The sequence below is a fragment of the Cynocephalus volans genome, chromosome 1 (genome assembly GCF_027409185.1).
Source record: "Cynocephalus volans isolate mCynVol1 chromosome 1, mCynVol1.pri, whole genome shotgun sequence".
Lineage (NCBI taxonomy): Eukaryota > Metazoa > Chordata > Mammalia > Dermoptera > Cynocephalidae > Cynocephalus > Cynocephalus volans.
The window spans coordinates 227,611,772-228,068,338 of record NC_084460.1 but is presented as its reverse complement, the minus strand read 5'-3'; the positions used below and the strand labels follow the sequence as shown (position 1 = coordinate 228,068,338).

The 456,567-nt window shown below is 41.1% G+C and overlaps 3 protein-coding genes, 1 non-coding gene and 1 pseudogene across 9 annotated transcripts; 2 read left to right on the top strand and 3 right to left on the bottom strand.

The window, feature by feature from the left end:
- The first annotated feature begins 2,040 nt into the window (after positions 1-2,040).
- Positions 2,041-43,056, top strand: WDSUB1 (WD repeat, sterile alpha motif and U-box domain containing 1). 4 transcript variants are annotated; one of them, XM_063101015.1, is made up of 11 exons: positions 2,041-2,093; positions 4,290-4,711; positions 6,372-6,556; positions 11,291-11,389; positions 14,530-14,623; positions 15,746-15,779; positions 17,485-17,525; positions 17,998-18,104; positions 18,827-19,006; positions 28,796-28,936; positions 42,700-43,056. In XM_063101015.1, the coding sequence occupies exons 2-11, from the start codon at positions 4,314-4,316 to the stop codon at positions 42,855-42,857; spliced, it is 1,437 nt and encodes a 478-aa protein (XP_062957085.1). In that variant the 5' UTR covers positions 2,041-2,093; positions 4,290-4,313; the 3' UTR covers positions 42,858-43,056. The 4 variants fall into 4 exon arrangements, with proteins under 4 accessions (XP_062957085.1, XP_062957080.1, XP_062957090.1 ...); XM_063101010.1 differs by lacking the exon at positions 2,041-2,093 and adding an exon at positions 2,104-2,388; XM_063101020.1 differs by lacking the exons at positions 2,041-2,093; positions 11,291-11,389 and adding an exon at positions 2,104-2,388.
- LOC134365839 (small Cajal body-specific RNA 1) lies at positions 24,689-24,911 on the bottom strand. The gene has a single exon (XR_010022187.1). It is a non-coding gene; the product is annotated as a small Cajal body-specific RNA 1 (non-coding RNA).
- Positions 43,057-43,716: 660 nt separating the features above from the next.
- TANC1 (tetratricopeptide repeat, ankyrin repeat and coiled-coil containing 1) lies at positions 43,717-259,694 on the bottom strand. Of its 3 annotated transcripts, XM_063097505.1 has the most exons (26): positions 259,573-259,694; positions 188,078-188,157; positions 162,432-162,629; positions 129,414-129,518; positions 116,676-116,806; positions 115,428-115,614; positions 103,272-103,535; positions 98,281-98,382; positions 97,164-97,445; positions 96,227-96,384; positions 94,087-94,318; positions 92,894-93,060; positions 90,603-91,210; positions 84,079-84,187; positions 83,156-83,278; positions 72,449-72,685; positions 70,723-70,908; positions 68,058-68,136; positions 57,285-57,418; positions 55,603-55,726; positions 55,100-55,275; positions 51,987-52,119; positions 50,292-50,383; positions 48,421-48,567; positions 47,473-47,573; positions 43,717-46,817 (listed from the first exon to the last, which is right to left on the bottom strand). In XM_063097505.1, exons 2-26 carry the CDS (start codon positions 188,136-188,138, stop codon positions 45,389-45,391), a joined length of 5,565 nt encoding a protein of 1,854 aa, XP_062953575.1. In that variant the 5' UTR covers positions 188,139-188,157; positions 259,573-259,694; the 3' UTR covers positions 43,717-45,388. The 3 variants fall into 3 exon arrangements, with proteins under 3 accessions (XP_062953575.1, XP_062953558.1, XP_062953567.1); XM_063097488.1 differs by lacking the exons at positions 115,428-115,614; positions 116,676-116,806 and having other exon boundaries at positions 98,260-98,382; XM_063097497.1 differs by lacking the exons at positions 115,428-115,614; positions 116,676-116,806.
- On the top strand, positions 159,121-160,346 carry LOC134391089 (heterogeneous nuclear ribonucleoprotein A3-like; annotated as a pseudogene).
- Positions 259,695-348,722: 89,028 nt separating the features above from the next.
- Positions 348,723-367,442, bottom strand: DAPL1 (death associated protein like 1). Its single transcript, XM_063079960.1, has 4 exons — positions 367,384-367,442; positions 358,682-358,769; positions 356,303-356,363; positions 348,723-348,961 (listed from the first exon to the last, which is right to left on the bottom strand). The coding sequence occupies exons 1-4, from the start codon at positions 367,439-367,441 to the stop codon at positions 348,845-348,847; spliced, it is 324 nt and encodes a 107-aa protein (XP_062936030.1). The 5' UTR covers position 367,442; the 3' UTR covers positions 348,723-348,844.
- Between the last annotated feature and the right edge of the window lie 89,125 nt (positions 367,443-456,567).

Below are 456,567 nucleotides of genomic sequence, written 5' to 3'. Positions count from 1 at the left end.
TTATTCAAGTCTGGCAAGACTGTGGAGAGACAGGCACAATCACGTGTTGCTGAGAATATAAACTATACAACCTGTCTGAAAAGTAATATTATAATACTTACTAAGAATCTTTACACCTTTATGACCAGCAATTCCATTCCTAATTAGCTATATATGTCCCAAGCACATGTTCATAAACGTGAATAAAGATTTATATACGAAGATGTTTAACCCAATAAAATATTATTTATACTAAGAGCAAAAATGTGAAACAACCATCCAACAACAGGGAAAAACATTAAACAAATTATGGTATGTTTCCATGTGGCCCATTAGGCAGAAAAAAACAAATAAAGCTATTGCAGAAATTTTAGGCACGGAAAATGCTCAAGCTAAAAATTCAAGTTTAAAAAGGTGGTTCACAAGAATTTTTGTTAAATTACTGATATCTATGTGAGTGAAAGACTGAAAGAAAATGTTATCTCTGCGTGGGTTGGTTGTCTTTGAGTGATGCAATAATTGGCTACTTATTTTCTTATTTATATTTCCTACAGAGCTCTCCATTATTAATACAATACAAAACTTGTTTTTAGAAAAATACTCTTTTGGCAGTACTTTGGAATGTAATTCGGCGTTCAAAGTCTCAATCATAACGCACTATATTACTGTTAACTAATTTATCAATCACAAGAGCTTCTCAAAATCATGAATTTTGATTTCCCCCCTCCCTTAGTCTTCTGAATTGCAAATCATCTCCTATGATCTCAATTTCATCTTTAAAATTACTCTTCAAAGTTGGAACCAGCCCAAATGCCCATCATCAGATGAGTGGATACGGAAAATGTGGTACATCTACACAATGGAATACTACTCAGCTATAAAAACGAATGAAATACTGCCATTTGCAACAACATGGATGGACCTTGAGAGAATTATATTAAGTGAAACAAGTCAGGCACAGAAAGAGAAATACCACATGTTCTCACTTATTGGTGGGAGCTAAAAATTAATATATAAATTCACACACACACATACACACACACACACACACACACACACACACAAACGGGGGGGGGAAGAAGATATAACAACCACAATTATTTGAAGTTGATACGACAAGCAAACAGAAAGGACATTGTTGGGGGGGAGGGGGGGAGGGAGAAGGGAGGGAGGTTTTGGTGATGGGGAGCATTAATCAGCTACAATGTATATCGACAAAATAAAATTAAAAAAAAAAATTACTCTTCAAATATTTGACTTTGGTTTCCTCAGGCTGATACATTTTTAATGTTTCCTCATTAAAGAAAACGCAAGTTGCACGGATTAAAAATAAAAGCTATCTGTATCTTTGATTTTCATCTAAACAGTTCTTCACTATGTTGTACTCTTAGCAAGTATTAACATGCCTAGGAACTTTTTTCTGGGTTACTTTTCATCTCAAAAAGGACTGGCAGGACCACTTTGTAGTCAGTTACACATGGAAACCACGTCTAGGTAGGAGTCGCGGAGACACTGAGAACGGCTGGAAGCTGCACGTCGGCTTCAGGCGGTACCAGGATACCCACCCGGACCTGTCTGGTGGGCAGCGAGAACCGCAGAACTGGGACCCAGGGGAGAGCAGCCTGCCCTGGAAAGAAGGCTTTGGGAAACCTGAGCACGGAGGAGATAGCAGAAGACTTCAGCTCACGGACCCTAAACAGAAAGACCAGTCAGGGGGTCAGAGAACAGAGAGCGGAGTGGAGAAATACGGCAGAGGGTTTATAAACCCTATAACCGGACAGTTGATGTAATGCCCCCTTTAAAATCACACTTCAGGCATTCGCTAGACCTTGAGACCTCAGCTTCAACCGAGAAAAAACTGCAACCGAACTTCCTCCCCAAGTTAGAACTCATCTTGACCCTAGAGCCACACAGAACTCGGCGGGGACACACACGCGGAAGGCGGAGGGGCGCGCATGCGCCGCGGCGTCGGCCGTCCCCCGGAGGGGCGGGGACTGTTTCCTTCGCTTCGGGGTCTCCGCGGGAACCGCACCTTCCGCCTCACTGTGTGTCACGTGACTGACGCCGCCTGCAGGGCGCCTGGGGGCGGTTCCCGCGCGCCCCGGGTCCTTGAGGTGAGAGCGGCCGCGCCCACGGGCCGCCTTAGCGGTGGAGGCGGCAAGTTGGGGAGTGAGACCGTGTGCAGCGGGCGGAGCCTTCTCGCTAGGGGCTTTTGAACCCTCCGTTTCCCGGAATCCGGTTTTAAGGGCGGCACAGGGACCGGCCGGGACCTTGCTGGCAGCGAGGCTCCGCTGTGCGCCCTCGGCCGGGAGGAAGCCCGCGCTGGGCGCCGCCCGGGCTCGCCACGGGGTGAGCGCCGGGAGTCCGAGGCCGCCCGCTCGCAGAGGCCCGGCCGGCTCTCAGAATTGGGTAAATTCTTGGACCTTTCGTGCGAAGGGAGTAAATCGCGGGCTTCATTTTGGGGTTGCTTGGCACATTTCAGGTTTGCTTTGGGTGAGATGGGGATGCGTGTGTTGACACTGCCCAGTTGATCCAGTTTGCGTGGGGATTTAGCGTTGGGCGTGACAGCTGAGGCCCGAGTGGACGCCCACACCCCCAGGCAGGTAGGGGTAAACTTGAGAGCTCTTTCAAAACAAACTGTTCAGCTGATTATGGTCTCTGTGCTTCCGATTGTAAAGTCTTGAACTGCAAAGGGAGCTGAGTGCCTTGGGGTGGAAGGCAAAATTTGTTTGGAAAATCACCTATGTGCACTTGCACAGTTGGGATTTGGGACTTCTCCAGAAAGCGCCACCTGATTTTTTTTTTAAGCCGGTCAGCACCACCTCGTCTTGATTGTTTTCAGTGCAATAATGCAGGCTATAATCTAACAGAATTTTTTTGTGTTTCTCTGATTTATAGGTTTTTTTTGAGTTTATGTTTGAAGAAAAGGCTGAACTTTGGGGATAAGATGATGGGAAAAGAGGCATGCTCCATTTTTGAAGGGGTAGAGATTTCCCTAAATAAGATTGACGGATTATGAATTTTACAAGTCAAGGTTATTCCTGTCCCTTCAGAGCTGATTACAGTCTCATTTTACGCCATTTTTCCATTGTCACATATATGTTTTTTAGTTTCGGTAGCTTTGTTTTCTAATCATTTCATATTCCTAATGTAATATTTAAAGGCTAGAATTCAATTGGATTTGTAAAAAACAATGTTCAACAAATACTTGCACACATTAGGTGCCTGACACTGTTTTACATGTTACGGATACAGAAATGAGCAAAATGGACAAAGTACCTACTAGTTTAAAATTTGTGATCTAGTTGGGGGAGACACATGATTTAACAAATATCTGATGATGGTGGTAATTGCTACACTGAGAATTAAAATAGGGTGTTGTGCTGGCCAAGGTAGTGGCTATTTTAATTAGGGAAACCCTCTCTGAGTAGGGACACTGCATTGAGCTCTGAATTAGAAATAGGATCCTGAGAGCAGAGGGAAGAGCATCAGCTCAAGAAAACCGCTTTATGAAGATCCAAGATCAGAATGAGTTTGGCTAGGGAGACTGGAAAGAAGTGAGGGAGAGTGGCAAGTTGAGGTCTTAGAAGTAAGCAAGCGTGTCAGATCATATAGGATTTTGTTTGCGTAGTGAGGAGTTTGGATTTTATTCTAAATTTGTATGATTGTTCTTGAGTGCAGTCTGGCTAAGTTCATTTTTTTGCTACTCTTTCTCCTTGGTTTTCTTCTCTGTTTTTTTATTCAGAGTTAGTTCCTTGCCTCAAATCTTTCTTACCATTTTATTCGTTATCAGACAAGATGACAAACCATGACAAGATAGCTTTCAGCACTGCCACTTAAATTTTGTTAGTTTTTTATGAGTGAATCCTACAGTTGCATCTTAAAGGCAGAGCAAGTGGCCTTGGCTCCACCCTGTGGAAGGAGCAGCTGAGACAGTTGGTTACAACAGTGAAAAATCTTTTTGAATAGACATTAGCAGATCTGGAATGAGGCAGTTATGGGAAGGGTTTCAAAGGTGAAATAAATAGCCGAGATGTTGAAAGTTCAACATCACATCAGTTTCAAGTTATCTGACAAGGTTCTTTTTCAGGAGTTGTGGAACTTTATTGTACGGCAATGATGGCTATGATCATAAATGCTTTATGTCTCTCTAAATTATCTTTATCTCAGGTCATAGATTGTCCTTTAAATATATTAATGTAGGTGCTTTCATTGAGCAGATTCTTAAATTGATTTTGGCCTTTTTATATGAATTTGAGTTAGATTCATCTTATTCCTGTGATGAAATAACCTTTATTTAAAAATTGCAGGCTGTATTGCTTCAAATAAAGAACATGGTGAAACTAATTCACACATTAGCTGATCATGGTGATGATGTCAACTGCTGCGCCTTCTCCTCTTCCCTCTTGGCTACTTGCTCTTTGGACAAAACAATTCGACTATATTCCTTAAGTGACTTTACTGAACTGCCACACTCTCCATTGAAGTTTCACACCTATGCTGTCCACTGCTGCTGTTTCTCCCCTTCAGGACATATTTTGGCTTCGTGTTCAACAGATGGTACCACTGTCCTATGGAATACGCTAAATGGACAGACTTTGGCCGTGATGGAACAGCCCAGTGGTAGTCCTGTGAGGGTTTGCCAGTTTTCCCCAGACTCCACTTGTTTGGCATCAGGGGCAGCTGATGGAACTGTTGTTTTGTGGAATGCGCAGTCATACAAGTTATATAGGTATGAATATTTAAATCTTTCTTGTCTTTAATCTTATTCAGATGTACCAAAAAAAGAAAAGAAAAGAAAGCAGAAAGTAAAATATTTTTATGACCTTAGGAAGCAGATAGTTTTCAGACAGCTTAAGGAAAAATATTTTGACCTGTCTTGTGAAGGTTAAAAAAAAAACAAAACATGTTTTTTAAGATTTGTAAGATTTTTATAGTAGATTGCTTGGCTCTCTGAGTTTTAAGTTTCCAATCTTTCCTTTTTTAAAATAAGTGTTAATCTTGTTAGACTTCTATGGATTTTTACTTTAAGAGTTAGGCACAGAAAACAGCCTTTTGAATAAGGTTCAGTAATTTTAGGCTTTGCCCAAGTGTTCTCAATAATAAAGTAACGGTAGGTAAGTCTCACTGAAGAGATACGGTGGGCAAGAATCCCTATCCTAGTCAGGGATTCTTGCCTGGCAAATGATCAAGCCCAGAAGAAAGAACGTTGTGACTAGAGTGGTGGTGTTATTTATCATTTCTTTAAAAACACATCTGAAAAACTCTTTTGGGAAAAAAATACATCAATTAATTTACAACGGGTAATGTTATGTTGCAACTTAACCACATTAAAACCACAAACTTTATTTATATTGTGGTAAAATATACATGACCTAAAATTTACCATTTTAACCATTTTTAAGTGGACAGTTCAGTGACATTAAATAAATTAACCATGAACTTGTAAATGTTACCAATTAAGAAAGCCTGATTTACCTCCACCTCTTGCCTCCCAGCATCATTCAGAGCACAAATGCCAGCTGGTCAATAGCTGTTGCTCATTTAAGCGTAGGTCTCTGGGCTGAAGAAGGTGATGTGTTTTAAGTGTTGTTAATAAACAGTTTAAAGTGAAAACACAGAAAGAATAAAATGTCTTTATTTTCCATAAATGAAATAACTCAGCTAAGGAATCTTCTTTATCACTTATCAGATGATGGCTTCTACCTGTATAGCATCATATCCCTAATGTGTGTAATTACTGTTGTAAAAATGGATACAGTGCTGGATGGGACACTGCACTAATTGTTGGTTCTTACCAGTTTATTTTTCCTAATTGAGAAAATAATATTGTCTGTGTAGTCCTTCCCTATCTTCCCAAGATAATTCTAACTTATTCACAGCACTTTCTTTTCATTAGAATTTATATTTGAAGATGAGGTGAAAGGCCTTACTGTTGCTTCTGGGTGATTTTAATATAGAAGTTGAAAGTATTTTTGAACCCAATAATATGTTTTTCAATAAAAATAGTTTCATATTCTCTTTGTGTTTAAATATATAGCTATAATTGATATTGTTGGTTGTCATTTCTTTCTTTTATTAAGTTTTGTAGTTTTTAATGTGTTTATACTGACTTGCCACATGAAAATATACAAAGATAATGTGGACTTTGGTTTGGATCCCTATAATTTAGGCTTGAACTAATTAGTTAAGATGGTTAAATCCTCCTTTAGTTTTAGAAAGCATATCACAGTTTATGGCATGTATATGATATTTTTATATGCATCAATTGCCATTTCTAGTTCTGTGATAGCCATTTATCCTCTTTACTATAGCAAGCTGCTGTTAGAGATTGTAATATAAAGTAAAACATGCTCTGAAATGAAACCCCCCTTTTTTTGCTTTTATTTCAGATGTGGTAGTGTTAAGGATGGCTCCTTGGTGGCCTGTGCATTTTTTCCTAACGGAAACCTCTTTGTCACTGGCTCCTCATGTGGAGATTTAACAGTGTGGGATGATAAAATGAGGTGTCTGCATAGTGAAAAAGCACATGATCTTGGAATTACCTGCTGCGATTTTTCTTCACAGCCAGTGTCTGGTTAGTTATTTTACTGTTTTAATCACTAGAAATTCTCATATGTAATGTGTATATGACTTTTTGTTCTTTTATTCATTTCGTTAGTAAAGTGAGGAGCTCTCTTAATTCATTCCTTTTAAGGAATTGTTCTTTATCTTTTTTTGATCAAAATTAAATCATGAAGAAATATGGAAAAATCACCTTCTTTGGCATATGTAGGGGATGACTCAACTTGGTACAATTGATTATGGCAACTTGGAGGACTTAACCATAGTGGTTTTATTGTGTTTTTTTTTAATACACTATATTGATATCTAAATAGAAATGTGGAATTAAAATATTAGAAACAGAAGCTACATTTTTCATTTACTAATGTAATCTTCCAAAAGCTAACTCAATAAAATAAGATGTACACAATTAGTTTAAAAAATAACAAACAAAAAACGAAACAAAAACTCCTGAATATAGACTCTTGGTTTTAAATAGGTACAGTGAATTGGAAAGTTTTCTTTTTTTATTTTCATTTTGTTAGGATAGAAATTCTGCTTTTGCCTTCTCCAATCTTCTCAGCAGGCCAGTCCTATCTGTAGCGATATAATGCAAGCCACATAGGTAAATAAAATATTTTCTAGTAGTAGATGAAATTAATTTTCATAACACATTTTTACCCAATGTATGTTATTTTAATAATTGATAATTAATTGAAATTATTAAGGTATTTTCTCTTTTTTTGTTCTAAGTCTTTGAAATCCTGTGTGTAATATTATAGCGTATTTCAATTTGGACCAGCTCTATTTCAAGTGTCAGTAGCCATGTATGGCTAGTCTCTACCTTATTGGACAGCACTGGTGCGGACAGTAGACAGGGTGGTTTTGGCACTTCCCTATTTCAGACCCATCAGTCAGGCTTCTTAAAATATGATTAAGATAAAATCCAAAATCTGAAAAGCAAAGCCAGTTAGTACCTTGCCTGTTCTGTTACCCCATTATCTCAAATCACTCTTGGCCTCGTGCATTCTCTTGCCACACTCGTTTTCTTTCGTTCCCTCAGTGTTTCTAAGATTTTTCCAAGAGTTTACATGGAGACCCTTCATCTGGTTCACTCTATAGTCATCCTTTAGGTTTTAGCTAAAAAAATCTCTTTAGATGAGCCTCTCTTGCTCGTACCCTCTGTGCTAAATCTCTCATTTTGATATAATCTTTTATTTGCATACTTTATTTTTCTTTTACAGTACTCACAGAAGTATCACAATTTTTAATCATATACTTATTAATATGTATTATGTTTAATGGTGTTTTTCCTATTAGATTGTAAGCTCCCCCTGGGAGGGCCTGGGTATGTTTCTTTACAGTGCCTGGTAAAGGGTAGGCCTTGCAATGTAGATTAGTGAGTAAGATTCCTTTTAGTCATTTGCTGAAAAAAATTTTTTTAACATCATGTAGCAAATCAATAGATTTCCTTTTTATGAACCCATTCTTATATTAAACTACCTACTTAATTTAAGGCAATTTATTTTATTTATTTATTTTTATTTTTAATGAAGCATAATTGATTATACATATTTTTGGGGTACAACATTGACTACCATTGTCTGTACAATGTAGGTTGATTGAATCAATATTATTAGCATATTCATTATTGCAAATCGCACTTATTCTTTATGCCCCTTTCCTAATCTCTCCCCAATCCTCTCTCCCACCTCTAATAACCATAGATTTGTTCTTTACTTCTGAAAGATTGACTATTTCTCTGTTGATTTGTTATCTAGATAATCTGTCCAGTGCTGACAGAGGGGTGTTTGGGTCCCCCGCTATTATCATAGAGCAGATGCTCCTTCTTTTACTCTGGAATGTGCTTTATGGAGAGAAATGTCCTTTTTGTTTTCTTTTTTTTTTTTTTTGTCTCCTCTGGTGGCTCTTCTTGTGTCAGTGCAGTGAGTAGCTGGTGGGCCACCTGCTCAGCGGCTGTGGCCTCTACTGTGGCATCTAGCTGCTTTTGTGGCAGCCTTGGCTATTGCCATGGCTGTGGTGGGCCGCCCTCATGGAAGTGGTGTTTTTGGTGTGTTTCTTACCAGGTGCAGTGGCATGGCGCTGGGCGGGTTCGATGCCCTCTGGCTCCTGCCTCAGGATCCTGGGTGGGTCCTGTGGTGGCGGCAGCAGCGTGGCGCCTGGTTGCTTCAGTTTATTCTTTTAGTATGTCGTGTGCTGTTTTATTCCAAGAATAGCTTGTAGAGACAAGAACCATTTCTTCCATTTGTGTGGCAGCTTCTCCACATCTTGTTAGGTATTTAGCGAATATTTCAATTATATAAATGAGGGGAGATTTAGATTTCTTTTTTGGTTCCAAATGATTTGGAAATAGATTTTCAATGAAAATGTTAGGTATATTATTAGTTATTATTATATTAGTTATATTATTTTATTATTATATTAGTTAATATCAGAGTAAAACTAAGGGCTTCTCTGTCCTTACTTTAGAGAGATCGGCAGCTTATGGGGTCAGAAAAGGTTCTTTAACCCATGCAGAGAATTCTAGGTAAGATTCTGAAGTAGGTAATAACCCACATCCCTACCCTGCCTTCAGAGCGTATTTCAAAGTATACATTTCTCTCAGTATGAGTATTAATCTGTGTCCCTTCTTTAGTGCTTCTTTTGAAACAGATGTTAACCTTATGTGTGAATTCTCTGAAGCAAATTGATAATACTTTAAAAGTGATTATGATGGGAATTTGTGGGAACTACTGTATTTACTTAAAAGACAATGTATATAATTTTAATTCGTTATCATTTAATTTGATATTTGTTAATATCTACAAATACTTATGACATTGACTTGTGACATTTTCCTCAAATAAAGAGAAATGAGCTCATTTGCACCCAAGGATAAATGATCAATTCTCCCTAGTTTTTAAATGATGAAGAAAGCTTGGGTTATTATTACAATTTAAACATTTTTCCTGAAGAAAATATATTTAGATACTGAGCATAAGCACATTTTAAGCTCCATAATTTTCCAGTGTCCTAGCTTAATTCTCTTTTTAAAATTAATTAATTTTATTATTGAGACGATTGTACATATTTGTGGGGTACCTTTGAATATCAATACCTGTGTGCAATAAGTGATGCTCAAATCAGGATAATTAGTATATTCAACATTACACCATGTAATCATTTTTTGTTGCCCTTTACCAATTTCTCACTGACCCTCTCCCACCTTCCCCCACTTTCCCACCTCTGGTAACCTCAGTTCTGTTGTCTCCCTTTGAAAATTCAACATATTATTGTGAGGTATCTTTCTTTCTTTCTTTCTTTTTTTTTTTTTTTTGTCATTTTTGTGACCGGCCGCACCGCGCTCAGCTAGTGAGCGCACCGGCCATCCTTATATAGGATCCTATAAGATCCGAACCCGCGGCGGGAGCATTGCTGCGCTCCCAGTGCTGCACTCTCCAGAGTGCGCCACGGGGTCGGCCCTTTGTTTCTTTTTTAATTAATTATTTTTAGCTCCCACTTATGAGTGAGGACATGTGGTGTTTCTCTTGAATTCTCACTCTTAAAGTTCAAAATGAACTTAAGACTTCAAAGGATCTATTTAGTCAAAAAGTGAAAAAAACAGTTCTTCTAATCAGATCTCATACTTAATATTTTACTATCGGCCATTTATTGAGTAAAATGTTTTGCCTTAAAAAGATTTAATGATTATCAGAAATTGCTTTCATCCATCAGTATCTCTCTGAGAAAGGATACACTTTGAAACTGTGCTATAAAAAAAACAAAAATGCTGTTGAATTGCGGAAATCTCATTATTGAGTTAGAAAAACTTTCAGTGAAATGGAAGTTAATTTGTTGTATGTTAATAAAGTACTTGTATTTGTACTTGGGATGAGACGGAGTCCATAGAAGAAATTTCCTTTACATATCCGGATATGTAAATTAAATACCATATACTGAATGTTTGTAAAACCAGAGGGCAATCTTAAGATGGATATTAGGTTTCTTAATTGTGCTTTACTGCATATGAGTGCCGAAACTTCCTTTGATGAAACTGCATCTATGATATTAGGTGGAATGTGTGTAAAATTGAGTTTATCAATATCTGTTTTACTCATAAGCATTTGGGAACTTAGTCTAGCAGATAAATGATACACTGAAATCAAGCATAAATTAGTGGCTTTTTTGTGACACCTTTGAACTGATTACTTTCTCCAAATTGTATAATATTTTCCACTAAGTGGGCTGGATTGATATTATTTCAGATTTATATAATTCCAGCCTTTGTCTAAATAAAATGGGGAAAAAAAATCCCATTATTACATGTGAATTATAGACCAGGCTTTTAAGAAATTGATATATCCTAAAAAAGTTGAGAATGATTAAAGCATTTAACAGTCTTATCATAACTGACTTTTCTTCATAATTTTTCATGTCAATGCTAACCTTATAGATGCTAAAATTGAGTTGGAAAATGTCCTATTTAGTGGTTCAATATTGGCCTTGCAGCCTTGAGTTATATTCTTAGTGGAAGGTAAATAAAAGGCGTTTTACTGTAGCAGTTTCAGGACTAAAGTTGTAATCCTATGTATAGTACCTTGTGTAAAAGAAATTATTTAACTGATATTTTTGTTAAGGGATGTAAGTTAACTAATATTGCTTGTGAATATGGTTTAAATGAATAGAATAGATCTCAATATAAGAAATAGAAATTTTTTTGGTTTAAATGTTTTATCAATTCTTATTTTTTCTTTTAACAAATTTACAGTTTTAGATGGAGGACAAGGCCTTCAGTTTTTTCGATTGGCAACATGTGGTCAGGATTGCCAAGTCAAAATTTGGGTTGTCTCTTTTACCCATATCTTAGGTATGTATACAACTAGTACTTCTCCAAAATTATTTGTGATCTGGAGAAAATTTCTGTTTAATCTTTTCACTTAAGGTATTATGGATATCTAAAAGTGATTGTAAAAATACATTTTAAGAAACTTTTAATCAAAGTAATACATATATATGATTTAAAAATCCATGCCACTTGGGAGAGCATGGTGCTTGTAACACCAAGGTCAAGGGTTCAGATCCCCATGCTGACAAACTGCCAAAAATAAAATAAAAATCAGTGCTCATCACTGATTATGACCTCACCTCTACCTCTACTGCATGTATTCCTGCTCACCAGAGGCAACCATTTTGCACTTGTTTTCTTTTCTACTCTTTTGGTGGTTTTCACATGTTTTGTAAATATTGTTTAAACTCCCATTGAGTTTTGGACCTCCTGAACTGATACTATTTTTTTCCTCTCATTTATCTTTTTTTTTTTTTTTAACTTTATGGAGAAATTCTTCAGTTTTTTCTTTCAACCTACTTTTGAATTTTTTAATCTCAATTTTATTTTCAGTTTCTAAAATCTCATCTTCTTTGTTTCTTTATCATCATGTGCTCCTTTTATGAGTATAAGATCTTCTCAAAACTCCCAGGATACCAATTTGGAGTGTTTTGTTTTGTTTTTAAGTTCCCTTGTTTCCTGATCATTTTTATTTGCTCTTGGGTTTTTTTTTTTGTTTGTTTGTTTGTTTTTTTTTGCTTACCCTGATCTTTCTCTTTCATATTGTTACTTTCTTCAAATGTCTGGTGATCCTTACTATTCTTTTCTCATTTAAGAATTAGACAGTAATAAGATGTTTATAAGCTGTGTGCATGTGGGTGGTTTGTTGTTGCTGGCTTCCCTTTAGGATGAGGAGGTGGGTAATTGACCCTTATGGGGCAGGCATTGGGGCTTAGAGAGTGGATGTCTGTGTGGCCCTAGAAGCTACCCAGGTACCCAGGCAGTCATTATTTTCCTTAGAACTCTTTTGCTTAGGGATAAGCACCTGGCTTTTGTGCCACAGGTGGGTTCACTGAGGCATTGGAGGTAGACATTGAATATTACATATTCAGAACTTTCAGTTAATTTTTTATTTTCATGTATGTGTTGTTCTGATTTCTGCTTTTCCCTGACGGTTGATAGTCCTAAGTCTTGGGGGTTTTCTAGAGTAGTATAACTTTCTTCTTGACTGTAGCCCCCTCCCTTTGCACTCTGGGTTGTCATTCCTCTATACTGCCTCATCAATTAGTCTGCTTTCTGTCTTCTCAAAATTGGTCTCAATTTCTGGTTCACTGATGTTCCCCCTAACCATTCTTTTCATCAATGTACATTTATATCTTTATTAATTCCTTCATCATCATTTTAATGAGGACAGAAATTTGTGGCCAGTTGGCTATATTGATTCAGATGCCTCAAAATATTACTTGTTACCTAATAAACTTCAGTTAAATCACAAACTACACTTTCATTGTTCATAATTATACAAGTGCATAGAAGAGAGCCTGTTAGGAAATACATTCCTTTTTTAGTGGAAATTTAGTTATTTCTTGCCTATTTGGTTACATTTAGTAACCCTTTTAATGTATGACATGCTGGTGAGAATGAGCTCCTTGACTTCTGTGGTCTATCCCTCCTCTTCCTTCTAGTTCCTTCTTTTACCAGAAATAAAATTCTGATAAGAAATTATAAATGTAGTCATGTGCGGATGTTCTAAATACAATATATTTTTAATAATCGTTCAAAAGTAAAGCCTTTCATACATTGTCTGGAAAATATTTTTACAGACTCTTTTTAAAAACATACTTGTATATAACAGCTTATAAACATGCAGTTAAAGTTTTTTCGGAAAGCATTTATCATCATTTGAACCTTGTTGTAATGCCTTATTTGTGAGGAGGAATGGACAGATATATGGTTCTTATTTTTGAGAATATGACCTATTTCTATGGTCATATTGCAAGTTTTACAGTCTTCACTGGTTTGCAGCTTAATATTTTTGCTTCATTTGATTTATTGTGCCTACTTATGGGTTTGTGAGTTCCCAGTTAGAATGAAAGCCTTTTGAAGTTCATCATTGTATTTCTAGCACTTAAAATTAAAAATTAAAGTGCCTTTATCATGCTCATATCTGCTCCCCAGATTAAGAAAAAAATTTTTTCCCCCTATTTTGAGCTTGAAACTTTTACCTGCTCTCATGACCCATTGTTTAGTTAAAATGCTTGCTGTCTTCATTAGGAGCCATTAACACTTCGAAAAAAGTTTTATTTTGTCTGACATAGCTATAGATTTTACTTGTTTATTCCTCCCCACCCCCAGGCCAACTTCTTAATAATTATTCTTACAGGTTGTCACCAAAATATATTGAATTCCCTCTGTTTACCTTTAAAGTAGTTGTGATATTTATTTTTAGTAATTCTAGAAAGTATAGAAAGGATTTAGTGTTATCATACTTTGTATGGGTGTTATAAAGATACATGAGAATAATAAGATGTGTAAATCAAAATTGATTATTTTATTTAGAGAATGAGAAAATATTAAAACTTAAAAAAATTTTTTTTTCTGTCTCTGTGAACCTAAGAAAATATTTATTTATTATTTTTGCTTTGTGTTTTTTTGGCAACTGACTGATACAGGGATCAAACCCTGGACCTTGGTGTTATCAGCACCACACTCTAACTAACTGAGCTCATTGGCTAGCCCGGAAAATACTTTCTTAATATTAGATTTAAAAAAAATAAGCATTTGATTTTTTAGTCTTTTGGGCAATTGGCGTATTATGTTTTTATGAGACACTAAATTATTTGTGGTATATTTTATTTTTTTGGTGGCTGTCTAGTACAGGGATCAAAATTTCTGGTATAGATTAAATGTTTAAAAATAATTTGGTAGTCATAAAATTACTCCTGGCCTTTGCTGAGCACATTATTTTTTTAAAGAAATTTATTACTGAACTTTAGAAACAACTTAATCTCACGTAATTATTTGGTTATATGTATAGATACCTGAGTTGCATGAAGATTTAAAATATTTGTGTCCTTTAGACACTCAAAGATTATTGAATAAATAAGTGAACTAGTGATACCTTAAAAATAAATTCTAAGCATGGTCAGCTTGCTGATTTTTTTTCATCTTGTTATTTGTAGGTTTTGAGTTAAAATATAAAAGTACACTGAGTGGGCACTGTGCTCCTGTTCTGGCTTGTGCTTTTTCCCATGATGGGCGGATGCTGGTCTCAGGGTAAGCTATTTAGTTTAATATTCTGAAACTATTTTGATATGAAATAGAACAGACATACAGAAAAGTATGTAAAACATAAAAGAATAGCATATGCATACTCAAGTAATGTTAGCTGCTAATAAAATTTCTCGTGTTTTAGCTCAAATTTAATATTTAAAGCTATAACTGATTTTTGACATCAAGAATGCATTATATGCTTCTCATCTTGTCTTTGATTTAATGTTTGAAGTTTTAAAGTATAATTTCTATTTTGAACTTGTGACAGAGATTCTGTAGCCAATACTCATCATTGGATGGCCTACTGAACAGAAATTGTAAGCCTTCTAATAGGTGTGACTCCTGTGGTCAAACTATAATCAGCTACTTTTTAATAATAAATACAAATGTTAATGTTATACAGAGTGTAGTAACACTTATATTTGCAGATGTTTTCTCACCTTGCAACATATGTCATGGTGGCATAAAGACTATTTCCAAGAGGGAGGAATACCAGATAGAAGCATATTTATCTGTTGTTTTTAATTATGTGCTTTGTTATAATATTTTAGTTTTCTTTGTATGATGATCTTTTCCCTGCTAGAATAAACCCAGATGGTTGCTTTTCATTTTTATACCACTAAAAGGAACCATGTAGTCAACATCAAGTTTAGAATTATAACTTTCAAAAATGGGTCACAATCAAAACAGGTATATATAGATTAGTAATTAAGGCACAGCCATATGCATGGTAAAAAGCAATACTATCTGAAGCAAAGCTGAGTAGTAATAGTTTTTTTTTTTTTTGTAATGGTTTTTCCATTTGAGTTACTAACTTGATGTGGAATTATGTTTTATGTATGTGTCATAGGTGCTTGTTCTCTTTATGGCTACATAGTGTAAATAGCATATGCTGTTGTTTTAATGACGTGTATAATTTTCTGTTAAATTATATATATAACATATCATTTTTTGAATAAGAGTTCATACATATGAACAAAAAGAGACTGCATGCTAAATGTTTGTATGTCAGATTTCAGCCTTTCCTAAAAAAGTTACTAAAATGCTTTAAAAATACTAATTACATAAATGCTATATTTTGTTTTTACAGAACTTTTCACCCATAATTTTCTTTTTCTTTTAAAGATCAGTGGATAAATCTGTCATAGTATATGATATTGTAAGTATCTCAAAATCTTCTGTGTGATCCATGTAAATTATGTTTATTAGACTACCAAACTTAAGTTTAGTTAAGCTCTATAGAAAAAGTATGTATGCTTTTTGTTTAGTAGGCCCCAAAATATAACATATACATTTTCACAAATGCTAAAATAGTTATGCAGGTAAGGTGTTGGTTCTGGTACAAGCCCTTAAATATTTCAATAATTATTTTAATATGGACAGATTTTAAATCTGATCATAGAAAATACAGATTTAAAGAGCACCAATATCTAAAAAATTACTTTCTGTCAATTATTAAACTTTTATACCAGGCTTCTATAACAACAAAGAATGAATGTTTACCCCAGGGTTTTTGGAGAGTATTACTGAGAGTGGGGCCTATCATTCTTAGAGTCCTGGCTTGATTTAGAGACTAGCGTAAGAAAGAGTAGGTCGTCATGGACTTGGAAAAAGGGAATTTTTGGCAGTTCCATGTGAGTAAAGTCTCAGTTGCATGAGTATAAAGAAAAGTGAATGTTTTACACATAACAATGATGTAGTTGATGAAAGTATTCTCTAAGAGAAATTAGTGTTGGTTTGAGCCTTGTAATGATTGAGTTCAGACTGTAGCTATGCCAGCAAAAAAATGGAGATGTAAATCATCAAAGTGTAGTGGGTCAAGCAGGTGATCTAAACTTGTCCTCTACACAGAAGTTAAGTCATTGAGAGTTCTGGCAGGAAATGGGAAAGAATACTCAAGCAAGGTGAAGTATATCCTTAATATTTCTCACGAACTTCTCATGAGATTGTACATCCACAAAAATAATCATAGCATTACGTTTTCTCTGTAAAATATGTGTGAGTTCCAGTTAAATACACCTAGATGTTGGATGGCCACCTAAGTGTACTCAAAATCTAAGTGACTGTATTAGTCTATTTCTATAGCTTATAACAGAAATACCTGAAACTGGGTAATTTGTAAAGAAACAATATTTATTGCTTACAGTTTCAGAGGCTGGGAAGTCGAAAGTCCAGGGAACACATCTGGTGAGGACCTTCTTTGGTGGTGACTTCAGTGACAGAGGGTATCACATTGTGAGTAGAGAGAGAGCGAGCTTGTCATGTGCTCTCCTTTTAAAGCCATCAGAACCACGCCCATGGCCACTATTAAACCAACTTATAGCTCAGTGAATGGATCAATCCATTCACTAGGCATGGTACTCACAATCTGGTCACCTCTTCAAGGTCTCACCTTTCACTTACCATAATGGGATTTCCCATCCTCAACAATTACAGTGGGGGTTAAACTTCAGTGAATTTGGGGGGACATTCAGTCTACACAGTGAACAGTTTCTACCCACTGGTCCTGCAGTGTTTACAAGTCAAATGCCATAGTAAAAATTCAAATTATTTCATATAATAGAAGTTTAGGTTACTATTAGTTAAAACAAATCAGCAAATGCCAGGGATCTACTATACTAAAAATTCTAAGAAGATAGATAGTAGACAACAATGCTAATAATTGAGAAGAAGTGAAGTAAAAACCTGACCATACTATTATTTATAGATGCCAGTCTCTATTATTCATTGAGTAAAGTTTCAATTTACATTGGTTATTAGTAATAACTATTAGAATACATGTAGCATATAAACCATTTACATCAGGTGAGTCTTTATCAGTAACTTCCCTTTTGCCTAAGTATAAAGCTGTTTTTGTTTTTCAGAATACTGAGAATATACTTCACACGTTGACTCAACACACCAGGTCTGAAATTAACCTCTCTTTGTATTGATATAATTAAAAAATTAGTCAGAAGGTACATGTATTAGTTTGTTTCTGTTGCTTATAACAAAATGCTTGGAACTGGGTAATTTATAAAGAAAACAAAATTTATTGCTTACAGTTTCAGAGGCTGGGAAGTCCAACAGAGTCCAGGGAACACATCTGGTGAGGGTCTTGGTGGTGGCAACAGTGACCCAGGGGTCTCACATGGTGAGAATGGTGGAGCAGACAGAGACTCACATGCTTTCTTTTTAAAGCCCCCAGAACTATGCCCCTGACCACCATTATTAATCCATTCACTACGGCATGGTCCTATGATCTAATCACCTCTTCAGGGCTCCTCCTTTCAATTATCATAATAGGATTTCCTACCCTCTTTACACCGTCACAGTGGGGACTGAGTTGGGGGGACATCAATTCACAGCAATACATAATAGTTGTATTTATTAATTAGGTATGTCACAACTTGTGCCTTTGCACCCAGTATCCTTTTACTTGCTACTGGATCAATGGACAAAACAGTGAACATCTGGCAATTTGACCTGGAAACACTTTGCCAAGGTTAGTAAGGACATCATCTTTAAACCAGCTTGACTCCATTAACCGTTAAAATCAGAAATTCAGTAAGTCTTTTGAGAAGTTATTTACATTGCTTCTCTCAATATAAAGTATACATCCAAATTTAATATACTTTTAAAATAGTTTTACAGAAGCCAGTGTTAAAATAGTTGACTTATGTTAAAAAAAAACTGTTGATAAATGCTTTGAGGTGGGTGCATAGTCATGTATATCACACCTCCCATGGTTTTGTAAGCTGTTTATTTCTACTCCATACTGATTTTTCAGATAAATATGGCCTGAGGACAATAGAAATTATAATTATATTTTGTTCGTTTTATTTTTGGCCTCATCAAGCAACACTGGCATATAATTTGGGAGTTTCATATTTATTACTGTAAGAATTAACCAGATACTGGTGCTGATTTACAGATTATAGAGCAAATAGAACATCTTTGCTGGTATGAATTTTATGTAATAAAGAAAATTGCTTTTCTGGAGTGAAAAAGAAAAAAGTCCAAAAAAGTTAATGTTGTATTAACTATATAATATTAAATGACTTAATTATACATAGTGATATTTGATTTTTTAAAATTCTTAAAAGGGAATTGAATTAGTAAAACAAAGATATAAGGAAATTTCATTTACTTTGTAGTTCCCAGTGAGAATGTCTATAAAGGCAGGTTTTTTTGTTTGTTATTTCGTGTGTGTCTGTGTGTTTTAAGCAAGGAGCATGGAAGATCAGCTGAAGCAATTTACTGAAGATTGGTCAGAGGAGGATGTCTCAACATGGCTTTGTGCACAAGGTTTAAAAGACCTCGTTGATATTTTCAAGATGAATAACATTGATGGAAAAGAACTGTTGAATCTTACAAAAGAAAGTCTGGCCAATGATTTGAAAATTGGTAAGATTAATGAAAAATAGGCAGTCTTAAAAATGACTTTAATAATTTATTCTGGGGTTGGTTTTAGTTGCATTAATGGTTTCTTAATGTTTTTTAGCATAGTGATTATTCTGGTATCTGTCTTTTTATAGAAGAAGAGTATATTTTTATTAGGTTAGGGAAAAGAAAATGTTAGATAACATTTCTTTGGGTAACTAAACCTACACCACATTGTAATTTTAAAAACTTACGTATTTTAAAAATTGAGATATAATTCATGTACCATAAAATTCACCCTTAAATGTACAATACAGTAATTTTTAGCATATTCAGAGTTGTGCAACCATACCACTATTTAATTTCAGAACATTTTCATCATCCCAAAAAGAAACCCGTACCCATGAGCAGTCACTTCCTACTCTCCTTTTTCCCCAGCCCTTGGAATCTTTAATATACTTTTTGCCTCCACATATTTGCCTATTCTTGACATTTCATGGAAGTGGAATCATACAGTATGTGGCCTTTTGTGTCTGGTCTGTTTCACTTAGCATGTTTTCAGGGTTCATCCATGTTGCAGCATGTATCAGTCCTTTATTTGTTTTTATGACTAATTTTCCATTGTATGAATTTATCACTTTTTGCTTATACATTTATCAGTTGATGAAATTTGGGTTATTTCCATTTTTTTTAGGTATTATGAATAAAGCTTCTATAAACATTCATGTGCAAGTTTTTGCTTGGGCATTCGTTTTCCATTTTCTTGGATATACAATTAGGAGTAGAATTAATGGGTCATATAGTAACTCTGTGCTTAACATTTGAGGAACTGCCAGACTGTTTTCCAAAGCAGCTGTGGTATTTTACAATCCTACCATCAGTCTATGAGGGTTTCAGTTTCTCTACATCCTCACCAAAACCTGTTTGCTTTTTTGATTATAGCCATCCTAGTGGTTGTGATATGGTTTCTCGTTGATATTTTGATGTGCGTTTCCTTGATGACTAATGATGTCTTGGCCCATTGGGGCTGCTATGACAAAATACCATAAACTGGGTGGCTTATAAACAACTGAAATTTATTTCTCACAGTTCTGAAGGCTGGGAATTCCAAGATCCAGGCACTGGAAAAGCTGGTGTCTAGTGAGGACCTGTTCCTGGTTCATAGATGGCACCTTACCCCTATGTGGTAGAAGAGGCAAGCTAGCTCTCCAGGGTCTCTTTTACAAGGGCACTAATACCATTCATGAGTGCTTTACCCTCATGACCTAATCACCTCCCAAAGGCCCCACCTCCTAACATCATCACATTGGTGATTAGGTTTCAACATATGAATTTTGGGAGGACATATTCAGATGATAGCAGATGTTGAGCATCTTTTCATGTTCTTTTTAACTGTTTGTGTATCTTCTTTGGAGAAATATCAATTCAAATCCTTTGCCCATTTAAAAAGCTGGATTATTTGTCTTTTTATCATTGTGCTGTAAAAGTTGTTTATTATTCTGGATACTAGATACTTACCAGATATATGGTTTGGAAATATTTTCTCCCATTCTGTGGGTTATCTTTATATTTTCTTGATAGTATCTTTCGATACACAAAGTTTTACATTTTGATGAAGTCCAGTTTATCTGTTTTTTTCCCCCTTCTGTTGCTTGTGCTATTGGTGTCCTATCTAAGAAGCCATTGCTTAATTCTTAGTCTTGAAGATTTACACCTGTGTTTTCTTCTATGACTCATAAAGTTTTAGCTTTTCCATTTAGGTCTGTGATCCATTTTGACTTAATCTTTTAATATGGTGTGAGGTGGGGGTTCACTTAATTCTTTCAGATGTGCATATCCACTTATCCCATCACCATATGTTGAAAAGACCATTCTTTTCCTTTTGAATTGTTTTGGCACCTGTTGTAGAAAATCAGTTGATCATAAATGTGAGGGTTTATTTCTAGGCTCTCAATTCTGTTTCATTGATCTATATGTCCATCCTCATGCTGGTATCACACTGTCTTGATCGTTGAAGTTTTGTAGTGAGTTTTGAAATTGGGAATTGTGTGTCCTCCATCTTTGTTGTTGTTTTTCCAGGATTGTTCTGGCTATTCTGGGTCCCTTGCATTTATGTATGAATTTTAGGATCAACTTGTCAGTTTCTGCAAAGCCACCTTATTTTGATAGGAGTCGTATTAAATCTGTAGATCAATTTGGAGATTCTTGCCATTTTAACAATATTAAGTCTTCCAGTCCATAAACACAGGATATTTCATTCAGGTCTTCTTAATTTCTTTCAACAATGCTTTGTAATTTTCAGTGTAAAAGTCATTTTCGAAGTGTTCAATTCAATGATTTTTCATGTATTCATAGAGTTGTGCAGTCATCACCACTGTCTAATTTCAGGACATCTTCATCCCCCCAAAAGAATTCCTGTATTGGTTAGCAGTTATTCTCCATTCTGTTCTTTCCCTAGCTCCTAGAAACCACTAATCTACTTTCTGACTCCATGGATTTGCCTATTCTGGACATTTCTTGTAAATGGAATCGTACAGTCTTTGTTCTTTTGTATCTGGCTTCTTTCATTTAATATAATACTTTCTTCAAAGTATTCAAAGTTCATCCATGTTCTTGTAGGTATCAGTACTTGATTCTTTTTTATGGCTGAATAATTTCCCATTGTATGGCCATTCCACATTTTGTTTATCCATTCACCAGCTGATGGACATTTGGGTGATTTCTACTTTTTGTCTATTACTGATACTGCTGCTGTGAACATTCATATACAAGTTTTTGTGTAAATATGTTTTCATTTCTCCTGGGTATATAATTAGGAGTGAAATAACTCTACATTTAACATTTGGAGGAACTGCCAGACTATTTTCAAAAGCAGCTATACCATTTTACATTCCCACCAGCAATGTAGAAGGGTTCCAGTTTTTTCACATCCTTGTCAACACTTGTTATTACCTGTCTTCTCAATTGTAGCTAGTAATTGTGAAGTGGAATTTCATCGAGGTTTTCACTTTGTATTTACCTAATGACATGGAGCATCTTTCAAGTGCTTATTGGCTGTTTATGTATCTTCTTTGGAGAAATGTTTTTTTTTTTTTTGGAATTTCTTTTTTTTTCTTTTTTTTTTTTTTTAATTTTATTTTGTTGATATACATTGTAGCTGATTATTGCTCCCCATCACCAAAACCTCCCTCCCTTCTCCCTCCCCCCCTTCCCCCCCAACAATGTCCTTTCTGTTTGCTTGTCGTATCAACTTCAAATAATTGTGGTCGTTATATCTTCTTCCCCCCCCCCCGGTTTGTGTGTGTGTGTGTGTGTGTGTGTGTGTGAATTTATATATTAATTTTTAGCTCCCTCCAATAAGTGAGAACATGTGGTATTTCTCTTTCTGTGCCTGACTTGTTTCACTTAATATAATTCTCTCAAGGTCCATCCATGTTGTTGCAAATGGCAGTATTTCATTCGTTTTTATAGCTGAGTAGTATTCCATTGTGTAGATGTACCACATTTTCCGTATCCACTCATCTGATGATGGGCATTTGGGCTGGTTCCAACTCTTGGCTATTGTAAAGAGTGCTGCGATGAACATTGGGGAACAGGTATACCTTCGACTTGATGATTTCCATTCCTCTGGGTATATTCCCAACAGTGGGATGGCTGGGTCGTATGGTAGATCTATTTGCAATTGTTTAAGGAACCTCCATACCATTTTCCATAGAGGCTGCACCATTTTGCAGTCCCACCAACAATGTATGAGAGTTCCTTTTTCTCCGCAGCCTCGCCAGCATTTATCGTTCATAGTCTTTTGGATTTTAGCCATCCTAACTGGGGTTAGATGGTATCTCAATGTGGTTTTGATTTGCATTTCCCGGATGCTGAGTGATGTTGAGCATTTTTTCATATGTCTGTTGGCCATTTGTATATCTTCCTTAGAGAAATGCCTACTTAGGTCTTTTGCCCATTTTTTAATTGGGTTGCTTGTTTTCTTCTTGTAAAGTTGTTTGAGTTCCTTATATATTCTGGATATTAATCCTTTGTCAGATGTATATTTTGCAAATATTTTCTCCCACTCTGTTGGTTGTCTTTTAACTCTTTTAATTGTTTCTTTTGCTGTGCAGAAGCTTTTTAGTTTGATATAATCCCATTTGTTTATTTTTCCTTTGGTTGCCCGTGCTTTTGGGGTCGTATTCATGAAGTCTGTGCCCAGTCCTATTTCCTGAAGTGTTTCTCCTATGTTTTCTTTAAGAAGTTTTATTGTCTCAGGGTGTATATTTAAATCCTTAATCCATTTTGAGTTGATTTTAGTATGCGGTGAGAGGTATGGATCTAGTTTCATTCTCCTGCATATCGATATCCAGTTATCCCAGCACCACTTGCTGAAGAGGCAGTCCCTTCCCCAGTGAATAGGCTTGGTGCCTTTGTCAAAGATCAGATGGCAGTAAGTGTGTGGGTTAATTTCTGGATTCTCTATTCTATTCCATTGGTCAGTGTGTCTGTTTTTATGCCAGTACCATACTGTTTTGGTTATTATAGCTTTGTAGTATAGCTTAAACTCAGGTAGTGTTATGTCTCTAGCTTTATTTTTTTTGCTCAGCATTGCTTTGGCTATTTGTGGTCTTTTATTGTTCCATATAAATGTCTGAATAGTTTTTTCCATTTCTGAGAAAAATGTCTTTGGAATTTTGATGGGGATTGCGTTGAATTTGTATATCACTTTGGGTAGTATGGACATTTTCACTATGTTGATTCTTCCAATCCAAGAGCATGGAATATCTTTCCATCTCCTTGTATCCTCTCTAATTTCTCTCAGCAGTGGTTTGTAGTTCTCATTATAGAGATTTTTCACCTCCTTGGTTAACTCAATTCCTAAGTATTTTATTTTTTTGGTGGCTATTGTAAATGGGCAGGCTTTCTTGATTTCTCCTTCTGCATGTTCACTATTGGAGAAAAGAAATGCTACTGATTTTTGTGTGTTGATTTTGTATCCTGCTACTGTGCTGAAATCATTTATCAATTCCAGCAGTTTTTTTGTAGAGGTTTTAGGCTGTTCGATATATAGGATCATGTCATCTGCAAACAGGGACAGTTTGACTTCATCTTTTCCAAACTGGATGCCCTTTATTTCCTTCTCTTCTCTGATTGCTCTGGCTAGTACTTCCAACACTATGTTGAATAGGAGTGGTGAGAGTGGGCATCCTTGTCTAGTTCCTGTTCTTAAAGGAAAAGCTTTGAGCTTTTCCCCATTCAGGATGATATTGGCTGTGGGTTTGGCATATATGGCTTTAATTATGTTGCAAGGTTGGTTCAACATACGCAAATCAATAAATGTGTTACACCATATTAATAAACTCAAACACAAGGACCATATGATCATCTCTATAGATGCTGAAAAAAAAAGCATTTGATAAAGTTCAGCACTCATTCATGACAAAGACCCTCTATAAGTTAGGTATAGAGGGAAAGTATCTCAACATAATGGAGAAATGTTTATTCAGATTCTTTGCCAAAGTTATTTGTCTGTTTATTAAAAGTTATTCATGTATTCTGGATACTAGATCCTTATTAAAACCAAGTTTGGAGACTTAATGTCATGCTCTAATTAACATAATAGCCAGACAGTGTTTATCCATATGTTAGAATAAAGTCTTATTTAACTGGAAAACTCAGAAAATAGGATATCCATTTTAAGATTTTGTTTTTGTTTTTTCTTGTTATGCCTTTGAGTTATACCTTGAGTGTGTCTTTACATAATGGGTTTAAAAGACTCATGGCTTTTGTTTTAATACTGCATTTCTTAAACCCCACTTGTGCCCCACAAGTATATATAGTCAATATGTTTCAGTTAAAAAAAAAAACCCAGCTGTCACAACACATCACAAGCCTCTGACACAAGGCTAGGATATATAGGTAGCTCAATTAGTATCAAGTGCAAGAGGTTTATTGTTAATGATGAGTGAAATAACAAAAAATGTTTGTTATAGAAAACCATTTAAAAGTATAGTATTATATGAGGGTATTTCAAAAAGTTTATGGAGGAGAGGGTCAGGCTCTGTAGAAACTTAGCACACAAGTGGTTGGGATCAGGGCCCTGGACCCAACACTGGGGGTCCTGGCCCACCTCACTGGGATCTTTATGTCATGTACCTATGGGATGTTAGGGGCACTGCTGCTTAGGTGGCTTAGGGCCTGCCGGGTGATGTCATGCAGTGACAGTTGCCTATAACAAGATTTGTTGGATGGTGTCATGGGGCAGCCTTGGAAAAAAAGCCATGTACTAGGATGGTGGAGCTGAAAAATGGAATTTGTTGTCTGAAGGCCATGGAGTCCTACATACTGACCCTGAATTGTCTACCTCTGGGCTTCTTTCACACAAGAGAAATACACTTAAATCTAGAATGTGTGGCATCATCGAAATGTACTTAACAGTAGCTCAAAGAAAATGACTTCACTGTGATGCTGTTTGATAGCATTTTACCCACAGTAGAAATTCTCTCAAAATTGGAGTCAGTCCTCTCAAACCCTGCTGTTGCCTTATCAACTAAGTTTATGTAATATTCTAAATACTTTGTCATTTCAGCAGTATTCACATCATCTTCACAAGAAGTGGATTCCATCTCAAGAAACCACTTTCTTTGCTCATCAACAAGAAGCCCATCCATTAAACTTTTATTATGTGATTGCAGCAATTCAGTCACATCTTCAGGCTCCACTTCTTATTCTAGTTCTGCTGTTTCTACCATATCTTCAGTTTCTTCCTTCTCTGAAGTCTTGAACCCCTCAAAGTCATACATTTGGGTTGGAATCAACTTCTTCCAAACTCCTGTTAACGTGGATGTTTTTACCTCTTCGCATGTATCATGAATGTTGTTATTATTATTATTATTATTTTGGTGGCTGACTGGTACAGGTATCCAAACCCTTGATCTTGGTGTTATCAACACCATGCTCTAACCAGCTAACTGGCCAGCTCCACAAATGTTCTTAATGGTGTCTAGAATAGTGAATCCTTTCCCAAAGGTTTTCAATTTACTTTGCCCAGATCCATCAGTAATTACTATCTATGGCAGCTATTGCCTTACAAAATATATTTTTTAAGACTTGAAAGTCAAAATTACTCCTTAATCCATGGGCTGCGTAATGGATGTTGTGTTAGCAGGCATGAAGACAACATGAATCTCTTATACATCTTCATCAGAGTTCTTGGGTGACTAGGTGTATTGTCAGTCAGCAGTAATATTTTGAAAGGAATCTTTTTTTCTGGGGAGTAGGTCTCAACGGTAGGCTTAAAATATTCAGCAAACCATGCTGTGAACAGATGTTCTGTCATCCAGGCTTTGTTGTTCCATTTTATAGGGCACAAGCAGAGTAGATTTAGTATAATTCTTAAGGGCCCTAGGATTTTTTGAATGGCTTCAACCGAAAGTCACCAGCTGCATTAACCCCTCACAATAGAGTCAGCTTGTCCTTTGAAGCCAGGCATTAACTTCTCTAGCTGTGAAAGTCTTAGATGGCATCTTCCAAAAGAAGGCTGTTTTGTCTATACTGAAAATCTGTTGTTCAGTGTAGCTACTTTCATCAGTGATTTTTAGCTAGCTCTTCCGGGTAACTTGCTACAGCTTCTACGTCAGCACTTGCTGCTTCACTTTGCACTTTTGTGTGATGGAGATGGCTTCTTTTCTTAAACTTCATGAAGCAACCTCTGCTAGCTTCAGACTTTTCTTCTGCAGCTTCCTCACCTCTTAGCCTTCACAGAATTGAAGGGAGTTAGGGCCTTGCTCTGGATTAGGCTCTTGCTTAAGGGAATGTTTGGTTGGTTTGTTAGTCTATCTACACTACAAAAACTTTCTTTATATAAGCAATATGGCTGTTTTGCTTTCTTATTATTCATGTGTTCACAGGAGTAGCTCTCTTAATTTCCTTCAAGAACTTTTCGTTCGCGTTCACAGTGTAACTGTTTGGCACAAGAGGCCTGGCTTTTGGTCTGTCTTGGCTTTTGACACGCCTTCCTTACTAAGCTTAATCATTTCTAGCTTTTGATGTAAAGTGAGAGATGTGTGATTCTTCCTTTCACTTGAACACATAGAGGTCATTGTAGGGTTATTAATTGACCAAATTTCAATATTGGTGTATCAGGGAATAGGGACACCCAAGGAGAGGGAGAGATAGGGGAATGGCTGGTTGGTGGAGTAATCAGAGCACACATTTATCGATTAAGTTTGCCATCCTGTATAGGCATGGTTCTTAGTGCCCCAAAACAGTTACAGTAGTGACATCCAAGATCATAATTATTATTATGATAATAAAGTTTGAAATTTTGTGAGAATTAACAAAATGTGACCCAGACACTCATGAGCATATACTGTTGGAGAAATGGTGCTGATAGGCACAGGATTGCCACAAAACTTCAATTTGTAAAAAAAAACCAGTCTCTGAAAAGCACAATAAAGTGAGGTATCCCTGTATGTGAGCCCTTTTAAATCGCTAGGAAGCTTATGGGCTTTTAAGACCCTAAATAGGCACTTTTGTGTTGAAATAGCTATCTCTTGAATTTGGATAGTGACCTCATAAAAAATCTGAGGGAATCTCTGAGTCATAGGTATTTTTACAGAATCATTCAATATGTAAAGAAATCATTGATTTGTGTTGTGGTGCTTTTAAAAAAATTGTTTTAAAAACCCTCAATTTGGTTTGAAGAATGGCGTAAGAAAGAAGTCATAGGAAAGCAGTCCCTAAGCAGCGGGTAGCTGCTAGGTTGACTTGCCATATTTACATAAATATGGGCAACAAGCCCAGATAGATTTAAACAGTTTATTACTATGGCACAGCAGGCAGCATGAGATTCACATTCTAATTGATTCCCATTTCTCCCTAAGTCTCATGGGGGTGATTTGTGTTTATGTCATAGCTGAGGAACCTTGAGCTTATGAAACCCCCAGTCTTGTAAGGTAACTGCTAGCCCAAGAGGAAGACATTATCTTTATATTCATTAGGAAACAAATGTGCCCTCTGACTGGGAGGGAGACACTCTCTCTAGCTTCCAAGGACATTCACAAGTGTTCTTGAAAAGATTGAGAAAAAGGTATGTAAGACATCTATAAACACCATGGAGAATTACCTCCCAACTGAAAGCTGATTTGGCTTTTTACAGGAACAAGAGGCATTTCAAATGTTATTTTCTTCTACCTACCCCACCCCCAGTACTCCAGCCTAAAGTAGAACTGTCAACTAGTTCTAAAAGTGTAAATAGCCAATAACACTAAATTTCCTAAAATTAATTACACTAGAACTCCTAAAATTAAAAATTAGGATAATTTTTAAAAATTAATAATAAAAACGAATGGAACTGTGCATGCAGTTTTGGACAAACAGGTGAGCTTTGTGACTATGTTTCATATAAGAATCAGCAAATATATCCAATTTTATTAAATTTAAAAATCTTATAACATTGAATTTTTACATTAACCCAACATCTATAAAAATGATTTGTAGGAAACATTTTGCTGTATAAATTAACCAAAAAAAAAAATGAACCTTTTCTGGATTTTGTGGCGTATATTAGTGTCTGGCAACCTGAAATTCTTGAACCTGCAGAATCTAAGGTTGTTTAAAATAAGCTCTCTATTAGCTGCTGATATATTTTAGCCATACAGTATTCTATACTACAAAGATTCATTAAGGAATTTGTAAAGAAAACAGTTTTATGTGGTAAAACAGTATGTCAAAAGATTTTTTGTTGTAGTAGATAGTCTATTTGCTGAAGACCTGCGTGAGGATTACTAGTAGTTCTTCAGCCCTAACAGAAAAATTTCTTTTCAGAATCTCTAGGGCTACGTAGTAAAGTGCTCAGAAAAATTGAAGAGCTCAGGACCGAGGTGAAATCCCTTTCTTCTGGAATTCCTGATGAATTTATATGTCCAATAACTAGGGAACTTATGAAGGATCCAGTCATTGCATCAGGTATGTGTGATGCTATACTAAGTTGCAGGGCATGTTTGTGTTAAATGAATACATAAGGTAGATAGTTCACAGAAGTTTGCTTAAATGTGAAGAATTTTCAAAATTCCTGTTTTATTTCTCATAAGTAGTTTCTGGGTTTTTTCTTTTTAAGAACTCATTAGACCTGGGTGAACAATTGAATGTTGTATATTTCATAATAAATAAAATTGGACAGAGTAGGTTTGGAGTGGACACAAAAGGATTAAGTTTTATAAGTTAAACTTGTAAAATGTGTATTTAGTTACCAGAATGCAAAGATAAAATACTGTTTTTTGAGATAGACTGTTATGGTCTCTTATGTTTATTTTCTTATGTTTATTTTGTCTATTATGAATTTAAACAATCTTACAGAAGTAGAATTTAAAGATGATAAATGTGTTAGTCTGATTCAGTTGCTTATAACAAAATACCCAGAACTGGGTAGTTTGTAAGATAATGAAATTTATAGCTTACAGTTTTGGAGGCTGGAAAGTTCAAAGTCCAGGGAACACATTTGATGAAGGCCTTCATGGTAGTGACAGTGATCCAGGGGTCTCACATGGCAGAAAGTGGCAGAGCAGAGAGAGCGTTAGCTCCTCACTGCTCTCCTTTTAAAGCCCTCAGTACCACGTCCATGACCACCATTTTTAATCCATTTACTAGGCATGGTCCTCAGAATCTAATCGCCTCTTCAAAGCCCTACCTTTCAGTTACCATAATAGGATTTTCCACCGTCTTAACACTGTCACAGTGGGATTCAAGTTTTGGGGGGACACTCAATCCAAGGCAATAAAGTTGTGGCATTCTACATTAATCTCCAATCATTGTCAGTGAACATAGACGTATGTACTCTAATAATGAGTGACTTCACGTTATATTGTGTTTCTTTTTTTAAAATTTTTGGCCTAAAACTTTATTATATACATTTCTGAATATTAGTCTATGTAATTTTCATTTGTAATATGTTTATTCCATTGTGGCTGTATGCTACATTTTGTTTGACTCTTCTAGTTGGTGTGTGTATGTGTCTGCAAATCTTTATATTGTAAATAGCATTATACCAATATCTTACATGCTTCTTTCTGTTGTTACCGTTACTTAGGTAATGTTATTTCCAGGGGATGTGTCCCCAAGCAGAAATAACCAATCAGAGGGCCTAGCCCTTGGCGTACTGGGGAGAGCGCGGCGGCGCTCCCGCCGCGGGTTCGGATCCTATATAGGAATGGCCGGTGCACTCACTGGCTGAGTGCCGGTCACGAAAAAGACAAAAAAAAAAAAAAAAAAAAGAAATAACCAATCAGAGACTATTTTATAAATATGAAAAAGAACAGTTTTAATAAATTTTGTTAGATTTATTAGGTAGTTTTCTAGGGGGGGGCATGGGAAGCTAGAGTACTACCAGCACTATACTTGTATACTTGTTTTCCCACAGTTTTGTAATCATTGAATTTTATAGCTCCATTTACTTTTGCTAGTTTAATAATTGTTTGAAACTATTCCTTACATTGCTAGGGAGGCAATGAATTTTTCTACATGGCAGTTTACCATTTAAATATGCTTGAGTATTCATCTATATGGTTAATTAACTTATCTGAAGGACTTAGATACTCACCTTATATATTTTGTCCATATGGTTAGTGGGACAAATCATATAGAATCTTATTTTAATAAACTTGATTGTCTCTATTTGCTCTGAACTTTGGAGGCAATATATTTCATTAATTACAGTTTGTTCCGTTTAAAAAAAATGACTAGCTTTCTTACATTTGGAATTTTATATTTGCTCTGAGATAATGATTAAAGTGAGAACCTGTTTGTATGTTTTGCAAATATCCTTTTTAAACTGTAACATAATATATGCGTATTATGCTAAAAAAATTTCAAACATAAAGGTTTATAAAGTGAAAAATCACCTTATCTGGTCCTAAGTCCCAAAGGCAAGAATTAGTACCAGTTTAGCATAAAATTCTGGATATTTTTCACTGGGTATGCTTAAATATCCCATTTTTAATACTAATAGAATCAAGCTATTTTTGTAAAATGGTGTACACTGTTGTGCATCATGTTTGCTTTTTTTGTTTGGTAAAATGTCCTTGGACATTTACCTTTTTTAAATATATAGTCATCTGTAAATGCTGTTTTAATTTTTCTTGATTTAGTTCCCAGGGAAAGAAGCAGGCATCACTTTATCTACCTTGTTCCTTTTTAAAGGATGCCTGATATTTAAGTATATCTTTGTCCTATAACTTATTTCATTTCCTGTTGATTTTTTTCTGTTATAAACTGTGCAGCAGTAAACATCAATGTATATAATTTTCCTTGCAATCTTAATGTGAATATTTTTCTAGGATAAATTACCTACAGGTGAAATTACTGAAGGGTATTGACAAATTGCCCTCTCAACAGAGCACAGAGATCCCTATTTCTCCCCATCCTTGCCTATACTGGATATTAGCAATCTTTTAATCTTTCTTAATCTGGTAAGAGAAAAGGAATCTCAGTTTGCATTTCTTTCTGTAATACTGAGGTTGATTACCTTTTTATGTTTTAACCATTTATAATTTTCTTATGTGATTCTTATTCATAAACATGTAGTTCAAATTCATTTCCTTTATTTTCAGTTTTTATTCTTTAGTAAGAAATATACTTACAGGAGGCAGTGTGGCACCAAAGAGCCAAACTACCTGGATCTGTTTCACTACTTATTAGCTGTGTTTCCTTGTGGGAGGCCATACAACCTCTCTGTGCCTCATTTTCCTCATATACAAAATGGGGATACTAGTACTTACCTCATGGGATTTTTGTAAGGATCTAATCAGTTAATGTAAGGTACTTAAAACACAAACTAATTTTCTATGAGTATAGCAATGGCTATATATTTTTGGCTCTGGTATGTTATATCAAGACTCTTGTTTGCATTTGTAAGAAACTCAATGCAAGTTAGCTGAAGCAGGAATGACGATTTATTAAAAGTGAGTCTCAGGAAATACTGGTGTCAGAGACTTGAGTGTAGTCAGGGTTCTGTCTATCTATTCAGAGGCTTCTGAGTATTCTTCACTTTATGTGATGTTCAATGTTGTTTTCTCACATGATATTAAAACATGACCACCAAAAGGTACCAAATTTTACAGTTCCACTCACCAGAGAGACCAATCTGACATTTTTTTTTCTGGCCCCAACTCCAAAAATCCCAGAGAAAGGAATCATCAGTCTAATTTGAGCCAAGACCCTACTGTAGTAGTAATGCACTGTAGGAACAAGGCAGAGTAGTATGATTTGCCCAGCTGTGGAGAGTAGGGTCTTCCATAAACATGGCAACCTCATGACAGGGAGAGTGGTGGAAGGGGGTGTGGTACTGACCAAACAATAAATATCCACTACAGAGATTTTCCGTGTTTTCCATGCCTTTACTTTCTTAGTAATATATGCTTTCAATTCACATTTCTTTTTTTTTTTTACCCAAAGATTGTTAGGAAAACTGCTTTAAAATTTGCAAGTGGTTTGGTTAGTTTTGAGGCTGTTTTTGGGGGAAAAGGTGTTTATCAGAGAATATAAAAGAGTGTTTCTTTGGGAATTTGAGATTTTCTTTGTATATTGGTTCATTGTTAATTTTCATAAAATTTCAGTGGATATTTATAAAAGAAGTTATCTTCTCTTTGAAGAATTTTTTTTACATTATTGACATCAATATACAATGTATCAGTATATTAACAGTATATCAACATATAGATATCAACCTTGTTAATTATCTACTTCACATCCTCTATAACATGGCTATCCAGTAGAATGTTTTGTGATGATAGAAATGTTTTCACTCTGTGCTGTCTAATATAGTATCCACTAGCCACATGTGTTTATTGAGTACTTGAAATGTGACTGAGGAGCTGAACTTTTGATTTAATTCAGATGACCACATGTGTATACTGTATTGGACAGTACAGCTCTATAATCTAACTTTTTTGGAAATTTTGAGGTATAATTTATACACAATACCTTTCCATTTTAAGTGTACAATTTGATGAGATTTTATAAATGTATACACCTTTGCATCTACCATCACAATCAAGATATATAAATATTATCGTCGCAGAAAGTTTTTCCCCTTTGTAACCAATTCCTTAGGTAACCATTGATCTGCTTTTCATCACTACAGGTTATATTTGTCTTTTCTAGAATTCGATATAAATGGAATCAACCAGTATCAACTCTTTTGTGTCTGGCTTCTTTTGCTTAATGTTTTTCAGATTGATTTATCTTGTAATTCGTTCCTTTTTATTGCTAATTAATGTTCCATTGCATAGATATACCAGAATATGTTTGTTTATTATCAAGGTCAAATAACAATATAGAGATGAATCTCTAAACAAAACATCTTATTTGGGAAAACAGAATTGCAATTCAAGGCATACACATAGCCTGGGGTGGTCTCCAGTATGTCAAAGAACAAAGAAAGAGTTTGGGAGTCTTATTAGAGAGAGATGCTATGTATCATTTGAAGGAAAGCTCATTGACACTAGTGAAGCTTTTGGGAGTTGGCAAGCTGTGATTGGTGAGTGATGGCAATAGGTAAAACTAGTCTTAGAGTCATGGCAGGTCATTTCAGTAGCTACCAGGTAAAACTGGTCTAAGGGTTGCAGCCCTGTTTCAGCAGCTGGACTTGCAGAAAATTCTTGGAGCAGGTATTATGTGCCCCAATTGCTTGACCCCTCAACTCTGATTTAGTGTGGGAATGACAAGAATGACCCAGTTTGTACAACTTTCACATCATTAACCCATTAATGGACTTTTAGGTCTTTTCCACCTTGTGGCTATTTTGATTGGAACTGCTATGAAATTCATGTACAAATCTTTGTCTTGTAATGTCCCATTTGTCTTGGTTAAATACTTAGGAGTGGAATTACTGGATTATATGATAAGTTAATATTTAACAGGATTGCCAAAATGTTTCTCAAACTGGCTTTACTATTTTAAGTTCCCAAATAAGAATTCTAATTTCTTCACATCCTTGCCATCATTTGGTATTGTTAGCCTTTTTAATTTTTGCAATTCTAGTTAGTGTGTAGTGGTATCTCATCATGCTTTTAATTCAAATTACTACTTATTCATGTATCTTTTTTGTAATGTGTACTTTCAAGTCTTTTCCCCATTTTGTATTGTTATTGGATTGTGGGAATTCTTTAATTTTTTTATTTTAACTTCTCAATATACATTGCAGTTGATTCTCTGACCCTTTACCTGTTCCTCTTTTCCTCCTCCCTCTCCCCTCCCCACCCACGTCACATCTGTTCACTTGTCTTAAGACAAGTGAACGGATTGTGATAATTCTTTAGGTATGTCTTCTGTAAGATAATGTATTCCATATATTTTCTCCCAGTCTGTTTGCCTCATCATTTGTTTAATGGTGTCTTTCAAAGAGCAAAAGTTCTTAATTTTGATGAAGTCCGAATTATTTTTTGTGTTTGATTCATGCTTTTTGAATCCTAAGAAATCTGCCTATGCCAAGATTTCAAAGATTTTTATCCTGTTTTCTTCTAGACATCTTATGGTTTTCAATTTTATGTTTAGATTTATGATTTATTTCAAATTAATTTTTGTATATGGTATGAGACAAAAGTAAACTTTTGTTTTTTCCTAAATGGACATCCAGTTGTTCCAGCACCATTTATTGAGAAATCCTTTTCCCATTGAATTCCTTTGTTACCTTTGTTAAATTCAACTGACGTTATATTACAAGTCTATTTCTAGACTTTCTGTGATGTTCAATTGATTTTTATGCTTATCCTTGTGCCAATTACCACAGTGCCTTGATTACTGTAACTTTATAGTTAAGCCTTGAAATCAGGTAGCGTAAATCATCTGACTTAGTTTATTTTCCAGAACAGTTGTGACTGTTTTTGATTCTTTGCATTTCCATACAGATTTCATTTTTAATTTGGTGGCTGGCTAGTACAGGGATCAAACCTTCCATATAGATTTTAGAATCACTTTCTCAGTTTCTTCAGAAAAAGCTTGCCAGTATTTTTATTGGGATTGTGTTTAATCTATACATCAATTGGGAATTGATAGCTTCAGTCCAAGAACGTGATATAGCACTCCATTTATTTAGGTCTTCTTTTCTTTCTCTTAGCAGTGTTTTTATTTTAGTGTACAGGTTTTGCACATATCTTGTTAAAATTATTCTTAGGTAGTTCATTTTTATAACACTAGTTTTAAAAATTTCAATTTGCTTGTATATAGAAATATAATTGATTTTGCATATTGACTTTTGTTCTGTGACCTTGCTACATTAATTTTTTAGTAATAGTGGCTTTTTAATAGGTCCTTAGACTCTTCAATTTTTTTCGTGACCGGCACTCAGCCAGTGAGTGCACTGGTCAGTCCTATATAGGATCCGAACCCGCGGCGGGAGCGTTGCCGCGCTCCCAGCGCAGCACTCTACCAAGTGCGCCACGGGCTCGGCCCGGTCCTTAGACTCTTCAAACATGATTATGTCATCTGCAAGTAGTTTCTATTTCTTTCTAATCTGTTTGCCCTATTTTTTTTTTTCTTGTTTCTTGTCACACTGGCCAGGATTTCCAGTACAATATTGAAAAGTGGTGAGAGCAGACATTCTTGTCTTGAATTCCTCTTAGTTAGAAAGCATCCAACTTTTCACCATTAAGTATGTTAGCTGCCCTCTATCTAGTTAAAGTTCCCTTCTATTTCCAGTTTGTGGAGAATTTTTTAAATGCTTATGTGTTGACATAATGTTTCTCCTTTAGCCTGTCATATTATAGATTACTGTATTAATTTTCTATTGAATCATAGTGTCTCTCTTTGGGGATTGACTTCTTTCATTAAATATCATGTTTGTGAGAGATTTGTCCATATTGTTACACAAAGCAGTAGTTTAAGTCTCATTTCTGTATAGTAGTCCACTGTGTAAATACAGTACAATTTATTAATTCTGTGGGTGGTTATTGTTGGCTATTATAAACAGTGCTGTCATGAACCTTTTTGTACATGTTTTTTGGTGAACATAGGTATGCATTTCTGTTGGGTCTATTCCGAGGAGTAGATATACATAAAGTTTTCCAGAGTGGTTAAATCACTTTATGCTTCCTGCAGCAGTATATGGGAATTCTAATTGCTCCATAGCCTTACTTACTATTTAGTATTGTCTGTGTCTTTAATTTTAACTTTTCTGGTACCACTCATTTATTTTTAAATTTTATTATTGAAGCAATTGTAGATTAAACGTGCAGTTGTAAGAAATGAGAGAGACATACCTTGTACTTTGCACAGATTCCCCCACTGGTAATATTTCTCAAAATAATACTATAATATCACAACCAGGCGATTAACATCAATACAGTCCCCGGAAACCACTAATCTGACCTTCATTAAAAAATGTTATGTGAATGGAATCATGCAGTAAATATCCTGGGATTGACTTTTTTTGTTGTTGTTTAGCATAATCCCTGGAGATTTACCTCCTATTATTCTTTTTTAGCCTGTGTTACGTTATATTATTGATGTTCCTGTGGAAAACATACTAGTTAATTAAAAAGAAACCTCAATTCTCTTCTTTAATAGCAGAATTGAACCAATATCTTTATATTGTGATTATTGATACTTTGGGACTAATTCCTTCAAGCATATGATTCTAAAATATTTCGTTTCCTTTTCCCTCTTTTGTGAATTGATCACATGTCCTTTTTGACTCTCCCTCCCCCGCACCATAGTATTTTGGTAGGCTTATAGCTATTGAACTAATTGCCGCAGAAAAATTTCCTAGATGTTTATATCTGTATTTCAGCATTCTTATACTGTATTTTTTTTTCATACTTTTAAATTATGAAAGCAGTGTGGGCATGGTGAAAAATAGTCAATAAAGAAATGTATTTTAAAAAGATAGAGGCTCTTCTGTACTATGGTGTAGCTACTGATATGGTTTAGGTGTATCTTTCAAGATATTTTTCTATACAATATAATGTTGTTCTGTAACAATTGGGATATGATACGTACATTTAGAAAATTACTCAACAATGTCTCTGAGTGCTTCTTGTCAATATATTCAGAACTACTTCATTCCCAACTGTGGGATAGTATTTCATGGTATGCATGTGCCCTAAATTAACTCTTACCCTGTTGCCATCTTTTTCCATTTGTTGCCAACTTGCTACTCACCTGTAACAAGGATGTTTCTATAGAAAACATCCTCAGTCATACAGTATATACAAGTGTACTTGCATAAATTTTACTGTTGGACAAATTCTTAATACCGATAGGAACTGCTTTATTTCAAAGTTTTAGTTTGTCTATTTAAATATAAGTTGTTTTAATTATGTTCACTTTCAATCTTTTAAAAAATTGGCTGGTCATTTTATGTTACAAAAGAAAATCTTTTTGATACTTAGTTTTTAGGTTTTGGTAATTACAATCAAAATGTTAATGGGGGGATGGGGTAAAGAGTAGAAATTAGATTTGCACCAGTCAGGCATTCCATATATTGTCTTTTTTTGTTCTTTTCAGGTCTATTCTGAACATTTAAATGAACTTCTTAGAAAAAACAATATTCACACTTACAATTCATGATATAAAAACCTACTAAAACCAAATCTAACCACTTTGCTTTTTCTCTAGAGCTTTCATAGTGTTTTTATGTATAGGGAACATACTCCCTGGTTTCTACAAGGGTATTTCAAAAAGTCTGTGGAAAGATTCATGTTATCGTTCCATGAACTTTTTGAAGTACATTTGTCACCTGTGGAAAACTCATTAAATTTCTGGCTAAATCGTGGCCAGTATAACTGAGTTCCCTATGGAAAGAAACCTGTACCTCTGCAGAGTGAAGGATCTGACATTTTATTCACTGCTACCACCCAAGAAACTGACACCCTGGCAAAGAAAAAAGGTCATTCAACTAAAGGTGACAAAATACTATGTAATGACTGTATGTTCTGACAATGTAGAATATAATATAACTATAAAAAATGGAGAGTAGGGAATATGAAAACTTGAATAAGCTGATTATTAAGTAAAAGCGTATTTGAAATTTTAGGTACTGGGGGAGATAAAAAGATTAAATGACATTAATGATATTCTTGGTCCCTTCTTTTAAAAAATATTATTAGCATGAAGGTAACCAGTAGATCAAAATTACAAAACTTCCTAGGCATCAAAAGAAATTTATGAAACCAGCTCCCATAGTGAGAGAATTTATCATTCTTTAAAATTTCAGTAAGTCATATATATAAAGGAAAAGATTCTGAGGTTAACAAAGCATAATCTAACTCTGTGCCATCCAACCTAAAACAAGATAGTTTCAACTAAAAGTAAAGAAGGAGGCACATACTTGTTGTCAGGGAAGATAGAATTGAGGCAAAGGAAGATACTGTATAATACTGAAGACTCTTACTTTCAGTGAAGCTAACCATTAGTAGTAGCTAGGTACCCATACAAAGCAACAACTTTCATGAAGCAGAAACTGTAGGGTGTAAGGAGAAAGACAGCACAGTAATAGTACACTTGATCATTCTCAGTCCAAATAGATCAAAGACAAAAAGTTAGTAATATATCAAATTCTGAACCTTCAAAACAGAAAGTACACCTTTCTGAACATACATGGGACATTCATAAATATTAATATTTAAGCACAAACCACCACCAGAAATAACACAAACAGCATTGTCACCTCTTTGGAATGTAACTAAGAAATCTTTTACTTGGAAGGTTAAAAACATGCTATCAGATTTATCTTGCCTGGTAGCAAATACATTAGCTGTTATTGAGCTCACAGTATTTGGCAGTAAAACAAACATGCACATCATTAATCAGTAATAGGCCAGTATGATGGTACTATATAAATAAAATTGAGTATATTTTCCTACTCAAACTGTTTTTACAGTTCAACTGTAAGACAACCCAATTAAGAAATAGGCAAAGGATTTGAATAGCCCTTTCTCTGAAGAACATACATAAATGGCCAATAAGCACTTGAAAAGATGCTCAGCATCATTAGACATTAGGGAAACGCATCAAAATCACAAGGAGAAACCATATCATACCTGCTAAAATGGGTAGAATTAGAAAGTTAGAAGGTAAATGTTGGCAAAGATGTGCAGAAATTGCAACCTTCATATGTTGCAAATGAGAATGTAAATGGATGTGACTGCTGTTGAAAACAGTTTGGCAGTGCCTCAAAAATTTAAGCAGTTATGATGTGACCCAGCAATTCCACTTCGAAGTCTGTATCCAAGGGAACTGAAAACAAATGTTCATACAGAAAGTTGTACAGCATTGTTGATAATAGCCCCAAAGTGGAAACATCCCAAATGCCCACCAGTGGAGGAATGGATTTAAAAAAGCCATAGAATATTATTTGGCCATAAAGAGGAACAAATATTTATACAAGAACATGGATGAACCTTGGCGAAACATGCTAAGTGAAAGGAGCCAGACCCCAAAGGCCACATATTGTATGATTCCTTTTATGTGAACTGTCCAAAACAGGCAAATCCATGGAGACGAAAAGATTAGTGGTTGCCAGGGGTAGAGAGGGGTGTGGGAGTAGTGACTGCTAATGGGTACAGTTTCTTTATGGAGTGAAGAAAATATTCTGCAATATACCAAGAGCTGATGAATTTTATACTTGAGGGTGAATTTTATGGATGTGAAGTATATCTCAAAAAAACAAAAAGCAGTCACAGTATCTGTAGAATGCATGGACCATCTCTAGGCCTGAGGGATACTATTGCAGGATCTGATAAGTGGCCAGCTGACAAAACAGGTATGCAGTATTCTGGCCTCAGCATCATGTATGGATTTGGAGCTGAGAGACAGCAGCTTAATAGGGCTAAACAGCATGTTGGATCATCTCCATAAATGCCAAAAACACATTTGACAAAAAAGAAAACCTAAACAGGACTGTGTACTTTTTTATGTAAGAATACATATATTTTACACCAGCCCAAAGGCCAGTGGAAGCATCCCTGTTATTGTCAGAAACACTCTCAACTATTTAAGATTGTTTTAGAGATAGTAGCCAATAAAATTAGGGACCACCCCATTTCCCCCCCCAAAAGCAATGAAAGGGATAAGAACTTGAAAGGGAAAAACCCCTTCTTTATGACAATATAAATCTGAAAAGCCCAAAAGAATCAATAGAAAAACTACAAACTATGAATTTATTAAAGTAGTAAGTTAAAAAAAGGTATAACAGAAGACTTAATTTATAACAAAAACTAGAACACAAAAGCCTAGACAGAGTATGCAAAATTTCTAAACCTGCCTGAAGAAAACTATAAAACATCCCTGTAGAGTATATTTGAACAAATGCAAAATATAGCACACTGATGATGGATAGGAAGACTCAGTGGCAGCAAGATGGCAGTTTTCCCAAGTTTATAAATTTAGTATGATCTTGCTAAACAGTTTTTCCCTAGAGATACAGAAGGTAAATGTTAGGTTCCATTTGAAATAAAACAACCTAGAAAAGGGCAATGAGGAGGTTGCTAGCTCTATCAAATATTAGAATACATTATAAAGCCTTCTTAAGTAAAACTGTGGACCAATGAAAGATAATTTTTAAAAATCCAGAAGTTGATCCAAATGCATTTGGAAATTTAGTGAATGATAAAGATGGCAATTTAAGTCAGCGGTAAACATTTTAAACAAGTGGCATCCTGACAACTAACCAGCCATGTGGAAAAGGATAAAATTAGATCCATCTCTCATACTGTACATCTAAATTCCAAATGGATCAGAGATATTAAAAAAAAAACTTTTAAGTCCCAGAAGAAAATGTAGGTGAATTCCTTGATGAAATGGGGAAAAGTTTCTGAAAGAAAGTGAGCCGAGACGCTGGGTACTGTTCAAGTTTTATTAAAGGGAAAGAATCTGCCGGGCTGCGCTCAAAGTGACAGGCAGCCTGGGGCTGCCCTTGAGATGGGGGACAGCAGCAGGTGTGGGGCTGGTAGAGCTTATATAGGGTGCCAAGGGCTGGCTCGTCTAATCAAGGAGGGGCATTATGCTAATGTGGAAGCTATTCAACCAGGGTGGAGAATTGCGCCCTTGCAGAAGCAAAAGGATTTCTGTTTAAGTCATGAGGCTTCTTGTAAAGGTAAGTGGGGAGGGGTTTGGTGCTGGAGTGGAAGACAAGGCCAGTGGCTATTTTGTGCTTATTGTGTGCACAATGGCGCCAGTCACATCCAAAATCCATCAGTTTCCTAAACAGGACTCAAGAGAAAAGATGAAGTATTAATATTCCATATATATGAAATAAATCTTCCTAAGAAAAGGACGACCCAATAGAGAAGTGGGCAAAAAATATAATTTGCAGTAAAAAGAAAAACAAATGGCTCAAACTTGAAAAAAAAAAGTTCTCTACCAGACAGTACTATACCACTGCTTACCTAGGTATTGGTAGAAATCCAAGAATTTGCCAATGTATTCTATTGGTGAGGCTGTAGGGAAAAGGCATTCTCAAACACTGCAGGTAGGAATGAAAAATGTTAGAATTCCTATAAAAGGAAGTTGGCACTATCTAGTAAGATTATATAAATTTACTCTTTGATATAGCTATCTTCTTTCTGGAATCTCCTGAAAATACAGGTGACACAAGCACAAGACAGTTCATGGAAGCACTGTTTGTAAAAGGCAAAGATTGGAAACAACTCAAATGTCTACCAATACATCCATACAGTGGAATACTGTGGGAGAAATCTTTTTATATTGTCATTACACAGTGTAAACATTTTTTGTGGCCCTTTAACAATTTCTCCTGGTAAAAAATATTAAACACAGCAAGTTGCAAAATAGTGTATATATAGTATGCTCGTTTTTATGCAGAATGTATATATGCTGTTGTGTATACATGCATTTGCATATATTTTCAAAAAGAAAAAGGTAAAAACTGATATACCTAGTTATCTATTTGGGAAGGGGTGGGAACAAGGATTAGAAAGAAATAGAATAGACTCCTCTGAATGTACCTTTTTTTAGTTTTTACTTTGAAACTACGTAATTGTGATTTTCAAACAGTGTTTCAGTTAGAATACCCTAGTAGAGTTACCTGATGACAGAAAGAACCACAAAGAAATATTAAATTTCTTTCAGTCTTATGTTAGCAATGTACTGGCATTATTTTCAAACAATTCTATGCATTATGTATTAAAGCAAATAAGTTCATGTGTAAATGTACTTAGGAACCAAGATTTTCAGCTTAAGAGAAAAGAACTACAATATAAAAATGAAAGTAATGAAGCAAAAAGTCATTACATGTGTGAAGGCAAAGGACAAAGTACTAAAAAAAAAATAGTGCTTTTTGTGTTTTGCATTGAAATCCCTTTACTGTCAAATTCTTGGTGGGACAAGTTCCATAATCTGTAGGTATGTTTCCCTGACTTTTCAATGTATTGACAAGTTTTGCTGAGTTATTTCAAAGACTTCTTTTCCTTTCTTCTCTTCCACCATGTCTGAGTTTTGGGGGGGTCCTGGTCTCAGTTGTAGTTTTCAAAAGGAATCAGATAAAGTATTAAGAGCTTATAACGATAATGTTTAGATAATTTGTGCTTCATATAGTACTGCCCAGTCTTAATGCATCTCAAATGGCAGGATTTCAGGTGGTCTGACAGAGACATTTTGGGAAGACCATAAAACCACCTAAATCACAAAGGCCTCAGCAATAGAATTTTTATACTGAGTTCATTTCAGTAATCCTAACTTTTCCTCCATCACAAATAATTTGTGTATTGTTTTTTTAGATGGCTATTCATATGAAAAGGAAGCAATGGAAAACTGGATCAGCAAAAAGAAACGCACAAGTCCCATGACAAACCTTGTTCTTTCTTCAGTGGTACTTACGCCAAATAGGACTCTGAAAATGGCCATCAATCGATGGCTTGAGACACATCAAAAATAGAATTTATTTTGTACTGTTTATATTTTTCAGTCATTTCATTGGAATGATCTAAAGGTAAATACTAATTAGACATTATTAAAAGCAAAACAGAAGGTGGAAGAAACTTCTTAAATTTAGTTACTTATAAAAATTGTCCATTGATTCTTTAAAACACCATGACCTAAATTACACATCCAACCTCATTTCTGTCTTTCCTATAAAAGCCTTTTTGTATTAGTGAAAAAAATCTTAAGCTGTATAGAAATAAACTTTTACTTTAAATTGCTGTGCCCAAACTTATTTTTTGTGTGCTTTTAACCTGTTAAAAATATTTAAATAACTGAAAATACTTAGCCTTGCTAGCAACAGCTGTGACCAGACTTAAGATTCTAAGTCAGATTTCTATCATGACCCAACACAGTTTAGTGTTCACTCTTATTTGTATTACCTTGAAATGGGAATATGTAGGCACAAAGACAAATACACACTTTTAACTGAAAGATGATAATACAAACGTTTTGAAGAAGAAACTGTCATAACAGAGTTCAGTGTATTGCCAAAGTGTTTGAGAGTTACACAATTAAAGATATCCTGTTGACAGTAAAAACAGATAAGAAATTATAGATTACTTTTCTTCATGCTTTCTTCCTATTTCAGGCAAAAAGACTAATTTTGACCCTTGAATAATTTGGAATTTCTAGAAGCTGTCAGTCACTCTTATTCTGAAACGATTATAAAATGAAATTAAATATGTATTTGGTAGTATTAATATAAAATATGCTTCTCATTATTTTCTTTAGGGCAACAAGGATTAAGGCAAGGCAGATAATTGTCACCAGAATATTCTCTACTTATCCATTGACTCAGAATGCAAAACAAATTCTATTAATAGTCTTTATTCCATATGGAAAAGTACAGTAGTTGTGCAGAAACAAAACTACATAACAAAAGGGTAAGACTTTCACAAATATTAAAACATACAATAAATAAGCCATAGTAGTTATAGCAGAACTCATGGAAAGCCTATAAAAAATGATAAAGCTGTTTGTACAAAGTACACTGTACACACACTCAGGAACAAATGTTGAATGACATCACAAGGTTCCTATTCATACAAAACCATAATGATGTTCACAGGAACTTCATTACAACTATTTTTAAAACATTCTGAAAATATAGAACTTCCTTCCCCCAATTCTAGAAAATAAGTTTCACATCCCACCATAGAAAACAAAATACTCTCACCTCCCTCAAACTAGCATTTTAACATCCTCCACAAACACACCATTTTCATATAAAAATACCTTAAACCAAGGTTTATTCTTGTACCTTATCTTTTACAAATGAATATACATCAGTTTGGGCTTAAGTAGCACCTCAAAGGTGTTCCTATAAATGAGATAAAGTGCTGTTACTGGTATAATGTTAACACACCACAATATGTCATTCAGTGCAATAACCAGCATGGATGAAGCTTACAAAGAACATGCAAATAAATGATTGGGGATTTGCTTTTTGTTTTTGCATTAACTATTTTGAAACAGTTGTATTTACAAGTCTGAATAAAACTGGGCTATTTAATATATACAACATGTGACTATTAATGATTGTACAACAAAACAAAAGCCACAACTAACCATACCTTAAGTTTCCAAATTAAATATTGTCCTTAACAGACAGAAGGCTTGTTCCAAGAGCCTTATTACTAAAGTTTTGGAACCAGCTGAGAGCTATAAGAGCCACTTAGATTGCCGGTCTTAGCATTTAGGTCAAATCTAACTTGACCACCAATAATGATTCCGAATGGCTTATACTGTTTCCAAATATCAAAAACACCTTGAAGCATGAATATAGTTCCAAAAAAGGTGCTATAAAAATATTCTGAATAAGAACCATAACATGGAAGTAAGTGTTTAATCCTCTTAAAAGAGCTGCTATGAAGGGAACAATTACTTGGATATTATTGTATTTTGCTTAAAAAAAAAATCAGCTATATTATGTTTATAGTCATATTTATACTCAGCTGGAAATCACTTGTGTTTTTATATATATATATATAAATAAAATTAGGATTTGACTCAATGGAGCTATAACTTGACAATTCCATCTTTTCCAAAATGTATCATTTGGATATTATGCCAAAGTTAAGCCTACCACTCTTTAATAATAGACATATTCTCTAAGTAAATACTGTGATTTCACCACATAGCAAAGGCTAGGAGAAAAGTCATAAAAACCAAATAATTCCATAAGAGAAAAGCATGAGTTAACGTCTTCTTGGCTGTCTTGAATGCTCAACTTGATAGGTATAGCTTATTGTTTTCAATTGTTTAGCATTCTTACTTATGGTGACTTTTAGCTACTTAGCTATTATTAAGGAAGTTTTTGTCCCACATTTTTAATACAGCAATGGCATGGATCCACCCCCCCTCCCAGAGGAAAGAAAAAAAAATGGCTAAAAAGTAATTTTTCTGATGGAAAAAAACAACTACTTATAACCAGGAGCCAAACATACTGTTTTCCAAATTCTACCCATGGCGCTCTCTGAAGGCTCACACATTTGATTCTATGAAGGATCGCTTTGGCTTTGCTGAAGTGAGGTGGCTCCTGTGGGCTTCATTACTGATATGAGGCTGCTGTTTAGAGATGCTTTCCTGATAGAGATGAGAAACAGTCTTAGTTACCCTGTTCTCTTGACAGTGGACTGGAATTTGGCACTTGCTTTCTTCTAGCTCCTTTACCTGTGCCCCATTGTGGATACTTCCACTCAGCGTAGAAACAGAACAGGTTTTGGCTTGGTTGTTATACCCTCCCACTTGTTTGAGAGAGGGCTTCTCAGAGTTAGAGGACTGCAGGCCAGCTGCAGGTGTGTTTGTCAGTAGCCCCTCTGCCACCTGGCAGTGCCAGGTGCGGCTGGGATTGCCCTGCTGTTGGAACCTTGCGGTCTTGTCCATGATGCCCATAAATGGAGTATTGCGTGGCCTGTGCTCAGCTGTACTGCTCTGAACCTGGCTCACAGCCTTGTCCTTGATTCGAGCATCTGGTCCCTGGACCTTGAAGCCATCTGAAAAACTGCTGCTTGAAGTCAAACTACTGGTTGAACTTGACATCTTTATGCTGCTAGATGGAGAATCAGAAGAGCCTGAGCTGGTGAAGGAAACTGGGTGTCGCATGTCACTGCAGCTCACTGGCCCGCCTTGGTTTGGAGGGGCCACGTCCACAGCCACAGAGGCATGAGACAGAAGCCGCTCTGCAGTTTTGATCTTGCTTGGTAGAGGATATGCAGTGCCACCCTCACTGTGCTGCAGGTGGGCACTTTGGCTGGGGTCCAGCCGATCCCCAGAATGGCCACAACCGGCTCCTAGAGTGAAAGTACCTGCCCCCTCTAAGTGCTGGTTTCTGCTCCCAGCAGTAACTATAGGAATTCTGCCTGGCATGGGACTTGGGGGAGGATTCTGAGAAGAGACCTGAATTTTTGTGCTACTGTTTCTCACACCAGACTGTCCGGAACCCAGATGTTGGTTGGTTTTCACTATCTGTGCCTGCTTGGTGGGCTGCATGAGCAGCCCCGGCTGAGCTACAGGCTCCCTCAGGGGCTTGCTGATTCCTGCCTTACTCTGTGGCGATGCCGGCCTCCCTTTGGACTGCAGCCCTTCTTGAAGGTTTCGGATGTACAGGGAAGGGACAGAGGAGGATGGCTGGGACCTGGGAGTCGGGGAAATGGATTCTTCCTGTGGAGAAGTTTCTTCCTCTTCAGCCTCATCAAGATGAAAGTGGTCGTTTAATGCAGGGCTCAGGGCATCCTCCTCATTATCCGAGTCGTTGGGTGGAGCTGGTGGCGGGCACTGCTGCTTTTGCTGTTGGCTCCTCTGGAGCTGCTTGCATTCTTCTTCCACGCGGGCAAGAAGCCTCCTGATTTCCTGATTGGTGGGACAGAGCTTCACAGCCTCCTGCAAGTCAGCCAGAGCTGCCACAAACTGCCTTTACATGAGAACAGAAGATGTGATTACAAGCCATGTTTGAACATGCTCTACATGTAACAGGTCATAAAATAGCTGTGCCCCCAAGGACAGAGAAGGCAGCTGAATGAGTTTTGAACAATTACTATGCTGGTCAGGATCCACTTAACTAAACCAGTTACTCAGCTAGCTGGCAGTGCTGAATCCTAAGTCAGATCTGTGTGATCCCAGGGCCCTGCTCTCTCAGTAAAGACCACTGGTCTAGGAATGAGGGTAGGCATGAATCTGTGGGCACCAGAATCCTTTTAAAATAAGCTTCATCATCCCTTCACTGTACCCACCTCTAACTCAAGACTCGTACAATCCTTCCCCTTTCCTGCCTCTTAATGCCCCTAGTTGGCAGTTTCACTGAAATATGGACTAAACGAACTTAATGTTGCAGTGAGTCTCAGCTGGGGGTGGGGAGGAATAGTTGTTGACATATCAGGACAAAATAAAAGTTTAGCCATTGCTAATAATATGCACTACCATGCCTCTTGGAAGCTAATTTATTATTAAAAAGGACGAGAGGCATTTGAGTAACACATATGAAGCAAAACCTTCCCAAATTTAACTAGCAGGTTTAAGCCCGTAGAAAATAAGTCTTCTCTAATCATGTAGTTAACCCCAGACAGTACCTGCTATTTCTCTTTGCTCTTGCCCTGGCATAAAAGGCTTCATAGGACTTGGGTTTCAATTCAAGAGCCTTGGAAGCAAATTCTTCTGCCATGCCAAAGTCCTGGTGTCAGTAAATAAATAATGAGTCAAAAGCAGCACTGAAACGTGATCATAGGCAACTGTTTCATAGGAGTTTTGCTATAAAGGGTAACAGAGCATTGGGACATAATTAGGGAGGGATGAAGGGCAAGGCAAATTTTTCTGTTTATTTTGTTTTGTTTTCAAGTTAGGAGATAATTACAGCTTATTAATATCTTAAGAGAAGAATCCAGTAGAAAAGCAGCAATCATTCAGTGGGGAGAGAGAACAGTGGTGGAAGCAGTGTACCGGGGGTGAGGGGGCCCAGCACAGCAGTGCACGGTCAGCCTCAGAGGACGTGGACCCTGTGTCCACTCCAGCAGGCAGGCAGGCAGGGCACAGATGTGGGCAGACAAATGGTTTTGGGGAGGGGAGAATGAAGTTAACAAAAAAGCAGGAAGAAGTCCTGAAACAAATCTGTAAGTTATGAGTTAACCACTACTAATTACAAATTACCTAGTTACTAACAGGCAGACTGTAACACATTTGGGTGGGACTTTCCTTCTGAACCTGGGGATGAGCAACTCGTGACAATGCTGGCAAAATCCCTGTGGGGAAGGGGTAGAGGAGCACTGCATTTGCTTTTTGGCATTGGAGCTGAGGAAACTAAACCCAAGTGCATTCCTTCGGCACCTTGAGAGGTGGGTAGTGACAGAGATCTAATGACAGTCATCCAGGAGAAGCAGCTTCCCATATGGCGCGTTCAGATAAATGCGCAAACAGATCAGATAGGAGGTTCCATGATTCGGTCCATGGAAGGGCTGGCCTTCACCACTGGGCAAAAGTTCTACTGCTAAAGGACTGGAACAGAATAACAGGGCTCAGCTTACATTTGTTTTCCTTCGGCATCGAGACAAATTGAGATAGAGGGAAACTCTTAGTTCACTGAATGGTCTCATGTCCTCTCCAAATCCTTCTCGAGGAAACTTCCTTAAGGCATACTGGTACCTCTGGGCTGCCTCTTTCATCTTCCCTTTCTAGGATTCAAAAATCACAGAAATTTATCCTTTTTCAGATGCTGTAAGATGAATACGCTTCCATACCCTGCAGACCCTGCGGAGGTTGTCCCTCCACGCAAAACCATCCTAGCACATTGAAATGAGTAAGTGCCAGGGCAGGAACTAGGTCATGAATGGGTCTGAACACGCTCGGGCTTCACTGTCCTTACAGGATCAGCAACATGGTCCACACACAGCAAGGGAGAGGATGGTTTTACAATAAGGTGCTTGTAAACTGTCAAACTGATAACTACAAATCCTAAGGTACGAGATTACCTTGTCTGTTACATATTTTTGAAAATTATTCAAGAATTCTCTCATCTAAAGATATTTTAATACCAATTGTAATAGAAATCAGATGAAAAAATGATGTAGTTCCTAAGGCAAGTAGAGTCTTGTGGATAAACCTAGAGCTTGATGCAGAATAATAATTTTCCCTTTAAGAGGAACAGGCTTTAAAAATCAGAACAGCACCACACATCATTTTCAAGGCTAAAGAAATCCATTTGCTCAGTCACTCCCGTCACACAGCAGGTATAAAGCCTGTTGAAAATAGCTTGATATTTCTGACATAATTGCCTACCAAGATCCATACTAAAACCACTTCAAAGCCACAACAGTACACTCTCTCAACTCAATTCCAAACTGATTTCAAGCCAGGAACCCTGCTGGGTCATGCTATATGCCTATTTATTTGTTAGTATTAAAAAAAATGAAAGCTACAACATAGCTGCCTAATAGTAAAAAGGATGAAGATGGTCATAATCTAGTGGTTGTTTCCTTAATCTTTTAATTCTACCTAATCATAGATCAGGAAAGAATAGCGATCTATGTAAATAGCTACCCATCTATCTAAACCAAGGGTCGGCAAACTACAGCTTGTAAGGCCAAATCTGGCTTGCCACCTGTGTTTATAAATAAAGTTTTATTGGGACACAGCCATGCTCATTTGCTCTGTATTATCTGTAACTGCTTTTGTACCACCACAGCAGAGCTGGATAGTTGCAACCCATAGAGACTGCACAGTCTGCAAAGCCTAAAATATTTACTGTCTGGCCCTCTACAGAAAAAGTTTGCTGATCTCTGTTCTACACTGATACCTTATTTTGGAAAATGTAAAGTCAAATTTATTAGTCTATAAAAATCTATAATCTATAAATCATGTTTCCATTTTCCAGGGAAAATGGAAAAAAATTCAGTCTCCTGAATAGCTAAGTATTATATATTAACTTGACTATATTAAAAATCTCTCTAGAAACAGTCTCAAATTACAGAAGTTCATAGATATTAAAAATTACATAGTCAAGGCCTGAGAGACTAAATGATTCTTTTCTTCTGGAAATGTCTCCTGTGTGTTCCTTTCCCATATTTCTATGACTGTGCCAGTCTGTGCTCTGAACTCTGGGGCAATGTGAAAGGCTAAGGAACCTCCTGTAGATGTGCCAACTGACCTAGAGGTGACTCTGCTTCATGCCACAGCTTCATGCTGCAGCCTCCAGAATTAGTTCAGAAATAATGGTTCTCAGACACAAAGAGAAGTGCTTTCTACCTTTAGGATATTAAACAAATCCTGGGCATGAGGCCAGGTTAGCATCTCTTGGATCTGTGTTCTGTGCAGTAGCACAGCTATGGCCTTTATCTACCAAACTGAGAGGCTGCTTCGAGTTGGTTACAACAGCGTGGAAAAGGACGATACCACTTACTTTGTACATCACATTTCCTTCCTCCATTAATTTCTGCAAAAGTATAATCAAAATATCAGGTTTGGAAGTGGCCATCGCCCAAGCAGCATTTCCTGCAAAATAAACACACATTCAGAGGCACTTCAGAAGTCCCGGGGGAAAGGAGTCCCATTCTCCCGCAGCCCCATCACAGCTGTCTGTCACAAACAGCTGGAGCCCAGCTGCCGGGACCATTGCTTGGGTGCCTCTCAGGCTGCTAGACGACCATATAGTGCAGGAAAGGGAACAGGACACAGACAAGCTGGCTTAGCTTCTAATCTATTTTTCACTGAACTAGGTACTCAGGAGGGGAACAGTGCCCGGCACAAATTCGTCCTTGCTATTCCACTGAAAAAGTAATGAGAAGCTCAGGCGTCAGAGCAACTATGACCCATCCCTCCCTTCTGGGGAAAATCAATTAGACCTGGCCCCAGAGCAATCACCTCATTTTCCTGTGGCACCCATCACGAGGACAGGGCAGGTAGGGCGTGTGTCCTGGGCATCCTCAGCCCCCTGCAGTCCACCACTGACGTCTGCTCTGAGATGTCTTAACTGGACCCTCCTGCTCACGCCCACGTCCAGCTTCTCTGTCTAGCCTACAGCACGGCCGCAGTCTTCTCTCTAACCCCCTCTGAGCACTTGGGACGCTGCAGGGAGGAGCGCTTAAGAGCACAGATCCAGGAGCGAGTCGCTAGGTTCACACCATGACTCTGCCACTCACTGTGACCTTAGGGAAGCTATTTAGCTCCTCTGTGCCTTGGTTTCCTCATCTGTACAGCTACCTATTTACAGAGCTGTGGCGAGGCTTATGTTAAAATGTGAAACTGCTCAACATCGTTCCTGATACTGTTAACTGCTTAATAATTTTAGCTAGTATTTTCATCGCAGTTCTCCACCCAGAGCTGCCCTTGGCCAAACGTCTTGCACATCAAACCAAAACAGTGACATGCGCTCATTGCTCTCCCCTGCCCCGTTTTGAATGGTGTGTTGCGTTACAACCAGCCACACAGAGGGCTTTCTCTACCGAGGGACCCCCCATTATCCTCCAGTAATCCTGTCCTGTCCTCGTGAAATCACAGGACCTTTCTCTCTCAGACACTGGTGCCATTCCCCCACCAGCTGACCGATGGCTCTAGAACAGTGGCACTCACCCTTGGCTGCTCATTAGTCACCTGGGGGCTTTGACAACTACTGGTGCTTGGCCCCACCCCCACAATCAGTCATCTGGCCACTCCCTGCTAGGGCTCTTGGGCACCCCAACATCCGCAATTCTAGACTGTCCCTCAACATTAGCCTCTGCTTTCTACCCTTGCTAGCAGTAACATTATGAGCTACCAAAGTATTTTTAGATGACTGTGATTAAATGTGGATGAAAGGGAGGGAGGGAGGGAGGAGGAGGGAAAGAGGGAGGAAGGGGAGAGGGGCAAGAGGAGCGGGGGGGGGGGGGGGGGGCGAGAGGGGTGGGGGGAGAAGCGAGAGGGGTGGGGGGACGAGGAGTGAGAGGGGCGGGGGTGGCGAGAGGGACGGGGGGGGGGGGGCGGGGGGGGGCGGGGCGATCTCCAAACATCTGACATATTATTTCCTAACCTGGGAGCAGATGAGTCTAGCTCCCTAAGGCACTGTGAAATCTGAAGCTAACTTCCCTCTCCCTGCAGAGCTGAGGTGGAGTTCACTGACCTAATTTGGCTCCTTTTCGGAGCAGCGTAACCACCACAGATGTGTTTCGACATCCAATGGCTCTGTCCAGGGGACGCATCCCGCTGTGGTCCACGTGCTCAATCACGGCTCCCTTCTCGACCAGGTACAGCACCTGCAGCGGGAGAGCAGAGGCCTGGGGAGCAGCTGGTGGCAGGGGCACCGCCGCTCGTCCAGCTCTGCATCTGATGCAGGGGCCTGCGGGCTGAGCTTCACTCCTATTTCAGGTGCGAAGCTGATACAAAACAGAAGGGGAGCCAAAATCCGTAGCTGACACCTCCGCTAAGGCAACTGCTGTCGGTGGTGAGGAGAGCAGGTGGCTCACCCTCACCAACCAGAGGTGGGTGCGTGCCCGTGTGTGTGATCTGCTTGTCTTGGTCTCACTCTATGTCCCAGGCCACACAGATGAGCCACAGCTACCTTCTCATCCCCAGTTAATAAGCAACTTCTGCAACAAGCTCCAACAGGCTGGCAGCCTACAGCACGGGCACTTGAGAGACATTCAGGTCCTGGGTGTCACGAGCTGGGAAGATCAGCAGCTCGGGACCAGATGGACCTGAGTGTAATTCACTTTAAGGCTTAGGAAAGAGATTTGAAGAATACTAGGACTGTAAACATGGCAAGTTTGAGACCATGGTACAAAGACTGATTTGATGTGATAAAATAGCTGTCATTTGGACTAAAGAAGAAACAAAAGGCAAAAACCACTTTGGCCACTCAAATTTCTCTACTTTTCTCAAGCCTGTAGCCAGTTTTGGTTTTCAAGTTGATCTGACAGTACATGCTTCCTATCTGTCCACCAGCTACTCAAAATGACACTAGAGGGGTTAATTTCTGGGATATGTAAACTCCTGGAACTCAACAACGAAAAACCCAATTTTAAAAACGGGCAAAGGATTTGAATAGATATTTCTCCAAAGACAATATACACATGAAAAAATGCTCAACATCACTAAGCATTAGGGAAATGCAAATCAAAACCACAATGAGATATCAACTCATATCCAATAGGATGACTACTATTAAAAAAAAAAGTGTTGGTGAGGATGTGGAGAAATTAGAATACTTGCGCATGACTAGTGGGAATGTAAAATTGTACAGCCACTACGGAAGAGTATGGTGGTTCCCCAAAAAGTTAAAAATAGAATTACCATATGATCCAGCAATTCCACTTTTGGGTATATACCCCAAAGAATTGAAAACGATGTCTTAAAGAGATATTTGTATATCCATGTCCATAGCAGCATTATTCACAGTAGCTAAAACATGGAAGCAACCCACGTGTCCATGGATGAGTGGATAAGCAAACTGTGGTATACACATACAATGAAATATTATTCAGTGTTAAAAAGTAAAGAAATTCTGACATATGCTACAACATGGATGAATCTTGAGGACTTTATGCTAAAGGAAATAAGCAAGTCACAAAAAAGACAAATACTGTATGATTCCACTTCCATGAAGTATCTAAAGTAGTCAAAATCAGAGAGACAGAAAGTAGAATGGTGGCTGCCTGGGGCTTGGGGGCCGGGGTGGGGGAGGTGGAAACCGGGGGTTGTTTACTAGGTACAGAGTTTCAATTTTGCAAGATAAAAAATTCTGGATGATGGCTGTACAACAACGTGAATATATGTAACACTACTGAACTCTATATACTTGGAAATGGTTACGTTATGTGTTTTTACCAAATTTTTTTTTAAATGACACTAGAATGCTAAACTCCTTCACTCTTCCCCAGTACTGACAAACTGTGGAATTTGGTCAGGTAGTGGAAAAAGTGTGAGATTTAGTTAAATGTCTGTTTCTAAAAAGTGACATGAAGTACAGTTTACAAGGTACAGGTAATCGAAACACTAAATTCTAACATCACTGCCTTTTATAGGCACCAAGCACAGGTGTCAGGTCTATAGCTCCTGGTAGCAAATACCTGTTTCTCCAGCTAGTCCTCACATTAGACATACTGATCCATCAAAAAATCATAATTCTCAAGTAGGTGAATATTTCCCTGGCACCTGCTGGGCACCTGGGATGTGGAGCCTGACAAAGACAGGGTTCCTGCCCTGAAAGACATTTTGTAGTTCTCAAGTTTACTAAGGTTTTAACCTCTCACACCTTGATAAGACTTAGGCAGGCATCTGGCAAAGAGATAAAGATAGAGCCCAAAGCTGTTAGTATTATTTTTAGTTAATGCCACATCGCTTTAAAAACAAACCAGTATATAAACACGATGAAATACTACGCAGCCTTAAAAAAGCAGGAGATTCTGTTATATACAACATGGACGAACCTGGAGGACATTACGCTAGTGAAATGAGCCAAGCACAGAAGGACAAATAGCGTATGATCTCACTCATATGTGGCATCTAAAAAAGTCAAACTCCTAAAGTAGAGGGTAGAACAGTGGCTGCCAGAGGCTGAGGGGTTGGGATAGAGGGGGGCTGCAGGGGGCAGACGGGGAAGGGGAGACGGTCACAAGGTACAAAGTTTCAGACAAGAGGAATAAGTCCTGTTGATCTGTTGCACAGCACAGTAGCTATAGTTAATAACAATGTATCTTGCATTTCATATAGCTGAAAGAGAGGACTTTTAAATGTTCTCACCACAAAGAAATGATAAATACTTGAGGTTATGGATATGTTCATTAGCCTCATCTAATCATTCCACAATGTATGCATGTATCCAAACATCACATTGTACCCCACAAATATATACAATTATTATTTGTCAATTAAAAATGAAACTTAAAAACAACTAGCTAATCATTTCATTAGTAGTAAGGTGGTTTCTAAATGACATATGAAGGAATTCTATTTATATGGCTTACTATGAGAAAATAAAACTACATATGCTGCGTGTGTATACAAGTACATACTCACGTGTCTGCTGTATGCTCAGTTTGTAAGCAGATGTTTTTAAGCTTATAAGCATCTACTAAAATCTTTACTACAGTCCTGGAATGGATTGCACGTCACAGAATTACAGAAAAATGAAGGATCCCCCACAGCACACACACACTGACCACATGCAGGAATTGGTCAGTGCTTGGAGTTTCTTTCCCTGCAGGTGGAGGGGAGTGAACACCTGCTGGTACTTACAGTCTCGGCATCGCCGTAGAAGGCAGCCAGGTCCAAGGGAGTGCGGCCGTTCTTGTCTGTCTGGTCTATCTCGGCTCCTTCTTCAATCAGGTACTGGACCACTGCCCTGTGACCTTTCAGACAAGCCCAGCTTAACGCTGACAGACCCTCTTTGTCCAGAGAAGAAAGGGTGGCACCTGAAAGAAAGGCCCATTCACAGAATATGAACCTTATAAGACAAAGTCCAGAATGAACCGTTTCAGTACTGCAGGATACCTGGCCTGAGCATGTCAGTCAGGCACCGTGAGATTGAAGCTGACTGGCAGAAACAATCCCCGATCCCCAAGGCCGAGCTGACTAGTGAGCACGTGGGCACTACCTATTCTCTCTACTTGTGTCTATGTTTGAAAATTTCCATAACAAAAAGACTTAAAATTTGAGCCAAAAAGTAATGAATGGGTTTGCCAAAGCTCTTTCTTTGTCCATCTAAAAGAAACCTATGTGGGGCGGGGGCACGCTGCTACCTTTTGAAAGAAGAAATTCCACGGTGCTCAAGTGCCCTTCACAAGCAGCCACCATGAGGGGCGTCCGGCCCTGCTTGTCACTTAGGTTCACATCACAGCCGCGTTCCAGCAGCAGTCTAACAATCTGAAAGAAACACTTGTAATTACAATCTTCCTGCTACATTTTAAGCCACATACTCTATACCCAGACAGGTTTCTCAGCCTTCAAAAGTACTCAGAAATGACTCTCTGCTTCCAAAAATCCCTCTAAATTGTATGATCTAAGGGGCTTAAAATCTTCCTACTGTATTCCTTTGAACAAAATCTTTTTCCAAATATAGACTCTTTTTAACGTGCCCAATTCACTACTATATCTATCTACAAAACATCCACACACCAGGCAGAAACAGTAATCTGGCCGAAGGGGGATGCCAATCACAAACAAGTAATGACAAGACACTACAATGGGGGATGAGGGGTAGCTAAGCATAACCAGGGGGTGGGGGCATGAGCATGGTCACGTGGGTCCCAGGCTGGCACTGAAGCTAAATACCCACAGTAGAAGGGTGTGGGGCAGGGGAGGGGGACATGGGAAAAGCTCACCCGACACACCCCCAAGCAATGGGTTAGGAGATGGCTTGCCCTTCATGGAGGGCAACTTTTAGCAAAGCTTTCTGAAGGAGATTCTCAGCCTCAGGAATATGCCCTTAAACCGTGCATGGTGGTAAGGTTGGAAGAACAAGCAAAAAACCAGACAAACATCTCTTAACCACTGTGGAACCACTTTATCCACAGGGTAAGCCTAGAGCCGCTCCTCGGCATGCTCCGTTCCATCACCGCCACCACAGAACATGGCACATTCCCACTGCTTTCCTGCTCTTTATGCACTAACCAATGCTTCCTAAACTTTCCTGTGAGTTAAGGAACACTGAGACTAGGAGAGAGGATCAGCCAGAGCATAGGGTCTAAGCTGAGAGGGCGACAGGGAATGGATGGTACAAACCAAGCTCTTGGGAATGCAAAGGAGAAAAGCCAAAATCCTGGGGGGGAGTACTCACAGCTCCTACCAATGCAGTTAGTGGGACTCAGCAGAAACATGATTCTGTGATGTCAACTTGGGTCTAGAAAATTCTTTTTATACTAGGCATGATAAGATCCTTTGTATTTGTAACTTTGGTGTGACCTGACACTAGGTGTGGGGTAGGTATGTGGTCACTGCTTATGAAATGAAGGAATAAATGGCTGGACCACTGCTCCAGGGGGTCCCCACTCTCTTGCATTAAAGGCAACAATGCGTCACTCATAGTTTAAAATAAGCAAACAAAAACAAACAAAAAAAACAGCCTGAGTCAGTGCTGGATGGAGGGAACATGTTTCCTTTTCCAAAGAGCAGGACAAATCCGCTCTTCTTCCAGGTGTGTTGGACGATGGGTTACAAAATGACTAGTACAGATAAGTTAGAGCAAATCTTCTATTAACAGATGGGTACACCTACTCCATCCCCTTCACAGTTAATTGCAGTGCTCTGCGTCTGACTGGACACAGTCCTGCCCCAGCCCACATGGCTACCTGCACTGCGCTGTCAGGTGGCTGCCTCACCAAGCCCCCCACAGCACAAGCAGAGGCCAGGAAAGGCAATAAGACAGGGCGTGGGGGACGCGGGTGCTCACTGCTTCGGCAGCATTCAGGGGCCCCCTGGGTACCTGCCAATGCCCTTGGCGTGCTGCACAAAACAAAGGTGGGACCCCTCTCCTGTTCGTCCGAGACACCGCAGCTCCACGCTCCAGCAGCAGCTCGCAGACCTCCAGCTTCCCTCTTCCTGCAGCAGCAGTCAGGGCTAAGGCAGAGTCACCGGGCAGAGGAGACTGTTAGTATGGCCACAGAGCCTCTGACACTCTTCCCTCCTCTTGAGATGTAGGGTCTGTGTATCCTCTCCCTTTGTATTTGGGTGGGCTCTGTGACACTTCTGGCCAATGGAACACAGCAGAAACGATGCTGTGCCAGTGTCTGGGCTCGTCCTAGGAGATGAGCAACTGGCACTTCCTCAGAGAACTCATTCTTGGAACTCAGATGCTATTCTAGAACGAAGCCCAAGAGAAGAACCGAGGCCTGTGTATGGGTGACAGTCCCAGATGAGCCGCCAGCACAGCCAGCACCAACTTGTCAGCCATGTGCATGAGCCATCCTGGAAACGGACCCCCTGCAAGCCACACCCACCATGCCCTGCCTAAATGGTAGATTCAGGAGCACTAAGTTTTGTTTTTCACAGCAAAAGATAGAGAATACAGAGCCACACAAACACAGATTTATATTATTGTCCAGTCTGGCCTCTTACCCTAAAGCCACAAATCTCATTCAACAAGAATAGTCACTGAGGCAGCAAGAGCGTATCGCACCGTTCCTGCCTTTAACGGTTATGGAGCTCAGGTTCTCTTTAACAAGTCAAGATTTGGGGTTAAGGAAGGTGAGAAAGAGAAAGAGGACCCGACTGTAGAGGGCTGGGAGGGCTCAGGAGAACAAGCTGCTGTGAACCCCGGGCAGCAGGCGGTGAGCTGCCGGTCGTGGTGGTGCTGCAGGGGGTCAGCTGAGGACAAAAGGAGGATGACAGCAAGGGAAAGAGAACAGGAGACAGCATTGCCATGACACCCTCACATCAGTGACTGGGCTCCTGCTCCCAGATCTTAACTGGAGGACGGGTGGGAAGGGGTGCTTCTGCTATGTCAAGTGACTCACACTGTCTGGAGGAAAGGGCACAAGGAGGTGGCAGCAAGAATCCCAGGCTAGGACAACGAGCTCTTCGGTGGGACACGCAGACAGAAAAGGGCTGAGTGGCGTGGGACGGACACCCCTCAGGAAGGTGCATGCAGGCCGTGGGAGCAGGAGGGAGAAGGCTGGGCGTGAGCTGCAGCCTGTTCCTGGCATCTGCCGGGGCAACTCTGCCTTTAAATACAGCCTCGACGCTATACCTTTCCAGCTTCCAGAACAGAAAAGTGTCTCTACAAGTCAGTAAGACAGCCCTCTCAGGCTGAAAAAGGGGAAGCACAGAAACAGCCCCTTCACAAAGGGTGAGGTCCAGATGCCAGCGAACTTACGAAAAGTGCCCAACCTTGTTAGTAATCCAGGTAACTGGGAAATGGACGTGCACAACGGGAATGCTCGCTCACACGCTGTGGTGGGAGCGAGGACAGGGTGACTGCTCTGGAAACAGGCTGACACCATATGTCAAAGATGTATGTACCCTACGAGCCGGCAACCCTACTTGCAGACACATTCCCAGAGTCAGTTTCGGGGTACTCCTCACAGCAGCCCCAGACTGGAAGCAGCCCAGATGGCCATCAGCAGAACGCAAACCGTGGACCAGCCAAGCAACAGCACACTCGTACTATACGTGAAACAGAATGGGTCACTCTTACAAACTTCACACTGATTCAAAGAAACAAAACACAAACGAATATGCAGAGGTGACTCTGTTCATACACAGTTCAGGAACAGAGCACTGCAACAGCAGTCGTGGAAGGGAAGCCTTTGTCAGCCTCCGTTTAGGAAGAGTGGGACCCGGCTCAGTCTCCCAGGCACCTCAGCACAGCCCCAGGTCCTGGCAGCTGAGACCATGGGAACCAAGTGCTCAGGAGTGCTGGTTTCCACACACACGCCTAGGTCCATCTGTCCTCCTCAGACCCCTCTTGGGACAGCCAGCAGATGCCTGCTCCCTTTAGTGCCCACGATAAGGCCTGGGGAGAAGCTCCTGATCTGTGACCTCCTCTGGTGGCACCTTCTCCAGCTTCTAATCAGCATGGCTATGGCTTAACCCCCAGGAGCCACACACACAAAGGATGCGAACCTGACATCTGGGCCTGACCTCCCTGTGACAAACAGCAATTCCTCCAAGGAATGAAGTCTCCAGGGACTGTCCTCAGGGTCATAGAGCGGTGTGATCTGGACTGCAAGTGCCACTTCACCTCTTCACATGTCACAGGGAGGCACCTACATCTGCCCAACAGATCATCTGAGCTCCACCTCCAACCCAGTGCCTTCTCCACCAGAAGTGAGGAAGGAGGTGGGACTAGCATAATGAGGGACAATGCCAGGCTGTCCTATCCTTGGGGACCTAAGGATATAAAGGTAGGCTAGAAAGACAGCGGGAAACCACCCCTTCTCCATCTGTCCAGAAGGGCAAGCTCATTCTTGATTCGCTTCTGGCCCTCAGTTCCCCAGAGGCAGGGAGCGTGAGCCTCAGTGTGAGGGAACTGTCCCTTCTTCAGTGGCTTCATCACAGACTGGGCCTTGTTACAGTGAACATGCAGCCCCGGGAGGTCAGGAGCGGTGTGTGGGTCTGGCCAACTCCATGTTCGCTGGACATTCTCACTAACTGCCTGGAGAACGGCCTGCTTCTTTTCAGGAAGTAGGTCACCACATTTCTCATGGGAAATATGTTTAAAGGGCTCTGTCCTGATTGATTACTTCAGCTTCTTGATCGCTGTTCACAGCAGACAGCACTAAGTGGGGGTGGGTGGGGGGACCAGAGGACGCCACAGATCGAGAACTGACTCCCAGCTTCCCAGGCCTTACTGTGGGCACAGGAGGGAACAGGCATCTGCTGGCTGTCAAGAAGTTCAAACATGCAAAGTAACTGTATGTTTCCATGAGGCATAACTGGTTCTGATGGTATGTTCCCCTCAGTTCTCTGTGGTAAAACACTACTTCATGCAGCAGGACACAGTCCCCTGTAGCTCTCCAGGGAGATAACTGGTAAAAGCAGCCAAGGTCCCCACGAGAAGTCAGAGCTGGCACTAAGGTGTGTTCAGGGAGTCATCCCAGCAGAGGGTGCAGAAGGCCTGCACACCAAGGCTCTCAGAATGCCAGGGGTCAAGGACATAACACAGGACAAGAGACCCCAAAACACAGTTCTAGTCCCAGGTGCCGTGTGCGACCTTAGCAAATCCATGAGGTCTCTGAGCTTCAGTTTCAATTGTAAAGCTAAAGATTTGAACCAGATCAGAGTCATGAAGAGTCCAAAGGTTCATCGAACGTTTAATTCTAATTTCATTCTTTAAATGCCCCTTAACTATTTAAAAATTTGTCCTCAACACAACACCCCCTACCACATTTGCTGTTACTAAATTCTAATACCCCGAGGCTGCCCAGCACATGAACATGGGTGACTACAGTAACTTGTCATTGGGTGATCTTCATAATAATGCTTATCCTGTTATCTGTCTAGTCAAAGAATTTCTTACAAGTATAAGAAGAGCTATCTTTAATAACAATTGCCATCTGCATCAATGATCTGAATGAATGTGGATCTTTCTCAAGACAGTGCAAGCAGAATGCTGATCTGGACTGCAAGTGCCACTCAGATTTGTGCCATGCAAACAGGCTCATTGTCCTTACTGAGCAGACATTTAAACATATATTTGTATTAACAGAATAGTATTTATATCACTTTTTTTTTTTTTTACTGTTGCATTAGGGTAGAGTTTGGGATTCCCATACCCAAAATGTTTGAAAACCAGCAGCCAACGTGATCCTGTATGTACTATGAGTGTCTAAGCAAGCTGGTCCTGGTCCCTTCTGCCCTGGAATCCCTGTTACAATCTGTTTCTGCTATGATGATATTAATGATTCTTAATAACATGGGACTCAGGGCACTTTTATGCTGTAGAAGACCAGAATATATGACAACCCAAAATATGCCTCTTTCACAAAAGGATTATTTTGAGCTGATTATTTTGAGAAACTGCAGACACTAGAGAAGCTTTGCAAATAGAGTAGAAGTTTCCCTTCTGTAAGAGAAATTTACATCTATAAAGGAAATCTCCATTTGGAAGGGTGTTGTCCTCTCTGTGCCAGGAAGAGAAGGATGACTGAAGCACAGGAGACTCCTATCACTGGAGAATCTACCTTGTAAACCTTGCCCTATTACCTGTGCTTTCCCCACACCCTTCATCTTTGACCCAGAGCACAATGGTATTTAAGCCTGCAGTCTAAGCCTCCTCTTTGAGAATTACTCAATTCTCTGGTATCTCCCAGGTATACATGAGGTATACTTGTTATTAACCTTCTGTTTGTTTTTCTCTTGTTAATCTGTCTTTTGTTACAGGGGTCCATCCCAACTCAGAACTATGAAGAGTAAGGAGAAACTATTTTTTTGTCCCCTACAATATACATTATCTGAATTGACCCGAACACGACCCCAGTGAGTGGTTCTTGAGCTGGAAGATCTGGGCATGGAGCCACTACCTGGACCTGCTGCTCCTTTGCAACTTTCCTCCACTTAGGAAACTCCTCCTCTTCCTTCTTCTCTGGATGTAACTGACCAGAAAAAGGACTGAATCAAAAGAAAGACACATGTATATGCACGTGCACTGCAGGTGGGGAAAGGGCCAGCATATATGCAGGATTCCACGGAGAGGGATAAACACTGGACTCTTCCATTTGATGAGATCTACCACAGCATTCCAGTTTTATTTGGTAAACAAGTTTCATCCCCACTATATATGGGACCTTTAAATCAGGATTTCTGTTGCAGCTGCTACTGAATTTTTCCAACAGCAGTACATCAGAAATGACAGCCCAGCACTAAAAATAGGGACTGATTATTTTGTGGAGGTGTCAGAGAAGCCAGAAGTTGCACCAGCTGACAAGGGGCGCGAGAGTACCTCCCCAGGCCTGGCGACAGGGTTGGAATCTGTCCTCCTTTTCCTTCCAGCCTGACTTGCTGTGTATGTGGTCATCAACTTCCTTTGGAGGTGATTAAGAACCTCTGAGCACAGGCAGACTTTGCCTGGGCCTAAAACAGATCACGTTCTACACACAAATTCCTGACGAGGCTCTCAGCTACAAATGAGGTAAACAGACAACAGTCTGTGTTTTCCTTTTTCTACTCAGATTGCCTATTTTTGGCCCCATCCCCGCAAACTCCTGATGAAAGGATGTTATCTCAAGTTTCAGCTGCCACAAGGACTTACAGATACCATATTCGGAAACAAGTGAGACTGAAGAACAGTCAACTACATGCTTAAGCAAACAAAATCAGAGTAGAATTAAGCTCAGGAATTCCAACTATTCCGCTGAGAAGGCTGGCCTCCCAGCTGACCACCGCACTCTAACGAGGGTCACTGCCCGCTGCCTGACCACAGAAAAGGAGGGCAGGGGCCCACGGTGGGAGGAGAGACCTGCCAGTGGGGCGATGCCTTGTGTTCTGGCCAAACAGAGGAGGAGGAGGAAAAAAAGACTTGGTATGAAATGGAAGCTCTAAAATCAGTGAGAACACATGGCACTCCTTAACACTCAAATTGGGCACAATTTCTTTATTTGCAAAATCCTTAACAAGATGGCATTTGTGAATTACATTCCCACGAAAGCACATATTTTCTGACAAGCTGAATAATTTCACCCAGCAATACTGTCCTCTGTCTTCAGAGCAAGAGTAGATTTGTAATGGCAGTGTTCATTTTAAGAGAAACCTGATTGACGCTCAACAATCTGAACTCATTGGAAACATTGGTGAGATATAGTTTTTTGTATCATAAAATGGATCATTCGCAGGAATCTTTTACATATTAAAGTTCTCTAGGCAAAGATTTGATTTACAAAAATTCAACTGTCAATTGACTGGGAACACAGTCATTCCTTAAACAGGGCTGTTTATAAAGTTTTATCACAGATCTGTCTCTCAAATATACGGGGATGTGCTACCCAGGCAGAGAACGGCTTGGCATTCCCACCCTCACTCGCTTCTGGACCCAATTTGGAGACTTGGAGAGAAGAGCAACAGGTCAGCGCATGCAGAGGCTACCCCCCCAGCAGGCAGCCACCCACGTTACACACCAATGACCCAGACTGTCCTCCCAGGCTAAAACCACACACAGTAGCAAGACAGTGTGCACCTGCACAACGCACGTCCTGCCAGCTAAGAGGGGGACTGGGGCAGAGTGGCTCAGTGGCTTGTACACCTGTGTTCAATTGTGCAATTTATTTCCTAGTATACTGGCCTTTCCTTTTATAAAAATTAGTGGAAAACGAAAAAAAAATAAAAAAAGAAAGTGCCAATTAATAGTAAGCAGCAGGGTTTCATTGACGTCATCTAATTGTAGCCAATGTGGAAACCATTAGATGTGACAAAGGCAGTGATGTCTGACCCTCAACTGGAGACTCTATGGACACACCTTGGTCAGCAGGAAAGGAAAAGAATGAAAATAAAGGTGCACCTGAAATGTGGAAATGCCTCAATCATTTTATCTAAAAGGTAAAAAATAATTAGGGTTTTTATGATTTAAAAAAACAAACTCTGGAAATGACAGCACCCCCCACCCAACTTTGTAACAACTGACTTTTGGAGAAATTGTTATATACAGAGGCTGCATGGCCTGTGTTGTGCTTTGCTGCCATTTGGAGCTGGGCTGTCACGCTGAGGTCCCAGAGAAGCTGGCCCCCAAATCCTGACTGACAGTAACAACCTCCACTCCCTGCAAAAGCCAGGCAGCACGCCTCCCCCAAACTTCTAGGACTTGGGCTAAGATTTACAGAAGACAAATCTCACAGCCTTGCTTTGTGAGGCATTTCCTTCCGTTGTTGAGGGAGGGAAGGGTTTCCATTAGATAGAAGAACATACTTTCCAAGAGCTATAAATTCTTTATCTCTATAAGACTGGGTGTGGGCAGTTATTTAATCTAATCCTCAACAGTTTAAAGGATAAAATGAAACATAATAGAGACTTGCTCTTACTGAAAACCATACTTGCACTAGGAAACAAAACCCCTAGGCCTTGAGGCCCAGACCGAGCCTCCACAATCCTCCAGCCTTGACTGAAGCCCCTATGAACAAGAAGCCAACATTGCCCAAATACTTACTGAATTTCACAAGTCATAGTTGTTCATGACCTGTTCCTTAGTATTCACCATTTGGCAAAATTCTCCCAAGAGCCAGGATCTCCCGAGGAGCAGGCCTGGCTGGGGCAAGCCCAGGGAGTCTGGGTTAGAAGGCAACAGGCAGCAACCAAGCACCATGTAGAATTGTTGCCTCCCTCGCTCCCCAATCACCCCATTTTCAAAGAACTGTCTATGAGAGGTTAAAACAAGGCAGAAACCAAACCTGGGGAACCAGAACACTCCTGACCATGTCACAAATTCTACTGTAAAAACACATACTGTCAGTCTCTGTGCATGGATTAAAGATTAAACATGAACCTCAAATTGCCAAGGAACCCTTAAAAAAAAATGTGCAACTGCCACTAAATAGGACTTCACATATGTGACCAAAATTATTTTCTACCCTTCATCTATGACTTCATCTTCCTAAAGTAATTGCAAAGTAACTGTAAGATTCGATGACTTAAACGTTCACTTAAATACTCTATCAAGACCAAATACACAGCATAAATTAATAATATATTACAATAATAATATGAATCAACTTATCAATCCTGGTAGTATGTAACATCTATTGAGCACTTAACTGCTAGGCACTGTGCAAAATATCATGGGTGAAATCTCATTCAATCTTGATAAGAACACTTTGAATGAGACGGCATCATTATGTCCCTTTTACTGAGGTGAAGGAATTGAGTCACAAGGGGTTACCATCATTTGTCTCAAATCATAAAGTGAATCACTTTCACAGTTAAGAATTTAACCCAAGCAGCTGAATTAACTTGGAGCCATGTTCTTAATCAAAATAGGGAAATCCTACTTTATTTTAATAATACACTGTATTATTAAGCACATCTGTAACGAGCTTCCTACGTGACACGCCCACGGCCTTTCATATTCATAAGTTTATTTATACACGACCAACGTCTATGAGGCAAGTACTATTCTCTCTGGCACAGATGAGGCAAGTAAGGCCCAGAGGTGGTCAACAACTTGCCTAAGGTCACACAGCTGGAGGGAGTCTGGCCGGAGTCTGTGTTCTTAACTCCTATACTGTTCCTCCAGGAAGTCTCCTTTAAAAATATCCAAGTCATCAAACAACCTTCTATGAATGTTGCTGAGGACAAAAATACAAGAAAATGTTTTGCTTTTCCCAAAGAACTGCTATGCTTTCTGCCACGGACAGTCAGAAAACTCTGGTCACACTGCTTCCTAAGGCCAGAGTAGTAGCTCAGTTTAGGGAACATGCAGTATGTTAAGGCATGAATAATATATGTACTGTTCCTCATGCCCTACTCCTGACTTAACTTTTTTCTTATTCTTATGTGTATTATTTCAAAAAAGCCTCTTCAAACCTTTGAGCAATAATGTGTGCTATGAAGAGCATAACTTCAATTTAGAAATAATTTCCTAAAACACAGACAACATAAAGCACACAGACTTTCTAAAATCCATCAGAAGATCGCGGCTTTGACAGCTGGCACTTCTAAAGTGTGCTGAGAATGTTTGCACTTTTGATAGAAATGATTTAAAGCAGGAATAATGTTTGGCTCTTCCTTCTCTCCTTAAAGGCTAAACACGGGCTGAGGAGGACTTGGCTGTGTGCAGGACACCACACGAGGCATCAGAGGAGAAAGGGGGCATTTTCACAAAGCCACGTGATACAATTTCATATCTGGTCTCAAAAAACCAGAAAGAATACAAGTATCACTTCAAGAATTTGAAAGAAGCAATTATGATTTTTCTGCAAAAGTGCAGATGAACCTTCTAGGACTTCTAGGACTGAATGAGTGAAAGAACAAACAACCGTGTTTGTAGGTGAAGATGCTCTAAGCTACCAAAATGTAGATGAGTAAATGAGCATAAGTTTTTCTGTGGAAGGCAGAGTGTTATGTTTTGTTTTCATTAAATAAAAAGGCAGAAACTACTCAGTAGAAAGTCAGGCTTCACATACAGCAAATACAACTTGACAAAAGGGGTCAAGCTACCAATTTGCATGTGCCGAGATGCACTCTGTGTTTTCAACATGCTCACCCTGGCCTCTCAGCCTGCCCTGTAGGGCAGGGACACACAGATTGGCTGACCCCTACTGCCCTCTTAGCGAGAGGAGCAGTCTCCAGAACACACCTGCATCAGGGACAAACCCAGCAGAAAGGGAACAAACCCTGTCCCCACAGTTCCACCCCTCATCTGCCTCCACTGTTTAGGTGATCCCCATGCTTATCCCCCTCCGTCTAGAGCCCGGGGTAACACCCTCCCCCAGTGCCGGTTACCGCCCTTTGTCCTGTCCCTTACAGGGTACTGGGTTACCCCACCCCATCTCCCCCTCACACCCCCTGCACCAATAAGTATTTCACCCAGGTTTTCCTGCAAAGTGAACATCACATGCCCTAAAAATTATATGGCTTTGTTTTCTAAATTTAAATCCACTTGGTCAGCACATGTGTGACAAGTACTGAACTATGCCTACACTGTCCAATTCAGTGGTCCCTAGTCACATATATTTAAACTTAAATAAATTAAGATAAAATAAGATTTTAAAATCTTATTTTAAGGTCTCTCAGTCGCACAAGTCACATTTTAAGTACTCAGTTACATAAAGTTCTATAGGACAGAACTAGACTGAACAGTTGCCACACACCCAGGTAAGCAAAAAAAGACAAAAATTCCTGCCCCTATGAAGCCTACAATTTGGGAAAAACAGCCTCGTATTAAATAAGCAACATCAACAGTAAGAATTATCAGTGGAAAGTCTAGAAGGGAACTGCACAACACCTCAGAGGCTTTTCATAAGTGTGAGTTAGCTAATAAACTCTCCACACCACCATTTGGCTTGTTAGGAAATAATTTAGAAGCACCTGGAAACAAATCTGTGCAAGAGAAATGGAAATCATATGCACTACGTACACACACAGAACATAACCTGGAAATGCATATTAAACACTCTTAGTTACCTTTATTAAAAATGACTCATAATTTTAAGTCTTAGATTTCTAACACTAATTTCAGTCAAGGCATTATCTACATTAATGTGACAAGTAACCAACTTACATCTTTCTTCATTAAGATGTACTCACCTCAGGCTTCCTTCTCACTATAGTTATACACACATACCCAGGCCAGTGGAAATGGATGCACGGCTCGTACTCAGTATTTTAAGTAGGCCCCGTGAGGCCTGAGCTCTACCCTCCTTCCACAAGTCAGGGCGGGCTAGCCTTCCTTACCGAGCCACCACTGGTTCATTTGCAAATGGATATGCAAGTTCCTGCCCGGCTCCTTTGCCCAGGTCATAGGAAGACCAGGCTGGTTAGGATGTGTAAGGAGTTAGCAAACTAGAAAGTACTACCTTATTTAGGTATTTCCATCTGACATTTATCAGATGCACAGTAACTGCTGGTTTAATGCAAATGATTCAAATTTTATAAGCTTCTAGCAAAGTTCTACTACTCATTTGGAAAGTTTAAAAAGCTCTAAGCTTCAAATGCCTCATGATAAAATAAAAATAGGACTACACGCATCACAAGTCATTCTTAAGACAGTTAGGCCCAAACGGGCTAAGACATCAACTAAGCTGCCCCAGACTACAAGCACTGGAACCATAATTACCTGTTTCTCCCCACAATGTGTCGGTGCCATTGACTTCTATTTCATGTTCCTTTTCCATTCCCAGCAAGCACTGGACCACCTGTCAGAAGTGGCAAGGTGATTTAATGAGTTCTCACAGCAATAGGTGATTATATCCCATGTATCAAAGGAGAGTGTGTGTTGTTTTTTAACCATTATTATCTCATACTGCACAAGGAGGGAAAATATGAGAACCATTTTCAAGCATAATTCATATGCTACTCACACTTTCACTTGGAGAAGAATTAAAAAAAAAAATCTCAGTGAATTTCAGCAACATTGTTCAGGATTACTAGGTACTTAGAATTCTAATGAATTCCAACATGACCCAAATATGCCAGCCTAATCAACAAAGGACACGGCAGATCACACAAAGTGCAGTTTCTGCATAAATCACCAGAAGATGGTGAATCCATTTTTCACGAGGAAGAAAAACAAGGTGATATGTACCTTTTTCCAATAATTTCTTTTTAAAAAAATTTTTTTCCAAATCACTTTTCTACTGGCAGCACTATTCTTTTCCAACATTCCTGTTAATGAACAGGCTAGGTCATAGATGTGGAGGCAAGAATACTGTCTTTCAAGGGGATGGAAGTATCTGTGCTCTGGCCAGAGCCAACGTTCACCCTGAGCAACAGCAGTGATCGGAGAACAAAACAAAGCACCTTCCAGTTCCCAATCCATACCCTTTGTGGTAGGCTGAAGGATGGCCCCCAAATATGTCTACATCCTAATCCCTGGAAGCTGTGAGCATTACCTTAAATGGCTACAGGGAATTGCAGATGTGATTATGTCTTGAAATGGGGTGGTTTTCCTGAATTATCAGGGTGTATATCTGACACACCTTGATATAGCAACAACAGTCCTTACAAGAGGGACAAGAGGAATCTGGTCATAGAAAGGGGGGGCCACGAGCTAAGGAATACAGGTGGCTTCAAGAAGCTGGAAGAAGCAAGGAAGCAGACTCTCCCCTAGAACCTTCTGAAGCAACATCGGACTCTTGACACCTTAATTTTACACTTCTGACCTCCAGAACTGTAAGAGTAAGTGTATATGGTCTTAAGCCACTAAGTGTGTGGCCATTTCTTACAATAGCATTAGGAAACTAATCAACCCTTCAAAGCTTTTGGTGAGTGAATCCTGCTTATTTTGATTAAATGGTTACTGATTGTGCTGAGGTTACTTTTGCTCAGAATTCCTCCCAGCCAGCTTTAAAATGAGGGGATACACAGGAGTTGAGATGAAGATCATGTCTACATGTGACGTTCACAGACCTCCCAATGATGATTTTCTGTATTCTGGACTGTAGCAGATTGAATTATGTCCCCCAAAACTCACTGAAGCTTGAATTGTGTCCCCCAAGTTTTATGTATTTGTAACTTAGCCCCCACCGTGACTGTTAAGAGGGTGGGAAATCCTATTATGGTAATTGAAAGGTAGGGCCTTGAAGAGGTGATTGGATGGTAGGACTGTGCACTAGTGAATGGATTAATAATGGTGGCCAGGAGCATGGTTCTGAGGGCTTTAAAAGAAGAGGAGAGTCTGTCTCTTGCTCTCTCTGTTTCCACCATCTTGCAACGTGAGATCTCTGGGTCACTGTCACCACCACCAGATGGACTTTGGACTTCCCAGCCTCAGAAACTGAAAGCAATAAGTTTTGTTTTCTTTATAAATCATCCAGTTTCAAGTATTTTGTTACAAGCAACAGGAATGGACTAATACACAGACCCACTCAGATTTAGGCAATGGGTTAAAGAGGAAAAACATCTACTTTTCAGATACGTGTATTTAACATGTATATATATGTGCATGTGTGCTTTTAATGTTTTAAAATGCCAGAAGTCAGCCAGACATCTTTGCACTCAAATTTAAGTCATTGTGGGGAAAGAATCTTACCAAATACTGTCACCTCTAATTGCTCAAAGATAATACAGAGTGCAAAATACATGGAGGACAGCAAGAACAATGTTGTTAAATTTACAGATAAAGCTAAGACACACAGGTCAGGAGACGGCAATTAAATCTTCAGATTAAGGGATACTGACATTTACTAGAAACAAATGCTCTATTTAACTGCTGCATGAAGTTTTTCTTCAGTGTAGGAACTGCAAATGACAAGCGTTCTTACATGCTATCAAAGCACTAAAGTTCTGCTTGCAAAAGCCCTTCAAATACTCAAAAATAATTTTAGAAGTAGCATTCCATGTGATTATTTTTAAAAGATCACAAGGACAAAAGAATGAGTCAAAGGGGAAAAAATGTAAAACAGCAGAGCTAGAGGGTAAAAGTGGAACAGGGAAGAAGAGAGACAGACAGACAAGGAAGGGTGAAGGAGCAGCACCAAGAGGCCCCTCATGGGAGCCCAACCCACAGGGGAAGAACCAACCCGCCTGTCCCCACCGCGTGCATGCGAGACTGTGGCCTCTCCTCTGGTTTCCACTGGTGGGAGGGACGTGGTGACAAGAGCAGACCTTCTACTGAGAGTGCTCAAAGCCACTTGCTAGCTCTTGAAATCCTCATTTTCTTCCATTCCTTCAGTGTGTCACAGCCTTGCAGCTTAGAAGGCGGCGACTGTCAAAAGAAATCGACCCACTGGGTACCACTGCTGCTTCCGTTTCCCAGGAAAGAACCCCTGGACCCCACTCACCGAGCTGTGGCCCATGCTGGCGGCTGCCGTCAGTGCCTGCTGCAGGGCTTGGCTCTTCGTCGGTGCACCTGGCTGGGGAGGGCCTGCTGACCACTCACAGTTCAGGAGGTACTGGAGAACGTCGCCATGGCCCCGCAGTGCACTGTGGACAAGTGCACACTGGCCTTTCTTATCCAAGTGGTCCATCTGGTGGCAGGAGCAGCGGAAGGGCACAGGTGAGCATTGCCTCTCCTCTGAGGGAATAGGGGCACCACAAACACAGTGCACAAACCCCACCCCAATTCATCCTTCCAGAGAGCACTGAACTGTTGTCTGAGTCACTTCGTGATAATGAATGCGCCGGTCCAGGCCTTGGCTTCCTTTTAGGACTAGTGATCACAAGACACCCTCCTCACCCCTATGTCTCTCCAGCAAACTACATGGAGCTCCAAGTTCTCTCGTGGGCACGTACGAAGACACAGACCAAAGCCTATGCTTCCCAACCCTGGTTGCGTGGTTGTAGTATTCTAAGTCTGCTGTGACAAGTTACAATTTGGGGGAGTAGGGCAGTTCTTTGGTCACAGAGTAAAGGGAGCCAGAGAAAGGGAGGGATGCGGAAACACAGCTCTGAATGAAGAAGAGTGGGAGGGGAGTCTAAGTGGGGAAGGAAGCTCTGCACAGGCAGGTGACCTGGGACATGCTGCCGTGTAAGGTGGAGCCAGATAGCCAGACAGGGGGGCCTCAGAATAAAGCTAAGGGACAGCCGGGATCTGGAAACGGAGGTGTGGTGATGTGTGTGTGGCTCCCCAACTGCTCTGGCTTGGCTGTGACATTTCCTTTCTTCCACAAGCTGAAGTTCACACGTCCCAATGTTGGACTTTTGAGAGAAAAACAAGTTTTTGTTGAACTTTAAATATCCTAATTAACTAAAAAGATGAAAGACAATTATCAGTGGTTTCATCTCTATTATTCAAAAGACACATTTCCCAATGAAATGCTTCTAGTAAACCTAAATAGAGTTTACTGTGAGCTCGGGTTCATTCAAATTTAATCTATTAATGCTGATAGTTCTAGAGTAACTTGTTTAATAATATACAGTTATTTGATGTGAATATTAATGTATGGATTAAATGCATACACAATGGTTCTGTGGTAGATACAGTTACGCCCGTCCCACAGGTGAGAGGCCTGACACGCACAGGCTCAGTAACCTGCCCAACATCCCAGCTGGCAAGTGGAGAGATGATGAATCTGGGCAGTCTAGTTCCTGCAGCTCAAGCACATGGCTTCTAAGACCCATGGAACTCCTTTTACTGTTTTAAAAAGGACATGAAATGGGATAACGAGAGGGGGAAAAGAACCAGACATTTAAAATCTTTTCAACCAATCATGGTGCTGTGTTAAATTCTACACCAAGTTCTAGGTCAACACTTGCAGGCTTTTTAAAGGCTGGCCCTACTAATGTGGCTAGTGGCCAGGAGGCTCCTTGGTATTCTGCCTTCCCCTGGGCAATACTGGGCAGAGTAACAGCACATGAACAAAACCCATGGCCCACACTGCTCCATGGCAAGCAGCATTACAAACCGACCGCCACTTGCAGCCCTACCCCTTCTGTGTATGCTGTGCTTTCTGTTTATGCAGTTGGACTGAGTAGAGACAAAGGGAGACTGACCTGAGCAATGACGTGAAGGTATCCCCCCTTCCCCAGCCCCAGCCATCCCCCACGGTGGGGAAAGCTACTGCTTACCCTTGCCCCTTTCTTGACCAGCAGACACACCAGCTTCATGTGGCCGGCAGCTGCCGCGTAGCACAGGGCAGTCATGCCGTTCTCTGACATTCCATCCAGGCAGGCACCGAATTCCAGGAGCAGAGTGACAACTTCCTCATGGCCCAGGTGAGACTGGACACACAGGATTGGGGCATTATTTAACACTTCTGTCCTGTAGTTCACGTTGGCCCCTCCCAAAATCAGGAGACGGCTCACCTGTAGGACAATGTCCCCCAACAAGATTAATTTCTCACACAGATGTAAATCTCAACGATATTTGTGGAGAAGGGCAGTATCTTTTTTTTGACGGCTATCTTTGATTTTTTGTATCATTTTAATCCAGTGGCTCTTGAACTTAAGTGTGCATGAGTATCACCTGGGAACATGTTAATAATGCACATTTCTCATCGGTGGGAACATAAAATGGTGCAGCCCCAATGGCACACAGTATAAATGGTTCCTCAAAAAAATTAAAAATAGAATTACCATATGATCCAGCAATCTCACTTCTGGGTATTTATCCAAAAGAACTGAAGGCAGGATCTCAAAGGGATATGTGTGCACCCATGTTCATTGTAGCATTATTCACAATAGCCAAGAAGTGGAAGCAACCTAAATGTCCATCAATGGATGAATGGATAAAGAGAATGTGGTATATACATACAATGGAATATTATTCAGCCTTGAAAATAAAAACATTCTGACACATGCTACAACTTGAATGAACCTTGAAGATATGCTGCTAAGTAAAATAAGCCATATACAAAAGGACAAATACTGTATGATACCACTTATGAGGAACCTAGAGTAGCCAAATTCAAAGAGATAGACCAGAATGTTGATTTCTGGGCCTGGGCAGAGGGTGAAATGAGAGTTGTTGTTCAATGGATACAGACTTTTAGTCTTGCAAGATGAAAAGTTATGAAGATTTACTGAAGAATAATGTGAATGTACTGAATTATACACTTAAAAATGGTTAAGACGGTAAATTTTCTGATAAGTGTTCTTCACCACAATTTAAAAAAATTTAGAAATAAGAAATGCACATTCTCAGGCCCCACTGCCTGTATTCTGATGTGCAGATCTGGGGTGGAGCATTTTCAATGAGTTCCCAGGTGATACTGATGCTGGTGGCTTGGGGAATCACATTTTGTAAAATCACTGTTTAACCTAAATAAAAACAGAATAGTCATTTTTCTGGCAGTGAAGCAATAATCACAGAATTAAATAATTAACAGTGAGATCAAGTCAAGAGAAAATACGATGTTCTTTTCTTTACAAGGATGTGTCCGTGAAAGACAAGCAGAATTCATGGAAATGTTCATGTGCCCTGATATTGCTAGCAGCATGACACTTCTAGAAATTCTGCTGCTTCTAATGATTACTGTATCTATCACCCACTAAACTCCTCGGATCCACATATAAGGGAGAGTTTCCATCCACAGATTTAAAAATTAAAATCACTGAAGATATGCAAATTTTACCTATACTAATATCTTTTTCAAATCTCCAGATCACTAGAAAAAAACGACACTCCTTTAACACCTGTTAAGATGCCTCGTGTGTTTTTTTCAAATGGTCACTTCAATGGTCCCGATCTGCATCAATCACAACCCTTGCCAAACCCTGGTAGGTCCCCCGGGCTGCCCACTCAGTGTGAAAACCACAGAGATCGTGTCATTTATTGACTAGAGACACACAGGGATCATTAATATACATAAAGATGACAAGGCATATAAAACTCAGGGTATTTCAGTGACATGTGTCTACAAGAATAGCTGAAAGAATATTTGCAAACTGATAAGTATGGGAAATTAATACTACCAGACGGTGAGACCATAACTCATAAAAACATACTGACAGGTTAGAACCCAAAGCATGAGATTTCAAGACGTCCTGGTTGCTGCTGAAGCATGAAGCCCGTGTGATCCAGGCCTCCAGGCTCCTCTCTGACTTTCTCTCCAGACCCTTCCCCTGGATTCCCTCACTGTGGCCACTTGGGCCCAAAGCTTATCCTGCAACAATGTGAAGCAGACCCTGTCTCCCAACCTCTGCCTGAAATGCTCATTCCAAAGATGCAGATGCCAAAGGATTGCTTGCTCTAGGTCTCTGCTCAGAAAATTACTCTACCTCTCTGTGCTTCAGGTCCTGTGAAGGTTAATTCTAGATGTCAACTTGGTTAGATGAAGGAATGCTGAGAAACCTGGTAAAGCAATCTTTTCAGGTGTGTCCATGAGGATGTTTACAAGCAGAGATTAGTATGAGAGTCTGAGTGGCCTGGGTATGAAAGACCCACCCTCAGTGTGGGTGGGAACCACCCAATCCACTGGGGGTCTGGAGAGAACAAAAGACAGAGGAAAGAGGTGAAGCTCTCTCGATCTGCTGGAGCTGGGATACATACACTCTTCTCTCCTGTCCGTGGACATCAGAGCTTGAGACTCTTCAGCTTTTGGGTTCCAGAACTTACACCAAGGACACCATCAGCTTCCCTGGTTCTGAGGCCTTTGGACTTGGACTGAGCCACGCTATCGGCATCCAGTTTATAGATGGTCTATCGTGGGGCTTTTCTTCATAGTCACGTGACCTAATTCCCCTAATAAATCCTTCTCATGTAATTATAACATATCCTATTGATTCTGTCTCTCTGGAGAACCCTAATACAGGTGCCTCCTCAGAAAACGGTAATATGCCACCCCATTCCACCTGATGGGTACTCTTTGCTGACACTGTGAAAGGAGGAATACTTTCAGCACTATGGTGAATACCTTTCAAGAACTTAACTAGGGGCCGGCCCGTGGCGCACTCGGGAGAGTGCAGCGCTTGGGAGCGCAACGGCGCTCCCGCCCCGGGTTCGGATCCTATATAGGAATGGACGGTGCGCTCACTGGCTGAGCGTGGTGCGGACGACAGGGGTTGCGATCCCCTTACCGGTCACAAAAAGACAAAAAAAAAGACAAAAAAAGGGGGGAGGCGGGTAGGGAGGGAGGGAGGTTTTGGTGATGGGGAGCAATAATCAGCCACAATGTATATCGACAAAAGAAAATTAAAAAAAAAAAAAAAAGAATTTAACTAGGAAAGTATGTTCTTAGGGGCAGAGCTTCCATGAAGATGTCTGTCTTCAGTTCACACTCCATCTGCTTCTGGGAACAACGTTTCCTTTGGTGGTACAACGCTGTGGGAATTTTCACCATTCTCATCAGTGTGTGGGCCTTCCCTTAACCCATGGTTCTTCACCCTGCTGCACACTGAAGCCACCTGGGAGCTTGACAGTTTCCAATGCCCAGGCCTCACCCTTGGAGATTCTGACTTGACTGGGGCGGGGGCTCTGGTACTCAGATCTCCCAAGTGATTGTAGGTGGCAGCTGGCGCTGTAATCATGTCAGGTGATAAACACACCTGCAGACCATGGGCTTGCTGAGTGTAAGGTACCTAAAGCTGTGTGACTTGGGGCAAGCCACCAACTGCCTTAGACCATCATAAAGCGGGTTCCCTCATCAGAGTAAGAAGACAAAAACAGTTTCACTTCATGGGGTGGTTGTAATGATTAAAAATGAACATGAAAAGTGTGTATGTACTCATACATATACATGTGTTTGTGTGTGTGCACAGCACTTAGCATCCTGTAAGTGCTAAATAAATACTAATTGCTATTGTTACAATCACCCTTTCATGGAGTCGTCTGAAGGGACAAGAGCCCAGGTCCTGAAGGAGCTCTGCCCAAGGCACCTGGTGACCTGGAGGTCTGGTCTTTTGTCTCCATCACCTTGTGTGCCCACTCTGGGCTGTTCACCAGCACAGACCAACTGGGAGAACTCATGCAGAGTTGAGAACAGATGTGAGTCACTAGGAGCCATCAAACCCTCAAGGCAGGCAGCTCCTGTTAATAACCACCACTAGGCACATCCAGAAATTCCCAGGTGCCTATAGCAGAGTCATAGTTTCCAGAGGTGAGGTGAAGCACTAATAAAAATAACTCACTTGAACATGTAATAAATGCCAAGTACTTTCCCAAGAATTTTAACACCTCAGCGAGGCTTCCCTTTTTTTTTTTTTATATACAATGACCGGTAAGGGGATCTTAACCCTTAACTTGGTGTTGTCAGCACCACGCTCTCCCAAGTGAGCTAACTGGCCATCCCTATATAGGGATCCGAATCCGTGGCCTTGGTGTTATCAGCACCACACTCTCCCAAGTGAGCCATGGGCCGGCCCTTCAGTGATGTTTCTGATCTCTCTACAAGACGGGCTCTTTTGTTCTATTTTATAGGTGAGAAAACTGAGGCTCAGAGCAGGTAAGGCAAAGATCAGCTCTGAGCACAAAGCCAATTATGTCTAGAGCAGTCCAGCAGTGGAAGCAACATCTCTAACTAAGACTGCACTGCATTAAAAGAAGGTGTTTAAATGATTCACCCTACAAATTCTTTCCTGAGTAAATGGAAATTTTCTGATCATCACAGAAGCCCTCCTTGGACAACACTTGGAAGTGGTAATATTATCTATAAACTTCTGGATTTAATGAATGCAAGAAAACAAAAAAGGGGGATGGAGGTAGGCAAAGCAAATGCAACTGTGAGGAACAGACATGGTGCTGGCCCGCATGGCATTTTGCAGTTTTCTAGCTAAGTATATTGGAAGCTCACATAAGCACAGCCACTTTAAAATATATATTGCCTAATTGTGATTCAGAAAGTGACTGAATCCTCCAGCCAAGGGAAGTCAGGCCTGACTCCTGTCCTCCTCTCCTCCCTGCCTTCAGAGGAGAAAAGAATCACAACCCTAATTCTCCTGAGGCCACGGTCTGTGGCTGGCAGCCAGTCCTACGAGACAACACGAGCAAATCAACCAGTTGGATTGGAGCCTGGAGGCAGTGGCAGCAAGGACCACACTGGGCCAGCCAGGCCCAGGCTGGCATGACCCTGGTCCAGCAACAGCAAACTACCTTGCTGGAGATCACTGGCATGCCACTGAAATTAAAATATGTCTAGCAAGTAATCATCCCAGAGCAAGTTGCTTTAATTTACCAAAGTGGCAAACTGCAATTATTGCTCAAAATGACATTCATTGCTGTATGACAACATTTAATACTCTCTAAAAAAAGTTCCTTAATTGCATGCATAATTTTAAATTACTGTAATTTGTTCAAGATTCTGTGAAAACCTTTTTTTCCCCTTTGAAAGATAAAAGAAACAGAAGGATAATGAAAAGTCTTAAGATTCTATAACCAAGTTGTGTAATTTTGGGGATGGTGTACATGTAGGTGCCACTTGAGTTTTATCAAACAAAGTAAAAATGAATAACTCTTAAAACTGCACGTATGTTAAAGAGAAAAGTTTATAGTCCCAGGAAGGTCAAGCTCATTACCCTATTATGTTGTACCTTTTAATTTTGTCTTAAAAACTCATATTCAGCAAAGTGTGATGTTTCCCATTTACTTTTCTTCACATTAAAAGAAGAGTAGTAAAAACAGATATTGAGACTTTTATTCTTTTTTTTTTTTTTATTTCTTGTGATCATTATAGAATTTTATTAATTATATAGAGAAACCAAAAGATAAACTGAAGTGAAAGATGCAATGTTATTACAGTAACCTCAACTCTAATTTTTAGAAAACCAAAGTGAAAAAAGAAATTCTTAATACAACTTGTTCATTATGTGAAATCTAAACTTAGAGACCATCTTCTCTACTGTTCTTTTAGGGTAACTCCATCTAGAAAGAGGCCCCTTTGACTAGGAGCAGCAGCTTGGAGCTAGTTCTCCTTAACTACAAAAATGCCTTCCTGTCCATCCCCCAATAAAAACTTGCATGCAGGGCTCAGTCATGACAAAAACACTCAAACCCACAAGTCTGGAGTGTGGGGGGAAATATGCAAAGGAGCAGGCATGGAGTGGGGCAGAGCACAAGGTCCTGTGAGTGGCTCCACTGCTTGCTCTGTACAAAGGCATCCAGCAAACAAGCAGAGTCGAGGCTGAAATCCAGTGTGTCCTCTGCCCATCTGCCTCCAACTCTTAGAGGGGACTGAGCCTGCCTCGACGAGGCAGCACTTTGATCTTTGCAAAGACATAGTCTGCATCCACCTAAGGGTGGTGGCATTCCTCCACTTCATACGAAAGCCCTGCACTATGCCACAGGGCTCTGGGCAAGCTGCCCCTCAACTCAGCACTGCTAGGTCCTCCCTGACACGCTGGCCCCTCTAAACACACCAGCCAGGCAGAAAAGGGAGAAGAGGGGAGAGAACACACATCTAACCGGACCCCAGACACACGACCAAGGTGCAGATGCTGAGGGTGACATGTGTGGACATTGGGGAGGAGAGGCAAAGATCTTCCCAGGAGTGGCCCCCTAGGCACCATGTCTGAGGCATGCTTCCCAGGTGGGTCTGATGAATGGTAAGTGAGAACTGGAAGACAGATACATGGGAACTTTGAGCCAGGGCTTTGCTGCATCTTTACTGGATAACCACATTGGGCCTCCCCTGTGTTACTAAGAGAGGGACAGGTACAATCATTTTCATAAAAGTAATTTAAAGGGGGACCTGGCTCCTTGGGAAACTGCCTCAGAGATTCTGCAGGCAGCTGGGCATGTCAGGGCCTGGGACTGAAAAGCCTGAACACTAACCTTTTTGTGGCCTTAACTGAATATTTGTCCCCTGTGCACTTTAGACTTACATACTGCATGAAATGAGATGGAAATCTACCCTAAACAGCTGAGCAGAATATTGCGACATGACAGCCACTGACCGAAGAGCATGGACATTCCTGGCTCAGCAGCCAGCTGACATGATACTCTTTCCACCATCATTAATACACGTGCACATGAAACCTCCAGTAAAGCTCATCTCTTTGTGTCACTCACCAATGCTTAGTTTCCTACGAACTCTAAAGAGAGAGTGAATATCAGAAACTCAGGACATGTTAAAAATCCATTTTTGATTTCTTGGAGTGATGTTATCAAGATGGCGGAACAGACAATCCCTGGCATACCTCCCCCCCAACAACTGAACAACTTACAACTACTAACACAAAAACAGCCGTCCTGAGATTGCTGGAGCTCAGGGGAAGAGGAGAGACCAATGGAGTTTGTGAACACATGAAAGGCTGTGGCAAGAGGAAGGAGGGACCACTCTGACCATTCCAAGCCCCAGTCTCTTCTGTGGCCGGCTTGGTACAAGGTGGGGAGCAGCTGCCAGCACACAGAGTAGCTACCAGATGGCAAAGCTATAGTGGTGCCCTTTGCATGAAACTACTTGGAGTCTGCAGCACAGAAGGGTGCTTTGGAGTGCACCATCCCATCTCCCAGGACAGCAAAACCACTCGCAAGCTTCCCCTGGACCTGCACAGGAGTGAGGGGCCACAGCCAATAGGAACTGCCCATAGTTTGATGAGTCTTTGTGAGGGACTTGTGCATGGCCCACCCCATGGGAAACATATGGAGTGCTGGGGTAGACAGGCCCAACAAGGAGCACTGGGATACAGCACAGGCAGCTAATCTGCCTTCTGACTGGCACAGGCACCACACAGTGGAGACTGGCCAGGGTGATATAACTGTAGAGAGCAGTTTTCAGGAAAGACTCAGTCAAGGGTGGGAATTTCCACACAGGCCAGTTGTGTCTGTGGTGACCCCAAAATCCAATTCACACAGAGAGCTTTCCCTACTCAGAAAAAGCGGCTATTTAGCTCAGGCATAGAGTTCAAGTTCTGGTCCCTACAGGAAGTTTCCCCCAGTTCAGGAATTAACCACAGGATGACAAATTAGTTCCAGTGCAGACTATAAATAGTGGTGGTAAGTTGTTAATTCACTGCAGAACAGGGAAAAAAACCCCAAACAAAACCAACAGACCAGAGACAAAGCTATGATATTAACCAGTAAAGGTCTAACACCACCAAAGAACACCTATAAAATCTGGAAGAAGTAGTAGTCTCCTCAAATGCCCAGGCAGCAACACAAAGACACAAAGATTGAGAAATAAAGAAATATGACACTACCAAACGAATCAAAGTACCAGCAATGGACCCAGAAGAACATCAAATTTATGAAATGTCTGACATAATTCAGAATAACCCTCTTAAGGATGTTCAGGGAGTCACATGAAAATACAGATAGAAAAAAATGATATCTGGAAAACAATTCAGGAGCACTACAAAAAACTTGACAAAAGGATAGAATAAATTTTTAAAAACCAAATAGAAATTCTAGAAATAAAGGATACATTATCTGAACTGAAAAACTCAATAGCTTCAACAGCAGACTTGATCAAACACAGGAAAGAATCACTGAGCTTGAAGACAGAACACAAGAAATTAACCAATCAGAGGAGCAATAAGGAAAAATGAAACAGAAATGCAGTAATTATGGGACTCCCTCAAGCAAACTAACCTCCACATAACTTGTGTATATTAAGGAAACAAAAAAGGAAGAAACCTAGAAAGCACACTAAAGGAAATAATGACTGAAAATTTCCCAAGTAAGAAGAAAAGTGACAGAGTACAGTCTTATAACACCAAGGTTCAAAGGTTTGGATCCCTGTACCAGCCAGACATTAAAAATAAAAATAAAAAGAAGGAAGGTGACAGCATCCAGGTACAGGAAGCTCAGAGGTCACCAATCAAATTCAATCTGAAGAGGAACACCTCAAGACACATCATAGTCAAATTACTAAAAACCAGAGACAAAGAAATATACCTAAAGCAGCAAGAGGAAAGAAACACATAACATTCAATGAAGTCCCAATATGTCTCTCAGCAGATTTCTCAGTAGAAACTCTGTATACCATTAGAGAATGGGATGATACATTTAGAGTGCTGAAGAAAAGAGACAGTCAACCAAGATTTCTGTATCCAGCAAAACTAACCTTTAAATATGAAGGAGAAATAGTCTCTCTCACATAAGCAAAATCTTAGGGAATTCATCAATACCAGGCCTACCTTACAAAAAAATGCTAGAGGGAGTTCTTCGGTCTGAAAGAAGATGACACTAAAGAGAAGCAAGAAAACATCTAAAGGTATAAAACTCACTAGTGAAGTAAGTACATAGACAAACTCAAAATACTCCGATGTTGTAAGGGTGGTGAATATCCTTAGCATGAAAACTGAAGAACAAACCGAGCAATATATATATATGGCTAAAGCAATCTTGAAGAAAAAGAACAAAGTTGGAGGCATCACACTACTTGACTTCAAAATATACTATAAAGCTAGAGTAACCTATACAGCATGGTACTGGCATGCAAATAGAAAAATAGACCAGTGGAACAGAATAGAGAGCCCAGAAATAAATCCATAAACGTACAGCCAACTGATTTTTGACAAAAGTGCCAGTAATATACACCAGGGAAAGGACAGCCTCTTCAGAAAATGGTGCTGGGAAAACTGGATATCCACATGCAGAAGATTTAAATTAGACCCCTATCTCTCAACATACACAAAAATCAACTCAAAATGGACTAAAGGCCTAAATTAAAATGGCCTAAATTTCTCGAAAGAAAGCATACAAATGGCCAACGAGCACATGAAAAAATGCTCAAAATCACTGATCATTAGAGAAATGCAAAACCACAATGAGATATCATCTCACCCCAGTTAGAATGGCTGTTATCAACAAGACAGTAAATAACAAATGCTGGCAAGGATGTGGAGAAAAGAGAATCCTCCTACATTGTTGGTTGGAAAGTAATTGGTGCAGCCATTGTGGAAAACAGTATGGAGGTTCCTCAGAGAACTAAAAGTAGAACTACATTATGACCCAGCTATTCCACTACTGGGTATTCATCCAAGGGAAATGAAATCAATATATTGAAAAGACACCCACACTCTCATGTTCATTGCAACATTATTCACAATAGCCAAGAGATGGAATCAACCTAAATGTCCATCAACGGATGAAAGGGTAAAAAAACCCTGTGGTATATATACATAATGGAATACTATTCAGCTACTTAAAAAAAATGAAATCCTATCATTTGCAGTTATATGGTTGGAACTGGAAACCACTATGTTAAGTAAAGTAAGCCAGGCACAGAAAGACAAACACTGCATGATCTCACTCATGTGTGGAATCTTTAAAAAAAAAAAAAAAAGTGGTTTTCATAGAAATAGGGAGTAGAATAATGGTTACCAGAGAGTATTTTTTCATGTGCTCATTGGCCATTTGCATGCTTTCTTTCGAGAAATGTCTGTTCAGGTACTTGGCCTAGTTTTTAATTGGGTATTTGTTTTTTTGCTGTCAAGTTGTTTGAGTTCCTTATTTATTCTGGATATTGGCCCATTATTACCAGAGGCTAGGAGCAGGAGGAGGAGTGGAAGGGAGGAGAAGTGGTGGACTAATGGGTGCAAAACTATGTTATCTAGCCTAAGTGAATCATTGTGTAGAATAAGCATGTATTGAAATAACACATTGTACCCCACAAGTATGCACAAGTAAATGTTAAAAAAGTAAAAAGAATTTTTAAAAAATCCATTTGTTCTGTAAATCTCTCTCTGACCTTTGGTTTCCTCTGTGAATTTTTTCCTTATCACATTCACTCTGAAAACACTCCATGTGCTCACATAGCAGCCCCCGCTTCCCCCATCTTCCTGCGAGAGGGAGCCTGTGTAAAAGCATCAGTACAAGCTCCTCTGCGTCCTCTCGTCACACCCAGTGCGGGGGAAGCAGGGCTGGGGCTCAGGCTCTCTGCGCAGAGTGTTGCTCACCTTCACGTTGGGAGTATAGAGGTTCCTGAGAGAGGCGAGGGCAGCAGACAGGCCCTCAGTGCTGTAACCAATCCACAGGGCTTGCAGATGGCTTGAAGAGATCCCTGTCTTCTTACTGAGGCCCTGGAAACAATCAGAGAAAGATCCACCTGGGTGTCTCCTTTTCACCTGCAGCTCAGTTTGAAAGCAGGTCTGCCCAAGAGGGTGCAGATAGATGTGCTGAACTCATGGCAACTCGCACAAAGAACGCCTGGGTCCACGAACCTTTCCTACCTAAAACCAAAGTCGAGGAATCAGCCAGCCTTTGCTGCATGAACTGTATGCCTAGGGAGGGAGATGGCAGATGAGGAGAAAGTTTCTAAATGGCTATAAATTAGAGGAAGAAAAAATGATAGAATCAGGATATCCCTGTCTGCAACCCCTAACATGTGAATGTGTCTGGGAAGTGACCAGGACTGGCCGAAGACACCATAAAATGAGGAGCAAGTACAAACGCTGTGCCTCCTTATGCACAGCAGACTTTCTTGAGAAACTCTCACTGCTGCAGAGTAATCTGAAACGCTGCAAGGGCCCGAACCTCATAAAGCCTCTAGGCACAACTACCAATGACAGGAAATCCAGGGGAAGAGGAACATGTTAAACCACGCTGCCAGAAACAAGGCCACAATTGGAAGAGCCAGGTGGTGTGAAACTATAAAGGTTAAGGAACCCAGGTTCTTCAACAAATAAACAAGGAAACAAAAGGGAATAAATGAAGTAGAACCTTTAGATGAGAAGAAACTTAAGTGTTTACTTTTAGGGAGGGGAGGAGGTTGTGTTTGGGGTGGGCCCGTGGAAGGCTTCTAAGATGGCTGGCAAAGCTGTCAAAAATCTCCAGAACCAAAACTCAGAAGCCCTTCCTCAGGTGGGTATGTGTGCCTCACCTTGAAAATGTGTGCCTTCAGGATGTGATGGCCCAGCTCCATGGTCTGCTGGCGGTTCAGCTTGCCCTCCTGTCGAGAGAACATGAATGCCAGGAGCGCGTGTCCATTCCTAGGACAAGAAACACAAAGGCTCAGAGCAAAAGACCCCGTCACTCCACACCACAGGCCCTGGGGTGCACACTGCTGCCCAGTCTCTGAACTGCTCTCTTGGAGCTCCGGCACCACCACATGGAGTGGTGAGCAACGGCCTCGTTATGGAAGATGGCTAGTATTGCTTATTCAAGACATGTTAAGGGGCTTTTTCTGGATTCCACTGTCTCTGTGGGGTGACCCACTGAAGCCCCAGGATGGGGCAGGTCTCTATCACTGGGACCACCCACTCTCTGTCCATCACCCATCAGTCTCTCATCACCTTATTTATTGATTTATGCCTGTCCCCAAAATGTAGACTCCATGAGACTAGGGTCTCATCTAAGTCACAGCTACAGTCATAACATCTAGCCAAGTGCCCAACACTTAATAGTAATTACTCGAATATGTGTCTTGGGTTTTCTTGGCAGCTGGCTGGTACAGGGATCTGAACCCTTGACCTTGGTGTTATCATCACCAGTCAGCCCAATACATTTTTTTTGGACAGTTGGACAAATAGACAGACATAACAGAACCATCACTGGGCCTGGCCCTCAGGCCTCCCCTCAAGATAACCATCACTGTAGACCTGGGCCAAAGGATAAGGCCTTACCATGGGAAGGAAAGAAAAATCAGGCCATGCTTAGCAACAGTTCAGGATCAGAAACACCCAGAATTCTCAGTGGATGGAACTCAGGTCCTTGTGGTGGGAAGAAAGCTAAGATGTGTGAGTAGGCCTGCTACGGCTGAGCACACGGTGGACTTTCAACTGACATGTGTTACTAACACTTTCACGAAGGAGCCATCCTATCCATTTGCCCCCCCATGTCTGTTGGACTCATTCTGTCTCCTTGTGGATTCCATGCCTTTGTCTGAGCCAACTTGTTTGGAAAAGACATCAAGGGTTGCTTATTCCAACAGCAGATGTGAATTATTTTCATTTCTATCAACCTGAAAACTCTGAGCTGCTCTTTTGTTGGAGAGAAGCAGGTAGTTGTGGAGGAAGGGATAAGCGTTATAGATGTAGACAGGTACACATACAGAAACACAGATATACATATAAAAGCATCATCCCAGCAGATGCTGATCTAGAAGATTAAGAGCATGCATCATTTAAATTGTATTTATCCAGATGCATGCCTGCTTCTCAAACAGGTTATGAACCATGTTAGAAATGAGGAAATCAAGGCAGATGGACACCAAACAGTTGTTTTTTATATACAGGGGAGAGCATGGCCTTTGAGGTCATGCTGCCCACTGAGCGTCCTGTCCAACATCTTGTAATGGTCTGGAACTCCCCCAGGAGCACCTACCCTGTGATCCCTTGGACACATTCCACCTCCCAACCTCACGCCTGGGACTCCCCTCTCAGATGAGGGTCTCCCACCTCTCAGGCTCCCTTGTTCCCACGGAAACCGCTCTGTACCACCCTCCAGTGCTCCAGGCCCCCAAGCCCTCCCTATTTCCTACCCACAGGTCCCAGGGTTCACTCTGGCACAGATCACTCTATGCAGGGCCACCCTCTGTCTCCCAGTTGGCTATGCTCTGTGACCACGCCAACTGTGTCCACCATGAAGACACATCAAGTACCAAAGGGCATCACTGCCCTTATGCAGTGAGGCTCTTTGGTGGCCAGGCCAAAGGTTTCCAGTGCTCTCAACTGATTACATGGCTCCCCTCCTCTCTGAGGAGACAATTCCCCCATGCAATCGCTCCACACCTGCACTCCTGTAAGTCCCACCCATCATTCCTTCCTGCTCTCTTGGTCTTGGGACCAAGTGCCCCTTCTAAAGCTATCTGCATTCACGCATCTGCTCATTTTCCAAAGTTTTCAAGTATCCATCTTCTAGTCTGTGCCAGATGCAGAAACCGGCCTGAATCATCTCACTTACCCATACAACCCTATGCATCACTAAGTGTTATGATTCTTGGTATGTTTACATGAGGAACAGAGGCCTGTACAGATCAAGTGATTTGTCCAAGCACAGTGGCCAGTAAATGGGAGCGCAGGGATTTGAACTGCAGTCTGCCAGGCCTGAGAGCCTGTGGTCTTCACCAGTGTAACACGGCTCCTCGCTCATATACATCTACACCTCCTAGCTAGCAATGCAAGGTGCTTTGCTGGATTCCCTGGGAACAATGCAAGGTGCTTCCCTTGAGGAGCTCTTAGCACCTGGAGGAGATACATGCAAACATAACAAAACCCAGCTAGAATGGTGCCAGGAACAGACCCACTGGGAATAAACAGGAGGCAAGCTGCCCCTCACTGTGCCCCCGCCCTTCCCCCTTCCAGTTCCAATTCCTCCTTCTTTATAGACGATGCTTTCCCCACGCTGTCTCGATGTTTCCAACAATGTCCTGATAACCTGTGTTATTAAGAACAAAACTCCTTCGCCACACTCAAACCACCCCAAGCCTGTCAGCCCTTCCACCTCCCGTCCCGGGACACTGGCAATCTCCTCTTTCACTCCTCACCACACTGTGGAAGGAGTCTAAGGATCCAGGGCCCTCTTCCCATGCTGAAAATCCAATGGCTTCCTCTCAATCTTCATTTCCTTCACCTCTTGGCAGCACTTACATCCTTAATCTCCTTCTCAGAAATCCTCCTCCATGCCCCAGAAGTCCAGGACTCACCTTCCTCTAACTACATGAGCTTCGTCACCATGTCACACTCCCACCTCTCCATCAATGATGCCACATCTTCAACTGCCGACTTATCCTCCAGCTTGCAGTCCCGCTCTGTCTGCCTGGAGAGACAGCTCCCCCGCAAGCTCAAACTGCTGAAACCAACGGCAGCTCTGTCTCCACAAAACCTGCCCCATACCTCCTGCCTTTCTTACCCTTTCTAAGAGCAACACCACTCCTAGTTTCTGAGGCTTAACACCCTGAAGTCACTTATGGCTCCCTCTTCTACTCTGCCCACCACGCAAGGCCTGAATCTATCCCACTGCATCTCCTATCCCCGTCCACCAAGTCCCCGCTCTTGCCTGGTACAAGGATCCCCATACTCCGTACCATGTGGTTGATCCATGCTCCAGAACCTTCACAGGTTCTCCAGAGATAAAACTCTCCCTGGCACACTCTCTAGCACAGCCTTCTGCTGGCTCTTTCCGTTTCTGTTTCATGACAAAAGCTGCAGTCAGACTAAATTTGTTGTGGCCAGAACTCGCCCTGCTCAATCTGATGCGATGCATTCCACACCCTTCCTGTCTGCAATAGCCTTGTTCTGCCTGTTGATGTCCTTTCTGTTCACTCCTCAAGTTAACGGCATGGGGAAAAGAGCAGACAGGATACTGATCTAGACTATAAGTCCTTGTGCAAACCTAATCAATCAGTGGATCCAGGAAATGGTCATCAACGGCTCCGAGCACCACAGAGGGACATTAAGACATCAAGTGCCTCCTGATAGCAGTAGTTACCACCTATGACATATCCTTGCAAGATAAGAATATAAAACCCAAGCAAGCCTCTGGATGTAACTACCAATCTATAGGAAATAGAGGTGACAGAGAACACATGAAAAAACACAACGAGGACACAACCAGCAAAACCCAGACTATGGGAAACTACACAGGATAAGCTACCCACTTGATCTTTTTGAACAAATAAACTGTAAGGAAAAAAAAAAAAAAGAGAGAGAAGGAGGAGCAAAACTATAGATTAAAAGACACAATCAAATGCATTTTATGGACTTTTTGGATCCTGATTTTGACATACTAAAAAGAGAAAAGAATTAGAGAAATTGGAGCACAGGTAAATGTTTTGGTACACTGAAGAATTTCTATTAATATTTTAGATATGGTAGTGGTATTGTGGTTAAGAAAATATCTCATTTTTGAGATGTATAATTATTTAAAGTAAAATATCATGATGTTTGTAATTTAATATACTTCAGGGAAAAAAAAAGAAAGCAAATGTAGCAAATATTGTAAAATGTGAATAATGTTTAAGTATAGGGGATATGCATAAAAACTCTGAGAAACATCTTTAACTTTATAATTCTATTCTTGGAATTCTAACCTAAGGAATAATAAAAAATAGGAAGGAAGAAGGGACAGAAGGAAGACAGCAGACCCTCTGAAGAACTGATCTAACAGCCACCATCACTCGGTGAGAATATACTCAAACTCTTTATAGATAAGGAAGTAAGGCTTGGAGATTAAAATAATGTGCACACAGGAAATACACAAGAATTGGTGGAGTCAGAATTTGAATCCTGATCTGTAAGGCACCAAGATATTCACTATAAATTTCTATGTTTGCAAGTAACCTAGAAACAACTTAAAAGTCCAAGAACAAGAGTATGGTAAGGTACATTTTAATTTACCCACTGGTAGGTTTGCATAGCCTTGAACAATGAAAATGAGATTTTTCTAAGATTTCTAACAGCTTGCTAGGGTTCCTGTGATGTGTTAAGCAAAAAACCATAAAACAAACAAAAAAACCAGACAAGAATTCTGAGAGAGAAGACCATTTGTATAATGTTTAAAATGCTACAGAAAGAGGCAGAAATGAAAAGTGAAGTGTCATTGTCTTTGAGTATTAAAATTTTCTCTTTTCTCTATATGGGGGCAAAAATACAACTATTTGGGATGGTGGAAGAAATGCTACCAACTTTCAAGTCACCATGTATGTGAAACATTTTCCAGAAACACCCCTCCCCCCTTTCCTGAAGTCCCACACGCAGGGTGGCTTCCTCCCAGCAGGTACTTCCTGCCTCACCCTCCTGAGTGGGAAACCCTCAAGAGCAGGGTCTTTGTCCCAGGAATGTCTCTATCTACCAGTTTTCTGCACATTAAGTAGGTTCTTAAAAACTTGCTGAATTGAGTCTAGTAGCTTCCTTCCAACATCATTCTACATATTCTGTCTGTTGAACAAAGCTCAGTACTACAGGGGTCTTGGAAAATCACCGACTTGCACCACCCCATGAGTGAGCGCCTTCTTAAATCTTGTACCACTGGTGCCTCTTCTGTCCCCGCTTGGCCCAGGCCCAACCCCAGGGGTCATCCCCACATCTTCTTGTAAGAACACAGCAGCACTCAAGAGCCTGCACCTGCTGGTGCTGACCCATCAGTCACCCCACTCTCAGCTCTGCCCAAAATGAAGCAAAGCTTAATGATGTCTACAGTCCACCTACTTCAGCCTCAAACCCAGGAACAAACCTACATCCCCTGCGGAAGTCTTTTGATTTGTTTTTATATCTCTACAAATTCAACTCCAACCTATCGTCCCAGAAAATGATCTAACTTTTCCTAGGAAATCATCTGACTTAGCTAGATATGCCACATCACACATTGTACCTAGCTACTAAGATCTGGCCAAATAACCCAGATGTTACAGTTTATTGCCCCAAACCAGGTTCAAAAGATAACAATAAACTTTTAGCTCAGTGTCACCTAAGAAAGCACGACCAGCCACAACACAGCTAGACCTATGAGGTCAAAGTTAAGTCGACATTAATGGGGAGGAAGGTGGTGGGAGGCTTATGACTGCTTATTAACCTCTTCATTTCTGGACTCTAGCGTGTGGCCAAGTGCCCACTACCGTCCCCTGGGGACAGTTTAGCAGCTTGCCAATCCCGCTACTGAAGTAGAGGGCAATTCTGACTCAAAGAGCAGAAGCCATTCAAGGCAGCAAAGATGCAGGCTGAGGCTAGGGCTAGGCAGAGCTTGATTATACCCTTATCTGAAAGCATCCGAACCCCAAGTTCCCCCACCTCTCACCCTGTTATCAGGCCTCCTGACACACAGGCCTCCCCACCCCATACTGTGGTACCAGCAGCCTGCACAGTAAGAAGTGCACCCTGGCCTGGCCCTCCCTGTCTGTGACACTGAGCTGTACCACAAATACAAAACAAGGTGGCCAGATCTGATCACGGTGCTCCCCCTCTGGGCCCGCAGACATGTTTGATCCCTGGACAAGTCACTACAAGTTCACAAGGTGGCAGAGGAGTGGCGGTGTTGAGGATCCCAGACAGTCCACCAACCCACAGGGGAACACCCTGCAGAGAAGGCCATGGTTCCCTGGAGTGGCTATCCCACGTCCCTACGTGGGACCCCTGTAGAAGCCAGGTGGCGGAGGGGACAGGGATCTGTGAGAACAGAAAGTAGAGAAATATCTCCCAGGCACTGCCCAGCTTCTCTTTCAGCCAGATACACCAGAAGCCCTAAAATTCTAGCAATTAAAGGAAGGAAGCTTTTCTACAGAAGTAGAAAGAATTTTTCACTGCTCTTCCTTCTAACAAAAAGGGGGAAAAATAAGGAAACAAAGCAGCAAAACTGAATTATTCAATCTGGGTTGCCACTCCATTAAAAAACATGAGTCACGTTTGCAATCCTTTCCCCACTTGCACACAAGATTCCCTGCACAGAACTGACAGCAGCGGCCTGTCATACCTGGGCTCACACAGGAAGGCTGTGTTCTCACCATCTGCTCTCCAGACGAGCCACTCCCTGAAGGATGGGTGGCAGAACATGCGGGTTTTGTCTCGCCTCTTAATGAGGAAGCAGGAGAGGGCCTCCATCCTCTGCTGGAAGTCTTCCCATCCCTGCTCCCCTTGGATGTGGCCGGCATTAATCGCCTGAAAAATCTGCTCATCCGTCATGGGGTGGAGGGAGGCGAGGGCCACATTCAGGATCGGAAGTGCTCTCTCAAAGGCGGACTGGGTCATGAACTTCATGTTGCACTGCAGCAGGTAGAGCTCAGACAGAGACACGGGCACCACCTTATAGCTGGCGCTTTTGATGACCAAGTGTCCCCTCTGGAAGAGGTCCAGGGTGAGCTTGAGGTACAGGTAGGAGCCGAGACTCCGCAGCACCAGGTGGCTGCTCACTTTCCCAATGAGGGCAGCGTCGGCCTTGCCATTCAGGGAGATGTTGCCGAGGATGTCCTGGCTGCTGTGGACCCTGTGCTGGACATAGGCGTGCAGGTCGCTGTGAATGTCTTTGTTGTCTGGAAAGTCATCTAAGGAAAGCTTGACAAATGGCAGAGCGCTTATAATTTCCTGTGGGGAAAGAAAAAACCCCCAGTGTCACTCCAGAGATTCCTTTTTTATTTCAGCAGCATTTCAAACCAGATTCACTCGTTTTCTTTCAAGGAGGATTTTCATGGATTATAGGGCCTTATTGTTTTGTATTAAAACATGTAATAGGATAAGGTGAAGATAAAAAGCTTATGTGAAAGAAATCCTGATGGGAGATGGAATCAGTACAGGCTTTCCCGAGGCCCTCATTTGAGGACTCTGAGCCAACCGAGAAGCAAGAGCCCCAAGGAGACAGTGGCAATGAGGCCAGTACCAGGAAAGCGACAGTGAGACCCTGCAGGTGACCTAATACCCCTAATCCTTACATTGTGCAACTGGTTATATAACAAGGACAAACACAAACCAACACTGCACATCTAAGAACCCAGCCAGAGACCAAGATAAGAGGCATCCCTATTCGTGTGTCAGATAACAGGGCTGTGTAACCCAAGCGGGAAATGTGAGATGGCCCCAGGCTGTGTCCCGATGACAGCGTGCCTTAACAAAGCTGCCTACGCCAGTACAGCATGTTATTGCTTAAAAAAAATTTTTAAGGAAACTTTTAAACTGAAGTATAGCATACATACAGAGGTGCACAATCATAATTGTATGGTGTCATTAATTTTCATGTCAAATATACCTGTAACCGGAAGCCAGAAACAGAACATCACCAGCTCCCAGAAGCCCCATGTCCCCTTCCTGTCTGTCCCCTATTCCAAAGATAAGCATATCCTGACACCTAACAGCAGAGAGCGGTTTGGCTGGTTTGTTCCTTAACTTCTAACTATAATTTCTGAAGTATTTAAGTACAAGTCCTCATTTGGTGTAACTGTAGGAAGAGGGCAGAGCACAATTATTCTCATCTTACATAGATGCTGACTGAACGTCTGAAAACTGACAGCCAGGAGGTGCAGCACAAGACTCTGTCCCAGTGCTCTCTGCTGATGGCCGAATTATGCTTCGCATGTAAAAAAATGACTGAAAGGCAGATGAATCAAGCATCCACAAAAACAAACATCAACTTCGACTGAGGTCTGATTCCAGTTTTAATGAAGAAAAATAATAGCCCAAATGCTATTTTAAAATAAATATCATCATAAAAGGGCAAAACCTAAAAATCTAGTGTCTAAATGTCTTTAATGAAAGAGTAAGTGTAGAGGAAGTTGATGGTTGAGATATAATTTTAGGGTTCAAATGAGGGGGAAGATGGAGAAAAAAAAAAATGACTCTTCACCTTGCTGCAGATGTTACCTCATGTTTAAGTGTTAGGAAAAAACATCTTTCAGAATGGGCCTTAAGAATCTCTCTCTCAACCCTCGTTTTTCCCTTCAAGAATAGCTTTAGAAGACCTGTTGGCCGTACACGTCATATGGCCCCACACACTTAATTGTGGTAAACTGAGGCTAGACACCACCATTCAAGAAGGGCAGGCACAGTTCAGTGCTAATAGGAAACTTACCTGACATCTTAATAAATATTCCTCGGGAGCTAACATGGTCAGGGTTTCACAAACCATTTGGGGCTCTGTGGACTAATTTTTCAAAATCCTAACATAGTTTTCAATTCAGCAACTAAATGGTTTACAACAGTTTGAGTTATTCATATTTATCACTGTACAATTGGAGTGTGGGGACTTGGAAAGAGATTTGAGAATTCTTTTGTTACCTGAAAATTTGTTCTTACAGTCACAATCAACTTCAACCAGGCAGGAAATTTAGAAATAATTTTGGTAATAAATGAAGAAAGCGTATCTCCATAATCAGGTTTATGAAACTCAGCTTCATTTAAGCCATCTATCAAAATAATGTATTCTTCTTCAGGAATTTTCTGCTCTAAAGGATAAAATAAATTTTTCAAATTAAGAAATTATACATTTCTATAAGATGGTACCACACAGCATATTTTAATGCACAGTTTAAAGTGTTACGAAAACCTAAAAAGGTTTACATATGGCAGAAGAAATGGTTTTCATAGGAGCATATTTTCTATTAAATTTATAATGAAAACTGTAGTATAGAGCCAAAAGAAAACCAATTCTCACAAAACAGTTTTCAGAAACATACTGCGTTACATACATTAGCAGAATCTTACCCATGTATATAATGCAGTTAGTTCTTCATAAACCATTGTCACTGGGGTGGGCTACAGCAAATATAACTAACACACACAGATACCAAATCTGGAAAAGATGCTAGGTCGTCCATCAGAACTCCTGAGTGAACAGGTAAGGAAAAGTGTTCCCCCGCCACAGTCCCCAGGCTGTTTGGCCCAAGCCACACAGCAGTGAGACTCCACTTTACAGACTCCTAGAACAGGGCTCTTTCCCATGAGCTTAAATCTAGTTTTCTATTTACTAGTGCCAACATTCTGCCCAGGGAACAGCGGAGAAATGGTAACATTTCTGTTTCAATCCCTCTCTCTAGCACCTTCTGGCAGAAGTAGGCAGGTAAACTAGCTCAAAAGTTAAGGTGTAAAGGGGAGGAAGGATGGAAAACTGAAGAGCCCATAATGTCATTTACATCCCCTATCTTGCAGAATACTCAGGGGCAAAACAAAAATCTAATGGAAACCTCTAGAAATAGCTTTAGGTTTCAACTCAACTGAGCAGGGGTCCTGAAAAAAAAACATGCTGGAAAATTTCCCAAACACTCCACTCATTCCCTTGCTTCCTAGGAGTGTAAAATACATAGGCAACAGTTTTCTAGGGTGCAAGTCTCCTAAATAGCCTACAGTTACAAATCGTCTACTTTGGAACTTTTCAACTGTAGAGTTCATTCTTATTAGAGATGTTTCATTTACAACTATACCGCTGAGGGTAGGGAGGGACCCCCGGAAGATGGGGGGCTGCCTGGAGGTACCATTTCTCAGGTTGGTGAGTGGCTCCAGCACTCCTCTCTTGAAAGCTGCCACTGGGTCCTGCACACAGGACCTGAGGCTCAGCATGCTCTGCAGCTGTGGCTCCTTGATCAGAAGGTCTCTGTAGGCGGCCAGCTGATGGGACCGGCAGAGCAGAGCCGCGATGCTGTGCACAAACTCGGGCACCAGGCACGTGTAGGTATTATCGGCCTGGCAGTAGTGGTAGGCCACCACCTGTGGGAAAGCAGAGCCGTCAACGTCCCCTCGCCCTCTTCACACAGCTCATTCTACCACCTCAAACAGGAACTCAACTCTGCCAGCTCCCCAACATAACAAGATATATCGCTTCTGCTCCCGAAGACTAAGTCATTAGCGTGACTCATTCACTCCTTCCTTCATTCGTGCAGTTTGCCAAGTTCTCGGCATACATTCAATTGCATCCAAAGATACAAAAATCAGCACAAGTTACTCTCTGTTGAATGTAAATTAATAAAAGTCATTCATAAAACCTAAAGCCTTCCTGGCTTAAAGCAATTCCAAACAATCCCAATATTCTTGACATCAAAAAGTGTCATCTTTACTACATTTCAGTAAGTATGAGGTAAGGGAAGCAAAAAGGGCAAAACACACTTGTGTAAAGTGCTCAGAGTCACTGCCAGCCCATGCAGCTCTGCAACCCCCACGGTAAGCAGGTCAGGAACCAGGAGCCATGGCTCATAGCTGAGGGCAACAGACCCAGAGGTTAAATGCCTTGCCACGATGACAGGGAGAGCCAACCAAAGACCTGGGATGAGATTCCCAGTCTGTAGACTCTTAAAAAGCAAGTGGCAAGAGCAGATGTGCAGCAGCTTTTCTCAGTCCAGCTTGGAACCACGATGTGACTTCTGGTTGCGATTAAATTTATCATCAACACTCAGAGGAAAGCTGACTGCTCTTCAACTCTCACCTGGACAGAGATTAGCAGGAACATACGTGAGGACTTGTGAGCTTGTGCAAACCACCAGGAGACATCCAGTACACCACAGTCTCCCATACTGTTTGACATAAGCAGATTGGCAACCCAATAGTGGGCATGAAGTCAATTTGGAGTCACAAAGAGGTTTCTGTTTGTTTTAAATAAAGTGAATTTAAATTACCAGTGTGTATCACAGGATGTAAGACTAGGCATAGTTCTTTAATGCTTTTGGTTTGGTTATAAGTGCGATTACATGGGCATGGGTGCTAGATCTCTAGCATAAGACGTATTTCTACTGTGGGTCACAGTCAAAGGGTCTTGAAAAATCACCACAGCTTTGAAGTCTGCCCTACATCCCTCATCTGAGATCACCTGTTCACAACCAGAGGACTGTTCTGAGTCAGTGGTCAGAGCATCAGGGCTGACCATGCCAAGAGCAGCTGTCATCTGGGAAGCAGAAGAGAGGGGCAGGGGTCTGGGGCACAGCAGTCTGCATTTCAGTTCCCCTGCACCAACTTCACCCCCAGGGATTTCCTCACAAGGTGCCTTTCATCATTGCCTATCTCTGGCATTTCTCTAGCTCCACCAACTCACACCACTGCTGCCAAGGGAGACGTAAGCAGCTCACCAGGGGGAGAGATATGGTACACTTTCAGCCACTTTCTGGCTTATGACCAGTGATGGATGCTGAGCAGAAGGAAAAATTCAGAAGAAGCTCAATGACCATGAATTTTAGGAAGGGAAAGGCAGTCAAGTCTCCTTTATGACCTTGCAAGAACCCCGTGACCAAAAGATACAGGGAACCAAAGGCCCCAGGCAACAGAGCACAGGGAGGAGTGGTCTGGGTCAGGTTAAAAGCTCACTGTCTCCTGCTCACATAACAATTGAAGAGAGTGCGTGCTTATAAGGACAGATACGGGGAGAATGCACATGGCATCTGCTGCTGCTTGCTAACTCTTCCAATCCATTATTTAACGTGGATAAAGGTCCACTGCCATTGTCTTAAGATGGATATTGAGTTCCACTCATGCCTTTTATGTGGAGCACTCTATCACAATTTTATCAAAAGCTATACTTTAGAAGTAAGCAATTGTCTCTGTTTCAAAATTCCTTTTCCAATGCACTTTTCAGAAACCAAACTAGCAAATCTCTGTCTGGAAGGCTCCCATAAAGCAAGGGCAGATTACCTTAGAAGCCAGGTATTTCGCCGCATCCTCTCTTGGTCTCGGGTTTTCAGGAGTACCAGACCCAGCCCCAGCAGGCATTTTAGCCGCATTGGGGCCACTTGTAGAAGAACTCGGTGAAAGCAAAGGGGTGAAAGGAAGGTCCTGGGCAGGATCTGAAGCTGCAGAGAAAAGACCCATTTCATTATTTACATCAGCACAGTGGCACAGTGGGATGTGGAATCTATTTCTTGATTAGTACCTATAGGTAACGAATGAACATGGACCAAAATTCAGAAGTCCGAATGAGAACACAAATCCCCCACCTCTGTCTCCCATCTGCCCAGTTCCCCTCCCTGAAGAACTTCTGTTTCTAGTTTCCTTTATTAATCTTTTGGGGGGTTAAAAAAAAAGCTTGCATGGCTCACTTGTTCTTATTCACCACATTCAGAGAGACTTTCTTTTTAATGGTTCTATTGCATATAAAATAATCAGTGAATAGTCGAATACTTGGTTATTCCCTCTAGCTCATGTCTGACTTAGTCTATACTTTTGGTAAATCCAGCATAGAAGACAAAAGCTGGGGTGAACAGGGTACAAAAGAATTCTGCATTAGACTCCATCTGGTTTGTTCTGCCAGGAACCCAACACCTTCATTTTAGGGCCCAAAATTCCCCAGGGCACTCAGTCAGTCCTCACTGCCCTGTTTCTGCCTGCATAAAGAGGCAGACGGGCGTTACAGTTCAGGAGGACATGAGGGAGGGATGGCTTCACCCCACATAGCCAGATACGCACTATGGTAGATGCAAGTGTTTAAATAGCTCACTTAACATGTTATCCCAAACTTGATATAGCAGCTGGAACAATGTGAGGAAAATTGGTAATTTATATCTATCCAAACAGCAATTTCCTCCACCTATTTTATCAGTATAACAAACTAGACAATTACAAACGGACATACTTCTGGGTGATGGACCAGGACTGTTGGAAGCGATCTGCCTCATACGGCTTCCGTGGCAGCTAAGTGCCACCAACTTGGAAATGATTGCCGTCTTCCCAAATCCCACACTTCCAACAACAACCGCTCCTCGATTTTCTGCCAGTTCTGTGTTCCTCAAGTGTTCTTCTATCTGGTGAAAGAGCCAATCCCTTCCCACAAACACAGAGTCTGTTGTTATGCTTGGTACTTCAAATAATAGGGGTTTCAACAAAATGTCTTGCGGTTTATAGGGAGCAAATCGTGCTTAAAAAAAAAAAAAAGAATTATTTTAGAAGAATGTCATAATTTTATACACTAAGAAATTCAAAGTATCACTGCTTGTGTTACACTCAGTATAATAGCCTTCAGTTTTACCCGACAAGGGATCTGTAAATATTTCTAATATAGTTCTATTGATACTTCTGTAACACCTCATTTATCATACCTTATTGGTCCTACAAAGTATCCTGTTAAAGTGACTTTCTCATCCTTTCCTGCTTCTGACTTATTCTCATGACTCAAGATAGACACACAGGATTAGAGAAAGTGATGCAAGGGGACAAATCACATCTCACTAGTTTATGGTCTCGGATATTTAAGACATGTTTCTTCCACTACTATTTAAATAATATGGAAACGCGTTTTCCCTAGAGACGGGGGCACAGCTCTCATCGGGGTATGAGGGTGCTCTGCCCATATGGTGGGGCTTCTGACCAAATGACTGTGTTATAGGCAGACGCAGAATGTGCTGATACAGCTCAAGGAACCAAAACAAAGCTGATTCTTTGTTAGCAGCACAAAATCTAGTGAGCGTTAAACTTCCCCTCACTTCAAATAAATTCTTGCAGAATTATTTTCCAACATCAGAAGCAAGTTAATCCCGTATTTTAAGGAAGAAGCCCCAAACTGTTAAAGATGGCTTACTAGCACACCTAAGAGATACTTTTTTTTAAGCATGTACACGCCTAACATTATGTTTTATAAAACAGCGGGCTTAAATGCTGGTTATTATAGACTTTCAATATTTAGTGAACGAGTTCATCATATCTGTTATCACAGAGGATGCAAAGATAAATACCTTTAACTTCCTGTGCCCTACCTCCAGCCGTATTGTGCCACGGTAATCTAATTGACGTTCGTAGAGGAGCATTTCTCTGCCCATCTAAATAACTCAGATCTTCCAATTTGGTTGAGCTTGTTGCTGTAATATTAAACTGAAGTTTAGTCTCACAGTTGAGTTTAATGTCATACCTAAACTACTATAAGTTGTAAATTATTATGCAATTCAGTTCAGGCTTTCAACAAAATTTCCTTAAGGTGATTTTGGTTTTGTTTGTTTTCTGGCAATATCATTATTGAAAAATGGTAAAACAAACAAACAAACAAAAAAACCCTAAGTGTTCCTTATTCTTAAATCAAAGTTATGTTGATATGGTTGCCAGAATTCTCCATCATTCCTGGAAAGAGACAGACTTTACCATAAATTATTTTATGAAGAAACTTGACAAGTGTTACAGAGCAAAGCTTCAGTACTTACTGTGAACACATGGCACGGTACTAGATTCTCCTCTGTAACTCTGGGGGGCTTTCTGCTGTTTGGAATCCCAACCTTGTTAATTAAATGACTAGATTCTGCATATACAATTCCACAGCACTACAAGTCAGCTCTCAGTAGTAAAGTATAAAGATATATTTAAATGTATTATATATTATACTATATTACATAGGTAAATTAGGTATTTTTTTAATTCTATAAATAAGTATTCATGTGTACCTCTGACCAAATCACTAAGACTCATAGCATATATGTACCTGTTAAAAAGCATTAAAAGTCTATTAAAACATATATACAAGTTGAATTATGAAAAGGGCTAAGGCTTCCAAGGACTGGAGAAATGATTAGTGGGACTTAGCTGTAAGGGACAGAAGTCACGCTGGGACACCTGTCTTCTGAAAACCCTCTGGCTACCCCACAGGCTCTGACCCCATGTCCAGCTGACGACTGTGCCATCTGTCCCACCTGAGCCCTTCTTATTCCCCTCTGAAGGTTTCAGTTCATCTCTTCCCCACTGTCCTCACCACCCGTCTCATTCTTTCATTCAACAAGCACCTGGGTAGATCTGGCAGACTCTGTGATGGCATGCCCCCCCCCCCCTGCATCTTCCAAAGGGCAATCAGACATGAGCCCTACCTATTCGCCTTCCTGCCAGCGGAGAAACACCTGAAACCCTGACTTCACAATTGCACACACCTGTGTTCTGAATCCTTTTGGTGCATATCCATAGTCTGTTACACACCACGTACACTTATAAGTGAATACGAGGGTACTTCAAAAAGCCCATGGGAGAAGAGTATTATAAGATAATACGAATCTTTCCATGAACTTTTTGAAGTACTCTCATACTCTACACACATAGCCGTCTGCCACTCAAATCTTTCTCATTAGAAAGATTCAGCTTATTCTTGAGGCAGGACTTCCAAATGGAGCTAATGTATGGAAATCCAATGGCAGCCTCTAGGTTCTCGCCGGGTCCTTCATAACCAGGGTGTGCGAAGCTTCCTGGAGGTCCAACAGGCTCCCTACAGTAACACAGCTTTGAACATATTTCTAGGCTCCTGCCTGAGACCTGGGACTTGGACCTCTTTCCTTGGCATGCCTCATGGTGAACACACCCATCATGGCCCAGGTGGAAGGAGCAGCCACAGCCATAACCCACAACTCATTTCAGAGCCGGCACAGTGGTGAATGCCTGACATGCTGCTTCAGCGCTAGAGAATACAAAGGTGCGTACAGCTTCAGAAGGGTTTCCCATTTCCCCTCTTAGACCCCTGACACCCTTTAGAATGTAACATCAGTTTATAATTTTGTGACAACTGAAAGGATTAAAAATATGTGACTGTAAAAAGCATTCCAAATAAAGAATTGCAAAAATGCCCTAGTTTAACACAGATGCCTCTTCCCAGATTTCCAGTTGCTGGAGCTGCAGCTCCAAAGTATGTGATAGCTGCCTCAGCAACTCAATGGCTCTTGGCTGATTTTCGATTTCAAAATGATTAAGTCAAGCTGAAAGCTGCAGGAGGGCCACAAGCCACCAGTTGCCAGCCATGTTTGCTTTCTAAGGCATTTTCAAAGCTTGACTTGGGAGCGGTAGAGCTACAGCTGCTTAGACATGTGCCAGAGCAGGTGACTTGGACCATTCTGCCTCCTCAAGCAGACCTATGGTAGATTCTCAGACATTACCAGTGCAAGAGTCAGACTCACTCCAGTATTTAACAATAAATGCTTTCAAAATCCCAAACACTATTCAGGGCCAAGAAAAATCAAAGGTAAAGCAATAATTTCATGCTGCAATAAATCTACTGCTAACATCTCTACAATTAAATAAATTATACACTTGTGGCACACACACACAATGTGTCTAACATCTGGGTGAGAAGCACAATTCAAGATACTGAAGGGAAGAGTTTGGTGGGTTTTTTTTTTTTTTTTTTTTGGAGGGGGGGGATAGGGTGGGGGGAGTGGCAGGGGAAGACTTCTCTAAGGTGAACAAAGAAGAACATCTGCTAGAGCTGTGGACCAACCTGTCAAAAGTAAATGCCAGTAAGTCCAGGGAAATTACCAGTTAGAGTTTCAAGACAATTTGGTGGTAATTGTGTTTGCTGGTTTCCGGGGAAATTAAACACAGTGTTCTCAGAAACTATTTCAAAAGAAAAAAAAAATAGAACCCATTACCCAACTTCTAGATTATCTAAGACATACTTTTTAAAGTCTTCATATTGTTTTTTAAGAAAGAAAAGGGGTCCGTGTTGTACATTTTGATGTAATATACAGCATTCTGAATCAAATCCACTCGAACAAATAAATACCTTTACAAGAAAATCTCTGTGTAGTGAAATAATCTCCAAACTTAAACAATTTACTTTTATAATCTTTGACAAAAACTTTTCACTGCACTACACAGTTAACAGACAACTGCAGTTCTTTGTAGCTGGCTCAATGACAGTGAAGACTGGCAACCCCAGGCACCAGTTCTGCACCCTAAACCCCCCTTAGAGGCTGGGTATCATCCTTCCTTCGCTGGCCAGTCCTCACTCTGCCTGCATGCACCAAAACAGCTGTCCTAACAAATGGCAATCTATTTGTGTTTACATGGATCTTAACATGCAAAGACTTCTAAGAGATTTCAGTATACGGTCCCTCACATATTATTTCAATCCTTGTAACACTGAGTGTCGCCTGCCTTCTACTCACTAAACAGTGCTGCAAATAGTCCATACAACCTGAATCTTACCCTTTTCAATGATACTTGAAAAATCTTGCCATTCCCTCTTAACTGAGGTTCAACTTTAGGTACAAGAAGGTGGGCAATGAAGAATCCTACCAAACTCTCAGCTTGGTAACAGATATTATGAGGTAAGGCATTTGTCAATTTCCTCTCAAAACATGCACTTAATTTTCAAAATACATAACATAGAAGAAATGAGCAAACCCATCAGAATAAATAGACTGTGCTCAAACCCAGAGGTGATGCCTTCCCATTCCACAGGAGGTCTATAGCTCACGGACACACGCAGAAGCTGATGAATGTGCACAGCAGACATCAGAAAGCTCTGCCCTATAATCACCGCAGTCTCCTGGAAAAGCTCAGCCCCTACCCACTGTCACTTCACATGGCAGGAGACCACATAAGAGTATCAAGCAGAAAACGTCACCCCAAATGAGATGCTGTTAACACTGTTAAAATGAATGTATTAATGTCTCCTAACTTTAAATTAGCTTGATTAAATTGAATACCAGTTTGCTATTTTGTTGAAGTCATAAAGCTATCAAGTTCTGGGATAATACAAATGACTCATTTATCATAACGAGGTAAATAAGGTTGAAAATGCTTTGGGTACAACATATTATTTTAAAGGTGACAGGACAGTGGTGGGAGGACACAAAAGCTTCTAGAAGAAACATCAGTCAATACACATAAAGTTCTCCAGTACTTCTCTGACAGACATGCCAAATCCCTCTTCTGGAACAAAACCATTTTACTTCCTGTGAGAGTGAATTAGATGGAGTTTTGACTCAGAACTCTTTCATCAGGGCCATTTATTTATCAGCTGCTTCAGGATTCCACTGTAGAAAATACCCAACAACTACCAGATTGACCTAGCACCATACTGAAGGAGGATTTTTTTTTTTTTTTTTTTATTAAAAAAACAGAAAAGTCCTTTGATGTAGGAAGAGACAATCTGGGTCCATGGTTAGTGGAAAAGAAATGATAAGTGCCACACTGAAAACAAAGAATGACTGTAACTAGTTCCTCTTCTAAATTCAGCCCAAGAGCATGGACTCCTGAAATTTAAGACCTTACAAACAGGCACCACAGCTCAGATGCAGATTTCCTTTCCCCACCAACCCCAAACTAGTCTCTTCACTTGAGGACCACCCACTGACCAGTCCAACTGTCAACATTCACGGGCATCTGTGCTCTCTTCTCTCAGGTCCAGCTGCTGCATCTTGCCGGGGGCGTGTCTGTCCTGCTTATTTTCGTTTCCTGGATTGAGAGCTCTCACTTGCACTGCTTACATTTTAAGCTGTGAGCTCCATTATAACTGAGTTACACAGAAATTCAACTGCCTGTCTGTATGATGGGCCTCAATTACACTAAAATAAGCTTGAGAGTTGCATTAAAAATTCTCTGCACTGATATCAACAAACTTACTCTAAACAATGATTCCTCTGGCTGGCCACCAAAAAAAAAAAAAAAAAAAGATTCCAGTTACCAAAATGTAATAGAAAGTCATGAATTTACTCAGGCTTAAAACAACAAAAACCAAGGGGAGAATTTTGGTACTTCTCTTATACACAAAGAGCCATATAGTCCAAATCACAGATTTAAAGAATATCAGAGCGGAAGATCACTTAAAGACCATTAAGTGTAGCCTTATGGTGTAAACTGAGGCAAAGAAGAGGTAAAGTGCCCAACCCAAAATTATAAAGCTGGCTTGTGTCTGGATTAGATTCCCACGTGAAGACAGTGAACACAGGGTACCTCAGACTCAGTGAGATACCCTTTCCATGGAGAGGCATGGCCTTACCTGCAACTGAGTTGGGCCGTGGCATTATTAGCGAGCTGGAGCTCTGAGAGTAAGGGACTGGACCATCTCCAGCTGAGGATTCCGCTTTGGGCAGCACGCTCTCCGCTGCCCCAGTGGTCTCCTCTTCTGCCACAGGGGAGCAGTTATCTGCCCTGCGATCATGTAGCACTCCTTTCTGAACCCCTAACCTTAGGCTTCCGTCTTTATTCCATTCCAAACTGGAGCCACTCCGGTCATCATTTTCGGATGAACTTGTAATTGTGGCTGAAATGAGAGACCAAAATACTTTGAAGGAGAGGCAGGCATAGCTGGGGCTGTTGAGAGTTAAAACACATACACACTGCCCTCCCCAGGTTCAACAGGAAGTTTTCTGGTCCATAGAGATTTTTATCAAAGTACGTTTCACACAATGTATTTTGGCAAATTAGAAGAATGTTGCTTATCGGGGGAAATGAACTGCTAAGTCACTCTACAGGGAAGAAAAAAAACTGATAGGAAGATAATGAAAAAGCGATCTAAAAGTGAGAATTAACAGTAAATCTATGCAATTTGGAGATAATGCATCCTCTCTAAACAAAGATGAATTGCTTGCAAAAGAATTCATATCTCATTAAATTCCTTTGAACCTTTAAATACCCTTCACAAATTAACAACATTGGGCCGAGGGCAGGCCATACAATGGTTAATGCAGAAAAGATGCGGGAGAAAATCTATAGTAACAGAAATACAATTATATAGTCAAGCAGAGAATCTGACCCTGAGAAAGCTTATAACATCTGTTCAAGATGATCCAAAGAGGCTGACGACTTATTCCTTCAGCAGAATGGAAAGCCTCTATGGAATCAGCACAGAGAAAGTACCGGCATAGGAAAGCATGATCGCAGAATTAAAATTCAGCCTCTGAGAAAGAAAACCAGTGAAAAAAGGGTAGGAAAAATCTTTGGTAAACATCCTGCCAAAAGAGCAGGAGGAATATGATTAAAGAAGGAAGCAATACTCACCCCATACAGCCTCTACAAACAGCCACTTCTAATTTAAACACCAAGCTGAACAGGATCCCTTTGCAACCACAGGTCGCCCAGGGCACTCACACTGCTCCACTGGCCTGTGTCCTTGAGAACAGGGACCATGTCCACTGATCCCTCTATGTTCCCTATTTGGATCCCAGCGTCCCAGGCCCTTAACTTTGAGCCTGTTAAACAGGAATGAGCCAGGCCACAGTGCATGCAGACCCAGCCGCCTGGATGAAGCTGCTTCATCTGTACACCACGATGATGCACACGTATCAGTAGACTGGTGAACTAGCTCACAGTCAGTAGTTTAGGATCAAAAGGTGTTGTTTATTTGTACAAGGCTCTTTAAGGTCTAGAAGTAAAGACAAAATAATTTCCTTGCTGTGGCCAGAGACATCCTGTCACAACTGTAAGGCTGTCTTTGCTCCAGTAGCCTGGACTTAATGATCCTCCAGTTGTCTCCCTATTTAGAAGTCACCGGCATGCTGAAGCCTCCTTTAGAGTATCTATGACAGCTGATCTTTTTCTTTTCAGAACAGCATAGCACCTGGCCCATAGCAAGTGCTCAGTAAATGTTTGTTTATTGGATGAACGCACAAATGAACAAACTTCAAACCCACCTGTTGTCGGAGATGCTACATTTAACCTCACGCTTACAGGCTCGGGACTGTCAGCATTAGATCTCTAACCAAAGCGTAAGCTGATCTGGGATGGGCTCCATCACCTTTTGGGTACCCACTATTATTACTCCCAGCATTTCCAACTGTTCTGTCAGCAGCATTAACCCACACCTACATGTCTTTGGAATCAATCACAGCCTTCATCATGTTTTTAAATGAATGATTTATATGAGCATAAGTATAGCAAGTATGACCTTTTGCATCATAAAAATATTGATGGTGGTTGTGGTAATAGCAACAGCTAACATTTATTGAAGGTTTACTATATGCCAGGGACTCTGCTAATGCTTTACAGGAATGGTAATGAGTTTACATTATTTATTAATGAGTTTACTGCTTATTAATGGTAATTATTAATGGCAACCCTGTTAGTAAGCTGAAAGCATAAAAATACAGGCAGTCCTGTAACGGAGATTGTGTTACGAACCTTCACTTATAAGCCCAGTGTTTGGAACTCAGAATGCTTTTCTGAGATATACTGTAAATGTTGGGTTCCCAGGCTATCCCAACATCTAAGTAAGACTGAGGATGAGGTGATTTGGTTTTATTATTCTGGCTGTTTTTTGGGGGAGGAGTACATATTCTTAAGTAGAAAAATAAATAGAGAGTCAAAGTGATACTTTCCCTAATTTGCTCTCCCTAAGTGCCACACACTTCAGAATCAACCCCCCAAGGATCCCAGTCCTAACAAGCAGCAGAAACAGGGACTCAGACTACCCCACTTCCTATAACAAGTGACAACACTGAGAGCAGGACTTCAGGGTTCCAGGAAACAGATGGAAACGTCTGGGAAAGCCTGGTCAGTGCTACTGGATCATTGTGGGACAGGCTGAAGGTCTAGTTCTCACTGGAGAGCAAGTGTCCTACACTGTACCCAGGATCTGATGGGTGGAAACATTAAAGCCCTGGCAGTAACAGGAAGGAAAATGGGTGGGGGAGGAAGGCCCCCAGCTGCAGAAACAGTAGCCAAGAAGAGAAGTCCCAGACAGGGGAGCCTTTTCAAAAAGAGGGTATTGTGAAGTCAGTGTTTATAAGGAGGAGACTCCAGAGAAGAGGCAGTCCTCCCGCTGCCCTCAGGAGTTCACTAAGAGAGGCGCTCCACCGTCTACACTCACCAGGGCGCAGAGGCAGGGAGGTAAGAAGCTCTGAGCCACGGGCCTTCCCACGAAGATGCCCCACCTCACAAACATTCCTCCCTGGGATCCAATACCAGACCCAGCCTATGCAGCTAGAAGCCCGGGCAGCATACCTCCATCTCAGCTCGGCTGTGACCACGCCCTGAAACACGTCCAGAGAATACACAAAGGCCCAGTAAGTCTGGTTTCCTTGCACAGCCTAAGAAGCACAGCAAATGGGCCAATCCCACAGCCTCCGAGAGAGAGAGAGAGAGAGAGAGAGAGAGAGCGCGAGCTGGTTCCTACAACAACCAGCTACTTGAAAATATCTATTTTTCTTCCAGGCTAATGGAAATTCAAACTCCTAATTAGGTTAACCCAGTCACCTTCAAGAATATGTGTTCATTCACACACACGAGCACACATGCGCACAAAACCAGGGCAACATCTTAACCACGATAACTTTTTAAAAAAATCTCTAATAAGTAAATGCTATTTGACATTTTCCAAAGACTGGATAATCTTTAAAGTTCCCTGACACCTCAGAAATTCTAACATTTGATTCTTTCAACTAGTATAGGTGCCAGATTTGTCAATTAAGGCTTGGGTCTCCACCACTCTTCCAACACGCAGGGTTCTATGACATGAGTGACTTAGCCCTTAAGTTTTAACAAGCTCTGAGGTTAGGCTGTGCCTCACAATTTAGCATGACATTAGGTTTGGTATTGCTCATTAATTCATCTGTGTTCTCTATGTGGTTTGAAAACTCTTCTTAACCCCAGGGATAGGGTCTTCTCCTTCTCTGTAGTAACAACACATTTAAGCAAACCTACTAATGCACACAGGGCTGTAATACTTCCAAAGCACTTTCTTAATATATTAGGGCATATACACAATCATCACAACTCACGAGAAGAGGTGGATAGGCTGAGAACCATCAACCCAACTTTATAGATATGAAAACAGACGGGAGAAACTGATCACACACTCATGCATGCACACACACATGCACACAAACACGGTTAGTGATATGTCCAATAGCAATTCTTCTGACTGTACATACAGTGTATTTCTAAAACCCCCTTTGCTTGCACAGTGCTGAACACATACAAGGAGTTCTGTAAATACCTGCAGCTAAAAAATAATTTGTAGTTCATGAAGTCTGTCGTGTTAAACAGTCATCCACTCAATCATCAAATGTTTTGCTATGTAAAGCTCAAATAAAACTTAATTCCTTCTTCTCCTTCCCAACTTTTCTTCACCCCTTTCTTTGCCTTTTGAAGGTTCTATGTTGAAAGTACATTTAAAATAGAATCAGCAAAAGAAAAAAAAAAAAAAAATCTGTGTAGGTCCAGGGCCCAGTAAGTAGTTTCATGGGATCTAAATCAAGTTATAGTTTTAAAAGAACATTAGGAAGAAAACCAAGCTCACTACAGTGTTAGTCCAGAACTGTTTAGGAACTAAGGGCTAGCGATACCAAATGTATGCCACGTAGAGCAGAATTTTCTTCGAGTTACAGAAAAGAGGTGCAGGATCCTGGGTTCAAACCTTGGCTTCTCTTCTTTTGAAAACCCATAAGGAGGTATGACACGTTATCTCTCAAGGCCCAGGACCAGGAACAGGTATATTTTTATCTTTACAACATCACCTTATGCATATGATTGTATTTCTCTCTTTCTACTGGCTATCAGGAAACATAAGAGAAAAACTTTCTTCCCATTTGTAAGAAAAATCAATAAAATCTTATGAACCTGATTCCTGCTCTTCTTATTTCCTTTCCCCAACTTTCACTGAAAAAGAAGTATCTTGGTTTACTACATGTCCATTTGTGAGCATTTCTAATCCACTGGGGAGGAATGAAGTATAATAATATCGTTAGGAAATCACCACCACCACAATAGTTGTTTACATGAATATGGTAACAGTGCTCAGTGTGTGCTGGGCTCTGTTCTGAGTCCTCAATGTATCTCAACCTGCTGACTCTCCATGACAGCCCTTTGGACAGGAAAGCCCCAGAATGCTCCAAGTCTCACTGTGCTCCAGAATGGTGCCGCCCTATACTGTCCTGATCACGCCACACTATTAATAGAAAATTTGGGGCACGCATCTCAAGTTTTATAAATTATTTATAAATTTATAAATTATGTACATGTACTACTCTTATTTATTATAATATAAAACATATACAAAAATACACATTTTGAAAGGATGAAGAAAAAACCCAGAAACTGAGATTCTCTTCAAGCATTCCACAGATTGTCTTGCATTCTCCATTTTGAAAGTTAGGGTTCATAAAGCAAGTCATTTGTCCTTCCTGGGTTGAGGAGAAAATGAGACACAAGGACTATGTTAAGTGCCTCATATATCATGAGTACTCAGGAATGTTTTCCTCCCCATACAACTGAAGGAAAACACAGTAGCCCTTAAAAAAACAAAGTCTTTAATCTGTACATTCAGTTTACTGGTTGAAAGGAAGAATTTGAAAGTTAAAACACTGTCCCAACGATTTAAAGATCAAACAAGAAAGGAACATAATGGCTGTTTATAAAAGCAGGAGAAGGGAAGAAGTGAGTAAAAAAGTAAAATCCAACTACTGTAGAAACTGCCTCCTTCTACTAACAACTTTAGAAAGTTCAGTCTCTCTGCAGCCAAAGAAGTCTCACTGAGATCACAGAAAGATCAAAGAGCCAAGTAGAGGCAGAAATTCTACAAATTCTCTAGGGCTCTTGACCCGACAGAAGGTTTGCTCCTCTCCTGTGCACTCACGCCTCACACGCAACAGCCATTCAGACTGCCAGGCTATGTTCTGGATTTCCCCGAGTGACACAGGGGGGAGACTGCCGGGGAGAAGCCAGCCTGCCTTAAAGCCTCTGGCCAAAAATGCCAGACTGCTTCTCTCTTCATCCCGGGCCCATCCCACCTGCAAACAAACCACACAAAAGACAGAGTCCCTTGGCTCACCTGCAGTCACGGCTTTTAATCTCGCTCAGCCCAACAAGGAGAGGGGTCCAGTGAAGGCTACCTTGCCCAGAATGCCAAAGGGAATGTGCCACATGAGCAACCTTTGGCTCCAGGGGGCTTTCTGGCTTCTTCTTCAACTGCCCCAGGATGACAGCTTGGCAATTCCAACCAGCCCTGTCCAATGCGTGCAGGGCCCTGCCCCCCTCCAGCCTTGCGCTGGGAGCCCTGCACGGCAGATTGTGACAGCCAGGTCTCTGTACCAAATATCCAGCTCAGTGCTCGCTTGTGTTGCGCAAGGTGTGCTCTGCTACGACATGCAGCAAAGCCAGGGACCTGAGCCATGTGTTCCCAGCCACATTCATCAGGTCCTTTGATTGTGGAAACACCTAAAGGAATAGCTGGGGGCAGGGCGGTACAGGACGGAGAGGATGGGACCCGCTTTGCTCAGCCACACTGCCCCAACTCAGTCTGACACAGTAGAGAGTGGTCTCTAGAGAAAAGCCTGAGGACTTTAACAGCAAGAAGTTTTCTAGCAAGAGCATGTGGCACACTGTTTTGGCATAAGCTGTACAATGAATGCACAGACAACGGAGTTTCTACATGGACCAATGGCTCCATGGAGTCCAGACGCTTTGGAATAGAGCTTAAGGCACTATTCATGGTTGGGATTATTATGCACCTACAGCATACATCTTCTATCAGAGGTGTCAATCACTGCCATATTTTCAGCAAGTGACGACTTGCCCAGACCCTCCACAGTACAGGAGACTATTTTGTAGTCCCATGGGCAGTGAAGTTTTGAAAACAGATACTGTGCCTTATCTTTATTGTCTCAGTACTGAACATATTTGTTCCTGGTACACAGTAGGTGCTAATAAATGCTTGCTATACCAACAGAACAGCCTGAAGAATCCAACTGCAGTCTGAATAAAAGCGTAGCAGGCACTCTGCTGACTTGAATCACCATGGACTTCTTTCCCACATAAAGTATATTACCAAATTATGTATGTAAAGAAAAATTTTCCTCCTTCACCTAAGAGATTTAAAAAAAAGCTCTATAATTAAGGATGATTTTTTAAATTGCAGGCAATGGAGCAACATGAATATTAACCCACATTTGAAACACTCTAAATAGTTATTACCAAATCAATCTCAAAGCATTTCAATTCAGTAGCGAGCAGGGCCATACAGGTGGTGATAGAGCAGTATTAGCATAAAATCAAAAGGGCAGCATTTACAACAAGTTAAAAATGAAAATAAAGTACAATTAATTCATTGTTGTCTGCCTCTGCATCTGATCATCTCCCTTAGGACACCAAATCCAGGAAATAAAAGGTCTAATGCTACCTCTGGAATCACTTTCATTTTATAAGAGAAGATAAAAGTCAGACTACAGTCTTCTTTTTTTTTTTTTTTTTTAAACTGTCCTAAGCAGCTAGGCAGAAAAACAAATATTATTGAACTCCAGCAAGCACCAGCAGGATAACTAACTAAGTGTCTGGTATTTTCCTTCAGGAGAAATGTTTCTGCAAGCAAAGGTACCCCTGGTCTAAATGTGTACCTGCCTCCCTGCTTCAAACTGAACAAGAGGAAAACAAAAGGGAAAGGCAGCAGGAAGAGCCTAAATTCTGAGCACTTAATCATCCTGAAAGCTACCCAGGCAGGTAGAATGTGGTGGTGCATGCAGTCCAGCTCAGGTGTTGGGTGCGGGGAGCCAGCAGGTGGACAACACACCTGCTCTGTGTGGGAAAGGTGGCCACCACCCACTCGGAATCCAAGAGGAAGCAGGTGCAGGACACTACAAAAGTACTTTGGAGATTAGAAATCTCAACAAGTAAAGCAGATAGCAGAAGAACGGAATGGAAGGAATGACTGACTTTTAACAGACCCCTCCCTCAGCCAGAACTATTCTAATTGCTGCCTGTAAGTCCTTCTCCTTGGCACACCTATCATTAATGGGTAGGAAGAATTTTTTTTAATCTTGATAGGAAAGCTGGGTTTTGTTTGTTTCTCCTCACCCAGTCTCTATCCTCTTTCTTCCTAAATAGAAATAGCTCATTTAAGAAAAAATAAATCCATACACATATATTTATCATGAAAATGGATGCAAACAAAAATTAAATGATGTATTTAACTCAAAATGTGCTTTAAAACTATTTTCAGAGATTTTTTAAAAAAATCATATTGGTTTTCACACACATTCCAATGAATACACATAATTTTTTTCTAAGCTGGGATTAATACAGCTTACAATTTCCATTTGTAACAGTTGGAAGTAAGTTATATTCAAAGGAGTGTCACTAAGAAAAAATGTTTTCTCAGGCATGGAGGAAACACCTTTCAAAGCATACTTCTTTATAAAGTTTTTCTTTACAAAGCAAGTAATTGAAAGCTATTTTATGGTGATTGGGTACAGCTGCGTTTCACATTAAGAAGCTTTTCACATTGCAAATCCGAAAATCAGACACTAACTTCTAGGTAACTAAATAATTTTAATATGTAAAGAAATTTACTTAAAAAAACTATAAAAGATATTCATAGGGAATTCAGTTACTCCCATCCAGCTTACACAGTATTTCTAAATGACTGAATTATTATACTTCTAAAGACATTTATGTTGAAAGAACTTGGACCTCCTGAAATAGAATAAAGTGGGACTCCCTTCTAGATAACATAATAAAACCGAAATGCAGGCAGGAGAGGGGTCTACTAAGCCCTGACCTCCATATAGAAAGACTAGAAGAGGCCCAATACATTCTTCTAACAGTAACCTGCATGTTTCCTTCTAAGCAGTGGAAACAAAACACAGGCGGGGTATGCTGTGGCTGCCCTGGGCATGTGGGAACACAAGCTTCCCGTCCCTGCATCTGCTGAGCGAAGATATTTAGATTAAATATAATCGGCATGACAGAAATCAACTTAAATAGTAAGGGGAGGCCCAACAATTCTTAAGGATGGGTAAGCACTATTTGAAACTTCCTCTAAATGCCCGGAATAAACTGTGCTAATACTGTACATGGAACACTGGTTTGAGTCTATTGCTACTCGAGGCATGTAACTCCATGGCAGCTGTGTGCACTATGCACCAGCCCGCCCCCAAAGCCTTTGCCATTCCAGCCCCTGCTCTATTGGTTTGACAAATCTTAAACCACTTAAAATGGAAAATTAAATGCAGAGCCTCTTCCTCCCTTCTATAGGCCCTACGTAATTTGGAACATGGATTCTCACCAGCCTATTTCAGGAGCCACTGCCAGGTCTTCCAAAGCAGGAAGCCAAGGTATCTCACCTTCATCTCTGCCTGCTAGGATCATGGTGCTCTTGCATATTTTACTATGGTAAACATTTAAGATGCCCCAAAGCTGCCATTCCCAGGCTACACCTTATAAAAACAGACATGTGCTTCAGATGAAAAAAGGTACACCCCCACCCCAGCAATCACAGAACCACAACTGAGTCACAGATAACTGCTCTGTTAATAAGCAATCGAATCTGCACACCCTGTATTGATTTAAGAGGAAGCTCTTTCCCTCTCCGGCCCCCCCACTCCTGCCTCTTCAAAGACTTGTGGCTTCAGTCTGCCTGGAGAGGAAATTCTTGCTGCTTTTCCTTCTCCTCCCTACCACACCTCCAGTGTGACCCTTAGCAACAGGTTCTAATTCTGCAGGTCATGAAAGGAGAACAAACAGAGGAACACTGTCGCCAGCACAGTGCTTCCCTCTCATCCACCTACAGTCCTCACAGATGAACAGCTAACACAGCGTGAAGCACTGTCTCCAGAAGCTGGGGTCTTGCCCAAAGGAGGGACTTCCAATCACTTCTAACTCCTCCCCCTTTCATCTCAATTATGGCCACTTTTCATGTTCAGCTGAGTGAAAAGAAGGGCAGCAATGACATGCATGTGCCACTTTACCATCAACGCAGAGCTTAAAACACAGACATTAAAAGGTTTGACAAAGCCAATTTTGGGCAACAATGGGAATCCTGTATAGTATCTTTGTAAACCAACTGAACGTTCCTTCCTGCAATGCAACTTGATAGCAGTAATAATTCCTTCCTTAATTTCTCATTCCCAACACTGTGCTAGGAACCCAGGAGATAGGTGGAATAATGAGATCCCTGTCCATATGAAGACAAAATTAAATAATCAAACAAGAATAAATACACTGAAGGAAAAGATAAAGTTGCTACAGGGAGCATATAATGGGGGAATTAATCAGTCTGGGATGGGGGGACCATATTAAATCAAGTATTAAGAGCCTCCTGCAGCTGAATCTTTCACTGACAATACATGAAAACAAACCAGCACTTTTCTCTTCCTCTGTTTAGAATACTTCTTAAATTGTAGCACTGTATCTCATTCAGAGAGAGAGAGAGAAATAAATGAATGGGTGGTTCTCTTGTTACTGAAGAAGTATGTAACTGTCAAAACAAAAGACTGATTTGGTTATAATCAGAGGCATGTCATGCCAATGGCCAGAACATACAATAAAAAGAAAAAGCCCATCAAAAAAATGGTAGTGCTGGCCAAATCTTTGGAGAAAGATAAACTTTCTGGAGGACACACAAAAAAATTCAGAAGATCTAAGAATGTTGTGAAGAAAGTAATCGGCTATCACAATTAATAACAAAGATCCGTCAACAGTGGACGGCAGGCAGGGCACGAGACAGAAGGAACGCTGGAGCACCTGAGATGAACTAGACTCGTCAGCAGCTGGGAGGCAGGGTGTGATGACAATGGGGCACAGCAGAATAGGCTCACCGGAAGGCCTTGAAGCTTCGTGAGAAGAATTTAAATTTGCTACAAAAAACGCAGCCCACCACTCATATGAAATGTCCAGAATAAACTGACTTATAGAGACACAAAGTAGATTACCAGTTGAAAAGCGCTGGAGAGTTTGGGGGAAAATAGAGAATGATTTCTAACAGGTACAGGGTTTCTTTTTCAGATGATGAAAAAGTTCTAAAATCTATAATGGTTCAATTGAGTGAATATTGTGGTATGTGAATTGTATCTTAAGAAAACACTTAAAAGCAGAATGAAACAAAAATCTACTAACGATTCTGATCCACGTGAAAACTGAGGGAAGAGGTGACATTCCTTAAGCTGAGATACCCCTCACAAAGCTACAGGGAGGTTTACACGAGAGCCCCCAGACCATTCTTAGGAATCTCACAGACCTTCTGGGGCAATCTCCAAAGCACAACTGGATGAACCTGTGACTTGGTTTTTCAAATTACACTTGAAAGAAATGGCAGGTGACTTAAGAAAACGAGGAGCTCAAAACTCACTGATTACATATTAATGTCAAAGTAGTATTCAGTCCATAATAAAATATCCCTCAGGACACATGCATAACTCAGCAGAAGGGAAGGAGTTGATTTGTCCAGAAGAGCTCCACTGTGAAACTACAATGCAACCTTGCAGCAAAGGAAGGCTTGAAGAATCCTCTCCAGGGGTCCACCTGTGATCTGAAGGTGCCAAGCTGGAGACCTGAGACACCCAGATGCCTGAGCCCACCTGCAGAAATATATATTTAGTCTGTCTGGGGTGGGCTATAAAAATAAGGATGAGGTTCTAATACACATCTGGTACTTGAAATTATGGAATTAATCAAAATCCTTAGTCTTCTAAAGAAGAAAAGAAGTGTGCAATGAAGTCCATTAAATGTTGCTCAAGTCACCTAGCAAAGCAGCCTAAGAATCAGTCTAGAACCTATGTCTCCTGCTCCTCAGTTCAGGATAACCGCACTTATTATGTGGATGTGGGGGTCCCAGGGAGGGCATCCTTAGAAAATCCTGGTATCAAAACTTTATAAGAAACTCTAGGGCTGGCCGGTTAGCCCAGCTGGTTAGAACGTGGTGTTGATAACACCAAGGTCGAGGGTTTGTATCTCCATATCAGCCAGCCATGCCCAAAAAAAAAAAAGAGAGAGAGAGAGAACAAAACTCTAGAGAACATATGCCTGAGCTTTTGTCGGGGAGTAAGTGACACTGAGATTGGGTTGGGAAGACTTCTTAGTAAGCAGAGATTTCATTGCTCTGCTTTGTACCCTAGTGGGACCCGATGCCCAACAAACAGAAATGACTGGTAAGGAGGGAAGATTTTTGTAACTTGACAGGCCAGATCTGACCTGCACAATTTTTAAATTTTTTTAAACAAATGAACCCAGTGTTATAGGGGGAAAAAAAAAAAAAAACCAAGGAATATAAAAACCAATGCTTCTTTCTCTTGGCTATTCGTGGAGCCAGTACCATCTGCAAAGGACAGGGCAGGCCCCAGCAGACTGACCTTCACAAACCACACTAAAACCCTCTGAAGAAGTGCCTGGCAGATGCTGTGGTTGACGTGCATCAAGTCATTATGTTACCGAGCAGTGTGCTTCTTACCTATAATTCCACTGTCCTTGCTTTCCAGGGTGGAACTAGGGCTGCTAATGGTCTCACAGGGACTTTTGTTGGCTGCCGTCTTGCTGACACAGCTATTCAAGGTTGAGCAGGGACTATCGGTGCTAGGAGAGGCGGTGCTGCTTGTTAGTGTGGAGCAAGGACTGATGCCTTGGCTCAGAGCTGTGCACTGAAAGATGAATGGAAGGAGGCATTAGCACGGCCGACACGGGACGCTGAAGCACTAAAATAATAAAACTAACATAGGAAAATGGAAGACAGTCTTTAAAATACAGTGAGATATATATGTATAGATATGGCTACACACATATCTATACATTTAGATATCTATATATGTGTGGTCTTCCAAATTTTAAGAGAGAAATGACTTTGTTCTGTTTCCCTCTTTTGTGATTTTCTATTAAAAGGGCAGTCTTAAAATAATTTAGTGGGAATGCACATTTGTAAAATCAGAAATGGCAAACAGGCTGACTCCCTTTCATGTACAGTCTGCAGAAGATGAATGGGTTATTTGACCTCTGTCCAGGAAACCTGGGAACTCTGTTTTTGTAATGTTCCACGAGAACTGTAATCTGATTCAATTCCTAAAAATTTATGGGCTCTGCGATCAGGGAAAGGAGACTAGTGACTACTGCAGTCTCAATCGACACACGCACGCCACCCGCCCTTGCAGAGACCCTCGCAGGGGCAGAAGCCCAGCCCCTCATTGCTATTCCAATGGAGGAGGCAGGGTGCACACTGCACTGCTGTGAGTGGGGGCGGGGGTGCACTCCTGACAGATGAACCATTTGAGCTCATCTTATTCTGTCTCTGCCTCATCTCCTATAAATCTCTTTCTCACCCCACTGACCCTCCAAAATCTTGACAGCTAAAAAGCACAGGAAAGCATATACCAAAGCAGTCAGATGAGAAGAATGGAGCTATAAAGATAAGAGTAGTATCATTATGAAGGAATCCTTTTAGCCACTTTAATTCATTTTGCCACTATTCTCCAGGTGGTGACTAGAAGGTTAATGTGGACATTTTCTTAGGTTCTGCTCCCTTCTGCTTTTCCCCACCTCCCGCTGCAAAAATCCGGAAACAAACTGTTGAACTAAATTTCAATACACAGCAGCCCAGAACTCATTTGACGGAACAATGACTTTCCCACTCAAGGAAATGGAGAGGATGGTTATCACTTCATTCGTCCTCTGAGCAGGTATAAAACGTGGTGTCTTCCTCGGGCATTACCATGGTTTCATTTTTGTCTTCAATGGTTATGTGTGTGGCACTTGGGATCCCTTCTCCCAGTAAAAATCCCAGCCTTGTCAACAGTTCTTGAGCTGCCGGCGAACAGCTCGGTTCATTATCGGCCTTTGCTTCTGGAACAAAGAAAGAAAACAATGAAGATGCCCCTCTGGGGAATTTCAGTAACGCATCTGGATGAATTTGCATTACAGCTGCTTGTCTGCTGCTTTTGTGTATTTTCATAAGATGCACAAAGTTTGACAGTACTGCCTGTCCTCTAGTAATACATCATAATTAAGAGGCTGTGACAGGTTAAGAAAACAGTAAAACAGAAACTCCAAGTGCAAAGGGTGAGATATTTGACCTGAATCAAGTGTTACTTGATAACAATTCTTGCCTTCATGTCACGTGAAAAACAGGTACTTCAGACACCCATTTGGGTAAGAAGAGGCCTATTCTTCATCTTACCCTTAAAGAGAATAGTGTGGTCAATGCCACAGGAAGCTGAAATAAAGTAAAACCCAAGTAGCATGCTGGAAGAATCCCAGGCTATTTAGATGTTGGGGTAAAACTGAAATCCAAGCTCTCGTTAAACTTGCTGTGTATGTCCACAGCAGTGAAAGTCAAAACCAAGATTTCAGCTCAAGGTCAATCAATGAGAATTCACCTTGAAACAAAGATTTAAAATTCCAGTGAAACTTGTCCTGACAGACAGGACCCAATAATACACTGTTGTCCATGCAGGGAGACAGAAACATCAGGCTGTCCTTTCTGAATCATCCAAAGCAATGCTGGGAAGCTTGGCCTTTCTCAGATTCTCCCAGAGGTTTGTCATCTGGCTATCTGCATTTAAGAGAATTTTATTGTTGGATTTTATTTAAATGTTGAGCTGGAGGTTAACCTTGTATCCAAAAGCCTAAGAGTACTTAATTGTGGTCAACAAACAGAATGATATCCACATCATTCTAACACCTTTAGGGGATGAAATGATTACCAAAGCAAACTGTGCTTACAGAAGCCGGACCTTAAGAACAATATGTCACCTATGGTCACTCAATAGACCCATATATACATGAACCTATTTTCCCTAGATGTGGAAATCTGCAGATAATGGGTAAGGGTCTTGAAAAAAAATGAGGGAAGAACCACCCAGTAATATTACCTTTGGGCTACAGTATCACACAAACCTCAGTGCTAATTTGCCTTTTGTAAGGAACCATAAAAATCAAATAAGCAAAGCTTTTGAGAAGACTGTATTATCCTCACTCACATACCAGTTTTGCTAAGTCATACACCCAGGATGGCAGATACCAGGGAAACTAGGCTGGCGGTATCTTCAAGAAAGGAAAAGCACTCCACCTCTTGCTTGACCTCAAAAGCTCTCAATGTTTGGGGCAAGAAGAAGAGGTGTTTGCCAGCTTGGATGTTTTTTAGGTGCTCTAGAAAACTACAAGGGTAAAGTAACCAAGGCCTGGTTGTTCTGGGTTTAGAGAGCCCTGATGTTTCTGGGCCATTTGAGTTAAACTCATAACATGAAGGGGCAATGGCCCCAAGCCAACAGGCAGGAAGGGAGCCACTCCAGGGCAGGTCAACCACACCCCCAGAGCAGCTATACAGAAGGTCCCTTCCCACTACAGATCTCAAACCACATTTAGATTCTCAAGGCAGATGAACATTTGGGAAAGGAGAACGGGAACCAAACCAAATAAGCACAACCCAGGCACACCTAAGGGCTGAACCACTCAGAACAGGATCCATGCTGCTCTCTCTCCACCCTTCTCCCCCTCCCTTGCCCTAAGGCTCAGGCAGGCAGCTGCTTTATCTCAGGTGGCAGCTGGACTAGAGGGAGGGAACAGGACACAACGAAAGGGGAGAAAAAGTGGGTGAGGGGGTAGATCTCGGCAGCTTCTCTACTCCACGCCCGCTTTTCCTTTCGAAACAATGCTCTCCACACTGCTCCCCAACTGTGACTATGCCCCAGAACGTCTAGCTTCTGGTTCAACCTGAAATATTCATGGGGAAAGAGCCAGAAACTACTCCCAGTTGGCAGATCCTACGGAGGCAGAGAGCGCAGCTGCACAGGTCTGGCTCACAAAATCTACCCTGACAACACACAAGGCCAAAGCCTGGGGCTCACTTCGGACTCATGAGAAGATCCCAGACCCTGTGTAGGTACTATATGTGGCAGGAGTCACAGCTGCCTCCACACTGTGTCTGTACACAGATACCCCAGGTTCTCAAGGTTTTCATTTAGGAAAAAAAGCCAAAACAACTAGAGACCTAAACCTCCTCCTTTCAGACAATTTGAGTAGTAGCAGCAATTCCAGGTTTAATGGTTGAAAAGGGAAACCCTAATTCATGACTAACTGTTCTCTTTACTGTTCAACCTGGACTTTACTGCTTCTGGAGTTCTAAAACCCTACCCCGGTTTGGGATGGATGGATAGGAATTCTTTATTTCAGTTTTTGCATCCACTAAGACATTGCAATTTTATTTTTTCCAAGACTTCCCAACTGTCTTTTCTTATTATTCTCTCTTCTATACTGTCATCCTCGTGACCTTCCCCTTAAAAGGTCCCCTTCAGTCTTAATCCCTTAATCCACATCAAGCCGTCCACCTCTCTTCTTCCCTAATGCACAGAGCCTTCTCTCCCTGAACTTTTCATTCTGGCAGAAGGACCACTGGGTGAAGCATGACAGGGCCACTTGGGGTGAGATGAGTTGCTCAGGAACTCACATTGACACTTGACTGAAATGGAAATGCATCTCTACTTCCACAGTCATTTGGCAAACACCGAAACTTCAGCCTTGTGACTTTCTTTAAGCTAATTACTACTCCAAAATGATTCTCCAAACCGAATTCTAATGGGCCACTATAAATAAAGAGTCTATTTTCATTCATGTAGTTAATCTTAAATCACTCATCAATAGTGCTTGTACTCTATCCAATACCAGTGGGATAGGGATGGAGAGAAGAAAGACCTCATTTCTTAACACTTTACATCTCAACAGATTTAAATATCCAAAGAACTTATGATGGCTATATTTGGAGTTAAGAAAATAATTGGCCTCACACTCCCTGGGAACCCATCAGGCAAGTGGAAAGTAATATTCCTCCCAATAACATTTTCATGGAACCCTCAATATCACACCATCGAGGAAGGTTAACCACATGGAGACAGGTAAAGGAAGTTCTTAAATCACTACCTGCACCTGCCTGCCTGCCTATGTTCAGCTGTTCACACCCTGCTGGACTATGTTGAGGGGTACAAACACTGAGGGGTAGCCCCAAATTTGGTCAGCTCCCCAGTTATCTCCATCACAACTTGAAAGCATCAGCGCTTTTTATAATCATCTTCTCACCCTTCCCTACTATCTTGGAAGACAGGATGTTCTCCATGCTAAAGCAATTCTGGACCCCTCACATTGTTGAACCTCTCTGAACCTGACTTTCCTCATCAGTGAAGTGGCCATATCCACTTCCTATACGTTGTGAAGCTCAAAGCCAGTAATATGTGAGAAACACCTAGTATTAGTCTGTTTCTGTCGCTTGTAACAATACCTGAAACTGGGTAATTTACGAGGTCACGAAATTTATTTCTGACAGTTTTGGAGACTGGGAAGTCTACGGTCCAGAGGGTGACTCTAGTGAGGGTCTTCTTCAACGCAGGGTATCGCATGGCAAGAATGAGCTGAGCAAGAGAGAGCTCACCCCTTCACTTGCTCTCCTTTTAAAGCCATCAGAACGATGCCCATTACCACCCATAAACCATCAACCCATTACCCCACGAATGGCTCAATCCACTCACTTAGAGCAAGGTCCTAGGATCGCACCGCCTTTCAAAGGCCCCACCTTTCAAATACCATAATTAGATTTCTCACTCTCTTAACATGCTTACAGTGGGGGTCAAGTTCCCAACACATGAACTTTTTGGGGACACATTCCGCATATCTTATAAACCACAAGATGCTACAAAGTTGGTCATTATCTCTCTAGACTTTGACACTAAGAACCCACACTTCCTCAATATTATTTCATTTTCTGGTTTCACAAGTTCCTATCTATCTTCATATATGATTTTATTTCTCTTACCTAAAAAAGTAGCTCTCAGTTTCTAGTTTTTCCTGCCTCAAATAGCTTTGTCTGAACTCGCTATCCCAAGATAACAAATTCCCTCCTTTTTCTGATTAACCAACTGTCCCAATTTGGCCTGTGCTTATTGCTTTCATTTCCTATCTGATCATTCCCCCTCTTCTTAAAGCCAGGCTCTGTTAGGACTAGGGGGAGGCCTGGAGATTACCAACAATCATGCCTTAAAGAGGAGCCTCTACTCTCATTCTCCGCAAACTCTGTGGACCATTGGGCACTGCTGACAACACTCGGCCATTCACTAGCTATGTGACCTTGATCAACTGACTTAAGACCAAGGTTCCAAGACAGTACTTACAAGTCAAGTCTGTTCCATGAGATGGGCCCTTGATTTGATGTTAATTCCCTTGCCCTGCTTCTACCTGCCCGTGACCAGCTTCTTGCTTAACTTCTTGCCTTCCTTGACTTCTGTTTACAGCATTTCCCCATTTCTTTTGGGCTGCTCCTCCTCAGCCATCACTGCAATCACCATGCCCTCCTCCTCCTCCTCAGATTTCCAAAAACAATATTTTATCTTTTCCCGCTATAGTATGGGGATCCAAATCCCTGACCTTGGTATTATCAACACTGCATTCTAACCAACTGAACTAAGCAGCCAGCCTGAGAAACAATATTTTAAAAGGAGCATCTATCCCTTTTCATCTCATTCACTCCCATACTGAAACTATCATCAAACCTTACCATTTCCGGGGCCAGCCTGTGACTCACTCGGGAGAGTGTGGTGCTGATAACACCAAGGCCATGGGTTCGGATCCCATATAGGGATGGCCGGTTAGCTCACTGGCTGAGCCTGGTGCTGACAACACCAAGTCAAGGGTTAAGATCCCCTTACCGGTCATCTTTAAAAAAAAAAACAAAAAAACCTCACCATTTCTTCTTTCAGTCTTTTAGTCTTTTTCTCTTCAGTCTTTTTGCCATTTACCTCTAAATCCTCAGCCCCTCAATCTAGATAACTATCAGACTTTAGATCAATCTTCTCATTTCTATTTTTATTTTCTCCCTCTCCTCTTTTCCTCCTCTAAGCTAGTGTGTTCTAAAATTTTTTGGTCTCAGGATTCACTCTTAAAAAGTACTGAGGACTCCAAATATCTTTAAAGGCTTTATTAGAGTTATATCTGTTTATATTTACTGTACTGGAAATTAAAATTAAGAGCTTTTTAAATGTATGTTAACTCATTTTAAGGTAATAAAGCATATTACATATTAACATATCTTATAAACCACATCTTATTAACATTTTAATAAGAAGAACTATACTTTCAATTTAAAAGATTAGTTAAGAAGAACAGCATTGTTTTCAGATTTTTACAAATCTTTAACATCTGATTTAACAGAAGACAGCAGGATTCTTAGGTCTGCTTTTGCGTTCAATCTGTCGGGTAATGTTCTTTTGGTCAAAGCATATTAAGAACTGCAGCCTGGGACAGATACATAATTAGGAAACACAGGAGCCTTTCCAGTTAATTGCAGATATTTTTCTTTGATACCTAACTGACACTTCACAAATAGCAATTTCTTTTAGAGGTAAGTTCCAATGTTGACTCTGAATCCAGATCAATGAACTTTTCGTGCTCTTTTACCGTAAAATCCAATGGTCTGTTTTATACTTAATGGATCTTTTACTCATGCAAGATTTTGTGACATCATGCATTGCGTCATTTAGAAAATATTGGTTTTAGGCCGGCCCGTGGCTCACTCGGTAGAGTGCGGTGCTGATAACACAAAGGCCACGGGTTCGGATCCTATATAGGGATGGCCGGTTTGCTCACTGGCTGAGCGTGGTGCTGACAACACCAAGCCAAGGGTTGAGATCCCCTTACCGGTCATCTTTTAAAAAAAAAAAAGAAAAGAAAAGAAAATATTGGTTTTGCAGATCTTGCAAATGCTGACACATTTTATTATACAATATCAAAATATCACATTAACATCACCTCAAATCTCAATTGAAAAATTTTGGGAAGCCACCAAAAGTGACAGGCTCATTTCATTCCTTTGAGAAAATGTGTGCCAATACCCAATTCTGAATGACCACAGTTTTTCAGTCATTCTTTCAAATAAAAATGATGTTCAATTTGAGAAGTGGCTAGTTCAGCTTTCTATTCAAGCAATCACACAAGTGCTTTGCCTCGAGACAACCATCATACTTCAGCATGCAGCAGAAGTGCTTTATGCAGGCTTCCCACTTCATCACGCAGAATATTAAAAAGATGCGTATTCAAGGGTCAAGATTTAATAACATTCATTATATTTAGTGCTTTGTCAAGGACATTTTTTGGTGAATGATTATTTTTGATGCAAGTACATGACAGTGAAGAATTTGCACCATTAGTGCAAATGTCAACACAAGGGAAATGGAAATACCTTCTTAGTATTATAGAAAGAATTTTGACCTCACAAACCCCTGAGAGGTTCTTGAGGATACCTAGAAGTCCATAGTCCACACTGTGAGAACCTCTGCATTAAGTCTACAATTGTGTTAAATTTTCCCATCTCTTAAAAACAAATAAAATCCACAGCTGCACACATCCCTCACCATAATACCTTGCCTCTCATCTTCCCTCACCTACTCAACTTCCTGGGGGTAACTGAGAGGTCTAACCTCACCAATTCCTCTTCTGATCACATTCCTATAACCTCAGCTCATTCACCTTCACAGCTCTCCTGAAACGGCCCGTGAAACACTAGTTTTCCCTCTTTTTTCTTTTGTTTTATAGCACACCTCCTCTTTTGATTTGCCTATAGATTTTTGTCCTAGCAAACACTGTCCTGCAAGAGAGAAAGTGGCAATTGTCACAAGAGACATACAAAGAGAAAATCCATGGTTACCAGGTTCCTGCAGTATTATGAGTTCTTCACCTACTGGTGCTTTTCCCACCTCTTACTCACAGCTCACTATTAATAAAATACCAAAGCTTCTCAGCCCTCTTCTCGCAATGACCTTTTTCCCTCGTTTAACTCTCCTCGTTGCATCACATTACCTCCAAGCAGGCTGCCCACTGACATACTGAGCTCTTTCTTGAGACCCAGTTTGATTTTCCAACTGTTGGTAGGACACTTTTGCCTAGATGTTCCACCAGCACTTCCAAGTCAACATGCTTGAAATTAAACTCAAACCAAAACGAATGGTTCTTGGGGGCCGGCCTGTGGCTCACTCGGGAGAGTGTGGTGCTAATAAACACCAAGGCCACAGGTTCGGATCCCATATAGGGATGGCCGGTTTGCTCACTGGGTGAGCGTGGTGCTGACAACACCAAGCCAAGGGTTAAGATCCCCTTACCGGTCATCTTTAAAAACAAACAAACAAACAACCCCCCCCCAAAAAATACAAATGGTTCTCTCTCCTCCAGTGTCCTCTTAATGCAGTCTCAAAGACTAGAAGTTGTCATCCTTGTCTCTTGCCGGTCCTTGCAAATTCCTCAAGAATCTTTCCATTCATCACCTCTTCTTTTCTGACTCTGGTCTAATTTGAGACTTTATTCTCTCACATTAGCTACCAAAATCACTTTCTAATCATTCTCCCTAACTGTAGTCTTTTTCCTGCCACATTCCATCTCACTCTGTTGCCAAGTACTGTGGTCTGAATGTTTGTGTCCCCCTCCCAAATTCATATGTTGAAATCCTAACTCCCAAGATGATGGTACTAGAAGGTTGGGCCTTTGGGAGGTGATTAGATCAAGAGAGCACAGCCCTCATGAATGGTATTACTGCCTTTATAAAAGAGGGAGCCTGTTTGCCCCCTTCCACCACATGAGGGTACAGTGAAAAGACAGCTGTCTATGGCTGAGAAAGCAGGCCCTCATCAGACACTAAATCTACAGGCATCCTGATCTTGAACTTCCCAGTCCCCAAAACTGAGAAATAAATTTCTGTTGTTTAGAAGCCACCCAGTTAATGATATGTTTGTTTTGGCAGCCTGAACAGACTAAGTCGCCAGGTAAATCTTAAACGCACAGCTCCAATTAAGTCTTTCCGATGCTCAGACTCTCCATCTGCTGAACTCCCAATTCATCACCCAGCTTGGAGCAATCAACATGACTTCCTCCCTTGTGTTAGTCTCTCTGTACATAGTTCTTTAATCTCCTACCAGACTCTAAGGCTCTGTAAGAAAGGGCCTATGCTTGATAACCTATTTCAAATGGCATCCAGCATAATGCTTTTCACAGCATAGGAATTTAATATTTATTCAAGGACATGCAGAATGAATGGATATTCTATCTCCAGTCTCTTTTCCATCCCACACATACCAGTTATCCTCCTTCCCACCCCCAATTTGTGCTTCCTTCTAACTAAACCACATTCAACCATTGGTTCCATGGTTATGTCACTGCTGTGGACTGAATGTCCCCCCAAACTCAATGAGGCTTAATCCCCATTGTAACCGTTAAAGGTGAGAAATTCTATTGTCATAATTGAAAAGTGGGGCGTTGAAGAGGTGATTAGATTGTGAGGACCATGCCCTAGTGAATGGATTAATCCATTTAATGGCTTAATGGTAGTCATGGGTGGGGCTCTAAGGGCTTTAAAAGGAGTGTGTGTGAGAAGCTGGCTTTCTTGCTTCTGCCATTCTCAAAATGTGATACACCCAGCATCGCTGAAGTGACCACCAAAGAAGGCCCTCACCAGATGTGTTCCCTGGACTTTGGACTTCCCAGCTTCTGAAACTGAAAATGGTAAATACTGTTTCTTTACAAATTACCCAGTTTCAGGTATTTTGTTATAAGCAACAGAAACGGATGAATACAGTCACCATTCTAAGAAGCTGAAAATTAAACAAAAAGCAGAATTGAGGTTACCTCTTAGAAAAGAAAAAGAAAAAGGATCAGGGGAAAGAAATATGATCAGGGGAAACAGTTATGTTTTACTTTTTAAACTAGGTAGTGAGTAGATAGGTGCCTTTATTCTTAATATCTCTTTAATTCTCCATATCTTTTTGAATGTCTGAAATAATCATCAAAAACAAGGCATAAACACATAAAATATGTACTTAAACATATATCTAAAAAGACCCCCTCTGGGCCGACCCCGTGGCTCACTCGGGAGAGTGCGGCACTGGGAACGCAGTAGCGCTCCCGCCGCGGGTTCGGATCCTATATAGGGATGGCCGGTGCACGGTGCGGGCGACACCAAGCCAAGGGTTGCGTTCCCCTTACCGGTCACAAAAATAAATAAATAAGTAAATAAATAAAAATAAAAATAAAAAGATCCCCTCCTCGCAATAAGATAGTTTCACATTTAAATATTCTGTTGTTTCTTATGTGTTCGTTTTATTTGCTAACCAGACTGCCAGAAAAAAAAGTTTCATCATATTTTGAGACTGATCTTCTCTAAGCAATGACTCATGAGACTAAAAGTTTTCCCACCCCTCCCCATCAAAGCTTGCTCAAGTAGCTAATGATATATTAAAGCAAACCTAAATGGATTATGGTTGTCTCAAATTCAAAGAAATAAAGCTGTGAGTCCTATTATTAACTTGATAATCCTCTTTAACTTATCTGGGGCTTTTTTCCCCCTTAAGGCAAAGGTATTGTTCTGTGGGTAAATGAAATTTCCTCCCCCAAACAATATGTTAGTTTAGCAATAGGAAACTTACTTATAAAGAAACTATTCTATATGACACACAGCTTATTAAGGCCCAGGAAAAGGGGGTTTGTATTTTGTTTGAGGACTTCATTAAGTCACCACTCTTTTTTGCCAGAGTAGAAAATGCTGTGTTTCAAAAATATTTCAAAATACTGAATAAAGTATAATGTCTTTCCTAAAGATATATCTGGGTGAATACAAACTTTAATAAACAGGTTCTCTGCTTACAAAAATTATTTTAAAAAGTTAATCTGCCCATATCATTGAACCCATTTCCCAGATGGCTAAACCATCCAAGTTACACATAACCACAAATACAAATAAACAAATTCAAAGTGTTCATTGGTTCTGTTTTATGTTGATTTAAATTTCAAACAGAGAGCTAAGAATCAAGAATTGATGGAGCTGCATGACCACTGAAGCAGAAGTGAGGCAGCATAGTCTGGGAAGAGTATTTCAAACATTTAGGAAAAACTTGATATTTCACAAGTCTACATGAAATTTCAAAAGCATTTCACAAGGAGCTGTTTTCAACAATGTCTGTTAGTCTGGTGAATATTGACGTGCTATTATTGACAGCACCCAGAAAAGGGTCTTAGAGACTTAAATAATAATGCCCTAAAGAACCATGGAAAGAAGACCACATTTTAAAGTTAAACTTAAGTGATGATGCTGATACTAAACCCTAGAAATTAGGGTTAGCCTATCATGCATCTGTACATGCCTGGGTTAATACTCGAACTCAATTCGTTTTAGTTAGCATTAGCCTCCCTTTTAGGTTCAATGGCCTGGACATAAAATTTATACTGTAATATGGCAGACTTAATTAAACCCATTGGAATGTAAAGGAGTCCATGGGGATTACAAAACACACCTCCCTAATTGTCAAATTCAGTTTTGTTGGGTAATCATCTCCTCATCAACCAACAGGAAAATCACTCTGCTGGGGTTTCCACCAACATCATGGTTATCTTCACAATGACCGTGTGCCCATAAACATGAATGACTTCCTTTTCACAGATACCTACAAAAGTGAAAACATACCTGTTTCTTAATTTAGGGTAAATGTAAATCTCTGGTCCTGTATTCACAGCCCATGTATGTCATAAATTTGGTACCCATGGAGACTGATGACGCTGAATCAGAGTGCTCAGGTCTCGGCAGTAAGTGCACATGCAAACTTCAGGCCATGCCCGCAATACTAACCATTGCACTGGAGTTTAGCTCAGTGCACAGCCAAGTATAACGCCTCCTTTCACCAAGAAAGGTGGCCAATTCTACCTTGGGCAAAGTGGAGAAAGCTGACAATGGAAACTATTTATAATCTCCTTTCTTTGCCCAATAAAAATCCTAAATTTCTCCCCCATTCCAACACCAGGAAGAGTCCTAAACTTGACACAGAACCTCAAGAGTACTCCCAGGCAGGGAGGAAGAGGTTACATAATGGAGTACTGCCCAGCCAGAAATGCCAGGGGCATAATCAACCAGGACTGCAAAGACTCTGGAAGTGGGGATGAGGGTAGGGGGTGGCAGGTTTAATCTGAAAGGGGCAGACAACTCGGTAAATTTGATGACTGATGTGCACTTCAGAGAAATACATTTTTATTTTCATTTCAACATCCAGAAGACAAATGAGAGAGAACAGACTGCCTGCTCATGTGAATTCACAACCAAGAGAGGCCTCCTGTATCAGTGAATGGCTGTCCTAACCAGACACCACCATGGATTCTCTACCTTCACCACACACAACCTCCTCTGCACAGACCCTCGGAGGGACCCTCTTATCTGAAACACACAACTGGGTGCCTGAACAGAAGGAAAAGGATGGAACTGCTCATGCTAGGATGCCTACAGTAGTACCTCTTGCCTGCCCAGAGTGCAGAGTGCCTGGTCCCCTCTCTTCCCACTCCCATCCCAAACTGCCCTTCTCTTCCTGATTTGTAGCTGCTGCCAGTCCCTCCTCTCAGCTCAGTTTTAAGCGTTGTTTCACCACCACTCCACTCCATTTTCTAACCATGTCCTACTTCTCACCCACCTCACTGCCATTTATCACCAGAAACACAAAAGGCACACACAATGGTAAGATCATAAAGGGGCTGTATCCCCGCCCCCCCAACAATTAGGCAGAGGAGGGCACCAGGAATTTCAAAGTAGAAATACAGATGAGTTTTCTTTCCTAAGTTCCCTTACAGCATTACTACATAAACTTGTGTCTACATTGTTTGTAAAATAAGCTTCTTTACATAGGCCAAGATTCTTTACGCCATGTTTCTACAGGCAAATAGGATGCAAATTCAAAACACCCAAATTAAAGACCACAGAGTTGTAAGCTAGGGACTCCCCAGAAAGGAACAAACAGGTAAACTCTTGAATTGATTTTTAAAAATAAAGAACTATTAATACATCTGTTAAATGCTACAAATTTGTAATGTCTGTTACACATATTTCCAGATATGGAAAAAACATATATATATATATATAATGCTATCATGAAAAGGTTTCAATTTTAATTTTTTTGGCCCCTACTTCAACAACCCCTAAAGAAAAATTTGAGATGTTAAAAAAATAAGAAGTTTTCAAAAGTTACCAAATGCCTTTAAGAAAGCTAGCTATTATAAGCTTTGTCCAGTTAACGCCTCAGCTTTTCAGCCAAAGCCTGTTGAATATTCTCAAACAATACAGAATTAAAAACAAAATGAAATCTTGGAAGCAGTCTACTGGCTGACTTTTTTCATATTCCCCCAGCCCAGGTAGGTCAAAATTCAGAGGAAGTAAGACTCAACCCATAAACAATGCTTATGCACCCACTCAACTATTCCTATCCTGTGTATATGATTCCAAGAATTTCCATTAGCTAAACAGATCTCTGTAACTGCCCGAAGGGAAAAAAAACATCCCAAATATATTCAGTTCAGCAAAGCATTCCTGCAAGAGGCACTTAAGTTTCATCCAGAAATGGAGAGTGCCACTATGTAAAATCTTCAGGGGGAATCACTGAAAACGTATTCTTACCATTCTCACTGGGCTCTGTTGGCTTGGACACTTCTCTGAATGGGATTATAACTGCATCTCCAGGCACTCTGGGGCTTTCCACATACTTGGGCTTCCTGACAGGACCTGCAGTGGGAAAGATCTGAGTGTGGCTAATTTTTTCCAGATGCAAACAAAGCTTCAGAATGTACAGTGTGTGTTCTTCCCAGGACCCAAATATGCCTAAAGGAAGAGCCAGCCCCTTTCCCTCCCTTGAACACACACACAGTCATTTCAGTACAGACGTGGGAATGTCCAGCCAGGACTGCCAAGGAAGAAAAGGGTAAACTCAGATTAGAGACTGTAAGCTCTGACAGAAACAAAAGCTGTTCTTTTGCTGTGAGCTCTCTACAGCTGCATTTGCTGTATGTGAAGTAGGTGATTTAGACATGTTCAAATCCAGACAGGTTGGGGTGGAGGGGTTTTATTTTTAATATAATTTTCCTCTAACAGGAACAAAGACAATTTGGTTGCTTGGTATCTTCAAAGTCAGGAGGCAAGGATTACAAACAGCCAGGCTGTAATATCAACATGCTCTGAGCAGCCATAGGACTCAGGCATCTTATCGGTCTGTGACGCACGGTTAATTGTGCAGGGCACAGAAGATGACTGCTTTCTTGGCAGCTAACATAGCAGCCTTGAAAAAGGCACAGCAGCCAGTCCAGCATGAGATCCAGTGACATGGGAGAGCCTAACAGCTTATCTCCCACCTCCTCCCCCAGCCCCAACTTATCATCAGAAAAATCTTTTTGGGGGGGTTTTGTTTGTTTGTTTGGTGGCTGGCTGGTACAGGGATCCAAACCCTTGACCTTGGTGTTATAATGCCATCCTCTAACCAACAGAGCTAAGTGGCTAGCCCTGGAATTCTTAATGAGACTGGACGAAACCCTCACATGTTGCTGCTGGAAATGCACAGTGGTGCCACTGCTTTGAAAAAGTTTGGCAGTTGTGTAAAAGGTTAAACAGAGTTACTATATGGTCCAGGAATTCTATTCCTATGTGAATTTATGTTCACACAAAACCCTGTACATAAATTTTCATAGTAGTGTTATTCGTGATAGCCAAAGGCCCATCAACTGATGACAACAAAATGTGGTATAGCCACACAATGGGATATTATTGGGCAATAAAAAGGAATGAGGCACTGAATCATGCTATAACATGAATAAAACTTGAAAACACTATGCTAAGTGAAAGAAGCTAGTCACACAAGACCACAAACTATATGATTCCATTCATATGTAAGGTCCAGAATAGGCGAGTCTACAGAAACAAAGTATGAATGGTTGCCAGGGGCTGGGGGATATACAGGCTTGTGGGGTGATGACAAAGGGGTTTGGGACTCCTTTTGGGGGGTGATAGAATGGTCTAAAATTAGATTGTAGTGATGGTTGTACAGCCTTGTAAATATACTAAAAACCACTCTGCTGTATGCTTTCAATGAGTGAATTATATGGTATGTAAATTATATCTAAATAAATCTACTTAAAAAAAAAAAAGACCAGTCTGTCTGCTCCTTTCAAACTTCACATTTCATTTTGGTCCAAAATCACCCACTTGACTCTTGTTTTCCTTGGTTGCCTTATACTTAAAGTGGCTTTTAACAAGGCCACAGAGACAGGAAACATTTTACATCAATAAGAGAAGGGGTTGTGGGAAGACTGCCAGGCAGAGGTCTACAGCTCTGCCCACGGCTCAGCCCTGAGTCATAGCCCTGACTGTCCTGGGGTCCCAGTTTCCTCATCGCACAATGAAGGGGTGATGCAGGCAGACTCTGAGCATCTTCCTATCTCGAACATCTTGTGCATTTGAGAAATTCTGTTCAAAATATGGTTTATGGTGAGAGATGCTGCCATCTAAAGGCTTACTGCAAAAGCATCACCACCACCGCAAAAATAATCCAATTCCCAGCCAACTATAAATGTACTGCATCTCAAAATATGTTATCGAAGAAGCACATAGTAATTCACAAATAAAGATATTATTGCAAACTTTAGGAACCATGATTTTAAAATGATTATTGTATTTAATCACATACGGCTGTATTCATAATTTACTTAACCCTTTCAGAAAGGGAATTTTTTAAAAAGGTTAAAATAGAATGGTTACAAGGGGGGTTAAAATAGAATGGTTACAAGGGGGAAAAGAAAATATATTCATAATCTAAGAGGAGAATGCAGGCTATAACAGTATTCAGATCTTATATGAAATATACATATATCCATATATAAAAGTGCATGGGTGGAAAGACTGGGGGGAGCGGCCAAAATATTTGCTGTGGAAGAAGCAGAAACTAGAAAAAAGGGCCTGAACAGGGCAGACAGAAATGGAACGGGGACTGATACAAGAACCTATCTACACGTTTGGTTCTCTATCTACTCGCTAAGGTAAAATGGATCATTGATATGTTTCCCTCTTCATCTGCTCTCTTCTAAAGGACTTAGGGGAAGTAAAGTCCTTTCTTATTATAGTCTGATGATTTGCAGCCGCCCAACCCACAGCTATACACACTGCTCAAGCGATACTTGTATTTCTGCTCACCTCAACTCTTCACAGTATAGTAACAGCAAATCTAAAGAGATCTATTTCCAGGCTCCTAACTACCTACCCAAATGTCCTTCAAAAATATTCTCTGGTACTGTTCCTTAAAATGTGGACTATTTCCACATGAATGTGTAACCGGTTATTCTTGAATGATTGACACAGGGAATCCAACGTCACCCAGGGCCTTCAGCCTTCATGCCCACCCATTTATTATACCTCTAGCCATTCTTTCTATTCAGAGGCAACCACTAACTGGGACAAATATTCAACACTGACGAGGCAGGATGTGATGAGCAGAGGCTGGTGAGTTGGGCAGACCTAGCTTCAAATACCACGCCCCTCCCTTCTCATCTCCCCCTAACTTGGGCCTCAGTACATCGCAGAGCTAAAAGACGAGCAAGCGAGCCTCCTGCGACAAGGGGAAAATCATGACAGCAGAGATCAGGCCAGTCTGGTGTCCTGGAACAGTACACAGTAGTGCCAGATACGAAAGGAGACCAAATACACTAAAGTAAATAAAATGCATACCCATTGAGCACACAGGCCATAGACTTACATACATTAATTCATTCACTCCTAATAATTTTGAGGGAAAAGCACAACTTCCCTCATTTTTAGGTCAGGAAACTGAAGTTCAAATAAGTTAAACAAGTTGCTCATGGCCAACAACTCGTGGCAAAGCAAGCAGGGATTTGAAACCTGGTCTATGCAGTTGTAAAGCCCATGCAGTGAACCAGCACTTAACACTTACAAAACTATGAAATATAGATGAAACATGCAATTCTAGAAAAAGCCAGGGCACTGGAACTTTCTACCACTCAGATATCCACGGATCTTGGCTATACAGATAGCAAATCTTCTATTCATCCTACTTGTCTCTGATCTCCCCTAACTTTTACTAGGAGTTGAAATATTATGAAGTAAATATAAACAACTGTCCTGCAACATGATCTTTCTATTTAAATTGCTTTTCACAAACAGCTGAACCTCAAACGCTGTAAAATAAGAAATTCATAGCCATGGAGGTTTTCTTCTCCTTCCACGTTACTCAGAGAATTTGTGCGCACTTTCCATTAAACAGGGCAGATGACTCTCGTTTGCCTCCACTCCTTTCAAAACACTATTAAAGTTTCAGTAAAGGGATTAAAGAGACCAATAGAAAAAGGAGATAACCACAAGCAAGAAACCAAACAGAAAGAGAGTAAGGCTAGGCCTGTGAACCAAACTGACTCCATTTCCCTGCAGAGGACACTTTGTTACTTTTCCATTCCTCAGTCATGAGACCCCTCAGGGCAAATTATTACCCCATGGGCTGCCCTGACAGACTGAAATAAAAGAGGGAACAGATATTTACTGAGTTGCAAAACCCCTCCTCAAGGCTTATTTACTATAATTGTAAAAGTTACAGACTAACCTTAAGACCCCTTTAGGAATGCCAACCTGTGCACAAAGCATCAAGGTGACTGCTACAATGACCCTCCTGGGTGACAATGATGATGAACACCACTGCCTACTGAGCATGCACCCATGACGCAACCAGGAAGAACAGAACAAACCACCTCCAGTGAGTGACGCTGGCCTTAACTCCTTTCCCTATAAAAGACCCTGAACAGCACCCCTCGGGGGGACTAGCTTTACTGTTGCTACCCACCTTATGCATAAGTCTATCTCCTCTTTTAATAAAGCGTTGCTTGCTTTACTGTTGGGTACACTGTTCATTTCTATGACTTTGGAATCCGAGAGCCTAATTTAATCATTGGCAAAAAACTGGAAAGCTTTGGGCACAAGAGAGGATTCTAGCTGCAAGAGGCAAGTGGCCACTGGGACTGTTTTGCTCCCATGTCTCTGCTGCTGGTAGATCTCTCCTGGAGTCCTCGGCCTAACTTCTGACAAGGGCAATGCTTTATTCTCTCGAACTTTCTCTGATTTTCTGAGCCCTCTTCTGTTTGGTTGGATTGTATCCACTTCTGTATAGGTGCACCCTGGAGGGCTCCTGGCTATGCTTTGTTTCTCTGATTTAAATCTAGTTGATATTTTCTTTATGCTGAAAACAGTGGGGAGAACCGCTTTTAGCAATTACTGTTAATGGAATAGGTTGGCCCCAGCAATTAGGACTAAGCTAAACTGGACCCCACTGCTCCTCTTTTCTCTTTGTTTGTTTGCTTGGTTAGACATTTAGTTGAGTACAGGTAATCTGAATAAACCTTCCAATCCTTGCATCAACTTTTGGACTTTCAGGTCATTTGATTCATGTGAGAGGGCAAGCCGAGCCTGGCCTGTCAGTAACAAAACCTCTGAATGTTGGTAACAGACCACTGAGGAGCAGTGGACTGGGTGGAGCAGAAAAGGGGAGTGCCTCAGGAAGGGTGCTTGAGACACCAGACCCTCTGGAGGCAGGGCACAGGGGAAGCCTGACAATGAACATCTATTTAGGGCAGACTTAGACCCCGAGAATCTCCTTCTAAGCCAGGAGCATTCCCTCCCTCACCCTGGAGGCTGAGTTCATTCTCTGGAAAGGCTGAATTCCAAGACCATGGAGTTCAAGAGCTAAACTCATGTGTGCTACATTAAAAAACTAGGATTTGAAAAAATTCTACATGCAGATGGTCGCAGTACCCCCACTCAGCTATGAGAGCACTGAGAGCCCAGTGTGGATGCCATGGCAGGAAGAGACTGAAAGATTCCTCTCTGGGGAAACTCACGTAGAGGAAAGACCTATAAGTAACCATAGTTGGGGAGCCCCCCTCCAAAGAAATAGCAGATCCCTGACCAGTCAGGCTACAGACAGCCTGACCTCAACACACACCTTTCAACCAGCTTTTTAGCACCTTATACTTTCAAATGGGGAGCCAAGGATCACCTGACAGTCGAGGAAAGACCCTACCCTGCCGGACAGCAACCAAAAAAGGTCCAAAAAGGAACTCCAAGGAATCAGAGAAAATAAATGAGGAATTTTCAGCCTCCAGGAAGAAAAGTGACATTGCATCTACTACACAAGAGTATACTGTAACAAGGAGCATTCAAAGTCCATGATGCAATCAGCTCGGTAGACTGTGGCTGCAGAATGAGCACAGTGGGAGGCCACACCAGGCAGGAGCCATCACAGTCACCTGAGTGCTGAGCTTCCACTTACATGGCCACCTGTTAAACCCCAGTGACACTAGTCTCTGCATCACAGATATGAAAAACTCCCCTAAAGGAAGAGGCCACATTTCTTGTCAACAGAGATCAAAACTGAAATACACACCTCCCCTAACTCCCTTAGGGAAAATTACTGCCCAGCACCTTTTTACATAAAACTTTTTGTTTAAAACAAAATGCTCCCCCCAACATCTGCAAACAGCTCAGTGACAACACTGAGCTGCCACAGGAAGCACCCCAGGCTCCTGAGCTGGGGCAGTGGGGGGCCTCCTCAGCCACAACCCCCTGACGTCCGCACCAGGCCCAGCAACCACTGAGTGGCTGCTTGAAGCCCCCTGGTCTCCCCTGCCAGAATTAGGGGGTGCCATAGGCCTTGACCACACGCCCCCCTTCCCCCTCCTCCCACACTATTTTCCCCTTCCCCTACCAACTGCTCTACAACATATTAGAATGTAAAAAAAATCAATAAATAAATTTTAAAAAATAAAACAAAATGCTCAACATTCCCAAGCATAAGCTACCTTAGAGTAAAATTTTCCCCTTTACATAAACCAAATGTTAAAAAGTTAATCCCCCAAATTAGCCAGAGTGTAATACTATATGATAATTACTCAGAAAGCATGGTTTTCTGGCTATTAGCTATGTTTGAAGGCAAGAAGCTCTTAAAAGCAAGACAAGACTGTGAGATACCAGCATGAAACTTGGCTCAGCTAGAAGCCTATATGTTTCCCCGTCACGGCTGCCTCACCTCCCGGTCATGCCCAGGCAGCTGACCCATGCATTGGTATCAAGCAGCTTTTCCATTTATAATGCTCACCGGGTCCCCTGGGAGTCTTGCTCAAATGCAGAGTCTGCTGTTCGAGGTATAGTCTGAGACCATGGACCATCCCTTGGTAGCAAGGGATGGGCCTCTAAAGAAGACCACCACTGACCCCCCTCCCTTCTGTCAGGTCGAGGTGGGGTCTGGTGGCTGTGGTTGTAAACATGTTCAATTTACAAGGCCTGAGTCATACAGGGGTTGTTCTCGATCATAAATGAAACCCACTTCATCTGAACTCGAGACCCCTTTCCTCATTCCACTTCCCACAAGCTGTCAATCTTCTACTGTGTGACTCTGGGGATGGGGACTCTCAAAGGTATAAAGGGCTTCTAAAATTCAAACAAACAAAAAAATGTGCCAAGAGGTTAAACAGCTGTAAACTTGCAAATATCTTATATGCAGACTGCAAAAGAAGAGCTCCTGCCAGCTTCTTTAATTGTGTAGAAGGGCCTCATGTCAGGCTGGAAGTGGCCAGAACCTTCCCTTAATCACTCCTGTTCTACAATCTCCAAAGTGCAGCATTCTCCCTATTCAGTATTCTGCCTTTACACAAATCTCCAAATATACTTTTCCCAGCGGCCAGTTTTCCTACTCTTTTTGACATTTTAATCACACAGCTGACTATGCTGCTGCTTAGAAACTACCATATACGGAATATTTTTTTTTTAAACGGATGGTAGAAATAAACCAAACTGAGCTTTATCTCTAGGCAGTAAAAGAGAGAAGGGCAGGAGTTACTTTTCATTTCTGAGTGTTTCAGTTAAAATAATTATATATATATATGAAAGCAATATTTGGGGCACAGAACACCTGAGGCTATTTATTACATTTAAAGTAGATCTTACATTTTTCACAACACCTGGAGACTATGAAAATTGACACCTGGTATTACCAAACGTTTTAGAAATTTTTCAGCATCTTGAACTTTCATAGTAAAGGTTCCTGTCAATTTTATCTGGTCTAGGTTTTCATTTCATACTGGGAAATGCTCACAACGAGATGAGAAAAATAAAAGATGTGCAAGAAGATTTTTTGGGGGAGGAGGGGGAAACCTTTATCACTAAAGCAAATGTCATTAAATAGTGAATTCCAAATGGTGGACTGAGTTAAAACTATCAGACCACAGGCCTGAACTTTTGAAGAACGAGATATCCAGACAGTTTCACAAGTCTGACCCCTCTCCCCTCCTGTACCCCAAAACAGGATGTTTGTTGGGGGAGGAGAAAGAGGAGACATACAGTTTGGGATTGAAACAAGGGCAGACCTGGCCAAGTCTGTGGCAAAAAGGGAGTCAGTCCTCTATACCAGGGACCTGGGCTTGACTCCTTGCCAGAGCTGAAGTGGGGCTGGTGACCTGGTGGGACTGCCCACAGACACATCCTATAATGGTTGAGAACCTCTTGGGAGGATTCATTCTGAGGGAAGAAACAGCCAGACAATGAAATGACCCAGTCAGAAAGACTTGGCCAAAGAAGAGGGCAATTTCAAGCCCAAGTGATGGTGTCTATCACTTGGATTTCTCCAGTGAGAAACAGGGAGGGGCTGTAAATTAAAACCTAAAATCCTCTTCATGTAAAGGTGCTGACAAAAGAAAAAAATTTTAAAAATAAATTAAAAAAATGCAAAACGCTGCTTGAGATGGCCTGCTCTATTCCAGGGAATGACAAAGACAGCACTATGTTCCCCTCTCCCACCAGCAGGGGGTGCTGGAAGGCATCAGATCAGGACAGAGAAGTGCCCCCCACGGCCCCAGCAGACATGACTGCTGGGGACTTCCGGGGACTTCCACAAGCCCTTTTACAAGGGCCTGGAGCCTTGGGTAAGGAGAGGAGGGCAACCAGTCAGTGCATTTTGAGTTACTACTACTGTGGCCTCACCCCTACCCAAAGACAGGTGAGATGTGGGGAAACTCAGACTGCAATTCTAGAGAAAGTGAGAGAAAAAAAGAGTCACCTGCTGTTGGTATATGAAATACAAAAGTTACCTGACACCCATAACTTACTTTTAGTGGGAAAGGGTTGACAGCCTTTATTTCTTCATGCAACGCACAAGGCACTGTGAGGACGTACACGTGCATTGCTATTAAAGTGCTTCAGTCTAGCAGGGAACTAGTACGCTCCTCTCATTAGGCATCATTAAAATACATGTTGATGAAGATGCAAGTCTCAGTTTGTAGTATTCATGTTCACAGTACTATGAGTACAATAAACTCCTAGTTCAACAAAATAACTTGAATGATGTTTCTACTTTCTTCCGATGTAGTTTGATCTGTCATGCTGTCCCTTGCACTGTACCTTTGTTTTTATATATTAAAGCACGGAAATGAATTCATTTTATTCACTCAAAAAAAATCTGTGGCACATGTGCTACATGCCAGGCATGAGGGTGAGACCTATAAATGTAACCTATAGAGCTCTCTTGAAGCTCTCAGCTCAGATGGCAGCAGTCTTTATTATGCTGAGTTTTATTTCAAAACACTTCAACATAAATAGTATGATATAAAAGTATGGCATGTTGCTTTAATATACCACCCAAAGGCGATTAGTTGTTTTAATCTGGAATACAGACTCCAGGAGTAGTTAACTAGCTTTTAATCAAAAAGTCACACTCAAAAGAGGCTCCTGTAAGCTAGTCGACTAGCTATTCTTATCACTAACCAACAGCAGGATTATGTTAATCAGTACATTTTAGGTCAGAGATGGGCTTTCACATTAAATTACTGACTTTGTTAATTAGCATTATGGCTGCTAGAAACATTTTCAGTGGTGAAATTCATGGTATTTTGAAGTAAGGAGATTGACTAGTAATGTCGTAGAGGTACTCTGGCTTTTGCATGACCCAAGTATAAAAATCTAGCAGGACCTCGGAATGTAAGAATATAGTGCTCAAAAAGACAATGGCCCCAGGTCCAGGAATTGTCAGGCTTCTGATGCAAAAGGGCAGGATAGCCTGAGTCCTGCCTTTGGTAGGCAGAATTCTGAATCAGACACAATCTGGGTAGTGCTGTGAAAGGACTCTGCAAATGGAATTAAGAATTAAGGCTACCAATTAGCCAACCTTAAAGTAAGGAGATGATCCTGGATTATTAGGGCGGGCTCAATGTAATCACATGAACTCTTAAAAGCGGAAGTCAGGCAGAAGAGAGATGAGGCAGAACGGAGGGGAGGGACGACAGAGGTTCAGTGTGAGAGGGATCCAATCCTCTGGACTGGACACCTTTCTGGCTTTGAAGATGAAGGAAGGGGGCCACAAACAAAGGAATGCAGGTGGCCTCCAAAAGCTGAGAATGATCCCCAGAACTAACAGCCAGCAAGGAAATGGGGAACTCAATCCTAAGAAGTTACCCATCCCCACCCGCACCCCAAGCCTCCATAAAGGAAAGCAGCCCTGCTACCATCTTCATTTCTACTACATGAAACCCAGAGCAAAGGGCCAGCCCGTGGCTCACTCGGGAGAGCGTGGTGCTGATAACACCAAGGCCACGGGTTCGGATCCCTATATAGGGATGGCTGGTAGGCTCACTTGGGAGAGCGTGGTGCTGACAACAGTAAGTCAAGGGCTAAGATCCCCTTACCAGTAATCTTTTAAAAATAAATAAATAAATAAAGTAAAATAAAATAAAATAGAAGAAGTGCCACCCCTGCCAATAAATTTTTTTTAAGATAAGTTTGTGATTTCTTAGGCAGCAAGAGAACACTAAAGCACTGTCTACGTAGCATGTAAGATGGTATTTGTCTCACAAGCTACAGGTAAACACTGAATGTGAGGTTCTGTCAGAGCACCAACCCCCAAAAATGACAGAGCTGGACATCACAGGCATGGCAGCAGGCTATACGGCTGCGTTGTGCTGGCTGCTAATAAATCTACACACGGGCACGGTGCAGACTGCGCCTTGTTTCGTTGAAACCCAATGGTCAGTTTATAGGGAGGAAATCTCTAGTCCTCACTTCCTCTAACTTTTGGTAGTAATTATGATTTACCACAAAAAATCTAATACCTGAAACTGGTTTCATTATGTATGTAAGAATCATTAACCAAACAGTTACAAATAAATGAACAACCACAAACCTTGATTTTAAGATGTCCTAGTAGAAAGGACTTGAGTCCTTCCTGGAATGGGAGTTTCGGGGTTTCTCTCAGGAACTAGGGAAGCAGCCATAAGGGGAAAGGGCTCTTCTGTTATCACAAAGCAGAAAATGAGCCCTACACTGTGTGAAGTCACTGGCTCCAAAAACGAAGGCAGGATCCTTGAGAATCTTCTTTCCCAGTGAGTTGAGACCAGACATGCTCAAAGAGAGTGGTCGCTTGGGCCAGCAGCAACAGCATCACGTGCTAGGCATGCAAATCCTCAGCCCCAACCCAGACCCTGCTGGAAGGCGGAAATAGCTAGAGGCCAGCACTGATCATCTCCTTCCATCTTGGTGTGAGAGCCCCAGTTTTTCACTATTTTATTTTATTTATTTTTTAAAAAGATGACCAGTAAGGGGATCTTAACCCTTGCCTTGGTGTTGTCAGCACCACGCTCAGCCAGTGAGCGAACCGTCCATCCCTATATAGGATCCGAACCCATGGCCTTGGTGTTATCAGCACCGCACTCTCCCGAGTGAGCCACGGGCTGGCCCCCTGTTTTTCACTATTTTAGAGTATCCAATACTTGGGAAAGGACAAAAGAGATGATAGGGTGTCCCTTCAGTGGAGCTGGGTATTGTTTAGGTAAAGTAGACTCCGAGGATTATCTTTCTATACGCTCTTGACCTTCTATCAACTATTTTACAACACTAAATGGCAGGAAACTCAGCAGTGCCAATGTTTCCTGTCCACAACAATGCAAATGGATTTTGTCTGGCAGAAAATATAAATGTCTATAATTCCAAATTCTCGGTTAAACCGTTTTTAACATCTTATGGGTTCCCTTGTTAATGAATTAATTGTGTTTTTGCCTCTTTGAAAATTATACTTTAGCACCCCCATGCATTCAGTGAATAAAAAACTGAGTTTCTGGGCCTCCTTGGCAATTGGTCAATGCAGCCAACGAGAGGTGAGTGAGTGTTGAGTGGGATTTCAAGGAAGGCTGTTGAAAGGAAGCTGACCCACCTGGGAGTGCCCCACTCTGCTCCTTTCTCTCCCCTTCTTCTGGCAGGGAATGTGGACATACGAGCTGGTACTCGAGCAAAGATGTTATTAGGTCATGAGGCAACCTTGTGTTTGGAGGACACGGTAAACTAAAGGTTCCCAAAAATAATGTCCACAACCTAATCCCTGGAACCTGTAAGCATTTGTACTTGATTTGGAAAATTGGACTGTGTAGATGTGATTAAGGATCTTGAGACAAGGATATCATCCTGGATTGGCTGGGTTGGCCCAAAATGCCATCACAAGTATCTTTAAGAGAAAGGAGGGAGATCAGACCATCGCACACAGAAGAGGCAGCGATGAGAAGACAGAGGCAGAGAACAGAGTGACGTGGCCACAAACCAAGAACACCTGAGCCACCAAAAGGCAGAAGAGGCAAGAAAAGGATTCTCTTTAGAACCTCCAGAGGGAAGAACCCTGCTGACTCCTTGATTGCCCACTTCTGGCCTCCAGAGCAATGAGAGAATAAATTTCTGTTGTCTTAAAGCCACCAAATTTGCAGTAACCTGTTTCAGCACCCCCCAGGAAACAAATACTGATACATACAAGGTGACAACACGTTGAAGTAACCAAGGCTACCTCCACCCACCTCTAGACTGTTAGCGAGAGAGAGCAATACCTTTTTATTTAGTGTAATCTATAGCATATTTGACTATCTTTTTTACTTGAAGCCAAACTTAATCCTAATACAGAACCATGAATTACTGGCGCTAAACCTCACCTTACCTCACCAGAATTGATCTACCTTACTTGTTGTCCTGCAACCTCAGCAAGGTTTAGAATTAAATGAAGAACTGAAATACATCAAACCCAAAGTACTGATACAACTGGATTACATTTAGGAATAAGTCTGCCATCACTAGAATAATCAGAGAGTACAACCAGTAGAGAATCTTTAACTTTTTAAAATGTGGCATATTGGAGTACCTGCCTTATTATTTCTATTTGAAATGTCTACTTTTTAGCTTTAAGTGAAACTCATTTTAAATAGGATTTTAAATTAATTTATAAACATTAGAAATTGATTTGTACATTAATTTCAAGCCTTAAGAAAAAGAGTGTTTTAAAATTTTAACTGTAATACAATGAACAGTAACACAAAATTGCTGCTCTCGGACACCAAAAGTCTCATCTTAAAACTGTCTTTCCACTGTGTAAAATCAATCTCTCTCTTTAAAAACACTCAAAAGGAAAAGCTCAAGATTTAAAAAAAAAAAACAAAACAGAAAAACCTTTTAAAAAAATTCCTGGTGGTCTAGTGGCTAGGAAAAAAATAGAATAAAAAAAAAAAAAGAAGAAGAAACATTCCCTTAACTCCAAGACCACCACTGTCTACTGCCTCCTACCCAACTGGCAAGGCTACCCAGTATGCATTTCTGGTCCCTCAGCTGCATTCTAGAACCTTCTGTGTGCTACCATAGTCCTTTTGCACCCACAGCATGTCCATGCACTATTACCACCTGTGCTTGTTGGCATCCCCCAGCGGACTCACTCCTGTGTATCCCTGGTGTCTGTACAGAGATACTGTCTCTGAAGTTAGGAGTGGCCCGCAGTCCTGTTGCACAGTCAGGGGGTTGGTGTGTTGGGCCACACACACGCGGCCTCTAACAGAGTCCTGCCATGGCCTGCACCTGAGACTGAAAGCAAGGGCAGAGGAAGGCTGGACTTGTGAGCTTGAGGCCAGTGTCCTTCTCTGACCTTGCTGGTGATGAGCTCACCCTTGAAAACATGTGCTTTCCGTTATCTGAAATACTCCTGCAAACATCAAGAGCAGCAGCAAAGTGATAGTCTGGGCCTCAGCTGTTATCTGTTTAGAGTCTGAACAGGACAAATTGCACTCATGGGTGCCATAGGTAACCCATGACATCACTGAGAGGAGCCCGATGAGCAGTCCCAACCACAGCTAACCTCCTCACATGGCGTCTACTGTGTCCCCTGTGGTGACCCAGGCCACTGTGATCACTCAGCACAGCGATGACTTTCTATCAGTGTCCTGGGTTTCAGGACACAACAGAGGGAGGGGTTTCCACATTAAATATGCTACAGTCCAGGTATCTGTAGAATTTTTCCTATTGGACAAAGCAACTACAATTTTACCTTTTATCTTATGTATCTCTAAAAGCTATTGATATTAACACTGAGAATTCCTTATTATACACTAATTTATTACAACAAAAAGTGGTTTTTTTTTTTTAAATCAACTGTACTGGTCTCCAGCTTAGTACCTCTAACAGTCAACTAGGTCGACCAAAAGGCCATGTTAAATCATCCCACCAACCCCTCATCTCTACTCATGCTGAAGACACCTCTGATGGACGTAAACACTCCAGGACGCAGACGGCTGCTAACACCAGCCCACCCCACGTTCCCACGTGTTGTGGTGGGTCTTGCGGACTCCCTGGCTACTTCCCACAGAGGCCTAAACATCACTGGCATGAGCACAAAAACACCTCAAAACATCCACACAAAGAAGAACAAGACTATTAAAAACAACTCCCCATCTGCCTATGCCAAAGAAAAATAGCTCCAGAAGTCCAAGGTTCTACCTATTCTACTTTTATACCTCAGCTATTAAACAATTTTAAGTAATTGGGGGCACAATATGAAGATATAAAAACAGTTAATATGCCAAAAGAAATAACTATTGAGATTTTTCACCTTAAAGTGTTTACTTTTTGTGTAAATCCAGTCATTTATAAAAGTGAACTCAGAAGGTAGCCTCTCTTTTAAGAACTTAAAATATTTTTTTCTTTTTTAATGTACTTCAGCTACTAGAATGGCACTCAGGTCAGGTACAAGTCACAGCACTTGGCTGAAATTGTTCCTAGAATACAGTTCACTGTTCAGCACTTAACCACAAGGTGGCGCTGCTTCAATGCTAATTCCAGCCCTGCTAGGACGTTTCTTCATCAATGTTAACAATGTTTACATCTGTCTGACAGGAGCATGAAGTCCAGAAGTGCTTTTTCTTTAATGTTTCAGGTAACCACATATGGTTGGCACTCTATATGGACAATTAAACCACTGAGGCAGCAACTCCCTGCCCCCATTTTAGGCCTGACGTAAGAACAGATTCCGACATACTCGGCCCCTGCCGACTGATCTCAGCCTTACTTAGGGCCAACAAGGCAACAAAGAGGGCCAGAAAGGCGGGGTACAGCTGAATTATATCAAGGTACAATAATGCAAGTTCATCTACTCTTGAATTCATACTGATATAAGTAAACAGGGAAGAAAAGGCAGATCTCCTGTGCAGAAAACTTCCGAACAACTCATGAAGACACTCCACTCTCAAGGAGGTAGAGCAGACCTCCCCACCCCACATGCATGAGCATAGTGACCTCCTTCCTTCCGGAGAGGACAGTATACTATCCATACAGCACATGAAAGCAGGGAGGATGGAAAAAGAGTACCTTTACCATGGAGAAACCTGGCAACTACTACCTTGGCCAGATGATCTCAGTGGGCAGAGATAAGTCATTTTGCCAGAATATACCATCAACACGATGTGATGAGAAGAGCACGTCACCTCTCTGGGTTCTGCCCCCAAAATCCATAACTCCCATCTAATCATGAGAAAAACATCAGACAAATTCCAACAGAGGAGAATCCTACAAAATACCAGGCCAGGACTCCCCAAAACTGTCAAGGTCATCAAAACAAGGAAAGTCTGAGAAACTGTCACAGCCAAGGAGAGTCTAAGGACACGTGACAACTAAATGTAATGTGGTATCCTGGATGGGACCTTGGAACAGAAAAAGGACATTAGGTACAAACTAAAGAAATATGAATAAAGTATAGACTTCAGCACGTATCAATTTTGGTTCATTAATTGTGACAAATGTATCATTCTAATATTCTTTGTTAAAAACAGGGGAACGAGTATGGGGTATATGGGAAATCTCTGCACTATTCTTCGCAACTTCTCTATAAATCTAAAACTATTCTGAAATAAAAAGTTTATTAAAAATAAAAGTTCACCCAAGGCTCAAATGGTAACAAAGAAGTATCTTCACATACAGGAGAACACCTTACCTTCTATGTTGAAGTATTTAAGTTGTGTTCCTGACAGTCCCTTTACACTCGTCGTACAGGAAGAAGATAAAGCAGGAAAACACTGCTCACTGAAGGTCACATGAAGGACAATGGCAGGAATGCAGAGCTTGATGGCTTCTGTGCCACATGTACCCTTTTGACCTAAGACTGCTCTTCTGGGTAGCAACAAAGCAAGTGGAAATGACCTGGGCTTTAGAATCAGACAGATCAAGGTTCAAATACCAGACAGTCATTAACTAGCTGTGCAACCTTCGGGAAAGTTACCTAAACTCTTGGGGCTCTCCGTCAACTGTAAATGAGGTTGATACCTACACCTCAGGGTTAAACATGTTTATAAAGTGTCTAGCACGTGGTAAGTACTGACTACATGCTAAGTTTCCATTCCTCTTTTCCTTTCTTGAGGCAAAAGTCAAGTTGGCAAACTACTGCCAGGAGCCAAATTGGGCCACTTCTATAAATAAATTGTTACTGGAACACAGCCATGACCATTCATTTATGTACTACCCATGGCTGCTTCATGCTAGAATGGCTGAATACAGTTGCAGCAGAGAATGCATGGCCCTCAAAAGCCTAAAACTATTTGGCCCTTGACAAAAAGTTTGCCGACTCTGCTCAAAGGTCAATTACCCTATTTCCAAAAGCTAACACTTTTCATTCCTTATCGTATTTGACCTTCACAGCTTCTGCCTCAGAAGTCACGTCTTGCAATCCTTCCTCCTCCCTTGAGCCAGTGATCTGAGCTCAGGCCCTGCACGGGCAACTCCCTGGTGCTCTTCACAAACAAGACTCCACGGAACATCCAAAGTTCAAGATCTACAAAGTCAAACCATTCCAAACTGTAGTTAATTACACCAGTGCCTACGCCTGTGGTAGGGGAGAAATAGCATTACTTAGATCCTAGGACCAACTGGGGTTGGTATTCCACCTTTCAGAGCCTTAAAGTCCTTACCAAAAACACAGGAATAATGCTCAGTATGGAAATACCATAAAAATTAAATTGGGGAAAAATGTGAAGGCACTAGACATAGCAACATTTTTCTGAATCTGGATCAATCTAGAGAACCAAGCTTCCTAACTGGTATGCAAAGGATGAGTTCAGGGTATTGCCAAGATATGGATCCCCCAGCTCTCTGAACTGTTGGGCAAAGTCTGGGGCAGTGCCCCAAGGGACATTTCACTTATCCCAATTGCTGTGCAAAATTTCCTACATATGCCATGACATAAAAAGGACTGGGAAGCCCTTGGCCTGGGTCATTGTGCACTTTTCTTTCTTCCCCAATTCTCACATGCAAACAGGTCACTACAACCTATAGATATTTTTTCCTAAAGCTTTCTCAAATCACCCTCTACCTCACTCCATTCTCCAATGCCACTGCAGAGATTTAAGCCACTATACTCATTCCAAGAGTCCCAAGCAGCCTCGCCTCCAAGATGGCCTGTATGAAACAGTTACCATCCTAAAATCCAAATCTACTTATTTCATGCCTCTGCTTAAAAACAATCAAAGTGGTTAGCTCAGTTGGTTAGAGCACGGTACTGATAACACCAAGGTCTAGGGTTCAATCTCTGTACTGGCCAGCTCAGCTGCCCTCCAAAAAGAAAAGTAAAAAATAAAAATAGTCAAAGGACATCACTTCCAAAAGAATAAAATCCTTCCTGGCTCCACGGCCTGGTTCCAGCTATATTTCCATTCTTGTCTCTACACTACCCACCCCACTACGTAAGCTCAAGCCACTGAGGCCCACTAACTCACATTTCTGCATGCCCTCTGGACTGCATGTGGAGCTGTCTTCTTCAGCCCGACCCCTGGAAGCTCCTGTTTGCCGCGTAACTCCCAATTCATCCTTTCAGAGCCCTCCAATATCACCCACAACAGAAACCTTACCAGCTCCTGCTAGGAGCATCTTGCTCTTCTCCGTGAGGTCTTAACTCTTTGTAGACACCCCAATGTCTTAACCGCTGTCATCTCTCTCACTAAACTGGGAGGTCCCCAAAGCTTAGGGCAAAGTATTAATTTACCTTTCTATCCACCTCACCTCTAGCCCAGAGAGCAACACACAGCTGATGTTCAGTAAACTGGTATAAAACAAATGTTTATGGAACCTCATAAAATCACTGAGTGAAAGAAAGATTTAAGTAACTCAGACTGCCTCTGAGGCCATTTGGAAAAATAAAGATCACCACTAAAAAAAGTCACATCCACCAACAGTGTCCTCTCTTGATGAAAAGGATCCTGTAACAGTCTCACCAACTCAGCGTCAACAAGTCCAGGAGAGCTGGGAGGAGAGCGCCTGAGAGCACTGCCGCACAAAAAGGAACTTTATTTTTTAAAGGCCAAAGGGCCCACAAACTAAGAATTTCCAGTTTAAAAGGAAGAAACAGGGAAAGTATTCCATGAAAATAACGAAAGGGTGTTGATATGGAAATAAAAATATGAATCTCTTAAGCAATGTGATAGGCAATTTCTTTCTCAACAGGTCCTCATTTTTTCCCTTCTGTTTGTCACACGTGAATCTACAGCAACAGTGTCAATAAGGCGCAGTGGCTGACTCATAGATTTCAGGCTACAGGTTAAGATTTTTTTCCAGCCTGAAAAGAATCTGTTATTCCTCAACTGTGTACGAAAAACACTGTAAGAAAAATAAAGTGTACAATAACACCTAAAATCATGTAAATATGACATCCTCAGAAACTGTTTAATGGTAACTTCCTTGACCTGTCCTGACATCATTTCTTCCTGACACACTCTTTTAGGGTTCAGGTCGCCATCGTTAGGTATTTTCACAGCCCGGCCAAATCTGCCCTCACCTCAAGACAACACTTGGATGCTGGGTGGTTTCCCTACCTCACCCCCAAAATCTTTGGTACCAGCTCCTCTTATGAATCACTTCTCACACTCCTCTGAAACTTGGTTACTTGTGTTCTTACTGGTTGATCTTTATCACTTTCAGTAAAAGCCACGATAGGACCAAGAACAAATAAGCATTAAGGCACTCGGCTGGGAGCAACGCATACTACAGGACTTGAAAACCAACTAAGTATCTGGCAAGGCCCTTCCTCACACAGAAGCTGTGGGTGGGTCAGCTCACCCACGAGGCCATGCTCAGAATTTACAAACCCAAATCCAAATACCCACAATTTGGGTTGAACAGTTCCATCAACATTTACGAACCCAAGTACGAATATTAGCAATTAGATTTTTAAAAGGTCTCTGCATTGAAGCAGTGGTACCTTCTCTGTCCTCCAGGCCAGAGAAATACGCTAAAGTCAAGAGGCTGACAAAAGCCAGAAGGTGCAATTTACCTGGTCTCAGAAGTTAGGACCAGTTTGATACAACATGGCATCATTTCTCCAGCACGTTCCAGGAGCCTGGCACTTAGGAACATTCCCTCCAATCCTCTCAAAGGCCCAGATGGTAGATCATTTACTGTCCTTTCCAGATGAAGAAACCAAGTATCAGAGAGGTTAGTCTAGTAACTTTCAAGGACACAGAGCTACAAAGGACAGGGACTTGGGGTTGAACCAGGTCTGTTTTCCCACAATACTACATAACCTGGGTAGGATTTTTCTGTTTAGGAGGCAGGAAAAAAAAAGGAATAGTATACAGAAGTCTACCTAACGCAGATAAGATCTGCCTAAGCCTTATGACTTGTTTTAAAAAAATAACTGAGAATCTTTTGCATGCCTATATTTAAATTTTTATGTATGTGTGTATATGCACACACAGAGAAGTGTATATGTAATCATTCAAATCTTCACATATGCACATCTGTTCTAATAGAAACTATAACTGAAAAAAAAATGTAAATTATTTTGTAAAAGTGCAATATTTTACTAAAGAGCTCTGAGTCCACACCATTTTCTGACTGACAAAACGGGAGGTTTTGGCCTGTACGCCTCACTTCAAATATTAACACTAGATTCAGTGTGTACAACAGACATGTATTTTGTGATTTCCGAAGACGCTCCTCTTCCGAGTGTTCCATCCAGTCCTTGTGAAACATCAAACTGTCCAAGACATGAGTGTCTGTAACACTTGCTGCATTCTCAAACCACCCCTCCCTGGCACTATGGTGCAGTTGTAACCAGGGCACAATGACCTCACTTGCGTTCCACTCTACAACAGGGAAGAGGAACTGCAGCCAACCATGGCACAGTCTCACCTGCTGGTCCCTCAGCCAGCCTCGCCACCCACGTGCCCCTCGTGATGGGATTCTGGTGCACGAGGTACGTGTTTCTGGTAAAGTGCAGTCCTTAATGTAAGCAATCTACTTTATCTAGTGCTCATCCAAATAAGCAACTATCTGTTTCAATGGCAGAAGAAAAACGGCTGTGCCATCAAGAGACAATGGTTCTGCATACAGCACTTATGAGTAATTTCAGGGAAGTTCAAGGGTGACCTGACACAAAGGCTCTGCCTGAAGTGCTGACTTATCACTTATCTGCGTAAAGAGCAGCTTTGTAGCTCTGCTCTCACACACAGCTGTGAACAACATGTGACTGTCTGCTCAACTTCCCCTGGAGTTTGGTTCTCAGTGCTTGGGGAGCAAACCTGGGCCAGTTTGGAGGTTCGTGAATTATGGTCTCTCACTTAGAGAGCACATGGCAACTTCACAAGTTACCCAGGCAAGCCACCACCGGGCATCCTAATGTTAAATAAAAATTATAGGAGGCCACTGTTTTGTACTAAGTCCTCACATCAGGAGCCCAAAGACCAGACTAAAGATCAAAATGGAGTCACCCCTGCTAAGTTCCACATCACTTACAGCCAATTTCCCAAATTGGCCACTTTATATTCTCAATAGATATAATAATGAAGTTCTCTCTGCTTTAATTCTTACACAAAAGAGATAGCCTGATATTAACTTGTCAGTTATTTTTCTATTGTTCTGTCTTCCTGTCCCCACCTTCCAAGGAAAGTAACTTTGAAATGACCAATCTACTTTTTGTTCTTTGTTTCTGCTTTTTTTCAGCCTATAGAATCCACCTCTTTTGCTCAATGTGTATTCTATCTTATGGGATAACATGTTGCCCAATTCTAGAATCGCCATAAAGGCCATTGAGATCTTTAACTCAATGTGCGTAATTTTGCTCTTTGATACCACCTTTTTGCTTTAAAACTAAGTGTCTCTTTTCTGCCAAGAACCATTGCTTTCTTAGAACCGGTGGTCAGTGGAAAGGTCTAAGAGTTGGCTTCCTTTACAGGGCAATGTTAGATACAAAACATTCTAATCACTTCACACCAATCATGTGCAAACGAAGAGATGAAGAGCCCAAGTGGCTGGTGGTAGAGCTGGAACTGGAACCCACCATGCCCCACCGCTTTCACGTCTTATTCACAGGAACAAAGCCTTGCAGGAGGGCAGTTGCACATCAAGACAACACGTGCCCACAGAACACACAGATCTGAGAGTGGAATCCCACTGGAGGACATCTGGCTAAGGATGAAGGATCGAGGGGACCAATACTGTGGCAATCCTTTCATGGTCACCAAGTCACATGAAGGAAGCTGAAGATGAGCTCCAAAGAAGTTGCAAAAACCAAGGCCCTCCCTACACTTTACAGTCTACATCTCATTTACATTTCACTTGTCTTAGTTCAGGATCCTATAACAAAAATACCATAGACTGGGGGCTGGCTGGTTTAGTTCAGCTGGTTAGAGCACAGCCTTGTAACACCAAGGTCAAGGGTTCAGATCCCTGTACCAGCTAGCTGGTGGGGGGACCATAAACTGAATGGCTTAAACAACAGTTATTTCACATAGTTTGGAGGCTGTGAAGTCCAAGATCAAGGCACCAGCAGACCCAGTGCCTGCAGATAGGCCTTCTCACTGTATCCTTACATGGCAAAGAGACAGAGAGAGCTCTAGTCTCTTTCTCTTATTATGTAAGGAGTCAAGACTTCCCATCATGGGGGCTCTACCCTCATGATCTCATCTAAATCTTATCACCTCCCAAAGGCCCCACCTTCGTTAATACCATCCCATTGGGGGTGAAGGTTTCAACATATTATTTTGGGAGGGGGGACACAAACATGCACTCCATAATACCCTGTAAGAGAAGCGCCCTTATTACTCCATCTCCCAGATGAGGAAACACCTATGACCTGCCTAAGCACATCAAGCTGGGAAGTGAATCCAGGTCCGACCTGCCCAAGAGTGGGGCAGACAGAGAAAGACCACATCTGTCAGGACCCCTCACACCTCAGTTAGCTAGAAGCAGAGAGTCTCATAACTTAGGGTGGAGAATTTATTCTCCCAGGCTCTTCAAAAGGTGAGCTCATCAGCTACACTCAGGACCTGTGACCAATAAAGAAGACTTTGTTGGTGGTGGAAGTAACAAGATAATCATCTCTCCTTGAAAAGCATTTCCTAAATTCTATTTCTCAGAGCCTTGTACAAAGAAAGGGTTCCGTGTGTGACACTGTTAGCTACTCTAGATAAGCCGCCGTTCCATGCAAGGCTTACTGGTTTCAGTGCTCCAGGCCCTCACAATCAAGACTTTCCTGAAGGCTCCAGTCCTCCTTTTGTAAGGCCCTCTAGTTCTTACTGTCCTCTCTCTTCTAGAAATCACCATTCCATGTCCACCTCGGTTTCCCAGCTCCAGGCTTTGCACATCCTTGCCCCTCTGCCTGGAACATAGTCAGCCAGCCCCGACAACAGACACAGATACACAAGCCCGCACAGTCATTTCACAATAAATTTGCAGATTCAAGCTGAGTCAGTCTTTCCTCCCTATTTATTTCCATGTCACATTAATGTTCATTAACGTTAGATACTGATACAATAGCCTCCATGGCTTCTGTGACTTCCATGTTTCTCGGTAAATCAGAAATAATCCAAAAGAGATTCCCAACACCCCTGCCCCTGCCCTCATCTATTTTCTCTGAGGTAACTGAGCATGGCATTGGGCTTGTTCCAGCTGCCATCTGACACCACCACAGGGTGCAGCTGACACTGCTGTAAAGTGTGACTGGATAAAACCTCCAGTCATCATTAACTGCAGGCAGCAGGAAACAGGCAGCAAAAATGCCAAATGCCTAAGAAAATGGGAGAAAGACAGGAACATAGCAAAGCAAGGATGAGAGCCTGCTGACAAACCCAGTTTAAACATACTCCCCTTCACTCACTGCCTGATGACAGCAAAGCCTTGAGATGAAAGCTGGGCTCTCTTTAGTACGGTATATTCCTAGCTTCACGAATGTAAGGTACTGTCACATTCAAATTGCTTACATGTCCATTAGTATCTTCAACTAATCACATAGATCTGATGAGCACAGAATACTAAAATCCTACTCATTTTAATAGTTACATGTCTATGCACCATTACCAGGATAAAGGAAGTGACTGAATCCTGAAGGAATTATTGAATTCTGTTTCCAAGGTACCTGAGGGGAAATAGATGAGATCCAAACAAAGACAAGACTGCTGTCCCTAAGGAGCTAGCAAAATGTCAGAGCAGAGAAATGCAGGTTATGCAGAGAAAAGAGGAAACACATTGCTACAGGTGTCTAGAGGAAGAAGAGGTTACTTTTTACATAGGAAAAAGGAGAGATATAAAGGATGCAGCAAGAGATGTGAGCCACACCAGGGGTCAACGCTGAAAGAGAAAGTTTTGTTTGTTTAATTTTTAGCAGTTGGCCAGTAACAGGGACAGAACACTGGACCCTGGTATCATCAACACCATGTTCTACGAAGGAGGAAGCTCGGATCTAGGGCATAGGGAAGAGAATGAGCAAATGGGGATGTGTGACCACAGGGCTGGTTTAGGGCACAGCAATGATTTGGTCAACTGAAGACCACTCAATGGGTCTTTATTTTCAATAAACGATGCTGGGACAACTGGTGTATACATGTAAAAGAATGAATTGGTCCCTACCTCACACCACACACAAAAAGTTGACTCAAAATGAATCACAGACCTAAATGTAAGAGTTAAAACTATAAAACTCTTAGGAGAAAACACAAGCATGTATCTTTGTTTCCTTGGATTAGGCAATAGCTACTCAGACATGACATCAAAAGGACAGAGACAAAAAAGTAATAATGAATAAACTGGACTACATAAAAATCAAAACTGTTTGTGCTTGAAACAATATTATCGAGAAAATGAAAAAGACAATCCACAGAATGGGACAAAATATTTGCAACTCATATATCTGATAAGGAACTTGTATCCTGGAATATAAAAAGAACTCTTACAACTTAATAACACTACAGTGATACCTAGCCGATCCTACCAGTAGCAAGGAAAAAAAAAAAAAAGGAAAAACTACAATGAGACACCAGGTCTTATGCACTAGGACAGCTATTTAAAAAAATAAAAATAAAAAAGATAGTAACAAGTGTCAGCAGGGAGGTAGAGAAACTGGGAATCTTATACTTGGCTAGTGGTAATGTAAAATGGTACCGCCACTTTAGAAGATCATTTGGAAGTACCTTAAAAGGTTAAACATAGAATTACCATATGATCCAGCAATCTACTAGGTATATACCCAAGAAAAAATGAAAACATATGTCTATACACATTTGCATACACAAATGTTCATAGCAGCATTATTCATAATAGCCAAAAGTGGAAACAACTCAAATGTCCATCAATTGAAGAATTGATAAACAAAAATGTGATAAGTACATATAATAAAATATGGTAATAAAACAAAATGGGGGGAAAAAACCCACAATGAAGTTCTGATACATGCTACAACACGGATGAACCTAGAAAACATGTTCCATAAAAGAAGCCAGTCACAAAAGACCACATATAGTATAATTCTATTTACATGAAATACCCAGAATAGGCAAATCTAAAGAGACAGAAAGTAGATTAACAGTTGATTAGGGCTAGAGGTAGGGAGTGAAGGGTAAGGGTAGAGAGGAATGTGGAGTGACTACTAATAGGTATGGTTTTGTTTTTGTTTTTAGGGGAGATTTAAGAAAATGTTCTAAAATTAACACTGTGGCAATGGTTGCACAACTCTGCAAAAATGCTAAAAAACTGAACTGTAAGCTTTAAATGGGTGAATTATATGGTATGAAAATTATACTTCAATTAAACTGTTCCTTAAAAATGCAACGGGATAAATCACAATGGAAAAATACAAGAATTTGACAGAGAAAATGAAAAACTTCTGTGAATCATAAAACATTATAACCTAATTAAGTGGAAAATAATGAACCAGCAAAAATTTTATGACTGAGGCTATCAATCATAACATACATGACTGATAGCCTCAAAACTAACAACAACAAAGGTATGATAATTCAGTTAAAAAAAATACATATTGCCCCAATAACATAAAGGACAGCTATCACAAAAAATTCCCCAAAGGAAAAAAACTACAAATGACCAGTAAGTCATCCTCAATGTTAACCAAAAAATTTTAACACAGCAATCCCACTTTTATAGTCTAAGAAAAATATCAGAGATGCCTTTAAATACAGTTGACCCTTGAGCAACTCAGAGGTTAAGAGGTTCCAACCCTGTGCAGTCAAAAATCCTCCTATAACTTTTGATGCACTTTCCCCTGGGTTGAGGAAGCACCAAGTAGCATGCTGGGGTTGGGGGTGGGGGAAGGATTAAGTAGTAAAGTACTTAACTACTAATAGCCTACTAATAGGTTGGCTACTTAACTGCTTGGTTAGGTATGCAATGCATTCATGACATACCTAACCAAAAATTTTCCATTGTGTATAGTGAAAAAAATCCACATATATAAGTAGACCCGTGCAATCCAATCCTGCGTTGAGGGTTTGCTGTATTATTGTACAAGAATGTTCTTTCACTATTTAGTAGAAATCTGAGGATCTCTTACCTGTCCAATGCTAGGAGAAATGAGCACATGCATTATTTTTGCTTATGTACTATAGAAACAAAGCAGGAAAGACAAAAGTGGTTGTCTTTTGGAGGGTACAAAGGGAATCAAGACTTGGTGTATCATTATTTTGTACATTTTTATAATGAATTTTCTTCCTCAAATATTATTTCTAAAATTTAGAAAATAAAGATAAACGTATATGTACTTTCACTGAAAGGAATTATATGAGATAATCACATATTCTTCACCAGTGGTTCTCACACTTTGTTATATGTTAGTCACTTGGGAAGCTTTTTAAAAATCCCAATGCCCAAGCCATACCTCATATGCATTAAATCAGAATCTCTTAAGGTAGGACCCAAGCATCTGTACTCTCTGAAACTCCTGGGGTGATTCCAGGGTACCACCAAATTATATAAGATGAACCAGCACTCATCAGCAGGGGAATAAATGGACTCGAAGGTCCTTAGGTTCAAATTGGAGCAAATGCATACAGTACACAAAGGTTCTATGTGCGACGATGCATGTTTTAAGCAGAACAGAAAATGCATGTGTCACATTCACAGCTGGACATGCAGAAAGGCAAAGCTGTCTACTCCCTAGAGGAGGCTATCCTATAACAAGTTTCTGGGAGGAAAGAAAGGAGGTTCTCCTATTCACCACAGCAGGAGGAACTGTCCTTGCTGAAGGTTAGATTCCTGACTGTGGCCCTAACCACTTACAAGTGAAAGCAGGCACTAGAACTAGCTGGCTCTACAAGGAGCAGTGGGTCCAAGGAGTGGGTTCCCTGTATTACCCACCACCTCCAGAAGCAGCCTCACAGATGCATGTGTGCACACAGGTATCCCCTGTGCAAGAAGCCAGGACACAAACTCAGGTCATTTATAGCTCACCTGTCAACTATGTACAGGCAGAACAATGCAGACTGGCATAAGAGAACGTGCTGGGGACAGAGCAGGAGTTTCAAGCTCTACCAATGCATGAACGTGGGGCAAATTCCTTAATGACAGAGAGGTTTTTGCTTCCACATCTACAGAGAGACCTGGACTGGATGTGCACTAGAGGCCTTTCCAACATACCTGTGATCCTCACCCTGTAATAAGGACTGCAGTTGTAGCTAAAACTGGAAGCCAGCTGAGTGTTTTTCTGACCACGAACTTGATCTGACTCAGCCGCAATAATGCCCCTGACAAAGTATCGTGGAAAGAAAGAAAATGGAAATTGTCTGAGAAGTGCAGACAGAGGGAAGTTCAAAAGAGGGTGGGTACAGAACGACTTCTCTCAGCCTCTTCTTAAAATTCTCAGTAGTCACATCTAGGCCTGATAAAGCATCTAGGAGCACATCCACTTAATTCCCAGAAGATGTTAACTTCAAAAAGAAGACTCAAAAAATGCTGGAGGGAAATCAATACAGCCTTTCTGGAAAGCAATTGGGCAATGTGAATCAAGATTCTTTACAAATGCATGCCATGTAGCTCAATAATTCCACTGCTGGGAACCTGCAACCCTTGAGGTATGTGTAAAAATTACTGGACAAAAATATTTACATTAGGAGCTCTGAAGATGGGTTGCATAACCATGTGACTATACTCACTATTGAAATGTACACTTGAAAATGGTTAAGATGGTAAATTTTATGTCATGTGTATTTTACCACAATTAAAAATAAAAAAAATCATACCAGGAATTTCATGGCAAAAACAAAACATCTTGACCTGTGCTACAGTTTTTTAAAAATTAAAAATAACGTAAATATCCAACAATTGAAAACTAGTTTAAAAATCAATGACAGAATACTGAAACAATGAACAATAAATATCAAGCTCTTCAAGCAACCTGGAAATTGCTCATGATATAATAAATTTAAAAAAGGAGAGCATGAAAGGATTACATAGTATGACCTCAGATTTTAAAAAAAGAGAGTGGAAAAAATATATCAAAATGCTGACAGGAGTTCTTTCTCAATGATGGGATTCCCAAATTTTCCAGAAGAAACGCTCTTCGGGGGTGGGGGGGTGGGGGGGCGCACCTTGGCAGAAACTAACTCATGGTCCAAAAATCAAAGAGACAGTGGGCTGCACTCCACTGTCAGTTTTGAGGTTTTCCCTTAAAGAAACAGACAGCCTGAGGGGTTTGCAAAACTGCCACATCAGCTATGTCAACTGTGAGACAGAACTGGAAGTGGAACCAACAGAGGTGGAAATGGCCAGCACTGTCCAGTCTCCCCATGAGCGAGTACAAGGAGAAGTGCAGTGTCACCATTTGCTCTTGCACACCGCCCCCAACTTCTAAAGGATGCTTCTCAGTCATGCCTGACCTTTTGTTTCATAATGTGCCCAAAGCGATCCGGGAAAAGGCAGGCAAATGTGAAGTTAATGATATTACTAATAAATAAGCCACAGGAAATGGGCTTTTCTCTTCTCTGGAAGACAAAAGGATACATTACAAATATTGATGAACTCTTAATGCAAAAAGACTTGCAACAGCCAGAAAACTACTTTATTGGATGCTGATCCTTGTTTTCATTACCAGAAGATGTATTTTCCGTTTTGAAAAAACAAAAATTTAGAAACGATACTCCAAAAACAGAACTTCTGACAAGCCAGTGAAAAAACATACATAAATAAATGAAGGAAGGTGGCAGAAGAGTAAATAAAAACAACTCTTATTATAAGTGGAATGTAGGAAACTCAGTCATGTAAAATACAGGGTCACTTTATTGTAAGTTAATGAACTTATCTCTGGCCCAGAGTTCCCAAGATCCAGGAGCTAATCAACAATTGTATTAATATAGGCTGTGTCTTTCAGAGTGCCTTATTATTAGGGGTTTATAGTATTTGACCCTTGCTAGAATAGTTCCAGTCCCTGACAGTTTCTTGATTACCGTCAATTAGTGAAGAGTTTCTATCCAAACAAATAAAACATGTTTGAGTTTCTTTTTTTAAAGCACCTTCTTAAACAAGTGAGAGAAAGGGGCCTAATCTTACAAATCAGAATGAAAGTCATCAAAGTAATTTCAGAGCTAGGTCTGAATGATGATATGGCCCTGGAGCACAGCCTACTGGGCTGGGAAGAGGAGGGGAGGGGCTCAATACCTTCTAGGCACTGTATTTACTGTATCATTACAAGAGTGCTAGCTTTTTAAATAGATGGGTATTTTTAAATCCAGTGCACATTCACTACCATATGTCAATGTCTATTTATTTATTTATTTATTTTACAGTCAGATAGAACATTAGGGCTCTGGATACTTTTCTAACAATATAGTTTATGTGAAATCTGTATGTGTTAGACACTGGAAAAAATATCGTTTATCATTTGATGTATTGTGGGTTACTGCCATTTTCAAGCAAGCATCTCTACCCTTAACTTTTCTTTTCAAATTAACACTACCAAGATAATGAAGCCAAAGTACCACTGTGAGACAATAATTTGGTGCACAAATTTGAACAGCACACAACTACTGCTCTGTTAGAGATGTATCTGCTGAGTTTATTTAATTACCATTTGGACCAAACACATCTAACAAGGAAGATATTTTCTTCAATTCATTAAAAGGTTGAATGTTGCAGAACTACTCCTCTCTCCTATTCATAAGGCCTTGCAAAGAATTTAGCAGATATAAATTTCATACCTATGGAGAAAAACTTTAGGACATTTTCTCAAAACCAAAAGAATTGAATTTGGTCCAGACACACACAGAGACATGGCCTCATCAGGGACTTCTCTGCTCACGTGCCTGTAGCCTCCCTGAAACCCTTCTGAGTAGCCACACTTTTCAGTCTTGCCAGGCCATTCTTTGCTACCTAAAGTCCCACTAAAACAAACATTGAATTTGTTATTAATAATAAAATTATATAATTAAATTTTAAAAAGACAGAAAGAAAGGACATTCACAATAATATGTTGAACTTTCAAAAGGAGAGAACAGAATTGTGGTTACTAGAGGAGGGAAAGGGGGAGCGGAGGGAGTTAGCGAGAAATTGGTTAAGGGTCACAAAGAATGATGACGTTTCATAATGATGAATATGCTAATTACCCTGACTTGACCATCACATAATGGACACAGGTATTAATATTCAACTCTGTGACCCACAAATATGCATAATCAATTATGTTTCAATAAAATAATAATAATAAAATTATATTTGAAATGCAATGTTCTAGTCCACTCTCGAAATGAAGGTAAAACTGCCACCTGGCTGCCCCCAGACCAACTCTAGCCACCCCTGCCACCGCCGGGGGAGGAGGGCCATGATCCAAAGGAACCAGAGCAGTTGAGAAAACTGTTTCTTGGTGGTCTGAGCTTTAAAACTACAGATGATAGTTTAAGAGAACATTCAGAGAAATGGGGCACCCTCACAGACTGTGTAGTAACGAGACACCCTCAAACCAAGCGTTCCAGAGGCTTTGGTTTTGTGACTTATTCTCGTGTCGAAGAGGTGGATGCAGCAAAGTGCTTGACCACACGAGGTTGATGGGCGTGTAGTGGAGCCAAAGAGAGCTGTTTCTAGAGAGGATTCTGTAAAGCCTGGTGCCCATCTAACAGTGAAGAAAATTTTTGTTGGTGGTAGGAAAGATACAGAAGAATATAATTTGAGAGACTACTTTGACAAGTATGGCAAGACTGAAACCACAGAAGTTGTGGAAGACAGAGTGGAAAAAAGAGAAGACTTGCTTTTGTAACTTTTTTTTTTAAATAAAAATGACCAGTAAGGGGATCTTAACCCTTGACTTGGTGTCGTCAGCACCACGCTCTCCCGAGTAAGCCACGGGCCAGCCCTGCTTTTCTAACTTTTGATGATCATAATATAGCTGATAAAGTTGTTGTTCAGAAATACCACACTATTAATGGGCTTAATTGTGAAGTGAAAAAAGCTCTTTCTAAACAAGAGATGCAGTCTGCTGGATCACAAAGAGGTCATGGAGGTGGACCTGGTGACATTATGGGTCATGGAGGAAATTTTGAAGGTAGTGGAGGTAATTTTGGCTGTGGTGGAAACTCTGGTGGAAGAGGAGGCTGTGGTGATGGAAGTGGTCGCAGCAGAGGTAGTTATGGAGGAGGTGATGGTGGATATAATGGATTTGGAGGTGGCAACCATGGCAGTAGCCCAGATTACAGTAGTAGAGGGGGCTATGGTGGTGGTGGACCAGGATATGGAAACCAAGGTGGTCGATATGGTGGCAGTACTGGAGGATATGATGGTTACTATGAAGGAGGACATTTTGGTAGTGGTAACTATGGTGATGGTAGGAACAATAATGATTTTGAAAATTATAGTGGACAACAGCAATCAAATTATGGACCCATGAAAGGGGGTAGTTTTGGTGGAAGAAGCTTGGGCAGTCCCTATGGTGGTGCTTATAGATCTGGAAGTGGTGGATATGGTAACAGAAGATTCTAAAATCAGCGGAAAAGGGCTACAGTTCTTAGCAGGAGACAGAGCAAGGAGTTGTCAGGAAAGCTGCAAGTTACTTTGAGACAGTCGTCCCAAATGCATTAGAGGAACTGTAAAAATCTGCCACAGAAGGAACGATGATCCATAGTCAGAAAAATTACTGCAGCTTCAACAGGAAACCCTTCTTGTTCAGGACTGTCATAGCCACAGTTTGCAAAAAGTGCAGCTATTGATTAATGCAATGCAGTGTCAATTTAGATGTACATTTCTGAGGTCTTTTATCTGTTGTAGCTTTGTCTTTTTCTTTTCATTACATTAGGTATAGTGCCCTGTAAATTGTGGTAGTGGTACCAGGAAGAAAAAATTAAGAAATTAAAAAAAAAAAATGCAATGTTCTCTGGAGTCTTTCAGGTATTCCTGAGTCCTAAGGCCCAAGCAACATCAATGCATTTGCAGGAGCACAGACTAGGAAGGGAAACTGTCCAAAAGGTCAAATCTCTGCACTTGGCACCACCTTCAACTGAGGTCCCTCAAATATACAGATAGGTATCTACTAAGAGGAAACATCAGGGGTAAGGGGGGTTTCGTGTTGGAGACAGGCCAGAGTAATCAGACATCAACTGATGAATGGGTGGACCAAGAGGAATCTGATCAGATTTAAAGGTGAGAGGTTCTTGCTCAACTGACTTAGCAGGTTTCCTTACTAAAACTGTATTTTTACAAGGAAGTAAAACAGAGACGGGCCTAGGAAAAGGTTCAGGACACTAAGTGAAGCTTGGCCAACCAAAGAAATGTCAATATATACACTAATTCAGGAGAAAAGGACAAATGATGCGACTGATGATAAAGAAAAGATAAAATAGTGTGCATAAGCTTCCGAAAGTAATTACACTCAGAGTAACCCGGCAAGAAAGGCAGGGTGGGAACGACACTTTGAAGGAAGAGAAGAAATCTGACAGAGACAGAGCAGGGTGGGAGGGCAACGAGGGGAGAAAGGACATTCCAGGAATTTCCCCAAATACTGATAAACAGGTCAAATTCCTTGGCACAGGAAATCACTTCATACCAGAAAGGTTTCCAAGTTCCAGCTAATGACTGAATTGTAAACAATGTAGTCCAAAATAAGAAAATCCTAGAACAATGAAAAATTTTGGACACTCACCAGTTCATAGCACCATTTCTAACATTCAAAGCCTTAAGGTTTACACTCAACTTTACCCCCCACATAAATTTCAAATATCCACTAAATGATTTAGAAATAATGCATATGTCATCTCAAGTAATATAAATATTTAGGAAATCAGAAAAGCAGATCCCAATTTCACAGCCCCAGGGCACATTTTAGATGAAGGCCAAATATGTTTACATGTAATTGAGAAGAATCCTTGCACTGACACATGATCAATAAGGCCCCAAATTATCCTGCCTTTTGTAAACAAATACTCAGCAAACCTAAAAGAACGTCAAAGAACTTTTGTAATTTCCAGGTATCAGCATTTTGCAAAGGCTTGCCTCCCATCTGAATCATAACCTCTCAAAGTTATGTTTGTTTTTTTCCAGTAATGTTAAATGTAAAAAGTTGATAATGATGAAAGAAACCAAAATGCTTTATATAAGTAATCCATAAGTCCCTCATCTCTACCCCTTTACAAGCCTGTTTTCACAAAGAATTAAATTTTATAGCTCTTCAAATGCTGGATGATGTAATCGAGTAAAATACATCATAACACTTTGCTGTGAGATGACACTTGCCTAAATCCATAACCTTAAAATGTAACACATATTATAGTGTTCCTTCATTCATCAGCAAGAAAAAAACAAAACTGATGGTTAACATTGGTACTGATAACAAGATCTTGAATCTTTGTAAAGGTCTAGCCTGGGCAGTCCAAATAGTTTACACAGAAGTTGAACTAAAGGGAGGAGTCTATTAAAACCATACTTTTTTTCTTCTTCCAGAAGTTACTGTAACAAAGAAAAAACATTCTCCTCAGAAGATTTCTTATGGGCACTAGACTTGCTTAATTCAGTACATGTATCACTTATATATTCAAGACAGCTTGTTTGGATACTGTTTTGTTGCTTGCTTACCTGGGGATTTTTTGTTTGATCTTGATTGTACCAAATGAGACTGTCGAGGCAGCAAGGGTGACGAAGGCAGAGACATGGAGACACCTTTGGCAAAGCTCACTCTATAGGTGTCCTCTGCTATGGGAAGACTGCTCACAGGAGACTCACCCCCATGACCAGGGGGCAGGACTGCAGAGGACTCAGGACCAACATCACCTCCTGTAGTGGAGAGATAATACCTGAGGTTAGACCACCCATCACAAGTTGATATGAATTTAATTCCTAAGAACTACATTCTTAGAATATAATTCCCATATACCAGATCTGTATGTTGAATATTTTTTAATGATGATTTCCCGTCACTCTTAAAGCTTTTCACCCTGTGAGGGAACTCAAGTGTCAATGAACTCTGCACCTGCACCCCTTTCTGCACCACCCCAACTGGTCTGTGTTCACTCCTAACAATGGGTCCAGAAAGCCACTGATCTGAGATTAGATCAACATCAAGTATGAATGATCCACAGGAAGCTTTGATTTCAGCAAAGTAAGGGAGGAGCCTTACTGGCCTTATATGGATATCAGAATAACAGATTTGATTGCCAAGAGCCATTCCAGAACTCCGGGGTCTCTGACCATTCTGCTTCCAGAGGGTAAGTCCAAGGGAGGGTCTAGCCCACCTCCACATTCCTCCCCAGGGCCATGTTTCTGTTCTCTCTCACCCCATCTACTCTGCATTCCCCAGGACGCAAGGTCCGTCCTCCTAAAATTCAACCAGCCCCACACCAGTCACAGGACTAGAACCACAGCTCACTTACTAGGCAGGTTACCTTTGGTACTCAACCCCTAAATGAACTTGGGGACAAACTTACAATTATAAAATTAAACATTCTAGGGTAGGTAGACTCCTGAGAAATACTGTAGAAAGCATACAAGGAAGAGATTACCTTGGCTGGGTTTAGCCTCTCCAAAGGGGAAAAAAAAAGATAGATAATATGCTTTCCTCCTGTTGCCCCAAATCCCCAGTATGTACTAAGAAGCAACTGAGGATGTGCAAGGAGAGAAGGTAAACCATTATCCTGATGATTAAAAAGAATCCTCAAGCTCTAAACTACAGAGAGCAGAATTGAAAAGAGCATAAAGTTTTCCACAAGCAAACCAATCTCTGACAAAAGCTATCCAACTTGTCTTCCCATGCCTTCCTGACTCTAAAATCTTTAAGAAGAAAAAGAAAGAGAAAAAGAAAAAGAAAAGCTATCTAGCCAGGCAGGAACCCCAATTTTTACAGATCTTCATGTACGAGGCTCAAAAGAGATGCAGCCCAAACCTTCAAGTTCTAAATTGCAACACTGTGCTTGTTTTTCATGTGAGGAGTCACGGGGAAGTAGAGTCACCCCCTCCACGGCCTGGGGGGATGGGCTCATGCCTTATTTTCAACAGGAACTAACTCAAAACCAGCAGAACTGTGAACAGAAAATTCATGAGCTCCACAATGGGTAAGATGGCAAAGTCAGAAAGGTAACTTCGGTCTCACCTGGGCCAGGTATGATTGAAGGGGTTTTAACAAACTTGAGAAAATAAAGATTTATCACTAACTGCCCAAATGACTGGCATTTGAAGAGAAAAAAACAGGATTACTAGAAAACCCTCAGTGGAATTACAAAAACAAGGACATTCATGCAAATACCCAAGACAAAGTTCTGTCCCCAAGGAGCAGGCAGGAGTCAGAGGCTTTTGCCTCTGAGAGTCCATCCATGTAAACAGCAGTGGCATCCCCACCCTGGATCCCCTACAACCATTGTCCACCCTGTCTCCCTAGCCAGCACTGTCACCAACCCCCAGGACACAGAATCCGGTCTCCCACCACCATGAATGAGCCTGGAATCTCTCCTAGACCACCTCTGGAGGCCTTCAGCCAGCACATGAAGCTTCTGGGCTGCCTCCCCTTTGTCTCGCAATGAAATGGATGTTAAAGCAGACCTGGGGCTGAATGCCCGCCGCTCTGACAAGACTTGTGAGAGCAGAGACGGACAGGTGTTTTCTCTGGTTCCACACCTGGTTCTCATGACCAGTCCCTGCCACCACCGCACTCTCACGTTAGAAAGTATGAAAGTGCTGTGCCTACAAGAACGACTTCGGGTTACCTGAGTCCTGGAGGTTCAGGCAGAAAACTTTAGGAGATAGACAAAAACTTAGAGCTGAAGCCACAACCCACAAACCCAGGGGGTTCCACACACAGGATGTGTGAGAGACCTTGAGGAGATGACACTGGTTTTCCATGTGGTTTGAAGAGAGCTACATTGCCCTACGGCTTTCCTGATTTTGACTAAATCATAGACCTGGGTAGTCAAATGGCTGTGGGATGGCCTGATAAGCCACTAAGGCACCGACTGTCTCTACATTCCCACGTGAGTATTTCTGACCTACACAAAAAATAAATAAAAACCCAGACTTCAAGTCCCTTAATTTGGATAAGGACACAAAAGAAGGGAGAAATGCATATAACAACACAAGAAATAAAAAAGTAAAGATCATTACTTAGAAAAGGTTGATTTTCTTAAGTACTTAGAATTCTCCAACATGATACAAAAGAAATTAGGGATTGAAGGGTAAAAGAGAATCAAAGAGTTTCCTAATTACAAATTCTGCCCATAAACTTTGTTTACATCAAGCAAAGCAAATATTTTCATTAACTGCAAATCTGGTAGGGATGAGTTTCCAAAGCATGCAGTAACCATGCGGACGTTCAGCCTCTGCAACAGCTGGGCTCCGACACTGATTTTATGCAGGCTGCCATAAAATGGGACACAGAGATGGGGTTTGGGGGAGGGGGTTTCCATTTCAAGTTTACTTTGCCATCTCACTATAATATTAGTCCCAATGTTGCTGTCTTTGATTTGGTTGTTCAGAGGCAATTAAAGATCCCTAACTTCCAGCTTCCTTACATTAGAAAGGCACAAAGTGGTGAGAGAAGTTTTATGTATGAACAGGAGGCACAAAGTGAGGTAATCCAGCAGCTCAGAAGCTGGAGACAGCACTCTGGAACCCTGAGCTTTAACTGCACAAGGGCAAGGGGATTAAGGTCAAAGAAAGACTGAGAGCATCCCAATGACGCCACATGAACAATGCAATAGTGGTTCTGGGCAACATGATACCAGAAATGCTCTGGTTGATTTAACATTCCTCGGCAGATGCTTAAAGAGGTTTAAAAGGAATTAAAGATGTTTTGCTGCAACAACCAGCACGGCTGGCACATTTCTTTCAGCCTTGAATAGATGTTGTTTTCTTTTAACTGTGACCTATTTTATTCCCCACCTCAATTAAGTGATGGGAAGCACACTTCAATCACCCTTCCTGTTGCTGCAGCAGACATGCCCAGGCCAAGTAGGACAATGCATCCTCTCCAGGGTATGAAAACCATGTTATCAGTGACCACTGGTTTACCAAGCCTCCTCCTGCCTCACTGGCAGATGTTTCCCATGGAACATTTACACACCCTGGACAGTCACACCCACCCCAACATGCTTTTTATCTCAGAGCATCCAGTCCAATACCACTGTCTCATGGACAGGAAATGGGACCTGGGAGTTAACCCTGAGGCCCAGGGGCCATGGCTAGAACCTCCCCGCTACCAGCCAGCTCAGGCTCTAACAAACTCACTACTCTACATATTTAAGAACTTTCTTTCGACAAAAAAGAAAAGAAAAACAACAAAAAATGGAGATCCCCAAGACAGACACATTTTAAATGAGTAAGATATATAGAGTTAATACAGTTTTGCTATACAGGGCCTGATAGTAAATATTTTAGGCTTTGTAGGTTACATACAGTCTCTGCCATTCATTCACTCACACACATGCATATGAATGCACGCACACCTTTTCTTATTTTAAAAGCACCGACGGTCTGAATTCCAAAGAGGGCATGAAGACGTGGACATTTATAAGGTCCTCCCTGCTTATAATAAATAAAAATAAGTAGATACACAGAAGTATACATTAAAGCCATAGTTTGCAAAGATAATGGAATTATCAAAAGGGATAAAACCATCCAATAAGGCATTTTAAAATGGCTGAAATGGCTTTTGATAATAGTTTTTTATTTTTTAAATTTTTTTCACTATTACAGACAGTGAAAAAGGATTTAAATTCATAATGAAAGAAAATGTGAATCTGGGAGATGAATGTTCAAAGGCAGCTATACAGAATGGCAATGTCCAGCATTGCAGATTAAAGTACATAAAGTACAGGATTAGAGAAGGCTTTAGAAGACAAGGGCCACGTAGGCAGGAAGATGAAAGTAACAGCATATTTCAGAAAGGGTAGACCTGAGAAAAGCAAGGGTGAGCTTAGACATTCAGGTAAATAGGTCCGCAGAGGCAGGAAGTAAGATTTCCATTTACTGTGCCATTGAAGTGGCGTGGTAGGGGTGGGGGATAAAAGTTTAGAATAAAAAGAGAAAGATGTTCTGTTTATCCAGAGCCAGAAAATGGGACTTGTGCAATACATTTAACTAGGGCATTAAATGTGTTAGGGCATCTTTTGTGCAGTCCCCACCTTAGAGTGCACTAATGTTTCTTAAACATATTTTCCATCATAAGGTTTTATAAATACATAATTCAGATATATTTACAGAAACCTAGAAAATTGGAAAAGATTTCTTCCACAAGATCGAGGTTCATTTTTGGACCCTTTAGAAAGCTCTCTCTGTGACTAAAAGCACTTTAAACTGTTTTATGTCTTATAGGATCTCCTAGTATCCAGGCAGAGCTACTGATCATTAATGTGCATTTTCAAAAAGAAAGTTAAGATAAAAAAACATTTTCAAATACATTATTTGCACAATCATGTCTAATTGAGAAACAATACCACTAAGAGGCAAGAAAGCAGCTAACACCGTGAGTACAGAAAAACTTAGCCAACAGGACAAGCTTATCCTTTTGTCTTCAAAAACCCACCAAGACAATTCTAAACAGATCAGTAAATACTATCCTCACAGTTTACTCTTAACACTCAATGGTTATAGAACCAAATGTAAAAATGTGCTTTACCCTGAAACAGATGAGTAAACAGACTGGCAATTGTTAATTGTCAGAGTTTTTCCTTTAAGCCATGTCACCATGCAAGAGGTTCTGTGCTTTAAAAACATATGACCTCAGCCGAGCCCGTGGTGCACTCGGGAGAGTGCGGTGCTGGGAGCGCGGCAACGCTCCCGCTGCGGGTTCAGATCCTATATAGGAATGGCTGGTGCACTCACTGGCTGAGTGCCGGTCACGAAAAAGACAAAAAAAATAAATAAATAAAAACATATGACCTCAGACTAACTCCCACCCCCAAACCCCAGAGAGGTGCACTTTGAAATAATGAATGCTTTTTTAGATGTACTGGGTGCCAGAACAGGTTTTAAGGTGCTTTATATATATTATTTCATTTAATCTTTACAACCACCCCACAAAGTAGGTGCTATTATTAACAAGCACCCTGCTCAGATGAGGAAACTGAGGCACAGAAGTATCTTGCCTGAGGACACCAGCAAATGTCAGAGCTGAGTTTGAACCCAGGCAGTTGAAGCCACAGTCCATTTTCTCAGTACTGCTCCCCTTTGAGATGGCCACTGAAATATGCTTTTGACATTATGTTGTTTTGTATACTTAACAGGGAAAACCAAAAATAGTGTATGTAGGTCTACGCACAGTACTGGGCCACTGTAAAACACAACCTGTTCCCTCATCTATTTTCACTTTTCGTGCTGGCTGGTTAATTAGCTCCTGGAACGCTTCATTTGGGAGGTGCTCAGGCCCACTGATCATTAATTTTCTTTCACTCACACCGTATGCTGTCACCATACAAGTGAAGTGGATCGGAAATAGATGTTTAGTCATCAACACCCTGAACAGTCTCTTCTCCTTTCACTTGCTCCTGTATGTTTGTTAACTCTTGAAGCATCTGGACCTGCTGCTTCTGCAGTGTGGATGCGCTGAGTGCTATTCCTGCCACACACAGCACCAAGTCCAGCCACTCTGCCTGGCCCTGATGAAGAATGAAGTAGCGGGCCAGCTGCGCTCAAAAGCAACCTGGCAGGATTCATCTTAAATCCACATGGAATTCATTATCCTATATTTCCTTATCAGCCTGTACTCATTCCCCAGGTCTACAAGTCCCGTAGACCATCCCACAGCTCGAATCCTGCAGACCCACAACCACTATAGAAGTAGTTCCCAAGCCATCCACACGGCAGGAATCCTGAGCCCTGCCTGGGAGGCTGTAACTGGTCTGACACACAGCTCAGGCAACGGTATTCAAAGCTCTCCATGTGATTCTCAGGTGTAGCCAGGATTGAGAACCACAGAGGCAGAAAAGTGGTCAAAAAGATCTGAAATGTTTGAAGTCCTATCACAAGACAAAGAGGTGGGAGAGATGAAAGAAAAAGGAACTTCAGGGAATACTCAACCATGCAGACCATTAAAATAAAAGTTTCCATTACTCAGAATGTTCATTCCTTGAACGTGTATATATACACGTGCATACACACTGTATGTTTACATATATAAATATGTTTACATGCATGGAGGGTCTCTAGAAAGACACTAGTAGCAGTGGCTGCCTCTGGAAATAAGAACTGACCAATTGGGAGCATGGATGGGAGGTATACACTTTTATATGGTTTACATTTTTTTAAATGTGTATATGTTTCCTATAAATATTTAAATTTATGTTCCCTAGGTTTGAGCCATGTGTAGATGTGAAGATCTTTAGGCTAAATGGGCCACCTGTTATAGCCTAACTTAGCAAGTGGATGAAATAAAGTTCTATTCAACAAAGTATGTGCTCAAAATGACATGTGTGGCACTTCCTGCTCCAAGGTGAGCTCGTTTTCAGTTGACCAAGGTGGACACAGGACACGGGAGGAAGAAGAGTGCCAGCGCCCCGCTCTGAAGGTTGAAGCGCTGGGCACAAGGCGCTGTCATCATAGGTGGGCTCTGCATAGGCACGTGTTTCTTCTCTCTGTCTCCCTTCCACGGCCTGAAGTTTGGGTGCACTTAAGGATGTACACTCACACGGGGACACAGACAATCCAAAGCTCTAGGGAAAGACAGGCACGGGGGTGGGGCTTGAGGTAGGGGGTATGGAAGAAAGCAGATGCTAAAAGAGAAAGAAACGAGGCAAGACAGGACCAAGGAATAAAGAGGTAAAGGGAAGAGGGAGAACAGCCAGCTGCGGAAGCGGGTGGGGTGTAGGTAGGCCCAGGGGGTAAAAGCACAAATTCCTGTTTTGGTTTAAAACTGCATCTGGCTGGCAGTCCCAGCAGAGCCTCTCCCAACACTCTGGTAAAATGTCTGTAACTGCAAAGTAAAAGACAAAACTCACAAGTGTAAAAAACCATACTGAAAGATAAGGGACTGCCAGAAAAGGAAAGAATTCCCAGTACTTTTAAGTATAACAGAGGAACGCCCTTTGTTGTTGCAACATACAATTGGTGGCCTAACCTCTCCTTCAGTCTATTTAAACAGCACAGCCCAGCCCAATCCAGCCCATGTTGAAGGGGGAAGATGTGCAATGGTTATTTTCGCTGGAGTCAGCTCTATCTCCATCCCATGCCTACCAGCAGGAATTGACAGATCCTGATAAGGGTAAGGCAGCTGGTTACAACTTTTCTCTTTCGATAAGCCTCCTCCAAACACCTCCCTAAAATAATCAATGGTGGGGTACCGAGAAAACATATAGACTCAAAGAAGACTGAGACAAAATTTGGTCAGCTACTAGGCACCCTCAACAGAGCACAGGATGAGAGCACGGCCTGTATACCCTTCATACAGTGCTTCTTTTCTGATTACTTAATCTATACTATAGCCTAAGATATGCTATATGTCTATACTATAGCCTATTAAAGATAAGGAAAGAAAAGCAAGGATATTTAAAAAGCAATAACAAAATTATGCTCTATAGTTCAAGCCATAACGTAGAATTAACACTACAGAAAATCCAGTCAATGACAAAGAAAATCAGCTCGGAAGGTTTACTCAGGATGCAGAAGGAAGAGGCAAAAACTTGACAAATGTGAGAAAAGATTACAGATATGAAAAAAGATGCTTCTGAAAAAAAAATGAGAATAAGATAAATTAATAAAAAAATTTTGTGTGTGTGAACTAAGGAATGCAGATAAAAAAGACCCACACCAAGCCCTGGGCTACTTCCCTGAAAAGAGACCTACACCTAGACTTAATCTGGCAAAACTTTAAATCAAAAGTTTAAGAAAAAACTGTCACAGGCATCCAGGTAAGTATTTTTAAAAATTTTTAACAGAATACAAAACCATAGGGACTTTGAAAGAAACCGTAACGCGACTACCCTCAGACTTCTTGTGTTAGTTTCCTAGAGCTACTGTAACAAAGCACCACAAACTGGGTGGCTTAAACAATAGAAACTTACTTTCTCATATATCTGGGGACTACAAGTTAAAAGGCCAGGTGTTGGGCAGGGGCATAATCTCTCTGAAGGCTCTAGGGACAAGTCTAGGCCATGTGCTTCTCTTCGTTTCTGGACTTGCCCCAATCCTTGACATTCCTTGGCTTACAGATGTACCACTCAACTCTCCGCTTCTGTGTCTCCGTCTCTTCTAAAGATAGTCGTTTCGGATTTAGGGCCCACCCTAATCCAGTATGACCTCATCTTAACTTGATAACATCTACAACAACCCTATTTTCAAAAAGGGTCACTTTCACAGGTATCAAGGATTGGGACTTCAGTATATCTTTTTGGAGAGACACAATTCAACCCACAACACTCCTCCCCTGCAACACCAAAAGCCAGAAGTCAAAATGCAACATCTACAAAACTTGAGGGAGGGAATAGCATGACCAAATCTTTTGAAACTACACAAAGTTTTTGATTATGTGCAGCATCAATCAAAAAACTTTCTCAGATACGTGAAGGCTCAGAAAATGTATAGCCCATTTACCCTTCCGAAGAAAAAAAAAGTTACTTAAGAATAAAATTAACTACTCAACAGTGGGGACATTACGGTTTTAAAAAAAATGCAATAAACTCTATAACCCAATCCTGGCCTTCCAGCACTTCACTCAGCTGTCCCTTCTATTCCCTTCTCGCTCAGGAAATGTGCTTTTTGAACCATATCCTTCACCCCATGGTGCAGAAAGAATCCCTTACCTTATCCGGCAAGTTCTTAAAACAATAACTGGTGCTGCCCTGCCAGAACTTGCTAACAATAGCTCTCATTTTGTACATGACTGGGACACCAACCAGGCAATGCTCTTTACCCCCACCCACCCCTGTAAACAAGCAGAGTAGCTCAGAACATCACAATGATCATTTTCATTGCCAAGAAACTGAAATTACAAAAAAGAAACCTCAGAGTTTATACCATATGATCAACATTTTTAAAACCATGTGGAACATTTAAGCCAGAACACACAATCTTTTATATGCCATATGGGAAAATATTATACACAACTAAAAGCTGGAAGGAAGCTCAATAAAATGCTGATGGTGGTTATTCCTAAGGTGATGGAAGTAGGGATTTCTTTCCCTTTTACATTTTCAGTTTGACATAGATTCTGACACTTTTTATAAATGAGAATGTTTTATAAGATAGAATACTATTTTCCAATAAACATTTATTTGACAATCTACATGCATCTCCTTTTACTTCTAGAGGTTCCCCACCAAGTCGCTCCACTCAGTACCTGTCAAGTTCCTGAGGTTCCTGTTCTCATGAGTCCTCCCCAGGAAGAAAGGGCTCACTCCTCCTTTATCCAAACACCTCGAGCTATGCCCACTGTTGTTACTCAATCTGCCTGGCTCAGACATGCCTTTGTCCATCCAACTCAAACTGCCCATATCCCAGTCTTACTGATGTTAGATAGTCTTCCCTGTTGATTGTTCTCACAGTCAAGTTCTGGACAGACATTCCCCTACAGCCACCACAGAGTCCAAGATCCAGGGCCTTACCCTACATACTTCAAAGTACTTGAAAGGAATCTCCCTGCCCCAGCTATCTACGCTCTGACCTCCCTGCCTTCAACCTCCAATCTCAACCAATTAACGCTTTTCTTAATACTAAACTCTCTCAAAAATAACACTAATACAGACTCTTAATTTACAGCAAATAGAGAACTACTTTTTCCACAAAACTTTTTTGGAGGTGAAGTGAGAAATGACGATAGGACTACCGTGCTGCAAATGTCATATCTATGTCAGTGGTGCCCCAAAACCTTGCAATGAAGCAGCCCAGGGACTGCAACTACCCACAGGATATCTGACTCCTAAAGCCATTCTCCATCTCAATTATACACCAAACCCCACAATTACTGCCAGAGCTTATAGATGCTGATGCTGTCACTGCTGTATTATAGATGAAGAAACTAAGGCTTGTAGGGGATGAGGGGGTGGCTAGGGTCCCATGGCCTGTGAGTGATCCAGATTTGAACCTAGGCAATTTGACTCCAGAGTCAGAACTCTTAATCACAGTATCACACGGGGCTGTCATCCCAGATAGTAGATTCCTTAACCAACGTGCATACTGGGCATGGAGCACAGTTTAATGCTTAAGAAATTCTGACCGTTATCCACAGATAATTTAGCAAGTCATGTTTCTCTTAATGATAATCATCAGGAACATTCTGTCATATTGGGCATGCTGACATTTTGGGGGTGGAAAAATAAGTGGAGGGAAAAAGACTTTTAGAACAATACCATAACCAGTACACCGCCCCCTCACTAACTACTCAAATCCAAACTCTGGCAGTCCCATCAGAAAAGCTGGCTGCCAACAGGCCTTGTTACAAGAGAAAGGAAGAGAATAAAAGAGAGCTGGCTACCACTTATCTTATTTCAACTCTTTACAAGGAAAATGGGATCTATAAACATTTTGGAAAAAATGCCTAAAAGCTTCTAGGCAGCATTTAAAGTTTCTTCTTCACAAAAACACATTTAAAAAATGCAATACAACCAATCCAGTTCATATTCTAGAAAGAAGCAAACTAAGTCAATTCTGTATATGTGGCTCTTTAACAATGTTCTTTTCAGGCAAGTATTGGGGAGCAGGGAGTGGGGGAGAGAGGGAGATGACTTTGCATTTTTTTTGTATCTTATTTGTATGTATCTTATGTATTTTATTTACAATATCCCCAGCTCCATCACTGCCACACACACACAATCACTGCTCAGTTTTCAAAATAGCCTCAATGACATGTCTGGTAAAATATCTTAGCAACAATGTCAATATTGTCTAACTACAGCTAACCATATTAGCATTCCACTCTAATCATGATTTCTCAAATATAAAATGGAATGTGAGTTACTCACTTCACTCATTCTTTGAGTATCACTCTGGGAAAAGAGCCTTCTAACAGTTTCTGTAAAGTGGCATGTAAGTTAAACATCAAAATTATACTCAGTAGCTATTAATTTTTGTGTATCAAACTTGCAAGTCTAAGTATGAGAATAAGCAAATGTTGACAAGGAATTGGCATAAGCACAAGAACCAAATGAAATATACTGACAAATTACTTTGATCAAATCCTGTCCCTTTTTATTTCTGTAATGGAATCCTCTCACTCATCTGCTTATATATCTGTATTTCAAGTTCATCTCTATAGGACTGCCAAGAACAGGGTTTACAAGATAATGGGGGATACTCTTTTTCCTAAGAGTTTTCAAAATCACATACATATACATGGCTGCTTGGGGCTGGCCCTGCAAAGACACAGGATTAAACCAGTGGTTCCTGAACCTGGCTAACCATTCAAAAATCATAAAAAAAAAAAAAAAAAAAAAAAAAGCCACAGATGCCTAGGTCCCATCCCCAGTAAGTGATTCAGTAGGTTTTGCAGAAATTTGAGCCACAAGTGCCTAAGTGAACCAGCCAGGTTTAGGAATCACCATACCACATAATACCCTATTTATACTATACACATTCTTGTAAAACCAAGGTGATCGATCACTGGATCACACGTGCACAACACCTTTGAATACACGCACATCTTTGCAGACATACAATCTTCTGGTTTCAGATCCTTGCATTCAGGCCTCATATTCCCGCCCCTTTCCGTCTCCTAGCAAACGCATGCCCTCCCAGACTGTTTACATCAACCGTCCCTACAGCACTCTGCAAAGGACATGCCTATTACCATGGCTCTGTCCTCCATCTGAACCAGATGGAATGGCAGGGGTCATGTCTGCCACACAGACAAGTGAGCTAAGGAAACAAAAACATCCAAGATGCCACCATTTACTAAAGTCTAAAGGAGAGTTGTCAAGAGGCAGAAAAGCAAACCAGAATGTTATAGAAATTATAATAAATTATAAAGCAAACATTTATAAAATGCTTACTATGATCCAGACACTGTTGTAAGCACTTTAACTCATTCAATCCTTGCAACCACCAACCGAGAGGGAGCAGATACTGTTGTTATCCCCATTTTACAGGTTCAAAAATTGAAACACAGTGAGGTTAAGCAACTTGAGGTGAAAACTGAACCCAAGCAGCCTGGCTGCTCTACTTACTGCCCAGAACATAGGCTTTGGAGACAAACTGGGTTTGAATTCTGGATCTGTCACTTAGTAACTGTGTAGTCTTAAGCTAGTTCTTTAACCTCTACTCTAAGCTATTGATTATGCAAGGTAACTATTTATAAGGATTTAGAACTCTGATACACAGTAAGCACTCAATGAAGAACAGCCTTTCATAAGTACTGCCGTATTTTCTCCAGAGGATTCACCTTCTGGTGAACTGTGAGTTCACTTCCTACTTTCTTTCATATCTTGAGTAAGAAAGAACTCACTCCTCCCCCACAACATTTGAGTATCAGAAACTCCTGATACAAATTTAAATATTTGTACAAGTATAATTTCCTTGCTTAACGAGCATTTTCTAAAACCAAAAATATCATGTGGTTAAAAAAAAAAATTCCCACCTTTGACATTATTGTGCCTGAAGTTTAAGAAAAAAGGACTTCATTTCACTTGACCCTTATAGGTACTACATGGCACAAATAGAGATTATTTGTGTCACTTTATAGGCAAGAAAACTGAGCTTCAGAAAAAAATAAAACCTAAAGAGAACTACTAGTACATTCAAACTGGGACTTTCACCTAGGTTTTTTGAAGCCAAACCAGGAGAGTTCTCATTCATCTTTAAGATGCTACTTCCATGAATCAGAAGGGATTTAAGGTACTGTTTGGGGAAGTCTATTAACCATGGTAACAATTTAATGGCTGGGGGGGTGGGGGGGGTGGGGGACCTTCCAAAATCTATAATCTTTAGAATCTTAGAGCTAAGGATGTGGCTCTAAGAGGCTTAACCAGATTAGCAGCATTAAAACTCACACACGAAGCAGGGGACTAAAGAGAGCTGACCTCCCTGAAATAATGATTTGTAACCTCTCAGTCAGCTTTCAACACCGAACTTAACAGAATACAAAATCCTTTACTTAATTTTTATCAAATATGAAGGATGACTTAGATGAATCTTTTTAGGCTTTATAATTCAAAATCGAACACGACACATATTTGCCTTGCTTAGAACTTTAACTAGTAAGCTATCAATGACTAATCACTTACCAAATGTTAAAATAAAACAGCTACTGAATACGATAGAAAAATAGGTAAATGATTAGGCAGAACAGTAAGAAATTTAAATTTTTATTTATTTTTGACAAGCTTTTTGAAGTATTCTCATATACTATGTGCCAAGCAAGAGTTTAAACAATTTGTAAATATTAATTCATTTAATCCTCATAAGCAAAACATTAGGCACAGAAAAGCTAAGTATTTTGGCCAAGTTCACACAACTGGTAAGCTGCAGAGCCAGGATACAAAACCAGAAATAGGGTTTCAATGGCCAATGAACACAAAATGTGTTTTAATTCATTCTAAAGAATTGCATAATTAAAACAATGAGTTCCAATTTTTGCCTATCATACTATTTTGCTAAGAACTTGAATAAACAAGTATTTTCATAGACTGCTGGTGAAACTAAATTCAACACCACTTTTTCAAAGGACAACTTAAAATCTAGAAAAATTATAAACAAACTTGTTATCCAATAAGTGTTCTTATAACTATCCTTATGAAAGCACAGGCAGTTATATACAAAGAGATTCACTCTGGAGTTCATCTATAATGGTGAAAACGAAATAAACTACAGTATATTAGCCCAATGTAATACTGAGCAACTTTTTAGAAGCCTATATATTGGTGTGTGCTAATATGAAAAAATATATTTTTTGTTAATCATGACATTTTTTCTGTATTTAGTATTTTTTTTTATTCTGTCTTTTATTGAATCAAATTGATTATACATATTTTTAGGGGTTTAACGTTGACATATGTTGTACTTATTCTTTATGCCCCTTGTCCAATCTCTCCCTATCCTCCTCTTCCTCCCCCCCCCCCTACCACTGATACCTCTAGATTTCGTCTCTCCTTCTGAAAGAGTAATGGGTTACCTAGATGATCTGTTGCCTAGATGTTCTGTCCAAAGCTGAGAGGTGTGTTCAGGTCCCTCAATATTATCACAGAGCAGCTGCTTCTTCTGTCACTCTGGGATGGCCTTTAAGGCATTCAATCAACATCATAATTTACAGAATAAAATGCATTATAAAGTCCATGTGAGGTTTCTTAAGGACGTACATATGTATAGATGTGTGTACATCTGCTCATATATGCATAGAAAATATCTAGAAAGATCATATAAGAAACTGTTAACATAAATTGCCTTTGGGGAGTGAAAAAGGACGCAGGGAAGAAATAGGGAGAGTGTTTTTTGCTTTATCCTTAACACCATTATATAGCTTTTGTTTTTATAACTGTGCACTATATATGTATTTAACCATTACATTTATGGAATTTGAATGGCTTTACAAAAAAAATGGTTTCAGAATAGGATGGATTTACAACAGTCTCAAGGATACGAAGTAGAACTTGGCTTTAAGATACAGAAAACAAAATAGAAATATTACTCGGTGACTCTGAGTCTAGGTTAAGACCATGCAACAATCTCTGAAATAATCCTTCCAGGAAAAAAGAAAAAAAAAAAATCAAAATAAACATCACTGAAGAGAGAAATTATAACCATAAAAGAAATCTACTATCTTCTATCTCAGGGACAGAGATACAAAGAGATATGTTTTCTTTTAGATTTACTCAGCACAAGAGATAAAAGGAGGAGGCCAGCCAGAGACATAGTAGACAACTAATTTAGAGTCGAAAACAACTCTGATCTCATCTTTGCTTTAACTAACTATATGACTTGGGGCAGTTGCCAATGCCTCTTTTCCAAATATTATTCCAAAAAAATGAAATTGAACTCAACTTCTAAGATGCTTCTAAGATCTAAACTTTTAAAAATATCATTTCTTTATCCTAGTTTGAAAAAGAATCCCTACACATAATAATCCAAGAATATGCAGTCATGGATAAAAGTTTACACTTATGAATACAGCAATTTATTAAGGAGATGTTGCTGGCACTACCCCTGCCTGCCATTAGGAACTCACCAGGAGACAAGCTTCCAGCACATCTAGGTAGGAGGAGGCACTCTGACTTTTTTGGCTGTTCACAGAGGCATAGCTATCAAGTTCTGTGGGTAAACTGATGACTCATTTTAGTTGTTTTTATTTTACTTTGGTCTCTATAAGTTTCTTGAATATAAGCCAATCAGACTAGTGGATCTCTAGCCTTAGCCCAAACATGAAATTTTTAAACAATACACAGACACTTACCCATCGAACATAGGCAGCTTCACCAGTGACTTCAGCAAAAATTCCCCAAGTGACTTTATATAACAACCCCACTACTACACACCAAGAGCCACACTAAGAAAAGAAAAGAACCAGACTGATAGGCTTCTCATATTCCCAACACAAAAAAAATGTTCGAGAGCATAAAAAGACAATCACTGAAGAGGAAATATAAATGAGCACTAAATACTTAAAGAATTCTACCAACCTCGAAGAAATGCTAATTAAAAACAACGAAATACATGTTTTAACCTATAAAACTGGCAACGATTATTAAAATACATGATATACCCAAGTAAGAATCATGCAAGCAAGCACACTCACATACTGCTTACATAGGTGGCAACCAATATACAACATTTCTGGAAAACAATTTGGCAAGAGGCACCAAGAGCTTATAAAAAGTTCATTTCCTTTCGCTATTAATCCCATGCCTAGAAACATTCTACTAAAATAATTAGCAATACAAAGGTATGTATTTTCTAGAAGGGTTTTTTTTTTTTTTTTTTTGTCTTTTTCGTGACTGGCACTCAGCCAGTGAGTGCACCGGCCATTCCTATATAGGATCCGAGCCCGCGGCGGGAGCGTTGCTGCGCTCCCAGCGCCGCACTCTCCTGAGTGCGCCACGGGCTCGGCCCTTCTAGATGGTTTTTTAATGAATGAGAAAAATATAGAAACAAAACGAACCCAAATAAAATTATGGCATATTAGTACAATAAAATATTAGGCATTTTTCAAAGACTAATGATATTATATTTTAAAAGGATAAAACAAAAGAATCTTGGTTTTTTCCTTTATTTATTTATTTATTTTTTTTTAAAGATGACCGGTAAGGGGATCTTAACCCTTGACTTGGTGTTGTCAGCACCATGGTCTCCCAAGTGAGCTAACTGGCCATCCCTATATGGGATCCGAACCTGTGGCCTTGGTGTTATCAGCACCACACTCTCCCGAGTGAGCCACAGGTCGGCCCGGTTTTTTCTTTATTCTTATCAGTATTTTCCACATTTTCTACAATGAGCATATTCGGCACTGATTCAAAAACCATATTTATTCTCATTTTTACAACTCTATAGTAGTTTAAAGGAAATCTTAAGTATTATGAACATTCTAAGTGATAAAGTTTGTTGGCAGTTCAACTAACAGCAGTGTTTTCTTCCTTAGTAGTACATACAATAATGGTGTGTCTTACAATCAATGAAATATGGTACAATCAGAACAGTATTTAATAGTTGATGATATCTTACAATTTCTCACGCCAGGCAGTGGTTGGAATGTGGCAGTCACTGCCTCTGCAAATCTGCGTTATGACATCTGGAGTAGTGACCAGTCAACAAACCACTCCAGGACCATTGTGGAAGGGTTAAGAGCTCTGGATTTTATTGGAAAGCCTCATTTTGAGACTGTATTAGTCTGTTTCTGTTGCTTATAACAAAATACCTGGAACTGGGTAATTTATAAGAAAATTGAATTTATTGCTTACAGTTTCAGAAGTTGGGAAGTCCAAAGTCCAGAGAACACCTCTGGTGAAGGTTTTCTTTGGTGGTGGTTTTACAACAATGTGGGGGTCTCACACAAGGCAGAAAACGGTGGAGCAGAGAGACTCTTCCTGTGCTTTCCTTTTAAAGCCCTCCAAACTATGCCCCTGATCACCATTATTAATCCATTCACTGTGGCATGGTCCTACAATCTTATCACCTCTTCAAGGCCCCACCTTTGAATTACCGTAACAGGACTTCCCACCTTAACACTGTCACAGTGGGGACCAAGCTTCCAACACATTAAACTTTGGCGGGGGACAATTCAATCCATTATAGAGATCATGAAAGGGATGGCATCAAACTTGCAGAACAGATGTCTGCAGCTGGAAGAAAATCCTAGAGAAAATGGGGAAAGACAAAAAACTGCATCACCAGTGCTCTTAATGGCAGAAAAAATGTAGTGTGGAGAAAAATAGGTGCTGACATCTATGTGGAAAAAAATGAAAAGAATCAGGCTCTGAATATAAATTTTCTAAAATTCCTTAACCAGTTTGTTTCATTTATATTTTCCTTTTATTTTATAAAAAAGAGTGAGATGAATAAAACAACTCTCTCTAAAGTAGTTTAAAGGAAATCTGAAGTATAACATTCTAAGTGATGAAGTATTGTGGCAGTTCTATTGACAGCAGTTTTTTCTTCCTTAGTAATAATAATGGCATGTTTTATAATCAGTGAGATATTGTATTACACTTATAATCAGAATAAAGTGCTATCAGTGAATTGTCCTCCCCCCCCGCCCAAAAAAAATTCATATGCTGAAGGCCTAATCCCCAAAGTGATGTATTTGGAGACGGAAGCCTTTGGAGGATAATTAGGTTAGGTGACGTCAGATTAGGTGATTAGGTTAGATGAAGGTGGGGCCCTTATGGTGGGATGAGCACTCCTAGAGAGCTTGCCCTCTCTCTCTCCACCATGTGAGGACACAGGCAGGGGTCTACCATCTAGAAGCCAGAAAGAGAACCCTCTCCAGAACCCAGCCATGCTGGCTCCCTGATCTCAGACTCTCAATCTCCGGAACTGTGAGAAATGAATTTGCTATTTAAGCCACCCAGTCTATGGTATTTTGTTACAGGCTAAGAAAACAAGAAAATATACTATCAAAAAATATTTCTAACATGCAGTACTTGGAAGTTTTCTGGATAACTAAAGTTATACAGAAAATTTGCTTTGGGAGGTGTCGGGGAGACAAGCCCTCACGAAGAAGGGGTGTATTAACATAAATTGCGCAATTTCGGGAGGTGAAACAGAAGTACGATCATCAGGCAGACAGCTGTGTGCAAGTGATTCTTTTCCATCCTGAACCTGGAGTTCACATCCAGGCTCTTGGCCTCTGCAGTCAGCCATGATCTATGAAAACTCCAGGCAAGAGTTCAAACCACTACAGCCATCTCTGTGCATGTCTCACATTAGAGACATCATCAGTCCCAGGGCACAAAGAACATCATCACGTACTAAATCTAGCAGTTTGTTGCTCCCGAACTCCCTTAAAAGTGGGCAACTGTCTGATATAAACAAACTTTAGGAGAGGGAGGAATTAAAACCAGCTGCTCGGGTATTTTTTTTTTTTTTATCACTACCCCTAAGATAGTGCTGTGGTCACCAGACCACAGGATAAGAACTCAGCGTCTCCATTGGTACTCTAGTGGTTGATGTGTTTTAACTAGTCTGCCACCAAAGGTAGGAAGGGGTGTGAAAGAGAGCGGAGGGACACAGATCCTACTTTCTACTTCCACGATATTAGATGTGAATAAGGGTTTCTCAGGCTACAGTTAGGACAACCCAACTGGTTACCTCTGAGGCCATCCTCGTCAACTGCAGGACAAACGCATGGTCAAAGCCCCCATCCCCTTAAGACTCCGTGGAGGAATAACAAGTTTAGATCATACTCCATGGAATAGAAGTCAATATGCTCAAACTCTTTAGTAGCTTACCTCCCCCCCCTCATGAACTACATTTGCCAGTATATTATAATGGAGTCAAGTTTTTTATTCACTTTTCTGTAGAGTAGAAAGAAAACCTTGGGATTTCCCTTCTAGGAAGTGCAAATAGATCACATGAAAATTCAAATATGAAGTTTTTTTATGGGAATTAAGAAGCTACATATAGACAAAGCTGTTTGAAAACTAGGTCTATTCAAAGTAAGACCTTTGTTTTTTACAGAAAAGCAGATTTAATGAAAAAAATTTTGTAAAATGAAATTAAATTTGATAATTAAAATGTGGACTATGAATTGCTAATTTTAATTCCCCTATTATAAATTAAGCTTTCTATTGCATTTAGGCATTTACACATATACATACAAACAGGCGCCCAAGGAAAGAAGTGTTGTTTGAGAGTTTTGCCATATCCTTTATCATGATTCAGATAGGTTGTATCTTGCTAGAGGTCATACTGGCCACAAAAAGTGGAAGATCCTGGTTGAGTTCCCCTTCCTCTGGGTCCAGAGCTTTTTCTCCAAGTACACTCCCCCCAGAGAACAGGCAGTTCAGCTTGGTCCATTATGTGCAGAAGACTGACACATGAGAAATGCTCAGTATTTTCTCCCTTCCTCCTCTCTTTCATCCTTTGTATTTCCCTAAAACATATGGAAAAGCTACAAAGAGGATGGGGGACAAAGGCATTCCATATATAAAGAGCTTCACTCATAAAGGATGTGTTGACATGAAATTTTATAAATCGTACTTAGAAATCTATTTTCAAAACTGCTTGCCAACTCCTGACATCTCTTTAGCAAAGAAAAAAGTCTTTTAGTTTAATTTCCCAAAGAAAAAGGATAAAAATGCAAGCACTTGATAGAGCCTAAAAGGAAAAATGAATAATTTTCAAAGTATAAACTACCATACAGCAGACTCAGAGCTTTCCCAGTTTTGTTATTGGGGAAAGAACAAAGATGAGAGAACAGCCTTTAGCATCCAAAGTAAATGGCAGATAAGTATTTGGGAATAGAAAAGTCATGGAAAGAAGCTTCTACAACATCACTGTTTGTCGGAGATCAGTTCTGTCTTCTCTTCAACAGGGAAGAAACAAGAAGTTTTAAAAGGGTTTTATTTGTTCCTTAAGGTACCACACAGTTTTCTCAAGAAAGAAAAGATGTACTGAATATCTGGCAGAAGCCAAATGTCAAGCTAGACACATTTATAGAAAGGTTCTCTTATTTAAGCCTGACAACATCCCTATAGGGTAGTTTAGCAAGGTTAAGAAATTTGTTCAAGTTAACTGGGAGGTGATCAAGCTGGGATATGAATATGTGTCCTCCAATTCCAAAGTCTGTGCTTCTTCTAGACTTTGCAACATGTTTGAGGGACAAAGAGAAAAACAGATGAAGGAACCCATCAAACCAGAGGGAACCAACAGCATTCCTGCTTCTTTTAAAACTAAACCTGGTTCCAGTCTATGTTTAAATCATGTCTTAATATTTTGCAGAATTTGTTTAAATGCCCTGTTAAAGAGGAATACAATACCTTTAAACAGAATTATTTCTGCTTGTTTTGTTGCTTGGGAAACATTTTTGGAGTCTGCTAACAAGAAGATACCAAATATCCATAGCTCAGCAAGACAGTCACTGCACTAAATTCCTAAATAATAGTCCACAACCACAGAAAATGGGCAATGCAGTACAGAATAATCAAAAACAGCCTCATATTTTCCAGATAAAACAAAGCATCATTTGTATTGAGGCATTTTTAGAAGGTACCTCTGAAAGCCAGACTGCAGCCTGGAACAGCTTAAAATACCAACTTTAACAATCACGTCAATGGCTTTTAAACTTTATAGGCAAACAGCTTCCTTTTACTTCAAACCCAAAGTGAAGAATAAGATGCAAAGCCAACACAGATTAATTCAGTACTATGCAGGCTTAGAGACTATCTGCTGCCTTAATTAACACCATTACAAGTGTATTAGCCAACCACGTGGGTTTGAACAATGGAAGGGTGAAGGTAAAAAAAAATTTTTTTAAATAAATTGCTTCAAACTAAGCTCCTTCCCCCAACTGCTGAAAAAAAGAACACAAATAAAGTGAAAGGAAAAGACTAGTAAATAGTTATCATTGTGGAATATTAAGAAACTTTTCCTTAATCAGACTATATTTTAATTGAGGCAGTACCACAATTAAAAGTTCGCTGAACTTTGCTCTTCTGCCTCAACTTTCACACCAATACTAAATAGTAGAGTTAGACAGGGTAAAACATTATAGGCTCAAGATTGGCAAAGAGCAGGAGAAGGCACACAGACAGTGAGAAGGACCAGCCCCTGCCAGGGAGAGCACGAGGCCTTGCCCATCTCATACTTCCAGAGTGAAGCCAAAATCTCCAGGATTTAAAGAAAAAACAAAAACACTATCAACTATAAACTTTGATCACATCATAGATGTTAGATAAAATTATTCACTTCTTGTAGGCCAGTAGGGAAAAAAAAATCTAAAAAACTGAGCCATTTACTCTCCATGTGGCAGTAGTGGCTATTATAATGAGTTGTAGTACTAGATGTCTGTACTTTGTTAGTTTTTGAAGAGGACCTGCCCATGACGGAAGGACCTACCTATGACGGAAGAATCCTCCACAAGGCACATGTTGGTGGGAGAGAAAATCCACCACACCCTACAGAAGCCAAGAAGTCCACATACACCCTCCTCTAGTCTCTCACGCACCTAGAACCCAGGCATGTGAACCAGGCTCAGCCATTCACATATGCCTAACATTTTCAAATTTTCCTTGGCTTTCCTTAAGCATTTTCTCTTATAGATGAATTTTAAAATCAATTTCATGTTGTGTTTAGGAAAAAATGACAGGATTTTTAGGGCAGTGAAACTACTCTATGAGACTATGTCATTATACATTGGTCCGAACCCATAGAATGTACAATACCTAACATGCATCCTAACGTAAACTATGGACTTTGGGTGATGAAGTGTCAATGCAGGTTCATCAATTGTAACAAACGTACCACTCTGGTGGGGGATGTTGATAAATGGTGAAGCTGTGCATGGGGGGGAAAGGGGGTATATGGGTAATCTCTTCCACTCAATTTTGCTGTAGACCTAAAACTGCTCTTTAAAAAAATAAGTCTTTAAAAAAAATAATTAGAATTTCATTAGGGATTTAAATACAATGTATGGATAATTTTGGAAGAGCTAGTAGGTTTAAAACAATGAATCAGCCTATTCAGGAACACAGTATTTCCTTCTGTTTATTTCGGTCTTCCTTTAAGTCCTACAGTAAGTTTCATCATTTTCTTCAATATATAAGGATTGCACATTTTTTCTTAGGTTGATATTTAAAGTTTTTGTTGCTATTGTAAAATGGGACTTTTTTCCTATTCATTTTCTAAACAGTGTTGCTATACAGAAAAGATATTAACTTTCTATGTTGCTCTTATATTCACTCTAAACTCTATTAAGTCCAGATTTGATATCAGAACACTCACAATCTTAGAATGCAGTAACTATTTAATTTTTAAATTAAGTAACAGTTTAATAATCGTAACATGAAAATTTTCTGATCACTTAAAGGTCACTTAAAGAAACATGTGGTAGAAGGTTGTAGGCCTCTCTGGAGAGCTTCGAAATAAAGATAGCACCTCATTTGTTTGTTTTAGATCAAGTTCCTAAAATAAGAGCAGCAAGAGAAAAAAACAGACACCCTAATCTGGCTCTCCTGCCATTATGGTTTAATATTGATTTTTGCTCCCTCAGGCCTAACTCAAGGTCAAGAGAAATACAGTGCTCATCTGCCCTGAGGGAATAGCAGGGACCAGGTGAATGTGCTTTCTGAAAAAACTGCTTTGAAGTCTTTAATACTGCATTCTCCAATGTGCTTCTACAGCCTCCAGAATATACTTTCTGCTCACCTATAAGCCTTTCCTAGGTTAAAAAACATAATTAAAAAAAAATTTTTTTTTTTGCTATTTTTATAGTTCTCTCTATTCAAATATCCTTATACACACATAACCTAAATTTCAATACCTACTAAAATTTTACCAATAGTTTAACGTAGATACATGTGACATTCTTTTAGGGACAGGAGTTGAGGAAATAACTTTTCAATACTTCTGAAAAAATTTGGTTTCTTTTGAAGAATACTAGATCTAACTCAGTCATTATACTTTCCAAATTCTCGAAATAGGTTTAACATAAAAGTATAGTAAAAGATTGTCTGTAAAACAAACAACAAAAACTACGAAGGATATGAAAAGTTGAACTCAATTTTTTAGACACAAATATTTCCTAAATTTCTATGATTGTGAGTTCAAGTACATAAAAATGAATTTTCTTCTGTTTTTGCAACGAAGATTGGTTTTAATTAGAAACAGTACAGTAAAATTTAGAGCAAAATTTTTCCATATTGCAGGAGATATTATTACTCAAGTCTGAGCAGTCTCAGTAGATTAGCCAGCTTTAATTTATGGAGAAACTTAGCTATGATTTACTTATATAATGAGAGTTGGCACAGAACTTAATATATGAGTGGTCAAATTCCAAGTATTTTCCACAATCATCTTGTGACATAACTTCATCAGGATTTAAAATTCCATCTGCTTTGTTCCCAACCAAATATAACCAGGTTCTAGTTAAGAGCAAAAAGGCACATACCATACAGATGTTTTATGAGAAATGTTCCCATTGCTTTTTCAAGTTGGTTTGCATTACTGAAAAAGCCATAGTGTGGGAATTATTATGAAGAAATGACTCAGAAAAAGCAGTAGTTGCTCTTAAAGACCAAAGGGAGAAATAAACACAAAATCACATGCTCTGAAATTGGAAAAGTTTCAAATGCAAACTGTTTTCACTGTCGGGCCTGTCTGAAAGGCACAGGTGCTAAAGATTATTAATATATTGTTATATCACATGAATCTGACATTGGTGAAAGGATGGTAGGTCTGTTCTGAAAGACTCTCACTGAGTTTTGGCTTGGGGCCCCTGGTCCTGAGAAAAATAACCCACTGGTTGGCAGCTCCAGCCCAGACAGTTTAAGATTTAACTTGATGCTGGAAATTACAAAGCCTTCTAAAGTAGCAAATAAAATTCCTAGGATTGGTGTCAAATGAGCCAAAATGGGGGGGGGGGGGGGGGGGACCAAAAAACAAATTTTAGCTGCTTTCAGAAAACTAATGAGAAAGACATTTTGGCCTTGACCCAGCAGAGGGTGAATATCCCCCTGGATAAAAATTATGTGAACTGAAATTTCTCCATAGTAACAATTCTAATTAATTATTTGAAGGTAGGGGCTGATTTTCTTAGGTTAAGAGCTAACTATGGTCTCCTGTTTGTATCATTAAAAACGGGTTTCTTCTTTTCTTTGTGTCTGCTTATCCAGGCATTGATGAGAAGCTTATAATGGAATCTTAGCAGCAACTTTAACAATACAGGTTCTACTTTTAAGGTGGGTTTGCAATTTTGCAAACTTGCTTTAAGTGATAATTAGTATTAAATAGGAATTCTGCCTAGATTCCATATAACCAAAATGTTTAGAAGTCCACCTATGCTCTTATAAGTGGACAACGGATACTAACAATATCATCACAAGGATTACAAGATCTTTGAATTAGAGTTAACATCATTTGGTGATGTTTTGGTAATAAGCATATTTATACTTCAACAGAAATTAAAATGGAAATGTTATTCAATATATAATAACTCAGAAAACTAGCCATTCTCCAACAAAACTGAATTAACATGAAGTTTACAGAGTGAAAAACAACCTTTCAGAGAAGTCAATTCATACTAACAGATTTTTATTGTGCAATATAGGTAGTCAATATGTAGTTCTTCTACCAACAGAAACAGGGCCTAACACTGAGTGTTCACCAGAATAATCTTAGAGGAGGCTATCACATGAAATGTAATGCTATTAGAGTCACAATGACCACATATGCACCAGAACTCCACAAACAGGAATGAAATCCAAGCCAAATTAAGTAGCTCTCATCATAATAAAAACTAGCAGTCTGGCATTTGGTGAGGCTACACCTGTTAGGGGTAAAACTTGATACTCAAAAAGAGGAGGACCAGTCAGCAGTTGGTCAAACATATAAAATGTAATTGCATGTGAGAAAAGGGAAGGGGCTTTCTAGAAACCAAATTCCTGAACACACCTGCTATCCCTCAATATCTTTAACTTTGCCTCCAGATCTAAAACTTGTTAAAATTATGAACCTTTAAAGTTTTCTGGGGAAGGATTTGGTTCATAACCCAAACTCAGTTCTCAAAGACACTTCTCATAAAAAAAGCTCAGAAATATGTTTAGTTTCTCATAACCTCCAGTATGTTGGTTGTCCTAACCTAGATCACCCTGTCGGACCCATTCCCAAAGCCATGAACCTACCCAGCCTGCAGTGGAAGCTCTCTGCCCGACTTGTTCTTGTGCACATACCTGCTTCCTTCTTGCTTCCCTTTCCTCCCTCTCGGCTCTTCTTCAGCACAGCTTTCAACATTTTCAACACTCCTTTGTTTCTAAAGAGAAAAGGAGGGGAGAGAAGAATTAAAGGTTAAGTTGGACTATAACTTGCATACTGACACGAGTTAACTTGTGTTCAAACAAACAGATCACTTAAGATAATATAAAGGTGACTTGAGTTTTACATTAATTTTCTATGAATAAAGTATGGTGGTGGGAAGCTAAATGCTAACGACACCAGGAATGTTTTATAACTTTTAATGAAGTGATCAGAAGTTCACTGTCTTGTTATAAAAGTTAAAAAAACACAATAGTGAATTCTCAGCATTCCACATCTAATTAAGGTGATGAGGCTAAACCTGGGTACATTACTGTAAGATATTTGGCACAGTAATACAATTTCCCAACCCCAGTTCATCAAAGGAAGAAAACACAAACATAGAATCAAAAAGATAAGGTTAAGAAGGAAGATACATGGCTAAAGGCAGTTTTTATAGGTGCTACTAACTGTAGAACTACAAGGAAAACATTTTGGAAGGTTATCGGAATGAAACATGCCTTATAAGCATCTGCAAAATGAATACAGTGGGAACACATTTCAATCCTGATGTCAGGAGACCCGATTAAACAGCACCCACTGCAGTGGGTTTCTACTATATATAGTTATGACTCTGGGGTGGAGGAGAGATGTGGCATTATGGCCAGATCCTTGTAATAATGAGCTATATTTTAAAGCAGGGTGTACTGAGCTTGTAAAAACAACACAATGGCCCAGGCTTAAGATGAAACATGAAACCATCTCTACAGCAAGAGACAGACAAAAGGACTATTATTTCATCATGACGCTAGTCTCCTTCAGCTCTCCTTCCCCCACTAACTCAGATGAGATGACTGGACAACCCCAGAGTAACAATCTTAGCGGGTTGTGTTACCCATAACACTTCTGCTAATGCACTAAGAGGAAAGTAGAAGGCAGGAAGGTCACTCCTGAACAGACAAGAAAGAAGCAGGAGGGGAGGGAAGAAGGTGGGAGAAGGGTTAGATAGGGGGAGAGGGGAGGAGGAGGGAGAAACTCCTTTGTAGAAGGGGGCTCCCAAATCTGCTTCAAATGGCCTAGGAGTAATAACCCATGCCACCTTTCAACCCCCAGAGTAAACAGAAGTTTTGTGGGACCCACTGAGAAAGATAAGTAGCCCCAATGTGTTGCCGATAACAACCACACAGGGTGACCTTCCTTATCATGGTCCAAGCCTGTATTTATTTATTTTTCCAAGCCCTTTGCTTTACCGCTGGAGAAACAGAGACCCTGGGAGGCCGACTTGTCCAGGGGTCATGCAGCTAATTAACAGCAGGGCCAGACTTCCAGTAAGGGTCTGCGCCTTCCTCTGCTCTTCTCAGCCTGCCTCTCCTTTCAGATCAATGGGAGTTTTGGGCAACAACAATCAAACAAAACAGAGAAGTTAGGAAGACAATATCTGAGGCTGAAACAGGAGAAAGCCATACTGAAGGTTATTAGGGTTAATAACCTCATCTCACAAACAAATCTTTACACACTAAAGGAGCATGGTTTAGATCTAATTCTTTTTTGTTTTGTAAATGCTACTTGAATGAACCTTGGTGAAAAGACAGGTTTCACCTAAAAGGCAAACACTCAATCTGGAAGAGGGCCAGTGTGCCTCCATAAGAGGAACTATGGAAGCACAAATTTCTCCTAACAGTCATGCTTAAAAGAAACAATGCAAAATGTTGTGGTATAAAAAATTAAATAATTAAAAAATAGATGCCTGGTAAGCATAGACATTTTCTTCTTCAAATCAACCAATCAACCTTCAGGGTCTGTCATTTAGCAGACTACATACTTAAAAAACAAAAAGAAAAATATTAACAGAACCATGCCATTAAAGACGATCTCAGGGCCCCTGCACAAGCCTAGGTGAACTCTTCCAGAGCCCTGCACTTACCAGGATCACTGACCAGCTCTGGCCCAACGACATCCACGAAGCTACCCCTGATTTATCATTTGGGTCATCACCAACTTGCAGCGGCCTACCATGCCACTCGGAATACACAACCCACAGGGCAAGGACTGGCTGACACAGACTTTGGTATCACATCCCAGATACCCTGATCATCTATTTTGGGGAGCTCAGCTGTTTTGGAGATAGTTACATCTTCCACATTATTGGTCTTGAGTTAAGTGACAGAGGCTATTAAATACCTGTTGTAATTTTTTTCTTCTGGTTGCTGTTTTCTTCCATAAACAGCAACTCAAAGGAAAAAGCTTAAATTTGATATTCTAAAAGCTGCTCTGTGATCTGGAAGAACTTTAATCGATTATACCAGAGTGCAAACTAAGGAACCCCCCCCCCCACATATATATACACCAATCACAGCCTAAAATCCATAGCTGGAACCTGATATTCACAAACAGACCTAAAGACTGTGCCCATCAGAAGGGAGATGGTCAGAAACAGCAGCTATAGTAATAGGCTATACATCGGCCATATGTTCCAGAGAAGATTATCAGGCACACCTGACAGTAGCTATGTACTCATAAACAAACACCCCCACATCCAATTCTGGGAAAGGATGCATCGGGCTCTGGGAGCCAGGTGTTATTCAACGTTGGCATGATGTAACTACTTCCCCTTGTTCTGATTCTGTTCTCACCAACGAGTGCCTTATAATTTGGCTCCTTTCTTAGCCTGCCAACAGTGGAGAGAGTGTGTGCCGGTCCAGTCAACACAACTGTCTGGCTTGTTGACAGACATGATTCTGGGAGTAAATCAATAAACTGGCACTCTAGCTTTAACTAAAAGCTCTCGTGAGCTTTGTTAAAGGGAGTCACTTTGCCAAGTCCCATCCATTTAAGACATGGGGCATATTGAGTTTCTGACCCCAGTTTGAGGACCAAAAGGCAGACACTGATTAATTCCTCTATGGAAATGCCACTGTGTAGCAGACCTGCAAGGGCCGCCAGCAGGCTCTCCCCAAACGTCACCCTCTGCATCATCACACTTCCCTTCCTGTAGCAGCTTCAACTACTGTCATTTTTTCCCCAAAAGGGTGAACGTTGACTTGTCATAGGCGAGAACCAAATAAAAATGATGTAAACCAGCCTCCCAGACACAGTAATTCAGACCCAACTGATTAAATGACAAGCCCAACACACTGAAAAGAACCTGCCAGAAGCTATCAAGTCACTGCTAGAGAACAATACATGTGGTGACGAAGTACTTATGGACACATACCACAAAATAAATCATAAGAAGTAGCATCCTTTTTTCAGTTTAAACATTATATATTTAAATATTATAGACTGAAGGCACAGGTATTACTCAAAACACTGGCCAAATAGAATCCCTCAATTTCTGCCCCATAAAACTTTAGCCTCTATGAGGGAAAGTAGAACAAATATACAGTTAAACCAAATACTTAATAATAAAACTTTGAAAAAATAGAGAATGTCAGCTGTCCTTTCTTTAAATTATTTATACTTTTGAGGAAGAGAATGCAGGGGAGAAAGAGTAACATCTTTTCCTCACCCATAGTAAGGTTCAACACTAACACCCCTATAACAAAAGACCGATTAACAAGAGAAAAGCATAACAAAATTTATTCAACCAAAGTTTTACATGACACAGTAGCCTTCAGAAATGAAGACCCAAAGACCCAGGGAAAACTATATTTCTTGTGCTTAGGTTCCGTGAAGAATGGACAGCTGTGAAGAAGATTGGACAAAAATTGTAATAAATGGGGTAGGGGGAACTTAGCAAGACCTGTCTATTCAGATTCTTCCTGGCCTCTGGGTATAGGGAGAAGCCCTCTGGAATGACAGTCTTGTGACCTACTTTCAGGTGGTAAGTCAGAGAATTCCTTTATCACCATGCTTCAGGGGAGAAAGGCAAGAGGGGGCCAGAGTAGCCTTCTGGCTTCTGCAGTTTTCTCAATTGACAAGGTACCATATTTGGGGTACTGTGTTCTGAGCCTGGACAAGAGGAAAGACCAGCCTCTAGGTTACTACAGTGGAAATAAGTAAAAGAAAACTTCCTAGAATGTTCATTTAAAATAAAATAAAAGGTGAATATATGACATTACTCCTAGAAGGCCAATGACCTAACTCACCTAAATTTCCTTATTTTCTATTATCATTAGATACCTAAGTTGCCCAAAAGCCATACATTATTCCTTTTAAATTGACTATCAAAAGCTCACATTCACATCTGGTATTTCTACTTTTGCACATCAAGTATTTAGGGACAGGCACAATGTTGCCATGTTATGTTAGGATTCCGCACAGTGGGTTAAACTGGTGTATAAAATACAACAAAAATCACCCTAGATAAAGCAGTGAGATGGTTTCAAAACAAGAGAACATCTATTTCAGCTTGCAATCACAATGGCAATACTGTAACCATGGCCACCTCCTCTGAAATCACAGAACAGCATTAGCATTAAATTTTTCCTCTTCCAGAGTATCATACCACCTGTGTACACAATTTCAAGAAGAATCCGGGAGCTGACGGCAGGGACTATGTTTATTCTTTAATAGATACAAACAGAAGCCAGAACACAGGCTTCGGACTTACTCTGTTCTCAATATTTGCTGACAGATTTAACCAGGCTGCAATGAACACAGATGAGTGATTTCCTCCAAATCAAGCAATTAACCAACATTTATAGCAGCTTATATGCACAAAGAACATTCCTATATATTGTCATTCACAAGGAATGCAAGAAAACTCAGTAAAATCCATGTGATGTCAATGAGATACTAGGAAAGAAAATGTTACATTTAATAATCTCTTCATGTCCACATCTGAGTTAACCTTAAAATCTCAGGCCAGTTAGCCCAAATACCTAAACTCACATGCTTTGTGCACGCTGCACGCTTCAGTCAAACCATCAAACCATCCATCTGGCCTCAAAGCAAAACTGTGAACATGCCTCCTTTCTTTTGTCAAAATAAGTAATAAATAAAACCAGAGTGGCAATATTTATAAGTAAAATACTGGAAACTAAGTGGACATAATTAAGAAATATTTTTTTACTTCAGAGATGGGGAGACATTAAAAACATCCTCAATGTGAGGAACTTGAAAAGTTTTTTTAAAACTAGTTAGTTTGACTAAACAATAGCCATTGTGTTCTGTTCGACTAGTTCAGAACTTTTGTGTTAGCAACATTTAGCAGTTTATCAAAAGAAAGGAAACGGGTGGTGGTAGTAGGGGTCTGAAGCAGGCTACAAGATAAATAACATAGAATAGAGCAAACAAGAAAAAACAAAGCAGAACAGAGACCACAAAAAGAAACAAGGAGGTTAGCTAGAGGGACACTGGCTATTGGCTGGAATATCACGGAAAACCCTGCATTACAGAAGCTTCCTGAAACCAAGAGCCATGCCTCAACATTCTTTCAGAGATCCCAGGGGGCTGGGGAAAACCAACCCTTCACAAATTCTTGGAATTCCAGGATCCAGGATCTCTCTCATGGTGTCCCTCCCCCACCGCCCCCTGTAGTAGAAAAAGCCTAAGAATCAATGAAACTGGGAAAAGTAAGGGAATTTCTCTAGGATTCAGATGCTTCATACAAAAAAGGCAGGGGATGGAGAGGAGGGGGTTAAAACAACCAGAAAGGGCTGGCTGGTTAGCTCAGTTGGTTAGAGCACGGCTTATAACACCAAAGGCAAGGGTTTGGATCCCTGTACCAGCCAGCCACGAAAGAACTAAAATAAAAAATAAATCAACCAGAAAGCAATCGTGATAGTAAGTAAAGAATTGGCCTTTGGTTTTATTTAACTTGTATATCTGGAAAATATGGCACCATTAAGTTAAAATTCATTCTCTAAGACACAAAGGCCTCAAGCATTCAGTCTTCTTTAATCAAACCCTTCTACAAACTGAACCTCTGATTATACTGTCGCTTTCTTTATAAGTTAGGTTTGTCTTAAGCAAAAAAAAATTCAGATTTGAGTGAGTTATTAAAAGCATGAATTTACCATCAAAAGTTATGTGAATTTTTTAAAGTTCCAGGCATGAAGTTCGAATTCAAGTGCTTAAACTCTGATGCACAAAATTTTCATGGGAACTCACTATTATGATGAAATCACTTTCAACTTATGTTTAAAATATTGTGTAGGAAGATATACAAGTTGTTTCAGGAAGAGTTTCTTTAAAAAAATCTGACACTCTTAGGCCAATACTTAAAGTTGCTAGAAAATTACTATACACAAGTTTGTTTAAAGAAATTCTCATTTTGATAATTACTCAACAGAAAGAAAATTTCATTTTGGAGGAAAACATGAAGAAGCTACTTCCTTCTTAGTATAAGAACCATTTTTATATACCTCTGAAGGGATTGGCTTAGTCCAGCATTCAACACTACCTCCTCTGTAAAGTCTTCCCAGGCTATGGTGGTCAAAAGATATCTTTTCTCCAGTCCTGCATCCCATCTTGTACTGGTATGATTGTCCATCAAAATTATGGCGAAAAATGTTAAACTCTACAAGCCTCCCATGGAACTTAGCAATGCACCTTGTATATAACAAACACTAAATAAATGTCTTTAAAGAAATGACTAGCAGTGTTGTTATGTGAGGGAAATCAAAAATCAGTGGCAATTCTCTCCCATAATGTGTTTGGATTTCAGATTTCTTCTGGTACTAAGTACTAATCCACAAGCTAATAGCAAAAATTATCTGGTTTATATGTGAAGAACAGCACATTTACATAGCAGGATCTGTTCTAATATCAGGTCTTCAAAAGCACCAGATGCAGGAAGGTTTTATCTTGGTATTTCAAATATGCATACAGAAGGGATAAGTACAACGACAGAAAAGACAAAAACTGACACCAATACATTCTCCCTCAAACCAGCAAGGGCTCAGATAGGGAAATAACCAAAGACAGCGTACCTGCCAACAATCATTATGGCTCCCAAGCCAACAGTTATTGTGCAAGGTGGAGCTCCAGGATTGCAGAAGCCCCTGCACACCCTCAGGCTGTCTTCAGCTCCCTCTTATTTGGCTGTTCCACAACAAATCTTATTTCCGTACCCTAGTAGCAAAACACTCCTACCTAGAAGACAAGTTAACTGCAATATTATCACCATTACCATCACATAGATATTACAAAGATGTATAGATCTACTGGAGAAAGCAAAAGAATGTCACAAGTCCACTTCAAAACCCACCTAAGAATCTCCTCCTTAGAAGCCCCCTTAAGCTTATTTTAATTGCTTATACAACTGTTTCCTCCACTGGGCTGTGAGTCTCCAGATGGTCAGACTCTGTCCCAACCCCCACCTCAGCATGGTATATTTCTCATTTCAGCATCAATGGATGGTTGTGAAGAAACATTTTAATCCATATATAATTCTCAAAGGGAATGGTTGTACCTCAAAACAGACTGTCATAATTTAATACCCTCATTTAAAATGCAAGGCCCTGAGAAATGTAGAAACTTACCTTGGCTTATCTGGGTCAACATTGGCAGAAATAGGGTTATAACCTGATTTTCCAATTAAGGAATGAGCATTGGGCTAGCAACTGCAGTTTTTTTCATTCTACACACCTTTCTAAGTATCTACTCTGTCAAGCAACAAGGGACAAAGTCAAGTACAATATGACAGACGAGGGAGACAATAATGTTGACAAACATGGGAAGGAAACTAAAAAAGTCCAAGCCTCCATTTTCTCCATAAAGTAAAAAGGTGACAGAGATGCAGTGAAGGTTCAGAATAGCCTGTAGAGAAGGAGAGGAAGACAAGTACATGATTAAAAAGACAGCTGAACAGCTCTGACCACCCAACTCAATGATGACAACAACAAAAAAATCTGCTCTGACCACGTCAGCTAAATTGTAGTGTCTTGGGAAATCTGGGAGGAGCCAGTAGTCATGTCCCATGTACTGGAAAATGTTATCATAAGACCATTTTCACTTAGAAGCAGACATACTGGCACCAGAAAAGTAATAACATAACCTAGAATGCTTCTTGTAACCCCTACCCTAGATCCCTGCATATAGGATGTAACCTAGTAACACTGCAAATCTATACATCATGTAAAGCCAATAGAAAACCAATGTAATGATAAGGAGGGCTGTCCTCTTCTTACTCTCTGAGTCTTCCCTCTTCTTGTGATTATAAAATGCTAAGCTCTGCTGGCCCTCTTCAGAGCGCATTTCTCAGGGTGATCTGATCTATGCATTTTCTCAGTTGCAATTATCATATTGGCTCAATAAATCTGATGCTTTATATGTTCAGCCTCAGTTTCTTTTAGGTAGTCATCAGGCTACAGACCAGGCCATGGCACCAAATAATGAAACTCTGCAATTGCCTTCTCCAATGCTCAGCCCCAAGAAAGAACCATCCAGAAGATAGAGGACTGATCAGCCATTAGCAGTTCACAGCACAGGTGCTAATACAGGAGTGCTGAGAGTGGTGTATTGTGGAATCAATGCTGACAAAAAGGGGGTGACATCCTGAGAGGTAGAACAGCCAAAGAGAAAAGACATGGTGTCTCGAAGAAATCAAAGAACAAACACTGGGGAGGGAGGATTTGGTATAGGGACACAAAAATCAACCACATTGTATATTGATAAAATTAAATTGAATTTAAAAAAATAAAAACAGAATAAATGAAGTTGAAAAGAGTCTGGTTCTTTTAAATGAATTTTTAAATTTTTGATGTGAAACAATTCCAGACAACGACAATGCCCATAGGTTTAGTAAAGGTGGAACGGGGACGTAAATCCAAGTGTAACCTAAAAGTTCAGTCACCGAGCAACTACCTCCCAAGCCCTCAATGAACTGGGGGGAGGGCAGACAGAGAGGTGACCAGGAGAGCACAGAATACAAGCCTCAAAGAAAAGAGGGCTTTGCATGAGGGTGAGAGTATAGCAGTTATGGATCCAGCCGAGGAGAGCTGGGAGAATGCTAATATCAGCTCTGGGTCCCATCAGCCATGAGGCCAAAAGCTCCCAGAGAACCACATGGGGTTTGAATAGAAACCACTGTCTCTGAATGTGGTCTCATCCTTCTCGCACAGCTCTGTGAGGACGTGGCTAGGGCCACAGGATGCTTACCCATGTAAGATTTACAGTAACCAGAGACCCAAGTCCCAGTCCTCATTATGGAGGTTAGCTCCGTAACAACCACACTGAGAATTACATTCCTTTCTCCTTCCTGTTAAGTTTTTCTCTTGTATCATACAACAGGACTATGTTCCCAACTTACACTGACTACCTTCTTGATGTGTGGCAATCACAACTTCTCAAATAAAGGCAGGAGGCATTACATATATAAAGTGATTTCACCTTCCATGGACTTATCAAACAGGAACACTGCTCCTTTTCCTGCTGGACTGAATAATTTCCGGTCTCTACCTGTGGGCACTATAATTTTAAGGGGGAAACTTTATTTTTGTTCATAAGACCACTGTAGTCACAGATGATAAACCCTCACCACAGATGAAAAAGGAACACTTCAGAGGAGGCTACAGCATGGGTGATAAGCTCTTAATGTAAAGAGAGAAGAGACCTTGAAGATATTTTTCAAAAAGTGTTAAAAGGCACTCAATCAGTCAATGCCAGCTGAATGAAGTCTGGTATTATAAACCTAAAGAAATTAAATTTTTTAAATTGCACTGCGTCTGGCCTCAAAGTGAAAAAGGTCAGACCACTTCAAAGATGCCCTGTGAAAGGCAGCTATTCATTACAGAAAGATCTCTTGCTTAGGTAGCTGACAGATAGATCTTTCACTTAACACCCCAGAATATTAGACAACAAAATCTCTCCTCCACTTCTGTTAGTGACTTGCAATGACTCCTTGAGAAAGGTTATAACCTCTCCAAGCCCTAATGTCACTAGGACAGGTGTTCTCAATACCACACAGGTTTTTTAAACTCCCCAGGTGATTCTAATGTGTAGCCAGCAACACTTATTTACCACTAACCATATGCCAGGCCCGGCTGTAAGCACTTAACATACATATTTTAATCCTCATAACCATCCACTGAGAAGGGCACTATTAATATCCCCATTCTACAGAAGCACAGACAGGCTAGCACCTTGCCCAGGGTCACAGAGCCTAGTGCCCTTCTAGGCAGTCTCTGTACTATGTCTCTTTTGGATGAAAATGAGACCAGCTCCCAGGGGCCTGGTGAGAAGATTGTCTTTGGAGACACATCCCCACACACACTCCCACACACATACCACAAACACCCCTCCACCCTCAGAGTAGCATCCCATGCTTCAAATCTATCTTGAAATAGAACCTGCCTCCATTGAGAGACGCCTACTGCCCAGTCCTCAAGTTCTGCCAGGCATCCAACTAATCAGACTTATGTCCAACTACAGTGTTGTCATTGTGTGTGACCTAGAGGCACCATGCAAGAGAATACCTGCTAAAAGGAGCAAGCTCTTGAGTCCATCAGCCCACTGGGGAGCACACTGGGAGCTGGGCCAGAACGCTAATGGGGAAGACTGCCTGGGGCAGAAACCTTTGTGTCACACGGGCAATGCTTCCCCTATTCCTGACACTTACCTAGAAGTTAGGAACTGTAGTCAAGTGGAGTTCAAAAAGCCACCCTCTTTCACACTGACGGAATTGTATGAAACTTGTTGAAAGGTGATAGGATGCAGTGAGGAAAGGCTGGATATCCTCGATGTCTTTCTCTGGGCAATTTTACACAATCTAATAAACTTAGTAAGATTTTAACCTTGGACATCAAGTTCTCAATGAAATTAAAGTACGCTTGCAGTGATAATGCAGTGGAGAGCTAAATCAAATTCATACGAGCCCCACAGCATCATCTCCTCCCATAGCAAAAACAAACAATATCAGCATAGGCATCACTGAACTCTTATCTGAAATTTGTAAGGAAAACCATTCTTGGCCATAAACATTCAGTTGTAGTTAGGGAACATGAGCATGGACCATGGCTTTTTTATTAATTGACTCCAAACAGCTCCAAAATGGGAAATACCAGAGCTCCAGATGATAAAAGTCAAAGACAAGTCATGCTAGGAAACAAAAGCCAAATATGTTAAGACTTTATTTTTTTAAACGTTAACAAATCCAAGTTTAATGTTAACAATCTGTCCTTAAAGCAAGATGAGAAAGACACAAGGGTGCCATCCAAGGTAGGATTTTGTAACCTTTTCAGCGCTGTGGACTGTTTCAGCAATCTGGATCCTCTAATCTGAATGTTTCTGAATGGTTTTTCAGTAGAAAATATACTTGTAAGGAACATTAATTATATTGAAACACAGATATCAAAATATTTAAAAAGCAAATCTGATATGGTAATATGTGCTGAATGCACAAATATGACAGCAGCAGTTTTTAAAGCAGTGATGGGTATAAATGATACTTTAAACTACCCTCACAGTGTGACACAAAAATCTGTAATTTCTATGTGACAGGTGCTGCTCATGTCATGTGATTTGTTGCCCACTTTCATGCCTGAAACAAAGGCTACATTTTGGCTACATGTTAGTGAAAGTATGGGGCCGGCCCGTGGCTCACTCGGGAGAGTGCGGTGCTGATAACACCAAGGCCCCGGGTTCGGATCCCATATACGGATGGCTGGTTCGCTCACTGGCGGAGCGTGGTGCTGACAACACCAAGTCAAGGGTTAAGATCCCCTTACCGGTCATCTTTAAAAAAAAAAAAAAAAAAAATACATGTTAGTGAAAGTAAAGTTGTAAATATTTTTTTCTCCACTATTCATGTTCACAGACCTTCTCCCACCCACCCCCGAAGTCCATCCAATGACCTCAAAGGTAAAGGACCCTGACCCAGAGCATCAGACTGAGTAACTGCAATAGAACAATTACACAGACGGCCAAAAGCTGTGCTAATGGCTCAGGTGCTTATACAGAAATAGGAGTGTAGTTTTATCCCACTCATGGAACCACTGAAACTCAGAAAATTGAACAGTGACTTCCTGACTGGCACACAGTAGCAGGATCAAGTACTCTACACATGCACCACCACTAGCAATTAATACCAAGGCCCAAAATTAGTTTCATAGTAGTCTGTAAATATTTTACCTAACAGGAAAGTCCATCAGCACCAGTTACTAAGTCATCTACAATAACCAGGCCTGGAACTACAGGAGAAAGGCCTCCAGAAATTTACTGTGAGACAATGCACAACAACGGAAAACCCAGGTTTCGTATTTGAGACTGATGTATTTTATACACACTGTTGGCTTTATTGTTTTCTTGGTGCTCTTCTCACTCTTTTTAAAAGTATTTCTGGCCTGGCAACTCCAGTCTTCCAGGTAACTGCATCAGGCTTCCTAGTCAGGGTGGTACCCAGGACTTGGCCCCTCTCTCCTGCCAATACAGTCAGGCCAGTCCCCGGCTGTGTGCCCTAAATCAGAGGATGCCCACAGGAAGATAAACATAATTCAGACTCCAAAATACACGGACTTACCTTGGGCCACTGCCAGTTTCTCATGGATCCTGAGTAACTGAGACGGTTTTTGTTTGCATGGTTAGGAACTGCAACAACAGCTGCAGGAGCACAGTGCTCTTTCTAGACTAATAAAATCGCCTAAGTCTGGCTCACTATTTCAGCTGCGGCTGTCATCAAACTTCCCAGAAAGATGCAAGCCTCATGCAGTTCTAAAAGAGCTGGGATGATAGCTCTGAACTAACCTGGAGACATTCAAACCCAACCCAACAGCAAACAAACAAACACTTCAGCTTAGTTTTTAATTACAGAGTGATTCCTATGCATGGGAATGACAAATGTTATTTGTATGAGTCCCATAGAACTTTAATCAAAACTACGAGGCTCAAACGTTACACTTGAAGTTATGTCACATGCCACGTATGAGCATCAGATTTTTTTTTCTCTAAAACCCAGTGAAAGGTTCAATTAAAGCCCTCAGTAACTCTGCAGTGAAACCTTTGATCACCGATTCTGTCACCACTTCTCTTAACACATACAGACAGTATGAAATTTATCTCAGACCTAAAGAACAAAATTGGTATTGTGAAGTGGCACAGAAACCAAACATGTACATACATATACACAATGATCATTTTGGGGGGGGCAGGAAGAAGGGGAGTTTCAAAAGCTATAGTTTCTAAACTGAGAAAGTTCCTTATACATTCTTGTACATGTAGTACAGTTACAAAGTTATTTCCTAAATCTAAGTGTGTGGTCCAAATGCTTCCCTTTAAGGAAAAACAGACCAATTAGAACTCAGTAGAAAACAGACATGTTTCTTGAATGACTTTGAATTAGTGACAGTGGATGTGAAATTGCTGTAGATATAATGAAGATGTTCCACAGATGTAGTAAGTTTTCATGGTCTCGGCGAAACATCCTTCTGGTACAGCAAAATGTGAATCTGCAAAGCTGAAAATAATTTTTAAAATATATGATTCTCATTTTAATGCAGTAAAACTTCCCAGGCCAACTCTCTTCTGTTTTCTCACAAACCCAATAAAGCCCATATTTCAAAGGTACTGATAATTGAAAACTATAAAACCAATATTCATCTCCAACTGATTTATGACTTCTTATAATTATCTCCTTATCAATACTATAAATCTGTTAACATGTAAATCTTTTCTCCACAAATCCAACAAAAGCACAAAAAAATCAGCAGAGGTGGAGACACTTATTTCATGGGCATCATCTTGTTTAGTCCTTACAATGAGGTAGGAACTATAATTATCCTCTTTGAACAGATAAGGAAATTGAGACTTAGAGAATCTTAGCAGCCTGCTCCAAGTCACATCTTAACTCTTAACACCTCACTGCACTTCCTCCTTTGGAGGAAAGATGCCTACTAAAACCTTGCCTTGGCACCCTAAGCCTTGAATACCGAAATAAAATGACAAACAAGAACAAGTCTCTATTACAAAGCACGGGGCCTAAAGACAGCATCATAGCAAAACTGCAACGCTGTTCTGATAATCTAGTTTACTTAAAACTATATTACCATGTATTCCTAAACATTTTCACTTATCCTTCTGAAAGAGAAACTGGGTGCCATAATCCGAAACACCCCAATCCCAGTCCATTCTTAGCTTTTTTTTCTCTACACTATTTTCCTAGGAAAAATGATCTGAATACACACTTCAACTGATACCTCTATGCAGTGACTCACGAATCTGTATCTCCATTGTTTGACCTGTGTTACAGTTATAGTACTCTATTTCCAACTTGTTGACACCAACCCTGGCAAGACATGCTCAGCATGTCCAAAACCCAAACTCATCTTCCTCTCCCCCACTTACTAAAACCCATTCACCAGCTGGGTTCCAGGTTCCTGCTGAGAAGCACCCGCTCCTTTTAGTCCACCAGACTCAAAAACTCTACATCCTCATGGCCTTCTTCCTCATCTGTAAATAATTAATGACCATGTCTCCCCAGTTCCAGCTCCCCTCCGTCTCCCACATTCTGGAGAGGTCCTCACTGGCCCTCCACTGGACTACGCCAAAAGCCTTCAGGCTGATTTCTCTAACTTTAGGCCAGTTAAACATCAGAGTCGCCTGAAGGGCTTGTTAAAAAACACAGACTGTTGGGACCGATCCCCAGAGTTTCTGATGCCTTATGTCTGGGGTGCAGCTGAGAATTGTTGGGGTCCACACTCCCAGAACCACTTCTCCAGACACTCCTCCCCCCCTTTTCATGTCACTCACATAAATTCTTCCTGAATCCTTTCATCATGGGTCAGCGTCACCGTTTTATTTTATTTTATTTTTCTTTAAATTTTACTTTATCAATATACAGTGTAGTTGATTTTCATGTCCCTTTACCAATTCCTCCTTTCCCCACTTCCTCTCCCCCTCCCCCATCAACGTCTCTGTTCACTTGTCTTAACAAGTTTAAGGAATTGTGATTGTTGTGTCTTCTTCCCTGCCCTGTTTGTTTGTATATTTGTTTACCTATTTTTAGCTCCCACAAATAAGTGAGAACATGCAGTAAGCATCACCCTTTTTAAATCTGCAAATGTCGGCCTCTAACAACTGAGTTTGGACAGTAATGCCTCAACTCACCAAGGACCTACTGTGCCTCAGGTACATTCTCTCTGTCAGGCTTCTGTCAAAACAACCCTGCAAAGTACACGGCATTGCCCCAAATTTATAGGGCAATTTTTTGTAGGAAACTGAGACTTAGAAAGTTAAACAATTTCCAAATTCCACAATAACAAACTGGTTTTATATATTCATTAAAAGGAACCCTCTCCTTAGATAATCTGTTACCAAAATATGATGGAAAAGGGAGGACTATGAAGAAAAACAAAAGAGCATTTCCTTCTTCAAACAGGACAAAAAGAGGAGCCTATGAGGAAATGAAATATAGACCCATTTGTGTCACCATTTAGGGTTCATCTTGGTGGCCAGTTAGCTCGGTTGGTTAGAGAGTGGTGCTCCTAACACCAAGGTCCAGGGTTCAATCCCTGTACCAGCAGCTAGCTAAAAAAAAGCCCCCCAAAACGGGGTGAGGTGGGGTGGGGGGTACCCAAATCCATCCTCCCAAGATAAATTTAACAGAATTAAGAAAACTTTAGTAGACTCTGATTTAATTCACCTGCCTATACCTAAATAGCTTCCATATGGTTTTTGTAGATCATATCCTTATCTGTTCTAAAATAGTTTCAGTAAGAACTAATAAAAAATTAGTTCAATGTGTACTCTCTTTATCAAGGATTTTTCTTGAAAGAGCCTTTTCTGCTGCACATGAATGATTCAATCACCCTAAATGTCAGAAATCTGGAAGAGTTTATATATTCACACTGTCATTTATAAATGAAGAAGAGAGGCTCAATTATCAACTCCCACAACTAAACAGAACTTCCCCCAAAATGCCCCTAAATCTCAATCTGCCTTCCATTATGCCAATCCACTTGATGCTCACAAAAACCCATGACGGCAAGCAGGATCCCACTATTGTCTCAGGTCACCCTAACATCAGCTAATACACAGCTAATGCAGGAACCAGGGCTTGTACCCAGGAGGTGCCGCAGATGATACAGACCATTAAGAGTCACATAATTAGCACCAATTACATAAGAAAAAAAAATATCTTAACAGATATAAACTTGAATAAGACCAGTTACTTCCCTCAAGATCAATCTACTTGACAGAAGTCTAAAAACAGCACTGTGTCCTATGGAAACAGAGCAAGACAGGGTGGCATGGCACCAATGGCAAAGATCCTGGAGTCAGGCAGACCAGCCACGGGTTTAAATCCCAACTCTGCTGTGCTTTATTTGCCCCCTAACCCACGGTCTGTACTTAATCTCTCTGAACCCTAGATTCCCCACTTTATGACAGAGATGATATACATCAGAATAACTGTGAAAATTATAAATCACACCAGTGCCCAGAACTATGCCCAGCATGAAATGTGTACTACAAAAATGGTCTTAATTGACTTATTACTATACCTGCTTAAATAGGATCATCTATAAATTTTAAAGCCCATAATAATTAAATGTTAGTGAAATGACTTAAATCTGCCTTTTTCTTTATTTAGGAGATTAAAATGATAGGATTTAATCGCCAATTAAAGTATGAGGCTGAATGAGGGAGGGGTGAAGGATGAGTCACCACTTTCTGGCTTGAGTGACAGGGTAGAAAGTAGTGCCAACCACCAAAATGGAAAACACAGACAGCATGGGGGTGAGGGGTTTGAAGTGGGGGGCAGGAAGCAGGCGATAATTAGGGGAGAAATGAGTTTCGTTTGGATATCCTAAGTTAAAAGTACCTGTGAGTCATCCACGTAATGTCCAAGGAAAGTGTTTGAGAGGAGGGTGAACTCAGAGAGAGACTAGGGGTGGGTGTCATTAACGTGTGGGTGGTGGCTGAAGCCGCGAAAGCACTGAGGTCTCCCAACAGGGCTGAGCAGACTAAAAGAAAACCACCAAGGACCAAGTCCAGGGAACACGAACATTTAAGGACAGACACAGCAGCACCTAGAAGGAAAGAAAAGAGGGAAAAACGAAGCAACCAAGAATGGTGCAAAGGAACCCAGAGGAGAAAGTTTCAAATGAGGAATGGTCAGTAGTATCAAGTGCTACAGATAAGTCATGTCAAGGACTAAAAGGTGACCACAGGGTTCAATGATCAGAGGCCACTTGTGACGTTAACAAGAGCAGTTTCTTGCTGAGTCAGGCAATGGAGACCCCATGACAGGTCATCCGTACGGTCCCTCCTAACTGTAAAATTCTTTAACTTCAAAACTGAAACTCACCATTCTCCATTAAACACATCAAATTAATAAAACCTCAAAAATAGCAACAGATTGCAAGGTTTTCTTTCATAGCAAGGGAATTTGCAAGAGAAAGACATAGTCAAAAACCACAAAACCATTTAACATGATCTTTGCTATTAAGCTATCTACTTCCTAAAGTTGGTCCCAGGGAAGGAAAAAAATTAGCTAATTCTGTGCCACACAAAACCTGGAGGGGGGTGGGGGGGATGTGTAAGTTACTAAATAAATTTCCTGTCCGATAAATCTCTAAGAGCAGTACACTTAAAGTGCTATTTCAATGGTACTTTGAGAAATAAGTTACCACAGGTAGAAAGGCTTGGTTTCAATACGCAGATCTCTTCAAAAATTCCACTGAAGTAGATTTCCACCTGGATTTCTAAATAAGCCTAAATTCTTGTTGAATTTAGTAAATTGCTCTTCAATGTCATTTTTTGCTTTCTTTGTATATTTACAACTGTAGAAAATGTTGTCCCATGCAATTTTAAGTTAGAGTTATAAAATGGTTTTTCAATACATGATAGGACACAACAAGGGAATGTTTGGTTTGGCAGTATAGACTGGTTAAACTAGTCAGTGGAGTTCAAAAAAATTCCCCCAAACATCTGTCCAAGCTAAGAAAGAGTTTTTTGTTTTTATGTCTACTGCAAATACAAATATTTTTCAAGAAGCTAAACATCTCAAATGTTAATAACTAGAATCATCATCCATACATAGCAAAACATTTGAATACTTGAGAATTCTGAAATGTGTTCCCCTAAAAACACTACTTATTCTTTGTAGGCATCATTGAATCCACTTAAGTAGTTGATTTCTTCAGACCTTCTGGTCACTATTTTTATGTATCCTTCCAACTCTTTATCATATGTGGCTATCAGTCTCAATTAGTGACACACACCACCACCTCTTGTGGAGGGATAGATGATGAACAGACAGATAGATAGTAGGACTCGCCTCCCCCAAATTCTAGTCCAGCATACCTGGGGTGACTCCCAGTATCCTAACTGTTAAAGCTTCACAGGAATTCTCATATGCACTCCGTTGCCATGCCCCTGTTGAGAAGGTCTGCCTTTTGGCAGGATTCCCCTGCCAAAATTTCACAATGTGGCCACCACTCTTTTCCTCATGGATGAGTTGGGTGTGGCAGGAGGGGTGAGTACAGAAAATAAAATCCTGCTGGCAAGTCACACAGGACAGGTGGCATAGCACACGGGCACATCACATGAACATTTCAAGAACTCACAGAGGTTTGTAACCTTGCTTCCATCCCCTCTGGCGGAGCATTTCCAACACCCACAGAGAAGGGATACAAGGTGAGAGTCTTCAGGGCCCCCATCCCATCAACCACTCTGTCCTGGATACCCTGGGAAGTCCCAGCTCGCTGCCTCAACTGTGAGCAGCTGAGCATAAATAACCCCAGTCCTACAAGCTGCACTCCCAGAACATTGGATTGGAGACTCCATTCTCAGACAGCCAAGGAGAGAAGGGGACTCCTACCCCATGCCACACACTGGAGACAGGGAATGCAAATAAAAAGATGACTACAACAAAGACCTCACCCATTAGGAGCCTCCAGTGTCAAACCTCTTGAAGTAGGTATTTTTGTTTCACAACTTACACATAAGCCTACAGCAGGGGAAAGTGACAGCACAGGTTTAGCAACTTTCCTAAAGTTCCTAAAACCACACTACTAGAAAATCTTCCTCGAAACCCAGGGAGAGGTGGGGGACCACACAATTTAAGAACAGACTGTAGAACAGGCCAGAGACAGAACCTAAGCCAGCTTTAACTGACATGACCCCTAAAAGCCAAACTTATGAAGAGCTTCTGAGGTAAAGCAGGTTGTAAACGTTCCCTTATTTGTCTGTCTCCTGGGAGCTTGAAGGAGGCTTCTAATTAAACTTTACAAAGTTTTTCATGGGGATTGAGGGGCAGGATAATGGCAGTGATTTAAAAAAAAAAAAAACATAGCCAGTATGACTTTATTAGAAATGAGAAACTTTTATCACTTGTACTTCTGTGTATACAAAATGTTAGCCCAGATATTAAGCCATTCAGTCAACATATATTAAATGTTTTCAGTGGGAAAGTACTGTGCTAGACACCATAAAAAGACCAAAAAACTCTGAAATGGGCACAAGTCAATAAAATTAGAAAAGCTTTGATAGAATGTGCTGAAGCTTCCACATTATTAATAAGAGTGCCTTAACAAAGTAAGACACTGTTTTCTTAAAAGTAATTCTTGAGTGTCTTTGAATAAAAACTTTACTTTCAAAGCCCCCAATTTTCAGAGAGTAACATGTCTCGGAACGCTGGATCTGTCAGAGTATGGATTCTGTACTAGCACGTCTCCCCAGCCCACTCTCCTCTCCTCACCCCAGCCTCCACTTGCTTGCAACTCAGAGTGGCTGTCTTATGCTCTCGGGGGCACTCAAAGTTCCTCCGGACAAGCCGATCACAGAAAGCCGGCAAGAGAACTGGGAAAAAGAAAACCTGTCAGCACGCTCACCCTATTGAGACAAGCAGCACAGTGTTGATAAAACCAGCTCTGACCTTCCCAAAAATCCCAAAGCAGCAGTGATGGAAAGGAAGAACACACCAGCATGTACATACTGTGATGCCCAGGTCAGCAAACCCAAGAGCACTCATTTCCTTGGATACCATGTCCAAGCTGACACGGGACATCTCCTGCAAGCCCCCCACCCTGCCCCGTCTTGAGCAAGGCACCAAAGTGTCTGGTTTACCTCCACGATCTCAGGCTTCCTCTTTATGTGATACTAATGAGTTTGCAGCCCAATCCACAGTGAAATGTTTTAAAGGTTCAGATAATGATCCAAGAACCTCTCTCAAACCTTTAGGGTGCTGAAGTCCTCCGAGCACCTCCTTCCCACGTTTCCTGCCTCAACCCTCACGAGTCCCAGCTTTCTAGACAACTCACCATTCCCGAACATGCCACCCCACTTCACGCTTTGCTCTCCCTCTTCCCTCATCCTGAAACACTCCTCCTCCACTCTGAAAATTAGTCATCCTCCAAGCACAGAGTAACTATCACCTGTGTGCCTGCCCCACCCCCCCACCCCCACCCCCACCCCATCTCACCGAGCCTTCCTCCGCCTTCAAAACACCTGGCAGGCACCTGTATTCAGCATTTGCTTCACTCTACCTTGACCTCCCCTCCTACCAGTTTCTCAAGGGCCAGTCTTCCCTGACGTCGCCCCCCTTCCCTGCTCTTATCACATGTAGAAGCGGATGCTCAATGCACGCTTGCTGATAGAGGGATTCCAGTCAGAGGTTCCCCATGACTGACTCAGAGCCTATTTCCCTGAGAAACATTCTTTTTATTGCCACTCTTGCCCTGGAAAATGTTCTTTTTCAAAGGTGCTATCCGTGCTCAAACACACCAACAACTAGGCTCTTGCCCAAGTCAATTGTGCTGGGGCTTCACTGCCAAAAAGGAGGACAGAATCATGTGGAGTCACGTTTGGGCCAACAAAACCACCTTGGCAGGGCATCAGGCTACTAATAGGTTTGTGCATGCAGAGGCTGGGTGGAGGCCTTTCTCCCCTTTAAGTCTGTTTAATGAGGAGCTTTAGAAGACATGCCCCTCTTACCCACCAGGACTTCAAAGATGAGAATGGAGCACTGGAGCTTTTCTCTGGAAGGTAACCAGGGACTGATAGAGGGGACAGGTTCAGTCTTCCCCCGACTTAAGAGACAACCGAGATATTCGAGCAGGATGCAGAGGAGAACCCTACGTGGACCAGGTGGTCACCCCCCATGTTTACTGTTTCCTCAAAAAGGCCTCAGCTCATGTTCAGCAACAGCCCGCAAATGCTGTCAGGACTCCCGAAGGCCTGGGTTTTTCCTACAGCCCTTTGCTGACCTTGCTGGCGTAGTATTTAAGCATTCACTGCAGGACAGCACCACCTGGTGAACAGTGGCTCAAATATCTGAGGTGTCCTCCTATGATACACTCATAAAAGGGATCACCTGCTTCTTTACAAAGGGTTCTGGCAGCCAGGAAGGGAATCCGTCTCCCAGCTGCTGCAAGTCCTTCAGCCAAGCCTCTTTGCATAAAGCACACCTCAGCAGAAAAGGCAGGCTTCTCACTTGTCCCAACAGCAACCAACAGACAAGCACAGAAAAATAGCCATAGACAGAGCCTCTGTCAGACAGGGACCCACGGACGTGTGCGCACCCTTCACATTAAATCAGTAACAGCTTATGTACACACACTTCCTAGTCTCTTCGCCACCCAGAGCAACCCGTTTAGAACAGTATGCTGTAAGGACAGAGGGGAAATCCTTTCTGAGTCTGACTACAAAGACACCAGTATAAATTACAGTTACAGAGGTCCCAAGGGAAGTGGCTTTCTGCAAGAAAAGGACTGTCCCTACAAGCCTGTTTTTGCGGTGATGAGATCACAGGGTTTAGTTTCTGTATTTGGTCCTACATGGGTTTTAAGGGCCTTATTCAGTAATTACAGAAAGGAAAAAGGGAGGTCAACAAGACCAGAGGAACTGAGTGGCGTTTAAGATACTTATAACTACGGTTAGATCGCCTACCAGATTCAGAAGAGAAAATACGCCCTGAGATTCTTTTTGCCTTTCAGAATTAATTTTAGATTAGCAAAAAAATCATGGAACTTTTCACTAACCTGTTTTGGCATTCCTCCATTCAAATGTCTTTTTCAATGTACAACCCAATATTTGGGTCCAAAAAAGTTTTAAAACAAGCATTATGCCACAAAATAGTCTCATGTAAAATGTATAAGATGACAAATACACTTATTGGAGGAGTTTTTACAGAAGAGATTAAATGAATGAGGACTCCAACTGCCTATCACTTGCTTTTTATTTTCAGATCTAATTTCCAACTGACTCCTTAAAAAACAAAACAAAAAACACCTTAAAATACTTTTAAGGAAAATTATTAGGGTTTACCTCCTGGTCATCACTTTCTTTCAAAAATGAACAGAAACTTCAAAGTTGTTTATCCAACAGAAGTAAGAATTCATCAAAACATTTTTTTCTCTGGAGTATCCTCCTAAAAACCTGTCATTGGGCCACCTCAGACCACAAAACAAAGACTGCTGTTCATGGACCATGGATTCCATGTGACAGTACAAATCCTCTGGTCGTACTGGGTCTACAGCTTTGCATATTCCCTGACTAGAAAGTGGGGCCCAGAGGGGTTAAACACCAGATGAGGCCACTCAGTCACAACCCCTGGTACAGGTGAGTTCACGAGGAGGTTCAAGTCACACTTAACTGCAACAGAGTGGAAAACAATACCACAGAAATCCTAATACAAATAAAAGAAAGCTCTTGTTTTTGTTTTGGTTCATTTCTGAGTGCTGGTGCTTGACAGAAAGGTGGCTTAAATAACACAGGAAGACAGGGAGGAGGAGAACTTGGATGGGGATTCCTCACGCATTTGGGGCTTGAGTGGCAAAAGGCATTATTAAAAAATACCTATCTCTACTATAGTCCTGCAGCTGCCATTTCCTTGAGACAGGTGTCCTGCTTAGTACTGGTATACCTATCAACTACGCTGAGGTAGTTTTTAATCCCAACTGCCCACGAGAATCACTTGGGGAGCTTTAAAAACCCCCATGCCCAGGGCTGGCCGGTCAGCTCACTTGGGAGAGGGCGGTGCTGGTAACACCAAGGTCCTGGGTTCAGATTCCTGTACAATGACAGCCACCAAAAAAAGAAAGACTTCAGTGCTCTTTGGGCTGGCTGGTTAGCTCAGCTGGTTAAAGTGCAGCCTTATAACACCAAGGTCAAGGATTTGGATCTCTGTACTGGCCAGCCGCCAAAAGAAAAAAAATAAATAAAAGTCTGATGCCCAGAGAATTAAAACAGAAGCTCTGAAGATGGGGCCCAAACTCTGGTACTTTTTAAATCTGACCAGCCAATTCTAATGCATGGACAGAATTGAGAACCACTGCCCCTGACCAATCCTCAGAGTGTTTCTTTTGTCCTCTTGGAGAGGAGGGTGGGAAATATTTATGCCTCAAAAAAGGGGGGAGGTAGAGAACATATGGGCCAGGGGAGGAGCTGGAGGAAGTTTGAAGTGAATGACAACTTGCAGGTAATGATCACTGCGTGAGTGCAAGGTGTGGCCTAGGGGCAGACTGGGTCAGTCCCTAGGTAATCCTGGCACAGCACCTGGCAAAGTTTGGTTGCTTTGGCAGGTGGAGGCAGAGACATGAGGTAGCAATTCAAAGCTCATCTATAAAGAACATTCCTATGTTGTGTTTACTATGTGAGAAATGATTATAATGGTTTTCCTATGTGAAGAAAGAATCTACTAACCCACTGCATTTACCACTATGATTTCTCCTGTTCTTGGTGTTATCAGTACCATGTTCTAACCAACTGAGCTAACCCCTCAGTCCCTCACCTGTTCTTCTAATAACAGTACTAACAGGGTTGGTTTTCTTTCACCGAGGACCCATATTTTCTTGCTTACTAAGTCTTACAAAGCACACACTCACTGTAGAATAACTACATGGAGTTACAGTGCCTGAAGAACAAAGCTTTCCTGGTATAAAACCAGTGGGCACATATTGTTGAACCTGAACTTGATTTCATGAGCATCACGATGCTTTCAGATGTGACAGTGACTGGATAAAAAAGAATCTGGTGTGAGGAAAATGGAGACAGAATGGTCAGGCTCCCTTACCTCCTATCTGGCTAAGCATGACTCAGCATGTCTGTTTTAAATACGTTATGTAAGAGTGGTATAACTGCGCCCGTGTGCCCATGTGTTCATTGGCTATCTGACTCTAGTATAAAAGACAATGGCTCTGATCCACTGGGGGCCTGAGCTCACATCCGAATAAGGTATGTTAACCTTGCCAATGGCTCCCAGAATCTTTTTCCAGCTACCTAGTTCGCCAGCTGCACAGGATGGGTTTGAAGGGTCTGTGACCCAGTGTTGAGAAAATACAGGAAAATGGTCAGGACCCCTCAGATGGTCAGAATCTTGCCAAGTATTTGACGTAAACATGCACATGCACCCAGGTGTCCTGGGCTATGGACTTAAGTATAAAGGACAAGTGGCTCTGATCCACAGGGCCCCCCCCCGCCTCCAGGATGCCCCCAGGGGGCCATGGGGAGGCCACTTCTGCTACTAGAGGATGTTGGTGCAAGCTGTTGCTGCCACTGCTCCCGGAAGAACCCAAGAGGCCACGGCCACTGCTGCTACTGTTGCTGTAAGCTACTGCTGAGGACTGAGTTTGTGTTGTCTGCCAATGGCTCCCAGGATCTTTCCCAATTACCTAGCATGGACCTGTGTGTGAGGGATCTGGTGACCCAGCCTGGCATGTAAGAGGGTCTGAGCCCTAGCCCTGACAATACAATTAGCTATGATGGCAGGAGTCCGACAGTAGCCCTGGCCATAGTGTAGCTATTGCAGTAATCCAACAATTGGCGTAGTTACGTAGCTATTCCCCTAGCTTTACACCCAGTCTGACACCCGGGTTCTGGGTGAAGGATGAGGGCTGAGGGAACATGAGCTCCAGCTAAATTGCTAATTCTGTTCTCACTCTCATGTTCCTTAATTTCTTAGGGCTATCTGCTCTTCTGCTAAAAAGTAACAAATATCAGGCTGTTCAACTTGGATGCCTCCTTCCCAGTCTCTGTCTCTCATGGAGAATTAATCAGCATTAACTTATCCATCCTTTACCAGTGTTTCCCAAAGTGTATCCCATCTGAACCAGAGTGAAGTGGCCATTCCTGGATGGCACCATAGGCAGTCATCACACTGGAGCCCAAGAGTCTGCATGTTAACCAACCACACAACAGCCTGTGAACCAGTCACAAACCCTCCTCAATTCCTGCTTTGAAACGAGTTCCTCAGATGTGCTAACTCTCTCCCTAACCTCCACCACTTCCTAACTGGGGTTTCACAAGCTTGCCCTGCTCCCTGGTTTCCTGATCAGCTATCTCCAGTGTATGCGACATGGCCGTTTACCCAAACTCCAGCACTTTGGATCCCAGCACTCCCGGCTCCAAGTTCCTGACTTAAATCACTCTTATCTGAACTCATACAGGATGCAAAACTACTACTTTGAACTGAGTGTTTCAGGTCTGTTAGTTCTCTCTCCCAACCAAACACTGAGCTTCTTGATGACAAGCTCCCTGACATCCTGGGAATCTTCCACAGGGCTTAGGGTATTGTAGGTTTCAAGAACAGTGGTTGACCGACAGGCCACGCCCTTGACTCATCCCTGAGTTTCCCTTCCTCTCATTTTCCCCGAGAAAATTTTTCACTCTGTCTGTAACAAAATTGATTCAAGCAAGAGTATGAGGGGAAAAGGAGGAAGCCTATGAAAGACAGAAGTCATAAGCTGCAACCTCAACTTAACCAGAAAACAGCTAGGAACCAAGAAACAAGTCTTCAAAGCTGCCAAATCTGCGCCTAAGTTCATTCACAACTCAGAAAAGAACTTCCCAACCTCCCCTCGCCTCTACCCAACACCTCTTCCCAGGCCCGCTTTTAGAGCCCTTTTACTCGTAGACACTATTCTAACAGAAGGGAATATTTAGTTTCCCAGACCACTGCAAATTAAGAGGGTGGAGGGTGAATGCTACATCAAGGCACAAGTATAACCCTGAGAAGTTATGACTGACAGGAGCAAATCTGTAAAATCCAAAACAGTAGATTACAGACCCTTATAGTTTAAATAGCCCTTCAATCCCCCCAAATGCCCAAAGACATCAAAACAAAGCACACTTAGTGGCTCTGAAAGATGACCCTGGACACCAAGAAAAGGTTATTTTGTTTTCAGGCGGTCTCTGCCACTGTATCCTAGAGAGGTGTCCACATGACCAACCTTGGTCCCTAAGACCCCAATGTCCTCACAAGCAGGCATGGGCACTGCATCCAATGACAATGTGCTGTCTCTCCATGTGGTCTCCACACGACTGAACAGCAGGACAGGCTTTCTCAAAGGTAGCACTGCCATTCTGATTGGAATCTTCCCTCTGGCTACTCCCACATCCATCACTTCTCATCCACCTTTTCTTATGGTATTTTGTGAGTAAAGCTCCTCAGCAGATTATAAGCTTCTCTGAGCAGAGGGACTACATCTCTGTACTAATGACAAGCCCCCACCTCCTCCTAAAGTGCAGCTGAAGCCTGCTGACTGTTGGCCTGCTCAATCTTTCCAGAAGCCCTGGGGCCACATGACATTAGGAAAGGGTGCATTTAAATGAATTAAAAGAGCCTGAGCATTTCTATAGTCTGTAAAAGGATTAAGTTTCCTGCTTTCCTAAAGTTAATACAAGTGGTTTGTTTAAATGTTAGGATTCTGTGATCAATGAGTTTACCTTGGAAGCTAACATGTGTAGGATAGAGCCTATCAATCAATTCTGCAATGCTGCGTGTGCCCATGTGAACCACAGTCCAGGGTGGATTTTCCCTTGATCTACAGCAACCTAACCTCAAATAACTTCCATCATTCATCAACTCAGAACTGATTATTGGATGACTTCATATTTACTTCTTGACAAACAGTAGCATTCAAAAGCACTGATTTGCTTCAGGTTTGGTAAAGAGAGTAATGAATTTAACTAGTAGTTCTGTAGCATAAGGTTATAATTTACACTTGGTTCAAAGAATTTTTTTGTCTAAAAGGAATTAAAAACTACATCTACTTCCAGATTCACAAAAGTAATTCTCAGTTTCATTTCAAGCTCATTATTGAATATGCTCCTTATGCTCTAAGACCTGTTCATTTACAAGCAGGCTAAAATGACCTACCAGGACACTGAAAACCTCTATGTTTAGGTCTAGTCTCAGGATTTCCAGGCCAAGCCTGTTGTTTTCAGTGTCTACAGCCCTTCCTTCCCCACAGCTGAATGAAGCCTCTTAATCCTTGCCCCCACCCTCCCCTTGCTGGCACAATCCAGAGGGAATTTCTAGGATAGAGATTTAAACAGCTCTGGCCAAGTTGCTCTTGCTGCTTTGGGGCCCTGACCTTGTATCTAAGAACTTGGCTTCTTTGTACTGCATTCCATAGGCTTAACCCACCCTCTAGTTCAATTCTGACAACAGAGCCTGAGACCCTCTCCAGATAACATGTTGCCAAGTCCTTGGGAACTGAGGCACTGCCTCACTCTTGCCAATCTTCCAGGGGACTGTATGGATTCACTCTGAATCCATATGGTCAGAGCAGGTCAGGAGTGTGGGTGCCTGTGTCCATCTACTCCGATGCCCCAGGCTACCCTGATGCCTACAGCCACCGCATACCACCATCTGCCAGGCCACTAGTCCTAAAGACCCCTGCCTAAAGACCTCCTAACACATGGACTTCCTTCTAGCTGCAGAAGCCCGGTCTGCTGCCCCCACTGCTGAGCAGGGAGTTACAGGCCCAATGCCTTGGCATCCCTGGGAAATGAGTCAGATCACAAAACGCTGAGGGTCCCCTGGCCAGAACACAAATAAGTCACAAGATCTGGATCTTACCTATCAAGAAATGTCAAAAATAAAACCCCAACAACAAAACAAGACAAAATAGGATATCTCTTTTCCCCAAGAATTAAACAATCCCATGATGGCTTTGGATATGGTGAAGCCTGGGTGAACTCTGGGTGAACCGAACTCTGGGTGAACCAAGCTCTGGGTGAAAACTAAGGGAAATCAGAAAAACGACTGCAACTGTGTCTTCCCTGGGTGGAGGAGAATCAAAGAGGGCTTCTTACCAACTACTTCCAAACTAACACCATGGTTACTGAAATTACAACTATGAAAATAACTGGATAATTCTTCTCCCCTAGAAAATCAAGTCATCGTCTAAAACCCTATTAACAAAGCTAGATATATATGTGCATTTTTATCAATACCGTTTAAAAATCAGACATTCAAAACTCTAGCTGATTAAACCATCTTACACTTTAGAATAACATGAAAAACAGCAACCTTCATTTTCTGATCAGAGCTTATTTTTTCAATACCTATTATTTTCCGCAAAATTCTAGCATTTTCTGCTTTCTACCACTCCTTTGTAAAAAGACTTTTCCCCCTTTATATCTTTGTTTTTTGATCTTGTTAAGCCTCCAGAAAATCCCAACCTTCCAATTTTTTCACTCCTGGGAAAGAATAATACACAGCCACTTAAAAACCAAAAGCAGTGTCAAAACTTCCTCAGTGACACAGCTGCTGTGAGTGATCACTGAATAAAACATATCTTGGGGGAAAATGTTGACTTTGCTCCAAAATTATTATCAAAGTTATTGAAGACATGGTCACAAATTGTAAGGCTTTAGTACAGCAAGAAGTACTAACTAGTTATAATGAAGCACAGTGAGTATACATGAACTGTTTGGATACCTGCTCTCAAGAAAGGCTGCCCAATGATGCCAGACAGAAGAGGACCCATTCTGTATGTCATGCACTTCATTGCCTGGAGCAATGCACAAGTTCCAAACTACAAATCTTTATTTTAAAAATGAGGCATATTTGAGTTTCAGCTCAGCGGCAACACACACACACACACACACACACACACACACACACACACACACACACACACACACACACACACACACACACACACACACACACACACACACTCTCTCTCTCTCTCTCTCTTCAGGCATATGATTTAGCAATCCATTTCTAGATATTTATCCAGTAGAATTGAAAATTGAAATCGGGAACCCAAAGAGATACTTATACTCCTATGTTCATTGCAGCATCATTCGCAATCACCAAAATATGGAAGCAACTTAAATATTCAATGATGAATAAATTCATAAACAAAATGTGGTGTTATATAGATATAATGGAATATTATTCAGCCATAAAAAGGAAATTCTGATACATGCTACATGTATGAGTGAACATGTATGAACCTTGAGGACATTATGCTGAAATAAGCCAGTCACAGAAGGACAAATACTGCATGATTCCACTTACATGAGGTATATAAAGCAGTCAAACTAATAGAAACAGAGTAGAATGGTGGTTGCTGGGGGGTGGGGAAAGGGAAGAATGGAGCTCTTCAACAGGTATAAAGTTTCAGTCATGCAGAATGAAAAATTTCTAGAGATGTGCTGTACAACACTGTGCTTATGTTAACAATACAGCACACAAAAATGTGCTGAGGGTAGATCTCTTTTTTTTTTTTTTTGCCACAGTTTTAAAAAATATGAGCAAACAGGCTCAGGAATTCAGATTACACTGACTTCAAAGTACCACCCGTACCTTCTATTGCTTCACATTGTCTACATGCAAGAGAAGTATAAACAACATAGATTAACATATAATTAAGGGATAGAGTGCAGGCTGGGTGGAATGCTGAGGGGACAGGGAACGGAAGAAGGCTGAAGTAGTCTAGCGATGCATCAAAAAGAAGGGCAATTTAGGCCCAACCCTGAAGGATCACAGTGAGGCTGTGGGCACTGCTACAAGTGCTGAGCTGGTCCAAGCCAGAAAAGCATGGAGCTTTCAAGAGGAGGAAGGGTGGTATGAGGTAGAACGAACTCCACACTTTCAACTCATGAACTAAACAGCAAAAGATAAAAATGGAAGCAAAACCGAAGGAACTGGTCAGAATGCCTTAAACCATTTATAATCTAGCCCTCAGAATTTGAGTGTTCTCTGAATCCTGGAAAAGGCCTAGCTGTACGACAAATAAGCAATATAAAAACTTTTAAGGAACAGCCCTCCATCAGGGCTAGTCTGATCAGTAAAATGATCAGAAATAAGACCAGATAAATTGTATAACATCTCTAAAGAAAGAAATAAAATATGGTATAATAATAAAGCCCATCTATACAATATCCCTAAAAAATTAGGTGTGATAAACGAATTCTGTTGATGATGAAACCTGTGTTAATAGAGGAAATCTGCATATGGACTGGGTATGGGATGGGTATTAGGGAATTATTTTTATTTCACTGTGTGATAATGGCATGGGGGAATTTTTATTATTTAGAGATGCGTACTACTTATAAGGGGAATTACATAATGTCTGGGATTTATTTATTTAATTTTTTAAAAATTTTAACTTCTCAATATACATTGTAGTTGATTTTCGTGTCCCTTTACCTATTTCCTCTTTCCACCTTTCCCCCCACTACATCATATCTGTTCACTTGTCTTAACAAGTTCAAAGAATTGTTGTGATTATTATGTCTTCTTCCCCCCCACCTTTATTTGTTTGTATATTTATTTATTTATTTTTTGCTCCCACAAATAAGTGAGAACATGTGGTATTTCTCTTTCTGTACCTGACTTTGTTTCACTTAATATAATTTTCTGGAATTTGTTTTAAATTGTTCCAAGGGAGGACAATGGGGAGATGTGGATCAAAGGTCACAAGGTTGCAGTTATGTAGGATGAGTTAGTCTAGAGATCTAATGTACAACATGAAGAGTACAGTTAATAACATTGTATCATAAGCCAGTAATTTGCCATGAGAGTAGATTTTAGGGATGCTTACCACAAAAAAAAAGAAAAAAGAAAGGAAACTATATGAGATGATGGGTGTGTTAATTTGCTTGACTGCAGTAATTATTTCACTATGTGTATCTGGATTAGTATATCAAAACATCACGTTGTATACCTTAAATACATACAATGACAAATAAATTGCTCCAACCATTAAAAAAAATGCAGGGTTAGCGGAACAAGAGTGAGAAAATGCTGAAGCTCGGTTGTTATTTGTATACATGGTGGTTCACTCTGTGCCTAACTGCTTGGATGTTTTTGACAATTTCTATAATGACTTTTAAAAGCCCGGGTTACCTTTTTTGGTGTAAAATTTTCTCTACAGTTTGCTACCTAGATTCCAGTCACTTCATTAACATACACACATCTATCGTTACCTGGATGGCCTTTTACTCCACCTGGACAACTCCTATTCACCCTGTGTTCCCTCGACTCCAAAGCAAAGGTCTCAGTTTCCCCTGTGCTCCCACCTGTATCATCATCTCACTATGTACCCTTTATTATACTGTCTTGTATTTGCAAATGAAACTGTCTGCTAGACTATGAACAAGGAAGGGACCCTAATTTGTTTATTATCACATGCCCAGGTACACAGTATGCACCTGATGAATATCTGGGATTTCAACAAGACCTAGCCTGGAGTCACAACAAAACACAGTTATTGTCCTGCCAAGGGATCTTAGGATGCTCTGTCAGGCTGCATAGCCTCTGTTCTTCCCAACTGATGCCCTTACACAATCAAGCACACCGGCTTCTCCAGCCTGCCTCTACTTCTAATTTCCAGCTTATCATTTCTTATAGACAGAACCCCTGAACACACATCCTTAATTCAAATTGCATCTAGATCAAAGACAAGAGGCCGTAGGCACACACTAAATGGTACATGCCTGATGGTGCATATACCATACATGTACTGTCTATTCTGGACCTCCTGCCTGAGTAACAGACCACTAAGGGCTCCAGCTTAGAAAGGGTGGCATTCTGGCCACTCCCCTGATAAGTGGTGTCACCTCCAGTGAGTCACGTCACTTTCTCTCTATCTGCCTTCAGGTCTTCAATGATAAAAGTAGGAGTACTGCCAAAGGTTATTGTGAGCAAGTAAAATAACGTACATCCGGGGTTTCAAACCTATTTTTAAGTAGCAGAATTCTTTTCTCTCACATTTTTGAAATGATGAAAACGATATTGATCTCTCTATTAATTTCTCTGGGAAAAATTTTCAACTGTCTTAGGTTTTCAATTTTTTTAATGGGAGTTTACATGTCCCTTCTCCCTTCCTCCTCAAACTCTGACTTACGGCCTGTGTTGCACACTCTAGTCCTTAATTATAAGCCAATCTGTACTGTTTATACTTCTCTGGCATGTGGACAGTATGGTAAAGCAGAAAAGAGGAACTTTGAAGTCTAAGTAATCTGGATTCGGGCTCATCAATATTTTTCATATGCTTTTAGAGTAATCTTTACAGTAAAATTTAGAGTAATCTTCTTTGGGGGAAGTGTGGGAGGGTGTATAAAGTTTAAAAGAAAAGTTGATCTGAAGTTTAGCAATTCCTTCAGTTTTAATTTGTTACATTCTGTTAAATTTAAATAAAATTAAATTCATTATTCTATTTTAAATATCTGTACTGAACTTCTGAATGAAGTTACTTTTCTATTTTTAAAAATTCCTATCAGAAGCATAGATTACTTCTGTCATCAGGAAAATAACTTTTAAGAAGAAAAGCCTAAGTGATTTTCAGTTGTATGAGAGAAGGGTACAAACCCTACCCTCTGCCCTCCTCCCTACCAGAAACAGAGACTTTTGAAAATCACTGACCAAAGTGTAGGCCAAAGGTGAAGTATTAGATGAATGTGATGATTACTATTATCACCCATATGTAACTTATATGTTTTAAGTTGAAAATTCTCCTTACATTCTCATTTACAGTGTTATCTGTAGGATGATCAGATCATTTTGGTTTAAGGTACTGTGCTAATGGGGTAAGGACCTGGGTCTCTTTTCTTAGCCACTGGTCATTCCAAACTCACAAAGGCACAACAGATGATCCAAATCTACACTAATACTCAAAAACCCTTTCAAATACCCTGGTTATGATCCATAGTTCAGAAACTATTTACATGAGTGATAACACAGTATTATCACACTAACAAACCCTGTCTTTCCACAAATGATGGAAAGATAAAAGTAGAAGCACTATGGTGTCTAGAAAAAGACCACAGGACCAGAAGCCAAAAAAAAAAAAAAAGAAAAAAGAAAAAAAAGAAGGAGGCTCTGACTGCACCACTCAACAGATGTGTTTGTCCAAGAAGTTGTCTCTACCACTCAACAGACACGTGGGTCCAAAGGGATCTGGCTGTACCACACAACAGATGAATAACCTTGGACTATTCTCTTAAATTGGCTGGCCCTGAGCAGCTTCATAAAGTCAATAAATTGGATTAGATATGTGTAAGCCCTTCCTATTCTAAAATTCAATTTAAATTCACAAGTTCTTAATTGACTGACTTCACATTAATACAAACAAGGCATGTAAAACTCTTAACAGTGGCTAGCATGCAGCAAGCATGTCATAAATGCCGGTAGCTCTTATTTAAAAAAGGAGGTTTAGGTTTGTACATGTTATACATAGCATATATTTGAATTTCTTTGGAGGAATTTTTTCTAGAGGGGAAAAGAAATCACTTTAAAGTCCTATTTTAATCAGCACTGTTAAATCAAAGGAGCCCAAAATGAAACAATAAATTATGAAGCTCTACATGAAAGGATATGAGCGTCTCAAAATCGACTAGCTTTGTTTTGTTTTAAATTAGACTTTCAGCGAACTCCTGGCAGCACCTGGGAAGAAATCATGAGTGCTGTAAAGACTCATTTGCTCAGCACACACTTATTGAAAATTGCTATATGAAATTTGCAGCTGGGGATGCAAACATGACTAAGACCCTGCCTTTAGGTCCTAACGATGGCAAGGAGCGAGTGTCTCAAGGGTACAAACTGTTGAGGGATCTGGTAAGAAAAAGATTGTCTTGTAACCACCTGAGCCAAGGTCTCAAACCAGTGGACCACAGATATTCTGGATGGCCCACATACTTTGTTTTTGTTTGTAACTGAATTAGGTTGCCAACACTTAGAAATTGGAGGTTACATGTAAACAACGATTTCTAGCTTCTTCTGAAAATCTGGAAGTGCCAGCAGTATTTTGCCTGTATTCCCACTCAGCAACAACCAACACTATCTGAGCAGGACCTCCATTTCCACCACTCCCTTCATGAACCCCAGCACCGGGGCTGAGGACCAGTTGCCATTTACTTCCAGCTTGCTCCTGGGGCTGGCTCAGCAGTGGTTTCCCCTTGTCCCTCCCACTGCACCTATGCATAACCAAGGGGCTCTTAGGAGCTGAGGCTGTGGAGCAGAGGCAACTTGACTGGAATTCCTGCTCTGCCACACACCAGCCATGATACTAGTTTAAGCAAGTAATTCATCTCTCTGGGTCTCAGTTTCCCATCTGCAAAACCGGGGTATTATTAATAGTATACATCTCACAGGGCTTGTGGTGAGGGTAAATGTTATTACCTGCAAAGTGCTTAGAGCTGTGCTTGATACATAGTTACTGCTCTATAAATATGAGATGTTACGACCCCTGGTCCCTGAAGGCACAGAGTTTTGAGGTTCTGTCCTAGAGCTTTAATATTCTAAAGTTATTTACCAAATTATTTTATGATCAAAAAGAAAACGGGGGGCTGCCCAGTTAGCTCAGTTGGTTAGAGTGCAGTATCAAGGCTTTGGATCCCTGCACCAGCTAGACTCAAAAAAAAGAAAGAAAGAAAAAAAATGGCATATAGTGAAAGCTGTACAGGTACAACTTAAGAATTACTGAGCTGCCAGGCATAAAAGGACAAATACAAGATTCCACTGTATGAGGTACCTAGAATAGGCAAGTTTATAGCAACAGAAAGTAGACTAGATGTTAAAGGGGCTAAGGGAAGAGGGAACGGAGAGTTATAATGGGTACAGAATTTGATGAAAAAGTTCTGGAGATGGATAGTGGTGATGGCTGCACAACAGTGTGAATGTATTTAATGCTACTGAACTGTACACATAAAAAGGATTAAAATGTAAGTTTTATGTTCTACATTTTACTATAGTTTTTTAAAGAAGAATTACTGTAGCCTACATAATTTGGTCTGCTGCTATTTGCTAGAATTAAGTTGTTAATGATCCCAAAGACCCCCAATGCTCTATAAGTTCATGTTCTCAAAACCCACATACTGCACACCCCATAATAGTCTGGGAACAGCATTAACTATGTTAACAGCTGTGCAGCACAACAGCGGGCTTTCTTTTCAATCTGGAGGCCTCGTGGGAATTCATCTGCAGCAAATACAGTATGAGACCAGGGGGACAGACTTTTAATACCTGTCTACAGCAGTTGGGCTGTTCTTCCTTCATTATAAAATGCTCCACACAGACTCCTCATTCTCTCTTTTCTCTCAGCAAATATACAAAATGGGAGGCTTCCTGCCAAGCACTATGTAATTGGCTGGCTTTGAACCATGGGACGCTGTGCAACAACACTGACAAGAGGTTTTGAACCACACCTGTTCTATAACAGTATTCAAAACGTAAACATAAAAGAGTCCTGCCAGCCAATAAATCAACACGCACAGGAGAATGTCCCAAACCATCCCAATCTGGGTCTTATTTTTACATTTCTATATGCTACTGCTTTCTAAGGCATCTGTCTTTCATTTAAAAAATAAGTATGTAAAATACAAGCAAATTTAAAATCATTTTGAAAACTGCAATTAGCGGGGAGGGAGGATTTGGCAAAGGGATACAAAAATCAATCACATTGTATATTGATAAAATAAAATTAAATAAACAAAAAAGAAAACTGCAATTAATCTGAGAAACACACACTAAACAGGCGTACCTCACTCTGTATTCACAGTCTTCCAACTTGGAACCACTACAAATATTTATTTCCTAATATTTACAGGGCTATCTGCTATGAGTTTACAATCTTGAATCAGACACACTGCACCTAGCTCTAAGGAGAAGATTTACTACACTTGGGCATTTCTTAAATAAAAGGATGCCTTTATGGCAAATATTGTTTGGCATAAAATATTCCTTTAAATATTATTGAAAATTCAAAGTGATAGGACAGAGTGTCTTTTTTCTTCTAAATATTACATTCTGAGTACCAACCCACACTTGGGAAGGGAGAACTACCTGGCACCTTGATTTCCACTGCTGCCTGATAGTTAAGATACCAACTCCCCAGGTAGCTGTATGTCCTATATAATAAACCCTCAAACACATCAGTGTTTCCCCTGTTAGGGCACAAAAAAACTGTTCCAAAAAGACTAAAAGAGAAAAGGTCATAGCCAAAGTGCACAGTTTACGCTTCTTTAAAACCAATGTGTACATCAAATGACAAGTATACTTCAGGAATCAAACAAGGAGAAGATAACATTTTTTAAATTCACTGAAAAACAGCCTCAAGCAAACTGTCACCATCTAAGCAATGGCTTCAATCTATAAACCAGCATGTAAGGGGTGGAGTAGATTTGAGCAGAAAATTTGGCCTTTCCTGGGGCTGGCCGATTAGCTCAACTGGGAGAGCATGGTGCTGACAACACCACGGTCAAGGGTTCGGATCCCGATACCGGCCAGCAGCCCAAAAAAAAAAAAAAAAATTAAAAATATGGCCTTCCCTGATCTAGGCTGTGTATATACTAAACATCAAATAATTAATAAAACAGCGCAGTGGAAGTTACTGAATTAAAAGACAGAAAGAGACTGTGACCCCAGATCTCTGCTGTTAACAGGTTGAATTATGTTCCCCTAAAATTCATGTTGAAGTCTCAATACCCAGTACTCTATTAAGAGAGATGTTGTCAAATTAAAATGAGGTCATTAGGGTGGACCCAACCCAACGTGACTGGTATCTTTATAAAAAGCGGACATTTCTACACAGAGACAGGAGTAGAGAGAAGGTGATGAGAAATGACATAGGAAGAAAGCCATTTATAAGCAAGCCAAGGAGAGAGGCCTGGAATAGAGCCTCAGAAGGAACCAACCCTGCTGAGAGCTTGATCTTGGACTTCCAGCCTCGACAACTCTGAGACAATACATTTCTGTTGTTGAAGCCACCCAGTTTGTGGTATTTGGTTACAGAAGCCCTTGCAAACTAATAGAGCAGCTTACCAATTATGTGAACTTGGACACCACCACCCACTCCTCGGGGGCCTCTCCTATCAAGTGGACACAACACAATGTCCACGCAAGTCCACACACAGCTATACAGCCAGTCAGCACCGTCAGGCACAGTGGGCTTGCAGAAGAGATCTAAAACTGTCTATCCTGTCCTGCAAAGATCTTACCACCTAACCAGCACGGAGAACATAAAATGCATTGCAAATTACTACACTGCCATAAATCAGGGACAAGAATATATAAAAAAAAATATCAAATTCTTTGCTTATCACCCAACAACATAGAAAAACAGCCAATTTTTAAGAAAGGATTTTTCCCAAAGACAAATGGCAAGTCTATTATAAACATTCTCATGTTCTGTGAAGTTTGGGTACACAAGGATGTGCTATACTGTGTCTCATCCTCTTGAGACACAATTTTACTGCAGAAATATGATGTAACTGCCCTGATTAGTCCACCAAACATAATACAATATGCCTTCAATATGTCAGCCTGTTTCATCCTCCCTAAATACATAATTGATTTTCAACATTTTATGCTCCAGTTACTGTCCAAAAGCAGATTGGGACAAGTTCATATTTCAAATGCTCCTTCTTTAAAGTATAAAAGGAGTAATCAGAACAATTACTGAATTGTCTTCAATTTTTCTTGGAGGAGAGTCATTTGCTTACTACCTTCTCTAGTTTCTCTGTCACTCACGTACATACCCCCATGTATCAGAAAGGATACAGAATTTATATAGCCTGGCTAAAAAATAAAGCTCTCTATATTAAGGGAATTAACCAAGAAGAGAAGAAAGAATTTCTCTTTATTTAGAACACTGAAAGAGTAGCTATATACATTACCCACAGAAACAGAATTAGAACCAATGTCAAACAAAAAGTAAAAGCTTAAACTTCCTTTTAAAAACCAAAAAGTAGAACTATATATTTAGGTCATTTTATTTTTAACCACAGCCTCCTAAATGACCTGAATATCCCCACATCCACTCTAAGTGACAAGATTTGTAATTCCTATGAATAATTTAGTTGGGTAAATTTGTTTTACTTGCTGTTGAACAAAAATGTTACTTCAGAAATTGACGAGCCGGTTACCCACAAACATTTTCAGTCTGAATATCTTCTACTTCTATTAGGAAAAACCAGCATGTGAGGGGAGAACCACAACTTTAAAACTGGGTCTCTTGCATGGAAGAGGCTTCAAAGGCTGTTACGGAAAGGGGCAGTTGTTGTTTTCATGAAGTCTTTGATCCATTCCTCATCTCCCAAAAAAACAATAAGTACCAAGGTATTTTAAGGTTCCAAAGTTTTGAATTTGAATTCAGGTTCTGAAAGAGTGCTATTAGCACAATCACACACAGTGACTTTCTTAGAACTTGAGTGAATAATGAATGCCACAATATTTTACTTTGACTTCTACTAAAATAGAAACAGCAGCAGCACTGGCCTCAGTAACAACAATGTGGGTAGGGTTTTTTTTTTTTTTTTTTTAAAGGCCAATGTCACTTTTACAAAAGCTGGTATAACAAAGGGAGTGGAGAGGTGAGGAGTGGTGGGCTAACAGATACAAAACTCTGCTATCTTCCCTAAGTGAATCATTGTGCAGTGTATGCACGTATTGAAACAACACACTGTAACCCACAAATATATACAAGTAAATGTTAAAACAAAAAAATGAAATTAAAAAAAGAAAAATCAATGAAAGAAAAAAGTTGGTATCTCAAGTAGAAGAAAACAATTTATCCAGAATGATTTCTGGATATCCAACGCTTTGGCAAACAGAAGAGCATTTATTAATGGGGGCTGAGGGGAGGGTCTGCCTGGTTCCTGTTTCCTTCTGTGCAGAGAACACCCCTCTAGCTTACCATCTGGGCAACTCGCCTGGCCCCTCACTCCTTCCTAGAAGCCCTAGTGACTTATCTAACCCATGAAGCTCAGGAATAGAAACTGGGAATAGGGTCCCAGCTTCTCCCTCCTCCTTCTTGGGAACCCAGCTATGCTGTGGAAGCACACATTTAAGTCTCGGTAAACCTTCTGGCTATATGGGAGCATCTGCCATATGGGGAACCTTGATGGCCCAGCACTGCTGTGACCAGGCAGGCCAGTCTGTCTGTCATGGAATTCAGTATTAGGAAGCCCACTATTGACACATACTTAAAATCATTTTTCAAAAATATGTATGTCATATTCTCTAACATTAGTTCTATTGGTTAAATAAAAAAGGTACAATTTGAATTCCATATGTCTTTTTTCTCCTTGTCTCTCAGAACTAGTTCAGAACTCAGGGAAAACTGCTATCATTTATCGCCGCCCACCCCCTCAAATCCCAAGAATCCAAAAAATGAGTTCTTCCTCTTCAAGAGGTAGAGTTTGAGATCTTGTTATCTTTAAAAAGTTTATTTTACTTCTAAGTAACCTGTGAGAAAATAGGAAAAAATAGAGAAAACAGAACAATTCTAATACCCAAAACACTGACTTTTCATTTCATTCAAAACAAAGAATCAGTGGTACTATTATGACCATCTCTCAGTGTATTCCAGCTCAGCCACTTATCAGTGGTAGCAAAGTGAACTTCTCCATGTGACTCACCCTCGTTTGTAAAATGGGAATAGGGATATCCCTGCCTCATGGGTATGACTTGTAGGGTGAGCGGAATAATGAAGGATTAAGGAACTGTTGTGCATAAAGCAGCTGGAACATACAGAGGAGATAGCATTAAAGAAAAAACATCACCTCCAGTCCTCCTCTATTCAGAATGGACACACTCATTCAGAGCCAGAAAGGGCTTTACAGGATTATTCCAGTAAGCCTTTCTTTCATTTTTACATGAGGAAAATGAGACCTAGGGTGAACAAGTGATCTGCCAAAAGTTACTTAGAGAAAATTTTAACAGCTCTTCATTCATTTCTACAACTACGTAGTTCTGAATGTTGTCCCCTTCCTACATCCTTGAAATAGGATTTGGCAGATTATAATCTGTGAACTAGAGCCATGTGTTCGTGTTAAATCTTTCTTTACTGTACAAACACCAGTGAGGAAGATTCGCAGGATCTGTGGGCAGGCCCGCCATCGCCTGGGCCCACCACTGGACGCTCCCACTGCCTCCTACTCAAAGAGAGGACGCATGCTTGTATTCTCCTAATGAGTAATGCTTCTGGAATCAGCATAACTTTTCCCTGATTCACTCTCTTAGTGAGGCCACTTTTCTCAAGGACTCCCAGCAACCCCAAATCCTTATTTTATCAGTTTCTAATTCTATTCCTGTCATTTCTAAGTAGGAGTATTTGCCAACCATCATAGTTTCTCAAATTTTCCCCACCTAAACCACAAATACATCGATTAATTAATTATGAAAGTAACTAAGTCTTTTTATGTAAAATTAAGGATAGGATTACAGCCGGTCCCCAAGTTAGGATGATTTGACTTATGATATTTCATGTTTATGATGGTGAGAAGGCGATACACATTCAGTAGAAACTATACTTCGAGTACCCACAACCATTCTGTTTTTCACTTTTAGTACAGTATTCAACGAATTACATTAGATAGATATTCAACACTTTATAATAAAACAGGCATTGAGTTAGATGATTTCGCCCAACTGTAGGTTAATGTCAATTTTAGGTAAGCTAGGCTAAGCTATGATTTTCAGGTTAGGTGTATAAAATGCACTTTGTACCTACAATATTTCCAATTTACCATGGGTTTATCGTACCCCACCATAAGTCAAGGAGCAACGGTTCTCTGAATGATGTAATATCATTTAAGAAATAGTTACTTAAGAGTTATTTAAGAGATAGTTACTTCATCAGCACTGAATACTACCAAAGACTAGGTCCCTACATTGCCCATCTTTCAACAAATTTCCTGGATGTCAAAAGTGTTTGACGACTACTGAGATAAGCAATAACACTTTCTTCTAATACACTTTCTTGACACTCTATGAACAATTCCTACTAAAATGCTGTGTTCTATTTGTTTGGCTAATGAAATATCTTGTATTCATGTAGTATTTAGATGGTCATATAACACTCTTATTACTAAAATCTGGCCTCTCTCTTGGCAAAAAAAAAGTTGTTGTCTTTACCTCAAAATTAAAATGAAGTAAGCAATCACACACCCTTCAAAAAATAAATGACATTCAAGGCAAATTTTTAAACATATATGGCATTTACTAAGTTCTTTCTCATTTAATCCTCATAACATTACTATAATTATAAAATTAAACTTATTTATAATAAAATTAATTCTAAAAATTAGTATTTATTAATAGATGGAGAAAATTTACTTTTGTAAAACTCAAGACACCTCTAAAACCACGGTCAACACCATTTCCAAAGAGGAAGTTTTGAAGACAAATCATTTTTCTCTGTGACTTCTACTTTCTCCATCTACATATTCTCAAGGAATCCAGTTATTGTGTGGCCTTGTTATTATGTGCCCAGGCTATGTAACCTCTCTGGGCCTCAGAATCCTTATCTGCATTAAGTTCATTTACTGGAGCACCTACTATGTGCCAGGCACGGTTCTTGGCTAGAACAGGATTTTATCTTTTATTCATCGCTATTGGCTGAAGGAAGTTGAGGTGAATAAAAGATAAAATCCTGTTCTCAAGCAGCCTAGTAGGTAATTCCAAGAAGGAACCGAAGACAACAAGTCATTACAATGTTAGCCATTATTATTTCCCAAAACGAAGGGCTACCTTTTTTATGATTACCTTAGTCCTATTTTTACTTAAAGGCAAATTCTACCTAGCCCCCAACTGTTTCTTAGCTGGTAAAAAAGGACAGAAAAGAGGACAGTTAAATGATCAATCAGAATTTGGCACGAGCGAGCACATATACCATCTACCTTTCCATGAAAAGAGCTGCTGTAAAGCTCTATACATCCAGCCAGCTATTGGGGGTAAAACATATGACAGCCAGGAACAAGGTTCCTCAAATGACTTCTGATGGATAGCATCCTGCAGCACTCTGAATCCTCCCAGCACTTTCCAGTGATGCTGACGAAGGTCTGTCTACACCTGTAGGTTACAGCTGACCACTGCTGAGCATCTGACAGCTGCAAAATTTAACTGCAGTGCTCCTTAATCCCTAATGATGCCAATTCCAGGCTGCCCTTCCAGGACCTGCTATGAAATATCTTTTTATTTGTTCAAAATTATTATATAATCACAGACCACGTTCTCCATGGTCACCCCTGTTACACAAAATACACTGTTCAGGCAGTCTGCCTTTTAGCACAGAATTTAAAACTACCAGCAGGAGAATAAAAGAATTGTACCAAATCTAAAGTAAACACGTGAAGTAAAATAATAACAGGAACTCTCAAGAGAGCATTTCACTTATAAACAGCTCACAGACACCTCACTGAATCCAAATATCTGAGACAGGCCCACATCTCCACCAGGAGGGTCCTCAATTCCACCAGCATTCAATGAAGACAGGACTCGTCTTTAGGAGTTTTAGGTTACAACCTCAACATCTTCATGAAGAGCCAGGTAAAATCTATTTCCTGAAATATGTATTTCATACCATTCTGCCAAAAAGAAAGAAAATCTGCAGCAAAATGTTTGCAGTTTGTTGATCAGCTTCAAAGCAGGTAGTTGGCCATGACCTGACTTCACTCTTGGTATCTGCTGTCAGCATTAGAAAAATATTTGATCTCCCTCATTGCCTCCTCCTCCCTATATTTGTGCACCTAAATTTAGTATCAGGTTGCTGACATCAGACCCAGCAGGCAGCGTGGCACCCCCTCAGGTGGGTCAGCAGGAGGGAAGGAAGTTCAGCAGGAAGATGAGAAAGCAGGTACAGGCTGAGCCCACATCTACACTGGCCATCCTGCCAGCCCCTCCCACAGCTGGTCCCAGTCTGGGAAGAATCTACTGCTTGACAGGGTAGATCGCAAGGGCACCCCCCACAGTGAGCCCTTACACTTCTCTGTAACCTCCAGCCCCCTTCAGAGACCAGGTCAATGTTACCTGGACTTTCCACCAGTTCTACCATAGTGCATGCCCAGCCCAGACCCTGAGGACAGCCCCTTCCATTCAACTTTTCTCATCCCTGTGGTCCTGCTGCTCCCCAATCTCCTGCCCTCTCTCCTTATCCAGCATTTCCCTATTGCAGGTCCTCCGCTATCAACAGCCCCTTCCCTGCTCCCTCCCCCACAGCCTCTGAAACCTTCTTTCCATTGTTCAATTTCCCAGGGTTTACACAGAAGCACTTTGGAGTCAGGGGGATCTGGCTGCACCCCAACTACACCATTTTCTGGACGTATGACCTTGGGCAAATTGCCTAATCCCTTTAAACCTGAGAGTCCTCATCTGTACAGCAGGGCTTACCCCATCAATGAAAGTGAGGATTAAATCAAAACACACGTAAAGCACTTAGCAAAATCCCCAGGATATATTCAAATATTTAATAAGTGTCCATTTTGTACCAGGAAAAGTTTTTGTAAATGGTAACGATTATCATTCTCTCCCTCCACTACCCTTTTATTTCTTATTGTGGTAAAACAGACATAACATAAAACTTATCGTTCTAACCACTGAGGTGCACAGTTCAGTGGAACTAAGCACATTCACCTTGTTCTGCAACCGTCACCACCATCCACCTGTAGGACTTTTGCTGAAACCATGTACCCCTTACACACTACCTCCCACTTCTCTGCCTTTGACAGGGCCTCTCTCCACCTGGAGGCACCGGCTCAAGTGCAGCTCTGGGAGAGACAGGACATTCTCCAGTGCATTCCTCTTCAGCCTCCTTTGTGGCTGTCACCACTCAGTCATACCACCCTCTACCCCAGTGCTCAGCTGTCACCTACCTATTTTTGGTAACTTGTCGTTCACCAGGGGAAAGGGGGGGGGGAACCTTAGTTCACAATTTTCTCTTCCACCTTTTCTTCTGAGACACATCACACCCACCAATCAGTTCCTAAAGGAACGAGAACATAGGGGACAACCTGGATTAGAATCCTAACTCCATTGTTTATTAACTGTGTGACCCTGAGCAATTACCTCAACTCTCTGGGCCTAGAATGCCTCACCTATAAAGGGGAATAATAGTACTAAAGCGCTTACAGCACTGCTCAGCACATGGTCAGTGAGAGAGGGCAGATGTGATGGCTATCAGTGCACTCGAGTCTAGTCCGTGGCTTGTGACTCTTGCCAACCATTCCTAGGGTCCCATCTCATAGTCAGAAGGCACAATTCAATACTCTTGCTTGACAACAACAACCTCCTATTGTTCCAGCTCTCTCTACCAGTCATTGTCCTTTGTGTCCCTTGAGTGTGTCCCCTTCTCAGTCTGTGACAGCATGGACCCCACCTCCGATCATCCAGTTCACCCCCTCACCACCACCCTTGATTCTCTGAAACCCTCCTTTTTGGCCACACCCATCGGAATCAATACAACTAGACTTGTCCTCATCTACACCTCAGGCCCAAGACCACAGAGAGAAGTCATACCACAGAACAGAGAGATGCACTACGCTTGAATTCTCTGACCCACAAAAGCCCACAGTATCCTAATAAAAGCCCCCCTCACATTTTCTTAAATCCTGATCTAGGAAATACCCTTTCTTCCCACTTCACCCAGAAAACCAAAGTCAGCGAGCTTGATAATGCTAACACCCCAACTTCGTGCCCTGCTGCTCACCTACTGTTATAGTCCATATTGTGTTGCTAAAACAGAAATACCTGAGACTGGGTAATTTATAAGGAAAAGAGGTTTATTTGGCTTACGATTCTGGGACAGCTGCATCTGGCATGGGCCTCAGGCTGCTTCTACTCATGGCAGAAAGTAGCAGGCAGCCGGCGGGTACAAGCAGATCACATGGCAAGAGGAAGCAAGACAGAGAGAGAAGGTGCCAGGGTCTTTTTAAGCAACGAGCTCTCGCAGGAACTAACAGAGCAAGTACTCACTCATTATTCCCCCCTCCCCCAGGGAGAGCATTAATCCATTCATGAAGGATCCGCCTCCATGACTCAATCAGTTTCCAACACTGCCACATTGTAGATCAAATTTTCACATGAGTTTTGGAGGGGACAACGCATCCAAACTCCATCACCTACCAACTTGTCCACACTGCACCTCCCCTGGCTTTTCCTCTTCACTCTGATTCCAAACCAACCTTTCTCTCAGCCTCTCTTACAGCTCCCCACCGCACCCACACTTACCATGCACACCACACTGTTGACCTTTCCAGTCCTTGGCTCGTGGTGTCCCCACTGCCCAACCCTATCTCACTTGGCTACTCCCTTGGGACGCAGCTCAAGAATCACTTCCTCAGGAAGCCTCCCCTCACTTCTCCTCCTCCGACTTCTCTATCATTCCATACACACCTCCCATAAACTGCACTTTGCTATTTCCTTTGATTGTGTCTCTCTCCCTGAGAACAGAGGCTACATCATCCACCACGAATCCCCAGTGCCTGGCACATCGATGTGCCAATAACTGTTGAATAAATAAAAGGATGAGTACAGCAGACCCTGCTTTCCTGAAATGTTTTATTAAAATGTTTTATTAGAAACATCACCAATTAAGATTTATCATTGGCCACTTACATGTGATGCCGTACGTTTTCTTCCTCTGATCTACACTGAGAAATAACCCTTCCCCTTGCCTTTCCAGAACCAATATCCCTTTAATGAAAGAAAAAAAAAAAACAGAAAAAAAAAAAATGCTACTTCCTTCTCAACAAAAACAGAAAACCCAAAATAGCAAGACAGTTTATGAAAAATATCCAGCTGTAACTAGCTTAGGTAGGGATAAATGCAGTTGTCCCAGCTTAAGAGGAGAAAGGAAAGTTTACTTTGGATAGCTATTTGGGGGAGGCAACAATATTCATGTGCTAACCAAGAAAGTTGACCAAAATAATAAATCTCGGGTCTATTCATAAGGCAAGGCAGGAAGAGGAAAGGGTCAACTCAGTGGAAATTTCCTTCCTTTGTTTAGTTTTAATTCTGGTGTGGCTACCACACTAATTTCTCAATACTAACTTACAAATTTAATTTATAGGAAGTGATTTCCAAAGGCCCCAGGGAGCTGCAGATGGTACCTCAGGGGCCCATCTGTTTAAGGATGAAAGCTTAGCCACCATGACATCACTCTGACCTTCCTCAGCAACTTCCTATCTGACAAAATCTAGATGTCTGCTCTGTCAACAAGATATTTGTGTTTGTCCCCAGCCTCAGGCTTTAGTTCCTGATTAGTTTTAAAATCATTATGCGTCCAAGCTGAATAGAGCTACTGTTAGCAGCTGTAAGGTCCTCTTCTGGGCAAATCCCCAAGTCTGTGGCCTTCAGGGAGTGACTTCTGTCCTTTCTGCATAATTGCACTCTCTCCTGATTGATGAGCTGATCAATCCTCTACCCCCTTTACAGCAAAAGCCTCTCTCCTACCACTCTATTTATTTTCCCAGGGGACGGACCAGAAGGGAGGGAAGAATGGCATGGTGAGGTAGTCTTAGTCTCTCCCAAATAAGTGCTCAGGCACGAAACATTACAACTTCAGCAGCTTGGTACTGTCCCAGACCAGACCCTCCATCCCTTCCAGCTGCCCACATGTCAGGAAAACAGCTGTTATTTCCTGAACACTCACAAACTCCACAATGCCCCAGAGCCCACAATGTTCACCTGATCACACACATCTGTGATCACCTTAGAAAATGCCCATGTAACCTCTACCCATCCTCCTCTATGCTCAACTGGGCACAGCCACAGACACAGTGTCAACTGTAAAGGGCCTGGTCGATGCTGAACAACAACCTTGGCAGACAATGTAGAAATTACATTTTAAACAAGTTTGGAGGGTTTTTTTTGGGGGGGGGGGAACTGTTGCATGTACCAATGTTTGCAACTTACTTTGAAATGCTTTTTAAAATAAGATGGATTAATGGTAATATGGATTGAATTGTGTCTCCCCAAAGTTTAATGTGTTAGAGGCTTGGTCCCCACTGTGAAAATGTTAAGAGGGTGAGAAATCTTATTATGATAAGTGAAAGGTGGGGCTCTGAAGAGGTGATTAGATTGTAGGATCATGCCATAGTTAATGGATTAATAATGGTGGCCAGGGGCGTGGTTCTGAGTGCTTTAAAAGAAAAGCACATGAGAGGTTAGTCTCGCTCTGCTCTGCCATTTCGAAATGTGATAACCTGAATCGCTCTGGTCACCAGTAGGACAGGTCTTCACAAAATGTATTCCTCCCTGGATTTTGGACTTCCAACCTCTGAAACTGTAAGCAATAAATTTCATTTTCTTATAAATCACTCCATTCCAGGTATTGTGTTATAAGCAACAGAAATGGACTAACACAGATAGGTAGATATATAATAAAGGAAAGATCACAAAATCTTAATTGTAGAGTCTAGGTGGTGGGTATATGGGTGTTCACTGCACATTTCCTTCAACTTTTCTTTGTTTGAATGTTTACACGATAAAATGTTGGGGGAAAAGTGGTTTTTAGTGCCTTTTGAAAAAATTAACTAAATTCCAGCCTTCATTTGGGTTTTGTCAGTCTTTCCAATTATGACCTTTTTCCATTCTGGGATCCAAATCTTTGTAATTATTCACCATATCCCCTTGTTCTCCTCTGGCCTGCTACAGTTTCTCTACCTTTCCTCATTTTCATGACCTTGACAGTCCTCACGGAGGAGTGCTGGTCAGGTATTTTGTAGACTGTCCCTCAACTGGGATTTGTCTGATGTTTCTCTCAGGGTTAGACTGGGTTTATGGGTTTTAGGGGGAAGACCAGAGAGGTAAAGTGCCCTTCTCATCACATCATATTAAGAATTCATGCTAACAACATGATTTACCACTAGTGATGTTAACTTTGATTACTTGGTTAAGGTAGTGTTTGTCAGGTTTGTTAAAATATACCCCAACAGTCAGACAAAATGGGCTCCCTGTGGCTAGAAAAAGACTCTCTAAAACTATCAAACAGAACCAAATGGCCATAGCAGAATGAGGGGTGAGACAGGCATTCCCCCACTTACAAAATATATGTATGGTATGACATCATGAAGCTTTGCTTTCCTGTAACTAAGCAGAAACCAGCTCCTGGAAAATAATGTCAGAACAGTTACACCTGGAAAATTTCCCAACTGACCTCCAACAGACCACCTGGCTGCCAGCCGACAGATCCCCCTGATTCTTGCACCTCACTATAATTCCAACTGGACAGAGAATCAGCCTCACAAACATTCCTTCTCTGATAAGCAGCTGCAACTTCCAAAACCAGCTTTGGCCAGTTCACAGAAACTGCGAATTAACTGTCTTTTGTGCCCTATAGTTAACCTATGAGAAACTCTACCAACCTGAGTACAGCCTTCATGTATAGTTCCTTTTGTTTTTAGACTTACAGTTTATAGTCAAAACACCAGCTTCCAGATTTACCCAGGTCCACACGTTCTTGGCCCCACTCTCTTCAGTGGACATGTCATACAATTGTAATACAGGTATATTCTTTTGCCACAGTCTGCATCTCAATATCCCACCCCACTCTCACACACAGAGACACAAGCAGCTACTGGTTGATGTTTTTAAATTTGCATACATTAAAGTTCTTCAGTGCTTATTTTGTCTAAATAATTAAATTCTAGTTATTTAAATAATTGACACTACTTCCTATTCATATATGTATTAGTCCATTTTCTGTTGTTTGTAACAAAATACCTGAAACTGGGTAATTTATAAGAAAACGAAATTTATTTCTTATAATTTTGGATGCTGGGAAGTCTAAGGTACAGGGGGCACATCTGGTGAGGGCCTTCTTCTTGGTGGGATCTCCCTACAGAGTACCATGGCAACCCAGGCAATCACATAGCAAAAATCCACCAGTCCACACCCATGATAACCCATTAAGCCATTAACCTATTACTCCATGAATGAATGAATACATTCATGAGAGCACAGTCCTCATCTAATCACCTCTTAAAGGCCCCACCTTTCACTACTGCTCAATTGGGGATCAATCTTCCACATGAGCTCTGTAGGGGATAAGCATTCAACCCATACCAGTACACATGTTGTTTAACTTTAGTACCTAATACTTATGGTCTGAGTGTACCTCATGACACCTAGCTCAGTTCTAGACCACAGTGATTACTCAGATACCGATAAGATGAACATATTCCACAAATGTATTCAAAGAAAATAATATGTTAAGTTGAATTAACACAGTCTAATACTGGGAGTCATTCAATACAACTAGAAGAGGTCAATGTTCATCACAGTGTTATTTAAAATTCAGTAATAATAGTTGAGAAATAACGTTACACCTTCAGGCTGCAAAATGAATTACATGTAATCATTGGAAACCATTTGTAGAATGCATATTGATATGAGATATACACTGGGGGGGAGTTGTGTGTATATAAAAATATCAAGCTATACAACAAAAAGTACAGCATATTATTTAACATATGTCTATGAAAAAAAATACACTAAAAGAAGGACATATACCAAGTTATTTTTAAGTTCCTTTTCTTTCTCTTTTAATTAAAATAAAAGGAAAGAAGATCTTGCCATGTAAGAAACCCGACAGAGGATTCTTCCAAGACACAGAGGAAAACCAGAATCAGCAGCGGTGCTCCCAGGTCCATGAGGCATCCAGGGGTGAGCCAGGCAGGAGCTGCCCAGGCAAGACAGCATAAGGCTGAGCTGGCGGGCGCCCTCGGGACAGTGATAATTTGAGATGAACACTACAATGCGGGGTGGTGGGTGACGCACTAATATGTTTAATACAGACAGAAGCACAGGGTGGGACTGGAAGCTATCAGGGGAAGTGTCCTAAAAAACGTGGGGTTTAAAGGACAGGAAAGATTTAAATGGAGCAGGGAAGAGGGAGGGAGGCAAAGTGAATGGAGAAATGTATTGTAAGACCGTTTCTCCTCCACGTGGCAGGTTTCTCATTATCCCATTCTACAAAAACCCAAGAAAGATCTTAAGCAATGGCAGCCACAGGGAGCCCCAGTTTGAAGTTCCCAAGTGTCTGCCCTGTGGCAATGCGCTGGGTGGAGGGAAAGGATTACCTAATGGGATCTGGTTAGCCTCCAGCAGATTTGCTTCACTCAAGTGGATGATAACAGGAGCCTAGCTCTGGGTTTTCAAAGATTAACATTTTTACATTGGAATTTACACTCCATCCTACAAAAAGTGCTTTCTAACAGAGAATAACACAAACATGAGATAACCATCTGTTACACTGAAAAGTTTAATGGCAATAATGACCAACTCTCAGTTTGCAGAAATTTTCAATACACTCTGGCCACTAGCCAGCGCCTCCACGACCTGACTGCAGGGCATGTGTAAATACAGAGAGCTATAGGACGACCTTAGGCAAACACAGTGGAAACAGACCCAGGGGATCGCCATCTCACATGTAAGAGCTTGGGAAGAACTAGTATTTGCAGAACACTTAAATAGACAAGGCAGCAGGTGTCTTACACACATTATCTCCTTTAATCCTCACAACCGGCAAGACAAGCATCAGCCCCAGTAAACAGCCACTCAGTTTGGAAATGGCAAAATTTAAATTCACACTTAGCTCTGTCCAGTTCCAAACCTGTCATCTTTCCATTTAGAGTGCTTTATATGTTTCAACAAGCTCAAAAGCAGATTTAAACATACCTTTAGTATCACTAGTTAAAAAAATAAATCTGATCAGTACCTTCTCCAAAAAGTTTTTTGCAAGATAATTCATACACAATGCCAAGATTTCAACTTTAAAATCTAAAGCATATTCTCAATTCCCAATGCAGTAAAATTAACCATTTATAATTTAGCAAAATAATATTACAACACCCACAAATAAATCAACTTGATTACAAAGTTCTAAGTTTAAAAAATATTGCAAGGGCTGACCAGTCCAACTGGTTAGCATGCCGTGTTATAACATCAAGGTCAAGAGTTCAGATCTCCATTCTGGCTGGCTGCACCCCACTTCCAAAAAAACCCAAAAAACATTGCAAATCTAAAATATAAGTCAACTTTTATGCAATATAAAAATCTCGAGTTGAAACATAGACATCTAGACTGATTTTTTTACTCTCAATGAGAACTAATCTAGTTTGTACTCTAACGTATATCACTCTCTTCCTCTCTATATCCATTCTGCTCCCCTCCTACTCACTACCCCCCATACACCCACAAAAGAGATTCTGCTTCTGTAGTTAATTGTAAAACAATTGTATTCTGTGATCTATAAACCATGAAATAAAAGAGGTTAGGGACCATTCATAGTTTATAATCTCTGTTGTCCTGAGACAGAAATCCCCTTGGAGGCTGGTCCGATGGTAGTGGGCTATCCGAACTTATTAACATTAGTGTCATTAACGTTGGTATACAACCCCCCCCCCTGCTAAATTTGACTGGCTTAAAAAGAAAAGAAAAGAAAAGAAATCCCTTGTAAAGTTAAACCTAGATATGCAGAGTGAACTAGAGGTGCTTTCCCAAAACTCGAAAGGCTTTTCATATTAATATGATTTAATTTTTAAGCATTCCTTAAAGTGGCTTAGAGTGGATACTGTCAAATGCACATCGTAGATATTTGAAGTATTGCTGCCAAACCTCAGCACATTGAGTCACACAGCAAGCACTCATGTGCTGCTTATGATGGAGTAAAAGCAATTCAGGACAAAAGATAATGTCTTCTCTTCAGACAAACCAAAAGAGGGCTTTAGAAATTAACTTTTAAAATATTTCTAAAACCAGAATTTCTAGGCCAAAGGGTTGCATGTTTTAAATTAGCACATTGACAGGCTGCCCTCCAGAAGAGTTGTCCCTATTTGTTTTCCATCTCTGTGTGAGGGTACTCATTTCCCCAACACCGGTATTATTCTTTTTAACCTTTTTTTCTGATGGTTTTAATCAAACCATCAGAAAAAAGTTATATTAGCATTTAGTGAGCCCCTACCATGTGCCAGGTGCCACCTTAAAACCTTTATACGCATTAACACCTAACCTTGTAATAACCATGTGGAGGCAGGTGCCTATATACATATTAGAACTGTGTTACTGATGGGAAACTAAAGCCCAGAGATGTTAAGTAACTTGCCCAAGGTCACACAACTTGTCAAAGGTGCTGCTGTGATATGAACCCAGGTTATTAGCTCCAGAACATATATTACAGCCCTTAAATTTCTCGAAAAGGTCAAAATCCTGTTTCACTCATTCCAAATGGAACTGAATCATCTCTTTTCCCAGTAAAACCTACTGAGAATTCTGATTTCAAGAACAGTGGAAAAACTGCTAGGCTGGGGTTAGGAGAACTGATCTCCAGTTTGAGTTCAGCCACTTACAGGTAGCTGCTGTGTGACTGTGGAAGGACTGCTTACCCTCCCCCTCTCTCTGCTTGGCTGAAAGCTGCCCATGATATCTACTGTCTCTACCTTAAAATGTTGTAAAGTCCAAGAGGAACATTTATTCCTTCAAAATACTTGCTGAGCCCTTTCTCTGTGCCCTGATTCTGGTGACAAAGAGGCCATTCCAGCCCCAAGAGTCCAGCAAGAGATGAGCAACAGTGCACAGAACTCACACAGCCATGATGCACAGTGCATGAGCACTCAGTAGAGGGAACACAGGGGTCACGGAAGAAGCAATCATAGTGCTCCACAAAATAGCAGCTACTTAAAAAGCTAAGGAGGACAACCAAACAACACCTGGCAAAATGATGAAATCATATTACACAGAAAAGCCTTTAAGTACATGCATACTTTAGTTGCAACTATATTTTTTAAACAGGCAGATGCAAAGAATGGAAGGGAATAAAATCATGGTTGCTGCACTTGAACACATAATATTCTTTTCTCTCCTTTCCCAAACTTCACAGAGCATCATTTAACATTTGTAATTCTTAAAATATTTTAATTGCTATGAGGGCACAGATGGAGGCGTGATTAATTCTGACTGAAATAATGTATGTGAAAGGTAGAAACTCTAAAACCCCCCATGAATGGTATTATTGTCAGAGCATGAAATAATCTACCATTATGCCTAATACAATTACAGTACAGAAGCACAGGTTATTTTTATGCTCTGCCTCTTGGTTTGCAGCTCACCTGATAATGTACAATGTTAGTCATTCCTTTACAGTATTTTCTTTTTTTAAAGAAGTGCATGCATATGGAAAAACAGCAAATAGTACAAAAGGGTCTACAATAAAAAGTAAGACTTTCTTCTATCCCAGATCCCTATATCCCTCCCAAAGGCAATCATTATTAGTTTCTTATATATATTTCCAGAGATACTCTATACACATATATTTTTCATTTAATAATATTCTTGGAAATGTTTCCTTAAGAGCACATACAAACCTATCTCACTCTTTTAACATCTGCAGATCATTCTATTGTATGGATGCATCATAATTTACTTAATCAGGCCATTCCCTGTAAAAGTGTATGACAATGCTATTAAAATGCTATTATTTTATTTCTCCTTACATTTGATTCTCTTTCCTGACAAATTATACATCTTCTGTATCTTAACTGGAAATTTACATGTAACTATCATTAACAGTGTATTTTAATCTCTAAGCTCCCTAAACTACCTCTGATCTCCAGCCCTCTTTCCCACTGAGCTCTGCAAGCCTGTGACCAATGTCTAAGTACTTGCTGAACTCTACCCAGATTCCCACAGGCACGTCAATATCACAGGCCCCAAACTCCTCATCTTCCTGGGCCGGGTGGAGGGGGGGCCCTAATTCTACTCCTGTATTCCTTCTTTTCACATGACGTAGGCTGAAATATTAAACAGTACCCTAGACTCAACTCTTTCTTCCTCTCTCCCATACCTTATCAATCAATCCCTGCTGATTTTGCCTTTTTTGATATTCTTCTCCATCCTTCCCATTCCTGCCCAAGTTCAAGTCATCACCTTAACCACAAGAATCTCCTAACTTGTTTCCTGACCTCCATCCTACCCTTCCTAATCTCATGCCCATTCCCGCCTGAAGCGCAAATCTGACCACGTCCCTTCCCTGCTTAAAACCCCTTGAAGATTACCCATCAGATATAGAATCAAGTCTAAGTTCCTCAGCGAGGTACACAAGGGCCACCGGCAACTTCACACTCACCAGGCTCTCTGGGTTCATTTCCCAGGACTTCCTGCCTCCAGCTCTATTCTATCCGGCCAAACCCAGACTTCATATAGTTCTCCCAAATTCTCCATCCGTTGCTCATGCTGTGGCTCTGGCTGCAACCCATCCTACCTTGCTTGCTTAGTTAATTCTTACTCAGCTCTTCAAGCGAGGGCATAACCTCTTCCAGAAGGAAAGGATCTCCCAACCCTCAGGGCAGAGGACATGCTCCTGCCTCAGCCTGGGTCTTGGCACTTTACCTCTTCATGATGAATTTGCATGTGTGAGCCTCGCCTGCTAGATTTTAATTTCCTCCAGGTCAGAAACCATATCTTGTTCATCTCCCTAACTGCCAGAGTTTGGTACCATTTAGTGCTGAATCAAACAAGAAGGGAACTTGGGAACACCTGTTATTTGTCAAGCCTTACTCTAGATGTATAGCACAAACATTATTTCTCACTGAGTACAACGGTCTCCATATTACAGATGAGGAAACTGAGACCCCGAAGTTAAGAAACTTATCCAAGGGCATTAGGGGAGAGCTAAAATTTGAAACCAAGTCTACCTTACTCCAGAATCATTGATCTTTCCCTTTATGCTGTTCCCATGAATGTTTAGATGCTGAAAGTTAAGTGAGGAAATCAAATATGGAGTCCTGAAGGACATGACATCTTCATAATTATTGTGGATAATCTTAGGGCACTGTAGCCCCCATAAAAGTCAGTCAAAAGCAATCTAAAAAGTAGGGCTAAAATGGTAAAAAATAAAAAAGATATTATAAACAAGCAAATTTTGCCAACAGCATCCACAAACCTGCATTCAGCACACCCAGGCAGAGTCTTCCAGAGTCCACGCAGTTGGCGTGAGCAGGATTGAAGCCATGTTGGGACCTAAAACCACAAGGGCTTTAGTGGATAAAAAAAGGTGGACAGTTTTTTTCTTAGCATGCATTTCTCTGAGTTCCCTCTTTTCCCATGGTTATTTGATATTTTGAACCTTGGTCAGGGAGCAAGATAACATTATTTACATAAATGTGTAGTTGCTTTCCAGTCAGTCTGGAGCTGTAAACTTGCCAAGAGACATGTACTATGCAGACCCTAAGAGACCAAGAAAGACATCAATAAAGCTACGCTGAATCCACTCTGAAACAGGACCCTAAGATAACATCAAGGACAAGAACAGAAGCCAGAAGAAGCCTTGGTGAGACCTTGCACCTGGCCCCTTGCACAGAGCTCCCACAGCTCACGTCCCCATCCCTCCTGTTTTTCATTTCTTATGCCCCTCAACCCCCTCTTAAATACCCCTCAGTAAAGCTGAGTCTTTGAAATGGCTTTAGTCTGGCCATTCTCCTTCAGGTTTACCGGAGAGATAGGTTAGTCTAACATCTCTCCTCAGGTCACCATTATTCCTGAATAAAGCTGACTTCCATTTTCACTAACATTTGACTTTTGAGTGGTTTGTTTTTGCATGGGGCAAGCAGCTGGGCTTGGGTTCGGTAACAATTCAAAATAAAGGGCACACAGTCTCAAGCAACTGCAATGACCCTGCTTAAGCCCACCAGTTTGCTTTGCCTGTGAACACTGTCAGTTATGTCCCGAAGTTCTCTCCCTACCCCTCAATTCCACAGCACCTACAGTCCCCATATCACTCACTGAAACTGACCTTTGGACCAGGACTCCTAAAGGACTTAAAAGTTGATCAATTCTGGACAGACAAAGCCACCCCCAGGAAATGCTTCTTGGGAAGCCTATAGCTAGGGGTGGGGGGACAGAAGGGCAGCACCACAGGAGGAGGTACAGGGTCCTGTTATCCTGCTATGAGACCTGGGGGGATAGGGAGCAAAAGAGGCACAGTAGGTAAGAAGGTAAGAATGCCTGCTCCCTCTTAATGCCTTTAAGAGGATTGAATTAGACAATTTAAGAATAAGCACTTGGCACAGAGTCTGACACAGAGTAAGGGCTCAGTTGGCTTCTGACAAATGACTGAACAAACCAACCAGTGGGGAAGTGGACTTCCTCCTGTCCCCTCCCCCTCAGGAAGTGGACTAAGGATCTGAGCCAGCCTGTCACTGAGACAGGAAGTAGTAATGGCATTCAGCAAAGGTGGGAAAACAAAAAAATCAGGAGGAAGGCACTCTTCCCTCCCACATGTCAGAAAAATGAACTAATCTGCAGCAAGCAGTTAATGAACCCACGCCTTGCTCACTAGGAGAGGCAAAGAAGCAAAAATTATCCCAAGGGTAACCAGACACCAACAAAAAGACACACAGGCTGAAAACAAAACCCAAAAAACCCTTTCTCAAATACTATCAGGCACAACCCCACAAGAATGCCTCCTAACTCCAGAGGAAAAGTAGAATTAGGGAGGTAATGGTTGTAAAGCAATGCACATAGCCCTAGATACACTCCCAGCAAAGTAAGCAGGCACTTAAGTGTGTGCTGAATGAGGCAGATGCCCGGCCTCACATTCCCTCCCACGATTAAGAGAGTGTGGCTAGCTCAGATTTAGGTGTGCAAAAGTACCCTGTTCCAAATTCACAGAAAACAAGTGCAGGGGAGGCTGTGTAACCTGCCCAGAGTCACATTGGACTAAGGGGCTGAGTTGGGACCTTAACCCAGTCTGTCGGGCTTTAAAGCCTCCACTCACCAAAAAAAGACACACATGACGGGGGGGGGGGGATAGACCTAGGATGGGCACGACTAATGACAAGCAAATGGTCTAATAAACAATTCATCAGGTTTTAAACCCAGATTTCAAAGAGTTTGTACTTGTCAGTGACTTTTAATCAGCGACAACCTAGGCCATTCCTAGGCAAACCAAGAACCCCAGCATATCACTCACTCCTCAATCACCACACCCCCCCTCCTCCTACCTCTTTGTTTATAAGAAAAAGACTCAGAATCTAATTTCACTAGAAATCTCTTGCCAAAGGTACACTTAAGAATCAAGAACAAACCTAATTTTGAGGGCTTGTTACTTGTGAGTGTTAACCCAAATAACTAAAAAGCATCCTTGGCACAATTAAATACGAACGTACACAAATTCTTAAAAACAAGCAACGCGGTGTTGCTTTTTAATAGAGATCAATGTCATATTGTTTTAAGAGCTACCAAAAGCTCCCTGAAAGAAGTGAAATTCAAAGACGGCCTCGGCCATTCAGAGACAAACCTACTCAAAACTATGATCCTCTTGCAGTCTGCCTCACTCAGCCCAGGAGCCTGACACAAATGTGATCCCAACCCCTACCCCAGACCTACCAGAGCACCCCCTAGGGGCAGGGCCTAGAAATCTGGGTTCTCAGTAAGGGCACCAGAAGACTCCTATGCCTTACCTATGCACTTAGAACCCCTACACGAGCTCTAAGTCCACACCCATCCACAAGAACCAAATTTCCAACCACCTCCTGGGCATTTCCAACTGGGTATCTCAGATGGGCCCCAAACCTTGCCCCTCCCCTCCCAAGAGAGTGCTCAGTTACTAGTATCATCCATTGTCCACACCTTGTGGCCCCACCTGAAATGCTCTACCTTCAATCGGCTGCCAAGTATTTCTTTTCTATCCTGGAAGAAGCTTCCATTTCAAAGTAAAAAGCATCTCCCATGTACATCTTTTCTTTGTGCTCTCACCCCCCTTGTTAAGTAAAGTTTATGAGAAGCCATTGATTTGGACTGAGCTTCTGCGCTAGATCCCAACAAACCAACCCAAAATGGAGTCATTCATACTAGGTAAAGTTCCATCTCACCAAACTGAAACCTAAGCTGTTTACTTTCAAGATTTGACCTTCCAAGAAATGAGGAGAGAGATGATAGCCAAATCCCCAAACAGGCCAGTTTTCCAAAAAAAATGGAAGATTCACAGCCACCAGTCAAAAGGGGCCCAGTCAACCTGAACTGGCATGATAAGGAAGTCCCTCCTCCTTTAACCCACACAAGGAAAGTAACCTGAAGGAACCTGAAGTTAACCAATCTGCTTTTTGCACAATGCTGTTTCCTTGTTCATGCTCAAGCTACCTTACAAAAACCAACTGTCTGCCACACCTGACAGAGCTCCTATTTTGTAGACTGGTTCATAAATCACAAATAAAAGCCAATCAGATCTTTAAAACTCAATTTGTTGGCATTTTGTTCTTTGACATCCTGTTATTAAAACGACAATGGCACAGAACAGTCAACCTGAGTTCAAATCCTGGCTGAGCCAGGTTACTTTGAGCCTGTTTCCTTCTCTGCAAAAGAAGGATGACAACAGCACCCTATGAAAAGTTCTTCTGTGAAGATTACATGAGCAACTGCACCTTAGATGCACACTAAAAGGTACTCAACTGGCATCAGTTCTCTCTCTCCCACTAAACTTGCCTCAAACATCATCTCTCACCTGACCTACCTCAAAAGCCTCACACAGGAGGCATCTGTCCCTCATCTGTCCCCACGCCAGTCTCTCTTCCACACCACCAGAGCGTTCCTCCAACACAGATTTCATTACATCATCTCCCCACTGAAAACTTTTGACAGCTATCACTTGCTTCCAGGAGCTGGTCCACAGTCTTAGCCTGGCATGCAAGACCTTTGCAATTTGGTTCTCTCCTCCCAGCCTCTGCTCACTGTGCTCCTTCATCTAGAAAGCCCCTCCCCTCCCACCTGGCAGTGTCCTATGTGTCCTTCACCTCCTCCCTCTCCTCCCTGAAGTCTTCTCCAGCCACCAACTCCTGCTCCCCCTCCTCCCTTCTCCACCCCCCTCCCCCTCCAGTGCGACACATTGTCTCCCCAACACCTTCCATTAGTACTATGTATGTACTTGTCTCCTCAGACAGAGACACAGAGCTGGGCCTCAAACTCTGAAGGGCACAATGACAGCCCTCAAGAAATATTTATTGAAAAAATTAATACAAGACCTCCACCACCCTTTGACACATGAATACAGTTTCTAATTTGTCAAACAGTTAACACCTTCATGGTAACTTTTTACCTCTAAAAACTTGTAAGGACATTATACTTATTGAGCTGGCTAAGACTGCTCTTAATGAAGGGAGCAAAAAAAGTCCTGTGAAGGTAAAGTCTCTTCATGGATCCATCAGCTTAGAACTCAAATCACTGTCCCTCTAGAGTTGGCATCTCTTTTTCCATGATGGAAGAGGGAAATCATGCCAATTCCTGCTGGCCTGACTTTTGGTATGTAGAGCTGGACAGTTGAAGGGGTCCCTCCTGCTTAAACAAAACATTTCAGAAAGGAAGAGACAAAACTGTTATCTAATGGTAGGGGAAAAGTGTAAAAAGTTCAAGAATAGCTGGACTTGAATGCCCTTAACGGATCAAGTTCACCCTCAGAGAATAGCTACTACATGGGCAGGAAGCAATATGAGCCCTTGTCTTGTCCAGACCCTTTCTTAATAGGGCACAAATCAGTAAGGAAAATCCTGCCTCCCCCACTGAGTAGATCTGGGGCCCTTTAGGGAAGCACTGACCTCCTTCCTCTCTAGGAAGCCTGCTCTCCTGGTTAGCAATAGCACTGTTAATAAATAAACATGCACATATGACGTGAGGGTGGTGGAACACGCTCACTCCATCTAAATAAAATAAAGTTTACTGTTCTAAACCACACTCAAGCAAAACACTACTGAAGTCTCAGGAGCTTCTCATGTTCTCACAGTCTCAGTAAATAAGTAGATTTTTTAAATACTGATTTTCATAAAAATCAGACAGTTTGTTAGCAATACGTTCATGCAAATAATAAAATACCATTTTATTCCTCTAGTTCTTTCTCCTCTGTAAAACACCATCTAAAACTGTCCCACCTGTTTGTTCAAAACATTTTGTATACATGTATACACATCTAATTGTTTTAATATAAGCAACCAACTCCTGTGTACATTATCTTGAAATTAAGATCTTATCTGGAATTCTGTAACAAGTACCTTAAAATTAACAATTTTGAAAACACTCAAAACAAATAAAACTTCCATTCAAAAACTGATCCAGAAAGTTAAATTTAAAATATGGTAACAGGAGGAGAAGGGAAAAGAAGATCTGTTTGGGGTACCTATGAGCCAAGCACAGTGTCTTTTCATACAGGGTCTTGCCTTTAGTCTTGGCATGAACTCCATGAGATAGGAATTACTGCCCCCATTTTACAGATGGAGAAACAGGTCAAGTAAATTGCCAGAGAGACACACAAAACCAAGGTTCACCTGGCTTCAAAGATCATGATTTTTTTCACCATACTCTCTATATATTTTTATTTTAAAAGGGGGAGGAGAAAAAAAGGAGTGTGTATGTATAATTTTAGTATACTACTGTTGTTACAAAGTACCTCCTCTGTCCAAGGCACCTTATTACTCACAATAGGCAAATTTTAATGTATAAGACAGCATCCCTGCTGGCTAAGGGATTAAATACAAGAATGTTCTGGGAAGTGCAATATGATAGCTACCATTCATAATGCAAAGCTGCTTTACACACAACAAGTTATTCTTCATCAAGACACAAAATTCCTTTAAGTTTAATTTTTCCCAGACATACAAATAAGCACTTGGAAGAATATCAAGAGAAAAAACTCAAATAGCAAATTAAGTTAGCAAAGTCAGCTATGATAGGGACTTTTATTTACATTTCTGAGTTTCCAAGACAGTGTACATATAAAATTATCACCCTGAGGATATCCTTAAATTTATGGCTGCACTTTGGATTAGCATAAGCCTTTATCAAAAAAATATTGTTAAAACGTATCCAGTAGAGGTAGAATTAAAGAACATTCCTAAATCAGTGTGCTTAAAAATAAGTCTTCACATAATAATATTTTACCATTACAACTCAGATACCCTGTCATTCTGAATAAAATTATATCACCAAATATGTTTAACACCCAAGCCACTTTACCAAGAAACAAATGGCTTAAAGTCTTAAAATATACTGAAAACTTGTATCCTTTAGCCAGGTCAACTATTCAGAATACCTTTCCAACCACACATCTGGAATAAATTCAACTTGCATCCCCTTGATATGCTAATAAACTAATTTCTGAATAAACTCTAAGCCATTACTTCTTTACATTTAAAAAAAAAAAAAGCTACTTCTTATGAATTGCTAAATTTAAATCCTTGTTCCCAAATCACAGGGGGAAAATGCATAGTCTAGAACCTATTTTTGCCAAAAATATTTAACCTGAATCTAATCATGCCTTTAGACCTAACCTCCAGTTTATAGTAAATACAGGGGACAAAAAGACAAAGTAAACAACATCACAAGGAAACAAATTCAGAATATGGGACAGCCTACAAGTTCTCTACTAGAAGTCTGAAGGGAGAGGGAGAGAGGTGGTAAAATATTATTTTTCTCCATTTAAAAAGACTAAAGGGACAAAAAACAATAGCAGCCCACAGTACAATATGTGAATCTTGAGTCCAAAAAAAACCAGAAATGCTGACATAAATGCCATTTAGGGAACAATTAAATGATATTAAGAAATTATCAATTTTATTAAAAGTGATAATGGGGCGGTAATTTTTTTTTAAAGTCCTTAGTTAGAAATGCATACTAAAGTTTGTCAGGCAAAATTCCATGATGTCTGGGATTTGTTTTAAAATATATCAGCAAATTGAGCTGGCCAGTTAGCTTACTTGGTTAGAGCGAGGTGCAGATACCCTGTTACCAGCCAGCTGCCAAAACAATAAATAAATAAATAGATAAAACAAAATGAAATATATCAGCAAATTAAACAACCCAACAAACATTGTTCTCTGCCCAAAAGATGCTCTGCAATTAAAAAAAAAAAAAGGCTTCTATAGTTCAATGTGTTTGGGAAATACTGAATACCCTATTTCACTTCAAGGAGATTCACAGTGAACATTAGATCTGGGCCGGCCCGTGGCTCACTCGGGAGAGTGCGGTGCTGAGAACACCAAGGCCCCGGGTTCGGATCCCATATACGGATGGCCGGTTCGCTCACTGGCTGAGCGTGGTGCTCACAACACCAAGTCAAGGGTTAAGATCCCCTTACCGGTCATCTTTAAAAAACAAACAAACAAACAAAAAAAAACATTAGATCTAAGGGTGCTCAAAAGTTCAGCAGTTAAAAACAAAAATACTCAGTTTGCTTTGGTTAACACAGATTTTTCCACTTATTTGACCACAGAACTATTTTTCCCTGCTTAACACTTATTAATTTTCCTGAGAATCAATTTCCTACAGAACCCACTTTGGGAATTACTGCTCTACCTAAAAAAATCTTGAGAAGTAAGCTCTCTTACATCACATGCACAATTCAAGAACCCTGAATAAGAATTTCATAACTGAATCTATCTGCAATGTAGAAGCCACTCACTGTTTCAGTGTCTTCTGCATCTATAAATAATTATGTTTACTCTAACATGGTTTAAGTCAGACTCTATAATATAAAATTCCTCTGCAAAATTTCCTTCAAATGGAGTTATTAAATTTTACGTGTTCAAATCCATTTCCTGGAAAATCTACAATGGAGTAGGATACAAATTTATCCAAATTGTCAAACAACACCTACTGTTCACTTTCCAAAGTACCTTGAAATATTTCAAAGGTTTCCCCAATCCTATCCAAAAACTCCTCAAAATAAACTACTTGATTCACAGTAACAATAAAAAACCCTGAAATCAAAATTCTTTAAAAGTCTTTCAGCTGGTACTTCAGAGTTTCCAGAAATTTACCTCAAAGCCCCCCAGATTTTCATCTTTATACAACCAAAAGTAGGCCCAGTCTTATGAATGGGTCCTTTGGGTACTTGAATAACGGGATCCCAAAAGAGATTCATCTTAATCATAAATTCAACTTACTCCATGGCTAAAAGTTTATAGCAAGCTATTAGTTGAATTTCACCTAATATCTGTATTTCATTTGAGAAAAATTGTATCCTACTCCATTTAAGAGCTCCAACACTTAAAAACTCTTTGAAAATGCACTTAAAAGAAAACAAAAATGGCTAACAAAGAAACTTGAGCTAGAAGTCACTGCTATAAGAAGGAAACAACCAAATTTGATGTTCCTTTGCCTCTAGGAGGCAATTTACAATGTTCAAAACACTTACATATACATTGTCATTTGACCTCAACACTCTGGAGAGATATCTGTTTCCATCACATATATCAGCATATATCTAACATAGCTCAAGGCAACCTGTCAACCCCCAATTATCTTTTCCATGGAGGGAATACCAGCAAAGAGCCCATCGCTCACTGATCCCAACAGGGATGCTCAGGCCAGACTCTACCACAGGGAATATCTCCCATGATTTTGCTCAGTGGTACTCACAGACACTAATTATCCACAGGCATTTAGATCTTCATACATCTCATCCACCAGGCCTTTCCTGTTACTACACAAAGACAGAAGACTCTCCTTTGAACTCTCAGCACCACCCCAGAATTTTCCAGTAATGTTTTTGCACCATCATCCTATGGAGCTTCCCATTTTCACTCATGCCAGAATTCCCACATGAAAGAAGAGCAACATGTAACTGTAAGTAGCACAGCTGAGGACAGACAAAATAGCCCGGGAATAAAAACGACCCAGGTTGAATCACGGACACATGGTGATTCTTCTGTCTTGGCCACATGAGCTCCTTGACCTCGGATTCCTTTCATGTATATGCAGCTCTCTGCGTTCCTAAGGTTGCCGAGGGCTGGAGGTGACAGAACCTACTCAGGACAACAGGCACAGAGTGATGTTTAACCACATAGGTTCTCTGCCTATCTCCCTTTCTCCCAAAGGGGAAACAAGTGGCACTTAAATTAAAAAAAAATTTTTTTAAAGGCAAAGGTAAGACAGCACCCCTGCCATCAAGAAGCCTACAACCTTTCAGCAAAGCAAACAGCTGAACGACTTAAAAAGAAAAAAGAGAAAAACATGATGGATGTTCAATGTGCAAGGGAGATTAAAAGGAAACAACCATTGAAATGTGGAAGGGAGAGAATCAAAAACATGCTCAAGAGAAAGCAGTACTTATTTGAGCTAAGCCTTGAGAGACCATGAAAGTTTCAGTAGTGGTGGTGAGGAAGAGAGAAGAGCCTCTTTAGAGGCAAAATTGAAACAAAGTACGCATAATATGACAGTCAGGGATGGGCAAGAGCTCAGTGGTATTAGCAGAGACATGGAAAGGACAGCTGGGTCTGAAAAGGAAAATTAGGGACCACATCACAGAGAAATCATGCAAGCTAAGAATAAAAGACAGACAGCCGCTACACTCCTATCTGTCCTTGAATTAGTTCTCAGCTACAAGTGACAAAAAAATGCTTGACTATATGTGACTTAAACTGTGACCACAATGGTTTTTGATTATGTAAGTCCTTCCCGTAAAAAATTAAACAGGTACCCCTAACATGTTATAAACCATATATAATTTATGTAAAATTAAAACACTACAGTTATGGATTAAATGTGTATACTAATGATGTATCCTGTACATTACAAAACATCCATTAAAAACATTTTAAAGGGCCGAGCCCGTGGCGCACTTGGGAGAGTGCGGCGCTGGGAGCGCAGCGACGCTCCCGCCGCGGGTTCGGATCCTATATAGGAATGGCCGGGTGCATTCACTGGCTGGGTGCTGGTCACGAAAAAGACCAAAAAAAAAAAAAAAAAAAAAAACATTTTAAAGGATGATATTCAACGCGTATTTTTAAGTTCATTTATATTTACTAATAATACAAATCCATACACAATTTAATTTGATTTAAAAGTCATTTTCTAACCTCATATTAAGACATTTTCTTGTTCCTGTATACTTATATCATTATTGTTACTCTATACTTTCTTTGCAAGAATCTTTTTAAGCCACTTGTGGGGGTCAGTTTAGTTAAAACTAGATAATATAATCCATAAACCTATTTAAATGGATTGGGCTCACCGAAGGCAAGAATAAGAATGAGGGCACCACTGTCAATTCCAACAGATAGTAAAAGGCCCATTCTTCCCTCAGGCAACTTAATATAACCTAAGTGACAGGAGGTTATCAGATATACCAACCAGTGTCAACTATGTACTAAATATTAGTAAAACAATTTTTTCTAGTAAAGTTCTAATATTTTCTTCCATCCCATACTGAATAATCTAGCATACTCTACTTTGGAGATCACTGTCTTAAACAATAATGAAAATTTTTTCTCATGTAAGTAGTTATTCACAGTGATTCTAGAGTTGGTTAATTCAGCAGCTAAAAAAGTCACTGTGGTCTTACGCACCTTCAATCTTCACATTCCATGCAACTTGTTCTCTTGTGCTGGCAACTTTATGTTCCAAATATGGCAGGACCCAATAGGTGTCACATACCTATTCATTAACCAGTCACTGGCAACAGGTATGGTATTACTAAATTTGACTTGGTAAAGATTCATTCCATGGGGCAGGGGACACACCCAACTTACCCTTAAGAACATGACCAATGGTAAACTAATCAAAAGCAATATTATGGTAGCAAATAATGTTGTAAATTATTGCAGCAATGGCCCCTCCAAATAAATCATGTAACCACCAGAGCATATGTGAATTTATGCCCAAGCAGAACTACCTAGCTGAGCCAACCTCCAATTTCTGAATCCCAAGCAAATAAACACTTGTTGGCTTAAGCAACAAGAAGCAAGGGGGACCAGGACTCAGAATGATGTCGTATGGGCAGCCAATCATCCCTGACATAGCATTCTATGTATGCAGGACAATGGGGGAAGAACTAAACTGTTTTTTTCCACAGATTTTTTAAAAGTCGAACATCTAGTTCAGAGTCAGAAAGCACTCGATAAACATTAATAATTGATGTTACTAATCCCATGTAATTTAGAACAAAGCATGACAGAGAGGGGAGTATAATGGGTTACATGGGAATAATGACCAACTCTAAGTTTTCAGTAGTAATTCAACATCCCCTTGCATGAGTGTCTGTGTACGTAGCAATTCAGAGCCCCACAGAATGTGGGCATGGCCACCACTTTCAAGACATCACAAGAACATTAAAAATGTTCATATACTTCGGTATATTGATGTGTTATGACCAACAATATAACTTTTGGAAATATACACTGCATTGGCTAGCTCTTTTTGTTTACCCAGCTTCCTCTTTCTTCCATTAACAACAACCCCCTTCTTTGTGGGATACTTTGTCTCCCCACAGCCCTACCTTGTGGGTCTAGTGGAGACTGCCAATCGGAACTCTCCATTGGCTAGTATCAGGCCAATCTGGGTTCTCTCCAGGGTTTTCTGAAATTGGAACTAAAAGCAAAAAGGCATTTTCTCAATGATGTGAGGTTCTGGAGCTACCGGCAGCCAGGTACCCTTATGTGCTAGACACTACTCGGCCCTGGTGATTTAAAGATGAGTAAATCACATGTGAACCAAAGGGCTCTGATAGCCTAAGAAACATTTTTTTCCAAACACATCTAAATGTCAAAACAGATTCATTAAATAAGTGGTAATGTACATAATGGATTTACTAAACAGTCATTAAAACGGTGCCAATGAAGAATGTATACTGATATGACAAGAAAAAAAGCACATTACATAAGCATATACTATACTCTAAACTGTGCAAATACATTATTTACACCATCACAGGTGAGATCTTTTTCATGTTTCTTCAAAAGTGCATGTAATATAGGATCCCATTTTTGCATAAATACATAAGCATAAAAAGGTCATAACCAGTGTTTCTTAGAGGCTTCCCCCAAGCCCCTACCCAGAGGTACCACTGTTTGTGATAGGTGTGTAACCCTAGGTGTGCTGGGGTGGGGCAAGGAAGGGGCTGAGTTGCTGTGACTCTAGGCTAGATGGCTGAGCATACTGGGTTCACATCTATCTGCAACTGTGGCTAGAAAATTTTTACTAATAAATTCTCCCATGCTAGTGACAAAATCTGTGCTAAAATCCAGGGACTATGTCATTGTTCTGGCAACAGTTTTCTTGTCCTTGACATTCTTGCCTATGGGACTCTTCTTTCCAGGACATTCTCCATGATCATACACACCTGCAGGAGCCCTGACAGACAACACCAGCCCTAGAAGAGGAACCCCCATCAGCAAGACAGCCACTCCAAACCAGGAGGACCTCTTTCACTCTCCACAAGAGGTTTAATGAAAGCCTTCTTCATGAAAAGTCCTCTTCTATCATTCAAAATCCATTCTCCTGATAATAAAAAGCCAACAGCCATTCTGCTTTATTGCTCCTATCTCCTCCTGGTACACTGATAACAAAGACCCCCAATATCATTAGCAAATACTGCTTCATAATGCTCTCTCCTTTCACCCCTCGAATTGGCAGCAATTTCAGTTACTGCACTTCCTTCACAATCAATGGGTATCGACTGATACATCCTCTTTTTGAGGTTTAAACCCCATTGCTTAATATTTTGAAAAGACATTCCTCTGAGAATAAGTTTAAAAAGCTGAAGATGGACAAGCTGCTCAGACACAGAAGGGCCTAGAGCTTAGCACAAAATTTCATTTCAGAACCTTTTAGAGAAAATCCATACCAGCTTTGAGATGAGTGTCAAGCTGCACTCAGGCAAGCAGGACACTGTACAAATGTTTAGAGACATAGTGAAAATGGGTCACCTGTAACCTGCTATTTCTTCACTGTTAAACCAATAGCATCAAAGAAGGATTTACTTAGCATGGAAAATGCTGCAAAATCAGATTTATCCAGTCATCAGTAAAAAGAACCCAAGAATGATAACACCAGAAAAGGGACATTCATACAAGCTTTTAAATTAGGCTGATAGATACAAAGATGAAAAGAAAATGACATGTTCATTTCTTATTTTTAAAAACAGGTAAGATTTGAGAAGTCATTTCCTTAAGAATGCTGTCTGATTATAAATCACCTTAGACCCTGAAGCCTACTTAATAAAATAGAAGTTGAAAATAAGCAAATGACTAGTTTGAGGTATGTGACTTTATGAAACTCTCTTGGGGAGAAAGTTTTATTACCATTATTAGTGAACTGTTTTTAATCCCTGACATCAAAGCATCGATGTTAACCCTGGGGTTCTGAAGCCAAAATAACACATTCATTCATAATGAAATACTATGAGGAACTGCCACATATTAACATTAGTCTGTCAGGTTTTAGTCAACGCACAGGTGACTTCATGAATAAAGAGAGGTATGGGGCAGGGAGTAAGGAGAATCAGAAGACCTAGGTTCAAGTTCAACTCCACTATTTATAGACAATACCGGGCAAACTGAACTAACTTACCGGACCTTGGTTTACTCAACTGAAGGCTCAAGGATAAAATATGCAAGTACTAGAGTACTTCAAAAAGTTCATAGAAAGAGTCATTGTCTTTTAATTCTATTTTTCCACGAAGTTTTTGAAGTACCTTTGTAAAGCCCTTTATAAACCCCATAGCACTGTTCTAATATTACAGCACTGGCTCCAGAATTTCTACATTCCTCAAACTCTTGGAAAGTCACAGAACTTTAGGGCTGCAAAGTAATCCCATTTTAGAGTTGATAAAAATGACAAAACCAAGGCCCAGAAAGGCTTAAGCCCGTTTTGTAAATTGGCAGAAGTGAGCATATATAGGTACTATGCTTTATTTTGCTTCTGTAAATTTATTCCTGTAATTTATAAGTTAAACTAAACTTTTCATCAGAAAGATAAAAATAAAGCTATTTCTCCATAGAAAGACAAATACTGCATGGTCACTCATAGAAGTAGAGAGTAGAATAATGTTTACTAGAGGCTGTGAGGGGAAGGGATTGGGGGTGAAAAGTGGTGGACTAATGGGTACAAAACTCTGCTATCTACTCTAAGTGAATCATAGTGCAGTATATGCATGTATTGAAACAACACATTGTACCTCAAAAAAATAAATAAAATTAAATAAAAATACAGCCATTTCTCCAGTTATGAGACAGACTCTCAATCCCACAAGACAAAATCTTTAAAACTGGGTTAGAAATGTCTAATGGAAACATCCACATAATGTTAACCTCCAGCTATGCTGGCAGGAGTCATTGTAATATGGATTACAGCTCTATTAGCCCAAGAATACTGGTTTTAATGTTCCCTGGGAGATAAAGAATTAATCAGCAACTCAGAAGAGAATGCTGCCTAAAAATGGACGATTTAACCAAGATAACAGCATTGTCTCTAAAATTGTGCCCTCATTCAGCCAGTATCAAAACCCCACTATTTTGGGATATTTGTTTGGTAGGGAAAAAAAAAAGAAAGGAAAAGGAAGAGGAAAAAAAAAAAAAAAAAACCCACTATGGCACCAAATAAATTGTGTGTGGTTAAAGAGACAAAATGTTCTTTTTTCTACGGGCTGTTATGAGAAGCAGAAAAGAGCTGACTATGAATCAGTTATGTTTTAATGACATGAATTATGATAATTTGGACATTCTGGTGGTTAAACTAAAAAAGCAGGAAAACCACTGCTTTCAAGTTCAGCAAAAGTTAAGTTTGTGTCACCACAACTGCAAGACCGGGTCATGAATAGTGACCTTAAATTTATTTCTGGACTTTCCTGCCTCCAATAAAATCGATGACACTATTTCCCATCCCTCATTGTCAAATTATAACAGTCCGGAAGCCTGGCTGGACCAAGTTCACTTGGCAGGTAACAGGAACAACCCTAGGAGGAAGTCCTGAAGGATATCAGATACCGTACTTCCTTTACTCCCGCATACTTTTCATTTTAAAGCTGCCAGGATATATTTATGATGATTTTTGACTCACACCCACCATGCATTCTGGCTGACACAAACTTTGCAGAAACTGGTATACTTTAAGGAAGGTCCCTTGTGAGGTCTTAGATAAGTAAAACATTCAGACTAATACTATAATGAACACGTCTCAGCCACTCATAAATTCTTTCATTCCCAGCAATCAAGCAGCAGCTGTTAAAATCCAGGAATCTTCCTAGTGGCAGATCTGAAATTCCTCCAGGCTAACCAGGGAAGCTTCACAACTGCTCTCTTCTCCTTCCCATCCCCCGTCCCAGGAGTGCCAGCCTGGCAAAAATAAAGATGGCCCAAGAAGGAAAAAAAGAGAGTAGCGGATCTGGTGAAAACAGAGATGCAGATCCCTTCGCTTCCACTAAAGAGAAATACCAACCCCTCTGTGCCAACTAACCAGGTTTCTCCTTTCCTCTCCCACTCCATCCCCTCCAAACATACTAACTTCTGCAGTCTGGTGCGTCTGGCATTTCCAGAGTTAGCCATCTCAGCAGTCCTGAGCCCTTTCCTCAAAGATTCTGAACCAGAAACTTCCTTTCCGTGCCAGAGTTTGAGGTCCATCCCACGTTATAACTCGCTGGTATGACTCTGCCACTGGAGTCAAGTTCAAGATGAAGAGTCCCCCCCGCCCCCCCGTTTGACTCTAGCAGGGAACAGCGATACCGAGATGAGTCCGATCACTTGAGGCACAAGGGATCCGGACAGCCAAGAGAGGGCGGGAGGGGGCTGGGAGAAAACTCTCGCCGTGGCCGGCGACCTCCGCCCCTCGGCCCACGTGCCCTATTACTACCTGGCCCCCGCCGCGTTTCCTCCCCGGGCCTTACACAATAAGTCGAGTTAAGTTTTGAGAACGCCAGTCCAAAGATCTTTTTGTCTGCAAACACGCCACACAATGCCTAGGGCCTCCTTCCCCGCCAGCCGTGCCGGAAAGCCGCAGAGTCAAAGCCCAGAGTCCCTCACACCCCCAGCGCTGCGCGCCTGCACCCCTAAGTCCTCCAGGAAGAACGTGCGCCCTGATATCAAAGTCCCCCAAGAGTGACCACTCCGCATCCAAGAAAAAGGGGACACAATCTTGACACAATTCTCGTCTTTCTCAGCTCCCCCCTAAAGAAAAACCCTCAAAGTCTACCCCTAACTCACACCTTCCCCCCACCCCAATAAAATTTAAGAGCGTCGATCGCAGTGTTCTTGGAAGCTTAAGCAACAGAATTTCAGCCCAGACTGGGCCAACACGATTCCACTGGCTTAAGTTCGTTCAGCAATTTCGCGACCCGCGCACCCCGATACTCCTGGGGCACCCCGGACCTCGGGAGCGGCTCTCCCCGCCTCCCCCGCCCCAAGTAGTAGGCGCAGCCCAGGCCCTTGCCAAGCCCGAGGGCTACAGAGGAGGCGGGAAAGGCGGCGAGCAGGCGCGCCGGGCCGAGCTGGTCCCGAAACTTGAGCATGCCCCGCGCGTTCCCGGTGCCCCCTACCCCAGCTCCGCCAGAGACCGGCTCGGTCCGGCGCGGAGGGAACCTTGCAAGGAAGACGCGGACTCCCCAGGGCCGCCGAGACCAAGGCCTGGGGCGACCAACATGTCTGTGCCTATCCCCGGAAAGCTCCTGGGTGTGCCTGGTGTGTGCGGCGCGGTGAGGGGGGCGCCTCCAGAAACTTTCCCACACGCCCTTCCACTCTCCCCATCACCGTCTTCTCTCTCTGGGACCCTCTCCTCGCTGCACCCCGGCAGCTGGCCCTGCCCGGGACGCACGGAGGCCCGCGGCGGCGCCCAGGCGGCGGGAGTTACCTGCCGGGAAAGTTTCCAGCTCCTAGGCGCGGCTCTCCACCCCCAGGGCCGGGCCTCGGAGCGCGACCGGCTCGGCGCTCCGCGGCTGCCTCTCCTCCAGCTCCCGAGGCCGCCGCTGCTCCCGCAGCTGCCACAGCCAAGGCTGCACTCCGGCCCGTCCCCTCGCCTCGCTCTGCCCACACCCGGGCCTCATTGGCAGCGCGAATCCCCGCCCTTGCGCGTGTTCCCGAAGGCACCTTCCTCTCGCGCGCCCGCCCCGGCCGCGCCTCCCGCGCCCCTCCCTGCCCGGGGCTGCCGCGGCTCCGGGGACCGGCTGGGGCGCGGCGCGCGAACTTTCCGCGGGGCGCGGGCGCGGCGGCTCCCCGCCCCTCCTCTCCCGGCCTGGGCACTTCGGGAGGCCCCCCGGCTTCCCTCGACGGTGCGTATTCTCCGGGGCCGCTCCTGGAGCGCTCCGAGATCGGAACGAGATAGGTGATGGTCTTTTGTGCAGCCTTTTAAAATCAATAAAGTAACCTGGCCTTCCGTCCTCACTGTTTTTTGAAAACAGCCGAGGAGGACATATGGGAGCAATTAACCGAGCTGAAGTTTCCGTGAATGCTTTCGGGTAGCTTGTATGGCATTCTTGGATCATCTCTGCCTCTCTTAACGACACACACACGTTCAAACACACTCACGTTCTGGGGCCAGAATTAGCTAAGGGAGATGAAAGGTGTAAGAAGGCATCTCACCGGCTGCGTCTTTTTCTTTCCCGAAAACGAATTAGGGACGTTCAGGGACCGGTGATTGCCCGCGCATCCCCGGAGCCCTCGGTCTGCAGCCTCCTCTGACCGCGCCAAGCTGGCCCTTGCTGTCTGTGACACATCCACGGAGGGCCAGCGTCGTGCTTCTGTCGGCGGGAGGGGGGAGGAACGAAGCGGGGAGAACACACAAAGATGCTATTATTATGTCGGTTGGTGGCAGTAAATTAAACTCCCGAGCTCCCAAAATGTTTTGTTATTTGCCAGCAGAGCAAAAGCCAGGGTAGAGCCTAGGAATTCGAGAGTTCTGGGGTCTCCAGATCCTCCCAGGAATCCCACGCAGCCAATTCAACCAGAGGGGCTCTTGGCCTACTCCATCCCTGAAGCCTTTTAAGCCAGCGTTGGTCAGGGAAGGATCATCTAGTACTGCTGCTGCCTTGTGTGGTCAGCAGGAATCAGGCACGGTCCACCCTGTTGGTGTGTCTGGAGCGGAGAATCCAGAAGTTGCTATAAACGGATTTATTGGCAACCCCTAACCTTGCTGTGGCAAACCCGCCGTTAAAGACAACTATGTTTTAAACAAGTTCCCCCATAAAAACTTCAACCTCACACAGAGCTTCCCAATATAAAGAGCTCAGCAGGAGGGGTGTCCATATTTAAAGTTCTTATGAAAAGAGAAGGGGTTGGCCGTTAGCTCAACTGGGGGAGCATAGTGCTGGTAATACCGGCCAGGCCCCCCACCCCCCAAAAGGGACAGGAAGCAAAATGCCACACGATTTCTCTACATAAATAAAATATGACCGAAATGTGCTGGGTTTTCAGCTATAGTTTCAAAGACCCAATTATTATTATGTTGATATTTGAGCAGTAAACATAGCAGCAGCCTTGAAGTTTTCCTGAAACAAGGCAGGATATGAAATATTTAAAATAAAATACAAACTGATTAAACCAGAGAAGCTATTGACTTCTTTTTCCACTCTGAAATGTCTCATTGCTGAAAAATATGGTAATATGTTTTATTTAATTAATTTATCTCGAGATGTGTGAAATTTACCTATCTTTCAACAACAGATGGAAAAGCCAGACAGCAACCTTAATGGTAAAAAATGACACAAACAAAAGACAAAAACTCCATGGTAGTCTAATCTGAAATATTAAAATATACAAGAGATAATCCTAATGAAATAGATTGGTACAGTCTCCTGCTTCAGGCTTCTTTATAATGGGTGAAATGTATAAGGGATGAAATTTATAATTTGTATCATGTTCTGTCTTTGGCTCTTCTCAACTATATTCCCAAATTTTTGATGAAATTCCTTAGTTAAATTGGGCTGTGAAGGCAATGATATTTGGGTTTTTTTCCCCTTTACCCTCATAGCTCCCTAAGTAGCAAGTAGAAAATCACGTAAAATAAATATATTAACTACCAGCATAAGTTTTAAATTATTTTTAGTTGAAAGGTTTTGTCTTTATAGATTCAGAAGTCACAGTCACTAAAGAAGTAACTTCATCCCTGCCTAGTTAGGAGTGTTTACCATTCTGAACAAGCATACAACTAGCAATCTGAAATTTGTACGCAGAAAGGCCCTGTCTCCCCTTCTTCCTGTAGTGTTTATATAAGCCGAACTTCATATGTTGTTATGCACAATCTGATTCCAGCTTTAAACAGCTAACATTACATACAGTATGTTGTACTAAGAAAATTAAAGCTGTCTTAAGCTGTGGTTGAAAATGGTACATTTTATAAAAGACAAGACCAAAAACAGAGTAAAATAAAATTGTGGTTGAGAAAAAAAGGGTGGGGCTTTCATTAAGATCAGTTTTGTAAGAACAAAACTTGAATATTCACTAAGCATCTTAATATATGAAGTATTAGCTGAGCATAGTTCAAAAAAATGAATTATGAGGCTTTTTAAAAATCTGCTTTTCCTTTAAAAATAAAAGGTGTTTAGTTAGTTGTTAGGTGGATGGTCTGTTTGTATTTTTTGTGGGGGGAGCAAGAATCACCTCTTGTTTTTCTTTGGGTATCTCTGCTCATTCCATCCAGTTTAAAAAGTTCATTCATTACATTTCTGTTGATACCAGCTGGGAAGAAATTAAAAGGGAAATATAGATCACATGAATATTACATTGCTGCACACATTCCCCATACATACAATGTACCAGACTCCATGTTTCAATTTTCTGTCAGTTTGCCAGCAGTGTAGCTTTTCTCAACAGAGTGAAAGAAAACAGTAAATAATAAACTGGTTATTTTACCATTCAATTTACTGCTCAGGGCAATAGGCTGAGGAAAGCATGAGAAAAGAACGTGCCTGTGAATGTAAGTATGCTTTTTCCCCTTGCTAGAATTCATAAGCACTTCTATTTTAAATCAAGCCTAAGTTAGGATCATAGCCAATGTGTATTATAGTATGTATAGTAAAGAATACATAGTGAGAAGTGAAATGTTTTAAAAAGTGTAGTAATTAAATATGAAAATCAAGACAGGACTAAAAAAAAAAGTAAGGCAAGGTAGGAAATCCAGACTCAAAATAATTCAGCACACATACACTTTCTCCTTCTTTGGGGCATCTTTTAAATATTTACAGAATTCATTCTCCTTCAGTCCATTCATTCTTCCTCTCCTTTATAACATTTTGGGGAAGAAAATAATTTTTAAAGATGTGGGGGATAATAAAATAAATTGGGTGTAGTTAGAAATCAGTTGGGAAAAGCAACGAAATTACATATCCCTACGCAGTCCCTGCATGTGTAACGATCCATAGTCACACACGTACACCAACACCATGGTCAGATGTGGGCTAATGGCAGACATTCATCCAGGGATATGGGAAGGCATTGCTGTGCACAGCTAGCCAGGCAGTTAAATTAAAGGAGTCTTGGGACATATAAACCCTTCCATAGGTCTAGCATATGGCCTGCCAATATTGTAGAAACTCATCCAATATGGGCCAGGCAGTGAATTATTTAAACTGATAAGGAAGCCACTGAAGGAAGAAAGCAGGGAGATAGATTCAGAGGTTCACATTTCCTTATAAGAATATGAGAATAGCTAAAGTCCTGGGAGAATCTGACTTAAGATGGCGTGCCATCTTGACTAATATTTTAAAGATAGCTTTAGTCCAATCTTCTGGTGGTGAAATAGTCTATGGGGGATACAGGAATTTCCCTTGTTCAGGAAGGGTAAGGTAACACAATCGGGTATTAAAGCCTCAGAAAAATATTGAGTCTGGTTAAGATGGCTTAAAAAGAAATGCGCTGTTAACTTTGAGTATAACAGATGCCTTGTACTATTCTCCACCTTGAGACTGTTGCTTCCCTCTTTTCAGCAAGTTGTGCAAGAAACAGCAATGAAATTGGAATTATATCTAGATTCCAGTTCTGACTCTGGCACTTATAGTTTGTGAGTACTGGCAATTCATTTAGTCTTGTTGAGTCTAAGGTTCCTAACCTATGAAATAAGGAGAGTAGTATAGAATCCCTGCCTCACAGGCTTGTTGGAAGAAATAAGGGGAAAAACACTCAATAAGTTAGAAAATGCTCTACAAAAGTTAATTTTTATTTAACAGACAATAAGCTGTTTTTTCTTCCGCATTACCTGGGACCACTTTGGGAATAATAACCTAAAGTTTTCAAGAGAAAAGTCCAAAATGTTTACATTTACACTATTGGAAGAATGACTTAAAGATGATTTAGTAATAGGTAATAACTCCAATTAGTTCTTAAAGACTCATCCGGGGGTAAACTAGCAGTGCTTGTCCCAAACAGTAGCTGTCAGGAGTCCTTTATAGAGATATATTTTTTCTCCTGTGTTAGTGTTAAAGAGGAAGAAATGTAGTATATACACAATAGAAGCATACCTCACTTTATGCAAATCAACATATGGAAATTCTTAGTTACATAATATATTAATGTAAGGAAATGTTTCCTTGAAAAAAATTCTTGCTAAGGTTTTTTACAAGAGCCACTCCAATCTTATTTACATTATTAATTAGTGACAATCCTTTCAATTCTGTGAAATAGCACTGAGAACCACTAATGAGATTATGAACTTGAACCCCTACAAATATTTTTGTTTCTTTAAAAAATTTATTCATTTTATTGAAACACAATTGATTAAACATATTTGCAGGATGCAAAGTTGAAGATCAATACCTGTGTACAATGTGTGATGATCAAATCAAGATAATTAGCATATTCATTACAAAACATAATCATTTCATTGTGTTAAGAACTTTCAATCTTCTCTCTTCTAGCCATGTGATAACATGCAGTAAGTTAATGCTAATTATAGCTGCCTAGCTTAACTGTAAATCAATAGAACTTATTTTTCCTAACTATTTTTTGTCCATTAACCAGTTTCTTGCTACCACCCACCTCGTCCCCCTTTCCCACCTCTGGTAACCACAGTTTTGTTCTCTCCTTCTGAAAGTTCAAAGTATTGTTGTATAATTGTTGTTTCATTCTTTTCTTTCTTATTTATTTATTAGCTCCCACTTATGATTGAGGACATGTGGTACGTCTCTTTCTGTGCCTGGCTGATTTCACTTAACATAATTATCTCTGGGTTCTTCTGTGCTGCTGCAAATGGCATAATTTCATTCTTTTTTTATGGCTGAGTAGTATTCCATTGAACATATATACCACATTTTCCTTATCCAGCCATCTGCTGATGTTGGTTCCATATTTTGGCTATTGCAAATAGAGCTGCGATAAACATGGGAGTGCAGGTATCCCTTCAACATGATGATTTCCATTCCTTTGGGTATATAACCAATAGTGGGATTGCTGGATCATATGGTAGGACTATCTGTAAGTTTTTGAGAAACCTCCATACTGTTTTCCATGTGGCTGTACTAATTTACCACCAACAGTGTATATGTGTTTTCCTTTCTCCACATCCTCTCCAGTATTTGTTATTCTCTGCTTTTTCCTATAAATACTTTTGTAAGAGCAAGCACTAATTAAAACTGCTTGGCAGTTCTTTTCTTTTTTGTTTTGTTTTTGGGGGTATGTAAATATGGAAAGCCTAGCCAAGATGGAAATTTTGGTCTTGTTTAAAAATCAGTTTGCTGTTTCCCCCTTGATGATCAGACAACCTAATCCAGAAATGAATGACGAATATTGATATTTTTGATGATGAAGATAATCAATTTGATAAAACTGGAGAGGTTTGTCCATTAAAAAGCAACATAGAGGGGCCGGCCCGTGGCTCACTCGGGAGAGTGTGGTGCTGATAACACCAAGGCCACGGGTTCGGATCCCATATAGGGATGGCCGGTTAGCTCACTGGGTGAGCACGGTGCTGACAACACCAAATCAAGGGTTAAGATCCCCTTACCAGCCATCTTTAAAAAAAAAAAAAAAAGGCAACATAGAATAGATAACAGTAACTTCCAAGTCAAAAGGTGTGTAAAACAGGATTCAGGCATTTAGAAAAGTATTTTTTAAACTAGTCTTGGAATTTTAATACAATAATTAGAAGCTCTGTCTAACAGTCTGTTAAAGATCTGGACATTTTAGATTTGAGGAAGACACCGTTTAAATATAAATTTTTACTTCTCTATTATTTTGTGTGTGTGTGTCATGTCTAAATGTTTCAATGGCTTTAGCAGGAGTCACGTGTACCTAAGAGGAAATAGGGCACTATGTAATTATCAGGAGAAATTAAACTACCAGGTTTCATTAAAGAAGTCACCCCTTACCTAGAGCATTTGCTCTAAAACCCAGCTACTTAGGGAAGATTGATTTGACTAACTAGTGAGCTGTAGCTAAAGCCCTGTTACCTTTCAGTGATTTCAAAGCTCTCCCTAAACCTCCCTTTGCATTCACAGCTAATCTACTGCCTCTCACTCTTCAAGGTTTTCAGTGCCTTTTAAAAGACCACCTGAAGGGAAAGAGATTACTGATATGATTACAATAGAAACAGGTTAAAACAAGATGTGGAGTACCCCAAATAAGACAGCAATCACTGGGGGTTAAAATTAGATGGTGTTCCCTTAGCCTCTTCATTTTCTTTCTAATTTGTCATGCCACCACCCTACCCCCAGGAGTCAACCACAACGTTAGAGGCCTAAATCTTGTTGGACAAAGAATTGGGAGAAAAAATGGTCTAATATTTATCTGGGAAACTATATTTAACTTACTATTCAAAAGCAGGTGGCATGCAGAGAAATTAGATCACATATGAGGTGACTTCAAAAAAGTTAGTGGAAAATAGAATTAAAAAATAGAAATATAAACTTTATTTCTCAACTTTATTTCATCAAGTTAAAGTTACTTTTGTAAGCGAGGACACCAGCCATTTAGTTCATCCTTAAAGAACTGAGAGTCCTGGGAATTTTACCGTGTCATTGCAGTCATTTTTATATTACTAACTGAAGAAAAATGGGTGTCCTTTAAAGATTTCTTTAAGATTAGGAAATAAAAGGAAGTCAGAAGGAGCCAAATCAAGACTATAAGTTGGATGCCTAATGACTTCCCATTGGAACTCCCTCAACTGCATTTGTTTGATAAGAGAAATGAGCAGGAACACCGCCATGGTGAAGAACTCTGGTGAAGCTTTCCCGGGTGTTTTTCTGTTAAAGCTTTGGCTAACTCTTAAAACACTCTCATAATAAGCAGATGTTATGGTTCTTTGGCCCTCCAGAAAGTCAACAAGCAAAACGCCTTGAGCATCTCAAAAAGCTCTTGCCATGACCTTTGCTCTTGACTTTCTTTCTTTTTTTTTTTTTCTTTGACTGGACCACTTCCACCCTTTGGTAGACACTGCTTTGATTGTGCTTTGTCTTCAGGATCATTCTGGTAAAGCCATGTTTCATCTCATGTTACAATTCTTTGAAGAAATGCTTCAGGATCTTGATCCCATTTGTCTAACACTTTCATGGAAAGCTCTGCTCTTGTCTGCAGCTGATCTGGATGCAACAGTTTTGGCACCCATCACATAGAAAGTGCTCAACGGTAATTTTTTAGTCAGAATTATGTAAACTGAACCAGTTGAGACATCGAGGGTGTTGACTATTGTTTCTGCTGTTAATCGTTGGTCCTCTTCAATTAGGGCACAAGCAACATTAATTTCTTCCTCACAAATGGATGTGGATGGGTGCCGCTGTGGGCTTTATCTTCAACATTGTCTTGTCCTTTCTCAAAACGAGTTATTCATTTGTAAACTGCTGATTTCTTTGGGGTGTTGGCCCCATAAATTTTGTAAAGCATCAATGATTTCACCATTCTTTCACCCAGGCCTCACTATAAGTTTGATATTTATTCCTGCTTCAATTTTAGCAGTATTCATTTTGCTCTGATAGTGGATCTTTCCAAACTGATGTCTTATCCTTTTTATTGCCTCAGACTAGATCCTTTTCAGACATGTTAAAGCAAGTTAGTACAAGTTTATTTTGGTGCAAAACTTTTGAAATCCAGGTATAGTTTTTTCATAATCTGTATTTTCCATGAATTTTTGAAGAACCCTCGTACATTGCTAGTGGGAATATTAAAAAAGCTTCTCTGGAAAATGGTTTGGGTCTTTCCTAATACAAAGCAAAACAAATCACAACTGAACACGCAACTGCTATATGATCTAGCAGTTGCACTCCTGGGCATTTATGCCAGATAAACGAAAATTTGTATTCACACAAAAACCTATACACAAAATGTTCATAGGAGCCTTATTAACAGTAGTCAAAAACCGGAAACAACCCAGATGTCCTTCGACAGATGAACGGTCAAACACACTGTGATACATCTATACCATGGAATACTATTCAGCAGTAAAAAGGAATGAGCTATTGATGTACATAATTTGTATGAATCTCCAGGGAATTATGCTGAATGAAAAAAGCTAATTGCAAGAGCTTACATACTGTATCATCCATTTAAATAACCTTCTTGAAATGATAAAATTATAAAAATGGAAGTCAAATTAGTGGTTGCCAAGAGTCGGGTATAAGGGGGAGGGAGGTGTGGCTATAAAAGGGCAACAAGAGGGATCTTCATGATGATTGATAAAAATGCTCTGTTTCTTGGCTATGTGACTGTCAATATCCTTGTGATAGTGTACTGTACTTTTGTAAGATGTTACCATTTGGGATGAACTTGGTAAAAGGTACAGGAGATCTCTCTGTATTATTTTTTACAGTTGCATGTATATCAACAATAATCTTAAAATAAGAAGTTTAATTTTAAAAAACAAGATGACAAAAAAAATACTCAAGAAGCTGAAAATCAAAATAATATTAGAAAAAAAATGCCTTGGGGAGAAATAAGTGTTGTGTATCATCACTTAGAATGACAAATACATCAAAAGCAAAGACTATTTCCAGATGTTGATTCAAACATAACATCCAGAGGCCATTGAGAGGAAGGGTCTGCACAATAAATACTGCTGCTGACCAAATGGCATAGTGGCTTAAAAGATGGTTGTAGGGAATCTGACAACTTTTTCCACTAGAGTGTGAGCTCCACGAGGACAAGGAACACGTTGCACAATTGAATGAATATAAAGTGTACATTTGGGGGCCAGCCGAGTAGCTCAGCTGGTTGGAGCATGCTGTTTTAACATCAAGGTTAAGAGTTCATATCCCTGTTTCGGCCAGCTGCCAGAAAAAGAAAAAAATTTCTGTGCATTTTTTCCCCCAGTTATCTGTTGCCTAATAAACCACCCCAAACTCAGTGACTTCATATAATAATGATAAATTTATTTTGCTCACAAATCTAGGGTTTGACTGGGCTCGGCTGGGCAGTTCTCACTCAGGGTCCCTCCTGCAGTTGCCGTCAGAATGTGGCTGGGGTGGGTTCTGGCACCTGGAGTGGGAAGACTCAAACAGCGGGAAGCAGGAGGAGATGGGGCTCCTTGGGCATCTCTCTCTATCTGTCTCCATGTGGTTGCTCCACATGGTAGTCCCAGCATAGCCAAACCTCTAACAGGGTAGATGAAGGCTCCCAGAGTGAGTTTCCCAGAGCAACAGGAAAAGCTGCACAGCCTTTTCCAACCTAGACTCAGAAGTCGCACAGCATCCTTTCATGCTCTTGTTGAGAGTTTCCCTGGTGTAATAAAAGGACCTGGACTTTAGAGATGGACAGATTTGCATTCATAGCCCAGTTCTCCCCTTCCTAGCTATGAGCCCTTGGCTAAGTGATTTCACCTCTTTGCAACCCAAAGTGAAACTGTTATTTTCATGGTTGGCAACAGAATTCCCCTGTGGAAGGTAACTGTGTTTACTGGGAAAACATTTATTGGGGCAGGACGTGAGACCTTATGGTCCTGAGTATGAGTTCAGTGGCAAGACATCAGAGACAAGGGCCAAACTGCCCTGAGAGTGACAAGGAGAGGATTTTTTTTGCTTCTGAGGAGAGGAGGTAAGAGAAAACTGAAAGATAGCAGAAGGTAGGAGGCTCTGTGTATGATGATAGACCTTTCCTTCCCCCCAAGAGGTTCCCTGCAGTGGGCAGCTAAAGGACATTTTAAGAATGAGAGTGACTATTATTAAGTTTAAAGTTGTTTGTGGTAATGTGCTGCTTCTGTGTGTCCTGGGCCATTCTTCCTCCCTCAGCCACTGACACACTTTAAAAAAAAATTTTTTTTTGTTGATATACTTTTAATGACAATGATTTTAACTATGTTTCAATGTAATGGCACATAGTAGATGATAAATGGTAATAAATATTACAATTATTGAGCAAAAGCTCAAACTTACATGTCTTAATAAAAACAACGAATTAGTTATTTCTTGATATATCAGTTAAGGGTACACCCAGAGAAAATTCAGCTTATATGGGCTTAACCATTAACAAAGTGTTATTGACTCATTTAACTGGCAAGGCCATGGGAAGAGCAAGCTCCAAAATGGGATGATCCAGCAACTCAGCAAGGTCATCAAGGATTCATTTTCTTCCCATCCTCTGCTCAGCTATGTACGATGTTAGCTTCATCCTTCGTTCTAATGCTAATTCCCCTTGTGAATGTAATGTAGCTGGCAGTTGCAACTGGGCCATGTGCCTCCTTGTTTACATCCAGTAGGAGAGAACATATGTTTTTGTCCCAACGTTCTAAGCAAGAGTCCCGAAATTCACCTTGACTGGACCATCTGAGATCCAATGTCCACTTCTAAATCAATGACAGTAGATGATGGAGAGAAGGGGGTAGAACATGCTGATTGGCTTAAGTCAATCATGGCCTATCCCTGTCACTTGAGGAGGTGGTTAGTTTGCTCTCAAGCATGTGGGCTACACCAGGAAAAGGTAAATTCCCAAAGGAATAACTGATTTGATAGAAGCAAACCAACAAATATCCACCACAACTGGCAAATACAGGTTACTAACAAAAATTCTTCAAATTATGAACTATCTGGTGGAAAATAATCAAGGGTGTCTTTGGTCATTAAAAAAGTAGTTGTGAAAAGATTGATCACAAAGAAGTAGAGAGTAGAATAGTGGTTACCAGAGGCTGGGGGAGAGGTTGGCCAACAGGTACAAAGTTACAACTAGACAGGAAGAGTATGTTCTGATGTTCTGTTACATAGTAGGGTGATTATAGCTAATAACAGTGAAATGGATATTTCAAGATAGAAGAGAGGATTTTGAATACTGTCGCCACAAAAAATGATAAATGTTTAAAGTGATGAATATGCTACTTACTGTGATTTGATCATTATATAATGTATATATGCCTTGAATTATCACTATACACCATATATGTGTATAATAATTATGTGTCAATTATAATTTTAAAAAAAACACCAAAAAAATGCCCCCCCCCAACACAAGTTATATGGATTTTTGTTACCAAAATTAAAAAACACATTTTGGGAATCACTGATTTAACAGAAAGTAAAAGAAAGGGAAGAGAACAGGATAATAGATGAGTTGAATATCAAAAAAGAAGGAAAAAAAAGATAGAAAAATATAAATCACTTAACCTTGAACCTATTAGCTTGTTATTGAGCCAAGGTTTTTCCCTGAACGTGAATGATACAGAGGTCTCATTATAAGGTTCATTAGAACCATCAGCAAAATGGAACAGAAAAGAACAGAATAAGAACAACTCTAATAAATCTGACCTAAAAAAGGTGGGAACAAATATAAATAAAAGATGGATCCTAATAAAAAAGCATCTGAAATTCAACTACCTAATGGCAGTATTTGTGTGATTTTTCCCCTTTTAATGTATAAGTACTTTGAACACTACAAATGGAATAAAGAAAAAATAGTTTTTAACAATATTGAAATTTATATTTGTTTTACTTCCCTGTGCTGCTGCAACAAATTACCACAAACTGGTGGCTTAAAATAAATTTATTTTATCACTGTTCTGGAGGCCAGAAGTCCAAAGTCAAGGGGTTGGCAGGGCCCAGCTCCTTGCTCTCTGCAACGTCTTTAGGGGAGAATTCTCTTCTGCTTTTCAAAACTCCAGGCCTTTATTGGCTTGTGGCTGTATGACTTCAGTTTCTGCCTCCATCCTCACACAGCCTTCTCCCTCTAAGTCTGTGTCTTGTCCTCTTCTGTCCCAAATCTCTCTCTGCTTTTCTCTTATAAGGACACTTGTCACTGGATTACCCTTACCCAGATAATCCAGGATCATCTAATTCCAAAAGCCTTAACTTAATTACAGTCACAGAGACCCTTTTTCCAAACAAGGCAACAGTCACAAGTTCAATTTGGAAATGGACATATCTTTTGGGAGGTCACCAATCAATCCACTGCAATATTTGTTAAAATGGAAAAATACGCTAACAAAACTGAATGAAGATCCCGAGACTAGATTTAAATTTACCAATCAATTATTTTTGCTAATGAAATGTTTACAGTTAAAAAAAAATCCATTTTCACTAGCACTTTTTAAAATGCAAAATAATAGGGTGGTATCATATTCACATTAACCTGATAACATGCATATTAGAGTTTAAGACCCAGTTTATAAATTGGGATCTAGTCAGTAAAATAGAAACAAAGTGAGGTATTTCAAGGAGAGCATTTAATACAAGAAACTATATTGTTGGGAGAACTAAAAGGTCAAAAGGGAAAGGTAAGTACCCCTGAGAAAGACAGAAAGCAGCTGGTGGATCAAAAAGGAGGAGGTAGCACTGTAATAGCACAGGACTGCACTTCTTACTATGTCACTTCTTACTATGCCAAATAAGACGCTGGGAACAAGGGAAAGGGCATCCAGAAATGAAATCAGCTCCTGGAGATACTGCCAGAGTCGGAAAGAAAGGGAACTATGGCTTCACGCCTCCTTCCACTTTCACTTTCTTCTACCTTCTATCAGCAGAACCTAACAGGAAGCCAACTGGAAATGAAGCCTGGGAAATGTAGTTTGCAAGCTCCGACCTCCAGCAGTATGAAACAGAGTACAGTAGGACTGGTGTGGAGGTGAGAGACAACAGGTTAGTAGTTGGGACATCCAGTGATGTGGAAAAGCATGTATATGTCTACATTGCTGATGATACTATAAGGCAGACCACAGTTAGAGATTAATAAGTTTTCATACCCATTGACTAAATAATGCCATAATGGGAAACATCACCCTAAGAAATAACCTAAAAGCAAAAAAGAAGGAATTTGTGCAAAGATTTTGGAAGTGGCACTATTTATAACAGCAAAACCATGAAAACAGCCCATATGCCCAACAATAGGGGGATGACTAAGCAAACCACGGCAGATCAATGTAACGGAATACTCTAAAGCTTAAAAGAAAACACCAAAAACATATGTTTCAAATAAGTATGAAAATGTTCATATGAAATAAGGTTAAGTGAAAAAACTAGAACCCAGAATTATATGTCTACTACACTAATTACCTCTGTGTAAAAATGTATGAATGTTTATTAACTAAGATCAGGGGAGAGCTGGAGTCATGTAAGTGGTTTGGAGCTCAATGTCACTTAGGCTACTTCTCTTCTATAAAGTTTCTTAATTAAAAGAAAAAAGTAAATGAGTCTTTAATTTTATTTTTAGATTCCAATGCAACTGAAAATTATGTGTTTCATCTTAAGCTGCTTTGAGAAAAAAAACCCAACTCATACACACACAATAAAACCCGGCTAACCATTCCCACGATAGCACTTTTTACAACTCTGGCATTAATCACTGCCATGGCCTGAGGCCAGTGTCCGATTGGTCTAGAGATTTTATTTTACAACCTGAGAACACTGGCTGGCTCGCAGGGCCTCTGCTCTCCTGCCCTGACTGAGCCTTTCTTCTTGTTCAAGTATTTTACTACAGGCTGGGAGCTGTTAAAATTAACTAAAATAATGAATAAAAATAACAGGGTAAGTACAAAAATCCCGGCGTATTAATGACTATTTGAATTTTTGCAAATAGTTATTGCCTCAAACAAAATGATTTGGTTCTTTTCTTGAGCCTGAAGTGTCTTATACCAGGTTTGAAATACACCCTAAGCCCAGAGGGCAGAAAGGCCACACCTTTGATTCACCCCTCCCCCAACCCATGTTGCTTCCCAGAACCATTACTGTGCCAAGCTTTTGGACTCATGAACTCTGCCTCACTATTAAACTAATACAGATGCTTTTCACAGCTGCCTTAGGACTACTTGGAGTCGGCAAGTGTGTGGTTACAGCAGAGAAGGTATGACAGCGTAACTGCCTCCCATAGGAAACTGCTGGCCTGCTGCCCAAGAGACCTTGACCATGCCCAGGCTTGGCTGTCTGTGCAGCTGATTAGGTGGTCAAAGGACTCAAAGGAAAATCAATCTCCAAACTTGACCGACTTTCCATTTTTGCCTTTTATGATTACTTGAAAATCATCTTCCAAAGGGTGCCTAACTTCAAATTCCAGTCTGGGCACCTATTATTTGTGTTACCCTAGGTAAGTTATTTAAGGCCTCTATGCCTTAGTTTCCTAACATATAATGGGGAAAAAACAGGAAATAACAGCAAAGATATGAAGTAATGCTCTTACAGCTCAATGAAATATATTGTTAGTTCTCTATCCAAGATCCATTCCACCTCCTTTTTTATTAACTTAAATACAGTTTTGTTTGGGGTGGCCGTGTGCCCAGCTAAAATTCTCTCCTCTGCAGACTCCCTTACAGCTATGGTGACCATATAATACCACAGGGAGAGGCTTTCAGGAAAGCAGCAGATTCTGATGAAAAAGGGACAGACCCAGCTGGCATGTGTATTTTGTTTATTGTCCTTTCTTTTTCATTCTGTCTAGAAGGGATACCTGGAAGAGAAGCAGCCAACTGGCACGTAAGAGGACAAAAGCTACATGCTAAGGATGATAACACAGGAAGCTGAGAGGAACCTGGGTCCCTGATGACTTTCTCAAGCAGCTGTGCTAGTACTGGACTACCTACCTCCAGACTTGTTACATGAGAAAAATGAAGCCCATTTGGCTAAGCCACTGTAGTTGGGTTTCTGTTATATGCAGCCAAATGCAATCCTGATCTAAGCAATCAGCATACTGCCTGCCAAAAATAATACCTTAATAAAGGTTACTTTTTATCTTTCTACAAAGTCTTATGATTATAAGTCAGCTGTCATTGCATTGAGCACAAGAGAGGTTCACAATTATTATTATGGAATTTAGTTACAGTAAATACTGCATAAAGTTACCAGTTTTCAACTAGGACTGGTAAACATTCTTATTATTCAGAGACATCAGCTGTAATAACATTTGTTGAAATAGAATATGACGTCCTAGTGTAGTGTTTTTATTACTGCGAAGTTGTATTCAACTAGCCCTCTAAAGAGATGATTTTATTGATACAGCCTGTAAACTTCTGAGGGAGAAAGGAATAGAACATTTAAATATTTTAAATAGTGGGGTTTTTTTTCCCAAAATTAAATTTTATTTGGGGGAAAGAAATGTTCATTTCCAGGAGATGCTTTCCTCATTTTTATTTATGAATACCATAGTTCCTTTGGTGCTCAGGAACATTTTAATGCTTTCTAAGTAAGGCTGGTAGTGGGGGAAGGGGAAATAGAATGTTGTTGATTCATCCGAGGGTAAATCTGAAATATGTAAAAGCCCTAGGAGATTTCTCAAGATCTTCCCAAGGATTAGTATATGACATTATGAATAGCTTATGCTCACATCCTTGCTTCCCTAAGCTACACTACTTGGAGAGAAACATGGATCTGTCCCCAACACTAGAAAAGCTATATCCAGCTTTAGTCTGAAAATATGACTTCACCATATGACCAGGGTGAAATCAGAGAGCCTATCAGATATCTCCTCTAACCACTAATTAAATTATGTTCCTTTTCACTCAGTTTTTATACTTTGTTATTCAAGTAAAGGAAAGCAATGGAAGCAAGAGGATAGATTGGGTTATGCTGCAGGAGCATTACCAAAATATCAGTGGCTGAAAATAACAAAATTTGTTTCTTGTTCATTCCACTGGTCCTTCATGGGTCAGCAGGATCAAGTTCCTCATTATAGCCATTGAACCCAAGCTGAGAGAGCTTCCACCATCTTGAACACTGACAATCACCAGGTTAAAAAGAAGAGGGTCTTGCATTGGCAGTTTCAAGTATGTGTATCTTCTGCTCACAACTCATTAGCTGGAAGCAGTTCGTGGCCTCAGGTAACCAAAAGTGGGACATGAAGTGCATTCCTACCATGTGCCGGGAAGGGCAGCTGGAAAAAGAGTTGGCAAATTGCACTAATGACCGTCAGAGAAATAGCATTACTAAGTGCCTACTAGGTGTCAGCCATGTGTCATATCATTTGTTATTAATTTTCACATTGAATTTTATTGTTGAATTTCAATTTTCAGATAAGAAACTTGGGCCATAGGTAGGTCAAGTAACTTGTCCAATGGTCCCATCTAATGTGTAGATTTTATTTCAGTGTCATCTAATTCTAAAATCCATGCTTTTTCCATTATTTCCTTGGCCTCCTAGTATAACATGTTCAGCTGCTCACAGCCCAGGTTGTGATGTTGTGAGCAGCTGAACATGTTATACTAGGGTGAGATGGAGTAGAGGGACAGAGAGTGGAGGAAAGTGTTTTTTTTTTTTTTTAATTTGTTTTTGTTTTGGGCAGCTGGCTGGTATAGGGATCCAAACCCTTGACCTTGGTGTTATCAATACCACATTCTAACCAATGAAGCTAACTGCCCAACCCTAGAAAAGGATTTATTGTAAGACATTCTCTCCACAAAATGAAAAGCTCCAATAATTCCTTGGCCTCTTCAGTATAATGAGGTGATCAACTGAACTAACCTACCCAAGGATCCAAAACTGATCACCACAAGTCCAGAAACAAAAATGACTAAAATGAGATTGTGGAAGAGGGGATATGAAGAATGTCAAGTGGGTCAGACAGGCAGTACCATAAAATAGAGAGGCAGCATTATGCTATTTCTGTTTCTCAAAAACCTTCAAGTGATCACTTCAGAACGTCTCCTATTACGCATGATGATACCCAATTACTTCAAGGAGCTCTCTTTGATATTGTATAATTCTCACCTTTAATCCCTAAAGAGTGCTTGTAATTTTCAGAAGTTCATTAAAAGCATTAAATATATATATATATATAGAGAGAGATATTTATTATTCTGAATATACTAATTCTGACAGGGATTCACATTCGAAGTGAAGTGTCCACTCAAGAACGCCGGAGAGACTGAATCTATAGAGAAGCCGCAGGCAGAGCATGGTTGTGTACCATCGGCCTGCTTCTACAAGAAATGTAATTTTCAGCAAGGAAAGGATGATCCTTTAAGCTTTTAAAACAGATTTTACACTGTTACTTATTTCTACTACCTAGCCAATGGTAAGGCCTTAATTATTCAACCAAATTTGAAGATGTTGATATAGCTAGACTGTGATTTTTCCAAGTACATTCTAAAAAAAATTAAAAACCTAAAGGAATATAATTCTGTCTTTTATGAGGACTGTACTTAAAAATGCTTGTAAAAAAGGCATTCTGTAAACTTTTACAGCACCACTGGTTCTAGCATACACTAGCTTCAGCATATCAACCTGAATGTGCTGGAAGGGCCCCAACTTACCTCTGATTAGGTCTATTTTAGCAGAACAGTGGCACTCCATTCTGTAGATTCCACCAACTGTGGCTCAAATATTTGAGGGAAGTACACACACACACACACACACACACACACACACACAGAACACACACACAGAACAATGCCACAATCAAAATAATACAAATAAAAAACAATGCAGTATAATAACTATTGACATTGTGTTTACATTGTATTAGGTATTATGGGTAATCTAGAGATGAATTAAAGTATACAGGAGGGTGTGCATAGATTATATGCAAATACAACACACCATTTTATATCTGGAACTTGAGCATCCTTGGATTTTGGCATCCATGGGTGTCCTGGAACCAATCTCCTGTGGATACCAAGGGACAACTGCATTTCTGTGTGAGTTAGCAATTATTAATGATTTTTCTCCCTGCTTCTCAATTTTTCTTTAATAGTATTACTTTTATAATGCTTTTGTGATCAAATTTTTTTAACTTGAAAAGAGCATTGATAATATGAATTCAAGTACCTCAGGTTACATAATTTTATGTTCCTATAGATTTTTTTTTTTTAGTGGAAATCATTGGGAAGATACAGTATCAAAGACTCAAACAGTACTCTTAAAATAATCAGTTAGGCATGGGAAGCAAAACTGAATTTCAGGAGGAACATCCTAGAGCAGAGAGTCAGCCCCTCCTTATAATAGCCAAAATTTAAGTCACCTGAATAAACAGAGAGACAAGAAGGAAAGACCAATCTGAACTCTGCAACCTCTCACATTTAAAAGAAGAAACAGAAGAGACAATTCCAATTGACCTTTGTGTTTTTATGGGTTTTGCATCTCTGGGAAGGTTAGGATGACAGCCCATTTTAAACACATGTCCATTTACATCAGCAGCCTTTTCTATGGGTGACTTAAGTGCATATTTGAAACATTCCAATGGAAAAACTAAAAAGACATCAAAGGGCCAAATAAATCCATGCAAGCATGGGAATTCCAGAGTCAGAATATTTGGACTTTATCTCACCCTTATTTGCCTACTACAATTCACATGACACCATCAAACAAGCTCCTAAAACCTGCTTCCCTAGTCAAAACTAGATCTTGACTCTCTTTTGGGAAAGTGATAGTGGATACTTTGTGTTAGCAAAGGGGACTAGAGGAGGGTGTTGGGGAGAATTGTTTTACTCAAACATGTTAAGTGTGTCAAGTAGGTGTGAAGTTCTTGTCTGAACACTAATTAAGCCTGGCTGCTAAGGAAGAACAGGAACAGGTTGAGAACAGTTTTTATATTACTTTGGGTGGTTAGCTGGAATGACCATGACTGGAATGCCCCAATTTGGGTTGCTGATGTAATTCAAGGAGCACAATTACATTAACTTTTCAGACAGTCAGTCTAGGTCTAGATTCCTTTGTCATAGTCTAACATTCTCTTTTTAATGATTTTTCCCCTTCTTCGCTTACACTCCTTCCTCTCTTGATGGTATTATTACATATGGAATATTGCAGATGTTTAGTTTATATAACAGGCAAGATTAATATTCGCTTTAAACAAAATCTGGTACATGGATAAAATCCATATAACAAAACATACAATACTCACACAAAGAACTCTGGGGCCCTTAACTTCATTTTATTTTATTTTATTGATTTTGATTTTATTTCTTGTCAATGCACTCACAAAATGACATACTCACAGTATTTTTCTTATTAGGATATATCAAAAAGTTGTATTTTTTACATAAGGAATTGCTATTGAGGCTATCACAGTAAGAAGATAAAAGACTAAAATTCTAAAATTAGAAATATACTTAAGTACCAAGGCTAAAATGGATTTCAGAGGTATTTACCAACCTAGGAATAGAGAGGGGTATTAAAATATTTTTTGGAACAAAAGTTCAAAAATAGCTATGGGTTCTTTGGATGGTAGACAGACTTGCAAATAGTGGCTCTTTTATTTTTTTTATTTTTTATTTTTTGGATGAAATAATTGAAATATTCTTTTTTTAGAAAAAGAAAAGGTAGTTTTATTAGTATTATTTTTTTACATTTTAGGATGTTGTTACAGAGCAATTAGGCAGTTGGGAAGGAGGGGGAGAGGGGAAAGGGGAAGGAAATGAGATGGAAGAAGGAGGAAGGAGGAGGGGAAGGACTGAGGCCTATTGCACCCCCCTCGTTCCCATAGGGGAGACTGGGGGCTTCCAGTGGTGGCTTGGTCATTGCTGGCTGGGTGCAGATGTCAGGGGGGGTGTGGCAAAAGCCCTTGCCTCTGACCACCCCAGCTCGGGATCCTGGTGACCTTCTTGCTGAGGCTTGGCAGTCATCGCTGGGCTGGCTGTGCATGTCAGGGGGGCATGGCCGAGGCCTGAGGCCCCCCACCACCCCTGCTTGGGAAAGCCCAGGGCACTTACTTCAGCAGCTCGGTGGTTGTCACTGGGCTGGCTGCATAGAGCCCTTAACTTTAGTAAGAGCTAAAGAATATTTTTAAGTGGAGAGAAGAAATAATGGGAATATTTGCTACAAGATGAAGATGTCAGTCCCTTGCTGCCATTAGCTCAACAGGAATTAAATATAACTATGAATAGGAGAAGTCATTAAGCCAATGGTATTTTTCTAGGAAGTCCTTACTCTGTGACCTGGCTAGACTGATTTGTTGGGTTTGCCCTAGAAATGCCGAGATAAAATAATTGGGTAGAAGAGAAGAAATGATGTGAACAAAAGACAAATACTGAAGTTCTAATGGGTGCAGCCCAGAGAAAGGCTGTGGAGTTGATGAGAAAGCAGATGTTAATACTTAACTCCTTTAACTGGTGTCTTAACTAGTGGTATTACCATTAATCAATACTGCAAGTTGAAGTACTGGTTCTCTAAGGAAAAAATCAGAAGGGGTTCTTTGTGCTTTGTTAACACAAACATAAACATTTCTTTAACAGAGAGAAATGCCCTTCTGTGGTTTCTTCCTCTGAAAGTCAAGATGACTGGGTAATAGTCAGAAAAACATAATACTGATTGATGCCTGACAATATATTTTATATAACTGGGAGCAGATATTTTATATATTTTGACCTGTTTTTCTATACAGACACTGACAACTACTCGTCATTCAAGAAATTATTTACATATTTTAAAAAATATATATTATCCTTTTTAGGTTCAACATATCATGAGCTAGTACTTTTCCTTAAATATTGCTGTCTATTTTTTTAACTTCAATTTTGTCACTTAAAAATTACAAATGCTAATTACAAAAATGTGAACAACGAAGAGGAATATAAAAATAAAAAAGTAAAAGGTTCTACCCTCCCTTTCCCCAGTTTTTACTCATTTTAGTTATCTATTGCTACATAACAAATTACCCCCCCCCCAAACTTAATGTCTTAAAACAACAATAAATGTTTATTATCTCACACAATTTCTGTGGGTCAGGAATCTAGCATGGCTTAGCTGTGAGGTTGTTGGCTCAGGGTCTCTCGTGGGTTGCTGTCATGATGCCAGTGGGGGCTGTGGTCATCCGAAGGCTTGTCTGGGGCTGGAGGATCTTCTGCCACAGTGACTCACCCACACACCTGGCAAGTGAGTTCTGGCTGTTGGCAGGAGGCTGCTGGGGTGTCTTCATAATATAGAAGCTAGCTTTCCTTTCCCCAGAGCAAGTGATCCAAAAGACAGAACAAGGACGAAGCCCAGGCGCCTTTTATGACCTGATATTGGAATCACACACAACACAGACACTCAATCCAGCCCACACTCAGGGGGAAGGAATTTGTGCCCCACTTTTTGGAAAGAGGAGTAATGAAGTACTCGTGGACATATTTTAAAACCAGGGTAGTGCTCTTGTCCTTTAAAGGTAACCACTATTAATATACTGGTATATAACTTTCTAGAACTTTTTCTATGTACACACAAATATTTATAAGATGTACATACGTATTTATATATATGTAATATATACTTATAATTGTTTACAAAACTCTTAGAAAATGAGTTTAAAATGTCCAGTGTCAGGCCGAGCCCGTGGCGCACTTGGGAGAGTGGGCGCTGGGAGCGCGGCGACGCTCCCGCCGCAGGTTCGGATCCTATATAGGAAAGGCCGGTGCACTCAATGACTGAGTACCGGTCACGAAAAAGACAAAAAATAAAAATAAAAAATAAAATAAATAAATAAAATGTCCAGTGTCATTTTGCTACCTATTCCTTGTGTGTCATCTATTTTTTCTTGAAGGCTTTAGGCTCTTCTCTTTTTCCCTGGTGTTCTGGAATTACATGAAGATATGCCATGGCCTTTTTTTGTTTGGTCATTTGTCTCATTTGTTGCACTGAGCACCCAGTGGGATCTCATCCTGTGAAGATTCACATCACCTAGTTGTGGACATTTTTCTTCTATTATTTCTTTGATAATTTCCTCTACTCCATTTTTTTTCCTGTTCCTTCTTCTTCTTTTTTTCCTTTTCTTTCCTTCTTTCTTTCTTTCATCTCTCTATCTTGTTATTCAGACTATAGCCTTCTGGATTGATTCTCTAACTTTTTAATTTTTTCTCAGCTACTTTTCTATCAGTACTTTGGAAAAAAGGGGTTTACTGTTGTAATCAGATAAGATATAATATTCATTGCCTGTAGGCTCAGTCATCCTTGATCACTGTCCTTATAGTCTGATCATATGCTCAAACTTCAAAAAAAATGAGGGGACTAAATTACAAAGGCTGGATTAAGCCCATCCAGCAGCAGGAGTGCTGCTCCCCTGCCCTAATGGGAATTTTCTAAAATCTCTGCTTTCATTGCTCCTGCCAATGTTATTTACATACCTCATTTTCTGTTTGTACACAATAGATATAGTTTGCTATTCACAGTCACCTTACTCTTACTCATACTCCTTGTTTATTGATGATTCCTACTGCCTTATAGTATCTGGGCAAGACCTTATCATCTCTGGTGTCTTTTAAGTTTTCTTGTTAGTAATAACACCCTGGCTGTATTTCCCACAAAAATGCTTCCAAGATTATCTAATTATCTACCTAATCACCATTATTCTTGTTTGGGCAGAGCTTTTGCCCCAGGCTACCCCAGATATCTCTGCTGTATAGATTGGTTGCCCTGGAGTCAGGTTACCACCTCTGGCAGAGTCACCTGTGGAGCAGGGGAAGGGTCAGCAGATACCGTCAAGGCAAATCATGTCTGAGCAACCATACAGGGCCACCTACCTGCCAAGAGATTGTGGGTGCGGTAGGCATTCAGAGTTATGGCCAGCCCTTTACAGTGACATTAGGCAGGACACTCAACCCTAGAAAGCTCCATGACCTCTTTGAAAAATGGAAATAATTAGATATCTCCCATCTATTTCATAAAATTGTTTTGACAATGAAATGACATATTGCAAATTATAAAACACAGTACAGTGTATGTGAAACAACTAGCAAAATCCGTGGCATATAATATATGCTCCATCAGTAGTGGGTAACAGTATGCTGTTAGGTGCCCAGTAGCAAAATGGGCTATTAAGGACACTGCTGAGAACTAAAGCACTAAGCATCACACATTCTTAGCCCAGGGCACTGCCAGGCACCGGGGCTGCCAGCAGGGCTTCTGAGAGTGCCTGTCAGAAGATCCCCAAGTCTTGCTCCCTGGAGACCCGGGAGCAAGAAGGGGACTTGTTGAGGAGCTGCAGAGTTCCTGAGGAGAGGCTTCTGCCTCTTCTCAGCAACCATGGAAGAGGAGGGAAGGTAATTCCTCTTCCCCAAGCATTGGGAGGGAAGCTCCAGGAGTGTGCGTGTGAACACATCCATTCCTGCTTCAGTGAATCAGGGACATGCAAGAGTCTCTAGTGTGAAGGCTGCTAATGATGGGACAAGCACAGATCCTGCCAATACCCTGATACCCTGATACCACAAATGAAAGAAAAGGGGTGGGAGAGGTGATGGAGCTGAGAAAGAACAGATGGTCTTCTAAAAAACTGTTTTCCCTGGCTGGCCTTTTAGCTTAGTTGGTTAGAGCATGCCCTTATAACACCAAAGTCAAGGGTTTGGTTCTCTGTACTGGCCAGCTGCCAAAAAAATAAAAAAATAAAATTAAAAAGATAAAAAAATATGTTCTAATAAATAAATTCTAACTTATAAATAAATTTTTAAAAAGTTTTCCCTAAAGCTAAAATTTTTAATTCAAGACTGTTTTTTAAAAAACCCTTCTAATTGTAAAATATAGCACACAGACAGAAAAAAAAAAAACCCCAAAACCATGAAATGTGCAGCTTAATGAGTTATCGAGCCAATATTTGCGAAGCTACCACAAAGGTCAATAAACAAATCATTGTCCACAACCCAGCAGTCTCCACCTTATGTCCCTTCACAATAAGAAGTCCCCCAACTTCCCTCCCTAAACGTAACCAAGCCTGGCCTTTCTAATAATTACTCTTTTGCTCTTTTGTTTAAATACATCCCAAAGTGCTATACTCTAGTATTGCTTGTTTAGAGATTTTACACAGGTGTAATCGTACTGTATGAATGATGGACATACATCAGTTTATCTGTCTATGCTACTGTTGATGGTTACTTGGTTTGTTTCCAGTTCAGGGCTATCATTAACAAGCTGCTATGAACATTCTTGTACATGACTCCTGGTGAGTGTTTGTACATACTTCTTTAGGGTATATGCCTAGGAGTAGAAATGTTGAGGAGTAGAGTATGTAAATCCTTCACTTAACTATAAAATGTCTTTCATGTGGATTCTCCATGTACATTCCTACCAGCGGTTTAAGAGAATATTACTGGCTCCATATCTAAAATAAGGATTCTTCATTCTGAGATCATGTATTTCTGTATGAAAAAAGTCTTCTTAAATAAATGAAAAAATAATGATGGTAGAATTGACAGATTACCCTTTTGCATGACTTTATGTGGCAAAATAAAGATCTAGTGGTTCCATTTAGGAACTTCTAATTTTTTCCTCTGAAATTCTACTGGACCATGATATCTCAAACGATGGAAAACATTGTCCCATAGAACATGGCATAGATTGTCCCTTCACTTTTTTCAATGTCAAAAACCACTTAATGTATATAGTAGCCAGCCTCCAAGATAGCCCTCAATAAACCTCCTCTCTTGGTATTCATGCCTTTGTGTAGACTTTTCCCAAACTGGATAAAGGTTGATTTGGGACCAATAAAAGTGTCAGTGTATGGATTCCCAAAGTAGGTCATAAGAAACATTGCTGCTTCAGCACTGGTCTTTTGAATTAATCATTCTGGGGGAAGTCAGCCACCATGTTCTAAGGATGCTCAAGCAGCCTGTTGAACAGGTCCACATGGAAAAGAATCAACTTACCAACACCAACTTGGTAACCAAGTGAGTGAGCCACCTTGGACACAGAACCTTCAGCCTCAGTCAAGCCTCAAGATGATTTCAGTCTCCCAGTCTTTGAGTTTTCTAGCTAAGACCCCAGAAATCATAAAGCAGAGACAAGCCATCCTTCTGTGCCCTGTCTGAATTCCTGACTCACAGGTACCATGAGATAAAGCATGATTATTGTTGCCTTAAGCCACCAAATTTTGGAATGCTTTGTTATACAGCAATGGATAACTAATACAGCACACATGACCACCTTGGAAGTATCCTTGCCAAATTTGGATTTTTGAATGACTTAATATGGCAAAATAAAGATCTAGTTTTTCCATTTAGGCCCGAATTTTTTCCTGAATCTGATTATGTCTCTAGATTTAATTACAAGTTTAGAAGTAGAGGTTACAGAGGAACATGTTAAACAAATACACCCCAGGGATGCAATTAGCAAAATCCAGAATATAAGAAATTTTACATCACAAATGACAAATTTCTTTAACTAATAAATTGAAAAAAATAAAAATAAAAAAGATGAGGAGGCAACCTATAAATGTACGTTAAAAGAGACTTAAGAGGTAGGACAGATTACATTATTCCCAATGTTGGTTGTCCTCTCCTGTGGGAGAAATCATACTTCCCTTTTCTCCATGGACAATGGCTTTGGCCATGTGATTTGCTTTGACCAGTGAAATGTGAGCAGATGTGATGGTTGCTACTTCTGAGCAGAAGCTTTAAAAGTAATTGTCTTTCAACCATTCCCAATTTCCATCTGCCAGGAAGTGGGTGCATCCCAAATAGAGACTGTTTCTTCAGCCAGTGGCCAGGAGTGAAGAGGATGCAGAGCTGACTCAATGGAAATTCACGTGCACAGGAAATAAACCCAGGTGCTTGTAACACTGATTTGAGTCGTTGTCTATTACCACAGCACAACATAATGTACTCTGATTCATACAAGTAATGTTTCAAATACAACATGTAAACCTTATTAGGATCCTGATTTATGAAACAATTGGAGAAATTTGAATATGTAGTGGATATCTGATAATCAAGAAATTGCTGTTTATTTTCTAGGTGCGCTAATGGTACTGCAGTCATGTTTAAAACAACAAAAAGAGTTCTTATATTGTGGGTACATGTTCCAGAGGAAAGGGAGAGTAGGTGGGGACATAGATGAAACTAGGTTGGCCATGAGTTGATAACTGCTGAGCTGGGTGGTATGTACATGCCAGTTTATCATACTATTCTCTCTACTTTTGTTTATGTTTAGAAATTTCCATAATAGAAATTTAAAAAAAAATAGTTTGTTGACTTGGGTCCCAGAGTTGTCCCTTGACTCCCAAAGGGAGACAGAAAATACGAGAGCTGGGAGGATAGAGCTGACCAATTATGTGTAGTGAACATGAGTGTGCAAGGAGGCGTTTGGATCAGGCCTCGGGAAGAAGACGTGGAAACTGGTTGTGTTTCCTCGGAGCATTCCCTCGGGTCAGAGCAGTACTAGGGGAAGTTTCGGAGCACTGCAGAGGCGTAGGGAGCTGTGGAGGTGTCAGCCTCCACCTAAAGTGTGAAATGGAAGGGGTGTGGCTGAAGCGGAACCCTTCTCTGCCTATTGGCTAAAAATAAATATAGTATCTATTCTTATCTTCATCTACTGTGTTTTCTATTTGTGTGCAGGGCATTAAATTAATACGTGGAATTGGGAGATGCATTGGGAACTTACTCTATACTCTTTTTGCCTCAGCACGGAATGGCAATGCTTCCAGGAACGATGTGTTCCTTTTGAGTTAACAATAGACTGTTTTCTGTTCTTCCCCTTGTCTCCTGCAAAGTGCTCTAATTCACTCTTAATGAGGCTGCAGACTGCATGTCCACCATTTGCACTGCGAGGATGGCATTTCCCATAAGTGGAGTACACAAAGTAGCTGGGCGCGAGCCATCTTGCCAGTACCACATCCAAAAGAGTGTCGTGCATGAGGACCGCTTGGGTAGGAGGGCAGCCTGAGCTGAGGGGGAGAAGAAGAAGCTCATCCTGAGCCAGAAATCCCACGTCAAGGGACTGTGTGCCGGGACATGTGACTCTCGGGAGCAACAACACGGACAGCTACAGAGGGGGAAGAAGGTGTGTTGGAGTTACAGAGGCAGCAGCAACCTCCGTGGAAGCACTCACTGCTCACCTGTCTAGAGCAGTCAAGAGATCCTGCCTGGAATTCCATCCTCCACCCCTAGGGTGGTCCACTCTGGGAAAGAGGGAGATGGAGCTGTGAAAGCAGACACCTCTTGTCGCCCCACCTCCACTAGACTGGCTTGCAATGAGATGGCGGGGGAGGGAAGAGCTTCGAATCTCCTGGCATCTTTGTTTTGTTTTTGTGATTGAGGTTTAAAGATGAACAAGACTGAGCATTAGAAATGGGACTGGGAAGTTATGGAATCAGATGGAGACATCATCAGGATATCAAGGGAGTCTGCTGCCCAGAGTAAAGCAGGGATTCACACGAGGAAGCCGAGAGCAGTTAAACCGTTTCGTGATTTCATCCCAATGAATAGCAACTCCTCGATAATCATAGGGTTTCTTTATTTCTCCCAACAACACAACCACACTCAAAATAAAACCAAAATCATTGATTCAGATTTTTAGTGATACACCATCTACTTCAAACTAGACAAGCCTGTCTTCCACAGTTGCCCTTCTTAACCTTTCTTCTCTTCTGCCTCCTCTTCCTCACCCTGCAAAATATCTGTGCTCTCCTGCTACCCTCCTTGCAATTAACTAGAGCCAAACTTATGTACCATCAAGGACGCTAAAAATAAATATCTGTATTTTCTTCGAATATTTTGCCTGCTGTGGCCTACTTTTAATTCCATTTCAAAAGCAAAGGGGTGAGATGTGTCCTAAATAAACACATCTTTGACTCTGTTTTAGTGTTGGCTGTACAGCTTTTGTACCATAAACCAAAGATTTGTCATCGATAGCCAGCAACAATTAAAAAGATTTCCTGTATCAATACATTGATGTTTAAATTTTGAAATTCCACTTGCTTCATCAAAAATCTATTTCTCTGAGGACCATTTCACACTGATAATCCTGGTATTAAAGAGCTCAAGTTAGTGTCACCTCTGATGTGCCTGAGACACATGTAGAATCTCTTCCAACCCACCCACGCGTCTGAAAACACGTTTTTCAGTGATTATAAAATCAAGAACTGTGAGGTTTCCTCGCAAAAAGAACATTTGATCAGCTAATGTTACTTTAATTATTCATTTTTAATGAGGAACCTATGAATGTCTTTAAAAGTCAGAGTCAATAGGTAGGCTGTCACTGAAAAAAAGAAAACAAGTTGTGGTTGTAGGGTTTCACCGACATTAGGCAATTATTGCCATAATTTAAATACTTCAGCTTAGACAGCAAGATATGTGCTTTAGAAGTTAGGTTTAATATTCACCCTAAGAGTTCGTTAATTAACATTTGAAGTACTCTAATGGGGCATACGCACTCCAGGGGGTGGTTTGTTAGCATTTAAGGGCCCTAATCGGAACCTTGGACTTGGAATCTGTGGCTACTGCAGCTCCAACTATTCCTTTCTGAATTTACACTAGAGAATTTATTATTTAGCATATGAGATGTGAGAAATAACTTTATTGGCAATATGCATGGTTTTTCAGCTATGTGTACCCTTAACTGAATAGAGTGTAAGTTTTGGGTGAGCCCAGAATGGTGCTGTAGGCCTGGGTGTTTGTTTACTCCTGTGCCTGCCACTTAATGCAGGATTCAGTCACCTGATCTGCTGCATCCTGTGTTAGGGCATTGTGGAGTCTGCTTCAAGCGAATATTTAATGTAAGGTTCTGGACAGAGAGCCTGGAGCTCGTGGAGCTTACGAGGATGATTTGCCTGACTCTTGGGCATATTTGCTAATCAGTGTTTGAACGTAGAATTGACTTTCATGGACCTCATCACCCAGTGAGCTTTTGGAGGGCAAGAAGGCCCAGGCTCCAATGACTTGAATTGGCAGAGGCTCCACCAAGATGCTGACAGTTGTGTACCACCAACCTGAGCCAGTTAACAACATTTGGTTCACAAATAGTTACATAAGATGTATTTTATGTGTGTGTGTGTATGTATATATATACACACATATATATTTTTATTTATTTATTTTTGGTGGCTGGCTGATATGGGGATCCAAACACATGACCTTGGTGTTATCAGGCTGTGCTCTAACCAATTGAACTAACCGGTCAGCCTGTATATATATGTACACACACACACACACACACACACACACACACACACACACACACACACACACACAAATAAGGGCCAAATAGAAAAAAAACAAAACTATATACAATGACAAAAATTTGAGCAAGATTCATAGAGAGAAATGTGATTTTTGTCTATAAAATAATAACAATGATATAAAAATTATATAAGGCTTACTATGTGCCTGGTATTGTTCTTAGCCACAACTCTATGAAGAGGTACTATCTATTATCATACTATGATCCTCATCTTACTTGATCTGTATGATCTAGGACAAGTCACATTTTGTACCTCAGTTTCCTCATCAGTAAGTAGAGAAGCAATGATTTGAATCCAGGAAGTCTGACTCTGGAATCCAGGCTTGTACTTGTTTTAGATACCTAGTTTCATTTCTGAGAAATAGCAGTTGAAATGGGATTAGGAGCTCCAGCTGGAGTTTATAGGGTTAAAGAAAACTGGACTTGCTATATGAGAGGGCGGGGGACACTAAGGAATTCTGAGGTTTTCCTTGGCTTCAGAAAAGCCCTTACCAAAAAGAGATTTTTCTGTCAAGCATCATTTGGGCAGCAGGGCTTCTGTGATGAATTAAAAATAAAGACCTGTCAGTTGGTTGATGATGTGTATAACAGTTTTCCTAGATGCAACAAAGCTACTGAGTTTTAGGAGGCTTTAAAGTGAAAGGCAGACAACTTGCCTCTCTTCTGTCTTTGACTTCCTTTTATATCTCCCTCTAATATCCTATACTACAACAACCGTTCACACATGTGAAGATACTGATCTAAATCACAGCAGGACATTTAAGTTTTTCTCTGTTCTTTTGAGCCCCTCAGCCAGGGCAGGAGTGGGGATAATCTGATTACTAGCACAGTTATTTATTTGGTGAACTCTTCATCTGCAGCTGTAAATCTGATCTTGCATCTTTCCTTTGCAAATTTCTGTCTGGGTATGGTTCTTAGAGGGACAGAAACTACCATCTCATAGCCATCATTCTATGGATTTCCTTTACCCATTTACTCACTTTAATCTCTGCTACAGAATTTTACCCACATACTGTATAAGTGAGTGTTTAGAGGTTCACTCAGGGTCTCTTCCCATTTTCCTGTCACCGAGGTGACATGGCTCTTATCAACAGCAGTCAGGTTTTCTCAGCCTAGCTCTGTGAATACTCAGGATCCTGGTGAGTGACTCATTAAACCACATCACACAGAACTGTAGGAAACTGACCCTGAACACAGCAGACTAATGTAATGGTTTTGGGGACTGCCAGATTCCAAAACTTTTCTAAGATTTTTAGGGTTCTTGTAACTGTTAGTTACTCAGCAAGTTGCCAATTGTTTTTTAAAAAATCCCCAGTGTTTGCATATATGAGTTTATGTAAAAATATAATAATTAATTGATGTATTCATCAAGCTTGAATTGAGTAGTAGGAATTGAACCAATGCTGAAAATTCGAGAGGAATAAAACATGGACCCTGCTGATTTGTTGGGGCTGTTTTGCTTGCAGGTGATAGTAACCCAGTTGAAAATAGCTTAAACAAAAAAGGAAATGTATTTACTCATATCAGAAAATTTAGGTGTAAATTTCAGGCATTACTGGATCAAAGGGCCCACATTATTTCATTAGGACTTCCTTTTCTTTTTGTCCCTGCTCATCTCTGACTCTCTTTGTGTGCTGGCCTCATTTTCTCTTACTAAAGATAGCTTCCTCCAATATAACCTGACGAACGGCTGTAAGAAGCTGCAGCTTAGATCATGCTTACAGCTCAAAATAGTAGAAGAATAGAGATCATCTCTCCCTGAGAATTCATTTGTCGAAAATGAAGGAAGATTCTGATTGACTCTACTTGATTACATGTGCATTTGATGGACCACGCTGGCTAGGGAAATGGAATATGCAGATTGGTCAGGCTTAGATGACCTGCTTCCCACTCAGACGAGGAGGTTTTATCCCCAGTTGCATGACATGAAATGTGTTTCCCACAAAGGAAAAGGGGCAAAGGATAGACAAAAAGAACAGATATTCACTATGGCAGCTGGCCTCCCAGATGGCCTCAAATGATCTTCACTTCCTAATATTTACATCCTTGCTTAATCTTCTCCTACACCGAATCAAAGCTGGCCTGCGTAACCACAGAATACTGCAGAAGTGATGGTGCATGACCTTCAAGACTAGATCACAAAAGATATTGAAGTTTTCACCCTGTTCTCTCCTGTATTACTTGCTGTGGAGGAAGCCAGCTGCCATGGTATGAGGACACTCAAGCATCCCTGAAATTCACATGAAGAGGAATTGAGATCTTCTACTAAGAGCTTGTACCAACTTGCTAGCCAGTTGAGTGAGCCATCTTGAAAGTGGATTTTCTAGCCCAGTCAAACCTTCAGATGACTGTGGCCCTGAATGAGAGACTTCGAAGCTGAACCACTGAGTTAAGCTGCTTCTGAATTCCTAGACCACAGAAGCTATGAGTAAATTTATGCTTTTTCTTGTTTTAAGCCAATAAATTGTGGGGTAATTTGTTACTCAGGAATAGATAACTAATATATCCACTACACTTGCCTTCAAGTAGCTCATTGCCCAGCCCAAAGACATAGGCATTTAAATGACAACTGTAATTTGTGAGTGGGGTAGGAAGATAGACAGAATAGAAAAGAAGCCTCTGAAAGTTTATAGAGGAAACTCTCTTTGAGCTGGACTTTAAGATGAACATGAGGAGAATGGAAATCCAGGCCAAGGGAAAGGCACAAACAAAAAACTAGAGGCTTGAGTGTAAACCATGTTCAGGGAAATGCAAATAGAATAGTGCAGTTGTAGTTAAGCAGCAGTTCATCAGAATCACCTAGAGGGCTTAAAAATACACAGATAACCAGATCCCACCCCTAGGGAATCTGATGATTAGAAATAACTGGTTAGGAGGTTTCCTAGTGTTTTCGGTTTTTGGTTGGTTGGTTAGTTGGCTGCTGTAGGGGTGAGGATGGAGATGGGGGTGGTGTCTGCAGCAGGCTTCTCAGTAGGGTCTCTGGAGCATATGCTACAGAAAGCAGGAAAGGCATGCTCTCGTGCTCAAACCAAGCCTTATGAAATAGGATCTTTGTGAGGAAGTAGACTGGGGGCCAGGCATCTGCATTTTAACAAGCACTTTTGGAAATTTTTTGGCACATTGGTATAGCAGTCACTTTCTTTGGAACTGATTTAATCAGAGAGACACAGAGTCCCTTCTCATGTTTTTGAGTTTGCAAGATGGGTGGAATATGGAAAAAACAGGAAAAAAATTGTTTTGTGGAAATAAGAATGGCTTCAAGAAGGGGGTGATGAATCAAAAATGGAATATACATTCATGCCATAATGATGCAAAAATATGTTTAAGGAAAAAGACTAGCAGGAAATATGCCAAAATAGCCTTGGTTGTGTTACACTGGTGGCATTATGGATGATGGCTTTTTATATTTTGCAGTATAGGTAACTTTCTTCCATAATTTAAAAAATGACTTTCAAAACTTTGAAGGAACTGTGGTAATGCTGCCGAGAAGTTAAGTTGGATGAGACCTGAAAGAGGTCATTGGTTTTGGCAAGTGGGAGGTCACTGGAGACCTTTGGATGAGGGAGTGGAAGCCAAATTACAACGGTTGGGTTTAGTGGATGGGGAGGAAACAGAGGGAACCAGTGCAGGCCACTAGTTCGAGGAGTTTGGCAGCAAAGGCAAAATTTAGAATATATATATATTTTTTTACTGATTAAAAAGCTATACTTGCTCATTAGATAAAAATTGGGTAACACAGCATATTAAGAACAATATAATAGGGCTGAGCCCGTGGTGCACTTGGTAGAGTGCTGCACTGGGAGCGCGGCGACGCTCCCGCCGCGGGTTCGGATCCTATATAGGACTGACCGGTGCACTCACTGGCTGAGTGCCGGTCACAAAAAAACGACAAAAAAAAAAAAAAAAAAAAAAAAAGAACAATATAATAGTCACTCATACTCTCACTATCCAAGGTCAAACCATGCTAATGGTCGGTGTATTTGCTGAATGAACATTTCTCCTTCCCAACAGTGCTTTGAGGGAAAGAGAAGAGGTGAAATCATCCACATTATTCTTAGTTGAGGAAACCAAGGCTCAGAAAGGTTAAGTGACTTTCCTGAGGCACAAAAACAGGCTACAATAAAGGGTTTGGCTTCCATAGCGCTTTGTAGTTTCCAAAGTGCTTTGACTTGCGTTTTCTGGCTGTTTCTCCCCACCCTGCAGCAGAATTGACCAGTCTAGTTCTTTCCTTTGCCCTGTTGTGTTCTGAACAGATTTCGACTGTAGTGTCTAACATTTTGGCGCACCTGTAGATTTACATTTGTAAATCAGCCCTTCAGCCTGTACTCTGGGATAATAAGACCCAAGTCTCATTGATGTTGGTCCTCCCAGCTCCTAGCACAGCATTTGACACAGAGTCATTGTATAAAACATGCTTGTGGGATGATGGATAATTGGCAATGTTTTGGTATAGTAACTAAGGCAGTTTTTATTCCTATTTCCTGATTCTCTGTAATATTGCCCTCATTCTGGTAGCAGCTAGGATGTTCTGTGCACAGACTACATCAGGGTAAGAATAATACAGAGAACCAGGGTCAAATTCTTGGCTTTTGACTTTCAAAAGCTCAGGTGGATTCCTATACCCGCCAGCTGCCAAAAACCAAAACCAAACCAAACAAAAAAACAGAAAGCACAAGAAACCTATAACAGCTAGCTATACTAATAGATATTAAAACCACAACAAAAAAACCTCACTAGAGGTAATGAGGGTAATGAGTGACATAAAGAAAAATAAAAAAAAAACTTAGGTGGGGCATTAAAAACAGATTTGGAAGATTGGCTAAAAGCAGGTCTACCCCTCCCCTGATTAAATATGGTCTAATTTGGAGGAGAAAGGAGAGTTGAGGAAAAGGAAGCAGGTGAGGTTCTGGTACATATTCCCAAGAAAGGAGTCCAGGCACTACCTCTTACTCTGCTGAACCGTGTTTGGACATTGTGGAGTTGATAAAATACCAGAATTCCTCCTGCCTTGGTATGGCATAGAGGAGTAGAAAAAAAATGGCCACATGGAAAGTCTAGACCAGCACAATGATTAGTAGAAAGATAATTTGAATCACAGATGTAATTTTCAATGTTCTAGTAGCCACATTAAAAAAAGTAAAAGAAAGAAGTGAAATTAATTTTTTGAAATTAATTTTCACAATATATTTTATTTAACTTAATATATCAAAAAATTATCATTTCGGCATGTATTCAACATAAAAATTACTAATGGGATAATTTGCATTCTTTATATTAAGTCTTTGAAATCTGGAATGTATTTTATCGTCACAGCACATGTCAATGTGGGGTAGCCATATTTCAATTAAATATTCAATAGCCATATATGGCTGAAGGCCATACTAGACAGTTCAAGTCTAAACAGGCTGAAAGCACCATCATGGAATTTCTAAACTCACAGCTGAAACTGGAGCCATGGGATATGTCTTGTATGCTCAAGAATATTATCAATACAGCTCAAAGAGCCAGTGGACCTAAGGAGGCCTTGTTCTAGGCTAAAGGGAGAGACAGCATTGATCTGTATGGGCTTGGACAGAGGGCAATATGGGTGTTTTAGTGGACGCTATGAGGAGATGGCAATCCAAGGACCTATGACCCATCTGTCCACACACACCCACACTCTGTAAACCTCTGGGAACCTGAACACCACCACCCTGGGGAAAGATGGAATTGAAACTTCAATCTTACCATGATTAAGTTTCCACCACTTAGTAGAAAGGGCCTGGAGCTTGAAGTAGTAGTTAAGTGCTGTGTTGAAAAATAAAGTTACATTTACAAGGGTACTTCAAAAAGTTGATGGAACGATTCATACTATCTCTCAATTCTGTTTTTCCACAGACTTTTTGAAGTTCCCTTGTATTTTGTGGACTGAGATTCAAATACACTGTATATAAAAAAAATAAGCATGGATAGAATTGAGGCAGTTATAAGCCCAGTCTGCTGTATTTTTTTTTCATGGCTGTCAGAACATGATTTAAAGGATGGTGGCTTTTCAAAAACTCAGTGTCAAGAAAAAGGGGAAGTAAGGGTAGCACTCCTCTACGTAAAAGGTACTCAAAAGACATACAACCAAATGCAATATATTGAAGCATTGTATTGACGAATCCTGACATGAACAAATAAACTATAAAAGATATTTTGGGGAAATTAGGAAAATTTGTATTCTGATCGGATTATTAGTTGATTGTGAATTTTGATGGTGTTGTGGCTATGTGGGATAATATCCTTGTCTCTTAGAGATGAATATGAAAAAATGTTAGGAATAAAATGTCATGCTACTTGTAAATCGATGTTTAAACAGCATTATTCATAGTATCCAAAATGTGGAAACAACCCCAAAATCCATCAACAGATGAATGGATAAATAAAATATGGTATATCCAAACAGTAGGATATAATTCAGCCGGAAAAAGAAATGAAGTACTGATTCATGCTCCAACATGAATGAACCATGAAAACATTACGCCAAGTGAAAGACACCAGTCACAGAAGACTTCATAAGACAATGTATGATTCTATTTATATGAAATGTACAGAATAGGCAAATATATAATAGAAACAGAAAGTAGATTAGTGATTCCCCAGGGCTGTGGGGTATGGGGGGAAGTGGGAGTAACAGCTATAAGGTTTAAGTTTTCTTTTTGGAGTGATGAAAATGTTTTAAAACTCATTGTAGTGATGTTTGCACATATCTATGATATACTAGAAAACATTAAATTGTGCACCTTAAAATCATTATGGGCATATTCAAGCTCAACAGCACCATCAATCAACTGGGTATAGCTGACATCTATAGACTACTTCATCCTACAGTAGCAAAATGCACATTCTTCTCAAGCTCACATGAAACATTAACCATGATAGACCACATTTTGGGCCATAAAACACATTTTAACAAATTTAAAATAATAGAAATTATACAATATCTGCTCTCAGACTACAAAAGAATTAAACTAGAAAACAATAACACAAAAATAGCTGGAAAATGCCCAAATGCTTCGAGATTAAACAATACTTCTAAATAACACATGGATCAAAGAAGAAATCTCAAAAGAAATTTTAAAATATTTTGAACTACATGAAAATGAAAATACAACATCGAATCTTACGAGAGGCAATGAAAGCAGTGCTTAGAGGGGAATTTATAGCATTGAATGTATATATTAGAAAAGGAGAAAGATCTAAAATCAATTAATCTAAGTTTCCACCTTAGGAAACTAGAGAAAGAAGAGCAAGTAAATCCAAAGTAAGCAGAAATTAGGAAAGAATAAAAACTAGAGCAGAAATCAATGAAATTAAAAATAGGACATCAATAGAGAAAAATCAACAAAACCAAAAGCTTGTTTACTGAAAAGATCAGTAAAACTAATAAGACTACCCAGGCTAAGATAAAAGAGAAGATAAAAGTTATTAATATCAGAAATGAAAGAGGGAACATTACTACAGATCCCATGGACATTAAAAGGATAATGAAGGAATATGATGAAAAACTCTGTGCCCATAAAATTAATAACCTGGATGGAATGGACCAATTACATATAAGACACAATCTGCCAAAACTCACGCAAGCTGGGGCCTTGAGGCGTGGAGCTGGGGGAAGCTGAAATCAACTGCAACCAGGTAAACAACACACCCAAAACACCACTTTTTTTTTTTTCCCCAAAACACCATTTTTATATGGGTTGCCCTCCATAGCCACCACAATTGCCATGGCTGCTGCAAAAGCGACTAGTCTGTATAACAGCAGTCACAGCTATCATGCAGATGGCTTGCCAGACTCTCAACATCATTGACACAAGGAGAGGCATCAGCAGAGACCAAAAAAAAAAAAAAGAAGAAAGAAAGAAAGAAAGAAAGAAGAGGTCCTCTCTCTGCACAAAGCACACTCCAGAGAAATAGAAGAAACATCTGATTTACAATAATAGGGGAGGACTTGATCACACCTGTCTCAGTACTGGACAGATCATCTAGGTAACAAGCCAACAGAGGAACAGTTGGTCTGTCAGATGGAGAGAACAAATCTACGGTTATTAGGGGGAGGGGAGGAGAGGGGGAAGAGGAAAGATTGGATAAGGGGCATAAAGAATAAGTATGGTTTGTAGCAATGAATATGCTAATTAAAAAAACCAGAAAAAAAACCTCACACAGAAGAAATAGTTGGAATAGTTCCATATCTATAAAAGAAATTGAATCAATAATTAACAACCTAAAACAAAAAGCACCAGGACCAAATGAGTTCACTGGTAAATTCTACCAACCATTTAAGGAAGAAATTATACCAATTCTCCACAATCTATTTCAGAAAATAAAAACAGAAGGAATAGTTTCTAACTCATTCTACGTGGCCAGAATTACCCTAATACCAAAACTAGGCAAAGATGTTACAAGAAAAGAAATCTTCAGACCAGTACCTTTCATGAACTTAGATACAAAAAAATCCTCAACAAAATAATAGCAAACTGAATCCAACAATGTATAAAAGGGATTACACATACCTTTTAGTATGGCAATGACTTTTTAGATAGTACACCAAAGGCAAAATCCATGAAAGAAATAATTGCTAAGCTGAACATCATTAAAACTTCTGCTCTGTGAAAGACAATGTCAAGGGAATGAAAAGACAAGCCACAATTGGGAGAACATGTTTGCAAAAGACACATTTGATAAGGGACTGTTATCCAAAATATAAAAGAACTCTTAAAACTCAACAATAAGAAACTGAACCACCCAATTAAAAAATGGGCAAAAGATCTGAACAAACACCTTACCAAAGAATGCATATAAATGTTAAGTAAGCATATGAAAAGATCTTCAAAGTCATATGTCATCAGGAAATTGCAAATTAAAACAACAAGACATCACTAAACGTCTATTAGAATGGCCAAAATCCAAAACACTGACACCACCAAATGCTGGTGCAGATGTGGAGCAACTGGATCTCTCATTCATTGCTGGTGGGAATGCAAAACGGCACATCTACTTTGGAACACAGTTTGGCAGTTTCTTTTTGTTTCTTTTTAAAATTTTTTTGGCAGCTGGCCACCTTGGTGACAGTTTCTTATAAAACTAAAGTACTTGGTATTTACCCAAATGAATTGAAAATGTATCTACACAAAAACCTGCACTTGGATGTTTATAGCATCTTTCTTCATAATTGCCAAAACATCGGTGCAATCAAGATGTCCTTCAGTCAATGAATGCATAAATAGACTGTGGTACATAGAGACAGTGGAATGTTATTCAGTGGTAAGAAGTAATCAGCTATAAGCCATGAAGAGACACGAAGGAAACTTAAATATACATGACTGGGCCGGCCCGTGGCTCACATGGGAGAGCGTGGTGCTGACAACACCAAGTCAAGGGTTAAGATCCCCTTACCGGTCATCTTAAAAAAACAAAACAAAACAAAAAATTTTTAAAAATGTATATTACTAAGTGAAAAAAAGCCAATCGGAAAAGGTGACACAATATATGATTCTAACAATATGACATTCTGGAAAAGGCAATGCTATGGAGATAGTAAAAAGATCAGTCATTGCCAGGGGTTAAAGGGGATAGAGGGGTGAATGGGCAGAACAGGGAGAATTTTTAAGGAAGTGAAACAACTCTGTATGATACCACAATTGTGGATACACATCATACATCTGTAAGAGTGAATCCTAATGTAAACTATGGGCAATAATGATGCGTCAACGTAGGTTCATCAGTTTTAACAAATGTAGCACTCTGGTGGGGGATGTGGATAGTTGGGGAGGTCGTATGTGTGTGGGTACAGGGGTTATATGGGAACTCTCTGTACTTCCTGCTCAGTTTTGCTGTGAACCTAAAACTGCTCTAAAATGTGAAGTTTATTAATTAGAAAAAGACAAGGGTGGTTGTTCTAGTTTAAGCATAAATTTGAGAAGGCATTTCCTTGCCATTACTAATTGCGAATTAAGGGAGTACCCTCCCTTTTTGGGGAGGTGCCTACAATGTAGGGACTTTCCCAGAAATAGTAGATATTATTTTATTTCTACTGCTATTGATAAGCTCTCTGGGGAGCAGTCAGTGGAGAACAGGGCTATGGGAAACCATTGATGGAAACGATCCTTCACCCTTCTAGGCCACCATATAGCTACAGGGAACCCTGCATGTGGCAAAGTGGAATCACAGAAAAGAAATGCAAAGGGAGATGGTGGAAGGAAGGGGCATAATAGTTGTGTCTAACTGTGAGAAAACATTATAAAAATTAAGTCTTAGCAAAGAGAGAGATTATGAGACAATTATTTGCTTTATAGAAATATTTCTAATACTTTATAAAAACATTTAAAAATATTCTTCAGTAAGTAATACATGCAAATACATACAGTAATAAAAGCCAATAGTTGCTGGCTGGCCATTAGCTCATATTATGTTTTATTAGTTAAAACATAATAACACTAGCGTCAAGGGTTCAGATCCCCTAACTGGCCAGCCACCAAAAAAACTCAATATCTGTATAGCTTGCTAGGTTCATTGTTCTGCTTTCCATATAATTGACTCATTTAATCCTCTTTGCCACCAACACACACAACCACTGAAGGGCAAGCCCAGTTTCCAGAGTCATGCTCTTAACTTGATCACCTCCTCTGTAAGACACAAAAGGGATGTACCTCTCCCCAGGAGCCACCATTTCCTGGGGATTCTTTCAGAAGATAGATAATGCGAGGAAACTTTTCTTTGGTAGGCTCATTCAAGTCGGGTTTTCAATCAGCAGTTTAGAGAATGGATTCAGATATTCCTTTCCACTCACATAGTTAGTTCAGAGCCATAAAACGTCAAGTCCTCCAGGCGCCTGCAGAGAGGCACTGCCTGTTACATTGCCACCTGTAAGTCCACAGACCCACAAACAAGGGGCCTCTGATTTACTAGGCTTCTCCCCGCTGGCCTACACAGCAGTTAATCTTCTGCCCCGAGGCAGAGTTTGACAGCTCCCAAGGGTCCTGTGAAATACTCTTTTCAAAGAGAAATTCTCAATCAAGTAAATTTGAAACAGACTTGGTCTGGATCCAGGTACAGATTCCTCTACCCCAAAGCCCCCAGACAGCAGTTGGCTACACTTCACTTCCTGGGTTTTTTGAGTCCTCTGGTGTGGACTACGGTTTCCTTCAATAAAACAGTGATTTAAAATGTTCATTCTTCCTGTTTTAAGACTGTGCCAGGGCGTAATCATTCTGTCTTCACCAGGGAGCACACAAAAATCTATCAGGGCTCTGGGGCCATCCCTGTGGTGGGTCATCACATAGACACTGTATTAGACCATCTGCTTTTTGAAGAGCCTCTTACTTTTATCCAGTTAGAACTATTTTTTCATCCCTTCTTTGTTTCCTCACTTCATGTTTTGTTTTGATTCTTTCTAAGTTTTGAGTTTTCCTTTAGACATTCAGATTATACATTTTTTTAGATTAGTGCCCATGGGCTCTCCTCACCTCTATCAGGTTGCCTCAGTGATTTTTTGATAATGATAATCGAAAAAAAAAAGTTTCCTTCTCTTTCTGTAAACCCTAACTAAAAAAAAAAAAGAAGGTAGGTAAAGGGTGATTTCTTCTTGTGGGGCACTAGGCACTAGTTGGGGGAAAGTTTCTGTGAGGGGAGGAGGTGTATAGTACATTTCTAACAGCTCTGCAGTTTGTATTAACAATTTCATTAGAAGTTTACTGCTGGGCACCTCCCCCTTCTGTGTTCATTTCATCACCGAGTGTATTGATGTGGAAATCATTAATGCTGTTTTGGTTTTTCTTTCCTCCTGGCACATGGTGGGGCTGTACTTCCTTGCTCCTTTAGAAGTAAGGTGAGACCATATGATTTATTTTGGCTAATGGAATGTGAGGTGAAGTGACATATATCCTTTTGAGACAGAATAGGGCTAGGCCTGTGAACCAAACTGACTCCATTTTCCCCGCAGAGAACATTTTGTTACTTTTCCACTCCTCAGTCATGAGATGCTCAGGGTGCATGATTACCCCATGGCCACCCTGGTAAAATAAACTGAGATCAAAGTGGAACAGATATTCATTGAGTTGCAAAACCCCTTCCCCAAGGTTTGTTAAAATATAACTGTTAGTTTTGTTTAAAAATTATTATTATCTACCCATTCTTTCTTTTCCCATAACTGTAAAAATTAAGTTACAGATTAACTTTAAGACCCCTTTAGGAGTTCCCTCAGTTCCTGCATGTGCACAAAGCTTTAAGGTGACTGCTGCAATGACCCTCCTGGGTTGACGATAATGAACACCACCACCATCTTGGACCTGCTGAGCAGGTGCAAGGATGAAAGCTCTAACTGAACATGCGTCCATTATGCAACCAGGAGAGAAGGAGGTTCTGCAGCCCAAGTCCTTGCATGACAATAATTAGAAGAGCTCCCTTCCAACCTGCAATGGACAGTAAAAAATTAACTTTTGTTGTGTTAGGCCACTAAAGTTTGGGAGCTCTTTGTTACCATTTAGCCCTTCCTGACTGATAAAATCAGAACAATCATAAATAAATAAGAGTATTGGTGGATGTTTGCCTCAGCCCACAGTGCAAAGTTAAAGTCTGTCTTTTCACCTGATTGAGCAATCTCAGATGAAATATCAATTCTGTTTATTCATTTATCAAATATATATTGAGGATCTGCTGTGCACAAAGCATTATACTAAGGATAACAAAAACTGTGTTTGATTATTAGGACTATTTTTAAAATAAGACTCTAAAATTCCAGATAATTCAAAACAGCCAACATGACTAAGTATCTAAAATGCTGTACAGGGTGCTTTTAATACAATTTCACATTGCCTCTGAGTATTTTCCAGCTATAAAATCGTTAAAGGATAGTTTTCAAAAGAAAAAAAAAGGTAAAAATCATTACTCTCATGCAGATATAAAACAAACATGTGTCTTAGTTCATTATTTAATGAAGAAACAAAGTACATCACAACTGGTTCAAAGGAGAAGTCAAACCACAATTTTATATGAAGAAAAGGAGTGTTGAAATGAATTTACAAAGGGACACAAAACTGGATTTTTTTCAGTAGTGTGGGGAGTTTGGGGGTGTGGAGAAAGTCAAATGAAGCCATCATACTACAATCCCACCACAGAATTAATTTGCATGACAATAAATAAGAATGATTTTGGACTGCTGTCACTCATCTACAAATTACAGTTACAAAATAGCTCAAAGCCAGTGAAAGGCTAGAATTGGTAAAGCAAAGGGTGTACGCTAGACAATGCAGTTTTCCACTGGAGATACCCAGGAACCTCTTTTGCCTACAGTAGTCCCCCTTTATCTGTGGTTTTGCTTTCTTCGGTTTTAGTTACCCCTGGTCAACCGAGTTCTGAAAATATTAAGTGGAAAATTCCAGAAAAAAAAAAAAAGATTAATAAATTGGGTGCCATTCTGAGTAGTGTGAATCATCCTTTTTCCCAGTGTATCCACAGCTGTTTGCACTACCCAGCCGTTAGTCACTTAGTAGCCACCTGGGTTATCAGATTGACTATCTGAGTATCCCAGTGCTTACGTTCAAGTTACCCTTATTTTACTTAAAAATGACCCCAGAGTGCAAGAGTGGTGATGCTGGCGTATTGTTATAATTGTTCTATTTTATTATTAGTTATTGTTAACCTCTTACTGTGTCTAACTTATAAAGTTTATCGTAGGCATGCATGTGTAGAAAAAAATAGTACACTTGAACTTTGAACAACATGGGGGTTAGGGACACTGACTACCCCCTATGCATTCATGACATACCCAACCAAAATTTTTCTAGTTTATTTATTGAAAAAAATCCATGTGTAAGTGGACCTGCACAATTCAAACTTGTGTTGTTCAAGGGTTTGCTGTTTATATAAGTTCGGTGGTATCTGTGGTTTCAGGCATCTACCGGGAATCTTGGAACCTTCTGTATTCCCTGGAGAAAAAGGTGGGAGATTATTGTATTCCAAATTTCCTTACAGAGTGAATGACTTAAGTAAAAAATGAATACAAATAAGCGATACTATTCCGTCAGTGCTTTCTCAGGCACTTTCTTAGGGCAATGTGCTAAGGCTTTTACATACATTATCACTAGGTGGGTAGTATTATTACTATTTTATAGATAGGAAAACAGATTAACTTGCCCAGTATCCCAACATTTAAATGAAAGTCTGACTGATTCCAAAGCTTTCAATACTTAAAAAAAATCTTTAAGATAATGGCATTTTATAAAAAATCAACGTACTGTAAAATTGACGTTTTGTTGGTATACAGTTCTATAATTTTCACACATGCATAGGTTCTTGTAGCCACAACCACAATCAGGACACAGAACTCTCCCTGTGCTACCCCTTTGTAAAACAGCCTTCCCCCATCTCTGGCAACCATTAATCTGTTTCCTGTTGCTATACTTTTGTCTTTTAAAGAATGTAAAATAAATGGACTCACACAGCATGTAACCTTTTTTTTTTTCAGATTTTAATTTTATTTATTTATTTTTTTAAAGAAAATGAAATTTTACTAATATTATTTTTTACATCCTAGGATGTTGTTGTGGAGCAGTTGGGAGGGAGGGGGAGAGGGGAAAGGGGAAGGAAATGGGATGGAAGAAGGAGGAAGGAGGAGGAGAGGTGGGAATGAGGCTTGGTCATTGCTGAGCTGGGTGCAGATGTCAGGGGGCTGTGGTAAAGCCCTTGCCCCCCACCATCCCAGCTCAGGAAACTGGGGCCCTTCTTGCTGCAGCTCAGTGGGTGCTGCGGGACTGGCTGTGGGTGTCAGAGGGGCATGGCCAAGGCCCGAGGTCCCCTACTGCCCTGGCTCAGGAGAGCCCGGGGCACTTCCTGTGGTGACTTAGTGGTCACTGCTGGGCTGGCAGCACGTGTTAGGGGGGCATGGCTGAGGACCTCATCCCTCACCCTCATGATTGGCTGCAGGAGGTCCTCAGGCCTCCTCCATTCTGGCTTGGTAGCCCAGGGGACTTCTGGTCCTTCTATGTGTTTTAGGTGTTCTTTGGTGAAATGAGACCTTTACTAGTTAATGTGAAACTTTGTCTCTGGTTGTGGGTACTTTGTTTTTTCTTTCATTTCTGTGTTCGATTATTTGCTGTTCCCACCACTTAAACTCTGTGTTGGAACTAATTTGTTGTCCTTTGCTTGCTTCTGAGATGGGGGAACTTCCTGTGGGGACCAGCACTTGAGCTCTGTGGTTGAGCTAAATTGCTGCTTTGCTCTTGAATCCCCACGGAAGGCTTTTTGTGCAGCTCAGGTTTTAATGGTTGACTTGATAGGTACTTCTGACTCTTGAGAGCTGTGAAACTCTGATCTGAGCCTGAATATTTTCATCAAACTGCACCCCATGCAATTCTATATTCCTGACCAGTCTCCTCTGAGTGTCCTTCTCTGATAGGGGGCCAGATCAGCTGTCCTTGCTGTGCCTCAGTGTTCTCCCGGTGTGCCCATCTCTCCCACTGCCTGTGCTCCAAACGCTTCCCATGGGATGCGGCACGCGCAGGTCCCTTGTGATGATTCACCGGCCTCTGAGTGGCTCCTTTTCTTCAGTTGTTGTGGCTCCTTGCTCCTTTGTGAGTCCACAGGAACCCTATTAGTGGTCTTGCTGGCCTGGGGGTTGCCAAGGCCCTTTTCTCCCCTGCCTCCTCCAAGCAACTTCATCCCGAGGGCACAGCTACAACTTTTGCCAGCTCCTGCTCTGTGTACTCAGTGGCTCAGCCCCCAGACTGGGGCTTGAAACAGTCCGAGCAGTCTTTTCTTTCTGTCATCGTGGCTTCTCCCACCTCCATGCACTCCGTAGGTCTCTCCTTCTCTTCCCCTGAGCTCTAGTGGCCCAAGCTTGACTGCCATTGCTTTTTTATAGTTGTAAAACGGATGATTTGTGGGAGAGAGTGATGCTGGGGACTGTCTACTCTGCCATTGGAAGTCTGCATGTAACCTTTTTAAAAAAACTTTTTTTTGGAAATAATTATTGACTCACAGAAAGTTGCAAAAATAGTACAGAAAGATCCCAGTACTTTTCACCCAGGTACCCCCAATGATGACACCTTACATAACTATAATATAATATCAAAAGCAGGAAATTGACATTGTTACAATCCACAGACCTCATTTAGATTTCATCAGTTTTACATGCACTCATTTGTGGGTGTGTGTGTAGTTCTATACAATTTTATAACATGTAGATTCATGTAACTAGCACCACAATCAACATACAGAACTATTCCATCACCACAAAAATCCTTGTGCTACTCCTTTATAGTCATGTCTTATGAAGTTGAATCTTTTTTTTTTTTTTTAATTTTATTTTGTCGATATACAATGTGGTTGATTACTGTGGCCCATTACCGAAACCTCCCTGCCTCCTCCCTCTCCTCCCTCCCACCCAACAATGTCCTTTCTGTTTGCTTGTCGTATGAAGTTGAATCTTTTGGAAGCCTTTCTTTATGTGTTCTACCCCCACCTCTTAAAAAAAATTTTTTTTTAATGTAACTAAACAGAATTAATCCATTACTTTTTTTTGGTACTATAGTATTCATTTATTTTTACCAACATAATTATATATAGAAAGTTCAATAAAAGAAAAGTCTCACTGCTTTTTTTGCTATTATTATTGCTTTTTTCATGTCATGATTATTACAGTACTGAAATAATTGTGTCACATATAGAGGAGTGTGTTAAAAATCATCTTTCCTAGGTGTCAGATGTACTATGGGGTCACTATTTGGAAACCAGTTGGTTGGACTCCACCAGACATTGAGTGAATAGTAGCTTATCACTTAACATGAATTCAAACTCTCTTATAGCTGTTGAGCCAAATGGCAGAACTTGAATCAATTTTCCTCTTCAGTGCTCTTTAAAAAAAACATGTTAAACCTCTAAAAAATGTCATGTTTTGGTAGTAAATAGACAAACTGTAGAAATGAGATAAATCAGATTTATTTTTAAGTTAAAAAACCTTTTTTAGGGGAAAGTATTTTCCAAATTTATAAAATGTCAGTTCTTTCTCTGGGCTCCTCTTTTGTCAACCAATCAGATTTATTATTTTAAGGTAAGAATAGCTTTAGACACTCCGTCTTTAATTTTTATCTATTTGCCTATAGATAAAAATACACTTTAGTCTTAATGCAGATTGCTACTTTAGAATTACCAGAATATTGTTTAACCATATTGATTTGTGGAGAGCTCTGCTTTCTTATTGACCCCACCCGTATTCTTTTTGTACATTACTCTGTCTTAGGTCAGTATTTATTGTAAACATGAGGAGGGTTCACAGTCTTTGCTCAAGTTATTCTTCTAGCATTCTGTGGTCGACTTAGCCTCTAGTCATGACAGAATTTTTCTCCTAAGGCCTGGACAAAGACATTCCATTCAGCTCCTGATGGCATACATTATTTGCAGACCCCCAGATTGGAATAATGAAGAAACTAGAGACTAATAGATGGGTCTGAGCGGGGAACATTTTTCCCTCCAATGTTTACTTTTATATTTTTTATTGATTCTTTTTACGTGTCATCTCTTTTCTATATCATTGAAATTATAAGACAAGGTGTGGACAACTTTCAGAGTAGACTTAGCCAATTCATTATCATAATTGAATAAAAATATTGTCTATGTTTCTTGGTGAGTGGCTTTGCCCTGAGGTCCATCAGGACCATGTAGGTCCACCAGCCTAGCACATGGCTATTAATGAACAAAATAGGACACTGATGTGCCTCCTTCATGTAAGAGAAATATTCTCCATTTGCCCCTCCAGACTGACTCTCTACCCTTCCCCCACTAGGGTTGCCAGATTTAGTAAATAAAAATAGAAGATGAAAGGTGAGGTCAGGTATTTTCCCCTAGCTTCCTCTGGTTGCTGAAGGTTGGCTTTGTCCCTCTACAAAGGCTATGGCCCCTGCAGGTGTCCTCTCTCACTGCTAGTTACTCTCTGTGCCCAGTAACTGCTTTCTTCTCTTGACATTCAGACCATGGGGTGGTAATGGCTCTACCTCTTGCTAGTCCCAGGGTGCTTCCACCTTCATTCCTTTCTGGTTTCCTTTATCCTTGCCACACCACTGAAAATGATCCCATCATTAAATTCTCTTCTGTACGCTATTTGAAGGTGCCATCTGTTTCCTGTCAGAACTCCAATTGCTTCTAACTAGTGGAGAGTACATCATGTTTTATAAAAATATAATTTTAAATTGAACCATAGAGCTATTGACTTACATAGCTCTATCGCTACGGGCTTACATAATTTCATGGACACTTCAGATTAATTTATGACACATCTTCAACTGGAGGTGAATCCTGATATCTCTGGTTTTGAAGGCCTTGGAGATGGTTCAACTCATTCACTATTAGACGTAACTCTCCATTGACGACTTTTGTGCATATGACATTGTCCTTCTTTTACTCTCTTCCTTGCATATGTACAATTGTTTGATATTTATGAAATTGAAGTCGTTTAATTTACTGACTTTTCAAAAAGATGTATATGTGTATATGTGTGTGTGTATGTGGGTAGTTAAAAAAGTTGTAGAAAAATGGAATTAAAAGATAGTACAAATCATTCCATGAACTTCTTGAAATATATATGTATACACACACACATATATGTAAAATTTTAAAAAGAGAGAGGTTAAATGGTTAAATCAATCATAATAAATTCATACTATTGAGTACTATATAGTCATTAAAAAGAATGAGATAGGTTTATATGTGCTAATGTGGAAACTACTACAGGACAGTCTGTCAACAAAGCCAAGACCAGAAGAAAAAAAACATAGAATCAAATAATTTGTGTATGTGTCATTGTCAAGAGTGGATGGGGTAGGTGTATACATCAGATCACTGATAGTGATTCCTTTGGGGGAATGGAATGAAAGGGCAATACGTGCTTTCACGTTTTGCTCTCTAGGCTTATGTATTATAAGAGATTCTTATGTATCTTTTACAACACATAAGGAACATAAATAAACTTAAAAACACTATTAATACCTTCAGAAAGATAAGTGATGATATTGCATCCACAAAATAAAAGCAGGATGTTAAGACAATAGAATGACCAAAAAATGAGAAAGAGCATTAGAAATGAAAACAAAAGTTGATTTAAGTAAAAAGTTCGATGGAGGGGTTGAAAGACAAAGTAGAAGAATCCCTCAAAAGTAGAACAAAATAGCTGGAAAAGAGGGAGAGAAAAGATAAGAAAATTAAGGAGCTCAAGAGGTTCAACATCTAATTAATAAGGATTTCAGAGAGAAGACAAAAGAGAGAGGCAGAAATTGTCAAAGAGGTTTTATGAATCCGAGTTCTCCAGGGAAACAGAACCAAAATAATAAATACATATTATAAGGAATTGGCTCATGCAATTATGGAGGCTGAGAAGTCAGAAGATCTGCAGCCAGCAAGCTGGAGATCCAGGAAAGCCAAAGGTGCAGTTCCACTCCATGTCCAAAGGCCTGAGAAGCAGAAGAGATGATGGGGTAGATTCCAGTCTGAGTCCCAAACTAAAGGCAGGAGAGAACCACATCCTAGCTTGAAGACAGGAAGGAAAAGTGAATTCTTACTCAGCCTTTTTATTCTGGTCGGGCCTCCAATGGTTGGATGAGGGTTACCCACACTGGAGAGGGCAATCTGCTTTACACAGTCCACCAATTCAAATGTTAACCTAATCCAGAAACACCCACACAGACACACCCAGAATAATGTTAATAATGTTAATAACACACACAGAACAAATATCTGGTCACTGTGTGGCCCAGTCAGGTTGACACATAAAATTAACCATCACAGATACGATATAGGAATGTGTCCCAGAGTGAAGGATGTGACTCTCCAGTGAAGGGCCCGACTGAAAATGAGAAACAAAAATGACCTATACCAGGGCACATGACTGTCAAATTTCCATTTGGGATAGAAAGAATTTAAAAGCTTCTGGAGAAAAAAACAGGGGTCATCAGGAAATAGGATGGCAAAGGACTCTCAACAACAACACTAGTAGCTAAGAGATAATGGAGCAACGCCTTCAAAATTCTGACAGAAAATCTTTCCAACCCAGTGCTCTGCCAGCAAAACTATCAAACATGAAGATAGCAAGAAAGAAAGTTGTTTACAGACAGTCAAAACCTCAGAAAACTTTGCTTTCTTTGCATCTTTTTATTCAAGACGCTTCTGGAGCATGAGTGCCACCAAAAGAGGGGAGTAAATAGAGAAAGAGGAAGATCTGAGTATGAAAACAGGGATTCCAACAGTAGAAAGAGGCAAGTTGGATTTCTAGAGTGATGGTGAAGAGATGTCTTAGGATCACAAAATATAGCAGTTTCAGAGATCAGCCAGTCCAGATAGAAATGCAGGATGAGGGGATCCAGGAGAGATGTCTCCATCCCCCTGCAAAAAAGAACTGCAAGACTATTTGAGATGCTTGACCGTGTTGCCTTGGAAGTATAAGAAGAGGCATATATGTACATATAAGTATATGTGTGTGTGTGTGTGTTTAAAGTCCACTTACACATACCAAAAGCAAAACAAAGTAAGTAAACAATATTTAATTCCAGGAAAAACCAAAAAGTTGTACAGAAAAGGAAGCGTTAATGAGATATTGCTTACTCATGAGCAATATTTGCATCATCATTATATTGTAAAACTTGAATATTCTTTTAATCTCTTCCTGTGATTAAAACACACAGGAAGGGGGCCGAGCCCGTGGCGCACTCGGTAGAGTGCAGCGCTGGGAGCGTGGCGACGCTCCCGCCGCGGGTTCGGATCCTATATAGGAATGACCGGTGCACTCACTGGCTGAGTGCTGGTCACGAAAAACGACAAAAAAAAAATAAATAAATAAATAAAAAAATAAAACACACAGGAAGGGAGGTGTGTGTGTGTGGGGGGGGGGGTGAAAGGGTTCTAAGTCCTTATCTTCCATAGTAAGAAGTAGGTAATGTCTGTTTTGGTCAGTCTGGGTTGCTGTAGCTGAATGTCATAGGCTGGGTGGCTTGAACAACATATGTATACTTCTCACTGTTCTGGAGGCTGGAAATCTGAGAGGAGGGTGCCAGCATGGTTGGATGCTGGTGAGGGCCCTCTTCTGGGTGACTGACTGCCAGCTTCTCGTTGTGTCCTCACATGGTGGAGAGGGAGCTAAGAGCTCTCTGGGGTTCCTTTCTTAAGGGCACTAATCCCATTCATGAGGGCTCTACCCTCACAACCTGAATATCTCCCAAAGCCCCACATCCTGATACCATCACATTGTGGGTTAGGATTTCAACATATGAATTTTGGGAGGACACAAACATTCAGTCCATTGCAATGTCTAAGATTGTTTAATTAAAAAATGGCAGCATAAAAAAATAAAAAATAAAAAATAAATAAAAAATGGCAGCATAAACTTATTACTAAAAATAAGGAGTTAAAATGTAAAGGGAAAAACAGCAAATTGAGTTAAAAATTTCCTGTGCTTTTGGGAGGTCTAATTCTGGGGCCCAGTACTTCTGGGTTTTGAAATTTTATTTTGTTTTCATTGTTATTTATTTGTTATTATGAGTATTAATAATAGTATTAGTTGTAGTATTGTAGTATTAGTTGACCTTTCAAACCATGTCTGGGTATTTTTTGACTGCCTAAAACATTTTATAACCAAAAGAAATTGTGTATAAGGTGATTTAAAATGCATTCATGGTACAGGCTTTTTTAATCTTTCTTGAATGAGGTTGGGCCTAAACAAACAAGACATCTGGATGTAAATTACCTACTAGTTATTAATTACTATTTTTACTTAATTCAAATGGCTAAGTATATTAGGGCATGTATGAGTACTTCAAAAAGTTCACAGATGGGCTAGTTGGTTAGTTCAGTTGGCTAGAGCACGGTCCTGATAACACCAAGGTCCAGGGTTCCATACCCACCAGCTGCCAAAACAAACAAACAAAAAGTTTGTGGAAAAATGGAACTAAAAGATAATATGAATCTTTCCATGAGCCTTTTGAAGACCTCTCGTACTTTATTATATTATTTAGAAAGCATTTTTATCAGAGTAAAACATTTTTTGTCATAACTTAAATGTATTTACTTTTTGAAATATTGTTGCTAAGAACCTTTATATAGAATCAGATAATTTTACTCTTTTACATGAATTTTCTATCACATTCTCTTAATAGCCATCAAAGGAAACAACCCGAGATTAATACTTTAAAAATTAATGAATTATTTAGACATATCCTTTAATGATATTTAGATATATCCTCTCATATAATTTCCTCTTCCTAATCAGGGTTGAAGTATGAGTATTAATATCCAGTGTATATATCTTGGCTTAAATTTTTCTAAATTATCTTTGTATAAATAATGCTCCTAAAATAAACATGCAGTTATGCAGAAAACAATCTGGAGGAATACATAACACAAAGCTAACAGTGGATATCTGGGAAATGGAATTGGGAGGGGTTTTTCTAAACCGTTTTACAGCCTTTGAGTGTTATTTTTATAATCAGAATATATTTGTGTATGTGTATGTGTGTGTGTGTGTGTGTATATATATACAAGTAAAATAAAAGAAAGGGTTGTACATAGTAGGTTTGGGCTTTATTATTGGAATTCTTTATGGTCTTCACCTTCATTACAAAAGAGTTTCACAAGCACCAGCTTAAATGATTTCCTGTTGGACTTCACATGATATTCCAAGTTTGGGTTTAGCCGCTTTTACCAAATGACCCTGAACTGAGGTGACCAAAGGCAACTGCCATGCTCTGGACTGTTCAAGCCAAGCTGGGGGAAGCATGGTAATGGTGTGGCCAGGAATGTCCAAGCTAGGCTAATGGGCAATCACTTGTCAGTCCATAGTCAGCTAAGGCATGTGCATAGGCAAGCACAGGAAATAATAAACTTTATAGAAAGAAAATTATAATGGTTTATTATTAATTAATAAATGGGATACATTGTAGCCAATTTTTTTTTTCTCCTCTTTCCTTGTCAGGGCATTTTATGTTGACCAGAAAATATTGCTGTTGCCCTTCTAGAGTGGGCAGGATCTTCTTTCAGATTAGCCCTTCTTACCTGAGATCTTGCCTGGATTAGCTCTTTGTTCTTGGTTTCTAGGACAAACAATAAAATGATCCTCTGTCTCATGTTCTGTTTTTATATTACTATTCCGGTTTTTAGCATACATTTAGAGACACTGCTAATGTATGCATGTAATTCTGCAGGTTATGGAGGTTCTGAAGGAAATTCATGGTGGAACTAGGAATAGAACTGTTTGATTCTCTTTGCTCTGCACCTGCCTCAAATGGCACAGGAAATTTAAAAATTCCTAGCAATCTCCTTTGACAACTCTAAGTCTCTCCTAACTCATATTCAATCCATCAGCAAGTCTTCCTGATGATCATTCCAAAATATGTCTCTATTGGGCCTGCTTCTGTCGTCCTTGCCACTGCCTCTTTGGGCCTGCCTATCAGGAAAAATGTGTGATCAGGATCACTGTCACAGCTCAAATGCATTTCTGCTCTGCTTGCTCCGGTCCTTTCCCTACATAGCAACCACAGCGACCTTCCAAAATAGCAGTTTGACCATGTTTCCCTCCCATTTACTATTATAACCTTTTAAAAGTCAGGTTTGTTGAGGTATAATTTTCATACAATAAAATTTGCCCTTTGAAGAAATACAATTCTATGAATTTCAACAAATGAACACTATTGTGTGTGAGTCCCTTTGTAGGCAAATCTTTCTCCACCCACAGCCACTGGCCACTGATCTGTTTTTTGTCCCTGTAAAATCACCTTTTTTACAATGGCACATAAATGAAATCATATGCTATGTAGATGGTTTCATTCACTTAGAATGCATTTGAAATTTATTCATGTTGTTGCATGTGTCAATAGTTCATTCTTTTTTATTCTTATGTAGTATTCTAGCAATAAAATTGTTTACCCAAATCATCAACCTGAATTGGTAGACATTTTTGTTTTGGGCAACTATAATTAAAGCTGCTACAAATATTTGCATACGGGTTTGTTTGTTTTTTGGGGCGAGGGAAGACATATGTTTTCATTTCTCTTGATTAAATATGTAGTTGTGGGATTGCTGGGTAGTATGGTAAATGTATGCTAAACTTTATTAGAAAGTGACACTGTTTTCCAAAGTTTCTGTACCATTTTGCATTCCACCAGCAGTATATGAATTCCATTTGCTCTGCATCCTCTTAAGCACTTGGTATTGTCAGTTTTTTTATTTGAGCCATTCTGAGTTTAATCTGCATTTTTCTAATGACTAATGATGGACTTATTTGCTATCCACATCTTTTCTTTGGTGAAGTGTGCAAATTTCTCGCCCATTTTGAAAAATGGGGTTGTTTGTTTTATCATTGAGTTGTCAGTACTGTTATTATTTTAAATAAAAATTCTGAATAGATAATAAGTTCAAGTCGTTGAAAAACCAAAATCATTTAAAAAGTCATTCATTGAGAAGTGTGCATCTTTGTTGCATTAATCCCTGTTCCATTCTGTCCCAGTAAGAAACCACTTTCATTAATTTCTTATGCTTCCTTCTTTACGTAAATACAAATATATATTTGGGTTTCTTTATGTAAGTACAAATATATATTCCATCTCCTCCTTATTCTTATGCCAGAGATAACTTGCTGTATACACTGTTGAACAGCAGCATAACCTGGAGAGCATTCTCAGATTTCTCATTTTTTTAGTTTCATATTCTATTGAAGGGATAAGGCATAGTTTATTTAACTGGTCCCCTAATGATGGACATTTGAGTTTTTCTGATCATTTCTTTACCAACAGCACTATTGTGAATAACCTTGTGCACAGGTCTTTTGGTTTGTGTGCAGTTGTATGTAGGATATATTCCAGAAGTGATTTTTTTTAGACTACTATTTCTTAAAGCATGGTCTTTCTTAACTCACATGTACTTTCTCTGTTCACTTCAACTCAGCTCAAGGGGCTTGTGTAAACCCGATTTATAACAAAGAAAACTGGAGTGTGTGGGTGGTGTGTGCATATGTGGGGGGGTGGGGGTGGGGGATGGGATGGGCATGTGAAGGCTCCAAATTGAGAACTCTTCATAATTCAGGCTCTACCTGCCAAGAAAGGTATACAAAGAGGGCTGTGAGGAGCTGCTGAGTGCTGCAAAATTCTCTTCTGATTGTGACATTCTTAACCCCTCTCCAAATCTTCCTGTTTCTGTTTTCTTACGATTTATTTTATAGCGGATGTCTGATGCTTATATCTGTGCCTTTTGCTTCTGATCTTTATCTGACTAAAGAAACATTTTTCTGATCTGTGTTTCAGTCTCACTGGCAATTTATGGAGTTTGCTCTTCATAAGTTTTTCTTTTGATCATCGTTCACCCTCAGTTAATTTGCTCAAGTGAAGAGCAAATTCTCAGGAGGAGATTAGCAAGCAGAAGGATAGCATTTAGCTCTATCTAATGAAGTGTTTCTGAATGTGATCATTCACTTCCCACTCAAGAGGAAATTTAGGATGTAGTTGTAACCTCTTTGATATTTAACAATCTCATTATTCTCTTAGTTATTTATGTCTTAAAGGGCTACACTGACTTTAAATATGGATTATTCTTTTAAACCCCATTCGTGTGCTAAAAACAGAAATTGAAGGTGAAAATCAATAATCAGACTGCCTTCTGGTCAGTTCTAAATTTAACTCACATCTCACCCTTGGTATTAAAAAGACCTTTTAATTTTGGCTTTTTAAAAGTACACACAGTTATTGTGGTAACCTGAAAGTTGCTTGTTTTTAGGAAGAGGTAAATGTCAATGTGAAGTCAGAGAGCTCGACTCAGGCACATGCCACTGGTTCACCTCTACTGCACAAGTTATTTTCAGAACTGCTGCAAATAGAGCCCATAATATTTTTCTTCCCACATTGTTTATTTAAAGAGACATGGGAACCATCATGAAGAAGATTCAAGGCTCAAAATGTAAACCCTGCATGTCTGCTGTTTGAGTTAATGAAGATGTGATTTTGGAGTCACCTCCTCCCCCAGTCCTCACCTCTGCCCTGGGGAAATGGCAGGCTCTGTAATTTATTGGAATTCTGACCTCAGGGGCCAGGAAGTGCATGGACTGGAGAAGGTGGGTAGCAAGGACACTGACCCCTGATGGGATGCTGTTCTCAGAAGAAAAATATAACCTGCAGCTCTGGCTTCCACAGCACTGTTTTTAAACACTCTGAGATTTGTTACTCCTCTTGAAATGGCCTCAGGCATGCAGAAGGCACCAGAGTTCATTTAAGTGACTTCCCTCGCTTTCCAAGTCTTAAGGCTGATAACCTGTCATTTTAACAGGAAAATAAATCTTGAAGTAGTTAGAAAATCCCTAGTTTAAAATTGTAGATACAAGGTGCACATACGTAGTCCAAACAAAGTTTTAGGGAAAAAAGATCACTTTAAGGTTGAAGTTTACTGTGAGAAATTTTATTTCAAAAGATCAATTTTTGCTAGTTCTATCAAGCCAACAGGGACAAAGCTGAAGGCTGAAAGAAGCCTTAGAATAAGTCATGAAAGCTTTGGATTAAACAATATTTTTTAAATGGTCTCATTGAGAAAATTTTCAAATGAGAGTCACTTTTGAATGAATGAATAAATGCTGTATCAAATTAGCCAGAGACAAAGAAGAGAAGCCATTCTACCAGAACGAATGCAGCCTGCTTTGTTTGGGGGACAAATCATTCTTGCAGCCAGTTTGGAAATGTCACTTTTAAGTCAATGAGAGTTGTGTTCAAATAAGAGGGGGATGCAAGACCCTATTATATTCACTAGGATGTGATGTTTTGTCTCTGAATGGTTTCTACAGTGCATGAAAATTCCTTTTTTCGGGCGGAGGGAGAGGTCTTTTTAACGTCTTAAACTGCTTTCAGGTTTTACAAAGTGCTTCAGTTTTTACATTTAAAGGGCAGACGTGATCACACTGGAACACCAGTTGTCCAGCTACAGAAGTTCTGACTTTTTGAACAAGTCTTTTGAACTTTTAACTTGGTGAAAACAGATGACTGGGAAAACAGATTTACTGGCTCACATGGGGAACTTGTCTTCTGGAAGCGATCCAGGGCTTACAGTAGTCCAACCCAACCATTTTCTCTGCCTTTTGGTGATATTACCCAGGAACTCTGTCCACAACAAAGTTGATCTGAGCGGCTATGGGTCCAGTGAGGCAGGAAGTTCTGAGGTGAGACTGAGCAAAACTGATGGGGAAATCAATCCACTGCCCCAAATTGACCAGGCTGGCTGGCAACGGTGGGATTTGTAGGCCAGGCAAAAGCAGCTTGGCACTCTTGGCTCATTATGGCAAACTCTAAATCCCCCAGTACTACCAGGAAGCACATGATATCAATTTGTTTTGTTGCCAGTATTAAAAAGCTTTTTTAATTACTAAAAGAGGCTACATGCCAAGCAACAGTTCAACACCATCAAATGCTTCTGGCAGATACAAAATAACACAAAAATGATTGATGATTTTTTAATATCATCTTGAGGTAGGTGTGATTTTTAAAGACAAGCTTCTCCATGGAGATAGGAGGATGAATCCAGCTGTCAATGCTGAGCCATTCTTGCTTAATGACAAGTAAGACCCTGGAGGCAGAGACCAGCTTACGGAGAAAGCAGATGCTAGTTTTGATCTGTATAAACCTATCCAGAAATAAGCAAGGGATGACACTTTGTGCACAATCTTATAGCAGAAACTTGAAGTTTTTGAATGATCCAGATAAAAGATCTACTTCCAAAAAGAAAGCAAATTTTAAACGGGCACAAATTGTACCCATTGTCTGTTGACAAAGATCAAATTCTTCACTTAATTGCATGACTTTCCACTCTGGTTTCCAGGTAAAGACAAAGCTTTAGAATTATGGCGAGCACTCTGTGGCAGGCTTTGGGAAGAAACAGAAAATGTATGTTATATTGCTGTTTCATCGAATATGCTTTAAGGTAAACAATAAATGACATGAATACCAGCGCCAAGTCTTTCATTGCAAGTCTAATTATCATTAGTAATTATAAAAAGAATATTAAAAATAATAATAACAATAAGCATATGTTACATTTTACTGAGTGCCAGGGACTGTGCTAAGTGCCTATGCACATTTAGTCTTCACCCAGTTACCATGGGGTTGATATTATTAGCCCCATTTTACAGATTAGGAAACAAGCTAAGAAAAGTAATTTGCCCAAAGTCACCCAGCTATTTAGTTTGGTGGAGCTAGTGTTTGAATACAGGCAGTGTAACTTTAGTGCCAGAGTGCACAACCTTTAATAAGCTAATACTTACAGAGCATGCCCAACATATGCTAGACAGTCACTGTTCTTTTTTTTTTTTTTTTTTTTTTGTCTTTTTCGTGACCGGCACTCAACCAGTGAGTGCACCGGCCATTCCTATATAGGATCCGAACCCGCAGCTGGAGCGTCGCTGCGCGCTCCCAGTGTCGCACTCTCCTGAGGGCGCCACGGGCTCGGCCCAAGACAGTCACTGTTCTAATTGAGCATTTGTAGATACTGTTATCAATATCATTTTACCGATAAGGAAACAGGTTAAAAAACTTTCCCAAGTTCACACTGCTATTAAAGGTGAAGATGAGATTTAAACTCAGTCACTCCACTGACTCTAGATTGAATGTTTAATGTCTAAGGTTGTCTAACTGGTTAGAATATACATATTTCTCATGGGATTTAGTGAAGATGTTTTCATTTTGAGTTTTTAAAAAGTGGGGTCTGAATTACTTTGGTTAAATTGGTCATTCTAAGAAAGTGGCTGTTCAACACTGCTTAGGTGTTCTCAGGGTTATGCTGCAGCCTACTGGATGTTGGGTTTTTTTGCTGGTCTTTACTACCCTCTAGTGGTTGGTAGAAAATTCTGACGCTATGGCTTATTTGATGACAAAGAAACAGAATGTTGTCCACTAAAGAGGACCCCTTTTAAACATGAAGGTAAAATGTGAACCTGTATGTGATAGTATTTGTACTTTCAATTTTTTTTTTTTTTTTTTTTTTTTAGCGAGGCTGGCAGGCACAGGGATTGAACCCTAGACTTTGGTGTTATCATGACCACATGCTAATCAACTGAGCTAACTGGCCAGCCCTTTTAGTATATTTAGATGGAGAAGAATACATAAAGACTAAAAGCTACTATGAATTTCATACCTCTTTTATGTGGATGTGTATTTTATTTTTTATTAATCTTAACAGTAAAGGGTTGGCCAGTTACTCAGTTGGTTAAAGAGAGGTGTTATAACACTAAGGTCAAGGGTTCAGATCCCTGCACCAGCCAGCCACACACACACACACAAAAGAAAAATCGATAGTATACACATACATAGGAAACAAGGGGTTTTATGTATGTGTGAGTGTATAAGCATGCACAGACACACACGTGTGTGTGTCTTATTTGTTTAGCTATAGACAATGCCTGAGGTGCATTGATGGATTTGGAAACTCCTACACTAGACTTCACTTCAATCTTCTTTGGCTAGAATTTCAATCAACACCCACAATGAAACCAACCACAGGCAAGGAGAAATGGATTAATTCGAAATTTTCAATTAATTAGTATATTCTCCTGAATCGGGAATAGGTTCCCCTTTCCTAAGAGGTGGCGACCTGAAGAAAATTGGGATTGTGTTTACAGGGAAAAAGTCCTGCTTCAGTAGGCACAGTCTTCCCAGTATAACCAATAAGGGGTGTATTGTCTAAAGGGAATTTAAAAACAATAATAAAACCAACTAAAAGGTGGCCTGCTTTCTATTATCACCATCAGCCAACAAATCTAAACAATGACTGATAAAATAATTCTCCCTGAAAAAAAATTTTTAATCTAAGTTCTAAATGATGACTCTGCTATCTTTCTAGTTTTAATAATATACATGTTTCTAATTGGCCCATTTTTATTACTTATCCTTTCACAAACATTGTGTTGTATGTCATGGAAATTAATTTGGAGAACTTCCGTTTATACAGTTGGCCTGTGAAAAATGCATGCTCAGCTACACGCATTTACTCCAGGAGTAAGTTCATGATGAATTGGAATCATTAGACCTCAGTTTGGGCACAGTTGTACCATGTGTTCTTGAGTCTAAACTGTAGATTTGAAATGACGGATGATAGGATAGTGATTGTAAAGACAAAGAAACACAGCTTGAATAACTTTCATCCTGTCGTTCTATGTGATTATACAAACATATTTGCAAACAACCAGAATCACCCTATAACAATGTGTGGTGACATGCCAAGCTTTAGAATTGTTTCTCGAAGATGGCACATAGAGATTGCGAAGAACACAATTAACTATGAAAAAGGAAATAGGCAATTCCAAGAAGAAAGTCAGGAGAAACAACAGAAGATGCTGATTTTCCATGGCCAGAAGAAACGAAAAGGACAATGTTTGAATGCCTGAATCATTTTCACCAAGAACTGGACATTAATTCTAAAGTAAAGGATCAATTACAATCAATCTTTACTATCACTCAAGGTGCTTTCTCTGATTTTTGCAGAAGAAAAATTTGGGAAGTTTTAACTAAGTGCAGAAGAAATTTCTGGTAAATTTTCTGGTGAAGATACTGGAGGGGACTTTTTTTGACTGCAAAAGACATTTAAAAACTGCTACAGTTCATCCTGAAGAAACAACATGGACAGTATTACCATCTTAGATTTATTGTGAAACGGGATTTTTATGAATCTCTGCCATTTTCATCTTGATGCTTAAGTTTTTTCTTAGCTATTTATATATGTATTACTTCATTTTGAAAGCAGCTTTTCAAAATTAAGATAATTAAAAGTGTTCTTTGATATGAGTGAAGACAGCTATGCAGTCTATTAAATGTGTAAGATGATTGATTTTGACAGCTCTTGACCAATTTGTAGAAGTTAAGGCTTGAAAAATAGAAATAGGAATGCTACTCATTGCTGCAGTAGACCAAACACAGGTATAAGTTTTTGCCTCCTTTTAAAAAAATTAATGTGTATACTTTAAAAGTATCAATCCATGACATATTTCCTTTTCCTTTTTTGTCCTATAATACTTTTATTATTATTATTTATTTATTTATTATTTTACTGACATGATTATATTGTTGACTGCTGATGCCCAGTGGAGTACCCTACCTTGATGAAGTCTTAGTAGCAGGGAAGTCGGAGGAGGGGATATTTATGAGGTTTCTGGGGTCTGGTTTAAGGTGGGTCTTTCAATGTCAGGCTTGATTGGGATTGGACAAAGGTCACGATATAATAGTGAATACTATTATTGTATTGGTGAATACAGTGAAGTTAGGATTTTGAAATGAGTCCTCAAAAAGTAAATAATCATTTGATAATTATGGTTGAGCTGTCTATTGCTTTGAGAAGAAGCTATTTGCTCTGCGTAATGGACTGAATGTCCCCCTCGCCAAGTTCATATGTCAAAGTCCTAATTCCTAATATGATGGTATTTAGAGGTGAGGCCTTAATACCTTAGGTTTAGTAGAGGTCATGTGGGTGGAGTTCCCATGACGGATTAGTATCCTTATAAGAAGAGGAAAAGACACCAGAGCTTTCTCTCTCTGTCCACTTGTACCCAACAAGGAAAGGCCATGTGAGGACACAGTGAGAAGGCAGCTGTCTACAAGCCAGAAAAGAAGGTCCTCACCAGGAACTGAGTCTGCTTGCACCTTGATCTTGGACTTGCCAGCCTCCGGAATTGTGAGAAAACGAAAGTCTGTGCTTTAAGCCACTTAGTCTATGGTATTTTGTTATAGCAGCTAGAACTAAGACACCCTGCTGAGGACAAATCAATAGTCTATTGTTTGGATAAATCAATTTCTCAGGAAATTCCACTTTATCTTCCTGATCAAGAATTTTCTGGAAGATTAAAATCATGTTAATGCAGACAGTAAGCTGTGTGACTGTAGACAGTTTCAGTTCTCAATATATGCAAAGTTCAACATAAAAAATTATTCATTTTATTTCATGATTATTTCTGTAATTTTTGTCGTATAGAGGAGGAGCATTAAAACTGATCTATTCTGGTTGCCAATTATGCTAGGGAGGCCTGCTAGAAGAATCATATAAAAAGAGCCTACAGCAGTGTGGAGTGGGAGCAGTGGGACCTGGGGGCCCTGGCATCACACCCACAAAAGGAAATGAGGTTATAGAAGCATCCCAGAGACAGTCTGAAAGGCCCAAAGATAATTCTTCATGGAACTTTTTTTGGTGTGTTAAAAATATTAATTTATATACCCATGTTCATAGCAGCATTATTCAAAATAGCTAAAAGGTAGAAGTAACCCAACTGTCCATTGACATATGAATGGATAAACAAAATGTGGGATATACATACAATGGAATATTATTCAGCCTTGAAAAGGAAGGCAATTTGGACACATGCTACAAGATGGATGCACCTTGAGGACATTGTGCTAAGCAGAATAAACCAGCACAAAAGGACAAGTGCTGTATGATTTCACTTACATGAGGTACCTACAGCAGTCAGATTCACAGAGACAGAAAGTGGAAAGGTGGCTGTCAGGGACTAGGGGGAGGAGAATGGGGACTTGTTGTTTAATATGTACAGAGTTTCAGTTTTGCAAGATGAAAAGAGTTCTGAAGATTGGTTGCACAACAATGTAAATGTATTTAACACTACTGAACCGTACACTAAAAAATGGTTAAAATGGTAAATTTTATGTTATGTATATTTTTTTTACTACAGTTTTAAAAATATTATTTTGTTTCATGGAAACATTGATGATCGATCACACTTTATATAACCTTATTTTAGCATAGCTTACTTTTTAAAAAACAGCATTTCGGCAACCCCCGAAGCATCTTTGTGTGAATAAGAAAAGGCACCTTTTCCTTAGATGCTTTGCTACCATCTGCCAGAAAGTTATCCTAATGCATGTAAAAGTCTAAAATGGCTTTGGTGTAAAGGGTGCCCCCTAGAGTTGTGCATTATACCACCTGCACAGTTGCTCAAAGAGTGCCCCCAACAGAGAGCTTCACTAAACACAAGTGCCCAGGCCCCTCTGTCTACCTCTGGGGGGCCCTGCAAATAGTTCAGGATGTGAGTGGTGATTCGAGAGAAGCAAAAAAATAAGAAATTTTTGATGTGAAGACTTTGGATCATACAGGTTGTAGCAGTTGCAAATGCTGTCATATCAAAGCTAATAAGTCAAAAACCAAAGTCTCCCAAGGTGCCCAGCTGGTAACTCAGGAGGTAGCTTTGAATTAGAAGTGGCAGGAGGGGATGTGGCAGGAAAGGAAGAAGCTACAGTCAGGGATGGCCTTATTCACAGATCAACAGATTTACGTCTATTATATAGAGCACTGAAGAGGCCCCCTGCACAGATGTAAATTCCCTATTGTTTGGGAATTCCTAGAATCCCGATTACTTTCTTTATGACTTACAGATTTTTAGAACTACAAAGAACCTTTGACATCACCCAGTTCCAATCCCTCATTTCTCAGATGAGACATGCAGTCTAGAGATGTGACATGACTCTGCCGCGGTGGTCACACACCAGTTGGTATCTGGCTTTGCTCTCCTCCTGAGCCTGGAAGTGGAGAGGGTTCTCAAAGAAGGAAAACAGCATCTAAAAGAGCAGGTAGAAGATTTCAGGAACAGGAGTGCCCAACTTCACAGTCATTATAATTTCCCTTTTTCTATAACCCGTAAGTCCTAGGAAGGGTGAACAGGGAGAGGAAGTACATGGAAGGCAGAAGAATACAGGTAATATTGAGAAGCATATTAAAGCTTACAAAGAAACTATAAGTAGTGTATATTCAACATTTTATTCATTTGTTTGCTAAATATATTGTGCATCACCTTATGACAGGGACTATGTACTTGAGGATCTGACAATCTAGTGGCAGAGGGAGGTACATAAACAGGTACATTATGGTATAACCTGCAATATGCTGTATTAGATGTATGAACCTAGTGCTGAGGGGACCCTGAGGAGAGAACAGCTATCTTTTCACAGAGGCCTTGGGGAAGGCGTTCCAGCAGAAGGAGTTAATAGAGCAGGTCTTGAAGGGTGAATAGGGGTTTGGTGGGTGGGAAGGGTATGAGGGAAAGTTCTAGGAATTGTAGGAGGAAGTAATGGCCTGTGCCCTGGGGCAGAGTCTAGAGAGGATGATAACTCTAGTAGTGACAGGAGCACACTGTTTAGGCAGGTATGGGAGACGACCTGGGCCAAGCTATGAAGTTGGCATTTTATCCTGTAGCCAACCAAGTCAGTCAACAAAAGCTGTTAAGCAGAGTGTGACAGGATTCCTTGTTGAAGAGAACCCTGGCTTCCATGGAGGACAAATGGCAGTGGGAGAAAGCGGAGGTGGGAGACGAGGCGGGTGGCTGGTGCCATGCCCAGGCTGTGCTACATCAGAGAATGAACTTGCCAGGACAAGCCAGGCAGGGGGTGGAGAGCGCCATCTGTCCCTTCACACACAGACTGCGCCTCCTCCCCCTCCTGAGCCAACAGAACTCCTGCCACGGACATTTGAAAGCATGGAGGAAGGCTCAGGAAAAGGGAGGCCTGTGGCGAGTGCCCCCTGCCCCCCTCCCACCGTGGGACTACGTCCAAATGTGTGATATGACGTCTACGGCTTCCACGTGTAGCACAGCACTCTAGCAGTAAGCAGGCAGACAGCGATTGTCTCTTTACCCCTTCCAAGGGAAACAAACGGCCTGTAATTAGAAAAGCAGAAGCAGCCGAGCATCTGGGGGTAAAGCAGAGAAGACCGTTAGTGGAAGACAAAAGGGCTTTAAGTGGATAGTGGCTGGATACCAGGAGAACTATGTTAGAGTGGGCCTAAGGTGGTCGCCAGCTCCTGTAGGAACAGGCGGAGGGCCTGTGGCTGGAAAGTCGGCTCAACTCTGGAAGCTGAGCTGACTTATTGGACCCTGCGCCTTTGAATGGATGCAGTTTTACACTTAACCATCTGAGGACATTTTCTACCTGAGGATTTGAAAAGAGTACCTTGTTTGGTAGCCACCAGCTTAGCAAAAGGCTGGGTTCAGTAAATGATTCTTAAATGGACTCAAACTCCAGTGAGGATTCTACTGAGATTCTTCACTTATAACTGTATATACCCGCACATGTCAAAGCTGCATATTATTATCTGGAAAGGTTCATATTGGGAGGGGGAGGAGCTAAAAGGGTGTGGGGAGCTGGAGTCAAGAGCAGAGGCAGGGGGAGTAAAGGGAGGCCTGGGCTGAGCAGGTCCTGGAGTCCCACAGGAAAGGTGTGTAAACTTCAGGTGCCAGACAGAGAAAATTCAGTGTCCCAGGGAGCGTTGGTAGTGATGGGGGCACTGGAGGGTCTTGCTCACCTGGATGTAAGTTTCTCCATGTCTTAAATAGCTACTATGGCCACACTGGTGCACCTGGTTCTGAGGGCAAAAGGTGAGAGGGCAGGAAAAGGCCTGGGGCAAGTGCAGAGGTAGGACTTGCCAGGACGTGTTCATGGCACAACAGATTGCTGTGGTGTCGGGGCGGTAGAAAAGAGGAAGTAATAATATTAATGGTACCTGTGATAATGAGAGTTTCCAAGCTCTTCACACTTACGTAAGTTATTTAATCCTCCACAATTCTACGAGGTAGACACATCCAGTGAGGAAAATTGAGGAGAGCACTAGATCACAAGTTAATAGAATAAAGATAATGAGTAACATATAAAAAGCATCCTGCTGTCTCATAGGAATTAAAAAAAACAATAGCAATCCTAGTATATCCTGCTCTCATTGCCCAAGGTCTCTCACAGCTGTGACTACACTGAAATCTTGTTTTGTGAGTGAGGATTTGAAGGCGAGAAAATAAAGTAGAATATATGAGAAATTGCTTTAAAACTTTACAAGTGAATCAATGAGAACTGAGAACAGAGTTCCCTGTTCCTGTGTTAACCAGTCCTGGGATCAGACTAAAATAAGTTAGTTGCTTGCTCCAGGAAATTCCTGCTCCTGGAAGGTAAGGGTATAAGCTGACTAAACAGCTTGCAATCAAGATGCCTCTCAAGACCCTCATCTTGCTGAGCCCATGAATCCAAAGCTATTGAGTCGTACAATCCACCACATTTCAACCAGTTCCTCACCTTACAAGACCTGCCTGAAAATCACTCAGACTGGATCCCAAAATCCTGCAAACATCCTGCCCTACTCTCTGTGTTGAGGCACTGTTAGGGTTTTGCCAAGGTGGAATTCTCCCTCACCTTTGCTTGATCAATAGGTTTTTCTGGTGGACTTTGGGGAGTTAACAGCTGATATTAAGCATATATTTAACTATTTAGCTCTTAACATTGTGACCTTATTGGTAAGATGACCAAGTATTAGAGCAGTATCACGGGTGTAAAATACATGCATTTTGGATTCTTCCTGCTGTAGTGATGTATGACCCAAAACCAGGGACCAGAGACTTATAAACTGGGGCGCTCAGGGCACTACTTCCCCGTGGTACAATATGGTTATTACAGTGACTGATTCAGGGACTTTCAAGTGCCCAACCACATACACTGCCTCTTGAGTTCCTGCCTTTCACCTAAGTTGCCATGAAGTGTATCATGAGACCCTGCCAACCTGGCCATACAGATTGGACCAGATAGAGTCTGACACAGGCAACTCCAGATGTTATAAGCAAGGAGAACAGAGTCTTTTGAGATGGCCAGATATGAGAAATCAGACTAATAAGGGTGCCCAAATAGAGCATGCTATTCGTTAGAGAATGCCAATTAAGTTAGTCAATCTTATTCTCTCTGGGGGTGAGAGAGGGAAGGAGGAAAAATTACGATAGAAACCAGCCTAAGACAGAGGCAGCAGTAGAAATAATTGGAGAGTTGAGAGAATCTGAGTCATGAAAGTGTAAATCACTAGACTAGGGAACAACAGATGCTCAGTTCTGAAGGGACCACAAAATGTTGTAGTCATAGAGCTACTGGTGTATCCTGAACAGCTGTAAATCCTGTTCCAGTTCTCCCTGAGGCATATGGCATAGCTGATGATTTGTTGTAATAATGACAAAATAATAAGTAACAAGTTATTTTATGTTGATATATAATTTAAAACCATAATATGCACAGATCTTTAATATTCAGTTCTATGAATTTTGAAAATTGGGACACCCAGGTAACCACCAACCAAAACATAACAGAACATTTTCATGACCCCAGAAAGTTTTTTTGTGTCTCTTTCCAGTCAATCCTTCTTGCACCAGAAGCATCATAGATTAATGTGCCTGCTCTTATGCTTTATATACAGTGTCCTTTGTATATAGGCTTCTTTTGCTCAGCATAATGGTTTGGAAAGTCACCTGTGTTGTTGCAAGTATCAATAGTCGGTTTCTTTTTATGGCTAAGTAGTACTCCGTTGTAGGGACATGCTAGTGGACATTTGGACTTTTTCTACTTTAGGGCTATTAAGAATAAGGCTAACAGTCATGTTCAAGTAGTTTTTAGGATACATGTTCTAATTTTTTTGGATAAATATCAGGGAATGTAATTTCTGGGTGATAGGGTTAATGTGTGTTTAAATTTATGAGAAGCTGCCAGGCTGTTTTCCCAGGAGATTGTACCTCTTTACACGCCTTCCAGCCATGCATGAGATTTCTAGTTGCTCAGCACCAGTGCCAGCATTTAGTGCTGTCTGTCTTTTTGATTGTCATTTGATTGAGTGTGAGATGGTATCTTATTGGTGCTTTAACATACATTTTCCTGATGAATCATGATGTTGAACATCTTTTCTTGTCCCTTGTCCATTTGTGTATCTTCTTTTGTGAAGTATCTGTCCAAGTTTTGTGCCCATTTTTTAAAATTTGGATGACTCATCTTTTGATTATTGATTTGTAACAATTCTTTATATATTCTGGATATAGATTCTTTTTCAGATAAATATGCTGTAAATACCTTTTCTAGTCTGTGGTGTGCCTGTTCACTTTCTTAATGGTGTTTTTTGATGAAAGAACTATCATTGTTTTGAGTGCCAGCCAGTGTACGAAGTGCTTTACCAGAATTTTTTCATTTAATCTCAAACAATTGCATAAGTTAGGTACTGATCTTCTCTTCTTACAGATGACAATATCAAGGCTGACGGAGGTTAAATAATTTGCACACAGCTCAGGGATGGGAGTGCCAGTGTTTGACTTCAGGGCCTGAGATTTCAGCTGTATTTCAGCTGTAAAAACCTTTGGGTTTTTACTTTTCATTGTAAATCATGAACCCCATCACCGAAAGCAGAACATCTGAGCCTTTTCCCTGACAACCTGAAACAGCCTCCCCAAGCAGTGGTGAACTCTATCCCTGGAGAGAACAGACCTACTTCTTAAACCTGAAATCTGTGCTTTAACCATTTTGATGCTAAACAGCCACTGCAGATGAGTTCTTGCCATGATTCCTGGGTGCTTTACTCTATCATCAATTGTTCTAAAAGGCAATGATGGTGTGTTCTGAACATACTGACCAGATATGGAATTATTGGTGCCATAAAATTACTTTGAAGTGAGGTTATACAGTTTGAAGAAGAGAGGTTTCCTTCTGGAGAGTTGTTCAGATTTAAGGCTTGCCTTGTCCTGTTCTTAATTCTCCCCCCAGTATGTACTTAAAATAACCACCACATCTTCTTAGATAGATAGCACTCTGAATAGTGCTAACCAGTCTCTGCCACTTTGGGTGCTATTGTATGGGTAACCACATCATCGCTGCTAAATACGTAATGTTCTTTGATCTCTATTTATTTATTTACTGTTATTTTTATGCTCTATGATCTCTTAAGAATCACCTGTGTCCAGTAAAAAAAATCATCATCTGAACTTGGGTAACACAGTTCTTTGCCACAGCTCAGTGACTTATAAAGTCTCGAGAGCAGTAACACTCGAATGTGCGTGAGGGCAACGGAGAATAGCGAGCACTAGGAAGTGCCACACCGAGCAGAAGAGTGGAGAAGAGCCGTAAAACTCCAGCGTACAAAGGGCTAGGGAAAGCCTGCAAACACAGGGAAGAACATGACTCTGCAGCAAAGGGAGCTAACAGAGCTTTCCTAAATTATGGGTAGAAGGCCCTGCCCAGCAGGAGGTCTGCAAAAGAAGGGGCCCCTTGAGCTGAGGAAGTCGTTTAATGTCCAGTTGACAAAGGGCAAGGGGAGTCTTAGGAAATGTTTACAAGAATGTTCCAGAATGTAACCTGACACCACCAGTCCTGTGAGCCTCATGCTCTGGGCTCCTAATGAGCAATAGAGAGACTGAGGAGATTGCGTTTGTCTCACTTGAAATGATTCAGTGTTTATCTTGGCTTGATTGGTCCCACAGTGTTCGTTTTACAAAGACTTGCAATGCTTTGCTGTTTCCTTGGATTCATGTTCCTTTTCATTCACCCTTAAATGCCAAAATTGGGAACCATAAAAGTCTACTCTTTTTGGCCAGATGGACTTCTGCTGGCATTAAATTCAATAAAACAGACAGACAAAAACACCCCCAAAACTTATTTTTTCCTGTGTAAGATAAATATCAAAGCATTTCATGGGATCAAGTTCTAGTTCAAGGGAGAAGGTAAACGTATGGCACAGAAAAAGAGCATGCATCTCGAAGGCATACGTACTAGCGGTGTGACTTTGGGTAAGTTACTTAACTTTTTCGAGCCTCAGTTTCATGGGGATGATAATACCTACCTTATATATTCATTGCGAACATTAAGTGAGACAGTAAATGTATAAAAAACCGCTCAGCATGTAAATGTTAGTTCTCTTCCCTTTTAGGTCTGGGCTTAATTTACTTCATCTGTAAAACAGGACTTACCTTATAAGGATCAAAGGAGAATATACAGGCAGACACTTTGTAAGCTGTGAAGTGCTACATATAGGAGATGTTGCTGTGAAACGGGTCGTTATATTTTCATTGTATTTGAGTCAGTCACTCCTCTGTGTTGTAGAAATTCCTTATTGGTTTTTTTTAAAGTCAAAAAACAATGTGGATGACAAGTTATCTGTGGGCCTCCAAGCCTCCATGCAGAGAGAACTGGAATATAAAGTGGCAGGGTTAAGAGCTTTAAGAATTAATAGCAAAGAGAACAGAGTTTTAATGGGAGGAAAAAAACTTCCTAAACACTCTTCCAGACAAAAGGACATTTTGAGTCCTGTCTGAAATTCAGCTCGAAAAGGTATTGGATTATAAAAACAAGTTGTGTGTACTTTTACTGTGTCGTAGAAATGCAAATATCCAGAGGTTCTCAGCCTTCAAAGCATCAGCTTTAAATTATTTGTTTTGAAATTATTGTCTTAATTCTAGATCACAAGAGGGGGTTTCAGCTAGATTCCAAGATGCCATAAATGTGACATTCCAAAGGGAGGCTCCAGAACACCGTGTGCAGGATGAAGAAGCAGTTTCCTGACGGTGACTCCTTACCCTAGAGGGAGATGAGCTCTGTGGGGAGGGAGTGGAACCAGGATTGAGGGTAGGTGGCCTTGAGGATGGACTGCATCCTGTACCTCCTGAGAGTTGTTCCAGAGATTCTCAGTGATGTAATCTTTGAAAACCCCTCAAAAGCCCTCATAAAAGACAAAGACGGTTGTGATCAAGCCATCAGCCAGAAAGTTGGATACTTCTCTGACTCCCTGTCCCCAGTCCTTGCTCACTCAAGTTAGCAAGTTGGGGTAATGGAGAATTTGAAAGTCCCTTTCCCTCCTGCAAAGTTCCCCAGCCGCAGCCCTAAATCCTTCAGAGTTTTGGGTTTACATTGGACCAGGCATTCTAATAACTGAAGTGTGTGACCTAAAGGAACCATAAAACAATTACTCCTTGAGGACCTGAGAGTGTTCCAGCAAGACCACCTTGCTAGGAATCATTAGGGAATGTGTGGAAGTGTGTTTTGATTGCCACAATCATTGGTGGGGAGGATACTACTGGCATTTAGAGGGGCAGGGATGCTAAACATCCTAGTATCTCAAGAGTCACCCTGCTAACAGTGCTAATGGTGACCCCGTTGAGACCTACGCTCCTAGAGGCAGGTGCAGGATCACCTCTTCCCTGAACAAATTTTAGAAAGACAGTGGGAGACAAAAATAGGTCTGTCACCGTTCCTGCTTATTCACCATGTCTGTTACACTTGGGCTGAAATTATTTCGTAGGGACTTGAGAGCTCTTAGTGACAGCTGCTCAAGTATGTCCTGGCTGCTCACATGAATTAGAGCCAGAAGCAGAAAGTGCACTGATTGTGGGGTGTTGCAGAAGCCTGGACCCCTAAAACCCCCGGCCCAGGTTAAACTTGCTGTGGTGACCGATGACCAGAATCAGCCCCAGCTTTGGGAAAACACAGCCAGTCCTGGTGTGGTAGGCTGGATCATGTCTACATTCTAATCCCTGAAACCTGGGAATGTGTTATCTAACATGGCAAAAGGGACTTTGTTGATGGGATTAATTAGAAATCTTAAGACAGGAAGATTTTCCAGATTATCCAGGTGGGCCCAATGTATTCACAAGGGTCCCTATAAGAGTGAGACAAGAAGATAAAAATCAGAAAAAGATGTGCCAACAGAAACAGAAGATGCAGGGATGTGTTTTGAAGACAGAAGGGTGCACGTGGCCTCTAGAAGCTAGAAAAGGCAAGAAAATGGGTTCTCCTTTAGAGCTTCCAGAAAGGAACACATGCACCTGTCAACACCTTGATTTTAGCCTATAAGACCCATTTTAGATGTCTGATCTCCAGAACTGTAAGAGAGTCAATTTGTGTGTGTGTTTGTAAAACCACTAAATTTGTGGTAATTTGTTACAGCTGCAACAGGAAAACAGTATACCTGGTTCAAAGCGTAATAGAAGACTTCCCACTCAGGAGACCCTTGTCGTTCTCAGAACTTCACCTGAAGAGGCTCCAAGCCACAACACACCCCTCCCTACCATTTTTGCAGATTCCAAAGAGAAAGAAAAGCAGTCCTGGCAAAATCTCCCTCCAGACCCTGTCAGCAATTTGCAATCACAGCACGTTTCTATATGACATAAATGTATGTGCATGCAGGACAAAAATCCACATTAAGTGAAAAGGATTTCTATATAATCCCTGGTCTTCCTCACTAAATTTCCGCTCTGTCTACATAGTTAATTGAGCACTTATTCCATTACATTAAGGATAGCAACTGCTTGCTTTTAAGGGCTTCCCTCACCCTACAAATTCCTAGACTAGATCAAATGCAGTCTCAGATCTTGCAAAAGTCTCAATAAGCAAAGGAAAATAAAAATTAGAGAAAATTAATGGACACTGTTGGGAAAACAAAGAAACAAAAAGCCCTCTTTCACTTGGAAGACTTGAGTTTTTAATGCGGCACTAACTATATCATCATTTTCAACACTTTCTGTGGATGGGTGTAGAAATACATTCCACTACAACCAACTTGAATTTTCTTACTTTCTTCAGACCATAGATAAATATTTAGCTAGAAACTTCAAAACAGAATAAAGCCAGATGTTTAGTTTATTTGACAAGAAAGCTTAATATCAGATACTTAAATCATTAAGGCGGAGAGACAGCCTAACTCATTGTAAAACTAAAGATTAACTAGGAGTCCACATGGATTCTCTTATAGCCTGTTTTCTACTCCCCTCAGTAGGAAAAATGTTAATTCACTCAGAATTGGGTTTCATCAGCCCTGAGTCTGGATTCCCTGGGAAGGTCTGTTTTCTCTCAGGAACACTTAGTTTGGCACAGGGAAAATGAAAACAAGTTTTTAAAAAGAAAATCATTCCTGGGTAGTCATTTTCTCTGGAGACTCGAAAAAAGAAGACATTTACGTTGAATAAAAAGCTTTCTGTGCAACCTCACTTTGAATGTCAAGTAAAAATGCACAGATTAGACTCCCCTGGCAGCTTCTGTCTACCTTCAGCTGTCTAAAAACAAGATTTTCAAAAGATAACATGTTTCCTTTTGTCAGATGAAAAATTGGGAAGGAGAAATTTTTATGTGTTTAATAGGAACAGTATAGTACAGGGTTAATATTGCACATATGGATCCCAATTTTGCCAAAATGTGACAAATGAGAGAAAAATAACTAATGTGTACTATTTAGCACACTTTATAAAATTTCACCACGTAAGAAGTGTTACATTAGTACCACGTGTAAACTTACTACTCGATATGACATGCCTGTGGGCTACATTAGATGAAGGTCCAGTTGAGGAATGTGTGGCTAACAGGTTCCATTCAGTAAACTGAATGCATTCAGCATCTATGCAGCTCTGAGAGGTTCTCTGGCTTTCACTGAAGACTTTGGCAACTGACTCCCAGTCCTCTTTTATATCCTATGACTTGCTTTATCCCGAGTGACCTTTTCAACATCCTTGTCCTCTTCTCTAGCTCCATGAGCCACCCACCTCCGTGGTCACAGTCCAGAGCCTGTCCTCAAGAAGGCTCTGACCCCATGGAGACCTCAAACCCTTGACCCCTCCTCTTTCTTCCCATCCGTCAGCACTTTCTTAGCTCATCGGAATCTCACAGTTACTCACCTGAAAATCGGGGCCTGATTAGATGACCTAGGTGCTGAAAAAATTATGGTGCCCTCATCCCTAGATATAATTCAAAAAGTATAGGGAAGTCCAATTTCTGACTCAGACTTTTTTGGGTTTTTTGGGTGCATGGCCTGTATGGGATTCTGAACCCCTGACCTTGATGTTACATCACCGCTCTCTAAACAAATGAACTAACTGACCAGCCACCCAATTTCTGATTTGTTTCTCATAGTGACTACTGTAGTGTTTTTTAGGGGAAGGGTAGGAAGGAAGAGGGAAGAGAATATAATATTCTTTTAAAATTTATTTATTGCTGGGTTTGGAACCTGCATTGCTGGTTTCCCCAGTGTGGGTTTACTCTGTTCACTGGGTAGTTGGAATCATTCTTTTACAAAAATCCTCATCTCCACTGCACTTTTACTCCCCCGCCTCCCCAGCCAGGCAAAACCCAACAGCAGGTCATTTGTGCTCCAGCCTCAGCATGCCTCAGAATCTCCTGAAATGCCTTTTCTCATTGCTTGTTCCAAACAAGGTGGGGTTCCCACCTACCTTAGTTCCCACCAGCCACGCAGACCTCCCTGAGGTCTGCCCTGACCCCGACAGTCCACCCTGAAGTGCTCAGCCACAAGATCTTGGTGACCCTTGGGCTTGCAGGCCAGCCCTCTCGGCTCATCTCCATCACCTCCGAGGCCCGAGGAAAATTCTGGTACCATCCAGGCCTCTCGAGAGTCGGAGAGGTGTGCTCAGGCCCTCTTTCTGTCTAGGCCTGACCTGCTGAGGTTGCTACTCGACTGCAGCTGCCCAGTGCTGGCAGGGGCTTAGAGGAGGCCGCTTCCTCCCAGGCATTCAGGAGGAAAGCAGGTCATAGCCCCTCACCTGCAGACCTATCTGGGGGGTTTGGGAGTCCCCCTCTTGTCTAGTACTCCTCTCCCCTTTTTGATTGCCCTTTCCAACCAACTCCTCAAAGTTGGAAATTACTCCTCGGCTGACAGAGTTTCCTCTCCTATGGGCTCTGAGGGAGTCAGGCCCCTGTTCTAGATATTTAAGAAGAAATTTTTAGAACACAGAAAACCCTTTTTTCTCTCAAGAACCTGGCTCTTGTAATTAAAAGCTTGCATTTCAAAACTATTTTTTCTGCTATGTTCTTTTAAAAATGTCTCTTTTGAACATCACAGCTGATGATTGTTTTGAACTGTATCTCACCTTTCTCTGAAACAAGCTTCAGTGGGTTAAAAGGTGGGCTGTAAAAAATAGGGGAATAAAAAATACCTAAGGTACAATTAGAAAAAATTGTATCGCCCCCGCCCCCGCAGCAGCCATGAGTTTTGTTTGACCTGGACAGTGTTTGAAACAACATTTAACTAGTTGCTGATGTTTTTGATTGGATGGTTTCATCTGGAAAGCTGTATTTCTGCCTTCTTTTGGAGCGTGGTGACACTGGCCTGTTGCAAAGTCACCTGGTTCTGCTTTGGACAATCCTCCCTCCCCAGTTCGTAGGGGCCCCTCCTGGCTACCTCATGTGTTGGCCTTGGCTGCATGGCCCAGCCCGGAGGGCATTTGTGGCCTCTACCCCGGGCAATACTTGTCACTTAGCCTCAATGGCCTTCCTCTGCATCCTCATACAAGCTGTTCCACACCTTTCTACCTTCCTTAAACTCTCTACCCTCCACAACACCCATTGTCCTACACTCTCACCAGATGACCAATTCTATTGAGAAAATAGAGTCCAAAATAACTTATAGGTATCAACCCACAAACTTTTCTATATCTGTATAAATCTTGCCTCACTCTAGGAGGATGGGACTGTCCTCCTTTTGGTCAAAGCAACCTCTTCAGTTATGCTATTTTAAAAAATATTGTTTTTTATAATTATGGAAATAATATATTTTCATAAACATCCAACCAAAGTTAAAAATGAAAGTCATCCTCTCCACAAACCTGCAATGATACCACTGCCCCACAGCAAATACTGTTAAATTACTGTTAAATACTTGGTAGATATCCTCCTGGTTTATACACACACACACACACACGCGCGCACACACACACACACACACACACACCGCACACACACACGCACACGCACACTCCCCTAAACGTGTATGTGTACACACTATTTCATTGCATCTTTCCCAAGCAGTGATTGCATATTTTTGTACAATTTATCTTATTCTAGTTATCAATGATTGTGTATGTCTTTATGTGTTAGCACATGTAAATCTACTGTCTTCTAGTGGCTATTCAATGTTCCATGAATTGAGTATGTCATGCTTATTAAAATCTTTTTAAAAATTTCAAAAGTAGCATATACTTACTAAAAATAATCCAAATCATACAGAGCTGTAAAGAGTGATTCTTCCCTTCTTATACTACCACTCCCATTCTCCAGGGAGTAACTATTTTTTTTTTTGTCTTTTTCGTGACCGCTGCTCAGCCAGTGAGTGCACCGGCCATTCCTATATAGGATCCGAACCCGCGGCGGGAGCGTTGCTGCGCTCCCAGCGCCACACTCTCCCGAGTGCGCCACGGGCTCGGCCCAGGGAGTAACTATTATTAACGGCTTACTGGGAATCTTGGCAAACTTTTTTGAAAGTCAGGTTTATTGAAATAATTCATATATAGTAAACTCACCCTTTGTTGCGTGCAGTTAGTTTTATGATTTTGTAAAAATACGTATAGTTGTGTAACTGTCACCACAATTGAGATATGGAGCATTTCCACAATCACAAAAAAATTTCCTTGTGTCCCTTTGTAGTCATCCCAGCCCTGGCAACCACTGATCTGTTTTCTGTTCCTATAGTTTGCTTTTTCTGGACGGCCATATAAATGACTAATATAGTATACAGCCTTTTCAGCGTGACTTCTTTCATTTAGCATAATGCATTTGAGATTTGTCCATGTTGATGTGTATATTATCAAATCCTTATTTTATCTAGTACGTAGAAATGGTTTCTGTTCCACCAAATGGGATAATGCTATATCTAGAATTCAGCTATTTTTGTTTGTTTACTTAAATATTATAAACCCACTTCCATATAATTTATTACATCTGTCCAATTTTTTTACCAGTCCAGGCAAGTAAAAAAGTATGAACAAGTAAAACACATATCTGTTCATAACTTCTTGTGCATTTATTGGTAGATTCTTGGATTGCTCAGTCAAAAGGTACATTTAAAATTTTGATAGATACTTCCAAATTGCTCTCTGAAAATGTTGTATATATTTAAACTCCATCAACCTGTATCAGACTATCTTTTTCTCCATAGCCTTACAGAAAACAGATATCTTTCTAATTTTTGTGGATCTTATCAGCAAAATGAAGGCATCTTATTTGCATATCTTTCATTTTTAATGAGAGATTGATCATTAAAAAATATACTTATTAGCTATTTGATTTTTGTCTTCTATGAAATGCCAGTTTATAACTTTTGCTCATTTTCCCATCAGGTTTTTATTTTAAAAAATGAATTAGAAGAAATTCTTTATTTATTAGGTTGACTAGAAACGTTTTTCTAGCCTTTGTTTGTTTATGTGGTCCACAGAGCCTGCATGTTTTTGTTACCACTATCCTTTATGATTTCTAGGAATCATGTCATATATAGGGAGATCTTTCCACTCTGAGATTTTAAAGCTATTTTTAAAGAGAATAAATTTGTTATTTTCAGGCACTAAGTTTGTGGAAATTTGTTACAGCAGCCTCAGGAAGCTAATATCACGCTCAAATTTATATCTTTCCTGCCAGTATTCTCTTCTGACCATCAGAGACAGAGCCACATCTGCCTGCTAGCCTCGAATTTGACATGACCCAGGCAGAACTCATCGTCTCCTCCGACCTTCTGTGTTTCCCTGCTGCATTTAATGGAACCACCGTTCCTGGAGTCACACAACTGAAGAACCAAGAGTCTCCTAGCCTTCCCCATCCGCAGCCAGCAATCAGCAGGCACTGCAGTGTGTACTGCCCAAACCTTCCTCAAATATGCCTCCTCCTCTCCATCCCTGTGGCTCTCTGCCTGTGGGTTGATTCCCTCATCAAATCCATCCTCCACATCAAAGCCAAGGTGAGCCTCCTAAAAGGCAAACCTGACCAAGCTATTTCTTTTAACCCCTGCTCAGAGTCAAGTCCAAGCTACCTGGCAAGCCATACAAGGCTCTCCCTTTGCAGCCACATCTTTTGCTGTTCCCTGCCTTGAACTCTAAAGACAGTGAGCAAACGTTTGCCATTTCCCCTCCTACACTAGACACTTTCATGTCTTTATGAAACTTTGTGACCTTCTCTCCTACTGCTTCTGTCCTTGCTTTTCTGGTCAGCTTTTACTAGTCTTTATGACTTAGCTCATTTTCTCTGATAAGGCAGGGCTCAGCATCCTTCCTGTGTCCTCCTGTAGCGTTTTGCACCTGCTTGTATACCACAGCAGTTTCCACATTAAAGAGATATTATTTGTGAGCATCGTGAGGCCAGAACCAATGTCTCATTCATCTTTTAAAGCTCAGTGATTTGCACAAGGGCCAGTAAATGTCTGTTGAACTGAACTGAATTGCATGCAGATAGAAAAAAAAAGTATTTCATTCGGACATACTATTTCAAAAATTTTGAAACCTTTCTTTTATAAACTTAATCTCCTCTGATAGTTCTGGACTGCAGCCATGTACAGCAAAGAGCAGGAATACAAAACAAATATTGTTTGAAAATTCCCAGAGTGAGGCATTTAAAAAAGGAATAATGAAAAATGTAATAAAACTCTGTGGTCAACCTATCTTCTCAGTGTTCTTTCAAGAGAAATATTTAAAGTTTTATTTTTCCTTGATTTTCAAAACCAGTTAAATATTTAAGAAAGTGTCTAGACATATTGAATTTGACTTTTGACAATCCTAGAAGTTGACTTTTCTAGTCAGCTGTGAAATGTTAATGCATAGCCAAGTATTAGGGCTGGACACACTTTCTGTAAAAATAAAGAGAAGCAGCGATTATGTCCATCTCTTTGTAGACTAGGATAGGATCCTAAAGGGATAGCAGAATAAAGAAATCTGCAAGACATACTGCTACATGACCAAAGAAAGCAAAGCACAGAATGGCGTGTACAGCATACTTCATTCTGTGTAAGAAGGGAGGATGATATATATGCCTATTTGTTTATATTTTCATAAGTAATGACTGTAAAGATAAATCATAAATGAATTAATATGGTTACCTGTAGGGTGTGAGAGGTAACTGAATGGAAGGAGATGGGGAAGGAATGATAGCTTTCAGTACTTACCTTTTTATAGTGTTCAGAGTTTTGAATTGTATAAATGTATTATCTATTTAAAATAACTATAAAAATAAAGTAATATTAGATGTAGGCCAATAATAGCCCCAATGTGCTGTGTAACCATTTGAGAAACATCAGTGTATTCTTAGTTTCTGGCCTGGAGAATCTTTTATTTTTAACATGATTTAGAAATGATTTCAAAAATTATAAAAAATTACAAAAACAAAGATAGCACAGAGAAGATCTGTATGCCCTTTACCAGATTCATGTATTGTCAACATTTTATCCCATGTGAGCTTGCTCTATCTCTATAACTAATTTTGTGTCTGAAACATCTGAGGTTCATGATCCTGTACCCCTAAAAGTTTCAGTATGTATTTCCTAAGAATATAACCCTTCTACAGTTGTCAGCTTGATGATTTATGGGGATACAATATAGACAAGAGAGCCTTCTTGCAGAAACAAATGTTTCCTAATCGTAAGACCCATCTTAAATTTTATATTGTACAAAATGGCCATTGGGCGAACTACTGTGATAGGTGAGGGTGTCAATTGAGGGTGTCACTGTGGAGGTCATCACACACTCCAAATGCTGTCCATTAGTCAGTCTCCAGAAGAGTTTTCTCCCCTTCTCTTTGGTAGAAATCAAACCATTCATTTCTAAAAGTCTGCAGCTCCCTGAAGTCCTGAATGAAAAGGTTGCACAGCCTCTCAGTATAGTTCAGTGATGGAGTTAGGAGAAGAGTCCTCAATCACTCCTTGTTTAAAAGTAACTTAAAACATATAAATAGCACCTTGTTTCAAATCCATTTGCTTGCTTTCATCTGCAGAAGTGGTAACTGTGGTCAGGTCTGGTCCTGTCTCTTGTTCTTTTTGTTCCTGACTCTCAGCTGACCTTTCTCCTGTTGGAGAAAGAGGAGAAATAGGAAGGAAAGGGGGCTGGCCTTGCTCCCCATGTCTAAGTCAAAGACCCAGTGTCTCACACAGCTGCTTTGACTACTTAGAGATAGTATTTTGCAGACCAGCGTCTAGGTGCTTTTTTTTTTTTTTTTCCCTTAAACATTTCAGAAACATCTTACAAATACATTAATGCTAGATGACATATTTCGGGTAAAAGATATTGAAGAATGGCTGTTACTAATAGATACTGCCCCTCAAGCATTGTGAAGACTTGGATGGTGGTAAGGAGGTGACCTTACTGAATGTAACACATGTCAGTCCAGGTGGGACTTGTGACCTGGTTTGGGGGAGGATTCTTCCCGCCCCCTCCCCTCTCACCCATCCTGCTCCCACCAGTTACTACCAAGAATTTCCTGAGCTTGGCTGCAGTGGCAGAGGGGTGTGCTATGCTCAAATATAACCAGTCCTTTGTGGATGGAAGCATGGATTTTTCTTTTAAAAAGCTATTTATTTATTTTGCTGTATATACAATACCTTGAGGAAAATCCTTATGTTTATATACATATCTTTGCTTCGTTGTCCAATAACTTTTGTAGAATAAATTTTTTTAGAAGTGGAGTTGCTGGATCAAAGGAGTGTGTCCTTTTTTATGACTTATGCTACATCCTGTCAAATCACCCTCCAGGAAGTACCAATTTACAATCTCACTAATTGTATGAGAATGTGGGGTCCTACTCTTAGAAACAATCTGACTTCTGGAGGCTCGTAGTGAAAAGTCCTGGCTGTGACGTCTGGCTGTCTGGGTTTGCACCCTGGCTCTGCCACATATGAGCTTTGCTTTTTAGTAAATGATGCAGTCTCACCCAGTATTTCCTCATCTTTCCAATGGGAATGATAATATACCTTTCTAACAGGGCTGTCATGAAAGTAAGTGAGATACCGTATGTGAAATGCTTATGGGATACCTTCCACCTATTACTACTCTAGTCCGGGCCCCAAGAATACCTTTCCAGCTGCCCTGACTTTCCTAAGCCCCAAGGTGTAGCCAGGCCCCAATATCAAGGGCTGGAGGGTTGGGTCTCATTTTGGAATGGTGAGGAAGCTAGAATAGAAAGTTGGTGCCAGGGCCGGCCCGTGGCTCACTCGGGAGAGTGCGGTGTTGAGAACACCAAGGCCCCGGGTTCGGATCCCATATAGGGATGGCCGGTTCGCTCGCTGGCTGAGCGTGGTGCTGACAACACCAAGTCAAGGGTTAAGATCCCCTTACCGGTCATCTTTTGAAAAAAAAAAAAAAAAAAGAAAGTTGGTGCCAACCTTTACTACCCTCTTTATGTGTTTCATGACATGTGACTGATGCATCAAAACCAATTTTCTCCTTATGTCTTTTTTTATAACAGCTTTATTGAGACAATTTATATACATATAATTTCACCTATTTAAGTGTACAGTTCAATGGTTTTTAGCGTTTTCACAAATTTGTGCAAACCATCAATACCAGCAATTTGGGAGCATCTTTATCACTCCAAAACAAACTCTATACAATTTAGCTACCACCTCCAACTGTCTCTGGGCCCCCCAGTACTAGGCAACCACTAATCTACTTTCTGTTTCTATAGATTTGCCTATTTTGGACACTTCATGCAAATGGAACAATGTGTGGTTCTTTGTGACTGACTTCTTTAGCTTAGCACCATGTTTTCAGGATTCATCTGTGTTGTAGTGTATATCAACACTTCATTTCTTTTTATTGTCAAATGATATTCCATTGTATGGAGATACTGCATCTTGTTTACCCCTTCATCAGTTGATGGACATCTGGGTTGTTTTGAATTTTTGGCTATTATGAACAATGCTGCTGTGAACATCTGTGTACATGTTTTTGTGTGGACATGTGTTTTTATTTTCTGGATAAACACCTAGGAGTGAAATTACATGGTCATTGGTTGGTTTTCTAACATTATAAATAACATTGCCGTGACTATCTTGACAAAAAAGAGTAGTGGAAAGATTTCCAGTCAAAGGAAAAAAGCATAAATAAAGGTCCAGGGACATGGGTGTTGTGGATCTTAACTCCTCTGAATAATCGTTCAGCATTTGTAAAATGGGTTGTTGTAGATATTAGACATGAACTATAATAGACAACCTCGGGCACGCAGTAAATTCTCAGCAAATAATATCTATTATTTTATACCTGTCAAATCTGGAAGCAGAAATCCTCATGGGCCTAGCCTCTTCATCCATCCATACCATCAATATTATCAGATTTCCCTGGTTTTTAATTTTTATGATCTTGTATTTTATTTTGTCTGTCTTGGTGTAAGCCTTCAGTAACTCCCAGAATGGTACGGCCTGCAGAAACTAAAACTGGGCTCTGCTTAAAATCCCTTTTCATATTTGCCTCATATTTATGCCAAACTCTCCTTGTTATTAACTTCTTTCCCTGTACCCCTCACTGCAAGAGATGCAAGTTCAACTCTTCCAGCTCTCAAGTCACCGGGAACCTGATCAGTGTACAGACTTGAGATGAAAATCCTGGCCTATATAAAACGGTGGTCCATAGGTTGAATCCAACATGCAAGCTGGAACTGTTTGGTTTGCACAGTGCAAGGTAATAAAGTTTAACCAACACATAAAAATTAGGAGATTTTACACATAACTCTATATTTCAAATTGCTTCTGAAAAATATCAGGAGAGATGGCAATATTGGGCCTTCATTCTTGCATGATAAAAATAGATTGAGTTGTACTACTCCAGTTCCTTCCTTTGGTGTGTTTCAGGGCTATGGTGAAGGGAGGGGAAGATGTCAGTCAAGGCAGGCAAAACAAAGACACTAATTTTTTACAAGTTCTTGAGTGGCCACAGCACCATCTCTCTTCTCCCACCTCTGCTGCCATTATCCTTTATCCCTGCTAAGCCCCCTGGCATTTTTGGTCATTTCACACCAATCCAGGTAACTTTTTTTTTTTTTTTTTTAACTTTGTCTTACGTTCTACTTTGTTGTGGAAAATTTCCTATAAAAGTCTCGTACTAGATGCTTGTAAAGATAGTGGCCTCTAGTTCCCAACGTCTACCTTCTTTGTTCTTGAAATATTATCACCAGCTCTGTTTCACTGTACAGGACTCTCCCTCAAGTGTCTGCCACTGAAAACAGCCACGCGCTCAGTCCTCAACACTGCACTCTCCCGAGTGAGCCACGGGCCGGCCCACGCGCTCAGTCCTTAAGAGGCTGGTAGAACTAAGCACGCATCTCCCGGACCTGGGAGTGCTTCCTCGCTTCAAAACGCGCTCACTTAGATCTCTTGACCCATGATGTCCTCTGGCAGGTTGCTTGTTTCTTCTCAGCCCATGGCCAAGCTCATCGCTCAATCTTCCTTGAACTTGAGTAGTTTGGTTAAACCCTTCCATTAGCTCTAGGCTCTCTTTTTTTGATGACTTCTTATTCTGCCCATTTTAATTTTACGACAATCCTCTCTCTTCCCCTAGACCTCCGATCTCTGAAGGGAGAGATTTTGTTCTTGCATGACCTTTGCCTGCTCTCATCTCCTCCATTGTTTCATCTGCTCTTTGATTTCGCTGTTTCTCTCCAGTGTCTTCACACTCGTTTTATTTATGCTCGTCCTTAGACGCTTCTGCAGCCATATGTATTTTATTCTTGAAAGCCTCTGGCTACGTTCCTTTGGAAAGCTCTCTTTATGTCATTTAAAAAAATGTTTCCTTATTCCAAAATCTTTAAAGGGGAGCAGGACCTCTGTTCTTCTTCACTTTTTAACCCAATTTCCTATGTTATAAGAAATTAATTTCAATCTCTACTGTTGCATGAGTAGTCTTTGCTTTTTAACCCAATTTCCTATGTTTTAAGAAATTTATTTCAATCTCTACTGTTGTGTGAATAGAGATGATAGATCTTTCACTTTACATTTCATGACCGCGAGCATTTCTGCTTATGATCCTCTCAATCCTGCTATATTCAAATGCCTGGCATGGGCGGCTAAATAAATAGCCCTCTCCACTCCAACGGTTCTTAAACTTGAAGCACTGATGGGCCCTCTTTAAAAAAGAAAAAAAAATTCTTCTGGACCCACAGTGTTGACTTAAATTATTTTATGTATAATAAATCGCTGTGTTAATACAGATATGGTTCTAGCTAATATGGGTAGTTTTTGACTTTAGCAAACCTATGGTGACTCAATTCTCTCTCATTTTTCTCTGTGCAAACTACCGGGAAACTTTTGTTCATGAGGAACATTTACGAGTATATGTTGTCTTCCTCTTTTCTTTTCTCATAAGTCTCTGATAATTACAGTAGTGGCACTGTTGACCACAGTGGGGTTGAAAACGCCAGTCCCAACTTAGGCCTGAGGTTCTGTAACACACTTGCTCAGAAGGTGAGCACCCAGGTCATTCAAAATGTGCTTCTGTAAAGATTTATGTTGGTATGGAAAGCCTTTTTAGAACACATTCACATCCCTGTTACAACACCTTGCCATCTGATAATAAATACTTCAGTGCTGAGGCCACCTTTTGTTTATCCACTGCTCTAGCTCCTTTCCCAGCCCTCATCTGACATCTCACCTGGCCTTGTGCCTTTTGCTGGGCACAGGAGAGGCATCCCGTGCGAAATCCCCTGTTATCTTTCATTTTCCTTTTGAGAACTCATTCCTGTAAATATGATCTTTTCTCCCAATCCAGTTCTCTTCCATGGTCTTTCTTTTCAACAAAAATCTGAAAATCTGAACTTGCCCTGTTGAGGAATTTGGTAGTCCCAAACCAGTCCTCTCATACACAGATTTCTCTCTTCAGATTCAGCTTTATTTAAGTCAAAATTATATCCAGATCCTCTCTGTTTGGAGACTTCTAAGCTTCAGCACCAGCCTGTGTTCTTATGGGGTAGCAGAGGCAGTTTTAAATTTGGGATTAAGAGATTCTCAGAGAAATTCCTTTACTTAATAGGCTATAAAACATTGGGGACTCTCTTAACTTCTCAGAGGCTCATTTTTCTCTTCTGTAAAATGGGACAATAATAGCTACCATTTTTCAGGATTCTTGTGAAGATTTCATGGTTGCAAAACCACATTTAAAATTCCATCTGTGTTATGTATTTTTAGTTGAAGCTCTGCTTGCCTTGATTTTGTGTGTACTTTTTTCTTTGAGGCCTTCCACATTTTCTTTGAAAGTTCTCCTTTTTCCTTTGGCTTCTCCTTTTTCTTGGTTCAGGTTCTCTGTCACTTTGCTTTTTCAAGTTAATTAGTTAATTGTTCATCCATTCTACCATATTTGGATGAAAATGTTGATATTGTGACAGTTGTTGGTGGTGGTGTAAGAACCCAAATGCCCCAAGGGATCACACCAAGGAATGTAAGAACCCAAATGCCCCAAGGGATCAGACCCTGATCACATAAGTCCTTCTCGGCCACACCCCATCATGGCGCTGGTTGCCCTTCTCTTCCATACTCTCCTTCCCGCCGGCGCGAATCACACACCAATCAGCTTTCCCCGAGCCCCATGCGGTATGCTAAGTAGGGATTGTATTCTAGCCAATCAGCTTTCCCTTAAAACCCTATATATATGTGTGTGTGCTGCCTAATAAACGAGCTGTCTCTGGTGGATCGTCAACTGGTGTCGACTCATCCTTTCAGGTGGGGAGACTATCTGGGGGTAAGATGACTCCTTGAGGAAGTGGTTTTCTAGGAGTCAAAACAATTAGAGAAATAGCTGAATTGCTGATGTGGAACTGAATGGGGGAGAGGAGAAAAGTGGGGGAGGGGAGAGCGTCCAGCAAGGCAGGGGACTGCCAGGGATGTGATGAGCAGTGGACAAGTCCTCAGTGGGGCAGGGGTGGTGGTGGGAGTGGGTGGAGGAGGACAGACACGTACAACCAGGGACAGCTCATATTCTGCTGGAAGTTGTCTGGCTACTACGCTGACACTCTCTACCAAATCTTTGATAAAGCTTACCACTCACTGGAGTAGGCTTTTGGGGAAGTTATGGAACATAGCTGAGTCCAGATCAGGGTGGAGGGACACAGGGACAGCAAATAGTGAACAAATTTATCAGAAATCAGAGGTGACCATGACAATGTAACCCTCTGGGAATTCACAGACATCTTGGAGAGGGCTTTGAATATCCACTGGGGGTAGGATGGGAGTTTGAGCCAATCTTATCTATTTTGAAAGGCGTGGTGACTCCAGCTGACATTCATTTTAAAACATAATATGTGGCAAATGCCAGCCATATATTCCTTGGACTTGGGTTCCATCTAAAGAAAGCCTATATCAGCCACAATGTATATCGACAAAATAAAAATTAAAAAAAAAAAATAATAAAGAAAGCCTATGACACAGGAGGAGCCTGAGAAATATTTGTTGAATAAATTGATTTTAGTTTTTCCTGTCATTAATTTATCCTTCTTTGTCCCTCTCATGCCCCATTTTTCTTGACTGGCCTCAAGAATAGCTATTTCTAAGTGTTTTCTATATACTTTTCCTCAGTGAGAACTAATTTTCCTTGGTGTTTCCTCCCGTACCTCCTGTTTACCCACAGCAACTTCATGTTTACCATGTTCTCTCCTTCCACCTAGGACCATCCTCATATTCTATTCTCCAGAATTCCACCTCCCCTGGCTTTCAGATTCCCCAGCAGTCCTTTCTGTGTCCGACTCAGTTGTGTGTGGGTTGTCTTACTTGTTTGTTTTGGCTTTGTGGCGTGCATAACAATGCCAGTCTCCCCTTCATGGTGAAAGATTCTTAGATGACTTACATTAATACTCCCTTTTGCTCCACAATTTTTGTGAAAATTCAGTTTACAGAGAGAGAGAGAGAGAGAGAGAGAGCACTTACCTCTAGGAGACAACATAACTGAAGTATATCTAGATTAAGTTATACGGTGTTTGTGATTTGTTCTAAAATAATCCAGATGGAGAGAGGGAAGAGGAAAAGAAAGTAGGAGCTGGATGCTACAGCTAAAAGAAGACTGGCCACACTGTTGAAGTTCTGTGATGGGTACATGGGGATTCAATATAATATTCACTGAACCTTTGCATATGTTTGAAAATTTCATAACACAGAGCGTAACTAAAGTCTGCCTATCAAATACCTGCATGTGGGTTATGAAGCTCTGCAGCCACCATGTTGTTTTCTGACTGTATGTGACCCTCCGATGATTTCTTGAGCCTCATCACAGCATGTCCCCCACCCCCCACCCAGCCAGGTATAAACTCTCTCTTCCTACTGATTTGTTGGCTGCCCATTTCCCTTTGGTCTACGACAGCCTGGTGGGCAGGGGTGGTGTCTTACTTATCTTTGCGTCCCAAAGCCTAGCCTAGAGTCTGTGACTGAAACAAAGCAAATGAAAAGTATTTGCCAGTGAATCCCCAGCCTATTGGCCCCCCTCTCCCCACTGTTGGGGGCACACAGGGGCACACAGGGAGCTGCTAACTGGGCTGGGCACAGCACATCCTTCTTTGGAACAGTCCCTTAGGCTTTCTGCACGTGTGGCCATATCAGCACAAAATCCTCTTTTGGGCCTGGTCCTTTTTCTTCTGATGCATTCTCCAAGATAATTCCAATTTCCTTTCAGATCTGAAGCTTACACCAAATTCCTTACTTCCTGTGACTTGGTGGTTTAAATGACTGCAGTTGTGGACCGAGGTTAATGCTCGGGTCCTCACTGCAGCCTCTCCACCCTCACAAGGCATCCTTCATCTCTAGACGGAGGACATGGTGCCCTTCACCTCTTCCTGTTTCTTCTGGTGGCTCATCCTCATACCACCGAGGAAAAACAAATTGGAGGATAGGCAAATGTAGCAGTGCCACCATCTTTGTTTCTCAGTTCTCTTATCACCCTCCCCAGGTTTCCTCCCTGCCTCCACCCAGCCCCAAGTCTTCGGCTTTCCTCTGAATTACCTGTTCTGGGCTCAGTTTATACCATCTCTTGTAGTTCTGCTACTGCTCTAGTTCTGGCAGCTTCGAGGATAGGCATCTGGGTACCACCTTCCTCTTACTACTCCTCTTTTACAAATCTCAGTGGTCATTTTGTCTTCTTTGCAGTATGCAACACTGGGAAGCTCCAACTGGGGAGTCAGGTGTTATTGTGCCCATGACAAGGACCATCTGGCTTATATTGTGCTACTGGCCCCTAGGGAAATGATGGCTGACCTTGAACTTCTGTGCATTTGCCTTGCAACACTTATCTTCTGGGATATTTCTGACAATAGCCTCAGAGGGCTGGGAACGAAGCTAAGCGAAGGTGGGGTAGGTTAGGACTAACTGTCTTATTGATCATGCTAGCATTGCCTGAAGGCTTGATATTGTTGAAAGAAAATGAGCTGAGACTCCAGGTACCAAACAAGCTTTATTAAAGGAAAAGAATCTGCCAGGCTGTGGCCAAAGTGGGGGGTAGCCCAGGGCTGCCCTCAAAATGGAGGACAGCACCAGGTGTGGGGGTGGTAGAGCTTATATACGGTGCCAAGGGCCGAGCCCGTGGCGCACTCGGGAGAGTGCAGCGCTGGGAGCGCAGCGACGCTCCCACCGCGGGTTCGGATCCTATATAGGACTGGCTGGTGCACTCACTGGCTGAGTGCCAGTCACGAAAAAGACAAAAAAAAAAAAAAAAAAAAAAAAGATACGGTGCCAAGGGCTGGCTGATACCATCAAGGAGGGTCACTATGCTAATGTGGAAGCAACCAGGGTGGAGTATTGCGCCCTTGCAGAAACAAAAGGGTTTCTGTTTAAGTCACGAGGCTTTTCATAAATGGAAGTGGGGAGAGGTTTAGTGCTGGAGTGGAAGACAAGGCCAGCAGATATTTTGTGCTTATTGTGTGCACAGTGGCACTGGTCATGTCCAAAATCTATCAATTGTCTCAAACAATTCTCTTATTCCTGAAAAAGAGCCAAAATATGCAGAGGAGGAGATGGAATGCATCCTCATGACCAATGGGCTTGAGCCAGGTGCCTATGGATTTCCAGGAATCTGAGACAGTGTTGACACCAGGTCATACTCAAGGGTTGTCAACCTGTAAAGTGCTGACCACCTTCCTCAGGTAAGGACAAGTGCTGATTGTCAGAAAGCATTATCAATTAGAGGTGCAGAATGGTGGAAGAGTGAGTGACAGCCAGCCTCTGTGCAGGAAGAATGTGATTGCCCAGAGGATGCCTGTAGAGCTCTTTTACCTGCCTGTAATCCTGCCGACTGGGCCAGTTGTCAAGCTAGGGCTGGTTCTGGAGCTCACAAACCCCCAAAGCCTTGTCCAGACTGGGTCACTAACCCTTCACACACCAGGCTGGGTCACCAGACCCTTCACATGCAGGTCTATGAGCTAGGTACCCGGCCAAAACAGTCCTTGGAGTCGTAGGCTTGAGAGCATGGCTGCAGGTGGTGGTGGACCCACAAGGCAGTCAACACCAGCCAAATCGCAGTGCTGCGCAGGTGCACTAACTCCACCCCACCCACACACAATTTGCTTACAGAGAATGTGCCGCACCACTCTCAACCATCCCTATGGCAAGAGGTCCTGATTAAATTATTCTATTTTCCCAGCAATGCCCTTGGCAGTTCACATGTGAGGATATGAAGTGTGTGTGTGTGTTTGTGGTAGAGGGTATAAGAGAGCTAGAGCACGTTTAGTTGCCATAGTAACACTTTCCCTCCCACCCCACCTTAAATGAAAATCAACTTTTACAGCCCAGCCACAACGCCTTGTAGTATCATGATCCCCTCCATTCTAGAGTATTAACTTTCTGGGAGGCCCAGAGCAAATCATCCACAGACACTATAATTCTACATTCCATCCATGATAAATTGGTACGAGAATATATTTATTAAGAATTTGACTTTTTCATTTTCCCTTACCAAATCTTAAAAAAAAAAAAAAATCCACTATGTGTTTATCTAGGAAACTGGAAAAGACATTTCATCTCAAGTTAATACTTGAAGATCTTAAGATGAACAAATTGAGAACAGTCACTCAATGTTTGCATAGAATATTGACCTTTGCAAAGCTTGTGCACTCTTCTCTCAAGGAGAATGGAATGTGGGTGGAACAGCTAAGAATTGAGTTTATCTAGGGAGGAGCTGTGGAGTAGTCAGGTATTTTATATTATTTACTTAATTCTACAGAATTGCATATGTAAATATCAGTGGGATCCTGACTTGCACCAAAAAGAGGCACAGGAACATACTGGATTTACAATTTTGGATGCTTTATTATCTAAAGTCAAAAGGGAAGATACAAAAGCTGTTTTATTTACCAAGCAAGTGCACTGGGCCTATGGAAAGTTTCGGTCCTTTTTGCTAAGCTGTCAGATGTTCGAGGCAGTTGGCCAGATGGCTGTGTTTTACGTCCTGGCTTAACATTTTCGAGGCTGCTGAATAATGTAGATCCTTTTCAGTGGAGTGACCTTCTCCAGAGCAGGTGTGGGTTTTTGATGTGCCATGTTCACTGTTGCTGGAAATTTATGATTGAGCTAAAGGTGAGAAAGGAAGAAAAAAATAAGCATATTGGATCTTTTTGGTCATGAAATATTAAAGTAGTAGAAAGCAATACAGTTGGTCAGGGGAATTTCACAATTTTATTTATTTCTTTGATAACACATCTTTTTGGCATACCATTTCCAGCTCTGGACACATGGAAGTATGTGCTAACCTGGGGTTTTCCCTTATTAACTTGTCTCTAATTTTTAAAATTATAAAATATGTTATGTATAAAAGAATATATAATGTCTGTATATTTACATATATTTTGAAGTGGCATTTTAAAAAGTAAAAATAGTTAATTATGTCTGCATTGGTCCTCTGTAATATCAGCATTATTACAGCACTAGTATGCATATATGGATCCCTGTATTCTAAGAAGGCTATGGGGACATTGGAAAAGGTCCTAAAGGGAGCAAAAAAAAAAAACAAAAACAAAAAACCCTCAGTTGTTAAAAGATCATAAAGAACCTCTGAAAAAAGTTAGGAAAAGTTAGGATTATTCTTTAGGTTGAAGCATGTGCAATTGATATTTTTGTAGGTCAAAAATCGTATGATATTGGCCATTCCACATTGTTTAATCTAAGTAGCCTGAAGAGAAGACTGAGGAATGACTCACTAGCTTCAGGAAACAAATTCTCTTTAGTCATCTTCACAGAAAACATCTATGAGGAAACAGGCTTTAATAGATTTAAATTAACACAGACTGAGATTGTCTGACAATAAGAGGAATTTCATATGGAACCAAGAGACCTTATAGAATTTACATGAAGGACAGCTTAAAGATACACGGATGCCCAATGCTGCTGAACACGACCTTCTGGGTTCATTCCAGTTCTTTGTTTTCAAGCTCATCAAAACAGTATAAAGGTACCTAAGGACACCTCCCTTAGCCAGCAAGAAGGGGATGCCTCAGCTCACTAGGAATTTAACTTACCACTATTGAACTTAGATGTCCTTGCCTTGACACTCAGATTTGTTAAAAGGGGAGATAAACTGTTCATGACTGTAAGCACCACATTGCTTATGACTTGTTCGGGTTCTTCTAAGCTGGGGAAAACAATATGTACCTTATATCTTTTCTCAAATGTTCCTCCCAATCCCTGGGCAGGTAGCATTCCCTTTCATGTGAAACTTGACTCTAAAAAGTCCTTTCTTCTTGGTCTTAAAAAATTAAACACACTGGAAGAATATATACTGGAGTGTTAACAATGGCTATCTCTGGGGGATAGAATTATGGTCAATTCCTAGGCTTTTTCTTTGCCTTACTTATCAGTATTTTTCTAATTTTTTTCTTTTACATTTAGCAGGTACAAGTTATACAATAAAAGTCCAAAGATGGTCTCTGCTGACATTCTAGAAGAATGAAAAAAAACATAATTGAGGTATTGCTCATAAATGTTACTTTAGAGTCTAAAAAAGAGCTGGTGACTTTTTTTGTCAAATCAATTGCCATCAGACCACATGACATGCATTTTACAGTCTGGTAAGGGTTTTGTTTTTCTTTTAACATTAGAACCAGAAGGAAATTTAAGAGGTCACTGACTTCAGTAGTTTGCTTCCAGACTGGGTATCTTTAGCTTCAACTAAAACAGATGGATTATTTCAGGTTAGCTTTAAATCACGTTCAAGAGATTAGAGATAAGAAGAACAATTTGACAAGTCACTTAAGGTCAAATGTAAGGTAAAGGGGGTGAGAAAGGAAACAAACAAATAATTCTGATATAACAGAAATCTGGGCAATGAGCCAGGATGAGGTGGGGCGAGATGACAAGCTGGGACTGGAGGGAAGAAAGCCGCATGTCACATGTTGATTGTTGTTCTTGAGGTGTGAGAGAGATGACAGGTGGAGGCAGAAAAGAAAAGGGGAGAAGAGAACAGCATGTTAGAACACACTTACTGCTTAATTTAGCACTAATTTGTTATTGGATCATCTCTGGGGTGATCTCCACAATTTAGGGGCTACATTTTTGAGGTCATTTTTACAAACTGTGGCAAAATATACATAACATAAAATTTACCACTTTAACCATTTTTAAGTGCATGTACAATTCAGTGGTATTACATATATTCACATTATCACTCAACCATCACCATCATGCATCTCCAGAACGTTTTCATTATCCCAAACTGAAACTCGGTACCCATTAAATAATAGCTCCTTCTCCCCTCCTCCCCCCCCAGCCCCTGGCAACCACCATTCTACTCTCTGTCTCTATGAATCTGACTACTCTAGGTGCCTCATTTAAGTGGACTCATGCTATATTTGTCCTTTTGTGTCTGGCTTATGTCATATAGCATAATGTCTTTAAGGTTCATTCATGTGATAGTATGTGCCACAATTTCTTTTCTTTCTAAGGCTGAATTATATTCTATTGTGTGCATATACCACATTTTGTTTATTCATTCATGCATCAATGTACACTTGGGGGGTCGTTTCCACCTTTTGGCTATTGTGAATAATACTGCTATGAATACTGGAGTGCAAATATCTGTTCGAGTCTCTACTTTCAGTTCTTCTGGGGGTATACCCAGAAGGGGATTTGCTGGATCATACGATAATTCTATGTGTAATTTTCTGGCAAATTGCCACAATGTTTACCAGAGTGGCTGCACCATTTGACATTGCCATCAGCAATGCATAAGAGTTGGGGGTATGTTTTAACGAAGGCATTTAACTGGGGTTCTAAAAGTGCTGCTCAACTGCTTCTGGGGAGAGGAATGCCACCGATTAGAATGATTGAGAGACTGGGTCAGCACTTTGCAACTGCTGGCCATCTGTGAACTGGTCTGGGAAATTTTGGGGGAAAGAAAGAAAATCAACAGGATCGAGAAGGAAGAGGAAATAATTCTGGCAAATATAACAGCTTTAGAGAAATTGCTCATAATTGTTAAATTACAAGTTTACAGGGATTGGGGGCCAGTGGCAGTGTCTTATAGTGACTTTTGGAAATAATGACAGGAGAGTCAAGTTCTCTTTCTCACATCTCCACCCCCGATAATCAGGATGCTGAAGGGCTTGGAGTTGTGGGTGGAGAGTCTATAGTCTTCCATCAGAATCGACGAAAATGTAAATAAAATGGTCAACCCCTAAATGCACTAATTCTTTGCTGTAGATTTTATATCGATGGAGATAAGAAGGTCTTATTTTCCAGTCTGAACTAGAAATAAACAGAAGCAGCTTTCCAGAGTAAAACCTACAACCAGCTGTTTTAATCTGACATTTTAACTTTAGGGAAGCTCCACAATTTTCATCGTTAGTCTTTGTAAAATGATAGTGTTTGTAGAATGAAAGGTGTTTCTTGTCTGATTCATTAGGGTAAGACACTCGAAGGTAACTCCATGAGAAAAAGAATGGAAGGCCAGTATATATCTAAGGATTCTGCCTTGCTGTGGCTCCATCACAGGGGCAATATATTGAACTTGAAAAACAGATCAATAGAAAATCTTACATTGAAAATTCACCTTCATCTTGGGTAGCTGTGACCTCAGAACCTATACTTTTAGTTTCAGACAAAAGCAAAAGAAATATGGCCCTTACGATGGGAGCTGTGAAAGAAACTCTAGATGCAAGAAAATCAGCAGCAGGTTTTGTTTTAGAGCCTGAAGTTGGGTAGTATTAGCAGGCTGGCAGCCCTTCCATTCATCTTTCCAGGGTGTTAAGTTCCAACTCAAACGTTGGCACTTAACTTTCCACACCCAGTTAAGCAAAGTGCTTAAAACAAAACATTCAACTCTCATCAATGAAATTCAAGGATACTCCTATGGTGATGTTAATCTACAGATCAAGAGAAAACTTTTTAAATTTGCAGATGCCTTTGCTAGCTTTCTCTCCCCCAGGATCTCATTTCAGATACATCTCACTGAAATTGGCAGTGCTGACTCAGGGTCTGGCAACTTGAAAAAAGTGGTCCCAGCTTGAACAAAGTGTCAACATTCCACTTCCCTTCACACCATAAACCAACCCCATTACTAATATTTTAACTGGATACTTCTATGTTCTGAGAAACTTCACAATTATTGACAAATTTAACTCCCATGACTGTTCAGAGAATTAATATATTGGCAGTATCATTTTCTATCACTTCCTGCCTTAAAAAACTTTTAAAAATGTAAATAAGTACCCACAAATCTCAGAGGACCTACATGACATCTAAAGGGTCAAATAAGCTCTAACTAGTGTGTGGGACTTGGTCTGAGACCAGGTCTCCCAGGTTTTTAGCCTAGAGAGCTTTCAGTTTTACACAACCTCTTTTCTGCAGGGATACCAGGCCAAGTGGTCTGCCACTGGGCAACATGAATTCTCTTATTATGTAGGTCTTCAAGAGGTGGGGAAGGCTGGCTGGAGAGGCAGGGAGGGAAGGAGAAACGGAGTGAGGTGGGAGAAAGAGGTCTGTGTGGAGGTGGGAGGTGGGGAAAAAGTGGGAGGGGAAATTTTAGGCTGCTTCCCACTTAGATTTGTACAATTCCAACCCTTTTGGGATTGTTTTTTAATCTCCCAAATTTTAAACCCTAGATTGATTTTAGAGAATCCAAAGAAGAAGAGCATACAAATGTAAATTTCCCACCATGATTAAATGGTTATGACGTCTTATAGATAGGAGTTGTCTTGGACCCTCAAGTTCCTAAAACAGGTATGAGAAATAACATGGTTTCTTGTCACTAGACATAATTGTAGCTGAGGGCATGAACAAATCTTAATAAATTCAGAGGATATGACCCTCCATTCTGTTACTGTATTTCTTCTGACCAGTTATATAGCGTTAGGTCTCCGTGACAATAGATAATGTGAGGGGAATCACTGTAATGCAGGGAAAACGTATCTTTAAAAGATATTTATGTCTATATCTCTATATCTTTTATATGTTTTTTTAAACTTTATTTTTGTGTTAGCCCATACAGTTTGTGGAGCACATTTTTATTTTTAAAAATCAATGTATAATTTACCTACAGTAAAATTAATCCTTTTTAGCGTACTGCTTTATGAGTTTTGATAAGTGCATACAGTCTGTAACCACCACCACAACCAAGATATATAACTGTTCCATCATCCTGCCCTCAAAATTCCCTCCTGTCACTTTGTGGCCACCCCCTCCTTCTATCCCCAGCCCCCGACAGCCACCAATCTCAGCAGATCTAGTGGTCAGCTGATTTCAACCTGAGGTTGACCTTGATTATGAAATCCTACTACGCTTCATGTTGAATTATGAATTCAGGGGAGATTGTTCTTAGCTGTAGGGAAACACATGGATCCCATCACCATCCATGTTTGAGATAGTCACTGATGGTAATCTTGGAACATGTTTTTGTTGCTGGCTCCTTATCCTTTGCCTGAGATTCCATGTGACAAAAGGATGCATGCCTGGGAACAGAAGCTCACACTGACTGAGGGCTAAATGCACCAAGGACTTTGCAGGTATTACAGAACTTCATTTCATTCTCACAATATCTCTGGGGAGCAGATACTATTAATCATGTTCCCATTTACAGATGAAGAATGAGATGCACAGAAAAAGGAAGAAAGCCGCCCAAGGATACACAGTGAGTGACAGAGCCAGCACAGGAATCAGGCAGTCTGTGGTTTTCCTAACCTGCTTTCCTAACCAGTAATCTGTGCAGTCTTAGCCAAACAGTAAAAATTACTCCTCATAGTAAATATCCTACTGCAGTAAACATTGAACTGAGTGTTAAAAGTTTTTTTTTAAAAAAAAATAGGTATAGTTACTGTTAAAAATATTTGTAACAGCACAGCATATCATCTCAATGTTCTCTTACATTTTCCAAATATGATTTATTATTATTATTTTTATTATTGTTATTTAGGGGAGAGATCAGTCTCCCCCAAATAATTTATCTTTGAAAGAAAGAAGTGATATTTTTAACAGAAAGGGAAAGAACCCTCTATGTCTATACGCATCTGTGTTTATAAAAACACAATACACACTCTGGCATCATACCTAATATACAGCATGATCAACTTTTATTGGCCACTCCTTTTAAACATTATTTTGAGTTAACATGTCCTAGGGGTACATGTCTATTCTATCCAGTTCTACTTTCAACTGTGGGCATCCTCTTGCCCTGAGGAAGAGGTGTTTAGTGGGCATGAGCAAGAGCGGGTGAGATGCAGGAGCAGGCAGCCTGGCAGGGTATCATCCCTCAGCCCAGCTTCTGAAGCCAGGAAGGCAAAAGTCACTTGCGACCTCACCCCAATTCTACTTGAGTGGGAGAACCAAGCCTCCCGCATTAGAAGGCTGTGTAGCTATGGCTCATCATCAAGATCTAGCCTTGTACAATCTACCTGGTAACATCACGGACTTTAGACACTCCTTTCCATTTCACTGCCATAAAACCAGGGCTACTACCCTTAATGGAGTGCAACGAGGTCACTCTGCCGAGCACTCTTCTAAGAGCTTTGTGTCTGTGAACCCATTTACTCCACACAGCAATACTACAAGCTATGCACTCTTCCCTATCTCCATTTTACCAATGAGGAAACTGAGGCTCAGGATAAATAACTTGCTCAGGGCCATACAGATAGTAAGAGGTGGAGCCAGTGCCGATAGGGTCCCAGAGGCCAGCTGCACGGTTTCTGTTCTATTTTTTTCCCAAGGCTGAGGTGATGGTCCTCAGGCCCCTGATTCTGGCAGTAACAGCAAGTCTACAGAGGGTGCCCAGTCCTGTCGCTTCAAAAAATGTGGAAGTAGCAGAAAGAGTGGTTCTTTATTACCTTGAATACAATGTCTCTGCCTTCCAAAAGTAGAATAAGGAGTATGTTTCTTGAGCTACTTAAAAGAACTCAGGCTACAGAAGTAAAAATGGCAATGGTCAACTGCTTTATAAACAGACTTAGTGGATAACGCAGCTGGTGCCCAGCCTTCTCCCAGCCCTAAATCGTGCAACCCTCCACCACCCACCTTGCCTCAAATCAAATATTTCTTTACAGGAATGCTGAGGCAAGGAGGAAGGGAAAAAACTGCTGAACTCCCAGTACACAGGCTGCCTTTTATAAAAACATGCCAATGTTTCTGAGAAATATTTGGGATGGCAAAATACAGTTCTGCAAATTCAGCATCGTGATTCTCACTTTATTTCCTATCTTATTTTCGAAATGATTTATTAAATGGACACTTTAGGAATTTGGGAGAAACAGCTTTTCTCACCCAAAGTACTTTTGTGTTCCTTTGCCCGAAAGCTCATTCTTTCACAAGGACATCAAACCTCTGGGCTGGAAAAACCTCCGTGGTCATCTGCTCATTCACCCCTGCAGCCTGATCCCTCGGGTAAATACTGACTTGGAGCAGTGTGTGACTCAGGCCCCCCGCCCCGCTCACCTTCTCCAGGGTGTCAGTCAGGGCATCCAGCGTCTGTATTTTGGCAGCATTTGCAATGGCACTGTGAAGATGAAAAGAAACTTCAAATAGGACTTAAAAACTTTCCTTAGCACTAAAGAGGCTAAATCATTTATAGAAAGGGCGTCTCCCTGTCTTTAAATTTTCATTCTACTTGGCAACATCTAGAAGACAAAATCCTGCCTCTGTGTACCCATCTGCTACAACAAACTTTGTACACCCAGTTATTATTATTATCGTTTTTTAACTTTTCATGAAAGCATAATATACATACAGAAAAACACACATATAAGTGTATAGCGTGGCTAATATTTACAAAACAAAAATACGAATCAAACCAACTTCCCTGAGGATAACCACAACCCTGATTTATAGCTTCATAGATTAGTTTGGACTGTTTTTGTATTTCATAAAATAAACCATTTACAGCATGTACTCTTTTGTGTCTGGATTCTTCTCTCGGGCCAAGTTATTTTGTTAGGAGAGTTTGAATCAAGGCCAAGTCTATAGTACCATGTATTGAAGGAAACCTGTGCTTGGCATATTATTTCTTTTCCTGGATGGTTTGTGTTGGTTAGTAGAAGTTATTAGGAAATGGCCATAGATTGCTGCCTAGAAATTTATTTTCTATGTTATATTTTTTAAAAGCTATTTTCCAAGATGTGAGGAAAGGTGTTTATCTATGAAAACAAGGCACTCTTATCCCATGCACACACCCATGGAGGAAATAGAAACAGCAGAAGGGGATTCACTTGGAGCTAAACAAAGCTAAGCCTCAGGATCTCACTGCACTGGTTCCTTCCAAGACCCTGGGAGGAGCCCTACCTATCTCACATTTGTAATTTTTGGTTATTTTTCTTTATAATGGCCCCCAAATTCTGTCATGCCTTGTATAACCCGTTCTGTCTCTGGTAATTAGGGCAAGAGAAAGACAGCTATCTCTTGCTGTTTAAGTTCTGTAGTAATCCAATTCCCATCTTTTAATGACTATTAGAAAACAATTTAGTTTTTAAAGGATGTTCCAATCACCACTTTATTACTCTCTGGCCAACTCCTCTGCTAGCATTGTTCAGCTGATATTAGAATTAATAGTAAGTCCTCATTTTCGTGAGGTGCAGAGAAATGAATGACCTGTCCATTGGCTGCGGACTAGAAGTCATTTCCAACCCGAGGTTCTCTTGAAATTAACCAGTTTGCAATTCAACAGCAGTCTGATATGTTTTACAGAGTGCATTCACTATTTCAGGAACCGTTCCAGATGCTGGGTCAGAAGTTGAATAATTTGTGAACCCCACTCTTGAAGACTTACAGATTTGCTTTCATTATGTGATGGGTATTTTCTGATATCAGAAGAAACAAATGACTTGTTGCTAATGGAGCAAATAAGTATTTCATTCTTAAGTGGAGGGTGGAAAATTCCTCAAAAAATTCCTTCCCAGAAATTGGAAAGAAAAGTTTAAAAGTGACTTAAAAATAATTTTAAACACCAAGGCCCAGGTTTGATCCCTGTGTCCGCCAGCCACACACACAAAAAAGATATGAAAGAGCCAAAGAGGTCCCTTAGTCTCTTACGGGGGTACCTTGAGCATCCTCTAATACGCTCCTACTGAATCACTCATCAACTGATCTATGGAAACCATCTTAAAATTAATAGTCTCTGAAGCGCCCTTCATCACACTACCTGGAGGAACCAGTTCTGCATGTTTCTTTCTTTTTGAAATGCACTCGTTTTCCTTAACCAGGGCTTAGAGTGGTTGGCCCATTATCCGATCCAGCCCACAGCTCCCTGCTGTGTTCTGGGAATAGCCCAGGCTGTCAAGGTTATGGAGGAAGGAGCAGGGGAAACCAACCTCTGCACCTACACGCCTTCCGGTTATGCCCAATATAGAGGCCATTAGTTTCTAAATAATTGAGTGATGAATTTAAAACAACCAAACAAAAAAGGCATTTATTTTTAATTGAGGAGATCTGCAGCAGAAAGCATATTATGAAAACAGGTCCAGCCTAGGGACAATATTTTAAAGGCTGATCTGAAAATAGGATGAGGGGACAGGTGTCAGGTGTGGATGCATTCAGCACCCTGACTTTTAAGAACGAGGCGGCTGGGTTGGCCGCTGAGAGGAGGAGGAGGATGGGTGGGGGTCGTGAAGGGGGCTCAGAGAGAGCCCTGCAGAGGTGGCCACCTCCCCCTCCCCGGTTCCCCTGCTAAGTCACCACCGATGGAGACCCCAGCCTCACCCCACCCTGCCTGGCTGTCTCCAAACCCATAGGGAGCTTTGGTTTGTCCTAAAATAACTTCTGGAAGCAGAATCCTCAAAACTCTTCGAGGCGATAAAAGAGAAGCAATTGAGCAGTCTCTACCTTGTTTTCTCGAATCCTGTTTTTTTGGTATGTCTCTCCAAAACACCAATTTCTTGTTTTTTGGAAATTCTCATTCCTCCAGCTTTTACTATAAACAAATAAGCATCAACATGGAAGTTAGAACAGTGAGAGAAGGCTTGCTTTGTTATTCAGGGACAAATTTGGATTTGGAAAGAATTTTCAAACTTATTTTTTAAAGATCTAAACTTTTATCTAAAGTAACACAATAAAAAGAAAAAAATTTTGGGGGGCAAACAAGGTGGGAGTGGAAGAAGGGCTGAGGTCTACTTGTTTTTGCTCCAAGAGGTAGAACTGAGGCTGAAAAGGCAGCAGAATGTTAAACCTTAGATTTGGGGAGGAGAGAAACCACATACTCCTATAGGCATTTCACTAAGAAACTGTTTTTTTTTGTTTGTTTGTTTTTGTTATCAAACCAATTACATTCTTCACGATAGCAACCAAATTACAATGTGACCCTCTGTTTTCCCACAGGATTAATTTGTGTGTGGCTTGCATTTTTTTTTTACCCAACTAGAGCTTTCGAAAGCCAGATTCTGAGAGATGAGCCAAAAGTCAGGGAGGGCAGTGATAACAGGCATTTAATTCAACAGAGGTGCATCTGATTCCACTGGATAACCACCTTCCATCTCAGACCCCAAACCTCAAACCCCCGGTGTTGGACAGCTAAGATGTTCTAATGAGTAATTAAACTGCATTAATAATCCTGCCATTCAAGAGATCAATTAGTGTTAATTAGGCTACAGATGACCAAACAGCATTTCAAGTGTTTAACAATGTCAGATGAAATCAAGTTTTGAAAAGGAACAACCCATTTCAGATTGCAAGTCAAAGCAAATACTTTTTTCTGTTCCCAAGGAATTTGCACATATAAAATCTGACAAGCTCAAATGAGAAGAAGCTAAATGGACATTGATTTGTTTGAACCTGTTAATTCTTTTTATGGAAGTGCCAGATTGGCAATTTTCTAAAACTAGTTCCAATAAAGTGAAAAATAAGAAAACCTATTCTATTTCTCAATGCCCTTGTGAATTGACTTTATTATTGTTTTTTTAAAAATTACTTAATTTTTTTGGTTATATAATACATGCATAAGGTATACAATTCAAAAAGCAGAAAGAGTTCTGCAGTCTCTCTCCACCATTACTTCCCAACCTGCCAGATAATCTCCCTACATACTTACTGCTAATGTTACAAGTTTCCTTTGTCTTCATCCACAGATACTCTATACATATACCTATGTATTATTATTTTTTAAATGGTAGCATAAGATACATATTGTTCTGCACCTTGTTTGCTTTTTTCACTTAACCATATATTTTGGAGAAAGTTCCATATCTATATCTATCTAGATCTCTGTGTCTTTCTTTAACATTTGCTTTAAAATTTCTTTATATGAACATTCTATGTTTATTTAACCAGTCCCCTGACGTTAGACATTTCATGTTTCTAATCCATTGCTATCACAAACAATGGTGCAGTGAATATCCTCTTACATACATTAATTTTGAACAAGTTCAAGTATATCCATTGGATAAATTCGTAGAAGTCATCTTGTTCTTAAGAGTATGTGCTTTTGGAATTTTTCAAAATCTTGCCCTTTGCAGAAGTTGAACCAGTTTACAATCTTACCAGCCACGATGACAGTGCCTGTTTCCCCATGTCCCTGGCAACAATGAGCTAGAAAATTTTTGGTTTTGTCTACCAATAAGTTAAAAAATAAATAAAGGTAACTCATTGTTTTAATTTACATTTCTCATTTTTTATTAAAGGTTGAGCCTGTCTCTGTGTTTTAGAAGCCTTTTGTATTTTCTTTTCTATGAACAGTTCAAATCCTTTTTCCATTTTTTTCTATTAGAATGCTCATCTTTTTCCTGTCTTTTTCTTATTGATTTTTAGGAACTTTTTGTCTGTGAGATGCATTGCAAATATAAAATATTTTATTGTGCCAGTTACTACTTTTTGACTTTATTGATGTTTTTGCCATGCAAAAACTTGCAGTTTTTATGTGAACTTGTCAATCTCTAATAGGTTTTGTATCACTATGAAAATCTGATGTTTTATAAACATTATTCCATGTTTTCTTCTAGAACTCCTATGGTTTTATTTTGTATGATCCATCTTTGATCAAATATTTAACTCCTTGATACTTCTAGAGTGCATTTTGTGTAAGTCATGTGGAGGGATGCAAGATTATTTTAGATGATCCCAATATTATTGAAAAATCCAACTTTTCTCTATTAGTTTGAAATGCCATCATTTATTGTACACTAAGTTCTCATATATATGTGTATATGTGTATGTATACGTATGAGTGTGTATAAACATATACATACATATTTGTGACTACTTTGGGACTTCTGTTCTATTAATCTATCTGTTCATATGCCATCACAATACTATTTTAATTATTGCACCATTATAATATATTTTAATATTCAACAGAATATATTAAAATAATATTCAACAGTTAGTCCTCCCTTGTTTTCCTTGGCAGAACTTATTAGCTATTCTTATTTATTTTTCTATATGAACTTTGGGGAATGGGAGCTCTCTATTCAAGAACATGGTATGTTTTTCCATTGTTTATGCGTTATTTAGGGTTACTCAGTAGCTTGTTCACATAAATTTTGCACGTTTATTATTAGGCTTATTCCCTATGCATTTTATCTTTGTTGTTGCTGCTACTATAAATAAGGCCTGCTCTTCCATTATAATGCTAACAGATTGTTATTATTGTAATGTTAGTGATTTTATACCCAAGCCTTACTGACTTCTCTTATTGCTTATAATAATGTTCTGTAGATTCTCTTAGGTTTTCGAGGTAAAAAAAATGATAAAACCTGTAAAAAATAACATTATTTCCTCTAGAATAATGTTAAATAGTGGTGATGACGGACATCTTTGCCTTCCTAATTTTTAAGGGATTGCTTTTAGTGTTTCACCATTAAGCATAACGTATGCTTTGGTGACTCTCTCTATGTATATATTCATATACTTGTATATTATCATACGTATACATTTCATTATGTTAAGGAAATAGTCTTCTGTTGTTATTTCATTGACCTTAAAAATTATGAATAGATGTTGAATTTGATCAAATGCCTTTTTAGCATTTATGGATATGATCATATGGTTTTTCTCTTTAATGTGGTTAATTATATTAATGAATGTCTTACTATCAAATCATTCTTGCATTCATGAAATAATGGTCGAATTATGAAGTTGTTCCTTTCTTTTTAATTGATTATATAAACCTCTCAGTAGAATTTTGTAATGCTAGATTCAGTTTAGGAAAGAAAATACTATTTTCATACATGATCTGCTTTAAATTCTTTATAAATATATATTTTCACATATATATGAAAAAGAGGCATACAAAGTAATCAAAAACAGAAATGAAATTATGTGGAAACACCTTCTGAATAGCCATGGAATACAGGTGAAATAAACCAAGGGTTGAGCTTTTTTCAGGAAGAATGTTTGAGGAGTGTGTGCCTCTGTACGAGGGATGGTGTCAGCTTATGGGACCATTGTCTATTCTACCAAGAAAAATCAAATAAAAGGTCTGGGGCTTGGGCCTTCAATACACCTCCCAACAGTTCTTTATTCTCTTCATGACAAGTGCTTTTTAAATATTGTGTGCTGGAATTGTTTTTTTGTTAGTGTTCCTTCTGTTTTCCCTGATTCTGTTGTTTCTATACATTTTCTTCCACCTGGACGGATTAGTATCGCCAACTACAGAAGCAAAATAGTTATAGTGAAAGAACTTTGGAATGTTGAGTACTGTTCCACTTGTTTGTAAGCACATTGGGCAACCTGAGATTTTCCAGAGGAGAGGGACCAGAGTGAAGGGATTCATGTCACATGAGGAACTAGGGAATCTGGTAAGATCCCTCCTGAAGAAGCAAAGTCTCAAAGGAGCTTAGGTGCCACCTTCAAAGAGCTGAAGGGCTGCCACGTGGGAGGAGGAGCGGTTCCAGGTGAGGAAACGTTGTGCAGGGTCAGACAGCTCCTCTCCTCCTAAATCCCGCAACCTTGTGCAAGGTGCTTAAGCTCGTCTCAGGCTCTGTTTCCACATCCTTCAAAAGGGAATAACACTGACTGTTCAGACTTGTTCTTGAGAATAGAGGTGACATAAGCACCTGGTGCCTGGTAGGCACTTAATAATTAGTATTTATTATTATTTATATTTATTTTATGTTGTTTCAGAGGAGAGAAGGAAGACCAAAGGATGGAGTTTCCAGAAGGCAGAGTATGACTATCTACAACTGTTTGTGTTATTCAAAGTGAAACAGATTGCCTAGCACAATAGAGTTCCTTGCCCCTCAATGTATTAAAGCACAGGAAAGAAGTCCACCCGCCATGAACACCTTAGGAGAATTTTGGAGAATTTGGTAAAAATTGAATTAGATATTCTTTATTATAAAGTCCTTACTGTGATCCTAACTCTTCTCATCTATCTCCAAAAGAAAATCTATCACTTCCCTTCCATTAGAAAAAACATAGGTCACTTAACAGAGAAATAAATGCCAGAAGAAAAAAACCAAAAAGCAAAACAGAATGCAAACATGGGAGTTCTTACTCTTAAAAGAACAATAAAACAGAGACATTTGGGGGGGAGGAATTAAAAATCCTCCCCAGAAGATTTCTACTTCCATCCAACAGTCTTTGAATCCTGTCTGTTATAGAACGGGCTCAAACTCAGTGATTTAGGAAGCATAAGGAAACCACACCTTTGATTTTCAGAACACGGTTCTTGTACCAAACTTGTTCTGGCAGGTGATCTTACTCGGTCATCCATGTAGAGTAGAAAGAAGCAAGAGATAACATCCTTATGCTATAGATGGATGCACTGAGATGTAGATTAAGGCTCTCACTACATTGGGGTGACTGAACCAGACAGAACTGGTTTGTGGGAGGGTCATCTTCAAAGCTCTGCTGGGAACACTGGCCACACTGGTCTCCTGGTGTGTGTCAACCACTGGTCTCAACCATCATTTACAACCCAACACAATCAGGTTCTTGTCTATTTTGCTTATATAGTACAAGATAAGTCTGACTCGAGACATTTTCAAAGTCTCATTGTATCCAAATCAATTCATTTAAATTTGTAATCATTTACATAACTCCATGTTTGGGACAGCATTGCCTTTTGAACCTTTGTAGAAAGACCATCCGGAATTGGGCAAAGTAAAATGTAAACTGACTTAACATTTTAACAGGCCTTTGAGTACAAATACTTAAGACAAGACTTTAGATCCTCTCAACAAATAAAATGATCTAGAGACAGAAAATGTAAAAGAGATGCTCTTTTGGGTAGTTTCATTAGAAAACATAAATTTATGTGGGGAAAAGGAAGCTTCACTTTTCTGTCTTTGCATAAGAGAGTTATACTCTTGTGGCTGCTTTTGTGGTTTCTAACTTTTCGAAAATAGACCTTTTAGTTTATTTATATAATAATTTTCCAGTTAAGATTTTCCAGACATATTGGTAGAAAGTAGTTAAGATAAAGACAAGCCTGCAAGAAAAATTAGGTTTTTCCTTCACTAATCTGTGGAGAACGTGTGTGAAAAAGCCAAAAGACACAAAGGTTTTTGTAAACTCTGCCTTGTGACTGAGAACTTCTATTTGAAGATTTTAATTAAAAGGTTAGATGTTTGCAAAATGCTTACCTTGTATTCACACTTGATTTAGCATCAAATTTTAGGTTGCCCTTCAAGACCCAGAAACCCTCATCAAGAGAAGTTTGTGGAGTGAAGAGAGGGGGCTTTAGAGTAAGAGGGCTGCAGCATGAGGCAAGTTTTATTTTCCAATCCCAGCTCCACTGCCCACTGGCTCTGTGGCTCTGGTAAAGTCCCTCAACCTCGCTGTTTCGGTTTGCTTTCTGTGAAACATCATCCATCTGTAGGCTCCTGCCATGTCTACAGTTCTCTGCTGTGCCAGGTGCAGTTCGCATTGAGCCATTGGAAGCTGTCCTTGCAGTCATCAGACCCCAGTCATGTGTGGGGCAGTGGCCTTACCATCTCTCTCTTCCAATCTCACAGATCTGTCTCCCTCCAGCCCCCACAAGTTGACTTGAAGAGACCAAACTGAGGGAATCAAGCTTTTGGTGTTTTGTTTTTGTTTCTTGTTTGTTTTTTAAAACTATGACACTAGTCCTTATCCAGTTGGTTGTTCCCCATTTTCTGCATTAGTTTCACACTTGGGGATAACCCTCCCCAAACTTCTCCCTCTCTTTAACGAGACAGAAAACTTATTCTCTCTAGGGATTCACAAGCGATCCCTTCGATGGCTCTGATTCATTTGGCTTAAACCAAATTAAAAAGTGCAGGGAATATGGAAAAATTCATGAACTACTGCTCTTCTTTCTATTCATCACGTATCTGGCTTCCCTGGATTTCCCTCTACTCACAGTTTTGGTGCTGCTGTTCATGCAGTGGTGTTCTTATAAAACTAAGAGTGAGGCAAATAAAAAGGCAGAAAATTGAAAGCAATGCTTACCAGAGCCCAGGCCACCTCATGTTTAATGTAGTCTTGTTTCTAGCATAATGTGTAACCAAGGCTAACAGGGGTGCAATATATTGCATTAGTATACATGTGAGAAAAACTGCTAAGCACCCCATGCATAGGTGGGAAAGGGTTATGGCTGGCTGACTTCAGAGAGGTTTCAGTTTTGACTCTGGTTGGGCAGGAACCAATATCTTTTCCACTGCAGTTTCCTTCTGTTTTGCTTGCTGCAGTAGAGTCTAAAACAGCCTCAACATCAGGATGTCTTGAAATTGGGGAGGATAATTTCTGCTGATGGTGATGCATTTCAATAAGCCTGTATTTTAAGGAGGTTAACTTAACATTCATGTGCCAGGTACTTTATATAGGCTATCTATTTTAATCATCACAAAACCTTATCAGATCAATGGTATTTATTACACCCTGTTTCAGAGATGAGAAAATTGAGGCTCAGAGATGTGGAATGAACTCGAAGTTCGATCCCAGCTCTGTCCAATTCCAAAGTCGGTGTCAACCCTTCCCACCATATCACTTCGGCTACCCACTTTTGTGGATCTGTATTTCGCTTATAAAAATCAGGTAAAGATTTAATGAAATTTTGACAACTAGTTATTTTTGTTCCATAAATAAAATTTTGTCCCATAGAAAACTTGTTCAGACTTAAAATATGTAGTGAAACAAACTGAAGGATGAGGCTTCTTTGTTCCTCTTGTGCTCACTGGGGAGGCAAAAGTCTGCCTTCATCTCCATTCTAATTATCCAAAACCTCTTATCTGTAGTGTCACAGTTCATAATAATTAATTGTCATGCCAGAGGCATTGTGACATGCTTGATGGAGTCATGGTGTGCTATGTACACAGAGTAATTAGCAATCATTAGTGGTGGGGACAGAAAGTTCATTCAAACTTTCATTGGGTTAAGTTTATCTCTGTTCTTTGTGCATAAATGTAGTTTAGCAAATCAGGTTTTAGCTTAACCATTTTATGAAGGATTGAAGTGGAAGTGGTTGGAAGAGAAAAGTGGGGTTTTTTTTTTGTCTTTATGTAATGAGCTTCTCTTCTAATAATTTGCACATATAGTTCCTGAATATTAGTTAGCATCATTAACTTTAAATATAGATAATGTTAAATATTGCTAAATTTAATTACAAATGTAAAACGTCAGAAGTCTGCCAAAGGACTAATTTTTATTGGTGGTAGAAATTTGGACTCCTTTCAGCTGGATGGTCCACCAGAAAGCCACCAGAACTGTGTCAGATTTTGATGCTTTGTGAAGGTTGTAGCTGCCATCACTCTCTGCAGCACAGATGACTGAAATAACCTTGGCTTAGAGGTGCCAAAAAATTATACTAATAAGAGAAAGTCAAGAACAAAGCAGTCAAGCTTTTGAGATCTTTCTTAAAGAAAAAAGAAGTTGAAAGAACATAAAACTGACTAAAAATAGAACTGTACACCTCAGCCAATCCATATGAACATATGGTTAAGTACAATAAAACTAATTTCCATATTCTAGAGAGGTGATATAAATAGATAAGTTAAAAAAAAAAAAAAGACAACTGTGGATGCTTTGCAAAACACCTAGATAGCTACCTTTCCCAGTCCGCCCCTCCAGTCCTTGTGTCCTTGTTAAACGGTGCTTCTCGGCTTGTTGGCAAACTACATCCCTGATAACATTGCCCAGTCCCAAAGCCTGAGGGAGAAGAGAGAAATGTGGCTGCTGTCCTCTGTGCCGAAGCTGGTTTGCCTGGGCACGAAGTCAGATGACGTACAGCATCTTGGGGAGACAGAGACTTAGAGCTGGAAACTCTAGGGAGGAAGGTTTCCATGGTAGCAAATCTTCCTCCAGTGTGGATGTGTTACTACTAACCTACAGCCAGGGAGGGCAGGTGCCACCTCCCTAGCTATCCCTTCCCACTAGCACGGAAGCTCTTATACTCCCATACATAATTAGGTTTTAATTCCACTGGGGCCTGACAAATCCCCAGGTGTTTTTATACACAAGCTAAGAAAGATCAAAGACACAGGAGGAAATCCGGTTGCCTGAAGTTAAAATAATAACGGGTAGGTTGAGAACCTCTGCTCTCGTTGGGGTGTTCCTGTTGAAGGCACTGCTGGAAGGAAGGGCAGCAGCAGTCTGTGGGATGGAGGACAAAGGGCGGGAGGGGGGCAGCCTACCTGCAGGAGGATGCCCCCCTTTCAGCGGGGAGAGCAGGACTTGCACTTCATTTGCCATAGTGTGTGCCAGTGCCAGTGCCTGTGCTGGTGCTCGGTGCTCTGGAGGCCAAGTGCCAGCTGGGGCTTCCTGACCAACTGCACCCTGGCTTTATACAGGCAGGGGGCGGGGCCCCTTAAGGGCATTGCTGAGCAGCAACAGAGCTTGTCACCCCGCTCTCTGGGAACCTGCATCTCCTTGGCACGTTTTCTCTTAGAAGAAAACTTTCTTCTTCTCTTCATCTGGGAAGGCAAGGTGGACATCTACAGGAGACAGGAAATTCTTATTTTCTTTCATGGAGAAAGGGGAGAGGATGGAGTTCAGTGGAATTTTTTTTCTCTCCAACTATTCATCCCTCAGGTATGTATAGTGTACCTACAGGGTGACAGGCTTTTGTCATATACTGGCATGACAAGGAGGGCAAGACAAGATCATTGCTTCAAGACATCTGTAGTCTTTCTGGAGAGACAATTACAAAAAAAAAAAAAAATACTGTGCCTTTGTCCCAGTCTTTGCAATTATAAGCATTTATATTAAGACAATGATTGGCGATGCATACAGATTTCTGTGCAAGGATGGTAACCATATATTTCTTTTCTTTTCTTTTTTTCGTATTGGTGGGAATCAACATAAACATCCCAAAATATAGAGGGATAGTTAAATAAAGATATAGCCATGAGAGTACTATGTACACATTACAAATCATGTTTTCTAATAATATTTAATGATGTAAAAATATTAATGATAACATAGTAAAAACGTAGGCTAGAAACCAATGGATGCCAATTTTGTTAAAAAGAAAAAGTACAAATTTAAGCTAAGGGAAAAAGTACAAATTTAAGCTAAGGCATTATTGCATCTTCAGTGCCAATCAAGGCTTAGCATATGCCAGATACTCAGAAATCTCTCTTTGTTCTTCAATGCAATTAAAAACTTCTGCTCTTCAAAAACCACTGACAAGAAAATGAAGACGAGCTACAAACTGGGAGAAAATATTTGTAGAATACATTTCTGATGAAGTAACAACATTTAGAATATATAAAGAGTTCTTACAACTCAATGATAAAAGAGAAGACACCCAATTAAAAAATGGCCAAAAGATTGAAACAAAACCTCACAAAGTAGGGATATTGACAACAAATGAGCACATAAAGAGATGCTCAACATCACTAATCACCAGGGAATGCAAATTAAATCCACAAAGAAATACCACCACATGTATACTAGAAGGCATCAACTAAAAAAAAAAAAAGGAAAATACAAAATGCTGGTGAGGATGAGAGCAATTGGAAATTGCTGGTGGGAATGCAAAAAAATAAATAAGCACTTTGGAAGTCAGTTTGGCAGTTTCTTACGGAATTCAACATACACTTACTATATGACTAAAAATCTGATTGCTAGGAATTTTTCAAGAGAAATGAAAACAAATGTACACACAAAAACCTGTGTGCAAATGCTTAGAACAGCTCTATTCATAATCCCCAAAGTTAGAAACAACCCAAACATCAACTATAGAATGGATAAACAGATTGTGGTATATCCATATAATAAAATACAACTCAGCAATAAAAAGGAACAGCATGGAGGAGTCTCAAATGCACTGTACGAAATGAAAGAGGCCAAACTAAAAAAAGCTACTTACTCTATAATTCCATATATATGACCTTCTGGAGAAGTTAAAACCATAGGAACAGAACTCAGGTCAGTGATGGCCAGAGAAGGGGTGGGGAAAGTGGCTTAACTACAAAGGAGCAGAAGTGGATTTTTTGGAGGTATTGAAAATATTCTTTATCTTTATTGTAGTGGTGATTACACTTATCATACATCATAGAAAATGGTGAATTTTACTGTCTGCGAAATATACTTCAATAAACAACAAAAATATCTGTTTGTTAAATAAATGAACGGAAATACCAAAATGTTGAGTGGTTGTCTATAAGCAGGGGTATGACCTTTTGATTGTTTTGATCTTTTTTCAGTTATTTTGTATTACTTTTTAAATCGATAAAAACCAATAAAAGTTTTTTTGGGGGGGAAGTCTGCTAAAGTGTGACAGACGTTGGTACACACTACGGGAGCAAAGAGAAGGAAATATCCACATTATCCAGCAAATATTTTGTGAGTGGCTCTCTCAGCAGGGTCCTGGACCAGGAGCCAGGTTCAGAGGTGACAAAACCCCATCTTTGCTTTTAGGGGGTCTCACAGTCTCATGGGGAAGGTAGGAGATGAGATGAGAAGAAGCCTTAGAGGATCCCTTCTGTGGCTGACAAGGTTTACAGTGGCATTATTCAATAGAAATTTCTGTGATGATGGAAATGTTCTGTACTGCTCTGACTAGTATGGTAGCCACAAGCCACATGTTGATTTGAGTATTTGAAATGTGGTGGGTGCAACTGAAGAACTGAATTTTAGTTTTATTTAAAATTAAATAGTTTTAATGTAAATAAAATAAACGTAGCTACATATGGCTATGGCTACAGTATTGGACAGCACAGGTCTATACCGTAAAACCTAGATTTGTGACTGTTGCCCAGATATTATGGATTATCCTCTACATCTGTGAGCTGCAGAAGGTGAGGAGAAAATCAAAGGGCAACTGCCCCATAGGAGATTCTGCACCTAGGACAGCAGAACTGATGTGAAGGATGAGTGCTTGGACCAGAGTAGAGTGAGTGCCCAAGCGAAGAAGGCTTCTTGGGAGCAAATGCTTGTTGATCTAACCATGAAGTCATGATAAACAGGCTTCCTTTTCATGTCCCTCACATGCAACACCTTTAGTACATGGATATATGTTGTAAACCTCCACGGGGCATTTAGTAGGCAACATTTCCAGAGCGTTGTTCATCCTGGAAACCCTTGTTCTGTGAATAAATATCCTTAGAATTTGTGCTATTGAAATTCAAGTTGGAAAACGTATCTAAGGCAATGGGAGTGACGGTGTCCAGGAGCGATGGCGAAAAAGAAGTAACCAAGGAAGTATGAAATGTGTAAATAGAATCCGCAGGACATCCCCTCTGATTCTACTCTCCCCAACCCTAAACATCTAACATGAGCATCCTAGACTAATACTTAATATGCCAGCTCATTTTTCCTTTAGCCCCAAATGGAAAATATCTCAAAGTTTATAACAGGACTGTAAAAAGGATACAGAAAAGAGTGGCATACCCTGCAAAGAGACAGACAGCCTGTTAACTGTAGAAATGTGAGTAGAGGAGGGGCAGGAGAGCCCCCAACGTGCCCTGCCCTCTGGGCGGCTCTTCCAGCACGCTCTTCCCCATTCTGCCGCCATCTCTGCTTCACAGGTGCAGGAGGTCCAGAGTCCAACCCTGATTCTCTTCGTGCATGTTTAGGACAATTGGGGCACCGTCAGGGTGGTCGGATCTTCCCGCGCCCTATCCTGATGTTAGTCATTAAAAGCCCAGGCCTGTTTTGTACACTGTGAGGTAAGTAGAGCCTGGATTACTTCCTTTGGAGATGTACTGGTGCTTCCATCGGGATCAAAGTCTTGTTGAAGGAAGGCAACATGTTATTACTACTTAAATGGGCTTATAAACCTCACTTTAAAAGAAGCTTAGTCTAGTTAACTGCAAGGGGAGAGTAGTTCACACTAGGACCAAAGTATTTGAAATTGTGCTTCGTAATGCTAAAAGCCTAGTAAACTGGATTCTCACGATATTGAGGCTACCAGATAGCTTTTTGTCTTTTAAATGAAAGAATAATGTAACAGTAAAGATATTAATCATATGGCAAAATCATACAACACTTTCATCGTAGTACTTTCTTCTTTTAATTTGAGTGTGGGAAGACATTATTATCTTCTTCATATGCTTGTATTTTTGCAGCGTGCATCTCATTTTAATATTTTTTATATTTTGCTTTTTCTCTTCACATTAGTGACATGCTGTATCTAATGCCAAGTTCTGAAATTATCACAAACCTATGTCCGAAATCATGGGTGAGAAAGCGTTCTAGAAGGGTGGGGACTCTCACATGGTGTGGTGGTTTAGAGAGAAGCCCCCTCAAGGCTCCCTGCTCCCTGTTTTGTAAGATGCCTCTGAGTTTCCAGTGCCTATGTTTACCAGCTTCTTTTGTCTGTTTTTAAGATGTAAGTGTGACTTCCTCTCACCTCTCTTCAAAACACAGAGATTTTCCTTTCTTCTAGGGACATTTTTAATTTCTAGTATTCTCTAGCAGAAACCTTTCATTGTCTTCTCTCTCCATTTGCTGGACCTGAAACAGAGAATACATTAATAATTTGGAGCTCTATGTAAGGGTCTGTCCTCCGAGTTATCACACAGACAGACACCTTTGCATGTAAGGAATTCCCCCAGCAACAAAACAAGTCTCAATTCCTCTGCAGGAATGGCACATAAACATAGTTTTGAACTTAGCTAAGCTTGATAACAAGGTAAACAATGGAGAGTATATTTTTTTCTTGCCTGGGGGCCTTGAAGTTTTAGTGGTGGGTGTTAGAGACAAGAAGCAAATAACCTTAATTAGAAGATAATAATTATTCACTTGTGTTAAAAGAAAAACTCTAGACAAATTAAATTTAAGAGTTTAATTGAGCAAAGAATGATTTGCCCATGGGACAGTCCCCAGAACCAGAACAGGTTCAGAAAGTCTCCGGGCCTGCCCCTTGGCTGGATACATTTATGGACAGAAAAAGGGAAGTGAGCTACAGAAAACGAAAGTGAGGTACAGAGACAGCTTCATGGGTTAAAGCTTGGCATTTGCCTTATCTGAACCTGGTTTGAAAAGTTGGTCATCTGTGATCGACAGCAGCTCAGCTGCCGTGATTGGCTGGGACTCAGCTCTCTCTTACAAAGGCAGATTTCTAAGTTAAGGTTTCAGTTTTTGCTTGTGTACTGAGTTAGGTTGCAGTTCATTACGTAGGGACATGAGGATGTGAGTACAGAGGCTTTCTCAGGACAAATTTAGTTTAATTTAACATGTGTTTATAGAAATATACTTGAGAAGATTAGTGAAAACATTAATTTCTGCAATCCTCTACATTCTCCACCTTCTATAAAGCCAAAATTTACTTACCCCATTTTACAGGTGGAAAAAGGCCATAAAGGGAAAAAAAGAGAGGCAAATAGGTTGTTAAACATAACAAGATGGCAGAGAAATGATTGAAAGCTGCTATTGATCCATTGCTGGCCCAGTCTTTATTATTGTCCAGGAGCTTGAAACACCCATCAAGCATCTGAAAAGTCATGCTGGGAATCTATATAACACACCATTAACAAAAGAGCCAAACAACAGTACACTGTCTGAGCAGTGGATGCTCATAATTATAAGTTGTATGTCACAGGAATGTGTACTCCTTCCAGGTGCTAGAAAGTTTCAGGTACCAAAGATTTTGAAAGGAGTTTCCAAGTGTAGCCAAACTGGACCACGAGAAAGAGATGCTTTGAAAGGTCACCAGTGTTGCAGCTCAGAAAAGGATTCCCGCAAATATGGTGTTTTGGCATTCTGAGTGCTTTAAAAATGGAAAGGCCTCAGAAAAAAGCCTCAGACCAAGGTCTCTCTCTGACCTTCCTCCATGTCCCTGTGTCTTTCTGATCTTCCTTCTTGAAGAACTAGGAGGGACCCTCTCTGGAATTTCCTCATCTGACTAAGAAAGCTTCTTTCTAAAAGAAACACAATTGTCTTATGACCCCCTCCCTAGAAATCTCATCAAATAAACAGGAAAGATCAACCACTTGAGAAGAAAAGTGACTGGGAGTTGTCACCGTGCCCAGGCAGACTTTATCGATTCTTCTGAGGGCAGCTCTAAGAGATTATCTGGGAGGTTTTATCTGCATAATAAGACAACCTTTGCTCCTGTGTAGCTCTGCCCATCACTTTCCTATAACTTGTGGTCCCATCCAGCTTCCAGAGGGAACAATTTACAGAATAACGTGTGTCTCCCAGGTCCATACATCTCTCTTCATGAAGATGGTATTTAAGTTTCAACCATCTAGCTCCTTTTCCAGTCTCATACTTTGTGTGTGGTTTCCTTGCTTATGCTTGTTAAATAAAATTTGTATGCTTTTTTCTCCTATTAATCTGTCTTTTGTCAGTTCTTTTTATCGAACCTTCAGAGGGGAAGGGGAAGCTTTCTCTTGGCTTCTACAGCAGCCACCGACCTTTTCTGGCCCATTGTCTGCTCTGCTGTTGGCTTCCTGCCCCCTCCTGCTAAGCATGTTCCCTGCCTTCTGGAACTTGTTAAGGGAAAAAGTAGAGCTGGAAATTCATATAAAAGGCAGTCTTTGTGGATATTTTCACTCTAATTTTTTTCTTTAGTCTGTATCAGTTTATGTGCTTTGTTTTCTCCTTAGAGTCTGTTCAGTATTTTCTCTATTTTTTTTTTCCCATTATATGTGCTGTAGGTGGGTTGTGGGGAGGATTATGGGGTGACTTTATATAGAAAACTTTCCCTTGGTCCTTGGGTTTAAGGGGCCAAGACATGCTTGCCAGTGGGGGCTTCTCTTGATCCACACACAGTTGAGGAGTAGATTTCTGAATGTGGGGATCCCTTTTCATGTATCTGGGTCCCTGTAGTCATGATGCGATGACCTCTTTTCCTCTGTAAGTCCCATCCTACTGCTGGGAAAACCCTCCCATTCGTTCATTTATCCAAGTACTTATTATGTATCTCTTTATTGGCAAAGCCCTGTGTTAAGTCTGCTACAAATTAGTCATTTAATTTAACATCTCCAAAGAATTTTAACCGGGTATATAGTGAAATCTGTATGCCCTTCTTCGCTTCCTCCCCCGATCACCTCTTTTCCAATCTCTGGGTCCCTTCACTGGGAACAACTGAAGTTAAAATTTTCTTAAGGTATTTCATGCATTTGGGAGAAAATCATATTTTTTTCCTTTTTATAACACATATAATAATATAAACATTATTGTGTACTTGACTTTTTTCACTTACAGAATATCTGGAGGACAGTTCCCTCATTAGACATTTTGCTATTATTTAGTGATTTCATAGCTTTCCATTTAATAGATGGTTCAGAATTTATTTTAGCAGTGCCTTTCTGATGAAGGTTTAAGTTGTCTCTAACCATTTACTATTCCAAATAATGTTGCAGTGAATAATCTTGTGCAAATGCAACTTTGCCTGTGTGTGCCAGTTTATCTATAAGACAAATTCCTAGAAGTAGATTGCTTTATCAAAGGGTATGTGCATTTATAATATTGATATTACCAAATGGCTTTCCATAGATGCTGGAGGGCAATTCCCCCCAGAAATAAATGGATGCCTTTTTCTCCACTGCATTGTCAATACACCAATGTTTGCTTTTTGTGAAGTGAAAAAAAGCACTTAAGTTTATTTTTATCTGCATTTCTTTTATTCTGAGTGAGATTAAACATGTTTTAATGCTTAAGACTCATTGTATTCTCTGTGTTGTGAATTGTTTATTCATAAATCATGTTGACTCTTTCATTGGTTTGTTGATATTTTGGTTATTTTTGTTCTTACTTTTAGACGCTCTTTATATACCATAATCAGTATAACAAGCAACCCTTTTGATAATTTTCCTGTGTAAATCAGAAAATAAATATAAGTTATTGGTATATATGTCAAAAGTCTTCTCTAGAGGAGATTTAGTCATTTTTAATTCTGTTACATATTCATCGAACATGAACTTTTTATTATTGATATTTTCAGACATATGTAGAAGTAGAGAGAGTAGCGTAACACATTCCCATGCACTCATTACCCAGCTTCAGTGGTTATCAGCGCATGACCATCTCATTATCTGTAACCTTCTCCCCGCCCTGCCCCCAGTCCCTCCACAAAATTTCCCTTGCCTCTTGGACTATTCTGATGCAAAATCCCTGGTGTTATATAATTTCACCATAACGGTTGCAATTATTCTTTTAAAGTATTACTATTATGTCTCCTGAGCAAAATTAACATTCTTTCTTATCACCAAATATTTAGTCAGTATTCAAATTTGCCTGATTGTTTCATAACTTTTTTGTTACAGATAGTTTGTTCACATCAGAATCCAAACAAATGTACACATTGCATTTGGTTGCTATGTCTGTTCAGTCTTTTTAAATCAGTAGGTGCCCCTCCCTTAATTTCTTTGCAATTATTCATTGAAAACCTTGAGTCTTTAATCCTGTAGGATTTGCCATATTCTGGATTTTGTTGGATTTGTCACATTGCATGAACATTCCTATTCTCTGTATTTCCTGCATGCTGGTGTTTAGATCTAGAGCCTTGATCAGTTCATGTTTGATTTATTTTTTTTGGCAAGCATACTTCAGGGGCGTTATCGTGAGCCTCCTGTTGAATCACAGCAAGAGGCACGTCAAGTCTAGTTGTTTCTCTTTGTGTAATGTCAAGGCTGATCTGTTATTTTAGCTGATGTTCTGTTTTTAAAGAACACTGAAAATGAAGTGCCAAAGGAGAAACCCACAACTTTATGTTTGGGAGGAGAGAACACTCAGTGTGGGGAGCTAAGACTCTCAGGGCAGATCTGTGCCCTTGTAGGTCAAGTTCCCTTCAGTACCCAGTTCAGCATTTTGTCATCTGGTATTTGTGAGACTTATTTGCTGGCATACTGTGTGAGTGTGTTTGGATTTTAGGCACTTTTCTACCTTATTTTCCTTTTAATTTGACTCAGAATAAGAATTTTTTTCAACTTGCTTATTATGTTTCACTTTCAGAAACGCTTTTGCCAGCTGCCTCTCAAATGTGTGAAGTGGCTGGCTGGTTAGCTCAGTTGGTCAGAGCATGGTGCTGATAATACCAAGGTCCAGGGTTTGATCCTTGTACAGGCCAGCTGCCTGCCAAATAAATTAATTGAAGAAAAAATAAGAAAACTAGTGAAAGTTTTAGGGACTTGGAGAATGTCCAGGGGTCTGGATGGTTCTCAGATGTGATCATATTGGACTTTCAGTTTCTAAATGACTGCCACTCACTCTGTTTTCCCTGCCTCTCGGCTTTTGTTTTCTTCTTACCTCTGTCCTTCCCCAGTTCCTAGGGGGGCCCCAAACCCTCCATGACCCCATTAATGTGTGAGGTGCTCCTGCAGTCATCCCACTTCCCATTCACAGTGCTTTGTGGGGCTGGTGAATGAAATCTCACAGTATACTGGATTTGAGCCTACCCGTAGGTCCTCCATGAGTGCTTGTATAAAGGGAATCAAGTGTCTTTGTTTTGTGCTAGTTTAAAAACTGTATTTCTTCAAAGACAAGTAGCTCAAGTGGTTTCTCAATGAAAAGTTACTTTCCCAAAGCCATTCTACATCATCTATATTTGCTTTAAAATTCTGTCAATCCCATTTTGTCCACAAAGAAGACTTTTCTAAATACATCTTATGATAATCCTAATGATATCTAAAGTGATAAACTGATGAAATTACAAGTGAAGTCTTTTCCTTGAAAGGTTTCCACAGATGGCCCTACTTTGGGCCTCCCTCCCCTGTGGGTATGAAAGACGCGGCAATAATTTATCTTCAAGTGAAAGACGTGGCAATAATTTATCTTCAAGTGAAAGACGTGTGCTGGGTGGGTGTGGCAGCGCGTGGGCTTGGAAAGGAGAGGCACATGCTGTGTTCTGTCTCGGATATTGTGCTGTGCGTGTGTGTGGTGCTGGTTGCACAAATGGTTGATGCTTAAGAAATTGAAAAATAAATGAAAATCTGAAGACACTGACAGGTCTTGTAGAATTTGATTTCAACTGTTGCTGAAGACAAGCTGTGAGAGAATACCCACTTTCTGAAAATAATCTGCTCTTTAATAGCACTGGTTGGTGATTTAAAATACAGCACACACACACATTAAAATTTGCGTAGTGTATCATTAATAGATTTAGTGGATTATTTTACCCAAGAATTTGATTTCTGAATAAGAAATCTTTCCAAGGTAGATAATGATAATTCCTTCTTTCATATAAGAAGGACACACAACTTACTGTAGAGATTTTAATAGTCCCTTCATTGTATTCACTTTACTTTGGAGTGCTAGGCTCTGAACTATTTGAAATCCTCTGTCTGTGGGTAGATGGAAATACTAACCCATGGATTTTAAGATGCAGAACACTCAGGACAAGAACCTTGACTCTGGACTCTTGTCTCTTCAGCCCCTCAATGGATTTTAGCTCGGGATAACTTGCAACATCAGCATTTTTATCTTTGCATGTACTTCTCCTACCTTCTGGGCTGGATTAGGACCTCTTTGAGAATAGGATCTGTTTGTTATTCAGATCACATGGCATGTAGTTGGCACAAAATAAATGCATGTTATTGATGATGCTGGGAATACAAGGATGGACAGTTGTGGGAGGTGCTTCAATCTTAACTGTGTGGTAGAGAAGCGGTCAGCAGGAAAGTTGGCTGCTTTGACTTCTAGAATTCCGCTTATGAAAGGGAGGGCATCCAATTCAGGTCACCAAAGAATCTGATGCATCTGGAAGACAAAATGACAAACACTTGTGATCAATAGTCATTTTAAGGTTTCTCCTCTGCCACCAATGTATATTCCATGAAAGTAGAAAAGCCAAGAAAAGGAATCTTAAGTCTATGAACTATGGAAAAGGTCAGAAAATAGCAATGTTAGCAGACAAAGAAAGAAAGTGTCAAAAATTGGGCAGAAAAGAGAGAAGAAAGTTAAAAAGAAGAGGCAAAGAGTACCTTGTATAAAATGGAAATTGGGTGGGGGAGTAAAGGAGTGAAGTGGGGAGGGAGCAATTTTTAAAAGCAAACTCACAGAGATAACTGGGCCCTTTTTAAATGCCAGCATTCTGCGTTTTCAAGCCAGCAGGAAATGCCTCAGAAAAGCAGCAATATCCTTTGCTGAAGCCATCAATTTAAAAGTGGAAATGTCAATAAGGCCTGAGTGCCTTTATTTCCCAAGCCAGGAGGATCTTCATGCTTTGTGGTGGGCAGTAGAAAACAGAACTCTTAGGTCTCAAAAGAGTATTTCTTCTAAAAATAACCCTACTAAAAACATCAACTTTTATTAAATTTTCTTGCACAATCCAAATGCGGTTTGGCTTTATTCCTAACATGCCAGATTCTGACTAAGTTGGAGAGAAAAACAGCTCACATTCTAAGCACTCTTTTCACTGCTTCCTATCCCATGGATTCCATGTTTTGAATGATTTTGTTAACCAAACTGCTCTTGATAAGCAATTTGTATGTCCACTTTTTCTTGATCAAATATATAGACCTAAGCTTTGGATGGGCATTTCCTGACTGCTAATAAAATTCCAGCAAACATCTTGGCATCTGAGGTAGTCCGGGAGGCAGGAGTTGCAATTTGACCCTCTGACTGCCCAATATAGCTGAGTCTATTTGGGAGATTTTGCTAAGATTGAAATTGAATGTCTTTAGGTGGGACAAATGCTTTTGGTTTTCCTATGCTGTTACTTCTCTTTCATGCACTGAGATGGATGGTCTGGCTTCTGAAGGCCCCTGCCTGGAGAGGGTATAATTTCCACTAACTTCCTGAATGAATGGAAAAAAAGCTCTGGATCCTAATTTGTAATCTTTATAGTCTGTGGGCAGCCTGGAGATCCCAGAATGGGGACCATAAGTGGACCTACAATGTAATCTGTATTGTTTTTGTCTGGTGTGATCATGCCCCAAGGATATTTTAATCACCAACTATCTCGCCAAAGGATGGGCTGTTTCTAACAACTCTTTCTTCCTTTGCTTATAATTTTTGTGTACCTATTTAGCTATAATGTCCTTATGGCAAACTATCACTCAGGCAATATAAAAACTCTCTTATCACATGCCTTTTGTTCTCTGTTTACTTGTTTGTTTCTTCTTCTCATCTCCTTTTGATCTTTAGAGAGCAATAGAGAGAAAAAACAACTCTGCCCAGAAAGGAAATCAAAATAACCTTTTAAAATCAATATCTACCTCTGCTCTCACCTTGTGTTAAACAAAAAAGGGGAAGGAAATTTGATCTGAATATTAGAGAAAAAAGACTTTAAATGCTGTGTGACCAAAAAAGTCACACCTATGTGATGCTGTGGTCGACATTGTGCAAAATAATAAAAATTTATAAAAAATGACTACCTATGCAATAATCTTAGTTGCTTTTCTTTTTATAATGGAACATGTTTTAAAATTATTCTGATATTAAAATACATACCCCAGCTTTGTTGTTGAAATTCTGTCTGGATTAAAAAACAAGATGGAGGAATACCATTTTGTGTAAGGCCTTCATTATAATAAGAACATATATAGCAAGTAGTAATAATATGAAAGGACAGTGATAGACCCTCAGAGTAGGAAGAGCGCTTACAAGTCAATTAGCCCAACTGACTCATTTAACTTTATTTTGGACTACATTTTCATTCTGTAATACCTCCAAATTTCTATTTCACTAGTCATATAAGATGGACAATATAATGTTTTTTAAATATGACTAAGAGTTCAAAGCTTCACCTGAAAGAAAAGCCCATCCTCCTGTGGCCTTAACTCTATAAACTGAGCATAATACTTTAAGAGGCAGGATATACATGGCTTTTGATGTCTGCAGGACCTAGATTTAAATACTGTCTTCACCACTTCTCAGCAAGTCGTGTGTTAAGGGGTAATTCTCTATGAGTTTCTCATATTTCTGCACTTCTTGTGACAACTTCTGTATCAGATAATCTTTTCAAGGGTGTTTGTATAGCCAACAGTCCTAGAAGATACAATACCTTGTCTCCTTCCAGGGCAGTGTGCAGATGTTTGCTATCCTAGATAATGATAATAGTGTCTCCTTTGGAAGCAAACGTTGGGTTAGTTTACTAGCAGCCCCATTTTAAAATTGGGGGTTCCCTAAGCTTGGGGTTCCTCAGCTGTGACACAGGCCCTCTGTGTGTGTATCATCCTCCTGGGCTGATCCCCACTGCCTTTGTGGGACTTGGGGGTCAAGTGGCACCACAGTGACCAATTGTCCTGGTTTGCACAGGACTTTCAGTGTTAAAACTGAAACAGTCCTGGACAAACTGGAATTTTGGTTACGCTAACTAGGAAACTGATATGCACATGAAGCTCATGTTATCTGCTGTGCCATGAAAATAAAGTCCTTTGTCTCTGACCCAGGAATCTCAAGTCTTTTGCTAGCATGCATGAAACTGTGGCAGGCTAACTTATTAGCTTGCAAGTAAGATAAAATCTCAGACCCTTCATAGTTTTTGACAGTGAGATGTTTGGCAAGTACTTCCTTAAATCTTCATTTTCTTAATTATAAAAGGGAGATAACATCTGCCTCAAAAAGTTGTGAGGATAAAGGAAATGGTGCATGTAAAACCTGAGCACCCTGCTCAAGACATAATAAGTCCTCAACAGATATTTACAGTTGCTACTTTATTACTGTAATTTTTATTAGATAAAATTATTCTAATCCAATTGTTTCATTGATTGGGTTGTGTGTGGTTTGTACATGTGTATCTTCTTCTCAGTGTCTTTGCACAATAGAATATATCAGATTAAAAAAATACTCAATGAAGTACTTTTGATCATTTTTACTACCAAGATCAGATTGATTCATAGCTGAGTCTAATTACTGATTAAAATATTCCCCAACTGGATGATTCAGTGACCCTGCATAGTTATACTTTTTATAAAGCTCTTCTTAATATGGTAAAACAATGTCTAATGACATTTAACAAGTGACTTTTGACCTCCCTTAAAGATCTCCAGGAAATAATGAAATTAAAATTCCAGGTAACAATCTTCAAAGATTATTTGCATGGAATAATATGGAAGCATTTTACTTCTATCATGTAAGAAAAATACCTAATACACACCTGTTAATCTCAGCTGCTATGGAAAACAGTTGGAAAATAACATTTACATTATTATTTGTATTTCTGAAGAGTTTATAGGTATATTTTGTTGTTAATATGTAATATAGTTATGGTTCTTCTGGCAGTTGGAGACAATTTTCTTTAGAAGCACCCCAGGTTTTCTTGATTTGGGGGATTCGGAATAACAAACATCTGGGCAGTCTTTTACTCATTTGGAGACGTGGATAATGTTCATATTTTGTGTGAGATAGGAATGTAACATTCCTTTTATGGGTTACAAGGAAAGCATATTTCAACTGAATGTGGTTATGAGATAATTTGAAACTATGTAGGAAAATGGATCCATTTGGGACACTATGATTATACCTCAGTCAACCAGTTCATTTATGTGCATGTAAGACGAGAATGATAAACAAACAAAACCCAGCGCCTCTGCCTCTACACAGATGAGAGAACGAGCAAGTAGAGTTCATGCATTATTCTATTTCTGTTCTGAAATACTGATTTCCATTTCACTTGCAGGCTCAATGCAGTTCCAGTTGTTGTGCAAATGTAGCATGAGACTCAGTAAATTCACTCCTAAGCCATCTGACTGCATCTTTTCTGAACTGGCAACTGCCTCGGTAATTCCCTTGGATCAAACATGAGATTTCGGGTCTGTTGTTTATCTGTAGGAAATAGTAGACATTCAGAAATGTTGCCTAAAGGAGCCAATTGAATTCTTGGTGTGATGTAATCATACAGACATGGGACATCCCTCTCTGGCCAGAGTTGAAAAATCCTCCAGCAGCCTGAAATGTTCTTGGTTTCTGCACATAGTAAGGAAACTAGACCTACCAACAATGACCACTAATACACACTTTTATTTTTTATCTTATTCATTTATTTTTATGGAGGTAAAATTGACATAATATAAACACATTTTAATTTTTGAAGAACTGTTTGTTCCCGTTTTCCTTCAACCCAGTTGCCCTGACCTTAGTCAGAAACTCCATCCTCTGTCTCCTGAAGGCTCGAGCCTCCTGGCTCTGAACATTGTTTTCCTAACCCCAGGGCCTTGCCTTCAGACATCATCCCCTTTCCTGCAGGCCCAAGGCTCTACAGTTTTGTCTCATTCCTGTGCTATTAGAGAGGTGTCTGCTGGCAGCTCTCTCACAGGCCTAGAGTCTCCCGTCCCATGACTGATCAGACCTTTGTGCACCCTCCACCATTCCTCCAGAGCAGGCCTCTGTCCCTCCCCCACAGGCTTGCAGTTCTGCAACTCCGCCCTCGGCTCTTTTTTTTTTTGCCTCAGCTATGGTATCCATAGTGTGGGGACAAGTGGTGACCCCTGTTGAATCCTGATCTCTTGGTCCAAGTTATGCTTGGAGGCTTTGCCTCTTGTGACTGACCTACTGCTAAGACCTATACTGGTTTTCTATGGTGGCTGTAACAAAGTACCACAAACTGGGTGGTTTAAACAAGAGAAATCTGCTGTCTCACAATTTTGGAGGCCAGAAGTCCAAAATCTAGATGTTGGCCCCGCTGTGCACCCCCTGACGGTGATAGAGGATGTTCTGTTCCAAGCTTCTCTCCTAGCTTCTGGTAGCTTCAGGTGCTTTTGGCTTGTAGATGGCCATCTTCTCCTTGTGTCTCTCACATCGTCTTCCCTCTGTGTGTGTCTGCCTCTGTCTTCAAACCTCCTCTTTTCATAAAGACACAGTCATGTTGGATTAGGGTCCTCTCTAATGGTCTCATCTTAACCTTTGCAAACCCTAGTTCCAAATAAGGTCATATTCACAGGTACCGGGTGTTAGGACTTCAACATCTTAAAGATGTTGTGTCCTTGAGAGGACACAATCCAACCATCACAACAATCCCATTGCCTTTATATCTTCATACTTTGCCTTTAGTGAAGGACCAGAAAAGCCCATCAGGAGAATGACCTGAAGCTTAGGCCATGGTATGAGCCCAGGCACCTGGCTCAGGGGCAGTGAAGGTTAAAATCCGGCTAGGACCCACATCAAGCCATGAGCCTTGAGCTTTCTTCTGCCACAATGCACAGCTATGTTCCCCAAAGTTTCAGCCACCCAAAAGAGATTGTCTTTTTTTTTTTTCTAATTTGTACCAAGGTGCTCTATAGGCTGGCCGAAGTCCCGTGAGGTGAACATCTGATTTATTCATGGACATCAGCGAAACTGAATAGAGATTTTTTTCATTTCAGCCATTTTGTATTTGTTTTCGTGTATATACTATACAGTTTGTTTTGATTTAAAAATGGCATTACAGTGCCTTGGGGCCAGCCCAGGGACCTTAGGTATGGAGCTGGGGACTGTACCCTCCTCCCACAACCAGGCATACCACACCAGCACCTTGGGGCCTGCCTGGGGACCTGAGGTATGGAGAAGGGGACCAGACCATCCTCCCACAACCAGGCACTACATGCCAGCACCTCAGAGCCCACCCAGGGACCCAGGTCATGGAGAAGGGGACCGGACCTCTCTCCCACAACAAGGCACACCATGCCAGTACCTCGAGGCCCACCCAGGGACATGAAGCAAGGAGAAGGGGACCGGACCTCTCTCCCACAACCAGGCACACCAAGTCAGCACCTTCGGGCCTGCTCGGTCCAGAGGCACGCAGAACGAGACTGGACCTCTCTCCCACAATCAGGCACATGGCGCCAGTACCTCAGGTCCCGCCCAGTGACCTGAGGTATGGAGCTGGGGACTGGACCCTCCTCCCACACTAGGCACAAAATGCCAGCACCTTGGGGCCTACCTGGGTACCTAAGGTATAGAGAAGGGGACTGGACCCTCCTCCCACAACCAGGCACATGGCGCCAGCTCCTTGGGTCCTGCCCAGGGACCAGAGGCATGGAGAAGGGGACGAGACACACCCCACAACCAGGCATACCGCCAGTGCCAAGGAGCATACCAGAAACAGCACCTCCACGTGGGTGGCCCACCACAGCCATCACAATAACCATGGCTGCCACAAAAGTGGCTAGATCCCACAACCACCAAACAGATGGTCTGCCAACCATTGGAGTGCAATGACACAAGAAGAGTCACCAGCAGAGACAAAGAAAAGAAGAGGATGTCTCTTTTCCACAAAACCCATTTCAAAGTGACAGAAGCAGCATCTGCTCTATGATAATATTGGGGGACCTGATCACATCTCTCAGCATTGAACAGATCATCTAGGCAACAAATCAACAGAGTAACCATTATTCTTTCAGAAAGAGAGAAGAAATCTAGGGCAATTAGAGGGGGGAGGGGGAGGGGATGGGGGAGGGGAAAAGGTTGGACAAGGGGCATAAAGAATAATTACGATTTGTAACAATGTATATGCTAGTAATATTGATTTAATCAACAGATCTCAATGTTCAACCCCCAAAAATATGTATAATCGATTTTGATTCAATAAATAAAATAAACTTAAAAAAAATGACATTAGCCTTTTATCAGACATAGCCTGACTGTCATCATTTTTATGTTCAGTCCAAAATTTATTTTCTGTAAAATTTCAAGGTTCGGGGGAAAGACGCATAACAAACCTATACTGTGTGTCAGGTGAATTGATCCAGATAGGTGAAGTAGCCTGGCTTCCTGCCTCCCCTTCCATTCTGGTTCCAGAATTTCTGGAATGAAAACTGAGATCTGGACTAGCTTATTATTTGCAAAATTTCAAATTTATTTCAGTAGTAGTTTGTAATTAAAACAGAAAACTCCATCCACCACAGTGAGAACCTCTTCTCCCAACAGTATGATTGCATGCTGAAACATTTGAATCACTTTCAAATCTAGTCATTGTCCGTTAAATTCATCGGACGACAGTAGCCCAGGCTTAGCTTTCTAATCCTGGAGTCTGGCAAACACGGATAGTATGTCGGTTGTTCACTGGGGATGGGAACGCCAGCTTTGGAGAGACCAGTCTGAGCAGCATCCGCCTCTCCATTTAGTGCTGATCTGTGCTCCGTCTTTCCATAGATTTATTTGCCTGAGAATCTTTGCCAGACCAGTAGGGTGGATCTGAACGGAGCTGGAGAACATGTTTCACCACCCATAACCTCTTCAGAGAGCTCAAAGGCACAGGACTCTGAAAATGACCTGCTGATTTAGCAAAGTCAGTGGTTAATGTGCGAGTCCCAGGTTGTGCGTTGTCCTGAAGACTGGACAATGTCTGTAAAAAAATTGCTCCATATGAGTCATAAAAAAGCCACGGTATACCAGAGTCTACTTTAGGGACAGATTTAGGTATAGATTAATGATTTCTGTCAGTATGAACTGCTTTTCTAAATAAAATTTGAGCACGTCCCTCTAATATTTTTAGGCTGTAGAGAGGATTTTTATGTTACTTTTTTCTTCTTTATCTATACTGATGATTTATAGCCTCACAGAAGAGCCTGTTTTGTACTCATTAACTCATATGTTTATCCAAATATTGTAGTAGAGTTATTCCCAGATGGTTAGATCGGAGACTCGGGAGTTCCAGGGTGGATGGTAGATGAGGCTTTATAGAAGCGAAGTAAAAGTGAATATCCCAGAGACATGTGAAAATGACCTTGGGTAAAGGTGACCTGGGAGCTGCACTTTGTGGCTGTCCTGCAACAGAAGAAGCAGGGGCCATGGAGAGCTTTCTCAGGGCCAGGGCTGGCTGCAGCAGGGTCAGGTCCTCAGGGAAACAGAGGTCCCTGCAGCAGAGACCATGGTCTAGGTCCTGCAGTGCTGGCAGTTGGGGAGAGGGGCAGGTGAGGAACTCTAGGGCACAGCAGTAGTTTCCACTGCCAGGCTACTTCTGCACTGTGATTTTGGATATCATTCCAAATGCCTAGCCTCTGAGCAGGGTTCTGCAGCTCTCCTGGTGATTTTGGATGAGCCATCCCAAATCTTTTAATAAATTCCTTTTCTGCTTAAATCAGCCAGAGTCAGTTTCTGTCACTTGTAGCTAAGACCCTAACTGGTTTGGGTGTTCTGGTAGGGCAGCCAGAACTTGAACCCAGGCAGCTGGACAACAGAGCCCATACTCTTAAGCCTTACAGGTACCACCTGTACTGCAGGCCAGTCATTGGGCTGGGGCCAGACTAGGTGCCTCCCTGAGGCTGCCCATGTAGATGATTGTACAAAATAAAACATTTTTGACAATGGAAAGGGCTTCTATTTATAATTATGCCAGGATGTCCTAGGCAAACGAGATGGTCTTCCTACCTATATGCCCTCTTGAGAAATTATGCCTTCTTCCTATGTTATAGAGGCTAATGGAGTCTCCTGGGAATTAAATGTGTAATTTAAGGCCCAGAGCTAAGGATCGGACTCATTTGATCCTCTTTCAATTCTCCGTGTGTGATGGTCTATTTTGTGTGTCAACTTGGCTGGATTGAGGTTTGTCCAGAAAGCTAGTAAGACCTTATTTCTGGGTGTGTTTATGAGGATGCTTCCAGAGAGAGTAGTATCTGAATCAGCAGACTGAGTAAATAAGACCTGTCTTTACCAGTGTGGACAGGCATCATCCAATCCTTTGAGGGCCTAAATAGAACAAAAATGTTCAGGAAGGGCACATTTGCTCTCTCTTCTTGAGCTGGGACTTCTTTCCTCTTCTGCCTCTGACAGCAGAGCTCCTGGTTCTAGTGCCTTCAGAATCTGGGACTTACGCCAGTGCCCCACCCCCATCCCTCCACCAGTTGTCAGGTCTTCATACTTGGACTGCATTACACTACCAGCTTTTCTGGCTCTTCAGCTCTGGACAGCAGACTGTGGGACTTCTCAGCTTCCATAATCTCAAGAGCCAATGCCCATAATAAATCTCTATATATCTACGTGTATACTGTTGGTTCTGTTTCTCTGGAGAACCCTAATATATCAAGATAAAGTCAGTAATATCCATTCTGCTAAACATTCCTATAATTGCTTTACCAGCAAATATTAAAACCCTATTTAAAAAGTGGACTCTCTCTCTGCCTTTAAGTGCATATGCAAAATTGTTATAGAGATGTTCACCAGGAACAGTAATTTTAAGAAAAAAATGGAGCAAAAAGGAAATAACTGCATTCTTTTCAATAAATCCATGAAATTAACAAACCATGAAGTGAACTGGTAACTGAGGATAGACCTGAGATAAGGTTAGTGGTTCCTTGGAAATCCATAGGGCTGAAGCATACAGAGATATTTTATTCTTTTACTTTCCCCTTGAGAAGGGCATTCCATTTGTTTGTAAGAAATATGGTGTATTGTACATATGATAAGCTGCAAAGACAGGCCACAAGAGAGAAAGGGTAAACTGCCTTGCAAAAGGGTTCCTGGCAATCACCAGGCCCTTATTTAAGTATCTTAAATAAGGCTGTGCAAAAATGGGCTGGAAGCTGGAGCAGAGCGCAAATGCTCTGCACAGAACAGGGAGTAGAGAGTACAGAGGGAGAATGAAGGAGGGAGGACTGGAGGGACCAGGAACTGCACGGGGAAGACTTGGAGAGAAAACCCTTCCTATGACAATTCTGTTGGGGGTAAGGTCAGAGAGGGCCTTTAGGAGAAGAGAAATATCTAATGTGCTGTTTGATCTGACCCCCTCAGTGACCCACAGAGCTTCAGTAAAGACCCGAAAAATGAAGTCAAAATGCTTGGAGTAAGGGGATTTTTGTGATAGTCAGTGACAGGGTCTATGTTCTGCTTTCGAGTTGACACGGGAACAAGATGTCGTTAATGCACTTGGGTGAAGGGTTGGCTAACTGGTGGGCATCTTCTCTGATAAAAATGTGCTTATTTCAAATCTTGGCAGGGAGCCAGGAGAGGCAGAGAGGAAGGAAATATCAGTGGACTAGGGAGACTATAACTCTGGAGGGCTGACACTGATGAGATGAGGAGCAACACAGGACGATAAAAAGAGTGAGAGTTCCAGAGAGAATTTGAGTAGGGAGCTCTGTCAAGACTCCAGCTCAAGTACAGTCAGGGAGTGATGAAGCCTGGTGAGGGAAGGGGCAGGTGATACAGTTATCCCTGCGTCACTGAAGACTTAAATCCTACAGAGACACGTTTAGGAGGCCCAGCTAAACATACAACATGGGACACCTGGGGACAAATCTCAGCCATGTTGTCGAAGTCTACCCTACTGAGTTTTAATGAAGCCATAGGCTGTGTTCCTGCATCTGCTTTTATTTTCCTTTCTCTGGTCATGCCAAATAGATTAACCAGGTGGAGGTACGAGGTGGAAAAAAGCAAGTTGTGACTTTTCTTCTACTCCTACTTCTTCCTCTTTTCACCTTCAGTTTCTGCCCAATCTCCAGAGCAGAGTTCTGACATTTTTTGAGAATAAAGATTTTTTAATTTCAAAAATCTCCAGAAAAACTGCAAGAGCATTTGTTTCTACTGATTAAAAATCCATATTGTCAAAAACACTGCTAATGCAATAATAATGTTTCTTTCTTTTTTTTTTTTGTCTTTTTCGTGACCGGCACTCAGCCAGTGAGTGCACCGGCCATTCCTATATAGGATCCGAACCCGCGGCGGGAGCGTCCCTGTGCTCCCAGTGTCGCCCTCTCCCGAGTGCGCCATGGGCTCGGCCCTGTGCAATAATGTTTCAATTGGAGATCTATCTTACTAATTTTAACAGTTTCTAAATGCCATTGAAAAGATAGTAACACATGTATTTGTTAGGATTATATCTACCTGTAACAGAGATAGCAGAGATCTGAAAAATGGTGGCTTAAACAGCAGAGAAAGTTATTTCTCTGTCACATGGAAGTGTGGTGTGGTGGCTCCTCTGTCACGGGCACCCCAGGCTACTTCCAGTTTTTGAGTTCAGAGTCACTAGAGTGTGCCTGTGGTCATCACCATCCAAGACAGAATTCTGTCTAACATTTCCACATCTCAAGGAGTAGGGTGAAAGAAGGAGGGAGAGAAGCAAAGGGCACACATCTCAGTTGTCTCTTATGGAAATTTCTGGAAACTTCCACGTAATCTTTCCTCCTACATCCTGTTGGCCAGAACTTAGTCACAGGTCTACATCTTGTTGCAAAGGAGGGTGGGAAATGGAGTCTTTATTCCTGGCTGCCATGTGCTCAGATAAAGTGTGGACACTCTAGAAGGGCAAAGGTCTATTGGTATAATGAGTGCTTTCTGCCTGAACAGATGTGTGCGATTTGCCCACAGTCACAGAGCAAGTTAGTGCAGAATGAGGGCTAGACCCAAGCCAGTTCTCCAAGGTTTCCTGTGGCCTGTTGTCTGGCGTCATTTTTATTTTACCTTCTTATCTTGTCCACTGAATAGCATACATATCTCTACCGTGGATGTATGCCTCTCCGGTGACTTACCAGGTCTTCTTAAATTGCCATTTCTTTTTTGTGTGTGAGACATTCTTGTTGTATATGTGGTGCTGTGTGTGACTTCTCTTGGTTCTTAATACCAAATAGCAGAATATTCTCAAGTCACAACTAATGACACATTTGGGGAATAGGATAGTCTCTTGGGCACCTAAGAAAGTGCAGAGAAAGCTAGGAGGCCAACAAGAATTGGTTGTAGCTCGTGGAGGAATTCATGACATAATCAGGAGAAGCTATATTAGGCAGAGACTGAGAGGAGACCCTTGGGGGTATGTAAGAAGGTGAAATAAAATATGTGAATAATAAAGAAAGTCTTAGTGCTTGGATAATCTCTTGTGTAATATAGTTTCAGAAGGTGAAAAAATATTTATGATTACTGTGTTTTTGATGTACACAACTCAAGAATAAGGCTGGGAGGTTTATCATTTAAATAGGGGATAATAAGCTTGGCTTCCAATTTCTTTTTCCCTTTCTTTTGTGCATATTGTTAACTAGCAGATAAAACTGGGGTACCAACATTTGCAGAAAATTGACACTCACCCTACTATACACCATCTTTGAAATCCAATTTAAAACTAATAACTTCTTAGCCCTTTTACAAGGCCAGAACCTCATTTAAGATTACAGAAAGCGGATGTACATAAAATATTGCCTTATATAGTTCATCTTTATTTATGCTGAGAATTATTGATAGATATTTAGTTTAGCTTTATATGCCTTTCTTTGGGAAAAAGAAGCATGGAGCCAACTCTTTACTCCGGTGTGAGATCTCTTTGGCTGGTTGACTGCTCCCAACATGGCAAGGCCAGAGAATCAGTCAGGGTTGAATCAGGGAAGTGGAATTTCTGGGAGTACTGCGGAGAAATGGATTTATTACACAATTGTGAGATAAGCTGGGAGTTGGAAGATCAGAGAAAAGTTGCTAATCTGCCCCCATGGTGGGCAATTTAAAACTTGCAGGGGAATCTGGGAAACCAGATACATCCAGTTGTGAGTAGAACCATGAAGGATGGCTGGTTGAAAGGTGTTATCACTGCATAATGCTGCTTCTGAAGGTCTGTAGCCGAGCATCTGGTGGTGGGCCGAGGGATGCTGCTGGTCAGTAGTGCTGGCAGTTGGGAAAAGCTGAACACAGCAAGAGAGAGAGGATAAGTTGGAAGCTGCCAACACCTTTCTGTCTGTCACCTTCAGAGAATAATGGCTACTGCTTTATTTCTGCATTCCAAATCCTGCACAAATTTCTCTTTTGGCCAACTCTATCTCAGAACCATAAAGGAGTTCTCGGAAGTATAGTTCCAGCTAAACCAAGTTGACACAGAACACATTCCCACAGTAAAACAGCCAAAAAATGGAAATTATGGATTGCATACTTTAAGAAAAATTCTAATATTATGGAGTCCCCAGTTCTTCTGGTTCATATATTCACAAGTACAAAAATGAGAAAGTCATAGAAAATTAACCAGTTGTAAAATATCTCATGATGTTTACATTTTATAAGTATAGAATAGCGACAAAATTTGCTTTTAACATTCCCATTATAGATATGGTTTTGGTTTCTAGTAGCCACAGGGGAAAAATGTCTAGGATAGTTAGTTGAAACACTAAGTGCTTCCCTGGGTTTGACAAAGTATCAGGAACAGAGGGCTGTACTCTGTAGACCAGAAAGTATGCCGTATCATTTACAAAGGCGATTTATTACAGTAACAAATGCACTAATAGTTTCTCACTTGGTGCTTATTAATGCTCATTACGAATTATTTCCCTTAGCTCCATTAAGCTTTAATCTCAGCTGTTTTCTGGCACATTAGCAATATGGCAGACCACCAAAGGAAGGCTGGTCACAGACTTAATGTTATGCAAAAAATAATTTGGCTAGTGAATTGGATGGATTGGAAAACTAGAGAAAGATCTTATTCTACTCAAAAGATTCCAGGGGGCTGTGGAATCTCAAATGCACACAGCCTTGTCCTGTTTACAGAGCAGAGCCCTCAGAGAAGCATTATGTTGACAGTCTCCAAAGAAGAGGCTTAGTCTTGTTTATCAGGGAATTCACATAATATTGGAGATTAACTGGAAGAGTTTTGGCCTCAGCCTTCTATAGGTTCCTTCCCAGGCACCGAGAGGCAATGCCTCTTCTTTCACAGGCTTCCATTAGCTGTGCTCAGGGCTGGCCCAGGGCCAAACAGTAGGGGAGGACCACTCCTTCTCTGCTGCCTCTCCTTCTACTCTCTTCACCTTTTAGACACTCTGTCCCCTGGTGCTAGGTGTCCTTATTAAGCCTTTGGTTGCCCAAAGTCACTCAATGTTGTTCACTCCTTAGGCCAGATTTGATTGTCCAATGTTTTATGCTTCTGATTTTCCATTTTCTCTGCCTCGTAAAAATGTTCCATTTCAGTGTCCCTCTGAGACTTCCCCTCAGCTAATATCACAATACTGCTAATGGGTCCAAAAATAGTCAACAGGAGCCTCTTTAATAGTAGCAATTGGGTGTGTCTGATTTCTCAGGTTTCCCTGCAAGTTTCAAATTGGGCAGTCTGATAGGAAGATAATTTGGGCAAGTCTTTGGCCACCCACTCCACCTACATGTAGGGTAAATCATAGACATAAATGCCTGGTTAATTTTTAATGTGATTGATGGTCACTGATTGCTCAAACTCCAAGGTCATTAATGTTTTGCATCTATTAGGTGCTTAATGAATGCTTGTTAGCTGAAGTAGTCTTTGAACAGTCTTTGTCCAAGGATTTCACTCTCTAAATTATAGAGAAAGGTGGGGTACCAATTTTCCAGGTAAGAGTGAGCAGAAGCTTCAGAGGAAGAGGAACAATTATGGATGGCAAGTCTGGGTGTGTGACCAGAGGGGTGGAATCCATAGCAAAGACATCTGAGGTGCTAGGCCAAGTTTGTCAGCATACCTGAGCTTGTGGGAAGATTTGGAAAAGGAGGCAAGTCATCCCTGAGGTCTATCATGTAAAAGAGTAGGGAAGGCCCCAGCACAGGCATGCCAAACGAAACAACTGACTGGCACTAACTCAGCCAGTGCCAGGAGGTGGTTCAGACCATTCATTGGAGCACATACTTTCCTAGAGGGTCTTGTATCTCTCAAACTCCTTTCACCTGTCATGTCAGGATCTCAGTCCTAGAGCATCAGATCCTGCCACTCATGCCCTGAGAGGTGTAGGATGCTTAGCCTGCAGCTATTACACACGTAGGGTATGTTCCATGATTGGCACAGCCACTTCGTATTGAATACATTCTGCCTTTCACACTGAACTATGCACTGAGGGCAGGGACTAAGTTTTGGTACCATAGGGTCAGTTCAGTGTCTCTCACACACAGTAGGAATTACAAAATGGCAGCTACTGATGGTGCTTGGCCAATTGCTTTGATGACTCAGTGTAGTAGGGCAAGAAGTAGGCTTGGGGTGAAGGTGTTTTGGAGTGAATCTTGGTTTTGTTGATTGGTCAGCTCTAACTTTTGGTCCGGTGCACACTCTCTGGGCCTCAGTGTTCTCATTTGTAAGGTGGAGGCCTGACAATCCTGCCTACCTCCCAGGATTCTTGGGAAGGTCAAATGTGATCATACTTGTAAAAGTACTTGGTCAGCTCTAAAACACTATACAAATGTAAGATGCATGTATGTATGATAATTTTCTTTTATTTAATAAATTATCTTCAGAGTGAGTACTTATCTAAAAAGAATTTTCTGATATGCCTGCTTTCGGGGGAAGTAAGATTCCAAAGATCTAAAGATTCTGGTGTTTAGAGAAGGGGGTGAAAATACTCTGCCTAAATTGAGGTGTGTTTTGTTTGCTTGTTTTTTCACACCTGTGGAGGGAGGGAGAGTATAGAGTGAAGAGGAGACAGATGAGCTAGAAACACGGGAAATGACTGTCTCTAGGCTATATTTCTAAATCCATACGGACTGGACTGCTTCCACTAAGAATTTTTAAAACACACTTGGGAAATAAATTCTGCCCTTTAAAAGCTCATTGTCATCCTTAGAACATTATCTGCCAGGACACAGGAAATGGGCCTTTTGTTTGTTCTGCACAGAGCATGTTGGCATGCACGAGGAGTTTTAGATGACAATAATGGTGAATGTAGGTACAACTAGCAGTCAGAACGGAATTGCAGGGTTAAAACATGGAGGGACAACTTCTGTCTGGGCTGCCTATAACTGACATATGCATTTTTGATTTCCTGATATTTAAAGAGCATCAAAAATGTAACAAGGGGTATATTATTTTCCAAACTGATTTTTATGTTTCTTTTAATTTTACTTAATTTCTTAATTAAATTCTCTGAATAGGAGTCCTTTATCTCTGTCTTTATGAAGTGTTTTCTGAGCTAGTTATTCCTGGTTCTTCTGGATTCTTCTCATTTTACTGAGATGGTGCTCAGGATTTATTTTCCTGATACCTTTGCCCCAGGCTGGCAGAGAGAGCAACTCAACCAGTCGGGAATCCACCTCTCACCCAGGGAAACAAGTCAGCCTAGAACATGCATCCACCTGCCTTCAACCCAAGGACAAGCCAGCTTTGGACTTGATTACTTACCTGTTGACCAATTCCATGTTAGATTGGGTCTGATAAACTTGGGTTAGTCTGGGAAAAGAGTGTCAAATTCCTCGTGAACTTATAATAAGTAATCCAGGGCCTGGTTTTGTTTCACAAGTGTCTTTGCAGCCAGACTCCCATATTTACCATTGTGGTGACTTCCTTCTCCCACACGCGTTCTCCAGACAAGTTCTTACCTGACCTCAGATGAGTGAAGGGGAAGAGAGAGAGAGGGAGGGAGACTGACAGGGAGGGACTCTGGAGTCAGGAGGCTGCCTTCGTGTTCAGGCAAGTCACCAGAAGCTTGTACTGACTTGCTCAAGAAGCACCTCCTTGAAAATGCAATGGTTAGAGATGCGTGTTGGTGCACAGACCTTGGAACTATGTCTTTCTCTGATTGATTAAAATGTCCAGTGCTTTTTGAAAAAAGTTTTATTTGAAAATTAACACGTTTCTTGTTTTTTTAAAAAAGCAAAGTATATGGAAAGGTAGAAAGTAAAATGTCCCCATCTTCCCTTCCTCATCCCAGTTTCCCAATGTTGGGTGTGTACCATTTCATATTTATTTCATACAGACACACACACACACACACACACACACACACACACACACACACACACACACACACACACACAAACACGCACATTCACACACTTTTTAAAAGAACCCACCCCAGACCAGCCAGCAAACAAAAACAAACAAAAAACAAATAAAAGAACACAAATAGGTCATATTATGCATACAGCTATACCAAGTGCTTTTATCACTTATTATATCAGAGATATCTTTCGATGTTGATTCCATTTTATTTTGTTTTTAAAGAAAAAGGTGTAACAAGAAAAGTAATCAGCTTTCTGACGGGCGCATGGTTCACAAGGTTCTGAACATCAGCTAAGCTGGAGCGTTTAGCTGAAAATGGCTGGTACGGCTGTCTCTGGGCTGTGGGCCCCCTGGCCACTGCTGCCTGCCCCCACCCCCACCCCCATGTGTGTGTGTCCACCACAGGACTGTGGCATCTTATCAGATGCCTATGGAGGTGCAGGCATGGACTCCTGGCCAAGGAGAGTCAGTGCATGGCCAGTTTGGCAGGAAAATGAAAAGATAGGAAGGCCTCCTGGCTCAGTGGTTATCCAGGGTTTGGCAGAAGTACTTCAAATATTGTCTGGTTTAGCGGATGCTGATGCCATTTCTCCTTATGAATGGTCCAACATTAGCTGCCAGCCAGAAGCTCCCCCAGCTCATGATTCGTTTGTGGCCCAGACATGCTAAGTGGGTCGACTTGCTGGACTGTTGGTTGTTTTATCCCTACCTGTAGTGCGGAGGCGTTTGGCCATTTTTATTTGGGGGGCATCAGGGAGCTTTGCTGTTCTATGTAATGATTGTAAGGGAATCCGAGTATGACACATTCCTTTGGAGAGTCGTGATTTGACCAATTTCTGGCATTCCAGAAGTTAATTCTCTAGACTAACAGCCTCTCTTCAGAATGACATCTCTGCGATGGTGACTTCTCAATCTTCCTATCTTTTGCCTTGACCTCTCTTGAGCTCCTGGTCTGTTAGGCAGTTCACCCTGGATTCCCAGGCCCCTCACATCTAATACGTTCAAAAGCAAGGCTATTATCTTTACGTGTTTCTGAATTCCACTGGTCTGGTTGCCCAAGAGAGAAACTGCTAAATCACTCTTAATTCTTTCCTTGCTCCCCTCTCTAATTGTTTGATAAGTCCTATTGATTCTAGCTCAAAAATGTCTTTCAAAATGGCTCCCCTTTTTTTTAATCCCCACTGCTACTGCCTCTGTTGAGACTGTTATTGTTTCCCAGTTCAATACATTTTATTAAATACTACCAGGTACTTGAGACATTCCTGCCATTGCAGGCTCATAGTTCAGTGATCCCACTTAACCCCTGGAGGGATTTGGTTAAGTTGCACATCTGCCCTAACTCTCCTCTGCTCAGAAATCTACATGAACTCCTTGCTGCCCAGGAGTCAGTCCAACTCCTCGGCTGGGTCTTCTCACAATGGCGTCATTCACCCTGTCTCTACAGTCACCTCTCCCCGTTCCCCTCACCCTGCACCCAACAGCCCCCTCCCCCCCTAGCATTTTGCAAATCTTCGTTTTACACATGCTGACTCCTCAGCTTGGAACATCATTCTCCACATCAAACTCCTTTTTAAGATTCTGCTCAAATGCTAGCCACTTGGACAAGTCTTTGCCTGTTCTTTGTTCTCTGAGTTTCTCCTGCCCTCTTCTGTGTCCCCACGACGCTTTGCTCAGGGCTCTACTACAGCACCTACCACCTTGTATTGTGTGGTTTGATCGCATCTTGTCCCAGCTTCCAGACCGTCAGCAACTTCTTCACGGTGGTGCCATGTTGGTATCCCTGGCCTTCAGTTTGATGCCTGACATATTCTGTGCCATACTAAAATAGGTATGACTAGCTTGGTCAACCTTTGGATTGAAATATTGCTTTATAAGCAAACAGGGTTTCTGAGGAAAGCTGTACTAATACCTGAACATATTGATTGCAAGTGACAAAAACCCATCTCTGACTAGCTTAAGCACAAACTGGTTTACACAGCTGGTGAATCCAAGGGTATAGCTGGATTTGAGGGACCCAAACGATGCTGTCAGGGCTCTCTCTCATCATCTCTCATTTCTGGTTTTCTTTGCAGGTTGGTCTCATTTTTTCCTGCTGAAGCTTGGCAGCTCTAAACCTGTGTCCTTACAGTTTATGATGCAAAATAAAGAGACCTTCTCTTTCTCAGCACGTATACATTAAATCTCAGGGGAGGTCTGCTTGGACCTGTTTGGTCTGATACTTTGACAATTTATGCTGGACAGACAGAAGTACCATGACTGGCCAGGACTGGTGGAGCACTGGGAATGGCCCAGCAGGAATGACATAGGATGAGGAGTGCTGGACAGACAGAAGCATTAGATGTCCTCTCCAGTTGCATATTTTTGTGTTAGGCTCGTAGTTGTTTACACGTCATTAAAAAAAAAAAGACTCTATTCAATTTGTCTGTTAGCTCTCAGCTAAGGCTCATGAGTGGTCTATTTTATTGTATTAGAAGCAGAATCGAGTTTTAAGACAGTAGACAACCTAAGATAGTGCTTCTCAAACTGCAAACCAATGTGCACATGAATCAACCTGTTAAAATGCAAGTTCTCATTGAGTAGGTCTGGGCTGGGGCCTGGGATTCTGCATTTCTTACAAGCTTGTGTTAGTTTTCTCGTGCCGCCATACCAAAATACCACAGACTGGGTGGCTTAAATGACAGAAATATATTATCTCACAGTTCTGGAGGCTGGAAGTCCAAGATCAAGGGTGGTTTCTGGTGAGCCCTCTCTTCCTGGCTTGCAGTTGGCTACCTTCTCACCATGTCCTCATGTGGCCTTTCTCTGTGTGCATGGAGGAAGGGAGGTCGTTGGTGTCTCTTCCCCTTCTTATAAGGACATAAGCCCTACTGGATTGTGACTCCATCCTTATGACCCCATTTAATCTTAATTTCTGCTTTGAGGGCCCCATCTCTAAATACAGTCACATTGAGAGTTAGGTCTTTAGCATATGAATGGAGTGGGGGTGAGGTAAAGTTTAAAGTCGAACCTGTGTACTGCAACATCAGCACCACCGGCCTGGCCGGCAGCCCTGAAGAAGCCGGTGGGGGTGGGGGGCTGGAGCTGCAAGGCAAGAGCCAGCCAGAGCTGAGAGGTTTATTCTCTTAAGATTCCCTGGGTAGGTCTGCAGTGAATATTAACACAAAAAGTGTCTCTAATTTGGTGATTAGTAGTTGTTCAGTTATTTTCAAATTGGTTTGAAAGTTTTATTTTATTTTGAAAAAGTGGGATTGTGGAACATTCTCTTTCTTTGATTTTGGGAAAGTGGGATTGTGGAATGTTCTCTAAGCACCCCTGATAGCTCCAGCCCTGCTAGGGGGGAGTCTGCTAATAAAACCACTACCCCAGAAAGAGGGCTGGTTGGCTACGGGTTCTCAGTCTTAATTTGCTGGGCTTTATATTTATGACAATATTTAAATGGAAACATAGGAAGTAGGGGCAGAAGAGGGGGCGCCAACCCATTCCATTGCCTCAGGACACCATTCACCCTGCTCCATAAATCGTTGCAGACCTGTTACTGGCTTGATTGTTTCCCTCCAAATTCATATGTTGAAGCCCAACCTCCAGGACCTCAAAATGTGACTGAGTGTGAGACAAGGTCTTTACAAAGATGATTAAGTTAAAATGAAGCCATTAGGGGGGGCCCCTATCCAGTATGACTGGTGTCCTTAGAAGACGAGGAAGAAATGCCAGGGATATGTGCTCACAGAGGAAAGGCCATGTGAGGACACAGGGAGAAGGTGGCTGTTTGCCAGCCAAGGAGAGAGGACTCAGGAGAAACCAAACTTACTGACACCTTCATATTGGATTTCCAGCCTCCGGAACTGAGAAAATGAACTTCTGTTGTCTAAGCCACCCAGTTTGTGGTGTTTTGTTATAGCAGCCCTAGCAAACTAATACAAGACTTAAACAGCTAGATTCCATTATATTGAGTCAGTGTTAATTTGTCATTCAAATGACTACTTATTGAGTAAATAATAACAGCACTGGCTCTCTCCTGGGTCTGAGGCTATACTAATATTTACAAGGCATGGTGACTGCCCTAGTCTGATGGTGGAGACAGACCTGTAAGGGACCAGGGCATTAGAGAAGACTCTGGAGCTGAGACCACCTGGTGCGTCCAGAAACTGCAAATCCAGGGGCCAAATCCTGTTGGCAGTCAAGTGGGGTGGGAACAGCTACTGAGGAGGCTGGGGTTTCATCGGAGCTGGATCATGTTGGGACTTGGAGGCCAACTGGAAGAGTTATGGTTTTTAGGTAGAGTGGAGTATTCAGATTTGTGTTTTCTGACTAATTTGCTAGTTGTAATGTAGAGAAGGATTAGAGGGGCGAACGGGGGCTGGGGGCCCACTGAGGAGGCAGCTGCAGTGATCGAGGGAGGGGCAGGCGCATGGGCAGAGAGTAAGGCAAACGTCTACTACCCATTCCGTCCAGGTGCCCTTGTGGTCACAAGGTCCCGACAAGGGAACCACGGCCTTGCTGTATGGTTGCTGGGGTAGAATGAAGAGGCACAGGACACTGAGGGGTTTTTCTCCTTCCTCTACCCTGTATCTGGTAAGAACAATTTGTAGGGAATTTTTTCTATATATACACCTCCTCCCCCCGTTACACAAACACGCGTGCTCACACACACACAGTTGCTTCAGTAAAGATGCCATTAAATACTGGCTGATTAGCTAAGTGGGTTAGAGCATAGTGCTGATGACGCAAAGGTCCAGGGTTCAATCCCTGTACTGGCCAGCAAAAAGAAAAAAAGAAAAAGAAAAAAGAAAAACAGATGCCATTAATAAAACCCTGCTCAGTTGGTACATGAACCTCATTGAATAGAACTTACTTGACTAGCTCTACAGAGAGAAAACTGCAGACACCACCACGTTCCCAGTCATCTAAGTCAGCATGCAGAAAACCTAAGTGCCACCTAAATATCACCCTCCTGCTGATGTGCACCTTAAATTCCCCACCCCTCCTACCCATCCTTCCTGTCACTGCCCTCCTGCAGCCCACCGCATGTGTCTCCCCTTGCCGGCTGTCTCCAACCTTGCTGAGAACAGACCTAAGCCAGTTTGGCCATGCACAGTTTTTCAATTATTTTTGTTAGACAACAGTGACAACCAATCAGTTTGGGAGATGAGAGTTTAACCATCACCTCCCTGCCTTTCTTCAAGATTGTGATGCAAGGGATCTTAAGCCAGTGTCTGCGAAATCCATCTTTGTTTTTATTAACATCAAAGTGAAATTTGGCATTTCCTTCAGTCACAAATGTAGGCAACAAACTACCATAGAAGTAACAATGCCTGTGATTTTTCCAGCAGGAGAAAATATGGATATTTTTATATCACATTATAGTTGTTGCAGATATCTCAAAATATTGTTTATACTTATCACTGCAGTGTAATTTTATTTATTTATTTAAAATTTTTCTTTCTTTCTTTTTAGTGGCTGGTTGGTATGGGGATCTGGACCTTGGTGTTATAACACCACACTCCGACTGAGCTAACTAGCCAGCTCTCCAGTATAATTTTAGACCAGTCACTTGATTACATTATTTCATAATTTCTGCAAATGAAGAAGCATGTAGGGGTTTGTGGCATAACAAAGATTAAGCACCTGTGCCCCAGCATGTAACTTAAAGGTCTGAGAAGTTTCCCCAGCAAAGTGACTGCGCCCTGCCCTGTGGAGTAGAGGCCGGGGCTTCGATTACTCATTTGTTCAAGTGGTGGTTAGAGACAGACCTAGAACTGATAGCTGCTGAGAAAAGTCTTCGTCCTGACCCCAGGTGAGGTCTCATCTGCTCTGTGTGGTGCTGGGGCCCCTGATCGGGCAGTTCCTTCCCTCCCCAGGCTAGTGGTCTAAGAGTTTGGGACCACCTTTCACAGGACACATAGACTTCATGAAAATAGACCCACGAACTGTTTGCTGTTGAATCCTCTACCCTTTGGTAGAGACTTCTCTGACCCTAAGTGCCCCACGTGTGCCCCCACCCAGCACATGGTACTACTCGTAGCAGCCCCAGCTGCTTCCCTCTTACGCACGAGTCACTCTCTGACTCGAATGCCCTCTTCTACGCCATCTGTCAAGATCCTGCTCTCCACCTGCTCCCGGGCACCTCTTGGCTGAAGCTTTACTTTTTTCTTTTTAAATTTATTGGGGTGAAATTCTTATAACATAAAATTAGCTATTCTAAAGTGAACAATTCCATGGCATTTAGTACATTCACAAGACTATGCAGCCATCATATCTATCTAGTTCCAAAACATTTCCATCATCGCTGCATAAATCCCCACACTCATTAAGCAGTGGCTCCCCAGTCAACACTCTCCTCAGTCCCTGGCAGCCACTGATCTGCATTTTGTCTCTATGGGTTTGCATAGTCTGGATATTTCATATAAACGGGATTATATAACATGTGGTCTTTTATGTCTGGCTTTTTTCACTTAGCATAATGTTTTCTAGGTTCATCCAAGTTGGAATATGTATTAGGACTTCATTCCTTTTAATGGCTAAATAATATTTCATGGTATGTCTATACCATGATTTGTTTATCCACTCATCCAATGATGGACATTTGGGCTGTTTCCACTTTTTGGCTCTTGTGAATAGTGCTGCTATGAAATTTGTGTACAAGGATTTCTTCGAGCACCTGTTTTCAGTTCTTTTGGGTATATATCTAGGAGTAGATTTGCTAAGTTATACAGTAATTCTGTTTAACTTTTTGAGAAACTGGCAAATTGCTTTCCACCGAGTGATTTTACATTCGCACCAGCAATGTATGAGGGTTCCAACTTCTCCACAGCCTTGTTAACACTTGTTATCTGAAGCTTTACTTTTTGGGGGGAGGGGCATATTTTCTATTTATTTTGTGATTATTAAGGAAAAAGTAGTTTAGTCTTTTCAGCCAAACTTGGCAATCAAGCATAGAAAACATATAAGGTACACTCATTTTGGTGAGTGGAAAGCCTGATTTAATTAATTTAACTAATTAAAAAGGATTTAATACTGTTTTTCTATTTATTTCACTTACCACGATTTATGCTGAAATTTTACTTTTTAATGTGCATAGATCGTGGTCTTCGGACCCAGACAATTTTTTTTTTTTTTTTTTTTTTGTCTATTTGTGACTGGCTGCACCGCACTCAGCCAGTGAGCGCACCGGCCATCCTTATGTAGGATCCGAACCCGCGGCGGGAGCACTGCTGCGCTCCCAGCGCGGCACTCTCCCTAGTGCGCCACGGGGTCGGCCCCTGAAATTTTACTTTTTAAACCCTTCAATAACTTCCTTTTGTGCCCTCCCCTGACTCTCTCCACACCCAGACCTAATCCATTCCTGCAGCTGCTCTTATCACACTATGTTGTAATTCTCTGTTTGCCTGTCTCTCTCCATTGTTAGAGTTGGCAGTTCCAGACTGGGTGCTTGTGGTGAGACCCTCTGGCACCTGCAGAAGGACTACTGGCCACTTAGTAGGTGGGCAATAGCCATCTGTCAGGAATGTAATAGGAGGGTGCACGCGCTCCCCCTTGTGGTGAGCAGAAATAAACCTACACACCTTTCGTGGTTGGTGACAAGAGCACAACACACTTTGTTGACTTCACATGGATGAAACGAGACAGCAGATGGACAGGTGTGCTGAGCTCTTTGGAGAAAAGAGGTTGTGTAAATCCACGTCTTTCCTTTACTGAAGATTCCAAAGTGTCCTCACTTTATCGTGCCTGCAAAAAAAGTCAGTCTGGATCATGGAAATGGCATTTGGAGGCTTCCGAACAAACCATGCAATAAATATGAGAGACACTGGTGTGCTGCACTATAGTCTAGTGACGAGCTGAACGTGTGCCCTGCGTGACTCCACCCTTCTTTTCATTTGTTGTCTCTCACTGTGAAATTGGAGGACCATATGAATTCTTCCTCCCACTGCCCATGTAAGAACATTCGCCCACTTCCCGTTTACCAAAAGGTGCCAGAAAGGTGCTTGGCCCCAGCAAGGCATAGAAAAATAAAATTTCATCCTGTTCTCAATGTGGTCATGTGTCACATGACACACTTTGTGAAGCCACATACCTGGAGTATTTTGGAAGAATGAAGTCTCTGGAAAGCAATATGAAAGATATGGAGAAGGGTAGTTACATCTCTTTATTTGGGTTTTATTTGGTCAGTTGGGTCCTATCCTCAGATGAAGAGCTAACTATTTTTCAGATGTGTTGGCAGTTTTAGAGCTCTTATAACACTGATTTTTCTAGTACCGATAGAAAAGCAGTAGATTATGTCAGAGAGAAGCATTTGACTATGTGCTCTTCTCAAATGAAGTTATTTCATCTTTAAAAAAGAAAAATGGGCTTTCTGTATGGGAGAGGCAGCAGAGGATATGAGAAGAATGTGGGATTTGCAATGAAAGACCTGGATTTGTGTTATTTCTGCTACTCATTTGTCACATTCCAACAGACAAGTCTCTGGACCTTGGGTTGCTCATTGACGTCTGTCTTCTCTGTCTATCCTTCCTCTCTTACCCCTTGGGAAATTTAAATAACAAAATCCAAAGGAATCCCAGCAACTTATTGCATTGTTTTAAGATCACAGGCTCTGTGTCTGAACCCAAAAGTCACATTCTTCATTTCTGAGTTGGCATGGACCATCATCAAGGTATTTTGTTGTTGTTGTTGTTATGTGAATGTTGGCATTCAGGCTGGAGTTGCTGTTAAGTTTGGTGTTGTCTCTGAAAACCCAAGCCTAAACCTCTATTTTAACCACACTTATGTCTATATAACTTTGGCAGCTAGGATTCCCCTACCCCACAGAGATCTGGTTAAAACTGGCCCAACCCAATCACAATCTAATCCTTTCCACAATCCCTGTGGGTTCCCAGGGCTGACTTCCTGGTGCTTCTCTAGGCTGCCCACTCCTGTGCTCAGGTGCTGTTTTCACCCTTGCATCAACCCTGATGCAGAGCTGAGCCCCTCCTTGAAGTGCCCAGAAGATTCCCCTCGCACGTTAGCGGGCAGTAGAGACTAATGTGAAGACTTGGTAGGGGGTGTGATGGGCCAGCACTGTGAGAGCTCACACGTCGAGGAATGGGCAGCATTTCCTATCTGGCTTCCTCTCTTTTCTTTCAACCTCTTTATCTTCCCTTTCTTCCTGCTCTTTTTTCCTCTCTCTTTCTTTTTTTTGTGTGGCTGGCTGGCATTTTCCCTTTCTCAGGCAGCAATAAACAAAACAAAACCAAAAACAAAACCTTTCTTTTGGTCTAGCTAGACCATTCTGTCCACACAGGTCTCAGCTTCTTATCAAATATTTTCTCATCAGAAACAGGCTTGCCTTCCCAGGAGGAATTCTGGTGAGTGGATTATCTCCAGCTCAGCACCCTTGCTTTGGGAACCCATCCAAGCCTTAGGGACTCAGTTCTTGGAAGTTAATTCCAGGACAGCTTCAGTAAAAATTGCCAGGATTTGTGAGCAGCTCAGATGTCGGTTTTAACACTCATGACCTGTATTTGGTATCTTTAATAAAATTCAAAAGCAGGTGGCTTTCCACCATTAAAGTTTATCATTTAAATGTTCTGAGGCTTTCTCATTTTGTCTCCCACACTCTCTGCTGATTCCTCCTGCTGTTTTCTGGGGAAATGACCATCTGGCTAGAACTTCTTGCAGATGACCACTAGAGGGCACATGATTTCCAGCTTGCAAAGCCCTTTCTACAGTCAATTCCTGGGACGTTGCTGCAGCAAAGGACAGTTTTTGTTTGTTTGTTTGTTTTCCCTCAGAAACAGGAGGGAAGCATTTGAAATTCCCTGAATGCAGCTAAGACATTTTCTACAGCATTCATGTGTGAAATGCTGGCTGCAAGCAGCAGACATTCTGGCAAGTGGAGGAAGGACTATTCTCTGTTCCTGTCATTCATTCCCACCAGGGGGAGGAGAAAAGGGCTGTAGAAAGCTGCACAAATGAGTTTTGTTCTTTCTGAGATTACTAAAGAGAATATACTTGTAGGTTCCAGTGTTTATTCAGGCCTCACAGGATCGTGAAAACAATGTGTTTAGGAATTAGACATACCTGGGATTTATTCCCCATACCCAGGCCTCCCGCCCAAATGGTAAACTGGCATGGGCTGCTGGAGAAAGTCCAATATCAACTCGATGGGAGGGAGACCAAGTGACATGGGAGAGTCCCTGGGTAGGGTTCTTTGGAAAGCCCCTTGGGCTCTGATCTCAGAGGAGGAGTATACTGTACATGCTACACCCTGTTCTGCAGGGGAAGGTAGAGATAGTTATGGCATTGAGAAATTAATAAGGGTAAATAAACATGAATATGGGTCAAAAATTAGGAGTGACCAGTTTAAGATCAAAATTAGAATGCTTGACTTTTAAACTAGAAAAGTGGAAATGAAAAAAAATAAAATAATTTTCTATTATAAATGAAAAGTCTGAACTAAGATGCTGAACTAGGTCTTCATAAAACAGTAATTAAACATTGCTCAGCTTCAGCACTTACTAACTCTGTGACCTTGCGTAGGTACATAAACTTCTCTGAGCTTCAGTTTCCTCATCTCTAACATGGGTAAAATTTGTACGGTCACACGTCTGCTGTGAAGATTAAGTGTAGTGCTACAGAGAATATGCGGAGTCCTCCTGCACCTGGCTCACAGCAGGTGGTCATCCTTCTGGTGCTTGTCTGTCATTCCCCTCTCCTGCACGTTCAGTGTCAAAACACTCACTCATTCAAAAATATTTCCTAAGTGCCTGTATCAGATTATGTTCAGCTGCAAGTGACAGAAAACTTTTCCTGAATAAATAGTAAGGAAAACAATATTATTTTTACAGTGAGATATTATCACTCCATTGCATAGGTAACGATATTATCATTATACAGGTAATATAATGAAAAAGGTATTATCTTATCACAAGAAGTCCAGCGGTAGGGCAGTTCCAGGGTTGGTTAATGCAGAGTCTTAGCAAAATCGTCAAAGACTTGGGTTCTTTCTATACTTTGGCTCTGCCATCCTCAGCTGGTTGACATTTGTCCTTGTGCCTCTCTGATCGTTCTCATCCTCTCTGTAGACGGCTGGCATTCCACTCACCTAGGGACAGACGTGAGCTCTTTCCTCCCTGCAAGTCTTTAGCATTTTCCTAGATCTACTTCCCAGAAATCATGCCAGCAGACCTTCCCTCTTGTCTCCTTGACCAGAAGGGGGTTACGTTGCCCATCTCTAAATCAGTGCCCGGGAGGGTGAATGTGTTTCCGTGATTGGAACAGACTGACCATGATTCACCCTAAGATGTCCATTAGACTTCCGGAGTTGTTGATACTAGAAAAAATATCAGGGTTCTCTTAGGCTGTTAGGTAAGCAACCAAAAGTATTTTCCAGGCACTGCAGTTGGTGCTGGGTATATAGTGGTTAGTAAGTCAGATGCCATTCCTGGGGAGCTTGTAGTATGGGAGGTTATAGACAAGCAAACTGGCATTAACAATACAGTGTCTAAGGGCTATGCAGGGAGAACTGTAGGGCAGTACCCCATAACTGGCAGTCAGGGAAAACTAACTGGAGGAGGTGCTGTTAGATTGGGACCTAAAGGATAAAGTAAGTGTTTTCTAGATGATTAGGGGTAGGAGTAAGATGGGAGTAAAAGTGGAGCCCTGGGAACATGAGTGATTACGACAGACTGAGGAAACTGAAAGAAGTTCACCCTGGGAAGGCAGACTGAGACAGAGGAGGCTGTGTGGTCAGCAGGGGCCAGTCACAAAGGCCTTGGAAGACATGGTGGAATTCTATTGCTCCAGCAATGGGTCAAGTACATTTGGAGCAATGTTCTTTAAAATGAGGGGTGTGAAATCAATATAGTAGTTCATAACCAGCATACGAAAATAGAATAATGGCAAATTCTTGAGTGGTAATTACTACTTTCCAGGCACTGTTTTGAGTGTTTTATGTATTTACTGTTAACTCACTGATCCTCAGAGGTTGGCACTATCATTATCCCCATTTTGCGGATGACAAAACTAAAACACTTGCCTGAGGTCACTGTTATGGTTTGAGATGTGTCCCCTCCAAAGAGGTATGTTGAAATCCCAACCTTCAGTATTTCAGAATGTAACTTTATTTGAAAACTGGGCTGTTGCAGATGTAATTAGTTAAGATGAGGTCACACTAGATTGGATTCCTAATCTGCTGTGACTGGTGTCCTTAAGGCCACGTGAAGGCAGAGACACAGAGAGAAGGCCTTGTGAAGATGGAGGCACAGATGGGAGTGATGCATGTATGAGCCATGGAGCACCAGGGACTGCCTGGAATAAACACTTGGCAGGGGCTTAATGTACATTTACTGAAGGAATATTGAAGGAAATATAGTGAGGAATACGAATGAAATGTCGTCATTTGAGATCATGTTTAGTGTCTTTACTCCCTCACCCACCCCCACTACTGCCTGTAGCACCAAACCCCTCTCTGCAGGCTCCTGGCTGCATGTCTCCCCCATGTCCCTTCCACCTCTGTGGCTCTGCAATTCCACATTTGCCTCTCTTATTTATTACACACCAGAGGAAAAGGACTCTGGTGGCAAGTCATGTGGCCTCTGCTGAATCATATCCCCTCCACCAACAAGCTGAACACTATTAACAGCTCCGAGTGAGCTGCAGAGGCGTGTGTGACATTTGTGGATGCCCTGAGCCCTGTTCCACAGCAAGGGATTATAGCAGTGTGCACAAATCCTTGTCTGCTAAGACCCTGGTGCTGTCTCAGAGTGACTGACAGAATTAAACACGGTCTAGACTGATGGGAAGTCCAAGAGGGATTTATGGCCCAATATAAAGAGATGTAAATTCTGTTCTCATTCAAACCATTTCTATGCTACCATCTATTTTTTTTTCCCTAAGTGTCAGGATTAATTCAGCCTTCTGTATTAAGTAGTTGACTCAATCCTAGTCAGGTCCTTGCTCTAGCCAGGCTCTGAGCTGTCAGGTCTCCTTGTTTCTTGGTGTGCCCTCTGATGGGGTTTGTGCTCACAGGTGCATCATGTCACCTGAGTTTTGCTCTGGGGGATATTGTCCCTGCATTTGAGAGATGCAGAGAGGAGCCCATCTAGGGGGACCAGCTGTTTCAGTTTGCCTGAGACTTTCCCAGTTTTTGCACCAAAAGCCCCATGTTCCAGGAAACCCCGAAGTCCTGGGTACACCAGGACAGTTGTGTGCATGTCCCCCCCCACCCCCCCTGCCCAAAGGGATTGTAAGCAAAATCCAGACTGCCTGCATTTGAAATCTGACCTGGGCACTGACTAACTGCAAGTTATTCTACCTCTCCATGCCCCAGTTTCCTCATCTGTAAAATGGGCTTAATGAAAGTACTTGTTTCATGGGGTTGCTTTAAAGATTAGAAACAAATGCACCACACACACGGAAAACACTTTTCAACTATGCCTAGCTGGAGTAGGTATTCAGGAAAAGTGAGTAATTATTATTGTCACATCTACATCTGCAGAAATGGGATTCTTCCATTTTCTGGAGTTGATGTTGCTTGCTTGACAGTCGTTGGTATAAAACATTCCTAATACTATTTTGAATGGTACTGCAAAGAATACAGGGCCCAGATCTGTGGTTATGGTATGACAGACAGAATCTACAGATGAACATGACTAGGAGACATTCCAAACAGGGAGATATGACCTCCCCCCTTTTAACCTATAATGTTAAAAGTAACAGAAAATAGCATAAAACAAATGTATAGTTTCATAAATTACTAAATAAGGTGAAAACTCTAATAATGAATATCTATGTTGGAAGATAGAGCTCTGCCAGCCACCCAAGAGTCCTTCATTGCCCTGTCCAAACTCTACCTCTTCTTCTTTCCCCAGGAGTATCCCAATGTTTATCGTATCCAGAAATGCTCCATTTTATTGTTTTGTTCAGAGCAAAAGGTGGCTTTGTGGTGCTATCCAATCAAGATTGTCTTACTTCATCTAGAAAACAGTAGGATCCATGTCTCCTTTTCTTATTTGGGGGTGAGGGAGGAGGTGGCGGGAGCGAAGCAGCATAATTTCTAAAGGAAAGGGTTGAGGTAGGACTTTGCAAATTTTACCTACCTTTTTGTGGCTATCATCCTGTTGCCTGGAAGAGGCGCATAGATCTCGAAGTATGTCGCTTAAAGAAAATAGGCAGTAGTCACAGTCCATTAAAATCCCATCTGCTTCCTATAAAATGGAAATGTCATTACTGCCAAGTCAGGGGGTCTCAGGCCCATGTTGAGGAAGATATCACCTACTGGTTCTCCCTTTACAACTGTGTAGCTTGCAAGGGGTAGAGTCAACCCCTAATTTTTCTATTAGGTCAGTGTTTTTTACACCAAACCATGCTTCTCCCCAAGCAGTTATTGTTATAAAACATTCCTAATACTATTTTGAATGGTGCTGAAAAGAATACAGGGCCCAGATCTGTGGTTATGGTATTAATTGTTAGATCTAGAAAGGGAGAGGCTAGGCGGGTGTGGAAAAGGTCACTGGGATGTCTGACTTGAGTCAGGCAGGGAATATGCATCCCTGGGGAATGGGGTGTGGAAGGGAAACAGGTCTTAATGGAGAAAATTATTCATTGATGGGGCAGACAATTAGAAATTAAGACCAGGAAACACAATTTGAAATGTGGCATGGTGAATCTGTTAGCACTAGCTTCATCTGTGCAGAACAGCAAACCCTGTAAAATGAAAAAAGTAATCAAAACTCTCCCAAAGGCTTGTTGTGAGAGTCAGGTGAAGACACAGAAGTAGAGTGCTTAGTGCAGTGTCTGGCACATGGAAGGCAGTCCAAAGGGGCAGCTATTACTATGATTCTGATTTAAGGGGCTTGGAAAGCAAAATTGCGACAACCTTTATGCTTACACATGATAACAATTAAACCCCATACAAATAAACACGTCATCCAAAAAGTGTGATAGAGAGGTTTCCAAACTGTGTTGATGGCCCCTTTTAAGTGTGATTCCCATAGGACTAAATGATTTAGGGTGTCCTTGCATTCCCGGGTGATGGGGTCTGACCGGTTTGAGAGATACCCTATGAACTTGGGGGGATGTGGGCCTTCCCTGGACACATTGCTGCCAAACTGGTGGGGATGGAAGGGCAGATGCTGCCATGACCACACTCAAATGGTCCAGACTGCTCTGCAGCGGGACTTTCTGCTTTCATACTTGCCCCGTACCCATGCCACAAACAAACCCTTATCATTTCTGTTCTCCCTTTCTGGGCTTCAGACCATTCTGCTTAGATCTTCAGCCTTCTTTACCTCTCTGGAAAACTCTTTGGTTCTACCTTTTGGTGGTCCTGGTTTTTCCCGGGTCCGGGGACCCACTCTTTTTAAGTCTGTACTTCCCAAAGTATGTCCTAAGAGACATTAGTCTCAAACACTATTCCATTATCAAATATGTATGAGTAACACTATATACTCTAGCCCCACTCTGGGGAGGCAAAATGTACGTCAGTATATTAAAAGCTCGGAGAAGTCCTGCAAAGAAATAAGTGAGTATTAGTTATCTCAATGTTTTCTGCTTATTGACTAAGAAATCTTGGCCTAGAGGTCAGCTTTAGGAGCCTGTGTCCTGCACATCACAAATTTCTTATAATTCCCAATCAAATACGCTTTCCTCTGACATATAGTTTTCTTGTTCCTGGGTGAATCTCCTACTGAGTCCCTCTTTTGAGCCAAGGAGATATCTCGGGTTTGAATACCATGTGCAGACCTGACATGACCACCGTTTTCTTGAAACCAATAAATGATGCATCCCTTGCTGGTGTCACTTATAAATGCTCCTACTTCCTATGTTCTCAGGGATGAGAAATGAGATCATGTCTGTGAAAAGTGCTTCATAAACCATTAAATGCTGTATAAATGTTAGATGTTACTGTTACAAAGACTCACTCCAGTGCTCCAATCCTGTTCTCCCTGGGAAGTGGCATTTTCGGAAGCACAGTTGCATAATATAAAAATAAATGAAACCTATACACATAGCAATAGCCATTAATACAAGAGGGTCCATTCTGTTAGTGCAGTAAGAAAATGACTATAAAGTATACAATCAGTTCTTCGTCAAATGCAGGAAAGAAAGAAGTGTAGACACCACTCTCCTGGACTCCTCCAGGTATACCCAGACACACAAACCCAGAAATCACCACACCAACATGTCCAGACATTCAGAACTACCTCCTATCTGTCTGGCCTCAAACCTCCAGGGTCAGATCCTCTAGTTACCCAAAGCTCTGCAGTGGCAGCCCCTCTTGTCACACTTCACAGTGACAGCCTTTTCTGGATTGCTTTAAAACTGAGCCAGGAAACACCAGCTAAGGCCTGATTCGCCTAAGCCCCCGAACAATGGGCTCTTCCTTGTCTGTTCTGAGAGATTTGAGCTTGGCTCCTCCTTTCCACAATACCGCAGCAGTTTGCACAGCTACACCCAGCCAGAGGGCATGACCCGGGCTGGCGGTGAGGCATGGGCAACTCTGAAGTTCGTTTTGCTGACTCCTTTCCCATTTCCAGTCCAGAGAAAACAGAAAAGAAAGCCAGACCTATGTTGCCCAAGTAAACCGGCCACAACTAAAAATATTTGCCTAAGTCAGACATAAAAGGACAAAAATTGTATGATTCAATTTATTTGAGGTACCTAGAAGAGGCAAAGTCATAGAGACATATCTTGAAAATAGAGTAGAGGTTTCTGGGGACTGGAGGGAGGAAGGAATAGGGACTTATTGTTTAGTGGGTCTGGGGTTTTTGTTTGAAATGGTGAAAAAGTTCTGGAAGTAGGTAGTGGTGACAGTTGCACAGCACTGTAAATGTAATAAATGCCATTGAACTCTACACTTAAAGATAGCTAAAATGGTAAATTTTATGTTATGTATATTTTACTACAATCAAACAGAACAAACAACACCAACAATAAAATATTTGGCATTGATTCCCCTGAAATGTTTTTATTCTGGGGGACGGCTCCTAATCCATGTTGTGTGGCAGAGACATGGTTGTGGGAGGGAGGATCAGGTGGCCTTGGTCTTTGGTCCTGGGCAAAGGAGCCCCGCACAGAGAACCCAGATGGAAGCTTTGATCAGATGGCCGCGAGCATCTCATGGCACTGAGAGAGCCCGCGCAGGGTGGAACAGAAGCAGGAAGTCTCGGCCCATCTTTCTCAAATATCTTTCTTAAGTCTGAAGACAACCCAAAAGTTATTTTCCACTGACAGAGGCTAGAAAGTGTTGGAAGGACTTTCTGGTGGCTGAGGACTCCATGAGAGGAGTGTCTGGGACCACATAAAGCCAACTTTAAGATGTTAGAGGCAAAATGGAGTCTACTCAGCAAAGACAGGTTTTCTGAGGTCTTTTGTTTGACGGGAGAGAGACAGGTTGGTTGCTGGAACTGAGTCTGAATTTAAGACAGCAGCCTGTAGGTGGTGCAAGGACCGTAATAAATACCTGAGAAGAGGAAGAGATTTTTATCAGCAAATTGAGCTTCATGGCTCAGTTCAGAAGCAGGGGATTTTATGAATATGCTACTCCCACCCCAGGTGAAAGACAACCCCCAAATCTATACCTTCTAGGTTCGATTTAGAGGTGGCAGAGCTTTGATCATCTTGATGACAGTAGGGTGGGAGGGGGAGGGGGGCATCGCATCCAACTGAGGACCAAGCCATCAGCTATGGCCTTTCCTGCAAGGAGGGGTGAAGTGTGCCCATGGAAAGGTTCGGCGCTCAGGGAAGAAAGGGCCTATTGTTACTCCTGTGACAGTGTCAGCGGTGGCGATGCTGAACACAGTGATAGAGGGGGTGCTTCTCTCAGCTGTCAGGGAGAGTGCATTCAGTATCTCAGCTCTGAGAGTGGGCTTTTCCCTCCTCTTTTCAAGTCTGTATCATCTCAGCAGTTGCCACAAAGGAGTAGGACACAGGACAGTGGCCATGGCCATCTACTAGGAAGGCAGGACCAGGGGCCAGGAGCACGAGAAGTGGGCGGCTCCTTTCACCCTTCCGGGGCCATTCTCATTTGTACGAGCAATTCACACGCACACACGCAAAGCCACGCAAGGACAGACTGTGACCTGGATAATGCAGCAACCCATTGCCGCAGAGCACGGAGCAAGGGACAATTCTGTTTCTCCACCATACCACACAGCTGCGAGGGCGCAGGCAGCTCAGCTTCACTGAGCAGGTCTAGTCATGACTCTGTGCAAACTGGGATCACTTAGCCAGTTCATCAGGCACATGTATGGAGGGCCCTCCAAGGGCCCCATGCTTGATTCAAGGCACTGGCGAGGTATGGAGGAGGCAGAAACTTCTGTCTCAGCCTTCAGGAAGATACAGCCTACTGCTGCACTATCCATTACGGCAGTCGCTAGCCATATGTGGATATTTAAATTAAAATTAAAAGTACCTTAAATTAAAAATTCAACTCCTAATTCATATTAGCTACATTTCAAGTGCTTAATAGCCACATGTGGCCTGTGGCTACTGTACTGGACAGAAGAAAAACCATTTCTGCCTTTACAGAAGGTCCTGTTGGACAGTACTGTGGTACTTTGGGCATCTGTGGGAACGCTATAAGGCCACTTACAAAGGTGGCAATTAACTAAGAGTAAATTAATTAACGAAGGGAGGAAATGAAGTCTTAGACAAGTTGTGTCTCTCAGCCAGTAAACTGGTCGTCTGATTCCTACTCCAGAGTTTAGAAGCATCCTGAGGATACATTAAATGTTTGTGGTTGGGGGTGGGGGGGTGAGTGTGGTAGAGATTTAGCTCTTGGAATAGAATTTAAAGTAATTTAGAAGCATGCCCTCTGACTGTACCTCTCAGGTATGTGAGTGACTCATTTCTGGTTTCATCTTTCGTATTTATTCTCCTTCATCGTCCACCTCTGAGAAGCTGTCTTAGAGATTTATTATGTCAGGGTCTGGGCTAAGTACTTTCACACTTCTCACTTCTCACCACCCCTGTGAATTGGGAATTGTTTTGGAACAGCTGCCTACCTAAGCAGCAGACCCGCTTCCTCTCTCCACATAGTACTTCTGCCCCCGCCCCCAGCTGTCCCAGTGAGTGGCCTCTGCTCCCAGCCCCTCGGGTGGGCCTAATTGGTCCACGAGGAATCCTGTGCCGTCAATAGGCTGAGGAGCCCAGCACAGGCCAATCAGGGTTTGCATTCTCCCTCCAATGTGATCAGTTTAGACACTGCACGTGACCTCTTTGGGCCAATAGGAACAAGGGGAAGGTGGCTAAGGGCTCTGGGAAAGCAGTTGGCTTCTCCTGAGAGTTGCTGGAGAAGATAGTCCCTCTCTTTTTACAGACCTTGTTGGGTGTGAATACAAGGCCTTGCAGTGCTGCCACCATTTCTATGCTGCTGGACACATGGCTGAGCGAAGAGCCAAGGCACTTGCAGAGAAAGGGAACAGCAGGGCCTGGGCTGAGCGCTGCAGCCCCTCTGGGCTCTGTGATGCCACCAGTCAACCCCTTGATGGTTTCAGCATTTAGCATTTGTCTTTCTGTGACTCGCAGCCCAAAGAATCTCAAAAGATGATTCTCCTTCTGCAGACAATGAAACTCTGGCTGAGAGAACTTGGGTAACTTGCCTGGAGTCCCTGGCTAGTAAAAGGCAGAGCTGGGATATCAACAGAGGTCTTGACCCCCAAACACAGGCTCTTTCTTCCCTACATGATCTGTATTTCAAAGGACCTGGGAGAGAAACCAGTAAGACAAAACCCCCAAAATGACACTTTTGAGGACATAAGAATAGTATTCTACTTAGGATATTACCTGAGAATGCTCTGATAGCCTCATTTCTGTAGGTGCTCGCAAGCCATTTGCAGACTTTAAAAATTCATTGGCAGCTATACTTGGTGGTCTTTTCTATTTCTTGCTCTTTTCTAGGGCCCTCAGGAACCACTTTCGAAATTTTGGGTTTTTTTTAAGAATGGATGGGAAGCTTCTAGACAGAACTACTGAAATCAATGCCTTTCACCAGGTGAATTGAGTACTGGGCATCTTTCAAGGGCTCAGTAAACTGAGCTCCTAGGCAGCCAGGCCTCGCCTGTGCCTTGCTTTTACCTGCTAAGTATAGGGGAGCTTGCTGGTGAGCCAGCAGGTGGCTCAGCTCCCTCCAATGTTGGGAAGCTGTGGTTATTGCCCTAGAGACTTTTTTCAATCTTTCTGGATACAGTTGACACCCTGGAAAAGGCTGTGATCTTGTCCTTTTTGACTGTCTCCTTGTCACTTTTTATGGTGTCTCTCGGCCCCCTCCCACTCTCAACAGTTCACTTGACCTTACCATTTAATGAAGGTCATCCTCGCGCAAATATCACATTAAACATAGCGGCGCTGATCAACTGAGAGATTTCCTAGCAGAAAGGTCACAGCTGAAAGACATCATCTTTCCCTGCTCCCCTTGGCAACGGCGCTGGAGGAGAGGGCTTGGGGGAGGCTAAGGTGCCCACTCAGTGAAGCCCATTGGCACAAATGGGGTTAGCATCAGCTACACACCTGCTGTTGCACTGAACAGGAGCATCAACTTAAACACTGCTGCCATTGAGAACTTTTTCAAATTTTTGCCCTGGTGGAAGGGGCAGTTCACATTGAGAGCCAACAGCTTCCAAAAGTTGCTTCTTTCGATGCTTAGGCTTAATGGACGAGTCGTTAGACAACTAAAGCTGCAAAGAGCTTTCCTCTCTCAGCCCCACTCTTCTCTGGCATTTGCTGTCCTGGACACATTTACTGATTACTGAAGAACCATGAGGGTTGGATTTTTCTCCAAATAAAAGACCAAGGGTTACCAACCCATTCCTAAGTGGTGAACAGGGCCACAGGGATGGTTCTGAACAGGAAAAACAGTACCTAAAGATCTGAAGCAGGTGAGCCTCTAAGCTTTGGGCGACCCAAGCATTGGGTTCCCCTGACCCCCAAAGATGAAAGATTAGCCAAGTAGGAGATGTGCTGTGCTGGCCACAGACACCTTTGGGCTTGTGTGTCTTCCTAAGACTTTTGGGCCAATACCATCAGATTGCTGTGTCTTTCATTTCTTTTCACAAATATCTTAAGTGCCGGCGCTGCCCCCCGTAGAGTTTCCACCCTGCCAATACAATCCTAGCAGACTAGTTGTCTCTCACTATAAAGCGACTCTGACGTGCATGAAGGAGAGAATCTGAAAGAGGACTCATGTTGAATCTAAGATGATAGATTCCAACAAAAAGTGATGCTTTAAGTAATGATACAGAAATAAAAGATTAACAGTGAGGGGCAGATTATGAGTCTGGTTCTAACCCGTGATAACTGTGTAGCATTTCCACACTAAGAAGACCTCATTGACTCTTCTGGGCTTAAGCCATGTCTCCCTTCCAGAAAGAATTAACATGAGGCAACCATGATTACTGGGGGAGATTTGGGTGGTATCCTGCCAGTTCCCTTGGGCGCAGGATGATCATTTGCTGTACTGTCTGGCTTTGTGGTTCTATGCATCAGCTGGAACCTCACTGCACAAAAATCACTGGAGAACAAGAAGGCCTCACTGGACTTTATCCAAAGGGAGGTAGTCACTGCAGGTCTAACATTCCTTATAATAAGACTGTGGCACACTTCAGGAACCCGGCCCCAAGGATGGGGTCATAGCCAGATAGCCAGATACCGTGTGTGTGTGTGCGTGTGTGTGTGTGTGTGTGTGTGTGTGTGTTTGTAGGTGCATTTGCTTTGTTCTTTGGTGTAGGTTTGCAGATGCATTTGTGTTGTGAATGTTTGTGGTGTGTGTGTGTTTGCAGATGTGTTTGTGTTTACTTGTTTGTGGGATGTGTTTGCAGGTGCCTGTGTGTTGTGTTTGTGGTATGTGTGTGTGTTTGCAGCTGCATGTGTGTTGTATGCATTTGTGGGCTGTGTGTATTTGCAGCTGCATGTGTGTTGTATGTGTTTGTGGGGTGTGTGTGTTTGCAGGTACACACATGTTTGTGGGGTGTGTGTGTGTGTACGTGTGTGTATGAGGAGAGACGATGCTGTTTACACTAAACATGCTGTATTGAGGCTGGGGGCCTCCTCCTTCACAACCTCCACCTGAGACGGGCCTCAGAAATGTTGCCTCCATTTTTCTCTCGTCTCCTCCTCGGTAAGTGCCAACACAGTATGTTTACTTCTATCAGGGCCAGTGGCCATGCAGATGAGCAGGTACAGCCGCAGGGTGATAGGGACTGTAGCTTTGTCCAGCCCAGGACACAGCTCTTCCTGGGAGTCCTCTCCTCCAGTTCTGGATTCCTTGCTCAATCAGCCGAGTGCACCTATTTCCATCTCGAGTCCTGGTGACCTGGTTCCCTGAGAAGTTTCTGTTCTCCTACTTCACTCTGCATCACCCCACGGGTCCAGCTGCCCTAGAGTCAACTGCTCCATGGCCACCCAAGGGAGTGGCTGTGCCTGCACCCCCTCAGCCTCTTGTGAGGGTTAGCCTCTGTCCTCTCTCTGAACACCCTTTCTACCTGGCCAACCTCCTCGGTCCCCTCCTGGTTGTCTTCTGCCTCCACCCACAAACCTGTGTGCTCTTTTGTTTGAAGGGAACTTTTGAAACACAATTCTCTTGCTCACCCAGAGGCTACGGCAGGACTCCTAACAATGCATTCAATTAATTCCTATTCCTCAGGTCTCTACGGGGAGGGCCCTCATGGGCAGACACACCCAGGAAGAGAGGGTAGGTGGCTTTTTCCTTACAATGAGACCATGCTTGTGAATTACACTCGGAGACGATACTAGCCACAGTCACATCAGGCAGCTCTGCTTGCTCCTCCTCTGTGGCTCCAATGTCTGGAACAAAGAAAGGACCCTGGAGGTGGACTGCAGCTCAGGTGTCCAGAGAGGAGACACCTGAAGGAGAGGGAGGGAGCCACAGATACTCTTGGGCCACAACAGCCTCCCTGGACAGGACCCAAAGCTGGCTGACAAGGCCTGTTCCTTGGAGCTTGGTTCTGGCTTCTCTTTCCTGTTACTAGTGTTTATGAAAAGCAGAAGCTGGAGTTCCCCAGCCCTTCAGGTGTCTGTGGCTGGTGTTTGCTTTCCTTCTTTGCTCCACCAGCCACACCTGTCTGGGACACTCTGATGGTACTTTTATGTCACCCAAGCACATATCTATGACATTAGTCATAAAAACCTTGACCTCCAGCACCCAGACTTCACCAACCCTAACCATCCTGTTAGGCAGACGGTGCCCGCATCACCACTTCCCTCCAGTCAGATGGGCCCCTGAAAGTTGACCTGACAGAACTGCAGACTCACCTGGTACCCCATATCTGAGCTCTGGAGAACTCTGGAGGCAGAGCACCTGGGTGCACGTTCCGGCTCCTCCATTCACTCGCCACGTAACCTCAGACAAGTCACTTAACCTCTCTGTGCCTCGGTTATCTATAAAGTGGGGATAATTTTAGTATCTACCTGATAAAGTTGTAAAGAGGATTAGGAAGTGACTAGCCTGATGGGTCCAGAACAGTGCTTGGAAAGTGCCAGCTGTTATTTTGGCAGTAGAAGCAGCATTAGGGCCATGCGTATCCCAGTATACCTGCTGAGATAGCTGACCACAAACAACTTTCCAGAGCAGAGGTCACCACTGCTTGCTTTGAGCCAGCTAATCCACGGGTGAAATATCATCTTCCCTATGCATAAATGCATACCTCTCTTCCTGCTGAACTATGGCCAGGCTGCTCTCAAAGACATCCACCCTGCCCCTGTCCCCATTGGGACTAAGAGTAGCATTCCTTTAGTAGGGTAGAGTCCCTCGGGCTTCAAGCTGGCTGTCACTTTCCAGCTGCCACTGAGGTCTGGCTGGGGGTGAGCCAAACACGAGCAGTTGGGTGTGTGTAGAGCATCACTGCACCTGGCCAAGTTGCCCCTGATGCACGCCAGGGATGGCCTTTGTTCCCCAGGTGGTGAGAACTTGGCTGTCCTAGAGACAAATTGTGAGGAGATTCCTGACCACTCCAGTGGAGGAGAGGTGAAGACGATGGGGAGAATTGTTGGTCACTTGCTCCACTTGGCTCTGCAACATGTCATGTCCATTGATCTTCGGCTGAAACCTGCTAGCTGGTGGTCCACTGCGGAATGAAACGGTCTTCCCTGTCAGGAGACCACCTCTTGTTTCATTACATCTGCAGAACTTTCTTTTATGTCTATGAAGTTATAGGCTTTGTGGTGTGGGCGTGGGGAAACACATACTGATCCTATCCCAGGCTCATTGAACCCAAATCTCTGCAGACAGAACTCAGTTTCCCCTCTTTGTTTCCGATGTACCCCCCTGCTTGAAGACCACAGATTTATGGGAATTGTCTGACCTTTAGGGGTCTGGAGGCAGATGGTCACTTAGTACAAGCCCAGTGGGCTCTGTGCAAAGGTGGACAAAAACTGGCATGTCTCTGTCTACTCTAGTTTTCCGAGAACTGCCCGAAGAAGTCAATACTTAGATCCAGATGAAAACTGTCACCCCATCTTTACTAGCTGAAGGCAGATCCCACGGTAGGTAGATTCCCAGCCTCCGTTCTGCAGGGCCTTATGCTGAGATGGGTGCCACCACCTGGATGGGGGATCTCTGAGTGTCCAGGTTGGGGTGTGCCCTGGTCTGAGTGCAGAGCAGCTGGTGCTAGGAAGGGACCGATGGCCTGGCTGGGAGGTAAAATGGGAGGCACAGGAAAGGTGCCTGCTGGGCTGCTGGGAGTGCGGCCATAGATGGATGGAGACAACCCCCACGGCTACCACCCCTTTCTAGGAGCCTGGGTTCTTGGCAGGCAGCCTGAGCCCCCCTCGGTCTTCCTCTCATCCTCAAGCACGCAGCTCGCTGGATGCTGTGTAGCAGCCTCAGGCATAAATGAGAACATGTGGCTGAGATGTTTCCCTGCAGGCCCATTCCTGAGGACAGTCACCGGGGAGGCAGCAGGTGGCCTAGGAGGTGGACGCAGGACTCACACAGCATGAGCCCAGCTCGGGGAAACGAAGCTCACCCACAGGGCAGGGCTAGAGCGGGGAGCTGACGCTTCATAGTCATGGCCAGCAAAGGCCTCCTCAGAGGGTCTCGTGGGAGAGGAGCCTTTGAGCGGCGGGGGCCAGACATTCGCCATGCTTCAGAACCTAAGGCGCTTCATAGCCTCGTACTCTGAGGGTGGGGCCGGAGGACAGTGAGGACTGAACATCTGTGAGGTGCCACGTTGCTGCTCCCAGACAAGTCACAGAGGCCTGCGCTGTTGGTCCCGGGCTCTGTCAGCTGGGCGGCTGGCACGGCTGGACTCTCTTCAGTGTCTCGGGCTGGAGAGCACCTGTGGCCGCTGTCTGCTGCGTCTCTTCTTTTGAGGGCAAAGGCTCCTAATAGTTATTTGCAAAAGCAGGTGGAGAGCTTTGAAGAAAAGCTCTGAATAAACAGAAAGAACCAAACTGCCGCTTGCTGTGCCTTGAGGCTAACTGATCCCACCCCTGGCGTGTCATTGCGGCTGCTGCCTTCCCCGGAGAAGGGCCATTCGAGGCTGCGGGGAGGAGAATACTGAACGTAGCACTGGGGTCAGAACACCTTAAGTTGAACCCTAATGTGACTCTTACTGACTCTGTGACCTTGGCTATGTCACTCTGCTTTTTTCCCCTCAGCCTTCTTTTGTCATCTGGGAAACGTGGGAAAGCAGAGCTACTTTGGTGGTGTGTGAGGACGAACTGGACAATGCTTAAGAGATGTATTGGCTCATGTTAGTTGAAAGGCCATAGAAAGTTCTGGCTTCAGGTGTGGCTTCATTCAGAGATCCTGGGGTGCCACCAGGTTTTGCCCTTGGTCCCCTGGGTTGGCCCTGTTCCTGGCTCTGTCTGGCAGCCCTGGGAGCCTCAGCCTCACACCATGACAGCATTTGGGGCAGCAGCACAAAGCTCGTGCCTGTGGCTCAGTGTCCTGGCAAAGCCCTGAGATTCACTCTGCCTGGACCACGTGCCCACCCCTGAACCAGCCAATGTGGCTGGGACATTGAATGCCTGGATGAACCTCCCTCCCTCACTGAGTGTTTAACTGAGTACTTACCATGTGCCAGGCACTGTTGTATATTCTGGGGACATGGTATCAACAAGACAGGACTAGACCTCTACTGTATGGAGGCTTACGTACCAGTAGGGACAGAAAACCAACAAGTACACTGTATAAAGTGATACAAAATTAGGAATTAATAAGAGCTATTAAAAAAAAAACAAAGCAGATTAAGAGGGTAGAGAGTGGTGTGGGGTATAGGGTGGAATGCTGCTTAAAGAAGATGGCTCTCGTGGAAGGTGACATTTGAGTACAGACTTCAATGCAGTGAGAATAGAAGCTGTGTGAGGATCTGGGCACAGAACTCTCTAGGCAGAGGGAGCAAGTGCAAAGGCACTGAGGCAGAACATGCCAGGCTGGGAAAGGGGGGGCCACGGAGGCCAGCGTGATAGAGGAGGGTGGACCGAGCAGGGCATAACAGGAGATGACGTGGAGAAGTGGCAGAGGCCATGTGAGGCCAGGCCCTGCCGGCCACAGGAAGGAGACAGAGCTTTGTTGTGACCCTGGTGGAGAGTCTGGAGGCTTTTCAAAAGGGAAGAGACATGACATGAGTTAGGTTTGTAAAAGATCTCCTTGCTGCTTTGTGGAAAGGGGCAGGGGAGGCAGGGACAGACAATAGTGGCGGGACAGAGGTGGTGGTAGAGCTGGTGAGACGTTGCTACATTCAGGATATGTTTTAGGTCATGGGTCTCATCTCTGGAACCAGAGCCTCATGACCTTCCCAAATGAAAATTAGGGACTGTTGCCAGAAGTAGTGGTGACAGTTGCTGTCGAACAAAGAGCAAAACTTTTCATTACTTTCACCATCTATAGTTTCATGCAATTTTTCCTTTTGGGGCTATATTTTCACCATCATTAGCTTTGTCTGGGTTGGGGACTGTATCTCTAACCTCTTTTCCTTCCTCCAGGGCCTAGAATCACTTCGAGGAATTTTAGAGATGATGTGGTCCAGCCCCAACCTCTTTACAGATGAGAATCATGAGGTTTAGAAAAATTCTGGGATTGTGCAGTCCCTCAGCTAACTGGAGCTGGAACCAGGATGCAGCTCTCCTGGTTCCTAGTGCTGGCTTCATTCATAGAACAAAGGCTCAGCTCAGGATGCTGCCAAGGACTAGTGGGGGTGATGAGAGAGGATCTAACCCTCCAGCAGTCTCCACTAGCACCCCCCCAATAACCGGTGTGCTCCATAAACAGTGGCCCTGCCCCCATGTCCCTCCATATAGAAGTCCTGGAGAGGCCTCTACACAGAGTCACTGGCTTTTCTTCAGAAACACGAATGAGTCAAGAGTCCAGGCCATAAACGACAGGCTCACAGATGGGAAACACCAGGGCAGTTCCTTATTTTTATTGTTATTTTTTCAGAGGAAGCTTTATTTGAAGTACAGGCTTTCTGTTCTTGCTGGGAGAGTTGCCAGTGGACAGTTCATTGCTCCTGAGCCAGAGCGGCGAGTGTGCATCTTTGAGGCCAAGCTGCAGTTCTCAGTCTATAAAGCAAGATGGATGGGCAGCTTCACGGGAGCAGAACCAGCAAGCATGGAACAGCCTGGGGGGCCTGCGTGGAGTCCTCCTCCAGACTCTTGGTGCGTGCTGGCCAGCTCCCGTGTGTTGGAGGGAGCCTGGGGACAGCTTGCTTTTGTACTCAGGGCCAGCACGATGCCTGGGGCTCAGGAGGAGTCAGTTCATGTACTCTGCTCAGTCCAGAGCAGGGCCAGCGTGGCTGCACCCCCTGATACGTGCACTGGCTGGGCAATTGCACCTGTCCTCAGAGCCATCTCCTGGGTGACAAGGTGTGCCTGGAGTCACAAGAGGGAGATGGGCTGAGCAATCTGTAGTTCTTGTCAACAGCATTGCAGTGGACACACTCTGTGTGTGTGCATGGGTTTAATTTTCTCCTAAGGAAAATAATCCAGTCTCTCTTTAATCAGTAACTGCTGTGGTAAAGACAAGCCATTACAGAGGCTGGTGGGAGTGGTTAGTGGGTTTAATCATGAAAATGGCTGGGCTGTCCTCTCTAAGGAGGGCACGAAATGACGCCTTGGATGGCTTTCTCTCTGTGCCCAGACGCTCATCCTCATTTCAGTGGGGAGCCAGCTGGCTGTGCAGGGCTGCTGTTTCTCAGTGTCTGTGCGGGCTGAGGGGACAGTCAGAGAGGCATAAACAATCAGTAACAAGCTCCACACGAGCCTATTATTTGATAGAAGCTCTCCTGAGATGATCAAGGCAAGAGGAGCAGTATGTCTGGTGTGAGGCAGAGGAGCAGAGAGCGGAGGCCTGACCGCAGGACACAGGCGTGCCTTCCTGCACTGATCAAAGACATCCTTTCTCGTGGGCCAGCTGAGGCCAGACAGCAAAACAGAAGCGGACGTGGTGCTGCAGCAGGGGCGCCGGCGGTGGGAGGCATGGCGGGGGGCCGAGGAGCGAGGGAGGGGCTGCTGAGGTCTGACCTGGGGGAGGTGGGCGAGTGGCGGGTCCTGTGCGTCTGCCTGGTTCTGATTTAACAAAGAAGTGGTGGGCGCACACATGATGCCCACTCGCTTCCTGCTCTGGCCTTCAACAGTAGCTTGGGGTTGCCCCTGTGGCTCCATGCAGGCGTGGACTTCAGGATAGCACTGTCCATGACGGCTGCCGACTGGGAAAGCACCCTGCCAACAGGGAGAGCATGGCGGGGAAGTCACCCCCCACCGAGAGTGCCCAGAAGGCTGCAGCTGGAGAGGGGACCTGGTCCTGCTCTGACCTTCCTCCCTGTCATTCTGCCCAGGCCCTCTGCTCAGCCAGTGACGGCTGGCTCCTGGGCCTCCTCTTGGCCTCTCAGCCCTCACCCCCAGCACTGTGTGGAGCCTTTCCAGCTGCTAAGGACATCTCAGATGCTTCCTGGGTGTGTGCTCCTATGTTTTCATCTTAAAATTTTCCTCCTTTCCTGTCTAGATGTAAAGCACGTCCAGATGAAGGGCTGGCTGGCATCTTCTCTTTCCCCATCTGCCCCCACATCCAGGGAGAGCTCTGTCTGAAGCAGCCCGCCTCCTATTCTGAGCCATGCGTCCTAGAAGGCTGCCCTCCTTCCTTCTCACACACAAACTGCACACACCTACAGGGAACGGACCATTTTCTAAGCATGCTGTACTCAAGTGTTTCCCTTTACTCAATTTCAGCTCCCACAATGTGTGTGTTCATGTGTTGGCCAATTTTTGCCTTCCTTAAAAACAAATCACCTCTCACATCTCTGCTTGCCTCACTGTGAGACCCATAGGTGACATAGTGAGATCTCACCCCAAAAGGTGTTAAATTTGCTGCAGATTTTGTTTAGAGAGCAAATCTGAAATATCCAGAGGTAACAGCACCCCAGAGACTCAGCACAAAGGGAATCTCTCTTGAAGGAAATCAGTTGCTGTCATTTTGGCCCCACATGTGGGACACGTGTGACACAAAAATGCCAACTGTCTTTCTCTGGGAACCACCACATCAGAGGTATGTCTGTGGCCCTCCCCTTGCAGATCAGTTTAATTACAGGCATGGATGCCCATTGGGGGTAGGGAGCAAACTGGGAACCTTGGGTTTCAATAAAGCCCAAACTGCTTTGAAATCCAAATACAGCCAACCTTCAATTACCCACGCTGAGGAAAGGGAGCATGGATAATTCTGAACAGCAGATGATTAAAAATCATTTCTTTGGGCTTTGGGGAGGTACCATATGCTATTTGCACCAGAGCAGCAAAATTTCCTCTCTAGTTGTGTTTTTCTGAGATGAACATTGCAGTGAGCTTGCATTTCTCCTCATGTACCAGCTGCCGACAGAGGGGGTCGGACAGAGGATTCCGTTCTAAAGCACGTGAAGTGGCAGGAATGGCAGGGGACGCCAGCACTAAGCACTGATGGAAAACCAGGGGCTCTATGTCTTCTCTCTCTTAACTCGAGAGGGACAGGGGAGAGAGGAAATAAGAAAGTAAACCAATGAATTAAAAACAACTCCAAATGGGGTCACCAATGCCAGAGGGCAAATTCTGCTGGGGCGTCAGCTGCCTCTCGTCAAGCTTCTCGAGCATACACATTCTGATTCCGTCACACAAGCCACCTCTTTGGAACGCCATGGAACATGACTAGCGCTCACCTGCCTCCTTGCCTTTGCTTGTGTTGTCCCACCTGCCTGAAATGCCCTTTTCCTCTCCCTGTCCCAATTTCATATCAAGACCCAGCCCAATTCTAACCTTCTCCATTCACAGCCATTGGAAGCAACCCTCTTCCTCCTCTTCCTCTCCCCTCCTGAACTCCCATAGCATAGCATTCTCTCTTTCAACCTATTTGGAGTGTAAGCTGTGTGAGGCAGGAACAGGTGCTGTCAGCCCTCTTGGTGTTCCTTTCAGCACCTTGCACAGCGTTTGGTACATGGAAGGTGTCACTTACTGGAAGACAGACTAAATCCTGCAGGAAGGTGTGAAGAACTAAACCAGCAATTCTCAAGCTTCAGTGGCCTAAGACTCTCCTGAAGGGCTTGGTGAAAGACATTCCTGGGACTGGCCCCCTGAGATGCTGCTTCAGTAGGTTGGGTGGAGCTCAGTTAGGCATTTTCTACTGGTGACTCTGACCACTGGGGAGTTGGATGTAAACACACATGACACCAGCGCTCACACACTGCAGAACTTCCATCCTTGTACTCCATTCACAAAGATGAAGCCACAAGGTTAAAAACAGGGACACTGAGAAACACACTGGGGTTATTACTGTCATCTCATACTTTATGATTTCAGCATTTTCTTAATAGAAAAAGACTGCATAGAGGCTAAAATAGTGCTGAGGTTTGCAACAGATTCTCCATATTTCCTTGATCCAAAGCTGCACGCTCCCCCACTTCTTAGCATCTCTGACATCGAGGTGCAGCTTGCAATTGGTGGTGCATTACAATCGGCCTTGTGGTGCAGCACAGGTAGTGCTCATGCTGACTGGGTCGTAGCTCCGCACGCCACCATTTCAAATGACTTATGTGCATTGCTGGTGCTACATGTGTTGAGCTTAAATGACTGCCATTTAAGTCATTTCAAAAAGATTATGATTTGGTATTGAAATGAAAAATTATTTCATACACAGAAGAGCATGAAGACAGCAGCAGGGCATAAATTTGATATTAATGAAACAAACAGTTGGAGGAATTATCACACTTCCATACTTTTTGCCAAGAAGGAACCAATTGAATCAATAGCTTTAATAACTTTGCTACTCAAACTGTGGTACTTGGACCAGCAGTGTTGACCTCCCCAGAGAGCTTGAGAGAACTGCAGAATCTCAGGCTCTAGCCCGGACCTATTTTACGTCTACTGTTTAACAAGATCCCAGGTGATTTGTATGAACGTGAAAGTTTGAGAAGCATAGCTTTATAGGACTTAGGAAGAGAAGATATCCACAAACAGATAAAGCTGAATTATGTTTTGTTACTAAGATATGTGCAAAAGAATCATCTATCACGCGCTAGGCAAAAAAGCTTGCAAAGAGAGATGTCAGCGGCTCAGAAGAGAATGTGAGAGATAATAAGAGAGGATATCAGCAATTCACTGGAAAGCCAGAGGGCGTTACTGTGTGGAAAACGTGGGCATCGTCCATTCAAAGTGATTCGGAAGAATGAGAATGTGAAGTTTTGTGCAACACCTTAACCAATTTAGGTCACTATGTTTTCCTTTTTAAATATGTGCAAAAGTGATACATAACAATAAATGTTTAAATCTAAAAGAGCTTTCAATAAGAATAAATGAGGGAAGAAGGCATTATGTCATAGTTTAATTAGGAACATTTATTTTCCTTAACATATAAAATGTATCTTACAATAAAAGGCGTCTCGGATTTAACGAAATCTAAGTAAAAGTCCCCCACGTGTCACTACAATTGCCTTCTGCCTTTTCTCTTGGAGTTTAAATTTCAATAACTATTGTCCTCACTCTGATTGCTAACATCAAGATTTTACATTCAAAAAATTGTATTCTGTTTTTCAAATTTTACGTTTTAAGGGTCCGCCTACTTTATGCCATTAAGTTACTAAGAAAACAGCGTGCCTACTCTAGCCACCTTCCTTTAGAATTTAGAAGGTGTAGGGAAAATATAGGAAAATGATCAGGGCCCCTCAGATGTTCAGAATCTTGCCGAGCATTTGCTGTAAAAAGCCACCTGCACCCAGGTGTTCCTTGGTTACTGTCTAATGTAATTGCATATGGGCATCCAGGTGTCCTGGGTTAAGGACCTAAGTGTAAAGGACTAACAGCTCTGATATACGGGCTTCTCAGGAAGCTGCAGGAGGCCACCAGGGTGGCTGCTCCTAGCTCTGAATAAAGCCTATTAATATTTTACCCATGGCTCCCAGGATCTTTTCCTATTACCTAGCTTGTGGACCTGCGTGTGAGGGGTTTGTGACCCAGTGTGTACAATGGGCTTGAGGGGTCTGTGAGCGCTAGCTTTAGCTTGACAGAAGGTTAAATAAAAAGAGAAAATATCAGTTGAGAGATGGAAAGTCAGCATGATTTTGGTCCAGACTGACTTTAACAGTGATATATCCTCTTTTCCAATTTCAAACAATGGCAATCACAAAACATTTCAGAAAACCTACTAGCTGTTTCATGATGTTGTTGTATTTGAGAAACCTATGAAACAGGATCTTTTCTCACAAGTGAAGGGAGTGAGGTCAGAGAAATGAAATAACTCGCCCAAGAAAACAAGGGCAGTCAGCAGAGGGACCAAAGTTCAGAGGAAGTGTCACCCCAACGCACTGAGCCGTGTCTCTGTAAGGGCAGCTCTGCCATGTGCACTGGGACCTGCAGCTGGGGTTGAACAATCATGGTCAACCCTCCAGCGACAGATTATTTGAAAAACCATTCCTCAGTGTCAGTGAATAATCCATACACTTTCTTCTGTGGACCTGAAGGTCTTCAGCTGAGTTACTGACCTGATGCCGACTTTGCTAAATAATGCCTTTGAATATGGTACCAGCTGCCATCTGTTAGCTGACTGCCACGAAGCTTCCATGACCTCAGATTTTCTTCCTGTGTAAAATGCCCCCATTTCTTGCAGTTTCTTGGAGTTCCTTTTTTAAAAAAAATTAGGTTGATTTCAGTCCACTTCACCTAGCTATCATTTAAGAGCATACTTAGTGCTTGCTGAGTAAGGCAAATCATAACTAAAGCTGAAATGTTTCATTATTTTAGTTATACTAAGTTTCCATTTATATTGTCAGAGCTAAGGCTCAGATTCTTCAAACCCATTGTATAGACTGGGTCCCCAGACCCCTCACACACAGGTCCATGCTAGGTAATTGAGAAAGATCCCGGGAGCTGTTGGCAGAGGACAGGAGCTCCGTCCTCAGCAAAAGCTTACAGGTCCAGTAGCTTACAGGTCTGGCGGTAGCAGTGGCCTCATGGAGGGTCCCAGGGGCGGCGGCGGCGGTGGCAGCGGCAGCGGCAGCGGCAGCGGCAGCAGCAGCAGCAGCCTCCAGTAGCAATAGTAGTGGCCTTCCCATGCCCCCCCTGGGGGGTGGGGGGCACCGTGGATCGGAGCCACTTGTCATTTATACTTAAGTCCATAACCCAGGATACCTGGATGCACATGCGCAATTACATTAGACCATAACCTAGGAACACCTGGGTGCACATGCATATGTACATCAAATATTTGGCATGATTCTGAACATGTGAGGGGCCCTGACTATTTTCCTATATTTTCCCAACAGTGCTCTTAAGTGACTGACCCCAGGGGAGACTCCCTGGGTGACATCCCATTGTTAACCTTTGACCCTGCCTCATGGCCTCACCATGATAACTTGCTCCCCAAGAATCCCACTGCTTTCTAATTAAGTCAAAATGCTAGTCTAAAAAGTTATCCCTCTTCTCTTTAATTACATTAGTGGTTTTCTATCTTTGCTGACATTATAATCACCTGGGGAGCATTAACAATCTCCAGGGCTTAGGTCACACCTTCTGCCAATTAAATCAGAATCTCTGGAGGTGAGATCCAAGGTATTGTTTAAACTGTGCAGGTGATTCCAATATGCAGCCAAATTCGTGAGGTGGTAAATCACGTGCTCACCTCCTTTAGCTGTCCACTAGCTCTGTTATTCACCTTTCCAATTAAGTTCTTCACTGTAAGCCAAAAGCCTTCAATATAACCACTTTTCAAAAGTAACTTTTAGTTTTTACAAAAAATAACACACATATAGCACAATCCTTAGTTTTGCAAGTATATCCACACAAAGAAAAGGAAATACAAACCACCAGTGATCTTACCACGAGGCAATAACTACTAACACGTAGATCCTCCAGCATTTCCCTTGTCTGTATCTTGTGCGTGTGTATCTTATTTACCTATGTTTTTGCAGCTTTTCTCATCTGAACATCTTTTCAATTGAACTTCTCAACCTCTTACCTTTTCCTCCTCTGCCCTGACCCCCATACTTCAATAAGTCAATCTTTCTTGGGCCTTTCAATTTGACCTTCTGCTGTGAATCCTGAAACCTCCTTTTATCCTAATGGCTGATTCAGTTCAGAAGCACTAAACATTCTCCTTCTGGAGTCACTGTCTTTCCAAATGTTCTGCCATCTGGCTGCCCAACTGCTCGAGTCAGACATATCTGAGGTCATTCTGGATTCCTTGGACATCTTATACCTCATTTCTAACCAACTATCAAAGCATGTCCATTGTGCCTCTGAAATATTTTGAGTCCGTATTCATCTCTCTATCCACAATTGCAACTTCCACTGAAGCCACCATCATCTTTTGTCTCAGTGGCCACTGCCTCCTAACTAGTCTCCTTATCCCCAGGCTTGCTTCCTTCTTTCTAATCCACCTCCTCCACACCTCCACCCCTGCCACCATCTGGGTGATATCACAAAGTCATTCCCACTGCCTCTGAGGTAAAGGCCACACTTCTTATTAAGGCTTTCAAAACTGATATGATCCAATACCTGCTTAAATAATGCCTCCTCTACCCTTCTCCCATGACCCCAACATACACCGTGTCCACAATGCCTTAGTACTGACTGCTTCCCTGTCTGCTCTGCCTAAAACATGCTTCGCAGTCCTTCTTGTTGTGGATGCCTATTTGTCTTGCAGGTCTCAGATGGTTCCTCACATCCCTGGAGAAGTCTATCCTGATTCCCTGAAGCTGGATTTGATGCCCCTCTTTGTGCTGCATTCATATCCTGCACCTTCCCTACCAAAGCATGTATTACTTTGAATTGCAATGGCCTCTGTTCTTGGCTATATTTCCTCCAGACTGCAAGGCAAGGGCCAAACCTGTTTTGCTCATCGTGATGTCCCCAACATCTAGCACAAATAATTAAAACATTTGTTGAATGAACAATGCATGATTGAATCCCCTCATACCACATCATGTGATCTTTCAACACAGAAAGGGATCTTTTCTGAATGTTGCTCTCAGTTGCTACACAGAACATTAGCAGTGATTGGGTGGTGACTTCTCCATGGTGCAAAGGGGCCCCATGCACTTTTTCCTGCTCTATAAAGCAGTCTTCCAATCATTCTCTGCTTCATAGCTGTCGGGCTGGGTGACAGACCCTTCAAACCCATTGTGCAGACTGGGTCACAGACCCCTCATATGCAGGTTGTGAGCTACATAGTTGTAAAAAGATCCTAGGAGCCATTGGCAAGGTTTGACATGCTTTATTTGGATGCGAGCTCAGCCCCCAATGGATGAGAATTGTTGTCTTTATACTAGAGTCAGATAGCAAGGAACACATGGGTGCAAATGCAATTAACATATTTATAACAGACACGCTGAGCCATGCTCAGCCGGATATGAGGTGAGGGAGCCTGACCAGTATGTCTCCATTTTCCTCACATATCCTTTCCTACTATTTTTCTCTTTTTCCTGGCTTCCTCCTGCTTTGCAACCTTCAAGTCAAATTAGCCAAGTTAAATTTTGTATGAGCTTAGCTTTGTTTCTCTCAGTGAAAGCTCCTCATCTCTTCATTAATAATAGACACCATTGTAACCCAAAGCTCTGTAGCTTTTCAAATAGAATCAATGTTAATGAATATCTGGTGTTAGCTTGCTGTTGCTACCAACATTTCCAACAGTTTAGTATGGGGGGAAAAGAAAAGAAGAAAGAAAAAAGTTGGCAAAAGCAGAGATAAAAATGCACGGTTTCCAGTCTTTCTCTCAAGGAGTTTGGTTTCCTTTGAAATGTTGTCAATCTTTACTGCCTCTAAATTAGCTGGATGACATCATCTGGGGATGGATTAGGTTTTACAGAGTCTTAGGTATATATATAATTTGGGGCCTTCTTTATGAAAAAGAATATATTATACTTATACTATATAAGTATTATACTATATAATACTTTATTACTATACTATATAATACATTACATTACACTATATAATTATGAATATACTATTTGCAGGCCTTGAAAAGTGCTTGGGCAATTGGGGGCCCCTGAAAATCAATCTTCATTTGCTCTCCATTTTCTATCTTAGTATTTGTAATTGGAGAAACTAAGGCCCAGAGTAATAGGCCCAAATATGCGTCAGCTTGAGAACTGTTGGATGACCTATCCCTCCCCATGTAGGACCTGCAGCTCATTAGGGAGCTAGATGGACTTTAGCTAAATCCTCAGTTCCCTATTTCGTTTACACAGGCCCAGCCAGAAGGGTAAACACACCGATAGGTAAAAAAAAAAAAAATATATTTTTCAACGAATTCAGCCTCTATGTGAGCGATAAGCTGCTTGGTTTGGAAGAACCCTAGGCTGGGAGTTGGGAGGGACAGTTCTTGCTCAGACTATTATTAAGCACCTACAAAAATAGACCTGCTTGTGCTGATTTTGAAACTGATTAATGTTGAGCCAGAGAACAAGTCTTTACTCCACATTAACAGGAAAAAAAAAAAAAAAAAGCAGATTCCGAGCTTAGTGGAATTGAGAATTTAGACAGCTATCCAGTTTAATAAGAACAGGCAAGCAGGAGCCAGTGCACCACCTGACTAGTGAGGCCGCTGCAGCCCTGCGGGAGTGGAAGGTCGCTTCCCAGAAGCCCCTCCCAGCCTCAAAGACCAATCTGCTGCCACCCAGAGGCCTTATACCTGGATTTGTCTCCCCTCTTTGATGACATCTTGATCAGTCTGTGCCTGTTTGTGACTTAGTTTTGCCTCCTGACCCTCTTTCATGGATCACTCCTGCTTAAGCAGGTCCCTGAGTCAGTCCCGCAAGCTCCCACTTGTCCAGGATGGAGGCTGAGACACTCGCTTGCCAGAGTCCTTCTGATAAGACTCCAGTTTCTAACCTTGTCATCCCACGGTTTAAAACTCCAGTCCCAGCTGTGTGCCTTGGAGGACATCCTTGTTCCACTTTCCTAATTTATTGAACTAGGGCTGGATTTCACAATCTTGAAGGTCCTCTGCAGCTATACAGTCTGCATTAAAGAATTAATAAAAATGAAGAAAATTCTATTGATGTCATATGTAATCAGGCCCAGTCCATACAGGCATGTTTCTCTTTTTGCAGAACTTTTTAAAGGATGAACTTTAAGACTTATCAAATTTTGATGAAAAGAGAGGGCATACTGTTGGGAGCCAGACATGAGCCCTGGGGCCAGCATGCCCTGGCTGTTTATGTTTGGGCCAGGCTTATGGCAAACAGGGTGGTACTTGGCCATGACCCATCAGGGAGCCGAGAGAGCTCCATGGGGAGCCTGGATCTTGCCACAACCCCCTCTCTGAAAGGCTGGGGAGGGAAGCAGAACCCTGTTATGGGGATTCAGGGCAGGAATTAGAGCTACCAGGTCAGAGCAAGTAGGTTTAGTACTGAGGGTAGCAGGTTCATTTGGAACAAATTCACTGAGGACTTGGGGCAGAGTAATAGCACCTTTTTATAGAGCACTAGCCCCTCACCTATGATGGGGAAGGCAGAGGTTGGCATACAGTGGTGCTCAGTAAAGGGCAGATTCCCTTCTTTCTGGGTAGGTGTGAGATGTGCCTAGCGTGTGAATCTTGGGAGTCAGCGCCATCCCACTGTCTCCCCACTCCCACCCTGCCAGGCCCTGGGCGCCTGGGGCCCATCAGGTGGGGCCACAGTGATTTCCCTGTGGGTGCCCTGGGCTTGGTGACCTCCAGAGTCAATGTTAGTCAGGCGATTGTTGGGCTGATTGTGCTTGGTAAAGCTCCTTAAAACAATTTGTACAATCACAAGCCTGTCTTGCAGCTGGATTCATGGCTCTGAAAGAGGTTCTTATCCAGACAGACCCCCCTGAAGGCTGGGGGCAGGGCTGGGGTCACCCCTGCTTTTTCCAGTCTGGCTGCCAGCTCCGAGGCTGCAGCTGGCACTGGGCGTGAGGCTGCGCCTGCCAAGAGGCTTGGAGGGAGCTGAGTAACACAGGCCCTGAAGCCCGTGGAGACGCAAGCTGGCAGGGGCGTGAGGACAAACAGGGAATTATCTCGAGGCTTCCCTGCCCTCTGCTTCTCTGAGGGTTAACAGTGGCAGGGACCAGAGGAGTCCAGTTGTTCCAAACCCAGGAGCTCCACTGTGTAGAACCCCCCTTCCTAACCAGGCCAGCTCAGGGACTGCAGACGACAGCAGCAGAGCAGCCAGCACCCCTGCCTCGGGCCCTCCCTACCAGGCAGGCGAGGGAGGAGCGGGGCAGCCTGGGCAGGGCTGGGAAGTCATGTTAGTTATCTGAGTGTTTTGTGCCAAACACTGTGCTCAGCACTATGCTCCTCTTCGTCACAATTAACCCCATAAGGTGGATGCTCCAGTAGCAGTGCCTCGGACTTTAGAGATGAGGGAACTCGTGAAGCAAAGTGCTGTCCGAAGTCCCATGGCCAGTGGGTGCAGACCCCTGGTTACATGTGACCCCCCTGTTGATCTTCCCCCGTCCTGGCCCCATTCTCTGGGAACCCTGACAGATGGTGTGGTAAGCTGAATAATGGCCCCCAAGAGATGTCCCCATCCTAATCCTTGGAACCTGTGAATGTTAGTTTGCTGAAAAAGCACTATGTAGGTGTGATTAAATTAAGGATTGTAGAGAAAGTGAAGGAAAATGGTCAGGGCCCTTCGCATGTCCAGAATCTGGCCAAACATTCGATGTAAATATGCATGTGCACCCAGATGGTCTTTGGTTATTAACTATTGTAATTGCGTATGTATGGGTTATTGGACTTAAGTATAAAGGACGAGTGGCCCTGATCCACAGGGCCCCTAGCCCCTGGGATGCTTCCAGGGGGTCACAGGGAGGCCGTCGCAGATCTGCTGTAAGCTGTTGTAAGCTGCTGCTGCTGAGGAAACTGAAGACTGAGCTTGTGTTATCTGCCAGTGGCTCCTGGGATCTTTCTCAATTACCTAGCATGGATCTGTGTGTGAGGGGTCTGTGACCCAGTCTGTACAACGGGTTTGAAGGATCTGTGGGCCTTAACCACTAGCCCTAGCAATACAATTGGAAAACTTAGTGTAACTAAAATAATGAAACATTTTGGCTTTAGTTGTGAATTAGCCTTAACCATGCAATTGGCATAGTTGGACAGCTTTACAAGGATCTTGAGATGGGGAGATTGTCCTGGATTATCCAGGTGGGCCCTAAATGCCATCATAAGTGCTCTTACAAGAGGGAGACAGAGGGAGGTTTCACAGAGAAAGAGAAGAAGAAAAGGTAACAGGAAGACAGAGGCAGAGATTGCAGTGATGGGGCCACAAGCCAAGAGAAACCACCAGGAGCTGGAAGGTTCCTTCCCTTGAGCCTCTGGAGAGAGCTCAGCCTTGCTGGCATATTGCTTGCGGCCCAGTGATACTGATTTTAAACTTCTAACCTCCAGAATGGTGAGAGAATATATATATATATTTTTCCTCATCATTAAAAAAAAATTGTGCTAAAATACATAAAACAAATTTGCCATTTTAACCATTTTAAAATGTAGAGTTCAGTGATGCAACCATCACATCATCCATTTTTAGAATTTTTTCATCATCCTAAACTTGATAAATTGTAGCCATTTAAGAATAAATAATTCCCCATTCTTCCCTCCCCCAACCCCCTGGTAAACACTATTCCACTTTTTATTTCTATGAATTTGACTACTCTAGGTACCTCATATAACTGGAACTGTTAAATACTTGTCCTTTTGTCTGGGTTATTTCACTTACTATACTGTCTTCAAGGTTCATCTGCATCATAGCATGTATTAGAATTTCCTTCCTTTTTAAGGCTGAATAATATTCCATTATATGAAAATGCTACATTTTGTTTATTCATTCACCTGTTGGTGGACATTTGGATTGATTCCACCTTTTGGCTATTGTGAATAATGCTGCAAATTTGAGTTGTTTTAATCCACCATTATTTGTAGTGATTTGTTAGAGCAGCCTAGGAAACTAATAGAAGTGGTAATCTGACTGTTAGCACCCCTGCGTTCCTCACTGTGGGTCAAACAGAAAAGCAGCGTTTCTCAAGGTGTGGGCAGCTGATCCCCTGCATCAGCATCACCTGGAGGAGGGGTGGAGGTGGCCACTTTTTAAAAAATACAGATTCCTAGGTTCTACCTCAGATCTTCAGAACCAGACTGTGCCAGGATAGGACCAGGGAAGCTGTATTTTTAACATGTGCACCAGAAGATGTTCAAATACACTAAAGTATGAGAGCTAGTGGGTTACTTCTCCCAAATGAAATGTTTGACTATGTATGTCTACTGGATATAATCTCTTAATGGGAATGGATGACCTTCCTGGTAGGGATGACCTTCCTGGTAGGGGTGTCAGGCATGAGCGTGAGACAGGTGTCTCTGAGCTTTCAAATCCCGTGGCAGGCGGAGTGGACAGATGATAGAAGACGCCTGTTGCTTAAGAACTTGCGAATGATTTTTTCATTGGTCTGGGAGGAAGAATTGTTCTTATGGGAGATCTGCATTTTGGTTTGAGAAACAAAATGACAGGAACCCCCTTAGTGCTGAGAGGTAAAAGGTAAAGTCCCATTTTTTTTTTTTTAACCAAAGAAGGCTAAGTTGGTCTTGGTGAATCAATAAATGTTGAGGTTTTGTTGTCTAGGAGGGGGAAGAGATGAGAGGCTAAGAGACCAGAGCAGTAGGGGATGGCACCATGGTCTAGAGGAAGCTCTAAGGAGGGCATGAAGCTCAGCCAGATGGCACAGGGGGAGCACATGGAAGACAGGACCAGAGAGAAGCCTCCAGGGAAGCAGAAGCAGCCAGAAACCAGGAACAGTGATGTCTGGCCATGAATCTACTTCCTGCTCTGTGCTGTAATTACACACTTTGGCCACAACTGTCAGTAAAATCTTGTTACATGAGGCTCGAGTTCAATGAACTTTGCAGGAAAGAAGGAAAAGAGGCTTTGTGCCAAAGCAGAACATCTCACAAAAGGGGAGAGGAGGGCACTGCAGGAAATGGGGTGCAGTGAGGAAGCACACTATAAGCAGGACTGGCCAGAGAACGTGAGCCCCCTGTCTCTGGAAACTCACAGACACGTTGGGGGTGCCGGACTTCCTGCAGTAGGTGGAATGGGGACTTTCCTCAATACCAATACCATTTCATTTAGTATTGAGAGAAACGGTGAGCCAGAAGGATGGAGAACTGTGGAAAGGCTGGTGACACACCGGTGGAGACCTACTTAGCCTGTCTGGGGAGCTGGCTCCAGGGAAATCACCTAACTCCCTGCCTGGGGCTTTGCAACACCTTCTTAGGCCAGTGGTCCCCGTGACTCGACACTGAATTGAGTGTTCTGAGGTCACAGCTGGAGGATCCTTGGTGAGGGTCTCTCTGACAAAATGGGTGTGTGTATGTTTACTTATAAATGGTTCATCAAATTATTGAAAGTTTAATAAAAGACGTTCTGGAGGCGGAAACTTTAAAAAACATACAAACTTCCCTTTTCGATATTATTCTTACTTTCCCCTAAGTGAAATGCTCAAGTATGTGGAATTTAAATAATTGTTTTTAAGTTGAATCAATTTTGGAACAGAGAGAGGTTTATAGACTCCCTCAGTCATCAGCAGATTGCTGATTAATGGCACTGGAGTCTGTAATTATACTGCTGTCAGGAGGCTGAGTGTCCTTGATAAATCCAGGCTCATCTGCCTTCCCAAGACACCGGGAGAGGAGTGCCTTGATTTATGCCCCAATTGGCACATATTCCCTTTACTGTACCTTAGAGAACTCTCAACTACTTAATGGTTTGAGAGGTCAATTTTCATCTTGCTTCTATTGAGCAACCTAGAATTTAAGTGTCCTTGCCAAAGACTGCAGGGACATAAATTGGGCTTTTTTCTCATTGCTTTTGGTTCATTTTTCTCTCCCTAATCTCCTTCATTCAAAAAAACTAGGTGTGGCACATTGCAAAAATGGCAACAATTCCCCAACTGTCTCTGAATCTATGCCCTTTAAAATGTGACTTTGCCACTCTTCTGATTAAGAGATGGAGTCTATTTTTCTATCCCTTGAATCTGAGCTGACTTTGTGACTTGCTTTGGCCAATAGAACGTAGTGCAAGCAACAATGCGCCTCAAGAGGCCTTTTGGTATTCTGCTCTCTGTAAGAACACTGCCAGGCTTGACCGCTGGTTGATGAGAGACACATGGACCATTCCTCCCTCTCCCATCCTTAGAAGCAAAGCCCACATGACCTGCAGCTGAGCCCTGCTGAGACCAGAAAAACCACCCAGCAGAGCTTGGCTTAAACAGCCTAATTGCTGAGTCACACACTAAATAAATTACTGCTTTAACTTAGGCTTGCTGTGCAGTATTACTGTGGCACTAGACAGCTGATATCCTGGGTAGCTACTATATCCTACCACTGTTCTAGAATCTGGAACTACAGAGAATCAAAGGTACAGAGATGGATAAGGTATAGTTCTGGCCCTTCAGGAGCTCACAGTCTATTGAGGCAGACAGACTGGCAAACATGTAATTCCAATGAGGAGTGACAAAGGGAAAAGTTTTTGAGCATCATCTGTGTGCTAGACATGATGCTAGGCATTTTATCTACATCATCATCTCAATCTTTGTTGCAAGCCTGTGAAGCTGACACTATTACTGACTCATTTTATAGGTGCGGATAATGAGCCCTGTGAAAGTTTTAGGTCCAGACTTGAACAAGCCCCTGGATTCTGCCAGCCTCTGATGTGCTCTATAACATGTACAAAGCTTTAAGGAATCAGAGGAAGGGGCAGCTGGCACTCAGGGCATAGGAGGAAAAGCATCACTGGGGCTGGCTAATGGGGGAGCCTGGGGTCACAGGGCAGCAAATCAGCCCGGGGATGAGCTGCTGCAATTGTAAGATGGGGAAGCATTTCTCTACTGCAGAATATTCAATGCCAGATAATGCCTGATTGGCAATTTTTGCATGAAATGGGTTTTTAAAAATCACATAATTAATAAGAAATTCAGTTCTTTCCTCTGTTGCTTTTTCTGTGATGTTCTTTTAAGGCGTGTATTTTCACATGAATTGTCCAGCTTCCTTTTGAGGACTCGTCCAGCTGAGGAGACTGCACATGGTGATGTTCTGTATGTGCCAATCCTGAGCTGCTCCTTATCTACTCTCTCCTCTAACCAGCACCTCCTTTCCTCTGTAAAATGTCCACACAGGGGGGCATTCAACAGACAAAAAGTGGTGTAGGGAAAATATAAGAAAATGGTCTCGATCCCTCAGATGTTTGGAATCTTGCCAAGCATGACCTAGCCTGTTTAATGTAAATATGCACACATGTGCCCAGGTGTTCTTTGGTTATCTGACTCGCAAAGTATAAAGGACACACGGCTTTGATCCACAGTGCCCTTGGGACGCCCCAGGAGGCCACTAAGGCAGCTGCTGCTAGCTACCTGAGCTTGCATCTGAATAAAACCTACTATTAATTTTTACCCATGGCTCCCAGGATCTTTTCCTATTACCAGGCTTGTGGACCTGCATGTGAGGGGTTTGTGACCCAGTCTGTACAACGGTTTGAAGGGTCTGTGGGCCCTAGTCTGACAAGTGGGTTTTGACATTTGTCGGGGCTGACTTTAAACTGTGAGCACCTGGAAGGTAGCACCCGGGTCTGCTGTATTTACTGTTCCGTCCCGTCAGTGGAGGAGGTCAGATGCAATAAAGACAGCTGACATGTGTGGAACACTGTGTCCAGGCATTGCTCTGTTTCTATGTGCTGATTCATAGCTACACAGATGCTATTATTGTTCCAGTTTTACAGATGAGGAAACAAGAGGGGACAGCTGTGTTTAAGGCCTCACAGCTGAGAAGAAACAGAGCATGGATTTGAACCAGGCCATCTGGTTTTGGAGCTCATGATCTTAAACTCTCTGCTCCAATTGTCTAGAAATGAAACGCTGCGCAACGACCTGGGGGCAGTGGGGTCAAGAAGCTGGGTGGGGAAATTTCACTTTTTACTTTATACACTTCTGTAACTGGTTGAGGGGAGCATGTAATAAAAATGCAAATCTGGGGAGAAAAAAAGGAAAAAATACCACAAAACATTTTTTAAAAATCATATATGTTAGAGATGAATGTGGCCGTGGAGCAGATCTAGCCCGAGGAGGAAGTTGACTTGAAGGTGAAGGCAGAGCCCCAGGCCCACAGCTGGGTGGTGATGAGAAGCCAGCCTCTGGACGCTCCTTGTCCCTTCCTCTGAGCTCCACCCAGAGGACAGGGTTTGTGCCAGGGCCTGCTGCGGGTGAGCTGTGGTCTGAGGCTGGTTGGTGATGCTCCTTCACCTGACTTTCTCACATCCCTCCCTCCCTCCCTCTCACCCTGTCTCCCGGGCCTGCCTCAAGTGCCCAGGGAGTCTCATGCTGGACCCAGACTGACCACAGCGACTTCTCTGGGCCCCTGTTGGGCCTACTGTTTTGGACATGCTCCGGGTATTCCCGATCTTCCTCCCAGTCGCATCTGCCTGTGTCCACATCTGATTCCTTAAGCCTAATCTGGTCAAGCTGCAAAAACTAATCCAAGCTATCGTAAATGACTGTCACTATTTTCGCTCTTACAGGTTATTGCTAGATTTCTTTTTATTGGTGGTTATGAATATTCATGAGATACAAAGCTGATTGTCACCACTACAGCTAGATTTTAACAGCGGCCATCAGTGACTTAAAGCAAAGGATGCTTATGGCCATTGCAACAGCTAGGCCTGACGAGTGGGGGATATATTTAAGAATTTAATGCCTCAATTAATGTCTTTAGTAGCAAGAAGAATTGCTAAGTAGGAAGGAAGAACTAATTGCAGGGCTACAGTAAATTCTATTTTCTGGCAAGGCCAGTCGCATGGTGATGTCAACCACCCAATCCCTGTTCTCTCTCATCTTTTCCCTTTCCAAAGATTTGTCCTCCTCTCTGACCATTTGCAGAGAAAAGGGGGGATGTGACATACTATGGAGGCAGATACATAGAATTCTTCAGACAGGAGTCCTTTTTTGGACAATGTTTCGTTTTTATAGTACTTTCCTGTGTCTCATTTTATTCGGTAACTTTGCCCTAATGCCGAACCATCCTCAAAATAAGAGTGGTCACTTCCTCCTCCCGGTTCCCTGAAGGCAACATGGCAGACAAGTCACTATTGTGTAGTTCTGGGAGCAGGGAGCATGCTGCTTGGAGGTTATGTTCAGTGCGAACATTTCCTCCTAGTAAATCCTCTTTCTGAAGTCCCAGCCACTTCCTCTCTCAGGTCCCACAGTGCGCTGTGACGGTCAGAGAGGAAGTGAGGGTCAGGGAGTGATTTCGATCCTCATCCTGTACTTAGGATTCTAGCTTCCCCTCACCTCCCTAGAGGTTTTGTTCTGGAAAACAGCACTTGTTTTCCAAGGAACAAAGTTTTCTGGAAAGCAGGAAGTCCATCCTGCAGAGCCCTGTGTGGGGCTGTGAGCAGGGAGCCATGTTCTAGAAGCCCTTGGGTGTTTTTCTGCTAGGGGGGCTGAGCTAGGATTTGGGGCACAGGATCCCGGGAGCAGACCCAGGAGGTCAGACTGTACCCGCTCTTGGTAGAACAGGGCTCCAGTTGGAATTGCAGGGACTCAGTAATTAGGAAGGGCTTTGTGATCCAAAGGCATTAGTTCCAGATCTGTCTTTTCTAGGAACATACTTACATTTCTTTGGACCTCTGTCACCAGCAAAATGGAGATAGCAATACTTTCCCCTCTTACCTTGTGGAGATAGGTATAGATTTAAAATGGGAAGAAGGTAAAGTTACTAGTGTCTGGAAAATGCAGAGAGTTAGTGTTCTCCCCACCACTCTACTAGGCATGTTCTATCAAGACAGAATGTCCATCTACCCTTCTGGGGACTGGGGGGACAGCTCACTTAGTAAGATGCCAGTCCCCTCCCTCACAGAGGCTGGGTTCTGAGATCACTCCCTGGTTTGTGTGGCTCAGTATTTCTAAACTGGACACTATTAGGGGATATTATTAGATATTCTGGGAAAGCATGTCTCATGCTTGGTTTAATTTGGGAAACACTGGATTAAAAAATTAGGCACATTCTTTATTGCAGGTCTTCTTGGAGCATTTAATATGCTAATTTCATTGAGCATTTCAAAGGGGGCAGCATAAAATGCAGCCTTTCCCAGTTGTTTTGATCACAGAAAAAGATTTTTCTCATGCGTGTGTCTTAGAACAGGGTGGTAAATGCTGATGTTCATTTTTATGCCTTTGGCTATACAAAATATCTAAAGTCCTTATTGATTTTGACTAAACAAGATTAGGCTATTCTTGATGTCAGCCTCATTAAAAAAATATCCACTACTAAAAACCATTCTCTTGAACTCGTACTTCTGGGAATATGGGGTAGACATACTTTTTCCTATTCCTTCTGCTAAGTACAACTTAAAACCGTGGACATTATATATAAAACAAACATAGGAAGACTTTGAAGTGTGGAGAGAAGAAGGCAAGGTGGCTAGGGACCCCGGGACCTGAGGAATGACACAGAGATCCATTCTTGGGTTTTCTTTTGACCTCATATTATCTCAGACTTGCACCTAAGAATCCAGCAACCTGGAAACAGCAATAAGTACAGCCAAAAACTTCTTTAGCAAAGGACCAGGAAAGGGACAACTGAGCAAGACAGAAACCTTTCAGACTAATTAACAGCTGTACTCCAGCGAGACACTACAGAAAAAACTGTAGCCCACCTCCACCCTCACCAGCAAAGGCCAAGTGGGGACACCCCAACTAGAGTGGTGTCTGAGAAGGCCAAGTAGGGAGCGAGGACTTTCATCCCTGCTGGCCAGTAATGGTGTACCACAGTCAGTGGAAACCACACAGGAGGTGGGCTTCTTCCCCCACCCAAGAGTAATGATATGCATCCCCAATCCCTGGCTGGGATGGTATTAAAGGAGAACTAGTGGAGAGTCAGGACTTTCATTATTGCCCAGCAGTAATGAGGCCACCCCTCCAACAATGTCAGTGGAGACCATGTTGGGAGGCAGAACTCCCACCCAGCAGTAACAAGGAGCCTCCCCCCATATCAGTGGAGGCTGACTGGAGAACTTGGAATTCTACCTCTGTCTGGCAATAATGAAGCAGCTTGACCCTCCATTCTCTTGCTTGAGCAGTGTCAAAGAAAGCCAGCTAATACGGAAAATATGAAAATGTCCAGGTTTCCATCAGAAATTGCTCATCGTACCAAAAACCCAAAAGATGTCAAGCTGAATGAAAAAAGATAATTGACAGATGCCAACACAGAAAAGACAGAGCCATTGGAATCATTTGGTGATGATTTTAATGCAGCCGTGATGAAGATGCTTCAACGAGGAATTATGAACATGCCAGAAACAGGTGAAAAAGTAGAAAGCCTCAGCAAAGAAATAAAAAATCTTGACAGTTAGACAATATAAAAACAAAATAAAATTTTAGAACTTAAAAAATATAATAAGTGAAATTTAAATACTTACTGGATAGGCTCAACAATGGAATGGAGAGAACAGAGAAAAGAATCAGTGAGTTAGAAGATAGAACAACAGAATTTACACAACCTGAGCAACAGAAAGAAGATAGACTAAGGGGAAAGAAAACTCAAACAGAGCTTCAGGTGCCTGTGGGACTACAACAAAAGGTGTAACATTTGTATCACTGGAGTCCCAGAGAGAGAGAAAAAAGAGGGAAGAAATAAAATATGTGAAGAAACAATTGCTGACAAGCTTTCAAATTTAGCAAGAGATATAAAACTACAGATTCCAAAAGCTGGTGAATACCAAATCAAATAAACTTAAAGAAATCCACACCAAGACACATAATATTCAATTTCTGAAGCTAAAGACAAAAAATTTCAAAAGCGGTCTGAGAAAAACGGCACCTCACGGCTGGCTGATAGGGGATCTGAACCCTGGACCCTGGTGTTACAAGCACCACACTCTCCCAAGTGAGCTAACCAGCCAGTGCAGGGAAAACTAATTTGAGTGACAGTAAATTTATGGACAGAAACCATGGAGGCCAGATGAAATTAGCTTAACAATTTTTAAGTGCTGAAAGAAAAGAATGGTGAGGATCTGACAACTAGTTAAATATCCTTCAGAAATGAAGGGGAAATCAAGACATTTTGAGATGAAGGAAAACTAACAGAATTTGTTGCAAGCAGACCTATCCTAAAAAAAATGGCTAAAGGAAGTTCTCTACACAGAAACAAAAATGAAAAAAGAAAGGAATTTGGAATATCAGGAGGTAAAAAAGAACACGGTAAGCAAAAATTTGGGTAATTATAATAGGCTTTACCTCGCCTCTTGAGTTTCCTGTTATGTTTTATGGCTGAAGCAAAAACTACAACACTGTTTAATATGGTCCTAAATGTATGTAGAGGAAATGTTTAAGGCAGTATTATTAAAAAACAGGAGTGTAAAGGTAAGTAAGGTTTCTATACTTTACTCAAACTGGTAAAATGACAACACAATAGACTGTAATAAATTATGTACATGTAATGTAGTACTTTGAACAACCATGAAAAAGCTAAACAAATAAAATACTTTTAAAACTATAGATAAACCAAATAGAATTCTACAAAATGTCCAACTAACTCACTAAAAGGTGGGAAAAGGAAAAAGATGCTGAAAATAGAACAAACAGAAAACAAAAAATAAAATGGCAGCCTTAAGCCCTAACATGTTAATAATTACTTTAACTGTAAATGGCCTAAAAATACCAATTAAAAGACAGATTTGCTGAGTGGGTCAAAAAACATGACCCAACTATATGCTTTCTATAAGAAACTCACTTCTAATATAATGATACAGGCATATTAAAAGTAAAAGAATTGAACCATTCCTAACCCATTAGGATGGCTATTATCAAAGAAAACTTACACATACAAAAAAAAAAGAAAAACAGAAAATAACAAGTGTTGACAGGGATGTGGGGAAACTGGAACACTTGTGCTTCTGGTAGTCCTATAAAATGGTGCAGCCACAATGGAGAACAGAATGGTGGTTCCTCAAAAACTCAAACATAAAATTACTATATGATTCAGCAATCCACTTCTGGGTATACACCCAAAAGAAATGAAAGTGGGTACTTGAACAGATATTTGTACACACATGTTTATAGCAGCATTATTCATAACAGCCAAAAGGTGAAAGCAACCCATCTGTCCATCAATGGATGAGTGGATAAACAAAATGTATATACATACAATGAAACATCATTCAGCCTTAGAAAGGAAGGAAATTCTGACACATACCATGGATGAACCTTGAAGACATTATGCTAGGTAAAATAAGCCAGTCACAAAAGGACAAATACTGCATAATTTCAATTATATGAGGTATCTACTATTGCCAAATTCACATAGACTGAAAGTAGAATGGTGATTGCTAGGGCAGGGCAGAGGGAGGAATGGGAAGTCATGTTTAATGGGTCTAGAGTTCCAGTTTTGAAAGATAAAAAAAGTTCTGGACATGGTGAATATTGTACAATATAAATGTACTTAATGCCACTGAACTGTACACTTAAAGAGGTTAAAAAAAGTAAAAGGATAGAAAAGGATATATTGTGCAAATATTAATCAAAGGAAAGTTGGAGTGTCTATATTAATATTAAAGAAAGTAGATATCAGAGAAGAGAAAACTATCAGAGACAAGAGCATTGTATCATGATAATCACCAAGAAAACATGGCAATGCTAATTGAGTATGCACCAAACAACAGAGCTGCAAAATATGTAAAGCAAAAACGAATAAAATAGACAGGAACAATAGAAAAGCCCACAATTATAGTTGGAAACCTCAGCAACCCTCTGTCAACAAGTGATATAAACAACTAGACAGAAAATCAGCAAGGATAAAAGAACTTAGCAACATAAATCAGCAGGATCTACTCAATATTTATAGAAAATTCCACTCAACAATAGCAGAATACACATTGTTTTCAAATGCCTACAGAACACATACCAAGATAGACCATATCCTGGGCCACGAGACAAACTTTAACAAATTTAAAAGAATTGAAATCATACAGAATACATTCTCTGACCATAGTGGAATCGAATTAGAGATTGATAACAGAAAGGTAACTGGAAAATCTTCAGACACTTTCAAACTAAACAACACACTTAAGAATAACCCATGGGTCAAAAAGGAGGGCTTAAGGGAAATAGGAAAATACCTTTCAAAGAAAACAAAAATACAACATATCAACATTTGTGGGGAACAGCTAAAGCCGTGCTGAGAAAGAAATTTGTAGCACTAAATGCTTACATTAAAAAGAAGAATAATCTCAAATCAATAATCTAAGATCCTACCTCAAGAATCTAGGAGAAAAAAAGAAAAAAGAAAAACAAAGTCCAAGGCAAAGAGAAGGAAGGAAACAATAAAGGTAATATCTAAAATTCTTGAAATTGAAAACAGAAAAGCAATAGAGAAAATCAATGAGACAAAGAACTGTTTTTTGACAAGATCAATAAAATCGGCAAATTCTTAGTAAAACTGACAAACTGAAAAAGATAAACAGAGACACAAATTACCAATATTAGGAATATCAGGCTATCACTGTAGACCCTGTAGGTATCAAAAGGATAATAAAGGACTGTATGAACAACTTTATTGTTGTTTGAACTTCCTCCAAAAAACACAACCACAACTCACCCAACATGAAATATATAATTTGATTAGCCCCTATAGTAATTAAGAAATTTAATTTCTAATTCAAAACTCTCAAAAGGAAATCTCCAGGCCCAGTTGGTTTCACTGGAGAATTCTGCCAATTGTTCAAAAAATAATCACCACAAGTTCTACACAATCTCTTCTAGAAAATAAAATATAGCTTCGTTTTATGATACCAAGCTACAGTGAAGTACACACCTATCAGAACAGCTAACATAAAAGAATAGTGACAACACCAAAGGCCAGAGAGGATGCGGAGAAACTGGATCACTCCAAGACTGCTGGTGGGCATGTAAAATGTCCAGAGGTCTGGACTCTTCCCCCATGAGGGAGCTGGACTTGGGTATTTTCCTTCCCCAGGTAGGTTAGGCTTTGATAAAACTCTGGCAACCGAGGCTCTGGTAAAATCCTTTCTCCTTGTTAAGAACAGAATGCTTTGTTGTATTTCAAAATAGTTTCTTGTGCAGGAAGCACAAGGGGATTTTTCTCTCATCTTCATTGTGAGAACCTGGTAGGGCTCCTGCAGGTAGAACTCACAAAAGTGTGGTGCCCCCTCTCTCCCGCCCCCGTGACTGGGTCCTCTGGAGTTTTTAATCCTCAGACTTGTTCACACCCAGCCTTCAACAATTTGTCAGTTACAGTTCAGGGTTTCCTACCCCAGCACTGGTTCCCATGGATGTTTCTACTCATGGGTTTCCACTCTCTTGTGCATTGCAGTTCTTTGTATCTGCCTGTCTGTCTAATTTTGGGGGCAGTGGTTTGCCCTGTGTCCTCACTTCTGTGATGGATCTAAGAAGAGTTGTTGATTTTCAGTTTATTCAGCTTTTTACTTGTTAGAATGGAGTGGTGACTTCCAAGCTCCTCACATGCTGGACCAGAAACTACAAGTCTGAAGGGCTGTATAAAATAGACATAAAGTTTCTTCAACTTTCTGTTTTACAAGTCACATGGTAAACAGACTACTTTTATTTTCCTTCTAGAAAAACTGATGTCAGGGGACATGAGAAAACCCCAGGAGGCTCAGGCCCCCTTGGAGAGGTGGGAGAGCTTTGTGGTAGCTGGCAAGCACAATGTTTATTGTTGGCCCAGAAACCCTGTGGTTTGCCTGCTGCCAACCTGTTTCCTCACAGAGAATGAACTTGGAAAACAGGACCCTGTCCCTTTCTCACTGTCAAGGAGAATATTTGCCATTAGCTTAAAAGAAAACATCCACTAAGGGAACCGGATGAACATGGGCTGTGCCATCTTGGGGCAAAATATGCCCAGGGATGTTTTCATACAATTAGTTCTTCCTCAAGTGCTGAGCCCCTTTCCATAGTGCCCTAATTTAGTTTTCTCAAGGACACAAAATTCCAGAAAATTTAATCTGTTGAAAACTCTCTAGGTGGCCACTCTGGACATGCTGTGCTCAAAGGCACGGTAGGACAGAGGCTGGGAGCAGGGGCTGTAGATTGAGTCAGGGCCATTACAGACCTGTGCTATTTAACTTTCTCAGCCAAGGTTTCCTTACCCCACTTCTGTGAGCAATTGTGAGCATAAGTGACATAATGTATGTAAAGCATTTGACACAGTGCTTAGGACATGGAGGGGGTTAAAGAAATGCTGCTATGACCTGTCACCTCTCCCTCAGGGTGATGGAGATGCAAAGGATTACTCAAAGCCCATTTCTTCGGAGCAGTGAGAGGCCCCGAAGGGGTTAATTTTCCAGGAACCCTCAAAAGAGCAGCATTCCTTGGAAAAATAACACCGAACTAGGGTCTTCTCTCAGTATTTATTCTCCAGGCCAGAAAGTTACAGAAAAGGAAGGTAAGTGGTTACAAAAATAACAGTAAGATAATTGTCATGGCAACAATCATTAGGTTTAGCTGCACCAAGGGCATCTGCCCTTAGAGCCAGCAATTTTCCTGTGTTACAATTCTTTATCTACCACAGAGACTTTAGCCCAGGGAAAGTTTCTTGTCTTTTGTCAACACCACGCTCAGCCAGTGAGCAAACCGGCCATCCCTATATAGGGTCCGAACCTGTGGCCTTGGTGTTATCAGCACCGCACTCTACCGAGTGAGCCACGAGCCGGCCTGAAAGTTTCTTGTCTTTTGCAAGCTTAACATTTCTATGTGTAATTTTAAAAAGTTAGGCTATACATGAAACTACAGGGCCTTGGAAGCTAGGCCCTGTGAAATACTTTTGCTTTATAAATGTTAGTATACTACACAATGAGCTAGTTCCTTTTCCTTCTGTGGGGCTGTTTGCTAACAGGGAGGTCCAGAGAGAGAGAGTGAGGAGACAGCATAAGGAAATCTGAGGAGCTTGATATCTGACAAAGGCCCTGGATGAAAATGACGTTGGGGTTTAGGTGGGGGCTGGCTTTGTGTTTTTTAAAAACATTGACTGCTGCTACTCCCAGCTAAAATGTCATTCTTTTCTAGGGTGTGGTGGGTTAAATAGTATCCCCCTAAAAGTCATGTTCACCTGGAACCTCGGAATATGACCTTATTTGAAAATAGGATTTTTGCAGATATAATTAGTGAGGGATTTTAAGATGAAATTATCCTGGATTTAGGGTTGTCCTAAATTCAGTGACTGGGGTCCTTTTAAGACAAGGAGAGGACTCACAGCGAAGAATCCTGTTTGAAAGTGATTGGAGTTTTACCACCACAAGCCAAGGAATGCTTAGGTCACCAGAAACTGATAGCCAAGAAAAGATCCTCCCCCGTAGCCTTTGAAGGGAGCATGGCCCTGCTGACACCTTGATTTTGTACTTCTAGCTCCCAGAACTGTGAGAGAATAAATTTCTGTTTGAAGTCACCCAGTTTGTTATGGCAGCCCTAGGAAACTGATAGAGAGAGTAAATGAGGAAAGCCCACTGACAGGACCTTTGGATCCATAGAAACACTAGAGCAAGGTTTGTACCTTGGCACTATTGACATTTTTGGCCAGGTCATTCTTTTTTGGAGGGGGCTGTTCTGTGCATTGTGGGGGTGTTTAGCAATATTCCTGGCCTCTACCCTCTAGATGCCAGTAGCACCCCCGTCACAGTCATCACACCACATACTTCTCTAGCATTGTCAAATGTCCCCTGGGGGGCCAAATAGCCTCCAGGTTGAGAACCACTGCATAAGACACACAAGTTTGTGACCCACAGTGACGACTGCTTTGAAGAATCAGAAACAAATAAACACTTAGGATTTTGTCTCTTGGGTTGCCCTGCAGGCTGGCAGGAGACAAGTAATAAAACTGATTTGAGGGCACTAATGGTTGTCTCCTCTCCTGCTGATTTCTCTCTTTGGCCTGGATACACTCTGTAGCTCATCATCTCAAAAGGCTACCTGGCCATTTAGAGAAGAGAGAGAAAGCACAGGTGATTGCAGAACCCAATGCAGGCCTTTGCCCTGGCCTTGGTGGGGGCCCTCCTAGGAAGTCACATTAGAAGTCAGTTCCCTGGGGTCATAGTTTCTGTGGCTGGGACAAGGAGTCACATCCTCGGGCCTAATTTGGCTCTTGGGAGATGGCTGCGAAAGACAGGGAGGCAGGAGAGAGGAATGCTGAGCATAGGTCCAGCCCAGTTCCTCTGAGGCCTCACAGTGCTGGAGAGGAAGACAGCCCGGTTAAAACAGGATTTACACATCATTGATTTTTTTCTCTTTAATCTTGACATCATTCATTTTCTTTCCTAAAAAGCCAACTCATGAATTGTTCAGGAGCAACCAACTTTTTTTATTTGTAGTGACAGGAGTCACTGATGTGTAGCTAATGGGAACCACAGATAATCCCAACATTCACTGGAGTCCCTCACCATGGCTTTAACATTTCAGTGGGAGCCAGAGAGACAGACCACAGGGAGAGGGACACCTGAAAGATCCAAAAAAAAATAACTGGAACAGAGCCATTTGTCTTGATTTTCTTTCTTTCTTTCTTTTTTTCCTGCCTTCTTCTTTGGGCAGGTAAGCCATGCATCACAATGAATCAGCAGGGTGTGACAGGTTCCTTCCTGCCAGCCCCTCCACCCCCCGCCCAAGGCCTGGCAGTATTTGGTGCATCTCTGCCGTTGTTCCTTGGGGTCCAGTGTCCAGGCAACAATAAAACACCCTCTCATACTTGGTGGGAGAACTTGCCAAGGCCCTTTACAGTCCTGCCCTTAGACCTGAGCAGAGGGGGTCCCACTCTAGACCCTGCACATCAACACACATGCATGCAGACATGTGCACACACACTACATTTATTTATTTATTTATTTATTTTAATTTTAATTTTAATTTTTTTAAATTTTATTTTGTCGATATACATTGTGGCTGATTATTGCTCCCCATCACCAAAACCTCCCTCCCTTCTCCCTCCCCCCCTCCCCCCCAACAATGTCCTTTCTGTTTGCTTGTCGTATCAACTTCAAATAATTGTCGTTGTTATATCTTCTTCCCCCCCCCCACACTACATTTATTAAATAAGACAAAAGAGCCTCAGTCACTCAGGACCCATAACACTCAATAACCACTGTCCAGACTAACACTGCTCAGGCCCCAGGGAAAAGCTGTCCCACATCCCATGCAGGTGAGGGTAGAACTGCAGCCCGGGTCAGAGACAGAGTGCTTCAGAGTGCAGGGAGAACTTCAGTAGTGAAAATACTGAGAAAAGAGAAAAGAAATGAAAAGAACTTGTCAATCCTTCCCCTTAGCTTGAATGCAATAGATTCTCGCAACACAAAGTACCGGATCCCAATTGTGGCATGTATGCATTTCTTGCTTCTCTTTGGTTCTTTTTTCTTCCTCCTGTTCTTTGTATGGGTCTGCACTTTATTCTGGAATGATCAATACAGTCTAACACAAGTAGCATTCTGAAAAATAATAATGAAAGAAAATCCTCTCAAGGGGAAGAACTTAGTCCGTAAATCTGGTTTTCCAGATGTTTTGTAAACATTTTATAAAAGAGATGGCCTGAAATATAGATCTACCCTATGCTCAACTCTCTTTTGGGTTATTGTCTAGTCTCTTGAACAATTCACTTATATTTTTCCTCTTTTTACTTTCTCTGTGCTGCATTCTGGGTAATTTCTTTACTGTCCAGCTCACTAATTCACGCCTCAGCTCCAATAAGCCATTTAACCTTTCAATTGACTCTGTTTATTTAAGTTATGTTAAGTTTTACATGTAGGCAATCTACTTGGATCTTTTACAAATATGAACAGTCATTTAAAATTTTTTCTTTAAAAAATTTTTTTATTTTCTTTTTTGTTTTGCCATTCTTTTTGAACAATCATTTTTGAAAGCATCTTGCTCTGTGTAAAATTTTAATTCTTTAAGGATGTTAAACATTTATTCAGAATTTTTATCTAATAATGGCAACATCTGATGCCTTTGCACATCTGGTTTTCTTGTTTGTAGTTTCTGCTGATTCTCACTCATGGTGACTTATTTCCTTCTGCATTATGTAACTTGATATTGTGAATTCATCTATCTTTGGAAATTCTTTAAATCCTGTACTAAAGGTGAGTTTTCCAAGAAATATTTATATTTAACTGTCATTCAATTGGGGTGCTAAAAACCTGATATTTTATTTTTTATTAAAAACATTTTAACTATATTATTAATAAACTTGATATTTTAAAAGCAGTTTTAGGTTCACAGCAAAATTAAGCAGAAAGTACAGAGAGTTCGCATATAACCCCCTACTGACATCCTGCACTACAGTGGTGTATCCATTACAATCAATAAACCTACATTGACATATCATTATCAGCCAAAGTCCATAGTTTCTATTAGGGTTCATTCTTGGGGTTGTACATTCTGTGGGTTTGAACAAATGTATAATGACATGTATCCACAAAGTACTATCATACAGAATAGTTTCACTGCCTTAAAAATCTTCTGTGCTCTGCCTATTCATCCCTCCTTCCCACCTAATGCCTGGCAACCACTGATTTTTATACTTTCTCCATAGTTTTGCCTTTTCCAGAATGTCATATAGTTGGAATCATATAGTATGTAGCCTTGTCATATTAGCTTCTTTCACCAAGAAATGTGCATTTAAGTTTCCTCCATGTCTTTTCATGGCTTGATAACTCACTTCCTTTTAGTGCTGAATAACATTCCATTGTCTGGATGTACCACAGTTTATTTAACATTTACCTTTTGAAGGACCTCTTGGTTGCTTCCAGTTTTTGGCAATTATGAATATAGCTGCTATATACATCCACGTACAGGTTTTTGTGTGGACATAAGTTTTCAATTGATTTGAGTAAATATCAAGAAATGTGATTGCTGAATCAGATGTTAAGTCATGTTTAGTTTTGTAAGAAACTGCCAAACTATCTTCCAAAGTGACTGTACCATTTGCATTCCCGCCAGTGATGAATGAGAGCTCCTGTTGCTCCACATCCTCATCAGCATTTGATGTCAGTGTTTTGGATTTTGGCTATTATAATAGGCATGTAGTGGCATCTCATTGTTGTTTTATTTTGCAATTTCCTAATGACATATGATGTTGACATCTTTTCATATGCTTACTTACCGTATTAGTCTGTTTCTGTTGCTTATAACAGAAATACATGAAATTGTGTAATTTATAAAAAAATAGAATTTATTTCTTACAGCTTTGAAGGCTGGGAAGTCCAAAGTCTAGGGAACATATCTGGTGAGGGCCTTGTTCTCAGTGGTGACTCTACATTAACACAGGGTATCACATGGCAAAATGGCAGGAGCAGAGAGAACTAACCTCTTCACTTGCCCTCCTTTTAAAGCCATCAGAACCACTCTCATTACTCCCATTAAACTATCAATGGATTAATCAATCCACTTAGGCAAGGTCCTCACAACCTAATTACTTTTTCAAGGCCCCACCTTTCAATTATCATGATAGGATTTCCCACCTTCTTAGCGCTGTCACAGTGGGAATTAAGCTTCAGTGAGGTCTTGGTGACATCCAATCCACAGCACTTACCATCTTTATATGTTTTTTGGTGAGGTGTCTGTTCAGGGTTTTTGCCCATTTTAATTGGGTTGTTGTTTTCTTATTGTTGAGGTTTAAGAATTCTTAGTATATTTTGGGACCAGCCTGTGGCTCGCTTGGGAGAGTGTGGTGCTGATAACACCAAGGCCATGGGTTCGGATCCTATATAGGGATGGCCGGTTCACTCACTGGCTGAGCGTGACGCTGACAACACCAAATCAAGGGTTAAGATCCCCTTACCGGTCATCTTTAAAAAAAAAAAAAAAAAAAAGAATTCTTAGTATCCCTTACCAGATGTGTCTTTTGCTAGTATTTTCTCCCAGTCTGTGGCTTGTCACCTCATTCTCTTGACATTGTCTTTTACAGAGCAGAAGTTTTTAATTTTTTTTTAATAATGCTGTTTCTATTTTTATTTTTTAATGCCTCACTTATAGACTCCTGAAAAGTTGGGTCTTATATTCTGTTCTAAATATTGGTAGGCAAGGATTTTTCAGATTTTGGAAAGACAAGAAATTATATAGAGCAGTCTAGAAAGCAAATATTTTTAATTGGAGAACAAGGCCCCATTAACTTTCAGAAAGATCTTTAGTCTCGTCCCATCTAAGGAATATCATGATAGAAAACTTAAACGGTGTGGAATGTCAGAAAGACTTGAAAGTACTGTCAGGGCAGGAGTAAGACTAACTGTGACTAAACTTTGGTACAAACTCCTCATAGTTAGTATTCTTTGGAAATCAATAAACTGCCTTTACAGGAAAAAGCGAAACAGAGAATTTCTTTCTGACAAGAGAATTAGCCTCTAAAAAATAGAGAGAGAGATCCAGAAACAGTGAATCCTGTCATCTCTCCTATTCTTGACTCCCAAAAAGGGGAAACCCCTTGTAGTTTTGTAAAGAATTTGGTAAATTTATTTTTATTTTTAGAATTTTTATTGAATCATAATTGATTATAGATATTTTTTGGGTTCAATGTTGATATATGTTGATAAAATCAATACTACTTGCATATATATTGTTACAAATCATACTTATTCTTTATGCCCCTGTTCAATCTCTCCCCATCCCCACTCTAACTACCCTAGATTTCTTCAATCTTTCTGAAAGAGTAATGGTTACTCTGTTGATGTGTTGCCCAGATGATCTGTCCAATGCTGAGAGGTGTGTGCGGGTACCCCAATATTATCATAGAGCAGATGCTTCTTCTATCACTCTGCAATCGGCTTTGTGGAGAGAGACGTCCCCTTCTATTCTTTATTTCTGGTGGTGAATCTCCCTGTGTCAATGGACTCCAGTGGCTGGCAAGCCATCTGTATGGTGGTTGTGGTGTCTAGCAGCTTTCATAGCAGTTGTGGTTATTGTGGTGGCTGTGGTGGGCCACCCACATGAAGGTGATGTTTTTGGCATACTCCTTACCTAGTTGGTGATGGTGTGGCGGTATGCCTGGTTGTGGGAGGGGGTCCAGTCCCCGGCTCTGTGCCTCAGGACCCCACGTGGGCCCTGTGGCACTGGCAGTGTGCCTGGTTGTTCCCCCTTTCTGGCTTGGTAGCCCAGGGGACTTGTAGTCCTTCTAGGTGTTAATAGGTGTTCTTTGGTGAAATGAGACCTTTACTGGTTAATATCAAACTTTTTCTCTGATTTGTGGTATTTTGTTTTATCTTTCAGTTCTGTGTTGGATTATTTGCTGTTCCCACCACTTAAACTCTGCACTGAAACTGATTTGTTGTCCTTTGCTTGCTTCTAAAATGGAAGAACTTCCTGTGGGGACCAGCACTTGAACTCTGTGGTTGAGCTAAATTGCTGCTTTGCTGTTGATTCCCTGGGGAAGGCTTTTTGTGCAGCTCGGGTTTTAATGGTTGACTTTATAGGACTTCTGGGTTTAGTGAAATCCAATGCACCTGGGTTGTGTAGAAACACTGGTCTGGGCCTGAGTCTTTTCATCAAACTGCACCCCATGCAATTCTATGTTGCTTTACCCCCCACGGATTTGTCACCCCACTTCCCCTGGGTGACAGAGCCTCAAAGGATTACTCAAAGCCCATCTCTTCCAAGCAGTGAGAAGCCCCAAAGTGGTTAACTTCCCTGGAACCCTCAAGCGAGAGGTATCCCTTCCTTGGGAAATTAACCCTGAATTGGGGTTCTCTTCCTGCATTTATTTTTCAGACCAGACGGTTACAGGAAGAGAACATAGGTGGGGTTATAGTTTAACAATACAGGCTGGTAACTCTTAGTGAAACAACATTCCATTAGACAATTAAGTGATCCACCAAGAAAAGCTTGATCTTAGCAGACATTCCTTCTCCCTCCAGCAATTTTCCAGTATCTTTACACATTAATCAGTAACTAGTCTGTCTTTGAGCCAGCAACCTTGCTGTGCCACAAATCTTTATCTTACACCAGAGACTTTATAGCCTGAGGAAAATTTCCAGCCCTCCGCAAGGTCAATATCTGAAACTACAAGGCTTTGGAAAACCAGGCCCTGTGAAGTACATTTGCTTTAATTCTATATTCCTTTTTTTTTTTTAAAGATGACTGGTAAGGGGATCTTAACCCTTGACTTGGTGTTGTCAGCACCACACTCTCCCAAGTGAGCCACGGGCTGGCCCCAATTCTATATTCCTGACCAGTCTCCTCTGAGTGCTTCTACGCTGATTGCGGGTGGATTGGCTGTCCTTGCTGTGCCCCAGTGTTCCCCCAGTGGGCCTGTCTCCCCCACTGCCCATGCTCCAAACACTTCCTATTGGATGGGCCCTGTGCCGGTCCCTGGTGATGACTCACCGGCCTCTGAATGGCTCCCCTTTTTCAGCTGTTCTGGCTCCTCGCCCCTGCGTGGGTCCATGGGAACCCTATTAGTGGTCTTGCTGGTCTGGAAGCCACCAAGTCCCTCTTCTCCCCTGCCACCTCCAAGCAACTTCATCGAAGGGCACAGCTATGGCTTTTGCCAGCTCCTGCTCTGTGCTCAGCAGCTCCATCCTGGATGCGGCCAGGGTTGGAAATAGTCAGAGCAGTTTTTTCTTTCTGTTGTCATGGCTTCTCCCACCTTCATGAGCTCTGTAGTTCTCTCCTCCTCTTCCCCTGAGCTCTAGCAGCCCCAGCTTGGCTTTTGTTGCTTTTTAATAGCTGTAAATTAGTTGATTTGTGGGAGAGAGTGATGCTGGAGACCATCTATTCCTCCATCTTGACTGGAAGTTCAGAAGTTTTTAATTTTAATAAAGTCCAGATTATCAATGATTTCTTTCATGAATTATACTTTTGGTGTTGAATCTAAAAAGTTAGTGCCATACCTAAGATTTTCTCCAATGTTATCTTCTAGGAGTTTTATAGTTTTGCATTTTACATTTAGGTCTACAATCCATTTTGAGTTAATTCTAGTGAAGAGTGTAAAGTTTGTGTCTAGACTCATGTTTTTGCATGTGGATGTCTAGTCATTCCAGCATCATTTGTTTAAGGACTATCTTTTCTTTATTTCACTGCCTTTGCTCCTTCATCAAAGACCACTTGACTATATTTATATGGGTCTATTTCTGTGTTTCCTTTTCTGTTCCATTGGTTTGTCTGTTCTTTCAACAATACCACACTGTCTTGATTACTGTGGTTTTTAGTAAGTCTTGAAGTTGGCGAGTGTCAATTTTCCAACATTGCTCTTCTTCAACATTAAGTTGACTATTCTGGGTCTTTTGCCTCTCCATATAAACTTTAGAATTAGTTTGTAAATATCCATAAAATAACCTTCTGGGATTTTGGTTAGGATTGTAATGAATCCATAGGTCAAGTCTGGAAGAACTGACATCTTGACAATATTGAGTTTTCGTATCTATGAACATGAAAGATCTCTCCATTTATTGACTTCATCTTTGATATCTTCCATTTGAGTTTTGTAGTTCTCCTTATATAGATCTTGCACTTATTTTGCTATATGTATGTCTAAGAATTTCAT

Coding starts and splice junctions, on each gene's coding strand:
- WDSUB1 (XM_063101015.1), top strand. CDS start 4,314: ATGGTGAAACTAATTCACACATTAGCTGATCATGGTGATGATGTCAAC. Junction 14,624..15,745: donor GGGCGGATGCTGGTCTCAGG/GTAAGCTATTTA, acceptor TTTCTTTTAAAG/ATCAGTGGATAAATCTGTCA. Junction 28,937..42,699: donor GGATCCAGTCATTGCATCAG/GTATGTGTGATG, acceptor TTGTTTTTTTAG/ATGGCTATTCATATGAAAAG.
- TANC1 (XM_063097505.1), bottom strand. CDS start 188,138: ATGTTGAAAGCTGTGCTGAAGAAGAGCCGAGAGGGAGGAAAGGGAAGC. Junction 91,211..92,893: donor CTGTAAGAACAAATTTTCAG/GTAACAAAAGAA, acceptor CTTTCCCCACAG/GAAATTATAAGCGCTCTGCC. Junction 72,686..83,155: donor TCTATACTCCCAACGTGAAG/GTGAGCAACACT, acceptor ATTGTCCTACAG/GTGAGCCGTCTCCTGATTTT.
- DAPL1 (XM_063079960.1), bottom strand. CDS start 367,441: ATGGCAAATGAAGTGCAAGTCCTGCTCTCCCCGCTGAAAGGGGGGCAT. Junction 358,770..367,383: donor AGGGGGGCATCCTCCTGCAG/GTAGGCTGCCCC, acceptor ATTTGTTTATAG/TAAAAGCTGGAGGAATGAGA. Junction 356,364..358,681: donor ACAGGATTCGAGAAAACAAG/GTAGAGACTGCT, acceptor TCATCTTCACAG/TGCCATTGCAAATGCTGCCA.